Below are 576,716 nucleotides of genomic sequence, written 5' to 3' on the forward strand. Positions count from 1 at the left end.
TCACTGTTGGAGACACACTTTAGTGGTCAGTAGAGGAACTGCAGCTCCATGCATCAATCGCAGAGGTTGAATATCCAATATAAACCAGTAACGTATTTGTTGTTTGAAGCGACACCTTCACAACCAACATATACCGTAAAACACTGTAGACACTGTCTCGGCCTCAGCCTCTTTTAGACACAAAGGTTGTGGTGAAAACAACAAAGGTTTTATTTCACACTCTCTTCCATAGCACAGGTGAGATTTCCCATATGTCTTCATTTGGTGGCCAACTCCACAGAACGGCAACAGAAGTGAATGAGAGTGGAGCTGATGGATGGCGCCCTGGGTCACGCACGACTTAGCATCTCGTTAGCCTCCCCCCCGCTACTGGAGCCGGTGGAGCAGCGGCAGGATTCACAGACACAAAAAGGTAAATGAGCTGTCTGTTTGTGTTAAGGTCACAGCTTCCTCTTTGGAGGTGACTGGTCTCTGCATCTTCAGGAGCAACACGTGATTGACTTTCATACCAGCTGTTCACTTCATACCATGTCTGTCGAGCCTGATCTCCACTCACATGTTTAAGTCCTAGTGGGTCAATAATCGTATTTATTTGAACCCTTTTTGTTTTATTAACCTAAATCGAAGCATATCAAAGTAACGAGAAAAAAAAGTGACAAATAAAGGTTTTGAAAGTAAAGTTTTGCCCATCCTCGGTTTTAGCAGAGGATAGGGTTGAGCTCAAATGAAGTCATGAATAAAACCTTGGGGTTGCTGAGATATGAACAGATATATTTATATTTTCATCCAGACTCCACAATTAACACAAGGAAATGAAGTTTAAATGGAAAGAATGAAATTTAAAGAAGTGATTAATTAAAAATGGGGTAATAAATGAACCTTTTGACATTTTGTAGACTGTTCCATATTTCCATTCACATACGCACAGTTTATTTATTATACACCTGCCCCGGGGCTGCACAACAAACTAACACCGCTGCTGTGTGTAGTAAACAGATCACGCTCACTGGTTCACTAAGGCCTGAATCCATGTGTTAATGTGTTTTAATTATATGTGGCTGTAACACTCATCTCCATGCCACAACAGGGAAGTAAAGAAACATGGTCCAGCTCATTTAGGCTGATGGGAGAGTTCACAGCTCAAACAGTATGCACCAGAGTTAAGAATAAAAACATCCTATTTATAAGTAAATGATCCAGATCTCATCCAAAACTTAACAGATTCCTCCTCATACCACAGCCCATCCCTCTATGAAGTTCTGTGAAATTTGGCTCCACACTTCCTGCGTAATATGGCTGTAAACAAACCAACAAAGTAAAACCTCTAGGAACACTTCATAATAACTATATATTATATAAGCATTAGTTAAGCATCATTAAACCCTAAATTACTTATATATAAGTAGTTCTTCCTACATTTACACAAATAAGTATGTGATTTAAAAACACAGGGTAACACTTTATAATGAGTACACACTATAAAGCATTAGTTAAGCATGAATAAATATTGAATTCATAATTTATAACACATGAATACTCATTAGTATGTAGTTAGTAAACATAGTTATAAATGTTTTACTCATCATTGGTAAGCACAGTAATTATGGATTAGTAAACACTGAATTCATCATTTATAAAGCATGTTTCTGACGTAAATACTCATTAGTATGTGGTTTACAATCACAGTTGTAAATGTTTTACTCTTCATTAATAAGCTCATCTAAATGATGGATCCAGCATTCCCAAGCGCTCTTACACGTCCAGTATGAATGTTTAGTGAGTGTTAGTAAATGTTTTATAAAAACTCACAAATTTCATTTTCAAGAACTTAGAGTTAAACATTTAAAACTGTGTCTTTAAATTGTGGAGTAATTATTATCAATGTGGGAAAAAAAACATGATGATGACTTAAGTATGATATGTTAAACTAATACCTAATAGTGTGTATTGTTTGTACTGTAAGTATTACTGAACTTCCTTAGACGTACCAGAATAATGGAAAAGATTTCCACAAGCACAGAAAAATAACACTGTAAGACATTTAAATATCCCTATATATCGAACATAATGTTGACACTTATATTATTATCACATGTATATAATGATTGTGTGGATATATGAAGATAAATGTCAAAACATATGAAATCCCCATCGTTTTTCTTATTAAACAAGAACATTCAACTTTGAGAGATATATTTGTCTTTATTATTCTGTTTTCTAATAGGATTCATTTATCATTTTACATAATGTGCCTCAGATACACATATATTTCATATGGAAATACAATATGTTTGTGTTAAGAGGTCATGTTTTTCTGCTTGTTTTGCTAGTGACCAGCCACAGCTTGGCTCTGTGCTTTTCCAAAAAGACCTTTATTATAAAACACGTCTCAAAATCTTTTGACAGACGTCACACTCAGGAACTTCCCTCAGAGCCCAGAAAAGCTTCATTTTCCTGTGGTGTGGTTTATAAAAGCAGCTCAGACACGTTCACGTCCAAACGTCCCCGACCAGGAGTTAATGTCTGAGTGACTGGGAGTGGACTCAGAGCTGCAGCAGCACTTAGAGCCTGTCACAGACAGAAAGCTCTGACTGGGCTGTCAGTCCTGCAGAGGCTGGATGAATGTAGGTGGGTGGGGAGGTGTGTGTGTGTGTGTGTGTGTGTGTGTGTGTGTGTGTGTGTGTGTGTGTGTGTGAGTGTGTGTGTGTGTGTGTGTGTGTGTGTGTGTGTGTGTGTGTGTGTGTGTGTGTGTGTGTGTGTGTGTGGAGAGGGGTGGGGGGGATTGGCCATAGAAATCAGCCAAATCTGATTTTCTGACCCACTGTGTAAATGCAGCACATGGAGATGGATGAGAGCTGCGGTGCACGGTGAATAACCTCGTTACAAGTTCTCCAGGAGAAATTACAATAATAACCCTGTTAGAGTGGAAAATATATATTATGCCGCTGCCCTGAACCCTTCCCTCCCTCCAGCCCTCCCCCTCTCTCCCCGTTCTCCCCCCAGATAATGACGTGTCAGTGAGAGCAAATGAAATGGGCCCAATTTTCAAACTCATTACAAAACTCAGTTCAGAAATAAAGAGGAAGCAAAGAGAGGATGAAGAGCACAAGACAAACGACACTCACTGACATTGGCCCTATGTGTGTGTGTGTTTGTGTATCTGTGTGGGCTGTGTGTGTGCACTTTGCTTGTGCCTTCAGGTGTGTGTACACAGAGGCTTTGTGTGCTTTTCCCCTCCCTCCCTCCTTCCTGTGTGTGTGTGTGTTGATGCATGCCTCCCTCAGACTTGTGTGTGTGTGTGTTATGTATGCTTTGAGCGTACCTTCCTGTTTTTGATGTGTGTGTGTGTGCATCACGTCGGGCCAAAGCCGAGTTGACAGACAGCTTCCCTCGGAGGGGCCCCTTAGTGTTTCTGATTGATCGTCATAATGCCGAGGTACAGGCCCTGTCCTTGGTGCCTATGCTAATCGCAGCCTCATGAATATTTATGAGCTCCTTGGGAATCAACCAGCTAAATAAAGGATGAGGCTGTTGGCTTGGAGCTGCGTTCATCACCAACTCTGATTGATTAGAAAGAGAAAAAAAACATCAGCCTGTAAAGACCTGTGTGTGTGTGTGTGTGTGTGTGTGTGTGTGTGTGTGTTTAGCTCCTGGATCATAACAGGAGTAAACAAAAGGTGGAGGAGCTCAGACTGAGCTCTGGTTAGAAAGAACAGAGTTGGGTCTGTTATTCTGTGTTAACTTGTTAACTATGGAGTTTACTCATCTTTTTCTCATTGGTTAGTATCTTACATCTGCCTTCGTCTCATTTGCCCTCAGTGAAGTTAAGAGATGAATGTAAAGAGGCGTCGTCATATAAGAATTGAGTTTACAGGTCATTCCTCAGATACAATTTGTGAGGCAACTGCTGAGTCAGGTAACTAGGCAAATGTTTGGGGCCCCCAAGGGAAACAGACCCCCTCAGGTTTTTGTAATAAGTATAAACCCCCTTAACCTCCTGAGACCCTGCGTCCTCATACGAGGACATTACATTTTTGCCTCTTAGCACCATGATACTCCATTTTTAAAAACTTTGACCTATTAGCCACATTTAGGGACACTGCCTGCACCAACTTGTGGTGATATCACAAATTTCACCAATTTCTTTGGGGGGGAAAAATGGCGGGAATTTCAGCCGGAGCCTTCTATGGCAGTTCCCGGAAGATAAAAGACCAATATAAGAATTAAATCCAAATTTTGTGAATGAAACCAGTGTATTTATGTACAACAATGTCTCTGTCTTCATATGGCATTAAAATTTGACACATTTTAGTAATAGTAGCAGACTAGGACATCAATAAATGTCACGTCCTCGTTTGAGGACGTTGGGACTATGTTATGTTATTAAAGTAACATGTTGTTGTCTTTTTTTTGTGATATCACCACAAGATGGTGCAGGCAGTGTCCCTAAATGTGGCTAATAAGTCACTAGGTAAGATAAGTTTTTAAAAATGAGAGTATCATGGTGCAAAGAGGCAAAAAATAATGTCTTCGTATGAGGACGCAGGGTCTCAGGAGGATTCACATTTCTTAAAAACTACTTGTTATTACTTGACCGTTCCACTTCAGACTGATAGTACTTGACCTCAGGATGACACTCAGAAAAAATCAGGCCAATCTGATGTGGCATTTTAGAATAAAACCCCTTTGAACTTCCATATGTCACTGTATTCTATATACAGTAGGAGTCATTGTTTTTCGACCCGATGTCCTCGTATGAGGACACTGATTTTCGAGAGAACTACTTATTGTAGAAAGCTGAAATTTTGAATTTACACAAATTGGGCCCTTCTGGTCCCAAACAGCAAATACAGTTTTTTTATGTTGAGATAGTCCCAGTGTCCTCATATGAGGACATCATTTTTTGCAAAAACTACTTCCTGTACAAAGACAAACTTTAGGTACTGTACTTATTAGGTCCTACTTATCCCAGATAGCAAGGAGAAATAAAAAATGCACACCAGAACAAAGCTCGGGTCTCAGGAGGTTAAACCGTCCATACAATTTATACACGGTCCCCAAAGATCCGATACACCTGCCCTGTGTACAGTATGTGGGAGTTCTGCATAGATAGATTATCTGGTCTGATCCTCAGGTCAGAGACTTTACATTGTATCATGTAATTATAGACAGTGTCTTTTTTCAGCAATGTTTGCAGGACATTGTCTATAGGCATCCATCATATCCCATCCATCCCATCAATAACTCAGAGGCTCCAGAGACAGAGACAAGGTCACATTCAACATTTTGGTCCCTTTTATTTCATGTTAACCACATTTCAAACAACTAAACAACCAATGGTAAAATGGCATCACCAGATCTAAACAACACTTTTCTAGACAAATGATCATCAGAATAATTATACAAAAAGAAATGTACAAATTCAGGACAAAAAAAATCAACAAAACAAACAAAAACAACAAAAGAAAAACTCTGTAAAGAAAAGAAAGTAAATAATACAGATGAATGGCCATGAACCAATTTCAACACAATAAAGCCTCAGTAGAAATAAAAAGGATAAACACTTCAGGCATTCACATCGTCTTCAATACAACACTGTCTCCATAGGTCCATTAACAAGCCGGACTGGACTCCAGCGAAAGAAAAGTAAAGCGCAGACTGAACAAGATTGCACTGAACAACATTTTTCCACAAGTTTGCTGCTTCTGACTGTGAGCGCTGAAAACTGCGAGCGAACCCCCGTCATCCTAAAACATCATCTCAAAACACTCAGAGCTGCTGCTGCAACCTGATGACGGATGCACACAATATTACACAATGTTTTTTCTTTTAGTTACCGATGTATGAAAGTGTCATGAGTGATTTTCCTACAACAGGTCGGTAGAGTTTGGACATGAAACCCCTTTGTCACCTCAGGATGAAACACCATCAGAGAGGAAACAAACTGTAACAGAGGGTTCGTTTGGTTCAGTTTTCCTCTCGTTTCAAAAATGAGATGAACAGAGTGAGGGGAGATAACGTGGTGGGAGTCAATCTCCTATGATTCTCATTATCTCCTGGTCTCCAGCACGTGACCTTTGAGCCACGGTGGCATCTGAACTGTCAGATGTGTTGACCCAGGCTCGTACTCGGGGTCATTTACCATCTGAAATCATTTCCTGTTAAGATGGCAGTGCACTGTGGGGTGGGGAACAAACTTTGAGGCTTTGCAGAGGAAAAGTAAACGTGACCTGTCTCTTTGTCTCTGTGATTTCCACTAATGATGGATGGCAGGCTGTGGAAACTGTCTAATCCCCCCTGCAATGTCTTCTCTCACATTTATCCAGAGTGTCACAGGAAACACAAACAGGACGCCTGTGGAGGTGAAGCAACCTCAGAGTTTATCCTGAAGTTCGTGTCTATTTCTAATTTAAAACTAAACTAATCTCTGGGTTTTTAATATATGAATGATTTTAGACTGAGGTTCCCAAGCTGCGGCCCGGGGGCCACTGCTGGGCAGGACGGGACAACTTTTGACTAAAACCAGGGCATCATCCTTGTCATAATTGTGGACAAATTATGTTTGTTACAGTACTTGTTTGTTATCTCAGTTTGATTGTTTAGTAAAATATTACATAAATTGTTTTTAACTACAGAATTAAAGCAACGAGAGGAATCAAAGAGACAGAGAGTTTTTGGCTCTGAGCCACCATTGGTTCAGAGATTTTCTAGTGGCCTTGAGTTGTAAAAGGTTAAAACCAATGGTTTAAGAAATCACTGCACAGATGTTATGCCCTCCCCCCCTCATAATAATACTGCTCAACTGAGCTGATAACACTGCAGCTGCCTCAAGTGAGTGATGAAAAAAAAAAACAGTTCAAAATAGTTTAAATACATACATTTTCAGAGCCAGTAAACCCAAGGCAGGTAAACAGACCAGCTGACAGAGACGCCGGCTGCTGAATGGCTGGGTGGTGGTGGTGGGGGGAGTGGGGTGTTGAGGATAGTAGTAGGGGCAGGTGAGATTTCAGTTGATAATTTATCTTAGTTTCAGCCTTTTCAAGATAAAGCTACTTTTCAAAACCACATTAACTAACTGGACATTTTGTTTTTCATCTGTAAAAATGTCACAAATGTTTTGATCCAAACTCGCTCTGAATGTGGGGTCAGATAAATGTGCAAGATGCAAAAATATATAGATATATATTATATTTTGACAGTGTGGATAAATGAACAGTTACATAAGATCCTGGACCTTCATCACCGAGATGCTGAAAATGACTCTGACTCAGTTTTGTCTGGTGACGTGATTGTTTGTGAAATGAAGCTGTCTGTAACGTGTCTGCTGTGTGATGTTTGTCTGTTTGTTTGTTTGACTGTGGTTGTCTTTTCTTATTTACAGTACGGGTGGATGCACACTGTAAGGTTTGGAACAGGAACAGATCAATTTCTATAAAGCCATCAGAAAAAAAGAAACATTTTACACCTCCAAAGAAAAAACAACAAACACCTGGAACCAGCTGCTCAAAACACCTCACCTCGGTTTTTACTCCCTGTAAGTATTAGCCTACTCTTTCTCCTTGACCTTGGCTAAAGTTTTTGCACAGAATCTCTAAAACTCCTCCCTTAGTTAAGGCGTTTCCATGGAGACCAATTTGCTGCCATTTTAGCTCTTGTGATACAGGTGATCAACCAGAGTGCATCTAGCTTAGCTGCAACAGTTACTGGACTAAGTCTTAAGCAAGCCTGTGAAACAATGAATTCTCGGTAGTGGACCTTTATTTTCAAAATAAAACGTGGCCGACTGACAAGCCACATTTCAGTCCAGTTACAGGACGTTAAGAAGTTGGAAATCAGCCTCTCTTTTCTTCATAACAACCTCAGCAAACCACTGATGAGCGTCCATGTGTTGCTGTTTGTTGTTGGGAGCTATACTGGTCAGCACAGGTGTCACTAATTGTTACCGTGGTAACAGTGGTCTTGGATCTGAGGTAATCTAGGGGCGGAGGAGGTAGGCCTATCTAATGTTTTAAAATGAGACAGTTTGAATGACATCAGAATGGACCAACACTACAGACCAGACTGAGAGACCAGGACCAGATGTTGAGCAGATGTTTAAACTCAGTGAGCGGCCTGGCACCAAACTGATCTGTAGACATGAAACAACTTGACTGCACCTGACCAGAGTAGATCCTAGTGGTAGGCTTATAAGCCAAAAAGGTATTCAGCTCCAGACTCAAAGTGACATTTTCAAATTCATCATTATTAACTTGTGTTTTTTGGACTTTAAAGATGTTTTCTCCTTCTTATAGTCACTGAGGTGATGTGGACAAACAAGACTAAGATAAGGCGAAGTGGAGATATTAAGGAAACCTTAAAGGAGAAACCAGGTGTTGTTTGCAGCTGTAAAAAGAAACCTCAATTACAGCTGATGTGTGAAACTGGCTCCAGGTCTTAAAGATAAAGAGTGAATTCTTGAGTTCTGATATTTTAATGAAGCTGCTGCTGCTTTAACAGTGACAGAAAACTTTGTGTTGTTGCAAATGACTTCTCCTTGATACAGTTACATCTGATCTGTGAGGAAAATTTCAGAAACACAAACAAGTCTCGGTGTGTTGGTTTTTTTGCTTTGATTCAGAAACTGAACTCAGACAGTTTTCATAAATTTCTCTAAACTCTTGCAGTGTGCGTCCAGCCTTCAGAGGGAGACAACATTCAGGCGTAGAATATATCTAAAAAGGAAATACTGTACAATAGTCACATCACAGCCCAGGAGAGAGAGAGAGAGAGAGAGAGAGAGAGAGAAAAGGAAAAAGTGGCGCTTTTTTTTTTTAAACATTTGACTTTGTTTTTTCAACATATCATTTTTCCTTTTTCCTTTGTACAAGCATGTAAAGTCCCAATATGACACACACACACACACACACACACACTTAAATCACCAGTGTGTGTGTGTTTAGTCGCTTTTTTTTCATCTTCTGTACAGGTTTGTGTGTTGGTGTCATCACAGGCACACGTATAGATACACACACATACACACACTCAATATGCAAGCATGCTCGCTTTTGTTCACACACACACACACACACGCACACACACACACACACTCTCTCTCTCACACACACACACAGGCACACATGTTCACTGCTTGGTTTTTCGGGATCAGCAAAAAGCAGTTTTACTCTTTGCATGAGTCCCAGTGTTGAGAATGCCAGGCAGCGTTGACAGCAAATCAGAAAAGAGAATTTCAGCTCAGAGCCAATCAGAAGGAGCTGAGCGCCTCCAGAGCCACTTCATAGCAGAACTTGTACTGTTCCTGTGGAGGGTCAAACAGAAATAACAGAAAGCAAAGATCAGTTGAGCTGAGTCTATCTCATTTGTTTACCATTAAAAAGTAAGTCGAGTGAGGGTGTAGACTCTCTGACTGACAGCTGGGGGAGCGTAGAGTTGACACAAACCAGCAGGAACCAAAGTCTCAGCTAAGATGTAGGGGGCGGAGTCAAATATTGCCATGGTCCCACAAAAACGAAATAACGAATCAACTTCACAAGCTAAACTCATCAAATGAACCAGAGTGAATAAAACTTCAGGTGTCAACATGTTTGTTGGTCGAGGATGTGGTCATGCTACGGATCAGCTGTGTGAAGATACTGAACATTTTAAAAGGCCTCACACAGGGTCAAGCTCATCTGGGCTGGGATGGGAAGAATAAACTGAGTGTCTGTTGAGGAGGGAGATGAGGAAGGTGCTGAAGCAGCTGCTGCCTCAGTGTTTCACTCTGCGTGTGAATACGACTATATGCCAAGGAGAGAAGAGCGTCATCCCAGAGGATGGGTGACCATGACACCTGTGTCTGTCTGTGTGTGTGTGTGTAAGCAGCTAAACTTTACCTCAGCATAGTGACCCTTTCATAAAAAAAGCATTTATGAGGGTTCTAACCCTGAAATTGTACCGGTTTATTATTTTGTGTTGTCTGCCGCTTGAGCTCAAATTCCTGTGAGCTGGAATGAGCCAGAAAGATGAAACTTGGCCCAATGATTAGAAATGATGTACATCAACTTTTATTAAAATATGAGCCCAGTCGGCCAGATGGTGGCGCTGTAAATAAGGTTTGAAAACGTTTTTTTGAGAAGGCCACGCCCCTCACACCGTAAGTCTGACTGACTTGAAATTTGACTTGAAGTCCAGCTCAATGTGCTCTACAAAAAAGCCAAACAGACCATTAAAGTCCTGACCAGATTTTTTTATGCTAATTTGCATAATGTGAAAAACAGCAAAATGAATAGAACTTTTGAAAGATTGACTCTATCAATACCAACTTCGGTATACAGCCTGAAAATACAACACTCTGATTATAAATGAGCCAGATCGGTCAAAAAACATGGCCGCCATAGACCAAAATATCTTTGCAATGCACGGAGCTTAGAAATGATTGGCCATAACTCCTACACTATTTGCCCTACAGTATCATCACAAAACTTGGTGGGTAGATTCACAACAGGCGTAGGAATTTGCCTACCAAAGCATTTAGAGCTCAACCTATAGGGGGCACTATAAATGCCACAAATCTGTATCTCAACGACCGTTGGATGAAATTTCGCCAATTTTGGTATGCATGCTCCAGGGGCGAGTATGAACTAATATCTTGAGTGCCATGCTGATAGGTGAAAGTGGGTGTGGCCTGTTCATCATTAACCGCCAATTTTTTGCGTATTATTGGTACGTACTTGGTACGTCGACTATAAATGATGTCCACTGCTACTGCTTGGGGCAAAAAAGGTTAGGACCCGTGTATTGCCGCTTGTGGCTACATTTAGAATTTATATTTGTATTTCTCCGGGGTTACAAAATAAAACCTGTGGCCTTACATCTGCCTTGGTCCTCTGACTGTGTCTGGCCCATATCTAAGCAGATTACAGCTGTTTTTGTCTGGATTTTTGTGTGTCTTCGACTTGGTTCAGATGTGGAAGAAGCATCTGATATTCCTGCTGCATAAGAACTGAACTCTGGAGCTAGGCATGTTTAAAACACACATGTGACCTAAGTCCGGAACGTGTTATCCTTGCAACTGGTGCTGCTGTTTGATCTGTTTTCTCTCTGTCTATAAAATCTCAGCATCAATGAAAATGAAAATCCGGGGAAAACAGCTGCAAACTGTGTCAGCACTATCTCCTTAAAACAATGTGTGAGTGTGTGTGTCCTCACCATAGTCTCCACCATATTAGTCTTGTTGTTTCTCAGAGTTTTGACGGTGTGGAAAACATCCACAATGTTCTGCTGCTGGATCATCTCGTTGATACTGCAGATGGCACAGAACGTCCCTGAACGCCCCCCGCCGGTACTGAGGAGGAGGAGGAGGAGGAGGATGATGATGAAGAGCAGGAGGAGGTGGAAGAGGGAGGACAGAGGATATTCATCATTAAACTTCATCATCATCATCATATCCTCGTCATCCTGACAGCTGAGGTATGTGAGCTATAATCATCAATCTGATCAGACAACGAGCAGAAGAGTCAAAGACAGAAAAAGATTTTCAAATGTGTTTATCCCCTCAGTCCTCTGTGTCGATGGACAAACCCTGAACTCACAATTTTAATTACACTGAAAATGGGACAAGGTTTGAGAAGCTGTTTGTTTATTTGTTGGGAGTGAGGATGTGGGAGGGTTTTAATCAGTTTTAAACACCAGGTTTACGGTAAAAAAAGGTTTTCTGTTACAGTTGTATCCATATGATTTAACACATTAAAGTCTTTGGTATCTGTGACACTTTACTGTAGGAGGCAAATCAAGAGGAGAAGGGGGAGGAGCCAGTCACCTGATGAGACTATGAAAAGCTCTAAAAGCTATCCAGGTTTCTGACTTAAAGTGTTTAATGTCTGAAAATGAAAGAATTTCAACAATAAAAAAGCAACAAAAGTGGCAGCACAAAGAAACCCGTCACTACATGCAGTTTAAGTGTCAGAGTTCCACTAATGGATTAAACATGTTTGAATGTTACATTTTCTTTTTGACTTCCTGTAATGGACAGTGGTGCAGCCATGCAAACATATCGGTGCGTTCACTGCCCATGTGCTCCAATCAGCAGTCAGCGCTTCATCGGGCCAGAGTCAAACAACCCACCATGAAAACAGCTCCAGACTCTTCCGTCTCACCTGGTTCCAGCTGAATGGCTTCAGTATTCAGGCTGAATAAAACATTCAAGAGCTGAGAGGTGGAGCAACAGCAGCCACAGACCTGCTCTGTTTCAGCTACATCTCTATCAGCTCTAATCTCTCTTCAGAAACCTTCTCATTTAACATTAAAGAAAGAATAAGAAATATTTCTGATTCACAAAATGGTGAACATGGAGACAGCTCATCATTTACATTCTTTGGATGTAAGTACGTATCTATACGTATGTAGACCTCAGGTCTCACTATACCAGGTCTGATAATCATGTTTAAAATTCAGATATTCCTTCTGCCCCTCTCCTCTGATGTTAGTTTAATTTTTTTTACATAAATTTTTTGTTGCTTGCTTCAGTTTAAAAAGATATATGTTTCTTTTAGAGAGAAGGAGAAAAGGTGTTTGCGCTCTTGCTCACTGTCCAAAAAATCCTCTTTTCAGGTGCGTAGGCCAACAAACATTAGAGAGCAACAGGAGGAAAAGGCTCGCACACTGATCAAAAATGGCAATGTCCACCAGAGATTGACGGATGCAACAAAGATTTAATGGTCCATCAAACAACAAAAAAGTGCAACCATGGTGATAAAATAAAATAAAGAAACACAAATAAGTAATCTTCAGTCTGTCAAGACAGACTGAAGATGGCTGTGTAGGCCGAAACGTTTTTGTCTTACTTATTTTTGTTTCTTTATTTTATTTTATCACCATGGTTGCACTTTTTTGTTGTTTGATGGACCATTAAATCTTTGTTGCATCCGTCAATCTCTGGTGGACATTGCCATTTTTGATCAGTGTGCGAGCCTTTTCCTCCTGTTACTTTAGAGAGAGAAAATGTGTTTTCACTCCACCGCTGTGAGACATGACTCAAGGCTAAAACACATTAATGTTATGAGCGACCGTCTGAGAGAATAAAATCAAGACAGGTCAAGACTCAAGTGGAAGCTCGTCTCAAGGCGGCCGAAAGAGTTCCACAGTTTGTTTACGAATGTGTGAGAGACGTTTGGCAGCTGATTAATGTCTGAGAGTCTGAGAGAAACAACCGCAAGCAAACCACTTGCAGATGATCTTTGCTCCGTGAACCAGCTTGAAATGTGGAAATGTGGATCTCAACATTAGTGGCTGTGATTTAGACCAGAGAGCTGAAGCTTCTCCGTCAATAGGACTAGGAATCTAAATATGAATTTATACAAAGCAGAAATATTACATGATACTGTACAACACATGGGGTTAACGGCTACTGTACACTCAGGGTAGGCATTAATAAGCTTTGCTTCTGCCTTCGCCCTTTCGCCCATATTGATCATGAAATTCTGACTTGCTTGTGTATGTTTATGTTTTGTCAAATGGACGAATAAATCAATCAATCAAGGTCTGGGATTAAAGAGTGAACTGCAGCCCTGGAAATAAGTTTCAAAAACACACATTCACCGACCCAAACTAACTGGGCTTACACTTTAAAGTTCACTGGGGAAAGAAAGTGGAGACAATGTTCTTCAGTGTTGGAGGGAAACAGCTGAAATTCACTCCCATTGTGACCTTCAGGTAAGTGGTACAGTAAATTTGACTTATTTGCAACCTACCCGTTATTATGGTTTTCATAATAATGGATAGAAATCTACAAACTCTATTTTTTTCAAACTTTTAACTGTGAGACCATGTCTGTGAGATTGCAACCAAGCAACTAATTGCTTTTTTTTAACAAAAAAAAAAAAAAAAATCAGTCATCTGTGGAATGGACAATCTTGATGTGACAATCAAACTGTCATTTGTCCCTCCCTCCCTTGTGTGTACCACTCTTCGTTTACTAATTGCACGCGTGCTTCAGTCTTCGACAAGTTACGACACGGAAAAGACAACGCCAGTAATCCAATATACCACACTGTAGTCTGGTAGCAATGTAGCTCTAAGCTGAATGCTGGCTGGTTTATTATGATGTCAGGTGTTTTCTTTCATGTGAATGAGCCATGAGAAAAAGCTGGTGGTAAGTTAGTGATGCTGCGCAGTGAAGCCACACTACATGCAACGATATCGCTGAATGCCGCATTACTCATTACATTGGGCCGCACCGTGAAGGTGATACCATCGCTGCACTAAGCATGCTGGGATACCTGACGGCACAACCCAATGTAATCCCAATATGAGCGACATGGCTTTCTGCGATATTGGCACGCATAGTGGGGCTTCACTGTGCAGCATCACGTTCCTTTGCTCTAGAGGCGTGGCTTCGGAGAGAAGTCTGAGGAAAGGGGCTTGGACTTTTGAATTGTGTATTTTCAAAATCTGGCCTACTAGAACCGTTTTTCCAGGATCTTCGACCCTACCTTTAACAGCTCCAGGGAAATTCAGAATCACTCTTGTTTCTCTTCTGTTGTGTTTGTTGGGAAACAGATTCTCTTTCATCTTTGTGTCACAGCAACTCCGGAGGAGAACGGGGCTTTAGACCAAAATCATCTGAATGTATGAACTTCTGTGCACTAAAGTTTCAGAGACAATTTGGAACCACATCACTCCAGGCACACTGCTGCATGCAGGGAATCAGTTCGATACATCTAAAATCTAAAATTCATATTCATGTACAGTAGGTTTAAATAAATAAATATTTATAATACATTTTTAACCCCCCCCATGCGATTTTCTGAACATGAGACACGTGTTCAGCATAAGAGTAAAGAGCAGAAAATCCTCCGTCTCACCAGCTGCTGATTGAACGATCATGTTTCTCCTCATCTCCGGTATTACCTCGTCTGTGAAATCAATATCTGGGGCTGATTAGTCAGCGCTGCAGAGAAATCTCACACCCCCCGTCACTCAGAGTTACTGGGGTAGAACACGACAGCCGGGGCAGCTGGTGATTACTAAACTACAATAATCTGCTGCAAATGGTTTTTTCTACAGAAGCCCTGAAGTCTGTTCTAAAAATTTTTTTTATCTTTCTTCATCTGTGAAAACAACCAGTGATGTGGAGGTGGAAAATGATCCCAATTTATTGTACCATTTAAAAAATGACCCCATTTTATTTTTTTTACTTGTCTCTCTGGGATGGTTCTCTCAGATAAATGTTTTAACTACAACTGATGCTACTACTAATAATAATGATTATGTTAATGATGATTTATTTTCATCTCTGAAAACAACCCCAACAGGCAAGTGGAAAATTTTCATAATTTTTTTTCATTATTTTAGTAGTATTTTTGTAGTTTATGGCTCCAACTGTTACTAAGTAGCAGCAGTTTAACTATTGACTCTGTGTGTGAGGGTCAATCATTACGTTTAAGTTTCAACCTGAAGCAATGAGAGCGTTTCAGAGCTCAGTGACAGACTGTTCTGACCTCCCAGCTAAAAATCTAACTTTTTTAATATTTATGGAGTAGATTCAGTAGTACTGAAATATTGATCGATGTACAGCCTATGATCTATAAACATCGCTGAGGATAAATATAGAAATAATTTATAATTAATTGGTTGCAGATGTTTTGGTATTCTCTCTTTCTTCCACTGGGACAGAAAACACTGAAAAGCAAACAAAACTCCAACAGCAGCTCGAGCAGGCGAATCAATGCCAATTCTGATTGGGCCAATGGGCTGTGACAGTGAAAGCTGATTGGATGAGCACCAGCGAATGTTTGAGAGTGTTTGTGTGCATTGTTGCTGTTTGTGAATGTCCCTCTAATCTTTTGTGTATAGATTTTACAGCCTGTGTTTCCCTTCATCATGATCAGTCCCATTTGTTCTGCTCAGACAGGACGTGTGTTTGTGTACACACCCACAGGCTAAATGTGTGTGTGTGTGTGTGTGTGTGTGTGTGTGTGTGTGTGGATTCAGCCTTATTTGTGGTGGTTTAAAGGCTCTTTGGTAAAAAGAAGTAACAAACACTGTAATAACTCAATAACAATCAGACTTGGCTGTTTGTCTCTGGGCAAAGAGTGATGTCTCAACAGAACACACCTATACATCATCTCAGAGGTGTGTGTGCGTGTGTTTGGCTCTCTGAGTGTGTGTTCACTTAGACAGTGTACTGTATACTTTCTCATTGTTAAGTGTATCTCCACATCTTTGTGTCTCCTTCTCCCTGTCATACACACACACACATACACACATGTACATGTGCACCTGCATGCTAAGGGCACATTTGTCTTTCTATGATTTTGTCTTGATTTATTGCCGTGGTGACATCATTTGTTCCGACCTCCTTTCTCTTGCTTCTTACTATTTCATCATATGTTTGTGTGTGTGTGTGTGTTGAACTCACAGGCAGTGCACCACAGTCCTCCCATCTCCACCGTCATACTGCTCCTGCCACTTGGCCAGCCTCCGGACCAACTGGAGGATGGAGCGCTTGGAGAGAGGCGTGTCCCTGTAGGCCGGCCAGCCAATGAACTGGAAGTGCTGCACCAGGCGGTAGCCGTCCTGTGGCTGAGGAGACAGGTGAGGGGACACAGGTGTGAGCTGGGGAATGTAACATTTAAAACATAATTCAGGTTGTTTGTTGTGTGCAGACAATGGAAGATCTATCAGTTGTCTCAGTGGTTACTGCTGTAACAGTCACGGTTTGATGAAATGGATTTAGGAGAAGATGGTTGGAAGAGTTGGGTTGAAATAAGTCCATCCTCAAAATTAGATGATCTTTGTTGTTATGGTAACAACATTAACAGCTGGTTTTACAGTGGGTGTATTGCAAAGTCTTGTATGTGAGTGTTTTATTCTGAAAGGCTCTTCCTGATGCTCCAGACATGGTTATTGACCTTTGATCTGACGCCTCCGGCCCAAACATCACTGAACCAAACTGAGATTGAAAAGTATGTTTTGACCAAGTTGATACAGGAAGTGAAGGCACCATGATCACCTGATCTGACATGGGCGTTCACGTGGCGGTGGCGGTCTCCTCGGGTGCCGACAGCCTCTTTGAGGCGTAAATCACTCCTCGTGGTGTCAGCGCGTCTTTGTGCCATGATTAGTTCTTGTTTCTGAACAAAACGCCTTTTCAAAGTAAATCGGATTGGACTCGACAAAGACGACATCTTCTAATGTTTAATTCAATTTCATGGCAGACAAAATGTTTCCAGCTGTCTGGCCCGGGGCGCTTGGCATCCGCCACCTAAAATACCACAACCCGCCGTCACTGTCAGACTGATTTACTGCCTGTTTGCCAGACACGCATATGCACATTGACATTTACACACACATCCAAACAGAAAGCGGCGTCTGTTTTTCATTCCCCTTCAAATCCTTCTCTCCCTCTTTCTCTTGCCACTTTACCTGTTTCTCCTTCTCCTTTAATCTGCTTCCCATCCACTTTACCCATCAGCCTTTGCAATCAGCTCCTCTTTCAAACCCTTTCTTCTTAGCCCCTTTCCCCCCGCTTCATCCCATTTCTCTCTCCACTTTCCCTTCTCCTCAAACCGTTTCTCTTGCCTCACTTTTCGCTATCGCCGTCTTAGTTTGATGGCTCAGTGGTTGGTGGTACAGACTCAGCTTGGTCGGAGTTGCTCTCAGTGTGAGATGTGCTGTTGTGGTGATGATATGAGCCATTTCACGCTACACTGGTGATGTGTTCAAGGGAGAGAGAGAGAGAGAGAGAGAGAGGAGTGGAATATATAGAGAGCGTAGAGGTAGTGGGGAGTTCACTGAGCGCTATAGGAGCAGGCAGACAATAGAGCGCTACTAGAATCGTAGTGTCATGGATGGGTGATGAAATGAGATGAGAGGGGAGTAACAAGAGGAGGCAAGAAGGGAGAAAAGAGAGAGGAGGCGAGGAGAGATGAGAGGAAGGGTGAGGTAGTGAAGGGAGGAGAGAGAACAGATGAAGATAAGAGGAGAATAATCTTCATATTGTTCTGTTGTTATTGCAGCATCTCGAACACACACCCATGTTCTCTATGGAGAGGTGACTCTGCTAGCCTGATGCTGGCAGTCTGCTTCAGTGCAGACCTCACAGCTGCTCTGACCTCACGTAAAAATCTCTTTATATCACATTCCTCCGCTCATCCTTCCAAAATCTATTCTGTCTCCTAAAGAAGAAATGTTCTGTTTTCTTCATCCGAAGATTCAAACATCTTGTACCTTATGAACTGCCAGGTCTCTTCATGTACATGCCTGTTTGTGTGTGAAAAGATCCTACACATGGATGTGATGGAGTTTCAGGTCACTTAGACACTTCATGAATATCATGAAGACCTCATAATTTTACTGTTAAGTTTCTGTTAAAAAAAAGACTGCTTGTCAGACGTATATGTCTATGGTCAGAAACCCCGACCCAAGATGGCGGCCGTGTTGACGTGCCTGACAAGCCCGAATGCAGCATCTACGTGTATATATCTATGATAGTATCCAGCAGGAGCCATCTTTATCCTCCATAGCCATAGCAATCAAAGACTCATAGATAAGGATGCAGGGAAAAGCAGAACTAAAAGTGAACGAATCCAGCTCCAGTACAGGTGAGAACTGTGGACCAGCCTTATGAAAGAGAAACGGAGGATGTGACATCACTGCTGACATCATGCTGCTCATAGTTTCATGGCTTCTCTTCAGCTCGCTGGACTGAAACTGAGCAATCATACTGTACAGATTTCTGAATGTGTTTGGAAAAACATTGTGTATAGGTCCATAAAAAGTGGTTTTCACAAGACTTTACAGGCCTACACAGATACAGTACATCAGCCCTGGTCAAGCAGGAACTCTCTGCAGACCAGGATTTAACATCCAGCTTAAGGGGCCAAACTCAGCAAATTAAGGTTAGCCTAACCCTAACCTCTCATGGGTGAACTACAAACTCCTCCAGTTGATCAATAAGCCAAAGTGCAGTCAAGGTGAAATCGTTTAGTGACTGAATCGCATCACTGAAGACAGTTTGACAGAGTAAGGAAGAAGAGAAGATGGAATAATATGAACAGGGGAAACTGAGACATTAGGACACAGAGAAAATGAGGACACTGAGGCCAGACTCTCCCAGAATTAAGTCCTGCAGCACTATATTAATGGATTTAGAGATGTTCTTACACACTGAGAGGTTAGGTTAGAGAGAGATGACATTGGTGATTATGTTCCCAAACCTCTGAGCTGTGGTGTACATAACCTTAAGGTTATCAGCATAATATACAACATCCTTATACTGTTTTAATAAACAGGGCTGTGAACTGTCTCCACTGCAGTGGAAATCTATATTCCTGCAGAACATCTCATCTTTAAACATTCAACTCAGGAAACAAGGAGTGGGGGCTTCACCCTAGCCATGTTGCAGATCCTGAAGATCCGGTTGATGATGTCTTCATCGATGTCAGCTGATATGAACTCCACTTGAATAGGGCCGTAGCAGCACGAGCTCTTCTCCGGCCAGTACTGCATACACAACTGCAGAGGACAGAGACGATGGAGTGATGAATGAACAGAGAGTAAAGCCATTCTGTCTGTCCGTGTGGGAGCCTGTGTGTTTGTTCCTACCTGCGCTGCATCCATCTCATTCAGCATTACGATGGAGGAGCAGTTGTAGTCGAACACCAGTCTCCAGAAGTCGCCCATGGTGTTTGGCAAAGGATGCTGGGTAACAATGAAGGCCGCTGGCTGTTTGTGGCTCTGGAGCGTTGAGACCAGAAATGAATAACAACAGGAAGCACATGTTTACTAACTCCACACACACACTCACATTAATGCACACACACGCACATACACACTCACATTCACATTCACACTCACACACACACACACACACACACACACACACACACACACACACACACACACACACACACACACACACACTTATTTACAAACTTACATCCATTAATGCAGCGTTGATGTAATTGGAGCTCTCTCCGTCCACTGATATGAGAAAGGGCAGGCAGCGGTCAGCTGACAGGACGTCCATGCTGCGGTTCTTGTCGTGGTTCCTGGGTAACAAACCCACGCTGCAGTCCTCTGGACGGACTCTAGGGGTCACTATATTCAGGGTCTGACAGACACAAAACTTGGTCAGTCACTTTAAGGTCTTTAGTTCAGGGAACATGTAGGATTCATTTCCGTTTTTGTCTCTGTTAATGTGTGTGTATTTGTGTGCCCACCTGAAACTCATCTTTGATCTGGCTGGAGTTGGTCTGTGGGTCCAGTCTACTGATGTTGTAGTAAATGGCTCTGAACTCACACACTGGTATGGCTGTGTTCCCGCATAGACACGCCTCCAAGATGGCGTCATGAACAAACACGTACTGCTCCTGCAACGTGAGCACAAACACACAATCACGCTGTGGGAAGCAGAACAGAAAAAAACCTCTGGCTCAGGTGTCGTGATGAACCAGCCTCCGGTCCTGGACCTGACTGAGCAGCACATCAGCCTGCAGCTGGAAGGGTCTGTCACGACTGAGCCATGAAACTTACTCCAGTGTTTCTATAAACATGAAGTTTATTTTCAGCTGAGATGTCTAGGAAGGCCAATTTTCATGAAGGCTTCACACATGTATCAGGTTTTATATTTTGCTCCTATTACACATTTTGGACAGAGATGCTGCTGTGAGTAGCAGCTCAGTGAGGTAGTGGCTGTTGTCAGTTGCTTCCAATCAGAAGTGCTGACCAGCTATCGTGGGCGTGGTCGGATGTCACAGCCGAGAACTTGCTGCACTTCCGTCCTGTTCAAGTCTCTGCTGGCCCTATACGTTTCCACTGTGGTCAAGCTCTGACTTTGCACAAGGCTTCATTGGCATCAGCATTTTCAGAAGCATGAGAAACAATGAGGAGGGGAGTTGGGGGGATGGGGTGTGTGTGTGTGTGGGGGGGTTGCAGTGTTGCCTTGCAGTGTTTCTGTGCTCTGGATCAACTGCGCTCTTTGTGCTCCAACCGCTGAGCCAACATGAGCTGCAGCCGCTGCCACCACCGTGCATGTTAATGCTGCAGCTCCCTCTGTGCCACAGTCGCTCCAGATTTATCTACCATCTTCTCCCATCACCTTTTATTTCTCCACCTCCTCCGGTTTCTTCCTCTTCATCTCACTCTCCTGTTTACTGCTGTCTTCGGCTTTTTCAATTTGCTTTTCACTCTCTCTCTCTCTGTCTATGTCTCTCTGTCTCTGGTGAATGTTAATTGTTGCCCTTGGAGCGGAAAGGAGAGTTTTAAAAGCATTGCTGAAATGACCTCTCCTGACCATTACCTAATCACATGCAAAAACACATGTATGCACACAGAAAGAGATGAGTACTCATTCATACTCTTTACACACACACACACACACACACACACACACACACACACACACACACACACACACACACACACACACACACACACACACACACACTTTCCCCTGTGCCTTTTAAAAGATTAATTGCTTTGTGTTGCGCAGAGCAGGATTATAATAGCGTCAAGCAGCTTCAACACTGACACAAATTGCTCCCACACATATTCAAAAGGAAGGGCAGGATGTATTTAGCTTGGTTTCAAGAGGTATAAAACACACACACACACACACACATACACACACACACACACACACACACACACACACACACACATACAAAACCCAGCTTTCATATCACGGCTGTCATGTGAAAACACTCAAAGTGCTGCCCGGGGTAACTTTCCTGAGCCTCGCACTTCTGAAAAAACCCATTCACAAGTCAATTCCCGGCTCTGGGCTCGAGCTGTCAGTCTGAAAATGAGGCTGTTTTTCTTTATTCCTACTAAAGTTGACTTTTTTTTTTCTTTTTTGGAAATGCGACGTTTTTCATCAGTGGCACAAATGAAATGCAGAGGCGGGGATGGATTAGGTTGGCTTAAGGTAGCTTAGAGGAGAAATGAATACTTCTGTTCCAAAATGAAACACCCAACATTTGAAGACACTGAGAAAAAGGGAAGTGATTGATCGAGCAAAATGAGAACAAATTGTGACACCTTTTAAAGGAGAGGAAGGAAGTGGATTCCTTGGGTGAAGAAAAGACACGACTTTCTAGGAGACAGATCATCTACTCCTCAGAGATGTTGCGCGGTAAACCTCAAATCATTGACTGTGTGACTCTGATGAAGCCACATCACAGCAGTTATAATAGTATTATGAGTATATTAAGGACTTCCACCTGCACAATAGGTCAACTTTGGACTGCACAAAGACCAGTTATCCTGTGATATGTTAAAGAGTTCGCTAATATACGTTATATTTAACTCTGACCCTAATGAATTATTATTTCTGTTGATGAAACCGAGACTCTATTAGTGGTGCTGAAGTTTCAGATCACTACAAACTTCAGAGATGTGTTGTAGCAGCGTTCAGAGCCACCTCGGTTTCCTTAGGATGTGAAGTAGCGGCCATTATTGTAAATTGTTGCTTAGTGAGCTTTGATTTCCATCACAAGGCAACACGTTGGATGTACAGTATACGGGCATGTTAGCGTTACTTAGACTCTCTAAAAACTCAGTTGTACAGTACAGTAGCACAGTCAGCAATGCAGCCAATAGTTATTATTTATTAGCTCGCTCAGTCAGGGGGGGTCGCTCTGTGTTCTGCTATAAGACCTTGCAAATGAATGAAACCATTTTGACCCTGAGTTAAGTAATGTGTGTGTGTGTGTGTCTAAGTCACAATACGTTACAAACACACAAAGAATACTAAATCTGTGTGTGTATGATTTCATTTCTGTGCATATTGTGTATGTGTGTGTGTGTGTGTGTGCACTGAGGTCATCTATTATTCAGGGAACATTTAATATTCATAGACTGATTGGGGTGGATGATCTAAGAGAGAGAAGCACTGAGACGCTGTTTCTCTGTCTACGCTCACAAACGCAGACACACAAAGTACAGACAGACACAGACAGCAGGCTTTAAGCTAATGAGGCTAATTGAACATATTTCCTACATGAAACTGGCCTTTGGCGTAGGACGTCTGTGTGGAGTGCGTTTATGAGTGTGAGCATCTGAATCTGATTCCAGTTTCCATGCACTACTGCAATTTTAAAAATGTGTGGACATGTTTTTGTCCTTCTTGCACAAGAATATTTGTCTAGTAAAATAGTCTCTGTGTGTGTCTACATCTGGGGCCTCATTTATCAAAGAGGGTGTAAAAGTCCTCTTAAATTTTCAGTACGACGGAAAGGCAAAATGTGCGTACGACCAAAAAATATACACTCTTTTCAGATCTATCAAACTCCGCGTACACACGGCTGCACGGTATTTCCCTTGATAAATCACACCGGACCTGAGAAAAGCGTGGATGAGAACACGCCTCATACCCAGCCCCCTAAATGGCCCCACACAACCATATATGGTCAATGCAAATCAGTTACGTGCATATTAAGTAGCCATGTGCACTCTGGAAACGTGTGGAATGACGTCAGTGGAAGACGGTGAAGACAACAGACGGACGGAGAGCGGAGAAAGAAGCGGAATTTCTCTGAAAGCGAGATACACGGTAACACGGCAATATCAGTCAGAAACATCATCTTGCATTGAAAGGCTACAATACAAACAAAAAACTCCCAAATCTAAATGAAACAGAACAGAAAGAAGAAGAATCACATTCATTCTGCCCCTTATTTTAGATTATGTCATAATAATTTAAAGCAGGGTTTCCACTGCCAGTTAGTACTTTGCACCCCTTTCCACTAACCCCCAACTGCCGTTCACTGCACGACTTTGATTTTCATTTGTGCATAGCTATAAAAAAACAAACAAACAAACATTGAAGTCCACCAGTCTGTGACTTTTCCTAAAATGATGTTGGGCAGCACCAATTTTTGTTAAATAGGCTACAATAAATATTATTCACACAAAAAATATCGATCATGTTTTCTCATTTGCTTTGATTTGCGCTGACATTATTGGGCTTGCTGCTTGCTTGTGTGTGTCCACAGTCTGGTAACACACGCACGTCGCAGAAATTATTTTCCAGACTGGACAGACTGGTTGTGGAAGAGGTGTAGCCTACATGCAAGGGAAAAATATCAATATGATATCAAAAGAAAACGAAATTCGTTTTATAAAGCCAGTATTTAGGAGCAAACTAGTGTAAATGCACAGGGGAAAAATCTGAGTCGCTGTGCTTTTCATGTAAAGTGCCGACGTCAACAGTGTGCGGTGGTGGTGGTGGTGGGGGTGCTGGGGGGGGGGGGGGGGGGGGGGGGGGGGTCATCATCACCACCACTTGCTACTTCAAACAGTGTCCGTGCTCCTCGCACACTGCAGTTCTCTGACTCTGCAGCGGCGTCGCCAATTCCTCCTGTTCTTCAAAAAGCGTGTAAATGCCGGTACGCCATGGTCAGACTGGTCGTAAATTTCGGCACTTTCTCCCGACAGGTTTTGGTTTGATAGATCCCAAATTAGGCGGAGAAAAGTGCGTACGCACAAAACGGGGGAAAGAGCGTGTAAAAAAACGTGTATCCACAATGATAAATGAGGCCCCTGGACTGTTTGGTGGCCCTGAGAGCTCAAAGCAGTGTGGCTTGAAAAAACACAAAAAACTTCAGAAACCATACAACATAGATGTTGCAATTCGTTTCGGTGGTTGTTTTGTATCTCTGGTTGTGTTGTCTCTGTGATTTTGTTGTGTACCTTGCTGTGTAGCACTGCTGTGGTTTGAATCCTCACCTCTGTCTGCACCATGTTGACTCGTTGTGACCTCAGCTCACGGATGCAGTTGAAGATGTCCACCACGCCTTCGTTCTCCGCCATGTCCAACATGATGTCCACCGCGATGAAACATCCCGTCCTCCCTGCACCAGCGCTGCAGACAGACACACACACACACACACACACATACACACACATATAGGTCTCTGCTTATTTGTAATATAATCATCATCTATAACTTTTTGCAACAGATGATTGTGATTTACAATTTACAACTGACATTTTAACAAGGTCTGCCTTAAAACACACAAACACACACACACAGACTTTAATGCGACATGTCAGACATTACGGTGACACATCCTGAACAGTAATGCCGACAGGGAAGAGACTGATAGAGGGGCAGAAGAGCAGATGGATGGAATGAGCATGGTAGAAAAGGAGGAGGTGAAAGAGAGAGACTGAGAGTGAGAGAGAGACAGAGAGAGAGGGGGAAGCATTTAGTGATTTGGAGTCATAGAAGTGGTTGTCACAAGGGAGAAATCAAGGGAGGAGAGGAGCCACGGATGGAGAGATGGAGGAGGATGAGGTATGGAGGGCTGGCAAGAGGGGGAGGTGAGAGACCTATCTTTCACTTTGCATCCCCCTGACAGCTCCCATAGACAGAGAGAGAGAGACAGAGAGAGAGAAGAGGAAGGAAAGATAGAAAGGAGAAAGAGAGAGAAAAGGAGGGAGCGCCTCTGCAGATTACCTGTCAACCCCTGTGATTAATGTTGAGACCAGAATACTGCTGGGCCTCTGTGTGTACGCATGTGTGTGTGCGTGCATGCATGTATGTATGTGTATGTGTGTGTGTGTGTGTGTGTGTGTGTGTGTGTGTGTGTGTGTGTGTGTGTGTGTGTGTGCCTCATGACACAGGCCGATAGCGTCAGAGTGCCCCCGGATATTGGAAGTGACGGCCATAACTTCCTGCCTGTCTGTCCACATGCTCTTACTACGGCTGTCTGTTGACGTGACTGCTCATCGTGATGCGCTGTCCACGCTCTCTCTCTCTCTCTCTTTCTTTATGTAGACATGTCTTTTCTTCAACTACCTCCCAGTAATACAGTTACTGTTTGTTCTTCATCTAATCATGAATTGTTCAGTCTTTATATATTAATTTTGATTTCTGGATATTTGCCTCACATTAATCAGCAATCTCCTAAACAAAGTTGATGTCAACTTGAGAACATGTTATAGGAAATCAAAGTTGTGCAAAAACTGCCACTGGTTTAATATCAACACGGCAGCAAGATTTTCCAATCATACCCCTCCCAGGTTATTGTCAGACACTACGATGATCAGAGCCCCCCTAAATGCCTCACATATAAGCTATTGGAATAAGCTACATGCAGCCCACATCAGCAGGCATCCCACCTATGGGATGGGGAGCAGCAGAAGTGACCATGTAGTGGTTTTATGGGTGTTTAATTGGGTTTATAGTTGTCATTGAGGGCTCATTCAGGGGGGCCAGTAACCCCTGAGAGACTCTGCACATACAAATCTTTGAAAATGTTACATGAGTCACCTTGGAAGCTGCTCACTATCAGTTTTTGTTGTTTGTTGCTGTTTAAAGCCTCAGCCTGGGACAGTGCTAAAAAATCTTGGTGCATTCATGTGCTCGGGACATTCTGAAAACTGCCCTCCTGTATCTTTACACACCCTCATTAAACTCTGATCAGGTTCAGTAGCAATGTTATAGCAAAATTAAACATATTTTCAGAGGATTTTTCAAACAAGAGTCACAATAAACAGTTAGCGACTTGGCAGAAAAAACAAAAACATCACTGCTTCTTTCAACACACTGATGCTTCAAATTAGTATCAAACACAAGTCGTAATGTTCTTTGAGTCAATTTTACAATGTGTGATTAATCTGCACCTGGGGGTGAATGTGTGAGAAGCTTTTTTACCTCTGCCATTTAATTCTGTCTGTGGCCCGTTCCCAGCTACTTGTTGTGTTAAAGTGGAAAACATTAATTTTAAAAGCTGCTGCTCAGTGTAAGGAGTCTGCTCCAAACCTTTTCCTATTGTTGGTCACTCAGAGTGTCAACCTTTTAAAGCTGCTGATGTTCAGGCCCCGGAGTTGAACTGTTAACGTCCCATAAAGAACAGAACATGGAGGTTAAATATACTGTACTGTCGCTGTGGGGATCTTAAAACTGTCACTTTTTTTTCTTCCTCCCTCCGTCTCTGGTAGATGACAGTGTGATGGGATAGAAGTGGGGTGGGAGTTGAATTTCTTCTTCCTTTTTTTTTTTTTTCCCAGTTCTGCTTTATAAAGGTTAACACCATCGATCTAATTCATGGACGGGTGATTAGTGAGAGTGAGATCATATTGGTACTGACAACATGAGCTGTTATCTTATTGGGGGAGGAAGAGGGGGAGAGGAGGAAGAAATAGAGGACAGGAGGAGGAGAGGCTGACAGAGGGACAAAGATGGAGATCTTCAGGCTGTTACGAGGTTAAATGTTTCAAGTGATGGTGGCTCAGTTTGATTCCTGACGCAAAGACATGTGTTTGTCTGCTTCCTGTACTCTGTACAGATACTACACACATATGATAACACACATAACAATAAAAACAGACTCTGTTTACATAACACGCATCAGTGATTTCATTGTTCCTGTTGCATTGGCTGTGAAAGAAACACAGCAGCTACTCGTGTCTTTTAATAACTTCTGTTTCTTTTATTTTACAGTATCAGTGAAGGACAGATTGTGATGGTGGGTGGTCACAGTGCAACACAAGGAATCTATTTAAAACTCAGTAATGAGCTTTGAAGACATCAGTAAAATATGAAACATAAAGTGTACGTGGCTCACACAAAAAATAAAAAGAACTCGGCTTATTTTTATTCCCTGTAAGAACCAGAGAGTCTGTGTTTGTCCTTGTCTGGTCTGTGCAGCCGCTGACCACCAGCATCAGGGAATTAAGTTCATCTCCGGCAAGACCTTCACAAATGTGTGTGTGTGTGTGTGTCTGTCTGTGTGTGTATACCTGCAGTGTGCCACAATGGGCCCAGCGTCTGGCGGGTTGAGGAACTTGACCTGTCGTATGAAGCCCAGCAGTCCGGTGGCATAGCAGGGGACGCCGTGGTCAGGCCAGCTGGTGAAGTGGAACTGACGGAGCTCACGGATCTCGTGGTGACCCTTCTAAAAACACACGCAAACACATACACACACACAGAGCAGAGAACATAGAGGATTTACAACCGTGGATATCCAGGAAAAGCCGTGGCCATTTTATCTCCTGATGATGACAAATGTGAGGATCTCAAAAGAATCTTATTGTTGGCCTTTTGGGAAAAAGAGACTGACAAGAAGACACATCACGGTTCAGCAGCTAATTTACAGCGGGGGCTGCAGGAATCTGTTGGGGGCAGGCCGCCTCTTTGGCTACGGATGGAAAATGAATCGATCTCATGGATGTCAAGACGCCACTTTGTGCCACTTCTGGGAATGAGAGACGGGAAGACTCATCGTGGCTCATTTGCCTAATTTACAGGGGAGCTTTGAGGAAACTGATGGCCATTTTGGCTCCAGTGAAAAGATTAATTGATTTCACAAATCTCATGATGGCCCTTCTGGGAGAGACTTACAGGAGGAAATGCCATGGTTCAGTTCAGATGGATAATTTACAAGGAGATTTTCAACATCTCACAGTCACTTGGCTCCTCGCTGAGTGAATGAAAATATCAGAAAAGTATCAGGAGGCATCAGAATAGTGAACAATATAAAATAAAAGATGCTTTTATTAAACATACAAAGTTTCTTTTTCTACGATGCAGCAGAGGAGGCTGTCAGCTGGAAAGACGGATTCTTAAGGACTCAGATAAAAAAAATAAATGGGTCTCTGCACCACTCGCTGTGGCTGCTCTTGGAAACAGATACAGCGAGAGACAGTTTGGTCCATAACAATAGAGATTATGGGGAAATGAAATGGCAGTAGGAATCCACTGTGATAGCATCTTGACATTTTAATGATGTACTTTCTGGAAGCACAAAGGGCTGGTAAATACTTCAGCGTCTAACAATGGGGATATTAGGAAGCTGCAGACGACATCCTGATGCTTAACAGATAGAAGTTAAGTCTCACATCACGCTGCCTCTTCCAGACACACACATACACACTCACACACAGTGATATCTGAACCACGGAGCTGAGCCACAGTCCAGGCTGGAAATTATAAGTTTCAAAGTATAATTATAAGAATATTTGGTTGAATCTTGTATGAGCTGGGCAGAAAGTGATTTTCTCATTCCCACAGTATGAAATTATACATTATGAAAAAAGTGACTCTATTCATGATGGTATTATACCTAACATTAACCAACACTATCCAGATTTTTCTTTTCCTCTTATTTCTTTTAAAATCATCACTTCTTTATGCAGGAATGGAACAGGAAATGGGGATGAGACAAAGAGGGCACAAGAATGTGGCCGTAAAATGAAGACTGGGGGTGTCGTTTTATTTTGTAGCATTGGTTGGTAAGATAAAGTAAAGTCAATTTACAAATACTGACATGACAAATACTGTAAAGAGAATCCTGAAATACAAACTCTCAGATGAAACATACGCAGGCAGAAGCAGCTTATTATAAAAACAAAATTCCATCAAAACAGCCCAGAATAGTCACTGTGACTAGAAAATAAAGAGTATCAGTAACACAGTAACCCTAACCCTGACCTTTCCTTCAGTGCTCATTCTATACAAAGTCATACAAATAAAATACAACACAATATAAAAATGCAGCTCACCTCAACTTCAATTTAACACTGACCTGCTAGAACCAGGGGAAAAGGAAGTCCTGCATCTACCTGGTCTTATTTAAATCTATAACAGCACTTGGAATAAACAATGTCCTGTAAATATTTTCATTTGCCTTCGGTAGCTGCCACCATCTCCTTGAGGGGAAAAGTTTGAGTCTCTGAGCAGTGGGTGGGAGAGGTCATTAATAATTCTGTCAGCTGAGACCATCATTCATCTCACAAAGCTTCTCCAGTGGTTTTCCAACATGATCCCTTCAAATAATCAACATAACAACATAAACATTGCGTTACTGGACTTGGATTTGTTGGTTTTGTAACAGCTGGATGTGTCAAAACGTCTTTGCTGCTCAGAGGCCAAAACAACCTGTTAGTGCAGGTTTGAAAATGTTGGTGTTTTGACTCAAGCAGCTGCAGCTCCACGTCAACTCAGTGTGTTCAGACCTGCCAGCAGCAGCTGTAAGAGTGTGTATGAATGAACTCACAGCACATCAGCTGCCTTAAAAGCTGACTGATGCTGCCTTTAGTTCCTGCTCTAGTCACATCTCCTCTTGTAGAAACGTCCAGGTTTTCTGACAGCCCCTAAATGCAGCATGAGATATGTATGTTTCCTGCTGTTACGTTTTTCTCCACAACACCACAGGCTGCTGCGTTAATAATTCAAACAATAGATTCCATTACATGGCTCCAAACTAAATGGAGCTTAAATAGACCGAGTCGCGTCCTGCTCGGTTCAGTTTACTCTCTAAGAATAGAGCTTGAGGAGCTATTGTGCTCTGCCACCGACAAGGTCACACAGTCAAGAAATGGAGACTGTGAGTGAGAAGGGGCAGAGGTCATGGATGAAAGAGAGGGCGGGACAGAGGACAAGTGTGGTCTGAGGGTAGGATGTAGAGACAGATGTGACAAAAATAAATAAAACAGAGAAAAAGGAAGATAGAGGAGAGGAGACAAACAGAGAAACACAAAGAGAGATGAGGAACAGAGGCAGAAGAGAGAAATAAAACCCAGAAAAACAATGCGGTGATTTGATAACTCGACTTCCCATTGATTTGCTCTCTTGTGATGTTGAAATTACTTCTCGAAATCAATAGACAGCAGTGCAACACAGCCTGGCCTTGCATCCACGACTGCTGGGTTAAAAAAACAACAAAAAAACACAGCACCAACAACATTAAGGTGCACGACATCTTGAGAGTCAGTGATGAGGATGTGGGGACACTTTAAAGCCTCCTCACCGTGGACAAAGAGAAAGATCTCTGCTGCAGTCCTTACATTTATACGTCTGAGGTGTGACGGTTAATAAATCTCATTGTTCTGCAGCAAACAGTGAAGAATAATATTTAAATACCATTATCTATCTCAGACGTACAGGCCTTGTATGTACGTCTCTGAGGTTTGATTTCATGTGAGCATCCGAGTTGGATGCTCACACTGTTGGCGCCCTGTGTTTAGTTTGTGTCTCTATTCTCTCAGGTCTCGGGAAGGAGTTGTAATGAATGAATGAGTGAAGGCCTCTTAGTCTTCCTCACGGTCACTGTTAAAATGCTTCTCTTTCAGGTGGAAGCTGAGGCTGCGTAGTTGTGGCAAAACTGAACAAACCACTGTGTGTTTCCACGCCCTCGAGCTGTCCTCTCAAATAGGACAAACAGAAAAGACATAAAAGATAAGGAAAAGATAGGAGATCATGTGATATCACAGTACTATATGACCTTTGTTGTCACTGTTACAATAATAAACAGGGAGAGTGTGCCAGTGGTGAAAAAAAGTGTTTGGTTGAGGTAAGAAGAAGCACCTCCCTGAGGTCAGATTGCTGTCGTCATGGTTACAGCACTAAACAAGCCAGAGAGAGACCAGCTTTTCCTGCCCTTAGGGTGGTGCCGCAAGGTGAGGATGAACATGGACTTACTTTCTCTACATCACAGACTTCCTCCTTCTCACTTACTCTCATGACTATGATGGTTAATGCTCGTACATGGAAGAGACATAACCCGGGTTCCAACGAGCTGCAGTTGACCTGTTGGCCCGTTATGTTTGATTGATTAGTGTAATAAAAGAAAAACCAACACAGTGTTTATGGCCTTTACCTGTAAATACTCCATGAATGTGTTGTCCTTTAACTTTTAACATCAATCTCCAGCTCTGTTTTTCCTCAGGTACACGCCCACATTCTGCTCATTTCCTCCACTCAGCTGTCTGTGTGTCCATCACCTGTGCAGCCATTCTTCACATCAGTCATTAAGCTTATAGATTGTCGGGAGAGAATCAGCTTCAAATCACCGCCTGAGCTCTGACTGAAGCTTTTTCATCTGAACTGCTCCTTCACTTCAAGGAATTGTGGGTAATAATACAGATATTATCCCCATGAGGCCACAGGGGCAGGTCGACCCACGGTTAAATGATGACGGGGGGGGTCTCCTGTTCTCAATCACACTCTCATCTAACAAAAGTCAGAGGGGGAAGGGTTGTTTGTGTGTGTGTGTGTGTGTGTGTGTGTGTGTGTGTGTGTGTGTGTGTGTGTGTGTGTGTGTGTGTGTGTGTGTGTGTGTGTGTGTGTGTGTGTGTGTGTGAGATGGGTTTATGAGGCCCTGCTCTCACTTTTACACACAGTAACCAGCCTGTTCAGCTCCTCTCTACTGGCTCTATCCTGTCTGTCTCGCACTTCATCATTATCTGTGGTGCTCACTTAATTTTTTATGCCAGTTTTTATGAGTTTAATGACCGCATGATATTGAATCTTGCAAGAGTGATGCGCTTACACACACACACACACACACACACACACACACACACACACACACACACACACACACACACTGTCAACTTTAGCAGAGACAAACTAAACTTGCACATCTCACCCTCAACTATTTCACTGATGCTGACACTGTCCCCTCTGTGATCTCTCTCTCTCTCTCTCTCTCTCCCTCTCTCGCACACACACGCACACACGCACACACACACACACACACACTGGCACCCTGTCTTCCTCAGAGCTCAGTTAATCTCCAGGGATTTGCCATTAATAAACCTTTTCATTAAGATTCTGTTCTCATTATTCACTGCAATTAAAGCTACTTAACTGTGGAGTAGAACCTGTACACCCCCCGACAGCCCCAGCCCCCCCCCCCCCCCCCCCCCCCCCCCCAACAACCCCAGTCCCCCCCCTCTCCTGCTTCCTCACACACGTACAGTCACACATAACCTACTGTAGTTCAAATATGGTGCATTTTGAATTAGCCTGTGTGTGTGTGTGTGTGTGTGTGTATGTGCATGTATATGCAAACTGCAAAATGACAGGCATTACAAAAATCTGCTTTCCTTTGAATTTCAGAGCGTTCATACATACACACACACACACACACACAGAGGTGGTATGGATTAATGGTTTGCTAAACGAGCTGACAGCGAGCACTTGAAGACTCGTCTTCATAAGCTGCTTTCACGCGAGTGAAGACGAAAGGGAAAAAAATGGATATAAGAAAAAACTAGAGGCAGACGGAGATGTGGAAAGAGCAAGAACTAGAATCAATCTGGGGTCGGTGTCGCTCTGTTTCGCTGTTTTACTGTAATTTTAATTTCAACTATCTGGAGAGTGAAGTGCTCATTTCACAGTGTTTCCCCTTCATTGCGCACTTCTCATGACGTAACAAAGGTGATATCTAACGTTGGACATTTAAAAAGGGATTGTGAGATGATGGCGCTCTGATTGGCACATTACATGTTACAACCAAAACATTCCCATTATTAATGAAGAGATGTAGTCCAACAATTTTAAACTAGCGACTATTTTATATTTCGGCTGTTAAAATAGTAAAAGTGACGTGTTTTTTATGCCACATGTTTGGATCATTAAGACAAAACAGACAAATGGATGGATGATAAGAAATGTGCATTGAAGTTGTCTACATGATTTTAATAATTAATAACAATAATAATAATAATACATTTTATTTGGAGGCACCTTTCAAGTCACCCAAGGTCACCTTACAAAAATTAGTAACCATTGATCTATTGGTGGTTCTGTTCTTTCATCAGTGACCAAATCTATGCAGCCAATCCTCAACTACAGTAAAGCACAGGATTTGGAAGATGTAATTACTGTGTAAGCTGCTCTGTCAACATTGGTTTTTCACAAGTGAGACCAGATGAGGCTAATGAAAGAGACGAGGCTGCGACGTGACGAAAAACAGTAGAAAACAGGAGAGAAACTGTGACAAAACAGTTAGGACAAGCAAGATCTCTCTCTGGCATGGCGAAGAGGCTTTCTGCATCTCAACCGTGATGGCCATGTTTCATCTGTGCTGTCTTTTCTGCTGTCCCTACAAATCTCTTCCTCCTGACTACAAGGGCCCCAGTTACACATTCAAGACACCTCATAAACAGCAAAAAAACTAACAAAAATAACAGTGCTCGTCCAATCGCTCGCAGCAAATCCCCAATCACAGACATCAGCTCAAGTCGTAATCCAGGTTCTGGGCTAGTGAGGAGTAATGAGCAGCGCGAAGACGAAACAGGGTTCGAACGCTACACCAGTAAAATATATATACAGTACCAATACTACAGTGATGTGATATATGTCATACAATCTACAGTAAACTGGGCTCATGGGTTGGACACACATGTACTGTAGTAGTGAGCAAAGGAAAATACAGAGGATGTTCATGATGTAATAAAAACATAGGGACACACATCAAACTCAGTGTCTCTGTTTGCTGTTACCTTCTGTACGGTGAAGGTCCGTATGACGTACTCCGCCAGTGGTTCGGTTTCTATCAGCGTCACCTTGATGTCTCCGTACACCTCTGTCTCATCGGGCCAGTAACGCACACACTTCACCTGGAGAAAAGGGACAGGTGACACTCAGAGCTGCACCACCATCATCATCATCATCATCATCATCATCATCATCATCATCATCATCATCATCATCATCATCATCATCATCATCATCATCATCATCATCATCATCATCATCATCATCATCATCATCATCATCATCATCATCACTATAATGGATCATCCTGCCTTATGAACAGCTGCTTGCAGAGACTAATTATTTGATGCTTGAAGGATATTGATGTAAAAGTAGCAGGGACACTGCAGGGTAAATTACACACTCTCAGAAAAGATAAACTCTGACTACAACCACTCAGATTTTAATATCACAAGTGACAAGACTGATGAAATACAAACATGTGCTTTTTCATGATGTTTCTTTTGGTCTATGTTCTATGTAAGTGTATCCCATGCAGTCTGTGAAGAACTGAATTATATAAATAAAAGTTGACTGATTGATCCCTAGAACAAATTACATCAGTTCCTGCCATTTGTTCAAACAACTATAACAAGTCGTGTTCAGTAATTTTAAGCAACAGGGTTTCTTAAATGTACTGTGATTAAAAACCAGAGGTTCTATAATGGGGATAAGAGAAACATGATTTGTGCATTGGTTACTCAGGTAACCAGGTCTCCATTCAGCCTTTTTAAAAATAGGTCTACTTAATGACCCGCTGCAGGTCCCGCTGGTTCACAGTCGCTGCAGCGGATGTAAACGGCCTCTGTGAACAGTTCTCAGTTGACATGTGTAACGTCTCGTCTTTCTTGACTTAAATAAAAGGCAAAAGTTTCTCAATATAACGTTAACTTTTGAAATTTTAATATAATTGTTTATTATTTTCAGTAATGGACACAGTCTTTACAGTTGCTACCAATCAAACATTCTTGGCAAGGCCATTATTGATTGATTTGTTTGATTCTGACTTCAGTGTATTTGTGGTTAAGGTTACGGGAGACCTTAAACGCCTGAATTTTGTTATCACACACCTCTACAGGTGCTGGACCTCTTCAAACGCACACACACTCTGTAATCCCTCAGATGATTAACTTACCCTGCCCACCTCCACCAGGTTGGTAACCATGACGATAGAGGCTGAATTTTCCTGCCAGACCATCCTCCAGAAATCCCTGACCGTCTCCTGCATGGGACCTGATGCACGCACAGAAATTAGAGATATGAACTTACCAACACACGTGCACACACTCCAACTTCACCTTAAAATGCTTCAGTGCCCACAGCAAACACACACACACACACACACACACACACACACACACACACACACACACACACACACACACACACACACACACACACACACACACACACACACACATAAAACATACACACCTGGACACATGTGCACTCACACAGACGTGCGCTCACACACTATCAATCCCAGATAGTGGTTCGGGGGTTTGAGGTAATGGGGTCTTAAATTTGTCAGGGGGATTTTATACGGCGGTTTAGATTTAGGAGGTTGTGGTAATAGCCTTCCAGCCCGAAAGGACGACATTTACCAGGTGGCTGCTAGACACACACACACACACACACACACACACACACACACACACACACACACACACACACACACACACACACACACACACACACACACACACACACACACACACACACACACACGTATCACAAGTACAGTCACACACACTCATCATGTCAGTTTAATTACCTTGTGTGGCGATGTAATGTCTGGGTCTGTGGTACCCCTGTGAGATGGAGAGAAAAAAAAAGAAGCATAAAAAACCTCGTACCTGAGTCACCTCCATCTTTCCCCTCATTCTCTCTATTTTTAGTTTCTGTCTTTCTTTCACATCCTCCTCTTTTTTTCCTGAGTTGTTTCTGTGTTTTGTGTCTTTTTCTAAATCTGTTGCTCACAGTCTCTCCTCTTCCTTTCCTTTCTCGTACCTCTTTTCATCTTCCATCATTTCTCCTCCTCTTTCTCCTGCAGAAGTGATTCCTTACTTTTTCTCCTTATTTGTAGTTCCCTCATTTCTTTCCCCCTTCAATCATTTTCCTGCCTCACTGCATCTGTCAGTTTCTCTTTCTTCAATTTTAACTTTCTTTCCACTCTTTCATTTGGCCCCAACCACCCCACTCCTCCCAGATGGTAGCTCAAGGTCATTTTCCAAATAAACATCAAAATAAATAACACTGACAATTTTAATTTTTCCTCCATGAAAAGTGACCACTCTCCAACCAATCATTATTCCCCATTCACCTCAACACCCCCACCCCCATCCCCTCACCCTAACCCGCCCATATGAGACAGATAACCTTGCTGAGATGAGAGTATTTATCACTATCCTACTGTCATTAAGAGCATGCTGCACGCATGGCGTTCTCTCTGCTGAGGAGGCCGGCGGTTGTTTGATTGCAAATAAGCAATTTATACTAAATTCATTAAAAATCATGTCATATCAATGAGATTAAAGTGTCACTTGAAGGATGGGTTGGTGTGGGTGGGATGGGGGGGTCTTGGGGGGGGGGTGACATTGCCGAGACAAATCATCTGTTGATATGATCAATGTGTGTGTTTAAATGGTTATCAGTAGTTACACTTAAACTCAGGTGTCTTTAACACATCAGTGGTCATCTCCTGGTAGATCGTTAAGACTTTCTCAGTAGATCTGAAGAATAACTAGTCCAGACCCAGGGACATACCGGAGGTACAGTATCTGCGGTCTTTTTGCCACTTGACTGTGTGTTACCCGCTGTGAAAGAACGCACTGTAAAAAGGGGCGGGCTTTATTTCTATCATTGGAATCACAGTTCCACCTTCACCACAATGTGGGTTGCAATGGCAGAGTGGCGCTGCTCCATGTTTTTACAGGCAGACGGAGGAGCAACAACAGAGAAATAAATCAATACTCTTCAAGTCAGTATAAACAAAAACAACCTGACAGTTTTTACCAATCATAATGGAGGAGGCCCCAGGAAACGTACTTCTGTAACTGCTCTCAGTGTTTTGTTGTTGTTTGTAGCATTACAGTTGTGCTTTCCAAATATGCTGAAAAGTGGTGAATGTGTTCACAAGCTGAAACTTAATATAATTCACTAACTGCAAATGTGAAGTTTCTTTCAGTCTAATATGAACAAACTAGTTCCTCATAAAAATGCAAATTTAGCCACATGCCTTTATTTTCTGTTGGAATTAAATTCAATATAAAGTTATAAGTGAAATGTGATATTCTTCAAACAAGAAGCTGTAGTTTTTAGATTATAGTTACAGTGCATTCTTGGTGTGTGTGTGCGTGAGTAGACTCACATCGATGTAGTTGGCATTGATGTAGTCAGAGTGGGGGTCTCCATCCAACAGCTGCAGGCGGACTCTGGTGTGGTCGTCTGTGGGGTCAGATAGCACAAAAATACAACAGGCCTAAAGTTACATTTACCCACAGATCGGAGCATCTAACTGAGTGGGGCTGGGACTTGATACCGACACCATCCACGCCACAAACATCATGGCACCTGGCTGGTTGTTGAAACACCTCTTGTCTCCAAGCAACTAGCAGGCATCAACGTCAGAGCAATGTGACGTCAGGAAAACGTAGAATTCTACCAACATTAAACACGGGTCCACTACCAGGAGAGGCCAACTAGGCAAACGCTGAAAGCCGCCAGAGGACAAAGGGTGTCCCCCATGGTCCCTATATTGGCACATTTTACAATGACAACACAGTCTATAAAAACACAATTCAGCCAATAGCCTATACATGAGGCGTTTAGGTGACATCTGTGAGTTGAAGCATTTACTAATAACCTCAGTGGGTAAAAACAACAACACAACGAACAAAATATCAGCTGTCATAAATCTTTTACATCAAACTGATATTGGAATAAAATGCTGTTCTAATTAACCAAGTAAGTTTAGTTGAATAAACTTTACCACTGCAGCTTTCACAAACAGACACCAAAACAACCTCTGTCTGACGCGTGGTTTCATCTGGTCTGGTTTCATTCAGCCACATCATTTTGATTTTATTAACTTTTTTTTAACTTCAGTTCACTTGGTTCTCTGTCGCTGCTTCACTCAGATAATCTGAACACATATGATAAGGCATAAAAACCCAACAGCCTTAACACTTTGTGCAGGGCCCCTCAATGCAAAGTTAGAGCAAGGACTCTGTGGATAAATTAGGATTATGGGACAAACACTGCTCCAACTGCTTCTATCAGCAGATACAGTACAAGTTTATTTATTGCCAAATAATTCAATGACCTCTAATCCTGAGAAAGTGAGATCAGCAACGGAAACTCTTTGATTAACGTCTCTGTTTTCATTCCGTTTTGTCTTACTGCTGATTAGTTGGCTGCCAGGACGAGCTTCTGTAGAAACATAGCTCTGTGTTCCACTAAAAGCCTTGGAGCTTTGCAACCTTGAAACCTTGGAACCGACTGGCAAATCTGAGGAATCACAACAACGTCAACACGGTTCAAAACTACAAACTAATGAGTTCACTGTCGGAAAGGGAAATTAAGATTTTAACGCAGTCACATCACTAAACCCTGGGGGTTTAAAAGTCATTTATTCTTTATTTTTTATCTAAGAGCGGTCCTTATGGGTTTCTTATGGTCCCTCTGCAACTAACCCATCGCAACCTGCACTGTGTTAAAACTAAATGTGTAGAGAAAAACAGAGAAACGAAAGAAAGTAGTGTTGTAAAATCAATCAAATCGTATTTTAAGGTCTCAGAGGCATTTTCAATTTCATTTTAGCTGAATTAATCATCTATAGTGTGTTAAAGTAACAATCATCCACCTACTTAATACACATACAGTTTTATTCTACTGCTTTATTATCAAGGATGGTAAAGTGGTTCAGGGATGTCATACAAACCTCTTTATTATTGTTACTGTCAGCCTCATCTGCAACACATGGTTTGTCTTTGATAGTTGTTATCAATATGAAGACTACTACTCTTAATCTAATGTTCTGTCATAATATAATTGTGCATAATGAAGAGAAGAACATAGTGACCTCATCTATAAATTCTCCTGTACCTGTTTTGTAAACAACCAGGGTACGCCTGCACATTTAGTGAATCTCTGCACAACACATGGCTCTGTACATGACCAAGACTTTAATTTGGCTTTTCTTCTGCCCCATTTGAGGGAGTGGGGTGGGGGATGCTGATTATAGGTGATGGTGGGCAGCAATTTTGTTTAGTTTTAACACGCAGGTAATTGCAGAAGAGGCAGGCGTGATTCAGTCTGATTATCTCCATCTTCCTTCCTCGCTCTCTGTCTTTTTCCTTCTTATGTTGATTTGATTCAGTTCAACCCCATTAGTCTTTAGGACATATGACCACATTATGATGATACTTCTGCTAATGATCATAATGTCCCTGTAATTTCTCTGTTTCTTTAGTTCCAATTTTCGGGAACAGAAATGGAGGGAAAATGAGGTGGTTTTGAGAGCAGATGAAGGTGAAGGGGAGATGATGTGAAGAAAACAGAAAGAGCAGAGAGGGAGGAGGTAAAAAAAAAAGAGATGGAGATGGAGGGATATGGGTTGGGAGAAGAAAAAAGATTGATTCCCCTCGGTGCTAATATGATTTCAGTGACTGATGTAGAAAAAAACACCTTAAAGCTCTGTTTGCTACAGGGTAGGCTTCTGAACCGCATTAGGAAAAGAGAGATCAGCATTTTTTACCAAACACTTTTTTTTCTTTTTCTTTTTTACATTTGAAGAACTTCACCCCCCGATCTTCACTCGTTTGTATTTCAAAAGCAAACATGGCCCTGAGAAGGTGTTTACATGCAGCTGCAGAGGAGCAAGGAAGACAGCTGCACAGCTTCATACAGCACAGACAATGCTACTGTAAAGGGCAGATTTCTCTGTTTCTGCCTCGAGAGCAGAGCTACTGCATGCAGGATGACTCATTCCTCCAGTTGTAATCCATTCGCTCTGTGTTTATAGTGGGGGCATGGGAACAATCAGTTTGTCAAGTAGGCATGAACATATTTCTCTTTTGTTTTTGGTGAAAATCTTAGAATAGAAGTGTGAACGTTTTCTATTCATGGAAGGAACACAGTGATCATCCTAGTTGCGTAAAAATAATCACAAGCAGCTGAAAATTACAGAGAAGCTTAACTTTGAACTCAACACAACCTTAAAGAGCTGGTAATGACCACAGGTGCAGTTGGAAAAAGATAAAGTAGACCTAGTATTAAGATGACTACTTTAAGATGATTACTGTAAAGCAAATGATTGTATTTCTGAGATCAAAATTGTAGTTTCTTGTTCAACTGAACCTTGAGAAATGTTCAAAAGCTCCAACACAGGCAGGGAAGTGGACCTTGTGTCTTTGGAGGTAGATTGAAATAAGGTGAACATCACCAACAAAGCTGTTGGGTGAAAACTGCTGGGGTTCAAATAAAATTGCGAATTACTACCTCAAATGTCACTGTCTCCTATTTTAAATTGATTTGGGATTCCATTTGCAGACCATGTTTGCAAGCTCTGACATTAGGACTTTACCATCAAGTGACTGTAGATTGTGGTAACATGGGAATACTGACTCCTGGCATGATTTTACTGTGTCGCTCTGCATCTGGAAGCCAGGGGAGTCCAGCAGAGAAAGATCAGCCTGTTGTTATTTTCACCATTTATCTTGTCTAAAGAGGCCTGTGATGAAGTGCCTGATGCCAACCTTGTGGTTTCATCTCCCGACACTGGCTTGTGGCTCTTCCTTTCCAGTCTCAAAATCATGACTGAAACTAATTGGTGACTGGTGTTGCTTGGCCAAATCACACCAGGAGTTTCCTTTCTCCATTTCTCAGTTAGCAGCCTCACAAAAACTCTGTCTGTTAAGTTGGTTAATACTTCTCCCAATGCTGCACTAACATTCACAAGGTAGCAGTCACACCCAGCAGACACACACAAGCCTGAACACTGGGCCTCAACCTGAGCAGTTTATCTAAGAAGAAAGTCAGTGCTGTCTTTGGGCATCATTGAAGACTACACAGAAAGAAGTCAAATTCTATCACTGCAGAGACGATTCCAGTGACCAAACACCACCAATTTGTTCAATCACTTGGAACAAAATCACTGAGACACTCTGAAGAGTGCAGGGCTCAAAAGAACAGAGAGAGATGGACAGACCCTACGAAAGCTCGAAGTTTAACTTTCATTATGACTGACAGTGTCCAGGAGGCATCGCTCCAACAGGAAAGGTCTCAGGGATGAAGAGGTAATAACTCAGACCCAGACAGGACCAGTTCCAGATAGTGATGTGGTGTTAGTGAGGTGAGACATATACTGTATAACAGTTTGTGGGTAAGACAAGAGTCTATGTCTGATATATGCTCTCTCTCTTGGATGGGGCATCTGGAGGAATTGGTTCTGATTCACCTGCTGACATTGTGCAGCTCATTCATCATTTTCTCCTTGGTTCTTTCAATACATAATTCTCGCCGAGGCTTCAGAAATTCATCAGCACTTTCACCATGACCACAATCACTTAATATCACATCCAACCAATTGAAAAACATAATAGATGTGCCCCAATTCAGGGTCCAAAACCTTTGGAGGCAGCATGAAGACTGATTGTGTAACAGCAATGCGACAAGGTTTTCCCTCTTCCCCAGAGTGACAAAGGGTCCAACAGGTTGATTCTTCATTGCTTAGGCAAGCCCAAGTTGCATGCACTAGTAATTAAGGTACATTTATTTGTACAGCAGATGATCACGTAGTTTGTTCAATGTGCTTATCAGAGACGCATATAAATACATGTAAAAGAAAACTGTATAAAAATATAATCAAAACAAAGATTGTATTAAAACGGCAGTGAGGATGTCACTGTTAAATGTCAGTGAGTCACTGAGTTTCAGTTCAGCTGCTATAACAGTAAAAACTTTCAGAATCGTCTTTGGGAAATGTCATCTTGGTTGCTGTGGGGACAGGTGGAGAATGGACTATTGCATTTCACTTGAGCTATGAAGCTCCCATCAACCTCACCACAGCAGTCTGACTCTACAACGGTGGATCTCACAGGGCCACAGCCTCACTTCCTGCTGCACCACATGAACACATTGTCCTCCAGTGGACCCAGTTCCTCTTGATGAACATCTGTGCAGAATCTACTCTAGGCTCTCGCTCTGGAGCTGCTGGCTGATTATCATTTCTGAGATCACCTTGAGGAGAATTATTTGTACGACTTCTATTAGAGTAATTTTCCAGTTCTGGCTGAGCGGCAACAATGATGGCAGCATGACTCCACTCTGCCGGAACAAGATACTGTCATCAGCTATCAGCTCAATAACACACTCTCTCTCTCACACACACACACACACACACACTCTCTCTCTCACACACACACACACACACACCCTGCATGTAAAAACAAACACAACAGGGGGTTGTCTGCCAGCCTTCTGCTCTTTCCCTCCCTGTCTCTTTTTTTCTTCCATCTTCTACCACATCTTCCTTCTCTCTCTTTCTCTTTATCATTTGTTTCGGTAACGCTTTATATTAAGGTCCTTGTAATAAGCATTAGTTAATAGGTAATAAGGCTCTTATAAGTGATTACAAGATGCTTATTAACATTATTATGCATTTATAAGACTATATATGTATTAATAGACTCATTATAATATAGTTAATAGCAGACTATAATTGATTTATAATAACTTATAATAAACTTAGTTAACTGTTTGTTGATGCTTATGAACATTAATAAGATCCTTATGAGTATCTTATAATTGTTCATAATAACATTACAAACACATATATTGACTCAACTAGCCCAATTATTATGTCTTTGTTATGCCTTTATTAATCCTAAGGTATGTGTAATAAGCGTTAGTTAATAGGTAATAAGGTTCTTATAAGTGCTTACAAGTATTAATAGTCTCATTATAATATAGTTAATAGCAGACTATAAGAGATTTATAATAACTTATAAGAAACTTGTGAACTGTTTGTTGATGCTTAAGAACATTAATAAAATCTTCATGAGTATCTTATAATTGTTCATAATAACATTACAAACACATTGAGTGTAGCCCAACCATGATGTCTTTGTCATGCCTTTATTAATCTTTTTTGTTTGATTTATTAACATTCATATATACTTTATTGCTCATCTATTATAAATTAACTATGCACTTGTTAACAGTTAACTATGCTTTTTGCAGGTACTGGATCTAAAGCGAGAACAATGTCTTATTAAGGCTGATAAATATTTTTGTTGTGCATTATTATGCCCTTATTATCAGTTAACTATGCACTTGTTAACAGTTAACTATGCTTTTTGCAGGTACTGGATCTAAAGCGAGAACAATGTCTTATTAAGGCTGATAAATATTTTTGTTGTGCATTATTATGCCCTTATTATCAGTTAACTATGCACTTGTTAACAGTTAACTATGCTTTTTGCAGGTACTGGATCTAAAGCGAGAACAATGCCTTATTAAGTCTAATAAATCTTTTGTAATGCATTCATTAATGGTTAACAATGATTTTCACAACTTCCACATCTGTAATGAACAATACATGTGGTCAAGGTTGATGAAATGTAAAGAAAAGATTGCATAGTAATACAAATGTTTCAACAGTGAAGCCCAACATTGTTTTATTCATTGCTGTCAAGTAAAGAGACATTTTACTGAAAATGTATAAAAATCTAAATCACCTAAAACAGGTAGAAAGCACCTTTAAAACATTTAGGCATATTATACAAATAATTTAACTCAAAAAAGTGCAATTTTGCAAAGTGCAACATGATTTTTATACTTAAAATGTATAAAAATAACCTAAAACAGGTCTTTGAAAAAAAAGTACACTTTTATTTTTTTTAATTTTTAATTCCAGCCGCAGCTGCTCTTTTGCACTCTTGTTTGCATCAAAAGCAATTCCCTCTTCCTCTTCTTCTTGCCATCATCTGAGGTTGAGGAGCTTGAGGAGTCTGAGGAGGGGTCGGTAGAGAATGAGGAGAGAGGAAATTTACATCTGAGTTTTCATAATGACATTTTTTTTAATGTAAAAACATAAAAAATAAAAGTCTCGATATATCCTGCAATAACACTTTACAGTTGAATTTTCAAGCATTTTAAATAGAGTCTTAATGTAGCACATTTCATTAAACTCAAACTCAAACTCAAATGACTGTGCTGAATGTACACAGCAGTAAGTAGGCTATCATGTACAGAAAAGTGTCAAGATCAGACGGTGCACAACGAAAGAGAGACGTTATATATTTCGACAATATACACTGTATGTATATAAGCCTAGCTGGAGACAAAATAAACTACATTTTAATATAAAAACTTTCTCACTGATACACAGAGGAGCGCTTCCGTAGGGCAGCAACAGTCATGAGGCGGCTAGGTCTACCCTAGCTTCGGCTAACGTTAGCTATGCATGTTTGAGTTTGTACTAACTAGTTAGCAGCAGTTAAACTTACCAGAAGAGTCATCCTCCGTCTCACGACGCTTCCTCTTGTCAGCTGCTTCTTTTCGAGGCCCAGAATGGGTTTGAATTCTACTCGGGGGCAATAATGTTGGGCAACTACTTCCATTTTACACATGGGCATGTGTTAAGCTATCAGCTGCTAGCTTAAACCGGAACTTCCGGTTTTGCTGTTTGCCTTCAAAATAAAAGCGAAAGGGTAAAATGTTTCAAGTGAGAAGAAACTCTACAAGTCTGCTCTTCTCCTCCGACGCACCTTTCTGAAAACCAAAATCAAATGCATAATAAAAGATTTATCAGCCTTAATAAGACATTGTTCTCGCTTTAGATCCAGTACCTGCAAAAAGCACAGTTTACTGTAAACAAGTAAACTTATAATAGATGAGCAATAAAGTATAATGTTAATAAATCAAACAAAAAAAAGATTAATAAAGGCATGACAAAGACATCATGGTTGGGTTAGATTGATACTCATGAAGATTTTATTAATGTTCTTAAGCATCAACAGTTAACAAGTTTCTTATAAGTTATTATAAATCTCTTATAGTCTGCTATTAACTATATTATAATGAGACTCTTAATACTTGTTAGCACTTATAAGAGCCTTATTACCTATTAACTAACGCTTATTACACAGACCTTAAGATTAATAAAGACATAATGATTGGGCTAGTTGAGTCAATATATGTGTTTGTAATGTTATTATGAACAATTATAAGATACTCATAAGGATTTTATTAATGTTCATAAGCATCAACAAACAGTTAACTAAGTTTATTATAAGTTATTATAAATCTCTTATAGTCTGCTATTAACTATATTATAATGAGTCTATTAATACATATATAGTCTTATAAATGCATAATAATGTTAATAAGCATCTTGTAATCACTTATAAGGGCCTTATTACCTATTAACTAATGCTTATTACAAGGACCTTAATATAAAGCGTTACCTTTGTTTCTTTAACTAATTCTGTCTATTAGTCATTTTCTTTCCTTTACTTCCCCTTCCTCTTTTTCCTTTCTCTTCCTCCTCTCCCTCATTCTCTACGTAGCTCCCTCTCTCTCTCTCTCTCTCTCTCTAGCCCCATACCGTCTTGCTCCTTCAGACAGCAGTAAGTATGCAGGGCTGGTGTCAGAGGCTGTTATGATACTAAAGCCACTGAGCCAGTGAGGCTGGAGGGAGGGAGGGGTCCCTTTCCACTTCTCTCTGCCCAGGGAGGGGTGTTTCTAATTGGGCTGAGATGGCAGGAAGTACTGGGCTGCACACACTGCAGATCTGGACACAGGCCACAGATTTTAAGAGGCTGACAGTGTGTGTGTGTGTGTGTGTGTGTGTGTGTGACAAAGATACCTGAAATCTTCTTTTAATTAGTCTAATGTACTGTATGTGTACATAGGTGTGTGAACAAAGACCTATGGAGGAGCTCAGATCTAATATCATGAAAGCTCTAAACTCTATAGATCTGTAGTTTCCAGGTCCAGGTTCAGATCGATATCCTTGAATCATGTATCTGCTCAGCTCCATCTCCACAGTCTACATCTAGATGTTGACATAGAAATAGAGCAGGCGTGTGCTCTCAGGCTCCTGTTGGCGTCGGCAGTGCTGGAGCAACAACAAAGTCATCAAAAGCTGTGGTGTCCAAGGGCGAAGGGCCACAAACCCATTACTCATTAATGAGCTCCACTCCTATGCTCAGTCTTCCTCTCCCCATAACCTTGCATCTCCACCCCCCTCCTCTACCTTCTCTTCTACACTCTGCTTTTAGTCTGCTGGTTCCATTTCCTCTCTCTGTGACTCATCTCTTTTTTTTTCTATCGTCCTCTCCTCTTGTCATTACCCCGGCAGACATTGTAAAAAACTTTTGTTTGGCGGAACTTGTTAACTTGAGGGGTCCAGAAAAGGCCAAACAAAATAGACTTCTGTGTTTTTTATCTCGGAGAGATTTGCAGGAGGTGGGGGGAGGGCGAGGATGGAGGGAGGGGGGACTGAATGCAGCAGAAAGCTGTAATTTGGAGACATCAGATCAGATTGTGTTGAAAGCCTCCACACAGCCGCTGTACACAAACACAATGAGCAAGAGCCAGCAGAGCCTAATGACTGCTGTTGTAGCACAACACAAACAGGAGCAGCTGGTTTTTCACATCACACATCACCCAAAAAAAAAAAAAAAATAGGACCCACATGATAAACTGCAAATACCTCAATTGGAGAAGGAGATAATCTATGGAGTCATTATCTCCTAGTTTGGTGAATATCTTACATTTTACTGCTTCATACGTTCAGTGTCTACCCAAGACTGTTCTCACGCCACGAGGCAAAAAGAAATTCAAAATGTACTTAGATTATATAACACCCACACCACTGAAAACAGGACTAATGAAATTCTCCTACGGCCCAACTCGGATCAGGTTTGGAAATTCAAATGATCTATGACCTTTTCTGAACTGAATGTATTAGAGCCTGGCAAGGTTTCCTTCTTCTCATACAAATCCCTGCCCCAGCTTCCTTAACTTTACTTTTATTCCTCTTTAATAATCCTGGGAAACTTATTCTCACTCCTAGATGAGGACTTTTTTGAGCCTGGCTTCTTTTAAAGCCGAAATCAAAATATGTAAATTTAAATATTTTTACCACTGTTTAGTTTTGTTATTCATTTGTGAATGCATTATAATTTGATACTAATCCTCCATAACGAATAAATGTTATTATGAATCAGGTTTAGGTTCTATATTAATATTGTGAAAGTATCAAGCACAAAATCAATGTGCACAATGCACATCGACTGTATTCAGAAACTGAACCTATCCAGCTGTCAGGACTTCTGTGACTTTATGATGTCACAAAAAAGCAGTCACAAAACCAGACCCACTTGACCAGCAACCAAACACCAGCAGAATTTGATTTCTTTGGGTGTTTTACCGGAAATCTTCTCTATTTTCCCTTGATCACTAGTTAGCCAATAAGGGAGGCTCAGAGCCTCCTGTCCTCTGATTGGCCGACACTGACCTGTTGTTACTATAGAGCTCCAGAGAGAAGCCTGAGGGAGGAGATGTAAAACCAGACTGAGATGGTTTTTATATCTTTTCATGGATCACTTCAGAGGAAATATGGAGCTTCAACAACTTTTCCTGGTGGGTTGGAACTTGAAGTGACACCAATGGCTCTGGCTTTTGTTTTCATGAGCACTGGTGCGCAGTAATTGCAGGGTCATTAATATTAAAGAAAAAACCATATCAACTTCCTGCAGATATATTACAGCCACTTGAGTTATGAGGCAGTTAAACCCTTTGTTTTCTGCCTTTTATACTCCATTATTTTTCTGGCTGACTGAAAAGCCAGAGAAAAGCAGGAGAGTGAAACAGCTGCTGCTACAGAGAGTAAATGTAATGCTTCAATATGCCTATTAGGTTTTATTTTACAGTGGCGGGGGGTTAGACAACAACAGCTCTGATGCAGAACAGATGCATGATGGAAAATATCTGCTACTAAATATTGTCTCATACTCTCTTCTTAAATGACCCCTCCCCATGTTAATTTTCTTCTATTACCCTGTTTACACCTGGCATTAGCATTTTCAGTGCTTGGATTGCAATCGAAAAGTGCTTGACCACATTAAAGTACAGGTATAAACGCACCCAAAACACATTAAGGACGGATTGTGATCCAATCGGCCAAACCACCCCTGAAGGTGGTCAAAGAGGCATTGCGACTACATGAACACAAGTGTAAACGGTAATGCATCCTGTATCCGCATACATGTGCATAATGTGGACATTGGAGACACATATTAATGCCAGGTGTAAATGCTATCTGATCATATTGTATCCAGATACAATCTGAATACGAGGCGCATGTTAATTCCAGGTGTAAACGGGTGTGATGTGATGATGGTTCTGATGGACGTTAAAGGACCTTGAGCACAGTGCAGCACTAAAGTTTTAGAGCAGGTGCCAGTGAGATACTAGAAGGTTTTTGTGTTTTTTGATTCGGACTGTATGAAAGGAAAGAAAATCATATTGTGACATGGGCAGATATTGGGATTTCAGTTTCAATGGTCAATTATGCTTCATTTTCACTTAACAATATAAAATAGATGATGTGATGTTGGCGCTCTTTGTTCAATCTCCAATGTCCCTTTATGTCTTGGGAATATGATTTGTCGAAGGTATCTCTCTAGCAGCACAACACCTACTGTATGGTGATGACAATGCACAACAACGTAGTGACACATTTTACCTCTATCAAAAATAAATGAATTAAAACATAAAAGTTGCAGCTCACCTAATTTGAATAATGCACTTGGTCACTTTTGATTACGTAGCAATTAATTGTGCAATCCTATTTTAAATCTTTTTAAGCGAGTGAGAAACATATGGAGCAAAGGTTTAAATAAACCAGCCATCCAGAAGCTCACTAAGACGAGAGACTCGTCAGTTGCGCAGCTGACAGACGCCATAACTCATTAAACGTCTGCGTTAAACAGATGGAGCTGGTATTTTAACAAAGAAGAAGAAACGCTCACAGGAGCAAGTTGAAACTGCTGAACAAGATGTTTTACTCTTCTCTCCACTCACTCCTTCCCTCTCATCTACCCTCTCCTCCTCCTCCTCCTGCTCTCCTCGCCTCCTCTTTCAGTAGCCACTAAGCAGGGATTGTGTCTGTCACAGATATACTTAATCAGTTAACTCCCTGTGGAGCTCAACTCACTCACCACATAGACTGCACTGTCAGGCCGGCTCAAGGCATTAGGGAATTTAATAGCATGTGTGATTGAGTGTAAGTGTGTGTGTATGTGTGTGTGTGTGTGTGAGACAGCCTGAGTAGCGTGTAAGTGTGTTAAAGTGTGTCTTTCAACACTTCCCTGTGTACTCGTATGTTTTGGATCATCTTCAGTGTGTGTGCGTGAAACTTTGAAAGTATTCCAGTCGTGTTTCAGTGTTCAAGTGATGTGTGTGTTCCAGTGTCAGCAGCTACTGTATGTGTGTGTGTGTGTGTGTGTGTGTGTGTGAGTGTGTGCGTACTGGAGGTATTATAGTGTGTAATAGCTTATTAAGACCAGAGCTCCCTGCAGCTGGTGTGTCAAATAACTCTGAATGTTGTCGACTTACACAGTTGAACACACACAAGCACACACCTCAAGATGATGCTTCCAGCTGTTTGAAGGCTGTCAGGAGCAAAGTGTGTGTTTGTGTGTGTGAGGAGATCACCTGCAGAGAGCACAACCAGCTCTCCAAATTAGTGATAAATGTAATGGCTTTTACATACTGCATGTCAAGCAGCATTATGTTAATGCAGTGATACTGATGCAAACAAAAATTAATATCTGCCTAAATATTTCCCTTCTGTTTTAATATAAATAGGTAAACAATGACTGCCTGTAAACATGGCAACAATATGAAAAAGTTTTAATTCCCCTATTGAGATGACAGTCTGAAAGGCGTCTGTCTGCACACCTGCTCCACAGTATCTGCTGTGTGGAGCAGAGACTGCTGGTTTGTGGCAAGTATAAATTCATCCATCTGTCAGTCAAAGAGGACCCACTTCAGTCCTGCCTACCTTTTGTATGTAAAGAGGTGACTTCTTTAGTAATAGCCGTCATAAAGGACAAGATTAGCTGTAGAGACCAAAACAGTTTTTGTACCAGGTGTTGGACATTTTAACAATGGAGTCTATGGGAACCCTCTCACTGTTGGAGAAACACTCTAGTGGTGATTAGAGGAACTGCAACGTTGACTTCCTTTGTTCCTCCCTTCCTTCCTTAGGATGAAAGGAACAAAGGAGTGGAGAAGAAAACAACCATGAGGATGTTTTTTTTCTTTTTTTCTCATAAATCCAGTTACAGCTGAAATCTCAACTGAGAGCAAGTACTATCAAACATGACACATGTGGAGAATCCTGATGTGCCTTTAGCGACTGCTGCTAGTTGAGTCAGTTTCATTGTTCACTGTCTCTGAGGATGTCTGTAGCTTGGCGGCTTGTAGCCACATCCTTCTCATGCAGCATGCAGCACGTCCTCTGCTGGTCTGACAGGAGGCCAGACCCATCAAAGTGAATTAATGAGCAGCTAACTGCTCTGCTCTTTACCCACCATGTCTGCTACTTTTATAATTACATAGTACACTCACTGATATGACTTGTCCTGAAGATAGGTAGAAAAGCTTCAGACTCTGCATATTTACCCACATCAAGTTCTCTATCTGTGGCTGGGAAATATTACCTGTTTGCCCTTCTTACAGCAAATCACGATCTTTCCTGTTTAGGGTCTTTTTAGTGGCTGATATCTGATTGTCAGAGGAACGTCTCTCTTCTAGTCTCATGTCTGAGGTTTTAGCCTGCAGCAGGACATTCAAGAGCTACACTGTGGCTTGTGCTATGACAGCAGACACCGACTCATTAGCTTTATGAGAAGTGATTTCACTGAGCCGAGCTCAGCCAAACTGCAGCCTGATGATCCAAGTCACTGTTTGTTTGGTTTATTTTGTTTTGAGATTCCAACACATCACTTTAACTGAGTGTGAACTCATAAACATGTTTTTGCTCAGAACAAAGAGTTAAAAGGGAAATCAGATGCTACACTTTGTTAAAGCCCCTACAAAGAACTCGATGTGTTGATTTTGGTGACCCCTGTGTCATCTCATGGCCGCCCGCTACAGAGTGTGAGCCCCGATCGGCAGAACAGAGGGGGCATCTTGGTCTGTGGCGCACCAGGACCGTTGAGGGCAGTGAGACCGAGCTGCCTCGGCTGTGTCCGGTGTGGAGGAGCTTGCCACTTTGTGGCTTGCAGCTGTGGCACGACAGGTAGTCTGCAGGAGTCTCCTGCTGCAAGAAGTTGCGCACCGTCTGTGTAGTAACAGTGACTTGTACATTTTCAGTGAAAAAACAAACAAAGAAAAATAAAGATTTGTCCCGACTTTGCCCCTGGGGTTATTAATTATCATCCTAAATACATATTTATAAGTGTCCAGGAGGATGGGACGGTCTGGAGCCCTGCTGCGCGTGCCATCTCTGGTCTGAGTGCCCTAAATTGTTTTGTCCGTGGACCAACGCCTCCCATTTTACTATTTAGAAATAGCTTATCTTCACACCAATGGCCTCATTTGCTGTTGTAGGTCACACAGATACATCAGCAGAAACGAGAGACTTTTGCATATCCAGTTAAAAGTTCCTTGTAGGGGGCTTTAACATCCAGATGATATGTGGTTTGTGAAATATTCATCGACACCACAAACCTATGGAACCAATCCTGTCAACTGGTGAGGACAGAGGGCAGGGCTAAATACACCTGAAACCTCTTCCGAAGAGAAAGTTAGCATGAGCATAACCAATGTGGCAATTGGTTAAAACAACTATCTGAGTTTTCAAAATGAGGTACATCAGAGTTTTCACATATCTCCACTGTGGGGGTGGGAAAACTAGACACTGGGTGTAAAGTGGTGCTCTAATGTAGTAGTGTTGAAGTAACAGATATTGGCCACTGCAGCTACGAGCTAACAAACAACTCCTTATCTGAGTCTGGGTCTGACTGAGCCTCAAACATGTGGCTGAGTCTCTCTGATGTTTCCTCCATTTACCATCTACGTATATGCTCTTTGCTCTATCACCTGGAGAACCTGGAGCCAGCATGAGGTGGGCGGGGCTCAAGGCTTGATCCAGGTTTCTCAATCAGGAAGTCAGAGGTGATGAACTTCAGACTCCGTTAACTCAACGTTGAGTCACAGCAGAAGAGTTGTCCAGTGTGAACTTGTTGGGGAACTTCACAGTCCTTCCTCTGATAAATGTTTGGTAGCAGTTCATCTCATTAATTCTGATTCGTTCATCAACAATCAATTATCACACACTGTCAATGATCACAGTTTGTCATTACCAGCCATCAACGAATACCCGACTGTCAACCCCCTGAAGTTTTATAAAGATGAAATATAATCACTCTCAGTCCCCCGCCTTCTAATTAAAATGCAATCCTCGTTAGAGAATGATACTTTCTCTTCTTTGGGGAGATAAACCGGAAAATCTTCATCAAAAAATTTGCGTGTGTTGTTATTATTGTGTCATTGTTGCCCACCCTCATCCCCACTCCCACTCCCACCCCGCACACCCCCCAGTGGCTTCTGAAGAGGAGCAATGATTAACAGCAATCACCATCAACAATATCAATAATACCTCGGCTGGTGTTAAAAATCAGTCTCATTATCTCCATTATCTGCGTGCTTACCTCCCACCGGGAGCTGCAACAGCAACCATTTCATCATCTTACGATGGTGGTGGTAGTGGTGGTGGTGGAGGAGCTAGCAAAGCTAATCAGTCTTTCCTGGAGAGTCCTTTTCTTCTTGTTTGTCTCTTCATGTTTTGTTTTTTCGTGCCTGTCACTCACAGCGGTCGACACAACAGAGGGGAAACATGGAAACATGGACGGCTGCACAGTCGTGGAAATATAGCGTTAATTACAACAGCTCCTTGATGGTATGTGGACATCTGATCTAAGGCTGCTTTTCGTGGTTTGCATTCAGGTTGAAGCTACACTTTCCTTTTCATCGTGACAACTGACAGAAACGCACACTTTTCCACACATGGTCTTAACTGTATTGCGTTTAATGGCTTCACAACACTGCACTCTTAATTATTCATCACAAAGCTTCTGTGGAGCCTGACGACCCCAAAGAGCCTGCTCTGTATTAAATTGGTTAAGTTCTCCTTTAAGCTGCTCAGATCTCTTTCTCACAGTAGTGTAGCATCAATGTCAGGGTGTAATGGTTTTGTAAAATATTTAGAGATACAGATTTTGAAATTGATAGAGGAGAAAAGAGAAAAACAGAATTTTCAAAAAAAAACAAAACAGAAATTCTTCTTACTACAGATCTGCAGCTGGAGTAATGTCGCAGCAGTTCTGCACTGCTACAATCAATCAGCCACAAACTAGACCGCTGTGATCTACAAACCTGAGTATAGAGTAGAGAGTGTGTGAGAGTGTAGTGTGTGTGTGTGTAGTGTGTGTGTGTGTGTACAGACTGCAGGTACAGGACTTTCGGTAACGCTTCCTTTTACAGTACGGTAATTACCAGGCAATTACCAGGTAATAAGATGTATTTACTAGGTAATAACCAGGTAATTAAATGCAATTACATTGTAATTACCAAGTACTTACTAGGTAATTACAAGGTAATTACCCAGTATTTACAGATATTTTTCCTGACTACTACCAGGCATTTACCCAATAATTTCCTGGTAGATACGCAGTAATTGTATATTGTAGATTTTAAACCCGGTAGTTAAAAAATATTTACCTGATATTTATCTGGTAAATACCAACAAGTTACCTGGTATTTACCCAATAATTACCAGGTAGATATCCTGCAATTGCATATTGTAGACTATAAACCCACTGAATGTGTCTATATGTGACTTTGTTAGGGTGATAATAACTTAGATATTTACCTGGTAATTACCAGGTATTTACCCCAAATCATCACATGTTTACCTGGTAACTACCACTTATTTACGTGGTAGTTACCTGATATTTACCTGGTAAATATCAACTAGTTACCTAGTATTTACTAGAAATATACGGAAAACTACCAGGTATTTATCCAGGAATTATAGATTATGTATTACCAGTCAACCTGTGTGGTGACAGTGAGGGTATAACTTGCAACTATTTACCAAGTAATTACTTTCTAATTACCCAGTAGTTACAATTTACATTATCAGGTAAAACCTTGTGAATTACCCTGTAAGGAAGGTGGAACTGTACTGTAAAAGGAAGCGTGGTTTGTTTCAATGATATTACCATGTACTTTCCTGGTAACTGTAGATTATAATCATCTGCCCCCCATCAGGCTGTGTAGTTTTGAACATGGTACCTGGTAAAAACTCCCATATCTACCTGATAATTAACAGGTAAATATCAGAGTTTTACAGAGTCGTTACCATGTAAGAAAAGTGTAATTGTACTGTAAAAGGAAGCGTGGTTTGTTTCAATGATATTACCATGTACTTTCCTGGTAACTGTAGATTATAATCCTGTGTAATTTTGAACATGGTACCTGGTAAAAACTCCCATATCTACCTGATAATTAACAGGTAAATATCAGAGTTTTACAGAGTAGTTACCATGTAAGAAAGGTGGAACTGTACTGTAAAAGGAAGCGTGGTTTGTTTCAATGATATTACCATGTACTTTCCTGGTAACTGTAGATTATAATCCTGTGTAGTTTTGAACATGGTACCTGGCAAAAACTCCCATATCTCCCTGATAATTATCAGATAAATATCAGGGTGATATCGGAGTTTTACAGAGTAGTTACCATGTAAGAAAGGTGGAACTGTACTGTAAAAGGAAGAGTGGTTTGTTTCAATGATATTACCATGTACTTTCCTGGTAACTGTAGATTATAATCCTGTGGAGTTTTGAACATGGTACCTGGCAAAAACTCCCATATCTCCCTGATAATTATCAGGTAAATATCAGGGTGATATCAGAGTTTTACAGAGTAGTTACCATGTAAGAAAGGTGGAACTGTACTGTAAAAGGAAGCGTGGTTTGTTTCAATGATATTACCATGTACTTTCCTTTACATAAAGATACAATGCATTTTGTTACACTCTGTGACAAATACGCAAAAACATGTGAACTGTCAAAGAGACTAACTTTAATCCTCTTAATCTGCAAAACAGTGAACTTGAAGAGAGTAACTTCAATACTCTTAAAGGTATACGCAAACATTTTTTTGTGTGTGTCTTGTCTCACTCCCGAGTCCATGACAGGCAGATAGACACCATCCTTTCAACTGTGCGTGCAGTAACAAGGGAGATACGGGCAGAGCTGGCGCACCGCTAATTAGCTTAGCTCAAACGCTGGAAGTATATAGGTAGTGATAGCCTGCCTCCACCTAAAGTCATCAGAGAAACTCTTCAGCAACTCTAAACGGAAACCGGCGGGCCGATCTTCGTCTCAGAGCTGACAAAACTTAACAAGACGAGATCGGTCAAAACGGAGGGTTGAAGCAGAGATGGTTATTTTGGTTCAAGCGAGCTACATCGAGGGTAGGTTAGCTTCCTATTTCAAAACAAAAGCACAAATTATATCGTCATGGTTTTCTGTATGTAAAGAGCAACCGGTGTTTGGTTGGTCACACCGCAGCTTGAGTAGCGCCGAATTTGTCCTAACAAAATTGTAAACCACAGCTGGTATTTTGACAAATTAACGACACACTGCTGATCTAAACGTCTACTTTCTCACCTAAAAATGTTTGAAATGTCGATAAAGTGATATATTTACAGAGTTTAGAGCTAAAATGAAATCAGCTTCTGACTGCTGATGTCGGCTCAGGTAGGAGGCAGGCTAACACTACCCATACACTTACAGCGTTTAAGCAAAGCTAATTACGGACGATAGGGGCTCTGCCTTGTTACTGCACGCAAAGTCAAAAGGATGGTGTCTATCTGCTGGTCATGGACTCGGGAGTGAGGCAAGACACGGAAAAAAAATGCTGGCCTATCCCTTTAAGTGCTAAACATACAATAACTTGCATATTAAAAAAGAAAATGAAAAGAAAAACACAAAGTGCAGAGCTTTTTGCCTCCTTCACATGTCCAGTCTACACATTTTGGCAAATTACATCCGTAAAAACTATAACCTATCCACACCCCACCCCACCCAACAGAGATGGGTGCTCCAAGGCTATCCCAGTGATGCTTCTCCCTAGCATGAGGACATACAGGTTTTCTGTGCTACTGCTTGTGGTCGCCAGGTACTGCACCATGTTTGTTCCAGGCTGAAGAATAAAGAAAAAGAAAAAACAAGATTCAAAAATTAGTTTGTACAACAGGTTAGGTTCATCTCTACAGGTAATGCTGTACCAGACACTGTATCTGGAGTCTTAGCCCATAGCACATTTCTTTAGGCACATGTAACAGCCATCTCAGGTAGATATAAAATCTGTACACTGGGTACAGTAGCCCATACTGTATGTGCACAGCCAACAAACTATGCATCTCTGCATTTAACCCTTCAAATACCCATCCTGTTGATGCCCATGTGGTAGAAACAAATCATGAACTATATTTTTACAATAATGTTTTCGAAAATATCTATTTATTCCATTAATTTTTAATCAGGGCCCTATATGAATTCTGGGATGAGGGATTCCTTGATTTTTAGCCAGAAGTCGAAATCAAATAGCTATGCATTTTAGACAGGGCAACACACAAACATATACTCACCATGCCTTGAGTGTCCATGAGAGGAGGCCACAATGTCATTTGCCAGCACTTCTCACCAGTTATACTGGGTTCTGTAGTGGGCAGAGAAAAGAAAGACCACAATAATCTCAAAAAAGCAAACCCAAATACTCCAACCTAGCACCAACAAGCACTGCTAGCAAAACGTCTCTGCTGCTAGTCACTATGGTGACGTCCGTTACGCACCCCCCCCCCCCCCCCTCCACTAACGACAAAGCAAAACAGTTCGAGCGCACATACACACACACGGCTAACAGAAAACTACACTCACCCTACACTCATAGACTTTGATAGACAGCTATGTGCAGCAGAAGCAGAGTAGGAGGGCTACTAGCACCACCAGATGTCCTGGATGTTAGCCAGTGCTGGTAGCAAGTCTCTTCCTCTTAGCAGCAGCAGCATCGCAAAGGAAAGGTGAGCTAGCTCGATGCTAACTTCGACTAGCGCTAGCAGTTAGCATCCGCTGCTAACACCCACTTCCCAACTCACCACAACGGTCCTCCTGTCAATTAAAACACAAGACTGGAGGCTAGGCTACCGTCATTTCCTTTCCTTCACGGCCCTGACAATTGATGCTGCTGCTGCTGTGCTGGAAACTATCTTATCAGGTGAAAGTAACTAGCTAGCTAGCAAGTTAGCAAGCAAGCAACACGAGGAAACAATGCCTGGCTGCAGAGTGAGGTGAAGTTTTTAAAGTAACACTAATTGGCTACCACATTAAACTACCAAGTCTGTAGGCTAATAATTATAAGTTTACTTACCAAACACTGTTTTCTGAAGCTGGAGGTCGTCCAAATCTCAGCCCAATCTGTTGGGTCGAAATATTTAACCCAACCTTGGAGTTTTTACCAGGTACCATGTTCAAAACACCCTGATGGGTGGTAGAGGATTATAATCTACAGTTACCAGGAAAGTACATGGTAATATCATTGAAACAAACCACGCTTCCTTTTACAGTACAGTTCCACCTTTCTTACATGGTAACTACTCTGTAAAACTCCGATATCACCCTGATATTTACCTGATAATTATCAGGGAGATATGGGAGTTTTTGCCAGGTACCATGTTCAAAACTACACAGGATTATAATCTACAGTTACCAGGAAAGTACATGGTAATATCATTGAAACAAACCACGCTTCCTTTTACAGTACAGTTCCACCTTTCTTACATGGTAACTACTCTGTAAAACTCTGATATTTACCTGTTAATTATCAGGTAGATATGGGAGTTTTTACCAGGTACCATGTTCAAAATTACACAGGATTATAATCTACAGTTACCAGGAAAGTACATGGTAATATCATTGAAACAAACCACGCTTCCTTTTACAGTACAATTACACTTTTCTTACATGGTAACGACTCTGTAAAACTCTGATATTTACCTGTTAATTATCAGGTAGATATGGGAGTTTTTACCAGGTACCATGTTCAAAACTACACAGCCTGATGGGGGGCAGATGATTATAATCTACAGTTACCAGGAAAGTACATGGTAATATCATTGAAACAAACCACGCTTCCTTTTACAGTACAGTTCCACCTTCCTTACAGGGTAATTCACAAGGTTTTACCTGATAATGTAAATTGTAACTACTGGGTAATTAGAAAGTAATTACTTGGTAAATAGTTGCAAGTTATACCCTCACTGTCACCACACAGGTTGACTGGTAATACATAATCTATAATTCCTGGATAAATACCTGGTAGTTTTCCGTATATTTCTAGTAAATACTAGGTAACTAGTTGATATTTACCAGGTAAATATCAGGTAACTACCACGTAAATAAGTGGTAGTTACCAGGTAAACATGTGATGATTTGGGGTAAATACCTGGTAATTACCAGGTAAATATCTAAGTTATTATCACCCTAACAAAGTCACATATAGACACATTCAGTGGGTTTATAGTCTACAATATGCAATTGCAGGATATCTACCTGGTAATTATTGGGTAAATACCAGGTAACTTGTTGGTATTTACCAGATAAATATCAGGTAAATATTTTTTAACTACCGGGTTTAAAATCTACAATATACAATTACTGCGTATCTACCAGGAAATTATTGGGTAAATGCCTGGTAGTAGTCAGGAAAAATATCTGTAAATACTGGGTAATTACCTTGTAATTACCTAGTAAGTACTTGGTAATTACAATGTAATTGCATTTAATTACCTGGTTATTACCTAGTAAATACATCTTATTACCTGGTAATTGCCTGGTAATTACCGTACTGTAAAAGGAAGCGTTACCGGACTTTCTTATCCACTGAATTTCTGTGTGCCTCCATGTGTGTACAGAGTGTGTGCTTATTTGTATAACACCCTGTGTTAGAGGGAGAGTGTGTGAGTGTGTGTGCGACAGCTTGGGGATGCTAATATTTGTTGTGGTTCTTTGGTCAACACTTCAGAGGAGTTGTTGGCGTTCTGACTTCAGAGCAGCTCGGCAGACGTGTTGAGAATCAGTGCCAGAGAGGATAAGAGAGGGGGAGGGAGGGGGAGATGCACCATGTACAGCTGCATATGAAGCTAACAACACACACATACACACACACACACACAATCACATGTACACAAAATCACACAAACACACCCGGCTGTGCTTGTTTTCAAGACCTTTCTTGCTTTGTTTGTTTCACACACAAACACAGACACACTCACAGAAACAAGATGCCCTCAGCCTCTCTCTCACACACACACAACGCAACACAACCATACACACACCCAACTATACACATAACCTCAACTGTAATGAGAGGCAACACAGTGCAGGAGGGGATAGTGATTATGCCAGTGATGCTTGGAGGTGTAACACTGGATGAAATGTTTGTGTGTGTGTGTGTGATAGAAGCAGTAGTAGTAGTAGTAGTAACAGTGCCTGACAGAGACTGACAGCCTGTGTAATGACTCTCATTCACCTGTACACTGGTATGCATTAGTGAATAGAGCGAGAGCTTTGGGCTGAATATGTGAACGAGAGAGAGAGGAAAAGATTTGTGATGGAAGAGGGAGGCAGACAAGAAGAACAAGAGGTACAGTAGTGAGAGGAGATCAAGGGAGTGAGGAGAAAAGATAAGAAGAGGAGAGGAAGAGAGGGGTGGGACAGATAGGGACAAGAAATAAAAAAAGGAGGAGGAGGGGGGTTACAAGAGAGAAAAAAAAAGAAATATAGAGAGGATAAGAGTTTATTGTTGACACTACAGTATGTGAGGTTAGCATGCCAGATGTTAGCAGTTGGTGTGCTACTGTATTTAATGCACATACTGTACATCTCCTATTAAAATGGCCAAATTTATTCTGATTGCGAATTTGTCCAGATTTCTAATAGGACTCATGAATAATTCATTACACATATGTTTCAGTTAATACCTGAAAATATTGTATATAATTCAGGTAAATATACATATTACATATGCATACAAGACTTTGGGACTGTTGAATCCCAATCAGAGCTGATCACCAGACTTGATTGTGAATGAAGTGATACAGCTGTGGGAGAAAAGCCAGAATGTCTCTCACACCATTTTAACTTTTATCTCTCCACCTCTATATTTGCATTCACTTCAGCCAGTGAACATACTGAGGGGATACTGAAGGAAAAAGAAGAAGCCAATGTTAATTAACAAATACATGGTGTTTCTGAATGTTGTTAAAGATACACCATTATATTATTATACCCTGCACAGCGGCATGGAAAATTAAGCAAGTACTGACTTCATCTGAATCATAATGAAAGGTCAAGTGTTGGTATCAGGATTGAGCTGTAGTGGGTAGCAGCCACTAGGGAGTGGGAGCTGCAGCTTCAGCAAGTTCATCGACTCAATCATCAAGACTCACACACGCACATGACACAGCATCGAAACAAGAGGTTTGTGAATGTTTACACCATGACAGATGAACAGAGACAGACGGGTTGTGTCGGAGCGAACATGAAGACTGAGAGAAGGCATGGATACACATACAAACAAATACATTTACACAATACTCATTTAAACACACCACCTCTTTCTACCCTGAATGACACATGGACCTCGACGCAAACAGTATAAATACATCTCTCTTTCTCTCTCTCTCTCTCACACACACACACACACACACACACACACACACACACACACACACACACACACACACACACACACACACACACACACACACACACACACACACACACACACACACACACACACACACACACACCCTCTTTGCACATATGTAAATTTTTGCCAATAAATCTGTTTATTATGAAGGCACACTTCTGCTGAATTATAAATGACCATATGGAAAGGTTGTTGTATGAACCAAGAGAGAGAGAGAGAGAAGGAGAGGGCTGTGAGAGAGAAGAAAAAAATGAAAGAAGGGGAAGAAGTGAAGAGGAGGTGAAGGAGGAGAGGGGTAGGAGAAAATAGTAGCAGACAGATGCCAGTAATGAGGAAACACTACTGTGCTTTGCCTCAACCCATAAACTGTCAGAGGTAATCAGACAGGATGAATGGATAGAGAGGAGAGGAGAGGAAGAAAGAGAAGGTGAGAAAAAGCCACAGGAGGAGAGTGAGAGGGAGAAGCATGGGAGTAAAAAGGGATTTAAAGTGAAGGTGAAAATATCAGGGAAAGGAGAGAAGAGAGAGGAAAAGAGGCACTGAGCAAGAGAAAGAGTAGAAGGGTGAGGAGAGGGTGATGAGTGAGGAAGACGGGAAAGGGGAAGAAGTGAAAATAATAAGAAAAAACAGAAATGAAAGAAACAAGATAAGAAGGAGAGAATAAAGTTGGGAGTGGGAGTTGGGAGGAGAAGAGGAGACAGGAGGTTGGTAGATTAACATTTATTCAGTGAGCTGAAGAGATTTCAAACATGGCATCAACCGTTTGTGTTTGGCAGATGTCCGCAGGAAAAGAGTGTTAACACTTCAACTCGAATCAGCCCTCTCCAAACTGAGTCAGAGAGAGGTGGGGAGGGGGAGAGAGAGAGAAAGGGAGAGAGAGGTGGTGAAAACTATGTGTCAGTGTGTGTGAGGAAGTGAGAAAGAGAACGAAAACAGGAGTGTGATGGAGAAACAGCAGAAAGTCAAATGTCCTCACAAGGCTAGAGAGATTATCACAGCTGTCTCTGAGGGGATTTTTCAGGTCTGGAAGTCGGGTGTCGATTTAAGCCACAAATTTAGCTCCTCTGGTTGGGATCTTCTGAGGCTTCTGCTGGGGTTAGAGGTTCGCCCCTGAGTAGGCGACTGGATCAGATGTTAACCAGTCAACACAGAGATCGCTGAACCTCCTCTTCAGTCAGGAACACACCAGCTGAGTGTGTTCATGCTAACAGGTTAGAGCAAACTCGGTGGCTAGAGTGCATTGGCGTGGCAGCCGATGTGTCTGATCCGCACACAACTGTATGTGGGGATATTTTCAATATCGATATATTTCTGATTAAGAATATCATCAAAATATATCTGTCTCCACCTACCACTGCTATAAATAATAATAAAATATATATTTTAGGGCTGCCAAAGCTAACACGATCACATTAACATAAATTCCTTTTGACACCACTATGTAAGGCCTGATTAACACATGATCCATTACGTTGACCTCTGGCCCGACCCATCTTTTAAATCAGTCACTGGAGATGAATCAGCTGCAGTCTCAGTCTACACTGTCTCTGCTTACACTTAACACCTGGGCTTCTTCTTCTTTTTTTATGCCAAATGCAGTAAGGCCTTTAAGGGTCTCTGGGCAAAATTTTTCATAGATTTTGGTTCACGTGTAATAAAGTTACATTTGCATTAAGGAGCTATATATCCATTGTTAAGCACACAAATATAAATAGGTTTGAACAAATAAAAAATGAGCAATTTATTTGTGACTAATCACGATTAAATATTTCAATGAACTGACAGCCCTATAATATTAATGTTTCATGTTTGACATATTCAAGTAACCTGCAAACTAGTAGAAAGACTGCAATTACTTCTTCCTCTTGTAGCTTCCAAACTGTTGCTGCTCAGAATACAGTACCTACATCAGACATCTCTTCACTCACGTCGCTCAGTCAGTACGAGGCAGCTGAGGAACGTCAACACTTCAGAATTATTGTTTCATAAAGTGAAAGTTTCACACTATCATTGATAACAAGGCTGTGACGGTGAAGCACAGTCCCACATTTAGAACTGTGCAACGTGTGCAGGGAGAATGAGTTCGCTCCGAGCTCTCGGGCTCCAAAGCAGAAACTAAATCCCTCAACTAAAAAGGCGAATTGAAGTTCAACCTGACTGAGAAGAAAGAGACGGACTGACCTATAACCTCCACTCAGAGCTCCAGCTGCAGCCGCCAGGTCTGCCTGTCTCACCATATTTCCTTGTTCTAATAAAGACAGCACACAAAGTCATTTCCCCGGGGCCCTTTTAAACATTTTCTCAAGAAAATGAGCCTTTGTACAATCACAGTGAGCAAGATGGACAGTTTCCATTACCAGGCCGTTGTAATTAAAGGATTTGTACTAATAGCAAATTTATCATAATTCCTGCTGGCTATCACGTTCCTGTCAGGCTGTTTCATTTCACCACAGTGTTTCATTTTAAACCCTTCAGGTTAGCGCACTGTTTCTGACTTGACATCTAAACCTGTGTAATGAGAAGCGGGCTCATGCACAGATCCGTGCATGCAAATACACATACTCACTCATTAAGGAATGAATGGAGACCCACAAGCACAGCCTTCTGAAGAGTATCAGTCATGTATGTGCATGGGAGTAAATGTCCCCACACACACACACACACACACACACACACACACACACACTCCTGATGTAACCCAAGTCTTCATATCCACTGTTTTAATAGTCCTTTGTCTCATGGTTTATCTAAGTGACCTATGCATACAGTACATACCACTGCTGTCCCACTTGGAATAAGTAAAGTGATTGATAAATGTGAACATCAGATTAGGTTCTGGCGGTGAATAATACTGTGATACATGATAAAGACCTTGAAATACATGACTGCAATTTAACCATTTGGTGCATAAAGTCACATCCTCACTGGTTTCTGTTGGGAACAATTTCATATTTTGCAAAAATTGAGAATACTCAAAGTGCATGAACACGAATCAAGATGAATCACCAAACCCAGTGCTGTGTCTTCTCTGAACCAGTTCTACACTTTTCTGTGGTTTTGCTCCCACCTTACCTGCCTGACTCAACTCTGACCACAGCCTAAAACTAAGTTTAAACCCTCTAAAAACTTGTCAGGTTGAGTGATTGGCTTCGGTGTTTTGGACCCCAAAATAGTAAAATCTCACATACCTAAACCATTAAATAAATCTTCAACCAAACTGCTCCTCCTGCTCTGTTCTAACAGAGGCCGGAGGTTTATTTGTACAAGCTTACAAGCACACAGAATCAGACGGGCATCATTAGTGCTCACAAAATCACAGCAAACACTTGTTGTAATACACAGCATCATATTCTGCATTTTAATGCCTACTCCAATGGCCAAACACACACACACACTCATGCTACATACAGCATGTATCTCTCCCTGCACTCCACGGTCTATTTTTGCTTCATTTTGACAAAAGTCTTTATGAATAAAATAAAGGCTGTCGGCTTTGATCATCAGAATCCCTCTGCAAACTTCATGTGTTTTTGTTTTTTGTTGTTTTTTCCATGGTTGTTTCCTGCATCAGACAAGCACCAAGTGTAGAAAATAAGCTAGAATGAGCTCTGGTTATTGCATTCTCATAAAAGATGGATCTATTTCGTATCAAACGCACTGTTTGGCTTTGATCTAATTGGTCTCGCTGTCGGAGATGGTGAGTCAGATGTTATAACCCTGACTGATGCACTGACTGACACCGAGCTCTGCTGACATCTGGCTCTCAGCAGGTGGTCACACCCTGAGCTGGAGGGAGTCTGTGACTCGATGAAGGACGCTTTAGCAGGACAGATGGTGTCACACACAGAGGTTTGGACCTGTGTCCTATAGCTGAAGAAGGTCTCAGGATACCTGGTTTTCGAAACATGTTGTGTGTTTTAGTTATTTATTTTTTCAGTTTTATTGTATCTTCTTAACAGTCATTCACTGAATGTCTACAATGAAAGAGAGATTTCTCTTGCAATGATCTGATACTAGTCTCTAGGCCTGACTTTAACTTATTCCAACATCACAGAAATAATTCTGATATCCTGATTGAAGATATTATTTCAACCAGGATGAAATGAAAAACCAGACAAGACAGATACCAGTGTTTGGTGACCTGTCTTATTCTTTTTCTCTAGCTGTTGCCTGAGTGATTCATGATTCATTGATTTCCATAGATGTAGATGTCCGTAGTGTGATTAAAGAGCAGGTCTAGGCTCTGTATTAATGGTTTCAAAGTATCAACCTGTATTCCCAGACTGAGCCTTACAACAAGCTATCAGGACTTCTGTGACTCTGTGATGTCACAGCAAAGCAGTCCCGCCCACCATTCAGCACCTGCAGCATTTGGTTTCTCTGAGTGTTTAACCTGAAATCTGCTACATTTGCGAAATTACACACTTAAGATAAAATACAGGAGGAAAGGAGAATATGGAGATTTAAGCCACCAGATGGTCGACCAGTGAAAATGAGCCATGAAAAATTAAACAAATCAAACTGATCCAAGCTTCAGTTGGGACGGAGAAAAGTTTCTGTATCAAATCAAATATCCAATTAAAGAAAACATGAAGCTCATAGCAAGTTAATCAATGTGAACCGCATGAAACCAGATCAACAAGAACCACATGAAATAACTAAATATCAACCAGACCAAACTAGACCAAACAAACCAAACTGGACCAGGCCACACCACAGTGACCACACATCCAGCACCAGTGCGGCCAGAGCAGCTCTACTATATCTATGTCATTGCAGTACTCACAAGCGATGATGTTGCCATAGCGATTCTTGTTGCGATTCTCATCCTTCTTGGCCGTTTCCCAGGGCGCCGTCTGTCCCTCTGCCAGGGCCTGAACAAGCACATGTACAAAGACACACACACACAAAAATAGTTTCACACTGTCATATTGAGGTATGAACACACAAGAATATGCATGCACATATGGCTTGATGCCCAGAGCTTGTACAGGGACACATGGGCCGGGCAGAAGTTGAAACGGTTCATGAATATTAATGAGAAGCCAATAGTTTAAAACAGACTGAACCTTTTGAGCACTTGAGGGCATTAAGACTGAAACATAAGGGGGATGAGTCTCTTTAGAAGATGCCTACAGACAGGTCACTTAATTCAATTTAAAACAATACTGAGATACAAAAGATGAAGGTCGAGCTTTGTCTAAGATAAACTGATGATGATGATACACATAAAATAAAATCTCCTGTAAATACCTGTGTGGGGTTGGTGTGTGTTATCCTCAAGCTCTGATCCTCTACCAGAAGCCCGGAGGTTTAAGATGTGTCACATCCCACCCTTATCTAATGGAGACCTTGGTTTTTTTCCCCATATTTTAAAAAATGGCTGTCTGAGGCTCATCTCTATTACGTAACAAAATGTTTGAAATCCTCAGCTGGTCTTCATTACATCCTCCCAAAACAGCAGTGCAGACATCAACCTTCCCTCACCTCGACCCCTCCGTACAATATCCATTCACCCATTCATAACAATTACATTCAGCCCACTAAAATGTTTAAATGGCACATTGTTGTGATGTTGTCCTTGCTAGTGAATACTTTGTGAAACGGCCTGATGACATCAGACTGGACCAGCACCACGGACCAGTCTAGAAGATCTCTGTCAAACTGGACCCTGGATTCTGAGCCACTCTCTCAGTCTGGGGGCTTCAATGTCTGATGTTCCTGTTAATGCTGGACCAGTATGGACTTTCCACATCTGTTACAGATATTATTTCAGGCTCTGGGACTTCCCACTCAATAGTATAGCACTATATAGCCTACTGTATAAATACTGCACATGACACTTCTATATTCTATGGCATAATTCTTTTATCATCAGTGTTCTGGTTTTAATTTTGTCTCCCTCCACAATGTGGCGCGTTGCTTAACTTGGGATTTCTAGATGGACGAATCCCAGATAGCATGTGAATACAACACAGTAGTTGTTGCTGCTTTCAATGGCAGAGTTTTCCAGATCTGTCCATCCCAATCAGGTCAGTACTTTGGCCAGGTAACCATGCACCAGCTCGCAGCCAAACCTGCTACCACTTTACTAAGCAACGGGCTGAGGGTGAAAACAAACAAACCTCCTTCCAACTTTATTGGCAGAGGAAATGCATTAGGGTTCCTATCCTGAATTTTAAAAAAAAAAGCGAGCAGCACTGAGGAGCGACTTGGACAATAGATGGAACAAAATAAATTCCTGGATGAGTGAAATGAAAAAGTGCAGGTAAACAGTGCCGGAGCAGAGAAGAAACAAAAAGTTTGGGTTCATTGTTCTGTTGCTTTAGTTTTCAGACAGAAAATTCTGTCGCTGCTTTTGTTGGAGGAGAGAAGACAGATTGTCCCGACTCCCTGCTGTGATGCTGGCCCGTGTGACAAGCCTTACAAACATAGCAAGGACAAAATGTGTGTGTCTGTGTGTGTGTGTTTGTGTACTCTTTGTGCAATAAGACACATTCACACAAATTTGCCCATACTTACTGTTTTCTATAAATTAGTATGAGCATGTTTGAGGATGTTTAATTTTGCATGTATTTAAAATGTGGATGATCCAAATGTGTAGAATGTGTATATGCAAATATTTGTGTGTTTGTGTGTGTTTGTGTCAAAGATCATTCTCAAGCTTGAGCTAAGAAACCAAACCCCAACTCTCAGAGGCCACCATATGGACACTGAACCATTTTAGAACAACAATTATAACACACAGGAGGAATTGACTGACACAAATGCACAAACACGCATGCACGCACAAAGTCATTCTCCGTACAGGGACATGTGAACAGACCTTTGTGGGTCCATTAAGGGCTTAAGATGACCAGACAACAGCTTTCACTTTCAGACATTGATATGACCTACATACGCACAATACACATACTAACACACACACACACACACACACACACACGCAGACCCATATGCCACTTTAAAAGAATCCATTTTCTGCTTGACTGAACGATATGTTCTGGTGCCTGTTTCTCTGTCACAGTATATTTGTACAGTATTGTGTGTGTGTGTGTGTGTGTGTGTGTGTGTGTGTGAGAGAGAGAGAGAGAGAGAGAGAGAGAGAGAGAGACATGATGAGATTCCGGAATTCTGTGAGTAAGAGGAAAAAGATATGAGCTCCTGAAATTTTTCACTTTTTATCGCGTTTTCACTTTGAAATATCTGATCTACAAAGCAAATTTACAAACATAAAGTGGTTGGAAGGCACACTCAACCACTTGAAGAAGAAAACCAGACTTTTCTACGATTTTTACATAGTTTTTTTTCTACCAAAAGAAGTTGCTACCTGGCTAGCTGGAGGAAAAGAACTCTGTTGCTGTGCATCTGACAGTTGGCTAGCAACAACAACAACAAAGGTCTGAAGAAAATCTACAGCGAGGAAAACCTCAAAAGAAAGAAGATTTTCCTATCACAACTGGACTGGCAACGTTTTGAGAACATCACCAGGACCAGGTCTAGGAAATAAGGTATCTCTGTCAAGATAACTGCTGAGAAAACAGTGAACCAACTGTCAGTTGAAACCCTCCATGATAATGGAACACTGTGAAGAAACAGCTGAGGAACAGCAACTGATGAACTTATCTACAGACACATCTACTGTAGCAACACAGAGACAACCGGGACAGATCACTGGCGGTGAAATACAATACCCCGCAAAAGTCACTACAGCACAGCAGAAGAAAGACTTCAAAATGAATATGCTACGTGCCAATCCAGAAACACTGGTAGCAGACTTCAGCAAGAAGAACAACCACAAGGTAAAATGCAACCTATTGTTCTTCACTCACCATCCTGAAAATTGGCACACAGCAATATGTGAGCAGTTTACTCACATTAAGAAGAATGGGATAAGTAAAGGCAGACAGATTACTGCCTACGAAGATGCAGACCGCTCAAGTCCCATCTTAACTGTGAACATATACCACAATGGAACAGTTATGATCCAGGGATCTGAGAACAGTTTAGACAACTTTGAGAACAGCTTCCCAACACTGAAAACTGTGGCAACATCAAAAATCTCTCCCCCTCCTCCACAAGAGCTTCAGACCAGGTCGCCCATCTTCAGCAGACATCCACCTACACCATACTCTGAATCACCCAAACTCTCCAGCAATCTCAGAGTCCTGAAGGAAGGTATCTCAATACTTGAGAGAGAGTTCATAGAATTCAGAGAGAAGACACTGAGCGATCTTCAGAGGTCTGATGACAGCCATTTAGGAGTTAAGGAGATGTACTCCACAGTTCAACAACAGAGACACCAGATAGATGAACTCCAGCAAGCTGTTCGAGAACTGGAAGAAGACAACCGTTCACTGAGAGAAACACTCAAAAGAGTGATAGAGGAGCTAGCATCGACCCACCACTCCAGTGCAACACGGTTGGATCAGGAGATCCAGCAGCCCCTGCAACAGGAGACCCGGCAGCCCCTGGATCAGGAGATCCAGCAGCCCCTGGATCAGGAGATCCAGCAGCCCCTGCAACAGGAGACCCGGCAGCCCCTGGATCAGGAGATCCAGCAGCCCCTGCAACAGGAGACCCGGCAGCCCCTGGATCAGGAGATCCAGCAGCCCCTGCAACAGGAGACCCGGCAGCCCCTGGATCAGGAGATCCAGCAGCCCCTGGATCAGGAGACCCGGCAGCCCCTGGATCAGGAGATCCAGCAGCCCCTACACCAGGAGACTGGGTCTGCCACCCAGACATCTTCAGCCTCTAGCCCCCAAATGCCCCCTCCCCTCTTCCCTCTGGGCACCACAGACCAGGGGTCCCAGAGAAGGAGACCAGAACCTGCTTCACAAAACCACACAGAAATAATATTTCTGTGTGATTCCAATGGAAAGTACATCAATATGAAACGTCTCTTCCCAGGCAGAAGATCCAAGATGATTTGGAGTCCCACCACCTCAGAGGCTATAAAGAAGCTGGCTACTACAGACCTCCAGGGTGTGAAACACATTCTGATTCACACTGGGACTAATGACCTCACACACAAAAAGGACATAAGTCACTCACTGCAACAGGTGGCAGAGAAAGCAACCTCAGCAGCCCCCACAGCCAGGATAACCATATCCACCCTGTTACCCAGAAGAGATGTCCCTCAGCATGAGATCAACAAAATTAATGCTGAAATATCCAAAGCCTGCATGGTAATACCAAATGTTCATATGGCACATCATGCAGAGATCCTCCACCAGCACCTGTATGATAGCCTGCATCTAAACCAGAGCGGCGTGCGGCTGTTCATCAAAGACATTAAGGACACAGCTCTCAACCGCACCAGATCAACATCTCACATCACCAACAAGAGCACACCCAACCACCAGAACCTCCACAGAAGGTCCCAGCACACTAGAGACACCACCAACAATGGCCAGAGCTCTTCACGGAGATTCAGACCTGCCTCAACCCCACCTCTTCAGAAACCCAGCACCACCCCGCCACTGTACACCTCAGCCCCACCTGTTCAGGACCACCATCCCACAGTACCACACTACTTCCCCCCTCTACCCCCACCTCTTCATGGACCCAGCGCCACCCCACTGCTGTACACCTCAACCCCACCAGCTCAAGACCACCACCCAACTGCACCACACTACTTCCCCCCTCTACCCCCACCTCTTCATGGACCCAGCACCGCCCCACTGCTATACACCTCAGCCCCACCCCCTCAAGACCACCACCCAACTGCACCACACTACCCCAGTTGGCAGCAGCAGCAGCAGCGGCGGCAGCAGCAGCAGCAGCAGTGGAAGCAGCAGCCAGCCCAGACTCAGATCCAGCCTCCAGCTCAGAGAGACAGTTACGATGCTGCAGCCGCCAGACTCAACACCTCACCCACTGAACTGAGTCTAAAACAGATAAGAGACATTGCAGCACTACTCTATACTAAATTACTGAGCTAATAGAATATACAACACTGAATAATTCATAATCACTTAACATTTAACATATTTAATTTTTTATTTAATTTTATTTTTTATTAATTTTATTTTATTTTATTTTATTTTTTTTTTTTTTTTTTTTTTTTTTTTTTTTATCACATTACATTTGTTTTTGCTTGTAGATCGGATATTTTTTCAAGTGGTACACGATTCTGTTAAGATAAAGAAAATAGCATCTTTTTCAATAAGTAGCTGGAACATTCAGGGCATATGCTCTTCAGTTTTTGGTTTGAAATCAACAAACCCTGACTTTCTGAAAAATATTAGAAATGTAGATTTAATGATACTGAATGAAACTTGGAATCAAAACCAAAATCAATCTAACTGTCCAAACGATTATATAGAACTTATTATACCCTCTGTAAAACACAAACATATTAAGAATGGTAGAGATTCAGGTGGTTTACTCATATGGTACAAAGGGGAATATAAAGATTACATCTCACCAGTTAAAAAAGGTACAAATCACATTTGGATCAAAATTCACTCAAATATTCTAGAAAACAACAGAGATGTCTATCTATGCGCAATATATATCCCACCCTCAAACTCCCCCTATTATGCAGAGGAGGTTTTTGAGGAACTCCAGAAGGAAATTTCTTTCTACCAAAGTTTAGGATCAATCTTAATATGTGGTGATCTTAATGCCAGAACTGGTAGAGAGCCAGACTTCATTAACTACGAAGGAAACAAACATATTTTCAAATACCCCCCTTTGTACCAGACCTGCATAAATACACAAAGACAAAGCTATGATAACACGGTTAACAAAACTGGCAAACAGGTACTACAAGTGTGTAAAGGTTTGGGTCTGTACATTGTTAATGGCAGAATCAGAGGAGACTCTCTGGGCAGACTCACACAATGCTCTGTGTTAGGTAGCAGTGTGGTAGATTATGCCATTACTGACATTGAACCACAATATATAAATGCATTCACTGTATCACCACTACAGCCCTTTTCGGACCATAGCCAGATAACCTTATTTCTGAAAAAGTCATTGTCAACCACCGTAAATCCAAATCCTGAGCCAAGGCTGTTTCCTTTACCAAGGAGATACAAGTGGACAGAAGAGAGCACTGCTGCCTATACCGCTGCGCTAGACTCTGCTCAAATTCAGAACATGCTGGATACTTTTCTCAACACCCAGTATCAGCCTGAAAGAGAAAACATAAATCTGGCCACACATCACTTAAACACAATATTTATTCATTTGGCAAAAGAATCTAAATTAAAAATCTCACAAACTAAAAAATCCAGCATGAAACAAAAAGAGCGTTGGTTTGATAAAGAATGTGCTCTATCCAGACAAAACCTGAGGAAACTGTCAAACAGAAAACACAGGAACCCAAATGACCTACCAGGACGACTTGAATATGTTCAAGCCCTGAAAGAATACAAAAAACTCCTTAGTGTGAAAAAAATGCATTATATGGAGGGAGAACTCAACAAAATTGAAAAAGCCATAAATGACAACACCTTTTGGAAAATATGGAAAAACATCAACAGAAACCCACGTACAGAGACCAACCCAATTCAAAATGGCAAAATCTGGAAAGATTACTTTGATGACCTCTATAGAAATCCAGAGTGTCACGGTCTGAATCATAACCAAATTTTAACAGTAGACAAACTGAAAGAACTAGAAAGGACAGTGAAGGACAACCAATGTGCCCTTGACTACCCCATCACCATTAAAGAAATACAGCACAAAATCAAAACCCTTAAAAGTGGAAAAGCTTGCGGTATAGACAGCATTAACTCAGAGATGCTGAAACACAGTAACTTAGAACTCCAACTTGCCATGCAAAAACACTTCAACCTGGTGTTGGCCACTGGATATTACCCCAGTGTTTGGAATAAAGGTCTCATTTCTCCTATATTTAAAAATGGAGACAGGTATAACCCCAACAACTACAGAGGCATCTGTGTTAACAGCAACCTGAGTAAACTCTTCTGTAGCATCCTTAACTCTAGATTAATCACTTATCTTACTGAACATAATATTCTGTCTAAAAGCCAGATTGGCTTTTTACCCAAACACCAAACATCTGACCACATATACACTCTTCATACACTCATCCAACACCATGTTCACAGAAAACACAAAGGAAAGATATTTGCATGCTTTGTAGATCTAAAAAAGGCTTTTGACTCAATTTGGCACAACGGGTTATTTTTACAACTTCTCCAATATGGAATTGGGGGTAAAATATATGATCTAATCAAATCCAAATATTCTGACAACCAGTGCTGTGTTAAAATTGGAAACAACAGAACAGAGTTCTTCAAACAAGGAAAAGGAGTGCATCAGGGATGCAACCTGTCTCCTACTCTGTTCAATATTTATATCAATAAATTGGCCACTCTTCTTGAACAGTCCCCAAGCCCAGGATTAGATCTACAAGGCAAAGAAATCAAATTCCTCATGTATGCAGATGACCTGGTTCTACTATCCCCAACAGAACATGGTCTACAGCAGAACCTCTCTCTGCTGGAGACGTTCTGTCAAAACTGGGCTGTAGATATCAACCTTGACAAAACCAAAGTCATGGTATTCCAAAAAAAGGCCAGGCTGCAGGAATCCAAACATGTTTTCAGGGTAAAAGGGACCACACTTCAGCATACAATGGAATATAATTATCTCGGCATCATTATCAATGCATCCGGTAGCTTTAACAAAGCAATAAATTCCCTCACAGATAAGGCACGCAGAGCCTACTATAGCATCAAAAGCTCACTATACAAATTCAATCCTCCAATTACAATTTGGCTAAAATTATTTAACAGTATAATAAAACCCATACTTATGTATGGAAGTGAAGTGTGGGGCCCTCTAATGACACAGAGGCACACCTCGTGGGACACAACACCCACAGAGAAATTTAATCTTCAGTTCTGCAAAGAAATCCTCAAGGTCCATAGAAACTGTCCAAATCATGCATGTAGAGCAGAGCTGGGACACTTCCCTCTCTCTCTACACATGATTAAAAGGTCAATTAAGTTTCAGGTGCACTTAGCACAAGCTGATCCTGACTCCTATAACCACAGAGCCTTTCTCTGTAACAGCCTCTGCCCAGAGACAGACCCCCTGAGTAACACCAGAGAAACCTACCACCTCAAAATCGAAGACCTCCAAAATCTCTCCAAAACTCACCTAATATCAATCGACAAAGAGAACAAAATAAATTATATTAACAATTGGAAAAATGAAATTAAAACCATCAACAAATTGGAATGTTATCGCTCACTGGATAGAGAATACTCTCCAGCACAATATCTAATAAGCGTACAAAATCCCAAACAAAAACACACATTGGCAATGTACAGGCTCTCTGACCATCAACTAGAGGTGGAAAAAGGTCGGCATAAGAAAGAGTGGAAGCCCAGAGAACTAAGAACATGTAAACACTGTTCTTCAGGAGAAACAGAAACTGAGGCCCATTTTCTCCTCTCCTGCCCTCTGTACCAAAGTGAGAGAGAGGTGTTCATACAAAAGATAACTGCAGCAGATCCATCATACCAAGGGAAAACAGGTGACGATCTGTTAAAAGTATTTCTGGGAGAAGATCCACAATTTGCTAAATTAGCTGCACAATATGTAACATTCTGCCACGATACTAGAAAAGTACACGAATGCTGATCAGAACCACTATTGATGTCATTTAATATTGTTGTTGCTTTTTATTATCATTTGTTACTATCAGAACCATTATTGATGTCACTTAATATTGTTATCATTTTTTTTAAATTATTTTTTATTATCATTTGTTACTCTCATCACTTAAGAACAATATGTGTATGTTTTATATAGTATATAACAACTTGCAACAGTCTAATGATGCCCAATCTTACCACACATATTTATTTTTTGTTTCATGTGATGTAGACTATGTATAAGAGAGAGAGAGAACTTGATCAGCACACACATGCATGCTCTCACACACGCATAGGGTAAATCATTTTATGTATATTTTTTATTTATTTGTATATTGTTGTATATATTCATGAGTTGTACTGTGTCATTGATTACTAATGCTTTGGCAACATAGTTCTTTTAACTGTCATGCCAATAAAGCGAATTTGAATTTGAATTGAATTGAATTGAATTGAGAGAGAGAGAGAGAGAGAGAGAGAGAGAGAGAGAGAGAGAGAGAGAGAGAGAGAGAGAGAGAGAGAGAGAGCGAGCGTGTGTGCATGATAGTATGTAAAAATGGTTTTTCGAATACACCAAGTAGGAGGCTTCTGTAGAAGGTCTGTACATGTGTAATTGTGTGTGTGTGTGTGTGTTTGTGCATGTGTGTGTGTGTGTGTGTATATTTGCATAAATTGTGGGTGGCTGCCCTTTTTCAACCTGAAAAAACAGTCTTAATCAGACTCCTCTTCCAACATTTTGGACACACACACACACAGCGGCCTCTGAGGTACCACTAAGTGGGTAGTTCAGTTTCCTGTAATAATGTTTGAAATTAATAAAATGATTCCATTTTAAAAACTCAACCTGAATCATGTCAGTTGGGTTAAAATCGGGAGCCATGTTGTTTCCATGTTTCTTTTTTTATTTAATTATGAACTCAACAGATGGAGTAACTACAAAAAAACTTCAATATCTGTTGGATGTCGCTTTCCTTTCAGTTAAACGCATAACTGGAAGGTGAAGAAATCAAACGGCTTTAATATACATAGATAACTGGCAAAAAGATTTTCTGGAACTTGTTTCTATGGAAAAAGCAGCCTCTGTTCTGTAAGATCTGGGCAGTGACCACACAGATCCTCTGAGAAAATCATGTCTCTCCTGAAAGAGAATCAAACAGATGAGGATACACCTTGACATAACATTGACAATGATGAGCCATTATGTCCATTATGTTTATTTAGTTTTATTTATTTATTTATTTTATTTATGTGGTACCCATGATATGCCTCCCTCTCTATGCTCTGGTGGTGGGAGAGAACGGGATAAAATGTCCTCAAATGTGAAAATGTTGTATATCTCTCATTGTGAGCAGATAGCCTCAATCTATGCTTCTCAGCACTGTCTGTGTGGTGCCTGGTCCTGGTGGGTTAGGGTCTGGCCCCAGTCCTGCCCGTCTCGGAATTGGACCACTCCCTCTGTGTTGTGTATGTCTGTGTGTATGTGTAGTGTGTTCATGGAACTTCTATTCATGTGTTGTACTTTTTGTTGTTGTTGTCTCTGTTGTACTGTATCTGAGAAGAAAAGAAAATCTATATATTTAAAGGTACAGTATGTAAGAAATCTAAAACAACTGGCCGTAAAATCCTCTTAATATGTCACAGAGACTCAGGAATAATGTTCATATAACATGTTGAACTCACCAACAACAATAGTACAGCCAGAGTATTTGCATTCAAAATCTTTTTTTGCAGACTGCAAATCATGTTTATGTTTTGAATTTACGTGTTTACATGTTGCGCCACCTAGCCCTCTCTCCCAGTCACGGCGGCGTCAGTGGCGTTTCAGCCTCAGTCTGCTTCCACTGAGCTGCCGCTACGGCTGGGAGGAAAAACGAGATCGCTGTGTTTTGAATTTGACTGCAGTAACCGTTTTTGGCCACATTCTTACATATGGCACCTTTAACTCAACAACCATTTAAACTAAATAAATCTTTTATCATTCCTAAACCTGCTACTGTCCACATCTGCTTGAAAAATACATTTGCACAAAATACACAAAAATGGCCCAATTATTAAGTTGTTTCAGTCTCCATCTACTCCATTATCCTCCACAGCTGCATCAAATGACAAATCATTAGCGTTGAGTTTCCTGTGTGTGCTGGCCACTGTTACATTATAGAAGCTTGGCAGAGACTTCAAACGATGTAGAATGTCCCTTTAAATGTGAAAGGTGTGATCCCGGTGGGGAGCGACATGTTGACAGTGCGGCTGCTGTCGGTGTTAGTGGGGTTAATGGGCTTCAACACTGGAGGTCACATTGCACACAGAGATGGGAACAAGAAGATGCCATATGGGCTGAGGTGCACACACACACACACACACACACACACACACACACACACACACACACACACACACACACATGGATGCATCCAAAACACCCCAACTGTACGGACACTTAACCACAGAAGCCTTTTACTGTACACTCACCTGACAAGACCTGACAAAAACATAAGCTTCCACTTAAACAAGTACACAGAAACACTTTTAATAGACCGAGTGTGTGCGTATATGCGTGTGTTTATGTGTGCCTTTGCTCTTGTTTCGAGAGTGTGTGGTTTTTGTTTTTTGTTTTTCAACCACTGTCAATTGAATGTTTCTACATTTGCTGCTGGTGACAGGTGGAAACCACAAGCACCACTAATAATGCTCTTCTCTCTCTCTCTCTCTCTCTCTCTCTCTCTCTCTCTCTCTCTCTCTCTCTCTGTCTCTCTCTCTCACACACACACACACACACACTGAAGAATAAATCACATTTGCTCTCCCCTAAAACGTATCAGTGGATATAAACCAAAATGACAGAAAGCAAATGAAAATATAACGTACGGCATCACAGAGGGACAATTTTCAACACGCATGCAGAGCCGATAATAGAAAATATTCATTCTTATGAGAGGAGACAGAGAGGAAAAGACTTGGGCTCATGTCTCCTGAATGAAAGAACGAGAGAGAGGGATGAGGATTTCGAAGGAAAATGAGGGGATAGAAGAACGATTATAAAAATGTCTGCATGTGATAAACTGTGCTCTAAACAAACAGTCACCTCGGGCATAGGGAGAGGGAGAAGCTTAAAGAGGGAGAGAGATGGGATGGGTGGAACAAAACAGGAAAAGATAATAGAAAGAGGTGGAGAGAGAAAGAATGAAGCACAATGCAGACAAACTAAGGGAATAAAGGAAAGAGAAGCGATTAAAACCAAGCAGAGGGAGAGAGCGAATGATAGTCGGGGGAAATTGTGAGCGAAAGAAAAGAAAGGGGGAGAAAACAGATAAAACTAAGAAAAGTATAAGACTGGGGATTATATTAGTGAAGAAACAAGTAAACAAACAAAGCAAGAGGCAGAAAGTTTGTTTCACAGCTGGCCTGTTTGTTTCTCTGATCACCAATATTGATGGTGAAGGTTAATAATTGATAAGCATTGGAATTCGTAAAAGAACCAAATCCAATCCCAACAATCTAGTATGTAATGTATAAACACGTTTTCAGTCTTAACATTTCATCATGCAAATGACTGATTTCAGCTGCCGTATCCCATCTGTTTTCATGTCTGCCCTGTTTACTCTAATGACGTTTTTAGTTCGATTGAACTGCACTGCTTTTGATTTTTTCATTTATACATTTTTGTAGCACACCTGCTACATTCTCTTCAGGGTCATGGCTGCAGCTGAAGCACATCCCATCTTGCAAGGATACAGCTTGGACATGGACCAGCCTTGCTTGGGGCTTTGCTGCACACATATTTTTTATGATAATAGAAAACCCTTCTCCCTCTGACTCACTGCTTCACCAGCAGTTACATTTCTACATTCTGGGGTCACAGGGAGATCTTTATTACACCTATTATTTGGGTGCTGTAGCTGCAGACCTTTGGCCTTCTTGCTAATAGCTGCTTGTAATGTTGTCTATTTAAAGATTGATGTCTATTTTACTGTTGTTCTCATTATCTGCCTGTTTGTGTGTGTGTGCGTGCGCGCGCATGCGTGTGTATGTAGTCACCTCATATTCCTCCTTGAATCCATAGCCCTGTCCACATTTCATCTGGGTGATGTGTTGGAGGAGGTCGGCAACTCGAATGGCCGGCTGGAACTGGCCTGCCTGGAACTGACCTGCAAGTGCAGAAGCAAGAGAGAGGAAGAGATGAATATGTAAACAGGACGGTTTGATAAAGTGCGTGGGCAAAAGAGTGGGTGGATTGGATGGATCTTGAAAATCATTATACCAAATTGCAGTTCTAATCAGTATTCATGTTGCGAGTTCCCTGTTAAGCTAAATAACCAACTTATGTCCAATCAATACAGCAGCTAGCCAAAGTACCACAGTAAATCCTTTCTTCTAAACTAATGAAGTGTCGAGCAAACTCAGTGTCAACACGTTTAATGGCAACTTCAATCTCTCTGCTTTAGTCGAAGTAAACTGGCTACAGTTTAAGTAGTTTTAAGGTAGCTGTTACTAACTGACTGATAAGATTGATAATTACCTGACCAACTGAATGACTAAATAATTAACTGACTACCAAACTAACTAATAACTAGGTGAAAAAACTCGCTAAATCAGGTACAGTATCACCAAGTCGTGGACCCAAACGCTGTGATGGTTCGGCTGGTTTATCTCTGATAAATTTACGAGAATACCATGGGAAAATGTACTCAACTAATTGTTGATTTTATTTAATGGATATAGAGGCAGGTTGCAAGTTACAATTTGGACTTTCTGAGGTTCGGATTAATGGCAAACCTACTGGCTAACCTTTTAACTGATGGCTGACTAATTATTAATCAACTAGCCAGCTAAATAAAAAAAACTAACTGAATTTCATCAGCCAAATATTCAAATAACTAACTAAATGACTGGATTACTGACACATGGAGCAAATACTCGGAACTACTTCCGCTTTTGAAGTCACTCTGCCGAGCAGCCGTGTGGGGAATGTAGTTTTGGCTTTGCATTTGCCTCGAAAACAACTCTGTCTTGTAATGTTACATTATTATTTCAGAGCATGGTGAATGTGCAGGTCACAACTTGTCCAAAGAGCATTTTGGAGTTGTTGGATTGAGTATTAGATGAGTTTGATGAGGGAAAAGCGAAAGTACCGTGCGCCGTGCAGAGCTCGGGTCTCTGCCCCGCTGATCTAAAAACAGCTAACCCTAATCCAAAATGTTGAACTATCCCTTTAAATAGCTGACTACGCGACTGAAACAGTACTGAATACTGTATTGAAAAACTTCCTGGAAACAAATAAAGTCATTGAAAAAACTCATCTGAGGGTCTGAATGACTAGCAATAGCTTACTTACAATCTGATGTTGCTGATGTACTGTAAGTAAATACCACATTAGCTAAATGATGGACAAACTGCTGGTTAACTATTTTACTATACAAAAAACAAACAAGCTGACGAAAGCTTAATTTGTTAGCTGGCTAACTAGCAACACAACAAACTGGCTATGTGACTAATATCTACCTTACTAACTGGCTGACTGTCTGACTACAAAACCAAAAGCCAATGAAATTTCAGATTGTGGACCAACTAAGTGACTGTGTAAATTTAACTACTAGGTGGCCGACTACCTAAGTTGTGATCACGTACCGCTTTGGTAGGAGAGCTCCACAGACTCACAGCCTCCATAGGGAAAACTCTGCAGGGTCAGAGAGGGCTGGGCGAGCGAGGGCTGACTACTGTCTGTTAATTGAGAGAGAGAGACAAAGAAAGGGAGTGAGGAACGTGTTACCATGACAACACACACGCACGCACACACACACACACTGCTGATACACTCGTCAAGATTGACCACCGATGACAAGTGATGAGTCAAATGAGTCACTTAGCACCCTGAGCCCTGATTGGTGGGCATGACGGGAAACTTAATTGGAAAATCTCTCCCCCAATTAAGGAGTGGACAGATTGATTGGATTGAGTGTATGGGCTTAATTAGTGAGGACAGATGGAGGGTTCAGGGGACGGAGGGAGCTGTGGAGGAATGTCACATGTCAGGAGCTGCGGCAGATAATCAAAACGTTCATGAGGCTTTTTAAAAGTTTTGAGTCACTGTGGAAGAAGTTGGTTTGAAAAGAGGGAGAGAAGAAGAAGAGGGCAGAGTGTCAGAGGAGGAAGAGTAATAAATTAGCTTATAATAGTTGGACAAAGACTATTTTAGTTATGTATTGCCCAACCAGTCATGAAATCTGAAATAGCTCATATTTAATTTCCTCATTGTGGTTTTAACAAATAAATAAAATGTGATTTTAGTATGGCATCTGGTAACCAGCCAGGCCCGTAGACTCAATGAAGTGTGAGTGTGTGTGTGAAGGAAAAGGGAGCTTGTAATATAAAACTGCACAAGTCTATGTTTTCTTAATGGAGCTATTTGCATGTTAATGACGACTGTGGATTCATTAGTGGCCTAAAGTGGCTTCTCCATAAGCCAATCAAACACCGGCTTCCCTAAACGAATGAAGAATGAGCCGGCCACATGGGTCACTGGAGCTCCTACATGTGTGTGTGTGTGTGCATGCGTATGTGTGCGTGTGTGTTTGAAAGTATGTTTTGTGAGAGTGCGTGAGCTCTGCAGAATGAGGAACAAAAAGTACAATAGCTTGGAATGAGTGATTCAAAACAGCTGAGAGGTTTGGAAGTGATGCAAGAGACAAAGACAGAATGAGGAGGTGAGAGTGAGGAGAGCAGCGGATGAACGGAAGGAGGAGTAAAAAAGAAGGAAAATGGGGGGATAACAGCAACAGTAAAGGAAATTGCAGAAGAGGGGAGAAAAGAAAAGAGCAGGGAAGAGAGACAAACAGCTGAGGAGAAGATGGGACAGTGCAGGGACATGGGAGACGGATGAGGGGGGGAGAAAGGTGAAGAAGAGACAGGTGTAGACAGCTGAAGAGTGAAGGAGAGCTTGGGAGAGGTCAGGACAAACACACAGTGTCTGTCCACTGAGACAGAACTGGGCTGTCCTCCCGTCTCCCTCCAGGGGAGCTCGGCACAGAGTTTCCTCCAGCGCTTCATCATATCACATAAATCTGTATTAACTCCTGTCGTCCTCCTCCCTGTGTCCTCCTTTAAACTGTTCGTCTCCTTCCACTAATCTGCTCCGTCAAATACGTTTTAGAGGACGCGTAATCGAGTCTGACACACAGCAGCATAAGGGGAAGACCAGGTGGACGTTTGGATGTGTAAAGTTCAGTACAGAGATGCTTCAGAGTGACCCTCCTGTCATGTTCAGGTTCTTCCTTTTTAGTTCAGTTTGTGCTGCCTCGGTAGTTGGGGCTGAGGAGGGATGTGGGTGGGGTCTCATCCCCGAGGGCTCAAAACACTGCAGCTTAAAGAAAACACATGCAACGACACAAACACGCTACAAATTCAGAAAACAACTCCATCATACTCACTCACCCATCACACAATTACACACACACAAGCTACTCTGGCGCTGGGACGTGTGTGTGTGTGCTTGCTTATCCTACTACAGTATGTGGAGTTTTGTGTATATGTGGGCCTCTCTCTCTCTCACTCTCTCTCTGTGAGCGAGTGTGTGTGTGTGTGTGTGTGTGTGTGTGTGTGTGTGTGTGTGTGTGTGTGTGTGTGTGTGTGTGTGTGTGTGTGTGTGTGTGTGTGTGTGTGTGTGTGTGTGTGTGTGTCTTAAACTCACCAAGGTCAAATATGCATTAAGCCAGGCATGAAATGGAGTCGTAGCAGCAGCTCCACAACACTGACTATGATGAAGACATCTCAATGCTAATGGGGAGATTTATTGACCCCCACAGTCACAGTGTGTGTGTGTTTGACATCGGCATACGGAGAGTGCTGAGTGTGTGTGGCTACACTGGGTTTGACAGTGTTAGAGAGTCATTGATTGAGAGAGAGACAAGTGTGTTGAGAGTTTTATGCATCTGTGTGTGCTTGTATGTGTGTGTGTGTGCAAGAGTGAAGGCCATTTGCGCTGCTGTCACTGAGTGTGTCAGTTAATGCAGTCCTTCATGCTTGGCAGTGTGCTGGCTATATAAAGTTCCCTCCTCCTCCTCCCACCCTGTGACTTTATTAAGACTGTGGCTGTGGATGACTTGGACGTATCACAACAGTGTCGCTGTGTTAACTCATAACTCCACCTACACAACCAGTGCACACATTTCTCCACCTGCACATCTACAGCTTTCTATCCTTCACAGTTTCACATAAATCCTTCACACAACTTTCCATATGCGAAATTAATATACAGTATGCACCTGTATTTAATTTGCATGCATGAAATATATGACACCTAAAAGTACATACATTAAAATTAATTAGAAATTGGAGCATTAATATCTAGTCCCTACAAATATGTATGTTTATGTATACACTGTGATAATAGCATATGGTGACATATGGCAACATCGCTCTTGATAGAGGCAATACAGTATGTCCTATATTGTGAATGCTTCTTTCTTTGTCTGAGATGTACTGTAATGTTTCTATAATATTAATGGACACCTGCCAGCCAGTTAGTAGTCAGTGTGTCCTGTAGCTGTGGCGACATCCCCAACACCCCAACTGGCAATTACAGATAAATCAAATCACTCTGAAGAAATTACTTCATTACAGGAGCGACTGGATAGCGTCTGTGTTTTGTCTTGTTCATTACAGACCACAGCGGCCCACACACACACACATGCATATACAACTGGTCTTGAATAGTTAAACAGTAATTGGAATTAAATTAAATTAATAGATGTACGTATTAACATCATGATTCCACTTCCCTTATAAAAGGATTTATGATTTATAATTAGGTTATTATGATCTTATAAACCACAAATAAACATTTACAAACACAGCCTCAAAGGCTTACTATTTGACAAGGTCACGTTAATGTTTACCATCAATTAATCACACAAATATTAGTTACTGCCATTTATGACTAGTAAAAGGAACAAATTGACTCGATTTTGCGAAAACGTGAGTCTGCATCAGTGTATGAAACTATGTTATAGCTTGTTTACAGTTGTGCATTATTTACAAAGTTAATTAATAACCTAATCATAATGAGGGCAATCTGACTGGTAGAAGTGGTGACAGCATATTTAGTTTTTCCAATCATCATACATTTTGTAATAAATATTGTATTATATGGTACATTACATATCATATTAATAGTGCAAATATTAAAAAAGAGCTACCACATACCTGTCACCTCTCCTGACTATTACTACCTAAACTGGGCTTCATCTCCTTTTCCTCTCTCCTGCTCTCTCTCTTGCTCTCTCTCGCTCTCTCTCTCTCCGAGAAGCACAAGGTGAAGTTCAACTCTGTTTCAGCATCGCTGAGCCAGGGCCGAGGACCAGGCGCCAAGGGCTGAGGGCCGAGGGCCATTGTGTGAATTCTCCTTGGAACATGGATGAAAAATCTGCTCTGATATTTGAAACACATTACAGCCTGTGGTGGAACCGTGGGCTGCCATAGCATAAAAGATGGGAAATAAAAGTGCAGCTGAGCCGCTGTCCAGAGGTCGAGGAGAGGAGGAGGAAGAGGAAGAAGGGAAATGAAGTTCAAGTAGCCTGGGAATCAGACAACAAAAAACTGCAGGCTGCAGGTGGGAGCAGGTGGAGGAAGAGGACTCTACTGGTGACATGGGAGGCTTCCTCATTCTTTAACTGAATTTGTGCTTTGCTTATAACCCCAAGTATCCCCCAATTGGGGGACTGTACAGAACAACCACAGAGCCACTACTGCACTAATTATGAAAGAATATAGTCCTATTTTACATCAAATCAAATCATTTTACATTTAAATCAAACGTCATGAAGCACCTCTGTGTGGACCCAGTCGCCACATTTCTGGCTCGTATACGACTGTACATTATGCAAAACACATCAGCTTCCGCTCATATGAAAGAGCCGGCTACAAAGACTGGAACGATAGCGGCTACACAGAAGCACGGCAGAGAGAGAAGCCAAAAACGAGCCAAGTCGAGCAAACACAGACACTGCTTGGTGGTTGTAAATTTCCTCTTACCTGCCGTGAAAAGTTTGTCTTATGGGTAAATCCACAATATTTCCAGTTTGACCTTTGACTGGTGTTACATCTAAATCGGTCCGACGGCTACTGATGGGCTTTAGGACCCGGGGGGAACCTTTACGAGCGCTCTCTCTCTCACAAATTGAATCGTAGGCAACTGGACTTGTATTTGTCCAGGAAGACGTTTCGCCTCTTATCCAAGGGGCTTCATTAGTTCGTACGCATCGGTCTCACTAGTCCGCAGTGGTCTGACCAAGACAGTGGAGTAAGGTATTTAAAACATTGGAAGATCTAACTTCCATCTGTGACAGAGCACAGTGGATATGGAGCTGATCAGCTGTGTGTGAATTTTATAGCGGCAAAAAAAAAGAAAACCATCAGCGTGTATTCTGTCAACAATTCCACAATGCAGTGTCATAATATTTACATCATTCCTTTTGCATGGACCCATTGAGCTACACTTTCATCTACAGCGTGTTAACATCAGTGAGGCTGCAGTGCAGCAGAGACCTCGGTGATTAAAGAATCACTGTACTGTAACGTTTTGTCACAGTATCAAAACAGACATTGGTTTGAATGAAAATATTTTGTATTATTTTAATCCCTCGTGTGTATGTTAATTATCTTCATGCATCAGGCTGTCTAGTTGCCCAGACTGAGCAGCTGGAGGCCAATCCCCCATCCAACCAGGATACAAGGCTAATCCTTCCTTTCTTAGCAGAGAGAAATATCAGTCTGTAAGTCTCTGTTCACCAGTCACTTCTCTCTCTGGTCCTAACTTTGCCAGATAAGACTCTTTCTTTGTTAAATAAGAAACTCTGCTGTGGAGCAGATTTGTGCGACTGTTGTGCAGCTGCTCGCTGACTTCAGTGAGCAACTCATGCACAAACACCCACCCACACACACACACACTCACATATCTCTGTTCTACCAGGGTTGTGCCAGGAACTTTTTTCAAAGAAAGTGGCTTATTATACATGCGTACACAAAGGCACACACATACACTTGTAGTCATTACACATACATGACAACAGCCACACACACACACACACACACACACACACACACACACACACACACACACACACACACACACACACACACACACACACACACACACACACACAAGAGCCAGGCTGTGTGAGTCAGTGATTTCTCTCCTCTTGTCAGGAGCATGCGAGGTGAAATGAGGTAAGCCGCTGGGATACTGTCTAGACCAGTTGATCTCTGTGACATACAGTCCAGATATATATTCTGCTGCTGCTCTGTTGTTTCCTCCATTTATCGCTTCTTCTCCTTCTCTCTCTCTCTCTCTCTCTCTCCGTTGCTACCTCTCCTCTGTCTCTGTGTCTTTGTTTAGTCTTTCAGTCGATCTGTCCTTCAGTTTTCAAATCGTGCTAAAACTGAATTTGCAAACAAATTGAGAACACTGCAAAGTAATTAAATACATGATGTTTATCTTAGGAGCCAACTGAAGAACTCTCATTCGCTCTCACTCTCTCCCTCTGTTTGGTTAGCAAAGTCGTTGTTTTCTGCCTTGTTCTGCCCTCGTCTTCTTCTCTCACTTTAAGATTCACTCTCTCTTCATCCATTATAATACACATTAATACATATTCCTTTTGACATACAAATGTTTCCTACATTTCTTCCCCCATCCACACGACCCCTTCACTGACCTTTGTCTTTAGTGTAATGAACAGACTGCAGAGACACAATCTACTCCCTGTTTACAGACTCGCACATCAGTGCAGGTGGTGGTCATGTGTTTTTGAGTGTGTTAATCTGGTCAGAGGTGTTTTTAGTTTGAAAACCTTGTGTTAATATGAAAATTTAGTCGTAGGATGAATATATATTCCCCAAAGTTTTCTTCACATAAATAACAAAAGTGAAGGCCATTGAGGGAGAACTGTCGCAAAGTGATAATTAAACAATTCAGTGTGAGTACAATAATGAAAAATATTTTAAACATGGGATAAAAGAGACAAAGTGAGTGAAGATTATGTAAATCTTTCAAAGTCAATATCCTAAATATTATTACAGTATCTTTTAGTATGCTTCTATAATAGATGGAAGGATGACACTTTATGAAAACTTCTGTGAACACACGCGTCTCATACTGTCAAATATATCTGTAGTTTTCTTGTGCACTGTGCAAACGTGATGAGAACCAAGCCTATTTTCTAGGCCTTTCCTCGAAAATTGCATATCCATAAAAAAAAAGAGTATATCTCTGCAACCACAAGGTCTATTTTAATACTTTTGGTGTCATAGTAAAGGAAAAAAATGTAGAAATTGCTGAGATGTGTACATTTCAGTATATATATCTATGAGCTTTGATTTGTTTTGATTCTTTCTATCTCATTTTTTTTATGTTGCTCAGGTTCCCATAGGTTTATATCTGGCTGTTGTTTGGGTTCTTCTGCCATTGCTTTGGTTGTTTTTACTTTTATGTCAAAGCATTTTGTAAATTGTTGTCTTAAAATGTGTAAAACATTTTTTTGTACGATATTAACATACTATAACACATTAATGTAGAGAGATATCTGCACAAAGAGATAGGCAACCACAGAAAGCCACAGCGGAGACAGACGGCCACAGACTGACAGACTGAGGACAGAGCTGCCAGAGGAAATGACTAAGAGGCCACTAGACGTGAATATAAGCTGTGTAAGCAGTGAGTCAAGAAGTGGCTGGAAAAGTGCACAGAGGCTCAATCTTCCCTGAGCACATAAAGGTTAAAAATGACTATCTCCCAGCTCTGCTCTCACCTTCAATTACCCAGCACTGCCACATTATGGCCAAACAAAATGGCTACCATTAGCCATAATCACCTTACATGCAGCCTAATGCTATGCTGAACTGGACTGGGGAAAATAATTGCCTTTCAGTAATAACTGCGGTTCAGTAATGCTATGAAAAAACTACTTCCAGGACGAGCAGGGCTGCAGATGGAAATTACAAGTTCTCTGCCTTTGGACGCTCCAACACTTCCACTGTGCACAGGCACGTTCGATCTTTCAAGTGCAGTGCATCTTCAAAATATCCACCCAAAGGCACATTGAAAAGAAATGACATATCTGAAGTTCCCGGCAGGAAGTGGAGCTTTTACTCGACTAGAATATGCAGCTCAGCCTCTGTGTCCACCCTTTAACAACCCAGAGGAGTTTCTGAGAGACAACCTGATTTAAATGAGCACAAAAATCCTGTATCTGATGGTGTCTTGTGTTTTCTCTGAATCTTCACATACAGCACAGGAATGTTTATCTTCACACAACTTTGCAAAACTGGATTGCATTATGTCAGCTTTTGCAGTTCATAAGATGTGAAGGGAATTCTAGTATATTCTTCTATTCAAGTTCTTCTCTTTCTTCTGTGTCTTATTTTAGGGTTTGATATCTCTAGGATGTAAATCAACAGATCCAATTTGATCCAGTAAAAAAAGACCAGATTTCAGGTTAAAAAAAATCAAATACCGAATGCGTCGGGATGATGGGTCCAGGTGAGCAGGGCTTGGTGACCGCTTTGTTGTGACATCACAAAGTCACAGAGTCCTGACGGTTTTAAGGCTCAGTTTCTGAGTACAGACTGAGTGCATTTCTCTGTGGACTGAGATTATATTATATTTTTTTACAATTTATTATTATCAATAGAACCTAAACCTATTTAAGTGTCAGTTCTTACAGTACTTTCTGTCCTCTGCTCTTTCCATCCACCCATGAATGACTAAAGGTGGAGGCCTCACAGATGCTGCTGTGTGTGAGCAGGCTTCATTAAGGCTGCCATTAATGCTCCTATTATTCCCTGGGTGAGAATATTTTATTGATGTCGCAGCCAAATGATCAAAATGCCTGTAGGCTATGGACGAAGCGTGACTGAGGGAACAAACCTCACACTGTTTCCTAATTGTTTTAGTGTGGTTAAGCTCTAAAGTCAAACAAATGAATGAATAATCCCTCTCTACTTTCTCTTTGCACGTCACATTCACAACATCGTACACAGCAGTAAATTACAAAAAAAAAAAAAAAAAAAAAAAAACGTTTGTCACCTGCAAAAGCAATGTTTCTTTTCTTTTGATGCCCTTGAAGCAGCAAACAGACGTGGGCAAAGTTGTGATCTTGATCTTGAGCGTCTCGGTCACTGAAATGCCTTTGCATCACGGGTCTGCGTGTGTGTCAGTGGACTTGTGAAACAGCATGTAGCTAATTAACCACAAAAAACCCTCTGATCCGCGGTGAAACATGACTTCTGTGGAGGCTGTCCTTGGCGCCCAGGCACAAACGGAAGCTGACGCTCGCTGCAGCAAAACCTTTTAACGTACATCAGCATCGGAAATTGATTTTTACAGATGGAAATGTGTTTTCACAGGCGCCCTGCCGTCAACGTTGCTTCTTCCTGATCCAGAGGATTTACTTCATGTCAGTGTTAACACTGTGCACGGTGTATGTCTATACCGATGTGTGTGTTTGTACTGTACCTCTGCACATATTTGTAATTTTCTGATGATCTATTTATGCGTATACTGTACAGTATATGTGTATATTGTGTGAATGTGCTCTGTGTGCTTATATATGCAAGATTTTGTGAGAGAGTCCATACAGCATGTCGTGTGTGTGTGTGGGTTGGGGTAGAGGGCTGGGGGGGATGGGGGCAGAGATTTCTGTTGGGCCTGCCAGCTGTATAGCTTTCAGCATAGCTCAGGTGTTTTCTTGGCTATGGTAATTGAACACACATACACACACACACACACACGCCCCTAAACCCTCTCTGCATTGCATACTAGATTTACCCAAGCTCCTTCTCCCTGTCTTTGATCCCTCAATCTGTACGTCTCTTTCTCTGTTGCTCTAATAGCTTTCTCTCTCTCTCTCTCTCTCTCTCTCTCTCTCTCTCTCTCTCTCTCTCTCTCTCTCTCTCTCTCTCTCTCTCTCTCTCTGTCTGTCTTCTCCTTCTTCTTGTCAGAGGCTTGGATGGTTTTGGGACATGTCTAAATATTGGACTTTTAAGAATGAAACATTCTCTCTATTAAATGATCAGCGTAGATGATATGAACAAGCTGATGGTCACAATGTTAAGTCAAGAATTAAAGTGAGGATGTGTCTCTGCCTTCGAAGGTCTGCATCAGTTTCCAAGCCTGTGGGACTCACTGCCTTTTGTTTTCCTGTCTTGAGGCTGTTTTTGTTTATTCTTCTAAAATTTCATGAAGTAAATCAACTGTCTCTATTTAATTAGCCCGCTTGCAGCAGTGTTGTGCTGATAGACTGAAAACAATTTGAAGCATTTTAATCAATGAAATGTGCTCAAGAAAATTAATGAACCTTAGCGGCCAGAACACAGCACTCAGACACTCTCAGCCCTGTCGTCCTTGTGTCATTTTAGAGCCTTTTCGGGATCAAAAGGTTATTGTCCAAACTTGAAGGAATTATTTCACTGTCTGAAAATTGAAAGGCAAATACAATACCATTTTAACCTTCTACTTTTTTCTCTTTCACATCGTTCTTCTTTTCAACCCTCTCTCTTCCGTGATTCTGTACACTCCTATTCTGCTCCTTGGCTTTTGTCGCTAGGAGCACTTTGTTACGACTGTTACCAAACCACCATCTCCTCTTAAACCTAGCAAAGTTGATACTTTTATTATTGCAACTATGGCAAGTTAGGTATAGGTACACCTCTCGGCACAGTCCATACAGTAAGTTTATTGTTGTAACCGTGACAACCAAGGCTAGGTACATCTGCCAGGAGGGGCGCAACTTCAGGAGACACTGATATGGGTAAACTCAGAGGACTAGACCAAACATCATGTTTTTATTCAGATGAACAAATACATGATGATGATGATGATGATGGTTCTGAAAGAGGGGGGCTGAGAGAGGGAGTTAATGTTCTGCTCTTACAGCTGAATGGACGAGTGAGAGGTCAGAGGGAAGGAGAGATAATTGAATCATTTTAATCAGAGAAAAAGAAACGATGGACGTTAAGAGCTGAAGAGAAAAGAGGGAGGATGGTGGAGAAAATCAATCCAATCAGGTGTGGCAGACGAACGAAGCAGAACGAAAGGGGGGAGATCTGTTGTGTCGACAGAAGAGTGAGTGAAAAGATGAAAGCAAAATGTTTATTTCTTGTTTGTGTGAATTTAATGTCGTCACTTTAGTTCCAGTGCTTTTCTCCAGTGTTTGTGCTGCAGTTTAGTTTACGTCTTTGCTCTGAGAACAGATGGCTGCACAAAGCGCTGATGTCACTCTGTAAAGATGAACGACAGAAAAACTGTGCCACCACACAAATCGCTCAGGCGACTGTTTGCATTCTGCTTCACCGTGGCCTGATGTACACCAATGAGTGGCTCAAAGGGATAGAGAGAGAGAGAGAGAGAGAGAGAACGGATTCAATAAACGAGTTTAAATCTTTGAGACACTGGTGGTGAGATGTGATGTGTTTGTTTTCTCTCCTTCACTTTTGATGAAGCAAAGAAGGATGAGCAAGAGAAGAACGTCGGGAGAAGGAGGAGAGGACAGTATGGAACTGAGAGAAGAAACCAGGTGGAAACCAACTAAGTGTTGTTTAATCGCTGATTTATGGAACAATGAAAGTGGGAAAGGAAGAGTAAAATGAAAAGGGAATAAATGAAGAAAGAAAGGAGTGGAGGAAAAAGGATAGGAAGAGGAGGGAGGATGTGATGATGGGGTACAGTCGAGAGAAATGAGAGATGAGAGGATGGGTGGAGGAGGTGGTAGGAAGTATTATCACACAAAACAGAGACACTGGCAGAGAAATGTCATATCTTATACCTGTGTGTGTATGTGTGTGTGTTCATGCTACAGCTTTTCCTACACACACACACACACACACACACACACACACACACACACACACACACACACACACACACACACACACACACACACACACACACACACACACACACACACACACACACACACACACACACACACACACACACACACACACACACACACACACGTCACACTTTGGCACAGACCAGAGCCAAACTTCTTGGCTGATCAATCTGGCCAACAGACGGGAGGGAGAGGTGAGGAGGGAGGAGGACGGAGAGGAGGAGGGTGAGAGAGAAAGACAGAAAGAGGGAGGTAGAAAATGGTTTTGACATTTCATTCTGTCCATTTATGTGTGTGTGTTAGTGTGCATTTGCACATGAAGTTGCCTGTCTTGGTGTGTGTGTGTAACTTCATCTTGCTGCTCACATTTGTTCTTGCTCATGCTCTCTTGCACAGACAGACAGACTCACAGACAAACACAAAGCTAAAAAGTCATTCACCACAGTGCTAAAAAACTGAGATAAATAAACAAACAAACAAACACACAAAGAATCTGTCAGGAATTTAGAAGAACATAGTTTTACTCACCTATAGAAGTCGTGGCTGGAACTGGTTCTTTGGACACTGCACACACACACAAACACACACAGAGTGAAAACGCAAACCAGTAACTTTGCATCTGTACATATTGGGTCATTGGCCTACATTTACATTTGTCCACTAAGAAAACTAACTGACATTTGGTCTCATATCAGTGTCTCTGTTTCATAAGCTGCATTTAGGAGAAATTAGTTTAAAACGACTTGAAAAATACAAAACAGCTCCTCCGTTTAGCACATCGTCACTTCAAATACAGCTGCAGAAAGCTCATCTCCACAGAGCCTAAAGCATCTGCAAGGAATACGTTGTGTGTGTGTGTGCGTATACCTGAGTAGTAGGAATTCAGCAGGGATTTGCTCTGCAGTGTCTTGCTTCCCTGCACAGTAAAGGAGCAGGTGGAGGGGGAGGCTGAGGGGGGAGAAGTCAGGAAGAGAGCGAGGAGACGAGGAGAAAGAGGAGGAGGAGGAGGAGGAGGAGAGGAAGTGGAGGTTTGACGAGGGAGGAGGATGGTGGAAAGAAAGTGTGGGACAGGATGGGGGGAGGTGAACAGAGAGAGGAGAGGAGGGGGGAGAAAAGATGGTGGGTCAGTGACCTCATCTAAAAACAACAACAATCAATCATCACAGGACACAATTAACAATGAAAACAGAGTGAGATCAATGCTTCACATTCAGCTGAACGAGAACAATCCGATAACACTAATGGCTCCGTCCAAGCTGCACATAGTTTTGACTCCGCCTCAGTGAGGCCGCAATAAAATGTGACACACGCTCATCGCTGGTCACTGACCACGACTGGGTGACAGCGGTGACAACGTGATATGAACCAATGGAGGGTAACGGAACAGCCACAGTTACAGAGAGGAAACCGTTAGACTGAGACAGAATAAAACATGTGTGTTAATCGTGCATCACAAAAACAAGAGTGTTAAAAGGAATTTGCATTAACTTGTAATTATCTCGTTAACTTTGACAGCTCTAATTTGTGTTCAATGTCAAAAAGTCATCACAGTTCACAACATACTCCATGTTTTTGTTTTGTTTTCTGAGCTTCAACTTTCCTGCTGCGCCCAAACGCCTCGCAGTGGTTCATCAGATTCAAGATGACCACTGTGGCGATAAGGTAAAAAAGAAAGAAAAAAAAGCTCACGCACATTCAAAATTGCAGTAGATGCTGAGTCCGAGGAAGTTAAACAAGGCAAAAAAGAGAACTCGCAAAACACTGTGGGGATAAGGTCAACAGAACGATAAATCTGTTCCGCTCTGAAGAATGCAAGCAGAAACATCCCTGAACTCACCATCAGGACCTGCTTCCTGAAACAGTGAGTGACAAGCTACAATTGCTATGGCTATGGAAATGGAAATGTATACACTTACACACGCATCTACACAAAGATAAAAGGGAGATTGCTGCGAGACTGACTGTGACATATTATTTGCTGGTTAAGCCTGTTCAATAATCCACAGCAGATACAACACCGCTGCGGCTGTGTGTGTGTGTACATGCAAAAGTTGTGTGTGTGTGTGTGTGTGTCAGAGCTGGTGGTCATTAGTGGAAATTCTCCTGTTAAAGGGATCCTCTTCCTCCCTTCATACTCACTGAGCAGATGACATGATATGCCTCCTCTCTCCTGCCCTTTCCGTTCTCTCCCTCTGTCCCCCCGCCCTCCCCCCACTCCCACGCCCCTCCTCCCCCCCTCTCTCCTTGCCTCATCAACTCAGCTCAACTCTCCTCCCATTTTTCTTACAGCACTTTTACTTCATTTTCCCTCTTCCACTGTGTTTCTACTATTTCATGTTTACCTCATGATTTGGTGACCAGATGACACAAAGGGACAAAGAACCAGTAGCTTGATGGGAAGTGGTCCGAGATTAATCCTAGCGAGACGAAAATGTATTTATCACTTTCTGCCAAATTAAGTTTCAAATGTAACATTTAAAGGCTGATTCAGGCATGTTATTTTGTCCCATTTTGTAATTCCCTGATGTGACAATGTGTCTTCTCTCCTCTAATTCCTATTCAGATTCTGTTTGCTCCACTGTTTTCAGGAACAATAGCCCAACTTCACTACAGCAGATAATTTCATTTCTATCTTCACCTCAGTCTTCTGTCCTCTCTCCTCCTCCTCCTCCTAGTCTCATCTCATAATACCCCCAAACACAACAATGTTTCCCCTTCCTCTGTGATAAAATCCCTCTCGTCTCATGCGCACCGGCGTTGTATGCTAATGCGTCGCAAAAGGAAGCTCAACTTTAATACAGTGAGGAGTGAAGCTGCATACGGAAAGAAATGTGCTTTGACAGCAATGTCCTGTGAAGACAGCTGGTGACTGGGTGAGAATGCAATAACACAAAAAGGTTATTTGCCCTGCGAGGGGGCCGTCCGCACAAATATTGTGTCCCCCACCTTGTGTCAGCGTTTTTCTCCCTGTCTCATTACGACTGAGCCCGGATCAGTGTGAGTATATACTGTAGGGGCGAGTGTGTGTGCGCTTATGTTTTTTTCCTTTTTCAAATGTTAATGCAATAAGACACCAACTGTGAGAGAGGAGACATAGACACACATGCAAACTATGAGTACTGTAGATGTTGTAATTTACAGCTTTCCCCTAAATGCGTCCCATGCAGACTTTCACCAGGAAAATCCTGTTTTCTGTTTATTTGTCCTTTCCTGGAAAGGACAAATAAACTTAATCGTAGACTACAATTTACAAATGTCCCCAAAATGCCCCGTATTCAATTCAATTTATTTGAGGTGGGACAGTGCATGTTCATGAACGAAACATAAAATCGTAAACTAGCCGGATTGTAGCCACAGGCTAATTTCCATCCGTTGTCCCATACATAGATGTTCCCTAGTACAAATACAGTAACAATAAATAAAAAGAAAAGCGTGTTATAAAATAGCAGCATTCAGTTTACAGTACAGTAGAATAATAATAATACAGATTCAGTACTGTAGTACGAAAGTAGTACAAAAGTGCAACCGTGTCAGGGATAAAGTGCTTACAATCATCAAAGTGCTTAGAAAGTCCTGGCAGTAATATCTAGTAAAAGCTGTGTTACAATGATAGGCCTAAGGATATAGATTGATCACTTGCACTGCTATGAATAACTAAAAGGTATATAATAATATAAGTAATAATATATATGCAGACTAAATAGATCCCACAATTGACAAATGCCCCCTAAATGCCTCACATGTAGACAAAGAATATACTCCAATGTACAAGTTTACCCTAAATGACTCATATGCATACATTTTTACAAATGATCACAAACACATCTCGTGGAGGTAATGGGACACCAGTGTCAGAGGCCCCGGTTAAAGATAGAGGAGGAGATCTTTTTCTGGAGCATTTTCTACTATTGCTTGAAAACCTCTTCACAACCAGATTGCAACCAATTAATCAATTGCATTTTTTTAACCTGCACATTCAACACGCTATGAGATAATAACGGAACGTTATGAGACAGAGTTGTTTCCGAGCACAATTCATGCAAAACCGCTGATGCGCGTTCCCGTCGTGTTAACAACCCTTCCTTAAATCTGTATCAAGCGATGAAAGGATCAGACTCCCGATGTTTGTACGGCTTGCAGCCAGGGACACAGCAGATAGGGTTTGTTTACCCACCCCGAGTGATGACATTAGGAAAGATGGCAACGCTGTGAATATGGTCAATGGGCTGCCGGTGGGCCACCTGCCACCGGGCGTAACAAGTTTTCTGGGGAAACCCTGGTATCTGTAGTTTTTGGAGGTTTAAAGGTGTTTAAAACGTGTCAATGTGAGCAGCCATCAGGGGCCGCTCTTCTTCTAGGCGGCCCAAACATTTGCCTGGTTTATCTCTCCGATGATGTTCTTCTGCCCTACAAAAGAACATTAGTTCCTCTGGATCACTTGGCATATAGAGGGTTTTCTTTTTATATCTTTCCAAAGCTGACTAGAAAATAATCCCCAACTCTATGTCCAGGAACGAAATCTGTATATTTGGCCCCGGGCAAAGTCTTGTTAATTTTGCCTGGAATTAAAGTAAAAACTGTGCCCAGTGGACAGTGACCTCATCCAATCAACCCCAGAAAAAAGACTCTTTATTCACAAACTGAGCCAAAATGTAATTAGAGACTGCTCAGTGTTCCAAACAGTGACGAGTTTATCTAATGTCCAAGGTCAAGACGGGAGCTCATTTCCTATATGTTGCAAATTCTCCAATAAAAATGGTCTGGTCTATTTGAAAGCAAAGAAAATGTCAACGTTTTAAATATCACAGCTTTAGCCTGATAAAAGTGCTCAGTGCCTAAGTGTATCCGATGCAGAAACATTATTGTGCGTCAGCAATGCAGCGTGGACAGTTAGGGGAAAAGTGCAGGCAATTACGGCCGGCATTAGCCTGCTACTTAGTCCCCTCTCCGGCACCCCTGGCTTCCAACGGCCAAGCACTCCCAAAAGGCCAGGCTGACATTTTCAAGAGAAAAATGCCCTTCTGAGAGGCCCTGTCTAATTACCCTAGACACACATAGACACACACAAAATCTCACAAAGAGATGTGTTCGCCCGTGTGGCCATGCACACGCACGGCAGGGCGACCGTGGTAAGATTGAAGACGCACACAGATGCATTTGTGCAAAAACAGAGCGAATGTGCGGCTCCACAGAGCAGAGAGAGCAAAAAATGATTAGGACAGCATGAAGTAAGATGGAGGCCGGTGAAGCAGCACGACACACTGCTGATAGAGGAGAAAGAGGAACATTTGGAGAGTTTCATTATAAAATGAAATGTCCACTATTTGTATAAATTAATCTGACAAAATGATGAATGGCTCGGAGACGGAGGAGATGCAGATTCTCCAGCACAGAGAAAGTTTACTGTGGGAAACATTTGCTGCATGTTCTTCACTCAGACGTTAGATTGGGACCGTAAATCTCTCCCAGCAGAGCTCATAGAGACGCCGCCGGCTGCAGGCGGTAGATTTAGGAGGCGCATTGATGCTCAGAACGACGGCTGGGAATTGGACTTACTGAATCCGTTGAGGTCCTGGTTGGAGGTGGAGAAGGGGTCGTCTTTGTGCAGGGTGCTGACTTTAGTGGTGCTCTTATCAGCTGTGGTGACCGGACCCATCTCCCTCTGCTGAGTGGAGCTGCTCGCCGTCTCCTTCTGCTTCTTCGCCAACTTCCTGTAGAGGCAATGACACATACACACAGACATACACAGATATAGAGGCACTCTCATGGATGTGTGAATACACATTCAAATCACAAAACACAAACAAACAGCACAGGGATAGAAACTGCCTCATTTAAAACATGCAGACACTCAAACACATGAGGGTGAAAACTGTTTTATGCATTGGAAAATCCAAATGTTTATCATTTCTAATTGTTTGTTTCGTTTTATTTCGTATTATTTTCCACCTCAGAGATGTATCCCTCTACCTAACAACTGGTTAATCAGCTCCTAAAACCACACAGGTATCTCCCTCCTATAGTTGTATAACCTCAGTAAAATCTGCCTCAGCCCAGACAGAGTAGTTTCACATGAGCACACGATGACTCTCTTGTCTCTGTAACTGACTGTGATTGTTTGTTTGATGAGCTCAGGGTTCAGAATGTTTCTCCAGAGCAATTAAAGCAAAGTCAGGACAGATGACGTGAAGCAGGAGGGAGAGGTCGACGTCCAGCTCGTTACTTTACGGGAGTTGTAGCTGTAGAGGGGCGAATGCTGATGAGAAGTCCCCCGAGTGTTGTTGTGGCCCTGTGATTTGTTTCCTTCCATTTACTCCTCACATGTCACTACGTCCCATCTGCTGGCCATTCTGCAACGAGGCCATTCTGAGTTTTACCTTCAGTTTCAGGTCCACTGAGACACCAGATGGCAGAAATGACAGGAAGTCATTACGACCTGACACACCGTGCTGGACGACTCGCCAAAGCGCGCAGAAGAAGAAGCAGCAGCAGATTTTTTACTTTCTCATCTCTAGAAGCAGAAACTGTTCTCTGAACCCGAGCACACTGGAAGTGATAATTAGCTGGGATTGTTCCACTGTGAGTACGACTCAAGTCTGATGATATAGTGCAATTGAAATGACCTCCATGTCCTGTTCTGCAACTTCATAGCAAAGAGAAAGACAAGAGTCTGGTTCCAAAATTCTGACACAGCTACAGAACCTGTAGTGGCACTTTTTATCAACTACACACTTGAGCGTTGAATCATCATTAAATACTTATTTATTATTTATAACTCTTCCTAGATTCAAACCAATACATGATCTGTACACACAGTTCAAATGTTTAACTCTGGATTCGTAAATTCATCTATAAAGTGTTTAATGATTATATTTTCATACTTAAGTAATGATGGCTTCAGCATTTATAAATTAACCATCCTGTGAATTACAAACCAGTCATTTAGGAGATGTCAGTGGCTCATGAGATCATTTATCATTTAATGCCAGCAAATGATTACCAAAGTATTTAGAATGTATGCTGTGGTGATTTAAACATGTGCTAGTGGCTGGTGAGTGAGTTAACAGATGCTAATACTGCATTTCATGATTCATTCAGGAAGATATGACTTAGTTAAACACTTCATAAAACATAAACACTTACAATGCAAGGCATTTTTGTGTTACTTCACACAAGTTAGACAATTGTTTAGCACATCAATTTTGACCATAAAATGAAATTCTCAGAAATTTAAGTCTGGATTTTATATATTATTTTAATTTTTCACATGTGGCCCTGATCCTCCCTGAACTACTATGTTGCTCCTCACCATCAATGAACATTTAGTTAATTTTAAAGTTAGTCTGTACTTAAACTTTCTTCTCCTCCCAGAGACTCAGATTTCTCACGTTGCATCAGAACGAGCTGTCAGTGTTTTTATAAACTAAAAACTGATCCAATCCATAATATGAGAATCAGTAACAGGTCAATTTTACAGCAGATTTATCTCCTTCTGAGTCATAGAGAAATAAATAAATACACCTCACACGTCCTCCAGGATCCACCTTCAATTTAAAGTATCAAACTTCGAGTCACGATTAGCTCATAGTGGGCTGTGTCTGTGTGTGTGTGTGGACAGCTCTGTGAGCCAACACTTGATCTCTTTCGAGGCTGTTGAAGAACTGCGTGTGCTGGACGTTCAGTGTTTTGGCCAGTGTGTGTGTGTATGTGTGTGTGTGTGCGAACACGTGGCTTTTGTATCTGGCTGCTTGGCGCACACTGGCCAGTGAGTGGGAGCGTTTCTCGATAACCTATCACGATGATTCTGCCTCGTGCGCCTGTTCACATGTGTCTCTCTCTGTAGGGCTGCTCCATCCTGTGCCACTCACTCCAAACAGAAATGAGCAGAAACACATGACTTCTACTTTTACTGAGCATCATGCACATCGCCACCACAGTGAGTAATCAATTTCATGAAGCACTGAGAGGTCGAGTAAATGCAACGCGGCGTCTCTAACAGAAAGAATGGAAAAGAAAACAAACTTAGGTGAAGACTAAGCCCTCACCTGTACTTTAACTTTCAGTTCAATCGGCAAAGAAAACTCCTGATTATGAGTGTTTTGTCTGTTTTCTGAGATACTGAGCAGATCAGGATCAAATTGACACTTATTTGATAGCAAACTTAAGTGGGTGGGAGGTCAGCTCTGACAACCTTTAATGACCTTTCATGCATCTGTGTAGTAACAAGTCCTGCAGGCTGTGGATTTTGCAAAAAGTAATACATCAAAAAACAAGAACAACGCATATTGTGTTTTATTTTGAAAGGGGGCGGACGTGTATTACGTTCACGCGATTTAGCAATGGCTCCGTCAAATATAGAAATGCTATGTATTGATAGCGCTGCAGTGTGGAGGAGAACCACTGCCGGGACGCTGCTGAGACGTGCCATAGTGCGCCCGGTGGAAATGCTCTCATTGATTAGAGTGGCAGTGATCAGCTGCGGTGACCACGGCACAGCCATTTGGCGGCGCTGACGGATCCGGTGGAGATTAAAAATTAGATAAACGCAATTAAAAAACATAACGCGCTAAACATGACTGTAATTAATTAATCGCAATTAATGCGATAATTTGACACCCTTAATTGTATTGTGTGTGTGGCTGGCACATTCACATCAACTATTTGTTTTCTCTAATGTCAAACCTGGTTTGTAAAAAGATTTGTCAAACCAGGTTCTTTACAATACACGTGGTTTTTAAACTCGTTCTCTGAACCACTGCATAAGGATACAGCAGGGAGACGGCCCGTGGCTAGCTGGTTAGCATGCTAACTTCTATAAAGGAATTGACTGCTTGTTTCCACATCTGGAGACAGATGTTGGTGAGTAGATGAATGAAGTAAACAGCTGTTAATACTGATATTAGCTATAGCTGTAGCAGAACTTACAGGTAGCTCCTTTAATACAAACAGGAAGTCGATCTGCTCTGTTTGAAATCACCAAACACCTAAAAACATAACAGTAATTTACACAGTCATAATAAATATGCGTAAATACACAATGACTGTGAGACAGGATGAGTCAGAACGACGACCTCCTGCATCAAACTGAATGCAGCTTCTTTGTTTTTGCTTCACTGCATAAAGAGGGGAATGACTTCCACTGACACTGGAGTCAGCCGATCGATAGCAACAGGATTCCAGTGCTGGATGCTGATTCCTGCAGTCGTGCACATGTGCATGTGTTAGTGCGCTGTGTGTCTCTGTGTGTACATGTCTCCACTGGCTTGTGCAAAACTGGTAATATTATGCGCGTGTGTGAGTGAGAAGGATATGCAGAGATGTGAAATTAAAGCAGCATCATTGTGTGTGTGTGGGATCTGATGATGAGCTGTGCGCCCTTGAGTACTTAACAAATTCAGCCAAGAGACAGAAGAGCGATTATAAAGGCAGAGACAGAGCAGAGGGTGAGAGAGAGAATGAGAGGAAGAAGGAAAACAAATGAAATAGTTGAAGAATAAACTGGGAAAAAGCAGCTGGGGAGAGAAAGATGAAGATTAGAAAGAGAGAGAGAGAAGTGTGAGAAGCAGGGAAGGCCAAGCAAAGTTTCTCCCATAATCATTTTCTTCCATCAACCCCGGACTCGACCTTCCTCCACTTGACGCCAATTTACAGCAACGCAGCCATAAACCTCCGCTGTGATTGGAGCGGAGAGCAAGCAAGCGGCCTTTTCCCAGTGACAGGAAGTGGGCAGGAGACGAAGAGGAGGAAGAGAAGCGAGAGGAGGGAGAGGAGGAGGATAGCAAAGAAAAGAAGGCCAAATGTGCGTGGACCAAGGTGCAAGGTGAAGAAGTGAAAGCACCGCACAAACTCCTCGTCCTCCTCCCTCCTTCTTTACACCTCAACCCCGCACACATTCATTTTGTAATGGACTCGTTTAAATGACAAATTCCTTGCATATTGTAAGTGGCAATGAGTGCGACATAATCCTTCTTTAATGAATGTCACGGTGGCAGTTCATTAAGCGGCGAGGTTACCCTGCCGGGGGCCGACTGCGGCGGGAATCATAGACTACTTTGTGCCCTCGGCGACGTTAATTGCAGGACGTCTGATGTGTCGATAATGAGCGATGCGTGGATGGATATATTGTTTAGTGTGTGTGTGTGTGTGTGTGTGTGTGCGTGTGAAAGAGCTGAGTGCTTCCCTTGATGAGTCTGAGAGGAGGCGTTATTACTGAGACACACAAGATGAGGAAGAGATAAAGGGAGGGGAGCAGCTGTACTTCTGCTGAACTCTGGAGCAGAAAAAGTTTTTTTTACGTAAATGTTGCTCATTTGATGCATTAAATGTCAATATGACATGAGAGCTTCACTTCCCAAACACTGCCTTTGTGCCATCAGGTCACTGTTTGTTGATTAGCCTTTTGAAGAGTTTCAGTTATTCAGGCACGTGGGGCGATTGGCACCTGCTCTGACTGGGCCTGACATGTTTTGTTGCTTCCAGTTCAGCCTCTCCGAAATACCATTGTGATGGAATTATCTGAGTATTTTAGTTTGATTTGCAAAAGTTTATCCATCAGCTGACTTCAAGGAAATGCCGTTCCTGCAGGTTCTGTTGTGCTAATTGCAGCAGATGTTGGCCCACATATAAATAAGAAATCTAAACAATTAATCTTTATAGGACATGAGTGACTGATACAGAGCGATGTGTTTACTAAGTGGAGGTAATGATTTTGATAGCTCTGTCCACTAGTATGACTGAGGTTTGGAATATCTGATGCACATTTTTGGCTCTGAATGCATCAGTGTCAATCAGTGCGACAATCAATGTCACATTTTTAAATTACTTTTCGCAGTGAATGCATTGTTATGGCTCTTGCTTCACATTTGCTGTTATCAGGAGATTCTGGGAAGCTGAACAACGAAACTCATCAAAGAATCTTCCTCATTGTTACCTAGTCCTGGCAGACACTTTATTTTCAAATCTCTCATTAACACCTCACATTCAGAATACTGGTCGGTGCTACAAGTTACAGGTGTTTTTAACACCTTGCATACAGGTTTCTGCAACTTCCTGACGTTGAAGTTGGGCCAGGCTCAACTTCAGTGCAACACCTCATACCGGTCGTGCTAATGGAAGAGAATACAATTTACAAATGTTCTCTAAACACCTCGCATACAGCCCATTGGTGGGTGCAACAAGTTAAAGATGTCTCCTCAATGCCTCAAATGCAGATTATGAGAATATGCTACAATTCACAAACATCATCCAAATGCCTCATATGCAGACTGAATATATGCCACAAGTTCTAGATGTAATACAGAAGACTGTCAGTTGATTTCACAATTTAGAGATGTTTGTTTTAGACTGTGAGTAGACCAGCTCACATTGTCAGAGGAAGTTTAAGGGCGTCTACAGCTGTCATGGTAAAATGTGCCAACAAAAGCGGCCACAAGGAGCAATTTTTCACTTTGGGGTCCCAAACATTTGCCAGCTCTGCCTACTGTGCCTCATTGAACCAGGAGGAGGTTCCAGTTTTTTGTCTGTTTATCTAATGTGGTAATAACTTAAACACACAGATGAATCTGTGACAGTGGACTGAGCTCAGACGTGTCCAGCATCACTTATTGAGCTGCTCTTATCCAGATACAGGTGTAAACAGCCACAATTATCAGGTCTCTACCTTTGACAGAGGCAACAAGCTGCCACTATTGTTCTTTTCCTAGAAAGTGATGCATGCTGGGAATTGCAATTATTTTAGCAAAAGCCTGGCAAGTCACCGGGGCCAACCTCAAGGCGTCAAATCTAACACAGGGAACGACATTTGTTTGGCGGTCTCAGACGGTCACTAGGCAACCAGACAGCTCCAATGTCCCGGAGCCGCCCGGCAGTCAGTCACTCCAGCGTGACAGAGTCAGCTCTGGAGGAGGCCGCAGGCAAAGCCCAAACAAACTTTCATCTGCGTATCACAGGATTTCGAGGCAGAGCTGGCGAGGGAGCGAGAGATGGAGGGATAGAGAGAGGTGAAGAGAGAGAGAGAAAAATCCCTCTCTCATCTCAACTCTCTCAACAGTAAACATCCTTGGGCTATAGCTGTGTTCGTGTGTGTGTGTAGCTGCTGACTGCTTTCTGAGTGAGGAACCAGAGGCTGAACGATGCTGCACTGTTGCTGCTGATGTTCTCGGTCGTTTCTCTTTAAATCTGATCTTCACATAAATCAACAAATCAATACTAATATGTTTAAATATTGTCAAAGAAACCTAATATCTTTTTGTCTCCATTTGTCTCCAGACCATCAAATGTGAACCACCCTCTGCTGCATGATCTAAGAACCACCTACTGCTAAATTCTAATATAATAATAATTATTATTATATTAATTACTACTAGCTTAATCAGAAACTTACATCAGTAGGAGGGATCTTTAATAATATTGTTTCTGTTGCTGCTATCACCATTGATAACATTATTATTATTGCATGGTGGTAATTTCCTCTTCTCCCTCTTTGTCTCTCTTTCTTCCAATCCAACCAGTCTAGGCTCTTTATGAAGAACAATATGTGAGTGTGTGAACCACACAGGCTCTCAGCGGCAAGTCACAGGTTGGACTCCTGGACGGCTGGACCATTTCACCTGTCTTATAAAGACCGTAAGGATGATGGTGCATGTGAGTTTGGGTCTGTCCTGTTGTTGATTTCTCAGTGTCACGGAGCCTGGTTGTTTATTGGTTTAAAACATCTGTAGCAGATGTTGGTAACTGACAACACACTGTGGAAACAGCTGCGTCAGTCATTCGAAAACGTTTCTAACAAATCAAACAGAAAACTGCAGCAGCCATCTTTTTAATTGTGTCCGTTTTCCTCAGTGTAAAGAAGTAATTTCTGGTGCGGTCAAACAGCCTCAGGGTAGTGTGTGTGTGTGTGTATCTGTGTGTGTGAGCAGAGCTGGTTTACAAAGGTGTGTGATGACTGTTATGCTCAGTTTGGACTCTGCTGCAGATTTGGGGTGAAATTTCCAGATGCTTTGAAGACAGCTGGATTTTCAGAGATTCTCTGCAGGTGAGCTGAGAGAAACATGTCGCTGTGTACCAGGGAGTGTGTGTTGTTGTGTGTTGCAGCGAATGAACACGCAGCTATAACAGCTCCTCATTAGAAGTACCAGCAGGAAGTGGCTGTTTGGTGCAGAAGATAAAGGTGGATTACACTAACCTGTCTGGGTTGGGACACTCAGAGAGACGCAACATGCAAATGATGCAAATGAAGTGAAAGCTGCTGTATGCTGCAGTGGGATCAAAACCCCCTGTGAGGGTGCAGTCGCCCACTTCACTCTGTAGATTGTTTTGCGACAGGGTCACAGCTAAATCCAGTTTACAACCTGCACAGGAAGCTGAGGAAACCTTGTTTTTCTGAACCTGCTGCGGCATCACCCCATGGGAAGATGTGTGTGCTTCATCACTAACACTACACAACACGTGATATGAGCACGAGGGCAATCGCCTCAGAGCTTCCACAGGAACACATATTAATACACATTATGTGATCACCTACTCTCACTATCTGAAAACCAAAACATTCCTTTCATAACCAGTTTTAGAGGAGCACCAGGGATGGTGGGACATTTTTAGCATTTCTGTTTGAATCTTTAAAATCAGTGAGTTCAACATTTGACACAATGCCTGATATTAAATGGAGCCAAGTCACAAATCCCCCAAGACTCTTGATGTAGCCATGAAGAACAGCTAAAATAGCATAAAAATGTTTCCCACAGAGTTAAACTACCACTACCCACCCTAGGCTTTGACAAGAAAGTCAGGAAGTCCAAAAACTGCTGAAAAGCCTGTGACAAGCTACAAGCTACAACACGTAGAAGTTGTACAGAGCTGTGAAGTTGTCCATGTTTTCACTGCTTCACGTGCTAAGAATTAACCACTAGCTAACCTGTTTGTTGATTGTTTGTTTGTGACCCAACAAATCGGCCAGAAAAAGGTCCAATACCAACAAACTGAAAATCACTACACAGGTGACCCACACACCTTTATAATGCAGTCTTAACACCTGTGTGGCTGCTGAGACAAACAGGTAACATGTACTGTAGACTGACACCAGGACGTCTTCAGAATTATTGTTAGATTCATATTTGAACACTGTAGATAGATGTTCTGGGATGCAAGAAGACAAGACATTGAAATAAATAAATAAAAAAAACTTAAGAAAAAAAAACAAAGAAAGAAAGAGAAGGAATTAGCAGGAGGAGTCACTGCTGATGTGAAATCTCTACTTACAGGTAATAAGAGTAGGAATAAGCATGTCTTCTGAAGCATGGTGAGGTGAGGCCGATGATGACAACAGAGCAAAACCCAGAAGAAGGACAAACACATTGGATTAGTTCATCACTGGAATGAAAGATTATTTTTCTGACTCGATGAATATTTAACCTGATCATTATTATTATAATCTTACAGTCTATTAGTCCCTGAATGTGTCCTCATATAAAAACTGTCTCTCTGGTTTTGTCTCCTGAAGCTCAGCTTCTTTCTGTTTCTTTGTCTGTTTGTCCACATTAACAATATTAATATTAATATATATATATATATATATATATATATATATATATATATATATATATATATATATATATATATATATATATATATATATATATATATATATATATATATATATAAATCTAATCTTAAATTTACAAGAGCAGGTCCTGCTGTAAGGTCTTAGGAGCATCCCGGGATCCAGGGGCAATACTTTGCTGTAACTATACTGTGAAGTGGTCAGTAGTCAATCAAGTAAATTAGAGGTAATAATGAGCTACATGGTGTGTGAAATCATCATCTCACTCACCCACAAAATTACACTTTTCTTTTTTTCAGGAGAGAACGATTCGCTCATTAACTTTTGAGAGATGAAAACATAGATTCATCCATCATTCACTCGTCGGCCCATGTTAACACTCCATCATACTCCTTGGAGTACGTATATCAATAATAATAATACTAATAATAATATGAAAGTATGATCACCTGACTTATCCAAAATATGAGAACAGAATCACATTTAAAAAAAATGAAGATACAGCATCATCTGTAACTGTAAATATAAAGCATATTTAATTCATTCACTAAGCAATTTTATTTGTAGTGGCTGTTTCTTCTATTATATTACACATTAAATTTAAATTGCATTTAAATTTCGTGTATACCTTGGTATGAATGACAATAAAGGAATTCAATTCAATTCAATTCAATTCATTATTATCATACATCCTACATTTATGTGAGATTCACTTATGTTTCAAGAGCTAAACCTTTTTTTTCAATATGGAAATATTTAATTTCAACTATGCTTACGTGTTAGCACGGAGCAGCAGTGCCACAGACAAATGTCTTTGTTGTCACCAACCTCCCTTAACTTCTTATTTGTATTAATTCAATCTGCAGGTTATTACAACTATACATGATGCTCAGTCTTGGAGAAAAAAAATAAAAAATAAAATAAAGGTACACATCTGATGCCTCCATCACCACCAGGCTGGTGAACAGACGAATGGGATGAAGAAAATGACAGAAGATGAAAGTTGGTGAAGTAACACAATGGAAGCGGAGGAGGAGTTTTCATGAAGAGTGTGTTATAGGTTTAAGGGCTCACAGACAACAAATGCAGCACAATGTTATTATTATTAGTAGTAGTAGTATAATATGCAGTAAATATTAGTGTGACCTAAATTGTAGCTGTGGACTTTACCTCTGCCACTGACATCTCATGGTATGTGTGTGTGTGTGTGTGTGTGTGTGTGTGTGTGTGTGTGTGTGTGTGTGTGTGTGTGTGTGTGTGTGTGTGTGTGTGTGTGTGTGTGTGTGTGTGTGTGTGTGTGTGTGTGTGTGTGTGTGTGTGTGTGTGTGTGTGTGTGTGTGTGTGTGTGTGTGTATGTGTATATGTGTGGTGTGTATGTTTGTGATATCTCTGTAATGGTTTGTTGGCATCTTTTCCACTTGGCCTGTTTCCTTCATCTGGTGAGAGGCCAGAGATTGGGATCTCATAATGTGTAAGGACTCACACTCTCTCTGTCTCTCAGTCTCTCTTTCTCTCTCATACACACACACACACTCTCATACTGCACTGGGCAGCAATGTGTCAATGAAAGGAGAAAGTCAAGCAGGACTGCAAAGGATCAATATTTCAGTTCCCCTGAGCAAGACCTCACACAGAGAACTACTGCAGACTGCATCTATCTATCTATCTATCTATCTATCTATCTATCTATCTATCTATCTATCTATCTATCTATCTATCTATCTATCTATCTATCTATCTATCTATCTATCTATCTATAGGAATGAAACAGAGGGCTGACACAAGCGTATTCCACTGCCTTTATACACAGCTACCTCTACACACACACACACACACACAGTCGTACCCATAACCCTCTTTAAGGGCTGTGCTGACATTGTCCTTATGATATTAATAAAGTGCACAGCGCTGAGAGCTTGGCTGTAAAAGCCACAGCTGTTAAAACTGCTCATAAATATTAATACAGCGTAGAAAAAAAACATACCAGTGTGTGCGTGTGTGTGAGAGAGAAGGTGTGTGAGAGAAGTGGTGATGTATTTGTGACTGCATAAGAGATAATGACAATAACATGTTTGTTTTTATGTGTTTCATTAATGTGCGTGTGTGCCCGTCCTTGATCCTGCAGCCCCTCCCCTCTCACTTATGTGTCTCTAACTGATTAGGAGGACGAATACAAATGACTTTGGCTCAAAAGGCAAGAAACTTTTCAGCAGGAAATCATCCTGTAAAGAACAACACAGGAGGAGGAAGCAACTGATGTGAAACATGTTCACTAAAGATAATCATGTCAGTTGATGTGATGACCACTGTGGAGGTCAAAGTTCAACTGTAGCCTGAAGAAAGTAGAGTTACTTATGAGGTATATTTTTTTGTGTGATATTCAATTCAATTCAGTTCAATTCAATTCAATTCAATTCAATTCAGTTCACTTCAATTCTCCATTCAGTCTGCCACAATATAAAAATATATAATTTTATTACTGTAATGTCATACCGTGTATTTTCTGTTTAGGTGTTTTTAATGATAGATAAACTTTATATTAGTGCTTACTGTATGTTTAAGGTGTCTTTTTTTACGGTCATATGTTTATGATGCATGCTGGTGTGGGGACTAGTGGGAAACCTCTGGTTCGACAGTCCACTCCCTCCTTCAGTCCAAACACACACACATGTTTAGTTTAATGGTTGGTGACTCTAAACTGCCTGTAACCGTGAACGTCAGTGGACAAGGTTGTTTGTGTCTATACGATAGTGACCTATCCAGGGTGAAACACCACCCCCTACCCATAATCAGTTAGGATGATTGTTGTATTTTATGTTGTAGTGAAGCTACAAATGTAAGAGCTTCAAGTTGCCATAGTGAAAGAGGTTCAAATCAACTACATGTATGAACTCATGTGGATTCTACTTTAATCACACACAAACACACACGCACACACGCTTACATTTGTATGACGGCTGAAGCTTGTTTTTTGTATGACTGGTTTCTGCTAAACACACGTGGCTGTATAGTTTATCATGAGTTTATATGAAGACTATCAGCAGGATCTACACATGCACACACACACACACACACACACACACACACACACACACACACACACACACACACACACACACACACACACACACACACACACATGCATATATATATATATATCAATGATGATATGATATAAATGATATAATTTATCATACGTGTTATGAAAGAATACTTTCCCCAGAGGCTGAAGTTGGATGAAACATATCTCACCTATTGCACACACAGATACACTGCAGAGCACATTATGTGTGTGTGTTTGTAGGCCTATGATTTGTCACCTACACAATGACAAACACCTGCAGGCTGCTGCGCACACAGTAACATGAACATGTGCAAAAGGCACTTTACTGACACATGTTAAACAAGCTGTGTTGCATTTAACAGACCTGATGGGTGGAGCAGAGTGCATGCAAATGCGTATGCTAACACTGGGGGATTGGCAGTGAGGTTAGTTTATAAATAAAGGGTTAAATTTGAGGAGGGAAAAACCCCTCAGAGTGACAGGTTTTCATGTCCAATTATAATCCAGCTAATTAGCAGCTCGTTACCAGATGGATGTCAACAGGCAAGTTATGAATATGGACACACACACACACACACACACACACACACACATACACACACTGTAACACACAGCTACGAACACTGACAAACAATTAATCAGGGATCTATAAAAAGCAAGTGAATAATTTATCTATCGGTTTGGAAGGTGAGACTATTGCTTTACTTAATTTGGTTTGATAGCTTGATCTGCTACTTGTACATAATAAACTACATCAGACTTTAACAATAATTGTCTCATATGTGAAGGGATAAAATGAGTGTGTACGGTGGCCCTGAGAGCTCAAACAGTAAACAGACTGTAAACAAAAGCCAGATCCAATTTCTTGTATCTATTCTGCACCGTCTCTATCAGAAGCCGAGCCCTGGCTTCGTTTACAAGCAGCCTAGTGGTCCAGTGGCTCAAGCTGCTTGTTGTTGCCATGTACAATATTGTGGAGTCACACACACACAGATCCTTAGCAATTAAATGGGGTAAAAATGTTATCACGAGCAACAGGAATAAAAAGCAAACAGTAAAATAAGACACAGCTTGTAAATAACAAAACTGCTCTCTAATGGGATTCTTGTCCAATGTGCTGATTTCTATGTGTGATCATACAGAGTCTGAATGTGTAAATCCGTGTGTCTGAGTTTGTGTAATGGTTGGGCTTCACCCATTATAACGGCGCTGTGAGTGGACACATCAAGCATTTATCTCAGTGAGCTGCAGAATCCATTATTCAACCATGTGTCACATCTGCAGAATAGGGGTCAAGTCCGGCTCTGTGTGTGTGTGTGTGTGTGTGTGTGTGTGTGTGTGTGTGTGTGTGTGTGTGTGTGTGTGTGTGTGTGTGTGTGTGTGTGTGTGTGTGTGTGTGTGTGTGTGTGTGTTCGTGTGTGTGCGTGTGTGTGTGCTAACGCTGCCAAATCAACTGTGAATAAGTACAAGTTTAGCATCTGTCAGCATGGAAGCACTCAGCTCTCCCTAATGTGTGTGTATGTGTCTCTGTATAGTGTACACCACGGTTTGGAGACAGAAAATCCCAGTCCACACACACACACACACACACACACACACACACACACACACACACACACACACACACACACACACACACACACACACACACACACACACACACACACACACACTGAGACCACTTGGCCTTGTAAGAGCTGGCCATTTGCAGTGGATTCAGCCTGAGTCCATTCCCTGGGCTGACATCAGTTACTAATCACCTCAATTCTCTTGTCATAGACCGAGCCCCCGCGGGTGCAGTGTACTGTCTGGAAAGAGGATGTGTCCTTTTGCTGTCTCGGTGCAGAGGCTCATCATTTATTTGGTGACTTTTTAGTCTGCGTGGGGTGGACAGGGGGCGAACCCTTTGGGTCGAGGCTGTTCCCGCAACTTCCTGATGAATCAACTGTCACCGAGGCTGCGTTCACAGGCTCCTCTCTCCTCGAGGACAAACTGTGTGCAATCTCCCTCCTACCGAGCTATAGGTCGGGGCAACACCGCCCAGTTCACGACACTGGAATTGAAATCCGCCATCTCTCCTTCCTCTTGTGAGGCTGCAGCACCATCACACTACAACACAAAATGCTTTATTAAATGCTGCAAGATTTCCAAGCTCCATTTGGCTTCCACAGAAATCAGCGTTCAGGTGCAGAGGTGCGTGTAGCTTTAAATGAAGAACGGGGTGTTATTAGAGAAACACGACACCCAGGCGACAGCTACCATGACGGGCAGAGAGTGGATTGTCTTCGAGCCCAGAACAGTGTGGGTGGAGATATTTGTGAAGCTTCACATTTCATTCAGCGAGACACAGCCACATATCTCGCTCTTAATCACCCACCTCGCTTTTTATTTGCTGAAGCCAAGTAATTTCTAACCTACAAAGTTGCACTAATTATTTAACCTTTCACTCTGATATTGGAGGCGGCGCTGGCTCGGCTCTCGCTTCTGAAAAGTTCCTGCATGATTGGTTCGCTCTAGGTGAGGTGTAATCAATTGTGGCGAACCTGCTCCCATTTTAGAAACCAGCAGAATCCTCTTAACTCCTCGTCTCTGCGTCTCCTAACAGGAGCTCTCCTGCAGGTGTGGACGTTGGTTTGCAGAGAGAATAATTAACCCACAATGCATCAACAGTGATGAGACGGACGAGCCAAACATCTCTCACCACAATGAGCTGATGAGGTGAAAATAATGGCTTCCTGTTTTTAAACGTGCACTCTTTTACATGACAGTGAAGAATAACCACTAAGCACAGATGACGTGCAGGGATGACGGGAATGCACCGATGGCGTGAAATAAATGATCAAATATGCCAGGGGGGAGTTTCAACAAATGCATCTGATATCACTTTCACCTTAGTGTGATGGTTCAGGCTGTTAGATGTGGGGCTGTAAGAGCTACTGATCTAGAGTCAGTGTTTATAGGAGCAGCAGGAGCATCACTAGAGGAGCTGAGTGATGAGCTGCTGTGGGCAGGGCCATTAGAGGAAAAGCACATTTTAGCCACACATCCAACAACTGAAGAGTGCACTTTATTTTGTCCTTTGTTTGGCTGTCAAACAGTTCTTACTTAATTCCAAAGTAAAGAACAGTTTGTTTATTCTAATAAATTTTGCACTTCAGTTGTGGACATTTATTTGTGTGGCTAATACATGTGTTGTTGTTGTTGTTGTTTTTTGCTGGCTCCGCCCACAGCAGACCATCACTCAGCTCCTACTAGTGCTCCTGCTGCTCCTCCAAACTGAATCTACTGCAGGTTACACAGTGTCTCACCCAACCCCATGTCAAACAACCTGAGCTGTCACTTGAACTGATCATGACCTCAAACAGCACATTTTAAAATGATGGCATGAATATTTTCACAGTTTCTGCGCTTATTTCATAATACTTAATTATAAGTCAGAGGAAAACAAATCTGCTGTGATGAGGCAGACACAGGGACAATAAATAAAGCCTGCAGTTGTGGCCTGAACTGAATTTGCAATGGAACAAAAAAATAAATAAAAAATACATTCTGACAGAAAATGACAGAGATCTGTGAAGAGAAGCTTAAACTGCATATTGGTGGTTACTCAGCGCTGAAACAGCCGGGGGAGAAAATTACATGTGTGCCACAGAGATTAAAATAATAGGTCTTTCATGTTTCACACTCTTGAAGGGAAAAAGGATGTGCAGCTCCCAAAATATGTGGTGGCCCTTTTCAACAGTTTAGAGATTTGTAAACTCTGCAATTACCATTTGGACGTGAAGGCCACCAGCAGTTATTACTGCTTAAAGGGAAGACAGGGTGTTTTTTTTTATTATTATTCCAAAACTGAGGTGTTTGAACTTTTCACACTATCAACAAATTATGAAATGAATGACTCCATTTTTTAAAATGTATATTGAATTGTTTTAAGCTAATTAATCTGGTGTCATTGTTTCTCTGGGAACGCCACATCCTTTTTTCCCCGCTGTGGCTCTGAGGTCATCAGATGCATTTAGAAGGCGTGATGAGAGTCACAGTGAGGAACGGAGTTGGATGCGTTGATGTCTAGAAGTAAACATACAATACCCCACGCTCAGAGTTCTCCATGTGTGAATCTCTCTATCGGAGCAAGGGCAAGGCAGGTACAGGACGGGACAGGAGGGGGTGGAGCCAAAGACAGGAAACAGGAAGATAGAGAGAGACATAAAAGGGAGTGAGACTCCAGTCAGAGAGAAGTTGAGAAACATCTGTTTTTCTGTTGACACTGAGAAACGGAGGGAAAGGCAGGTCTGATTCCTCCTGTGGACACGGGAACATGGCTACAGCTGATTCACCTGAGCTCCTGCTGCTAAAACATGATGAGCCTGATGTCTGTGCTTCAGTCTCATGGCTGTGTGATGCTGACGATGACATGAGCTATGAACTGTATCTATGTCTGGAGAGCAGTGAATGTGAATGAGCTGCGTGGAGCCTAAAGAAGCGGGGGCCACAGCTACGGTGGCCCTGATGGCTCAAAATGAAGAAAACCCAAAAGTGCTACAAAAAAAGACACAATAAAGTGATGGACCTGACTAGGCTGCTTTTGTTCAACACTTCTTGACTTTGGAATTTCTGAAGACAGTACTTATTAGCGGTAAACAAACAAACAAAAAATTACATGATTAATGTATAGCTACTTGCTAACATGTAATGTTTCCTGAGCATTAGTCTTTAGCCATTTTCATCAGTTTATGGGTACCCGCAAACACATCTAATGTGTTGTGAGTTTATGCAGCATGTGTTACCAAATAGAGGAAGTTGTTTTCTGAATCTATAGCATGTTTGTGTCTTTCCAAATGTTTTCTTAAGATGCAGTGGGTTGACCCTCCAGGGCCACCGTACAGACAGGGGGAAAAGATGACTTTTCTCATGCCCCATGAATTGTGGCAGCCTGTGCTGAATCTGCTGCAGATCTTCAGCTGCTAAGCAACATTACTGAGATACACAGATTTATCAAGGTGATGAGTTTCAAAGACGGCTATTTAGACTTAATAAAGAAAGGAAGATAAACAGAGAGACAACATTATGTGAAGCCCCTTGAATTAAAATTTGTATTTGTTAGTGAAATCAATCCAATTAAACTTTTTCTGTTTCAACTGTTAAACAAAACAATTTTTCATTTTTCTCTCAGAACAAAGGGAATAAAGTTTTTATTCATCCATTCATTGTTTTAGAGAAGATTTAAGTGACAGGATGTCTTTAAGAAAAAAAAAAGAAAATCTGATAAAATCAGTGATGTTGTAGCTCATGTTGTGACTGTTGTGGAGATGTCAGGAGAATGGTGACTGAGGATGAAAACAATGGAGGTAGAATCTGGCAGCGAAGAGTGAGAAGTTGAGTGAGTGTGAACACTCAAACTGTGAAAAATATCTACTTTCAGCTACATAATGTTAATGCACCTACTGAAAGCTCTGTTTACAGCTGAATTATACAAATATTTCAATATTCAGCTGATTTGTTTAAGCTTTATTTTGAGCACAATTATGTCTTAGACTCGTTTTATTGTGTCATCAGAGGTGATGATTTCCTCTCATCTGCCTGTGTTGTTATTTTCTCTGTGCTGAAAAATCATCTTCATAATTAGAGACTGAACCTAGTTTAACATGTGCTCCATGTTGCACTACGTTATTTTCTTAATGGTTCAAAGTGTTGATCATGTTGCTTCTCATTGATCTGAACCCATGTCTTTAACACACTAGTTATTGGTGACACTTATAGCAACTACACCCTAAAGGTATAGGCTAGTGTGTAACTTGTTTGGCTTTTTATTAGCAAAAATCAAATATTGTTTTCATAAATACGTATTTTACCAAAGTCTAATCACAATCACATACAAATGAAAGCTTTCTCGTAGAGTGAGTTGTTTACAAAATAGGCTACATAGGTGGCGGTGCACCCAACTGAAGCTGCATGTTGCATCGCCATCTTTTTAGCCGAAAGGGGTAGGCTACTCGCTGATACCGATGCTGGCATTTTCTGAGTCATTTCCGATACTGGTTTCAGAATCGGAACAACTGTACAATGGGTTGAAACACTCCTAACCTCCAACTGATAACCTACCTAATATGGTTTACATCTTCACTTCATTGCTTGATGATCCTGAACTACTCCCAGTCGTGGAAGACCCTATTTCTGCAGAAGTTTTAAGTTTTTTAGAAGTTATAAACATTAAAATCTTATTCTGTCTTATCTTCATGTGGTTTATTTCATTTTAAATTAAGTTGTTGACTTCCTGACTGCAGTTTACTGAGGCAGAGCTATCATGTCAAAAAAGATTAAAACATATGGAGAGTTTCAGTGTGGACTGACTGACCTTACTCACGACCTTTTAAACACATGCTGGGTGAATTGAATTAATAATTCAGATATTTCTGCTCAAATGCACCTGGAGCGGAGCTGCTAATGTGGATGGACAGTTTCCAGAGCGGCAGAATAATACTGCCGCAGGTGATGTCTGTGTTCTTTTGTTAATTTGCTTGTTTGCTACCTGTTTTAGTTTGTTTGTTATTTCAGCTGTTGAAATGCCACGAGTCTCCTCTTAGAGGCCGACCTGGACGTAAAAGCTTCTGCCAAATCAAAAATCAGAAAATATGGCTGCAGGCTCTGAATTTTAAACAGGAGAACTTTAAATAACATAATTTTCCCATCAATTTGTAGATTCATAGATGTCAGCTTCTCTCTGTTGCTCAGTCACACAAAAAATAAATAAATAAGCCAGTGTTTCAGCAGCTTCAGAAACATTAAGTATTCATCCATTCTCCTCTCAAGCTTTTTATGAAAAATGTATCTCTGGGCGCTGCATGTTTGAGCCCTCGGGGGCCACCTGGCTGTTAAAACACCAAACCCCCATTAAGACTTCAGTCATGTCCAGGGTTGTTGAATTTTACATCGCATTATCATCATCGACATCCCGTGGAAAAGTAAAAAGTCCATTTGGAACATGTGTAACGGTGCTGCCCTGAAAGATTAATTGGACAGTTTTGTGCATGTTCGCTTCACTTCCCGACAAAAGTTTTGTCCTGGAATAATTTATGGGCCCTGAAAGGCATGTAAAACACTTTGGATTGAAAAAAACACACAACACGTTTTTTTTCTTCCACTCGGACGGACGGATACATTGTGTGGAATAAAATATAGATGAACCTGTAAACAGAGGATGTGATAAAACCTCCTAGTTTCCAGATCTATTGGTCTGCCCCGCAGTTATCAATTCTTCTTCTTTCATCTTTCCTCAACATATTAGTATTTAATCTCTCCTTCATCTGAAAGTCTCCTTTCATTCTCTTCTTCTCTTGTTTTTTTCTCTCTGCAAACATATTTTATTTTCCTCTTTTCCTCCTTGTTCTTTTGCAGAGATCATCTCCATATCTGCTGCTCTTCTCATCCTCTCTGCTCTACTTTCACATGTGCTCCATCACTCCCCCGTTTGACCTGTGCCGGATCTTTAGCCCTCGCTGGCCCGCTTGGGTCAGCTTGGATTCATGAGAGTGTCTGAGCAGCATCTCAACTGCTTTCTCCTTTTTCTTCTTCCTCTCAGGCTGCACTGTCACTCTCTTCTTGTGCTGCTGTTTGCCCTCTAATTGGTCTTTTTATGTATATTATGCCCAGTTAGCCTGGTTAGCATCTGATTAGCATATTCATTTGACCCACAGGTTAACCAGTGCTGCCTTGTTTTCTTTTTTTTTCTACACCTCATACATTTTCTTCCTTTCTGCCCTGTTTTAGTTTTCCCACCCTTCTTGCTCCGTCCTTTATCCCCTACCTGCCCCCTCCCCTCAGGTCCCTAACTACACCTCCATGTTACATCTGGCAGGCTCTGATGGACTTTTATCCCGGTGTCTGGAAAACTCCCTGTTAGTGTGTGCTAACCTCTGATTAGAATTTACAGCTGACCCTGTGGCCCTTCTTCTTCTTAAGCCTCCTGTGCTCCACTGAAATGGATCTAATGCTGCATTCAAGCGTGAGAAACAAAAGAGATCACATTACCCCAGTTTAAGCATCCGTCCATTGGCTAATTTTTGTATTGATTTTAAAATTGTATCATTCACTTTCTAACCCTGAAAAACATCAGGTTGGCCACCATCTTAGATGAGCAGGCAGTTGTATTCTACTCCCTGAGCATGTTTACTTACTAAAAGCTTTTGGGCGTTGCTGTTTTTGTTTTGTTTTTTATCTTTATTTGAAGCACTTATCCTTGTTAAGAACAGTGCTATATAAATAAAGATTAGTATTATTATTATTTGGACCAGCAGTGAGACCCCTATGCGCAGCTGCATCAGCTGGTCCCTCTTCACTGTAAAGCTGTGCGTGAAGGTTTTATGTTTCTTGTGTTGTGTATGAGGCATCTTTACATACAGCAGTGCTGCTGAACTGAGTGTCTTTGGTGTCACAGGAAAATACACATTGTAGGATTCACAGCTTTCCACAGTTTGAGCTGCCTGGATATAGCTATACGTTTAGCCTTGACTGTGTACAAGGTCCCTTCTCTATAACATGTTGACATGGATTTGCTGTAGGAGCTGTTTCATACCACAGTCTACACTACACTGCGATTGGAGCTAACTGGATAACAACAGTGTTTTTAAGCTTGTAGAAAGAAATAAATCTCAGAGAAGGGGGATGGGGAAGCATGTGGAGAGTGAAGTCTGTTGTGTGCTTCAACTCCTATACCTAGTGACATTTTTAAAGAGAGGAGAAGCACTGAAAACAAAAGTTGGGCAGTATCTTAAAGTTAACGAGCCAGTGTTAGATATTCAGCTTTAAGATATTCAGCTTTGTACAAGCATCTACATTCTCCATTTTACATATTAAGTATATATGTATTTTAACATAAAATATTTGATAGATGCTCAGTCTTGACCCGATCCAGCTGAGCACTGTTTATAAGCTACAAGCAAGTTATCAAGCATGGGCAATCTCACTAATAGGAGCACACACACACACACACACACACAGTCATCACATGCAGTTACAGAGCACACACACACAGGCGCAGCAGAGAGAGTGAGCTGCTAGCTGCCATGCTAACTACTGAAGCTGATCCGTCATGTCTCATCGTCAGATTGTGTTGGTGAACGGGTTGGACACAGGTCAGTCCCTGTGTGTGTATTTAGATATTTCAGGGCCTCTGTCCTATAGACAATAACAAGCAGCAAAAGTCAGCATCATTTCATCTGCAGGGGAATAAACCGGCAGCAATATTTGTGTATTTCTTTTGAGAACAACCCAGAGGTTTTGAGTTTGCACTATTTTTTATTCTTATGTTTGCTTCTAAAGAATAAGAAGAAACAGCTCTCAGGATTTCAAGCCTTGGGCAATCAGACCAAGTAATCCTTACGCCTTCCATTTCACCTCCCTGTGGCCCCAGACATAGTTTAACACTGTAGATCTGCTTCAATTACCAACTTCAGGTAAGTGTCACAGTGGGACTGTTGGAGAACATTTGCTCACAATTTACTATTTGCCATTTTTCCGTCAGTTACATTGTCAGCAGACTGAGCTGAAGCAACTTGAGCGACCGCATTCATACTGTTGGAAGTTTTGTGTGTGAATTGAGAAACTGACAATAACAAAATCATAACAATGAATATATCAGCAAAAAATGTGTATAAGCAATGATGTGAGTGGAGTGGAGAGGGATGGATGATAGATGGATGATGGATGGAGCAATACAGAGAATTAGAGGAAGTCAGAAAGAGGCAGGTGATGGTGGTAGGCCAGTGTGTATGTTGATTAAGACACAGGAAGTTGTGTACACCTGCTAACTAATATCAAAACAAAAAAATACAATGGAGAACTGAGGTTTGGAAGTGTCTAAACTCTGGGCACCTCTATCGTTATATTATTTATTTTGCCTTTAAGGGTTAGAGAGGATTAAGTACATCAACAGATTCAATACATAATTCTGACCTCATACAGTATGTTGCCTTAAGAAACAAATTAAAGTTTGTGGCCTTCGTAATCACATCCGTCAGAGTGTGGACTGCAAAGTTTGATAAGGTCTAATCTCTAAAAAAAAACTGTTTGTTGTCTGACTGAAACTAAATGAAAAACTATTTAAATTCTGTTTCTGCTTAAACCTGTTTTACTGATCTCTTCTTAACCTCAAGACATTTACTCACATTTACCCACCCTGTCCATAATGGAAACCTGAGCCTCTAACTTTCCATTCAAACAGTCTACAATCAACTATGAGGACACTTTAAATTAACATGACATCTATCTATCAATCAGTCTTTCAGTCTATTCACACATATTTTAATTATGCTAAATGTATTATTTTGTTAATTAACATTTAACGGTTACAAAATGGCACAATTGTTGTTTAAAAGAGTTTCTGGTAGCCTCTGTCACATCCCAGTTTTGCTGTTGAAGCAGCCATCTTTAGTTTTCTTTAATTATGATCACGACCATCTGCAAACTGTAAAATCTACATAAAGTCTATAGGTACATATTTATATTTCACCTCCATACAGTATAAATGTAGATGTCCATGAGCAGTGGAATTATAAAGCAGCTCTTGGGTCTGTGTAAATACTGTGAATGTATCAAAGGCTCAGTCCACAGAGAAATGCACACAGCCTGTATTCAGAGACTGAGCCTTAAAACCAGCCATAATGACTTTGTGCAACTTTGTGATGTCATAACAAAGCAGTCACTAAAACCCTGCCTACCTGGACCCATCCACCTGTTGTTAATTAATGCAATTTTGGTCCATAAAAACCCAAATATATCGGAGCTTGAGGTGCGACTGAGAGTGGTGACGTCTTTGTTATGACATCACAAACTTCCTTCACAAAAGTCCTGATGGTTTGTACACATACTTATAAAAAATTTGGGAAATTTGTTTTGATTTCCTGTTTAGTGCCAAGAATGTAACTGCAAAATGTCTGACAGAGGCTACCAACTGTCTTGTCTGTGTGTTTAGCGAATTGCAGTGAAAATGCACAAACAGAAAATAAAAGAGGGACGTGTTAATGATTTCTAGTTATTAAAATGCTATATGTAGCACCTTTAAGCTGCTGCTCTGCTCGGACGTTCAGGTTCGTCTCTTACCTGCGCTTAAAGGTGAGGACAACGCCGAGGAGGATGATGATGAACATGAGGATTCCTGCGATCACTCCAGCCATTTTCACCGTGCTGTCCACCTGTTTCTCCGGTTCCATGGCATCTGAGTCCTGAGTGGACGCACCTATACACACACAGACACACACAGACACACACACACACAGGTATGCACATAGTCACATTGGTAGGCAACTGCATACAAATAGTGACAGACACACATACAATCACATAAAAAAAATGAGCACAAGAGTGCATGCACACAAAAAATGACAATGCATACACACAAAGGAAATGTTTATCCTTGGTAGCCATACTCGGAAACACACACTCTCTTTCATGCACTCACAAATCATAGGTCATATTTGTCACAAACAAAAACACACTGAACACACTTGATCCCAAGGTGAAGATATTCTCAACACTTCATCCATATGCAAACATAAACATAAACATAAACAACATGCAGTAATGCGGTGCAGAGGGGGATGAAAACATGTAGATAATGAAGATATTAAGAATTTAATCTTTTTGAAAATTTGAATTTTACTGTGAATCTTTCATTGTGGTTAAACTTTGGATGAGTTCACATGCTTGAACACCACAGAAAATCCTGTTACTATCAGCATTTTTAAATAACATAAATGTATTCACAGACAAGGACAAATAATACACAACTATAAAAGTCACACACACACACACACATAGAAAACGGCGCCCATGCAGAAACCAAGTCCCTCTTTTTACATGGGGATTAAATGAGCTGCCAAGCAAATAATCACCCGACAAAGGTGGTTGGAAACACAAGTTGGGGAAGGTGAGCACAAGGTTGGTGTGTGGTGCGGCTCGTACATGATGTAGATACATATTTATGTAGGTACGAGCACAGCTATCAGTGTGTGGCGTGATGTAGAGGTCAGGAGGTGACTGTCAATACACTGAATGAAAGAAGCTGCAGTGAATGAGGAGAACGAAAGTTCCCCTCATCGCGTGTGTGTGTGTGTGTGTGTGTGGGGGGGGGGTGTTGTACTTCCTGGTTGCTGCTTAGACTTCCTCACTGATGACACATACACTTTATTGTTCTACATTCCCGCTAGGTTAATTCATGTTATTTGTCATTTATCCTTTGAGCAACTTTTTTTTGTTTTGTTTTGTGATTGAGTATCTCAACTGTGATAATTACAGTATACCACAGAAACACATTATTTAAAAAAGAAAAAAAAAAGGTTTAGTGTTTAATGCACGGACAGAGAGACATTTTAATTCAACGTCAAACTGAAACCTCAAAACATTGTTTCTGCAGTTTTGTGCAGCCCCTTTTGATTGATGAAGTGTAAACATTGTATGAGGTATAATGCTGTATGTTATTGCAGGTTATCTATTAACATCCTGATGCGATGAGATGTTCACACATAATATGATTTGTCGTTTTTAATACGTGTGACTGATGTGATTTGTTGAAATTCACGTCAGGAAGGTGAAATACTTATTCTGAAATTTACTTTGTTTTGTTGATGTTTTGGTTATGAAAGTGCTCAGGTCAGACATCAACCTGCACAAAATTGAACTGAACTGAACTGAACTGAAATCGTATTTTGCTGAGTGACTTTTGAATTTTTCAGCCATATACATTTTCCAAAGGAAAAGCCAAACATTTACAATACAATTAAAAGGTCTCTATCTACTCCAGAGGCTGAGAAACGTGAAAACCAGGTGATTTCTACCTGTAGCTGCCACAGCGAGATTGGAATTATTATTCCAAGTGTTACACTTCAATAAAAAAAGCAATTACCTAGAATGAGCTGTGTACCTGAACTATACACCAAAGACTCACAGAAAAAAAATACATCTAACCTGCCAGTCAATATAAGGCGACATACTGTGTTTGACACAAACTATTAGTTAAGTGTTCCTTCAGTCCATGTTCCTCTTTGAGCTCACATAGAGACACTGCTCGATTTGACAGAAGAGAGAAGACGACAAACTCATCTGTTAAAGTAAATCTGATGAATCTGTTGGAGGACAACTGTGAAGTGATGTGACCCAGAGGTCAACAGAGAAAGAAGAGCTGCTGAGGTCAAAGCCAGGCTGAGAAAAAACTAAATGAATAAATACAGGAAAACAGAGAGGAGAGGGAAGAAGAGAGGTGTGGGGAATATAAAGAGAGACAAGAGGGATGGGGAAAATAGAAGTAGAAGAAAAAAAAGACAACCTTCTCTCCTACACATGAATGCACCTGTGCAGATGAGCACCAAGCTGTTTCTTGTTATAACCTTGATAGACAAAGACGGCCGATTAATGGAGTGATACTGCTGTGTGGGAGTTCAGTTTAATCCCCTGTCTCACTCAACCCCCCCTCCTCCCCCTTCCTCTCTCCCCCCTCTCCCTCCTCTGCAATAACAACACAAGGTTGGTAGTGGAATCCACTGAGCTAAAGGCTTAAGCAACTAACCTTGGCACGCTCTGCAATAGCTGCGACAGCGCTCAGCGGCTGCAGCGCAGAGAGGTTCCTGTAAAAACGCAAAAAAAATTAAAAAAAAAATAAAAAATTAAACATGAAAGCCACCAGCGGGCTATGAGCGCGTCACCTTGCGAAAGAATAAGAATTAAGAAAACACATCTGTCATTTCCGTCCCACGCATTAATGCAGGAGGGAAAGTGCAGCCTTCTCTCCTGCATCTCTTCAATAGAAATGAGAAATCAAACAGACATTTTAATGGCGTGGTTCTGTATTAAGTGCTGTACTTTTTGAAAGTGCAAAAAAAAGGAAAACAAGATACTGAATGGATACCGAATGTTTTGTCTCCTTTAGAGAAGAAAAACTCAACTGTTCAAGCTACAGAATCCTCTAAAAGCTTCAACAAGATGAAGGGCAGACTTTACATTATCCTGCATGTCCATCAAACTGTAAATAGAGGTAAGAATAAATCAGCCTGTACAAGGTACTGTAAAGCAGAAGTAAGCGGAATGTTTGTGTTAATATAAGTCTTAAATAGTTATATCTTCCGACGGCAATCACTTATATAGAGTGTTTGGTCTGAAACACGAGTCTGTCAGTCACTCTGCTCTGCTGTAAGCCGAGGAGAAAACTTTCCTTGTATCCTACAACCTTTATCCAATGAGGAGAGAGAGCGGCATAAAGGGGCGGTCCTCTCTGTGTGTGCAGCCAAGGGATGCGCGTGAATGTGGTGACGTAGGGACGAGGGCGGGGACTGCTAACTCCATCGGCTGACAGGAAGTTAGCTAAAACGACCGGATCGCTTACTTCTGCTTTAACAGAGTTACTGACCACTTTATCAGGCACACAATGCTAGTACCAAGTTTAACCCCCTTCTACCTTCAGAACTGCCTTAAATCTTCTGGCAAAAGACAGAGTAAGGTGTTTGTATGAGACGACCACCAAAATGTAGCCAGTGGTGATGGACTCTGGGGGCCTCTTGCAAAGACACCAATTAAAGCCAATCAACTTCCTAACCCCCACCATGCAAACTACTGGCAGACATTATAAGCTGCAATTAACAGATGTCCCCTGAATGCTTGATGTAAGGCTATTGGTGGACATTACAACATTACATACAATTTAAAGATGTCCCCAAAACAGCCCACATGAAGGCTACTGGCAGACACAACAATTTACTGATGTCCTCTAAATGCCTCACATGTAGATTTGTAAACACCACACTTTATCTTAAAATGATAGTTCAACATTTTGGCAAATTCACCAATTGCCATAATCCTTATAGTCTTAGGCGTAGGTTCGTTACCTTTAATTTTTAGATCAGGGGTGTAAGGGGTGTGGTCATTGCATAATGTGCCAGCATTAGGGGTCAGAGAATAAATCATATGTGGCTCCAGGTAAATCGTCAGTGCAGGAATCTGATCCATATTATTTCAACACACAACTTAACAGATGTGCTGATTTTTTTCTGGTCACTGACAACCTGGCTTTCAGATTTAGACAATCAGACATGATGCATGTGTGAGTGTGCAGCCTGCTGTTTTAATTCCCATTAAGAAGCCAGGTCGGGTGCTGCCGCTGCGTGAGCGCCCGAGGCCTGTAATCAGCAGAGGTGCACAGGAGTGTGGACTCAGCTCTGCGTCCGTCTGGCTCCTTCACTTACGCAAGGGCCTGGAGCGCTCAAGCGGGAGACAGGTTCACACATTTCCCTGTAGTCTGTGACCTGGTAATCACCCCACAGGTGTATTAAACCACCATTCCCCCCCTGAGCGATCTGCAATATGTATCACCTGACACATTACAGCGCGACCCCGTTCGTTCACACCTCAGCGGCGCACGTGCTGATTGGGTTCAACAGTTCATGATGTAACAGTGGAGGACCCCACCTGGCAACAGGTTCAGCTCCATTTAACACTGTGATTGGACGGTTTGGGAGTCACTCAGCCAATCAGCTCAAGTCAGACAGCACTCTGACCGGGTAAGCGGGGGGGGGGCATGTGGGGAGGGTCTAATGTGACCATGTCCATTACAAAAGGGTGAAAAGATGAGACGAAGCAAGTCACAGCAAAATAGGATTGATTGACGCTTGGTGCAAACACAATATGGAGGACACTGCGGCCATGTGTTCCTGAAAACAGGTGGCGTCTGAGCATTTTACAATTTATGGATCCATCTTCCTGTCCCGCCACCAGGTCTGGCAGGTGGTGTGCATATTATTTTGTTGGCACGCGTCAGGTTCACTAAACAATACGTTTGTCCAGATGACACTGAAGTATCGTGTTGTAACATCTCCCTCTGGCCCCAGGACTTGACTCAGGTTCAGTGTCAAATATTTAAAATCAAAACCTATAAACCTGAAAAAATGGTGTAATGAATCAAGTAATTTAGTAATCAGTGTTGCCTTTGAATTGCCCTTATGTACTGTATGGCATGTGATATATAAGCTATGATTCCTTGAAAACAGCTTGACCTCTAGTTTTTCATGCTATTGTTCTGTTTCCAGGTCATTACAAATGTTTCTATTAATTTTAAAACAATATAAATCTGTTTTTTTAAATCATGGTAACAGTTCTTTGGTCACCTGCCATTGACACCACATCATCAATGATCCCACTCAATGTAGTGGCATCACCAAACTCAGTGTTTTGCTGTTTTTGTTTGATTGAGGGACCTCTAGAGGCAGAAGTTACAGACTATAGCTTTAACTTAAATGTTAAATTAAATGCCACACACCCGTTACTGTGGCTTTTAAATTCGTTATACACCACATGATGTAAAAACATGTTAATGACTCTTGCTTAATTAGTTTGAATTCATTTTACTTCTCTACTAAATATGCAGCGAAGAGCAGATAGGGCTTGCTTGTGTTGGCAGCTGACAGTAGCTGTTAGCCACGCTGCTGTGAGACGTTGTTAAGACTCTGAACATCAAACTGTTTGGACTTGATCACAGAGACGTGTGCAGCTGGAGCCATTTTCCATTTCTCCACTGATCAAAAAAGTCTCCAAAATTAGCTGAGATCATTATTCTTTATATCCATCACCAGGCAAAAACATCTCCACTGACACTTGGCTTTGAAAGTGCTATAATGGGCAATGTTGCCACGAGCAACAAACATGTGGCGAGAGAAAATGAAGACGAGGGAGTATATTTTTAAAAGTTAATTAAAACACAAGTGTTAAACATTTACAAGCAGAGTGAAGGGTGGATCTGCTTTGATGAGGTGAACTGGAACCTGCCTGATCCAACATATTTACTCATCTTCTGAACGCAGCTAAGCTCCTCTAAACGTGGGGTGTGGAGCAGGAAGGAGGAGGAGGAAGAGGAGAAGGAGGAGGAGGGTCTTTAAATTCCTCACTCGACCTGTAAAATCCTCTCAGGGGAGAGACATGAAATATCGATCTGAGAAGTATAACTGCTGCGACGGCTGCTGCAGACGCCAGAATTCACAACCACTTGGCCTTCGCAGTGATGGGCCGTCCTACCAGGGGAATACTGTACGGACAACAACACAGTTACTGGGGGCTGCAGGGAATACACACACACACACACACTTAGAGAGACTCTCTCCTACAGTAAATATGGAGCGAAGCGAAGCTGCAGTGAGTACACAGGTTTTCAGATGCTAGCTTAGCATTTCCATTTAAGTGGGTATGCTGCGGGCTTCATTCCTGAGGTGCAGCAGGGGAGAGATGAACTGAGTGTGAACCCTTGATGTCTTTATTCAGGTATGTCTTTTCAGTTCAACACCACAGAAGTACCTCGATGTACTCTTCAAATTATTTTCCCTTTTCAGCATTAAAATGGGAAGAATCTGGTTTCTGCTTTTATTTTATTATCGTGTACAATGTTCTCTTTAAAGGTAGAAAAAGGACGTGTAGCATATGGAGCTTTTCATATTATATTTTAATCTTCGATCAAAATGTTTGACATTATGAATTTTATAATATATTTAGCATGTTTATGAAAAGAGCAAAATAACAATGACATGAATGTAAGGATCACAGAATAAAGAGGACAAGAGCAATTCATTGTACTCAGTAAGTGAAAAGCTTTGGAAAGGTTTTTGTTTAACAATAAAGGTTAAATTGAGCCTCTTCTGACCGAAGGTTTTACATTGCATATTATTTCATAAAAGATAGAATATATACCTGAGGAGACAGCACACACAGACACACACACATGGCACAACAACACTTACGACCCTAACACCCCCTTCCGTAACAATAACAATAATACATGGACCAGTCTCATCATTGAGACAAAAAGCAAAAGTCAAATTTTATTTTAACATGTTGCAACCACCTGTGATCTGCTTTGTTATCAACTCCAGTGTTGGCTCTAACATCTTAATTCTTCCATGAAAATAAATATTGTGAATGACCTGTTTCAAGTGATCATCATGAACATAATGAATATAATGTGGGTCTTTCACAGACGGCATTAGCTCAATAGACATATGGATGATTTAGTGCAGTGAGGTATGGGCCACACCCTCCTGGTGGGCCGTGAAGGTATGACAGGTAGGCCACAAGAGGTAATAAAGTTTTAGGTATGTCAGTGTTCATTAATGAGTTCAGATTACTCACAAATATGCACACTCACATATGTATATAAAAAAAGGCATTTTTCATGTTGGCATGGAATAGGATTTTCTAAATTGTGTGCTTCATTAATGAGGATCACGCACAATTAACTATATGTAATAAATAAAGTGGAGAAAAAATTATCTTCACATATTAGCGTGGAGCGGGACTCGATCCCGCTTCAGCAAAAGCAGTTACACCTCCAATCACCTGTCTACCTCTGTGAGCCACTCAAGCTCACAGGTAACTGCGGTTCCCCTGCATATTTGTCAGTTACGTCACTACAGGTAACGTTTTGACTCGAGCTGACCTGCAACAACTGGTTACCATCGGTTTGCCTTTGAAATACACGGACAATACATATGCCTCGGTGTTTATTGTTCTTTTTCCTCCAGTCTATGAACATATTCAGCGCTACACTACACTCTGCACAACACTACACACCACAACAAAGCCTGTCGTGTTGAGAAAGTGATGAACTAACTCGGAAATACTGTCAAAATACGCTAAACAATATGTAAACAAAAGCGAAACACTTGAGCCACTGCATGTGTACATGGTTGAAAAGTACGACTTGCATTTAATCACATTACTGTATTGTGAATGTGTTGTGTACTTACATTTCTTTACACATCTCTACAGATCTTATAAAACGCAAAACGTATTTATTGGCGTGCATTAAAAGAAATGTTCACTTCAAGTCGCCGTGGTTCGAGGAAGAGATGAAGTTAACCTGTTTCTGCCTTGTGGGTATGATGCGTTCAAGGGAACAGGGCAGCGTCGGACTTGAGTCGATTGTTTGAAATTTATTTATAGAATGGTCTGATGCTTTAGATTTCGTGTGTCGACATATTTTATCATTGCCCTTTGTATGGGTATACATTTTAATTAAAACTAGTTTGACATTCACAGAAAAAACTGACAAACTAAACAGTTTTGGGTCCATGGCGATCTAAATGGCAAGAAAATGATCAATCTCTATTTGAACATTAGTCCAGAATGCTTTTCTGTCATAGATATGTCAGTTTTTTCTACACTTTTATTCATATAACGCAGTAACGTAACTGATTACTTTTAATTGATGGTAACGTTGTAACTTAATTAACTACTTTCAAAAGTAACTATACCCAACACTGCTTGCGAAAGAACGAGTTGAACTGATTTTTTGGGGGGGCCGTGTTGTTCTTGAGTTTGGGAATGGTTGATTTAGTGCCGACTGAGTGACAGTGAACTGCAGAGAGTTGTGAATGCGCTTGGCTGCGTCGAGTCTTGATGCAGAATAGAAGCAGGATGAACGTATTAACAGAGACTTCCTCTGTGTTTGCTGTTATGACTCTGACAACAGCGGGCTGCTGATGATATTGATCGCATTCCAATGGCATTAATCCCCACGAGTTTGGTGTGTTCCTGAACGCACATCGTTCGGGTATTTGTGTGTGTTTGTGTGTGTGCGGGTGCTCATTGTTGGTGTAATATCCTTTTCATTTATACATTTCTCTCTGCACTTTTTTTCTTCTTCTTCTTTTTATTTCTTCTGCTTGGAGAGCATGATAAAATTATCAGGGAGGAATTATGGGTAAAACCAGAGATATTAAAAACATAATCTCATCCAAATGGAGAGAAGATTGATTCTCCCAGCTACCAACGCACTGCAGCAGCCCTGAACGGCATATTAAACGCTACTGCGCTGTGTGTGTGTGTGTGTGTGTGTGTGTGTAGCCTACATGTCACAGGAACACACTGTGTAAGCGTGGCTGCTGCTTGTGTGTGTTTGTTTCTGCACAAATAAAAAAAACTTTTGTCCTTTATTCTGATTTTTGGTTTGTTTTGCATGTATGTGTTTGTGTGTGTGCATGTGACTGCTGACTGCTGATAAATTAATAAAGTGTAGCTAATAAAGCATACAATATATGCTGTGTGTGTATTTGTGTAGTGTATGTGCATATCTTTGATTTACGTTTGTGTCCTACAGGTTATGTAAGTGTGTGCGTGCTGGTGAGTGCGTTCCTGCCTGTGTGTCTCAGATCTGGGCTGATGTGAAGCTTTAGCTTTTAGCTATTGTTTGTCAGCAGCTGTGGGGAGCTTCCTCTGTGGATTAGTGTTAGCATGGCTGAGTGTGTTTAACAGGATTACTAATCTGAGCTATGCTGCCACAGCGTTCATGTGTCAGTGTGCGTGTGTGCACACATTTTCTTAAATGTGCCTTTGACTGTGTTTCTGTGTGTGTGCATTAGCATGTGTGCTGTATGTAACAATGCACCTGTGTGAGTGCGTGTGTGTGTTAAACTGGGTGGCTTTGTACATGTGTTTCTGTTGAACTTTGTGAATGTGTGTGTGCTTGAATGCATGTGTGTGTGTATCAGTGCGTGTGTGTGAATGTGTGTGTGGTCACATGATGATGGATTAATGTATCTTCAGTCCCCATAACTTCGTAAACAATAAAGGACAATGCTAATAGTTGGCTCTCAATCCTCCTCACACACACACACACACACACACACACACACACACACACACACACACACACACACACACACACACACACACACACACACACACACACACACACACACACACATAGATTCCATTAATGCTGACATTAATTTTAAGGTCATCAGGACACGGTTTACTGAGCACTTCAGAGCTTTTAAGAACTAAAACGATTTAAATGCTCCATCATCTGGTCTCTGTGGAGCTTTTTGGAGTGGGGGGGTGGAGGGAGAGGGGAGGGGGGTGTTAACTGTGAACACTGAAAAGAGCAAAATGTTTTGTGTGTGTGTGTGTGTGCTCATAAAAGACAATGTGCATCATCCTCTGGACTAAACTGATGACTTTTCCTTTCTGTCAAACCTTTATCAGTTAATTTGATGTTAATGAAACTGTATCAGTATTTGTTATTATTCCTAAATTGTTTGTTACTATAGAGTGTTGGGTTGCTATTATTCTTGGTGTTATTAGCTGTATTTTCCTGAAAATAAAATATAGCCCCTAATAAACTGATTACTGTAGTAATTGCCTGTTCACTCCCAGCTAAGCATCTTGGCTCTCTCCCTTTCTTTCTCCCTCTCTCTCTTTTACTCACTTTTTTATTCTTTCTTTTTCATCTAAATTTGTTTTAAATTGAACGATTATTATCCCTGTGTTGTTGTTTTTTTGTTTATTGTAGTGTTTATGTGCTTTTACAATTGTACAGCACTTTGGTCGACTGAGGTTGTTTTAAATGTGCTCTATAAATAAATTGTGACTTGACTTGACTTGACACAGAGACATACTGTATGTCACGTTCAACAAGAACTTCTTTTCCCTCTTGGAGAAGATTTCTGATCGAGAAACACCGCTAAAGGCCAATGTGAATCACAAGTTAGGAGGCAGCTGTTGCAGGTTGAAAGATGTGAGAGCGAGAAGCGGTTGGAGGGAGAGGGGGGTGGTGGCGGTTGTGGTGGGGTATAGTCGGCCTTGAGATCGTCAGAAAACGACCAAAAAGGCAACAAATCACAGGAGTCGTTCCAAGTGATTTGCAATAGAGCAGCAGGAAAAATGAAGCTCCCATCAGCAGAGTAGATTTACACTAGAAACTAAATCAACACATCACATTAAATACGGTAAATATTCTCTATTTATTCTCTGTTATTCTCTATTCATGAGCCTTTGCCTCTGCAGGACATAATAACTGATGTAAAAGTGTCAGACTCCACAGCTGCTCTGCGCTTTATGAGTGGAGCATTTTGTGCCAAGGTCACGTCAGTAACAACTCAAGTTTCATTAGTTTGCTTTTCTAAGTTGAGAGCAAAGTGTCTTGGGGGCTGAGGGTGGGGGGCTGTTTTCTGAGAGTCAGCGCAGTGCCAGTTACACAGATATCAACTGTTTGGTAATTGCAAGTATTTTTCTCTGCAGGTTGGCAAAAAAGGAAAAAAAGAAAATGTTATTCAACTTTAATTTAAAGCGAAGTCTTCATTTTTATTGTTGAAGTTAATTGCTGTCGTTTTGGCACAACGTGAAACAGTGGAGTCCAATAAATCTACTTAACACAGCAATCATAGAAAATGATTTAGTTATTTGGTTGAAATGAAACAGATCATTAAAAGTGATTTCATATTTTTTTCCGTAAGAAACTTCAGCCAATTAGTTCTCGAGTTCAAGCAAACGATGTTCATGTTTTGTGAGGTCACACTGACCTTGACCTTTGACCACTAAATTCTACTCTCTTTATTCTTTAGTTAATGGGAGCGTTTGTGGCAGATTTGCTACAAGTGCTGCTGATGTCATGTCACAGAAGATCGCAAAATGAATCCAGGCCAGTTCTGGCCCAGTTCAATGGCCCAAATCTACAGAAGATACAGAATATTTATCAGATGGTTCCTCCAAATCTGAACACACAAACAAAAAATCCTCTCTCTGTCAGAGATTCAGCCAGAATCTGCCCGGATATCAGCCAGACTTAGGCCGAAGACCCAGGGATACACTGGCCACAACCTAGTTTTATGCAGTGACATTGTTTGTGCATAATTTGAAGAAATTTCACACTGCGGTCCTGAGACATTGCTTTCACAAAAAATGAGATGGGCGGAGGGACAACTGATCTGCAGACATAGTGCTTCTGAAACATTTTCTGATGAAATAACAAGATTAGAGCTCATTTATCCGTTGCCAACCGCATCATAACGAACAGATCTGATCTTAATCCTGATCAAAGTTTATCAGGTTCAAACGAAGGTCACAGAGATGAGCCAAGAATTCGTCACTGAGCTGCTTCTGGTAAAGTCTGTCTGTCCATCTATCTATCTATCTATCTATCTATCTATCTATCTATCTATCTATCTATCTATCTATCTATCTATCTATCTATCTATCTATCTATCTATCTATCTATCTATCTATCTATCTATCTATCTATCTATCTATCTATCTATCTATCTATCTATCTATCTATCTATCTATCTATCTATCTATCTATCTATCTATCTATCTATCTATCTATCTATCTATCTATCTATCTATCTATCTGCAGATGACTACAACTTGCCAGAAGGTCTGTCTGACAGAGAGCGAGGCAGCTCCACCTGTCTGCTTACACAATGCTGCAGGAGGAAAAACACCTGAAACCTCCTTCAGCCTCTAAATCTGCATCTGCATCTTTTCTTACTTTTCTGTCAGTTTTCCTGTCATTTTCTGCATCTTGTCGTTTTTGATCCTCATGGGTTCTATTTCCTTTTCCTCTCTGGGATCTGCTCTCTTTCCACTCTCGCAGTGTTCCCCCCCGTCAGCTGCCGATGCAGTGGAACCTGGCATGCTCCCTGTGCAGCCTCCACAGCACCTCATCCGCTGCTGACTGTTACTGAGCCTTTAAAATGCCACATCATCTGTAGACGTTCACCTACAAACATCCCTGAGTTATTTTTTTTCAGTCTGACTCAATCTGATGGAAATTCACAGAGCAAAGTGACTCACTAAGCAGCAAGCGGGCAGCGTGATGGGAAAGAGGAGGGATATGTTCTAAAGAACAGTGTGTGTGTGTTTGTGTGTGTGAGAGAGGGAGGGAAGCAGTGCAGGTTCAGTGATGTTGATAACTCGGATATGATCCCTTCAGCGCGTCACGCACCCTCACATCAAACATGCACAGATAGCAAACCACATGTTGCATCAGTATTGCACTTACACAACTGATTATAATCGACCTCTGGACTAATGGTAATGGGAATTGAACCTGACACATGCCAGCAGTGTAGGGATGACAGGGGGTAAAGGGGTGGGAGGGTTGCAGACAGCACAGGGGCAGAAGTCCCACTTATCAGTGCAGTAAAAACAGGCATCACTTTTAAGATCAATCGGGATTAATAGAAAGGTTACCGACGGAGACGATGAGGCTGTGTTCAAACACCTGAGTCACTGTGGTGTGGGTGATGCAACTCACATCTTTCAGAATAAGAGTGCAGCAAAGTCATTTTCAGTCACTGGGATCGATACTTTGCTCTCAGCCGGGTCGCAAAATTATGACAGCCATCTCCCATGAGTAAGATTTTATTGTTGCCATGGCAACACAGACAAACCCTAGATCAAGTGAGCGGCCGAGGCTGTGTCCACACTGCTACATTCTCGTTTTATAACAATAGGTGGGTTTACATGGACAGTTTTAAACAGTTTAAAATAGGTTTGGTTTAAATCAATCTGTTTGAAGATTTCACCTTGAGTGTATACATGGGTTACAAAGTAAACTAGTTGAGTGTTTACATGCACCGACGAAACAAATGTTTCGAACGTGTGCACAGCCGTGAGTGATTGCGTTACTATGGTTACAACAATATTAATTACAGAAGTGCTTCAGCTGTGCCAAAAACAAGACAAAAACATGGAAATACTACATTTGTTGAGCTTGTCTTTGCTGTTATAATATTTTCTCTTTATTGAACAGCAGCGTGACATATGTCTACTTTTAGAATCCAGCAGCAGGAGAAGAACCTTTTGGAGTCAGGAGTGCGTTTGTGATTTGTTGCTGGGGTAATATTTTGATCTTTTAGTATGTCGAGTAGTAAATAGGTTTCTCTGGGGCGGTGGATTTCTTGCTCGACATTTTCGCTTGAGTGACAGCCAGGCACGACTCGTGCGTGCTCAAGTGTGCATGCGTGCATTAGTACGTCAAGTCCTGAGCATGTGGAAAATGAACGCAGCCAGAAATCAGCCCGTTTCAAGGTATACATGACAGACAGAATGTTTTAGAAAAGGTTTAAACTACCCCCTTCAAACCGAATGAAACGGTTTCAGGTGTTTACATGAAGTATTTTCCATCTGTTTGGTCTCCCAAACCTATTTGAAACAGTTTAAAACTGTTCATGTAAACCCACCCACTGATTTCTAACAATGAAGAGTTACCTTGGGAGGAGTTTCAAAAATAAAACAAAACCCAGTGTTTTCAAAATAATAACAGCCGTATATTAAAAAATAAATAAATAAATAAAAATCTGAACTTAAAGTATCTACTGTAGAACCAGATCTAGTTACACTTTATAGCCAAAACCTGGATGACTGAAGATCTCCACACAACTACATTTTGTGGAAGTCACATGGACACAGAGTGATTATTTCAAACTGATCAAATCTCAGATCAAATTGTTGGTATAGCTATAGCATATTAATTTGCTTGTATTGCTTAACAGCTCAAGTGTCCTCATCTGTGGAGGACTGCAGTGGGAGCGAGGGACGAGGTGGGACTTCTGCCACCTGGCTGCTGCTGCACAGAGGGAGTGTGATGTAACACCAGGCCTGTGTTCAATTCACTTCCAAATCAATCTCTTTTTACATAAAAAGTGGACGGCTTATAAATCTGAGATATTCACCACATTGAAGTCAATGTCGTTGTGCAGTTATCCTTTATATTTGCAAACTGCATTATAAAACTGTTGAATTCTAGTTTGTGTGAGTCAAACCAGCCACTTTATGACTTTGCTCTTCAAAGCGACTGAGCTGAAAGAGAGTCGATCTCAGCCCGGTAACAGTGTCAGAGTGGAGTCATTAACACTGTGTTCAGTCCTCTGGGGTTAGAAAACACAAAGTGGGTTAACAACAAGTGGGTTCAGCTGCTGCAGCAGCGCTGGATGAGCCATAAAGTGCAGGATGAGGATGCTCAAGTTGCACAGAGAGGACGAGGACGAAGAGAAGCAGCACAGTGTCGACGCTGCTCAGACTTTACACAACTGAATGTATCACGCACTGAATCGTGCATGTGATGAGCATGCATATATTAAGTACATGTCTGATCTATCGTTTAACGCTCCACTGATCATAGGGAAAAGGTTTTTTATTTTTATTTATATTTAGAATCTATTAAATCTAATCAGTAAAGTATTAATTTCCAAAGAAGTAAGTGTTAAAAAAATAAAGGGTGAATTGTTCAGCCCTGCAATGAAATGCTGGTTTAATGCGCCCAGAGGTTTCCTGCTTTCATCTGCATTGAGAAAATCAACTCAGCTTCATATGAATCATCCATATTTATTTAATTTAGGATTTCACCAGTGTCCGCAGCTGTGCATGATATGCATAATTCTTTGTGCCGGGCCTGGAAACCTCAATTTCCCTCAGGACAATGAGTGTTATTGTATTCATGTGAAGTCGTCTCACACTCCTGACAAAGGGCCTGTGACAGCAGTTTACGATTAAGCCTGGCGCCGACTGATTCCTTGTTATATCCCCCATTGTTCATGTCAACATTTTGATTGTTGTGTGGCTGAATGACATTCATATTGTGCTGTCGCATTGCTGCGTCGCCAAATAAAATCCTAAAGAGATTAGCACAGGAGTGATTTGGACAAAGTTCAGTAAACATTGTTCTGCTTGTGTGTTTTTATTGCCAGTAAACGATGAGTGGGTTTTAAATGATGTACTGACAAAATTCTGTAGTAAATGAACAACTGGATTTTAGCAAGAGAGCATCAGAGCATTTTTTCTTCCAGGTTCTAGTGACTCATGTTTTAAAGGTTTGGTTAAGTGGCTTTGTTTAAAATCTGTGAGTCAACACTCTTGATGCGTTCAGGATCTGATGGGTCACGACAAACATTTAGAGATGGAGACAGGGTGGGACAACTACTTACTACTACTACTGGGAAACAATGAGGTACAGCAGGGATTTTAGGTGGCTTCAGTGATCAGTGGAGGACTGATAGATCGATTTATCACTTTTGAAATCAATCCATCACATAAACAACACTCTGAATATGTACAAAGAGGTAATGTAAGTGTTTCAGAGGTTTGTGGTCTGTGTGCTGTATAAAACTGATGTACAGAGGATATAATCAGCTTGAAACAGCGGCTGCACCTAACCTCTGCTAAGCTACTGTAGGGCCAAAAGGTAAAACAAACAAATCTGGCCCATACCCGGGCCACATGATTGTTGTCTTGTAAGCCAGTGAACACCTGGATTTATGTCCACATCTGGACAAAGTCTGGCTTCACAGACAAATAAGTCCATCTGAGTCAATACCAGAGGGTATAACATCCACAATCGTCCCAGAAGGAGAAGTATATGGACCAGACTCAGACCAATGATGTGATGGGCTGGATTTTAGCCACATTTGGCTCCATCAGTATCAGAACAACGTTTCTACCACCAATGTCTCAACCCTCAGTGTAACCTGATAAGGGGAAGTGCAATTGGGCTTCAAACAAATTTCTACAAGGTTGGAAAATTCAATTTCAAGCTGTGATGTATTATGAAGGACATAATAGATTTGATAATGACCTTTAAGCACCAAAGAGTATACTGTAAAGGTATATGCTAATATTAAATCTCCATAGAGTATACGGGATGGGTGTCCATAAGCAGGTCAAGGTTTTGTATTAATACTGTGAAAGTAAAGCCTCAGTCCATGGACAAATACACAGCCTGTATTCAGAAGCTGAGCCTTAAATCCTGCCGTTAGGTATTCTGTGACTTAGTGATGTCACAACAGAGCAGTCAATGCCCTCAGATAACTTGAGCAGTTAAGTTACTGCTAAGACCTTACATTGGCTCCCAGTCAGCTACAGAATAGATTTTAAAGTTCTGCTCCTGGTTTACAAATCACTGAATGGTTTAGGTCCAGAATACATGAATGACATGTTAGTAGAGTATAAACCCAGTAGAGCTCTGAGATCTACTGACTCAGGTCAGATAGTGGAGCTCAGAGTTCAGACCAGACATGGTGAAGCAGCATTTAGCTGTTATGCTGCTCACAAATGGAACAAACTACCAGCAGAACTGAGATCAGCCCCAACTGTAAGCACTTTTAAATCCAGGTTAAAAACATTTCTCTTTTCACATGCTTATAGCTGAGAACTTTAAACTTATCTATTTTTTTTTCTTTTTTTTTTCTTTTTACTTTTATTTGCTCTTGCTTTTAACTCTGTTTTTAGTGTTTTGTTTGTTTTTATTCTGTCTTATGCTTCTTTTTTTAATGTTTTGTCTTTATGTAAAGCACATTGAGTTGCCTTGGTATGAAATGCGCTATATAAATAAAGATGCCTTGCCTTGCCTTGCCTTACTTGAGGTTCAGAGAGAAGCTGTGAGAGGAGATATAAAACTACACTGATGTTGACTGATGGTTTTTGTATCTCCTCATGGATCAACACTTCAGATAAAACACAGATGTTTAAACTCAGAGCTTTGGTGGATATAACAATTTGTGTTCTGGAAACACAGCTTTTATAAATGTGTGTTACATCAGTGATGAGAACCTGAGGTCTACAACTATTGGCGTAGTTAGAGCTGATCAGTCATGGTGCGGGGAGTTGGGTGTGGGTGGGTGTTTACAGCTCATGTGCTATAACTTAAGTTTTAGGACCAAGAAATAACACAAGTTTGGTTAATGTCTCTTGTCCTTTTCTTCCTTCAGATGTAAAAATGACAAAGTATAATGTTAAAGTTTATTGTCTTGGGCTTTTGTGTGTGTGTGTGTGTGTGTGTGTGTGGGGTGGTGGGGGTGCATGCAAGAGTCAGGAGGTTCAAACACAGCCAGCCACACTCAAAGCAGCGCAGACATGCAACAAATGCAGTAAGATGGCAAAGACAAAAACAACAAAAAACCCAAATAGTAAAAGTCAAAAAGCAAAGAGGAGGAGGAAGAGGAAGAGAAGGGGAGGAGGGGGGGGAGCAGGGGCAGGGCAACCAAAATGAAAAAGGGTTGGTGTTGTGTTCATGGATTTACTGTGATGAGAAAAAGGAATATTCTGCCTATAAAGCAATAATCACCTTCGCTTGGGATGACTAGAATGTACGGCGTTGTTATTTGTCCCCTACCTATTACCACTAATGCCAAGGGCCGCACGTCCCCGCCGGAAAGCATGAGAAAGAGAGGGAAGAGAGAAAAAACAAACAACAACAAAAAAAAGGAAAAGGAAAGAAGAGAAAAGTCTAAGAAAAAAAGACGTTTTCTTTATCCATTTCATCAAAGCTCAGAGCTCCCTGGCTCTCAACACACAATCTGTCTCAGGAGAGAAACAGCAGTGGTGAGAGTGAGAGAGAGAGATAGAGAGAGAGAGAGAGAGAGAGAGAGAGAGTACATTGAGATCATAGGACAACTACTGTAGCACTTCAGTGTGATGTGTGGGGGGGCCTGGTCGCCATCGACAGAAAGGTCTAACGTTTGGTTGTGCTGCAGGTGGAGAGGGAGTGAGATGTGGTGCTGTGGGGGAAGGGGGAGTTAACGTATGAGTCAGTGGATCTGTCAGTCTGACTGGACGGGTTCATAGAAATAAAGGGGGAGGAGGGTGGAAGAGAAAAGAACTGAAGTTATGGTTGAAAGTAAAAAGAAAGTAACTTTGTGGCTGAGAGAGAGAGAGAGAGAGAGAGAGAGAGAGAGAGAGAGAGAGAGAGAGAGAGAGAGAGAGAGAGAGAGAGAGAGAGAGAGAGAGAGAGAGAGAGAGAGAGAGAGAACAGGTAATACATCAACATCAGGCTGTTTCCAGGGGTCTGATTCGCTCTGACTGTGGGAAGACTCATGGTGACAGGTCAGAGGTCGTCTTATCTAAACTTTCTAAAATCTATGTTTCTCAGAGGCAAAATGTGGACATATGATTTTAATACAAAGAACCAGGTTTTCAGAGATGACATAAGTATTTAAAATTGACAGTTTGCACTTTCATTTTTTCACTTTGCTGCTGCAACTCTGCACATGTCCCCACTGTGAGACAAAGAGGATCAAGGCAGGGAAAAAAAACAAAGGCTACCTTACTTCTGTCTACAAGAGACTAGACTTCTAAGACTGAAGTTTGACACACTCATGTCTAAAGACACTGTGTCGCCACTCTCTGCGAATAATAGATTTTGAGAACGAAGCTTGGCTGTGGGAGCTAACTAAGGGAGCCTTTTTTGCTCATACTTGTACAGTAGCATACACCAGGCAGTTGGTGCGGACCGAAATGTGGCCACATTCATATAACAAACACCAGAGTTTGACTGAAGCTGCACCGAGACAACCCCATCAGGACGGTCTCGATTGCGACTGTTGTGTTCACAGTGACCCAAACGCATCACACTAGGCCCAAAGTGTAACTGGGTTGACCTAAACACTGCCTGTGTGAAAGCACTCTTACTCTCACACTATATTTTTAAAGAATGATGATCCTAGATTCCTTCCAGATTTAATCCCATTATTCTCCTGTTTGATGGACATTTACAGAAAAAGGTTCAGTATTGTTATTATTATAATGATTATAAAGTCAGTAACTCAACATTATAGTTGTTATGATATGCTACTAGAGATTAGAATGTTGCATTGTTTGCAGTTTAGTTTTGGTAAATGTGTATAGTTCCAGATTTACCTGTCACTTTCATTTGATAATAATCACTTAAGAACCACTTAGTTAAATGTATTGTCTTAACATTAATTTGAAAAATAAGAATATAAAAGTATTATTGTGTAGTTAATTTAAATCCCATTCTTCCTTTATGGTCTTAGAAGCAGACCATAACACTATGATTTCCTGGTCTATTTTGAAATGATTTTCCTTGCCCCCTGGAGTCACCTCCATGCTCATTATCACCTCACTTTGCTGAGGTTTTGATGTCACAGTCTACATGAGCCAAAACATTTCTAAAAAAAAGGCAAATATTAAATTAGATATACATCTGTTTTTACCGAATTATCTTTTTACCTGAACATCAAGTGAAAAGAACGACTGAGTGACGACGTCTCTGATGATTAGCTGACACCGTTAAGGTCCAGGTGATACATTTAATTGTGTGTTGTGTCCAGAGCCAATCAGTTGTCAATCACCATCAGCTGATCAAAACCTTGGTTCTTTGTTTTTATTGTTTAACAGCCTCATTACATTTGTTGTCTCTGATAAATTCTTGTACAACAAAATCACAACTTTTTGCCTGTAGTTTTCTTTATTTTCTACATTGAATAAAAGCCGCAGCAGCTGAGTTCACTGAGCAGAACTCAATGAACCTGATGAGTGGCGTTTATCACTGACATCAGCTGCTACAGCCAGAGAATAGCAGGTATTGTAACAGAATTAGTCATCAGTGTTTGTTAAATTAGCCATCTGCACTGCCTCACAACAACTGCCCACATATCAGAAACTTACAAAGAGAAATAAATCTCCAGTTTGTTTTGGGAACATTGAGGAGGGGAAGTTAGCATTTAGCAATATAAGAGACAGCCACAAAGTTAAAAACATGTCTTTTACCTGAGCGTGCACACACACACACACACACACTTTCTCACAAACACACACACGTGCATGCACAGACAAAAAGGCAGCGTCCACACAGCGTAGACCTCCACCCACAGCACGTCCCACTCAAACCAAACACAACGTGGAAATGGACGAAGCCGAGAAGAAGAAAATGGTATAAAAGAGGAAACTGTGCACAGATGAACGATAAATGCTCGATGCAGAAGAGAGACAAAGGACAGAGAAAAGGAGGTGTGGAAAATCAAATCAATGTTTGATGCGGATGGAAAAAAATAAAATAGGAAAAAAGAAGAGGTAAAGAAAATCAATAGCAAAGCTGAAAAGCCTTCGACAGCATATTGCCTGGCACACAAATGGGTGTGTTTGCCAGAGATGAGCAGCAGATAAAGATGGGAGACATGGGGAAAGCAAAACAGAACAGGATGGAAATGGTTCTGCGGGGGAGAGTTGGAGGTGGTGGTGGTGGTGGTGGGGTGGGGGCAGCGCTTCAGCCTCTGTCCATGAGGTTTAATGAATGCGGTCAATCAGTATGTAATGGCCCTGATGTTCCACTTTACACCGATGAGCAACATGGATGCAGCATGAGATGGAAAAAAAGAGCGAGGGATAGAGAGGAGAGAGATAGTGAGGCAGAAAATGGCAGTAAAAGGGAAAATTGGGATATGGAGGAGGAGGGGAGGAAGAGATGGAGGAGATGAGGAGGAGGCTGTGCAGCCAGATCATGCAGGATCACATGGAGAGGATGTCGGGTGGCTGGGGCTAAAGGCTGAGGCTTCGTCTCTCTGCTACAGTGTGCGTGTGTGCATGTGTGTGTGTGTGTTCATCTGATCTCCCGCTATAACACTGTCCTGGGTGGTGGAGGAGGAGGTCATGTTATCACACTGTCTTTAAAATGAGCCTCAGTGAGAAGTTCTAGGACACAGAGAAGCTGTGATGTCAGTGGACGGCTGCTCGTACCTTTGTTCGCCAGGCGGACGCAGTTGATCTTTGTTTCCTGTGGAGAGACAACAGAGACACAGACGCTTCAGTCAACAGGTGGTAGACGACAATACGGCTCCAACAGCAATAATCAATCAATTGTTTTTTATCAATTGTTTGTTTGTTTTTTTCAAAATAACTATAAGAAGCCTTTTGTGTTTTGAGAGCACTTCACTGCTCCCCACACAACAAAACATTCCACCTTAAAAGTGTCTGACAGCTGCCAGTTGCACAGTTGCTAAAATAGTAAATTGGTTAAAAAAATGTATTTTTTTCTCTTAGGATAAGAGGATTCATCATCAGTGTGTTATAAATATAGTTACTGTGCCTATATCTTTTACATGTTCCCTTAATGTGGAGGTTGTTTTTAACTTCTTGAACTGAGCCTCTTGTTTTTCTTAAATGTCGGTAACAGGTATCGTTCACTAACTGAACAGTTTTTTTTTTAAATGAGTAAATCCAGACTCTCAGCAGGAATCACAGCAGTGGTGAGAGAAAGAGAGAACACACCAAGGAGACATTAGTCTCTAAAGATGATCAATGAGATCATGAGACCGTGTTATTAGCTCCTGATTTTCACTACACTGAGCGGCTCTCATGTATGAACACATTATTAATATGAGGATCAATAAGCTGCTGATTAAAAACAGCAGCCATCAGTGTCCCCCCCCCCCCACACACACACACAAACGCAAACATGTATATATTGTAACTGCATGGATTTAGGACCTTCAGTAACATACTGTAAGTCCGAGCCAAACCTTGACCTAACCTTAAACCGAAAGACATGGATGAAACTTCTTCAATGTGGATCATCAATCAGACCAGAGCAGCTGAATGTCTCATGGGTTTATCAGTTCCTGTTTCTGTAGTTCACATCTCTGTCTCTCGTGCTCCTCCTCTTCCTCCACCTCCACATGTTCTGTCACCTCCTGCTTTCCTTCATCCCCTTCAGCCCTTTTCATTCCACCACCTGTTCTCTCCATGATGTGCTGTCACCGGTGAGCGTACGTGTCTAACCGCTTGTCATAAACAGAAATTGCCCTCTTACGCACATCGGCCCATTTGTCTTCATCAGAGACGACGGCAACGGTGGCCACTACAACGGTGGTCGCTACAGACCCAACACCTGTCACTTCAGAATCAGTCCTAAATCACTCCTGAAGGAGCAACAGATTGATTCATACTCATATTCCACTGACTGTGGCCTCTTCAGGTCAGGACACAGTGTGCACTCTTTGATAACTACAGTAGGACCAGGAAACAAACAAATAACATTGCATTTGTTTGTTGCCTTCAGATTCATTTTATCTTTCCGTTCACCGCAAGGCACTGCTCAGAACTTTTTACGACTCTGTGGTAGTTTCCGCTTTACTTTATGCAGTGGTCTGCTGGAGCTCTGGAAGTTCAGAGAGGGACAGAACGAGACTAAACAAGTTGGTTAGACGGGACGCCCGGCTCGGTCCTGGACTGCTCTCTGGACTCCAATGAAGAGGTGGGTAAGAGGAGGATGTTGACCAAGCTGACATCAATCATGGACAACCCCTCTCACCCCCTGCATGAAACTGTTGAAGACGTATGCAGCTCCTTCAGCAACAGACTGCTGCACCCACGCTGCAGGAGGGAACGCTATCTTGCAGCTGCCATAGGACTGTACAACACCAGTCTGACCCAGTAATAACCTGCACTCTGGACTCTATTTATTTTTGACACTATTGCAATACTGATCTGACAACGTTTGCACAAGCCACTTTCTCCATTACACTCCATTACCGCACCAAGTTGTATTTATAAAGTTTTCTTTTCTGCATAATGTATTATTGTGTATTTTTAAATTGCTCATTCATACAAGCCAAACAACATGTATACATTGTTTATATTGAAATAATATTTTTATCCAATAACAGTACATATCTTTGTTTTTTACATATTTTGTACATAGTAAATTCTTTACATTTTTATTCCTTACTTCTTTATGCATCCTGTACTCTTTGCAACTGTTAGAAGCTAACTTCCCACATGTGGAATCAATAGTCTCTATACTTACTGTTGGTTTAAAAAATGAAAAGGTAAACCGCTGAGTGTTAAGTAGAAAATCAAGTTAAAACACAGGTGACTGCAAATGGAAAGAAAACATAAGTACAGAACACTGTGTTTTCCCGACATTCAGTTTCTGCTGCTCGATTTGTTAATCTACGTCGTTGATCAGTGTTGGTTCATTTGGTCAATACAGAAATAATTATCTTGAGTCTTCTCAGTTTGCAGGTAAACAACATCACAGTGTCCTCACAAACAGCAGCGTTCTCACAACTGTAAAGATCATCAGACACAGCTGTGTCAGGACCTGCATCCCTCAGAGCACCTGGTCTGTGGGGGCGTGGCCTGTTGCAGCCGTCGTACATCACGAAGGTTGAACAGAGATGAAACGGTCTGGTCTACGGAGGATTTACACTCCGTGTCACCAGATGTTCCCTCACAACCTCCTACACCCACATCAAATGTTTCATTAGTTTCTGTCTGGAAAATGCCGTCGTGAAATAACGATAAAACTGACAAGTTGTGTCATGGCAACGCGTCTAACTGCAGTTAGGATGAGAGGGAGAAAAATCTAAATATCTGTGAGAATGACTATTACTCTGTGTGTGTGTGTGTGTGTGTGTGTGTGTGTGTGTGTGTGTGTGTGTGTGTGTGTGTGTGTGTGTGTGTGTGTGTGTGTGTGTGTGTGTGTGTGTGTGTGTGTGTGTGTGTGTGTGTGTGTGTGTGTGTGTGTGTGTGTGTGTGTGTTATGAAGTCAAAGGGAAGATGGATGCTGCTGGATGATGGATGACCAGAGCCTCTCAGCTGGATCTCTCCACAAGACTTAACACACCTGCTTCCACTGCATCTCTGTCTGACGTCCATCTGTCCGTCTAACACGATGTCAATGTCTCTCATTGGTCGAGGTGCATGAGTGCATCGTGTGATTGGAGGCACTTCCAGACAGTTAGTTTAGGAGCTGAGCTGATGTGGTGAACACTGAGATCAGAGAAGGCCTCAGCAGTGACGTGAGTATGCTCCAGACAAGTCACTGAGGGAATGAGCTCAGTCCCCCCTGAGTGTCAGTGACGGGTGTTTTGTATATAAACTGGCCCGATGGAGGCTGTTTACCGTCCATTCAGAGGCGCCGCTGGTTCTGGATTCACGGCAGGAGCGAACGGCGAAGCTGCCTCGACGCCTCGGCTCATGCTAATGGGCCCAAGCCTCAGGAGGTTGCAGGAAGCAGAGTTAATAAATGTGAGGCCAATTTATTGCCCGGCCTCCATCCAGAGAGGAGGGAGCTGTTTACGGCCGAGACACTGGAGAGACAGTGTGTTTTAACTTTGTCAGGCCTGAGAAGAATACTAAGTGTCTGTGAGGGCTGCAGCTGCTTGTGTGGGTGAGCTCTCTCTCTCTCTCTCTCTCGCTCTGTCGCTCTCTCTTCCCTCTGGTTGGTTAGGTCTACGCTTTGATTGACAGGCAGGATTTCCAACCATGTGTGTATTCTGTCTTTTTGGCTGAGGTAACCCAGACAGGGTAACCCACTTTTTGTCCACACCAGCAGTTTGTTTCTGTTCTCTGTCGGAGACTTTTTTTATTGTATCTACTGACTGAGGTCCTGCTGTCCTGTCAGGAGAACATCCTGGGCTTTCTCGTAATATCAAGGTGAAGGCGCACATGGACCTTTTATTAAAAACAGAGTCATAGCTTCCTCTTTCTATAGCTGATGCATTTTACACAGGTATTATATTATATTACATGCCGAGTCATGAACACAAAGATGTCACTGAGTCCTGCCCTTAACTCACAACATGAATGAGCGGACGACGTCCATTACAGAAGAAGAGGACTGTTTTTAAATGCAGACTTATGTGAGGTTTATGGAAATTAAAATGTTGAGAAAAATACACTTACAGTGCATTCATCTCCACTTCAACTTTATTTGTAAGTTGTAACTTTATCACTCACTCACTCACATAAATGTTTGTGCACAAATTCTTTCACACACCTGCCCACGAAAACAAGACACACACACACACACACACACACACACACACACACACACACACACACACACACACACACACACACACACACACACACACACACACACACACACACACACACAATAAAAGTGTGTTTGAGGATCAGGAGTGCATCTTGATTTACATCAACTGTCAGCTGCTAAAATCTTTGTGTCTCTCCAACCTGCTGAAGCTGCAGGCTGATGTTTGGTGTGTGTGCATGTGTCGTATGCGTGTGTGACGTTTAGGTTTTAAGGTAGAAATCGGTTTTAGTTTAGGCTCACAACAATAGAGAGACCTTTGTGTGTGCGTGTGTGTGTGTGTGTGTGTGTGTGTGTGTGTGTGTGTGTGTGTGTGTGTGTGTGTGTGTGTGTGTGTGTGTGTGTGTGTGTGTGTGTGTGTGTGTGTGTAACACTGACTGTCAGAGTTCCTTGCCTGACCCCTGAGGCTTTTTACTTGTCAAAAAATGTGTCTGGCAGCATCTCTCACACAGTGGGGGGTGGGTGGAGGTGTGTGTGTACGAGGGGTTACAGGGGCATGTTTCTCCATCTGTGTCGCTGCTTCCTTTTGTTTTTGCCATTTCTCGCCCCATTTCTCCCTCTCCCCGTCTTTCTCCTTCAACAACTCCACCTCTCCTCTCTACACACTCTCCTCCTCACTTCCTTGCTGCACCTTCATCTCTGTCCTCATCTTCCTTGTCTCTCCGCCCATGGGTTTTCTCCCAAGAAATTTCACATCCCGTATTTTTGAGATTTCACTGATGGTCTTATATACGTCAACTCAGAACTCAACACACAAAAATGCTGCACGTCTTCATCAGTTTGACAAAATTTGAAGATGGACTATGACCCATGACCAGATCGTCCCATTTTGACGGCTCCTTCTAGTGCAACACTTTTCCTGGACCTTTCTATACTCATCATTCATCTGACTCTTCAGTCCATCACATGATGCTGCAGCACGCAGGACCTGATGGAGGTATATGGCCAAAATATGAAACTCCAACCTCATTATTTGAGGAGTGAGGTGGTCGGTGTTCCTGCTCGTCTCAAACCTTCATGTTCAGTTGTTTGTCTTTGATGAAACAGAAAACTGTTGCCTCCCTGAGGCACTGTGAGCTGCAGCCTTCATATTTCCTTTGGACTCAGGGCTCTTCCTAAATAACCTATTTAGTCTCTGAGTCGGAGATTGAGGGACTCGATGTAATAGAAGCTCATCAAAAATCTCCCTCGTCTCCTCACCCACTGCTGTTCTTCCGATCTCTTTCTGTCTCTCTCTCCCTTTCCAGTCTCCATCTCTGCCTCCAGTGTTATATCTTCTTTCTTTAATGTCTCCTTTACTCCTTTTAGACTTTCAATCCCCCTCCCTCCAAGTCCCTGATCACTATTGCACTTACTTCTCTTACTTATAGCCGCAGGCACTGTATTCTTGTCTGTGTGTGTTTAGCTTTAATGTGGGTGGTGTGTGCGCATGTGTGTGTGAGAGTGTGTGTGACATCACATCACATCGAGGGAGACATACAGATCGCCTTTGGTGAGCAGCGTTGATGTGAAGAGGGTCGATTAATTGGCACAGTGATGGGGGAGGAGTGGGAGGGGCATCAAACTGATTTCACCTGGGGGGTGGCGGGATAGATAGATAGATAGACAGATAGATAGATAGATAGACAGATAGATAGATAGATAGATAGATAGATAGATAGATAGATAGATAGATAGATAGATAGATAGATAGATAGATAGATAGATAGATAGATAGATAGATAGATAGATAGATAGATAGATAGATGAAATAAAGCAGGTGGGAATTAAAAAATGACATGAGGAGTGGAAGAAAAATGAAAAAAATAAAGAATGATGGAATACAAAGAATGGTGATAAAGAAATGAGGTGTGGAATGAACGTGACAGAAAAAAGACAAAAGGAAGAAGCACGGGATACCTGAATGAACAGGAGTGGAGAGAGAAAAGAGAGATAGAGGAAATGGAGTGGAGGGAAAGAGGAATGACAGAGAGATAGAGGGAGAAGAGGTGACAAAAAGAAAGATGTTGCAGCAACAGCAGTGAGTGGCAGAGAGATGGAGAGAGGAAGAGGTGGAGAGTGGGCGGATTGAGAGAACAATTTCTTCTAAATGTTCTCAGGAGAGAAAGAGAAATGAAGTGACAGAAAATGAAAGAGAAAGGAGGGAGGAGAGACGGAGTGTCTCTGTGATGGACATGTGGAGGAGGAGGATCTGAGAAACTGACTGATGCACAGGATCAAACCAAATGTCCTCCAGCATGGAGATGAGCAGCTATACCCTCCAAAATAAAACACACACGACAACAACATCATCATCATCATCATCATCATCATCATCTCCTCACAGAATGAGCGATAGCAGAAAAATTAAACTCACTGATGAGGAACACACTGCAACAACCAATTAGCATAGACTGTCCCATTGATCCTCAGGGGAAAGTTAGATTTAAGGCTTTATATACAGTCTTTGGTTTAAGGGTGGTTATTTTTTTAATTGCAACTAACACGTGTTCTGTGAGACTGACCTTTGACCTGGTCCAATGATTAAGTTGCAGTCATGAGCTAATCCATCTCTGGACACTAGGAGAGTGTCAACACACAAACACCACACACATGTACTTAATCTATGTGTGTGTAGTTGCACAGCTAAAAACTGCACTTGTTCAGGATCATAGAAAGATGTTCACCTGAGACATGACAGCTTTTGTCTTTTTTGAGATGTAACACATCTATGTTTTCCTGTCCTCTTGTCCATCTCATGGACACTTTTCTGGACACAATCTTAACAGTTTATATTCTCCTCATTCTTAAAAGTGTTCTTTCTTTCTCCCTTTCTGCAGGTAAGAGTGTTTGAAAGTTCTTCACAGAAACTGTCGACCGAAAAGGACAAGTCGAGTGAGAAAAGCAGGCGACACCCGAGGCAACTCCAGTCCACGGATCCACTTCTGTGTAAAACTTGCGACGGCACAGTGGCTGTGACTTTAAGCTCACATGTATTTATTCTTTATCATCACTGTGGCAGAATGAAAACACATCAGACACCAGGGCAATTCTCCAATGTCTCACAGAAGGACATAAAAGCAGCCAACCGTCAAGTTCGTCATGAATAAATATATTTCAGAACCTGAGCAGAAAAAAAAACATTCATAAGCTGAAATTCAATGGTTTCATGAGCATGTTTGTGCCCGACTTCCTTATCAAATCATCTGGGCTACAGTGCCACACTGGTCCCTAACCCCCCCCCCCCAAGAATGCACACACACACAGAGTTCCAATCCCTGACCCAGACAAACCACACACTGATTGGATTGACTTGGATCCAATCAAATAAGGAATTCTGATGTGACCGGATTTAAGGTCTACAGATACACAAAACACACACACTCACACACACTTGTTCAATCAACCCTGGTCCGCTCCACACTCACACTGACTCACAAACAGTCCACACACACTCTCTCTCTCTCTCTTTGTGCTTAGTGCATTGTGGGAAATCTGCTTTCTGGAGGAGGATATTACATCACGGCGTCAGCCAGCTCACCCGGCCTCCTTCGCCAAACTGAGTTACCGTGGTTACAGCAGTGGAAAATTAAAACAACCCTCGCAGGAATTCGGAGTATTACGGAAAATTTAAAAATCCGAGCTGAAGTTGTGACTGAGTTGTGAGATGGAGGGGGTGGGGGTGGGGAAGTTGTCGTGTTTACAGACGGTATAATTGGTAGAGAAGAAGAGGAGAATGCAAACACACAGATGAATTCTGGGAGGGCAGACTCTCTCGGTCTTGGATCAAATTGTTCATGTGTGTGTCTCTTGCTCATGTACTGTAGCTGTGTCCCAATTCAGGGGCTGCAGCCTTCGGAGGACCCAGCCTACGCGGTCTCCGGAGGCAACGGCTTCGGAGACTCCTCCGACGGCCGCATCAACCGTCGGTAAATGAGACGGTCTAGCCTTCGGAGCATTTCCTGATCCGAACGTAAACAACAGCCTAACGTAAACAACAGCCGAACGTTAAACATTTAAAAGTGCTCCTTTTTTGAGTAGGGTGAAGCTGCAGTACCGGAGTAACCGTAGCTCTAGGACCGACCGCAGGTCTAGGACCGCAGCTCTAGGACCCGTTCGATTTACGTCACTGCGCTTCCTACCATGTGGAGACTGCCGTTACCTGCTGATAATTCGTAATCTCGTCTGAAGTTACTGCCGTCAGATTTATCGACTACAAATCACCTCAAACGTGCTCCTAACTACTTTCTGGACATTGGATTCTCTCTATTCTACACTCTACTGGTCTTTTTACTAAAATTAAAGCTCGGCCGGCCTGCGCATGCGCAGACCAGTATTGTCACAAATCTGGTAGCGTTGCAAATCGGGTAGTGACAGTGCATCCTCCGAATGCAGGGGAAAGGAGGACGCATTTGTAGGCTGCATTTGGAGGAGCCTTCGAATTTGGACGAATTGGGACAGCCTTCGCATGTCACTGACCCCTGCTATGATGTCACTAATGGAGGCGTGGCCAGTGCTTTCTCATTCAACACAACTGTTAATAAAGCTGTGAAAACACATCTGGAGCAGCGTTCACGCCATTTGGGGCCTGTGAGCTAAACTGGTCCCCCAGGAGAAAAATGTGACCCATCAGAGAATCTATATAATGTTCTTTTAGTCTCTCTCTCTCTCTATAAAGTCAAAGACTGAAGATCACTCAAAAACAGATGAATCATGGCAGCAACAGTTTCCCACAGTCACTTCCTCTAAGCTACAAAATAACAAAATAAAAGCATGTGAACAACATGCTGGCCGAGTGGCATGATCTACATATTTGCTCTTTCCCTTATTTTTCACATATAACCGGTCTCACAGCAGCAACATAGAAAATAACTGTTACTGCCATAGTGACAAACACAAACAGCAACAAGCACGTGTCTTCACAGCAGCTCAGTGACAGCTGTTGTTGTGAGCTTTTACTCTGAAGGGTTATGACAGGAAGTTTCTGTTGCCTGTTTGACCGACCTCTGGAACAGTGTATGCATGATAAAAGAACTAATATCATCTCAGTAAATGCAGTCACACAATATGTGACTGTGGCCAAAGATTGACTGATGACAGTAACACACTTGACCTCCATAATCAACATTAGTGTGACTGTTGAATCTTTCTAATGAATCTCAAGATGCATGTTTTCCATCATGAGAAATGAAGTGGTTTTGTGTGACAGTTTTCACACTGAGCAGCTACAGGACATGTGTGGGACTCACCCCGTTGGCTCTGCTCATGGCCTGGTAGTAGATGCTGTAGCTCTTGGCTGGAGACAGAGGAGGGTTCCAGAAACCGCCATAGCTCTTGTTGTCTCCGACGGTGAACGGCTGCACGACCGTGAGGCTGGACGGAGGCAAGTCTGCGGCGATGTAGTAGGATGAGTCCAAAATGGAGGCGTTGCGGAAGCTGACGGGAGCAGAGAAACACTCAGGGGCCTCGGAGGCGGCACGGCGGGTCTTGGATTTGCGCTCCTCTTTCACCACGAGCTGGTAGGAGCTGCAGGTAGAAATAAAGTTATTCAAACACAATTTAAATATAGAGAGAGTTTGCTTCAGCTAAAACATTGACATTTGCTTGATCTGACTGAATTATAGTCACTGCGTGTGAGAGAGCCACAAAGTGTATGTGTTTAATCCACTTTGGCTGCAAGTGTGTGAAAAGACGACACTGAGGTCTGTGAAGATTCCTCAGGAAAGTGTTGACCATCCTCCTGGAAGCAGAGTCATGCAGAGTCATCTGTTCCAGGGTCAGTTCTTATTTCCAAATGGAGGCAAATCTAGTACTTTCTCACACAGGAGCTGAGTCAGCAGCTGCATCTCGACTAAAACTAAGAAATATGTGTGTGTGTGTGTGTGTGTGTGTGTGTGTGTGTGTGTGTGTGTGTGTGTGTGTGTGTGTGTGTGTGTGTGTGTGTGTGTGTGTGTGTGTGTGTGTGCGTGCGTGCGTGCGTGTGCCTTATCTGCACATAGTCAAGCAGGTGATCATGTGCCTGTACAGTATGTGATCTAGCAGGTGTGCTTGCGTGTGTGTGTTTTCTAACAGGTGTGTAGAGATGTATTTATATACTTAAAAGGTCTGTCTTTGTGTGTGTATGTGTGTGTGTGTGTGTGTGTGTGTGTGTGTGTGTGTGTGTGTGTGTGTGTGTGTGTGTGTGTGTCTGTGTATTTCATTCTGCTCTGAGAGGCTTCATGAATGGCTGAGGGCTCCTTTAGCGGTCAGGACAAACGCAGCGGCCCTCCGCAATTACCTCCGTCCTCCACGCCAAGAACTCACTTCACAATTATACGCAATTAGGGAAATGTATGTTTCTGTGAAGGGCTGCGGCCAATTATCCCCAGCTCCCGTTTGGCAGCTTTCATAAAAGATAATTGCTGATGACCAAAGATGAGTCTCTCTCTCTCTCTCTCTCTCTCTCTCTCTCTCTCTCTCTCTCTCTGGTTTCTGCCTTTCTGGTGAAATATCCATTTCAAACTAATGACTTTATGAGGCTGCACCAGGCATGAAGTAGGGGCCTCATACAAGGAGCAAATGGGGAATTGTGTGTGTCCATGTTCAGGTGCTTGTGTGTGTGTGTGTGTGTGTTTTAGTGTGTGTCCTTGTCAGTGATGAAACGTGTTGGAAACTGAGAACAATTCCTGAGATCAGGACATTTATAGAAAGTGAGGTCATTTGAAGCCAGCCAGGACAGTTTACAGGAAGTGACATCATCTTGTGAAGCGAGGAACCTTTTGAAAAAAAAGAAACTTTTTGCCATTTCTCACATCTTCAGGGTGGTTAATAGTTCTCAGCAAGTGATCCCAAATCCACGTCTGCCAGTTAAACAGGAGCAGAAACGGCCAGTCAGGTAGTCGTCGGGTTTAAAAATGGATTAACTGATTAATGATGAATGAATGGGTATTGGTGTGGCAGGATTGAGGTTTTGTATAATGTTTGTTTATTTTTTATAATGTTAAATGTCCACTTCTTTTGTGGAAGTTTGGCAGTGTGTGTGTGTTTGTGTTGTGATTGTGTGTGTAGCTACATGTACACATACGTATACTGTGAGAAAATGCAGGTGTGTCGATATCAACACTTCAGATATACAGCTGACTTACATTCATGTAAAAGCAAAGCATCTGCAAACACAGGCTTGTGTGTGTGCGTGTGTGTGTGGTTGTCTCCGCCACAGCAGCTGCTCCTCTTAGCAGAGCCATTTCGGTAAACACTCCTCATCTAAGCCCCTGAACTTGAAATGCCTCTGATCTCCTCAGACTAAATAAAACACACGCACACTCACACACAATCACACACATTAACCGACAGATGACTCTTCCCGCTTAACCACAAACATCTGCTAGCACCTAAAACGATGTAATACTCACACAAAACAGCCATAATATGCGTGCTATGTTACGCAGCTAATCTCAATCTGATAAACACATCAGTGATGTTGGTGGCTGGAGCGCAGGTGATGAATGGAAAAATATGATATGGGAATGTTCAGAAATGAACAAAAACTACGGTCCGAGGCTCACATTTCCCACAGTCCAGACGTGTGTGATATTTATTCTCCACTCGCCCCTGTGGAAACTGTATTTCCCTGAGGGCAACATAGAATAATGTTCTGCCCTGCACCAATTAAATGGATGAGATCACATGTTCAAAGTGAACTTTTAATTTTTAAAAAATGTGCTGGCTGAGAAAATGAGAAGAGGATAAAGTGACAAATTAGCTGTGCATCCATTTTAAAACCAAACCTTGTTGGAAGAGAAACTCGTCGTTTTTCTGCTCTTTGTTCTCTGTTATTACTGAATGTGCAGAGATAAACATGTTAAACCTGCGAAATGATTGGCTGATAATCAATACTGAGTGATCTGAATATTTTCAGATTTGATTTAATATTAACAATGACATTCATAATAATACCAAAGGTTATTTTTGTGGCACCATTCATACCTGAAACGAAGCTTCAAAACTTCACACGAAAATACATAAATGACCATGATAACTTGTTCGGTAAAGCGCCAGCAGTGCGAGCAGTGTAGCTTTATGTCGAAGGGATAGGATCTTAAAACAAGCTCTAGATGTATAAGGATGTAAAACTGGACTTCAGTCCAAACTTCAGTTGTTTGAGGTGAAAAATTATGTTTTCATCACCGTATGACCACAAACTCAGATCTGGATTTAAAACCAGACCACGGCCATCTGACCTCAGATTTAATCCAGAGATTTGATTTCTCCAGGAGGATTTCAGTTTGCAGTTAATAGATTACTCTTCTCTTACAGTAATCTATATTATTCACACTTAATCTATTTACTTACAAATATGTAAGTATGTGGGAAAGTAAAAACTGTCTGTAACTATTTCATTTTGCTTGTTTCTGCATTAGATGAAATGTTTTTTTAATCCCTCTGTCAGGAAGTTACTAGACAGTGATCAGCATAAATCCAACATCTCTACTTGAAGTCCACATCACACTGAGACTAAAAAGCGACAGAATTTCCTTTGGATTTGAGACAGGAGAGAGAGTGAGGATGAAGGGAGAGGAACAACAGGACAGGAAGTAGGAAGGCGGTTACCTGATCGGTGCTCCACGGGACTTAGCGGGCTTCAGCAGGACAGTGATGGTGGTCTCGGTCTCGTTCAGTGGAGCCTCGGACTCGTATTCTGGCATCATGGGGGCTGATGGGAAGAAAACTGACATTTGAAACCAGGAAAGCCTTTACTGACAGGAAGTCACATGATCACCTCAACACACGTGATTGTGTTTTCTGCAGCTGTTGGCCACTGAACACACGTTAGCCTCAGTGCTTCCAAAAATCCTAATTGTGCATCACAAAAAACAACTTCATCAACCCAACAAGATCTTTATAAAAGAGTGTCTACCTGAACCCAGGGACACAAAAACAAACACAAAAATCCATACACTTACATACACATATACACGCACTGACAAAAATAAACAATGAAATATGCCTTATTATAGAAGAATTATTACATAATAACTACAGGGGCTCAGCAGCAGAGAGACTTTAGGTCCTTCCTAGAAAGGTTTCTAAGCAGCTAAATGTTATTTTCTCAAGGTCAAAATGATAAGATGAGAGTTTTCCAAAATATAAGCATGTATTTCTTGTAATTTTTAATCCTCTACATTTAACAAGATGAATAAACCAAAACAAGGATTTAATTCATATTTCTGTTTTAATACCTGATGAAATGGATGGACTGAATTTTAGAAACTTTTTAACAGATCACATCACGAAAGAGAAGCAGCAACATTTCCTCCTCCGTCTCACACCTGTGATGGTTTAATGAATTATCTTTGGAAATATTATGCGTCTCTATAAGCATGAGGTTGAATTTATGAATACACTTTAAATGAGCTTTCTCTATTTAATCACTGGAAAATGGATGTTCAGATAAAACCAAGTTATTAATTTCACGTCTGTCGTATTTGATGAGCAGCATCAACCCCCCTCCCCCCCTCTGCCCACCGCTCCCTATCTGTCTGCATCGTTTAATCAAATCTTGCTGTCCTCTGCTTCCTGGATGAGATAATGAAGATTGGTGATGGCGTGACATTTGGGTGGGAGACGTCTCTGTTGAAGTGTTGGTGTTTTATGTTCTCCTCTCAGCAACATGTTGTTAAGATGTGAAAGGAGGATGGAGGAAAGGTCACGCTAACATCACTGGAGGTGTTTTCACAGACAGGACGATGCTGCTGATGTGTTACTGAAGGTTTGATTAAGCACTGTTAGCGTGTTGGACGATGGGCATAGCAAGAGAGTCAAAGCTGTTCATATTTGGGTGTTTGGAACTCAGGTAAAATAGCACGCTGAAGGAAGCTCCATGCCCACCCAGGTGCTGCGATTTACCAATGTCCCTTGAATGCCTCACCTGCAGGCAATTTGGGGCGGTAGCAGTGACTGTGTTGTGTCTTTATGGAAGATTTATGGTGGTTTAAAGTTGTCACTGCAAAATCAAAAACAGGAGGGGCTGTCAGGGATCACAGCATCTCATCTGACCAGGTTAGCCTCGCCTGATGAAAACAGGCTCCCTCAGGCGGGTGAACTTTGACACGTGTAGTATCCTCATCCAAAACACACTGAGGTCCAATTAAAAGGATTAAAGTGATCATACTGTATGTTTCCCACCCTGAGCTGATTGCAGCAGCAGCAGCAGCTGAAGAAGAAGAAGACATCAACTGTCCAAGTATTAAAGCAGAAGTGAGTGGTCCGGTCGTTTTCGCTAATGCTGCGTTCCAGGCAGGCTTTTGAAATCGTAAATTACAGCTTCAAGTCACAACTTACGACTTTGTAGCGTTCCAGGCAACCCACTCGTGTTTTTCCGACCAGTTTTACCGGTGAAAGTCACTATAACGGCCACTCGTAACTTCCGACCGGTGAACTCGTACCAGATCGAACTGGTACCACTTCACGGTCGGAAAAATACGAGTTTCCTTGAACGCACCATAACAGTCCTCGTCGCTACGTCACCACATTCACGGCGTTCCTTGGCTGCACACACAGCCCTGCATGCCGTTCTCTCTCCTCATTGGATAAAAACTGTAGGATACGATAAATGTTTTCTCTTCGGCTCAGAGCAGAGCAGAGGGACTGAGAGACCCGTGTTTCAGTCCAAACACTCTATGTAAGTGATTGCTGTCGGAATATATAACTATTTAAGACTTATATTAACACAAATATATCACTCACTTCTGCTTTAAGTAATGTGATTTATTAGGTGTAGACTTAAAGAAGATTGTGGGAAACATACAGTAAGATCACTTTAATCCTTTTAATTGGACCTCAGTGTGTTTTGGATGATGATACTCATAATGATATTTTTTTTTACTTCAAGTTAGCAAATTAATAAAAAAAAAAAAAAAATCAGGTTGTACCTTTTTTATTTTTATTTTATTTTTTCCAATGTATGCCTTGTTAATTAAACTGACAGGCTTTGGAATGGAAATATATTTATGTGCCATATTGCTACAGTATAAATAGACATACATTAACATTAATGTATGGGCTTATCATACATTTAAATACATGGAATTATTACAATTTCTAATTTCTTTTGTTTACATTTTAACATTTACATAATATTTGTCCTAGTATTTAAATGAACATATTGGTGCAACATAAAAAAAATTGAAGACTGTGGAAAAGTTATTTTTACAGAATTCAAAAGGTGAAACTTTAATATTATTTTCTCGATTCACCACACAGTGAAATATTTCAAATGTTTTCGTTTTAATTGGATTTATTATGTCAAAAAAAAAAAAAATCCAGTATCTTAAAGGGGCCATATTATGCTCATTTCTGCTTCTTGACATGGTACCTTGATGTCTAAAAGTAATGTTAGTAACGTGCTTTGGTCAGAAAAACCAAAAGATTGAGCACAGCTGAGTTCTCTACACACCAGTTTCACAGCCCTGCTCTAAACGGTCGGTTTAGAATCTTCGCTCTGGTAGCTGAGGTAACCATGGGAGCGAGGGCTTGAATAGAGGGTATGCGTTTACGTCACATTGCCCTCGGCAGCTCCGGTGAATTTACTTTCCGTCATTGAGAACAGGTTCTTGAATTTAACTCGGTCAAAGTGAGACGTATCCTCAAGATTTTTAGCAGCTCTGTTAAGTCATGCATGCTTTACATGCTGGCAAAGCTAGACATGTCAGACTTGTATGGGCTCCGAGAAAATCGCTTCGTTACTACGTCGTTTTTAAACTTTGGCGGCTCTGCCACTCGTCTTTTTGTTCCACAGCGACTTCCGAGTACCGTGACGTCATGTGCATACCCTCTATATTCACATCACCCGGCTTGTGCCGGGTGAAATTAAAACGGCTTGTTAAGAGACACATTTTCTGACTATGGTAGTTTACAAAATATTGACGTAGTTGTCAAAACTTACGTTTAAGGGGTGAGGAGGAACTCCGGATACGCAAATACACATACTAAAACAATGAAAAAGTGAGTTTTGCATAATATGTCCCCTTTAAAATATTCCAATATTCTCTAAAATGAAAAAGAAAACAATATGTACAATGTAGAAAAAATCAAGTCCTGCAAAGTGTGTTTATTTATGCACTCAGGTTTCAGCTCCTTCAAAGAAAATTACTGCATCAAGGTTTGAACCTCAAATATACGAATGTTTCACTTTTTGAAGTAAACTATGAGTGTATTTTAGATGCACCTATAAGTGTATGAAGCTCAGTATACAGTATATTATTACTTTTGAGTTTGGGTCAATGTTTTGATTTCTTTTTGCATCGATACACAGATGTGTGGTAAAACTCTCACACAGTGAAGGGAGCAGTTTAAGGTCAGAGAGCAGACGAGTGTTGCTGTGAAGGTGCAGTCTGTCACTTCTACAGAGAGGCCGACCTCAGCGACGTATGCTTAGCCTCACACATCACACACTCCGCTCCTGAAGCAGCTGCCGAAGAATATTCATGCTGAATAAACAGTTCTACAACAACAGCACACGCAGCTGCAATTCTACTATTCATCCCACTCACAATTAATGACACAGCGAGCAACCATCTGTGCATTTATTCTGCAAAAATGTTTGCAACATAATCAGACGTTAATCAATAGAGGTTGTAGTTTTCCCTTTAAACAGCTGCTGCAGCGACTAGGTCTGAAGTGGACAGTTGGACAGAGTCTCAGACAAACTGATAAATTCGCTCACAGCTAAAGGTCAGGAAACAGAAACAACAACATCCTGACAAAGAGAAAAGCAATCAAACGTGGAGGGGATTAGGTAAAAAAAAAAAGTGTTTCTGAGGTCACCATGTCCTTCACTTTTGACCTTTAAGCCCCAAAATCTAATTAAGTCATTTTTGAGTCCAGGTGAATGTTTGTGTCAAATGTGAACATTTTTTGTTAAAGTGTCACTGAGACGTCAACCTGAAAACAACATGGTCGCTGAGGGATTAAAAAAAAAAAAAAAAAACAGAGGAAGGGAGGAAGAGATTGAGATTTTGAAAGAGAAGACGGAGAGAGAGTGAGGGAAAGCCAAAGATAGAGAGAGATAAAGGGCAGTAGGAGACATACAAAGAGAGACAAAAACAACAGTTTTATTTTGTATCTGTCATTTAACTAACAAAGACGAAGCTGTCACCAAACAGCAGCAGCAGAGAGAATAGAAGAAGTCCTCTTGTTGCAGAATAAAGGGAAACATTAACGTTTGAGGCCATGTCACACTTTGTGCTTTTCTGCTTTTTCTTTTTTTAAAAGAGACTGTTCTATTTTTTGAGCCTCTGACATTTTGAGCAGATGAAGGCTGGTGACATAAACTGAGAAAAGGACAGAGAGATATGAAAACGGTCACATAAAGACACACAAAGACTGAGACACACAAACACAGGAATGACGAGCCACACCAGGGGGGTCTTCCATCAAGCTCGCTTAGCTCAATGTCTGGCTTAAATGGCCTAAAATGAGTCTCGCTTATTTTAGTGAGAGTTCGGTTCCATCAATGTGGCTAAGATAACCATGGAAACATGGTTCTGGCTAAGCCTGATACTTCGAGCTAAGCTCCGACTTTCCGGTCCATCAACCTGAGCCTCAACTCCGTTCCATCAAAGTGGTTAATTTTGATGGAAAACCCCCTGGTCTCACTGTGACAACACGACAAACCTCAAAAAAATGTCACAGAAATTAAAACATGTCAATAAATATATATACAGGATCATTTTAAATTGTTTGTACCTGCTATTTTAGTGGTGATACGGGTGGTGACGGGGGGGCCGAAGCCCTTGTTGGTGGAGGCTTTGAGGGTGAAGAAGTAGGTGGTGCCTGGGTAAAGACCCACAAACACATGGTGAGTCTCATTCCTCAGCTTGAAGACCCGTCCCCTCTGGGTGGTCAGGTCAGCGGTGGGGTCCAGTGAGCTCAGCGCCTTGTAGGTGATCTGGAGTCAGGTAGGAAACAGTTTTAACCCTCAATGTATTTTAGTTTGTCTGACAATGTGAACATGAGTCAGCATCACAATGACAAGCAGGAGGCAGGGCAGCTAACGCTGATATAAGCTGCAATGAGCTGTTTTTGGGTTTTGTTGCTATCAACATTTAAAGGTGTACAGAAATGGCCGTTTGTCCTGTTTGTCGCGCCGAGTTGTCACGAGCTGCAACACAAGTTTACCCGAGTGAGGAAAACGAATTTGATTGGTCGTTATCGAGCGGGGGGATATTCAAAGTTTGGGGCGAGCCCGAGCTCCGTGTGTGTGCGTGTCTCAGACGTTTGAATGACGGATGACGGATCCAATATCAGTGGCTAATTAATCGTGTACAGGCTGACGTATAATCCGTGCGCCTGCGTTATCCAATGCGGAAAAAAAAATACACACTTTCATCCCGGATTTACTCAAAAATAGAATTTTGCACAAAGTTTGGCCTACAACGTCTGAAAGATGAGTTATCACATTAATTTTATGACCCAAAGTGGGCTCAAATTCAATTTTCTTTTCTGTACACCTTTAATTGTCATAGTGATTATGATAAGAGGAACGGTAAAAGTGTGGTGCGTGTTAAGCGCAACAATCCAGTGCCCTTGTGACTCCAGCTGTTTGTGATGTAACCATGACAGCAACACTCATCTAATGTCGATACATACAGATACGTTATGATACAGTATTTCATGCAAAATACCAGCTTTTACAAATCTTAACATCACAGTTTTTATAATAACCATGACAACCAAGGTTTGGCACGCTGCTGTCAATACAGACAGATGTTGTCTGGTGAAGTTTGATGCTGAACTTGCATTGCTGCTTCCTGACAGGTGAGTAAACAACTGTTAATGCTAATGCTAGACTGCTATAAATATAAAAATATATCATATAAAAGAGTACAGAAAAACCAGGTCTCTTTCTATCTCCCACCCTCTCTATTTCTCACACTCGACCACGCACACATTCACACGTCAACGCTGCAGCCTGCAGGCCCAGTCGAAGTGAGGCGTCCAGCTGGCTGGGGCTTTCACATCTGAGTGTTAATGGAGCTACGAGGTCCGCCCAGCATCCATGGATGTAAAGAGCTGAGAATCTGCGCACACACACACACACACACACCACTCCCGGCTACACATGATCCACAAACATCCCTTTGCATCACTGTCATCAGTTTGTGTGTTTCTCTCTTTTCTTCATTCTTTTGCCGTCCTTATGTTTCTGAGAGTTCCTACATCACTGCTTCACTTTAGTCGGCCTATTGTTACAACTCTATTTTCCATTCAGTCTTATTTAACAGTCTGCACTGACAGCAGCACTGTCTAACAGTGAGGCATTCAAAGACTTCCTTTGGTTGACAGAATCTGTTTAACTTTCGGTGATAAATACCCACACTCAGGAAAACACAAGAGTCTGGATTTTAAACAGCCGTTGACTGCAGTGACTGCTTCTAGTATCTGTGTGCTTGTGTGTGTGTGTACCTGGACTTGCTGTAGCTTACCTGTTGTTCTGCACTTAATGTTTCTCCCTCTTACCAAACCTCAACCTGAATTATTTTTGTCCAGTATCTATACTTTGATTCAGTTTTATTTTTTGGAAACTGTATTCCTCTACACTGAAAGACAAACACTGTCCTTTTGACTTCTCTACCTTTCTATTACGGATTCTTACTTTGAATCTTTAAGTCTTTCAGGTTTAGAAACATTTTGTCACAGCTGTGATGTGCATTGTGTTTTTGCATCCACGGCAGGTTCTTCAGTCAGTCATTTTGAGAGTCAAGCCTTTATGTCAACACTTTGTTGTTTTGCTCCACATTTACAGAACCAGTTAAGTTTTCATTTTTCAGTATTTTTAAAATCAAGTTTGCAATATTTGACTGAAAAACTGTTACAGAAACAACCACTATCATAGTCTCCTCTTCACTGCCTCTACACTTATATCATCCCCATGTTATGTCACTAACTTTGCATTGTTCTTCGCATTTTGTCTGTTTGTCCTCTCTCTTCTCTCATTCCGCGGGTTGTGAGTTGTATCTGAGCAGAAGATCTGAACTATGACTCTGAGGTGGTGGAGCTGTGAACTTCTTTACCTCTGATTGTTGTTCATTCTTTACATTTCACCCCTGTTTGGTGTATTTATGATCTCTCTGAAGATAATCAGCTGGTCTGAGCAGGATGGGCAGCAGCCTGAGTCCAGCTTCTCTCCTCGGATCATTAGTGTGTGTGGTTACAGTAATAGCTGCCTGCAATGCTGCTCTCTCTGGGGAGTTTCCTGGTTGGCAGTGAAGTAAACAATGCTGCCCTCAAACACTGTTTAGTCAAGAAATCAAACTCATGAGCAGGTCTGTGTGTGTGTGCGTGTGCGTGTGTGTGTGTGTGTGTGTGTGTGTGTGTGTGTGTGTGTGTGTGTGTGTGTGTGTGTGTGTGTGTGTGTGTGTGTGTGTGTGTGTGTGTGTGTGTGTGTGTGTGTGCGTGCGCGTTGGTGGAGGGTTTTCTGCATACTTTCACTTTCATTCTTGTCTGTCTTTGTTTATTTTCCCTGGTTCTCACCTTGTCTCCACACTTTATATCTGTGTGTTTGTGTATCTTATGAGGCTGAGATACACTCAGAGGCCCCGACACACACAGACACACTCACAGAGCTCAAATGTGTTTTTGGGGTTGAATTGCTGTTAATGTGTTTTTTCGTTTTTGTTTTTTCCCCACCAGTCAATACTCTTTTGTACTGACTGTCATTCACAATAACAGCTGTCCTCCAGTGCTCTGCTGTGTGAGTGTGTGTGTGTGTGTGTGCGTGTGTGCGTGCGTGTGTGTGTGTGTGTGTGTGTGTGCGTGTGTGCGTGCGTGTGCGTGCGTGTGTGTGCGTGTGTGTGTGTGTCTGTGGAAATTTGCCAGTGGCAACATAACGACAGACATTGACAGTTCTTTTAACAGAGAAGCTTTTGAAGTGGCTCCGGCTGGTTTAGTGTCCGCGGGTCAATGTGCTCAGTTTGTTCCCGTCCACAGTTCACATCAGACCCACGGCACAGACACTGGTGCTGCTCCCTCCCTCCGACTCTAACATTGATCTGTGTGACACTTAACAGACAATTTAATAACAGGCGCTCGATTTGCTGGAAGTGCTGAACTGGGTGGGGTGGGGGGATGGGGGGGTAAACTTGTTTGGTAGACCTTGAGTGAAACTAAAACATGAACCAGCGACAGTGAAAACCTCACAGCTGAGTTTGTCAGACAAGAACAAAAACAAAGAGCTAAAATATGAATGAATAGGCCTACATGGTCATTCGTTCTGATCCTCTGATATAACCCATCGCAGCCTCTCCTAAAACAGGTGTTTCAGACCTCTGTTGTCATGGAAAATGACTTGGTTGGATTTATGAAAAGATTTATAATGTTACTTTCATAACCACTATGGCCTGATGTCACCAAGCAACAAAAACTCACTATGGGTCAAGAAAAACCTACGGCAATGACTTGTTTGACTATAGACCCCTTCGCGGCCTACATCACTGTGACGTCACAACGTCCGCTGGAGGCAAAACAACCGACACAGCATCTGTTTAGACAGGCGTCTACTGTGTACGGGGCAGATGGAAAATATCCAAGTTCTCAACGGGCTGGACCGAACAGCACGACCGGACGTACCGGGCTCAGGTTGAAAACATTTAATAGCTGTGGTCGCGGCGGACCACGGGCTCCTTTTTTCTTCTTTATTTTTTTTTTGCTGCGGTCTGGTCTAGAGTTACTGCTCCTGACGTGAGTCCGGGGCCGCATCGGGTCAGGCTTCAACACCTGCGGATCTGACCTGTAACAGGACTGAAGCAGCTTAGAAACTGCTCAAACAGGCGATCGTGGGCTTTCAGAGGTTTGGTACATTTACAAGAACTAGCAGAAAATAGAAATAGACCTGTCCGGCGTCTGTTTGACACTCAGCTTTTAATTGAGAATTTATGGTAGCCTACATATGACGGTCTGGAATCAACTTTTTAAAATAGTGAGCCAGTCCACAAAGACACTCACGTTAAAATGTCCAACTTTACAGCAGAATACATGTTTACAGCCTGAATGTTAGGATACAACCTTACATTTTATTAGGTATGGAGAACTGAGGGCTCTTTGACTGACAGGTGGGTGAGTGTATGCTCTATAGCCATAAAGCAACATGTAATGAAACCTCAGCTCCATACAGGCTTCTGCGTCTGGTTGTAATTAGCATTAGATGATATTAGTTTATATGTGACAGGGACACTTTTGTCTGAGCACAGTGAATCACACGTTGGAATTGTCACTGATTTAGATTAGGAAGGTTTAGGAACACATGGTTCTCGAAGGGTAAACCCCCCCCCCCCCCACACACACACACACACACACACACACATATACACACACCACTCCTCAGTCTGGCGGAACTTGGGACAAAACCTTCAGCAAATAGGAAAGCAGCAGCCTAAACTGCAGCAGAGAGACCCAGAGAGTGACCCCGCCCTCGGCGAGCAGCTGACGTCTCCTCGGCCTCAGAGTCGGGCCGTCTGAATAAAACATGTTAAATCAATAGCTATTTATACGAACTGGGACTGAGGGGCTGGAACAATAAAACATCATCTCTTTCATCTGCGCTGCAGTTTTGGTCGACATATCGACGGCTGTTATTTTATAAGTCATGAATGGCTCTCGTTTTTATGGGCTTTACTCTCTCTCTCTCTTTCTCTCCCTCTGCCTTTGCTCTTGTCTTATCCACCAACTCTCCCTCTCTCTCTGCTGAGTGGGACTCTCTCTCTCTCCTTTATCACCTTCCATTGTGCTCAGTATTTTCTTCTCTCTCTCTCTCTCTCTCTCTCTCTCTCTCTCTCTCTCTCTCTCTCTCTCTCTCTCTCTCTCTCTCTCTCTCTCTCTCTCTCTCTCTCTCTCTCTCATCTAGTTCCTAAGTTTCCCTCCCTCTTTTTCTCTCTCTCCACGCTTGATCTACTCGCCCATTCCCTCGCTCAGTCTTTCAAAAGGAGGATTTTGGGTCATAAACCTCAGGCATACTCTCTCTCTTTCCTACCTCCTCTACCTCCACCTCCCCCTCTCCTCCTTCTCCTCTCTCCCCCTATAGTTGATGTACTTGGAATCGGTAGAGCCATAAAGCTCAGGTTGTTTTATTGGCCAATGAAAAGGCAGGCGCACAGCACGGCAGTGCATCTTGGGTAATAGAGTGTGGGTCTGTGGGGGATAACCCACAGGAGGGAAGATATGGGGGATTGAAAGTGATTGAATTAGCGAGTAGGACAGAGCAAGTGAGCAAGGTAAAAGGAGGGCAGAGAGAGAGGATGATAGATGTTCTCTCTGTCAAAGTTTATAAGTTTTAACTTTATCAAAGCTCCTTAATCTATAACAAACACAAGTGACTGTGTTTATTGTTGTTGTTATTGTCTCATGTAGCTACTGATAAATTTCCCTTTGCTCTTTTCCAGGAGGTGAGTTACTCTGGTTCTTGATGTAACAGGTACAAAGACTTGTTAGACATTCGGCCTCATCTGGGAGGACATTTCTAAAATTCTGTGACTGACCATCCATCCGTTGTCGACACTGCTGCTTTTCTGTGTACTGTAGGGTGGTGGTGGTGGAGCCAATCCCAGCCGATATAGGGCGAGGACGGGGTACACCTGGACATCCACTAGTTTATGACAGGGCCAATATATAGAGACAAACACACTCACAATCCCAGCTAGGGACATTTTAGAGCTGCCTCAACCTACAGTATAATGTGCACAACAACATACAAACTCATGGATCAAAGACAGAACCTTCTTGCTGTGAGGCAGTGTTAACCACTGTACCACTGTGCAACTCACGGACTCACCAAATGAATCTAAAAAAAAAACACCCCAAAAAACTGTTCAATTAACCCTTTTCATAATTGTATGTGATTAAGGAGGAAACGGGGCTACATGTGAATTACAGTGTAGACAGAGATAAAGCATTAGGTGAAGGAAAACAGTATTTTCCAGTGTGCTCCCTACCTCTCTCTTTCTTTCGCTCTCTCGAGACAAGATGAGACAAAAATCATGTGACTGGTTCATCACCTCCTAAGGCTAAACATCAGTGGATAATCATTAATAAATATTAGTAATGCTAAAGCCATTATCAAAGCAGGACAAAGTAATGACTGCAGCAGCCGCCACAGCAGCATCACACACAGATGAGCTGAGGTGACGTCATATCAACACTGGTTGACTTGACGTCCCTCAGGTCGCCAGGAAACATCCAGCTGCTCCTGATGGTCAGTTCACCACCCGCACTGATACATAGTCAGTATGAAACACTGATCAATATGTCTCTCATAGTTGTGTTGTATCACTATGTGATACTATGTTATGAGTCTTTGGTTAAAATCCACTTCACTAACTTCTAACTGCCTCATTTGACAATTTGCTTGATCAACATGTTGATGGTTTATTGCTGCTGTGTGTGTCAGTGTGGAACCAGCTCTGTGTCTGTGTGTGTTGTTGTTGCTCGGTTCTGTGTACTGACTCAGAGTGTGTTGTTGTCGTTGCTGGATCAGTGTCCCAACATTTTTTCTGCCTCCAGTTGTTTTGTTGCTGACTCTCTTTGTTGTTGTCGCTGAATGTCTCGATGTGTTGTTGGTTGTGGAAACATCTGGCCTCAGGTCTGCAGCTGGAGATCAGCCAGCTGGCTAACACAGACACGTTTACAGTGACGTTGATTAATCTGCACTGTCCCCGAGTAATACATCAGATCAAATTAAACTAATGGTTATTAGTTAATATAAAGATGCTTTACTGTTGAGTTGGAGCCATTAATAACTTAGTTACTGCATCGGTATGAAAAATCTCTGTTTCTTTTTCTTCAGCTTGATGTTTAAATCTGAAAAGTTTTGCATCCGGAACATCTGGACCGAAATACATCGTGCAACTACTTTAATTATTAAATACTGTACAAGCACCTTCATCACAACATTTACTCTGTGTTTCTAATCTCCCTGTCAACTCCGACACTTCATAACAATAAAAAAGTAAAAACACCTGTGCAGGAGTGTGTGTGTGTGTGTGTGTGTGTGTGTGTGTGTGTGTGTGTGTGTGTGTGTGTGTGTGTGTGTGTGTGTGTGTGTGTGTGTGTGTGTGTGTGTGTGTGTGTGTGTGTGTGTGTGTGTGTGTGTGTGTGTGGTTTGTGTGCAAATGGTGAATGGCCTGTATTTCTATGGAAGGATTATCTAGTTTTAACAGTCAATCAAAGCGCTTTACACCACAACTCACAATCACCCATCACTCCGATTAGTGAACAACCTGCTGCACCTGCTGGGCCACTTTTCAGTCATGACTATATGTGTGTGTGTGTATGTGTGTTTGTCCATGCAGGAGATTGATGCTGGTTCATATCAGAAGCCGTAACTTAAACCCAGCAGCCCTCTTCATCAAACACACCACGGCTCCAGTGTGTGTGTGTGTCTGCATCATTCCTGAGCTCCAGCCAAGTTTTATGGAAATAAACAGTGTTTACGAGGCGGCGGCGTCGTGGGACTGCTACTGCTGTAGAAATGCTATTTCAATTCAGTTTTGTCATTTTCCATTTTTTATTTTGGGAGCTGTTTGTTTTATTAGAGAATATGCACTGGCCTCATCGCTCTCTATCTCAGCGCTGCAGTTCTCTGTCATGTTGAATTAAGTGGGAACTGTTAGGTGTTTGTTCTCTTTTATTTCCCAACATTCACTTCAACCAAGTTTCAAATTGTTTACCACCTCACGACTTCTTTTTTAGCGGTTAGATTCTCTCATGTGGAGCAGATTACAGCCATGTAAAGGAATGAAGCAACTCCGAGTGTCGTCAGTAACTGTGTGGCTTAAGGTTATTGGTTTCCTGGTTTCCTCCTCTACAGTATATTACTATGTATTTATACAGACCAATACTCCATGTGTGTATGTTGTGTATGCAATGGAAATGACATATACTAGTTAAATAAGCAAGTTTTGCTATAATGGAATCTCAAAATTAATAAATGCACATAGTGGGGTTCACAAATGTATTTTGCGATTTATATGTTAATGACTTATATTATGACAATATTTGCTGTCCTATATAAATCTAAAAATGATTAAATATTATATATTAATAAGGTCTGCAAATGTGTTTCCAATGCGCACACACACACACACACACACACACACACACACACACACACACACACACACACACGCACGAACACACACACACACACACACACACACTTATAGTTTTAAGCATGCATATAATGGATCAAAATATGGAAATCCACAAATAAATTTATCAGAAAGTATTCACAATTTTCATTAGTGATTTCTATATACAAAATGTTGAATCTACATTGCTTCCCTGACATCTTCTTCTGTGACATTTACAGCAACAGATTCAGGTCTTCAGTCTTGCACAGACAAAAAAACAGAACATGTGTTTCAGACTGGAGCAGGTCCGGTCGTCCTGTCATGGGAAGGTCAACCTCTGGCTCCTCCACATGTTGTCTGTTTGGGCAGCAATTGTGCGAAACACCACCACCTCTCTCTCTCTCTCTCTATCAAACTTTTTCGACATATCCTGTCCTGCACATTAGAAACTTTAAACCACCTCTACAGTAATGCCTAAAATGCTAGATAGAGTAAATCAGTTTCCTGACACCTTCCGTCCCGCCCCTTAACTCTCTCTCTCCGAACTGTGTCAAGGCCTAAAATACACAACACATAATCCCTCCTATCTCTCTGCACCCTGACACCTGCAGCCCTGCAGCCCTGGCTTCTGCCTCGGAGCTTCCCACAGAGAATAACAGCAAAACTTCTCTCTCTCTCTCTCTCTCTCTCTCTCTCTCTCTCTCTCTCTCTCTCTCTCTCTCTCTCTCTCTCTCTCTCTCCTTCTTTCTCTCCGTCTGCAGCCCGGAAACAGCGCACCTATTGTCTCAGGTCTCGACAACACTGTTTTTAGAAGTCTCCATGTGGGACGGACTGTTCTCCTCAGCTCCTCGGCTTTAAAATGTCAACACATTCTGGGTCACTACTATACAAGAGCAAACACACACACACACACACACACACACACACACACACACACACACACACACACACACACACACACACACACACAAAGACGAGACAATCCCAATATGCATGCACATGTGACACATATGAGTGAATGTTATATATGCATAAAAACACCAATGTGAATGCAAATCTTTGGTTTTCCTCGTCCTGTTTTCCCATTGTTCCTGACCAGATAAGCTAACTGGAGAAAAATACACAAACAGACAATAATCCCATAATATCTGCTCCACCACTATTGTCACCAACTCTCCATAAGCAAACACAAGTGAGCGGGAGGACAAAGCTCGAAGGCGCCTAAATTTATCCTGATAAAGAATATCCTGGCTGTTCTCACTGAGATAAACATACACAAGAGAGAGGGAGGGGGAAAAAGATAGAAATATTCAACTTTCACAAACAGCCGAGTTGTTCATCTCAAATTCTGAGACCTCAGTTGCTTAATCAGCTGCTCAATCAACAGTGGAGCGGTGGCGGGAGGAGCGGTGAGGTATGAGAATAAAAAAATTGAACAAATGACAGGAAACAACGGAAGAGGAAAATCACTTGTTCCCTGTCATTTGTCTGCTACGGTAGCTCACTGTGGCCAAAAGTTCCCATCAAAATCTCTACAACCACCAAACCACAGAAAAAGGCGTCACAGAGTAGAACCTGATTCACCCCGGAGGAGGTGATCAGAGATGGAGGGAAACATCAGCCGGCGGTGACAGGTTGACGGGGAACGGCCTGAATGTGACAGCCACGCTGCAACTTCCTGCCAGCCAAGTTAAAACCGAGCGACAGGAAGTGCGCTCTCCCTGCGGATGTCAATGTAGGCCATGCGCACGCCGCTGCTCCACATCAGCAGTCGCCCACTGACGAACTGCTCGCCACAGACCCACATGACTCACACAAGATGTCAGACGTGTAATTGTGGTTTTGTGATTTCTCCTCAAGTCAGCAACAGACAGACAGTTCTGTTTCACTGAGTCTCTTTTTTGTTACTTCAGATGTCAATTATTCATTTTTTTCACTAATTTATTCATATGTTGTGTATAAAAATTAAAAACAGCAAAACACCTGATGGAAGACAGTGACAACATACTGCAAATAGGATGCAAAAATAAAAACAAAAAAATTAAAAGATTGATATTATTTGATCTGAGATCCTTTCACATATGGAAAGTCAAAAGTGTGCACCTTCTAAATGCACTGATGAAGTCATATTAAACACAGTAAACATTTTGAAATTAAATGAATCATTATCTAATAAAAAAAATGAATTTAACCATTAATTGAAAACATTCATGCCTCTGAACAAAATATGCTTCAAAGTGACAGTGCTTGATAGAAATGTAGTGGAGACAATATTTGTCTTTCAGTTTAGAGCAGTAAAATTGACAGAGCTCTGGTCATTACAGAGTAATAAGTCATATGAAAAGAAATAAATGTGCTTCAAATTCAGAAAACAACTTCATTAATTTCATCAACACATGTGCTACTAAAATTTGGAAACACCCTGGAAACACAATGGATATGTATCCATGGGTATAAAAAGTGATAGATAGACTAAGCGAAGAGCACATTTGCAATGATATCTGAATCATGTGATAGTGACATTAAAATAAACCAAACAATCTCACCTTTATGTGCATGGGGCGTTCATTGCATTGCAAATGTGAAACTCTGTGTAAGTGTTATCTTAGCATTCCCCAGCCAAGTCTGTCACTTTTTTGTGTCTGGGACTGTTGTGTTGTGAGTTTTTGCAGCAATTTGTTATAAAAAAAAATATATATTATTGAAGTTGTTTTTTTGTATTTGAAGCATGATTGTGGATGTGGTTTCTTACACCGTGTCCTAACTGAATGCTGACACTGAGATCTCAGAGCCACCGTACACAATTTCCCAAAAAATGTAGCTGAAGTTAAAAAACAAATACTGTACAAATATATTTTTAGTAGAGTACATGAGTGAATGTAATTAGTTACTGTCCCACAGTCAGTTACGGTGAAAGACTGAGGTCCAGTTCCAAAGGGACGCTGATTGTTGTGTTTAGAAATCACAGCTTGGATGAAGTTCTGAGGAAAAAACAAACAAGAAACAAACAAAGCAGCGTCTGACACGCACACTGCTCTGCTCCCACCTGGCTGGGGTCATAATTGCTATGAGCTCGGTGCCACTGAACATTTAAAGAGGCTGTTTTCATCACTTGGCGTCGTGTTGTTAGCTCATATCCTGTAGCAGCTCTGCTCTGACACAATGATAAAATCAATACCAGCTCAACAGCCTCTTGTATTTGTATTTATTTATTTATTTTGTTAAAATTGTTTGTGATCAAACACTTGAGACTAAATACATTTGCTTTGCTGTTTCGGTCGGTTGCTTAAATATCAGACTGTTGGTGCAGCGTTAAAAGACCCAGCTGATTACAGAGGAACAGCCAGGTAAATCAGCTCCAGTACAAACTGCCTCTGTCTGCTATTGTGTTGCTGCACACACATGCGCACGCACGCACGCACGCACGCATGCACGCACGCACGCACGCACGCACGCACGCACACACACACACACACACACACAGGTGTAATGATAGCAGGCCGTTCCCCTGCAGACCACAGCGGCAGGGTGACAGAGTAAATGGGGTCGGCAGCTCAATGACCTGAGAGCTCCACTAAATATAGAGCATTATCGACAGAAATGAAAAACAATACTGAGGAAGAGAGGAAAGAGGGGGTCGAAGATGAAGGGAAGACAAACATTATGGATGAGGCTGCTCAGTGTCAGTGACTGTTTCTGTCTGTGTGCTTTATTCTCAAACACAAACTTTTTTTAAAAATGATATCACACTCGGTTTCTTCCTTTCTTTCTTTTAGATCTTGTAGAAACAGGGGAATGCAAGGCGGTGTCTGTGAACAAGTGTGTGTGCGTGTGTATGCATGTGTGTGCGTGTGTGTACGTGCACTGTATGTGCTCCTCTCTTTTCATCTGTTGAAACAATACAGTAGTAAACACAGACATTACTGCAGGGCAGAGCTCTGCAGAGATCTTCTCTTGCTGATCTTAATCAGCAGTCTGGGTGTGTGTGTGTGTGTGTGTGTGTGTGTGTGTGTGTGTGTGTGTGTGTGTGTGTGTGTGTGTGTGTGTGTGTGTGTGTGCAGTTAAGCTCTGAATCCAGCATTAGGAGCCAACTAAGGTCAAATCGACAAACAAGCTCCTCGTCAGTAAAAGTTTTTGAGTAAAGCAGTGTAGTGGCCACATGTTAACAAGAGAGTTCAGTGATCCTTCAACACTGAGGCCATGTTCACTCATACACTTTATTTTTGAGACACAGACCCCTAAAAACACTTTTGGTTTTATCTTTGAACATTTGTGATTGAGTTTTATTATGGAAAATCATGGGTTTCTTTTTATTATAAAAACTCTGGGATTGTAGGATAATATTATAATATATGCTCACAGGCAGGTTAAACTCTTCTCTCACTGTCCAACTTCCTGTGAATTCATTTGTTGGAAAAAATAAAGTTGAACATCCATGGAGCGAATGCTGAGTCTGTTTTTAGAAATGGCCGACTTCCTGTTGGGCTCACAGCGAGCTGAGCCGCTGCTGTCGCTCAGTGAACGACGTCGAGAATCGATGGCAGGTTGCGCTCGGAGGGTGGCCACTGCTCTTCTAATGAGAATCAATCATCCCAGTGTTGAGGAAGCCGGGGGTTCGGTAGGAGAGCGAACAAGTATACGTCTGCTTCTTCCTACAGAAATCAACTGAGCGGCATAAAGGCCGCCGTGGCCGCCGCCATCGATTCCTGTGATTGATTACAGGGTTGGACTGAGGAGGGAGGAATTGAACAGTAAAGTTATTCAGACCAGAATAACTAGCAGCAGCCTATAGCTCGCTGAGCCGGATTAAATAGCTCACAGCTCTGTCAGCAAAACTTCCTCATATGTGTGTACAGATATATAGTTTTATATATTTACATCTTTTTTTTTTGTTTCATTGTGTTTTCCAGTGTTTTAGCAGCTGGAAAGTCGGAGTGCCTTTAAACACACCAGACAAAGTTGTTTTCCAACAAATAACTCACTCAACCTATGTTATAGTTTTTAACATCCAAACTGCATATGGTTGAACATTATTCCAGCCAACCTCTGTGACCACAGTCAACACACAGTCGCCTTCTCATATGAGGGTAAAGGCAACATGTCATGTGGCACGCTGCTGCTTCTCCTTATTTTAGATTTTTATTAATGGTACTTATTGAGTTTGTTTTCAGTAATTGGCCCCTAGTCATGTTTTTATTTGTCTCTGTTCTCTGAAGATTTATATTCATCAGATAATAAGCTCTGAGATATTTGCATATATACAGTACATAACCAGGTCACCTCTGAGTTGTTGAGAAACCTCTACACCTTTGAAAAGTGTTTGAATAAAGTTTATTGTTATTTCTTATATTTGTAGGTTAACCTGCTTTAATGTAGAGGAGCCTTTTGGCCTCTACAGGACGACTCTCTCAGCTCCAGTCTCTTATATTAAATCAATTCACTATTTTGCTTGCTTTTGTTTAAGAAATGAATGAAAAGCGACGGTCTAACCCTTTAATCGATGTTCACAGCAGAGTCTGTGGAGCTCAAAGTGGGGGGTGACGGTGGGGGTTTGGGGGTTAACAGAGACAACCCACAATGCCACTGTGGTTTGATGAGGCAATCAAAGAAGGGATTGGCAGGGTCATGGTCTGGATCTGTGTGTGTGTGTGTGTGTGTGTGTGTGTGTGTGTGTGAGTGTGTGGGTGTGTGGGTGTGTGTGTGTGTGTGTGTGTGTGTGTGTGTGTGTGTGTGTGTGTGTGTGTGTGTGTGTGTGTGTGTGTGTGTGTGTGTGTGTGTGTGTGTGTGTGTGTGTGTGTGTGTGTGTTCTATTTCTCTCAGTTCAGTAACCTATATATGCTGAGGGTCACAGGATGGGGGGTCATGGGGTCTTATATAGGAGATGATTAAAACCAATTAGAGTGGAAACCTTCCGTTATACAGGTGGAGCAGCTTCTCTCCCTGCTCTGTCAACACTTGAAAATGACTTAAGGCCACTTCTCGTAAATAAATAAGAGGAAATTATTCCTATTATAGGAAATTGTTTGATTTTACAAATTAAAATCCTTAAACTGGAGAAACGTTCTTCAGCAAATACATTATACGTAGCCTATTCCTCATCTTAAACCACCCTCTGCACAAATCTACCAGTTTTAACCCCAATTTGGTGTATTCCAGTTAAGTGGCCACTAACCGCTGCTGACCGAGCCAGAGCCAATTAAACTGCAGCAAGACGCTCAAACTGGATCAGAGTCAAAATCCTGCATCGCTTTTAGTCTGATCTTATCTGAGAAGGAGAAAGAAATAAGCACAATGTCCAGCTGCCCCTGAACTCACCACTCACATCTATTAACTTGGATCAACACTTAACAAAATAAAACCTTTCCTCACACCCGGAGTAAAGTGAAGGGCTCATTTAGCAGTGACTGGAGACTTCCATCTGGATGGCAGCTGAGGGCGACAAACTGATCCGATCACACATCTGTTGAAGGCCAATTTAAGAAGCTTGTGTTAAAACTTTGCATTAAATTGGTCTAATCTACTTGAAGAGTGAGTGCAGCCAAACTCCTTACACTTCTTTCCTTCATTAAATTTTGAATTTTCGAGAACATTTCAGGATTATTTGCATTTGACAGAAACTAAAAGACACACTATTGCCTACCCCTTGTTTATTCACCTGTAAACTGTGATAGTTAATGATTTTGTGATGTGAAGTTTGACAAGCAACAAATAAAATATAATATTATCAATTTGACAAATTTTAAACCTGGATTTGTTTTGTTTATGTTGAGTTGGCTCTTTATTTTGCAATTAACATTCCTGTTATCAAATCTTTTATATCAGAAATATAGTTTTCTTTATTTTCTTTTAGTGGGCCTGCCACTAAAGATTCACACAACTTACATGGTTTCAGTGCCGTAAACTGGCTACATTTTGTCTCAAAAATGAGGAATGTTTTAATGTAAATGAAGGGAAAGGTGTAGTAAAAGGAAGGAAAAATGGGTGATATTTTTTACTTAATGTTTTATGATAGTCAAAGAGATCAGGTCAAGACAAACTAATTCAATTTTCAGATGTGAAAAAAACCTAAACTGACTTTTGTTATTTCTTGTACCAAACGAACCTGTTTCCTTCACACCTGGAGAAGGTGATTTATGATTTATGGTGACATTCTTATTTTTCCTTTATCAAAAACAGCTGCAGCTCCTGTGATCTGAATATTGTACATGGCCGTATCCTGATAATATTTCTATGAATTGTTCATCCCCTATGGGCAGCAGTTATGAAACTGCAGCAGTGAGACAACTCTGAACTCTGAGACAACAGAACAACCTTCACTCCTCTTCCTCACCAGTACAAAGAGAGAGAGAGAGAGAGAGACAGTTTTGTTCCTCAAATCATTGCTTACATCTCCCTCCGTCCTTAAACATCCTCCTCCCGCCATTACACTTTCCCTCGACATCATTTATCCTTTCTCAGATGAATAAAGGACAAGAGGGAGTGTGAGGCGACTGTGAGGGAGGGGGGTGGGGGGCTGTCGGTCCCTTTAGATCTCACCCAGATGTTTCCCTTTAATCCCGTAATTAGCTGCAATTACAGTAATAGATACGAGAGATGAAGTGATCATATTTGCACACTGAATTAATTTGTGTAATCGAATGCCGTTGCCCCCCCGCAACAAGTCTCCAACTGTGTTTTATCTCCCCGCACAGTTCTTCTTCGTTCCTCTCTCTTTCCTTATCTCTCCTCACAATTCTCCACAGCCCCCTCCCGTTCTCCCTTTCGCTCCCTCTCCCCCTCTCATTGTCCAAGGTTCATCTGGTTCCTATCCTGAAAAGCGAGGGACACAGGGAGGGGAGGGGGAAAAAAGGAGAAAAAAAAGAAAACACAAGAGACAACAGAGCAGGATGGGACACGACAGGAGCCCTTTAGATGTTGCAGATGATGCCTTTAATCCTGTCAATAGCTGCAATTATAGTAATTATCTCTAATAGCAGCGCATTGTGCTCAGGCTCTGATATGTTTAACAGATGATGCCGAGTCGTGCCGCCTCCACCGGGCAGCGAGGGCAGAGAGCTTAGATTCATATTAATGAAACCCACACACACACACACACACAAATAAAATACAGCGAAACTGATGACGGTCCCATGAGGTTCATAGACTGCCGAGTGTTTTTTAAGCTGCGGGTCGAGGTCTAATGGAGGTCTCAGAGATGGTACTGAGTGGTCTTTGTACTGTGCGGAGAGGAGGAGAGAGACTGGAGATTGATGTTAGGAGGTAGAAAGGGCTCCAAAGAAAATAGAGGCAATTATATGGGAAGAAGATGCTGCCAAAATAAGATGTGCTTGTGTTACGAGATGTGCAAGGTTGTGTGAGATGAGTCGAAAACAGCAGATAAAGCTCAACACACACCTACAGCTGTGAGTCAAGCCCCAAAACCGCTGTTTTAAAGTTATAAAACACATCTGCAGCAAGTATTTGGGGCTAATAATAAACTGTAAAAAATAGCAAAAGGCTTCTCATATTTGAACCTGTTTTACTTCATCTTATATAAATGTTGCATTCATGTTAAATCATCATGACCAGGTGTAGAGGCGCTTATATCCCATTGTGCTTCTCTGATATGCAGACACAGAACGATGTTACAGCCTTCAAATGGAGAGGTTGAAAATCCATAACGTTATTCATCAGTTAAACAATCCAAAACATGTTCTAATTCCAATTTCTCAAAGGTTAGATTTAGCAGCTTTTCTCAGTCGTATGTGCTTTTAATTGAAATGTCTAGGTGCTGAACAACCACCAGAAACATTTTATGGACATTGGCTTGGATGTAATTTGATATTTTTTAAATACTAATTTTTTAAAAATCCACTAACCAACAATCAAAAGTATGATTAACTATAGTCCAAGTACATCTCATTTCATAGTTTAGCAGTTCCTCTTTTCATCAGAGTCATTAAAACTGCATGAGATACAAGTGTGAACTTTGGCTTTTACTAGAGCTCCATACAATATACAGTAAAGATAGATGTCCATGTGCAGTGTAATTATAAAGCAGGTCTAGGTTCTATATTAATACTGTGAAAGTATCAAAGCCTAAGTCCAAAGAAAAAAATGCTCTTAATGCACAGAGCCTGTATTCAGGAACTGAGCCTTCAAGCCAGCTGTCAGGACTTCTGTTTATAAATATTATTATATAAAGCAGTCACCACCCACCTTGACCCACCATCCAACTCTTGCAGGATTGAGAGTGTTGCACTGGAACCTGCTCTATTTCTATTGGATCATTCATAAACCGTCCGGCAATCAGAAGAGATGCTCAGAGCCTCCTCTCTTCTGATTGGCTGACACTGACATGTTGTTATACAGTAGCGCTCCAGAGAGAAGCTGAGAGAGGAGATGTAAAACTACACTGAGATGATCAACACTTCAGATAAAACACAGGAGAAGAAGAGACACACTTATACACAAACACACACTTCCATCACACAGTCCCATTCATACATTCACAAAGTGAAGAACTCACTGACGACTTCACTAACTCTTCACACTCGCACTCAACAACTTACTCAGGAACACACACACACACACACACACACACACACACACACACACACACACACACACACACACACACACACACACACACACACACACACTAGCCCTGACAGGCCTTGGTGTGAGGTATCTCCTTGATGCAGTGATATACGAGTCAGACAGGAGACAGAGAACAGGTCAATAATTCATTAGATAGAGGCTCAACTCAACTTCAACCCAAATAAACCGTCTATAACCACACACACACAAACACACACACACATCCGCACACACAAACCTCAGTGTGTATCTCACTAACTTCCAAACATTGTCTCAAGCGGTGTCAGGGGAGCAGTCTCCTCCCTCCGTGAGAATTTACAGTCATATCTGCTCATTTCCTGCTCATTTCTTATTTCATATCTTCCTGTCTGTTCTTGGATACAGCAAAGATTTGACAACAACACAACCTGTCAGTGAAGCTTTGTTAAACATGATGAACACTGATGTTCCTCTACCTGAGCTCCTGCCTCTGAACTACGGTTGAACTGATACAGTTGACTCGCCAGTTGTCTTTCTTTAAAGGTGCTATGTACACTTTTGCTATCGCTACATACTGTACTGTAGCTAATGTTTGCATTGACAGCTGGTTACTATGTGGTTTGGTCACTGTTGTTACTAGTGAGGTTAGCTTTTCTTCTGAGAAATACTGCTCTTGACAGATCAGGGGAGACTGGATGCCACTATAATAACAGGGAGCTAGCCAGGGTTAGCTGATTGGCATGCTAACTTCCAGAGACATCTCCACCTCAGAGATGACTCTGTGTACCATGTGGCTAATTTGAGTTAATTTATGAATTCATTTTTTGAACTACAATAATCGTATAAGGCTCCTTTAAATTTCTGTATTTTGTTGCTCCGTAACTGGGATCAGTTGAACCATAACAAGATATACCACCTGACCTTTTTTCATGGCAATGCAAAAAAAATTGTGATTCATGCCATGAAATTCACATTCCTGGCCAAAAGAATGTGGGAGTCCTCGTCTGGAGCTCAGTGCCATTGAGGAGAACCTCAGTGTTTTCTCAGACCTGTTTAACATTACAATACTAGGAGATGGTTTGTGGAGTCATTTCACCTTCCTGCACAGAGACTCTGTCATCAACCTGATCCTGCACCTCTGGAGTGAACTGAAACCAGACTGAGGGCCAAATGAATACAGAGTGTGAGGTAACCACGCCCCCCTTCATTTGAATATAATATTTGGAAATAAAAGTTTCCAGAAATGAATAAAAATGAAGAAAGTCTATGCATTCATTGATTGACTCACTTATATATTTATCTGTTTATCAGTTTAATCATTTATTTGATCATTTTTTATCATATCTGCATTTGTTTGTTTATATCATTCATCTAACTAATACAGACTAAAATGGCATCTCTTCCCTCCGACTATTATTTTCATTTCTCCATGTCTCTTTTCTTCTCTGATTATCTGCGTCACATCTAGTTTTAAAATTGCATTTGAGTCAAAAGAGTTGGAGAGATAGTGAGAAGTTGGTGTATCTGCTGCAGTTGTAATAAAGTGTAAAATTTAAAAAAAATCCTGCTGATTGGTCAGTGGAGGTTAAGTGTGGAATCTGAGCTGAGCATTAAACCTGGGATCAAACCTGAGGTTTTCAGCTTCACTCTGTAGCACAATGATTTCAACCTAAAACCTTATATCTGAGTTTTCCTGAATGCAGTAAACACTGATGTGCAACTTGCAGATTGTGGATTTAAACCTGTAACCTGAATCAGATGTGGGCGAGGTTTGAGTGAGAAGCCTCTGACTGACCTCGTACAGCGTGATGACCCCGTTGGTCTCGTTGGGAGCTTTCCACTGCATGTAGATCTTCTCCTCATACGGCGTGTTCTGCAGAGACTCCATCGGCACCGCGCCCGGCACTGCAGAGACAGAGGACATCACAGGGCGTCAGAACTCAGATTCATTGACTTCAATGAACGCCTCACACAACAAACACATTTTATCTAATTATGTGATTCAACTGAAGCAAAACTTTCAAATGTCTGGAACGGACTCACAAACATTGAGTTACACTAAATCTAATCCTGTATGTTTGTCCTTGTGATGAATCTGCTGCTGCATCAGAAACATTTCACCCCAAGAGACGTTTTTGGTGATTAAATACGACAAGATATTCACTTACATCCTTTACAGTATATTGCTTATTATGTCTGGATTTTCATTTGTTGTATAAACTGTATATTACGTTTTGCTGACGAGAGCTGAACTCAGCTTCTTTGTATCGACACAAACTGTTGAGCTTTTATGAGACGAGACAGAGAAGCTGCTGAGGGATGGTTTTAATGTGATGCTATGATGATTATGAGTAGGGCTGGGTATCACTAGGTACCCCACGATACGATACTATCACGATATTTTACCCACGATAACGATAATATCACGGTACAGCGATTCTGCGATTATCGATATATTGCAAGAAATTTCATCCACGATACATCACGATATCTGTGTCACTTAAAATCCGAGTTGTATGTACATCAGACGATAGTGATAATTCATGGGACAAACTGAGTCAAAACAATGTAATTCAAATTATCCATGCCATTTTATACAAGTGCAAGTTACAACAACATATTTCAATTGGATTTAGGTCTGAAACATGATTTATTAATTGAAAAAAAAATTGAAAAAAAATTTTTTTATTGAATTTTTTTTTTTTTTTTTTGGAAAAAAAAAATCGATATTTAAATATTGAATATCGATATCGTATCGCGGGATAAAGTATCGCGATATATTGCCATATCGATATTTTGGCCCACCCCTAATTATGAGCTGGTTTCGGTGAAGCCGCTGCCGTCGTCGTCTCCGCTTGTTCAATTACAGGAAAACGTTGTAGAATATTAGTTTCTGCTGAACGTAATCTCTAGTGTGAGAAAAGTGTATCAGGAGCCTCTGCTGGCGTCATAATCATCTTTCTAATGCTTCACCACATGTCAGGGTAAGTTTACCCAGCAGCCTCCACTCTCAGGTATCGGCGCTCTAATGTGGTGAAATTAAAACTAGAATCATCTGTAGCCCAAATAGGAGACAGGCTGCGATGGTTTCATGTGGAGACGAGTCTGCTGCAGCACTGTGGACGGCGAATAATGGAACAACTGCTGAGACAGAACTGGAGCCGCCGCCGCAATCCTCCGACTCTCAGCCGGGAGCCGCCGTTCCAATCAGACTCAACCTCAAAGCTGAAGTATATTAGTTCAAAGTCAAACACTGAGTCAGTGTCAGCAGCTGGCTGGCACTGAGGGTGCTTGTGTCGTTGCCTCTTTAACATGATATCAAACAGTGATCCTGGGAGAAAATTGTGAACTTTAGGTTTTAAAATGATTCTGTTCAAAATGTCATCAGCAGGACTGCAGCACTTCTTTTCACTCATCTGTCAAAAATATATAAAACTTTCTAATCAAAGTTATAATAACAGATCTGGATTCATCCACATCTGGGAATGATGTCATCTCAGCTCAACACACATCCGACTCATTATAGTAAAATCTACCTAGTAACAAGAAAGTGTGTACTTCAGTCAGGTTAGGTGTGGATGTACTCGCGTGTGTGTATGTCGGCGAACAAATGGAGAAGTGTCAGACATGTCGTCAGGGAGTAAAACTGTCAAACACACATACACACCTACTGTAGCACTTGACTCAACGCAAACTACTACACAGACACACACGCACAGAGACAGACACAACCACACACTGAGGGGTGTGAAATGTTATAAATGTTGAGAAGGAGACAGACAGAGCCACGAGGGATGAGTGACTGCAATGTGTAAAGTGTGTGTGTGTGTGCGTGCGTGTATCTGCTGCCTCTCCTCACTTTTTACTTTTTGTTCCTCGCTGTAAAGCTGCAGGAATATTTCCTGCTGTGACCTCTGACCTTTAATCTGCTGTTGTTGTTCTGCTGCTGCTCTGGTGGATTAGACTACAGTAAATGTAAAAAAGGAACGAGTCTGGCGCCGACAGGAAGCTGGAATGACTCCTGTGTTGCAGGTGGGAAACGTTCCTAAACACTGCACTGTGTTCACAGAAACAAGCGATCCGCAGCCTTTCCTCTTACATTTATGTGTGTGTGTGTTTGTCTTCAAAGTATTCCTGCTGCTTTTTCAAGCGATCAAACTGTGGGCTTTACTTAAGGTGTCATCCTGGGCTGAACGTTGCTGTACCACACTTATCACCACACACTTACAGTCTTAAATTAATATAAAAGAACATAATAAAAAAACACAACAAAACAATATCATCGAAATCAGTTAAATCAAAGGTTGTAAGTTGGACAAAATTTTGTCAAAAAAACTTAATCAACATGAATAATAATTTCTTTACATAATAACAACTACTTCTTTCATAATTAAAAAAAAATAAAAGCTGTATAAATATATCTTTTTATATCTATGTCCCTAACCCCATCTCTATATTGATCTGTGGGCTTTTCGTCCTCTTCTCTCTCTGCAGACCAAAGAAGGGCAAAGGTGAGGTCTCGAGTTAAGGGTAAAACATGAAACAGTTCTGACAAATATGTCATAATTATTCACGTGTTCTGCACTTTTATTGCCCCAAAAATTCCCATTACAATAATGCAGAGAACATTTGTGTGACACCCTGCACGTGTTCCTGCAGCATATTCGCCTGACAGCTTTGTGTGACTGAGCTTCATTGGCTTTGACGTCTCCTCGTCTACAGGTGGCGCTGAAGTGCCATCAGGGCAATTTATAAATGACGGCTAATTGAGTCGTTTGTGTTTTTGTACAGATCAGGCGTGTGCATGTGTGTGTTTGTGTGTGTGGGGTGGAGATCAAAATTGTTAATATGTCTCTATGTGAAATAACTGAATCAGCAGCTGCTGCCCTGTTGGTTGGCTGGTTTTCATACTAATAATTAAATTCACATAACAATGAAAACACTGTGAGTTAGACAAAACATCATAACTAAACAACCGGTGAAAGCTCACCTGCCTGCCATGATGTGTTTTTGTCATGTTTACACAAAAACTTGACACCATAGAATACTTGTCTGATGAAAAAGTCACAGGTTAATGAACTTGGTTCCTCACGTGAACTGCTTTGAGTCAGACACACACACACAGTCACACACACTCGCGGACTGTCAGATAAGTCTGACAGTAGAATATTATGATTAGTAATTCCAAGGTGTTGATTAAGGCTCGGCCTGTGGAGCGGATCAAATTACCCTAACAAAGAAACGCAATTAGATGCTGCCATTTTTATTCAACACCGTATCACTCACTTTTGTGAGTCTGTGTGTGTGTTTCTAATCTTTTTTGATGCACAGTGTCTACCTAGATGTCTGGGTGGCACCTTTGTGTGTATGTGTGTGTCTGTGTGCATCACAGCGTGTACCCTGACAATGGCATGCTGCTTTCCAGTGTGTCTGCACATCATGACGTACACTGCGTATCTGTAGCTGTGTGTGTGTGTGTGTGTGTGTGTGTGTGTGTGTGTGTGTGTGTGTGTGTGTGTGTGTGTGTGTGTGTGTGCGTGCGTGTGTGCGTGTGTGTGTGCACCATGGGGGCTGAGAAAGAAGAAAACAGGCTTCATTGAAACGATAACAGCAGCTGTAACACATTAATCATAACTTGATTAACTTCCACCGTGCTGCACAATGAATGGGCTCCTTTATTAAGCCAGCCCTCTCTCTCCCTCTGTCTCTCTCTCTCTCTCTCTCTCCTTTGCTTCTCTCCCTCTGTCTCTCTCCCTCACTCTTTTTTCCATTCCTGTTTTTCAATTATTTAGCCCTAGCCCCTCCCCCCTCAGTTGAATCCAGATCTGTTTCCTGTCTGGCTCGTCTAGCTCCTTCCTCTATCGACTGTCGTCCATGTTCCCATTATCAAAACCGAAAGACTTGTTGTTGCTCGTTTCTATGGTTTCTATGGACTTTCATTCTTTGCTCAGAGCATCAAACCCTTGTAGTTGCTACAAATAGATAGATAGATAGATAGATAGATAGATAGATAGATAGATAGATAGATAGATAGATAGATAGATAGATAGATAGATAGATAGATAGATAGATAGATAGATAGATAGATAGATAGATAGATAGATAGATAGATAGAGAATACTTTATTCATCCCTAGCAGGGAAATTCAAGTGTTGTATAAAACGATTGCAGCAGGAACAAATGATCTCTTAAATCTTTCAGTTCTGCAGGTTAGGGAGATGAGCCTTTTACTGCGGCTGCTCCTCTGACCTGAGAGGGTTTTGTGTAGAGGGTGTTGGGGGTCACCCAGGATGGTCTTCAACTTACACCCCATCCTCCATTTAACCGTAGCCATCTACCAGCTCCGCTCCCTCCCCCATCACTGAGCTACATTTTTTGATGAGCCTGTCTAGTCTGTTCCTGTCCCTGACCTTGATGTTGTTACCCCAGCAGACAATAGCAAAGAATGTAACACTTGCAATGACAGACTGATAAAACATACGCAGCATTACATTACAGACATCAAAAGACCTGAGTCTTCTTAAAAAGAAGAGCCTGCTTTGTGTCTTTTTGTACACATCATTTGTGTGTACGGACCAGTCCAGCCTGTCATCAAGGTGTACTCCAAGCTACTTGTATGACTGAACCCTCTCAATGTCCACCCCATCCACAGTCATAGGCCGTAAGGATCTTTTGGACCTGCCAAAGTCAATAATCATTTCTTTGGTCTTTGATGTATTAAGCAACAAGTTGTTCTTGTTGCACCAGTCTGTGAACGCCCCCACCAGGTCCCTGTATTCATCTTCCTGTCCCTTCTTCACACATGCCACTATGGCTGTGTCGTCAGAGTACTTCTGAACATGGCAAGATTCAGATGTAGATGTGAAATCTGCAGTGAAAAGTGTGAAGAGGTAAGGTGAGAGCACAGTACCTTGTGGTACTCCTACACTGCTCACCACTGTGTCTGACATGCAATTCCCCAGCCTCACATACTGTGGCCGCTCTGTAAGATAGTTATAGACCCACAAGATGATGGTTGGATCTACACCCATCTTCTCCAGCTTTCCTCTCAGAATACTACTGTAGGTTGAATTGTGTCAAAGGCACTGGAAAAGTCTAGAAACAGCAGTCTCACATATCACCCAGGTTCATCCAGGTAAGAGTAAATCCGATGCAACATGTAGATGATTGCATCGTCCACCACAATGTTCTCCCGGTATGCAAACTGCAAGGGGTCCACAGAATGCTGTACTTGAGGTCGAAGGTGGCGAAGTATAGCAATGGTTGTGAGTGATGTTCAGGGATTATTCTCAGGACATATAATGAATCTTAGTGGCAGTTCAACAGAATAAAAGTCTGCGATTAAGATTGAAATCATCATGTAAGAAAATTAGCATCAACATAAAAATGCAGTGAATTTCAATACATCATTACAAATCCCTCAATTTCACTATTCACCAACCAGAGCAATTGGTAATTTACTCACATTAACATTTCATGCCCTTTGTCCACATGTTATTGAAACCAAATGAAGATTTTAGTTGTTGATGTATTGATCTAAAGTTTTCAAAGAAACAAGCTGAGGGCATGCTGAACAAGCTGAGAGACGTCATGTTGCTAAAAAGCATCAGTGAATATTTTATTGTTAATGTGAAACTGTTTCATTAGTGTCTTTCAATGTTTTATTGGATTTATTGAATTTAATCCTGTGGTCTGTTTGTTGTGGAGAGCTCTGTGGATCATTCAGCTGCTGAACCAGGAGAAGCTGAAGACAGCAACTCCCATGATCCTGTGCATTTCATAGCATCACTATACTACACCAACACAGTGTTGGGTTGTTATTTTGATTAGGATGTCAGGGGGGAGGAGTTCAACCTGAGGTCTGTAACATACTGGAGCTTCGATGAATAAGAAAACAATAAAATATCTGATTTAGTGTCCACATGTGGAGATTGAGGAGGTCGTACAGGTCGTAATCCTGCTGCTTGTTACAGATTCATCTCAAACCCATGTTGACGTGCAGCAGCAGAAGCAGTGATGATGGCGATGCTGCTGCTGGATTAAGATTAAATTACACATTGTGATATGAGGATTACAGGACAGATGTATATTAGTTTTCGTGATCTGAGAAGACTGTATGTTGCTTATTGTTTTTAAAGGAATGCAGGATTAGATATAGAGGGTGTTACATGGTAGAGAAACTTGGTTTTTAACATGTTAAAAATCCCTCTTTGAACACTCAGACATCAGACGGTCTCAGTCGGTGTAGCCATAAACAACAGGTGATGACAAACAAAGCACAGCTGCAAGTGCAAGTCAAATGTGACAATCTTTGAAATATTTAGATGAAAATCTTATTTTTTGAAGATTTGGTTTAAAGAAGCATAAAAAAACACAAAGCAGCAGCAACAAAGGCTGAGTTAGTGATGACCGCTTGAATCTTTCTGTTCCTTCACATGAAAGTTTGCTCAGTGGTTTGTGGGCGGAGCTTCCTCTGATCCTTCCCTCACCAAATAAACGGTTAAAATGATTAATGGCCCCGTAAACAACTGCACTCCTGCAACTAGCTGCACTTTGATGAATTTTCCTTTTAGAGAAGTGACAGCTGTTGAGAAACAGATAATAAAAGCCGATGTCTCTGATTGTTGTTTTTCTTTTTCGTTATCTGAGAAAAGGCCCCACGCTCTGAAGATAAAAGGATTATTAAATCTCAATGACTGTGATTGTCCTCGCAGAGAGGGGAGGTTTTCTCCCTCTGATAGAAAACGTTGGCTGTTTAGAGGAATATAAACATGTCACAAATACAGAGGTTTAAGATCTGCCTTTTAATATTTAATATCAACTGTTTGACTTTGAGAAACTCTTAACCACTGATAGGATATCCAGATCAAAACAACATGAATTAAGCCATTATCAGCAGCTGTGGAAATAACAACCTATCGTTTGATGTTATTAGAGCTGGTTTAAAAAAAACACTTTAAAACAACTTTTTCTTTACCGCAAGAAAAACAGATTCTGAACACTGCAGAGAAACTCAACACACATTAATGCAGATGCAACACAACTGACTGATCACACAATGCAGCATTATCTGTGTAACTGGAGGGGTAAAAGGGGCTATGTTGTATACTGTTTACACATATACACAGTGTGCGATGTGTGTTTGTGTCGTTTTGTGCGTCTTCATGTCTGTTTTCCTGCAGCCGTCCATCCGTTCATAATGGCACAAGACAATTTGGAGCGACAAACAAACAAACATCCATGCAAACACACATATGCACGCACACACAGACCTGCCTAGGAGACAAATGTCATGTCCACTTATTGTACACACCAGCCTATTAACCTAACCACGACACACCTATTTGTCAGGTAGCTGTCAGGTCGGCTCAGCAGCGGCAGCAGCTTCAGGCCTTTATTTATCAGACGTGAGCAGAGGAGGTCGTGGAGGCGTCGCAGCAGCTCAGCTCCCTCACTCTGTTCATCTCCTCCTCTACCAGTCACATCAACAACTATTTGAAAACAGCAAATTAATTTCCTGCCTCGCATCTGATCCATCTATCAACAAACAATAAGCAGAGAGCAGAGAGTTTAAAGGTCCTGAGGGGTGTACTACGAATTGAGTTTAGTGTGTTATGGAGCTATGTTGAGTCTGAAGCCAGGATTTCCTGTATCACAAAGGTGGCTCTCTTTTAACCCGGCTAGATCACCATGGTAACTTATGCTTAGCTCATAACCAGGTCCCGACCAGGTTATGTAGTTTCATCCTAAAATCGGCTATAAAAGCGCCACTGTTTCACAATTTAACTTATTTCGATTTGGCGTCATCTTTACTTTGAAAGTCCAGTGGAGCTGGATTAGATTCAAGCATTTTGTGCGGAGGGAGAGGGTTTGGAGATCACGCTGATCCGCTTACTTTCTCTCTGAGCGTCTCCGCCTACAGATGTTCATCTGAGGGAATTATTATTTTTATTATCAAAACATACATTATCATGTTACCTTCAGAAATCTGAAAGTATGAGAGCAGATTGCAAGTGTATCCAGATGTGTCCAGGTGGTAACTGGTCTTCCAGTGTATGAACATCTGCCACCAGGTATGTGTAATGTGTTAGTTACTGTAGATGTTTCCACTGGTGTATCTCCAGCTGTGTCATCTTTCCTTTTTTGTTTTGAATGATTACTAAACAATACAGGTCTTGTACGTTTGAGAAACAGTAAATAGTTGTCAACACTGCCCCTGAGATGTCATTTGTTGTTTAAGGGCGGTGCATTCATGTTTTGAGAAACTGCCTGAAAGCCTGGGGCCCTCAGCTGTTGCCTGTTCAGAGGCTGCAGCCACAAGGAGCTTTAATGTCCTTTAAGATAAAACTTTAATCAATTTTTTTTAACACTCTGACATTTGAACTTCTTAAACACTCTGGGAGGAAATTAGCATTGTGGCGGCACTGCAGCAGCAGAACGAAAGCAAATCAGTTTGTGGAGTAAACATGAGAAATCTTAAACTTTTTACTAACCAAGATGGAAGTATAATTTCCTGAAATGACGACTGTGTTATATCAGCAGCGTTGGATGTTTCATAGTGAGACAACAGGGTTCGAGACTGAGCGTGACTGGGCAGGCTGTGAACGTGTGTGTGTGTGCGGGCGTTAATAGTCGGTAGGTAAAACAATTAAAAAGGACACAATTAGAACCAGAGAAGAATATGATTCTGTTATTGCTGCAATAAACTAAGAAAAATGAGTTGGTGCATGTGTGTGTGTGTGTGTGTGTGTGTGTGAGAGGGAGAGAGATGCAATTTAATATGTTAATTGCAAATTCCCCATTTTGCCCATTAACAGTGGATAAAATTTATTTCTATTTCATCAGCTACATTAAATAGTAAAAGGAAAAATCATATATATGTATATGTGTGTGTGTATGTGTGTAGCTGCTTCATTTGCAGGAGCCCCAGCTCCATAAAACCATTACCGTACAAACAGCAATTAGCCTCCATGTGAACAATTGCTGTTCTGTTCCCTAATTACTGAATTACAACCAGGAGATTAACGATGGTTAAATAAAAAACAATTAAGAACAAAACAATTACGTTTTAGTTTTTTTTTTGCTTCCCCCTCCCCCCCTCCAAAAGCCATCTCTGCTCCCCAGTTGTTTTTAAAGGGTTCAGACAACTTGACATCTGTGTGTGTGGGGTAAAGGTAGAATTTCAGGCAGAGATGTGATGTTCCCCAGAAGCTAAATTCAGAGGATATTAGTTATGAGATCAGGAGAAGAGTAGCGAGCCCTGAGGAGGGCGGGAAAGAGATGAGAGATTCTGGATCATTAGAAGGTTGTTTTTTTTTCTTATCCCGCTTATCAGGCGTCTCCTCTAATGGATTCAAGCGATTGCATTTTATGGCAGGCGTGTTGTTGAAATGTGAAGCAGCAGTGAATTATTAGTAGTAGCGGCTGGGGCAAACACTCTGTTCTGAATTAGTAGAACATGGAGCCTCTGGAAAGGAAACAGGGAGCTTAAAATGTTGTTTTGAAATCGTGTGAGCTGCCTGGGAGCATTCGAGTCTGAGGAGGACGTCGGTATGAGCCACAGCTCGTACTGCTCATGGCAGAATAACAGGACATTTCTGTTGATTAGAGCAATTTTGGATCAAACCAGTGTGATTATAGATGTGGTGCGTCTCCGAAGGCTTCCCTCTCTCATCCACAGCTTCAGCTGCTTCCTGTGGCTCAGTCAAGCTCAATTTCAACAAACACCACAGGGTAGAAAAATATCTAAACTCTGTGACCACTGGCGAATTTGCAAGAAATAACAGAGAACAGCTCTTAAAGCTGCATAGATATTTATATTCAATCTCAATGCAGTAAAAAAGGTAGATATGTATGTGTAGTGTGATTATAAAACGGGTCTGCGTTCTACAGTATATTAATACTGTGATACTGTAATGCACGCCTGATCCTGAAATCCAGCTGTCAGGACTTCTGTGACTTTGTGATGTCACAGCAAAGCTGTCAACAAGGCTCACCCACCCACCCACACCCACCATCCAACACTTGGATTTTGTTTCACTGAGGGTTTTACCTTAAATCTGCTACATTTTTTTGGATCCTTCACCAGTATCAGCAAATCAGAAGAGAGGCTACACCCATAGATGTTGCCTAGTAACAGAACCTAACATACTGTAGGTCATAGTAACCCGCTGCACATGTACTCATTTTTGATTGATGGTCTCGAGGTTTAGGGATCTTAACACCATTCCTCTAACACAGGGTAACTCAGGTTATAAGAAATAACCACCTGTTGTTTGTTAAAAACTTAAGTAACCAGTTTTCCCATAATATAAAACCTACATGCTAACAACTGCAAACAGGCCTAAACAGCTGAACCCATTTGAATGTCCATTGCTCAACACCCACTGCTCTGCTGTCCCAGAACCTGTCAATCATAGTGTGTGGGCTGGACACTGACGTCCTTATCATGTGCTCTCTGATGGAGGCGTCTGGGTTTATTCTGACCAACCTGCTGCTGCTGTTTTCAGATAAGAGTCATTTTCTGTGAGCCGGAGGGTTTATATTCTCCCTGGAGGCGTTCGCCGGACTTTGAGCTTCAGGTTGGACCAGTGTTGTGTCACGTCTTAACTCACCATCCTCCTCTGTCTGCTTGACGATCTCCTCGCTCTCCTTGCTGCCCTCAGGGTTGGCGAGCACCAGCCTCAATCTGACGGTGACGAAGGGCCTGAGCCCCCTCAGAGTGTAGTGAGACGATGTCTGGATCAACTCCTCCGCCACAAACTCCTGCTGGTTGAAAATGTACTGGTACTGCACCTGGAGGATGAGAGGGGGGTGTTAATTGAGTGCCTCTAAGATCTGTTACATCATTAGATTAGTGAGAGTAGATCTCTAACAATGATCACCTGCTGATCATTTAAATATGAAACTTATGAAGTACTTTGTGATCTACTGAAATTTGGGTCAGGAAGCCCTAATGCATCATAATGCATCATTGGTTTTAAGGTGGTTTTAGTTTTTTAAAAGTTGCATCTTGGACAGTCGGGCAGATCACGAAGCAATACAATGACTCAGAAGTTTCAGACACTGACTCAACCTGCTAAGATGCTAACAGCTAGTTAGCTAAAACCATTATCTATCTATCAGGCTGTAAGGCAGAGAACAAATGTGTTTATCCAGTTACCAAAGGCAAAGATAATGATTAATACACTAATACAAGCTTTAGGTTTAAGCACCCCTAAGATTTTTTGTTGTTGGTTTGTTTGTTTCATGTTAATATTTGATTCAGAAGCTGAAAAGTAAAAAGTCGTATTGGTGAGAAAACCTTCAGGTATTTGGAGGCCATTTTCAAACAGAGCTGAACTAAAGTCTGGAAGAGTTAAAATAGATGATAATACATGATACCTTAGAAAGCTTTGATAGTGCTGAGAAGAAAATTTCAGTGAACGTGTCATAATAATGAACTTGGCCTTCTACATGAAATGAGGTGCAGTTGTTGCAGCTGCCTCATGATGCAGGAGAATCATAACATGTGCAGCCGAGCGTACCGTCAGGTTGTAGCTGTGGCAGCGCGTCACCGCATAACCAAACGTCTCCCACTGTATGGTCAGCTGCCGAGCTCTGACGTCCACCACGTTCACGTTCTGGGGGCCGTGGACGGGATCTGAAGGAGGGACAGAGACAGAGACAGAGACAGAGACAGAGACAGGAGTCAGATCTTCAGCTCAGATACATAAGAAGCTGCTGACAGAGGAAAAGACACAACATAGGCTTTAACCTACAGGATCACATTTCCCAACTGCCACAGACATTTCCTCAGAGTTTACGCTTGATCACCATTGTGACAGTTTCTGCTGCAACTCAAGTTTACCACCAAACCTTTTATATTGTTCAAAGGAGTTACACAAGTCAAGGATTCATCATCATCTTTCATAAAAAGTGCCATGTGACAACAGAAGCTGCCTGACATTCACCAAACAACCTGTGATTGAAAGTGATATTAAAATTAAATTATATGTTCAGTCAGTCGTGGTCGGTTCATCTCACTTCCAGCTACAGGAGCAGAGTTTTCTGTAATTGTGCTTACAGTATTTATTCACTGACGGTAATTCAGTTCAGGACAGGACCATATGCGAGGCTGTGACTCTGACAGGACATGAAGGCTGTGAACCGGTTCAGAGGCTCCGACCTGCGATGTATTAGTAACAGGACGCTCGTTGTGTCTGACCACTGGGCCACGCTGTGTCACAACAGAGGAGGCACGATTCACAAGCCAGAGATCAGCACAGACGTATTGATCTGCAGACAGTTGGACTGGTTATTACTGCCTGTCCCATATGTCACACACACAAACACGCACACACACACACACAAACACGCACACACACACGCACACACACACACACACACACACACACACACACACACACACACACACACACACACACACACACACACACACACACACACACACACACACACACACACACACACACACACACACACACACAGGGCCATATGCTGGCTTCTCAGGTTTGCTCACTAACAGCCTGCTCAGACTGAACTCTCTGTTGCTGCCCAATTAGATTCAATCGGCTGAACAGGTCAGTGTGTGTGTGTGTGTGTGTGTGTGTGTGTGTGTGTGTGTGTGTGTGTGTGTGTGTGTGTGTGTGTGTGTGTGTGTGTGTGTGTGTGTGTGTGTGTGTGTGTGTGTGTGTTATGTCAGTGAAGTTTCATCTAATGAATTTGAGGAGGGATCTTTTCTATTGTATTCTCTTCTTTTTAATCCTGTAGAAGTGAGTGAAGTTTCAGGATTTAACCCTACAAGTTATCATTTAAATTTAACAGCATCAATAATAATGAATGAATAAATAAATAAATAATCACCTATTCTCCAGGCTGAGTTTTCTTTCATGAACATAAAAAACATTTTACTTCAGAGTAATTTGAAATTCTATTACTGTCTAATTTCAGACTCTGTCCGTCTGAATGGTTTGCATCATTTTTTATTTCGTTTTTATTCTGTCACAATGCAGCAAAATCAATTCAATTCAGTTAAAAATGTATGTTCATTCCTCTGGGACGACGGGTCATTATGGGTTATTATAAACGGCTGTTTGAGTTTGGAAGAGCCAAACAAAGTGACGCCTCCAATAGTAATTAACCAGGCTTAGATTTAACCCTTCATTTAACCCCCGACAACTGAATGAGGACATTTAAGTGCATTATGGGATTGTTGAAACAAGCTACTTACAGTTAACGTAAAATCAGACTAATGAGGTAAGATTAGACAACGGCAGCATGGATAAGCCATCAGAGATAGCAGACCTGTGTGTGTGTGTGTGTTTATGTGAGCAGCCCCTCTCCCCACCCCGGTGCTTCATGGCTTCAAGAGTCTGAATTTCTTCTTAAAAGGCTGAACCCTATTAAGTAATCTGCTGTTCCTGGGATTGCCGATTTTATGGCAGAATCCCGACAGATGGACAGAATGTCGACAGACAGTCTCTGTGATGCAGCTGTTAATATGATCAATGTGTTTCTGATTGTCTGCTATGTGCAGAAGACACTGATGGACGAGTTGTCTGATGCCAGATTTATGTTCAATATTGATAAGAAGTGAGTGGCGAGGTCATGCAGGGTGAGCTTCTGTGGAGCCCTTTCCATTATCTGATGATGAAAACAGCAGAAGCCTCGATTGCAGAGACCACGCTTCTGATTTCAGGGTGAAAAGATCAAATGTAATTAATAGCTACTGGACAATAATGATGTGTTTGAGTTAAACAAGCTGGACAAAGCTACAGGATGAAATCTATCCTGGGTGCAACTTGTCTCCAACCCATCGTGGAATGGCTTCAGCGCAGATATGTGAGTTACTAACTGGACTCAAACTCCTAAATCAATCATGAAAACGCAGCAGCTTCCTGATTAGGCGTTCAAACGTTTAAGAGTGAGATCCTATTTTCAGTGAGAACAAATGTGAACGAACCTGTAATTATGCATACTTAAACAGATCAAGTGATGTACCTGTAATGAACACGCACGCCGAGATTCCTCAATTAGAGAGACATAATCACTCATCACTAAGTCGAGCAGAGAGAATTAAATCACCAGTTTTCCCCAAGAAAAGCAATAAATCAAAGCTGCTTGAGTTTCTGCAAATACTTAAACCATGTTAGTGAAATCACATTTAGGCTACACTCTGAGGTCTGGAGAGAGGAACAGGCCAAAAACAACAGCAACCAAAACAACCCCCCCCACCCCACCCCACAACCCCTCCTCCTCGCCAGCCATCGCCCACTTAATCCCATTGTCTATGAGTCGGGGATGACGGCGGCTAATCTTTCAGATAATCTGACTGCAGATCAGTCGGAGCCCCTCTAAACAGATTGTTAATTTCTGTTTGGGAAAACACAGGTAGCAGGGGATGGCGGGGGGGGGGGGGGGGCAAAATCAACGAAATGAAAAAGAACGAGAGGCAGAGCTTCGTAGCAGCAAAATGACGTTATACGTTGAATAAGTCATCGGTCCTGCTGTTCAGTCGGAGCGCAAATTTAGTTTGGAGATCATCTGACTCTCAGCTTCTATACAAACACATTCCCAACTGTAGATGGAGAAACAGACAAAAAATAAATAACAGAAAAAAACAGCTGGAGTTGAATTGAGTAGGATAGAGAGAGTGTATAAGTGAGAGAGAGAAGGAGGGGAGGTTATTTGAATTATAACTTTGTTTACATCGTTAAGTCAATGATGCCGTCTCCCAAGCCGCCCTCGGTCATGACAAATACCAGATTTGCCACATCATCCATCTGATTTATCCTCTCTTCCTCTCACCCCTCTGCTATTTCCCTCCATCAGCATCCCTCCATCTATTTCCCATCTCTCCGCTGCATCAGAGCTGCTCTGCCAAACCCACGTCCACACATCACAGACCGTTCAGAATGAGAGGGTAAGATTGTTGGTTGATGTATGGATGAATGGAAAGAAAAGAGAGTCTGGTCTGTGTGTGTGTGTGTGTGTGTGTCTCTGTGTGTGTGTGTGCAGAAGGAGCCATTGTACCTCCAGGGGGGGCAGTGGCACCATCATTAATCAGGATGGGTCGGGGGTCGATGTGTGTACCATCCCACACTGTGAGAGGTCACTGTGCTGGTGTACGACATGACAAGGCCCAACACTGAGGCCCACTGCAGCCAGACGCCCCCCCCCCCCCACCCCCCCGCCCTAAGGTGGAGCAGGGGACACAGTTGGTCCTTGGTCTCAATCAAAAGAACGACAGAGCCGAGTGGCTTAAGTCACAACAACAACGTCACCAACCACAACCAGCACTTCACCACCTGCTGGTCCAGACTGTTGCTCTGCTGCAATGAAGGGTCAACAAGGTAGCTATTGACAACAACAATACAACCCACACTGCAGTGTGCTGGACCTTGGTTGTCATGGTGACAAAATGGCATCACCTTCCATATCGCATTCACTGGCAGCCCCTACATGAGCAACTCGTATGAGATATGGACTCTGGAGATGGGTGGTTTTAGTCACGTATGGCTACAAAATTTCCAATCTGGCTGTTTGAATTTTGCATCTAATGTTTGCACCACAGATGTGAAGCCATCTCTCTCTGTCACTGTTTCCTGAGCACCTCATGTATGGCGCGAACTCCCTGGTGAGATCTTTCTGTGGTTTTGGGACGTGCTCCAGTGGTGCAACATTGTGCTGGTTTTGGCTCAGGTGCAGTACCTTTATTAACCTATAGCTATACTGAAGTAGCTACTTTTGGCACAACATCACCAAATGTTACTGGAAAGTTGTGCCTTTTACAGTACCACACACCTTACATTAAGGCAGCAGAGTGTATAACTTTTACTTTTTGATATGCTACAAAATCTAGCAACTGTTCAGACTCCATCTGAAGCCATATTATTTACAAAGAGTCTCTTAGGTCTATCTATAAAGGCCCTACCTAACTAACCCCATTACATCAGTGATGACTATGCCTGCAATGAATCTTGTGTTTCATATGAACCTGTGTTGAATTTTGTGTAAACAGAAATGGGACGAATCAGGTAGAAACTGGCTCAGTGTGAATGAGCCGTGGACATATGTGAGTTCAGTGGATAAATTACTCCAGCGTCAGGACACTGACTGAAGAGCGGGAGATGGAGCATTATTCAGCTGAGAGCTAACACCCATGGCTAAAAGTATAATAACCAAATCCAGGTCTTTTAGCACTGGGATCCACTTTTCATTCCACTTTTCTACGACTTCAGGCCGAACTGTCTGCTATTACCTCCAGTACGTTGGCTAACGAGCATCTGTGCCGATACGATGTTGTGACTCCCTCCTGATTTGACCCAAGGAAGAGATAAAGTTGTTTTGCCTGCCTTTGAAAGTACTTAAGGGTCTATTGGATGTTTTGGCAGGTAGATATCTAGTTCAGGCGAGAGCCTAGTGAGGCATTGTGTTTTGGGATGCCTTCCTGAATCTGATGAATGAGCAGCAGAAATGGAGCCATTAATCCAGAGACTTTAGGGAGCCGTTCCAGGGAGGAGAGGGAGGGGAGGAAAAGGAGGAGTGGAAATCAATCTTGTTGCCTCCCTACGCTCCCCATCCTCTTTTATGTTGCTCTCCTGCTCCTTTTGTTTTTGTCTAATCCTTCCTCATCTTTTCATTTTTTTTATCTTGTTTTCCTTTGCTGCCATTAATACCTCTTTTCATAATGTCTTCTCTTCTCTCTGTCGGTCTGTTTTATCTCATCTCTCATCAGCTCACATTTATCCCTCCTTTGCCCTTTTCCCATCTGCCTCTTCTGCTCATTTTCCACCTCAGTCATTCACTTATCTCGTTTTTTCCCTCCTATTTCTCCACTTTTAAATTCTAAATTCCCATTTTTTCATCTTAAACTGAAGCTGCTCTACGGCATTAGAACCCACTGCCTGTCAAACAAATTAGAAAAACCCCTCTGGTAAAACTTGATGCCATGTTGAAACTTTATTGACAATCTCAGACTAGCTGGGGGTTTTCTTGTCTAGACGACTGATCAAAATGTCGTGACGATGATTAAAAAAACCTCTCTGTGTTGTTGTGGAGGAAAAAGCTGATTTTATTTCCCTCTGAGACACTGGTTTGCAATCTGAGCTCTCATTTGTTGAGCCATTTAATCACGATTCCCCGAATGAGCCCTCGTTTATGTTACAGCCCAGCTCGTTTGGGGCAGAGGGAAGCTGTGTAAGACTAGGTGCATTTGGTAAAATAAAGTTCTTCATTTGCAGGCAGCTTCAGTAATTGACACAAACAAACAGCTAGGAGGGAAAACAGCAAGAGAGCCGAAGCGCAAATCAAAGAAATAAATAAACCACAAGGGAACTCGTAGAGTTAGAGCTGAATGGAAACAATAATGGCTGAGCTGAGAATCCCTATGCAATCAGTGTAGTACATTGTATATTTATTTTGTACAACTCCAAAGCTAAAGAGTGTAGCAAGAAGGAATGATGGTGGAAGGTGTGGAAGAAAAAAAAGAAACTAAGGTTTCTGGCTAAAGTGGTGCAACAGTTGTAGTAGACACAAAAACTTTACTGGAGCGAGTGTTTCAGCTTGTGGCCCTCAACCTTGGGACGACCTTTTGGGCTGCAGCAAAGGGAATATATACTGTAGCACTCATTGATGCTTTCAGAGATTATGGCCTCATATTTTTCGAGAGATGAGCATGTTAGAAAGCAACATGGTGGTGCAGTGGTTAGAGCTGGCGCCTCACAGCAAGATGGTTCTCCTTGACATCTTCTCCCTGTGCCTGTGCGGTTTCTCTCCACATTCTCCAGCTTCCTCCCACCGTCCAAACACATACTATGGTTGATTGGTGACTCTAAATTACTTGCAGGTGTGAATATGAGTGTGTGAATTTGTATGTTTCTATGTTGGCGCTATGATAGAGTGGTGACCTGTCCAGTTGTACCTTGCCCTCACCTTACAGTATGTCAGCTGGGATTGTCCTCAGCCCCACAGATGAGTGGGATAGACTATGAATGGATGGAGAGACTGGACAAATCAGGAGTTGTTGTACAGTGTGATACTGCACAGAAAATTTTGCTGCATGGTCTCCAATCCAAATATTCTTTTAGTGTGTTGTTGTTGTTGTTAAACAGCAGCTGCTATGGTGTGATGTGTTTCCCTCTTCCTACTGTAATACGACAGTCACACAGGAGCGCTGGGGAGATCGAACCAGGAGAAGCACGTCGATGTGTCCTTGGTTCATCACATGTTGCTTTTTCATCAATTTAAAGTCCACAGAAGAATTTGCTCCACATCCGACAGGTGATTTTCTACAGCTGAATGAGGGACGTCCAAGGCTTTTGTGCTCTGATGCTCCGACCGCTCTCCACCACCAGTGTCAACTAGAAGCAGACGTTCTTTAAGACACACTCATCATCGGCCTTGCCCTCGCGACCCCGCACTTTATGCCTGATTCTGTTCTGATTGTGTTGACAGAATAGAAGCATGTGTCTTTGTCTCTGTGGCCTCTGATACCTGAGGTGCTCTCTACCTGTCTCCAGCTTCCTGTGATTTCACCCGTTTCTGTTTCCACAATGAACAAATAGGCAACAAAATAAGAGTAAAGGAAGAGAGAGAGGCACTGGGACCGTGTGTGTATGTGTGTCTGTGTATGTGAGTATGTGGGGGGAATTACATACTTCTAAAGATACACTGGCCAAAGGCTAGAAATACAATTAATACTAGAGATCCTGACAGCTCCCACAGCTACAACACACACATACACGCACGCACAAACACACACACACACACATCCCTGAGGCTCATATATCTTCAGAATTAGCTGTGTGGCCGTTGATATGTTGCAGAGGTTGCACTTTTAATCTGCATCCTCACACCAAGAAATAACAGTCTAACCTCTATCTCTCTCTACACACACACACACACACACACGCAAACAAGCAAGATCAGATGAAAACCCTCACAGGGTCTCTTGCCCTCTAGTGTGTTTGTGAAACAGGCAGAGTGTGTGTTAGTGATACGACCGTAGCTAGCACGTAGAAACACACACACACACTCTCTGTCTTCACTTAAAGACATTGTCAGATTCACCTCATTAATAACAATAAAAGTGAAGTGTGTGATATTTTGCCAGTGAAGCAGCTCAACAGCCTCATCATCAAATCATCAGCCTCTTAATCATGACAGCTTTAAGAATGTCATTAATTTGCCTCATTGCCTCATACACGCACACACACATGTACAGAGAGAGGACAACTTTTCAGATTGGACAAGCACGCTTGCTTCAGTCTGCACATGTACAGTGACACACAGCAAAAGAAACATGTAAAAACATACAAAGAAACAAAGACACACACACACACACACACACACACACACACAAAAGCAGCTGCAGACAGGGCGACACCCTGGAGCTTCGTGACTTGGATAGATTGGATTAAATCGACTAGTAGCAGATGCCTTTTAGTGGATTTTAATTACGTCTCCCTGCATGAAGGCAGCGACTGAGAGTTAAACCATAACTCATGTTGTCTGAGCGACTTCCTTTAAACTCTGGAGCTACGCTTATAAAACCCTCCACTAGCTCTCTGAGGTAACCTGTGACCTTTAAGACACAGAAAAAAACAACTTCATCCAGGCTTTCAGTTTCACCGCTCTATTCAGAGTTTCTTTGTGCTGTGGATTCACAAACATCACCTTTTAATTATATTTGTTAAAGATCACTGAGACATATTTTACTTTGGGTTTTCTTTGGCCCTTATTTTAGGTGTGCAGGTTGACAGAGACTGAGCTGCTGCATGCAATCATGCAGTCCCGAACATATTCATTCGTATTCCAAGAAAAAAACAGAGATGGACCTATACTGACTAACCCTAACCCCGAATCTTCTTTGCTGTGAAGGGTTAGCGTTAACTGGCAACAAATGGAAGCTAAATATCAGTTTGGCAGCATTTACATTTGAAATACACACTTTCCTCACATCTCCACTATAAAACATGATATCACATCTTTAGCAGTTGTGCAGCGTGTTCCCCAGTCAGCGCTACAACATTTCGGCAGGACAGACGGACACAGACTGAGTGTGCGTTCTGAGTGTGTGTGTGTGTGTTTGTGTGTGTGCAGCGAGTCGAGGAATGCTCAGAGCCAGAAGACGCACTAATGTAATTCGAAATGGAACAGAAAAGAAATCTATTTTAAATCCCAATTTATTAATACCACATCTGCCCACAGGCAGGGAGGGGGACAATTGAGTTGGAAAAATGTGGAGAGCTATGGGGGGCGTACTCTAGAGAGGGAGGAGGGTCTCATTTATGGGAGCGAGAGATGGAGATAGAGCCAAAAAAAGACAGAGATAGAAGAAAGGGAAACAAAGGAGGAAAGAAAAAGGAGATACAAAAGAACAAATACACGAGAGAGATGTACAAAACAAGAGGATAAAAGAAAGAAAAGGGGAGGAAAAGACAGGCAGAGCGCGACAGAGAAGAAGAGACAGAAACAGAGAGCCGGAGGGGACGAGGGGAAGATTTAAAGCAGCGATATAATGAACCAATTGATGGCGAGGCCTGGGGTTAAGCACCTGAAGCCAGCCAGTAATTGGCTGAGAATGGCAGAGAGACAGACAGAGAGATACAGGCTGCGACCTGGAGGGAGGAAGGGGAGCGACGGAGGCGGGGAGAAGGAGGGAGGTCCCGAACATATTCATCATCCTGAACATATTCATCTTCAGATAAAAAATGTCATTGTTGGCTGGGAAGTGGTGGAAGGAGGGAAACGCTGGAGGAGCCGCGATAAAAGCTGGAACACGGCTCCTCGTTACAATAATGTCACTCAGCCAATTATATCCCAACAGTCAGATTAAATTATGAAAGAAAAATGTCTTTTACTTCAAAAGCCATTTGATTTTCATCATGCTGTGTGATGATACCTCCACTGGGTCTGTGTTAGGAATTATCTTTGACGATGGAGATCTATCTTTTTTTCTTCTTCTTTTTTTTAAAACCCTCTCCCTTGATCACTAAAGCTGGATCGCTCACAGCGGTTTTCAGAGCTTTGAACCAAAATAAAAATCATATTCATAAACTCCTGTGTTTTTTCTTTTTTTTTTCTTTTTTCAGAGACCAAAATTATTGATGAATCCCCTGTTGATCTTGTGTTCCAGGTTTAACATTCACTTTATTGCCACAATATCATCTTCTTATCCCAGGTCATGTTGCCATGGCAGCAGACCAATCAAAGTCTTTCAAACATCACTCTCTTCAGAAAAGTTCTCCATCTCCTCTTGGTTGATTTTCAGTCCAGTTAGCGTTGTTTCTTGTGACTCTCGCTGTGTTCAGCCATAATATGCTGCTATAGGGCAATTCCATCTTCCTTTGTGATTATAAGTGTTGAATGCTGTTATTTGTGGTTTCAGGTTTCTACAAGTGCTGTTGCCAGAGAGCCACGGGAGCGGCTGCATCACTCTGACCGCTGGTTACCAATAAATGGCACCTACAAATGAGTTTGTTTGTGAGCAAAACGCCAGTGTGGCAATAAAAGAAGACATTGAAAGTCACTGGATTGCTGTTTTTGGATCCTGACTCATTCACAGACCAGATGAGATGTGATCTCTCTAGTGTATTCTTGGCCTCCTCCCAGCTGGAAGACTCTGGAGGTCCTACAACAGGAGGTGGTTCCTCCAGATGTCAGAGCTCCTATCCCTGTCTCTACGGCTGAGTCAAGACACCCCACAGAAGAAACTCATCATCCATAATCTCATTCTTTTGGTCACAACCTGGAACACATGACTACAGGTGAAGGTTGCCTTTTCCTTAACGGACCTATTATGGTATGTCTTGCATGAAACATTATAAAGTTGCTGCTATTGTTTCAGTAGCTGCTCTTCTTTTTGTATCTTCCTCCTGGTTCAGTTAGTGGCCATGTTTGAGAGCTGCTGACGCCTCCCGGTCAGTCATTCTCGTTAGCTGTTGAGGGTATTTCAGTAAGAGGCCGCTGATCTGGAATCATAAATCTCTCTGTGAATAAGTCCCAGAGATCCTTTAACTCCTTCACTTGAGGCAGTAGGTCACCCAGAGGGAGCAGTCCACCACTTTCCAGCTGAGATTTTTAATAGTGAACTGTATCTAATGAAGAGCTTAAAGGCCAAGAAGCATATAATCACCAAGAGGCATTTACCAAGAGGAGGCAATTAGCAGCCCTGATGAGGGGAGTCTCTGTGTGCTCTGTTTCAGATCGCCACCTATTCTGACTTGGATGTTTGGGACCAGAGTGGATCAGGGGAGAGGTAGGGGGACCATCCGTTTGAGACCCCTCTTTACTTCAAACAGACAGATGGTGTTTTCATTGGGTTATAGTTTCATTAGAATCAGTAAAGGGAAGAATTTGAATTGGTTCTGTAAGTCTCATATTTTCCTGTTATTTCAACAAAGACCGTGAAAAATTATGAGTGAACTGTGGCACGAGTGTCAAATATAAGAAACATAAATGTAAATAAAAAAATATTTTTTGCATATAAACATTTCTGACTTGTTTTTCATTGCTGTACAGTTTTAACTCATTGGTTTCTTGCCATTATTCAACAGTGCTGTCCAGTGCAGTGGTTTGTCTGTGACTCTGCATTGTTAGTATTCAGCGCTACACATCAGGAGAGTCAACATTTTTATGTCTTGAAGCAGGAATTCACTGATTCTCTAATATCAACAACACAGACGTCTTTGATAAAATTCCCTCCTGCTTTAATTGCAATCACCACTAACGGCTGATGTGATCATATTTTCCCTCTGAAGTTCAGACTTGACATGTTGCTTGACAACACTGCAGAACCTGTGTGAACAGTTTGGCTGGAGTGGAGTGTGCATGAGGCCACGCTGCTTTTAATGACTTATTTATTCGGTCTCTTGTTTGCATGTCTGCAGATCGAAGAGACAAGAGGAGAGGACGTCTTTGGCTTTGTGCTGAGACGCCTCTTTCCAAATGTCACCACATCGAGTGAGTGTCGTATAATATACCTACTGTGTCTCTGTCTGTGTGTGGACAAATACACACCTGTGTGTGTAAGTGTGTGTTGCTGGGTCTTAAACCAAGACACCACATGACCATTAGAGTCTTTGTGCAGTTACGCCTGCGTGTTTGTTTCTGTGTGTGTGACACTGATTTCTGGCCTAATGGGGGAGTATTGACGGGCTTCCCATGATACAGCTTCCCTCAGCTGGAGGCACAGACAGCAGAGTGTGCTTTATTGAATCCTGCTTCTTCTCAAGAAAAACAAGAGGCAGGAAGGAAGGAAGAAAGAAAGAAAGAAAGAAAGAAAGAAAGAAAGAAAGAAAGAAAGAAAGAAAGAAAGAAAGAAAGAAAGAAAGAAAGACCTGGCTAGGATTCTTTTGTTCAATGCCTCTTGACTTTAGAAGTTGTGGTTTTGAAGATAAGATGAATTTGTTTGGTTTATTATCAAATTAATGTCACATGATTTAGATATTATTACTAATATACTAATATATGTACTTATAGGTTAGAAATAGTTTTGAGGCCAGGTCTGTCACTTTCTGGTGTCCGCAGAAAGACTTCTGTTGTTTTTTTAAAGTGCATGTGTTGTCAAATTGATGAAGTTGTTGGCTTTACAGGTGTTTTCTTTAGCTGCAGCGAGTTGTGCTCTCAGGGCCACCGTAGTTCTATTTGTCATGTTTAAAGATAAATGAAACGCATCATAATGTAACCAACATCTGTGCTGTGTGTAACTGTGATTCCAGCACTTCCAGAAGGCGTCAGACCAACTGATGCCAAGTCATGGGAGGTGATAGAATGATTAAGGAGACGATGGGATGAAGGTGAACACAGTGGAAATGAAGAGGGAAAGGGGGATACAATAGAGACACTGACAGAAGGAAGTTTACTGAAATAAAATTCCCAAATGAAAACTCCCCACATGTTCATCATAACCTTGTTGAAGGTCCTGCAGTCAGATCTCCATCTGACGGACCAGAGGCACTTTGAAGCCTCACAACACATGCAAATCCCGACCTCCACTATCACTGCTGATGAATGAATATGGCCTGTTTGTATTGTTGAAACGCCTTCATGCGCTTCCGCACAGCTCTCATCAGCCGGGCTTTCATCCACAACGAGATGTGGGGGCTTGGGTTCGTTTATCAGCCACTGATCTCAAATCAGAGGGGAAAAAACCTAAACTCAGTTGGCAGATTTAAAAAAAAGAAGAGGAAAAAAAGCACTTCTCTCAGCGAGTTCAGAGGAATAAAGAAACACAGAGCAAACAGTGACAATGTCCATCTCTCACTTTATCTGTGTCTTTCCCACTATGTACAGTAATGCATCACCTCCTTGGTACTATTTGACATTTTCTCCTCCTTTTTCTCTCCATTCCCCCACTCCAATTGTCTTTGTTTTTCTTTCTCTAATGATTTTTTTATTTTTCCCCCACTTTCTCCCTAATTTACATGCTCCTCATCTACCACGAGCACTCCCCCTCCTCCTACCTCCCCTACAGCTCTCATCAGTTTAGTGGGAAACTGGGCAAAGACTAGAGGAGGTCACTAGAGTCTGCTGGCTACTCTTAATGAGCTCAACACACACACACACGCCGCGCGCACACACAATCTGTCTTTTATTGCCTCTTGTTATCTGCTCTGGTGAATGAATCCCATTCACTTCAGCTTTATTGGTAAGATAGAGCGTGTAATGTGTGTGTGTGTCCACCTACATACTCACAGTAATTAGTGTGACAGACAGATGCAGTCGAGTGTGGAGCACTCTTCTAATGTCAGCCAGATTACCTGAGTAGGGTGTGTGTGTGTGTGGCAACAAACAAACCGCTGTTGCATTGATCACCTGCACGTGTGTGTGTGTGTGTGTGTGTGTGTGTGTGTGTGTGTGTGTGTGTGCACGTGCCTCCATGAACAGACTGATTCTGAACTCCTTTCTTCTCTTATCTTCTCATCATATTTTATTCTTTCTCAGTCTTTTTGTTGCTAATTTCAATTTCAATTTTAGATTTGAAACATTTGATTTATGAAAAGAGTTGTGACAGTTGTCACTGTTGTTGTGACACTGTTCTTTGACATATAGCAATTTAATTATACATTGATTAATGTTGCAAAAATCTTATCGCTGACTGAGTGCATTAATGTGCTGCCAGAGCTGCCGTTGAGGATTAACCGTGAGGTCGTCCATCAAGTCTCAGGCTGATGGCTGAAGGCTCTGGATGAAGAAGAGACCAGTCAGGTTCCTTCACAACACACTCAGAGAACTTGATCCCCAAACCACAGAGTTGGAAACATTGTGAATATAAGAAAATGCAGTGAAGAGACTTTTATTCTGAAGGAGCTCAGGTCTTTTCTTTTCTCTCTCACAGTTACATTCATCCCAATTGTCCTTTCTCTCTCTCACTTGCTCTCTCCCTCTGATTCAACTCTCTCTCTCTCTCACACACACACACACACACACCCACACACACAGGTTATCACAGACAAATGGTATTCATGCTCAGTGTGTGTGAGGAGAGAGACGATGGGCTGAGGGATAGGGCAACCACACACACACAGAGTCACAAGAGCCCAGTAAATCGACGGTAATCAACACATGCACACACACACAACAACAAACACTCCCAGATGAAGACACCGTGGCTGTTATTGCTGCGCCTTCTGATGAGATGAGGAAGTTGAGAAAGCAATCAGCCTTCTGCCTCTGAATCAATCTCTCTTACACACACACACACGCAGCAAAATCACACACAAATATTCAGCCCATCACTGCCTCAGTGTGGAGTTGGTTTGTGTGTGTGTGTTTGTGTCTTTCTCTGCTGAAAACTGCCATGCAGTAATGACTGCTCTCACTGGGGATCAGACAGCGTGGATTCCTGCCTTCCACCTCCACCTCAGTGTGTGTGTGTGTTGACAAACCCCCCTGTGTGCACATTTATTAGCCCAGAGATTGAAGCAGTGGGCGTTCGAGTGGGGAGAGGGAGAGTAAGCAGCCGAATCATTTCTCTCTATTATTTTGACATGTTTCTTACAGTTTATTGTAATTTACTGCAAAACACTTCTGCGATGGTGTTAATTTGTTGGACAGACGCACAAATAAATCACACTAGGACAAAAGTTAGACAGAGGCGGAGGGGTGAAAAGGGTTGTTAGGCTGAAGATGTATAAACTTAAGGAGTAGTTCACTCTCAGGATGTAGGTTTGGATATGGACAGCAGGGACGTTCAAGTCTTCCCATTGAGATGCAAACAAGTAGAGAAACTGTATTGTTACAGATGACTTCCTGTTCTTCCTCTAATTTCCTGTCGCCCTTGCCAATGGGTTTTGTGTTATGTCTCCAAGATAGAGTCATCAGGGGCTTCTTCGCCTCCACAGTGTAGCAGGTGGTGAACTATCCAACAGTTCAGTGTCAGATCATTGACGTTGATGTATCACTGGATCAGCTGCATGTTACTGGTGGAGCTGGTTTTACATGTGAAATCACTGGAGGGAACTGTAGCATACTTTCAAAGGTCCCAGGTAGGTCCCAGGAAACAAGGAGAAAACACTCAAATAAAGACACCTCAATTTAGGTCTAGGTCTTTTTCTCTAGGTAGATCTTGACTTTGCAGGCTGAGGTCACAGATATTTGGCTTAATAAAAGAATGGTGATCACTCTAATTATCCCCAGTAGCTCATTATAAACTTGACTCTGGACTACGAGGAAACATCTATGGCTGGAGCTCTATGAGCTGCCTCCTCACTGCCTCTGAAATATACAAGTTGATGAGAAGATGAAATTAAAAGTGTTGTTTTTTATTCCTTTCACAAGTCACTTGATTTATTTCAATCTTTCAAATCAATGTCATTTCTTTCACATAACAGTGAATCTTATAACCAGACTCTACAGAAACCGCTGGGTGTATATTTATAAATATATATAACACTTGAATAATGAAGCTGGTATATGACTTTATCTAAGTTGTTGTTTACTCCCAGACTGGTCTCTGCGTTATTGCTGCGGCTTATTGCAGCATCTCCAGCTGTGAGGAGTCTGCTCTCTGTTTCTCCATCTTTCTGTTTCTTTCTTTTCAGCTCCACACGCCAACCCCACCTGCCCCCTACTGGATCTCCCCCTGCGTGACCCCGGCCACAGTGAGAGCACAGATATGATGGAGGTTCAAAGATAGCTGTCTGCATCATGTAGAGCGTCCGCTGTGTGGGAACCAGAAATTAAAGCAGCTTGAAATTTCCAATAATACTTTAACCCTTCAGCCAAAGCTGATAGAGCTGGGATTTCTTTCTTTCTTTCTTGGCTTTTTTTCATTACAGCAGAGGCCTGAGGGAGAGGTTATAATGGGAGATGAAAGAGAGAAAGAGACTTATACCTATGAGCTGTCCACTGATACTGTCAAAAGACTGTTTGCCCTCTCTCTGAAGAGAAGAGAAAAAATGAAATCCTGAAAATGTCTACGTGCAACTTATCTATAGATCTACACGTTGATATCCACCTTTATAGTGTACGGAGCTTTAATATAAACAGATTAGGGAGACACAATTGTTTTGCTTAAATATTAAAAATCCATCTGTGACTGCAACAGATCTGGTGGTCCGACTGGACAGAGTGGTTCGGGTAGTTTGCGGTACTTTCCTAAAATGACGGCTGGAAGCAGGAAGTGAAGACCGTAGATATGAGTGGTGAAAGCCGAGGTGTGTTTGTGCATGAAATACGGCACGAAGGCCACATCTATAAACAGCGTGATTTAATGCCCAACAGCCGGATCTCTGTCAGATGATTCCTGATCAGCGGCTCTGATGCATCTCGTCCCTTTCCTGCATCCATCAAGTCCTGTCTCGGAGCAGAGGGGGTGGGCGCCATGCATCACGCCAGGTGAGAGGGTGTGTGTGTGCACATCTGTGAGGCCTGAGTGTGTGTGAGTCTTTTCAGATGGCTCTCAATTGCTGCCACACACACACTTTTTATAGCTTGATCAAATTTTAATTGACAAACTAATGATACACAAAGTGTGGATTGTTTTTTTTTCTTCTCACTCAGCAACAACTAACAAACCAGGTGACCCCTCTCCTCCTCCGCTCACACCTCTCCCTCTTCTCTCCATCACACCCCTCTTTTCATTACTCTCACCCACACTTCATCTTGCAGAGTTTTCTTTTTATCAATTTCCCAGTCTTTTTTTTTCTATTTCTTCTTCTTTTCTTCCCTCTTTCTCTCTCTCTTTCTGTCAACACACAACCTCCTCATATTTCTCTTCCTACTTGCCGACTCCATCAAGTAGACCCTCATTAAGCACCAATCAACAAGACGGCAAACTCACAATCACCAAGGCAACGCATTACCACCTTGACCTGCCGCCGTGAAGACGAAGCGATCAAGCCTCTGCGATTCTCATTATTGTTAGCATCATTGTTTGATTGTGATTTTGTGTGTGTAAGTGCATGTTGCTGAGCCTCTCCAACAGTTATTTGTGGCACAACGAGAGCTATGTGCCGATGTCAAGATGGCTGCAATCAGCCGCCGGTTGAGAAAAGGTCATGACTGAGGAGCAGGAGTGGGCTTGGAGCCATATGAGTGGCCGTTACCTTAAAATACTGCAGCATTTTTTCCTCATTAGTTCTCTTGTTGTTGTTGTTGATGACAAAGAAAAGATGAAAGATAATTAAGTCATTTTTACTTTAAATGAACTCATCAGTTTATATGGCTGCTGTTTGTAATCTTATCACATCGGGAAGTTATAGAGAAATTAAAAACTCTCATTTTAATCTTCTCTAAAGATGTTTGTCAGATCCTGGTATATCATCTAATTAACCATCAGTCAACTGAGACCATTATCTTCCAGGCTTACAGATATGACACACTCTGCTTTAGGTCACTTCCTCCTTTTGTGCTTTGACTTGAAAATAGCAGCGTGTGACAGAGTGAGTGACAGTAAGAGCTCGTCAGATCAGACGCTTCGTTGAACGTGATTAAACTTGACACTGACGTGGTTGGCGATTCAGAGATAACCGTCACTATCACAATGGGTCACCTACATATATAATGTTGGTCCTGTTCTGTTTTTACCAAGACGTCCACCCAACCAAGTGAATCTTCTCTGTCATACGACTGTAAAAATCTTGTTGTTTAATTCCATCTCTCACTCTTTGAGTAAATTGTGTGTGATGGGAAGTTAAAGCTCAGGATTTATGACCTGAGTGCTCAAACTGTTCATGTCCAAATGGCCCGTCGGCCATTGTGGACTATCCTCGATGTTGACAACTGTCAATAAAGAAAGCTCCGAGTCAGGTTTGTTTAGCAACAACGGAATCGGCTGAAATTAAATAATAAATTAGGCTATGGTTAAATTGAAGAACACTCCTTGTTGTTGATTGGCTGCAATAGTGTCTGAGCCAATTGAATTTATTCCCCTCTCACAACATCTAGGGATTTTTAACGTTCTATTGTATTTTATTTCATTGTGACTGCTGTGAGTTATACTGTGTGTCTGCACATCCTGTACTGTGTAAAATAGGAAGAGGTGAGTGACAGAATAAGAACAGATGCACGCACGCACACACACACACACACACACAGCTTTACTTCCTCACCCTGCTCGGCCCCCTGTGAGGACATAAAAGCTCCCTGCAGTCCACCATGACTGATCAGAGATGTTGTAACGTGTCAAAGATTGCCCATACTGGCCTTTGATCACACGGCGACTCCTCTCCTTTGTCAGAAGATCTTTAATATCTTCTTGGAGGTGACCCTCTCCCCCATCACACCATCTCTGCACCCGCAGCATCAAATCAGATTGTTTCTGTCACTTTCAATTCGCTCAGACTGATGGACAGGCCCAGAGCCCAGGAGACACCAGAGGGAAATTTCAAAGGTTACAGACCTCTGAACCACCCAGGTGTTAGTGTGCACCTGAGTAAGACATTGTCAGTCCAAGCTTCATCAGGACAGGTTGAAGAACAATAAATAAATATATTTATACAAGCTCCTCATTAAGCCAAAGATCTGGATCAAAATGACAAGATTCATTCTCAATAGCTACCTCAGAGCTAACAGGTTGCAGCAGCTACTGTTTTGTTTTTTACTTGATGGAGTCGGCAAGAAGGAGAGAACATTTAAGGGGAAAATCCTCTTGTTCAAGTGGTTAGCAAGATGATTCTGGGTTTGATCCTCTGGTCTTTCTGGGTGGCATTTGCATGTATGGATTTCCCTGCCGCACTAACTACAACCAAGTGATCATAGACACATTGCTTTTGGGACTTTATATTGTTACAACAAAGCAGTCACCAAGTCCCACCCTCTCTGTTTTATCTGAAATGTGCTACATTTTTATTGGAACACACAGAAAACAGTCAGTTAATCAGAACAACAACAACCTCAAAAATAAGAGCCTCCTCTCTTCTGATTGGCTGACACTGACCTGTTACTAGAGTTTCAAGGAGAAGCCTAAGGGGGGAGATGTAAAACTACACTGAGATATTTTTTATATCTTTTCATGGATCAACAATTCAGATAAAACACAAGCAAAGAGCAAAACATGGTTTAACATTTCCACTCTCCTCGAATAAAAGGTCAAACATTACAGGATCTATAAAGTTTACCACCGTCAACAGATCTGAACGCCTGAAATGTCCAAACAAACACAGAGATGTTTGAGGGAAACGAGGGGAGTTGAAATGACTTTCCTGCTCATTTTTCGAACATTTGGACTTGAAACCTTCAGTTTATGTCATGATTACTTACACAGATTCAAAGCATTACGTTTTTGCATATCTTCAAAAATAAAACTCCAAATCACAAATTAGTTACTGGGATTAACAAACACCTACATTAAAAAAAAGACTTCCTGAATTCTTCTCTTCCTTATCGTTAAATCTTTTCCATCCTTCCTTTTTCTCCCATTATACCATCCACTCCTCATCCACCTTCTCTATCTATAAACACCTGTTTTGCCCCTCTCCTCTTCCACCCATCCATCCACTGCCCTCGACGCCAACCTCATCCTCCTCTCTGTTCTCTGACCTCACTCCCTTCCTCTCTCCTTCCCTGCCTCCCTCATTCTCTCCTGCTGTGCTTAGGTATAAAGAAACAAGCTTGTTGCCCTGGAAACAATGCAAATCGGCCCCAACAGGCCAATTACAAAAGAGCACCAATTACAGCTGGACCTGTTCCGTTTAATGGGCTTCATCCTGTCCACACACACACGCAGGGCACCTACTTGGCCGTCCCTCTTGACCAACTACAGTGGTTATTAACTTGGTAAAAGGGAGTCCTGCTGTGTGTGTGTGTGTGTGCGTGTGTGTCTCTGTGTGTGTGTGTGTGTGTGTGTGTGTGTGTGTGTGTGTGTGTGTGTGTGTGTGTGTGTGTGTGTGTGTGTGTGTGTGTGTGTGTGTGTGTGTGTGTGTGTGTGTGTGTGCGCGCGCGTGCGTAGGCGGATTTGTTTAACTGTATTTGTGGAGTCCTAACACAGCATGACGTGGGGTCCAGCAGAACTGAAACAATGGGGACATACAACTTTAAATGCTTGAGTTTTAAGACTTTAGTCTCAGAGTCTGGGATGTGCAAATGTGTGATATCTCTATATTGAATTTCCATACATGAAACATACAGTATGCAGTATGCACATACAAAATTCATTTCTGAACAATTAGACAGTTATATATTAAATCTATGCGAAAAGAAAACCATTTTATATATCTCCACGTATGTGTATGTATTTATGTTTACTGCCGCCTAGTTGTAAACCTTTATTACATGAATATATTTGTATCCCACGGATTGTCAGTATGTGTTGATATTAGTCCAAAAGTCTGTGACTACTGTCCACATACAGTAAGGAAATGTACATAGGAAAATAGAAATACATAGAACTTTAGATGTTTCTTGTTTTACAGTAATAAACTAAAGGAAATAAAGGAATATAGTAAGACAAGAGTCTGAGAGAGAGTGTGTGTGTGTTCACCAGAAACTCACAGCTGCTGCTGACTGCTAAGAGGCAGATTGATGCCAAAGTGATTGGCTGTGTTTACTGCAGCCAACAACTACAACTACAACCTCACCCTGCAGAGAGGTGAGAGAGGGGGCGAGAGGGCCCGGCCAACAACGAGAGAGAGAGAGAGACATTTACGTGCTGCTCTATTCATCCATCACATGTAGATTGATAAAGATACAGACTATGATCCTCGTCTGTGAGACCTTGCTATGTCTCCTCAGAGGGAACCAGGAACATCATTAATGAACTGTGTCTGTGTGTGTGTGTGTGTGTGTGTGTGTGTGTGTGTGTGTGTGTGTGTGTGTGTGTGTGTGTGTTATGTTTGTTGTGTCCTTCGCTCATTTTGCTTTTTACAATTATCGCAGTGTGAGATTCTGTTTGTGTGTGTGTCAGCTTTGCTGTTACAAGGCTCTTATTGATGTTTCTGGTTTGGAGGAAGATAAGGGGCATTTAGACACTACTTCTGTGTGTGTGTGTGTGTGTGTGTGTGTGTGGTGACAGGGACAAGGCTAGCTACCTAGTGGCTGTATACTGCCTCCTACCCAGACTTAATGAAGGAGAAATTGGATCCTGATGGCTTCGCAACAAAGGATAGCCCTGCAGCATAGTGTGTGTGTGTGTGTGTGTGTGTGTGTGTGTGTGTGTGTGTGTGTGTGTGTGTGTGTGTGTGTGTGTGTGTGTGTGTGTGTGACAGAGAGAGAGAGAGAGAGAGAGAGAGAGAGAGAGAGAGAGAGAGAGAGAGAGAGAGAGAGAGAGAGAGAGAGAGACTTATTTGTGGGCAAAATGGGCAACATTTTCTTCTAATAAAGAGCCTCTATTTCTTTTGTGCTCGCCTGGCTTCCTACTCAAACTCTGCTGCTTCATTGGCCTTGTGCTTATTCGTATGAGTGTGTGAGTGTGTATCATGAGCCCATGTGTGTTACAGTAGATTATTACCCAGAATTCATTCCGTTTTGTTATATGATTGAAAAAAAATAAGAAGCAGGAAAGAGCAGACGTGGAAAGTGAGAAATGCACGCACCATCTGACAGTAGGACCCCAGAGGATGATGGGTAATCACACCAACCTGCAGGCGTGTGGCTATATCATGAGTCCTGAGTGTGTTGTTGTGTATTTTGTTGTTCATTTTTATTCTAGAAAATAGTGACGGTGTGGTGGCAGTTTTTATGTCTGATGACATCAAACATCTGTTTAACACACATATTACAGTATCTCTTTCTCTCTACACATGCATGCACGCACACACGCACGCACCCACATGAACACACACACTCTCTCACCCCTGGTGTTACTCATCCTGCCTGCTCACAGCTCGCTCTCAAGTGTTGATTACAACCGCTACACTGCTGCGAGCGTTAAAAGTGTGTGTGCATGTTGATGTGTACTGTATGTGTGTGTGTGTGTGTGAGCAAAGGGCCCTCTAGTTTGGTTTGTAAACAAAGTTTGTGTGTGTGTTTTTGTGAGTTTTTGTGCTGAACAACGTGATGACTCCTCCTGCGCCGCGTTCTCACGTCTGTCACTGGTTTTTAAACAGTTCTCACTTCGTCTCTCAGACAGACAAACTTCACACCCTCTTCCTCTTGCTCCACAACGACTCGCACATTCACACTGCCTCAGAATAGAGGCCTGTTACTAGGAAGATCTGAAGTGTTGTTGCTGTATCTGGGAAGATTTAATTGCGCTGGTATTGTTATTGTGACTGGAGCAGGGAGGACTAGGCCTTGTGAGATTAATGAAACTTTGACTGTTCATCTAAACAACATGCGAATAAGACCAACGTTCATGTGATGTTTTCATCATGAGTGAAATAACCGTCAGCTAATGTTTCCACTTTAATGAAATTCAGATTCACAAAGCCAGAGTTGCATACGTCACAAGACCTGAAGAGCCAATCCTGTCTACCTGTGGGGATTGGGGACAAGGGTAAATACACTGAAGACCTGGTCAGTGCAGAGAGCCATAGGAACAAGACTATTCACACTGTGTCAGCACCTGGCAGTTATGAGCTGGTAGACATTAGACAATATACAAACAAAAGCTTCTAACTATGCAAACCAATCAGAAAGTATTACTGACTACAATTAAAAAATATTAAAAGATGTGCTAACTGTGGTTGTGCTAACTGCTCTGATACATCATTTATGGCGCATTTCCACTAGCACGGTTCGGCTCGGTACGGCACGGCTCGGCGCGCTATTGCGTGTTTCCACTAGCACGCAGTACCTGCAACCGGGTACATTTTTGGTATCACCTCAGCCCTGGTTCCAAGCGAGCCGAAGCGTTACTAAAACGTGACGTCAGCCGACTGCCTTCCACTGATTGGCCGATGAGTGTCGTCACTGGAAGCGACGACCGACAACAGAAATGTTCCTGCTGAAGCCTGTTATTACCAGAGAATTTCTAATATTGAGACTGGCTCTGTTATTACGTGACTTTATTAAGTTTTAATATTTTTTCATGCGAGGAAGTAACTGTTTAGATCCCCATGTGCGGTTAGTTTATCCAAACGACGGCTGTTTAGAAGTTTGCCCCGATGTTTTTCGAGTGTGAAGCTCCAGGTCCGAGCAGCGACCGCGACATCACAGAGGCAGCAGCCCGGCTCCTGACGTGCTCCGCCGGCCAGCCTACCACCGTCACCCCGAGGAGAACAGACCGCTAATTAACTTCCCCGATGGCTTTTAGAGGTTTACCACCGGCTGGTTAAACTCTTAAATGTTGGTCTCATTGATGAAATCTAACAATTGTGGCTGTAGCAGAAGTTTGTTTGTGGTTAGACAGAAGAGCAGCACTGCCTTGGGGTCTGTACGCACAGAAAACACCACATTTACATCAATAAATAAATGTTTTACAATGAACCAGGCCGATCTCAGAGCTGGCAAGACTCTCCGGTAAGGCATATTGAATGGTTAAATGCCGTTAACGGGACGAGAGCAGTCAAAACGGCGGTTTAAAGCTAGCTACAGCGAGGGTAGGTTCACTTCCTGTTTTCAAAGTAAAAGCACCAATTCTATCGTAATGGCTTTCCTTATGATAAAAGGCAACGGGTATTTTATTTTGTGAAAATAACCGGAAGTGCGTTGCTCACTACGGCTGAGAAGCCCCTGGCCGCCGCCCGCGGATCGGGGCGTGCCTCAACGTTGACCCACGCCCACATTGAGCCACGCCCACTTGCCCCCACATTGGACCGCCGAAGAAGAATGTGTGCAGAGCGAAGAAGTAACGTTAAATCAGAGTTTGCAAAATGGAGGTAAGCTAAGGTTTCTTTTTTGTTTTGACGTGCTATTTTGCAATGTTTGTAATATTTGTGACAGACAAGGAAGGAAGTAACATTATTTTATTTTTGAAATAGGTTATGCTCTGTATTTGCGTTCTACCAGAGACGTTCTAATATTGAGAAGGGCTTTGGTTCTAACTGTTACACCTTGATGATCCACCGTGTTCTTAGTTCTTCTTACCAGTCCGTAATCTGGTGTAGGCTACCGAGCATTTTACCGGTTGGCTGACGTACTTTTGGGGCGATATGAGACTGTAGTCAGGCCAGCCGCTCCAGCATTGCAAATGTAGACAGATTACAGACTGCAGAGACGACTGAGAAAGTCAGCGCTAACCTACTACAGCATGTGGAAACTTCCGGTTTTCAAAATAAACGAGGACTGCCAAAATTTAATTAAAAAGCTGTGTCTCATAAAACAAGCGTTGTACTATGCTCTGACACTAATTTTTAAATACATATGGGTATTTTAGCTCAATAGCTTCCAGGTCCTGTGTTTTAATCACGATTTGACAGTCCTCGTTTATTTTGAAAACCGGAAGTTTCCACATGCTGTAGTAGGTTAGCGTTGACTTTCTCAGTCGTCTCTTACATTTAGTACTCATTATTTAGCTACTTTTATTTATTTGTCAGTGTTATTTTGTTGTGATAGGCTAATTATTACATGGTAAGTAGCAAGCCTATTAACAAAGAAACACAAGTTTAACAAATCAGTTAATTCTGTGATAAGCAGGCTAGATTTAAAACGATGCCATTCATATAAGCATTAGATCTAATATCAAAATATGTATAATCAAATCAATCAATATCATGAAAATATTTAGTAAGTATTTAGTAGTCTACAGGAAAGAGTAAGTGCTTGTGTTTATTGAATAAAACAAAAAATCAGGATCTGGAAGAACAATCATATCACGATAGTGGTATATGAAAAAAAAAAAAAGTGGTATCTGATCAGTTGTATGGGCTTTTTGCACAGCTCCACTACTTCCTGAACTTAATACTGCTCCTTTATTTCCTCAGGAAGTAGTGGAACTGTGCAAAAAGCCAATGGGCTCTGTGCACAGCTGCACTACTTCCTGAACTGAAGGCTGCTCTTTTATTTCCTGTCTTACATTATTGGACAAACTGATTAGACACACCTGGATTCATCAGTTTGTATAAACATTTGTTGTTGAAAAAATCTTTAAGATTATTGGTCTTGTGGAGTTCTAATTATTACTTTTGTGTCTATTCTTTTCCTCTCTGATATGTAGAGACACATCAGTATTCTGCTGGAAGGTGATACACCAAGCGTGTATCAATGCACCAGCAGTGGACTATTCAACTGCCCTTTCTGTAACCATGTGGCCACCTTGATTGTTTCCACCTGTTCCCCACCTCCTTAAATGTGTATACTTCGTCTGCATTTCCCTTTGTTTTGTGCCAGTCACCTTGTCCAGAGATCCAGTGTCTCCAGGCATCTCCAAACTATTCCACAAAGGGCCGGTGTGGCTGGGCGCATGACGTCTGTCCAACTACCCATTTCTTCGACCATACATTTCTTTATTTTTGCGTCCATTAGTCCGACCTCCCATTTCTCCGACTTAAGTAGCCCTAAACCTAAACCTTACCCTAAACCTAACATTAACACTGTAGAATGGGTAGTCGGAGAAATAAGCCGTCAGACTTTTGGGCAGTCGGACTGATGCATGCTCCCCGGTGTGGCTGCAGGTTTTCGTTCCAACAAATAGCAGCACGCCAGACTTGACTCAGTTAACCCTCTGGGCTCTAACCTGGCCATTTGTGGCCACCCTGTTTTCTTTTTGTTGATCATTTCCATCTGTGTTAAAGCAAATGGAACGAAACACCCCAAGGGTCTGGACATTTGTCTGAATTTAAATTTTCCATCATCAGAACTTCAAATATATCAATAATATTCTGTTAAGATACAATCCTCCCATTTGACTCTATCGTGGCCATTTGTGGCCAATTGAAACCCATTAAAACCACATGTTTTCATCCCTTGTTATTTCCAGTATAGAATTATCCAAATTAGGTAAAATGGGTATTGTTCCAAACTAGAGACTTGAAATTTATGGTTTTTAATGTTTTTTGTCAGATTTTTCCAGTAACCCTTTTTTGGCCAGGGGAACAAATTAATGTAATATTTTTATTTCACCACTAGGGGTCGCTAGTGACATATGTCCTACAAAGGAGCAAATGAATGACACAAATTTGACATGTATGTGATCCTGAGGATGTCTAATGATGATATTTGTTGTTGCCTAAAAAAAAAAATGTGTGTGTGTGTTTGTATGTGTGTGTGTTTTTTTAGATATCAAATCACACATAAGAATTGTTGCAGTTCAGTTGCAGTGAATTCCGTCTCCCAGTAATTCCTTATTATTTCCAGTATAGAATCATGCAAACTAGGTAAAATGGGTGTCATTCTAAACTAGAGACTTGAAATTTATGGGTTTTAATGTTTTTTGTCAGATTTTGCCTATGGCCCATTTTTGGGAACGCTTACAATTTCATGTAATATTCTAGTTTGCCACTAGGGGTCAAAAAATGCATATGTGCTACAAAAGAGCCAATAAATTACACAATTGTGACAAATGAGTGATTTTGAAGATGTCTGATGATGATAGTCATTGCAACCTTTAAAAAAAAATGTGTGTACGTGCATGTGTTTTTGTGTGTGTGTGTATGCGTGTGTGTTTTTTGAGCACAAATTAGTGGTGTTGCAGTGAATTGAGTCTCCCCAATAATCCCTTGTTATTCCCAGTATAAAATTATACAAAGTAGGCAAAATGGGTTTCATTCTAAACTAGAGACTTGAAATTTATGGTTTTTAATGTTTTTTGTCAGATTATGCCAGTGGCCAATTTCCGGCCATGGGAGCAATTTCATGTAATATTCTAGTCTCCCCATAGGGATCATAGGTGGCATACACACTACAAAGGAGCAAATGAATGACACAATTTTGACATATGAGTGATCTTGAGGATGCCTGAGGATGATATGGGATATTGTATTTAAAAAAAAATGTGTGCGTGTGTGCGTGTGTTTCTGTAGAGCATTTTTTCAATGTAATTTATAGGGGCTAAGTGTGATTTTTGATGTAATTTGCTTACCTACAAAAAACTAAAAATACAGAATAATAAATGTTACTGTGATTCTGATATATATCCAAGACTCTACTACCACAAATACAAGAAAGCCCATTGGCATTTAGAATACAGACTACAGTGTGTTATTTGTATACCAGAAAATGCATTGTGTGAGCAAATTGGCATTTGAAGGGTTAAAAAATTAAAAAATTAATGGTAATTTAATATGTATGGCAAGAACAGATATTAATTAAAAACCTTATGCAGTTAAAGTCGAAAAAAATTAAAATTATAAAAAATTACAGCCTTTTCCGTAGGTGGCCATTTTTGGCCACGAACAGGCTAAACGGGAGTTTTTATGTAATTTGCTTACTGACAAAAAACTAAAAATGCAGAATTTTCACTGTTATTGTGATTCTGTTATATATCCAAGACTCTACTACCACAAATACAAGAAAGCCCATTGGCACTAAGAATACAGACTACAGTGTGTTAATTTGTTTTACCAAAAGTGCATCATGTAAGCAAACTGGCAATTAAGGGGTTAAAACATTAAAATGTAATGATTATTTTATATGAATGGCAAGAACGGAAGTTAATTAAAACCATTATGCAGTGAAAGTTTGAAAAAAAATTAAAATTCCCAAAAATTACAGCCTTTTCCGTAGGTGGCCATTTTTGGCCACGAACAGGCTAAACGGGAGTTTTTATATAATTTGCCTCCCTGCCCAAAAATAAAATTGTGTCATCAACAATGTTGTGGTGAATCATTTACATACCCCAGACTGTACGACTCCAAATATAAGAAAACCCAGTGGCACTGAGAATATATATAGTTTTCATTTTCTGTTTGTTTACAAACAAGGGCATCGTGCAAACAAACTGGCAAATGAGGGGTTAAAAAAATAAAAAGTAATGATTATTTTATATGAATGGCAAGAACGGAAGTTAATTAAAAACATTATGCAGTGAAAGTTTGAAAAAAAATTAAAATTCCCAAAAATTACAGCCTTTTCCGTAGGTGGCCATTTTTGGCCACGAACAGTCTTAACGGGAGTAAAAACGAACAAGACCAGAGGAGTCATGTTTTTTTACGTAGTCAGTCCCCCTTAAATTGCTTTGAATCAATTTTTTAAACGTATTGGAAACATAGAGCTTGTTCTGACACTTTTTCATACGGCAACTTTCTCTCGTGAGAGTAAGCGCAAGGTTTTGACTGGTCTGGATGTTCATTGTATTAATATGTAATGAGGGGCGCATTGATTGGACACAGGAAGGACAGAGCTGGAATGGTGGGTTACATGCAGGCATTGCTGTATTGGAAACCGCATACAATGCTGCTCTCTGTTGTGTACCGTAACCATGTTATAGGCTATAACTTAATAAAATAAAACAAAATGTAATCAGTTCATTGTAAAACATGTATTTATTGATGCAAATGTGGTGATTTCTGTACATAGGCTACAGAGCCCGGGGCAGAGCTGCTGCTGCTCTGTGAAGCTTCACTTTTCATTCAAACAAACTAATACGACTGCCACAATGTTAGATTTCATCAATGAGACCAACATTTATGTCCTAAAAAAAAATGTAACCAGTCGGCGGTAAACCTCTACAAACCTGCGGGTAAGTTAATTAACGATTGTTTCCTCCCCGGGCATGACAACGTAGTTTGGCCGGTTAACGAGCTCTGCAGGCGGGTTGCTGAGGAGTCACTTGTGCTCGCTGCAGCTCACTGGAGCTTCACTTCACACAACGTCGGAGCAAACTTCTAAACAGCCGTCATTTGTATAAACTAACCGCATATTCAGGATTTAAACCCTTACTTTCTCGCATGAAAAATTATTAAAACTTAATAAAGTGACGAAATAACAGTACTATAGTGGGAAATAACAATAAGTAATGTCGGGGTGGTGGAAGAGAGGTGTGTTTATGAAAGCAGGCTCCACGGTGACGTCACCATAGGAGCAGAGTCAACATCTCGTAATTATGCTGTGTGCTGCGTCATGAGCTACTCTGGCTTAAACAAAGAGCCCAAACGAAAAAACTCTTTGGTTTGACACTTTCAAACCCCAGGTTTTCAGGCAAGTTTCCACTGAGGTCCAACACCAGTTTTAACAAGGAAAAATGCGATTTTCGGGTGTTGACTCCTTTAATCAACTAATCTCAGTCTTCAGACAGTCTGACTGTGTGCTTTTGATTGGTTGGAACAAAAACCTGCAGCCACACAGTCCTTTGGGGAGTAGGAGTTTGGACATGCCTTGTCTACTCTATGCCATGGTCAGGTTTTGTTCTTTTGTTGCTTGTTTTGTCCTTTAATGTAACTGTTGTTTGTGGCCTCAAAATTTTTTGTTTGTATCTTGTCCAATAAAAGACTGCTTACTTTGAAACTAAATTTTAGAGTTGTGCATTTGTGTTCTGAGATTGGTCTTGTCACATGTCTTTCTTTCAGAATTCACAATGATCAAGTGTGGCTTACCTTGTAGGACATCGACACATTTTCATTGCTGCTATTGTGCAGCAACAATCATAAATAGAGCAAAATTTTTAAGACATTTAGAAACACACAAGGAGGAGAAGCATGCTGCAGCCCATAAAAAAACAAAGGCCCACACTCAGCATCCAGAGGCCCCTTCACAGCCCCCTGTTGCTGATTTGCTAACATGTAGGATGGTTCATGAGTTGTACAGACTATCCCTGGTATAATCATATACAGTAGATTTCTATACAGAGGTGTATATTTGTGTTTCTGTTATGTATAATGAAGCTGAGGCTAGCGCTCCTCTTTGTTTTGAGGAAAGATATGACATGTTCAAGTGTTAATAGCTCAGACATCAGTCATTAGCCTACACAGGTTTGAGTTGCATACTTCCTGTATATATAGGCCCTATGTGTAAATTGAGGGTTCATTGTGGTGTATGGGTCTTGATGCTCAGAAACAGTCAAACAAGAACGGAAAAAACGGATAGGATACAGTCTATGGTTTACTCTCGTCTTTACTTGCCGGCCTCATCACCATGACAACCACAAACAATCACAACTACCACAACACTCATGACGCTGATAATTATGACACATACGAATACAGGCTACCAAATAAGAAACTATATAATTCACTAAATGTAACACCCGAACATATCCCAGCTTTACATATACACACACACAATTGTTTCATTATAAATAGGTCACCCTGTCCACGAGTGCTGCATTGCCGTTCATAGTATCCGCCACCAGATGGCGCCCGAAAAGGAGTCAAGAGCGGAGCGCGGGGGGCGTGGCTCAATGTGAGCGCGGGGGGCGTGGCTCAACATTGAGGCACGCCCCGTTCCGCGGGCGGCGGCCAGGGGTACTTGCTACGGCTAGCTTTAGTAACGCCGACTTCGTTGAAACAAAATTGTAAACAGCTGGTATTTTGTCAGATTTTCAACACGTTGGGGATCTAAACGACTACTTTCTCGCCTGAAAATGTTTCAAATGTTGCTAAAGTTATATATTTACAGAGTTTAGAGCGTTGCTCGGCGCCGTGTAAATGACGTCACGGCGGCACTAGTGATACTCAGTTGTAATGGAAACACAACCAAACCGAGCCGAGCCGTGCCGTGCCGTGCCGTACCGAGCCGAACCGTGCTAGTGGAAATGCGCCATTAGTCTCCGGGTTTGGTCTCAACATTATCCTCATCTGAGTCTGGGTCTGACTAAGGCTCACACATACTGTAGGCTGAGTCTCTCTGATGTTTCCTCCTCCAACCATATTGATGCTCTTTACCTGGAGCAGGTGGTGGCTGATGCTCAAGGCCTGGTCCAGGGTTACCAACCATGAAGTCAGAGGAGAGATCTTCAGACCAGTTTTATAAGTAAAAAAACATTTTAAACTTAATAGCAGAGGATATTATAGCAGATAAAGTTTGAGGGAGTTTTAAATCGAGTAAGTTAAAATAATGTGCATAATAAATTATGGTTTGTGGTTCATCCCATGTTGTTCTTTCATTGATTTAAGAAGCTAAATCTTGGCTCTCTTTAAGATCGTCCCTATCATCACATGTTTCTTTTCTTGGTTTAAAACTTAGTAGAACTTTACATGCAGATTTTTCCTCTTTTTGTCAGATAAATGATGGTGAACTGAACATCATCTGAGCTGTGTGTGAAACCCTGACCGTTTTAAATAAATCACGTCTTGTATCTTTGTTGAATCAATAACGAGCTCACTGCCTGTTTGCCTGTTTGAACCTTCCACTGTGCTGATATTTTTTAATCCAGGTTGTTCTTCCTATCAGCACAATAAATCAAACTCAGCTGCAAGTTGTGAATATAGCAAATTGTCTGCAGGTTGGATGCCGGATAATAAAAAGCCTCCAGGGGACATGCACACACAAAAGAGGGAGGCCAGTGTCTGGAGGCTGTGTGCCGTGCTCAAGGGCATCTGAGCACGAGTTATTGAGGACAGGACGGAACGCGTGTGTCGTCACGCTGCTGCTCTGATCCCTCATATTTTCAGCGAGACTCAGAGGTGATCCTGTATTCAGAGCCCGAGTCCCGAGTCCCATTGCTCTGATTGATCTGATGATGAAAAGATCCTTCAATCCAGAGGCACACAAATACATATTCAATGCCTGACAAAGCACACGCACACAAACACACACACGCACACACACACACAGAAGCGCAGAGCGAGGAACAAACACACCTACACACTCAGATATCCTCAGAAGGTTTTGAGTATAAAAGGCCGGCAGACTCTTCAGAGAAGCACACCACCAGTCTGAGTCATAATGTTTGATTTAAAAGAGATTCTTATGCCTCCTAAAATGTTGTTTTCCTTTAATTTAAAAGGACATGAGATCAGGTCAGATACACACAGTTCAGTCAGACTGATGTCAGACAGCTGCTCTCAAACAAAGAAGGTCTGCTCATTACTGAGGATGAATTTATAGCAATAGTAATGTGTGTAATCAAGCAGTGGTGATGCACTAAGCTTTGAAATTTCTGTCCTATACCAGAGATGATAGGCCTGACAGCTCTGTGTTCACTACTGCTGCTCAAGTGTTTCACAGAGCAGGTGGAGCAGTGGGGTCAGGGAATCGAACCCAATGACACAAGTCTTCAAACAGAAGTTTTGAACAAGATGCAGCTGTCCAGATCCACTGCACACACACACACACACACACACACACACACACACACACACACACACACAGACACACACACATGCACGCACACTACCAGTATGTAGCATACAGGCTCCCAGATTCTAAGAGCGCCACTGTGCATTCTCTCATCTTGGATTCAACATGAGAACAGTGGATTTTAAAAGTTGGTTTTAGGGCTGAATGCAGCAAAGCAACCACGCCAAGAGTGGAACACGTCCTTCAAACCAACATGATGAGTAAGTGAAGAGGTGGTGGTGGGGGGGGGGGGGGGGGGGGGGGTGCAGGATTTGAACAGTGCAACAAAGGCGCAACAGCAGTCACAATGAGGCTGTGTTGAAAGAGTGACAAGACATCAGAGCAAATTCAAAAGATGAATTCACAAGTAAGTGTGTGCCGCTCTGTAGGTGGTCGTTGCTCTCAGTGTGTGAATGAGAGAACGTCAGATTGCAAAGAAACCACAAAATAAAACACGCAGAATGACCTTAAACAAAGAGGAAGGAGAAACTAACGGGGACAGGAGAGACATCCAGACACTGAGCGATGAAAAATTCTGCTGACATGGAAACTCAAACGAAGGAGAGGAAATCACAGCAGGACCGTGGGTTTTACATTGAGTAGCATGATGAGAACAGTGGAAGAAAAAGGACAAAAGAATGTTCTGAGAAAAAGGGAGAGAACAGAAACCAGAAGAGACTCTGAGACTCTCCTCTAAAGAAATGTGAGAACAAGAGGAGGCAGTTTTATCTTATCTGGGTTTTTATCCTCCATTCAAGCCCTCTCTTCTCTAAAGTGTGATTACACGAGGGTTGACTCATGTTCCCCCCTGGAAAGATGGATTTTAGTTCTGCTGCTTTGACGCTACCAGAGACAGAAATCGTCTGCGAGAGGGGAAATATGTTGTTTTTAGAGAAACGCTGGACACAGAGACGGCTGGAGAGATTAGAGTTTCTCTTCATGATCTGTGATTGCTACACACAGCTGCAATAACTTTAAATAAATGTGTTTGTGAAAAACAGGAGGCAAACCGTTTTTGCCAGAACGAGCTTCCTTGTTTATGCAGCACTGCAGTAAACTCTATGATAACCAGTGGTTAATCTCTGAGCTGAGAGTTAACAAGGGAAACTTGGAGCTTTTTAACAGCATGACCGACCACTTTGCACCAATGTGTGATTACTAAGTCAATGGCTCTTAGCGTTGTGGAAACAAGCTTGCTTAGCTGTGAAAGCTTCCTTTAGCCCGCACAACTCTGAGATGAAAAAAGACGGTGTTCTGGTCAGAGAGCAGGAGAAGGGCTAATCAGGTCTAAGATGAAAAGGGCAGGGGGCAGAGCCATTGGGGACAGAGCGCAACTTCCTGAGTCAAACTCTCACACAAAGTTCATATAAGATGAAATAGTAATGTTGAGGCTGACGATGGGAAAGTGTTTCAGAAGATAAATAATATGTGCAACACATGGACAGTCTGTTCCCATGGTTGCCAGGCTGACTTTTTATAGAATGTATTAGTTTATATTCTATTAAGGACTAAGATTACAGTATAGAGAACTGAAGGTGTGGCCTCTTTGATTGACAGGTGAGTTATCTTATGTTTGCCACTGAACTCACCTGTTTACATTTTATTAACCACTAAAAGGGTGTGGCCTCCTGACAGCTGACGTTTCAGTTCCATACAGGCGGGGTCAGGCACTTCCAAGACGGTAACAGTAGAGCGGCTCACTGCAGTGTTCCACGGGTAGGCTTGTCCTGAGGCTGTAGACTCAAATGTTTCTAACTAAAGACCTGAGAACACAAGATGAACCAAGACTGAAGTTTCCTTTAACACCAGGTCAATGATATGTTTAAACAAAAACTTCCTTAAGAGGAAAATCACTCAGAGTAGGAAGGTGAAAGTGCTGCTTCCTCTGCCTGATGGCGTCTGCAGACACATTAGTGAGGGAGAGGTGGATAAAGTGGTCGATGAACTGGATCTAATTAGAGCAGTCACCTTTGTCCAGAAGGGAAATGAAGCAGGAACGTCCCGGAGGCCTTGAATCCACTCGGCCGAAACAGGTGAGTTCAGCGCAGATATGGGTTGATAAAGGAGGAAAAGCTGCTCTTTTCAGATGTGCTGCATGTCTCTGTGCATGTGCCAACGTCTCGCTGTGGCGTGCAGAAGATAAGGACATAGTGTAACTCTGGTGGAGTTCAGAGAAGGTTGGCCGAGAGACACATGAGAGGAAAAAGCTCAAACATCATCCTGTAGCGACTAGATGGAAGTGACTGCGTTCGGGGATGACAGGAGGCTCTGGGCAGCAGAGGAAGAAGAGATGCAGCTTGGCGACTGGATGTGGAGCAGATGATGGGAGAGCTGCAGTGATAGACACAGATCTGGCACCGACTCTGAACCAACTGATGATATCTCCTTCTAGCAGTTACCTCATTAATGAAAAGCTGGGAAGAGCATCACAGACTTCAGCAGCACCGTCTCCTGAAAATGATGGTTCTATACAACTGCACCGAAACAGCAAAGACGTTTTGTTGGCAGCAGTGTTGCTGTTGGATGAGGCTCAGAGGAGACGCGTTTCTCTGGGTTGAGCTGCGGTGGACGACAGTTGAACAAACCGGGTTCAAATCCACAGTTTGTGTGTTGTGACAGAAGCAACTTCAGACGTGAAACCTGTAGCTGCAGTTCCTCTAATGATCACTAGAGTGTGTCTCCAACAGTGAGTCAGTCCGCATAAACTATGTTAAATGTCCAATTTTACAGCAGAAATAAAATGTTTACAGCCTGGTACAAAACAGTTTGGGCCTCTACAGCTAATTTCCTCCTTCATCATGACTGGTTACAGGTGGAGTAGGCTAAGACACTGCCAAGATGGCCACAGCGGAGCAGCTAACTGTTGGCCTCAAACACATGGACGTCGCATCTTTACCACAGGTACCACAGGTGGTACTCATTTTCACATCAATGACCCTTAGATTAATGTAAATTAGAGCACAAACCCCCATTTAATGAGATTTCTGCTTGTAGGTGTTTTGTTCCATAAGGTGTTTGAAACCTGCCAACTTTCTGTCATGTAGTGATCACATAATTCAACGCATAATCAGCCAGTGTGTGTGTGTACACATAAGACAGCCCAATAGGAATAGGAATAGGAATACGAAAGAGAGAACAGGGTTTTTCTTTTTCATCAAATTCCATGTTTTGCCAGCCCACAGGAGGACCCACAAGACCCACAGTTTTTGCAGATTACCTACATTTTAACAAATTCACGCAATTTCACTGCATAAAATTGCAAATACTGTGCATATTCCATCACATTGGACTCAGTAAAATTAGTTTTCTTTTGGAGGGACTGACTTACTTGTCCATCTAGTTTTATATGTTTTTTTTCCTAATGTTTATGTCAACGGTTTCAGAGGCACTTTGTTATATTTATTGCGTTAAAGGTGCCAAACAAATGAAGGTACGTGTGAAATTAAGACTTCAAGGACGCCTGGGGTCCCCAGACCACTGTCAGTTACGTTTCCAACAATGTGAATTAACAGTTGCAGTTCAGTTGTATAGAAATGTCTCTCAGACACAGTGTTGATGTCCACCATGTTCACTGGACTGATGGGTTGTTTCATTGTTCCTGCAAAGGCTGATCAGTTAACTCTGCCAGTGTTTCATGCAGTGAGGATGCACTCTCATAACTGCATCTAAACTGCATCTAAACTGCTTGGCTTGGCAGAACGGTGGAGCAGCGGCGTCAGCCAAATCAGAAGAATATACCCAGCAGGTGAATTAAAAATCCATCTTTATGGAGCAACACATTAGCCAACACTCACATTACCATCCTTCACATAAAGATCTACTTTATAAGAAATGGGTGAGATGGGGAGAGGGAAAGAAGGAGCTGGGTTGTAGTATATAACTCTCAGGTGAATTAAGTCTTTATAGAGAGCTGAATATTGGCCAACATTCACATTAGCATCTGCCTCCTATAAAGAAGTGGGGGGGGGGCAGAAGGAGGAAGAGGAGCAGCAAAAGATACTAAGGGAAGATTTATGTGCAGCAGGTGAATTAAAAGTCCATCTTTATAGGGTAACATATTAGCCAACACTTACTTTATCATCCCTCACATAAAAATATGAATCTGTAAGGAAGTGGGAGGAAGAGATGAGGTGGGGAGATAAGCCGAGGGTGAAGTTGCACTTTGGAGAAGCGACGATCAAGTTAAAAGCTGATATTTATAGAGACAAGGACCACAGCCTGTATTCAGGTTTTATGTTCGGTGAATATTGAGTTTAAGACGATATTTTCAAGAGAGACTGGGGGACGAAGCCAAGAGGATGAGGGGGAGCGCAAGGTGAGGAGAAGGAGCGGAAAGACGAAGAGAGGACAGAGACGAGGGAAAACAGAGGGGGAGGTGGCAAAATGTCAAGGGAGGGTGTTGACAGGCTCTCTGCAGCGATGCAGCATCGCCAGCTAAAGAGAGAAGGAGGCTGGACAGAGGACAGTAACTGAATTTTGTCAAATTCCAGACAGACTGTCGATCTCTACTGTTTTCATATCCTGTTCTACCGTCTTTTGTTTCAGGGTCATTACATTCTGTAAATATGAAAATAAACAACAACTTGAGAAAAATCTACTTTTGATACTTCAGTATTAGTAAAATCCAGTTCTTTAAAACTTTAAGTCCAGTAAAAATCTGACTGAACTGTCAATTGTGCACAACAATATTGATGTGGGAGTGAAGGAGGAGCAGGAGGTTGGGTGAAGAGACAAATAATTGTCCAAATTAAAACGGTGAAAACAGCCTTGAAGAAAAACGATGGAGGGATGTGTATATGTGTGTGTGTGTGTGTGTGTGGGGGGGGGGGGGATCAATCGTTATCAAGGCTGCGTCCTCGCCTGTACCTTCAAATCTCCAGAAGTTTCAGAGTTCATTTCAGCCGCTCGTCACATCGCTCTCACTGACGCTCATCGAATTCCTCCGTGCCACCAAACAGCTTCTGGGTGAAATGGCCTGAATCTTATTCTGTGCACCGGCAGCCCGGAGGCCCGGCAGCTTGGCTACAGCCTCCACCACAACAAACGAGTGTGCAGCAGCAATGGAGCCAAAACTTCTGCCTGTTTTACATTAGGTCTTCGGTCACTCAGTGATTTTACTAAAACTTTACTTAATTTCATATGTCTCTTTATTTATCTGGGGTCATTTCAGGTGGAGCAGCACAAACTTCCAGTTCTCTTATTTCTGCTCTAATTCCCTTGTCTAACTGTTACAGTACAAGCAGCACAGTCAATTACTGTCATGGTTTTTAGTAATTTTGTCCATCTGGGCCACTATAGCTGCTGGCAGGTCGGACCATCTGCACAGACCAATCACAGCAACAGAAATAACCTAAGTGAGGCTTTGACTGACACCTGTTTGAAAACTGAATGATGGTGTTACCTTGTGTTTAAAGACTCCTGACAGAGACTGATGCTAATGCTTCAAAGATGGCGTTGGGAATATGGGTAAATTAGCTGCAGAGATGAAATCTGACCAGCCAGAGGACATCTCAGTGATCAGTGGTCTGGACATGAGGGGTCAGTGAATGTTTAGATATCAAGTAGAAAGAATCTGAGCTGAGTACTTCACTATTTCCAAAATTGAGTCATTTAATATCAACTGAAATAAACCTGACAAAAATATAATTGTGGATTAAGTGTTTTTTCTTCCTACTGATTCATCACATATTCATCACTGAATTTAAATTTCTCTACCACCAGAAAGTGAAACAACTGTGCACAGATACTTTTAGCTATAAGACAACATGAAACCAACACATTCATCCACTGAGTAAAGCTATAGAGGCGAGCAGGAAGAGAGAGGTGACCACAGGAGGTGTGGAGAGTAACACACACACACACACACACACACACACACACACACACACACACACACACACACACACACCCGTGGCCAGCAGGCTTTTGAACATCTGTCATACCTGCCTGCTCCAATCCCATCACACGCACACACACACACAGCACCCTGTGAATAGTTGTGACAGCTCAACACAGCAGCAGTAGCCCAGAAACACATGTTATGTATATGCGTTAAACACACATACACACACTCTCTGTCTGTCTGAGTTATGTCTTTGTGTACTGTGAGGACACACACACAAACAAAATGTTCGGTGATTGTCTCTTTTCTCTTCAATCTGAAGTTTTGGCTGAGAAAATTTGAAGTTTGAGGTGTGTTTGTGTGTGTATGTGTGTGTGTGTGTTGTCAGCCAGAAAAGTGTTTGTGAAAGCAAAGCGGGAGGGCTTCAGGTGGACACGGCAGGGAGCCTGACACAGTGTGTGTGAGAGTGTGTATGAGAGTGTGCGCCCGTGTGTGTGGTTCAGGTTCATAGATCTTGTGTCTTGCTGCTGCTGGAGCATCAGTTCTATCAGAGGTGGGGAGGTGGAGTCTCTGCTCATTGAAATAAGATGGCATGGATGGCCTCCCCTGATTGGCTGAAGCTCACCATGATGCACAGTGACGTGCACAGATGGTTCATCCAATCAACTGCCAACGAAGTAAACAACTCAGAGATGCTTTCATGTAACAAACCATCTGGTGTGTCAGGCTAAAACTATTATTCACAAGTTCCAACATATCTGGATTTCTCCCCTGCTAAAAATAGTCCCAACAACACTGAACAAGGACCCCTCCCTTATATTAAATGTGACATTTAACATTATTGACAACATCACTGTTGTCAATAACAAGTTAACAAGCTAAGCAGCTCACCATGACCTTGACATCTGATCTTTAGCCAATGAAATCTAATTAGTTTATCTGTCACTTTATAGTGAATGTTGGGCCAAATTTGAAGAAGTTGATTCATGGTGTCACTGGGACGTCCAGTTCACAAAAACAAGACTGACAACATGAAGACATAATGGCCACTCTGATTCAGACTGTGGCTCATGCAGACAAATAAAACACTGAATAATACATTGTTTCTTGAAAGAGATCAGGACAGAGAAGGAAAAACAGAGTGAGGGAGAGAAAGAGGTTTAGAGGAATGTGATAAGGGATAAAAAGTGAGTCTGCTATTAACACATCATTTCCACCTGCTACCTCAGACTAAAACACTCAGGGGCGGACAGAAGATGCATTGAATAAACAGAGAGAGAGAGAGAGAGAGAGAGCGAGAGAGGGCATCACATAATTCCCAGTCCAATTAAATTAAAGCACCTGCCAACTTAATCCTCCAAAGTTTTGATATAATTTACTTGTTACAATAACAACCACAGCCCCATGACACACGCGCACGCACAAACACACACACAGTATCACCTTCACTCTTTCATCCACTTTCTCTCTTACTTTTTCTACTCCTTCTCTGTTTTTCTTACACCCTCCATCTCATCTCCTCTCAGGAAAACAAAACCACTGACAAAGGCCTTTGTCTCTTTTCTCTGCATCACAGAAAACTCTGGAGAGAAGCGGCTGAGTGAGAACGACAGACAGAGAGGGGGAGTGTAAAAAAAATGAAGGCAGGGAGAGGGGAGAGATGGAGAGGGTGAGGAGGGAATGAGAAGTGAAGGGAAATGTGGTCATGGCAGCACAAAGAAAAAAAGGGAGTGAGAGGTTGAAAAGGGGATGGAGTGAAAGAAGAAGGGAGGACACCCAGAAGAAAAGAAAAGAAAAAAGGGAGGACGGAGAGGGGAAACGGGAGAAAAACTGAAACAACCAGAAACATTGTTTATTCTATCCCCCGATACGACCTGGTACAAGACTTTATCGTCATGGCAGCAATAATAAAAGGGGTTAAGTTTAGGGGTTAGGGCGTCTGGTTTTTGGTGGTTTTGGTTCTAACTAGAGATAAAAATCCAATCCATCACATTACAACAAAATAAACACAATATGACATTCGGTGCAGCTCCAAATAAGATACATCCTTAAGTTTAGGCTGTTGTCTTGGTAACAATGACACCTGACACAATGATGGATAAAGGAAACAAAGCTAGCCGTGCTCTCATCGTTAATACTGCAGCCACCAGAGGGCGCCTACGGATAAAAGCATCAGTCTTATGTCTTTTTACAGGGGGGATGGAGAAGTGAGGAAGAGGAAGAGAGATTAAGAGATGGTTTGTAGACAACTACAGAGAGTGTATGGAAGAAGTAAAGCATCAACAGAGAGAAGCAGCGCTGAGGCCTGGGCTCCTACTGCGTTAGCTAATCCCCACACACAGCATTCACTGTGTGTGCAAATAACATGGAGGACAACACAGTCAGCTCCAGAAGCACCGTCCTTTATCATCCTACGCCCAGACGACCACAAAGACCTGAACAACAAGACAGAGAATCAAACGCAATCACCTGCACATTTAGTCCTGGTGACCAGCGGCGGTCCTGGCGGCCCCGTCCCTCCCTCCCCAGGTCTGGACAGTAGGACCTTGATTTCGTACTCCACGTCCGGGTCCAGGTGCCACAGCTTATAGGTGGGGGCATCAACCACGTGAGTCTCCGCCCAGTTCCCAGAGGTGGTGCGGTACTCCACCTCCTTCAGGATGATCGGCCCGTCGCCGATAATGCTGTTGGCGTTGGGCTTGATCCAAAGGTAGGTGGCGCCCACGGCAAGAAGCTCGGGCGGAGCGATGGGGGTTGGTGGAGCTGTGGAACAAGAAGCAGTGCGGTTAGTTAGTTAAAAGGAGATTCTGATCTTTCTTATAATCATGCAGTATGTGGTTCATAACAAAGTTGATGAAACAAACATCATTTTGTTTTGCCACCACCTGGGCTCATCACTGAGTCTCAAACATTACTGAACCCATCTTCTCTGAAATCAATTTTAAAGTCCAATCAGTGCTACACAGACACACACAACACTATTGCGTGATTTCATAACGTGTCGTTTTATTTGTCACCTGCCAGCTCAGATGTGCTCCATACCACTTGCGTGGTCGTGAGAAATAAATAAAGTAAAGTAAAGTAAAGATATTCTCACACCTCAGTTCATTTCCCTGACAAAAATATCCATCAATGCCATAAGAGAAACTCATGATTGTGTTACAGGCGTATCAATATCCACTCCCACTATCATCTTCCGCTGTGCTCTGATACCAGTGAACCCTTAAAGGCTTCAGGCAACTGTGTCTGTTGAAGGAACGTGTGATGGAGACGTGAAGTTGAGGCATTTTGACTCTGTAGCCACTGGAGGCTAGAAAAAGGAGACGACTCAGAGAGTGAATTCTCCACCTGTAGCTCTAATCCATCACACCGCTGACATGCTGCTGACAGCTACTTTGGTATTATATATATATATATATATATATATATATATATATATATATATATATATATATATATATATATATACATACATATATTTATAAAATGGTCTCTGTCAAGCCTAAAAGCATAGGATGTTTTATTACTTTGAGACAGCGGCTTCTTGTTGGAGTGAGATTTTTAAGCTCCATATATGAGCAGAGAGAAATGCACAGAGGTAAGTACACATCTGTGTTTCTTACTGCATTAAAGGTCCTGTATAACATCATTGCGTGTGTTGCTGTGGGCAGAGGGTTGGGATTGTCACCTTATGTTTACAAGACAAGATATTACAACGCATAATGTGTGCGGCTACGTCTTGTGAATAAAAAGTCATTGTATATCATTGTGTCACAACTAAGAAGATATACTGCAGTGATGAAATCAAAACGTGTAGGACAAAAAGCTAATTTACATAACTATTTATTTAAAACTAATTCTGAACAGATATGGGATGGAAATGTGACTTATTTAAATGTTTGGCCTGCAACCAGTTTAACAGCTTTTTCTTCTTTTGTCTGAATGAATTATCTCTCTTTGATTTGATAGAGACTGACACAGTTTGTAGAAGGTTAGATTTCTATTTACATAACACAGATTACTTCTGTAATAAAAAAAATACAGAAATTGAGTCAGACTAGAAAAGCTTATTTGTTTTTTGTTTCGTTTTTTTAATTTAAAGTTTTTTTTTGTAATTTCCGCCTACTCTTTTTTGAACTGCAGTAATTTTGAAACAAATGCATGTTGACTTGATTTTGTTTATTTTCTTGAAGATCTCATAACATGTTACTGAATGTCTTAGACCTTTAGGACACACTGGACACAGTGACTCGGTATCACAAAGGAATGACGAGCTGGGGCTAGCTGGTTAAAAGGCTAACTTCAATATAAGAAAAGAGTTAGTTTTGTTTCCACCTCTGTAAACAGCTGTTGGCAAGAGGATAAATAAAGTTTGATGCTGGAATCACAAAGTTTTGTTGAGACTTGTGAATAAAGGGGACTGAAAGAGAAAGAAAAGACTGCTCCTGAATCTTGCTCAACAGCGTCAACATCCTACAACTGTGCTGGTTCCAGGTTCAGCACCATGGACAGCGGTGAGACATAACACATGATGATGCTGCTGCAGATTCAGAGATTGGACTCACTTATAAAATCATTTTTACTTACTCTGAACATCATGCATCACTATACATCGACTATTTCCATTCCTCCCCATGGGTAAATTCAGAATTTAAGATACTAGGTGTTTCAAATTACAAAAAAAAGCAAGTCAGGTATTTTATCAAAAATAGGAATTTTTCTTGTCATAAAAACTATAGGTTGAAAGATAAACCACAAACACCACCCAGTGTCTGGAAACAATAGAGACAAGTTCAGTTGAACCATTTGTGATAGAATAAATATGAAACAACTGAAATGTGAGATTGAGCTAAATGAACATATGAAGCCTTTTTGAAACCTGTCACTTTTCCTTTACGTCTGATGGAGAGGATATCTTATTTTACACACTGACATTTGCAGCTTTCCTTAAATTAAATTCACTTCTGTGCACAGTCTCGTCTGTTTTCAATCATCCAGACGCTACAGCATCCTTCATTAATCGCTGATACGCAGCGAGAGAGTAATTATGATCACAGGCTCCATAAACTGATTATAATGCTGAAAAACAAAATGCCTCTGTGATTGAGGAGCGGCCATGTGCACGTTAGCTCCTCACTCCAGACTCCGAGCAACTGAAAGAGTCATTTTAAGACTCAGGTCTATTAGTATTCATCCATTTTTTTCCCTCTGTGGCAGGTGCTTTGTCGGTTGACAGCAATGTTATGCTGGCTAAGAATAATGGCCGCCCTCTTCCCACTGTCTAAAAGCAAAAGTCCTGATTTCACTTTGCAAGTTTTTTTTTTTTTTACTCTCCTGGAGAAGCCATTAGAATATGTATGGTGGCTACGAGACCGATGCATCAACTGTCAGTCAGCACACACCCTTCCATCTCAGCGAGTGTGTGTGTTTGTAAGAGAGAGAGAAAGAGAGAGAGAGAGAGAGAGAGAGAGAGAGAGAGAGCATGAGTGCAGGAGTGTCTGAAAAACAATAAGCATCTGTGTGTGTAAGTGAGAGAAGCTGCATCTGAATGTTTATGTGTTCCAGTCGAAAATAAATATCTTAATATTAATGAAAGCTTTTGCTCTTGTGAGGAAAATTAATAGAAATATGGAAGAAACACACAATCACATACGCACACAGAACATTTCTGCCAACAACTGCTTCAGTTCAATTTTCTCTCTAAATGGTTTCATCTTCTGCTTTAATGAAAGAGCACTTCAGTGGAAGCAAAAGCTGCAGTTTTATTCACTTGTTTTGAGGCAGGATGAATTTAATACACACAGACAAGGAAAAAAAAAACACTCAAACATCCAAAACACACTATTTACAGAACAATCAGCTGAGATGTAAAGTAAACATACAGCAGGAAGTTGAATCAACCTCCCTAACGACGTGAGAGTGTTGATGTTTTTAGAGGCACTGCTGTGTTTTAATTGAATATATTTATTTATTTTTCTGTTTCTTTACAGACTTTATTTCATGGGCTTGTCCATTTATTCTGTGATTATTTTTCTTCTCTTCTGTTTTAGTATTTTACCATTTCACCTCCTTTATATTTTTACACTTGATCTTTAATATCTAGCTTTTATTGCTGAGTTTACTCACTGTAAACATTCATTGTTTTTGTGTTTTAGTATTTTATCCTTGTCATTCTGTTGTTTCCTTAACTTTATTAGATTCATAACTGTGTTTACTCATTTCCTGCTGTTGTTCCTTTTTTTACTTGGTCACTTAGTTATTTATCGTTTAGTGTGTTAATGTATGTGGGTGTTTTGTTTATTCCTCCATGCAGCAACGGTTCAAGCTGTCATCGTGTTTTATGATTTACCGTCTCATCCTGATGGACACGACTGAACCTCTTCAAATTTGGTGTTCTGAGTGTGTGTGGAGTAAGTGATGAACTGATTAAACTTTAGTGGTTAGAGCACAAAGGTCAAACTTCACAGAACCTTCACAAGGAATTATTTGTATTTTCTCTGAAGTGACTGAAACTCTTCTGAGTGGAGAAGGAAATGGTCAAAAGGAAGAGACTCTAGTTCATTAGTTCTTTTATTCTATGTTGGGTTGTTTGTGCAGATATAGTTTCACAAATAAAGTCTGGTTGATTTAGACTAAACTCTGCACTTTAACTGGGGGCCTGTTAACTGTGTTGTACAGCTGCTTTGATGGCGACAACTCTTCATCACATCATTTATATTCAACAACTTCTCCTCATGCTGCTCCGCAGGAGCTGAGAGAAACATCGTTCAATTACTCCCTCCGTCTGTTTCCTCCCATCGATGCTGCTCGTTTACAGGGGAGAGTTACAGAGACCGCCCAGTGACACACAACCTGGCGTCCAGGATGACATGGGGGGTTGAAGGAGGAGGCGCACGCAGATACACAGATGCACAGATTCCAGGATACAAAAAAGCAACAACACACATTAGTCCTTTTTGTTCATGTGTGTACACGCACGCATGCCAACATGGACACATTAATCTACTACAGTTGGACTTCATACAGTGATGTTAATGACATGTGAGGGAGAAGATTAACGAGGGAGAGAAGAAGAAAGAGAGATGTCTGTGGGGAGGAGTGTGTGTGGGTTACAGGAATGAGAAGATGGAGAAAAGATTTGGTTAAAGGATGTAACAGAGGAAAAGGAAAAGAGGGAGGAGGATGGATGAAAAGAATAATCTAATAATATAATATAAAAAGAGTATGAAAACAGGAACAGATGAGCAAAGGCTGCTGGGAAAAATGAGGACGTGAAGTTTTAAGCATGGTAATAGAAGGTGTGTGTGTGTGTGTGTGTGTGTGTGTGTGTGTGTGTGTGTGTGTGTGTGTGTGTGTGTGTGTGTGTGTGTGTGTGTGTGTGTGTGTGTGTGTGTGTGTGTGTGTGTGTGGCTGATGGACATCTGTTGGATCTGTGCATCATGAACTCAGACACGGTGCAGTCACCTGGGTTACTACTATCTGCCTTGTTAACCATGTGGGCTAAGGCTCTCTGTAGGTTCATAAACCACAGACTATACATAAATATGCACAAAGAGAAGAGCACTCATCCACCTGTCAGTCAAATAGGCTGAAGCCCTCCATAGAGTGATAAAAACAGTATTTTTGTACCAGGCTGTAAACATGTTTTTTTTTTTTTTGTTTGTTTTCTTTTTCCTTTGTTTTCAAATTAATTCATTCTAACCACTTATCCTGCACTAGGGTCATGGGTAAGATGGAGCCTATCTCAGCTAACATCGGGCGAGAGGCGGGGTACACCCTGGACAGGTCGCCAGCCTATCGCAGGGCTAACATATATATAGACAGAGAACCATTCACACTCTCATTCACACCTATGGGCAATTTAGAGTCACCAATTGACCTAACCTGCATGTCTTTGGTCTGTGGGAGGAAGTCGGAGTACCGGAAAGAACTGGGGGGCCCCAGCCGGCCCTTCTGGGTTTGAACCCAGAACCCTCTTGCTGTGAGGCTACAGTGCTAACCACTGTACCACCGTGTCGCCCAAATGCAATTTCAAATGCAAATTGGAAAAAAGCCAGATAATCAACTATGTGAATATGATGTATAAATACTTCTTGTTTAAGCCCAGGCAATTTTGAATGAGCTTGGCACCACAAACTTACATCAACACAGATTTTCTTTCCCCCTCTGAAAAATAGTCATGGTGAAAATGTAATAATAAACTCCTGATGTGGAACAGTACTGTGAATGTTTAAATGCATCTGCACAAACTTAGTGACAGATAGGAGGCAGAGCTGAGGAAGAGTCCGCAGGAGGATGTTCACTCCGCAGCAGCATTCCTCACACTGTCGTAAACACAGGCAGCGGCCATGATGTTTACTATGGGATGAAGCAGGAGCAGAGCAAAGAGCAGTGGGCCAATAAAGACAGTGTGTGGTGTATACAGTATATGTGTGTGTGAGTGTGTGCGTGTGCAAATGTGGCGCAGTCTCAGCCATGTAAAGGTTTTATTTTGTGCATCATGGGGCCTTGTTGTCAGAAGACGCATCGCACACTCAGAAGTGGCCCGTGCTACTACACCCTGAGGGCCAGAGGATACGGATCAGCCTTTTACCGCACTGTGTTACAGTCCCAGTTTGACCATAGTGTGTGTGTGTGTGTGTGTGTGTGTGTGTGTGTGTGTGTGTGTGTGTGTGTGTGTGTGTGTGTTTTAGTTTCATGATGTGTCCGTTTTTTTATCTCTGCATTATTGTTAACATTTGTGTTTCACATTGTTTCACTTTATGTGGAAATGTTACAAAACTTCAAAAGAAGAGAGGTACAAATGCAAGATAGAGAGAGAGAGAGAGAGAGAGAGCGAGAGAGAGAGAGGTGGTTGCAGTGTTTTTTCCAGTCTAAATGTTCCTAACTTAATTTCACTGTCTACTTCTTCAGAGCCACACACACAGAGGTTAAAATGTGGCAAAAAAAGAGGGATAAGGGAAGAAGGTGAGGAGTCAGTCAGTTGTGATGTTGGTTATATTAGTTTTTTATCAGCTCTTCTCCCTGATCACTTTCTGATCTAATTGTGTGTGTGGGTTACAGACACAGAGATGTAAAATATGGAAAAATGAGGATCACTGCCAAAAATCTGCTTTAATCCAGTGTCAACAGTTGAGGGGGTAGAGATAGTGAAACAGAAAGAGAGAGAGAGAAGGGGGGAGGGGATATATCTATATAATATGTTTCCATAACATAATTACATACTGTACATTAACATAGAGATTTGCACTGGCCAGGCAGACGCTCTCTCTCTCTGTCAATGAGTCTTTGTGATGTTATTTCCAAACCATAGATATACTGACTAGATGCTGCGTTGCCAGGCAGATCTATTGAGTGGAATACGTCAACGAGGCCGCCATCTTGGTACGGTGCTTATACGATTCTCAACAAGTACATCTGAATGTCTTTTAACATTTCAAGACAAGTTTAATTCATGTAAGGGACTCCCTTGGGACTCGGCCAAAACAGATCTCTGCCGCCCTGCTATGCTGCCTGACAGCCTGTTGTCCTGGTCAGCCGTGACTGGACCACCGTGATCCACTGGTCTCTGCTCTGCTCCTGCAGTATCTACATGTACATGTACATACAGTCACATTCTTTACGTTGTGTGTTTTAATCAATCCTTAATTACACACTGTTAAGGTACTGAACAGTGTTTAAGGTTTGGCCAAAAGAGTGTTTGATTCAAAAAGTGAGTTTAGGCCACTGATAGTTCGGTTCAGATCATGGGTTTTAGTGTTTTAGCAACTGAGAAAATCTGCAGAATCTGCTGCACTGAAGGAGAATCGTCCCGCGTCACAGAGTCACAGTCACACAATGTGTCTGTTATTATTTTAATTTCCTGATGGTTTAATTTCTTTCTGTTCATCAGAAACAATTTATTCCACTTTTACTCCAACTGGACTGAGTCTAATTAATTATCATTACTTATTAAAGATGGAATCAGTCTGTGTGCTTTTCTCTCTTCTCTTTCTACTTATAATTTTTTATTTCTAATCTCCTTCGTGTCCTTATCTCTCTCTCTCTGTTGCTGTCTTATCAGAAACAGTCCAGGTCTATTTCGCAGCTCTTTGAACAGCAGTTCGTCCCAGCAGATAAGGGTGCGTGCGTGCACACACACACACACACACACACACACACACACACACACACACACACACACACACACACACACACACACACACACACACACACACAGGTCAGTATCTGATAGCATCAGTGCAGCTCATCAAGTGGAGTGTTAATGATAACCACATCCTGTGAGTCTGAGTGGAACTAATTCATATTGGATATGTTTTATTTCCAACTGCTGTTGGCAGAAATAATTAGAAAAGGAGAAAAATCACTTACTGAAGTTTATCGTTTTAAATTTACAGAATAACAAAGCAGCCACTGATGAAGTGTTGTCATTTTTCATTGCATAAATATGTAAATTATAGATGTGTTTATGAGAGCTGGTGTCACTTCAAACTGCTGCAAAGAAACTAATTTTTTTTTTTCTATTTTTAAAATTCTATTTTTATTTTAACTTACACTGTGAAGCTGAAACATGAAAACATCTGGCCATGTTCCCTTTAATCTGCTTAAACAGGAAGTGTTTCAAGGGGAAACTGAGAGGTGTCCATTGTTTAATGTGTTAAGTTGTGTCGTAATCTCTCCCTGGTTTAATCAGATTTTACTAAAACTAAGCGTGCTTTCAGTATGTGAAGTTCGTGTGTGTCTGTGTCTGTGTGTGTGCATACAGTACACCTGTGGGTAACACACTCCATACTCCCTCAGCTGTATTACTTGGTGTAATGAATTCAGCAAACTGAGACACACACACTAACACAAACACAGAACTTTCTTATTTTCTACACTTCCTGGTCAAAAAGAATGTTTTAATCAAAAGACTCACGACACAGCGAAAGAAAGAAAGAATATTGTGTATTTTACACTCAAGGGAAAGCTAAGAATCATGGGAAATAAGATCTGATTCCCCACACTCTTTAGAGCAAACTCACTGTGGCAGACACCTGCCTCCTCTCCACACATACACAAGAGATGCAGACACAAAGCTGCATGAAACAACATGTAAGTTTACACAGAGATGGATACAAACTTTGCTGTCTTAGTGTGTTTATTCGCCATCTTTGTTGGTGACATCTAGAGTCTAGAACTGGACCTATTTCTATTACAACTGACTATTTCATATTAGCTCCTACACTTGGGCGAGGTCGTCATTCCACGGCTGTCGCAGTACACCATATTGGCATATCCAATCTATTTATGTTTGATGATGCTGTTGTGTTATTGTTTTTTCTTTTTTTACATTTTACATTTTTTCTCAATTCTCAAGGAGAAGAAAACAAAGGCACCTGATCTGAACTCCAGATCAAATAAAGACAGAAAGTTTAAGTTAGACAAATTCAAACTAATGAGTTCAACTCTGTGGTGAACTTTTTTCTTCTTTGTTATCAAGTTTCTAATCTATAAATAAGAAAAGAATAAAAGTCTGTTTTTTGCTTAGTTGTTATTCTGTTTAAGTCTGAATTGAAAGACATATATCAGTAGCTGAATCTGTGCAGCACTTTAGAAAACGCAGACACACGTATGAAAAAGCGAGTCTTATGAATTTAGTCACTGGAAGAGAAATATCTGTACTTATCAACCCTGCCACTGTAAAAAGACAGTTACTGAGCAACAGTCACTCTGTCGTTCATCGTAAGCTCATTTCGCAAAATGTGTGCATCCGTCACATCTTTGCGCCGTCAACATGTCTGTGGATGAAAGAGTAAACCTCCACCTGCTCGCTCGCTGTCAGCAGCTGAGGACGAACGACGCCTGAACTGAGGGATTTAAACGCTGAAGGTGGAGGAAGCAAAGGAAACGCTGATCTTCTTAACGTCACCAAAATGTTCCGTATGTGTCCCATGAAAGTTTTTAATGAGATGAGAATTAGTCATAGATCTGTGGACCCCCCCCCCCCCCCCCCCCCCCCCTTTTTGTCCTTTCTGTATGTGTGCGCGTGCAGCAGACTTTGACTCCATCTCTCCATCCCCCCCCCCAGGCATGTGAGGAGCGTGTGACGCTGTACGCTGCCACATATACGTACACCAAAAACAGAAGAAGATGGAAAGCTTGCCCACTGTATTCAAACTCCAAACATTATTAGTCGACTAAATGTTGACAGCGAGTTAACATTTAGTTAGTGCAAATATGATGATTGATGATTATTTAATGGGCGTGTTTCAGGCAGTGTCCGGGGAGCCTGACAGTGGTTGGCTGCCATTGTTGTTGTTGTTATGTTACGTCTAGCGGTGTGGCTCAGGTTACAGGTTAGGGAAGTGGGGGGGTATGACATCATCGTTTAAGAAAAGATTTGTTTGCTATAGCTACACAAAAATGCTGGGGCAGCGTTTTGAGACAATCACACCAAAGACCGGGATTTGTCCACATCTGTGGTTCGCGTTTTTGTCATGTGTCGTTGTTTTCAAACCAAACCACAACTTTCCGGAACCTGGACGAGGAGCTGTGGTAGCCTCAACAGAAGTAGATACCAGAATAATGCTTGACTGATGCGTTCGGTGTCGATGTGTTCACAGTTTGCCAGATCTGTCAATGAAACTACATGTTCTCATTATGTTTATGGGAGACAATCTGAATCAGTACTATAGAGATGTTATACGTTGGTGCAGATACATGTATACCACATTCTTATCTTTATTCCCCAATTTTTCTTCTCGTCTACCTCCTTCACTCCTGTTGTATACTTTCACTTCACCTTTCCCCTCCAGCTCACCTGCCTTCAGTTCTCCTCCCTGACTCTGCTCCTACTTCCTCCCTGCCTTGTTCTTTCTCACCTCAGCACCCCGCCACCACCACACCTGCTCATGCATTTCTTATATATCTGATATATCTGCCTCAGATATTCTGTATGAAGTGTCCACTCTCTCTCTGACACGCACACACACACACACACACACACACACACACACACACACACACACACACACACACACACACACTGGCCGATGCACCTGAGAGAGCACTGGACATGGAATAACAATAACATGAAAAACCTCCCAGCAACACAACACACACGCAGATATCCCTTTAGGGGAAGCCCTAAGGAGCTGGTTAAAGCGGCAGGTGGAGTGTGCACTCTCTGGCTGTGTGCGTCCAATCCCCTCACACACACACACAAACACACACAGATTGAGGCTGATAAGCAAACTTGGACTTCTCACATGAACTGCTGGTTGTTTCTTTCAAGTTTCCCTTCTCCTCTGGGAGAAAATTATCCCTTCAACAAAACTTATATAAGAGTATCAGGAAGAGATACACATTTGTTTTATTGATGCATGTGTGTATTTTTGTCCATTGTGTGTATATCGCCTTTTTCCATCTTTACAGTATTTCAATCCATACTGAGAGCTCAGTGCACTGCTACTTCACATGAAAATATCCAGTAAAACAGTGTAAATACAGAAACATGTCTTCATAATACTTCACTGGTGAAACTTGAGCTACAAATATTCAACACAACAAGTGTTTCAAGGGGACACTGAGAGGTGTCCATTGTTTAATGTGTTAAGTTGTGTCGTGAGGATCTTTCTAAGCCACTGAAATTAAAAAAATCTCTCCCTGAAATTACTCTTTCTCACTATCCACCTCGAAAGGCTCCACTATCATTTGAATGTCATTATTTAATGGATACATCAGTGCCCTTTAAGAGGAAAAAAGGTCTCGTCAGTGGTTTAAATAAATGCTGTAACATAAGAAAATAAAAACACTCTTCTGTTTGACCTCTTGTTTTGGAATGAAACTCATCCCTGGGAAGTTAAACACTCTAGCGTTTTCTTTTTTTATGGTTTTTAAGTGCAAGTTGTGTTGCGTTCACACCCATTGGGAGTTCAGAGTGTTGGTGGGCTTCAACAGCTCTGACACATACAAGGGGACTCAACTGTCCACTTTCCTATTGATTTTCCTTATCTGGGAACAGACACATACAAGACGCAGAGAAGAGCTGTGAAGAACTTAAGGCAGGGGTACTCAAATACATTTGTCGAAGGGCCAGAATTTTTCTTAACAGACACTTTGGGGGCCGCACAGATTTAAATTAAGATTTAAATTAAATTCACCTTTTTCGTCTAATTTAAATAGCCTATTTTTATTTTACTTGTAAGCACATCATTTTTATTTATACACTTCATGGTGTTTTGTATGATATAAAATGAAAAATCTTGACATTGTCATATCATCATTTACATATCATGCTGGAGCTTTACACTGCTGACTTGTATCCTCAGACATGCCCTGTGATTTTCAGCTTAAATATGACCTGACCATCACAGGACATGTCTGACTCTGTTCTGAGGATACAAGTCATTGGTCCTGAAATGTGTGTTTCTCTTCTATAATACACATTCTACATCTCGGAGGCGACGTCTTTCCACACACGGGCTTCCTTCACCTTTCAAACAAGGCAGAGCTCAGTGGGAAACAGTAGGAGACACAGGCCGAAGGCACCGGGACACAACACCGGGGGAGAAGCAGGTCGTGCAGCTGTGCGCCGCAGACGTGCACGAAAAAACAATTGCGTCTCATCAAATGCGCGCGTGCATGACGCGCGGCTAGTTTGAATGGGTTTGAGCGCGCGCGAAAGACGCTTCATCTGAACGGCCCCCCATGCATGATGCACACACAGTTGAACCAAGACGGCGGTCAAAATCACCCATGGTCTCTGCAGACAGGCAGAGAACCCTGCAGTCCAGCCCGCTCCCCAAATTTTCACGCATGGTGATTTGGGTTCGTCAGCGTTTCTGTATCCCAGTGCAGCGCCTCACAGGCACACACAAACGCTCCGAACGTGTTTCCATGTCCCAGCGCTTTGACTTACAGGCGCACGGAGCCCGAGAAATAAAGTATACAGTAATATGTAAACTAGTAGAACTCAGTCGCGGGTCTGATTGGAAGGTTCGGCGGGCCGGAAGCGGCCCGCGGGCCGCCTATTGAGTACCGCTGACTTAAGGGTTTGTGCACCCACATACATAGACATTCACACAGTCACTTACACACTGTGGTAACACTGCTGGGTCTTATTCTTAGACTACAATCAGCTTTATGACTACCCAGGGAGACTTGAAAAGATGTAGCAGTATTCCTAGGAAACTCTCTCTCACACACACACACACACACACACACACACACACACACACACACACACACACACACACACACACACACACACACACACACACACACACACACACACTGCATGGTGTCCACAGGCCACTGGCTGACAGTAGCTCTCCTGGATCTCTGCTACGCCCCACTGAGTCTTATCTCTGACAGACAGAACACACACACACATGCACACGCATGCACAAATGCCCAGATGCCCGTACAGAACCCACACATGAATGCAGATATATCACCCAAATGCAGCCTATTCATACTCCCCGAGACACAGACATGTCAGCATGGAGGCTTGCTCTGGCTCTCTCTCTCTCTCTCTTGCACACACACACATAAGCACAGCCAGGGGTATGGTTGAGACCTTGTTGCCCTGGGGCTTTGACTGCATCTGTTCGACAAGAGTCATACAAATGAGAAACGCACAGGAGCAGAGAAAAACATCTGTGTGTGTGCCTGTGTGTGTATGTGTGTAGGTGTGTGTGTGTGTGCGTGCGTGTATTTGTTCGTGTGTGTGTGTGCGTGCGTCCGTGTGTGTGTATGTAAATATTTCTGAGTGAATGTGTAAGCGTTCAGCAGGCTGCCATTTTCACTGACGCATTCTCAAGGACATCTTTTATTATCCCATCAAAGTGGACACTGTGTGTTTGTGTGTTTGTGTGTGGGTGTGTGTCTACATGACAGTGTGTTTGTAGGATCTTATTACAAATGGCAGTTGATCATTATCGGACTTTGTCAAACTAAAAGCTCCTTTTGTAGACTCACTTCAAGAGCAGTTCTTACTTTCTTCTTTTTTGACTCTCTCTCTCTCTCCCTCTCTCTCTCTGTGTATGTGTAATGTTCCTGTTGAAACAGGGAGAGGGGGTTGTTGTTGACAACCCTAGAAATCCAGCTTCGGTAGCCTACAGATAAACAGCAAATTGTCCCATATTATCAGAGAAGAGAGCAGGCTCTGGAGTTTAAATATAAACATTTACCTTCAAACTATTAATTCTACATGTTTATAGGAAGACTAATCTGGCCTCCGTTCCTGTTTCCTGCTGTTGCAGCTGTATGGGGTGGTAGTCTATGGGAGACGTGGAGGTGTGAGGTGTGACAGCGGTGGGAGTGTGAGGAGTGTTGTGTTTTTAAATGCCTCTCCTGCCTGTCAGAGTTTCTGCTGAGACCTCTGACCTCTCTCACATGACAATGTCTTAGAAAGAAAGCATTCACAACTGATATGAATTAACAAAAAAAAAATAGCATGTTGTTACTCTTTCAGCTTTATGAAAAAGAATAAAGCAAGACTGTGCTTTCCTCTAATTTCTGACTTGTGCAATCATACTTGAACTTGTTATAATTTATCAACCTGTCAATGTTGTTTTGCTCCTGAATTCTTTCAAACTCTAGACTTCATTTAAAACGGCTTCATTTAGAATATGAATATTTTAACAAAAAGGTCAGTGGCACAGAGAATTAAAGGTTTCACCAAGATGAGAAAAGAGTTGTTTCACTTAAATATTCACTGTCACTATCAGTGTATTATTCCACAGACTGTAAATAAAGATGGACAATATGAAAACTGGTTTTGTACCAGGCTGTATACATGTTTATTTCTGCTCTGTGGACTGACTCACTGTTGGAGACACATTCTAGTGGTCAGATGACAAACTGCAGCTTTGGCCCCTGAGTCAGCGGATTTTAGTAATTTGTGCGACCCTGCATTAGAATAAAACGACACCTGAAGGTCACAGGTTCCATCGTGAATGTGTAATTTATTTTTTTCTTAGTTGATCAACAAGGACGACATCAGCTGTTTCAATGCTCGGCAGTGTCGGGTCACAAGATTACCACGCATGCATGAGCATGAGCATGCATGGGACACACACAAAAACACACGCCGCACACAGACATGGCACACACACTCTCTCTCCAGATTCCCCCGGCCACACCTGACTGAACAACAACAACTAATTAACTCCGATTTCACTTAGCAGCCCGGGAGGACGCACAGAAACACACACAAATTAATTTGGACACAGAATAACCGTGACACCTCACACATGAAAACACAATACACACACCCAGAGACAAATTAAGCTGCACACAGATGATCCCACCACACCTGGGTGGGTCGAATGAATAAACCTCACAGACGCACAAGGCAAGGACAATAACATGTGCACACAAATTTAGCAACACGGTCAAAGGACTGCAGGGAGGTTCTGCTCATAGATGTGCATGTGTGTCATTCTGTTGCAGCTCTCTCCTGTTCACTGTGTTGCATCTGCTGCTCCCCTGGCACAATGCATGGCTGACAGCACCTGAGCCACACACACACTAATTCATTCACTCACACACACACACACACACACACACACACACACACACACACACACACACACACACACACACACACACACACAGCGGACAGACAGCGGACAGACAGCGGACAGACAGCGGACAGACTCAGCAGCACATACATGCCAAAAGACACATTCAGCAGACTAAGTCACACACAAACATGCACACATGCACGCACACACATACACACAGACACTCTCAGGAGTGCAGTCTGTGGATTCTGCTAACAGATGGTAATGACAGTTTCAGTCCCTGGACTATCAACTAATCAAAACACTCACACATGCATGCAAACACACACACACACACATCCTTCACACCAAATAAGGTTAACAGCATAATTCATCCCAAATATGCATTGAAAACATAATTCAGGCCAGTGGGTCTCTGCATTTAAATATATTTTCAGTGATGCAATTTAAATCCCATTAAAAAACAAACACAGTTCAATCCCCTCATGCACCACATGAAGATGTTTTCATGTTTACTAGAAATAAAATAAAAAAGAATACTCATAATTCACACTGAACATCTTCAGAGAGAGGGAGAGATGTGTTGGTGCTCACTGGAAGCATCTTATTATCAACAACAACAACAAACAACAACTCAAATCCTGAGCAAATAAAAATAAATGTTCACAACAAAGTGATGAACCTAAACTCCACAAAACCCAGTGTTTCCACCACTGTGCCCAGAGTTATGAATTTTGGTCGAGGTGCAACACGAATGTTGTCAGAATACGGCCCTGGAGAATGTCATGCAACCAAGCATGAACCAAGCTTTACAGTGACTGAGCACAAGGGGCCTCGGTGTCTCGGTGAAGGGCATTAAAGAGAAAAACGGCGAGATTGTGAAAGGTGTTCTTCCTGCTGGTTGTCTCCTGTATTAGAGAGGCCGCTCTGCTCTAGGCAGATGTACAGGTGGTACATGTTGTCTATTATGCAGTGATACAGTGGAGGGTCCAGCGCCAACTCTTTAGCATATAGGCTTTATGCTAAGAGAACATGTTGAGTCAGAGACAGAAGGGAGAAGAGACAGCTCCGTCTCAATCATTCCCTCTATCTGTCTGTCTGTGGGATGAATAAAGAATTATCTTAGATTATACAGCTTGTTTAGTTGAGTGACAGCAGGTCGGCAGTCATACATTACTGTAACGCTCACTGTTATAAGTGCATGCAGGCTAAGTGCTAACACTGTGACAATGTTTGAACAATAAACTGTTCTGACCCAGCATGTCCCTGGATTGTTCACTCAGGTCTGGCCCACATACATCCACATCTGGCCAGATTCAGGCTTTTATCCTCTTGTCCAGATGTAGGAATGGCATCTGACAAGTCCTGAATTTAGGTCTGATTTGAGCCCTGGAGCCTGGCATAAACTTGGCCATAATAATAATGATATAATATCAAAAGTAAAGTAAAATGTTAATTAAATTGAATTAAGTTATTATTTATACTAGATAGATAGCTAGATAGCTAGCTAGATAGATAGATAGCTAGCTAGATAGATAGATAGATAGATAGATAGATAGATAGATAGATAGATAGATAGATAGATAGATAGATAGATAGATAGATAGATAGATAGATAGATAGATAGATAGATAGATAGATAGATAGATAGATAGATAGATAGATAGATAGATAGATAGAGATATAGGTATAGATTAAGATAGAGATAGAGATAGAGAGATATAGATATAGATATAGATATTTGTGTGTCTATGTGTGTGTGTGTCTGTATCAATAACCAGAAAACAAACACATCAGACAGACAGACAGCACAGGTCAGTGTTTAGCAATCGCAGGATTGGTGGCAGATCAGCTGTTGACTGACAGACTGACAGACAGTGTCCTTGCACTTCTAAAAGATTATTATGATTTTGTGTGGAATCAGTTGATGCTAAGACAGGGAAAAAAAAACATTTATCATCATAACGAGAAAAAAAAACCAAGTTGAAGACAAATGGCTACAGAAACACAGAGTGTAAGAGGAGGAGCGTGCTGGTGGAGGTGAAGCAATGTAATTAAGTCTGACAACAACAGATCGCTCTGATGCTTTAATTCCATCAAAGACCCTACACAACATTATCCACCCTCCTCAGTGCATCAACATCCTCCTCAAGACTGAGCAGAGCTGCCTTTCCTGCTGTTCCCATCAATCACAGGGTGAAGATCACACATTCATTCATATTTATTTATTTTTCTGTCCTGTTCTTAAAGCTGAGTTCATCACATTAGAGGATTTGAACATCCTCACTGACAGGATTGAGGAGCAGCTCAGAGAACAGGCGGGAGAGAAAAGACAAGAAAAGAAGGGTGGGAATACATCCTCTGATTAATGTTTTTATGTTTTTAGTTAATATGCTGTAAAGTCCCCGTTTAAGCCAAGAGGGTTCCCTTCTGTGTGTGTACAAAGACGAAGATACACTAGATGTGACCAGGGTGAAAATGTTTTTAAAAATATGGCCTGGAGCTGAGTATTTCGTTACAGTAGATAGCCTAAAACAGAATTACCTCTGTGTTTTCTTCTCTCTTTTTTGCGACTTTTGGGCTTTAGTAATCAAACTGTTTGGCTTGCCACATGAGCTGTGTCAGTGAAACGGCACTATAACTTCAAATATATTCAGAGTTTGCAGTTTTAGAAGCTACATCTGTGAGAGAAAAAAAATCTGCATCTTTGTTAAAACTTGGGCGATAAAAGTAAGCATTTTTTCGTTTATTTGTGCAGTATTGATTTATTTCTGGAAAGTATGAGACCGCGATAAAACATTAATGTCAGCTCAGAGTTCACTCATCTGGGACTAGAAAATACTTTCTGTTGCTAGGTCACTACTAAGGGTCTGATTATTTGCTGTAGTGGTAAACTAGGTACCATTACATATGAGTCTACTGACGTGACTGATTGCTTTCCGTTATTACTCAGACCCCATGTATTTCCATGGAAACGGGAAGCACACCTTTGAAATTTGAGAGCAAATTGTCCATCAACATGAATACTTTTTGATTATACATTTTATTTTATTGGTAATAGTTGTATAATTCCAATATTACCCTCAAGGGTGTGCTTTTACATCATTTGAGCGCAACAGTGATCCAAAATAGTTTGAACACACACGACAAAATCAACACTTTAATACGAGATGACAATGACAAATTGGAACCCCTGAAAATATTCAGTAGTTTTCTAAATTAAAAAGCACAACTGAGCGATTTGTTGGACCAGTTTCAGAGGTGGAGAGGAAGAGACAGAAACACAGGAGGAAGACGAAGTGAAAGACGGAGACAGAGACGGAGTCAAAGAGGCTCATTGTGAGTTCAAGCCACTGCTCTGAGATCTGTTCAGTATTCATCCTCAGCATCCTGACAGCGGTAATGAGCAACAGCCAAACACACACACACTCACAGTCTCTTCATTAAAGAAGTTGTCCTACTTTATGATCAGATTTGTCAAGTGCTGCTCCTCTTCAAACTCAACACTGTGACTGCTCATTGTTTGTGTCAAACACTAGAAAACGTCATCTCGTACCTTTGACGATGAGGTCGGCATAGTTGGACACCCCAGAGCCGCCGTCCGACCGGATGACGCAGCGGTAGCGGCTGGTGCTGCGCTGCGAAGTGTCGCCCACGCTGACGGTGGCGGAGAAGCGTCGGTGGTTCACGACCCGGGTCACCATCAGAGCCGTGTCCTTCCCGTTCCACTGCTGTAGGACGAGCAGGAAGATGAGCACTTGTTTACTGACAAAAGCAATTCTGCCTGTTCTCACTGCTCCCGAACACAACATCCAATGACGACAGGTAGTATTAGACGTCCACAAGACACATAGAGAGACTGCAACAAGACAATTAATGTTTGGTCCAAGATAAGGCTGCAGCACATACAAGAACAGGTGTATAGTGATTATTTAGTCAGATACTGTGATTCTAACTTCAGTGGGAGTGGTTGTCTTTTCTTTGTCACTGACAAAAGACATAAAGATGAGGTGGCACATTTTAAGTTCATCAGAAAAAAAACAACTTTGCAGCTCTTGCCATCTGTTTACAGCACACTGCCATATTGTGATTTCTTGAACTTGTAAAACACCGGATTGTACAGTTCATAAGATAAATAACTTATATAAGCCAATCTCCAAATTAACAGCTCCGGGGCGTGATTTAGCTCAGTTGATCAGGCGCCCCATGTGCAGAGACTTGGGCGGCCCTTTGCTGCATGTCATTCCTCCTCTCTCTGTCTCCCCATTTCCTGTCCCTCTCTAATACTACACTATTGATTAAAACGGTAAATGGTCTGTATTTATATAGCGCTTTACTATACCTGCAACGATACCCAAAGCGTTTTTACATCATACATCGCATTCACCCATTCACACACTGATGGCGGAAGCTGCAATGCAAGGTGCTAACCACGACCCATCAGGAGCAAGGTGGGTAAGGTGTCTTGCCCAAGGACACTACGGCAGCAACCGGGACAGAGTGGGATTCGAACCGCCCTCTGATCATTGAACTACCCACTCTACCACCTGAGCCACAGCCGTCCTTAAAGGCAAAAAGCCCCAAAAATATACTTATAAAATAAAAATATCAACACCATTTGTGGCATTGGTTTCTGTTTGAAATTTGTTGGCAGAGAAATTAATTATAGCCACTTTAAAAAAAACAGAAACAGATGAAAGTTTGCTCTCTATTCACCACTTTCTCTGGAAACAGCTCTTTCCTTTGGAACTACATTTCGTCAACCGTTGAACCACCGCATTCTTACGCACAAGCGCATCTACACACCTCCACTGTTGATTTGAAACTATGTTTCCAAAGAAAGGTCAGTTTCTGACAGAAGTTTAAATGGTGAAAATTTCAAAATAAAGAACAATCTTGATATTTTCTTTTTTTCTGTGGGTGTGTTTGTCTCCAGGCTCCAGCCACAGCAGCTCATCACTCACTCTACTGCTGCTCCTGCTGCTCCTCTGAACTGTATCTACCACAGGTGAAGCATTGACTGTCAGCACCTCACACAGTCTAACAACCTGAACTATCACTTTAGGATTCAGGCATCACATTGTGTCTGATCTGCTGCATCTGATCATTAGACAGAAACCACAGAGAAACGATCAAACTCAGACGACTGCTGCTCTCTGCGTTTTTCTGAAATGCCTGTAGTTGTTCAGACGAATCACCAATTTTGAAAAGACACAGTAACAAGTCTATGTTGACGTCAGAGGAAACAGAGTCCGACATGGATCGACAGTAAAGTCTTTGTCGCTGCTTCAAGATCCTTACATCCACATCCAATCTCATCTTACATCTGTGGCTGTGGTATTATCTGCTAATATGGAGGAACATGGCCCCCCAGTGGACCCCCTGACAGAGGGCTATGTGTGTGTGTGTGTGCTCTTCATTGCTGTACACAACAGCGTTCACAGTGGTAAACACCCATGTGCAGTGAAAACATTCAAGCTTCACAGTGCACATGAATGTAAACTAAAATGAGTATATACTGTATATAAGCACACACACACACACACACACACACGCACAGATGGAGTCATTGGTGCGTAGCAGAACAAGGACTTTAATCAGCACTGAAATGGAGCTTGGACAGACTGAGGTGTTCGCTGCTGTGTTTTTATTTGCCAATATTTACTTCATACTGTATAACAAAAATGATAATAAAATAGCATAAATTTTAACTAACTGGCCTTTTATATAGTCTATACTCTGTATCATAAAATGATCCAAAAGAACATAAATTTCTTCATCTATTAATCCTATACAAATGTTTATCCTGTGAATATGCAGTATTGTTAATAATACTGATGATTACGGTAGAAAACCTCACAGCTCTTACTGCTCTGAATTTTCGCCTTGGGGATATTAAAGTGCAGAAAAGCATAAGAGCAGCACTTCTGCTGCACTAGTGAACAGTCGGTGTGAAGCTGACGGCTCGTTCACACACACAGTCAAAGAGCTGAGGCAGCGACGGCTCAGCCGGCTCTCATTGTGAATGAGGACCCCACCCCCACTCAGCCCCCCTACCACCTCCGCTGAGCTCAACAGACTCCAAAAAGCATCAGCTTCACTATGAAAGGGAGTCATGATCCTCCGCTCAGCAGAGACGCAGGTTTTCACCCGTCTGCTCCACTGTGGGAAGAATATTAAACAAAACGGAGAAGACAGCAATGGTCTCCAGCTTCATGGTCCTCTGTTACAGCTCTTTAAAGAGTCATTGTAGCATGACAAAGACACATGGTGTCTGTCAATAATAATACTTTATCAACACAACAATCACATGAGAGTTAACACACTGAAACACTATTACTTCAGCCCAGATTCAGACCTTTGACCCACAGATTACTGACAGTTCTTGCAGCGTTTCCAGCCTTTACACTTCATGATGTGATATGATGCTGCTCAGCCAATCAGTGCAACTCAACTCAGTGAGTGAGATACACACAGGATCAACTGGAGACAGGGGAATAAGTTAAGATGTGATGTTGGCTAAGAGGTTAAAATATGAAATGAAGCAGAAGTCATTCATAATTAATTTATCTTTCCACAGACTCCTTTCCCTGAATAATTGTGTGTAAATATATATTTTGCCTGTATTTTCTACATGGTCATAGATAACCCAGTGAGATATACTGTACGTATGTGCTACAGCAAAATTATATTCTACATATTATTTCACAAATGTCAAAAATCTGCCTCTGAAACAGAGTTATATTTCCCATTATCACAGTCTCTGACCTTCCTCCTTTATTCATTCTGTGTTTGTGCAGCTTCCTGCTGATACTATTCATGCTTGTATTTACTGATATGAAGGCACCAACCTGCAGCCAGAGTTTATCGTGCTGGGACCATTTCCCTCCGGCGGTACACTGAAACGTGGCGTTCTGCCCCACGTTCACCTCCACGTTCTGCAGACGCAGGAAGTGAGGCGCTTTACCTGCAACACAATACATACACCATGTGAAAAAAGGTGTTGAGGATGTAGAGATGGTGTTTTCTTTTCCATTCCATATAGTATATATATATTTTTTTTTCTTCTGGATTTTCCTCTTTGGTTTGTCATCATTTATATTTTGTTGTTATTTTCCTACTTGTATATATTTAACAAGCCTTCTTTTATGCGTCTTTGCACTATACACTATGTTAAATTTCATGTATTGGCTATTTCGATTCTGATTCTGATTCAGAGGTAAACAGCAATTACTGTAAAAACCCAGCTTTATTAGAATGTGTCTGTACTGCTGGAAAAAAAAACAAGAGCAAAAAAAAAAAAAACTTCTGCACAAAGACTACCGCCGCGTCGTCTCTCTCTCTTTTTTCGATCCTCTCGTCAGCTCCAAACACACTTGCCTACACCTCAATTACGGACCACAGCCTGGTTTTCCACACAGCAGAAAGAACAACACCAGTCCCAGCACAGATCAGTGGGCGCTCTTGTCGGTGTGTTTTTAAAATTAGCGGTTGGAACGCAGTCGGCTGACATCACATTTTAGTATCTCTTCGGCTAGCTTGGAACCCGAGGCGTTACCAAAAAAGTACCAGGTACCAGGTACAAGGGGTTAGTGGAAAAGCAAAAAAAAGCAAGTAGAGCCGTGTCGTGCCGTGCTAGTAGAAAAGGGCCAATAATGAGACATGTTTTAATAACGCAATGTAAATGGCGTGGAGAAGTGGAACAGAACTGAACTCGTCCAGGAGTTTGACCCACTAACAACAGATTCATATTATCTGAAAAGAGAGAGAGAGACAGACATCTGGACAGACAGCAGGGCATTGTGTGTGACTTTGTCCCGGCCTTGGAGCCTGTGACTGGTTAATTTCTCGGGGACAGTCTGCAGACAGAGATAAGCCTAACCGACGCTGCATCGATCATTTAGCAACGATGATTCGTGCTGACGTGAACGGTCACGTCTGCGCAAGTGACGAGAATCCAGAAATGAAGGTTGTGTTTTTGAAATCTCCCCTCTCCCCTTTTCAATTCTTTTGTTTTCTGTATTATTTTGCTTCCTCTCACCGGCAGATTAGATCAGATCAAGCTGCTCTATGTCTGAGCCAAAACAAAGAGACAGGAATGAAGAAAGAGGCAGAGAGAGGACGTTGAAAAAAGTGTGTTTACATTCCTCCACATTAAAATAAGAGGAGCTTAGAGCGCAGGGAGAGAGGGAGTCAGCCACGACGCTGCAGTCAGCATGTCAAATTTCTGTCAGATTTGAATGATAAAGAGTCTGAGTCTGGACCTTCATCCTCTGCTGTCTGTCCTTTACACTATAGTCACACACACACTTACGGCAGGGGTGAGCCAGAACACGGATGTCGTCAATGGCGATGAAACCTGGATGGCCCTGGACTGAAACTGCTTCAAAAATAACCTGAGGAAGGAAGGATGAAAGAAGAATGGAAGAGAGAAACAAAGAAAGAAAGACAAAAATAGAGAAAGAGACATTGAGCCAGAGTTTTCAGTAAAAATCCTTTTCTTCCACAAACTGAACCATCTTGACGCCTCTGCAAAGCTCATACGGAAACCCCAGGGGAATTTTCCACTGAAAGTCAGCAACTATCTCTCTCTTCAACTTCATCCCTCCATACTTCTGTCTCCATCCTTATGCCAACCACATATGCTGCTCCTCTCCCCACTTGCCCCATCCTCCCTTTCTTTTTCAATCACACCCCATCCCCGACCGTTCCCTGATCTCCCCCTCCGTCTCCTCTCTTTTCTTTCTCTCCTTGTGTCTGTTCTGCTTCTTCTTGTAATTGCTCTTTTATTTCTTCCTCCATCACGTCACTCATCACTTCATTTTTTACGTTTTCTGTACACTCACTCTCAGGGGTGACAGGCAGTCAGCAGAGCTGTCAGGGGGCCGTGCACTCCTGACCCACACATATATACCCACACACGCACACAGACACACAGACACACACACACACACACACACACACCTCTGTGCTGTACTTGTCAGGATCCTCAGCAGTATAAGCCAGGACTCCATCTGAATACTAAAGACTTCTGGGAAGACTCCTCTCTCCTCCTCTCCTACCAAAATAAATCCGCCTCTCTGACACGCATGTCAAGTTTCCTGAAGTCAAAGACACTGGTGGCTTTTTTCCTTGCAGCAGCATTTTCACAATTAATGTTTGAAACTCAAAGTATTTCACATAATTTTTTGATGCCGACTTGACCTAGAAGTGTCTGAATTCCCTTTTTCTTTTTTTTTTCTTTTTTACAGTAGATCCTTTTGAAATGTTTAAAACGCTTCCCTTAAAACCTCCTTTACTTTTCTATTTATATTTATTTAATGCAGCTGATGAGCATGGAAACATAGGGGTCTCCCCAATCATGTCAGCAAGCATGGTGGCACAGTGCTCCAGGACCGTATCTGCTTAAATGCAGCGGTGTTTCTAGTATCTGGGAGCCGCTAGCTAAGAGCCTATCAGAGAACCCTCATAACATTCAGACTAGACTAGGGGCAGACACTACAGTTTGGTGGCCCCTTAAATGCCCTCATATGCAGAGAATTGGTAGATGGCACAGCTCATAGATGTTTCCTGAACCCCTCACCTGCAGACTATTACATGTCTCCTAAATGCCTCACATTCAGGTATTGGGAAATGACTCATGGTCTCGGGGGGAAAGTGAACACCATTGACTGTAGTGTCTTTATGGGAGTTTAAGTAGGTTATTAGTTGTTATTACAACATGTTGGGGCCCAGGGCATCAACCTGGTTTACCTCTACTGATGATGGGGGTCTCTGCCAGGCTGGACCCCCTGTCATAAGTCATATACATTGAAAATGTTCTTTATTTGTGTTCACCTACAGTGATATAAAACCTCACTGAACGTCAGATATGCAGACTATTTAACCTGTTCAAAGACTTGTTTGTTGTTGCCTTCACAGTGGTCTGTACTTTACAATGACAATGTTTTTCGTCCTTTTCAGAAAAATAAAGTGTCATCTCTCTGTGGGAGGTGACTCCTCATTAAGGAGAGAAGCACACACACACACATACACAGGTTGAAGTCACTTTGGTTACTGTTGTGTCTCAGATCTGTGTGTGTGGCTTCCTTCATTTACTGAACACAGTTCTGTCATTAGGTAAAACACAGTCGCCTTTGTGCTGCAGCAATAAAACAGCACAGCGGGGTACATCTCTCAAACACACACAGACACAGACATTGAGTCATTAAATAGCAACAGTTTTGTGTTTCAATATTAAAGGAACTGTTGGGTCGTTTTAACACTTATTCGCAGGCAACATCCGCCTCAGTTAACGAACTGCAGTTTATTTGCGTTTTTTTAAAGACACTGCACACAACCTGTACTGAAACAAGAACAAGTTTTATCATGTAAAATTATAGTCTACAGGTGTAAAGACAGATTAACTGTTGTTCTCATTATTAAAGTCTAAGTTCCTCAGACTTGGTCAACATTCATGGTATTGCATTAATCAGTAGCTAGGATTATACTATTAGGAGAATGTTGATTCTTAATAACATGTTGCTAATTGTGTAGCTAACAGTGCAGATAACTGAGCATCTAACTTTGACACTGAGCAGCAAACTGCATAACTGTACTGCAGATATATACGGTACTGCAGATAAGTGTGCAGCTAATTGTGTAGTTAACTGTCCTACTAATTGTGCAGCCAGCTACTCGTGTGCAGCTAATTGTACGGCTATAAAAATATCTGAAAGATATCATTTCTATTTTATCTTCCACGCATCAACTGTCAAAACAAACACAGCACCTTGTTCGCTTGACTGATCTGAAGCCCAGTGTTCATGTCCATGAGTTAAACATTTCAGTTTGGGAGGAAAACAATTAAAAAGTCAAACAGCCGCAGGTAGAGCAGCAGAAACATCAAATATTGACCTGATGTGGCGTCAAGAAAAATAATTATAGATCAGAATCACATGAAACGGGAGTTTAATCTTCAGTTTGTTCTCTGCAGGATGATTGACGGAAAATTGTCTGATCAATGTCTCGCTGTCATTTTAATGATTTAATATTATTTTCAGTTTGTATCATGTGTATTTTGCATGTCGCGCTGTCAGGCTTTGTAATACTGTTACTAATGGATTTCATGCAAGTGTTTGTATGTGTTACCTGATAGGAGTTGGGCCAGAATGTAGAGATGGCGAGTTCAGCCTTCACCCAGCCTTCAGTGACAGTATCAGAGGCGTTCCACACCGGGTTCCCCTGAGCGCCACCGTTCACCTGCAGCCAGACGATGAGAATCACGTCAGAATTATTTTTGTCTCATTCTATCTGTCTCTTTATTTCATTTTTATTATTACTTATATTCTATTGTTTTATCATTATTCCATCAAATTTTACCTCAACATTTTTGTCAAGGTCTCAGCTCTTGTTGTACAACAAGGACTACTTTGTGCTACATTCATTGTATGAAAGGTGCTTTACAAGATTTATTACTATGACTATTATTAATTATTCTTACAAACAAGTTAATCAAAGCAATTAATAGCTGGGATCATTGTTCATTTTGAGTACATTCCCTATTAACCTTGTTGCTCCCCTACAACAAAAGCCCTTTTTTTCAGCATCTTTTAATTGTCACCATCACTGACTTTATCACCAGTGAAATGGAATGGATGAAGACTGTTTGCCCACACACACACACACACACACACACACACACACACACACACACACACACACACACACACACACACACACACACACACACACACACACACACACACACACACACACACACACACACACCTACAGTGCATAAAGACTCAAAGCCCCAGGGCTAATTTCATTCCTGCTTGACAGAGAACAGAGGCCTGTTTGTTTGTTTACCTGCTCCAGTCTGCTCAGTCTATCAGCCCGTTCAATCTGCCAATCCATCTCTGCCTGTCAGTCACACACACACACACACACGCACACACCTTGATGTAGACATTAAGAGTGCCAGGGCTGGCTCCATCGCGGCTCGACAGAGAGTAGAGGAAGTCGATGCAGTGGGTGTCGTTCTCCTTCAGGGTGGGCATGTACAGGTGGGCCTTCTGTCCCGAGGCTCGGCCCGAGGCATTCACCACCATGAATGAGCCTGGAGACACACACACACAGAGGGAGGAGGAGGGACAGAGACGTTAGAGTATGATCATTAGTTTCCACGAGCAGCCGAGCTGTCAGAGTGTATTAATGTACAGTATCACAGTAGTAACTGGTGCAGGAAGAATGTCTTCCCGAGGTTTGACCCTCGGGTTTGTTCGGCCGGCGCTCGATGCAGCAAAACACAGGTGACCATCTTTGATTAGCTGGAGTTGTTCATCAGCGTCTTAATGTGTCCACGCCCTGAGGGTCTGAACCAGGACGTAAAACACATTTTGCCTGTCGGCCGGCGGTTTGAGTGTGTTTTAGTCTCTGCTTTATGGCTCAGGATGGAGCTTTAATGGGTCGGCCGGCTCCATTTGGCCGACTGCCATCAGCCGGACTTAGAGTTACAAGTGACTGGGAGACGAGAGAGGAGAGACACTGAATCAAGCAGGTGTGACTGTGCACCTCTAACACTGTCTGACTCTGTGTGTCTGTGTGTCTGTGTGTGTGTCTCATTCCTCTATAGTTGGATTCATGTGGAATAGGAGGGAGGTGGCGAGCTGAAGCCTATGAAATATATTAAAGGATTCTGTAACTTCACTGAACAAGATTTTTGTCTTCACTCTGTTTTGATTGTATTGAGAGTGTGTGTAAATCAGCTGCTGTTAATGACCCAGAGGCAACATCAAACCCTGTGCACTCAGTGAAAGAAACCATTCTGTGTCTTTCATGTCCTGTGACGCGATAATACAAATCTAGATTATTACATTCATTTATTGCAGACGGAAGATGTTATATTACGATGGAGTTGAATAGGAAGTCAACTATACACTAAATCTAATCTCCTTGGAGGTTGCACAAACACAAGTCTCCTCCTTAATGACGACTGTATATAGAACTCATCTGTTTACACTTGATTAAACACTAAAGGTATGGAGGACTGAGTGCGGGCCTGTGTGAGTGAATGTAAGACGGCCCCACCTTTGACCGTGTTTGGATTATCTGGGAGTTATGGGGTGGGTCCAAGGGGGCAGTTGTCGGTCTGAGAAGTGAAGCTCACTTCCGCGTTCAAAAAACTGCAATCCCATCGGCTTCCTCTGGGGGCTGGTGTCAGAAAGCAGCATTCTCCATAGACCCCCATGTTAAAATCTCCGACTTTACATCCTCAATAAACATGTTAAAAGCCTGGTGTCAGAACGTTTTTTTGTCTCAATCGATAGTTTCTACCCCCGCACACACTCTGAGGGGGGTGAATTTCTTTTTAACTCTACCGTTTTACTATTATTAGGTTAAAACTCTGGCCAATTAGGGCGCGGAAACGTTGAGTGACAGGTCCGAGCAGCTCCTTGGACAGCTGCTTCGAGGCCAGTGGGCGGGTTCTCGGCCGGCCAATCCCACATGGCGCTGTTCAGGCCGCCATATTTGAGTCACAAAAACGAAACCAATGGGTGACGTCACGGACGCTACGTCCATTCTTTTTACAGTCTATGGGTGGGTCAGATACTGAAAAGATAATGACGGTGGAGTCTGAGCTTGAGAAACCTGTGGGTGGAGTCACAGACTGTGGCCTGAACCCTTTAGTGAATAAGTGTTTTACATAAACTGATCAGGTCCAAAGTTGTGTTTGGTTTGCATTCTTTGGGAGCCAATTAGAAATTGGTTGGTGGATTATGAGGGATGTCAAAGGCAACATTTACACTAGGCCTGCAAAATATCAGCAAAATGTCCGATGTGCGATGACACTGTTCAATCTTGCGATGACAATATCACTTCTTTAAATTCATACAGTTCCTCTGTCTTTCTGAAAATGACTCAATACACTGTACAACGCGTTTCAGGCACAGTATTGGAGGGACCCAACAGAGATCTGCCGCTGCTGTTCCTACGTTACGTATAGCGTAGTGTACTGTAGCTCATGCTAGTGTGTGAAGTGAATGTGAAGGCATGGCGTCTGTGAAGAGATTTTTTTTTTCAAATCTCAGAAAACACTTTTAGCCAGAACTCAAGACTTTACACATAAATCAAACAATATCAATATTTTCTCTGACTGTGGATAAACTGAAATTAGTCTAAGTGGAAGAGGCAACAAACACGAGAAGGACAATGAAATATCACTAACACACAGACAAATGTGTTTTTATTCAGTCACACATTATAACAAACACAGGCACACACCAACATACAAAAAGAGACAAACACACGACACTCATTTCACACATTGTTTCCCAGCTGTGAGGTCAGAGTGGAGCAATCTGTTAACATGAGGAAAACTGATGAATCTGTCTACCATGTCAACACACACATGTACTCTCTCTCTCTCTCTCTCTCTCTCTCTCTCACACACACACAGACGCACATCAAAATAAGTGGGTCAACTCAGTGCAACAAACGTTCCAGCGCACACTGCCGCACGAGACCAGCTGCTTTCACGAATCCTGCAGAGAATACGAGGTTCATCTTTTCCTGAATCAAAACGGAGCCGAAGCTTCAACAGCCTCGGTGTCTTTTAGCTGCTGAAGTACCTCTGAGCAGAGCGTTTAACCCCCAGGCTGCTGCTGCACTGTGTGGATCTGTGTGGAACAGTGTTAAATGAATAAAGGCTGGAGAGGCCGTTTATTACGCTGACGTTGGTGAGACTTCGTCTGCAGGTGGAAGAAGCTTCACACCCACAGAACTGACACCCGCACAGTGAGGCATTCAAATACTGTTTCTATAAACAGCAGCACACCTGTTTATCTGTGATTAAACCTGATAGTTGTATTGGCTAAGTTCACACACACACACACACACACACACACACACACACACACACACACACACACACACACACACACACACACACACACACAAAGGTGGAAAATGTCACAATTCTACAAGCTGATTTTCGTAACAGATAAATTAGTGATTCTCAATGAATCAGTTGGTCTTTGCACCCAATCCTGTTTCCTACAGACGATGTTGATTTATTACTCATTTGTTTTCTCATTTACATTTTAGTGACAAACAGAATGACAGACTGGATGATGATGATCAGCCACTGTAGCTTTTTAATTCTCCACGTCGACAACTGTCAGAGCTGCCGTCTTGTTTTCAGGTCTTCACATCTCTGTGACACCTCGTCTCTGAACTCCTTTACATTTGACACTAATATGACATCTGGACTCAAGGATGAACTGATTAGATTTTGGAAATAAAACAGGTTTTAGTCATGTCTTTAGTATGATGCTGGATAAACAGACAACCACTAGGCCATAATCCTGGTTTCTGTTGTGTTTATTTTGTTTTATTTTAAAATGCTAAAATTGGATGTAAAAACACAAAATATGTTGATACTTTGTTGATCAGCATCAAACAAAAATGACAGCAAGTCTGAAGTTGAAGTGTGAAGTTTAAATCAAATCACCATTGTTTTCTATAATTATAACAAAATGTTGCAAGTGGATCAACAAAACTAATAAAAATGTTAATAGAAACTATGCTGACAGACCAGGAAACTTCTGATCCAACATCTTCCTTGACCCTTGGCCCAAATCTGGCTGATTTACCTTCACATCCGGGCAGAATCCAGCCGTTATTCTCTTGTTTTGTCTGAGAGCTGCAATATTTTCATATTAGAGGGAGTGCCTGGCAATCCTGCTGTTTACAGGTCTGACTCTGTCAAGAAGAGGACCCTGGTCTGCGCTGTGCTTTGTTTTGCCAGCTGTATGTTGTCGTTGAACATTTTACTAATACTGATCACAGTTTCTACAAGGCAATGGTGTTGTGTGCAGCTACTGTAACATCACACAGTTTTTTCACTGCCATCATTAGATGATATAACCCTGTGAATCATGTCTGACTTTGAGTGTGTGTGTGATCATTTGGAGTTTAGACTCACTTGTTTTTCTTTTTTAAGACCTTTTATGTTGAAGTGTTTGAAAATACACAAAGAGGCTCAGAGTATCAGAGTCACTCTGCAGATGAAAAGCTTCTACTCACAGCTCCAGATTCGCTCTGGAACAAAGGGCAGATTATTAAGAGCTGAAAAATAAAGGTGCTTTAAGAGTGTGATACTGTAGAAATGCTACAGCTACGGTGCATGTGTGTGTGTGTAATGAGAAAACCTGGTTAACTTGCAGCTTTTGTCAATTCAATACAAGTGACGGGTCAAACAGATCAATAGGGCAGTTAGCACACACCAAACTCATACACAGACTTAGACTTACAGTACAACCGTCCATGACTGACTGATAGAGTTACAGCATTGGTCGGCAGAATCCCATGTGATTGAGTTGGTGTTACTTGATTGGCCAAAATTAATTGGTGCAACAAATCTCAGACTCACAAAGCCATGAGCACCAGGGATGTTTTAAGTTGTAGTAGTGTTACCAAGGTGGCTGGAGTTTGTCGCTTTTACTGAAAATCATTTTAAGAGCATTTTCAGAGCTTAAAAGGAAAAAATGCTTTGGTCAAAGTTTTACTCATTGATCTAAATGGATGGGATAAATATTGAACAATGGAAGCCATTACCCATTGGTCTTTGACTTTCTGAAAGCTTCATGTGCCGACATTGTCCTTCTGGTTTATGTCATAAAGAGAATCTAGCAGATTTATAATGAAATTAGGAATCATCTCATTTATGGTCCAATTTCATGGAGTGATTACAACTAATACTTTTATTAAGAATTAATTTTAATATCTTAAAAAAGGTAAAGCTAAAATTAAAAAAAGTGAATCTGCAGGTTTTTTTTTTAGCAAACTTACATTCACCTGACGAGAAGTTGAATTCACTGTGTTCACGGGAAACTAAAAATTTACTCTGCATCAACCTGCTCCTAACATGTGACAGTATGTGTCACTGTCTGTGTTTCTATTTTGTGCTGGTGTGTGTGTGTGTGTGTGTGTGTGTGTGTGTGTGTGTGTGTGTGTGTGTCTGTGTGTCTGTGTGTCTGTGTGTCTGTGTGTGTGTGTGTGGGGGAGGACAGGGGAGTTACTGAGTCCCTTTACAGGAGCAGAAAACTGATTGTCAAGAGCGTGGGATGCTGGTTAAAATTGAGAGGGTATCACACACGCACACACACATAGGGACCATCTTTGGGGCTCTAAAGGAGATCTACACTCAGCCCACCTTTCTACTTGAGATCGTGTGAGGACGTGATATTTGTCATTTCTTCTCCAGTAGTAACATCTGGTTTTTCAGATTTCTCTATAACTGACAATAACAAAGTCTCTCTCTCTCTCTCTTTCCCCCACAGTTTTCCAAATGAATGATAAGAAGAATGAGCGAGGGAAAGAGAGAGAAATAAAAAGCAGCGAGAAAAGGATGAAAAATTTGAATATATATATAAAAAAAACATTATACATGTTGTGTTAAATTATTGTACTTCAGGCAAGTTAATCACTTTAAATTGAAAAGGGAATGACTGAGAGGGAACAGGAGGAGGTAAGAGAGGGAGGGAGGAGATAACAACAGGAGCATTAGCTGCAGCCAGGAGTCGAGCTGGATGACAAAATACACTAAACTGTTTCATCATCATCATCTTCATCATCATAGTCATCATGGCAAAAAGGATCACTCGAGTCAGACACACATACATCACATTGGTCCATTTCACACATTTAGTGCATCCACTTCTCCCCGAGGACACACACGCACATACAGAGACAGACACACACACACAGTGCTGGAACCCATATGGTGAGTGTCCTGAATGGGTAATGGTCCTGCATCTTCAGCATCACCACATCGCACACACACACTCGTCCTCCTCATGCCCCGATTGCTCCAACGCTCATTCATTCACATTCTTTTCATCTCTATTTGTCTCACCCACACCTCCCTACACCAAAAAAAAAAGTTCAACTGAAAAATACTTCCAATAAAACACAGGAGAAGAGGAAAACATGGATCTTAAAATATTTTTTCATCCGTCTCCTACATCTGTATTCATCTGTCAATGTGACTGTTTATCTCATCTCACTGCACCGTCCCCCTGTCCTCTCTTTCTCACTCTCTCTCTCACTCCTATCCCCTCTCTCTCTCTCTCTCTGTCTGTCTCTTCGCTTTGCTGTAATCTGATAAGTGACAAATCAATAATTGAAGTGCCATTATCGGGGCAATGGGCCAAACCATAAATGCAAACAACTCATCCATCCATCTGAACGTGAGCACCCCGCCCCCTCTCTCTCTCCCTCCTCTCCCTCCCTATTCCCTCCCTCCATTTAAAAAAAATCAATTCATGATCCATCTTTCTTTCTCTCCCTGCTGCATACCTTCTTGTCCCTCTCTCCCTCCCCTCCCCGCCTCCCTCCCTCCCTCTCTCTCCCAGTCTCTCTCCATCATCAGTGGCTTGTAAACACAGACACTTCACCATTAAAGTGAAATTTACTTCCAATATGCGCCGAAAGAAAAAAGCTTTTAAAGCATCAAAATCTAATTCATTTACCCCTATTACAGCAAATGGAGCAGGTGGTGTGTGTGTGTGTGTGTGTGCGTGTGTGTGTGTACACCCGATGTGTGCATGTGTGTGTAGAACTTTAGAACTTTGTCATTTCTTTCCAAACTGTGGTAAACGGCCTTTATAATGCATTTACATTAGTTTACATTGCGCTCGGCCACTTTGCTTTATTTGTACAAAATGCCAAAGCTGAATGTTTCAGCACCTGGTGGTGGGAGGGGCTTCAGAGGCGAATGTTACAAAGTGTTAGAAAGAGAGACAAAGAGAGAGAGGCGAAGGGAGAGGAGTTGTTTTAAGGTGACAACACAGGAGGTGAAAGGTCAACGTTCACCTGAGAAATATGTAGTACGATGTTTTTCCTTTAAGTGTTTGCATTAAGCATCGGGGTCCACAGGTTAGATTATGTCCTGAGTTGTATTGTCTGGTATTGGACAATTCTTCCAATTTGGATCAAGTTAGGAATCAGCTGATCTGCCCTGCAGCTGCTCACTTCAGTCCTTATCTCACCTGAGTGAGGGTTTGCTCCACACAGGAGCTTGAAAACAGAAAGTATGTAATTATTCACTGTAGGCTTTTGTCCTTTTCTCATTATTTGTATCTATTTTATCTTCATTTTCCAAAGGTTTACTGCAGTGCTGCACTGAGAGTGAAGTTATTCAATGTTGAGCTCCAACACATATTTGACACAATAATATTTGAATCATTACAAAAAATGCATTGTGTGTTATGTTTGTCTTGTGTGTGTGTTGTGACCGTGTGTTTCATCTCAGATCTCAACTCATCTCCACATCTTTATCATAGTGTGACTGACCCTGTGTGTGTCCGTTGTGTGTATTATATGCGTGTTGTGACGTTACATTTAATTTCACATCATGTCTGAGGCCGAATCTGTGTGTGTTTGAGATAACAGCTGATGTCTGTTTGTGTAATCTCCTATCAGGACAATTCTCAGCAGCCTGAAAAAAAAAACTTTATCTACAGAAGCTCCGTGACAAACTTTTTTACAAACAATGACGTTTTGAGGTTCAGACATGAAAAAGAGTTTGTGCAACAAAGCATGACGGAGCCCAGACTAAATCGCTCTTTAATAGATCAATTACATTCCCAGATTTTCTGTTGAAACACAACATTGATGCAAGATGTTCACACAGTACCATGGGCTCAGATGGCTCCCTGGGGTCTTTGCTCAAGACGGCTGTCTTTTTTTCTTTTCTTTTTTTTTGCCGTGTAGCTCTTAAATCTCTTTCATTCTCCTTATCGGGTGTTTTGTGTCTGTCGTCTTTTGGATTAAGATGTCCTCTGAGCTCTGAGCAGGAGCTCTCGCAGCTCTTCCACCATCTGAGGGTTCGGTTTACATTTGTAATTTTGACGTCAGGTTTTTCAAACGCAGCGATAGAGATGTGATTTGTTGTCATGCTGAGACAATGTGTGTCCACATGTGGCCTGAAAATGTCCATCATGACGCTCCTGTGTGTGTGTTTGTCTGTTTCATATCGTATCTCATCTCTGTCAAATTTTCTCTCCACGTCTTTAAAGACTCGTTTCAGTGTGACTGAGCGGTGACCAGGACTTTTCACAGGCAGAGTAATGTGAGTTTCTATTAAGCAAAGAATTGCAGATGTAGCTCTCTGCAGGTGAGTCTGCTGCAGGCTTCAAATACAGGTGTGCAGCTGGGAGAGATCGAGGATCCATTTATTTTCCACAGCTGTTGATTTTTCCACAAAAAAACTAACAAAAAAGCTCAGTGGTCTCTTAAAGCAGGTTATCAGCACATGCAACACTGCAGTATCTAACACTGTAAATAGCTGATGTTTCACCATCTTCTATGAAGTCAACTCCATTTGTACAATTAAATCAAATACACTGTAGAAGTCTAGTGCTGAGTACAAGTGTAGTATATGATCAGATCTATCTATCTATCTATCTATCTATCTATCTATCTATCTATCTATCTATCTATCTATCTATCTATCTATCTATCTATCTATCTATCGTATTAACTTTGCCTAACTTCTGACTGGATGTTTCCACAATGGCTTCACCTGTGTTCACCTACTCGGTTCTTGATTCTATGCTAACTACAACCTGCTACATCAATGGACTTTAGTCATTGAGGAGCCTCAGACTGAACAGCCAACACATTGTTACCGTATCAGAGCCAGAATCAGACTGTTTATCCACATGGCCCTGTCACTTAACAGACTGACTGGTCAACAATCAGCAAAATTTTACTTCTATAGGCAAAATGCAGAGAGACACAACTGTAAAGGTTAAAATGTATCTTGACAGAGCTGATCTTGAACCTTTACAACATTTTTACAAAGACAAAAAATACAAATAATCAATAAACGTATTTTATCCTTTAGTTTAGAAGAAGAAAAAATGTCCGTGCACACACAACTACTGTAGATCCCTGCCCTCTACAAGAAGTAGAGACATGTTCCCCACTCACTGATCTGTATTCACAGCGTGGAGGCTGCTCTGCTGTTAAATAAGGAAGGGATGGATGAAGTGTCTCCGACACACACGTGTGCCCGCGGGCCGTAGTGGAGCTGCTATAATCCTTCCCTAATAAGGTGGTAAAGACAGGGAGATTGGCGTTATTGATCAGGCCTTTGGGGGGAACCTTTCTGTTTCTCCCATAGAGAGCTAATCAATAGGCAGCCTATAAGTCACACACACACAGTGGCAGAGAGTAAATCCCTGTGTTAGATTTGACCCGTGGGAACTCTAAATCCCAAAAGCCCTTGCTGTGTGGGTCACAGGTTGGGTTGACCTATAGGAGATCGAAGACTGAGCATGTGACCGCTGACACCAGAGACAATGGATGGGAGGTTGTCTTCTGTTTTACCCCAAGGTGTCTCATCCATCAGTGTGTGTGTGTGTGTGTGTGTGTGTGTGTGTGTGTGTGTGTGTGTGTGTGTGTGTGTGTGTGTGTGTGTGTGTGTGTGTGTGTGTGTGTGTGTGTGTGTGTGTGTCGGAGGAAACAACACATTGTAAGAGGAGTATGTGCAGGCCTGAGGTGTCACAGTTTATCAAGACAGACGAGGTTGAAGGAGTGAGAGAGGAGAGAGACAGACTGGAGAGAAAGCAAGTTAGGACGGAGGGATGGAAATGAAAGGGATCAGAAAAGTGAAGAAGAAAGTGAACAGTAACAGAGGTGAAGGAGGGAATCTCTTCCTCTGAGCTACTGAAGTTTGTTCTTCATGGGTTTATGTAGAGCTATAGTCAGCACCTCTACACACACACACACACACTGATGCAGATGTCCCCTGAGCACCTCACATGCAAACATGTTTGACACTACAATTTACACATGTCCTAAAAGGCCTCACATGTCACCAGTGCCACAGAACGTTTGGCAGACATTACAATTTACAGATGCCTCCTGAACACATCCCATACAGACTATTAGAAGACACTACGATTTACAGACATATTGTGACAGATGTCCCCAGATTTCTGAATGCCCGACATGCTGGAAGACACCACAGCCTGCAGACTATGTACCCCTAAACGTCTCACATTCAGACTATGAGCAGACACTTTTGGGATCTCATCAATCAAAGCTAAAACTACACCAAAAAAAAACAGACAGAATCCTGCGAGGTGGAGGGGCGGAGCCTCGGCCCCGACTGGATCACGTTACATCCTGAATCCGCAGCAGACTCAAATCCACCGCAGCTGTTCTCATTCCTCTCACGCTCAAAACTCAATCTGGCCTTTTCATAAAACTTTCATAGGGGAGCTGAAGTTCAGTGGTATTTCCCTCTAATGAAGACGACCCCATGGTGCCGCAGCGCCACTCAGGGCTGAAGTGAAGTGTGTGAGTGAGTGTGTGTGTGACCAGTGTAATTATGTGAACTTTCCCCACATCTCTGGAGCCAAGAGATAATTACCAGTGTGTGTGAAATGATAAATCTTAGTGTGTGTGTAGGTATGTGTGTAGCTAGTAGGTTGGTTTGACCTCACACACACACTTGCACTGGCTTGTATTGCATACGTGTGTGTGTGTGTGTGTGTGTGTGTGTGTGTGTGTGTGTGTGTGTGTGTGTGTGTGTGTGTGTGTGTGTGTGTGTGTGTGTGTGTGTGTGTGTGTGTGTGTGTGTGTGTGTGTGTGTGTGTGTGTGTGTGTGTGTGAGAGAGTTTGTTTATTTGGTCGTAAAGTGAATGTGAAAAATGGTAATAAAGTTTAATATTGTTTCAAGCAACACAGATTTATGACAGTGAATTAAACACCCATTCTTCATTTGGACAAGCACACACACATGCACACACACTCTTACACACAAACACACACACACACACACACTGATCCATACAACATCAAATCTGCTCACACAGTGACGTGTTGCATACACACTGATAAACTGATACACAGAAAATACAAAGGGGCAAATATAACACATTCTCACACAACACAAACACACACACACACTTGGTTTCCATATATCAGTGGGTTTACGATTGCTCTCCTCTCTATTCCCTGATCTTCCCCCTGTAGCACTGAACCTGTGGGTAATTGGCTTTTTAATGACTTCTGCATTTCCACACGTTCCCCATCGTGGTTATTTGCCTTCTCAAGCCTCATTTGAGAAGTCATGCTGACAGTGTGTGTGCGTATGTGTGCGTGTGTGTGCGTGTGTGTGTGTGTGTGTGTGTGTGTGTGTGTGTGTGTGTGATGATGAGTTGACAGGTAACAAAACAAGAGACGGGAGGAGACAAACAGAGCACTCACAAGCTGACGGCTTCCTTCCTACATTTTCATGCAAATGAAACGGATCGAATTACAAAGACAAACGGGAAAAACGCAAATTCACTCTGAGCAGAAAATGGTTTGAAATGACACAATAAACAATAAAAAACAGAGTGAACACACATCCAGAGTAAACAACAGCGGCAGCTCAGGATGAGCGGCTCTGATGGGCGGCTCACAGATGCTACGTCTGGACGACGTCTGTCCCTGTGACCTTCAGAAATGTCACAGCTGCCTCTCCTTCCTCATGAACATCGAAAAATATGAGCAGACTTTATCTGAACTTAATCATCTGAAAACCTTTCAGATTTATTTTGCTTATAGTTTTGCCCCCCTCATCTATGTGACTTTTTCACATTGAAAAAGACTTTGGTTGAAACGTCTGTGCTTGCCTGTCCTGTAATAAAAATTTGTCAAAGGGATCGTGAGTGTGCTGGCTTTCCTCCCCTTTTCTGATATAGTTTATTATCAATTAACAAGATACAAAATCCTAATCTAAATCTAAATCAGCTGGTAGGTCTTTCCAAACAACTAATAACCATAGATATTCTGCGGAAGTAGGCCTCCTCAAATCCTTCTGTCACTTCATGTAATCCCAGACAGAGGGCTCTGTGGGGGCCATACCATTACCTCAAGGACTTCTTGTTCTTCTTTACATTGAAATGATCTTCTGTATCTCTCTGTCCTGCATTGAAGAGAGAGGAGCCATCCACCACTGCCGTTTTTTGGGTCCATCAAGGTGTGGATGGAAGTGGATGATCTGAGCTGTTTACAATGGCCCCTAACATCTTCAGTGTGCATCTCTCCATTGCATCCGTCCATTGTGGCTCCAATCATACGGCCAGCTTTCTAAACTAATCTGTCCAGTCGCCTTGCATCCTTGTGTCTGATACTGCCTCCCCAGTAGACTGCAGTATACACACACATATACACACTTGCCACCACAGACTGATAAAACATCTGCAGCATCTTACTGCAGATGTCAAGAGATCTGAGCCTCCTTAATATAAATTTGGCACATAACAGTACTTCAGTAAACACACAATGAAAATTCTTATATATCTGATTCAATACATGACTGTTTCATTTTCCAACAGGTTCTATACATTATTTTATATATAAATATATTTGTACTTGTTCATTCTGTACATTTATATATGGAAATTAAGTATACCTTTTTGTATGGGACACACTCTCTGACTTTCCAAGTAAAAGCCCAGTTGACGAAACGTAAACACTCACATATTAAACGCATCACTGTCGACTGATGACAACAGTTCAAGGCTGCAGCTCGTGAAGTTCAGACGAGTCGGAGAGAGGAGGCCTCTGGGTAATATGGATCGTTCTGCCTCACAGCTCCACAGGCTAATACCCCGCTAGTATGCCAGCAGGCACATGAAATATTGATGAAGAATAGTTTATTGCCATTATTAGTTTATAATACTTCCAGGAGGCAGAAGCTCAGCGCGGATTTGTCATGGTTTTAACTTTCACAACTGGTTTCATTCATCAAGAGCAACACTTTGTGCATGTACACATCCTTATTCATTTATTCCCTATCACAGAGAAATATGTTATGTATCTGTCTGTCTATCATGATGTTGTCATATTTGTTACTTGTATTATTATTATCATCATCATCATCATTATTATTATATTACATTCATGGGATAGAGAATTCTGTATCTACAGATACAATTTGTCAATTAGATTAACTCTTAAATGGTATAAAGTTATATAAATCCTATTCTGCATATAGAGTATATGCACTCTGTATTTGTTTTTTTTAATTTTTTTTTTCTGTTAAATATTTTCACTTGACCAGTGAGTGATTTGTTAGGTGGTAACGGAGACGAGAGAGACAATCATATCTGTTGATAAAAAAGACCAAGCAGTCTAATGTATCAGTGTCAGTCACATCACAGGAATAATTCACCAGATATTATTACTGGTAGATTACTGATTTGATCATTTCCACACAGGAAGCAGGATGGAGCAGCAGGGCCGTGGTGAGGAGAACAAGACATCTGAAATTACAAAGCACCAGGTGAGCTGCTGTTTATCTTACAACAGAAAAGACTCAGCTTCTTCACAATCTTTTCAATGACCTGGTTATGATGATGATGATGATGATGTTGATGATGATGATGATGATGATGGTGATGATGCTAATCAGGCTGATGATCATGATGATGATGAGCCTGAATTCTCTACTTAGTATAAACCCTGTGCTACAGAACAACCTCATTTAAATCTTCTGATATTTCTCCTTTGAAACAACACGTAACCAAAAATTATCATTTGATTCTCTTCATGTTTTTTTTCCCCTCGTCACGTCACAACCTTATTTTTTCGAATGTTTTGATTTTATTCTCAGAATGACACAATTTGGTTTTCAATGTCTTTGTCACCGTGCAGTGTTATTACGTTTTTTATTACAGCTGTTTGTGGCGGCCTGCAGGTGGATGTGAAGCCGCAGCTCGGTGACTTGTACATAAACTTATTATCTGCGTGTTTAAAAGCTGCTGTGAAAATTTCATGTTCCTCATCGCAGTCACAGCCGAGGTCACGACAGACTTAGTGCTCACGGCTTCAGGTTTACTGCCTTCATTCTCAAAACACGTCAGTGAACACTAACAGAATTACACTATATAATGCAACAGTCCAGGCCTGTGTGAGACTTTATGATCGTAATTTCACGTGCATAAATGTCACTTTCACGCCTTCTAACATTAATACATATATATATATATATATATATATATATATATATATATATATATATATATATATATATATATATATACAGTACACACACATATATGATGGTGCTTGTATGTGTGCAGCCTTCACTGAGCTTCTGTTGGTCTCTATATCCATCTCTAAATAAGACATGCTGCTGTGTGTGTGTGTGTGCGGTTGATGCAATTTTCTTTAATGTATTCATGTATTACCCTGTGCCATGCATCATCACATGTGTACAATCACTTCTGATGCCTTTTAGTATGGCGTTGATAAAGAGCTGCATTTCACACAGTTGAGTCATCTCAAAGCGCCGGCTCGTGGACTAGAAGCTCGTTATTGACAGAACAATCTGTGGTTTTGAAATATTGACAGCGATTTCATGAAGCAAATGTTTTCTCATAAGAGTGAGTGAAGCTGCTCTTCCTGTAACTACTCTCTGCACCGTGACTCTCTGACAGAGGCAGCTCTTAATGTTCATTTAAAATACTCAAGTGGGAAACAATAAAAACACAGTTTGAAAAGCAAAAAAGTAAAGTGTGGCCTGGCCCTCCGTACCTCAGATGGTGAATTGAGTTCCAAGTATTCTGGATCTTGCAGCCACTGAGCTTAACAATGAAACACAAACCGTTTTCTGCCTCTGTTCAAGCGCTTTTCCTTCATTTACGTCAAGCAGAAAATTGCTCAGCCTATTAATGGCTATTTTTATAACCCAACATCACTGGCGCACACACACACACACACACACACACACACACTGGAGACAAGTAAGTAACTTCAGTACATTTCTCAAGTGCTGCACAATTCACTACAAAAGTTATATTAGTTCTGACCAAGTGATTGAGATGATAGTGTGTTTTGTCAGTGCGGGGCGCTATGCTGGACGCAGAAAGTTGCTGTATAATGCATAACTGGAGGAGGGTGGGTGAGTTGTTTTCGTTTCTTTTCAATAGAAACCAGGCTAAGCTAACAGATGTTTGATGCCTTGTATTATGTGCTGGGACCCTGTTTGTACTGTTGATGACGTTTGGTGTTGTTCTGAGCATTATTTGTGGCTATGAGTGGCTTTTTGATTGCGGTTTGCGTGTGGAGAAAATAGACTTGCTAAAGTTGCTACAACTAGAAAAGCTAGCGGTAATCAGACGTCATCTCGCGAGGGGGGGTCTAACTCGGTGTTACGGTGCATTGGACCATAGGTTTAACTTACGCCGGAATATCCCTTTAAGGGAAGTTCCCTCGACAACATCCCTCCATTGGGAACAAACATCCGGCATATCATCAACACAGACATAACGTAAACGCAATGTATCCCTGCTACTGTGGACATTTTATACGACCAAAATTAAATATTGAATATTGAAAATATTGTATATTTAAACAAAAAACAGTGATAACACTCACAAAACGTGTTATGTTGAAATGGATTTAACTTGTGAATAACAACTTCAGGAGAAGAAAAGACAAAGAGTCAATGCTTCCCACATCTGAGACTGGTGTTAGTGACTAAAAGAATAAAGGTTGATGTTGAATAATACTACTACTACTACTACTACTACTACTACTACTACTAATACTAATAATAATAATAATAATAATAATAATAATAATAATAATAATAGTACACTACTTCAACTACCAGTCATCAGAATCAGTCATCTGCTCTTTATGCTCTCTCTCCTCTCAAACCCAACCACTGGAGCAAAGAATGAACTGAACAGCTATACTTGTGCTAACGTTCGCTGTTAATTTACCACCTCCATTAATACCTGCAGGACTTTATCTTGTTAGGTGGTATTTTGACATTGCTGTGTGTGTACTTTTACTCATCTTCAACGGCAGGCAGACACACACACACACACACACACACACACTATCAGTGGGTTCTAGGGCACATTCGGCTCATAATACACAGCAATAGCAGCTGGGTGTGGAGCAGATCATCTAACCACTAACTGCAAATGAAGAAAGAAACACATCAGGGGCTCAGATCAGATGGAGCTGCAGAGATGGAAAATGAAACAGAGGCCAATGATGGCGTCTCTTTCTCTCTCACTCTGTGTTTATCAGCCCCTTTTCTTCCAGGCTGTCTGTCATTTTCAAACATTATTGCCTCTCGCTCAGTGTTTGTCCCATTCATTTTGCTCTCTCTCTCTTTACACACACACAAACACACACGTGAACACAGAGTTATCACTGGCCCACAGGGACCCATTACTTCTGTGATCTGAGGCTTTTATACGGTGGCTTGGTCTTAAAAATGGGCATTTACTGCTCGCCCTGATAAATTGTGTGCGAGTGTTACGTCTCTCTGTTTTCTTTCAATCAGCTGTTTGCCTGATTTTCCTCTGCAGAGAAGTTAGACGTAGATAAAAGACTCTGCATGCACTTGTATACTTTCTGTGTATTCGTGTATGTGTCTGTGTAGTTTAAAGAGTCTGAAATTAGAAAAATGTGAAATTGACACGGGCATAAAGACTTGGGATCTGATGTAATTTTTAACTAATCTTATAAACACAAACTGCTGTGGAGCGATAAAGGCTCAGAAGAAGTGTGTGGTCCAATTATTCAAACACAACTCCGCAGCAGATCAATTGATATTAATATTATTTTAATGATTTGTTTGTTATTTGTTTGTTTTATTTTTGCCTCAAGAGAACTACACTCAGCCACACAGAAACACTGAAAGCACCATGATGCTGTGACCTCCTGCTGGGTGTGTGTGTGTTTTTTCCCCTCATCTGTTGTTCTGTTTGTTGTCTTGCAGGTATCTTGCTGCTAGGCGGAGTCTGTTAACTGGGAGCACCTGGCTAGTCTCCCAGGGGTATTGAACAGCTGGATGTCAGTCCCCACTCCCTCTTACTCCCTCCTGATGGCACCATGTTTTTGTTTCGGTCTGGTTTCTAGTTTGGTTTATCCCATCCAACACTTTCCACATACTGCATCACTTCCACATCCAGCCTGCATTCAGAAACTGAGTCTTAAAACCAGTTGTTATCATTTCTGGGACTTTGTGATGTCACAACAAGTATCAATCAAATCAGACAATGAAGAAGAGTGTTTGGTCTGAAACACGGGTCTGTCAGTCTGTCCTTGTATCCTACAACCTTTATCCAATGAGGAGAGAGAACAGCATAAAGAGGCGGTCCTCTATGTGTGTGCAGCCAAGGGATGCGCGTGCATGTGGTGACGTAGGGACGAGGGCGGGGACTGCTAACTCCATCGGCTGACAGAAGTTAGCCAAAACGACCAGATCACTTACTTCTGCTTTAAGTTCATTATCAAAAGTTTAATTGCATTTAATCGCAATTAATATCAGAAAATTTGTTTTTCAGTACAGTAAATATCATATACTTAGGACTTTTAGTTAAATTTGACTTTAACTTCTACTAGTCCTCTATACAAGACTGGCTGCATCTGACTGACAGGGCACAGAAACCATGTATTCATGTTTATTCTGTCTGAAACAAGAGTTTGATGTTTTTCTTCTGCAGTGAGTCTGGGCCGCTGTTTACCTGCCCTCCACTGCTGTGAGTGCCACCTCAGGTGTACGGACACTGCATGGTAAAGGGTTCAGTCTGAGGGAGGGTCAAAGAGAGAAGCAAAACATAGAAATGATCCAAGAAAAACAAGGGGAAAAAACGTCCTGTTTGATCAACAAAAGACATCTACTCATCAGTAGTTTGTTCTTCACAAGTTATTTATCTCTTCCTGTCACTCTGTTCTTTCTTCTTCTTCTCCTCCTCCTCTGAGATTCCATCGTTGGCTTTAACCCAAACTAAACTTTCAGCTCGTTTTCACCACTGTTCGGATTTTCTTCTCCAAGTGATGTGTTTTTCTAAGTCGTGTGAAATGATCCCATTTCCCCCGTCACTCGTGTTTCACTCACATAGCTGCTCTTCCTATATATAGCAACGATCTATTCAGCCCAGTATTCATTCACCCCCGCCCGTTGCCACCACCACCATCACAATCATCTTTCCCCTCTCTCCGTCACTCACTCATCTTCCCTTCATCCCGTTTCTCTTATCTCCTGCTGCCATTTTTGCGTCTGTCGCTGACAGCTCTATCTGCTGCAGTCGGAGTTACAAAGGGATTTTAGCAGTCAGGTAATCCATCTATCTTCGTCTCATACTCTCTCTGTGGATGTAGAGCTGCAGTAATGGCTTCACTGTGAAGGAGACTGACAGCTCCTCACAGCCCTCAGAGCAACGATTCACCAAGAGCCTTGATTCTAAATCACCCTTGCTTATCCTAAAAGGAAAGTGCTGTTTAAAATTTAACAGGACTTTTTACTTGTCGCTATTTCGGAAAAGTTTCCTGTAGAATCGACTTTTAAAAGGTTTTTTTTTCTTTCTTCCCTATATCACATTTTATTCACCAGTTACTTTGCTGAGAGTTCAAACTTTGTCAGTGACAGGAAGTCTGAGGTCTGTCTGACGCTAACGTGGACAAATGTCGTTCCCAGTGACCAGTAAATAAATGCTGCTGTAAAACAACGCAATCATCTGCACCTGCCGTCATTTTCAAGGGGCAAAAGTGTGACACACACTTATTAATAACCAATGACTGAATATTAAAATAATAACATTTAGTGGATAGGAAAATCATACAAACATACATTGTTGGTGGACGGATCTGTCAACTTAAGGGTTAAAGGCTGCATTTGAAGGACGGCACTGATAGCATTACTGTGATGCATTTAGTCCTGAGTGCCTGTTAGATTAATCGGTTTTTAATCGTAATCGGATTGTTTACTTAGGACAATGTTAAAAACATGTAAATTGTAAAAACGATTTTTCACTTTAACTATGTACAGTACAGCCCCCGTTCATGTATCTGGGCTGCCATGGGTTACCGAAATGACTTCTGCCGCCTTCCTCACATCACGCTCTCCCCTCACACCTCAAACTACAAGCATGTCGGCATTTCATTTAACTCAGGTGAAAGAATAACAACAGTTCCAGTACAGATCAGTGGGCGCTGTTGTCGGTGTGTTTTTAAAATGAGCGGGTTTAATTATTGTGTTGGACGTCACACTCACAACTCTTCCAGTGACAACGCTCTGGCCAATCTGTGGAAGGCAGTCGTTTGACATCACATTTTAGTATAGTTTGTAATTTCACAAATAAATCGTAATCGTAGTCGAAAATCTGGATTTTATTCTTGGGCAAAACAGCCCTAGTCCTGAGACACAGCTACAGTTGAGTTGACTGTCCTGCCGTTTCCATAGAGATTGGAAAAACATCAAGACACCAACATAGCCACAGCTGAGAAGTCAAATAAGGAATCTTAACATTCATCTTTATTCATTCTTCAGTTTGATTAAACTTAACTCATCAGCAATTCTGCTGCTAAAATAATGACGTCACCTCCACATCCAAACCCAGAGTGAAACTTTGTCCATTAACACGGGGAGAACAGGTGGGTGGGGGGGATTTACACCACGGCTGTCCGTCACCCTGTCAATGTGTTATTATTGCTTTGCAGCATTTGTCATTTGAGCAGCTCTACCTCACTGCCACAGCCACCCACAAATCACAAATGCAATCAAGTCCGCCCCCGACAAGGGCCCTCGAATCACCACCACAGACCAAAAAAGCAGACGGGGTATTTAACCTCTGTACCCATCAGCAGCCACTTCACACACACACACACACACACACACACACTATCATGCCTTGTTTAAACTGCCATCAGTAATAGACTTCTGAATTATAGTGTGTCACAGCCATATTGCAACAATCGTGTGTGTGTGTGTGTGTGTGTGTGTGTGTGTGTGTGTGTGTGTGTGTGTGTGTGTGTGTGTGTGTGTGTGTGTGTGCGTGCATGCGTGCGTGCATGTCTAAGTATGTGTCAAAACCGACTGGTGAGGTACTCGCTGATTAGTACTGATTTGTTTTCAGCTTCTCAAAGTGAAACTAGGGAACACTGACAAGCAGACACACACACACACGCACACGACAAAAACACACAGATACAAGAAGAAACGTCAAAATACAACTCAAGACATTTGCTGTAGTTCAAACATACTTTTCTGTCAACCTGTCAAACCCCCCCCCCCCAAAAAAAAAACATTGATGGAAAGTGAGAGGCAAATTTAGGACAAAGACGCCTCAGGAGGAAAGAAAGAAGGTGCAGATAGAGAGAGAGAGAGGGAGAGAGCGGGAGGGGGGAAGAAAAACTGAAGGAATGAAAGTGAAAACAGAGAATGGAGGCAGAGCTGTGAGCTTTCTGCAACACAGTTTGGGTCCTGAATTGTCAGTCAGCGCAAACAACAGGGTACACACACACACACACAAATACCAAACCTCTTGTGTTAGCTAGGTTTTGTATTGTCATTTTCTGCAAAATACATGTAACCTGCAAACTAAAGAAGAAGAAATAAAAAAAAAACGTTTTGTTGTCAAACCTGTCAAACAACAAATTGAACAAGGGAAATGTAATCATCCAAAGAGGCTGTTGTTAACGATAGGTGAAGCAGACCAATCACAGCCCTTGTGGTCTGCATCGCCTTGGCGCGTAGTTACAATTTTTTGGAGGTCCACACAGTCTACAGCGTAGGGGTTCGCAGCGCCGCTCTGCGGAGGTACGCCATTAATCCAGTTGCCCTGACCTGTAGTTAAAGCAGAAGTAAGTGGTCCGGTCGTTTTGGCTAATGCTGCGTTCCAGGCAGGCTTTTGAAATCGTAAATTACAGCTTCAAGTCACAACTTACGACTTTGTAGCGTTCCAGGCAACCCACTCGTGTTTTTCCGACCTGTTTTACCGGTGAAAGTCACTATAACGGCCACTCGTAACTTCCGACCCGTGAACTCGTACCAGATCGATCTGGTACGACTTCACGGTCGGAAAAATACGAGTTTCCTTGAACGCACCATAACAGTCCTCGTCCCTACGTCGCCACATTCACGGCGTCCCTTGGCTGCACACACAGCCCTGCATGCCGTTCTCTCTCCTCATTGGATAAAAACTGTAGGATACGATAAATGTTTTCTCCTCGACTCAGAGCAGAGCAGAGGGACTGACAGACCCGTGTTTCAGACCAAACACTCTATGTAAGTGATTGCTGTCGGAAGATATAACTATTTAAGACTTATATTAACACAAATATATCACTTACTTCTGCTTTAAGTTCTGCTGCTAGATGACATATAGCCTAGTGGTCTAGAGATTTTGATGACGTTGTATAAAGAGACAGGACCACATCGGGTCACTCAATCCTCTCACAACAGGGTGGACTGGTACAAATTCTTCATCCAGTGTAATTCACAGAAGGGCTCGACAGAGACTTATCAACACGTCCATGTCGCTATTTCTTCTTAAATGTATTTTAATACCATTTTGTAAAGATATAGAGGGAGGGAGGAGAGAGCCGCAAAGAACACACATATGTACAATAGCCTGATAGATATACACACTCTGTGTCTGAGATGACAGCAGCTTTTGCAGGAGACAGCTAGAGCCTGAGGGGAGAAAAAAAGTCAAGGACATCTATTCTTTTTTGATTACTCCTCCTGTGGGAGAGAATGAAGTCCCTGTCCACCTCCACCTGAGCCCCTCGACTCTACCTCTTTGTTTTCCTGTGACAGTCGAAACGTTTCAGTCAGCTCACTGGAGCAGGGACACGAGAAATTAAATAAAACACTATACTTTTTTTTTTTTTTAATCTGAGCCTAATTCCTGTACTATGTACTCAAAAGTGACTGGTTCTGTTATGCCGCCAGAGGCTAACAGTGGCTATTAACATTAATATAAGCTCTCTTGCCTACATGACTGACCAAAGAGGTCAGAGCCTGCACAGCAGAACAGTATTAGCTCAATCAATAAAAGACATTAAAGGGGAACAATGCAAGTGGTCACTTTTTCGCTGTTTTGGTCGTTCTCTACAGAGCTCCCCCTACAGTTTCACAGTGCATATTTTCCCTGTCATAAAAACTCACCGCAGTGTTGCGGTTTTATCAACAGATTTACAGTAGTAGGCTAATCCATAACACTACTGATGCTGTGATTATATAAACTTAATGACAAAGTCAATGCAACAACCAAAACGTTTCTGGGGACACAAAAAAGTGGCGGATCTGACTTAGCTGTTAAGATAGCTACCACTTACTGGTTTTAAAATCAGGCGGGTTTGTTTATTATGACATCAATATTACATAGCTTAGCATTAGTCATTAGCTGCGTCACTTTTCCCTTCTGTTGTGTTTTCAAGTTGATGTTGTTTTATGAATTTGTAGTATGTTTGTGTCTTTGCATGTGTTTTCTTCTGTCTTCTATCACGTCCCTTATTTCCATCACAACTGAGGTTAAGTGTTGTTATCATGAAGTTTCTCCTTTTCTGAGCTGTTGGATCTTCAGGCTCTTGAAACCATCAGCTGGTGATGTGATTCGTCAATAATAAATCAAAGTCGTGTTCCTGTGCTGTCGTTCTACACTGTTCTCCCCTCTAGTGGTCACTAATTATATAACACAGTAGTAAAATAAAAATGGACTTTGCCTACACTGATATAAACCTTTAAAGACAAACTAAGACATTGTGTTTCACTCTTCAGATGAACTTGTGACCAACAACCCATCAAAGGAAACTGTGTGTGTGTCTGTGTGCGTGGGCTCGTTTTCGTCCTTGTCCCCTGTTTGGTTCCTTTCACAGTGTTACTGATCTTTCTGGAAGCTTATCCTTCTGCCTTTGTCGCTCTCTTTTGTGCTGTTTTTCATTTGGCCCTGTGAAGTCGGTCTTTGTGCTCTGCTGTGAGGACAGAGCCACTTACTTCTCCTCTACATCCATTTTGTCTTCATCTTCATTTTTTATTTGTCTTTTGTTGACAATTATTGTTCTTCATTATTGATTTATTTTTCACATGTAATTTCTCACCATTCTGTATTTATGAATGAGATGTTCTTTTTCTTTGTCTCAGTCCCATAGTTTGGATTTTTCTCTCTTTCTTACGTGAGACATGAAGTCTCCTATTTGACAATATGCCTACGCAGACACACAAATGTATATATCGTGAATACAAACAAACACTCACGCAGCCTTTCATATGCTGATGATGGTTAAACACACAGGTGACGACTTCTCTCCACGTGTTGGTGTATAATACCTTTCTCTCCATCATCCTCTAAACTCTCTCTTTCTATCTTCACTCTCTCCCTCCTTCACTTCACTCCCTTCTCCCCCCTCGCCCCCCTCCTCCTCTCTGATCATTTCTCCCACCTCAGATTGTGGCCGTGTTGACGGCTGCTGAAAACATCGACTGCCTTTGATGTTTGTTGTTTGCTGCTCGCGTGAGTTTGTCTCGCTCAGCCTGAGGTTTGAAGGTAATAAAAGGTATGAGATATGAGAGAGAGAGAGAGAGAGAGACACAGAGAGAGAGAGTGTGTGTGCAAGGCCAGGCAGTGAGTATGGAGAAAAAAACAAACCCAAAAGCCTCTTTTCTTTTGGTGATTTGCAGGTTTGTGAAAGTTTGACGGTGAAATAAATTCACTGCGGTGGCTTTTTTCCTTCTTCTTTCTTGTTATTGTGAAAATGCTGCTCGGAGCTGAGCTCAGAAAACCAGAGGTGTGCGAGTCAGTCAGACTCAGCAGCTGAATATAACCTCATGAAATAAACAGAAAAATACAGTCAGCTACAGTAAACGCTGCTGTCACAGCTTCTCCCGCACCTTTCACCAACTTCCTCACACATTCTAGCACACAGGTACGTGACCTTTGACCTGCGCTGTCAGGAAACATCACGTCCTTGTCACAATATACAAAACATTCTATATAAAACAGCCACGCTGGGAGACATCTTGTTCCATCTACATCTACACTTAGACTAGGGCTGGGCGATATGGACCAAAAGTCATATCCCGATATATTTTGTCTGAATATCGATATACGATATATATCCCGATATTTTTCCGCAAAGTGAGAGCAAATGTTCAGTCAAAGTTAAAGCCAAATATGACAAGTCACAGGTAGTTTTATTGAAACCGGCTATTTCACTGAACAGTTGCAAAATCAAATGAATAAATAATAAACAGGTTTCTTCATCTGGTTCATGAATAAATGTTCAGTTGCTCAAATAACAAAATATAAACATAAATACTGCCTGACAAGAGTACCTTTTTGAAATCAAAGTAATGGAGTAATGGATTTTAGAAGGCGTGATTCCATAAGGCCTCTTCTAAGATCAATGTTAAAAGTTGGCTGGAAATTTGAAAATATTGTCATTATCATGTATAATTTATTATAAGACATTTCTGTAACATAAACACCAGCTATAGCAGAGTCTTATAGAAAGGCACTCTTGAAATAAAAAAAAACTATCAATTGTCTGCACTAAAAACTAAAAAACAACAACTGCCTTGTGTCTCTGTTATTTCTCAGAGATTTTTTTTTTTTTAACCTGGAGTCACGTGACGTGCTCCACGTCTTTTCCGGTCAGTCGTCATGGAAACGTCACGTGACACTCACGGACCCACGGTTTGGACCAGAGTGAAAACAAACGTGTGTAAACCATGGATGTATTATATTATCATAGATCCATGGGGTAAACGCGAACCTTACGAGCTGAACCTGGTGAAAGCACCGCGGCTCACAGAGGTCTGGAGCTCTGACGCTGCTGCAGGGGACGACGTGCTAATGGCTAACGGCTAATAACAGCTAACGGCTAACAGCTAACAGCTGTGCTACAGCAGCTGGCTGAGCCTCTAGAGCCGCGGCTCGGCTCGTTAACGGCAACGAGGTCGACGTGGACTCGGTGCGTTCCTCTCAGTCAGCTGGTGAAGCAGCGGTCTGATAAGCATGAATAAAATAGTTAGAGGAGGGGCGTAGCGGAGCGCGGCGAGCAGTGCAGGGAGCTCCAGATCAGCAGCCTGAATGGAGCAAGGATCACAGCGCAAATTTGAACTATATCGATATATGCGATATGGTCAAATTCCATATCCCATTAAAAAATATATCGATATATTTTTTATATCGATATATCGCCCAGCCCTAACTTAGACTGTCACAACCGTGTGAACTGTTGGACGGCAACTCATCAATGCAAAATCTAAAATACTGTTCAACCCAGAACGTCCTCAGTACTTTGAGGCCAGATCACCCAGCCTGATGTTCATCTTCTCAGCTGGACAACTGTAACTCCTCCTCTCTGCCATCAACCTAAAGTCTCTCGCCCTGCTCTACTTGCTTCCTGTTTGTTTTAGAATTGAATGTAAGAGTGCTGTCAGTTTGATTATTTAGTCCGCTCCAGGCAGTAAAATTGTTACATTGTAGCATACAGACTGCAGTGTGGTCCGCGTTCACACATGCAAATGAACCAAAATTGGGCTGAATGACGTTTCGTCATCTTCCGGTATAAGCGCCAATTTGGACTTTTACAATGGAGACAACACTGTAGAACACTGTACAATTAGCGCGATATAGGCTATACATAGATACATAAATTTACCGTTTATTAGAGGCCAAGCTCGACCTATGCGCCCCTGTCTCTGTGTATGTGTGTGTGTGTGTGTGTGTGTGTGTGTGTGTGTGTGTGTGTGTGTGTACGCAGTGCAACCGCACGCAAGAGAGACGGCAGGTGGAGGGGCAGACTGGCAGAGATGATAGATGGCGAAACGCGGTTTCTTTTTTTTCCGTGAGAGACTATGGCGGGCCCAAACACACCCCACTTTTCAATGAAAATACACCGGTAGACCTGAGTTGGTCCAGGTTCACGTTCACACCAGAGGGACCGCACCAGAGGTTGGCATTTGGTGCGGAATCAAGCGGACCGAGACCACCCCTTTTTGGAGTTCTCGGTCCGCTTGATTTAGTGGGCACCCGAGTGCGATTGATGCTTTCACACCGACGAAAACAAACCGAACTAAGAGCTTTTGGTTCGAATGGACTGTTTAGTGCGCACCAACTGTTGTTGGTGTGAAAGCGCCCTAAGATTTTACTGATCACCTTTAATGAGGAACTAAGCAAACTTGACTTGTTACAGGGAGAGTGGAAGTTCTCCGCCTTCCACCTTGCAAGATCAGCACCGACCCGCTGTCCTAGATCTCGTCTTGAGAGAAACATGGACTGCTTTATGGCACTACGACACAAACACGCCCGGTAATCCGTCATCTCTTGTTAACGATATCCACCTCGTTAGACATCGCTCCCTGGATTGCCGTCACGCCAGCTTTGTTGAAAACAAATACACAGGGCCAGGGGGGAGGGAGTAGAGTTAGCTATGTTGTTTATAACAATGAAAGTATGCACCCCAAAACTGTAGGGGGAGCTCTGCAGAGAAGGAAAGCGACCAAAGCAGCGAAAAAGCGACCGACTTCATTATTCCCCTTTAAAGCAGCTGTGGCTCAAATTACATCACTCATCATTTTCTGACCTAAAGGTGAGAAAACTTTCACCATCAGGACTCTGGACTGTGAAATGGATGGGTCACTTCTTAAAAGTAATTTTTATGGACTTGATTTCACATGATGTTGTCTTTTTATCTGCTAGCTAACCGTCTACATTTGTCCTTGTTTCTACTGAATTATATTGTTTGTCCTTCCTTTGTAACTTCGCCTCATTTCTGTCACTGATATTGATTCATACTTTGTAAACAACACGGTTCTTAAAAGTGCTTTTTAAATAAAGTTTTTATTGTAACATTTAGCCATACAATTGATGAATGCCCAAAGATAAAGATTGTAAGATTATTATTTCTAAATGGGAAAAATACTCACGCTCATCAAGGCGCATCTATGAGACAGGAGGGGAGGAGGGGGTTTGTCATTCATTGCCGATACAGTCAATACTGAGATGATGAGGAGAACTTAACAAACCGTCCACTCCAATCCCATCATGCCTAAAGCCTGAGATCTATGAGCTGCCAGGACTATGGACTATATGACAACCATGTCTAAGTGGAGGTGGAGAGAGAGTGAGAGAGCAGGAGAGAGAGAGAGAGATGGTGCCAATCCTATCTTGTCAGATCTACACACTGTGGAGAGTGTGGGTTACGCTCCGTGACAACTGTATCAGCCACATCAATATTACGGAGGTGAGGCGGGGAAGAGGATTATGTGATGACTGTGTCGATAATGGAAGCGTGGAGACAAAAGCAGCAGGATCGGTTTCACTGCATACGTGAGCGTGCTGGACTCAAACCTGTGGCGCTGACACCACAAGGGAACCTCACTGATCTGAATATTGAGCCCTAGAGCTTGTTGTCCACTGATCACATCTGGTCAAATTTGAGACTTTTTTTTATATCAGTTTCAGTGAGACTGTTGGATGTTGCTAACTGTTTGTATCAATACACATCCAAATGTTTCTTAGTCAATACTAACATTTTGTATTTCTGCTAATGTTTTACTTTTAGTTCTTTAGTTTATTTTTCCCAGGTTTCACTCGTATTGAGATATTGACCCTGATGTTTAAAAGAAACTCCAACATTATTTGAAAACAGGTGATCTACTAAGAGTAACCCGCTAAATGAAAACACGTGCAAACCACAATATGTAAATGAGGGTTTTGCGCGTGGTAATCGTTTCCGCCATGGAGAGAGTGGACAGAGAGCTGGACGGACGAAGGGACAGAATGACATTTGATCCGATGCATACAATGACAGCATGTGTGTTCATCTCTCTCGCGCTCTGTTTAGATAAATAAACACAAATCGCTACAGGGCCCAACTCGTCATATAGTGACGAACAGGCAGCAGCTGCAGCGACAATCACACACCTATAATATGTGTGTGTGTGTGTGTGCCGCCCATGATCCAGTGGATTAATAGAGAGCTCAGGTGGGACACACGGATCTAAACGCTCTGACCACTGACCAGAGGGATCAAAGACGGGTGAAGGCAGCGGTGACGTCTCTCAATCCGGGACCAGGACTGAGAGACGGAGCTGAGCAGCCAGGTGAGAGGAGAGGAGAGGAGAGGAGAGGAGCCAATGGAGCGCACTGCAGGACAGACGTGCCCCGTGCGTAACGGCGCAAAAAAGACTTTTAACACGGCTGAAAAACTGTTACAGAGTTACCCAGACGTGAGGAAATGCAGAGGTGTAAGATCACGGGGCTCTGACAGGTATCAAACCAATAAACGCATACGTTTTGGCAAAGTTGTATCAGTTAGTACATGGTTTTCAGAAGTGGTAAATAAAGACGCAAAAACAGCCACCGCAATCTCTTCCTGGTTTGGTAAATCACATTGCGTGCGCTAAATAAATCGATTTGCATCTACTCCTCCCAAACATGCTAAATGGATTGCACGTGCTATTTTGCCCATTTGAGAGACGCAATCCTTGGTGCGTCCGGTTAGTAGATCAGGTTCCACGTGTGTTTGCACACGTTTTAATACACGCAAACCTTTAGTAAATCCGGCCCATAGCCCTTTGTTTCGGACCAAACACTATGTAAGTGATTGCCGTCGGAAGATATAACTATTTAAGACTCATATTAACACAAATATTCCGCTTACTTCTGCTTTAATTATAACTTGTTTTTGTTTTGTCTGTTTGCTTTTGTTATGGCTGTTAGATTTGATATCTCTACTTGAATGGTAATATGTATGTGTGATTTTTTATAATACTGTATCTGTGTGTACTGTGGACCCAAGAAGACTAGCTGATTGCTACGGCTTCAGCTAATGGGGATCCTTAATAAAATAGGAAAATAACTTTCTTGATGAAAGTGTACAGTGTTTGCTCTCCATACCTTCATGATATCAACACCTGAAAACACCTTTGCTAAACCAGTTTTAAATATGCTGCCAGTCATGTGAGACCTGTTCAAAGCCTGTAGGACAAAAAGTTACTTATTGTACAAGCTCCAATTTTTATATTAAAGATACGGTATAAAGGTACATGTTTGTATCAAAGCTCCATAAAGCTAGACTTCTGCAACTTTATGATGTCACAGAAAAGCAGGCACCAGGTCCCATTCCCACCCACCTGGACCCACAATGCAACACTTCCAAGAACTCTAATTACGTGTGGGTTGTTCAGATTTTGTAGTGTCATTATTTTTCAAGGGACGATCATTTACTTTTATGTCTGTTCCCTAATTCTCTCTCCCCCGTTTCCTGTTATATCTCCTCTGTACTATCTAACAAAGACTAAAATGCTCTTAAAAACAACTAAAATAAAAGGTTTCATCAGTGGAGCCACAAAATCCTCATTCAGGCTTTCAAACTGTAAATTGGCATAAATCAGATGAAACATCTTACACATGAATTCATGAGTATAGCCCTCTCTCTCCCTCTCTCTGCTTTAGGAGGAAAGGTTAAGTTGTTAAACTTCTCTGTCTCTGTCTTTACATCTCCATCTCTGCCTCCGTTGGCAGACTGATATAACTCTGTAGACAGATCCTGACATGAACCCAGCTGGGTCTCTCTCTCTCTCTCTCTCTCTCTCTCTCTCTGACAAACGCCAAATGGCAATCAGATGGCCCGTCTATCCGTCTCATTCTCTCACACATTTGTGCCCTTTCTGGCTCTCTATCTCTCCCACTCACAGCACACACACGTCTCCTATTTCACACCTCCAGCCTCGTCTCTCTCTTTTTCTTTACGTCCGTTTTGATTCACCTTTTCGATCCTCCTCTTTGACTGACAGGACGTGTTTATCAGCGAAGCAGTATTAAAATTTAAATCTATGCTAATGTGTAAAAAGCCGGCGAGGTCGTTGGCTCCTGTTCCGTCTCCGTGGAACTGGAGGGTTGGAAACATTGTTGATATCTAACGCAGCCTGGTGATTGGTCTATACAATGGTGTCACGGTGATAATGTGTCAATAAACTCAATAGGTCTGTGATGTCATCTGATATATGTATTATTAAAACAACCTGCTGTGATCTTTATTCCTCAGTTTATGCATGAATCCTTCCCTTGTCCAGGCCGTGAGGTCACCATCGAGGAAGTTACTTAACACACTCGCCATCCCCTCATTCTCATATTACACCCAACAATCCTCCCTCTCTCCCTCCCTCCCTCTCTCTCTCTCATATTAACTCTCAGTCGTGTCCATTATCGCCCTCATGCATCATCATCATCTCCCCCTGTCTCATCTCGTCCCATCATTGTCTCTGACACGTCAGCGGTGGTGGAGAGAGAGATCTGTCAGATCAGAGCTGAGGATCTGATACGAATGAACGGACACGAGCAATGTGCCAGTCTCCCTCTCTCTTTCTCTCCCTCTCTCTGTTTATATGTCTCATGTCAGTCATCCGTCTCATCTATCGTTGCGGGCGGTGGTTGTCAGGGGCGATAGCCATCACAGCCTATAAGTCCTTCTCATCATAGGTGACTTATCGAGCGCTTGCTGCCCTGACAGCCTCAGATCTGATCAGGCAGGACAAGAACAAATTGTCTGTCAGTCTCTTTGTCTTCGTCCTTTTATTTCATGATGTTACATCTGCAGCTGTGTATGGACGAGGTATAGGCACCATATTCTATCAATAGACCTGTAAACGGCATAAGGCTTTAACACTGACCAGCAGTTGGCTCAGTAGACATCCAAGATATACTATATTGTGATATAATGGCGCACAAATAACATAAAATTGAATACTATCATTCATTCTTCCACTGGCACTGGATGCAAAATGACTAGATTAGGAAAGACCTCATATTTTAAAATCTGTTGTCTTGTAACCTGTTCTCACAACCTGTTACATGACAATGCTGGTTCCTGCCCAGCTACACTACTGTGTGTTCTTGTATGTTTCAATTTTCACAAGGTGGAAAATACAGCTAATTAGGGATGCACGATAACTTTTTTTTAAAACCGATACCAATAACTTTCTGCTTCCAAAGGCCGATACCGATAACCGATAACATACCTGGAGATAAGATGACCTAACATATAAATATGAGATCAATACTAAACAAAACCAAAAACAGTTTTGACTAAGTAAAGATATTCTGTAAGCAACATTTGCTAAAAGACATCAAACAAAACTTTTCCGACATGAGGGAGTATTCTGATGAATTTTTTCAGCCAGAAATTGTTTTTCCGATTGTAATGACACTTGAACGCAGCATTCACTGCATGCCATTCAGGTCTCATGTAGGAGTGAGAGCGCTTGATTAAAATAACGACCCACACTGCAGTGCTGACAAAAAATATATACTATACCTTATCGGGGCTATTTGTTATGATATCAGACTTATCGGAATAACATCATAATCTCGGTTCAATAATTATCGGCCAGATATCAGGAAATTAAGACCCCTACAGTCAATTAATCCATCAATCATGTGGCAGTTTCTACAGCAGTGTACAGTAAGACATATAAAACCTGACCTGCTTTGTAACCAAACAACACACGGGCATCTATCTATATACTGTATGGAGCTCTAATATAAACATATCTTCAACTATATCCACCAACAGACTCTGATGTTTGTTTCTCCGCAGTTTGACAGTGTGTGATCTGACCACCGTCCTCTGTGTCCCTGCCTTACCCATGCGGACAATATACGCTACGTAAAGGAAAACTAAGAGTCCTACCTGAGGGCAGGGCAGGATCCATGGTTGTCTTTTCCCAGGAGTTAACCTGTTCCCAGGTAAATCCATTGGTTCCCAGGGAAACGCTGTATCCACAGCTGCTGTATGATTCTTCAAATGTACAACCACCTAAACAGAGAAGAAAAGAGACGCAGAAATTACAACATGAGACACCTACAGTGTACACTCAGACGAGATTCTGATAGTTAGAAGGTCTGGGTCATGTGATGTAAGAAAATCTGTTTGTTTTTTTTTGTCCAGAGAGTAAAAGAAAACATAAAATATAGAAAATAAAAATTAGAGGAGAAAAAGAAAGACAACATCTCCCACATTCTCCTGTGTGTGATCACAAACTGTTATCACCAGGCACATAAAACAACATGCAGCTGTTCAGGTTATGATCCATTATCAACTCTCATATGTTGCAGTTTTAACAAGGTCAGTCTTCTTTAATGTGTGTAATGACACTTCCTGCTTAATAACAGTTTAACAAATAACTTGTTTACAGTGCAGCCAAACAAACAGAGAGGATTATTTGTGTCTCAGATATTAAACAGACAGTTGAATGGATAACAAGGATTAAAACTGGATTTAATTAATAATAATGAGTGAAAATCTTTAAAAGCTCTGTTCCTCATCATATGCGATTAGACTTTCAATCTTAAAGGCTTTAATCACTTCAATAACTTTCTTTTATTGTGAAAACAGAGCTTTCAGAAGCTGCTGTGGTGTCGTTAACGATATTATACTAATTAAGTTATCAGTGTGAATTGAAAGAGCCAGTGCAAGACAGACACTGTCACAGTCTATCAGAGGAGGGTGCACGAGTAGGGAGGGGAGAGAGAGAGCGAGCGTGCGTGCCTTTACATCAGAGAGCGAAGGAGTGCGAGCTCGACATGTCAACATGATTAAGTCACAGTCTCATCGTTATTTCATGGCCCAGCTAAGGCGCATTTTCCACTGCATTAGCCTTCTCTGCTAGCCTCAAGCACTACACTCTTTTACGTGCACACACACACACACACACACACACACACACACACACACACACACACACACACACACACACACACACACTCTCCTAATTAGACATATGCTTTGACACACAACCATTTTAATTTGTTTTGAAGCATTTGAAAAAAAGGGGGAGCGTCACTACTTTATTCATGAAATCACTTAAAACCTACTTTCTTTTGTTTTACATCTTTGTGTGCGTGTGTGTGTGTCTGCATAAACGTGTTTATAATGAAACTGAAGCTGAAGCAACTCAATGATGCTCAGATTTTCAGTGTGAACTCTTTACTTCAGGTTAACTGTGCTGTAGATGTAAATAAAGGAGAGTGGTATCTCATGGACCAAAAATTTTCAAGATAAAGCAATGCCTGAAGATAGTGGAGAAAACGCAAGTAAAATTTGTTCAGAATTTACTTTTTGCCAATATACAGTACAGGCCAAAAGTTTGGACACACCTTCTCATTCAATGTGTTTCCTTTATTCTCACTGAAGGCACCAAAACTATGAATGAACACATGTGGAATTAACAAAAAAAGTGTGAAATAACTAAAAACATGTCTTGTCTTCTTTGTCTTATCTTTCTTCTTTTCTTCTTCCTCTCCTTCTTCCTCCCCCTCCTCTATCTCTGACCCCACCAATTCTAGTTTCTTCAAAGTAGCCACCCTTTGCTCTGATTACTGCTTTTTGCTCTTGGCATTCTCTTGATGAGCTTCAAGAGGTGAACCTGACCTGAACATGGTTTTCACTTCACACCAGTGTGCCTTGTCAGGGTTCATTAGTGGAATTTCAGTGAGAATCTACAATGTAAATAGTGATGAAAATAAAGGAAATGCATTGAGTGTGTCCAAACTTTTGGTCTGTACTGTATATTAATTGTATCTAAATATTGAAGTGTATATATGATACTATATTATAACCTTCAAGTATTTGACATTTTCATTTTCACCACTATAGGATTATTACAGAAAAACAGATCTTTTAAAAATAAAAATTGACATAAAATATGTGACTCCGCCCACAGGTTTCAGAAGCTCAGAGTGAGCTGCCCACCGTGGTGCATGTGAAGCCAAGGCTTGAGTTTATATCACTACAACAATCCACCAGCTAGTGAAAGAGGCCCTGCTCTCAGTCCATCACACCTTTAATAGCTGTGTGAAAAGAGGTGAGTTCAATAAACGTTCATCATGAAGGAGGAAATTAGCTGCGGAGACAAAAGGTGCTTTTGTACCAGGCGGTAAACATGTTAATTTCTGCTGTAATGTTGGACATTTTAACATGGGAGTCTATGGGGACTGACTTACTGCTGGAGACACACTCTAGTGGCCAGCAGAGGAACTGCAGCTTCAGATTTCAGCCTCAGAAGTTGATTTTCAGTCCCATCACAAAACACAGCCTGGTGGAGCCGGGACTCAAACCAGCACCCTTTGTGATGTCACTCTACATGTATGTTAAACTACGTTGTTAAATATTTAAATGAAATGACTCTCTCGTTTCTCTTGTTTGTGTGATGTGATGTTGCTCAGTGAATAAATCAGTATTTAGGACTAGACTGTGACCATGGTCGAGTCGACCATGTTCAAACACATTACACAGAGGAATTATATGGTGCGGTTGAGATTACATGTCTCCAAGAAAGCCTTACATCAAATGGGAAATGAAAGTGAAAACAGAAAAATCCTCCTTCAGCGTCGATCTGTTCTGTTTGAAAAACAACCTCCAGCTGTGGGTGGAAACCAGGAAAAACACAATTTTTCTTACAGATATGAAAATAGCTTTTATAAATTAATCACTACAGAGATAATTAGCCTTTATCGCCCCCTCGTTGTTCAGTGATCTCGTTAGAAATGAAAAGAAATCAAACTGATCTCATTAGAACAGAGTAATAAACAGGAGAGGGAGGGGGTGGGGGTATAGCATCAATATTCAATATCAGATCTGCAATTTTAAGACCACTACCAGAGGGGATGTGGGGGAGAAGAGGCTCACAGCGGTAGTCAAGAGAGTGTGTGTTTGAGTGTGAGAGAGCAAGTGTGTGTGTGTTTCAATGCCTCTAATCTAGTTTTGAAAATGAGTACAACACCTCCCCTTGCTGCATCTCATTGACACAAACACACAAACATAATTACACACATGTTCTGTGTCAGAAAGTTTCTGTAATGAAAACATAACACTGCTGTGTGTGTGTGTGTGTGTGTGTGTGTGTGTGTGTGTGTGTGTGTGTGCGTGTGTGTGTGTGTGTGTGTAAGAGAGAGAGAGACAGAGACAGAGACAGGAAAATGTATGTGGCCAAATGTGTGTGTGTGTGTGTGTGTGTGTGTGTGTGTGTGTGTGTGTGTGTGTGTGTGTGTGTGTGTGTGTGTGTGTGTGTGTGTGTGTGTGTGTGTGTGTGTGTGTGTGCATGAAAAGCTGTAGGGGTTGTGTGTATATGTTAATGTCTGCGTGTGTTAATGTGACACCAAAACAAGTAGAAGCCCTTCATCTCTGCTAATTAACCTTCCTGTAACCAATATGATAAAATATTGATATGATGACTAGAACATGCCTAGACACACACACACCGCATTTGATCTTTATTTAACTGACGTCATCAAACTTAATCAATATTCATTTAAAATTTGGACGTAACTTTGTTGTTTACTGTGAGTAGCACACAACAGAAGTGTTTCCGTGGACACAAAGAAGTGACGGACACGGCTGGAACGGTTTCAGTGCAACGCTTCCTAACCTTAGAAGTTGTGAGGACGGATACTTGTTTGTGGTGTTTGAAGATAAAGTGAGTTTATTTATTAGTTTATTACAGTGTCGTTATCACTTGAGCTTACAGTAGCCTATAGTGGAACATTCTGGACCTAATTCTCGTCCTCCTCCTCCTTTCACTATGAGAATGATCCTCCTCTGCATGTTTGTTCACAATAAACTGTCAGACCTGAGCAGAGCTCTGTCATCACTGGTCTCCAACCACGAAGCAAACCACCACGTTTAAACGCATTTTTGTCATTTATTAATTAAAACAGCAGCAGCAGTTACTGGGGGTAAATTAAAATCACTGGGATGACTGATTGTTGATGTCGTCAAGGTTGAGTCTGTTTGCTGTCAAAATATAAAAAAAACATTTCAGCCCAGCTTAATAAGCAGAATGGTCATTACTGTTCACAGGATGGACTAGTAATGGGATGTGCATGTGTGTGTGTGTGTGTGTGTGTGTGTGTGTGTGTGTGTGTGTGTGTGTGTGTGTGTGTGTGTGTGTGTGTGTGTGTGTGTGTGTGTGTGTGTGTGTGTGTGTGTGTGTGTGTGTGTGTGTATCCAGGTGGGAACGTCAGACATTTCAAAAGCAAAAAGCTCTGTGGTGAATCAGAAAATTTAATTAATAAGCTATGGGGGTTTTAGATTCACTCTGACTGATGGATTTCAGTTCATATTTGTTTTTCATATTCAACGGCGTGTACACACCTCTGCTATTCATGTGTGTGTGAGCAAGCTTTTTTCTTGATGCTGGGACTAATACATATTGCTATATATGTTTTATATATTTAATGCTTCCCTCATGTCAGTGTCACACATTGAACGACCACTCTGTGTGGTCATGTCTGGTACACATACATTTATCTTGCCAGATGTAAGTGACATACTATGTCACGTATTACATTGTGAGGAGTCACATTTCTAAATGTCATGTCATCATCTCCTCTAAACCAGGGGTACTCAAATACATTTGTCGAAGGGCCAGAATTTTTCTTAACAGACACTTTGGGGGCCGCACAGATTTAAATTAAGATTTAAATTAAATTCACCTTTTTCGTCTAATTTAAATAGCCTATTTTTATTTTACTTGTAAGCACATCATTTTTATTTATACACTTCATGGTGTTTTGTATGATATAAAATGAAAAATCTTGACATTGTCATATCATCATTTACATATCATGCTGGAGCTTTACACTGCTGACTTGTATCCTCAGACATGCCCTGTGATTTTCAGCTTAAATATGACCTGACCATCACAGGACATGTCTGACTCTGTTCTGAGGATACAAGTCATTGGTCCTGAAATGTGTGTTTCTCTTCTATAATACACATTCTACATCTCGGAGGCGACGTCTTTCCACACACGGGCTTCCTTCACCTTTCAAACAAGGCAGAGCTCAGTGGGAAACAGTAGGAGACACAGGCCGAAGGCACCGGGACACAACACCGGGGGAGAAGCAGGTCGTGCAGCTGTGCGCCGCAGACGTGCACGAAAAAACAATTGCGTCTCATCAAATGCGCGCGTGCATGACGCGCGGCTAGTTTGAATGGGTTTGAGCGCGCGCGAAAGACGCTTCATCTGAACGGCCCCCCATGCATGATGCACACACAGTTGAACCAAGACGGCGGTCAAAATCACCCATGGTCTCTGCAGACAGGCAGAGAACCCTGCAGTCCAGCCCGCTCCCCAAATTTTCACGCATGGTGATTTGGGTTCGTCAGCGTTTCTGTATCCCAGTGCAGCGCCTCACAGGCACACACAAACGCTCCGAACGTGTTTCCATGTCCCAGCGCTTTGACTTACAGGCGCACGGAGCCCGAGAAATAAAGTATACAGTAATATGTAAACTAGTAGAACTCAGTCGCGGGTCTGATTGGAAGGTTCGGCGGGCCGGAAGCGGCCCGCGGGCCGCCTATTGAGTACCGCTGCTCTAAACCCTTTGTACCAGAGCAGCTGCAGATCAGCCACCACCTTCATGTCTCTGGGTGTCAGGGTCACTGTGGTGGTGCTGACCAGGTCCACGTGACACCTGCAGGGTCTTATCTGATTCAGACTCGAGCGCTTTTTTGTTTTGCTTTCTCTGGAAAAGTTTGGGTAATTATATGCATTATATTTGTTGTTTTGTTTTGTTTTCTGAGATTTTAGGGTTTTCTTGAAGTTTGTTTTCTTGCAGTTGATCTTTGAGCCAGGTCAGACACTGTCACTCCTCACTTTTTTTGTGTTAATAGCAAATGTTTGGAGGATGACCACTGCTCCTCCTGGCTGCTCCACCTCAGACTGATGCTCCTGTAGTGACTCCATCCTCATCGGGTCTCACATACTGACCTCTGACTTGTGACCATGTTGCATCAGACAAAACTGCAGAGGCTGTGTTGTATGCCTGCTTTTTATAACCATTATCACACACCTTAACTACGCCTTATGTGCTGCAGTCATTTTTTTTGCACAGAGTTCTTTACAATATAACCTAATTTATCTATTTTCAATTATACCTAACATTGAACACTACACTTCCACAGCTGCATTGTAGTGAACTCTGTTATGTTGTTTACTACATAAACACATCACAAACTTATGTACACGGTCGTTACATCATGATACAATATCGCTTCAACAACTTTATGAATATTCAGTTTTAATAAGTTAATTGGTTATTGTGCATTCGTCCATTCAGAAGAGATTTTTCTGCTTGAGTTCATATCTGGTGCATTTGGACATGAAGTCAGACGACATGGGTCACACTAACTCAGTATCACTGCAACACACACACACACACACATTATGCAAGCAACCTGGTTTTCACCCAAAAACACTCACAGCTGGCAACACACACATATACACAGAAGAGAGAGAGAGAGTCTATGCCCTGAACGCAGCCACTTACACACAGATAAACATGTCGTGTGATGATAAAGCTTATTTAAGCAGAGCCCCACCCCCCACCCCTGTCTTTCTCATGTTAAGATTTCCAGCCCCTCCAGGCACCAATAGCAGCCATTAGAGCCTTTCATCTCAGCCACAGCTAACACAGTGCGACAGAACCCACGGAGTCACAATCCAGGGAGGGTGCACCCCGAGGCGACCGGCTCTAAAGAGTCTGTTTACTGCTCACTTAGATAACATCTACTGATCCCAAGTGTGACTGTGTGTGTTCAAGTGTGTGTGTGTTCAAGTGTGTGTGGGAGCAAACCCAGGACATGTTGTTGTGTGTTCATGCTTGAATGTGAGCACAGAGCAGAACAGTTTTGGATGTCAGAGGTGGGAAGCAGCCGAGGACGTTCACCTAAGTGAGAGTCAGGACGGTTGCTCATACTGTAGCAACCAGAGATTTATAGAATTAAAGTTGTATAAGTCTGTTAATTATCCACAGCATGTTAAAGATGATCACATAATGTCAGATCGTATCCATTTGAATTCAACTTGCTTTGCAACCTGGAGATGGTTGCGCAGATTAAGTGACGATTGCAACATAGTTAAAGATGCATTAAACTTCACTGATCAACGTTTGCTTCTTGTCTCAATTAACAAAAATAATGGTATTATTTAACAGATGAACAGATATGATATCAGTACACAATGAAGCTGTATATGTTGGACTTTAATTCTGTTATTTCTTTATACACTTTATGTACTGTTACTTGTTATTTATGGTTCAGATTATTGTATTTGAAGCATAAGTCAATATGTATAGTGTGCAAAAATCAGAGTGTATCAAGACTGCGAAACTCTGGAAACACAGGTGTGACTTTGTGTGTGTAGGTGGAATGACTCAACTGCTGTGCGTGTGTGCCTGCGTGCACATGCGTCAGTGTGAGTGTGCCCGTGCGTGCATGCATGTGTCTATGTCTTCCTACATTGTCTTGTAGTTAACTCAAATTAAATCCACTGTCAGCGAACATGGCAAGATCCTTAAACATTCCCATTAAGTCATTTAAAACCATATGTCAACATATGCCATCTGCCATGTAGCGCTCTCTCTCTCTCTCACACACACACACACACACACACACACACACACACACACACACACACACACACACACACCCTGAGGCAAACAAACACACTGGCTAAACACTAAATGCAATTACTGCCACCCCAATAAGCCTGGATAATAAGAGAAAGCAGATGGAGATTGTTACAGATACATATATATGCACATCATCGAAAGTAGCGGGGACCACGGGCCATTTGGCCACCAAGAATGTCCCCAAAAATTATGATCCAGTGGCCAAAATTGCCCCCAAGTTTTCAAAACAAATTTATATCTGTCCATTATTATGACATGACATTAAACTTTAATTTTATTTTCATTAATTTACCGTCATGTCTCATTATTTTCCTGATTCAGCAGGCTTAATGTAATGTAAATCAACGAGACTGGGGCCGAACCCCTCACACACAAGCTTTGTCCACACTACCAGAAGCAAACAATGCTACCACTGTCGTCCTGCGATGGGCCGCTATTCGATGAGACCAGCGGTGACCCACAGTGAGTCAGTCCCAGGTGATCCCCCGAAAGTTTAAAAAGGTAAAGTGACACGTTTTTCTCTTTTTTTTTTCAATGGCCCCCAAACATTTTGAAAATGAAAAACCAACCGCTGTGTGCATGTGTGTGTTTGACGGAGACTGTGCTAAGGTGTCAGGTGAAGTCATTTCTCTTCCCTAATTTGAAAAGAGGCAAAATTGTTCGAGGTACAGCGTTACAGAGACAGTCAGAGACAAGGAGGGCCTTGCGCGACAATAGAGCGAAAGAAGCTAAATGAAATGATTATAAAGAAAGATCTTGTGAATCTGCCTGAGGCATTTGTGCTCTGAAGCTTCTTCATGTTGTGTGTGAGCACGACAAGACGTGACGTTATGTCTAAAATGGAGCCATTGCCGAATGCATATCCTGGCTTCAACAGTACAAACTTTGCACTATGAGGGCAAAAAAATCATTAATTGTAATTACGGAAAAATTAATTGTGATATTGATTTCAGGTCATATTCTCAGCCTCAATACAAAGCGATATTGATCAACTATGAGTTGAGAGTTTTACAACAATATAACAGCAGCTACTCAGCATTTATTTTGCACATCAAAATAACAAAAAAAAGACATAACTGGTTAATAAAATATCCATATGAAAACCTTTACAGACGTGGAGCTTAGACGATGTGGATATCGAAACAGTGACCAGTGGTTCACACTGGTGTCTTTACTCCACCTATTAACATGTTTGAAGAGTGGCATCGTTGTTGTCCACCTGTGAGCAGAGGAAGGACGGGACAGGACGTGAACGCTGCCGTGTCATGTGTTTGAATGAAACATTTATTGAGTGTGATTGTTTCCCTAAATCTCCTTCCCGCTCCAGTGTGTGTGTACGTGTGCGTGCGTGTGTTTTCCTGAAGGGTCTATTGTGACTTTAATTATCTGCTACATAAATCAATAGGGGAGCTGCCTCGTAACCTTTAGTTCTACATGAAAGAACAGGGAACAACGTCGCCACCAATCGCTTTCAATGGTTGTCACACTCACACACACACACTTCCTGACCACAAACCCAACATAAACAAAAATGCACAGACACATTAACACCTGCACGTCTGTCTCCACTTGACTGATCCAATTGGATTGGACGGAAAGGTAACTACAAAGAGGAAGCAAGAGATTGGAATGAATAGGAAATTCATGCATGCACACACGCACACACGCACACAGAAAGCTGATTCGATTGCTCCCTCAAGCTGCTCTAATTGTATTCCACTTTCCAAAACACACTTTAAGGCCAAAGTCCTAGTAGTGCATCTGGTCAGCTGGCCCTGGACCTGGAGTCACTGTTTGAAACTGGCCTGGACGAGCTCTGTTCAATGTGTCAGAAAAACCTGGTTCAGCCCAGTTTGGCCTGGAATGAAGAGCAGGTTTAATTTTAGTCCAGGTCTATTTCAGGTCCCTAATGAACCAGGAGCAGCTCCGATGTCCCACATGTCTCAGACTGAAAGTGGATACAGCTCCGCCCACAGACCTGTCATCTGTAGTTTCAATGTCTCTAATGTGGCCAAACACAATCAATGAACCCTGTTCAGCTGGACAGTGAAGGCAACACTGTGGTTCACTGCTGCTGCATTCAGTGTCAAATCTCATCACACACATGAAAGTAGTGACACAGACTGTCAGAAACTTTTTCTAAAAGTGTTAAGAGATTCACAACATGACTTATCTCACACACTCACACACACACACACACTCACACACACACACACACACACACACACACACACACACACACACACAAGAAGACAGCAACAGTCACACATGCCCTTTGTTGCAAACCCTCTGAAAACTCAAACGTACTTCTATCTTTCTTTCTTCTCTTTCTTTCTCTCTCACACACACAGCAGTTGGTTTTTGCGACGTCCCTGATGAGGTCCTGTCACTATTAGCATGCTAATCCTGCTCAGGATTACGCTGCTGTCTGAGCACAGAGCTCTGTATTAATAAGCGGTGCCACCTCCGTCTTGGCTCTCTATAACACTTAAACACACACTCTCTCTCTGTCTTTCTCTCTCTCTCTCACACACACACACACACACTCCTCAATGCCTGTAAATTTCTCAGATCTAGTTTTTGTCTAGTCTCTGTTGTTCAGGCAAATTTAAATCAAAAGAGGCAAAACTGTCAAAACAAAGCCAAATTGAACACACACACACTCATACACAAAAAAACTCAGTGTACATTTTCTCTATTTTGTTCCTTTTGTTTTGCCGCCAGTTCCTCATGTCGACTGACTGTTACCACTAACACAATATCTCTCACACAATGGGGAGGAGGTTTAATTTCAATACTCTCATTAACACCTTGAAAAGTGTTAGAGCAGATCCCACACACATACACACTGTGAATCATCACAGCACTCTAACAGACTCTACTACCACTGTTTATGAATCGCCATTGTTGTTATAATTATCATCTCCATCTTCATAATTTTACGTAACAGGTTGTATTCACAAAAGACAGTTGTGTTTGTGTGTGTGTAGTGGACTGTCAGCAGGCGCTGGGTGTGACGGACGATTCTGGTTCAGGTTAGTGATAAATGATGCTTTTGGTTACACTGACCTCCACTAACTACTCACGGCCAACTGAACCCCATTCATTGATGCTGTCTTCAGGGAACTGGCTGTGCTCCAGCTCTTACTACCAGCTTCTTGACCTGATCTCCTTCGCTTACTGAACAGATGTTAGACTCCACCCTCTCACCGAGGTCTCTGCTGCTCTGAGACTTCGGTCTCTCAGAGGTGAGTCGCTCTGATAAATGAGCCGATAGAAATGCTAATGCTACCAACACAACTGTGGACGAAAGTGGTGGTGTTTTGCCGGGATGAGGACTGCATTTCCCACTGTCATGAAGACGTTTGTCTGGCCACCGCGTGTAAATTTGTTTTGGAAACGTCGGAAAGAAGACGGGACTTGCTTTGAAAACTTTTTTTTTTTTTTTTGCAGCTATCTGCAGCGTGCATATGGATGAGGTAATGTATCTATTCGTATCGTTTCGTCAGTGGTCCGACCCCACCATGCCTTCCAGAGGTATAGAATTAGACTACTTAGAAATAGCGTATCTTCACACTGATGGGCTCATTTGCTGTTGTAGGTAACAGAGACACATCAGCAGAAACCAGAGACTTTTGCGTATCCAGTTAAAAGCTCCGTACCGGGGCTTTAAAGAGCAGCAAAATAACCAAGGCAGGGGAGGGGCTGGACTAATTATCGTAATCTGCGTAGATGGTTATATTAAGGGTAACCATGTGTAGTGTGATTATAAAGCAGGTCTAGGTGCCATATTAATACTGTGAAAGTATCAAAGCCTCGGTCCACAGAGAAATGTACACAGCCTGTTTTCAGAAACTGAGCCTTGAAACCAGCTGTCAGGACTCATGTGACTTTGTGATGTAACAACAAAACAGTCACCAAGGCCCGCCCACCTGGACCCACATCTGTATTTTCTCACATCTGGTTTATATTTCATCCAACCATCCAACACTTTCAGGATTTGGGTTCTCCGAGTGTTTTACCTGAAATCTGCTCTATTTTTATTGGACCGCTCAGAACAGTGAGAGGCTCAAACAGCTCTTTGAATGTGTGAGGGTGGACATCTCAAACTGATCCTCACAAGGACAGATGTACACGTACACACACACAGCCCTGGGGATAAACCTCGACACACACTCATCTGTCACACACACAAAGACAGACAGATAAAACAGGGCATCTACACACACACACACACACACACACACACACACAGTGTCTCTCTCTCTGTGGTGCTCATTAGCAGAGGTAGCAGGTCCAGACCTCCTCCTAGCAGAACTACAGGGGTGACCGGCCTCCCCTCAGTCCTCCTGTCAGCTTCACTCCTTCCTTCACCTCCGTCACCCTCCTTCCCTCATTCCTCTCTTCTTCTCTTTTTAACCTTTTGTCCCTCTCTCTTTCTTTTCTCATTTGATTTGTGTTGCTTTTTACCTCTCTTTCACTCTGTTCCTCTGCTTTTTCTTGTCCTTCTCACCCTGTCTCCTTTTTCTATGCCTCTGACCTCATCCCTCTATTCTCTCTCTTCACCTCTTATTCTTGCTCTTCATCTTCTCTCTTTAATATGTTTTCCTCAGTCTCAGCTCCTCATCACTGAACTGAAAAGAAACATAAACTCAACCTTCCCTTTCTTCTCTCCGTCTTTTCCATCAGCACCTTCTCATTTTGTTCTCTGGTCCAAGGACACAACATGTGGATTGTAGCAGCCAGGGATCGAACAGCCGACCCTCTGATGAGGGGATGACCCACTGAGCCACAGACTTTCTTTTGTATGGTGAGACCTGCCCTGCAGTTTAATGATAATGATAAATAAAAGTATTCTCTCCTCCTCCTCTACTTCTCACCTCTCTGTCTCCTGCCTACTATTTCCATAAACTCCTTTCTTCCCTCTCTATTTTAGACCTATCTCTCTCTTTTCTCTGACAGTGGAAAAGAAGCTCACTTGACCTTGAAATGCAGCTGAATATCATTGACCTCTGGTGGCGTCTCTCTGTTCAGTCAGAAAACAACTTCTGAGTCGTTTCTTCTCATTGACCAGCAAGTGTACTGTACTGTACACTCTCTCTCTCTCACACTGTTTTTCATCTGGGTTAATTATTGCAACGATCAATGTCCATTTATAATTCATTCAGTGGTTTTATATTTCACACTGAAAGATGGAGGGAGAGCGAGAGAGGAGAAGCTGTGCCGAGATCCTCCGTACTGTACTCTGACATGAAGACCAGCACACACACACGCACACACAAGATGCTGACCCCTGATGTGTTGGCTGCTGAACGACAGAACAAACTTATCTCTGACCCCTGTTTCTACCTGGACGTCAGAAGAATCAGACACTGATGTGTGTTGCTGTTCGGGCTACTCAGGCAGAGGAGGAGCACTTCCATTACACCAAGTGTTGTCTCCGTTACAGGAAATGATGTGCCTTCATTCCATGGCAGTGTTGGGAACCTACCACCATACGGCTGACTACAAACTCAGGAGTAGGCCTACATACTGCATACTGATACTAGATTAATAAATGCCATCACAGGCTGATGTTCACACTAAAGTATACAGCCAGTAGACCAGAAAGCAGGAACCAGTAGTGACAACTGACCTAAAGCTGTTACAGTTTTCACATATTTCACTTATTTAAGTTTTGTGAATCAGCTGAAATTGCAGCTTCACGTGTCTGATGATGTCATACGGTAGTTCAAAAATGAGGATCTGACCACAAGTCCAGGTTTTAAACCCACACAGACATATGTATGTGGACAGAAATTGTAAAATGTCTTGGCACTAACTACTGTACACCACTGAGGAAGAGAAAGAGAAAGAGCAAGATGAAGAAACACAATGATGACAGAAAAACAAAGAGACAAAAACAGACCCAGTCTTGTTTCAGTTTAAATTTTTTTGTGGATGGAAAATGTTTGCATGTAAACAGGACTTAAAAAACAGACGCAACTTCTGCCCCGAGACGTGCTTGTATGTGTGGGTGAGTAAGTGTGTCTCTGTGTGCGTAGTGTTCTGAAGCATATGTGTGCACAGACACACATGGGAATAAGTGCAAGTAGTGCTTATTTATCACCCACTGAATTCCCAGAGCTGAGGAAGTGTGTTTACTGCCAAAAGCTGCTCTCTCTCTCTCACACACACACAAAACAAGCATATGAAAGACATGCACACAGAAACACAAAGTGTGTAAACCAGGGGGCCAGAGCTCGCACTTGCCTATGCGTGCGTGTTTGTGTGTGTGTAAACTCTTTACAGCCCTGAGGAGCGAGCAGCAGTAGGATGCAGGATGTGCTCTCTGCATCATCTTGTTCTGACAAATTTTACGAGTTTTATGTTTTTATGAGGAAACGTTCGTCACTTCACAGCAGCTCAGGGTGAAAAAAAAAGATGTTTTATTTCATGTTAAGTATTCACTGATGATGTTAAGGGAGAGAAACACAGAAGAAACATAGGTGGAGGGAGAGAGAGCGTTAATCAACTTAAATGGTCATATTTTTAAATTAGACCTGATGTTTTAACACCAGTGAGTTATTGACGCATTTATATATTTACATGGTTGTTGTCAAGGAGACGCACGCTCTGCACTTCTGATTATTTATTCATTCAGTCACAGCTATAATGTCGTCATCACCAAGATGGTGGCATCTGATCATAAATTAAAGAATGAGCTTACATTAGAATAAATTCAGATGAATATATTTTTATTCTGAATCACAGATACGTGTTGATTTTTATTTCTTTTCCCTTTTTTTTTTTTTTTTTTTTTTTTACAGCAGGACGACTGTTGATTATTTTTTACTTCTAAAATGAATGAGCCTAAATTGTCAAAACCAGCCACAAACTGAAATACGTTTACACACTGAACTTCTATATATGAATTAGATATTCACAATTTCACATAAAAACATATATGTAAAATTGGATGAAACGTATCACAAATTAAAATAATCTTTTTTTTTATACAATGTCATATATTGATATTCATGTTGAGCTCATATAAATGTGTAGGTTTATAATGCTGATATTGCAGCCATGTTGAAATGTTACATAAAAAATATAAATATTTCCATCCTCAAGAGTGTTAATATGTCAATTATAATCAGTTATATGACTATTAATAAGACGAACATGTGGTATATAATTATTTATATACTTATATGTTTACAAATTATATACTGTTGACATGTATGGTAACAACATGTTGTTCCTTTAATCTTTGAACACATTTTACTGGGTGTTTCATATTATAAACTCATATTTTCATTCATGTAAGTATGTGATGTGAGATTACTTAAGGCAGCATCAGAGGATTCATCACGTCACTACTGTTTCAGTGTTGATTCTGCTACTTATCCTTCAGAGGAGAAACTTAACCTAAACTACTGTTAAAACTACAAACTGAACACACACACAAAAACACACACAGGATGAAAATGTAAAGTTTTCACAACAGCTCCCCCACGTACACATACACCCACACTCTCTTGTGGCCTGCTAACACACTGCACAGATGCTCTACATAATTTCCCTTGGAGCTAAAGCCGGTTTAATCCTGTTAATATTCATAACAGGGACGTGTAAATTGAAGTGGCCCTTCACTCTGCACCTTAATGCTTTATTTAAATTAGGTTCAGCGGTAAAACCTCCTCTTAGCGGCGCTTCAGGTCTCAGACACGACTAAACATTTGGCCTGGACTTCAGACTGGAAAGTCACTCAGGTCCTCATTAGCTCGTGCGCCATTTCCTCCTGCAGCTCTGATCTGACGTGCAGCGACTGATGCTGAGTTGCGGCCGGTTCTGAGCGACGCCGCAACGCTCGCCGGCCTCTCCTCGTTTGCATAAAGAAGAGGTCAAAGCTACTTTATGTAAATGAAGGGGGAACCCTACGAGCACCCGCCTGGAGACGCTGTGTGTGATGATTCAACATATGCTCCTTTTTATGCTTTGAGTATTTTCTTAAGAGAAGTTGGTGGTGTTTTCAGCCCGAAGCAGCGAGATCAGAGTTCCTCTACAGGACAGTAACAACTGGAACTATGCCGCGCTGCTGAATCACTGTTAAAGTAGGTGGACTTGACCTGCTGACACACTCGTTAACACACCACCACTCTCTATCAGCTCCACTAGTTTTACTCGTCATAACCTGATAGTTTTAACACTGTGATCCTGACCCACACTCATCAAACACACATCACATGCACATTGATATGCAAGACAGGTCGCTCTGATCCATTGACTGCACCACACGCACATATTGATTACCTATCCTGCTCTCTGTCTCTCCTCAGAGTCGACTGAAATAGTTATAGACAAAATTTATGCTTTCTCTCCCATGATGAAGATGGATCACCGGCAGGGACGAGCCAAGCTTCCTCTGTGTGTTTCTGTGTGTGTGTGGGTGTTTGTTATATAAAATGACAAGACCTAAGCAGACGACGTACAGTACATGTGTGTTTCACATGTGGCCCTGATCCTCTTCAATGCAGCACAAGCTGTAAATGCAGTTACCTGTGCAGTCGTGTGTGTGTGTGTGTGTGTGTGTGTGTGTGTGTGTGTGTGTGTGTGTGTGTGTGTGTGTGTGTGTGTGTGTGTGTGTGTGTGTGTGTGTGTGTGTGTGTGTGTGTGTGTGTGTGTGTGTGTGTGTGTGTGTGTGTGTGTGTGTATTTGGACCACCTGAGGTTATAGTGTTGAAATCAGGTCAACCTATTGTCCTGACCGGAGAGCAAGGACAGCCATACCCAGGGGCTTCTCTGTTTGTGTTTGTGTGTGTCATTGTGTGTATGTGAAAGTGCGTATTTATAGCTTTGGACAGGTGCATAAACCTCCGACGCACATCTACCCCTCTGTCTTACATATTGTCCTGATTTTATATGTGTGTTTGTGTGTTCCCCACAGAGACTGCCTTTGGCCCATTTTAGACTGAAATGTTAAACCCCCCCTGATCCAGCTGACCTATCAGTGACCTTGGTCCAAACAAAACCCCCTCCACCTGAAGGCTCATCCGCTTGGCATCGAACCTCAGAGCAGAGACGTGCGCACCGAGCATGACGTACGTGGAGTGTGTATGTTTTCAACATATAAACAGAGATGTGAGATGATATTATTTTCCTCACTCAGACAACGTTTGGTTCGTTCCAAAGATCTAAAGTTAGCTCAGAGAAATACGAGACAAGATGGGGCCCTGGTATTGACAAGCCTAACTGTGTGTGTGTGTATTCATCTATAATGCAGGCCAGTCGCCAGGATGAAGACTGTGATTAATGAGTCGCTCGGGCAAAGATGCTAATCTCTCACAGCCACACACTCCTAACAAGACCCCTGTGTGTATTTGTGTGTGTGTGTGAGTGTGTGTCCTTATTTGTTAGTTAAAGTGTTTAAACATCACTTCCTCTTTGTGGACGTGAGACAAATTAAGTAAATTACAGGTAAAAATCCAATAAAAATGTGTGTGGGTCGTTCTGGGATACAAGTAACGTTTGTGTGTGTGTGTGTGTGTGTGTGTGTGTGTGTGTGTGTGTGTGTGTGTGTGTGTGTGTGTGTGTGTGTGTGTGTGTGTGTGTGTGTGTGTGTGTGTGTGGTGGTTGTGGACCAACATGACTGACAGCTGGTCTGGGCCGGGGTAGTCGGGTGAAACGAAGCTTCACACAGCCCAGTAGACACCGCCTCACACACATTCACAATGGGCCCTAACACAGCATCACTGTCTCTCTCTCTCTCACACACACGCACGCGCACAGATACAGACACACACACACACCGCAGGGACCTCGCCTCACCTCAACTTGTCTCCCTCTGACAGCTTTCAACAGTGGTCAACACACTCACACACAAACCATGGCCGAGCGCACCAACGCACCACACTGAACTCCTGACAGATACATCCTCCCTCTCTCCTCCCTGTCACAGCGCTGGCTGCCTCGCTACCTATGCATGGACACACACACACACTGAAGAACAGGCGCTGGTCAGGTCAGTGGTTTGTGCTACAGGAACACCTTCACTTGTAAAATCCAGGGGACACTTCACTCTGTCCTCCTTGTCTTTAAATCACCCGCCCCGTCTCTGCACAGAAGCTGAATTCAACCTCTGATATTCAAGAATTTTACCAGCTCCTTTAGTTACACACAACAGAGGTTATTCCCACAGAGCATTTAAATGAATTTGAATCCAATCAATAAACATCATCAATGATTATTTTTGAATTCATTCACCTGCGCTGCCTCCGCCCCCTGACCACCGTTCCCCATGGACGCAGTTATAAACCTCTCAGATATCAACGCACGCACACACAAACACTCATTATAGTCCAGCGAACACAGGCAAAGTGTGAGGGAATAAAGTTTTGTGCCTTGGGACAATTAGGTGGCCATGTTGGAATTTCATAGACATATCAAACAACACTTTCCAGGTTTCCACACAGTTCCTCTTCTCATCTGAAGCAGCACAGGACAAAGTTCACAGTCACAAAAACTACAACTCCAGCTATCTCCTCCAGTTTTTCTCATCTTCTCCTCATGTTTTTTGTCCTTCCATCCTACAACAATCATTTGTTTCCCAGAGACAGCATTAACGTTTTACCCAATAGAGTCTTGCTGACCTTTGACCCTGCAGGAGCTCACACTGCTATTTAAATTGTTGATTGTTTACTGTTTGTTGCTTTCTTTTCATCCACAACATAGCAATATGAAACTTCACCTAAAGGGGATGTTCAAGTTCCCCATTACCTCACATGAGGTAAAGCAACATATTGACCTTGCAGCCAGGTTACCACCAACAAAACTTAAATCATCATCGTCCAAACTATCAGCTCCCCCGACCTTCTTCCCCGGTTCCTTGAAATATCTGACTCACAGGGGTGAATTGGATGAGATTCTTCTCTTTTTGGAACGAGATAAAGAAAAAGACACGTTTCAATTGGTTGGAAGCACATTAAATAGAAAAATAAAACACGGACGATGGACCTTTCAGATTAAAATTGTGAAAACAAAATGACCTTGTTTCAGTGTGTGATTTTAAAGATCCAATTTCTGTGTCTCTAAAAATTGGGCTTCTCTCTAAAGAGACATGTTTGATCTGCTCACAACAAGGAAGAGGGATAAAGGATTTAAAAGAGGGGATAAGTAGACAGCTGTGATTTGATTGGGAAGCTAATCAAAGACAGCGTCCTCCTCTACCGCTGAGCAGCAACATAGAAAAGGCACCGAAGCCTTGAAAAACTTCTGAACAGTGGCCTCTCGTCTAAGTCTGAAAGGAGGGCAGGAGGACGACTAAGCTTTCAACCCATTCACTCCATCACCCCCACATGGAAACACACACACACACACAACTATTCAAAGGGCTGAGTGGAAGTGTGAAAGAACCTGAGGTGCAATTAAGCTTCGTAAATTAAATCATGTTTACCAATTAACTAATTGAGACGACTTTATAGTTGAACGAGGAAAATGAGGCTTCAAAGTCTGTGAAAAGACATTTTGTATTTGAGTGATGTTGATAAAAGCCCCCACACAATACACACACAAACACACACATTTCCAATTTTAGAGCCTTAAGGTCACTGACTTGGAATAAGGATGGGGTCCTGTGTGTGTGTGTGTGTGTGTGTGTGTGTGTGCGTGTGTGTGTGTGTGTGTGTGTGTGTGTGTGTGTGTGTGTGTGTGTGTGTGTGTGTGTGTGTGTGTGTGTGTGTGTGTGTGTGTGTGTGTGCGTGTGTGTGTGTGTGCGTGTGTGTGTGTTTGCGTGAGAGAGATTTTTAGCCTCATTAAATAATCACCTCCTAGGGCTATGGAGGAGCGTGGCGGCCTCTCTGGCAGCTGTTTTCACAGTCATTAGCCACTCGGCATTGGACCATGCTAAAATGCTAACAACGTGGTGTTGATAGCCTTTCTGTTGCTAAGCTCCTGTTTTTCTCTTCTCAGTCAGTTCCTCTACACAGAGACACATCTGTTTTATGTGAAACTGTCATACTAAGCTGCATTGCTCATTTTCTGCATCCCTATATTGTATTAACATGTGCATTGAATTTAGGAGTATTTCCTTCTGGCTTGTATTTGGTTTGTTTTCACAGCATCATGCTAAAAAGCTAGCTAAACTATTTATTTTAAGCACTCACTACAACAACATTAACTTAAAAAAATATATAAATAAAGAATGCAAATTAAAAAAGATTTCAGTCTCAGGTTACTTCCTGTTTACCAGCATGAGTTAAATTCTCATGATTCTTTTCTGACCAGAGGAAGTTGTGAACAGATTTTATGCCGAGTCGAGGGGACAGTAACATACACTTGTGAATCCTTTGTTAAAGACTGAGACTCTTCGGTCAAACCTTCATGGCTCTGTTAACAGCTGTGAGTCCAGATTTGGTGATAATTAAAGGTTCCTGCAAATAAAAGTCTGAAAATGTTTGATACGTTCCCAAAATGGGAAGAAGAAAAAACAGAAGCTGTGCGCAAACCAGGGAGATAATTAGACTCAAATCTCAAACCCAGAATCCTGAACAAAGACAACAGCAGAACAAGCAGGAGGATGTGTGACGATTAACACGCTCCATAGATACTGTAACACACAGTTTGATCACAGAGTCGGACGATGTGGCCCGATGTGGGGTCGACGTCACCATGACGACCTCCAGCCTCCCTCATCCTGTCTGATCACAGTTTGACTCTTTACTTCCTTGTTTCTCCTTGTGTCTTTGTCCCCGAACACAAACACTACACAACAATAACAACAAAGCAGATTAAAGATGTTTGTTCTTCACACTTCTCTTCTCACCCTGAACTCAGGGGACAATTACCATGACCAGCGCTCGGCAGCAGCATCACCACCTGGTGGTTTCCTGTCCATGGAGCTGACGTCTGTTCTGCCCCTTGATTTGTTTTTGCCACAGAGATAATTAAGGTCTTTTTTTTCTCCATCCTCCCTACCTTCTCCTCCTTTGTAGTTGTTGTTGTTATTTACTGACAACTCTTTGTTTCTTTCAGTAGCAAAAAAGAATCAAACTTTAGGCTTTTTCCCTTGTCCTTTATTTTCATATGTGCTTTCTTTTTAGTTGTGGTTGTCTTTCTTCTTGTCTTTTTGTTCCTCTTCCTTCTTTCCAGCACATCCTGAATCCAACTATTTCCTCTCTGCTCATGTTGTTCTTCTTTCCTTTCAACCATTTTTCCTCCAATCTCAGTTTCTTTGTGCACCTTCCTCTTTATTCTTATTATTTCTTTTCTCTTTTTGCTCCCGATACAAAAATAAAAATAAAATCTAAACCGAGTGAAACTCCTCAGAGCTGTGGAACTGACAAGAAGCCTGCTCATGCAGAACAGCGCAACGCTTTTCCATATATTGTACTTTTAGGTATTAAGAAAGAAAAGACGAATGAAAACTTTACTCTGCCCTTCAAGGGAGGAAATAATCTATTTGAGTGAGAATGAATAGTCTGCTCATGATTGCACAGGGACTGATTGAAAACACTCACCACATTCTCTCTGGCATACCAAACACTCTCAGCATTTACATTAACTCCAGGCGGCGGCTTCCATAGTGGATGTAGTGGAGGGAACAGTGGAGCTCAGAAGCAGATACAGAGGCCACACTGTGGCGGTGACATTAACGTGTAATGTGAGGGGAGTGATGGAGGCCGAGCTGCACAATAAATCACAGTCAGGCTGTAAATGAAACATTTTCCCTCCCAGTGATTGGCCCTCATTAAAAAACAAAGACTGAAGAGGAAACATAAGACCTCTCCACGATTTAGGATGCGTAACTAACACTAACCAGGTCATGTGACCTAAACTTCAACATAGAGGATGGAGGAATCTGCAATAGCATCACACAGTTATTGGAAGTCATGGTCAGGCTGATGTTCAATAACACTAGTGGGAAACACTGTCATATTCAATATTGTCATATATGTTTGGAATGATGTCAGTTTCAATGTATTATTTCTTTTAATTAATAACATTATTAAATATTTATGTTTGCTTTACAATTTGGAACACCTTGGTGTGTGACAAATAATTAAGGAAATGGTAATCAAAATGATTTGTTTGAGCGATGTCACAGAAATGAGTCTGTCTCTTGCAACAGATGAAGAGAAAAGTCGCAAGTCCCAAATCACTGAGAAAAACTGAACAAAATGTCAACAGTTATTTCTAGCTCTATTTTATCATAATTTAGTTAGTGACTTGAGTCAGTTACTCATGGACATGTGACCAGTCTTTAAGATTCAAACACCTGAGAGTCCTCTCTACCACAACACACACACACACACACCTGGCCCACAGTAGTCATCCATCAGCTGCCAGGTGCAAACACACAGCAGAGCACTGACTCACACCCACAGACATACACACATGAAAGTAGCTCGATAATAACAGCTGAAGAAAGAACCACCTGCACACTGAATATAAAGAATCCTTTTCTGGCTGTTTAGCACTTGTGAATGTGCACACACACACTCACATTATGCAATGCAATCAGCAGGATCTCTTTTTTTTTTACCACCTATAATCATGTCCAAGCACAGATGGGTGTTATCAAATTACACAGCATGGTAACTCTGTGCATTTGTGTGTGTTCAAGTGTGTGTGTGTACACTTGGAAAGGAGAGAAGGGGTGAACGAGTCAAGATTTCATTTTATATACGAACACAATGGTTGTTTCACAAGCTACAACCTTCAGTGTTAGAGATTTAATGTTGTCTTAATTTAACTAATTTAACAGATAAATGTCATATTGGTTCAGTCTAATAAAAAGAGTTTAAAGTGATACTACGTTGCAAGTTTTCGTTGGCGAGTGGCCCTTGGCTGTGTGGTGAAGTAGATGTTTCACAATTAAAAAATGACATTGTCCAAACTGGAAGAAACTTCTTTATATTTGGGTTGCAGCCTAAAAACATCAATATGTTGTTATTTGTTCTTTTATCCGTCTTTTTTAAATTATCTATTCATTCCCCATTGCTTTATTTCCCTGTCGACTTTCCCCGCTCAAATTCTCTTTTCCAACTGGAGCTGATGATAAAATAAAGAGAGGGAGGGAATAATCCTGTGGGAGACGGAGAGAGAGTGGAGGGGGAGGACGGAGGGAGTATCAGGAGGTTGCAGACGGGGAGAGAAAGAATAAAAGGACAAATAGGAGAGAAACAGGAATGGAATGGGGGGGGGGGGGGGGGGGGGGGTCAGAGAGGGAGCGATCAATAAGTCAGGTCTGGTTTATCAGTCACTATTAATGGGAATTAACCTTTAACCCCAGCCTCGCAATAACACGCTCACGAACACAAAGACCTCTGATTACAAATGTCATGTAACTGCAAGGTGCCATCGATACCAGAACATTACTAACCGTGTGTGTGTGTGTCCGTGTTTTGCTATCATTCTGAGGACCAGGGGGGTGCGCCATCAAAGTCACTAAGAACATCCAGACTATGGTGTAATCTTGAAGCTTGAATTAAGGCTCCAAACTCCAAACCAAACCAAGACCCGTTCCATGAAACGCGATCAGCTGGCTCCACCTGACGCTAATTCAAGCCTCACCTGGTCCAAGCCCACACCAGTCGAGCGCCGAAAGCAAAGGAAACGCACACACTGAAGCTTCTCCACAGCAGAGTAAAGGCTCCTTGTGGAGCCTTCTGATGAATATAGCCAGAAGCATGGTTACCAAGGTGGAGCTTATTTTAGCCACGTTGATGGAACCGGACTCTCACTAAAATAAGCGAGCCAGGTTATGAGCTAAGCCTAAATTACCATGGTGATCTAGTTGGGAGCCTGGCTTTAGACTCAACATACCTCGCTAACCCACTAAACAAGCTTCACAGTACACCCTTCGTCTCCTTCTCTCTCTCTTCATGCTCTGCGCCGGTGGGGTGCGTTCACAATCAGCACAACGTCTGAACGGAGCGGAGCCAGCGAGACGCCATTTAAGCCAGACTTTGAGCTAAGCGAGCTTGATGGAAGACCCCCCAGATTGAGTGTGTAGATATAGTAGGTCTAATTATCCTATCTACTTACATCTATGTGTTGGTGGGACTTAGAGCCTGCTTTCTTGTGACATCACAAAGTCACAGAAGCCCTGACAACTAGTTTTCAGGCTCAGTTTCTGAATAGTCTGTGTGCATTCTTCTGTGGACTAAATAAGGCTTTGATGCTTTCACAGTATTAATATACAGTATAACCTAGACCTGCTTTAAAATCACACTACATGTGTATTTGTCATGACATTCTCATTAGCTATGGTTTTAGGAGCAACTGATAATTTTCTCTTTTTTGCTGTTTAAATATATTTGGGTTGTGTACGTGTGCAAAAACGAAACAAACTTTTGTTTACAGCAGATATTGAAGCTCTTACCACAACCTGACAAATGGATGGGCACACACACACAAAGTTCCACAGCAGGTAAACAACTTGCAGGCAGCTATGTGTGAAAATTCATTATCACATGTCCAGACACACACATCACACACACGCGCAACCAATCACTAATGTGAACCACAGAGTGAAGTATAATTAGTCTTTCTACCCTACCTGTCTCTCTCCCCCTCTCTTCCTCTGGGTCTCTCACTCATCTAAATGCTAATGCCATGCTAACCTTTCCGTGGCACAGCTAAGCTAACAATTGGTTGTGACTGCTGGATGCTCTTTAGCAATTAACTATATGGCAATTAACGAAGAGAGGGGTAGAAAGAGGGGGGCATGACCTCTGATTGTCAGGCTGACAACAACGTCTTTGGAAAATACCAACTCTAACAAGAGATGTGTGTCTATGTGTGTGTGTTCATCTATTATAATTTATTATTATAGTACTGTACATGTGTAGCTGAAGATCATCAGCAAACATGAAAACTAAATGCAAATCTTTATCTCTGCACCGTCACACTCTCAGATCAGTCCATGGTCTCTGGTCTGCAGCCTCGTCTTTATCCTGAGAAGCTTCGTTAGGACAATGACAGGTTCACACATGCAGCCAGAGGAGGAGAGGATTGGTTGTTGTTTTTCTCTCCTGCCATCAACATAGTGCATTGGATTTTCAAAGTATAAAATAATTTATTTACTGACTCAAAGTCTGGCTTCAAAGTAAGAGTCCTTCAAAGAGTTGTAGTAGAGTCAAAGGCCAACATTTGTCTTGAAATGTGGAGAAGTAAAAGTTAGATGTTTACAAAGAGAATAAAACTCAGGTTAAGTATAGAGAATGGGAAAAAAAAAACATCCAGTGCCTTTCTGGAGTACTACAGTACAACAGTACTACACAGGTTTGTGGGTTGTTTAACATGTCAGTGCTGCTGTGAGATCACTAACACTCCTGTGAGTTGGAGAACATCTCTGTAACCACAGTGTGTTACCACTGCGGTGCTGCAATGACATATTGAAAGCCTGACATATCTAACCACCAGGCATCCACATACGTTCGGCACTTCGGCACTGAAAGCCCTGAACAGTCGCACAATAATTAGGATGACAACTCCTGTGAAGTGGAGCTTCAGTGTAGGTCAACAACATCCAGTTTGATGAGTCGTTAACGCGGCCTAAGACGACATTTCGGTTCTTCCATCAGCTGTTTGTGAAGCAGCAGAGGAAGAGGAAGAGAAAGAGGATGAGGGGGGGGGGGGGAGATGAAATTTAAAAAGCCGGAGGTGAGCATCCCTGATAGTACTCCTCCATTTGTGTGTGTGTGTGTTTTGGTATTCAAGGTCTGAACAGCCGCCATCAGTATTCCATGACTGTATTCATTCACTGTTTCCTCTGCCAACCAGACTCCAATTACTGCTGCCAATCTCACACACACACACACACACACACACACACACACACAAGAACATACAGTACTAAAAAAAAGAACTCAATGGGACACACACACACCAGGACAGCCCCAGTGTGTGAACGTGTGAACAAGTCATCCATCACTCTCTCTCTCTCCTTTAGTCCGAGATCATTAAAGGCATTTAATTAATTTATATACTAATTATAAAAGTGAACCACTGTCAGCACAACCTCAGCATGAGTGTGTGTTTATGTGTATGTGTCTAGACAAATCAAGATCAAGGATATTTCTTCAGGTCCTATAATGAAAACCACTGGGTTTTCAATGCAAATTGCTTAAAACCACCAGGAGCGCACACACACACACGCATGCACGCACACGCACACACACACACACACACACACACACAGTCCATCAAAACATGCTCAGACTCAGGTAGAAGATCACACCTGAGGGAAGACAGTTCGTGACCTTGCAAGCCTACACACTGCCTGGAGGTCGTGAAACAAGCGTGCGCATGCATGCACATTGCACACACACCCACTTCCCCTAGGAGATGTCAGCTTTATTCATCACCACAGAAAGTGATCTATTTTCTATTTTTGCCACAAGGCAAAACATACACACAAACACACAGACACACACAGACAAACATCTCAAACAAAAAAAAAATCTCAAACACATACACAGTGTAGGCTTGGGACCAAAAAAGCTGCTTCATCTTGCCAAGTTGGCGAACCACCATTGCCATGGTAACAATGCCTAAATGGAGTGATGTCCCCAACATCAACTATGTTGCTCAAACTATTACGTCACTTGATTTTCATAACAAAAGTAATTCTGGATGATGGTGATAATGTCTGTACTAGGGTTCTACCAACAAGTGAATTCTCATAAGCAAATGTAATGAGTCATTGTTGGTTGGTAGCTCCGCTCACCTGTTGTTGCTGGTTCATAAAATGTGCAGGCATTGGCACAATTAAGAAAAATTCCCCCACTTCCTTTATACATACATTTTGATTTCAATCTTGACCAAAATAATTTTGATTGTCAAGCAGCCCTATTTCTAACGAGTCCCAGCCAGAGGATGGAGCCGGCAAGGAAATAATTATTTATCGGACTTTACTGACATCAGGTCACTGATTTCCTTTTACTTATAATAACTTCAACAGTTATAGCTGTATGTAAAAAAGGTAGTTGAAATCAAGTTTTTTTTTCTTCTCATATTCATTAGAAGTAGGCCATTAGGCAAAAGAAATGTCCTACAAATATATACTCAGCCCTAGTCTGTGCTGATCTACTGCCCAACCAAGTCATCCCAACCTCGGTTAACCAGATAGAGAGAGAGAAACAAAGGGATTGAGAGAGAGAAAGAAGAAAGAAAAAACTCAGATGAGAAGTCAAACAGATAAAAGAGTTTTCACAAACTTTCAAAATTTGTATTTGACATCGATGCCACTTCCCTCTCTCTCTTTCTGTCTCTGTCTCTCTCTCTGTATCTACCTGATAACAGCAACAATCCAATCTTCAGAAAGTGAATTAACTCCCGCCACTTCTTCACCTCGTCTGCCGGCGTGTCTCATTAGTAGGAACAATAGTTGAAGGCGAACGTTTGCACCGGTCTCTTAGTAAATGGTCAGGCTTATTTGCATATCATTAGCATGCGTACCTGTCCTGCTTTCTGATTGTATTACAGCTTCACAGCGATTGAGTGATGATGTGTTTGTGGTTTGTGAATCTCTGACTGCCAAAAGGTAAACTTTTAAACTTTTCAATTCATTGCACTTGATAAACACCACCTTCATTCACTCTAGGTCTGGAGGGTTACTCAGTTTCCCTAATCTGGACTCTCTCTGGACTCATAGAGAGAAGAGGGGATGGGCTTCAGAGAGAGGGGGAGGAGGTCTGACATCTGGTGGGAGCTCGGAGCAGAGTCTCTCCTCCGTCAAGTCCAAATGAGCTAGGTGGTTTGGGGGGAAAGTCTTCACCACTTTCACTTGCACCTGGTAAGACGGTAGGGATCTTGCTGTCTCAACACGCAATGAATGGCAAGCAGTTGTGTTGTGTTGTGCTCAAGGACTTTGAGTAAAAACAAAAACACACTTCAGAACAGAGACATAGACAAAGAGTCGATGTTGCATATTTCACTGAAAGACTCAGATGTAATTAAAGTTCCAAACGTTGTAAAGAACTGAACATTTGACATTTCAGTTATTTTAAAAGCCTTCTGATGTCAATAAACTAACATAAAGAAGAATATACAAAGCAACCAAAAAGCATTCCTCTTCAATGTTTGCTTCAAGGACATAGAGTCATCATTTTCTAATGTTCTCAGTAAAACTACACAAAGACAGAAGCCGTCTGGAACTGGAGGTCTGACTGTTTGTCAGTCCGTCTGAACCATCTTATATATATATAATATATATAAGATCATAATATCATATATATTACAGGTCCTCAAGTGTATCCTTTCACCAAAAGACCTCAGTTATATCACTGTTGTTGTCTCAGATATCTACATAAAATAGTCCAGAGAGAGTGAGGTTCAACCCTAGGAACTAAAGTCAAGAGCCACGCAAGATTATTTAAGTCTGAGAGAAAAGTGCTTCAGAAAGTTGGGATTCCTGAAGAACAAGACTGAAACATTAAGGGAAAGTTTCACGAGTCATCTCAAAGCTCCACCCCCACAACGGAACACACACTTTTCTAAAGATAGTCACTGAGAATGAGGCCATAAAGCACTTTCATCTGTGTGTGTGTAACCTAAATCTGTGGCTCTATACACACAGCCCTGAACACCACTGATTGATCATCCAGTTGTTCCACCAGAGTAAAAACTCAAGTTTCAGACGGTGCCAGTTCTGTTATTAAATTTTCTCTCTGACACTTTTTTTTTCTTTTTAATCTTGTTAAAAACAAGAATATATATTTAAAAGGAAAAAGCTTTTAAAGTGTGCACTTGATATGATCTGATAGGAAGGAAGGATGTTCAGGCTGCTCAGTCCTTAGGACACGGATATACATCTACATAATGCAAGCACACAGACACACACACACAGCCAGCCTATGACTCTGACCCTCTCCATGGGGACCCAAGCATGACGGTGGCATTAACTTTCAACAGAAAATTAGCCTCTGCAAACCAATTAACCAGCTCTTAAATCCCATAAGTGAGGACAGTGTGTTTGTGTATGTGTGTGTGTGTGTGTGAAACACAAGAGAACATGAGAGTGTGTGTCAGTGGGACAGCCCAAAAGAGAGAGGGCGTGTGTGTGTGTGTGTGTGTGTGTGTGTGTGTGTGTGTGTGTGTGTGTGTGTGTGTGTGTGTGTGTGTGTGTGTGTGTGTGTGTGTGTGTGTGTGTGTGTGTGTGTGTGTGTGTGTGTGTGTGTGTGTGTGTGTGTGTGTGTGAATGTTGAGCAAAGGTTAATAGGACCTCAAGAGGGATAAGACAAGGGCCTTGTTACCTTCCCAGAGCTGTCTCCTCCTCTTGCCACACACACACACACACAGGGACTTGGTGGTCTATTGAGCGTCGGGGTAGTTCATTACCGTCCATGGCTTACACTCTCACTAATACTCTTTAATACCCAACACTCTCCTCTTATCACACCCACCCTCTCTTTCTCTTTTCTTTTAGTTTCTTTCATCTTCTCTGCCCATTCACCCACCACACACACACACACTCACACGCAGACATACAGTTGCCTCTCAACAGCTTGCGAACATGAATGGTAGACTGTATGTGTGAACTAGTTGAATGAGATTAGGCTAACTTTAGCTGACCAGGCTGATTTTAGATGAGCAGGTTAACAATAAGAGACTAGGGAAACAGTATCTTGTAAATCTTAACGTTAGATAATCATGCAGGCTACTGTCAGTTGACTAGACTAATGTTAAGAGTACCAGGCTACCGTTAGATGACCGGGATAATGTTAGCTGACAAGGCTAATGTTCGTTGATTTGGCTTGATGCGGTATCAAAATTAGTTTTCAAATATTGAGGAGCACAGACAGATAAAAAAAACGTTATCTTTTTCCAGAGGTTTTTCTTCCTTCCTCGTTGTTTCTTGTTGACATCTCTCTCTCTTTGTTGATCCTTCTCCACCTCTGTTTACCTGAGAACATCTGTCTTTATCTCTTGCTCCGGTTATACCTTCTCATACTCTCTGACACTGTGCCATTGTCCTCCTCCCTCACCCTGTCACTTTCCCTCCATCTCTCCGTTGATCTCTCTCACTTTACATCTCGGCCTGTCACTCCCTCTCTCACTGCCCACCCCACCCTCCACCTCCTATCTCAATCCATCCACAAAGCTGCCTCTTCCTAATCGACCTCTGTTCTTATCTCCCTCCTCTCTGGTCTGTGGTAAAGCAGAGGGCTGTTCTCAAGGCACTTTTAATATCTGAAAAACACAACGTGCTGGTTGCTACTGCTGTTGGTGTTGGATTTTCATGTGTGGGGGGGGATTGTTGCTCCTTTGTTAGTCATGCTATTCTGGGCTGCAGACTGACAGCATGATAGAATAAGACTCTAGCACTCAGACAGATGCAGCATCAGTGAAACAAAACTTATGGAAGCCACTAGTGACTCTCAAAAACGGACAGGTTTTATATAATTTGCAACTAAAATATTGAAAGTAATAAAGACTGATGAAAAGTAGTGGACATAATGGAAGAGCAGATACACAAATCAAAGACAATAAAGTGGAAGAAATGCAGGGAAGCTTCCATACTTGCAATTTATGTGCGTTTTGGATTTGCATAAAAATCTATAAACCCAAGGAAGCTGAAATATTATGAGCAAGCAGGAAAAGATACAACAAAGGCTGATGGGAGAATATTTTTCATAGGAAAAAAACAGCTGTAGTTTTAATTTAATATTTAAAGTTTAGAGATGTTCGCAGAGAGATGAGCCACGTACATTTAACAACAGAAAATAAGAGAGTGACAGATACAACTAATCACGTCATAATATGATTCAGATCGTACATCACGTTTCTACTATAAGATGGTGACTACGATCTACTTGACTGACCACCCACCCCTCCTTCTCAACTGCTGTCACTTCCTGTTAAAAGGTGTCCATGCTATTAGACAGGCCCAAGACTGACGATTACACATAAGCCTGTGGTCATCCTCTGTTCCAGTCCTGCCACTGACCGCCTGCCGATCACAACAAGACCATAGGGCACATACGAACCAGAGAAGACGGTACTCTCATTAACATAACATCATCTTGGCCATGAAGAAACAGTACCACCTCAGGGTATCAATGTAATTTAATTAAATATGAGATTATTTTTGCATCATTCTCTTGAGCGTAGCGTACAGTACACCATACTAAATGGTCACACTGGGTATTGTCTCCTAAAAATCTTTGGTTTGATGCTAAACTGAACAGGATGACATTTTGTCCATGACCTCCAATGGACACATATGAAGGTTTCATCATCTCTAGTCAGATGACAGAGACTAATGTGTTTTGTCGACTTTTTCAAATTAATTTATTTCTGTTGCTGTTTAATGGGCTGGGACTGATGTGTACAGTAAGTGGAGCCTTTAACTCTGGGAATGATCAGTTTTATAATTAGGAGCATCAGTGTGTTGATGGGTGTTGCTGGCTTCAATTGGGACTCAAGCCTGGGCTCTAAAATGATGAGACTATTTCAGAATACACTTATGAAGCCAAAATGGGTCGTGCACCTGTTTCACGTGGGTCCATGCATGTTAAGAGTGTTTTTAATGGACCATTATCTCACTGCACACAACGGTGGAGGACTTTAAGTATATTCATAATTAGTCATGATTCATAACTCAGCGGTAGCCATCAACAAAGTCTCATCCAGCATCTGCTCTGCAATTATCCTCGACTAGTAGTAACAGCAGCGGCAGCCGATTCTCTCAAAGGTTGTCGAGAGGTTGGAAAAAGCATTTTGTAATAAAACCTCTTTTCTACTACGTGACACATTATTACTTACACATTCTTACAGCTAAAACTGGTAGAAAATATTGTGGTTTTGACAAATGTTTCATTTGTGTTTTCTGACTTGCTTCAAGGAGATTCTCTTCTATCCAGAAGCCTCTTCTATCACATCTAATTCAGTTCAGAGAACAATGGCACACAGTTTGCAGAAACACCCATTGTAAAGTTAACTTAACCCCTCTGTCCTTCGGCATAACCTTTTTATTATTTCCTCAAAAACTGATTACATTATGATGAACTGAAAAGAAGATATTTCGTTTGTATAATGATGAGCTGCAGCAAAGATCACAGACTGATCACTGTTGGTGTCCTCTTACATCTAATTCATGAGAGACAGTTGTTAACATTATAAGAGAGAAAGAGATACATAGACATGCACTACATAGCTAAAATTAGCATTTGCATTAATATTGCAAATATGTTTATTTCTTCCGCTACTGGTTATATGAATTATATGGGTATTATATTATTTCTATTTATTGTATTTTTCTATTTTATTTCATGTGTTTTAGAACATTTTATCCACCTTTATCGGTCTTCTTATATTTCAACTCTTATGTATATTACTTTTTTCTTTTTTGCATTGGGTGCTTGTTTGTATCAAAGGTATTTGCCTGCAGGGATCAATAAAGATATTCTGACTCCAATCTGGAAGAAATGTTGCAAGTTCAGCATTAAACATCATTCCTTTACTCATCATCAGCTGTATCCAGAGGTGGAAAGCTCTTCTTGCTTTGCTTCTTCTTCTATCCCTTATTCTCTTTTACCAAAGTAGCATGCTTATCAGTTTTCTCTGGTCACTTTCCGATACCGAGTCACTGTAGCGTCCAGTCTAACTTGAGAAAACACTTGCTCAGGGGATGTATAATAAATTCTGGTCTTGTGAAAAAAAACTTTGATTGAAGCTCTTGGCAAGACAGGTGGGCAAATTAAACAGCTGCAAACAAATAGCAGTATACTAAATTGCTCGCGCATCTTTTTTTTTGCCTTAATTTGGAGTTTGCAATAATAACAACAACATGAACAATTTTCAGAGACACTTCATGACAGACTGCAGACAAAACAATCCATGAAGCTGTGATTTGCACTTGAAACGGCTGCAACATTGTGAATGTATAGGGTGTCTGTCTGCATTTCTGTCTCTTTTCTCAGTCTGCTCTGCTCCAGCATCCAGGTGGAGAGACTTCACTGGAGCGTATAGCTTTCATCTAAAAATATGCACGACCGACTCAGTGTTATTTACAGTCGAAGTGCCTTTTGCTCTTTGGCTTTCCATTAAGTCAAAGTTGATGTGGATTTATTTATAGCGTGTTTAGTAACAAACAGTCGCTTCGCAGAGAACAAAAGGACAGAGACACAGTTTAAATGCAGATCATCGCTCTGTCTGCATCTATTGTGTCTCCCTGTTTGTCTCACTGTCTCCCTCTGTGCTGCTCTAGCTGTTTTTTTTTTTGTTTTCCAGCCATGGAATCTGTAGCATTGCGGGGTTCATTTATCTGCATAAAGTGACGTCTCTGTTATGTTAATGTTCCATAATGGCTCTGTTCAAAAATGGCAGGACCACCGTGGAGCACTGCTGTAATATCTCTTTCAGCTCTCGTTCAAAATGCATAAATTATGGATTACAGAACTTGTTTTGCCATTGATGCCTAAATTAATGACCACTCTAAGTGTGAGGGCTCTTTAAATTGGCTCATTCTAGGAATTTTATTTTATTTCATTGTTTATTTAACAGTTCTTGTCTTACCCGTGTGCAGGGCTTAAATTCTGGGGGGTATTGGAAGGGTATGCCTTCCTAATTGGACCCCAAATTTAAACAGAAAAGATCGGAGTGTCCAAACATTTATACATACTTGACTTATTTATTTATAACTTGTGATTGTAATTAAGATCGATTTCCCATATTTATACCGGGAAGAATCTTGTGCAACATCCGTACTTACTTGAGTATTCTCCTTTTGATGCTGCTTTATAAATGTCCAGTGTTGCCCATCAACCTCTATTGTTCTGTACTACATGTCTGAGACAGACCGGAGCGACGCTGACATGTTACAGTGTCTGCACCTGTGACGGTAACGGTCAATGTGGCACTTCTTCACACATGAGGATCACATGTAAAATCACCATCACATTCACACAACACAGCGAAGGGCACATGGTAAAGAGGCCTTTATCTCCTCACCTCTCTCCCTCTCGCCCTCCCTCTTTACTCCCATTCTGTACCTCCTCCTCAACAATCAACAATCTTTATTCCTCCTCCTCTCCCACTCATCCTCCCACCATTTGTCATTTCTGCCCTTTATCCTCCACGGACAATCGCTCTCATCATTCTCCTCTCCTTCACATCTTCCTCCCTCCTTTTTTTCCTCACAATCTCCCACGCTTATTTATCCCTCTCCATCACTCCTCCTTTTCGCCCCCCACCCTGTGAGTGACAGGTGAAGCAGCCACAGCCACTGCCTCTCGGCAGGTTTTTCTGTCTTTCCATCCGTACACCTGACTCTCTGTCTTTCTGTATCATTTAACCGGACAGGGTTTCCTGTCACCGCCAATGACAGAGGCAATTATCATTTAATCAGCATTCAATCCCAGCACACACACACACAGACACACACACACACACTCTTGGACACATATGCACACACACAAATCGCACATGAGCACATACACAAGAGGCATTTTCCCGCTCATTTCACATGCACTTTGTAACTGATGGATGGTTGATGGATTGACATGCAGATGGATGAGTGAACAGGTGGAGGCGATGGTGAATGAGTGGATGAACAACAACATTAAAAGAATCACACACGCATAAAGAAGGGAGGTGCACAGATGCTGGATCACAGTTATGTACACTTGGCTGTATTGTATTGTACTGTGTTTTTGTGTGTCTGTGTGTTTGTGTGTGTTTACAGATGAAAGTGTGTAAACAACTAGAAGATGGTTGGCACCTTCACACTGCTCCATCACGGGAGGACATGTGTGCATCTGCTAGTGTGTGTGTGTGTGTGTGTTTCTCTGTCTGTGCATGTGTGTTTTGTGTGTGTCTGTTTGTGTCTGTAAATAACGAGGCAAAATCCAACTGTCAGGCAAATATTATGATGTTTGCTCTTGTCTGTTGCACTCGCTCCATCTCTCTCTCTCTCTCACTCTCTTCAGACCTTTTCCTTAGCTCACTTCTTCTTTCACAGCTTCTGTTTCAGCTTATCTTCTCTACTGATCAGTTTTTGTCTTTAAATGTTTTTGTTTTTTTTAAAAAGCATCTTACAGTATCTGATTCCTAAGGTTTAATAATCTTACTCTCATTTCTTTCTTTCCTTTGGGTTTGGTTAAACTTGGTCACTTATGTTTCTCATACTGTTAAAGGGTTAGGGTCTTTCTTTAGTCATTCAGGGAGCTGACTGAACAATGGAACAAACCAGAAATATCTGACTTGATAAGAATCACTTAATTAATCACAATGGGCTCAGAAACCAGTTTCTGTAGAGGTGGATTTGGACGTTTTTCTACAGAACGTGTTTTCATGCAGAGTTTGGGAGTGGCTCAGTCTACAGCTGTGCATCCATCCTCTGGGTCAGACCTCCCACACAGTCTGACATAAATTACATTTAGTCACTGTGAGAATAAAGTGAAAGCTGTGATCTAATATCTTCTTTTCCCGTTCTCCCTCTCCCTCTCTCTCTCTCCTGCAGCTAAGCTCCATCACCCTGTTTATTACCTTCCTCCATCTACCCGCACTTATTTGTCTCATTTCCTCTTTTATTTCCTTTCTGCCATTCATCCATACCCCCCCTCCCCACACCCCAGCCACGTTGATTCAGTCGACTAGGCAGCCCTCTCACATTCTCTTGCCTCACATCTACTATTAAATATGGATTAATTACTCTGAAACCTTGTTAAGCTTCGTTAAGACCTCCTGCATTAATCAGCAGTTATTTTAATTAGCGCAAAGGAAGATTTTCATGTACCGCACCATGTATGATTCACATCTCCGGCATCCTAATCAGCTCAATCACCACTTGATTTGTCTCTGTGTTTGTGTGGCAGTTTGAGGCTTTGACAGAGAAAGATCCTCTCTCCCCTTAAACAGGGGCAGGAGACACATGGAAGTGGTGAAGGAAGTTATTATCAATGAATTTATCACTAACCTAACCTTCAACATTTCTAGTCTCAAGTTTATTTTGTTATTTCAGTGAAAAGGGTCCCACCTTTACATTTACTGTGTATAGCAGAACAATACAGCAGAGGATTGTATCAAAAATTTGACAGTTTCTTTACACTCGTGAAATTTGATTCATTTCACATTTAATTGTTCTACTCATATTATACGTTTTGTTAACAGGCTTTGTGCCTTGTTTTCTTATCTGGAAACAGAATCAACAACAAGAAACGTTTTCAGAAGCTACCCCCTAGTAGTGGGAACTCACTAACTAGAGGTTATGAGCCATATTTTTAAGGGTGCTGCCAAATCAAAAGTCAAATTTTGACATGTGGTGGAGAAGGGACTGCAATCTCTGTTCAGGGGGCACTAACTGCTATCTGCTGTGTAGTTCTGTGTTCTGTTCCCTTCTCTATAGAGAATAAACTTGGGTGCATGCTACCTCTCCAGTCTTGTTCTTTGACTCTCCACCGGCAGAACCAAAACTTCTGCGACAGACATACTGTATCAAACCACTCATGCTTGAACCTCCTTTCATTTTCCTGTGATTCAAATTCCATCATCATGGAGAAGCAGAGAAACCAGCTCTGCTCACACATCTCTCCTCAAATCATTTATTTGTGACTTCTGAGAGCTTGAGAGTGACATGAACTCTTATTTATTGAAGCAACTGTCTGAGAGTCAAAGGGCGTTGAAACACATGAGATGAACATCTGCACCGTCCTGCCCTGCGGCTACAGTTCGCCACAGGATAAAAACAAAAATATTTTCCACCTCATTTACACCTGCTGCATTCTGAATCCTGCCATCAGGCCCTCCAAGGCTGAGGGTTTCTGGATGCACCGTTGCATCATTTAAGGCTGCTGTATTATTTATGGGCTGCTGTATAATTTACATAGTAAAGGAATTAGCTGTAATTAATGATTTTTAACCTGTTATAATAAAAGTGTTGGTGTCCACCAGGCATATATTTTATTTAGAATGCTATTGCAAGACACAGACCTGGGCCAAGAGCAGCTGATGTTTCTGCTGCAATGATGAAACTACTCTGATATCAATGCATTTCACCTCAAAGTTGAAATATGGGGATGTCGGTTTGTTTCTAATGAATTAAAGAAGCTGAAGATGTCGTTTTGATTCACACTGCAAAACGAAGAATGTTTCAGGACATATGTTTTCTCCCATTTCTATAGCAACAAGCTCTTAACCCTGATGCCTTCAAACAGACAGACAGACAAACAGGAAGAAAACCTACTCTAGTCTTCTACTGCTAAAATTTCAATTCATGGTTTCAATTTACATAATACAATATTATATCACAATATTCACCACCACCCTCCTCTCACCGCAGCCCAACCCCTGCAGGTGACAGACCCACAGCACGGCTACTATAGTTTCTTGTCACCCTGCTGGGAGCAGGACGTCTGGATTGCTTTGCTTCACCTGCTGCCACTGAGCCCCCCCACCCCCAGAGGAAGGATGGAATGACTTTACAGGATTATACTCCTCATCGTTTGTTTGAAGTCCATCCCTCCAATCATTCTTCCCCACCTCTCTCTTCCCGGATCCTCTGCAGGTGGAGAAAACGATTTCTCACTTCAGTCCAAGTGCATTTTAAAACTCAATGCACTCACTTCATCAAATATCCTGAGGCCATTTAAGGAAGTTATCTCTCATACTTAATACACCTCTTTAATGGCTACAGACGTACATTCGTTTCCATTGAGCTCTGTGAGCTCTACTGGCTCTGTTGGTGCAGGGGGGAAAACTCTCCCTCAGGGCAACTAAATAACCATTTTTCTTGTCTTTCCACGAGATGTGCTTTTCCGAGCCATGTTATCATTCACTACTCACAGGATCTCATTCAGTTTTCAACTGTCAAATTTCCCCATGGCAGACACAACTGTCAGTCTGACACCATATTCCATCACTGGAGAACTCAGGGAAATAACTTTCTTGTTGTTGTTTTGTTTTTTTTTGCTGCTCAGAAACTTTGATAACCGGCCATGAGCTGGCAGACAAATAGCATTTCAATCAAGACACGCAGAGAGGAGGAAAATAGATGGTGCTGGTTGCGATACCACCACAGTTTTTCGAAGCAAACACGTCCCTTCGCGTACATCACATCTATTTTAATTACATTGATTCTCTCCTCAGTTATAATCAACAGATGGACAAGGAAGTTGCTTCACTGCTCCAGAACCCAGTAATCAATCTACAATGGTTCACTGGTACAGTGGGCGCCAACACTTGCATTCACCCCACAACCTTAAAGACTAAGGCTACGTTTACACGGAAACGATCTGAACAGAAAACACAAAAGTGGCGTTGCGTTCTCACTTTTTATTTCGCGTTTTTACCACTGATGGGATTCGACCACAGGAGGACACACAGAGTGCTGTGAGCTGCTGCTAGCATGTAGCTAATCTAGTATTTCTGTAATTTGCATCATAACAACAACTCGTCAACTGACAGAACAAATGGTCACTCGGCTTCATTTCCTTCTACCTCTCTCTCTCTCTCTCTCTCTCTCTCTCTCTCTCTGAGTGCACATCACTGATGGCAGAGTGGTCTGTCTGACTCAGTCAGACACACACACACACACACACACACACACACACACACACGACACCCCTGCAATCAACATGCTCTGCTATTAGGCCGTCAGTTAGTCAGGCCAATAGAATAAGTGCTGTGGATTAGGCAGAGGCACACACACACAGTGAGGGAGGATGGACAGCATACTAAACAGAGCGGGGCCTGAGGTGACAGACATCCTGTCATGAAGCTCTCTCTGTCTCACTTTTACACACACATACACGTGCACGCACACACACACAGGAAACAATTACAGCCACTCAGACAGTCGATAACACTGGGACATAATCAACTTAGTGTCATTTTTTCTCTTCTTGACCTCCTGTCATCCTCTGTCTTTGTCATTTCCTCCGATCACTTCACTTCCACTTCCTTATCCCATTCCTCCCTCCTCTTTGTCCTCAAGGTTATTTATCGTTAACGAAAATAAACAAAATTACGAAAACTTGAATTGAAAAAACATTTTCGTTAACTGAAATAAATAAAAACTATAATTAAAAATGAAAAGCGATAAATAATTGAAACTGTGTAAAATTATGGATAAAATTCCCTTTGTTTTCGTCTTTGTCAATTTCGGATTGATCGATTTATTTTGCTCGCGCAATTACGTGAGCTGGCGGCACCACACGGCACCTCACGGTCCGTCACTTCTCATTTAGAGTCGGCTTCTCGTCACCACTCTATCTGGAAAAATGGCGACAAGTTGGGAGAAAGCGGCAGAGTCCTACTGTATAATTGATTTCTTTCAATGCGACGGCGAGAAAGATAAAAGCAAGTGCCTTGTGGTGGAAACAGGTGATAAAATATGTGGAATACTCCCCAAGCACACACACGAACGAGCTGCTGAAATATTTAAACATGGTTGTCATGATGCCAGCATGAAGGTAACATTTACCATATATACTGTATGTCATCCAGTTTTTTCTTCACTGTGATTGGTCAGCTAATAAAAAGCCATTGACAGAGTGGATCCCATAAGGTTATATGTAAAAAATGCTGACAGTTGTGGAAAAATGTTAACAAGTTGTCAACTGAACATGTGAAATAAGGGTTTCTTTGTTTCTACTCTATCAGTGCCTCATACTGAACCAGTTCTTTTGCCACCAAAGAACCAATGTTGGATATGAGGCATTGTAAGGTTAATTTAGAAAAGCTATAAGCACATCAGCATCAAGCTGAGGTGGAGAAGTATCAGTCTGGCTCTGTGCGCTGCCAGATAAATCTGTTTCACAACTCCTGTGTTCACTTTATGATGTTAAATACAATACAACATGCAAGGTTTTCTACTGCACTGATATGCCAAAAAACAATATTTATTACACAATAGCCTACTTACTCTAATCTTTTAGAATCCTGCACCTGACAAATAACCCAAAGTATGAAAAAACTGAAACTAATAAAAACAAACCTGTAACTAAGCATTTAGAAAAAATGAAAACTAGCAAACCCGCTCTAAAAACTAATTAAAACTAACTGAATTAGAGAAAAAAAGTCAAAACAAAATAAAACTAAACTATAATGAAAAATCCCAAACGATTATAATAACCTTGCTCCTCCTCTTCCTCTTCATCTTGTCTTTACAGGAGTGATGAACGACAGAAGTCTCTCTCCCCACGGTCTCATCCTTTCACTGCCTCTTTGCCTTCAATCTCCTCTCTTTCTCCTCAAGGTCCTTCTCTCTTTCTTTGTTCTCTTCTTTCTCCTCACTCCCCCACTCCTCCCCACCCTTTTCCCCAGTCTCATCCTTACATCCTTACTCTCTTCTTCTCTTCTTCACCGATTACTCCCCTGACATCTCTTGTTTGGCTTTCACCTCTTTCCTCATCATCACTTCTTTTCCTCATCTTTACCTTCCCGCTCTGCTATTTTTCCGTTTGTATGATACGGTCACACATTCATATGGAGAATGGCACACACACTAATCACATCAGGTCTCTGTAATTGGGGGAATCGTTGGCTGTTGATTTGATCAAAGCCAAATTCTTCCACACGTCTCTCTAACATGTCAACACACCGGGCAAAAGAGTCAAGGAGAGAGAGAATGATTCATGGTCACTCTTTCTCTTTCTCCTTTCGTCTCCTCTCTTTCAATCGTTCTCCCCCTTTTGTCCTTACTGCCAAAGAAATCTAATTAAGCTGAATATAAATTGTAAATTGGTTTCCCCTGTAAACACACACACACACACACCTCAACGCCCTAGTCGTCACCTCCAGATTCGACCGGGCATTTAGCAGTTAGTGGTCACACACACACACACACACACACACACACACACACACACACACACACACACACACACACAGGCACACACACACAGGCACATGTTTCTCCTCTGTTGGACGTAACAAAGCTTTTTAAAGGTTAATTCACCCAAAACAAAGTGGATCAATGGCTCAACAGCTGCTGCTGCTGCGGGCTTCATGTTTACTGCACAGATGTTAGCGTTGATCTGTGAGTGAGCGTTTTCACACCAGGTTAAGTTTTGGCAACTTAACTCGACTGCCATCAGAATCCACCCCGGGTACAGGAGCACCCGTGGATTCTGACTTCAGCAGCTTTGTACTGTTCAAATTTAATTATTTAATGTCCTATATCAGTGCCATCAAAGTTATGTTACTTGTGTAATGTATTTTAATTATACTGACACAGTTCACTAGTTTATTTATCAAATGGTGTTCTTTAATCATGTTTCAGATGCTTGTTATTTCGCTCTACTGCACAGTTAGAATGACAGTAAACAAATCCTGAATGTGGAATGTGAAACAGTAAATGGACTGCAACTCCAAAGAGCTTCTCCTGTCTTATCGACCACTCAGAGCTTCACAATGGAGCCACATTCACATGGAGCTCAACATCTGTATGTCATACACACCCACACACTGAAGTTCAAAATAAAGACACTTCCACACATGGACTAAAGGAGCCAGGGATCGAACCACCGACCCTCTGAATAGTGGCCTACACACTGAGCCACACACTAAAAGAGAATAGCTTTAAGCCAAAAGATGACAAACCCAGTGTTTCCAGTGCTCAAGTCCAACGCTGTAACTATATTAGATAGATAGATAGATAGATAGATAGATAGATAGATAGATAGATAGATAGATAGATAGATAGATAGATAGATAGATAGATAGATAGATAGAATTTCTTGGCTTTTTTCTAAAAGTAAAAACTGTTGGACAGATGAAATATAATATAATGTAAATAGAAATAAGATGACACATTATCGTGTGTGCGTGTGTGTGTTGCAGCGGGGTTAGATGATGTGATGGGTCGATATCGCCCCCTGATGGCACAGAAGCAAACAGCAGCCAGCGAAATGTCTCAGCTGTTTCTCCCGGCTTGACTACGCTCAAACACACAAAAACACAGATAACCCACATCAAGTTATGACAGAGTGCAGTAGTGACTGGGGACATTGCACAAGGACTTCACGCGCATTTCCGCACAACTCGTGCACGAGTCTGTTTGGTTGGCGAATCAGTAAAAACGAGGAAGATGAAGAGGATGAAGAGAGAGGGTCGTGATCCTCAGGAGCAGACCTGCCTCATGTCTTCACTCTGAGCTGCAGCTGGCTCAGTTTTCGCTCCTAACCCCTGCTCTGAAACTTTTCCTCCACAGACCCGTCTCTCTCACGGACTCGATTCCACATATTTGACACGTTATTTCACCCGAACGCGCAGACTGGATCTTCCTCCTGCACCATTACGCACGGAAGGAGAGATACAGAGAGAGGGAGGAGAGACGCGGCTGCTCCGCTGCAGCGTCCAGTCGGAGCCGGAGCCAGAGGAGAGACGGAGGGAGGGCGGACTCAGTGTTTGGAGCCAGTCTTCCCTTCAAAGTTCCTCTTTCTGCTGCCTTACAGGTCATGAATACCAAGCAGAAGGTGCCGAGAGAGAGAGAGAGAGAGAGAGAGAGAGAGAGAGAGAGAGAGAGAGAGAGAGAGAGAGAGAGAGACTGCTGCAGTCACTGAAAACATAAAACATCTCTGTCTCTGATTCTTGCTGCTCCGTGGAGCCTGGAGAGTGAGACTGAGCTGCCAGAGCCTGGTGCACCTCTGCTGGATCAACTCTCACATTTGTCCCGGTTTTAATGTAACTGACTGGCAGATTAAAACTCATATGAAGCAAAAGAACAAAACCCTACTATTAAAGCCTATACGTGTGAGAGTCATTAAATGTTTAAACTTAGATTCCCGTCTCCATTTTTTTTTTTTTTTACCCTGAATTTAATTAACGTTCAGAGTGGATTAAGCAGGTGCCGAGAAAAGTTCGGTTTGTAATCAGTCTGCAAAGCCTGTTTTTCTAATCATTGATAATCAGGGGGAAAAACCGTGAGCGGTTTATGCGGGAGAGAAACGCTGTGCTGCGGTCCCACCGAGCCTCCAACCCCGTCCCCGGCGCGTAACAAGTGCCGGAGCAGCGGCGGCTGCAGACTGCGCTGCAGAGACCAAACTGATATGCCGCCTGTGCACTGTATCAAGTGAAGCTGGTGGTGACGGAGCGTGCAATCAGCAACGGATAAAAGTTGAAGAAGAAGTTGTTTTAAAGAGTGAAATCAAGCCTAAGCCGGACGGTTTTTTTTATTGCATTTTATTCGTTTGCGCTGGGACAGAGCCGCTGCGCGCGACGCTCCGCCTGCATCAAGACATCAAGCGGCTTCACAGCGGGATATAACTTGTATATATATTTAAAGAAAAACACACACACACACACACACAATATAACCTACAAAACAACATCCAGGTCACATATTTCACCCCAGCAGCTCACATTCTGTGCGCAAATGAAGCTTCGGAGCGACGTGGCCGGAACTTCACATCTACCTCAGGAGCGCAGAGCAGCAGGTAGAAGCCCAGGCCGGCGGACAACACCAGTCACAGTCTGATGCCACTGTGACCAGGTCCTACACAGACAAGTGATTCTTGGCATTTCTGCTCATAAATATAGACTATACATTTATGCTCTAAATAAAAAAGATGGCACAGAGGCCACTGAAACTGACTTTAACGACCGTTTCACTGAAACATCATCCAGCATGATAACAAGTGCAGCTGCTGACGAAGTGCAGCTCCACTTCACAGCTACTCCCACACCACAGCGCGGCTCCGAGACATTTCCAGTGACAAACTCAGAAGAAACACACAGAAAATATTAAAGTGAAGTTTTTAGAAAAGAAAGAAAGAAAGAAACACCACGTGAAGTAAAGAGATGACGTTACCTGGAAAGAACTGTCCATCAGTAAATCCCAAAAGTACAAAGTGGAGGAAAACTGCGGCCAAAGCGAGGGAATAACTCCGTTTATCCATTTCTGTTCGTGTGGGTTCTTCTCGTGCTGCTGCTCAATTGCTCTCGGATTATTTTACATGCTCCCGTCTTGTCCGTAAACTGGTTCTCCTGAGTTCGGGACGGCGGCGACAGAAACAGAGACAACAGGAGTAAAATCCTCGCATTGGTGGAGAAGAGACAGAAAGACACAAGTAGAAGCGAAGAGACAAGTTAGAGGCAAATAACCAGGAGCTCTGTCCCCTCTCCTGTCCTCTCCGACAGAGCGAGCCTGTGTGTGTGTGTAAGTGAGTGTGTGAGTGTGTGTCGGTGCGCGCGTCTGTGCCAAGGACTGTGTGAGAGGGGCGCAGTGTGTGTGTGTGCGCACTGAGACGGTCTCCGACACACTGACGTTGAGTTGGAGTGGAATGGAGAGCAGTGCGCACCGCGCGGGATGCCAGACACCGCGTAAAGGAGGGCGGATTAGCGCGTGTGGGAGTTCCGGCCGTGACTTTCAAAATAAAACAGAGCGGCGTCCTCACTCGGAACCCCTTAATGAGGCCTCCCGGCTATTACAGCAGCAAAAGCGACAACTGGGCACGTTCAGGGTAATGAATGAACACGGCGGTGGTGTCACTGGACTCAAATCATGTCAGGTCCGTTTTTAATTTCCATTCAACAAGTATAAATTGTGTCATGAAGGCTGATTATTCCGGGTTAAGGGCGTTAACAAAACAAGTATGAAAAACTAAATATGCTATAGGATTTGTCACAGAACTGTAAATACACTGTAGGCCATGTGTTTCAACGAATTACACAAATTAAATAACAAAGTAGAAAATTGTATTTTAAAGAATCTGCAACTCTCCTCACTCACAGTGTCACCTCCACATTCACACCTGGCTGTTCTCCAAACCGACTCGTGGGATCTTTTATTTGTAGACCCGGATGTCAGTTTCCCGTGATGCCTTCATTGTCTTTCGCCACCTTGACTGAGCTAAGGGCTTTTTCAGTTCTGTGGTTTCCCCCGGGTCCTAACGCCTGCTTCCTCCGCAAGGATACGGTTCATCCCGTCCTCTCCCCTCTCCCGTATCTCTTTCTCTTTCTCTCTCAATCCCTCACACACACACACACACACACACACACACACACACACACACACACACACACACACACACACACACACACACACACACACACACACACACACACACACACACACACACACACACACACACACACACACAGAGAGATGTGTGTGTACTGCACCTTTTCCGGACAGCAGAATAAAGTATCTAAGTTTGCAGGTGTGAGCTACAGTCGAGACCGTCACAAACGCGTCCTCTGCACTGAGCAGGGTTGGGAACTGAAAGTCGGTTCCAAGTAGACATAAGAAAATGCCGGTTCTAGGTTTATACTTGTTGTCTGGGCGAAATCATAACCTGAACCGATAAAGTGAGGTGTGTGATGCTGGGGGAGACGTGGGGGGGTGACAGCCTCTGTGACACCTTTATGTGAAAATCGAGCGATATGAGCTCAAGTCATCATTTTTACCATCACAAGTTGCCTAATTGAGCATTTTACTTCAAGTACGGAAACTGAACAACTTGGGGGACTTGTAAAGTTCTGTGACAACCACAACTGTCACACTGACAACATGTACAATAGGTCTACTGTATGTTTTTTCAGGGTAGAGTGTGTGAATGCACACGATTAACCCAGTGACATCACATCTGTCTGTTCTCCAGGCTCTGACCATTGTCTGTATAAATCACAGCAGAGACGCAGCTTCGTCCTCCACATTGTCTCTCTCTGTACTTTGACATTGTGTCACAACTGTTCAGACTCTCCTTGGTTTTATTTGGCAGCTCTTTCTTCTTCTTTGTTTTATGAACACATGGTTATTCTGCTGACCTGATCAGAGAACAGGTGTGTGACAGGAAGAAGACTTTCTCTTTCAACACATGAATCTGACTCGGTCTCCTTAGGTCAAACCTGACACTCATCATTCTGCACAGTGAAGCTCAAACGTCCAGGTGAGGAAACTTCAAGTACGGTAAAACACATTTCTGAGTGGAGGGGTTTTGTAGCTGTGGGCCATTTACTGACATACCTCCAAAATTTCAGACAAGTACAGTTTTTGGCTGAGATAGCATAGGCTACAGAATAAAAATTTGCATCTCAAAGTTTCTAACTAAGACAAATGTATAAATAGTCGTGGGACAGATGGCAGTCCACTGAGGTACAGTGATGTGTGTGTGTGAGGATGGGAAATGTTCAGGAAGTGAAGGTTACTAAAGCTGTCCGTGGCAAAATATCACAGACTCATATTTGAAGACTCCAGCACATCACTTTGTCTTTATTTAGTTTTTGAGTTGGGCTCTGACAGTTTCTATATATAAATGTAATATAAATATAAATACATAAACACTCCAGAGAGAAGATGGGCAGATATATTTGGGTATAATCCTGAGGACTGTGCCATCTGCAGCACGTACATATTTTCTATCCCTAGCTGGAAAAACCTGTTCTGGGAGCAGCCACCATTCACATCCCTACAAGCACACACACACACATGCAGTGGCACTGTCCTCATTTCTTACATCTGCACCAAGCCTGGTCGTTCTCTAAGTCCGTGTTTGCAGAGAGTGTCCGCTCAGTGATGCTGCCAACACCTGGGAAGGTGTTGGGGGAGTTTGAAGTAGGAGAAACACAGAGGTAAACTATTATGAATCATGGTCAGCTGGTGTTTTAGGGGTAATTTCACTACCTAACCTGACAAAATGATCTGCCGCTTAGTTGAGACCGCGGTGGCTCCCCTCCTCTCAGCCCACTGCCCTTCAGATGTCCCTGCTGACCGGCTGGTATTTGCCCCCCTCCCCTTCCAGGTGAGCGTGACAGGATAAGTTAAATTTAGTAAATTCCACACAGCCACTTGGGAGGAGGGTCGTGACATTTTTTTGTTCTCAGTGTTAAATGCAGCTCAGTTTGGCTCGGCTGCAGCAACCAAACTGTTGCTTCAGTACTGGTGGTCTGTACCCACTACGTTTCAGAACGGAAGCAGGATTAGCAGCACAGCTCTGCATCTGACAGAGCTATGATGAAAATGGTCCAAACTTGGACTGGAACATGAACCACTGAGTCGAGGATAAGGCCTTCATGGTGCCTCCCCAGCCCAAACCCTCAGGGACAGATATGACTCAGATTTGTTTATTAATGGAAGGTGGTGGAGCACAGGTCCAGATCCTCCTGCCTACTTTAACCACTGACTGTAGTCAGTCAATAGTATCAAACTGAGTCAAAATCCGTGAAACAGTGAAATCACAGTGGCTCTTTTCGGTCACATTCTGAAAACATCTTATTAGTCACAGAAACACTGAATGATGGATGGAGTCTGTCTCTGAGGTCTATGTCTTAACACCTGAGAGTGAAGATGAAGCTGAGTGAACCTGATTCTTTGTTCTTACTTAATACAACCTCTCTGAATATTGCATTGCACCATTTTAGCTCCTATTTCTGATTCATAGTTTTTTGTTGTCTGTTCAACTCTTCTTTGACCCGTGCTGAAACCTCAAGAGGACTCTCAGCAACAATCCCCCCCCGAATCTACCGTTATGTATTTTCATGCTGACAGCTAATGAATATTTCCATTATTTAGTGATGTAAAAATCAATGTCTCATTAACATGAGGGTGCGTTTGTCAGAGCCAAGATCAGGACACAGGCGCCGTATCCTCCTCACCTCTACATCATCACTTATTTATTACTAATCAATTATGCAGAGTTGCAGCGTTCTCCCCTCTCGTCTCTTCTCCTCTCTCTCTCTCAGTCAGTCTGAAGGTGTTTACTGTTACTCCTCCCCACATCGCCCTGAGTTTACATCTGAATAAGAAGCAGGTATAGCTGTCAACCTGAGGGTGTGGACGCCCCCCAGAGGTCACATGAGTGTGATTTGATTTATTGTGCATATGGACGCATATCATCTTGTCTCTAAATGTCTGTGATAAATATTTTCTTTTAGTGAAGTAACACACTATTTACACCTCGGCTCCCACTTCTGGGTAATCAAATTAATTATAGCGCATGGTGGGTATGTGCTAACACGCCAGGAAGTATACAGGCAGCGCAGGATTGTTTTAGAGTTACAACGAGTGTCATAAACGCCAGTGAGGAACAGCACTCTGCACACATACACACACACAAATATATAGGGAGAGCAGCAATGCAAATGCAGCAGCTCACACAGCCACATGCACCATATATCAGAGGCACATCGGGGGTCGCAACCAATCATGACTAACATCAACTTCAGCAGCCAGGGCCACCTGAGGTGCACATTTCTGTGTGTGTGTGTGTTTGGGTACATCTCTCGCTCTCTCCACGCCTGGCTTTGTGTGTGTGTACAAATATAAATGTATATTAATGTATATGAAGTCCCATGATACTGAGGTGCATTTGAATTTAGTTGGATGGAAATCAGAGGAGGCCGGAGTATATACGTCAGCCTGCAGCACAGCTCACATAATGATGTTATTAGGTATGGATAGAGAGTGGAAGCACACTGTGAGGACACAGTGACTGTGTGTGTGTGTGAGTGTGTGGGAAGGTCAGGTCCTGACCAGTTATTGAACCTGGATATTAAGTGATTCTTCTTTCTTGATTTTGTTTTGTGTTTCTGTATTCACAGTCACGCCTCAGACCCCTCTCCTCCTCCCAACCAGGGCCCAGTCCAATACTTCTGCTCAGCACAAAACATCCATCAATCAATTTATCATTTTATAAAACAATAGATGTTTCCCAAATGCACAACATGAACTACTGTGTTCAATATAGTACAACCACCTCATCCCATCCTACAGAAATGATACTGATGTTTACATCACGTGTACAATGAGACACCAAATGCATTTTGTAGGAATCGTAATGTTTCAATTGTCACACCAAACACCTCCTCCTCACACATTGGCCGCGTTTCCCAGATTCGATCTTTCTTAAGGACTTAAGAAGGCTCTTAAGAAGGGTTCGGCTAAGAAGGAGCGCTAAGATACGGGTGTTTCCCAGATGCGTTCTTAACTGCCTTCTTAAGATCACGCCAAAGAAGCTTCTTAAGAAGCTCTTAACGGGAGCTGTCCACCACCACGGTACTGAAACTGAATCAATCGATGCCAGGCAAATCGATTATTATATCACACGCCACCTATTACGCGCATAAATCACACACAGTGACAAGCGCAGCTGCACCGACGGGCGATGAATAAACCGAAAACGGGATTTCCACTTGTCAAACATGGGGTTAACACAGGTGTCGGCGGGCCTGATTAGAAACTTCTCCGCTGTTGTTGCCGCGTTGGTCACGGGCAGTGACGGACTGGCCGTAGGTGACACGGCACAGCCGCGTAAAGATGCGGCCAGACGGCTGCGTGACCATGTGATTGATGTGTGTGAAAATAAAAATAAAAATGTGCGCAGGGGCTGGCTGGTTTACAGCCAGACAACTCTGGAAAGGATGAAAACACAAGGTAGCAAATAGCTCACTTCATAGAGTATCCCCACTGTAAGTTGAAGCATTGCTGTGGTCTGGGTTCAAATCCACCCAATAGAAAATTATTTTGGTGGTCAACACGTTTTTCTTTTCTCATCATCACTGAATGATCAATGCTATACATATGTATATAGGCTACATATATATAGGCTATTTAGGCCTTGGAGTGTCAATGCGTGACAGTCTTTTTGGTGCCAGTATAACATGGCACGGGAGGATCGGTGTCACGGCTGCCACACTCGGTGACACTGACCCTTGCTTGCGATGCCCCCACCACACCAAGAAGTTGCCCACTGCATAAAAACACGATGCAACAGCGACACTAGGGGTTGATTTAAGAACGGCTGTGTTTTTGATGTTCATGCAGATATGGGACGTGGATGTGTGCGTAAAAATTATGATAATCATGATGATTAATTTTATTTGTGTGCCTGATGTGCAGAGCACACGTTATTCCTCATATTTAGGTTATTTATTGTTCTTATTTTATTTTTTATCTCTATTTTTTATTTCGGCACATAATTTAATGTTTTAAACATACGATGTGCACTGTTTAAATCTTGCTTAGTGTGATATTGATTTGCCTTGAAAAAGTGCTAAAAAGTCGCTAAGAAGACTCGAAAGAGTGGGTCAGCTCGATCTTACATTTCCTTCTTAGTGAAAGATCTTCTTAAGCTAAGAGCGACTCTGGGAAACACGTTCTTCTTTCACAGCGTTCTTAAGAGCGCTCCAAAGAAGATCTTAGCGCTAAGAGCTTCTTAACAAATCTGGGAAACGCGGCCATTGTTGGTTCCAACCCTCTGATACAGACAACAGCGACACCTCAAACAGCGCCCCCTTCGGCCACTGCACTAATAAACACCGCAAGAGGTATACAGTAATAACAAGGAACAATAATGAATAATAGAAACAATATGGGAAATAATTTAACATCTTCAGTATTAAACCGGACCTGAACCTGGAGCAGTGAGAGCCTGAATCGCGTGTCATCGCGCCATTTACATTGATTTTCAATGTAGAGTTGCCGCTCCATTCGCGTCTATCGCGTCCGGTGTGAACGCCCCTTAAGTTTTATGTTTTTTTGCTCATTAAAATTAGTTTTTATTGTTTGCAGTGTTATTTTACTGTTCTGTTTTAATGCTAGTGTGAAACACTGTGAATTGCCTTGTGTCTGGATGCTGCAGCCGGAACAAACCTGCCTTGATGTGGGCACAGTGGCCTGGCAAGGACACTCAGCCTGAAGGCAGAACTCTGGGTTTACCAGAGACGCTGCTCTGGAACGAGCCGCTTCACGTTGGCTGGAGTCTCTCTGGATACTTGAGGTTTTAATCCGTCCTTACTCGTGCTGGAAAACACAAATACGTAAAAATTAAATCACCATATTGTGTCTGAGGCGATTCCTAATAGTCGTATTAAAAAAAGACAATGTTGCCTCCCAGAGGCCGTTTGGCTCGTCTGGTTCGAACCGGGACGAGATCCAGAGGCCGACCCAGAACACGCTGCAAGTTATTATGCCCAGTCTGGTTTCGCTGCCAGATTTGCATTCACTTGTTTCTTCATTGTGGATAATTAATTTTATTTTTCCTCACAAGTAGCAGCTTCATGGACTTGTCCACACACTGAGCCTATCAACATTACATTTCTTTCTTTTCTTGAACTTACCATCAGAGCACAAAAATGATCGTCCTTCATTAATTACTGATCAGTTCTGTCTAAGGACATTGTGTGATGATGGATGGTGTTTGGCACTCGGGTCGGAAACAAAACACACTGCCAGGTTTAACATGCTTTGCAGTGATTGATGAATTACTTCTCCTCCTGCAGTATATTTCAGGAAACTGGAGCGCCTGAGCTCAGCCCAGTCATCAGCAGGTGTGGAAGTTGTAAATAACAGGGAATTGAATCAGTTTTAATTTTCTGTATTATTGCCTGGTGCTGCGATCTAAAATCTCTAGCCAACAAAGACAAAAGTTGGGAGCCTGGTTAAAGTGGTCAGTGAGATTTCTCGACCTCTCCTCTGAAATGCCCAGATTACCATTTTATACAGGGTTTGACCTTTGACCCTCAGGCTGACGGTATACAGAGCTTGCAGTGAGGACAGAAGATGTCTCCTTCATGCCTGCTGCTATTTGTGTGTTATGAGGAGCAACGCACACCGTAATTGTAGTAGAGGTGCTGGCGATTGATAAAGTTGAGAAAAGAAGAACACCGCACACTCAGCTCCAGTTGCAAGAGATTTATTGACAACGTTTCGGCCAGACAAGGCCTTTGTCAAGTCTGTTTGTGTGTTTAACAGCAGATTTTAATTTATTTTGCTGTTCATTTCAGACAAAGACTTTCACATTTTACTCTTGCACGCTTGTTTGTAATAATATGTGCTGCAAAACAATTTCCAACTTTACAGATGAGAACAAATGAGGAATCTGAAAAAAGTTTAATGTCCAAAACACCCAGAGAAACAGGAAAAAAATTTGGATTTGCTTTAATGGACCCAGCACCAGGTACTGGCAGGTACTGATTTAGATCCTCTCATTAGATGCATCATTATTTTATATTACTGGTTGAAATAGATCTGTAAAATCTGTCGCCAGTTATTCCAGCTCAGAGAGTCAAGCTGTGATCCGCCTCGTCGAGCTTTCTGGACATTCCTGAAATTACACTGGAAATAATATCACCATTATCCTCAGAGGCCTCTTCTGTCTGACATGTCAGGTATTTCTATGTAAGTTCATACATGTTGTGGTGACATATACAGTACGTACGTATCAGATGTTGATGGATCTACTATATCTCTGTGGTTCTGCATTGTTTCTAAAGAGTTCTGATGTAAACATCAGATGTGAAAACCTCAACTGCTGCTGTTAAAGCTACTGAAGATCTAAATAAAACAAACAATCATAACTTGTCTGTGAAGTGTTCTCGGCGTTTAGGGGGCATCTTCTCCACACTGGCTGTCATCAGTGTGAGAGACAACTTCTACATTAACACTCAGTCCCACTGTCAATGTGAAACATGAATCAGTGCAGGTTTAAGAACAATATTGATGAGAACATACCTAAAGAGTTTAGGGAAGAAGTAGAATTAAAAGAAAGTTTAAACTAAACGGTGCCAAAACATCTCTGAAACACTTTTCTTCTCTGTCAAGTCCAAAGACGCAACAACACCGGCCTGAACCACACAGAGCAGAAGCAGCAGCAGGAGGCAGCAGCAATACTGAGGAGATTAAATTATTAATAGAGGTTTTTATTGAGCACCTATAACCTCTCAGTAAGGATGGCATAAATCAAACTGTCCAAAACATAAATTACATTTTCACAGAGAGATGGAAGAATGGTGGAGCTGGATTTATGCAACAAAAGCAGCAGCAGCAGCAGCAGCAGCAGGAGGAAGAGGAGGAGAGTCAGAGCAAAGCGTGGTTCAAATCAGAAAATAAAATCTGACAAACAAGAGGTATGATGTAAAGAATACACGCCTCGCTTCAATGAGGATCTGATCTGCTTGGTTTTAATCTGAGGATCCTGAAAATGTGTCCATGCTAGTTTTCTACCACTGACAGTTTGATTTTAATTTAAGATACATTGGGGCGGTGTTTAGCTCAGTTGGTAGAGCATCCTCCCCATGTGTTGAGGATAATAGTCCTCACTGCAGGCAACCCCAGTTCGAATCCTGCATCTAGCGGCCCTATCCTGCATGTCACCCCCCCCCCCCCTGCTTTAACTTAACTGAGTATGAGTGGAGCTGGCCCAGAGTCACTGCATCAAACAATGTGAACGTGCTTCAGGTTTTATTTAACACAAATGTGTCAGAGGTGCTCACAGCCTGCAGCTGTTTGACTGGAGCACCTAAACACGTGTAATTATAGCTCTGCTAATTTAAAATTTGCAGGTTCAAGCTACTAAATTAATCTTTTTGGTGCACTGACTGGAAACGGCACCGTGATGACAAATTATGTTTTAACCTCTGCTTTTTTAAACCGTCTCCAACCCTGAGACCAGGACCACACATGGACTGGATTTAGAGACTGAGCCTGAAAACCAGCCTTTAGGACTTCTGTGACTTTGTGATGTCACAACAAATCAGTCATCAGGATTTGGTTTCTGCACTGTTAAGGGATCACTCAAAGAGCAGTAAGCCAATCAGAGGACAGCCTCAGAGCTTCCTCTCTTAGATATCTGCTTAGTTCAAGAGTTCCCAAACCATAATTTCAAAGTAAAAGCCATAAAAAGCAAAATAATAATAATAATAATAATTTAAATAAAGCAAGCACTGTTAGTCTCCATTACATTTTTTTTATCTCAATTTACTGAATACAGAAAAATCACACAACCCACAACATTTTAAGAATATCTCTACATCATCGATCAACACTGCACATGAAACACATAAGTGTAAAATTAACCTGGACCTGTTTTGGCTGACCTCGTCCAACCAGTGGACGCCACTCGTGAGTTTTCTTGTGTTTGGTTATTCACCTGTAGAGATGCTGATTTATCCTGCTCAGTGAACAATTCACACATTCCCCAGTTTCTGGACAAGTGTCTAAATAATGGACTGCATCCAAAATCAAAGTATTCTTCTTTGCTTTGTTTTCCCATGGACACAGTTTCTTTACTGACTGTGTGAGTGGCAGGAGGGCTGCTTCATTTTGTTAGAATTTTGTATTATCATCTCTTCTCTCTTTTTTTTTCAAAGTAGTGAGAACAACTTTTTTCTAAGCAGCCGGGTTAAGGCAATCCTGTTTCTCCTGGGGGCTGCTCTGCTCCTCCTCAGCTTCCTCCAGCTCTGTGTCACTGGCTGCTTGAAAAACTTTACTCACAAAGCAGCTTCTCTGACACTCGCAGTTCTGCAGGGAGAAACTGCTCCAAGATTGACACTGAGTGCCGGCCATTATTGACGAGATGGGAAAACACAGGGTGCATTAATTATTTTGTAGCCGACCCTACTACAGAATAAGTTTAAGATCCTGTTTGAGCAGCAAAGAGCAGTGTGTTAGGCTCTCAGCATTGTTATATACTGTACAGTATATCATTATGTGATTATGTAAATAAATGAGTGGTATTTGGCAAAGTAAAAAGACCAGAGAAATATTTACATGATTACACTCATCTATCAATGACAGATGGATTGATGCTTCCATCGATCCATTGTCTTCTGCCTATCTGGGGTCAGGCTAAGTAAAGTAATGTTTTCCTGCACCTCCTGAGATCCTGAGGTGTTCCCAGGCCAGATGTAATATGTAAGTCCTGGATTTACCCTCCCATAGTAGGAGTACCCAACCTCCAATAGGAGACCCCCAGGAGGCGTCTGGATCAGAATCCAGAACCACCTCCACTTGCTCTAGTTGTGCAGTAGATTCCTTTTAGAGGCAACAAATAAACAGCCAGCACCTGGAAACATAACAATGTTGAAGTGGGGTTTGCAGCTTCAGAAATAAACTTTTACAAACAAAAACGTTATAGAAGTATTGATGTCTCTAACTAAACATCAGCTCAAGGTTGTTGTTTTTTTTTTCACAGAATTACGAGGCGGACAAATTCTAGTACTTGTTTTTTCGCGGAAAACATCACTGACCTCGAGCTGACGTAGCCTAATTGTTTGAAATATCAAACAAAGAGAACTATGGACTGTGGAAGTTTGAATAGTCAAAATGCAGAAGTTATCATGACGTGAACCTTATGACGCTGTAAAAAAAAAAAAAGACAGTTGATTCAGTGGAAACTCGGCTTTAGGGGCGGGGGCCCCCACGGTATGCGGGGGCTGCGGGGAGAATACTTTACAGCCCAGGTTATTACAGCAATGCAGTGGTGCTGTAGGAATCATGCAAGGCCATCCCACATTGGCAAAGAAGAGGACAATGACTGTGCTGGATCCAGAATCAACCCGTCCGTACACAGCATACAATAAATACAATAAGACAAAGACAGACATAACAGGATGACGGGGGGTAAAAGGGGGGAGGAAAAGGGGAGAAACAAGAGGAGAGGGGAGGAGAAAAAAGGCAGCTCCTCCCAGACTATGCTCCTGTGGGGGGGGGTTACAGTGTGGGACTGGGAAAAAAAACCTCAGCAACATAAGCACATAGAGCACACTTTACAATATAAGAACTCGAAACAACTTGCACTGGGGGAGGGGGGAAAGGGGGGTGGAGGTGTTCCAGCGCAGACAGGCAGCCAGCCGCGGCTGTAGCCATCTTCGGCGCAGCCTGCGGACGCCGCTTGTCGCACTGGGGGTAGGGGGGGGTGTTGCATATGTGCATATGTGTAAGTGTCATGGATTGCGTGTGTGGAGAGTCGCTTCATCTAGCCTCACAATCAGTGCCTCAGTTCACAGGATGTCATCGCGATAACGCAGCAGGTTGCCATGGAGACGTCCTTGATCGGGTCCCAAACAATCAACAGGTGTCCCCCCACCTGAGTTTCACCCAGGAAAAACCCTGAAGATGACAAAATAATGTCACCTCACCAGTAAGTGTCCTTTTGAGTGTGGACACTTCAGCCAAAGTCATGACTACTGGTCGCCGCTTTTATAACAACAGTAATTTTGTGTCCACTTTGTATTGTGGGATTGGTCACTGCTTTTTTCTTTTGTTACACCTCTGACTGCTCATACACACTCAGACATCCAAGACATTGTTGTTATTTTCAAAATCTGCTGCCACACAATGAATAGTTGAACAGTATTTCACCTTTTATCCAAACGTCACTGCTCAGAAAAAAAATGATTGGAGAGAAAGATTACTTTTCTCCCCTTGGGTTTCTCAAACCCTCAGTCAATTTGTGTCCACACTCTTTTCCTCATCAAACATCCAGCATAGGTGTCGAGGAGCTACACTGCACATAGTAATGCAAAAAAGAAAAAAATACATAATCATGGAAAAAAGATTAATAGCAGAAATAGCTCTAATTGAAGGAGTCTAACATCCAATTCTCTGTGTGCCAGTCGGAGCCGGAGGAGCTGCTGGGTAATTCATAATCACAGCCAGTACTTCACCTGCACTTGAAGACTGACGCTCTCCCTGGAGACATATGTGGCATTCTAGTGTAATACTCCACAAATTGGTAGAAAAATCTAATTCTCCACGCCTCCTTCCTCAGGTAAGACAGCGACAAGTGACAGCCAAGCTCTTTCTTTCTAACAAAGTCATGTTCAAACAATGCTCAGTGTGCACAAATGGCATGTTTGTATGGCTTTAGATCTGCCACATTCATTTACACACAACCTCCATGATACGGTAGATGTCTTATAAGGCTCCTTAACCACGGTTGCATTTAGAGTTTGTTGTTCTCTCACTGTTCAGATTATTAAACTCTTCGTACAAAACAACACTTCTCTGACTTCAAGTTCATTCTTATTTGAGTTTAATAAACTTAAGTAATGACCCATTACACCCATGGGTGTTTTTTAGAAATATATTTTAAGTTGTTCATCCCATATTCACAATACTCTGCTGACCTCATAAGTTTAACTTGCTTGTAGCAGCAACTTTAAAGGAGAATTCCAGTCATTTTTGACCCCTAAATCATTGTCCGGATGGTCACCCAGTGTTGGGGGGAGCAAAAAACACGACCAAAAAAAACTGATGCAGGCAAACCAGAGTTACACCATGGCTAGACGGCGCTAGGTATAGTGACAGCGCTAACCCATGGGGGCAATTCTTTCAACCACAACAAACACTCAAAAAACAATCAAATATCTATGACTCGAATCCTTATGAGACACCACTGAACTCATAGTGTATAGGGCTGTAGCCGATATCCGAGTACTCGAGTACTCGCTCGGCTTGGGCAGCATCCGAGTACCATTTCACCTACTCGGATACAACCCCCCCCCCCCCCCCCCCCCCCCCGGCTGACGCAGCCGCTCACAGCTCAGGCGCTGGAGCGCACTGTCGTCGCTCGGCGGCATCAGAGCGCCTTGTCACTGCACAGATACTCGGACACCCCTCCACCCCCCACACACACACTGCTCCGACCCCGCTCGCACCTCGGGTTGACTGCAGCGCACTGGTTGGCCGTGTCTTCAGACGGAGCGATGGCGTCGCGCACTGCTTTTGGGCTATAATTGCACTGCTGCTGTGACAACCACCTCGTTCTGTGTTAAAAAATGTATCCGCCAATGTTTTATTTTTTTGCCTATTTAGGCTGAAATGTTAATGGTTCCTTTATTGAAGTGTGCGCTGCCGTTATAAGACATGTTATGTTTATGTTTAGCCTATTAACTCCCCGCCCCCTCCACTCACTCGGACAAACGGTCAACATTCGGTGACAGTTGCTATGGCAGCTGTCACAGTAGAGACATTTCACAGGAGGCAATTGATGATTTTTGGAGACAGAAAGATTAAATATCATCTCGAAGTCACCAAAACTTCACTTAGCTTTACTGCTATGGCTGCCGGTTGCCGCGAAACGCCGATAGCGACGGGCTAATTTCTGTTAGCCTGTCTATGGAGTTTTACATTATACGTTAGCATTAAGCTAGCGGACTTTATGCCTAGTTGTGATACTGGCTAACATCTAAACATCTCTGACAATATATTGCCTCAAATACGTTGTTGACTTAACTTAGAACAGATGTAGACATCCTTGTTCATTTTATCCACGTTTAGTTGGTGTTGTGGTCTACTGCATAACTTTATCCAGAGCAGACACTCTCGGGATACCTAGTGTCAGAGTTGCATGTACCCCATGCACACCGTTTGACCATTTTAAACTTAAAATGTCAAGAAAAAACTAATAAAAACGGATGAAAACTGACTAACTGCAATGCATTTCAATGGACGTGGAAGCAGAGAATGTCCGAGTGTATGGGCTAGCTATGCGCACTGTGATTGGCTCATCACGTTTGGGGGCGTGGCTTAGCCATAGGTCAATTCCGTGGCATTCCTTCTTTTCTTTTTTTTGCTCTTTTAATTGCGAGTGATTTGAGGACGGATCTATGAGGAAAAATATCGCACATGGACAACGGTTTCAGCTGTTTTATTTTTTTAAAAAAAGTGTGTTATGAAAAAAGTGTGTTATTTTACTGTCTGATTAACGTGGCTCTCTTCGGCTGCTCCACTCTCCTCCCACATGATCCGTGCTCCGCTCTCCCTCCGCTACAATCCCCCCCCCCCCGTCGGTAAATGAATACTCGAGTACTACTCGAATAGTGACCCCGAACATTCGGATAGTAAAATATGCTACTCGTTGCAGCCCTAGTGTACAGTATAAACAGTATAAACTTTGTGTTTTTGCATGTAATCACTCACCTCAGATAAGCTAACTCTGAAACGTCCTAGAATACTTTGAGATACTGTACAATCATCGTTTAGGCCCCTAAAACCTGATGGGCATCTCTGCCTGAGGCCTGAGGTCATTAAACATTTCTCAAACATCCTCCCGTCTAATTACAATCACCATTGTCAGGGGCTGATTTTTTACTGCACTTCGTTTTTGTTCATTTTACACATGACTGTCTTCATGTTTGTTCTGGGGAGCTCCTTGTTTGAATTTCTCAGACTCTCAAAAGTCAGGCTCAAACATGCATTTCGTTAGCCTAATAGCATAATTGCCTAAGTCATATTTGAACATTTTCAGAAAAAAAGAAAAAACACAATTTCTAGCAAGCAAAGTCAAAAAGATGACTTAGGCAGATAGTGATTTTGGACTCTAAAAAGTGTTCTGATTGGTTGAGGACATAGCCAATAAGGCAAGGTGATGCAGCAGTGGTAGGAGAGGAAAGTTAGGCAGATATCTCAATTTGGCCAAAAAATGACTTAGGCAATTATGCTATGAGGCTAACGATTTTGAAAATACATGTTAGTACATGTCACAATTCAACTCCTTACAGAGTTAATTACACTGTGAACTATTTTAGCTCATTAATACACATTTTCTGACACTCACAGTAAATAAAGTGCCTTTAAATTAAACCAAAGTGACAAAGAAACACGTAACAATTGTGCATGTACTGTATAATTCCTCCAGACCAAAAGAAGCAAGAGGAACAAAGAGAGAGACACAATGATGGAAAGAAAATATAGTGACGTTGACTGGTGTGAAGTCGTTACAGCAGGGAGTCCTGCTTTCAGCCGCCGAAACTCACAATCTCCATTTACCAGTCAGATATTACTTCCAAAGAAGATTGTGTTAAATTCCTGCGCAGGTGGTCTGTGTGTGTGTGTGTGTGTGTGTGTGTGTGTGTGTGTGTGTGTGTGTGTGTGTGTGTGTGTGTGTGTGTGTGTGTGTGTGTGTGTGTGTGTGTGTGTGTGCATAGGCATTAGCATGTGAGAACATGTGGACTTGCAAATGCATCCTTGTGTGTTTCACAGAAATTGGAGAAGGGATTTTTTTATGTGATTGACAGTGATTTGCAGCTGTGCTCACTACAGGAGAGACGACATCCATCTACATACATACACACTCACGCAAGCACACGCACACACTGCAGGAGTGATAGATGGTTATGCTTCTCCATTTGGGAAATCAGAAGAATGGAAGTCACTCGCTGCCTCGCACTCACTCAGTCTTTAGATCTCTCTCTTTCCATCTCTCTCTCTGCACGGAGGAACCTGATCCATTTGTGTTTCGCTCACTATTTGCATTGAAATCACATCACGGCGACACGCAGAGTAATGAACTAGCACTGCCTGAGAGGGAGGCGGGGAGAGAGAGGCAAACGGAGAGGAAGACAGAGAGGTAGCTGCATGGGCAGGGCAGGCGACAGGAAGGAGGGAAGGTGGGGAGAGGTGTACAGGAAAGTAGAAAGAAGAGAGAAAGAAAGATAAAGGAACAGAGAGAAACTAAGAAATGAGGGAGGACAGAAAACAATAGATGGAAAGACAGAAAGTACAGACAAAATTGTGATAAGCTGGAATGGTAAAGGAGGAGAAAAAAGGAAGATATATTAGTGGTGAATTTGAGGTAGTGAAGAGGAGAAATGAAAGAAGGAAGGGATAGAAGGCAAAAAAAACCAAGAGTAGAGATGGAGGGGAAAAAGAGGAGATGCAGAGGTTGTAATAAAGACAAAGAAAAAATGAAAACGAAGGTAGAAAATGAAGAAAAGAGGAAGAGAGATTTTATTATATAGAGAGAGAGAGAGAAGAAAAAAGTATGAACACAAGTAAGGAGAGAGAGTGGAGAGAAAAATGGAGAAAAGAAATAAGAGTAGAAAATGAAAACAAAGAAAGTGACAGACAGTAGAACAGCTGAACAGTGTGATGGAGAGAGAATTAGATTTTACAAGCGAAAGCTCGACACACAGAATCAGATTTGTTGAAGGAGGGAGACGAGAAACCACCTGTGTGGTATTAAATGGATGCAGTAGCGAAACACATAATGCAGGAGTAGGATGTGGAGAGGTCATTATCACAGCACCAGCAGGATATTATCAGTGACGCAGTGGTAAATCAGAAGGTGGGGAGACTGTGTGACCTCCAGGTGGCTCCCATTCAAACACAAAGCACCATCAATTCATATGAAATTCATTTAATTTCAGGACAAATCGGTTTTACTTCTGAAAACAACTATCAGCTCATACCAGCAGCTCTGAGCTCTGCACTGAGACTACCAGCAGATAGTAGAGGGGTGGGGCCACAGGTTACTTACACCTGCAGCACTGACAGTTTTGCAAGCTGCCAAACAACATTTGAAAATATGATTGGCTGAATGAGAGAGACCAGGGGCCCAAAAGACAAATGAGTCGGCACAACTGTTTCTGTGGTGGGGAAGTATGCAAGTCTGCTCGCTTTTCCGCTGTTTTGGTTACGCTCATCTCGTCCATGTGCATTTGTTTTCAATGAAGCTGGCGAAAAATCAAAAAATTGAGCGGTGGATAACGTTAGATAACATGACATAACACTGATGACAGTTCCTGATGACAGTTCCTGACTACAACAACCTGTTAACTCTAAAGAGCTTTTTGCAACTAGGTCAGATCGAGGTCAGACCTCAAACGAACCATACCAGTCGTTTGGAACCGCACTGAGACCACCTCTTCAGCTGAGTCTTGGATCCTCACCTGAGTTTGATTGCTATTCACACACAAAAGGTCCACACCAAGAAGGAAAATGAATTTGAGTTTGCTTCAAGCTAACTACACATGGTAGGTGTTCTGTTTGTCAATTAACCAACTAGTCATTTATTCAGTGTGATATTTGTATTAAAGATCCTCTGCAAGGCTCCAACACCATACAAGCAGCTACTAGTTTGACACAGAGCAGGTAGCCAAGTAAGATGACACCTACATGTCAGTCAGGGAGGCCACACCCTCAGTCCTCCATACCTTTAGTGGTTCATAAAGTGTAAACAGGTGAGCTCTTTTTCTTCTGTAAAGTTATGGAGTCTATAGACCCATTTACTGTTTGTAAACAATGACTGTGATTGCGAGCTGCACGTGGCATTTTGGCAACAGAAGTATGAGAACAAGAGCTTGTCAAGCTATGCTAAGGCTTTATCCGTCAAAGATCGAGAATGACCAGCTTGACATTGACCGCACTTAAAATGTAAAAATAGTTTTTAAAAAGATGAAGCACCTATTGATGGAATTCACTAAGTCCTCAATTTGAACCAGTCGTTTCTAAAATGTTGAACATTGTCAGTATGGATCAAGGTTCTGAGGTTTTTTCCTTCGACTGACATCTTCACTTCTAAGACCTTCAACTGACAAACTGTTGAGCCTTGTAAAGAAATTACGAAATAGAGTTCAAAGGATGAAAAGCTGAGCATTGAAAGGTTTCATGTTCAGCTGCAGGACATCAGATTTAGAGAGACCTTGATGGACAATCTGTCAGTCACACACACGCACAAAAGCACACTGATGTTACATGATGAGGACTCTCATCTCTAAACTGACATGTGTCTACCTTTTAAGATCAAAAGTGTATTCTATGATATTCAAGACTTGAATAAGCAACAGTTAAAAGTGAGAGTGTCTCCAGATGGGAGGTGAGTTTGAGGTTTCTTTGTCCAACAGAGTGATTACATAAAACACACCCAAACACCCAGACGCCCATTCAGTATGCTGTAAAGCATGAAGGTCTGCATCAGTACTCTGTCTGCAGCTGACTTTGTTATGTCCTGTGTGTGTGTGTGTGTGTGTGTGTGTGTGTGTGTGTGTGTGTGTGTGTGTGTGTGTGTGTGTGTGTGTGTGTGTGTGTGTGTGTGTGTGTGTGTGTGTGTGTGTGTGTGTGAGAGAGAGCGAGAGGAGAGTATTCTGCTCACACAGTAACATTGTAGGGACTCACCTCCTGTCTTGAGACACAAATCTGGTCTCTACAAGTTTAACCATTTATCTCAGAGTGAGTGTCTGTGTCTGTGGCACTTGGAGTGCACGACATCAGCAGAATGTCTGATGTCCGATGAACTGTGTATACGATAACTTGTGATAAATAAGCAAATATTCAGGTGTGCATATTTACAATTCTTTGTCTTTCTGAAAATTACTCAAAACAATGTAAAAAACAGAGAAGAAGAGCGGAAAGCTTACGTGCTGTAAACAAACTCCAAACATTATATGTCGACTAAACATGACAAATACACTGATCGATGCCGCGTGGACACGTTTCAGCCGCGGTATCCGGCGGACCTGAAGAAAGACGGCATTGTTGTTCTTACGTTATGTCTAGCGGTGTGGCTCAGATTACAGGTATGAGGTGTGTAGTGTTGTCACGATACCAACATTTTGGTACCGGTATCGGTACCAACATGTTTTTCGATACTTTTCGATACTTTTCGGTACTTTTCCACATAAAAAGAGAACACAAAAAATGTCATTATTGGCTTTATTTTAATAGAAAAATTTTGGACCATAAAACAGGAAATCAGTAAACAGTTACTGCTGCTGCAGGATTAACATTCCATCTATATTAATCTGAACTCTTCCTAAATTAAAAAATGTCTGTTTAAAAATGAACATCAACTTGTTTTCTTTGCATTATTTGAGGTCTGAAAACACTGCATCTTTTTTTGTTATTTTGACCAGTTGTAATTTTTGGGAGAAATTGTTATCAGTAGTTTATAGAATGAAACACAAATGTTCATGTTACTCAAACATACACCTATTGTTTCCCATATGTAGACCAAATTGATTCTGTTCCCCCCACCCCCATCAACGCAATATCGTTCCGTTAATTCATCTCTGCGTAGCGCTGCTTCGCCGTGCTCACTCACTCACAGAGAGAGAGAGAGAGAGAGACAGAGAGAGAGAGAGAGAGACAGAGAGAGCATGCAGCCAGTGGTGATCCGCGGTAAAAACAAAACTTATTAACGAGGCTGTGGCGGCCGTCTCTCTCGCGCGCGCGGCGCAAACACAAACACATGCACATGGACAGGTGGCGCTGTAACGGTAATGATAAAAAGCACCTTGCTTCGTTTGTGACTCGCTCTGTCGCTCCTCGCGGCTCAAATTACAATGCCGCGACTTCACGCGGCGACGTCACCGCTGCTGGCGGCACAGAATGAAAGTACCGGTCCCATCTAAGTGCAGTATGGTACCGTTTTAAATGCGTTAGTACCCCGGTACCAATCTAGTACCGGTATACCGTGCAACCCTAGAGGTGTGAGTGTGAAGTGAGCGCGAATGCATGGCACCATTGATAAAACTTACTCATCACATTTTAGGCGTTGTGTTTATCGTGCATGAAAATGCGTGAAAATAAGATTAATCGGTCACACAACATAATTTAATAGGTGTGTATATTTTTATTCATATAGTGATGTGTGTCAATACAAAGTGTGCATTTGCAGTGTTTCCCACAGGTTTGCAAGGAGAATGTGGCGGGAGGTCGGATCGGAAGAGTGCATGTCGCCTTTCCGGTCTACCTAAAGTGAAGATCCAGTTGCCTGACAACAGCTCCATCACTCCTTATATTCTCCATACTGCACCATCACACTTTTATAAACTAATTAAAACACAATAAAAATCACACGTTCAGTCGTCAAACGCATCGTGAATAAGAGACACAGCAAGGCAGATGCTGACTTCAGCACCATGGACAGCGCCAAGGACAGTGACCTCAGCAGATCATTGATTGTGTGATTGTGGTGGCTGTTCATTCTGTGTAGTAGACTTGTAGTCAAGACTGCCTGAACCGAGACCAAGACACTACCAAGACCAGAGAGTATCAAGACCAAGACCAAGACAGACCAGGTCAAGACTAAGAACAGTTGAGCTGAGACCGAGAACAAGGCCAAAAAAAAACAACTAGTTACACCATATTTTGCTATTCCGCATGAGTTGTAGAACGCGAGAGGACGAGTGCCAACGCGTCTGTGTCACAAAATGCATGTGATTGGTACCACTTGAAGGGGGCACATAAATAATGATATCCAAAAATAAAGCACGCCTGTCTGGATATTGTAGGCTACAAATCCCTTCGAGACCGTTCTGCCAGTCCGAGACATTGCGAGACCGATAGACCCGAGACCGAGACAAGACCGAGATCAAACACTGTCGAGACCGAGACAAGACCAAGACCACAGACCAAGACCACAAAAGCTACTGTGTAGCTGTGGTGTTGTGGTCTAACTGGACTGTCTCTGTTTACAGTGTGCATTTACATAAGTGCTGACTGGATCTGGATGGATATCAGTCATATGACCGCTGATCAAACGGCAAATGTAGCCTACAGCAGTACCTTAAGTCCCGCGAGTTAGCGGGCCGGTACCGGAGGGGCCAGATGACGTGAGCCAGAATACGAGTGCTGCATCACCGGCAGCGGCACCAACCGCTCCCGCTGCAAAGAAAGCATGCCGACAGATGATTAATGCTGGTGTGTCGGGCTGCATCGGGTCCGGGCTTAAAAACCCGCAGGTCGGGTAGGTTTGGGTTGTAATTTTCAGGCCCGTTGAGAACTCTAGTCAAAATCCCTCTACCAATACAGGGCCAGGTGTACTGTTGACCAATCACATCACCCCTGCCTCTCTGCGGGCACATTTGCTTTACTTCTTAGGGTGTCAGGTTCAACAGGTATGTCTGAGTACAAGCACACAGTCTGAGCAGGAAAAGAGCAAATCTAAGAACGAGCAGAGAGGCTACTTGAGGCCAGGGTCTTGAGCAATGATTGGAAAAATCCTTCATAATTGTTCCTTTTTAACTGCTGACAAACAACTAGTGGTAGAGGGTCTAAGAGTCAGTTTTCTGACCGGTGGAAAAAGGGCTTCAGTGAAAATTTTTGTCCCTCAAATACATGAAATAAATACTCCTACTGCATCACTCCTGAGTAGGGCTGTCCCAAACGATTATTTTTCTCACAATTAATCTATCGACTATTTTTGCGATTAATCGATTAGTCCAACAATTCATTTTTTGACTAATGATTATTTTTTGGTTGACGATTAGTCATTTACATTTCTGTTTTTCTGCTGCACGTGTTCACAACTTGACGGTGTGTTGTACGCACGTGTCGACGTATTTACGGCATCGACATAATCGAAAATAACTTGACGGTATGTTACATGTGTCGACGTATTTACGTCATCGATGTAATCGATTAGGTCGAAAATCGGGACAGCCCTACTCCTGAGCTTGTGATGTGCAAACATTTGTGTTTTTCTTGACATCCGTTTTGCCTGGAGAGTGTATCATGTAAAAAGATGCGTTGTTACCTGTGAGGTTTTCTGTATGTGTGTTCCTGTGTGTTTCTTTGTGTCTGTCTACCTCCTCCAAGGGCGTTGGTAGGTTGCACTGCAGACAGAGATATGTAGGTGGAGGTGAGAACAGCGACGTTACAGCGGGAACAAGCCATGTTCCCAGAGCACGGATCCAGTGTTTGTCGCTGTGATTTATTGTGAGTCAGTTGTAACTGCACAGCCAACATCACTCATGTGGCCCACAGCCATGGACACACATGCATGCATGCATGCACGCACACACATACACACACACTGAGCCCCAAACAAATAGGCAGGCAGACACCATGTTTAGACCGTTCTGTACAAACAGAAACATACACAAGGGAAAGTTACCTGGTGACATTCGGGTAAGTGGACACACACACACTGATATCTTTGAACAATTGCTGAGAGTATCAAACACACTATCAGACTCAACCCTGTTTCTCCATCTAGGTTTGTGTTTGTGCATGTGCGTTGTTTCAAAAGATACTTATCTCTAGAAAGTTGTCTGTTCCATCTGATGTTTTGTCAGATACATAGACATTCATGTGAGACATGAACCTGTGTGTGTGTGATTGTGTATGTGTGCCTGTGGTCCTCAAGGACACATCTCGCTCAGTCCCTCTTTGATTTAGATCTGAAACACTCCCATGCTGAATTTATTCTAATTCCCCGTGGTGACAGAAACACTTACATCGTTACTTAACTACATCCATGGGGACCATCATTCATTGACATTACGCTTTCCCTACATCTTTAACCTGAAACCAAAGCTTCGTCCTCAAACAGCCATTTAAACTTGTAGAGTTCCTATAAGGAAATTAAATGTATAATTCTTTGGCTATAGTAAAACAGGGACAAAGACACACTCTACAAATTCACCATTTCAACCTTTCACCAACACAATTATTCAGTTATGTTAGTCCATTGCTTTACTTAAATACATGATAATTGCATTTGTGGGAGAGCAAATAAATCATTTACTGATGTTTTTTTTTTTTTTTATCCATTATTGGATATGTTAAAACTAAATCAGGTTTGTCTACCTATATTCATCTGGCTCCAATATGTGAGGCTAAAACCCAAAGCTGCAGCTCCAGTGTGTCAGTCCACTTCAATGTTAAAATATCCAACTTTACAACAGAAATATACATGCTTACAGCCTGGTACAAAAACAGTTTTGGTCTCTACAGCCTTCATGACAACTGTGTACACAGCTCATCTACAGTATTTTCACTGTTAACCACTACTGGTATGGAGGACTGAGTGAGGGGCCTGACAGCTAAGTGAGTGTACACTTACCTAAAACTGGCTCAAACGTAGGTATATCAAATGTTTAGATTAGCTGGGAGGCAGAGTCAGACACTGCCAAGCCAGAGACAGTGGAACAGCTCACTGTGACCTTCAGAAACCTGGGTGGCCTCTGACTGGGTGGAGTCAGAGGCAACATCCATCTCCATTTAAAGTCTTCTTTCAGTCTGTATTCATGTCTTCGTCTTGAAATCCTCACAAAATCATGTGGCTGTGACACTATAAATTACATTTAGCTCATTTCTAACATTTTTCATTGAGCTTTTACTCATTCAAAGCAGAAAAACAGTCATGGCACAAGCGAGGGGCCAGTGAAACAACAGTCTATTCTCCTCCTCTCCACATGTGGTTGGACACATTAGACGGGATCCAGCAGACTGTACAGTTACTGTACAGTGGCAGCCGTGAGAGAAAGTCCCCCTTTGTGCACTGATGGTGCATAACAATAAATCAACAGCACATTAATGCAGAGACATTAGTTTGATCGTCATAAATAAAAGAGCATACAGCTGAGAGAACCATCAGCCTCGACAGTGACTCTTACACCATGTGAGTGAATGTCTCCACAGCACAAAGTGAAGCAGCTTTAACGCAGTGAACTCACTTCAGTAGGCAAACCCATCCAGCTACAGTAAAACAACACTGTTGCATCCAAAGCTGCGACCAAGTCACAAATATGTTGCTCTGAGGGTTTTTAGCATTCAATCAGGATCAAACCAAACCACTGTCAAATGTAAAGACTATGGTGACTAAAACAGCCCAACTAAATTATAGAAAGTACCTCTCCAATAAAGTCACCAGTCATGACTTTATTCCGTGACGGTTCACGTTGAAAGCTGCAGGTGGAGTTCAGAAGGAGTTCAAAATAAGTAGAGGAGCTTTTATTCTGGCAGTATCTGTCAGCCGCACAAACAAGACGCCTATTCCACTCCCTAATTTTAGATACTTAAGCGCATGTTCGCCCTCAGTGTCTTGATGCCATAGATGATGTTTAGCTATTTCAAGCGCGAAGCCTACAGCTCCACAAACATGTGGAAAAGCTGTTTTCATGGTGATGGCTAAGAAGCACCCACTCCTCTCCATCACCCCCTCACTACCTCTGGCTTTTTATCCTTTCACTGGTTTGAATGTTCAACATACAAAACAACAAACAGCATGTGACTCATTCAAATTTTACCTATTCATTGTTTGCGAATTGCAAAGGAAGAGAGGTTCAAGAGCACAGATCACGGAGCTGGCCTCTCTCTCTCTCTCTCTCTCTCTCTCTCTCTCTATATATATATATATATATATATATATATATTAGTGTTGTCACGATACCAACATTTTGGTACCGGTATCGGTACCAACATGTTTTTCGATACTTTTCGGTACTTTTCCAAATAAAAAGAGAACACAAAAAATGTCACTATTGGCTTTATTTTAATAGAAAATCTTAGAACTATAACATATGCATCAGTAAATAATCAGTAAATCAGTAAACAGTTACTGCTGCTGCAGGATTAAATGTCCATCTATATTAATCTGAACTCTTCCTAAATTAAAACATTAGTGGTCTGTTTAAAAATGAATATCAACTTGTTTCATCTCCGCGTAGCGCTGCTTCGCTGTGTTCACTCACACACACACAGAGAGAGAGAGAGCATGCCAGTGGTGATCCGCGGTAAACACTAAACGTATTAACCAGCAGTGTTTGCATTAATTAACAAGTCTGTGGCGGCCGTCTCTCTCGCGCGCAGCGCGCACACACACAGACACACACACAAACACAGGCACATGGACAGGTGGCGCTGTAACGATAATTTAAAAAAGCACCTTGCTTCGTTTGTGGCTCGCTCACTCGCTCGCCGCGGCTCTATATATATATATATATATATATATATATATATATATAGGACTGTGCTGCAACAGCAATTCAAAGTAGACATTCACCTGTTCACATATTGCTTTGAAATCAAATATGCACACAGCACAGTGATGCTACAGTTACATTTTCATGTTCAGTATCTCTTTTATTCAGAATCTCACTTTATAATTCAGTACCTGACCTGTTCTGAGCCACAGCCACATGTTTAGATTATATTTGTTTATCTTTGCCTCTGAAATAATCCAGACAACTAAATAAAGTCTTTGAAATTGAAATTGAAACAAGGTCAAAACAAGTTGCCTGTAGGGGTGAGTGATATGGGCAAAAAAAAATCTTGACAATTCTTTTCAATTTTCCGATAACAATAATCAGACGATATCCTTCAACATGCTGTAAAACTCTACTTGCCTACAAGGACATCTACTGTATAGATGAACATAGCGTTTCGGTGAAACAGCTCTTGTTTATTTTCTATAAACTTCAGTATTCAAGAGATTAAACTCCAGTGTGGAGACGTTAAATGAGTACATTCAGGTTCTCTGCTCTGAGCCAGAGATGATGTTGTGTTATGGTTGCCGCTGAGACTGCTTGTGGAAGATCATCTTATCACCACATGACTGAATTCTGCCTGCTGATTGGCTTCTGAGGCATGAATGAGGACTTTCATGCACCTCTCCTTCACCGTGCGCCTTCCATTTGTTTCCTTTTCAAGATAGTAAAAATACTTAATGATGTAAAATTGCACATCATCAAAACATACGATTACCTGTCTTCTTAGTTCAGTTACTGTTTTCATCAACTTATTTTTAATGTTGCAACAGTTTTGAAGTCTCTGTCTCTCTGTGCATTTTTGTTTCCCCTGCTAACCTCAGGGTGCTCTGCTTTCTACCATAAAAATTATTCATATCACCACACGTCCACCAATAATTAACACACAGAGCCACACACACACACACACACAGAAATCACATTGGTAGGCAATACAGACATCCACACAGGCAGATGAGGTGAGTGAGGGGACAGACTCATTCAAGCATGTAACCACGAGACCAGCAGGAGAGCACATACACGTACACACACAAAAACAGTAACATTATTAAGATGAAGGAAACTAGAAGACACACACACACTGAGCTATCCCATGTCCTAGCAGTAAGATTTAATTAAAAGGTGTCAAGTTTAATGAGGCTGAAGTCACCCCTATCGGTCAAGATAACAAACACACACACACACACACACACGAACACACACGTAAGCAGACAAAGCAAATACTTTCAGATAAATATAACATTCACCACCAACATCAACACAGACAAAAATAAACAGCCTACACACACAAACACACACTTTATGATGTCCCGACACACACACACACACATTATCCTGACCCAATGCATTGGACTCACAAATACACACTCATCCACACACACAGTTTAAAGTCTGCTCCTTTATTGAGGACATAATGACACAAACGTCCTGTCCAGACACTGGCATCTCTCTCTCTCACGCGCACGCACACACAGGGCCCTGACAAACACACACACACACACAAGTACATGCACACTTCTCGCATTATCCTCTAACTGCAAGTGGACACACTTACACACACACTTACTTCCCGGCAATGAGTCATGCAGGTTAGTACGACAGTGACGTCACATGTCCTCAAAACACACGCACACACACACACACACACACAAACACACACACACACACACAGTAGTAAACACCAGAATTTCGAAGTAGTTGCTTGAGTTTATTCTTCTTTATTTTCAGTCTATCATGTTTGTGTTGAGGCTTTTTTTTTTTTTTTTTTTTTAGAAATGTTCCTTCTACTCAAAACATGTAATATAGGCTATTTGTTTATTTATTTTATAATGATGTGTGTTACTTACAGTTGGGTTCAAAAGTCTGAGACCACCTCCCCACTGAGCACATGCACACTGTGATTTCACATAAACTGCATCTGTCTTCATCCAGCACTGAGAGCAGGAGTGGTACAGTCTCCTGCTGTTCAGAGAGGAATTCAGCCTCTAATTTGACCAGTTAAAGTTTCAGGAAACTGGTGGGGAAATAACATCATTTGCTCTCATTTATTTGATAAAGTTGGGTAAACGCTTTGCCACCCAACTCACAACAAAGAGCGCAGATGGACGCACGGGTGAAAAGCAGCATAATGAATAAGCGATTACTGAGGACTGGAACCATTTTGATTGAAAAGCCCATTAACAAGTGTGAGCCGCGGGGAAATTTGTCTCCGCAGCTACAGGTGTCCAATAATGTTTAAGCAGCCTGTGGCTCCTGGGTGTTTCACTGAGCACAGTTTGTACTTAATGTGTGTAATTATATACTATATTTATATAATGTCTGACGCACCTGATAGACTTTGAACATGCACAAATCCTGTTCAGGTAGCAAACAAAAACAGTCTTCCTTCCTACACACAAGTAAGATAATACACACCACACACACACAGTCTAGTAACTCTAATAACCCTTTCTTTTCTTTTTTTGTGGTCAGATCTCAACAGGAGCTGATTTAGACTCTTTCAATTAAAGCTGAATCTTAATAAGACGCCTAACTCCCCTTTCACACTGGACACCATTAGACGACTAATTCCACTAACAGGAGCACTCGCAGTGTGGCTGATACACCGTCTGTGTGTGGGGGTGGCAGATACGACTACAGTCTTATTTTTATCTTTTGAGCGTTTTAAGGCAGCTTTATTCACACACAGTTTCCTTTATCTCCATTTCCACAGGTGTGAAATACACTCTTCTGTTGTTGTGGAGGAACAGTATGGAGGTTATTTTCTATCATAAATCAAGAGCATATTATGTTGATTTGAGAGCATTACTTTTTGATTTGACGTTCAGAAAACTCTGCTCTCATATTCAAATTTACTCTGCTCGCGCTCAAACTATGTGCTCGATGTTTAAACCTGTGCTCTCGGATTCAAAGTTGCCCTGCTCGTGCTCAAACTTTGCTTTCGCATTCAAGTTTGCCCTGCTCGTGCTCAAACTGTGTGCTCGCACTTGGTCACAGCTGCCTGCGCAGAGTGTTTCCTCTTGCGCGGAGGAAAGTCCTGCTCTCGGATCTCTGCTCTGCTCACGGAGTTTCTGTCAACTGTCAACCAATAGAAGACCGGCTACTGTTGACCAATCAGATCATCCCTACTTCTATGCTTCTTTGTGGGTGCGTTCACTGTAATTCAAGGAGCGTCACATACGGGCGGGCACTCTTTCTACCGGGTTTATCTATTTCCGCCCCACAGGCTGTTAAATGTGGCGGCTCCCTTTATGTTTTGACAACTTTTGGAATAAAATATCAGTTAGGCTAATTAATACACGAGGGCCCGTGCTTTTCATTACAATAGGTAGCTATATAAACATAAACTAGCAGTAGTAGCGGATGGGTGCCTTATGTATGTTTTTTTTTTTTATCCACGTTCATCGGTATATATGTTTTATACTCTAAATGCCAAGAGTCACTTGTAAGTGCTGTGATGGTACAGTGGTTAAGGCAGATGACAGTAGCTCTTTTTGTTGATCATGGGACCGCTGGTTCGAATCCCGGCCCTGCCGGCACCCTCATGTTATGCTATTTGATTTTTATGATTTTTTTTTTTCATTGAAACGCTTAACAAGAGATGGTGGGTTACCATGCGTGATTAAAAACATGATGAAATGAAAATTAAAAAAATATGCCATGATGATAATAATTTTGGTGCGTGACACCCGGGGGTCACGCACCAAAATTATTATCATCCCATGATCAACAAAAAGAGCTACTGTCATCTGCCTTAACCACTGTACCATCACAGCACTTACAAGTGACTCTTGGCATTTAGACTATAAAACATATATACCGATGAACGTGGATAAAAAAAAAAAAACATACATAAGGCACCCATCCGCTACTACTGCTAGTTTATGTTTATATAGCTACCTATTGTAATGAAAAGCACGGGCGCTCGTGTATTAATTAACTGATATTTTATTCCAAAAGTTGTCAAAACATAAAGGGAGCCGCCACATTTAACAGCCTGTGGGGCGGAAATAGATAAACCCGGTAGAAAGAGTGCCCGCCCGTATGTGACGCTCCTTGAATTACAGTGAACGCACCCACAAAGAAGCATAGAAGTAGGGATGATCTGATTGGTCAACAGTAGCCGGTCTTCTATTGGTTGACAGTTGACAGAAAATCCGTGAGCAGAGCAGAGATCCGAGAGCAGGACTTTCCTCCGCGCAAGAGGAAACACTCTGCGCAGGCAGCTGTGACCAAGTGCGAGCACACAGTTTGAGCACGAGCAGGGCAAACTTGAATGCGAAAGCAAAGTTTGAGCACGAGCAGGGCAACTTTGAATCCGAGAGCACAGGTTTAAACATCGAGCACATAGTTTGAGCGCGAGCAGAGTAAATTTGAATATGAGAGCAGAGTTTTCTGAACGTCAAATCAAAAAGTAATGCTCTCAAATCAACATAATATGCTCTTGATTTATGATAGAAAATAACCTCCATAGAACAGGAGACACAAAGGTCTCAATGACATGGGAACAGTTACCAAACTCAAACCCTCCACCTCAAACAACAGCACCACTGCTGTCAACTTGTTTATGGCCTGTTGTACAGCAGTAGTAGGAACGGTAGCTAAAGTGCCTGTCTATGTAAAGCACAACATGAAGTAGACACTGTGAACAAGTGTGAAGGCAAACCACACTGAGAGATGTGCATCTGACTTTATTCAGGTCTGAAATCAGGCACCAGGAAGGATACTTCCCCGAACTATGAATTGTTACATAAACACACATATAGTAATTCCCAACAGACCTTTCTCCTGCTCAGCTATCACAAGACTAGGGAGGCAACGGTACTCGGCAAAAAAAACCTGAACCGCTTGGTCCCCCCTACACAGAACAATACGCGTTTTTCGGTTTTACAATTCATTTTGCATCAGAACTTACAGTACTGCTTTTCAGGCTACTGCGTGTTTGTGTGTGCCTGCCTAGGCAAGCGAAAGCCCTCCCCCACGAGTTAATGTCCAATCACTGTTGTGCCTCCACCCACTCACGGTGACTAAACTCCTATATCAGAGCACAGAAGCGGGGAAAAAAAGAAAATAAACATGTGGCAGCGCTAGCGGTCGCTGAATGTGATCTTCGGGTGATTTGAAAACTGCACAATTAGCGATTTAGCACATTTGGTTTATTGCGTGCGTGTGAGTGTGGCTGTCCACGAAAGAGAGACTGACTCCTGCAGGAGGAGGAGCTGACTGACAGATAGACGTGAAATGCTTTTTAAAAAAAACACAATATTTTTTTCTTTCTACGAGAGTCTCCCGTCGGCATAGTGAGGGTTCTTCCTTGATGACATTATAGCGCAATCTCTGTTTGAAAAGGGCTCCAGAATATGAACGAGAGGAGCGGCTGTTCACACAAAGGTCCGTTGTCTATGTGTTTGTGTGTGTGTGAGAGAGGGAGAGCTCTACAAGGAAATAAGATTTTAAACAGGGAGAGAAAAAAAAAAGTCTCCTTATGCACAAAATACGTACCGAAACTGTACCTAAAACCGTGACCCAAAAACTGAGGTACGGACCGTACCATGGGCTATACCGTTGCACCCCTACACAAGACGCATCTGATGCTCTTCATAGAACCACCATTTCAGACCAGTTCAACAGATGTAAGTTCAGTCAACATAAACACACCAGCACATTGACATCCTGTCTTTAAACACTAGGTTGGTTGGAACAGTTTTCACCTTCACACTAGATCAGCTGCAGGAATATCCGGGGGACAGGAGCGCCGCGGTAACCGTAGTAACTCACACACACCCAGACACACACCTGTCTGTGTGTGGTCACGTCTGGAGAGAAGCAGCTTCTCTGTTTTCCCAAACTACCGAGTGACAGCGTTAATCGCGCATAAAAAAAATTGTGCCGTTCACTGAGAGCTATGATGATCCTCTGCACTTCATCGCGACTGTAGCCTAGCCTACTTGATCCGCGTTATAAGGATCATTACTTGGATGTGGGAAGAAAACATGCTGGCTCTTATCCCGTTTTGCTGTTTGCTCGCGTCATCACAAAACGTTTGACATGAATTGATAAAGGCCGAGTAAAACGCGGTCTTTTTCACGTATTAATATGCATATAATGTCGTTGCTGATTTGCATTGTGTAGCCGTTTGTTTTGTGTAATGTAAGCTGTTCAAAACGTGTTTGACATGCGCTGATAATAAATACAGGCTACCGCTATAAAAGTCCATCTCTTTGTATTGATTTTTGGAGAAAATATGAAAAAATAGAAATTCGAATTTTATTCGAATATCTGTTTTTTTTAAGAGGCAATATTCGAACCTCATTTCTGCCATTCGTTGACAGCCCTACTCTGCTCTGCTCTGAGTCGAGGAGAAAACATTTATCGTATCCTACAGTTTTTATCCAATGAGGAGAGAGAACGGCATGCAGGGCTGTATGTGCAGCCAAGGAACGCCGTGAATGTGGCGACGTAGGGACGAGGACTGTTATGGTGCGTTCAAGGAAACTCGTTTTTTTCCGACCTGTGACGTCGTACCAGTTCGATCTGGTACATAGACTGTACAAAAAGACGTACTGGTACGATTTCACGGGTCGGAAGTTACGAGTGGCCGTTATAGTGACTTTCACCGGTAAAACAGGGCGGAAAAACACGAGTGGGTTGCCTGGAACGCTACAAAGTCTTAAGTTGTGAGTTGAAGCTGTAATTTATGATTTCAAAAGCCTACCTGGAACGCAGCATTAGTGAAAACGACCGGATCACTCACTTCTGCTTTAATTGACACAACTTTAACGTTGCATTCCCAATGATTGGATGCTGTTTTTACAGGACTGTCCGTCCCACAGGTGACTGACTTTTTCATTTTTGTGAAAAAGCATTTAATTAATTGGTTGCAAACGGACTGTGAAGAGGACTTCAAACAATTTTGTAAAAAAAAAAAATAAAAAAAATGCTCCAGAACAGGATCTCCAACCCTACCTTTAAATGGTTGATAACCTCCATCAGCACAGTGGCCAGGTAATTATAACCCACCTTTAGAGAATAATCAATCCACTCCAATCTAATAACACAGGTTAAAAAAAATTCACATGGCTTCCTTTTTTTAGTTTCAGTCTTTTTCCTACATTATTACTGAGCAGAAAATATATATTTCATGTAGCATCCTCATACAAGCTTCCTGAGCAATAAACACACAGAAACTGAATAACAGTTGAGGAGCGGAAAATGATTACTCAGTTCTGGGTTTTTTTCTTGTCCGCTCTTCATCTGGTTTCCTTTTTTATTTTTTTTTCCCAGAGAAACGACCGTCGCAGCGATATTGCTCCTCTTTGCTTAAACGGATATTGGGGAGGAATCAGATAAAAATGCTATTTATTTCTCATCTCCGTGGCTTTGGTATTGGTTTCCACAAATATACACACACACAAGCAAACACACAAACACAGATAAACACATAGAACAGCAGAAAAAAAACAACAACAAACATGCTGTACGCAAATACATAAGCACTGGACATAAACACAAATGTGTACACACATACAGCAGAGAGCAAATGTACAAAGCAAGACTGCCTTCTGTGGCTCATATCAGTCAAGAAACCTTATGAAAATCCTTTAGTAAAAAGTGCAAACATTAGAGAGTTTCAAGTCTCCAGAAGGTATAGATCTCTGCATGACAGCAGCTGTTCATACAGCCTCACTCCTTCAAAATAAAAGCCCCAAAACAGAACATTATAGGGAAACAGGTGAAAATAGAAATACGCAAACAGATGGGCCACAGTTGAGAGTGTTTTGTTTAGGTTAAGAATAAGTGAAATCAATGTCACTGTATCATAATGTAAGCTGAAACGCAAAGCATCGCTGTTTCCTGTCTTGCCTCACGAAAGGAAAGGAGAAATTCTGTCCCATAATTCCTGCAAGCTACATTTAAAGCAGTGCACCAATGTAATTTGACCTCGGCAGAACCACTCAAATGAAAACAACAACAGAGAAGCTGTTTGATGTTTGTAACTCAATCAGAACTGATCGCTCCAATGAAATACAAATGTTTTCACTTTAAAGCTCCAGTTGGTAAGCTGATGAAAGTGAAAGTAAACTCTGCGACTTGGTCGGAAATTTCAAGACAATAGGCTACTCCGTCAGGTCCCTTTATGAACCTCTGCCAAGCGCCCAACACACACATACAGACACACACACGTGCAGGCGCACACAAAGTAAACGCACCCACAAAACCGCACGTATACGTATGTACCGATCCATAGCAACCGGAGACTCCAAAACGATCTCATGTCTCTCTTACCATGCAACACACTCTTCTTGTGTGTGTCTGCATGAGTGGAGGGAGGGAGGTTGACAGAGGTGAAAAGAGGGACCTGAAGGTGTATCATCTTGAAATGTCCGACCAAGTCGAGGACTTTACTTTCACTTTCGTCGGCTTACTACGACGTGTAGGAGCGGTGAAAATAATACGATTACAGGCTGTAGGTGGAGCCAGAGGAGTTGGATTTTGTCCTAAATTACCCATTTAATGTCTGACTATCAGAATACAGTGACAGATCCAGCAAATGACTGAATAGGCTAATTGTTACCAACTGAAGCTTTAAACCCAGTCAGGAGTTAATGTAAAGAACAAGCCTTAAATTTATAGAACAAGAGTCATAATCATAACAAAACACTGTAGTCGATGCATAAATGTTGTTTCACTGAAATCATATTCTTTCGTACTTATCAGTTAGGCTATATCAGAAAACTGTAACCTGATAAATATAATTTATTTTGACCTCTTGTTAACCTTTTTATTTCCACGAATGTATCATTTCACTGGCTCAACTTTCTCTTTCGTCATGTTTTCCTATTTCACTATTTCAGCCATGTTTGTGTTTGTACTCAGTCACAGAGGATTTGAAATACTGGAAACAAAGCTAAGCCAGCAATGCATTCACACTGAGCTTCTGTTTCAACCTTGTCCTGATGAATTCTCCTTCACTTGTTTGATGTCATAATGAAAACTAATGTAGTTTGCTTTGCTACATGCTTAATTAATATTTGAGTGTTGAATCTTGAATTTCAGATTCCTTCTCTGTCTCTGTCTGTCTCTCTCTCTCTCCAAGTAACAACATGATTCAGATAACAAGTGTTTGGTCACTAAAACTCTGCTCTTTGGTCAAGCTCTGCAGCACCTGTGCTGACCAGTCTGACATGGCTAGAGAGGTCAATCCATTTAAGTAGCCATCGACTTAGTCTCACACACACAGACACACACACACACACACACACACACACACACACACACACACACACACACACACACACACACTTGTGTGACATCTGTCAACATGCAAAATATGTTAAATCAAACTATGGGTCCTGCTGAGGGTTGAATATGAAAATAAAAACAATTTGTCAGAACATTCACAAGGAGAAACAAAGCATCAACACTGTGCAGACTGTGATTTTAGGGAGCACAGTCGACCCCGCTGACTCGGCTGGAGGCGTCAATCCTTTTAGCAGCCAGTGGCTTTGTGTCAGAGAACCGACACCCATGGCCCACTGACATCCAAGTGACAAACAACGAGACATTTAGACTTGATGTCTAAATAAGAGACGTCCAGTAGGATGCAGGTTCTGTTTTCTGACTGAACACTGCATTATATTGGTTTTTATGCTTCTTCATTTGAAAGTAGGCTACAGTATGCTAATCGCCAGCTGACGCCGCCGATTAGAAGGAAAACCTGACCTTGACCCCCGGTGATGGAGCTGATACGGTTTCATGGTCTAAAGTATTTTTGGCTTTGGCGTCAGTATTGTCAGGTTAGGTCAGCAGCTCAGTCAAACTCACTTTGGTCCACCCAAAAACTCTAAGTGACACCAAGCACAGACACAGCTGACGTCCACCAATACCCTGACACCACTTTCATCAGCAAGTTAAAGTTTTCACTAGGTGTCTAAGGGGGTCCTCTTGTCTGCAGGCCCCCTCTATAACTGGGGGCCAGTTATCTGGCTCATGGCTACAAACTTGCAACACTTCAAGAAAACAGAGAAATGCTTAGTGGGCTGCAAGACAATGAAATGCACCAAAAAAAGTAATAAAAACAAAACTGACTTCACAAATACCTACACTATAGTCAATTCAGAGTTCTGATAGCCTACTTCATAACAACAGCAGCAAACGAAGCAACAGCAGCAGTAATAAAAGCCAGTTTCATGTCAGTTCACACACCATAGACTGTAAAAAGAATGGACGTAGCATCCGTGACGTCACCCATTGGTTTTGGGGAGTCGTTTTTGTGACTCACTCAAATATGGCGGCCTGAACAGGGCCATGTTGGATTGGCCGGCCGAGAACCCGCCCACTGGCCTCGAAGCAGCTGTCCACGGTAGTCTGGGGCCGTTAACCATAGATATAGAAACATAGATGCCGCGTTCCATACTGCCGAACAGCGCCACCATGCGTCTGCTGGCCGCCATGTTGTGCAGGGCATAAGTTCTAAAGGACTGCCGTTCTAAACGCTGTAACCATGGTTGTAACCCCAGATTTTGATTAAATCTATTCACAGGCGTCATTTACGCTGGGGACGTTAACTACATTATCCTAGAAGCAGCTGAAACAGTGTGCACGGCGCAGAGCTTCCTGTACGCCGCAGCCAACTCGCAACAATGTAGCTTCAATTAAGTAGTTCTCTGACTCTTTCTGTCATCTCCCGCTTTGGACAAAGAGGGATTTCAAGACGCACCCATAGACTGTATAAAAAAGACGCACCACGGTGATATGGGTGCAACAAAGTCCCTGTTAACAAAATCAACATCTAATCTGTCCCTTCAAATTAAAGTTAGTGACTGTTTGGAGCAGCAGCTGACAGTGACAGTTTTCTCATCACTAAACCTGAGCCACCATCAGATCCACTCACGTCGTGACGACGGGACAAAGTCTCTTATTGTAGCTATATTCTGTGTTTTTCCTCTCTTTAACCGTCTCGTTTCAGTTTTTGCCCGGTCAACCTGCATCTGGTGCGCATCTGCTGTTTCTCTCGCGCTCACTCGCTCACTCTTGATCCGCATATGAATATTATATAAAAAATAAAAAGGAAAACACACAGACGCGCAAATTGAAATGACCTAGGCTACTGTAGTGTAGTCTAACAATTCAGTGACCTAGAGCTGTAGATCTGTAGATATCCCCAAAGAAATTTAAATCAAACGCAACTGGACTCAGTTATTTTGTCTAGGAAGACGTTTCACCTCTCATCTAAGAGGCTTCATCAGTTCATGTACGCAACTGATGAAGCCTCTTGGACCTGGACAAATGAGAATATTCACAGGCTTAGACGTTCTGTGTCCTGCACAATATGGCGGCCCCGCTGACGTATCGCCAGATATAGAACGCGGCATCTACGTTTATATATCTATGCCTTTTTTTTTACAGTCTATGATCTATGCCGTTAACTCGCTGTTTTGGTAGGAAACAGATCCAGGGCGAGAGAGACAGGCCTTTCCGTCAAAATAAAAGCACAGAGCTAATAAAATGCGGTAAAACTCTTTAATTTAAGGAATATAATTTACAAGAAAGTCCCCGAGCCATTAAGTTAACATTTTGCTTTTATTGTATTACAAGTTAATGTTTATTTTATAAGTTTTATGTTGGTGAACACTTTTATTTTGGTGAATTTGGTGATTTCGGTTTCCGCTACAGACAGGAAGGTGAATGCAGACGAAATTCGAGGTAACGGACACCAGGCTCTTCGCTTGTCTGAAGAGCCTGGTGATGCGAGGCTAGTCCACGGAGCTGCTCGGACCTGTCACTCAACGTTTCCGCGCCCTAATTGGCCAGAGTTTTAACCTAATAACAGTAAAACGGTAGAGTTAAAAAAAAAAAAAAAAAAAAAATTCACCCCCCTCAGAGTGTGTGCGGGGGTAGAAACTATCGATTGAGACCAAAAAAAGTGTAGTTACATGGTAAACTGTGTAGATACCTCAGGCACAATTTAGCTACATACAAACATCTTTTCTCCAGTCTGTGTTTCCACTTGTTTGTTCATTAAACTGCGTCAAACAGGCAAACAAACTGACTTAAGCAGAAGTAGCTAAATGTGTCTTTACATCCATGGTCTTTACAGTCTGCACCTCAGCAGTGTAGCCTAGCTAGCTACTAATGATGCTAGCCATGCATGTCCATAGAGACATCTGGTGGCCTGCCATAAAACTTGCAATGTTTACATTCATAATTTGTAAACTTGTTAGTTAAGTTTGACAGTTGCAAATGTGTAATTATTAGCTACTGAACGACAAAACACACACTGACAACAGCACAAACAACAACTGTCTGTCTGACTCTGTCCAACCTCAGTCTGAACGGGTTCTAACTAACTGGATAAAGTTTAACCCGGTCATTTCAGACAAGCTGCGCCTCCCCAGGCTGGTTGCAATCGCTACAGTTCAACTATGAGCTTTTATTTTATGCTAACGATAAACACCTGCATCACCAATCAGCAGAAGCAGTGCAGCTGTTTGTCCTACCTGCTCAGAGCAGAAGACTTTTTGGTTGTATCCCGGTTAGAAGTTCGATTCCCGGTCCATTCCCACGTTGTTTCTACATCTTCAGTCAGTAAAGCTCAACAATTCATGGAAACCCAAAGAGTTTTTTCTCAAAATTATTCTCAGTCATGAATATCCGTAAATGTCCGTGAGGTCCAACATTTTCCCTCCAAGTTGCAAGATGGAGTCTTGCGTCAGGTGCGGCGTGTGGGCGGAGCCAGCGAGCGTAAACAGGCAACCATACACTGTAAAAAGAGGCAAATTCTTTCGTATGGACAACGACGGTTTATAGACGATATATTGAATATCTTTGGTATAGATAAGCCAAGTTACCCCGTCTGAGTTACCCAGTCTGATCACTCAATTGCCTTGAGGCCAATCTAAGTCGATTCTGATTGGCTGTGAAAGGCTGCAGGTAGAGGTCGGTGGAATTTTTTTATTTTATTTTATATTTTTAATTCTTTTTAATGAAAAAATACAGAAAACATAGAAAACATTATGATAAATAATTATTCAGTCTAATTTTTAAAGCAAAGCAGGGAGGGGCTACAACTCAACAATTAGCCTAATTAAACCTAGGCTACATTTGAAAAACATCAAAGCAAGGAGAAAGATGACAGAATCAGTTCTGCGATTAATCATTTTAAATTTTGGTTGTTTCTTATCAAAGAGTTAAAGCACATGTGAAATATGGATGTGTTAAATGAGAACGGCAATTAGCCTACTGTAGCTTTTCTTTTCAGCTAACCTTCCTCCTGGCAGTGTGCATTAGTTTTCAACAAAGTCAGCGAGACAGCAATCCATGGAGCAGGTAGGCCTATGATATAACAAAGTGTATACTATTTGTGTAGGCCTTATCCGTCATAAACAGGAGAATACGGGATACGGGTTGGTTTTCGGCCAAGAGACGGTACGTCGAAGGCAGAGAGCCTCAACTCTCCCCAGAACAAGTTACAAGTTATTTATTTAACAATCACAATTACTCCAAAGCTGTTTAATTAGTTAATTAATTCATTGTTCACTCTCTGCATATTTCATTGTTGATTTCTTATTTGTTTTCTGCTTTAATGCTGCCTAAGTTCTGCCATAGACAGGCGCTTCTAAATCAAATGTATTATTATCATTATCATTATTATTAATTAAAGTAGCAAGGTCAAAATCCTGCATAGTTCCTCTATAAAACTGTAACCGTGGTGTTTCCACTTATTTTTACATTCACAATTTTAGATTTCATATTAAGCAGTTGGGAATGTAACAACTTTGGACTAACAAGAAGATTTTACTTTTGAAAGGGGCTCCTCCCTACTCCTGTCATCATTTCCTCTTCTTATTACCAAAAGGGAAGTGGTGCTCTGAAGGACACAGTGACCAGGATTAAGTTAATTTAATGATGGCACAAACAAAAGATACAGTGAGTGGCATCAGATGTGTTTCAATGGCGTGTTTGTGAAGACCTGCCATCAGGCTGACATCCAGTCTCCGATCGGAGCCAGTTGAATTGAATCGTCACCTTGGTCTTTCAGTTTGTTTTCCTATTTTCCTGTAGGCGTTAGAGAACCTTGAAAACATCTCTGTAGTGATATGAAGGTCGAGACCAAACAACCACACGTCTTATTTTCGTATTTTCCTCTTTGGCCTCACAACATCATCTCACCTTCTTTCATCAGATCACATAGCCTATATTGCAGGTCTCCCAAAGTTTTTTATACCAATTTTTGAAAAGAGAAGAAACTCAGAGAAAACTAACATCTCTGCCCTGTGGTTGTTTTCTCCACCAAACCAGACAAGTAACAAGAAACATGGTCACAGTTTCTCCCTCCTGAGTTACAGCAGTAAATATGGACCAGAGGTGATTTTTTTTCACATTTTTGAGTCTATGTTGTCGAGGACATATTTGTGGCAGCAGTAGTAGTAGCTTTAAACAACAATACAGTGGGGTCTTGACATCACTGAGGAATAAAACATTGATGAAAATTAAAAACATTTTTTTAAGACATAAGAAAACAAAAACAGCAATAAAATGCAATAAGCAATATAAAAAAAATGTAAGCACAGCAGACAGCCCTAACACCTATTGTAGCAGGTGGCCATATGTAAACAATTAAAACAATCAATAATGGAGTATCTGACACACAAACATGAAATCATGATCACATTGCAGCAAACACATGGTGTAGTGGAAAATCTGTGAATATTCCCCGAGCTCACGTTCCTGAGAACTTCATTTTCTCTGAGAAGGCTTTAGACGATTTCATGGACACTCTACATTGTCTGTGATGGTCGTGTCAGAGGTCAGCAACACAGCCACAGCCACACAGAAGCAATAAGAGAATGTTTTTCTTTTCTTTTCAGCAGCAGCCACCATTTCATAAAGAATAAGAGAAAGTTCATCCCTGATACATACCCCCCCCCCCCCACACACACACACACACACACACTGAGGGTGATGCATGACACTCAGGGTTAATGGGGTTCAGGTGCTACTTGTTGTCTCATGGAGCCATTCCTCTCCTCAATAGGCTCTTTGACCGGTGTTCTGCCCTGTTTTCAGTGACCACATTCACAGTCAACATACTGGATAATACACTCAGCTCTGAGAAATGTTTTTTAATAATGTTTCTTCCTCCACCAACACTGAAAAGGAAATGGAAAGTTTCCCTCTAAAGGGAGATGCCTATCATGACAGACATAACAAGTGGTTTGTGGATAGAAAGTTACGAGGCACTGGAACGTTCCTGCTCACAATAACTTTCAAAACACACGATGCACTTTTATTCCCACATCATTCAGCTGTGAGGCTGAAGTAAAATTAGAGTCACTAATGTTTACTGCCATAGTTTGTTGTGATGAAGCACAAACAATTGGGGAGGAGGACAAAATGAAAAGAGGAAAAAACACAGAAAGAAAATATGCAGAGCTGATCTTCATCACTGTGTTTTGTATGGTGGCCCAGAAAGCTCAACTCACTGCCACTTCAGAAAACACACGCAAAGTCACGTATGCAACAAATTTCAGAAAACAGCTTCATCAGTTTAACAATGTGTCCATTAAAAGCTCACAACACAACAGAAGTATTTGGACACATACGTATGTGATGGACCTCACTCTAACATATTAGCAATATGTTGACGTTATTGTAATCCAAATAAATTCACCTTGTCTTCAAGCTCTGGTAACCATCTTCAGAACCTCTTGAGTCAAGAAGCATTGAACAAAAGGACCCCAGCCAGGTCCATCACTTTTTTTGTATACCTGAAAAAACTTCTGTTGTGTTGCGAGTCTCTGCAGCTCATGTGCTGTGAAATTCATGAAGTTGTTTTCTGAATTTGTAGCATGTTTGTGTCTTCTCAGTCCTATACTGCTACCAAGTGAAGTCTATCTGTATCTGTATGTATTTATCTATCTGAGATACTACCACTTATATTCATCTCATTCTAATGAGGAATTAATTTTTTGTTTTCGATAAAACGGCAAAAAAAAGAAAAGAAGTAGATTTTAAACTGCATGGGAGACCTGGGTACTGTGGTGGCTCACCCAGTAATCTTCCCCTCACTTTCCCCCCAACTTTCCTGTCACTCTCTGACTGTGACTATCAAATTAAAGCTAAGAACCCCCCACCCTACCCAAAATGAATTAAAAAATAAATAGATAAAACGAATTGCATGAGATGGATTATCTTGGTCTCTCTGAGCTGAACTGATCAATTAAACATAGCTGGTGTCACACCTGCACCTTCGGGTGCAGTCACACTGGTCATGAGGGTGTTGTACACTCAGAGGTCAAAGATTTCTTTAAATTCAGCCTTCTTTATCTGCAGGTTTTACAGGATCATGACGAAGCAGAAATCTTCAGTCAAAGTACAAACAGACATAAAGTATGAAGACCAGGCTTTCATTTTTCACTTGATGTGTGAGCTAATGGGGGAAATCTCTGCTTGTTTGATGTGATGCCCAGGACACTAATCATTTGAATGATGCCAAACACAGGAAATAAAGAGAAAGAAAAACAAATGTGTTGTGTGATTTAATCATTTTCCTCATTGATCATCTGTTAATGAATTTAGCAGATGCGTACTGCAGCTCTCTGCACCGAGGCTCTGCCCACTTAGATCTCTGAACGCCCTGTTGTCATTGGAGGCTAATCCCATTAGCAAGCAGAGAAATTAAGTCTTTCACAGATCGAGAAACTATTTATTCACCACACACACAAACACTTAAATATTTAAGTCAGCTGTAACACTTTAATCATCTGATTATGAGTGCACTACAGATATCAGTTCTCCTTATTGTTTCCTTTCATCATCTACTGTCCTACAGCAGGTGAGAGAAAGTTAGAGACTTTATTTGCGAGTTAGAGTCAGGTGACACACAGGTGAACTCTGCTATTTGGTCGGCGAGGTCATGAGAACTCTAAGGTTGTGTTTTATTGTGAAAACATCTTCAGACATCTTTAGACATGTTGGTTTGTTGTTGATGAGTCACTAGTGGATGAAGCTCCGCCCTCTCTGGCCCTGTCACAGCAGGTCAATCTCATTAACTTAGTGACACAGTGTGATCAACAGGTCAGTCTAAACTCACCACTCGGGAGACATGGAGAAGATGGGAAAGTCTGACATCAATGTATATGTACTCTTTCAACTGCATTTTATGTTATTATCACTAATATCTCTATCTTATTTTGTCTTTACTTTAATTTCTTGTATGTGCTGTTCATGTCCCAGTGAAATCCTCTTTGTTTCGGTAAAGAAGCTCAGCCACTTTATTTGTGCCCGATGAGGTCTGGGCAGCAGCAGCCAGTCCATTAAGCCTGTCCTGTGTAGACAACAGTGTGGCCGGGCGTGGCATGTCAGTCCTTCAGACTAGAGATTTAGGCCCCATCCACACGAAAACGCGGCTTCACTGAATCCGATCTTTTTCTTAATCGTTTTGAAAAAAATCTCCGTAAACACGGCATCGTTTTCAAAAATATCTGCGTCCACACTGATCCAGTGAAAACGACCCAAAACGCTGTAGTACCTACATACTGCAGGCGTGTGTGTGTCGCTGCAGCGCTGCCTGCCACACATAAACACTTAAGACAGCTGAAGAAGACGGGGTCCCCGCTGTAATTCAATAGAAGAAGAAGTTCCCCGCTGTATTCAAACTCAAACATGGGATTAAATGTTGACAGGGAGTCGTGTTAGAGTAAATATTACGATCAGTGATGATTAAACAGGAGCGATTCAGCCGCAGCGTCTGAGCGACGCGACGTTAGTCGGCCGCTGTTGTTGTTACGTGCATAGACTGTCAGTGAGCAGCTGCTGCAGCGGTGTGTGTGTCTGTGTGTGTGTGTGTCTCAGGTTACAGGTAGAGCACAGAGCGGCGGGGGGTATGACATCATCGTTTCAAAAGTCCGTATTGGCCGTCCAGATGGAAACGCTGGGGCGGCGTTTTCAAATTTTCCCACTCTGGGACCCGTTTTCAAAAAATACCGTTTTCACCCCCTGAAAACGCCGGATCCGTGTGGACGCGAGGCCAATCCGATAAAGTATTTATAAGGCCCCGTCCAGACGAACCCGTTTTTTTCGAATCCGGATAAATACTTTATCGGATCGGCCTCGCGTCCACACGGATCCGGCGTTTTCAGGGGGTGAAAACGGTATTTTTTGAAAACGGGTCCCAGAGTGGGAAAATTTGAAAACGCCGCCCCAGCGTTTCCGTCTGGACGGCCAATACGGATTTTTTCAGAAACGATGATGTCATGCCCCCCGCCGCTCTACCTGTAACCCGAGACACACACACACACACACACACACACACACACACCGCTGCAGCAGCAGCTGCACAGTCTATGCACGTAACAACAACAACGGCCGACTAACGTCGCGTCGCTCAGACGCTGCGGCTGAATCACGGCTGTTTAATAATCACTGATCGTAATATTTACTCTGACACGACTCCCTGTCAACACTTAATCCATGTTTGAGTTTGAATACAGCGGGGAACTTCTTCTTCTATTGAATTACAGCGGGGACTTCCCGTCTTCTTCTCTGTTTATGTGTGGCAAGCAGCGCTGCAGCGACACACACACTCCACACACACGCCTGCAGTATGTAGGTACTACAGCGTTTTGGGTCGTTTTCACTGGATCAGTGTGGACGCAGATATTTCTGAAAACGATGCCGTGTTTACGGAGATTTTTTTCAAAACGATTAAGAAAAAGATCGGATTCAGTGAAGCCGCGTTTTCGTGTGGATGGGGCCTTAGTGTCAGTGAAAAGTTCTTAGACAGGAGGATAATTAACACTGAGACTGGGACAAGCTGTAAAAGTAATGTGATGATTGTGAGAGTTCCTTGTTGTATGGTTTTGAGATGTAGAGTGATTTTAATGAAAAGAAAGTGAGCTATGTGGTCATTATTTGTTTACGTCCTCAGGATTTTAGGATTTTAAGCATTAATCAATAAATTATTCTCCAGGGGAGGAGAGGAGTTGATTTGCTTGATTCGTTTGTTTGTTTTCTTATTGTTTCTGAGTTGATTATTTTGCATTGATCTTGGTCCAGGGTTGATTTGTGGTCCACAATGGAACTCACATTTTTGTGCTGATCTGGATCCATAATTGGTTACTCTGGTAAATGACATGATGATGTATGTCACTACTGTCGGCTGAGGTCGTTGCTTTGAGTCTAGTTTATTATTCTGGCTCTATTACGCCACTGCATGTGTATTTACTATTTATAGCTGATCATGTATAAGCTTTGTCGTGCTGTCACTGTAAATTTGTATCTTTACGCTTTATGTATTTGGATTAAACTCATATCTAGAGCTGGTCACAGTGAGGGGGCAGGGGGAGCCAGACTGGGAGAGGTGGGAGGTGGGGAAAATCCGCTCTTACCCCCTGGAGGAGTAGCAGGTAACACTGTGTCTGACCCTGTGTCTGTGGAGCATCATTTGACTGCAGCGACACCGGGTGTCAGCAAGAGGACACTGTTTGTTTGTTTGTTTATTTAAAGGACAACTTACAGTAAATAACTTGTGGAGCTGTTGAGGTTATAAAACAACTTCAGGTCAAGAAAGGTGTCTGGGTGGTCTGGACCAGGCATCTACAGATAACCTGTTGTCTGCAGGACATTATCATTACCATTATTAAAACAGAATATCAGAGTGTCGTGTGGCTCTGCAGTTAGAAACTAAAATTTAGACTCACTTAAATCTTGTTAATAAGTCATTGACCAGGAACCAGTCAAACAGCAGTGATGCAACTACTGACTGTTTGAGTTATAACAATAAAAAGCTACAATAAATAAATAGAGCTACAAGTGCCATGCAAGAGCTGTAATTATGTCAGTTGATTACAGGTACAGATTACCCAGCCGCCCCACACAGACTGTCACATTGTAGGTTAATCCCTTTAATGGCTCTGGCTCTAAAGAGCAGTATCACACCCCCACCCAATCCCCATTCAGGGGCCATCCCCACCCCCACGACACCCATCCACCGCCCGATGTTCAGCTGGTATTACTGTAATATCAGCCACTTGTTATAGAGTTCAGCTCAGACACAGATTCACTTTAAGGGTTTTATTTTGTGTTCATCTGCAGGAAATATCAATATTATCTCTTAACTTTGGTTTTCCTCTCATGTGTTCACTAACAGACTGAGACCACAGTAAGTTTACAGTGACGTCACAGTGAGCAGTGCTGTGCATGAAGGAACAGACAGTTTATGGATGGTACAGACTCATCTATTAATGCTGAAGAGTTTGTTTGAGCATTTGAAGTTGTTTTATGATCAAACAAGTGAAAACTCAGATGGAAAAGCATGTTTTATTACACTGTGCCATTGGATATTTCTGTATTATAGCTTCATTTTTGTTTATGTGGTAAATTATATTCTCAGTCTAAATAAGGCTTTGGTATTAAATGTAACTCATGTAAAAAAAAAAAGAAAGAAAAAAAGTGGGAACAAATGAATGTGAACCAGTTCCTTTTCATTTGTATGAACATTGAACCCATTCTTTTTTAAGTGTTAACTGCCACAATACTGGCTTTGAGTTGACAGTGAGGTCATGGCAAAGTTTCCTATATTTAAATGAGGGATTGACAACTGGACGCTCGTGTTCTGCTGCCAGATCAGGGATTTGTTGGCACAGAAAAAAAAACATGTCTAATTCAAGTCCTGCTAACTTTAGAGAGCTTAATGAACCTCTCAGCACTGTTGGACAGAATGAATGACAGACTTGCTCTTGGAGCACAAAAGGGAACCAGTGACATCATCACCCTTGTGAAACGCCCACACAAGAGGTTAAATAGTGAGTCTCCACACCAGATAGTTGGACCAGTCCCAGCCTGGTCAGCTGCGTACATGAACTGATGAAGCCTCTTGGATGAGAGGTGAAACGTCTTCCTAGACAAATAACTAAGTCCAGTTGCTTTCGATTTAACCTCCTTTGAAATACTATGACCTGGACAAATGAGAATATGCACCGGCTCAATGAATGACAGACAGATTCTCATGTGTAACAAACTGCATGAGGTTCGCTTACGTAAAGGAGATAAGCTATGGTGTTTACAGGTGTCAAAGGCGACCTCTGCTTTGTCCTTGTGCCTCCAGGGGTCAGACTGCTGACCTCTTCACCAACATGTGGATTGGGACTCCAGTGTGGTTTTACAGGAAGCTCCATTCGACACGTCCTGTGTATGTGTGTGTCATGGGAAGTGAATCCTCTTTTCCGTGTCACATAGAAGAGGAGGCGACATGTCGTTGTCAGGAGTTAAGCCAGTGGAGGATGTGAAGGTGTCTAAACCCGTTAACCACAGAGGGACGCGTGCCAGCGATTTACATAAGCCATTATGACAGGGAGATGTGGAGACACTAATGGGACAAGGAGTCGCTACTCTGGTCATTAAACACTAATTAGCAAAAGTGTCAAGGGCTGCAGGTTTAACAATGTAAACACTATTACAGTAATACTACCTATAGATGTCTTCAAATGTCAGATAGAGATTAATGTTGAGGATAATGAAGAGAATAAATAAAGAATATACAAGAGAAAAAAGAAGAGAAATCGCATCTGAAAAAAGTGTTAAAAAGGAAAAAAGAAGGTCAAAGATAAAAGGTTAGTTCAGGTAAAATTGGAAGAAACTGTTGAGAGCAGAAAGGGTGAAAGAGGAGTGAGGACAACAAGATGCTGTGGTGAATGAGGAGAAGCTTTTGACATGAGGAGAGGAAGAGCAGCAAGAAGAGGGGGAGGTGAGAGGATAAAGATGGTTGAGGAAAAGAGACAAAAAGAGAGGAGAGAAGCTGAAGTATTCTGTGAATAATGGAGAAAAGTGCAGATGGTTAGGGGGGAAGGAGAGGAGCTGTGGAGATGGAAGGAGAGGAAAAAGGGAGGAAAAGAGGAGGAAGGCTGCAGAGCATGGAGGTGCAGGAGAAGAGGAGTGGAGTGTGGAGGTGGCACAGATTGGAGGAGGAGGATGTTCAAAGAGTGTGTCTAAGTGAGCTCCCCATGGTTGGTTTTCCTCTTTATCGCCCGGCACTCCAAGACCTCTTCAGAGAGAGAGAGAGAGAGAGAGAGAGAGAGAGAGAGAGGCACTTATAGAGGCAGGCAGTCCTTCGTCTGGATAATCCTCTCCACCAATACTAATCCCTGCTCTCTCACTCACACACACACTTCACAGTTTTCCCATCAGTGTGTGTGTGTGTGTGTGTGTGTCTGGTTTGACACATATTATATGACCAAAAGTATGTGGACACCCAGACATCACAGTTGTGTGTGATTATTCATCATCACAAACATTAACACACTAATTCGAGCTGTGGTTAATATTTCTGATATTATCAGTTTTATATTATTCAACAATAAACCTGCATGTCAGTTTGTTATATAAAAATCTATAAATAATAATAATAACAATAATAAAAAATGACATTTTCAGATTTTTAACACAAAAAATAAATACATTTAGAAACATTCCATATTTTATGTTTATATTAAAGGTCCATACAGTCTAAAAGTAAATGTCCATGTGTGCGATTATAAAGCAGGTGATGCCTTGCTTAATGGAACCTGGCAGGGGTGCGTGTGTGCGTGTGTGTGTGTGTGTTTCTGTTTTAGAAGGTCAGTAGAGCATTTCTCTGTCTATCTCTCTGCCTCCCCTCTCTTTCTCTCTCTCTCAGCCCCCTGCAGACATTAATTATTACACACACCCACACACATGCACGCACATAATCACACACACACATTTGATGCTACAAACAAGGTAGATGTTGATGCAAACACACGCACACACGCACACACGCACACACACACACACACACGCTGCCACCTCCATGGCTAAGCAGATAAAGGATTAGTGGTTGATCCTGTTTGAGCCAGGCTGTTTGGCTGAGCTGACTTTCACACTACCAACACACACATACACACGCACACACAACCCCAGGGCACTTGCAGACAATGTCTTAGCTCTGACATATTTATGGAAACACACAAACTCGCATGGTCACACACACATTTAGCCCTGTGACACACACAGAGTATGTGCACACAGAGAGAGTTATAAATGGACAAACCAAGACACACACATGCACCTGTTCAAAAGGTGTTAACACACAGCATGATAATCTGTGTCCTCAGGTCACAGCAGGTTATCGGTGGGAGTTACAAACATATGAATGACTAAAACTGACCACGGAGTGACATCACATGACCTGACACACATCACAATTTTGGTGAATTGAGTTCTACGTAACTAACGATCACCTGATGACGCTAGTCCAGCAAAACTCACTCATCATATTCCAACACCTTCAATTTTAATCTGTGAAGCTGCTGGGAAACTGTCATTTCTAGGCTGATGTCCATAAACCTGCTCAGACACAGTACAGTAGTACAGGCCACACACGGCAGATATCTCTGGGATGGGTTTAGTCAAAAAAATACTAAGCAAATACGAAGCTTTGGAGGTTATAGGAGGACAGAGAACAGAGCTCAGTGCAGGTTTCTCAGAGAGATATAAACCAAAACAAAACTTATTACAAACCTCCACCAAGTTGAAACAATATTTTCCATTACAGAAGGTGATAAAAAATTATTTCTATCACAGGTTGAACATATGAGCCACATTTAGACCATAAAGTACTTTTCTTCAGGAACTAGAACGTTACTGTTGCCCATTGTCATCTGCGTTTCATGCAATTGGGCAAGATTATGTGGAACAGCAATGGTGGTAAATGCACTACTGTATATTGACGGTCAACCATCCACTGCTCTGAGCAGTTTAGAGTATCCAGGTCCTCAGCTGTGGGAGGAGGCAGCAGCACCTGGAGGAAACCTGCAAGGCACGAATGACTGCATCTGAAGAGACCCTGCCCTCCTGCATGGAGGCTACAACTGCTCTGCTATCAGTCAGATATGTCAAAACACATTACAAAACTGCATTTTTCATGAAAACAACTTTGATTTAAATGTAGCAACTCAACACAAGAACACGTGAGACCTACTGGACTCAGGACTGAGATGAGACAGATAATATAGAAAGTTGACAGAAACACTCCTCCCCACCTCCCCCTCTTCCTCCACTTTTCTCCCCCCTTTCCTCATTGACTGAGCCGCCTGCCAATAAGCATGAGAGGTAATTTACTCCATTGGAAAAGAATCAGGGGGGGGCAGCACATATCAAATTGCTTGTTCAGCTTAAAACCTTCTTAAACTTTTTAATTTAATCATGCTTTTCCTCCCCCGGCATCAGTGGCAGAGGGAGGGGGTGTGTGAACTCTCCCACCTTACCATTATGCTACAGATTTTTATTAAGAAAGGAGGACAGGGACTACCAGTGTCTGATTCCCTCATTTAGATTTTACTTCTAAAATGCCAACTTTCTTTTTTAGTTTTCAATTATTTTTTCCCATGAAATTACAAAGATTGAGTTAAAAGGGGTTCTTAATAAAAAGGCTGGATTTTTCTTTCTTTGTTATTCTCTTGGTTTCTAGAGACGTGAGGCGAGTTTCATGGCAACACAAAGGAGTTCATGCAGAAAAGAGAAGAAGAAGAGGGAGGGAGGAATGGCAGAGGCTCCAGTTACATTTTAACAGACAAACAAATGGAAGCTGGAAATGTTGTAACCTAATCACAATTATACAGGGGGGAGCCACATGGGGCTGAATGATAATTAGCGGAGTGTGTCGGCTTTAAAAACCACTCTGACAGCCACTGTGTTTCTGAGGAAACCAACGCTGGGATCATCTCAATCGACCACATGAGCCACAGGGAAACATTAGACAGAGCAGGTCAAGACTCAGGTTAATGCAGCTTCACATCCAGAAACTGAGAGCATTCTGCTCTGTGACCATCATGAGCACGATTAACACAGAAACACTGATGGGAGCAGCAGTACTTTGTTGCTGTTGTGGCCACCCCTCCTCCCCCAATCACTGATGACACAACAGGTGATTTCCCTCGGTTTTTGCAGGTGAACTCACACAATTGGAGTGAAGCCCAGACAGCGGGGGATTTTAAAACGCTGACTGATTATAAATCTGGTCTCATCACACAGAGAGAAATTAAACTGATTATCTTCTCTCTGATCTGAGACATGCTCACACCACAGGGTTTGAAGATAATGGATGTATGGATTAAGATGATCTTGCCTGAGAGATCAGTGTAACATGTCACACCTTGTCAGCTTGTCTCACCGGAAAGTGGAGGTAAATAAACGTCTGTGATGTTTGGTCTTCAGAGGAAAGTGGAGATGAGATTTAAACAGTTAATTTTAAAATCTGTGAACCTCAGAGATGGTTGAACTTGTGTCTCCATGGTGACATACATTCTGTCGAAAGATGAGTTAGGAGGTTATTAGATGCTGTATGTCATTCCCCCTCTCTGCCTCCCTATTTCCTGTCTCTTTCTCCACTGTACTATCAATTAAAGGCAATAAAAAGTCCATACATATATATAGATGTCATGTGTGTCTTTTAGTTCATATTGAATAATAGCATCAGGGCCGTTGCTATGAATTCTGGGTCCCCTGAAAGAATACTAAACTGGGCCCCTGACTTTTCCACTTTTTTTTTTCTTAGACTACGTATGTATTATAATTTTTAATTTAGCCTACTTTGTTTTGATGCTAATGCAGCATTACCATGAGTATTAGTCAGGGTCTTATGCAGAATAAATCAGTCATACAAAGATTAGACTACTGGGGTTTTTTGTGGGCCCTACTGAGCGCTGGGCCCCTAGAATTATCATCACCTTTCTCCCTTATACAACGGCCCTGAATAGCATCAGTATCATCATTTGTCCAAAGACCCAGGATTCAACCTCAGCCCCAGCTCAGCACACACCACTGCCTGTTCACAAACTGTACAAAAAAACCCTTGTTACACTGAGAGTGTGTGCCTGCTGTACTGATCCCCTCTGCTGTCATTCATCATAACACACTCGACCTAAAAATAAATCCTCATTTTGTGTGTGATGATATTGGTGAAGTTACTACTCAGCTGGTTCAAGATCTGGAGACTGTGAACATCTGTGGTTGTTGGCCACATTGTCCTGCTTTGATTTTCAGTTTGCACAGAAAACATCTGCTTGGGGCGATGAGAAGATGTTCTTCAAATTAATACCTGACACAACCATTAACACATCACATGGTTGCCCATCCTCCTCCAACTGTGACTTTTACGTCTACAGAAGTTCAGTGGCATCCACATTGAGAATCAGTGCCAGCAGCTGGTGTGTGCACAGTGGTGGACAGATCGTTGTCTGACTTCTGAATCATCCGCTGTTTGTTGTCATCGCACTACTACTACAGAACAGAGAATGTGGAGCAATGGTGTGTGATGTGATGAAGCGTCTGTCACTGTTTTTATTAGATGACTGATCTATTTTTATCAAAACAGAAGCTTTTAATTTCATGCCCATACTAAAGCAGAGGTGTCGTCAGTGCAGCTGTAATGTGATTTTCATCGAGCATAACTCCCTTTGTCCTTAAGTCCCTTTTAGTAATTTCATGGCCCCTTAGGAACTCACTTGAAAAGTCATATGTGGTGTTGCAAAGCCACTTAAGCTCTCTCACTGAGGAAATAAATAAAAGAGGTTGATGTGGTTGGCTGAGGTGAAAAGGTTGACTTGATAAAATAAAGGAGGACTGAGGGAAACTGATGGAAGTCAATGTTTTGAACAGAACTTGATGTCTTGGCACTGGCTCATTCTGCTGTACAAAACATTAATTTCATGCTGCCACTCACTGTTACAGCTTCACTAATGCTCCACCAAGAGCCTGAGAAGCAGGAAAAAAACATGAGCCACCTTAATTGGAAAACTTCCTGGAGATAAATCTGACTGGTGATTTATTTATATTTTCTTGTCATGTTTGCCTGTGTGGAAACTTACACAGATTTAATGTTTCATATAACATCATAAACCACAGAGAGAATAAAGATGGACCACCCGCAGGTTTCCTGAAGCTCAGACTGAGCTGCGCACTGTCACCATCTTGGCAGTATCTGACTCTAAACCGCAGCGTTTGACTCCAAACCTTTTAAACTAAACCAAAACAAACCTGGTTAATAAAATGTAAACAGCTGAGTTCTATACACTATAGTCACCATGGAGGAAAATAGCTGGCTAGCAGGTTTCAGCTGCTTTTTCATTCATATCACATCACTTTTCATTCACGAGTTGTATTTTTCTTGTGAAATGAGGCTGGGGAGACCGAACGGTTGGGGGGGCAGCTGGAGAGCATGACTAATAATGAAATGTTTTTTTCCTCTTTTTTTTTAATCTCGGTTCCAGCGACAATGGAACTCGTCTATGACCTCCATTTTACTGTAATGTAGATAATTGTCATTTTTGAAATGCACATAAGTTCCAAATTAATGAGTGTGACAAGACTCCACCAAGGAGTATGAATTGAACACACACACACACACACACACACACACACACACACACACACACACACACACACACACACACACACACACACACACACACACACACACACTCCCTGTGTGTTTATGCCCTGATGTGCCCTGTTATAGGTTGTCAGTGTGTGACTGGAGCCGCCTGCTCAGTAGATTAACACTAACTCGATTAGCTCACATCTGATCTGGCGCTTAAAACTAGATCACACCTGCAGGCTCGCTGTGTGTGAATGAGAGAGAGAGAGAGAGAGAGAGAGAGAGAGAGAGAGAGAGAGAGAGAGAGAGAATCATATAGTATACAGGTTTGGAAGAAATGTTGTTTTTTTCAACATTGTGAAACAAGATGAAGTAGTAACACTCTGTCTGTGTCTGCGACGTTTCCTGACCACAGGTTTATTAGTTTGTAGTTTTATTTCAGTCTTTGGTGGTCATGTTCAATTCTGAACTCTGATTCACTGTGCTGCACCAGGTGTTTTCTTCAGTGTTCATTTAGTGACATCAAATCTGTGTGTTGTGAACAGTAGATTTAGAGGAGGAGCTACCACAGAAGGCACACACTGTCAGGTTATAAGACTTTAGTCATCAGTCTATCTGTCCACTGGCAGCAGAACCCTGGGCCTGACCTGACCACAGGCTGTGTTGTGGGCATGGCTACCTGTGCTGGCTCCTGACGTGTCTATACCTGATGGCAGTTAAAGGTCCAGTGTGTAAAATGGGGGGAGAACGTACTGTTACATCCAGCATTCAGATTCTAGATTGCAGCACTCACTCGCTTGCTCGCACTCACCCCTCCTGTCAGCAAAGTGACGGCGGCCTCCGAGAACAAAATAAATTGAACATAGGGTCAGTATCTACTGACGTTGTTTCTAACTGTTTGATGCCCCAAACCCCTAACCACCATTTTCACTATTACGGTAACACCCCTTCTGCAATTTCCTTTATAACTCAGTGTCCAAATCTGTCTGATGTCTGGGTCCAAAACTTACACATGGTCGTAGTTTTTCTCATTGTGTTCTGACCTTAATCATTACAATTCTAAGTTAACTATATTGGCATATAGATCAAACAACAGAGCTGCACATTAAAGTGATGTTGTGTGTCCTGCAGCTGTCAAATAAAAAATATTTAAATATAAATATAAATGCACAACATAAACAGACATAATAGATGAGTAAGACATAAGAGCCCTGATCGGCAGTGATGCTCCTCTGTCCAGTTCACACCTGAAGCTTCACTGTTCACATGACCGCTTCATAACGGGGAGGCCGTGGTCAGCCTGCATCGTCATCCCGGGGGAGAAAGCCAGCTGATTAACTTATCTGCAGGTTTTTAAAGATTTACCGCTATAGTTGGTTTAATTATTTTTAGGGGATAAATGTTGGTCTCGTTGATGAACTCTAACAACTGGCATCCACATTAGTTTGTTTGAATGAACAGTGACACTTCAGGTGTGAACTGGACTTCTCCGAAAACGTCGGAGCAAACTTCCAAACAGGGGTCGTTTGGATAAACTGACCACTGACTGGGGATCTAAATTGTTACTTTCTCGCAACATAAAGTGACACATAAACAGCGCTACAATAGCTTTGCTGTCGGCCACTGACGTCACTCTCCTGCGCCACTTGAATTCATTTTGAATTATGGAACACTTTTTGCGGGGCGAGCATGAAAACGAAAAAGCAATTCTCTGTTTTGTTTTCTTTTTAATTATGTCATAAAATGTGCAACCTAAAGAAAATGAAAATGTAGTTTGAATGATTTCTTAAGAGTTATATTTATGAGTCAAATAATGCAGCTATGACCTTGAAATGAAAAAGCCTTTCTGCTGATGCATTTTAATTTTCAAATTTGACATTTCAAATTGAATTTCGGTACCTTTTTGGATATCTTCTTGAATGTTTTGAAAATTAAATCTTAAATGTTCTTTTCTTTATTATTTTAATTAAAGCAGAAGTAAGCGATCCGGTCGTTTTGGCTAATGCTGCGTTCCAGGCAGGCTTTTGAAACCGTAAATTACAGCTTCAAGTCACAACTTACGATTTTGTAGCGTTCCAGGCAACCCACTCGTGTTTTTCCGACCTGTTTTACCTGTGAAAGTCACTATAACTGCCACTCGTAACTTCCGACCCGTGAACTCGTACCAGATCGAACTGGTACAACTTCACAGGTCGGAAAAACACGAGTTACGAGTTTCCTTGAACGCACCATAACAGTCCTCGTCCCTACGTCACCACATTCACGGTGTCCCTTGGCTGCACACACAGCCCTGCATGCCGTTCTCTCTCCTCATTGGATAAAAACTGTAGGATACGATAAATGTTTTCTCCTCGGCTCAGAGCAGAGTCTATTTAAGACTTATATTAACACAAATATATCACTTACTTCTGCTTTAAGTCACATAATGAGCAGTCTCGAAGAAGAAAATGAAATGCAGTTTGGAATATTGATTAGCCTATTCATTTATGAGTCAAAAAATGTAGCTATATAATGAAAATGAAAAAGCATTTCTGTTACAGTAATCCATTTTAATTTGAATTATGAGACACATTTGCTTCGATAGGATGATGCTTCTGAGGAACACGAGTCACAGTCGAAACTGTCAAGCAGGTAACACTCTCTACTCTTTTCTGAGCACAAGAAAAAAATAACCTATAGTAAACATATTTGTTTCTGCTGAGAAACTGAAGCTTTTAGAGGTTAATGGTTTGTAATCAGTGAGTGTTTCGCTGCTCTTCCTTTTGTGTTTCTTCAGTTTTCCATACTTCCTGTTGACGTAAAGAGAAGGATGATATTCAAATTTTAGGGTGAGCTGTTTTTTCTCTGCACCTGTCACCAAATATTCATTTATACACGTAGTGTGTGTGTGTGTGTGTGCGTGCGTAACTCCACCTGTTTTTGAGACAATCAGTGAAGTGTGAAATAAAAATTGTCCTGTTAATTAAGATCACACCTCCCTCCAGTTTTCTTAGTCTGTAGTTTACTGTGTGTGTGTGTGTGTGTGTGTGTGTGTGTGTGTGTGTGTGTGTGTGTGTGTGTGTGTGTGTGTGTGTGTGTGTGTGTGTGTGTGTGTGTGTGTGTGTGTGTGTGTGTGTGTGTGTGTGTGTGTGTGTGTGTTTGTGTGTGTGTGTGTGTGTGTGTGTGTGAATGAGTATGTGTTCTGCTGTCCAATCTGAAAGAACTTTCCCTGGAGCTCAGACAAACCGGACGTGATCAGCTGTGATGTGTCACAGGCGAGTTTTACTATTCTGGTTCCTGCAGGTTTGTTTTCTTTTGGGGGTGGGGGCTTCTCGCACTTCGAGCAGGAATCTTTTTGCTGTGTGTGTGTGAGAGAGAGAACACATTTTGTATTTATCCATGTGTTATGTGGATCCATGCGTGTACTCTCTGTTTTTGTGAAGGGTGTGTAGTCATTCAGTGTGGATTTAACGTGTGTGTGTGTGTGTGTTTTGGCTCAGGCTGGTGGAGGCCCCTCTCTAGCCCCCCACCCATCCCACCCCCAGCTCCGTCTCTCTTGCCAATAGCTAATTGATTTGGCTCCATCCTGCCTGCTCTACTTACTCAAGTAGTTAATTAACTTAACTTTTAATTCGTTTGCACACAGTGCCGGGGTGAAACATAAAGCTGACACCGACCACTTGCCCTGTCTTTGTTTAACTGGGCACACAAAGCTTAGAGTCCCACAGCTCCAAAACTGGCCTTGAGGGGGGAGGAGAGGGTGAGGGTGAGTCTGCACACGCCACAGACTGGCCGAAAACTCAGCCTCCATGGCGTCGTCCTCATGCTCATTTTTCTCTTTTCTCAGTGGTGTTTGGTGACTCCGTCCTCCTTCCTTGCTCGCAGATCCTTGTCCCCTCCTCAGCCCTCCACTTCCTCTGTTAAATATACATTAATGATGATTTTAATTGGTACAAAACACCAAATTACCATACCACATCTGCATGGGGTTGATGAGGTTCTTGATTAATCGCGATTGCTTGACAATTACTCCACCAGGTGCCCAGATTTCTGGCTTTCAAAAGTCACTTTCCAGGACAACAGCTTCTCTCAACACCTACTCACACTTTCTTCCAGCAGCTCAACAAAGAGCCATGGTGCCAAAAACAAGCAGGCAGCAATACAAGCCGTCAGGAATGAAGGCTAAAAAGCCCAATTTTCAAGCCACATAACAAAGCAATGTGATTTCTCCATTTATAACACTGATGTATTACCTGTTCACTTTTCTTCTGAAATGACAACTGTGACCATTGTTCTTCTTTCTCCCTCACATGCCACAGGCAGTGGGGGCAGAGACTGTAATTCACATCTACTGCTGTCAACAAGTCACATCTAAAGATGATGAGTCACAAGTCTCACAGTTTATAGGGATAGTAGCATTTTTTTTAAAAGTGGGGTTGTATGATCTACAAATAGCCCCTAAGTACTTTAATTGCAGTAGAAGACTCTCTGCACTCCTCCCGTTCGCAACGCCAGCCCATAGCCCTGCCCAGAGATTTACAATATACAGTGTTGTGAACAGACCCAAAGAAACGGCCTATTTTCGTGGCCTAAAAGAGGTTTTACCTGAAAAAAAATACACAGTTCCATTGTTTGCTATAATATAATTTTTTCCAGCCCTTCAAAGTGCAGGAAAAACGCAGTTTTTATTTGGAGCTAACCAACTCGCGTATCCCTCCGCCCAGGGTTAGCGCCCGCCGATCAGCAGTTGGGTCTGATACAGTGTTTGGGTCTGTTCACAACACTGTATGTTGTAAATCTCCGGGCAGGCCTATGGGCTGGCGTTGCTAACGGGAGGAGTGCAGAGAGTCTTCTACTGCAATTAAAGTACTTAGGGGCTATTTGTAGATCATACAACCCCACTTTAAAAAAATGCTACTATCCCTTTAAGTGTATTTCTAAAAATTATATAGGTGTTCGTAAGTGGTTGGGGCTTGTTGACTGCTTTATTGTGACATCACAAAGTCACAGAAATCATGATGCCTGGTAGTAATAATAATAATAATAATAATATGAATGAATGAATAATGAATTATTATTATTAATCAATTCATATAGCCTAGCGCATTTCAAGAAACCTAACAGCTTGGACGCACTAGACGCGGAACCGAAGCGCAGCACCCTGGAGCGGAGGGAGTTTCAGTTCGGCGCACATGTTAACAGGTCTGCCTGGCCGCACATCTCGCGGCGTGGAGCGCAGTGCGCGCGCCTGGAGCGCTTCAGTTCGGTTCATTTCTATTTTTCACGCGACCGCGCGCGCCGAGAGCGCCGTCTGTCAAGCTGGACAGACGTGGTCGTACCAGACAGGAAGTCGGGCACAGAAAAGGCGAGAGAATCCGGTCAATTTTCAAAATAAAATAATTAAATGATGATTAATTAAATTGTTGCTTGTCCATCTATACATATTTGACCGTTGCGTCTGCACATGAGACACACAGACATGTTTAAAATGACGTGTGTGTGGAAAACCGAGTGAATACGAGTATGAACGACTGCAGTCGATGTCTGACCGGCGCGGAGAGAGGAGGAGAAGTATGCTCCCAGTGCGACCACCCAAGCGCCCGAGAAGCCGCGCGCAGTGCGCGCGCCCAGCTTCCGCGTGCAGTGCGTCCAAGGGGTGAGGTAATAGCCTACTGTATGGAGCTTTAATACAGTAGCCTAAGCATCATCCTTTATCCTTTATGGAGCTTCAAGAATCTCAGACGATCACCTGAATGTGGGACTATTTTAGAGTGCAGGTATGACCAGGTTTATATTCCACAACAATGTAGCCTACCCTTTGTTTAATAATAATATTATTATAGATCCATGGTCCCTCTGCGTAAAGCTGCCCTGACCTGCGCAGGGCTATATCTCTCCAGCTGATTGGTTGATTCGAGTGATTGACACGTTGATTGACAGTACTGGCAGCCAATCAGAATCAGCCAAATCCTGAAATGTGTGACGTGCAGGCTGTTGTGGGCGCCGCTCGTAAAGGTTCCGCAGCTCCCGTCCGGACCGATTTAGATGTAACACCGGTCAAAGTTCAAACTGGAAATATTGTGGATTTACCAAAGGGGATTTACCCATAAAATAAACTTTTCACGGCAAAACAGCAAAGGTAAGAGGAAATGTACAACCATGTTTTGGTCAAGCAGTGTCTGTGTTAGCTCAACTTTGCTGGTTTTTGGCTTCTCTCTCTGCCGTGCTTCTGTGTAGCTTCTGTGTAGCCGCAGCTGTTAACGTGTATCGTTCCAGTCTTTGTAGCCAGCTCTTTCATGCTGTAGCTGATGTGTTTTGCATAATGTACAGTAGTATACGAGTCAGAAATGTGGCGACTGGGTCCACACAGAGGTGCTTCATGAAGTTTGATGTTTAGTTGTTTATTTGAGTAGTGTTTGGGCTGTGTTTGGGTCATATAGCCTACCACTGATTCTTGAGAGTCGGGACAAAACACGTTCTGAAAAACTTTTTTTGAACGTTTACACTATATTGACTAGAGTTATATATTCAAGTAGATAAAGATCTGTTCTATTTAACCATGTAAAGGTGCAGGCTGGAGATTAGAAAACATTTTTAACAAATTCACATGTTTACCTTAAGGACTTGATTTGTGTCAACTCCGTCAGACACACTAAAGGTATATAATCATATAAATATAATAGCCTAACAAGAATCTTACGTTCTGATGTATGTTTTAGTAGTGTTTAGTTACTCTGATATGCAATAAAAAGTAAGATATAAACTTAAGGTTTAATTTCACACTGTTATGAATACACAGATTTCTAAAAATTAGCATTTTCAAACTTTGTCTTTTATTTTGCCACTATAGAAAAAAAATCCTAAAGTGAATAAAACACAAGAGGATGTAGATCTGATGATCCTTTATTACTTAAACAACAAAAACTGAAGAAAGAATTATTTGTTTCCCCAAAAAATTACAAAAACATAGACTGTGCTGATGAAGATCTGACGGAGCTGACGGAGTTGACAAAATTTTATTTGCATTTCTGATCAATGAGCAAAAGCTTTTTTAAACAGATGGAAGTGACACTAAATTAAGAAATAGCAATCCCTTGTTTTACTGAACATAGTTTTAATTCAACTATAATAAACAAAACTATAAATAGCCTACACCATTTCAAACTATAACAAATTGCACTTCTTCATTCTGTACTCCGAAGCCCTTCTATAATGTGACATTATCTAGCTTTTGATTGGAAAATGTGTCTGTTTTGGACAAATCTGCCACAGATGACACTGTACTGCATATATTACACTAATGAGGGTTGAAAAGGCAGGGTTTTGCACACTGTCCGAGTCAAAGAGACTGGATGCTGTGGCATTCTGGACACAGATTCTATGGATCATGTCTTAAAATATATCAAGACAAAATTACCACAAGTGCACTTTTGGTCTGATGGTCCAAGTAAACTTGTTTGAAAAAGCAACATTGAACTTCTTCCCTGCTCTAGCCTATAAGAAGTGTGTATATTTTCAATAGTGAAAACTACACACTGCACCTTTAAAATTTTACATCAATCAATAAATCAAACATGTAGACAAGTGCTATATATAACAGATGTGCTGGAAAGTCATTCAATAATAAGCAGATAGAAAAGAGAAGAAAATTATTCAATAAGCAGACCACAGTCTGGCCGTGCTCTACAAATCAGTATAGGCTATTGTAATATATTTTGCATTCTATATAACTACATTAATGTGCAGATAAAACCCTAAAATAACATTCTGTTCCTTTACTATGTTTGAAAATAGTATAATATTAGCACATTTAAGTAGTGATTGGTGGATTTGTCAACTCCGTCAGCTTACATGTCAACTCCGTCAGACATAAAACCTGATGGAGTTGACTCTGACGGAGTTGACGAAATGGCATGTTTTTTCCTTCTGCAGAAAAAAGCCCTGCAGCTAGCTAGCTAGTTTTTTGGCTATTGCTAGCTGTCTCCATAATCTCAATAAAATACTTTCATTGAGTCCACTATGGTTTAAAAAAAGTATCATAAGGGAGAGATGGTGTTGACATGCTCCGGCTGTGACCATAGGAAAATTGACATTGTTCATCTAAAATATAAAAAAATGTCAACTTGACCAGACCATGTGTGGTATTGATGCATTCACCACAGCCAGGAGAATGAAAAGGGATCCTCAGGGGATAGCTGGCCATGCTATTGCCTGATTTAATGAGGTTTATGGAAAAATCTGACGGAGTTGACGGAAACTTTGATGGGCAGATTTCTGCTGAAAATATTTATAGATGTTCATGGCATGCATTGTTTTATACATTTATAACCCTTATATTTGATTTGATATAAATGTTTTCACAATTGTAGAGGTTTTTAAAGTTTTTTGGGGCTGGTGAATATTGTGACCTATTGCTGAAGACAAGAGAAATAACATGGGCCGTCTGACCACTGGTCATATAATTAAACAAATATCCCCTAAAAAAGGAATTATCTATGCTAAAACATAACATCAGTATTCCCAATTTATTTAGATCTAACTTTGTGAGTATGTCAATCATTATTAATTTCTTTATTTTTTATATAAATAAGACTTTTCTATGTGGGACATGTTTTGTCCCGACTCTCAAGAATCAGTGATACACGTTGTGGGCCAGCTTCTGCTGTTTAATTTGACATACTATGACTAGGCCTATATTCTTTCATAATTAGTGCAGTGGTGGCTCTGTGATTGTTCTGCATCTGCTTCTTCAAGTCTCCCAAATGGGGGACTTTGGGGTACAGTAAAGTATTTTTCTCTTGAGTGTTTAATGACTTGTATGTATGTAACTCTGTTTTATTTCATGTTGTTGTACACTACCTGCTGTCTGCTCTAATTTGCTCTTTTTTGTCCTTTATACACCAAGGAGGGGAAATGAAACAGGTTTACCGTCTCTGGTGTTCACTGTGACTTAGCTCAGGTGGAGGTGATATTGTAAATGATGGGCTGTGGTCCAGTCACATCTCCCAGCACTGAGATACTGGAGCCTCCTCAAGAAGATGCAGCTGTTGTTGAATGTTTGAGTTGCACCTGTTGTTTTCATGTCTAGAGAGAAATTTGGACCATTGAAGACTGAAAACTGAACATCAGGACCCAACTCTCTCAGGGACATCAGCGTCAGCCTCATCATCTTTGGCCCCTTTGCTCCAACTGTGGCCGACAAGCTTGGCTTAGTCCAGACAACCTGAGGAAACCTGTTGCACACACGCAGTGACACAGCTACAGTCTCTTTTTTATTGTCTTGTCCATTTCCCAGTTTTCATCACACCTACTTTTCAACTTTAAAATCCAGTCTTCTGCTACTTTATCAGAGCACAAACACATCAAACCATTAGAGTCATTTCATGGCACCTGGATCGCCTTGTCTCGCCGTGGCTCCCTCCCTCCCCTCTCAGCCTCTCTTTCTTCTTGTCCTGGTGTCTGCCTCTGTCTCCCTCTTTCCCTCTGGGTCTGTCTTGTTCATTTGTCTCTCTGGGCTACAAAACAGCTCGGTAACCCTTTTCGGCATGGTTGTTTATCAGTCATGAAAACATTCTCAGAAACAGTTTTTTTCATTCTTTCTGTTGGTTTGAAGATAGAGAAGTCCATTCTACTGCCGCACTGGGGGGCAGAAGGGGAAGGGAGGGTCAGAGACTTTCTTTAAATACTGTCAGATTTTCTGTTTTAGCTCAATGAAAAGCACCGTGTTTTGTGGTGCATGTCTTTGTGTGTTTATGTTCAACAGTTTACGATTTTTTCTGTGGCTCTGATTAAAGGGGACTACTTTCCTCCTAATTAGCTTGTTGGTAATTGTGTCTGTGTCTGTGTTGTCTTGTGCAGGATGTGAAAGGAAAGCACTGAGCTAAAGATGCTGAAAAGCTCCGGGGCTGAAACCTGAAGCTGCAGTTCCTCTACTGACCACTAGAGTGTGTCTACAACAGTGAGTCAGTCCACATAGACTCCCATTTTTTACAGCAGAAATAAACATGTTTAATAAACATGTTGGCATGACCATAACTTGTGATTTCTGGTTGAACTCCTGACTGAATATCTCTACTGCATGTCGATCCCCAACTCTTTCTCCCTGCTTATCTATCTTCATTGTCCTACTAAACAAATGCCCCAAATGCCCAAAAAAAGAAAGAAAAAAATTCCTGATGTAACAGTTTAAAGAGCGGTGGATCTGTTCTCCTCCTGAATATGGTCATTTAGTTCTCAAAGCATCATTGTAAATCTCAATCCAGATGTGTTTTGACCCTGCTGTGGACATTTCTTCCTGGAACTGAGCGCAGCGGTCGTGACCAACAGGTGAATAAGCTGCTTAGAGGAGAAGGCGACTACAGTAATGCTCTCACCTCCGCTGGAGTTTACAGACTGACAGTGAAAAAGCCATGAGTGAACGACTGCAGCTCAGTATCCATTAGCTTCTGTCCAAACATTTACACACAGCTAGATCAGACTGCGACACACGACAACAGACACAGACAAACATCAGAGAGGAGGAAGGTCATCACATGTCCCGCCCATGTTTTCAAAATGCAGCTGCACAAGATTTTCTTCCTGTGAAGACTCGCAGCCTTCACTTTGCCCCCGGCCCCCCACCATTTTGTTTTGTTTGTTTGTTTGTTTTTCGTACTCCCTCGGCCCAGGGTCCACAGAGGCCCATTGCTGTGACAAGGATTTTTTAAATGTATATTTTATATATATGATATCAAGGAGAACCATTGATCGTTAGTGCTTTGAATTGTATTTTAAAAAATGTAGTAGCCTAAAGCTTGTAAGAGTTCTCAACGAGCCTAAAAATTTAAACCCGACTCACTACCATATCTTGGCTGGAACCCGACCGAAACACGTCACAGTCTGAGTCATTTTTATATTTGGGCCCGAATATTTTGCCCAGCTTTGATTTGTTGCGCTGGTGGACAGAGGTTTTCACTGTTTGTCCTCTTGAAGGTGTTGGAAGTGTTTATGTGTGAATCTACAATGATTCAGCTGAGCTCAGAGTCATTAGAGTTAACAGAGTAAATATAGAAACAGTCAAGTCAGTGCAGCAGGTTCACATCAGTTTATAAACATGTTTCTGTAGTTCTTCTTCCAACAAACGTGAAATGTCAGTTTTCATGTCAGTCTCATGTGAGGTTTTCTCTGTGTAAAATAATCAGTAGAATCAGAGTCAGCTAGTAGCAGCAATGATGGGTACTGCAAAGGATAGAGGCTTGGCTCAGATACATGTAAATAGTATGATAATAAAGCTTAAAAAAAATAGAATAGATAAAAAACCTTTTATGTCATTTGAACATTTATGTTACAACAAAATTCTATAGTGCAATCCCTCAGTTGTGTGACATAAAAAAAACACCAAACATGTAAACAAGAGAATTTACAGAACATATAACATCACGAAAGGACAGGAAAGGGCTTTTTCAAAACAATATTGCAAATATATTTACTTATTACAATCTATTGCACAGTCCTATAGTATTCCACGGGTCTCACATATTGCAGAGTCTATTCAGTCATTTGACATATTGTTCAGCTCCTTGATGGCACAAGGGTAGAAGCTGTTAAGAAACCTGGGAGTGTTGTAAATGATGTTAAAACCTTCCTGTCTGTATGGGTTTAAAAAGATAGTGACGATTATCTCAAATCACTGATGAAACAAGATGGATATTTTTAGGTTCAGGAAAACATTGTGTTTGTCAGAAGTTTTAAGAGGCCAGTGAGCTGGGCATGTACAATTGAACAAACTTCCCCTTGCTCTTTCTTTCTTTTTGTTCCTTTTTATTTGAAGAGGGAAACACAACCACATTCTTCAGCTGGACGAGCCTCATACAACTGCAGACCGCTGAGCAGCTCAGGGTCGTGTGACCACCTGCTGAGATTGGTCTCAGACATCTGAGCTTCCAATTCATCCTGTACTGAGAAAAGAATCAAAGACAAACAAGCTCTGAAGTATTTTCAGCAGCTTTATTTTCTTTCTCCATTCAATAGGTTTGCAGGATGATGATGAGGATTATGATGACGATGCACTCTCTAATATGAAGGACACTGCATACAGCAGGGCAAATACACCTAATGGTTTGATTAAAAAGGAAATTATTTTATTCTTTCAATATATATTATATACAATATGCAGAAGTTATGCATATATCTTATATCTTATAGTATAATGTTGGTGATGGATTATGTAGCCTATCCTGTTTAGCAACATGCAGACAACGTCGCCATCTGCTGGACACTTTTATCTTTTTTTCCCCTCCTAAAGTATCTATATTAAAGTTTGTTTATTGAGTTTTTTAACAGGAAAACTAACAATAATAAGGAGCTCAGAACAAAAGTGCTTGACACAGTCAGCATGAATAATATAATAACAATGATTTTGTTTTTTTGTATAGAACTTTTTATAAATGCAGCTCAAAGCACTTCACAGTTGGAGCAATTATACCAGAGCAAACAAAAAATAGTAGGGAAATAGATTTAAAATATATTTAATAACACAGAAAAAACCCATAGAAAACAGGATGCATTATATTTGATCTGAGAATTAAAAGAGACAACAGTAAAAAGATAAAGTTAGATTAAAAAAAAAGGATGAATCAGAAGAAAAAATCCCTCTGTTCAACTCTTTCTACACTAAATATTGAGTCTTGCAAACGTTTTAAAACTTCAACATCCCTAACTTCCTGCTGAGCTCCTGAACAAATGGCTGATCGTCAGGTTTTCTTTTAGAATTACTTGTTTTTAACCAGTCTCAGCAGTTCAGCCTCAGTAACATATAAACAAATCAAATGCAGCAACCAACTTTTCCTCGTCAGACTGAAGAAATTCTTGTTTACATCGACCTATTTATCAGAAGGTTAGTAAAAAACGCCACTGAAGCTCCGGAGCATCAGAGACATTGGTGTACAAACTGAGTCAACAGTTGTGAGAGAGATGTTGTTCTACAGTACAGGGGCTGCATGAGAGAAGTGAAGTGAAGATGCACCTCTTGTTGTTGAGCAGCAGGGGGCAGCATCGCTCACTGTTCACCTGTCGCAGTCAGCTGGAGTTACTGCACCTGCTTTAGAGGATGGTACACGGCGTGTGTGTGTGTGTGTGTGTGTGTGTGTGTGTGTGTGTGTGTGTGTGTGTGTGTGTGTGTGTGTGTGTGTGTGTGTGTGTCGAGTGTGTCTTGTTATGACTCGGTCCTAATTCCTCTCGTGTGTTGTTACAGAACTAATGAAAATATTTGTGGGATGAGCAAAAACATCAGTGACATTTTACCCTCGTGACTAATGACAGACAAACAGAGGACGAGTGTGTGTCATGTTGTCGTGATGAGAAACACACGGAGGAGACAGTCACAGGAAACTCCTTCCTGTTCTGAAAATGTTGGTTTCATGCTGAGCAGTTCCATCTGTCTCCTCCTGTGTTTCTCACACGAAGTGATAAAAAGAAACATCAAAACTCTCAGTCTTTGATGATTTATGTTTGCTCATGTTTGAGCTGGAGCCAGCTTTACAAATAACGGCTAAAGATTTCCCCTTAAATCTGACACTTCAGGGTTCATTTCTCCTTAGATGAGGGAGCTGTACAGAATCTCTTTAAAACGCTCTCTTTAAGGCATTTGCAGCAGTGAACAGGGTTTTACAGCATTACTATTTCCATGGGAAGTATTTTCATTGGCACTGGTAAGAGTAAAGAAGCTGCTGTCCCATTGTCCTTAAAAAGGCTACATTTTCGGAAAATCTTGAGCAACTGTTTTTTATTCAACAGAAACTTTAGACTCAGACTTCAAGAAAAATCTTAACTAACTCAACAGATGAGCCTGAGGTAACACCTGTGTGGGAATCAGCAGCTGAATGTGTCACACCTGTCACAGGCGCTGACACAGATATATTTTCTGTGGTTTGAGCAAGTTTTAAGTTAATTACGACTCGTGAATTTCATTTATACTTTAAATCAGTGTTTTTAAATGAAAACATGAATTAATTTACATTAGTTTCATGATGTAGATTCGCCGTGTGGTCGATCATCTCCTTTCACTGCTGCTCCTCCACACACACATACACACAGGTCTCCACGAGGCCTCTCTGACCCGCACTGACATCTGGATTCTCTTTATAAACACACACACACACACACAGCCACTGAGTGTGTGTTGGTTTGAATGCATGCCTGTGTACTCATGGATATGATGTAAACGTGTGTGTGTGTGTCTGTGTGTGTTACCACCAAGTGCTGCCCAGTAGTTAACTCTCCAGCTGTCTCTCCTCATCTCTCTCCTGATTCTGGTTTTAATCTCCTGCTTTTATGGAGCCCTTTTAACCTGCGCCATTGTCTGTGTGTGTGTGTGTGTGTGTGTGTGTGTGTGTGTGTGTGTGTGTGTGTGTGTGTGTGTGGTGCTATTGTTAAACCTGAATAAGGTTTTTATATCAAAGTCGAATTTAAGCCATTTTCATGTTTCTCCCTTTTAAAGTTAAAGTTGACATGTGGCAGCACCATTAGGCCGTTAAGGTTATTAAGGTCGTTAGAGTCAGACAGAGGCCATAAACACTCCCTCATTAATCTGAACTACTTGTGCAGTAAGTACCCAAACTTGTTTATTGTGAAGATTATTTCTTGCAGAGCGACTTTAAAAACTTAATCTCCAGTTTTAACTACAAAATAATTTGCTCAATTAATCATGTGACCATTAAATTAGACTATTTAAACAAACCATTTTTTATGAGCAGAAAGCTAATAGGAATAATGTTAATTATCAAGTCTACTGACATGACGTCTGAATGACAAACAACTGCACCTCTAGCAGTCTGTCAAGCTCCACCTACACTGGACTCACCTGTAGGGGGAGGAGTCTGCCTCCAGGTGAGAGGTTCAGGGACAGGGTTCACAAAGACTGAGTGACCAAGAGACAGTAGAGTTGGATGAACTGGTTGAACAAGAATGAGAGGTTGGATGTGGTTCTTCAGGTGACCAAGTCTGACCCTGAGGAGTTTGCTTTTGGTTAAAAAAAAAAAAAGAGTCTCATATTAAAGGGATAGTTCAACATTTTGGCGAATTGGCTCATTGCCATAATCGCTATGTCATAGCAGTAGGTTCGTTACCTTCATTTGTCGGTGTAAGCTATTTTTAGAACGGCGGCGCGCAGCCGCGAGCTGCTCAGGGCTTCACTATGGAGGCTAGTGGGATTTCTTTTTCAACAGACATGTCATCAAACTCATCAAATACACAATCCAAAAACTCCAAAACGCTCTCGTGGACAAGTTGTGATCTGCACATTGACCACGCTATGAGATAATAACGGAACATTATGAGACAGAGTGGTTTTTGAGGTAAATACAGAGTCAGCTTGCTGAAAAACTGTCCCTGAAGGCAACGCGGATCAGCGGTTTTGCATGAATTTACCTCTAAAACGACTCTGTCTCGTAAGGTCCCGTTATTATCTCTTAGCGTGGTGAATGTGCAGGTCACAACTTGTCCACAAGAGCGTTTTGGAGTTGTTGGATTGTGTATTTGATGAGTTTGATGAGGGAAACCAAGAAATCCCACTTAGCCTCCGTAGCGTAGCTCTGAGCAGCTTGCGGCAGTGCGTCGCCATTCTAAAAATAGCTTACACCGACAAATAAAGGTAACAAACCTACTGCTATGACTATAGCGATTATGGCAATGGGTCAATTACTTGAACTATCCCTTTAATGTGGATGAATCTATATTACCCACACTTGTTAACGGGTCCATTTTCGATAAATATATCGTTTTGTCTTTATAGTTATTTTGATATTATAATTTAGTGGTCGACTCACCCAGTGTTTCTTTTGGTTTCCCGGACGCTGACCGGTGGGTGATTGGAATAACGCCGCCGGATCGCTAGTTGGCATCATTTATGGTTGGAACTACGACGGTATCTAATCGTCTTCGAACCGCAACTTTCGTTCTTGATTAATGAAAACTGTTCACCTGTCACAGTCATCAGCTGGAGTTACTGCACCTGCTTTAGAGGATGGTACATGGTGTGTGTGTGTCTTGTTATGACTCAGTCCTAATTCCTCTTGTGTGCTGTTACAGAACTAATGAAAATATTTGTGGGATGAGCAAAAACATCAGTGACATTTTACCCTCATGACTAATGACAGACAAACAGAGGACGAGTGTGTGTCATGTTGTCGTGATGATGTCGCTGACCGGTGGGTGATTGGAATAACTCCGCCGGATCGCTAGTTGGCATCATTTATGGTTGGAAGTACACCGGTATCTGATCGTCTTCGAACCTCCAACTTTCGTTCTTGATTAATGAAAACATTACTGGCAAATGTTTTCGTTTTTGTCCATCTTCCGTCGGTCCAAGAATCACAGTGCGCACGGAGACCCATGGGAAATGTAGCGTGAAAACACTTTTCTTTCCGAAACTCCTCATAGTCCCTTTAATGTACCAGAATTCATTACACCACAGTTGGTCAAGAATGAAACTGCTTTGGGTAACAATTTAGACTCGGGGCAGAGCAGCCAGAGCTCCTCTCATACGTTGGGGTCTGGCCTTTGATACTCTTAAGTTTTTGTTTCAAAGAAAAGGTCTCTCCCCTGCTTTCATGGAATCTGAATCCATCTTCTTTAAATATTCTTTCAATGTCTTCATGTTTTCTCTTGAGTTGTGTAAGTGGTGCTACATAAATAGAGTGGCTTTACTCTCATAATAAACCATGTCACCACTTTGTCAAAAACAGAGTAATGTAACCGCCTGGTTGATTTCTGCATCAGAAACAAGACTGAAAAAAATGGCAGTGACGAATTTAAAGAGAAAATGAAAATAATAAACAACAGGAGAGGCAAGAAAAACATGTCAGAGAAAAGTAGAGATGACTTAAACCTTAGACTGACGAAAACAAAGGGACTTTATTGTTTGGAAAACAGCTTTAAAGGAATTAAAGTGAGACAGAGAGAGAGAAACAGGAAATACAAGACAGGTGGGAAGAAATGGAGATGGAGAAAGAGAAGTAACACACTATTTAAAAAATAAATGTTTGATACAAAAGCCCACAGACATGAAATTGATGGATGACATATCAGCATATGCTTTGGCTGATACCAACCAACAATGTGACGACTTTATTAGTGCCTTCAGACTTTGCTTGCAAACTGCAAACTGCCTGAGTTTAATTTAGAAACGATGTTCTTGCATCGGTTGATCCACTAGAGAAAAACAATGTTAGTGTTGTGTTCATTCTGTTTGTGGTTACTTATTTTGCTCCACACAAATCCGATGGGGACATGTGAAAAGAAATTGTGTGATTATTCATTAGGGGTTTTTCATTCTTAAACAGTAAAATGTTCAGCCTCCAATATGCCATTAAGTGTCTGAACCATATTTGAGGGGTCTTTGCAAAAAAATAAAATAAAGTAAATTTAAGGAATATTGGCTGATCTGATTGGCTGAGATGTTGCCAGGTGACATCTAGTGGTAATATGGATTATGACAGAAGCAAATTGGTGTCATATAAAGAGACAAAGTCAATAAAGGAAGAGGTTGAGGTGGACCAGTGTGATCCAGGAGAGCGGTGTTTGATTCCCATGTGAAACCAGCTGTTCCTGTGGTTTGCTCTCTCTCTCAGACATCTTAATCTGAGATTGTGATGCTCTTCAAATCTCAGACAATTCATGTGAATTGGTACAGGCAATACTGGTTGTTGTTGTTTGATCAATATCCCACAGAACATCTGTTATTGATATTATTATACACTCAGTTAGAGAGAAATGATCTAAAATCAGAGTCTGACAGATGCTCTGGAGCTTCGGGGTGGTGTCACTGCTGGAGTCTCAGAAATCACCTTCATGCTTTTAATATCAGATTATTTGCTACGATGCAAAACTAATCAGCCTAATCATTTCTGTTTAAGATTACTCATGAAGCTCATGCTGCTGTATTAATCCATCATGGCTGCCTGGCAGCTGAGCGCCGTGTCTCTGCTCCTTCAGCAGAGGGTAATGGGGACTCCCTGCCACTGCGACCATTACACCGAGCTTGTTTATTTCATCCAACCTCAGAACAACATGCAGCCTTTTCCGCTCGTCTTGTGCTCTCATCATGAGATGTGCGTGGAGGACATTGCGTGATGCCCCTTTACAGTATTTCCCACTGAGATGATTGAGTCAAGCTTGAGAGGAATCAGGGGCCAGGAGACTTCACGGGAGCTTTGCCTCCCATTGTTGACTGAGTCACCACATCGATGACCTGATTCCTTCCAAACATCTCCAACCAGTAAACAGCCAATTTTATTGGTCCACTGGGATAATGAGAGGATGGCTGGTGCATTGTGGGTTGTAGTTTGGTGGTGCAGGTTGTAAACATGGCATTTGTTGGATGCTGTTACAGAAAGCAACAGGATGGAAAATTCCATCTATTAGAACAGTTTGTCCAGCTTTGGTTATTCTTCTAATCGTCATTAGAATATTATTATAATTAGGGTTTGCTTTCACTTCTACCGCTGTAGCCGAGTCATGATGATGTGGCAGGTAAGTTACGACACAGACTCCACATGAGGTCATGTGGTCACACAATCATACAGGTTGTAAACGAAATGCCACTCCAACCATATTAGACAAACAACTTATTCAGAGGTGAAACATGCTGAGTAAACATTGGTTAAAATTAAGAACCCTTATGACTCATGGGAAAACGTGTGCGTGGTGTATAGACATGTTAATCTGAGTTTAACCAAGGGTTTATAGAAGATTTAAGATCTGTTTCTTGTTGGTTCAATGCATTGGTGCCAAGAGGAAACCAGATAAACAGTAAACAGATGGAAGTGAATCAGGTACATCTCGTCTGTATCTGAACTCCATGAAACTTTTGCGACCTGGATTCAACGCAGAGCTGGAGATGCTCCTCAGGGATGTTGATTGATGCCGACTTGACAGCATGAGTCACTTCCTGCAGAGCGCTTGGCAGCAGCTTCACTGTGTGAATGCAACACCAAAGGCGATATTAAATTCATATTTCAGCCAACTTTGTCCAGTCAAACTGCAAAGGTTGCCTGTGAGTCCAAGAAGTTTCATGTCTCAGTAAATGTGAATGAACGGAGGACCGTCAGTGATCCAGGGACGTGACTGAAAACTAAAAAAATAAAAGTCCTGTATTACTGTAATTCATTCAGATGTCAACATCTAACTTCCTCTTAAGTATCTGTGAGACTATCATGTGACAAACGAGTCCAAAGGTCGTCAGTGCAGCAGGCCCGTATTCAAGTTCCTTTGCTAGGCGACATCTAGTGGTCGTGGTGATTATGACAGGAGCAAAAGGGAAAGAAAAGTGTAGTAGTGTAAGAGGTACATTTCACATCCAGAGGAGTTTTAGATAAATGGATGTGACACAGGAGACCAGTGTTTAATATGAACGTAGGAATGCCCCTGTTAGTACAATCAAGGTTTTTATAATTGTAACCATCATGACAACAAGGGCTAACATCAAAGGCCTGTTCCAGGAGACACTGTTTTTGGTATTATGTTGGTTTTTCAGATTGCGGCATTTAGAGCAAATTAAATCTAAGATTGAAAAAAAAAAGTTTATTTAGTTATTTCTTTCATTTATTTGATTTTGATTGTTTTTCTCCTTTTCGTTGTCAGTATAAATCTGAGCAGTTTTGTTGCAAAACAAAAGTTCTCCCCTGAGATCTAGATGAGTTATAAAGTTCATGTTTCTACAAGCACTGGTTCAAAACCTTAATTCATATTTTCAATTGAAGATTAATTCAACAATCAGATAATCCATGAAGGAGCCTGAGAGTGGACATAGCTCCTTCCATGTACAGACTTTCCCTGGACTGACCTGTTGTTTTGATACATGTGATCTGCCCTCTGGCTTGAACGTATCAAACTTTTCCTTCAATATTAGAGTTTAACGAGTTGTTCTCAGCACCAAGGTGTTTTCTAATTATCGCACCATTCTCAGTAAAGTGGAGCCAAAACCCCTGTAGGTTAGCTTTTTCCGAGATGTTGAAACCAATGCATCTGGCCTCAATGATTGAGCCACGTTTTCTATTAAATTAAACATTTTGTTCATTCTTAATTAGTTTGGGTGTGAGATAAATTTCTCCGCATGTCTATGCAAATATCACATGCACTTTAGTCAGGCACGGTATTTTCCTAAAACGTGTGGTTTTTTTGCATTTATGAGGGTGTGTTTGTCTTTAACTCTTTCGCGACCATTGATGAGTAAACTCATCACAGCGCGTCGAACGTTCACGACCATCGACAAGTTAACTCGTCAAAACCGTTTTTTTTACAGATTATGATAATAAACACTCTCAGGTACCCTGTGTGTGAATATGGTAGTCCTCTGATATGTAAAAACTGTTTTAAACTACAATCAAAACATAATGTTTTTTATAAACTGTGTGATCTTGGTTTTGTCTGAGTAATCGGTCTCCTTGAATGCTGCTCTGGGGACAGCGTGCAGCGTGCTGTGCGGCTGTCAGCTACACAGTGTTGCCAACTTAGCGACTTTCTCGCTAAACCTGGTGACTTTCCAAACCCTCTTGGTGACTTTTTTTGTCAAAAGCGACTAGTGACAAATCTAGCGACTTTTTCCGGTGCTGTTACAAATGTTTCTGGTTTGGAGATTCTGACCTGAAAGCCCGTTATCTCTGCTGTTTTCACCGTGCAGCGGGTGCTGTGCAGCGGGCGCTGTAAGCCGCCGCCCCGTCCCAAAGCACTCATCGCCGGCCAGTCACACAGGAGTGTCACGGAGCTGCTCTGCTGTGGCCAGAGACCCGCACCGCTGCACTCCACACCACCACACCCCCCAGATTTGCCTACAAAAATACTTATTTAGCCGTAGAAATGATTTGGGAGACATGCCGCACTGCAGAGTACCGGTAAAATGAGCAGATTGCCACTTGACACAAAAGTGCATTTTTCTCTGAAACTAGAGCGGGAGCTCCGTTTTTGGAGAAACCGAGCTCTCTTCTTCTCCCACGAACGAAATGGCGGAAAAACTCGCCGTTTTTTGGAGGAGCACGTTGGAAAGTCACTCTTCAACCACGTCAAAACCGTTTGTTTCTAGGTGATGTACAGAGTTCGGTTCGACGTGAGAAAAAAGGTAAACAAATAGCCAAAAACATGCGGTCCGGAGAAGATGTGATGAGCAATTAGTGTGGTCGCGAAAGAGTTAAGGGGTCCCCAACCCTTTTATTTCATGCCATTAGTCTTCAGAGCCCATAAGGGAGACCTGAGCACCTGTCAGTTTCCGATCCTCTACATTTGTCTTTTATCTGTGGACATGAAGGAAACAAACACAGCTGACTGCTCTCCTGGGTGGATCTGTTTCAAAGGTTCTGGCGACAGATGAGTTTTTGTGAGATGAGCTGTCTTTTCCACTGCGAGCATGCATGGTCACCTGTGTTTATATTTAGACCTTTATATATATTTTTTATTTTATTTATTAATTTAACGTGTTTCTTTATGTTTCCTTGTTGTGTTGATGCTATATCATGTCTCATGCTGTCTCATGCTGCAGCAGAGAATGTCAGTGGTGCTGATTGAATTTGTAAAAAGGTTCAACTTAAAGTTTAAACAACAGCTGAGCTACAAAGGCAAGACGGCACGTCCTTGTCTGTTTTAAATATTCAAAAACCTTTTTATCATTGTATAGTTTCACCAAGACTGTCCATCAGAGGGCCCCACAGTTTGGGATAAATAAATGAATATTTATTTGGGAACAAAAACCAAAACAATACTCTTCTTGACACTTTACTTTTGATTATATAAACATGTCTTTTGGCTGCTTGATGCACCAGTTTTGAATGAAATGTACAGTATTGCCACTACTGAGCTTCTAGGCTTTATTTCTAATGTACATATTTATATTGTCCACAGTTACAAACTGTTTGGGTTTTTTAGTTATTATAGATGTTTGACTTGTCATACAGCAAGTTGGGAAAATTATATTCAACTACAAAAGTCTGCAGCAGCAGTAGCTCCGCCCCCTGAACATCTGACCTGAGTTTACCTCTGCAGCTCTCAGGTAGGAGATACAGCAGAGCAGCGGCCGTCCATGTGGAGGCTTTTATCGCTGCTGCGTTCCTCTCATATCTCCACAGAGAATGATCTCAGTCTTCAAACGTTCACTGAAGCTTCTGATAGGAGGAAGAGGGAGGCGGGGAGGACCCAGGACTGGGACCAGGACCATGACTAGGCCCAGATAACATACTGTATGGATCCAGATGCAGCTAATTTCAATCACAATGTCACACATGATCCAGTCATTACCCACGCATAAAACACTCATCATGTCTAATTGTGTGTGTGTGTGTGTGTGTGTGTGTGTGTGTGTGTGTGTGTGTGTGTGTGTGTGTGTGTGTGTGTGTGTGTGTGTGTGTGTGTGTGTGTGTGTGTGTGTGTGTGTGTGTGTGTGTGTGTGTGTGTGTGTGTGTGTATGCTTGCACACTTAATGAGACAAGTTGGTCTGCAGGGGAAACTGTCAGAAGTCGGGGTGTCAAAGATACGATGTGCACAATGCCATTGCGTGCCACTAGAAAACACACTCAGACACAGAGCATCTGTTGCACATTTACCCTGTGGTCATGGCCTCCTGGAGCCCCCTTGTTTCTCCTGTCTCTCTTTCACAGGACGTCTTTTCTGATCACTCTCTTCCCTCCCTCCCTCCCTCTCTCTCTTCTTCTCTTCACTTGGTCTCATCAGCTGTCGTGTGTTTCCTCCCTCTATTCTTCCCTCTGTTTCCTCTCATTCACGCCTCAGATCAACAGATCTCTTTCTGAAATCGCAGCAAGAGCCAGTTGGATTTTCTGCTGGTGTCACCACAGACGCCATTTAGTGGAGATGAAAACTGTTTTTGACCTAAACTTATTTGGACCAATTCATCTGCAGGATGTCATACTTAAATATTACCTCGTGCTCTCACAGCTACATCAGTGCTGACCATAGTTTTAGCCTTTTGTTTCCATTTAAGGGAACATTTGTTGCCACAGGAAACAATCAGGTTAGACAATAGATTGATTCTGGTCGATGCTGTGGAGGGCCTATATCTCTATATTGTAGGTCTTGGTGTAAACTCAGTGTTTGAAACAACACAACACAAAAACACAACAGTTTACCCAGCCATTAAACTGAATCAGCAGCTCTGTAAACCAGTTTTGAACATTGTAACCATCATGAGTTTATGTAATTTATACATTTACGTAAAATAGTGAATTAGTTAACATTGCTCTAACATGAAGACCAGGGAACACACTGTATCATGTGGAGACTTAGAAACTTTGTAGTGACATTTTCTGTTAAAAATGAATCAGAAATTAATCGATAATGGAAAGAAGTCCAACATCTAGACGTAACTTGCAAACTCTGTATTAAGAGTGAGGTAACGAACCTGCATTTTTTGTGTGAGGTTCTTGTCTGTAATCGGCCTATAGCATTCCCTGATCAGCTGTTTGCGTTGGTGAAGTGTAGTTACACTTGTGCATAGTTATACAGTTGTGAAACGGTTCACAAAACCCAGTTCCAATGTAAACTACAGTAGCCCTGAGGGCTCAACACAAAAAGAAGAGAAAACTTGTGCAATGGCAGGAATGTGCTATAAATTCAGAAAACAACATCATCAATCTGACAACACAATGCACTGCAAATACTAGAGATATTTTAACATTTTGGCAAAATACGCCTTTTGCCACAATCCCTATTGTTTTAGGAGTACTGTAGGTTCATTATGCTTTAATTGTCGGTGCAATTTGTTTTTGTGGGTAGTATTTACCCACAGCAGCTCATCAGCTCTTGCACTGATGCTCCTGCTGCTCCTCTGAACTGGAGCTGATCTGAATCTACTGCAAGTGAAACACTGACTCTACTCCCAACTCCCCAACCTGACCCTGATCTACTTTCCCGGCTTGCAGTACAAGAACTTGGCATATTTGACAGAACAAATTATTTACTAAGATACGGTATTGTGATTGATCACATAATATGCAGCTAAAAGCCAGTGCTCAGGCTTCACTCAGCAGCCACAGAGGTCAACTCCTGCTGAAACAGTGTGAAAGTGAAGGAAGAACTTTGCCTCCCGGAGAGCAAATCAGCCACCGACTTCGTGAATTTGCAAAATTAAGTGTGTGCTAACAACGTGTTTAGTGGTGGTCTGTCAGCAGCTGGTTACTCAGTGTCTGCAGGAGGCTGAGGGTCTGTCTGTCTGCCGGTGCAAGAAACAGCAGCCTGGCTTTTAAATACCCTGCATCGGTTCCTGTGACATAGTCCGTGCATCCAGTGTGTGTGTGACACATCTGCAGCATCCGGTCAGGAGAATGCATTTTTGTCTGAGTTGAGTGCTATGGAGTTGTTAACATGGAGATTAGAAAAACATTGAGTTAGACATGCTGCAGTGCAAATGAACCATGGACTAATTAGTGTTTTAGTGGCTGCTGTTGATAAACAGTTTGTTCTGTGATGGTTCCAGGTCCAGACTTCACCTGGAGGAACAACAAAGCTCCCACTCTGTTATTTCTTTTTCTGGACTCACTGTCGAAACGTTCCTGAGCTTTGAGACTTTAAGGAAATGCGTGCAATGAAGCATTTCTCAAACTCGGATCAAAATACTACTTTTCTCCTCGCCAAGCGTGCAGACCCTTTTATGGTTGTTCACCTAATTGTTTTTTGGACTCTAATCCCCTGAACCCTGCATACTTCACTGAGTTGTTTATATGGTTTTGAGCTCACTCCTCTATAAAGCATATTTTTTCCATTATCGAATGACATTCCTGATTTTTAAAATGATGGGGAGATGCTCTGCAGTGCCTACCACGACCAGGCATGTATCAGCCATGTGAAACGAAACCATACATTATGTATAAATAATCTTAATGATGGGATAATATGCAGTGAAAGATATTGTTCTAATATAGATGTAACTAGCAGTGGTGGTGATGGCGCTGCCAGGGATTTTGTCCCCCAACCACAGGACATGCCAACCATGACAACATAACACTGCAGACATGCATGCAACAATCTGCTTACACAGGAATTCACTCAATGCAAGACCGAAACTCTCCGTAAGAGAGTTAAGTATGGGAAACCATATTTCAGTCTGCATCAGAGCTGTTTAGATAAACCCACCACAAGCCTAAACCCAACACTGACTCTAACACAGACAGGACAGACTACAGACCTTTTGTGGATGAAAAGGCTTTAATCATCTTTCACATAGTAGCCTAAAAGAAAACCTCTAAAGATGTTTCATCTTCCCTTACCTCACCTCACCATCACCTGCTCACCACCCACTCCATGCATTTTTATTTGATTTGATTTTTATTCTGTGGGTAATGGGGGCGGGACTAGATAAGCTTTTGCTTCTCCCGCTTTCCCTTTCGGCCTGTGTATTGTATTATTTGAACTAAGATAAAGTGTGATGATGATGATTTAAATTGACATGCCCGAAATAAACAAATTGATTGATTGATTGATTGATTGATTGATTGATTGATTGATTGATTGATTGATTGATTGATTGATTGATTGATTGATTGATTGATGCAGGGATCATGTTACAGAGATTGTCATTGGTCAGGTGTCTTAAAGGGACAGTATGGGACTTTATTGGCTTTTTATTGACAAAAATCAAATATCGCTTTCATAAATACGTATTTCACTGAAGTGGAATCGCGCCCGCATACAAACGAGCGCTTTCTCGTACCTTAGAATGAGATGTTACAAGTCGTTACAAACATACAGGGGGGGGTTCACCGAACCTTCTCTGCCATGTTGAATCGCCATGTTTTACGTTCAGTGTCACCGTGGCTGTAAGTAACCTCAAACTCGGGCCGCCGGAGCTTCTCGGCTCGGGGAGAAAGTTTTCCAGACAGCGCCTGTTAAAACTGTCACCACCGTGTAGCTAGTGTGAGGAAGGACGGAGGCACTGGTGTTGCCTTCAGGTGCAGTCAGACAACTGAATGACGCCGTGAGTGACGCCGTCGGCAAACCAACTGGATGTTATTTTACTCGACGAGAGAAAGCCGGTAAAACGTGGGTCAGGTAAACAATACGACATCACCATGACAACATATTGTCACGCCTGTATTGTTTTGCCTCGTGCTGGCGGACCGTTTGTTTACATAGAGGCTTGTTTATCCTGATACATGCAGTGTGTGTTGTTTTTCTGACTTCTGCCCGAGTTTACGTAAACGCAACAGCAAGAATACGTGCCGACATGCAACCGCACCGCTAGATGGGGGTAAATCTCACATACTGTCCCTTTAAAGACATGTCTGTGACATGCTTTGGTCAAAATACCCCACGGATCAAACATCACAGCTCTTTTCATACTCTCAAAACAGCCCTGTTCAGAACAGCTGGTTTCAGAGCCAGTCCCTTTAAATGCAGATGAACCACTGCTTGGACCGCCCCACCCCTTCCACCGGTCCCAGGTAGGGGTGGTGGTATTGTGCAAATTTGAATCCTAGTTACATCACTGGAAGACAACTGAGGGAACAGCTCATATAATAAAGCCATGTGGATTTCAACCTAGGGAGCCTGCACATTACAGATTTTTTTTTGTCAATTCTCACATTTTGGGGGCGGAAGGCAAGACAAACAACCAAATATATGTTAAAGAGCCTTAAAAAGTGATATTTCCATAATATTGAACCCTTTAAAGGAATCATGTTGGTTTAAATCAGATGTATTTTATCCCAAGTTGTTAAATGATTCTTTTGTGAGCACAAACATTGGTCATGGAGTCCCACAGGGTTCTGTACTTGGACCCATACTGTTCACCTACAGATGCTTCCTTTTGGCAACATTATCAGGAATAACCAGATAAATCCCCATTTTTACGCAGAGGAGACCAAACTCATCAACCCTCAGTCGTTCCCTATGTCGTGCCTTAAGATAATGAATGTTATAGCTTGATGGTCTGTAAAATAAAATATGTTTTCACAATTTCCTGAACTCCCAAGTGCATAAAAAAGACTGGTCATAAAGAAAAACAACAACCAAAAAAAGAATTGTACGTGTGTGTACTTTCACTGGGTCTGCTTCAAAGGTTCCTCAAAGCCGTTTTCCTTCTGAGAGTGTAGCGAAACAGAAAAGCTTTTCTCTGGTACATAAAACTACATCTTTGATCTGGTAATGAGTGGTGAGGGCACAGTGAGTCAGTCAGTAAATCAGCTTTAGTTTAGAGGAAAATTAGTCTGAATAGAAACTTGACAGCTGACATTAAAGTCACTCTAAATAAATAGGACAGAGACACAGACAAACAACAAGGTTGTGAGTCAAAGTCGAAGCCACAACACTGGGACCACATGCTCTGCACTCTCAGCTCGTGGAGCTAATACAATCCAATATACATAATACATATATATTTATATTGATGGACATTTTTTATTTTTTATTACATCATAATTGATGTAAGCTGTCCACAACAGAGGGAAAAACATTTGGTCAGTGTTATTGTTGTTTGTGATGTTGATGATCTAAATGTCATTCTCACTGTTGTGTATGCTTTAACCTCGTTATGTGGTATATTTACAGTTTTTCTCAGTTGCTTTGGTGTATTTTTCAGATCAGAATCAAAATTCTCATAATTGAACCTCCACAACATTTAGTCATTTGTGCACATCATCATAGCAATTTCTCCTTCCTTTGAACAAATTGAAAAAGCTTTTGGACAATGTATCAATTGCTCTCATCCAGTTCCCTGCTGTTTTAGCATTTGCTTATGTCATGTCAATCAAAATGAAATGCTGAATAGTTGTTCCCTATATAACTAATAGTCCTCATTTCATTGCTTGAGTCATTACATACAAAATTGTTGAACTTTGTCAAAATCTGTCAAACTAATTTTAAATGTTGGGAGAACCACGGTGAATTCAATTATTCAAATATTTCAAGGAGAACGGGTAGGCCTATTGGACAGTAATTCAGCACTAAACAATCTGCACTGCACTACTGTCATTGTGTCAGGCATTAAACTGACTAAAGCCGTTTTCCCACTAAAATTAGCGGGTCGACGCAGGTTTTTTAAACGCGGGTCGACCCGCTAACAATCGACATTTGGCCCCTTTCCCATTGACCAAAATGAGCCGAGTCTGACCCCCCGCTGGAGGATCAGACAGAGCATAAACCAGTCGCCCCGCTCTCATCTGCGGTGCCAGAAACACACACAGTGTCATACCACAGCCGCCCACCGCGGAGTGTGTGTCCGCCGAGGCAGACTCTCTGGCTGGCTGACCTGAGCACAGCGAGTCTGCCGCGGCCATATGACGGACGTCCGCGGCATAACACGTCAGTTAAACAGACAGTCGCTTCTTTTTTTTTCTATCGTTTTTGGTCAGTGTCTTTTGATCCCAGTCTCGAATGAGAGCAGAGTTTTGTTTTGGTACGTGATATGAGACGCGACCGGCACGATGACGTGGCGGCATGTAACGTTCAGCGTCATCACGTAAATTAGCGCGTTGACCCGGGTCTGGCGTTCCTACTGCAAGCTGATCGGAGCTGAACCGATTAAAGGCGATTTTAACCCGCGTCGCTTGCAGAGTCGTTTGACCGCGTCAATGTGGCTCGGTGCGCCTTTCCCTCTGCCACCAAAAGCCGATTGTTAGCGGGTTTAAACAGGTTTTTTGACCAGTGGGAAAGGGGTATTAGAGTGGGACAAGAACTTCTTACATTTTACATTTAAACTAACAGCTTTACAGTACAGATGTACTGTATTGTAGTGTATTACAGCATCCTACTTACAGTAAAGATTTGCCATATTTACAGTATTGTAGGCTACTGTACTACACCATTTTACAAGTGGGAAGCACTTTTGCAGTATTTTATAAAATGGAAAGGTGAAATCCAGCGATCTGATTGGTTGTTAACCGTGATATAATGAGTAGGCTATATACCACAGCTTCTATTCTAAAGTCTTATCACGGCATCGGCTATCACTCCGCATCAGGCACGTATACACCGAGTCAGCAACCAAGGAAACGTCACTTCCGGTCAGAGCCGTGGGGGAAAACAAACCGATTCCCCCATAGTAGACATACGTGTGAAAACGCGGCATTTTAAACCTTTGTCTAACGCTTGTCCGCTGTCATGTCTTAGTTTTAATCACTTGTATATGCTGACAAAGAGCTAGCCTATATATTAAAAAACTCATCATGATCCGGGTTGATTGTTGTCCGTACATTTTAAAATATTGGGTCTTTCACAGTCAGTCACATACGTATGTCTATGGAGGAACTGGGGAGCGTGCCTATGTTCCCACAGCCCTATGTTCCCTCAGCCCTATGTTCCCTCTGGACTCTCTCTACCTATCTGGACTCTACCTATCTGGCCTGTCTAGCCTCTACCTGGTCTTTTTACTAAACTTAACCAACTCCTTTCTTCATTGCCTAAACCCAACCAATGGTGGGACCAAAGGGCTGAGGGAACATAGGGCTGTGGGAACATAGGAATGACCCCCAGGAAAACTGTGTCTTCCCCCACGACATTTAGGTGGGCGTTCCCTTGGTTGCCGCCGGCCGGCTCTAGACACTCGGAGACGATGCCTAAGAGTTGTTGTGTACCATTTTGCACCGCAAATGCATTGAAAAACCACAACCTGAACTTTTATATCTTACCCTCGGTGTATGACCATGGATATATTAACAGACCATGGATATAACAGATCCATGCGTATGACTGGTATGAATGGAAGTTTGTTGTCATGTATCCATGACAACGTACTCTTGCAGTCGGTAGCAAAAGACAATTAACAAACAGAAAAGCTTTTCTCTGGTACATAAAACTACGTTGATCTGGTAATGACTGGTGAGGGCACAGTGAGCCAGTCAGTAAATCAGCTTTAGTTTAGAGGAAAATTAGTCTGAATAGAAACTTGACAGCTGACATTAAAGTCACTCTAAATAAATAGGACAGAGACACAGACAAACAACAGGTTGTGAGTCAAAGTCGAAGCCACAACACTGGTAGGCTACCACATGCTCTGCACTCTCAGCCTGTGGAGCTAATACAATCAAATATACATAATAAATATATATTCAGGGCTCTCAAATTTTGAACTTAGCTTGGAGTGAGATTTCTTTCGTCCTGCCGTATGGGGCGGGGATGGGGGGTCCGGCAGGGGAAGTGATATTCCGGCTTCTGGTTAGAGTCCTACACTAACACTCCCCCTTCCTATGGTGCATCTCAATGAATTTGAATATCATTGAAAAGTCAAAAAGCCCCAACCAGGTGGACATATTTTTCACAAGGCCAGCATTTCCATATTAAAAATGCTTGTTTAAATTAGTCTTTTGTAATAAAAAAAATTGTTGAAATATGAATGTTAGCCAGGTCTTCATCAAATGTAAGCTATAATCATTACAAATTAAATAAATACAGTCATACAGAAATAGCCTACTAAGTAGAGACTTTATTTTGTTTTTTACTACAACTGTTAAAGTAGACCTTAAATATGATGAACTTTTGGTAGCCTACAGACAGTCACAGTTTGAGGAGCAGTGAACTACATGTGATTAAACATCTTGCAGCAGGCCTTCCACTTCCCCATGAGCTGTCCTGACAGCTTTGCTGTGGTTCATCTTATCCAGCTATGCTTTCAGATTACCTTCTTCTCTGTCACTGCTAGCCTATCTATCAACCAGATTTGAGTCAAATTACAGTAAATAAATTTATTACACGGCCCTATTGAATGCTGCTCTCTGATTGGACCAACGCTGCGTTCTGCAGTCCGTTATTTCTGAATAATGTCGTCAAGTATAACAGACCGTTGCTAGGGATGCCGTTCTGATCAGCGCAGCACAGAAAAGAGCAACTATGCAGGATTGTGTTTAATTTTTACCGTCATTATACAGCTTCGGACTAATAGTGATGTTAGATAAATGATTTGTAACTTGTTACAAGGAGAGTGGAGGCTCCTTCCACATCGTGGCTGGAAACCAAACCTGCATCAGAGCCCCTGACCTGCGGTGTCACAGCTCTCCTCTCGTCTTGGCGACTCCGCGACACAAACGCACCCCGTAAACAGTAATTCATCTCTTGTTTATGACAGATACAACTACACACTATACACACATCTTAACACGTGTATGGTAATCCATCGATCCACTGATTGATTATCAAAGGCTTCAAATGCACGAACGGGAGGAGGCTCAGCAAAACAGCGGCCGTGACCGGACATGCAGAAATGATGCAATTAAAAATCGATGAATGTCGTATTTTGATCAACATGCTTTATTTATTTACTCGTAAATCGTGTAATAAGCGGGATAATGTATAGTTGGTCGGTTGTTATGGAGAAATAAACATACTTATTTTATTTCTCCATAACAACCTCCGAACTATAGACCCTTTCAGAGAGTATAAACAAAGACAGGTGTTACCAAGGATACTAATTAAGGCTCCATTCCATTTAGTGTAGCAGAGCGTTTTCTAATGAGCCACACCTGTCTTTGTTTATACTCTCTGAAAGGGTCTATACATTAGGCTACCCCTTACAAAATTATTAATACATGCAGTGACGGCTGATATCAATGGGCTAGCAGGGCTATTGAGAGTGAGGAGTCACGTGCTGATTTGGTCTGATCTGGGCGTTTGAGCCGGTCAGCCATGATGGAAGGAGACGCTATCGGTTGCCAGGGGCAACGTCCTCAGAACATCACAGAGACGCGACTAAATTCTAGCTCTTTTTTTGCGCCTTCATTATTTCGGCGGAATAGTGACAGATCAACAAATTACAAGAAAGAATAAGGAGAAAGTAAAGCACTGGAGCAGTTTTTAACACAGCAGTGATTTCCAGGCATTGTAAAACAGTAAATTACGGAGTAGACAATTTTGTTTTGCCCATAGACTAGTAAGGCTTTTGCCGCCGGAATCCTTCCATCATGGCGGAGAAGGGGAAGATCTTGCGATAACGAGGGGGAGAGGGGGTGGGGCTCTGAGCCGTGACGACAACTCCTCACTCTCAATAGGCCCTCCTTGCATTACACAACAAAAGATGAGGAAAAAATATTCTCTAAATAACATACAAACGATTCTTATAAGTCTTAGTGAAATCGGAAGTGGCAACAACATTAGATAGTTTCAAGAAAAACACAGAATATCTCTAAATGGGCTCATTTTAATCAGCCCAAGCTCACCGAGTCTGCTCTCATTCATTTTCCGACTGTGGATGATTGACAGGTGCCATGTCCCGCCCTCGCCATTTACCGACTGTTTGGGCTAACTTCATTCAGCCCACAGGCCGATCGGTTCTGACCAATCAGCAGCGGGCTGACGCAGGGTCAATGATTGACAGGCGTCATGACACGCCCCCTTGATTTACTTGTCATTTGGGCTGATTTCATTTAGCCCAACACCGCTGTTTTCAGACCAATGACAGGAACTGGAGGAAAAGTTGTGCTGTTGTGGGAGGGAGAAGACAGAAAACAGCGGCGCTAGGCGCTAGCATCACAGGTAGCATACTTTACTGCTCTAAACTGTCTTTGCTAACATGAATGAAGTGGAGAATCTAGTTTCTAAACTCACCGGGAGCACCAGACTTAAATGACATGACGATAAACATCAGACCAGAAAGGCTGTCGATATGAGCTACGTATATATGTACTCTCGTACTCGTCTTTTTTTTTTTTTAATTGAGCAATATCGTTGTGTGTGCATATGCGTGCGTGTGTGAGTGTGTGAGAGATAACCAGGTGAAGTTTTTTTTTTTTTGGACTAGACCCTTTTGCTTAATACAGTGTGTAGGCCTAGTTAGTTGCTATACTTTTGTGCTAGTCAGATGGGATGTAACTTTTAGCTACTGCTGTGTTAACCAAATGGGTATAATTTATTTATTAGCCCAACCAACTAATTTCACCACCAGCCGCCACTGAATATCAGCATCCTGACCTTAGGGTCTAAGGACAGAGGATGTTGTTACGATGCCATGTAAAGCCCTTTGAGACAAACTGTTTGTAAAAACGGGCTATACAAATAAAATTGCTTTGCCTTGCCTGAAATTCCCGATGAAGAACAAACTGAAAGAGCTCCCTGACCCCTCTGAAGCCTCTCCTTCCTCTGTGGTTGTCTGAGTCCTGACCCAGACCTCAGTGATTCCTCTGTGACTAATGCAGACATTTCATTGGGAGATTGCCATTTGTGTTTCTTTTCCTGTTCTTTTATGTACTTCTGCAATCTTTTTTTTTTTTTTTTGCCACCGCACTTGTCTGGGGTAGCATAGTGCGTCAGCCACATCTCTGATAGCGGCTTCGCAGGCGTATCCTAGCAACACTTCAGCGAGCCAGCAACATGCCGGTGTCGCCAGACATGGATTTTCAAAAATACGGGATAAAGTGCGTCCATAGCGATAGCGGCACACCAGAGAATTTTTTTTTTGTTTGTTTAATTCAGCGTGAGAAATACAATGTGTGGCGTGTGAACGGGTGGGAATGCGTGTGTCACATGCCAAATGCATGAGACTTGAGAGCCCTGTTATATTTATATTGATGGACATTTTTTATTTTTTATTACATCATAATTGATGTAAGCTGTCCACAACAGAGGGAAAAACATTTGGTCAGTGTTATTGTTGTTTGTGATGTTGATGATCGAAATGTCATTCTCACTGTTGTGTATGTTTTACCCTCGTTATGTGGTATATTTACAGTTTTTCTCAGTTGGTTTGGTGTATTTCTCAGATCAGAATCAAAATTCTCATAATTGAACCTTCACAACATTTAGTCATTTGTGCACATCATCATAGCAATTTCTCCTTCCTTTGAACAAATTGAAAAAGCTTTTGCATCCTACTTACAGTAAAGATTTGCCATATTTACAGTATGGTAGGCTACTGTAGCCTACTATATACTGTAACGGAAAGGTGAAATCCAGCGATCTGATTGGTTGTTAACCGTGATATAATGAGTATATACCACACCTTCCAAAGCGTCAAAATGCAGGAAGTCAATTCATTTTCAATGAGAGCCCGGCGACACTGAGCGACCAAAGTGTCAACCTGCCGTCACCGCTCTTCCAAAGCGTCCGAAGCGTCACCAGACGAGAAGTTGAGCCTTGGTTAACTTTAGGGTAATTAGCTATGACGCGGTTCGGCGGCAACCTGTCAGAATAGAGTTGTCCTCCGGTTCCCTTTTTTTTCTTTTTTTTATCCTTCGGCTCCCCAATGACCAGCGCGATCAACTTTGAAACCATGACGAGCGACCAAAGCAGCTAAAAATATTTGCCATTTTGGAAGCTGTCTTGTCTGAAGCCCACACTCGAGCATTTTTGACGCTTTGGAAGCTTTTGGTGTGAACGCACAGTTAGGGCGCACTCACACTAGGCAATCATAACGTGCCCAAGCATGTTTGCCCCCTAAAGTCCGGATTCTATTGCTAGTGTGAGTGCAAGTGTACCGTGCTTGAGTACGATACACTTCCCTGGCCCGGTACGGTTGGAAGAGGTGTATTTGAGGACAGTAGTACACTTGCTCGTGAATGAACACAAGCCAGTAACGTGCTTCAGGTTCTTTTACTTTTCCAGGAATGGAAATCCAGGAAATGAGCCGTGAGTCACCATGAGTTTTTCAAATTGCAGTAATCAATCACGGTTTTAACGACAATTAAAGGTGTTAGCTACAAGTTTAATTCCTCCCGGCCAGTAAGTGTCGCACCCACACTCGTGGCGTGCACAGGGGGGGGGGCAGGGGGGGCGGTCGCCCCCCCTCGTGGCCCAATTGTTGAAAAACGCGTGCTAAAGTGCCCCCTGGGAGCCAAAACGCGCGTTAAAGTGCCCTCTTGGAAGCCAAAACACGTGCTAAAGTGTCCTCATGGGGGGCAAAACGTGTGTTAAAGTGCCCTCTAGGAGCTAAAACGTGTGCTCAAGTGCCCTCATGGGGGCCAAAACGTGTGCTAAAGTGCCCTCTACGAGCCAAAACGTGTGCTAAAGTGCCCTCTAGGAGCCAAAACGTGTGCTAAAGAGCCCTCTAGGAGCCACAATGCGTGCTAAAGTGCCCTCTAGGAGCTGAAACGCGTGCTTAAGTGCCCTCTTGGGAGCCAAAACACGTGCTTAAGTGCCCTCTAGGAGCCAAAACGTGTGCTAAAGTGCCCTCATGGTAGCCAAAACGTGTGCTAAAGTGCCCTCTAGGAGCCAAAACACATGTTAAAGTGCCCTCTTGGAAGCCAAAACACATGTTAAAGTGCCCTTGGAAGCCAAAACGTGTGCTAAAGTGCCCTCTTGGGAGCCAAAATGCGTGCTAAAGTGCCCTCTTGGGGGCCAAAACATGTGTTAAAACAGGCCAAATCGACGTTTTTTTAGTCTTAAGGTATCGATATTAAAACAGGCCAAATCGATGTTAAAAAAGGCCAAAAAATTTTCGCCGCCGACCTGTGGTCGCCGGCCAAACGCACCATGTCACTACAGTCTCACTCTTGTCATTTTCTGAAACTTGGCAGCCCTGAAAGTGCCCTCTAGGAGCCACATCTAGGAGCCAAAACATGTGCTAAAGTGCCCTCTTGGGAGCTAAAACACGTGTTAAAGTGCCTTCAGGGAAGCCAAAACGCATGCTAAAGTGCCCTCTTCAGTGGCGAGGATGCGCTATTAGGTGCCCTTATTTTTCCTTTTCGCCCCTGCCCTTCAAAAAGTCTGTGCACGCCACTGCTCGCCCGCTCTCGCTCCAACCTTCAATTGTACTGGTTGCCAGCTAAAGCTAAGATAACGCTTACCATATGAAACTAATATTTAATTAAATTTGATCTCACTGCAGCCTTTGATACGGTTGACCACCACATTCTCCTTCATCGCTTACACTCCACCATCAGACTCTTAACTGATTCACCTCCTACCTCACTAACAGAACTGAATACGTCTCCCTGGGAGAAGCCAAGTCTGACACACTCCCCGTCTCCTGTGGTGTCCCCCAAGGGTCAGTCCTCGAACCCAACCTTTTCACTGTGTACATGCTTCCCCTTGGCCGTGTCATCAGCTGGCATGGAATATCTTTCCATTGCTATGCTGATGACACCCAACTCTACTTCAAAATTAACCCAGCATCCTCTGAAACCCTGCCATCTTCCACACTCACCTCCAACACCTGCCTGGGGGAGATAAAGGCATGGATGAAGGAAAATTTTCTGCAGCTTAAAGCAAAAGTAAGCGATCCGGTCGTTTTGGCTAACTTCTTGTCAGTCGTCATGGATCTATTGGTCCTCGTCCCTACGTCACCACATTCACGCGCATCCCTTGGCTGCACACACAGCCCTTCATGCCGTTCTCTCTCCTCATTGGATAAAGGTCGTAGGATACAAGGAAGGTTTTCTCCTCGGCTTACAGCAGAGCAGAGTGACTGACAGACCCGTGTTTCGGACCAAACACTCTATGTAAGTGATTGCTGTCGGAAGATATAACTATTTAAGACTTATATTAACACAAATATTCCGCTTCTGCTTTAACAGTTCAAAAACAGAAACTATTCTTGTTGGCACCCCACATCAGGCCCTGTCATCCACCATTACCAGTATCACCTTTGCCGGCCATGACATCCACCTTTCTTCATCAGTCACCAACCTTGGTGTAATAATGGACCCTCACCTGATATGACCTTTGAACTTCATATCAAACAGCTTTACAAACACTCTTTTTACCAGCTAAAAAACATTGCAAAACTCTGCCCCTCACTCTCTCTCCCAGATGCAGAAAAACTTGTCCATGCCTTTGTCTCCACCAGGCTGGACTACTGTAATGCTCTTCTTGTCGGGATCTCCAACAAAAACATCCAGAAGCTCCTATACATTCAAAACTGTGCTGCCCGGATCCTCACAAAGGTGCAAAAAATTTGACCACATCACACCAGTTCTCAAATCCCTCCATTGGCTCCCCGTCTCACTCTGGATTGAATACAAGGTCTCCCTACTGACCCATCAGTGCCTCTATGGTAATGCTCCAATTTACCTGCTAATCACCCCTCAACTCTCTCTTCACGACACCTCTGCTCCGGTCAGGCAAACCTCCTGCAGATCCCAAGGACCAAGCTCCGAACCATGGGAGACAGAGCCTTTTGCCACGCCGCTCCCTGTCTTTGGAAAGCTCTCCCTGACCACATGAGAGCACCACTGACCCTGGGCACTTTTAAAAAAGGCATACAAACCTACCTTTTTAAAAAAGCCTTTTTATTAGTCTAGTTTTTTTTTTTTTTGGAGACGTTCTCTCTCCAATTCTTATTTTTATTAATGTAGCACTTTGAGATTGTTTGCTCAATATAAAGTGCATTGCATTTAAAATTCATTATTATTATTATTATATTTAACGAGCAGTAGCTCCGGTGTTGCCCGGCAACAGAACCTGATTACAGATCATAGTAATCTGCTGCACAGACAACCAGTGGATCTGTTAATTACAAGACGACAGACTTGTTTACATAGTGAATTATTTAAATATTATATTTACACAATTATTAGTTTGAATCCATATATCCATCCTGTCCTCTCATTTACTTCTGCCTGACTCTTCCTCACATCTGATTGGTTAGTTTAACTTGACAGGAAGTGTATATGTTGTTTGAAGTGGACAAAATGTGGAGATAAATGCTGCTTGAGCACTAGTTCACTGACAGGCTTGGCGTGTTCATTCCAATTTTAGGAAATCTCTGAGTGCCAGTCCAAAAAATAGTTGTGTAGTAGAAAACTGACAGCACTCTCAAATAAGTTAAATACTTTATTTTTTTAATGCAAAAGGCACAGCAGCCGTCCTCAGCGTTAGTGGGTGTGTCTTTCCCTTAATAGAAGCCAGCTGGTCCAGATGAGTCCATTACTAGAATAAAAAATAAAAAATATTGTACAGATAATTCAAAAATACCATCCTCAATAATACATCATCAGAAATATCCAAAATTGTCCAACAACAAGAACACAATAAATATATTGTCTGTGAATAACGAAGGGTTTCCACATGTATCTGTGCTGAGCCCACATGGAACCCCCCAGACCATAATATCAGACCACATACATAATCAGAAATATCCAAAATTGTCCAACAACAAGAACAACACAATAAATTCACTGCCTGTTCAAAAAAAAAAGTCACACTCTGATATTTCGTTGGACTGCCTTTAGGTTTGTTGATGGCACACATGTGGCATCGTTTCAATAAGCTTCTGCAATGTCACAACATTTATTTCCATCCAGAGTTGCATTAATTTTTCAATGATTCTCAATGAGGTTAAGGTCTGGACTCTGTGGTCACATTAGACCACATTTCTTCCTTGAAAATGATGGTTGCAGTTTTTGATAATGCATTGGACAGTTCTTGAGCCAATTTTACTAGTCTCAGTTATCTCCTTTGATGTTTTATTTGCTTGATGCATGCCAATAATTTGACCCTTCTGAAACAGATTAACATCTTTTCCACGACCACAGGATGTGTCTTCTGACATGGTTGTTTAAGAAATGAGACTGCATCAGTTGGGTTATATAAGTTGTTGCCAGCTGAAATGAATCATCCATGCAGTATCCAATAGGAGGCTCTTACCCATTACCTTAGTTAAATCCAAGTGGTGACTTTTTTTTGGGACGGGCAGTGTATATTGTCTGTGAATGACGAAGGGTCTCCACATGTGGCTGTGTTAAGAGCCAATATGGAACCCCCAGACAATAATATCAGACCACATACATGTCACCATCATTGGTTACAGGAAATATGATAAAACTAACTCCTCATTTGAGAACTCCCCAGGCAATAATAATAGATCACATACATATCAACATAATTACAGGAACATGATAAAACTAACTCCCCATTTAAGCCCCTCGGATATCCCGTCTGTAAGAAATGAGCACTAGTTAATCCAGCCCTGTGGTCTTTACATATATACGTAGCAGTAGCAGGGACATTTTGAAAGATGTCACTGAGTATGTTAAACATAAACAGAAAATGTTCCTGCTAGGGCAAGGAGAGCACAAGTAAACAGTTATTTCTTTGTTTGTTATTATAATTTTATCCCCTCACAGCTCCTGTTTCAGATCCGGGGGACGGAGGGGTCGTAAAACTGAAAAGTGAAACAACGCGTTTACTTTACGACTACTTAACCACATTTACCCAAACCCAAGATCTGACCTTAAACAAAGCTCCTCTATATCTGTAGAAGTCCGCAGGCTGGATCGGGACACAAACACAAACAAATTTGGCTTATAAATGTGACTCAGATCTGCTACATAAGAAAGAAAAATCCAATCCAGTTATTATATTTTTATATTATACTTATGAAATGTAATTGAGAAAACAAATTAATTTGATGTAAACTTTCTTCCTTTTTTTCTTTTTCTTTTCTTCTTTTTTTAAACCAAATTTACCACTGGAACTTATATAACTAAACTACATTTAATGTGCACATGGGCGTTTTTGTTGTTGTTTTTTCCTACTTCTACTATATGGTATTTTTTCATCTTTGTAACACATTTTCAGTTACTGTAGGTTCATAAATAAGTTACAGATAACCTAACTAGATGGGGATTTATGTTTTTCACTAATGTATTGATGTAAAGACACATCAAGGCCCTGATGCAACAACCCTATGTTCAATAGATCTTTATAAAATCCTACTCATTGTTCTTCTCATGGGATACTGTATATACTCACATCACCCAATGGCCACCACATGTTACACACTACAGATGCAACACAAACACATAAATTCATTTATTCAGTAATTACTGTAATTTTATTAACAATGCTGTGTTTTATCTTTCGCATCAACAGGTGTGGCATTAAAGTCTGACAGGTGGTTACTGAACAAAGCTGCACTGCCTATTGATATATTAGCATTGATTATTAAAGCTGCAATTTTGGAGGATGTCAATGATCCACAAGAGACCAGGACCTGCTTCATACCTGTGTATTCGAAACAGCTTCTTCTCCTCAGACTTATTAATCGCAGCCATCTCACGTACCTGACTCGTTACCCAAACAGCCAAAACTAATCAATTGCAAAAACATGGTTGGCTGTAATCAGATTTGAAGCTCGGAGCTTTGCTGCTCTCCAGCTGTTTCTCCCCCTTTCAGGGTGGTCAAATTAACTTTACTGAGTTCCCACATTTAATAGGACTGCCACAGCAAACAAAGCTGCCTTGCTCAGGAAAAAAAGTAAACAGGAATCTTAAAAGAAGAGACAGAACAACATGAGATAGAGCCAGGAGGAGGGGGCTAAAGATCAATCTGGAAATGTGGAACCACTTAGGCCCAGTGCGCACACCCTATAAAGGGTTAAAGATGGCTATGGGATAAGTGGAGCTCGTTTATCGCAAATTTGACAGTGGTAGTTAAATGGTGAGTTTTCCCTGGGAGCTGCCAGTCTGAGGAAGCAGATGAGACGGTGCTGTGCTCACCTCTGCTGCTTCTCACTCTCTGAGCTCGTCTCTGCTGGTTTACGGCTGAACGTCTCCTCATCTGAGCCCTAAATCTTCAACCGTGAACCAGGACTGAAGCAGAGGAGGGTTGTCTCATCTCCCCTCTTTCTGCTTACACCTTCACGTTCATCGGCTTCATCGCTGCTTTGGGCCTGTGAGATTTTCTTCTCCACTTAACCTCCATCCATCCCTTCAGCTTTTATACCCCAACCACCAGCAGCAGCAGCAGCAGCACCACCACCACCACCACCTCCCCTGTCTTTACCCTTTCCCTTCTTGCCTCTGTCCCCTCGCTGTGGATCTAAGTCTTGGTCCTGACACCCCCGGAGTCCCTGCTGATGTCCACAGCCTGGCGCTGAAGTGGGCGCTGGCCAAGCAGCCCAGATGCATTTGCGACTTTTTGCCATTGTGATATCCTTGTTGTGTGAGGTGATCAGGATGGGATCTGGTGTCATGCAAAAGCAAAGTGGTGAGTACAAAGCACGCAAAGTTTTTTTTTCTGTGTGTGTGTGTGTGTAACACGATCACTTCTGCTTTCTCTACATTTAAAATTATCTGTAGTTTCTCAGTGATACCTGGGACCTGAGATTTTCAACTTGGAACTGACAGTGTACATGAAACAGAATGAAAACATGCAAAAACTGTGTTAATGAATTAAATGGACACACTGGACTCATTTAACATTGTGTTTTATAATTACCACAATATTCAAGCAGAAAAATTCTTCAAATGACAAACAACTTTAACTCTGAGGACACAGTGTAACATTTATAAAAAGATTTTTTGTCAAACAGCTGCAACATTTATTACAAATGTGTCCCGCACCACATGGTTCAGCCTTCCACTGCCCATGTGCTGCTGTTGCATTTAATATTTGATAATACAAGGGAATGACAGGATATCTCTTCACTTTATGTCTTATTATGAGATGATTTAAAAATGAAAACATCAGAGATGAAGAAGATGAGGTCCAGAGCTTTGCTGAAGTGAGTGATGTTGTATTTCTCCTGACAGATTTTCCTCCTCTGCTCCAAATCCACAAATCTAATACGCTCACATCTTGCTGTAAAACATTGTTCACTTTGGATCATCATCGGATCCTAATCGCATTTTACATTTGTATGTTTTCATGTTTTATGAGCAGTTTGGCTGATATGCCTTGTCATGTTAAGGAGAGAAACTCCTCGCAGATTTGTGGATAATGTTCTTTTTTTTTTTTTAATCTTTTTTTTAATATATAAAAACCTTTCTGAAACCCTGGAGTCCAGGTGACCCTCACACTCACCGCCGCCTGGCATTTCCTCAGGAACCTGTGACTAATAGAGGGAGATCCGGTCTCAATTACACTGTCATTCTGACTTCCGACATTTCCCCCTCTCTCCCTCCCAGAGGTGACGTGTTTGGATAATGAGGAGAGGCTGCATGAAGCCATCAGGTGTCACTGACTCTCATTGGGGCTAATCACCTGTGACAGCTATTTCAAGCTTGTTTACCAAAGCCAGACTGACAAATACCTACGTAGAAGAAAACTAATGATATGTTTGTGAAAAGTGAGAAGAGCCAGGGAAATAAACATGTGCAGGTGTTGCACGAGAACACAAACTGGGATGTTGAATTGTTATCAACATTCTAATATTAATCATCCATCAGACTAAGAATCAGGACTTTGAAACTAGTTCTTATTTTGTACTTATTCAAAGTAAGAGTTTATAACTTTTTTTATGGCATGCTGCACTAAAACAACTATAAAAAGAAAAATGAAAAGCATGAAATAAAGATATAAAACACACAAATCCGAAAAATCCAAACTTTTAACATTAATTTTGTTTAAAGTTGTAGAAAGCATCTTGTTGACATTTGGATTGAGACGTCTGATGCTGATGGCCGAGAGCAGCTGGAGGTCAGATCCTGGTTTTTGATTTGAAGGGTCAGATTCTGGTTGTGGTCTCGGCAGCTTGACCCGCTGTCAGAATTCATCACTTCACACCAAACTGATTTATGTTGTTTTATTACCCCCCCCCCCCCCCCCCCCCCCTTTTTTTTTTCTTCCCTCTCCTTCATTTACCCTTTCTTTCTGCCTCACCCCCCACACACCCTCCCACTTCCACTTCCCTACCTCTCCCACCCTTTCACCCTCTGTCACATCTGGACTTGGTTCATTTAGCTGTTAAAACGCACGCGTGCGCGCACACGCACACACACCAACACACACGTGAGAAGGGTTTCAGAGCGGGAAAGTTGGAGTCGGGAGGTCGAGGCCATTATCGCGTCCATTAGTGTCGATCTGTGTTTCTGTGAGGTCTCTGTAGGTCAGGTTCAGCTCCACCGTCACGTCCTCTCTGTGTTATGGATTTAACCATTTTCTCTGCAGTCACATTGCGCCAATTAATAATCAATAATCACTGGTTATTATTGGTATTTGTGTTACAACATCCTGCATCTGTACTGCCTTTGCGTTTCATGTTTTTTCTTCCTATTCCTTTAGTGAGTCTGGAGATGTTTAGCTGCAGAGTTTAAGGAATCTATGCATGTCAGAATTACATTATGAATAATAATACACTATAATTATAGATTATATGTTAATATGGACAGGAATTGTTCTGATGGTAACATAAATTGCTCAGATTTTGCCTGAAACACTAAATCAGGTGAGGTCTCAGAGTGAGTCTAATCCACATTTCACACTCAGATAAATCAGCAGATTTCCTGGACAACAATTCTTCCTCTCTGCTCTAAAAAAAAGCGGCTGTTCATTCTCTCTTCTTGTGAAAGTGCTTATGTTATTGTTCAAGGACTTTTTTCACCTTTATTTGACAGGGAAAGTGGAGATAGACAGGAAGTTGAGGGGGCGAGAGGGGGAATGGTGCTGGTGGTGGAGATGTGCAGGGACGGGAGGAGTCAAACTGAGGACCTGCTGCTCAGGGCTCATTACACACATGGTACCCCCCTCCCCTCTCCCCCTCCCTCCTCCCCATCATCATCAGGGCACCATGCAGGCTACTGTTTTAGAGCAGCAAAGAAGAACTGATTCACGGTAAAATGGTGAACAAATTAGATTAATTATGTTCATTTTGTCTTCTCAAATATATTAGTTATATTTTTCTTGTGTTCAGACAATGAAATCAAGAGTGATGTTACCTCCAGTCGAAACTGTCAAGCAGGTAACATCACTCTTGATTTCATTGTCTGAACACAAGAAAAATATAACTAAAATGGTGAACAAGTTCAGAATCTGTAAATTAAATCACAGTGTTGTAACATCTCTGAATAGACACTGTGTCCTAATTCAGGGGCTGTGTCCGTCCGTCCACAGAGTCCAAACCAAAGTGAGATGGTCTGACATGGAGGTTTTTGCTTTGCGTCACCAGCTGTTCCCTACGCTCCTTTCCTGTTGCATTGCAAAGCAGTGACTTTGTTGCCTGGCAACTCTGACAGCACAAAACTTTTTTTTTCCACACAAACTTCAGGTTTTAAGGATTTGTCCCGATATTTTTGAACTAAGTTGAAACACAACACTGACATTTAAGTGTGATTCTCAGACTCTCTGTCACCGCTGTTTGATGACTCATGATATGTTGCACCACAAAGGAAACCACCTGTTGGAGGCTTTGTTGCCCTGGGAAAGAAGGACGCAGTAACAAACCTTTGAAATGCTTTAGTCCAGTCGTGTTGCTGTGACAGTCAGTCTTTCACAGCTGCAGCATCTGTGTTTTCCTGATGAAATCATCTCATTCTGATCTACTGGGTGAATTTAATTTGGCCTCCATCAGACGTGTCAATGAAATGACTGCTCCTGGAGAGAAAAGTGTCATATAGAGATCTGTTGACCGACGGAGAGTGAATGTGTGTTGACAGGACATATGGGGAGAGAGAAGGGGACTTGAACCAGGGACATTGAGGTCATTTATGAACCTTCACCATGTGGCCTCCAGATCTGGATTGAGAAAGTGTTTATTGATCCGACCCATTTGTTTGGATCATCACCTGCAGAGTGAACTTGAAGTTGTGACTCTATCTTTTAGAAACCACGTGGTGAAAAATGTCCACATGTTGGGCCGTTGGACCGCACAGCATATGTTGTTTTAACACGTCACCCCCACCTGGCACGTTTTTCTTGTTTATGCACACATTATGGAGCATCTTAGGTTTTTTTTGGCTCCATCTACTGAAGTGGCGGCTGATGTGTGTTACTGGAAAACTGTACATCCTAACACAGAAATCTGTTTCCACAGCTTAACCTTTCTTCACCTTCATCTCTAAACTGAAGATACTGAAATGAGATGTAAAGATGTGATTTTCATCACTGTTGCATCACATTTCAATGTTGTATCTTTCTTCAGTTGTTTTGCTCCCACACCAGTTCACTGAAAACACCCTATCACACGACTTTTGTTTCTTTATACTTTCCTCACTATTCTCTTTCCTCACTATGTCTTTTGAATCCAGTTTTAGGGTGGAAGTCCTTTTTCCTATCCAACATATTTCCCCGAAACCCCAACAGAGCCTGTCACACCTGGTGCTGGTTAAAAACCCAGTTCAATTCCATGCGAGGTCAGAGGTCAGTGTTTTACGCTACCTAAACCTGCCGCTCCTCTAAAAGTCCCCTAAGCCTGCAGATCGATAGCACATGTGCAGAGAACTGTTTTTCAGACAATGGGTCGAGAGCTCAGAGTGAAGTCCCACAGCTCGGTGCTCTGCTCCTCCTCCTCACTCAGCCTTTGTCTCCCCTCTTCTATTGTCCTGCTTATTAGGAACTCGGCTCATCTCTAAACACGTTGAAAAACATCCTGACTACTCTGTTAAAGTGATCTTTGTGGTTACCTGAAGTCATCTGGCAGTGTGTTACCTGCAGTAGACTCGGTTTAAAGGAGCAGACTGATGAGTGTCTGTAGGCCAGAACAAAAGAGTGAAAAAAACATCTGTTTAAATGTTTGCTTCATGTAAAATATTTTCATGTTTTCTATCTTCCTGTCAAAAGCTCTTATCTTTGGTTCAACATTTTTCTCTACTGCCGATCGTCCGTATTCCTACCCACAAGAGCAGTAGGCTATTTAGCTGCTGCTGCAGGTCAGCAGAGCGAATCAAAAGGAGCTGCACTTTTCTATGTTGTGACGGGATAAAATAGCTGCACAGAGTAGAGACATGTCCTGCATTTCATCTATGTCACAGCCAAGTTTCAGTTTCAAGTTGGTAAATTCTGGGGAAAAAATCCTTTAGTTAGCTGCTGTTGTGTTAACATTGTTAGCTATTACCAGCTGATAACAACACACCATGTGAAAGTTTGCGTGTAAAAACATGTCTACAGGTAGAAGCTACATAATACTGTCATCTACAAAAACACGACCAAGTGGCCGATAAACAATGTAATTGAAAGCAGCCCCAGCTGGGTCCATCACTTTTTTTGTGTCCCTTGGAAACATTTCTGTTGTGTTGTGAATTTTTGCAGCACATGTGTTGTCACAGTTATAAGTAAGTAAGTAAGTAAGTTGTTGTCTGAATTTGTTTGTATGTGTTGTTTTTTTTTACAGTAAGTTGCAGTGTGTTGAGCTCTCAGGTTCACCATAGCTTTCCCTCCCCTTAAAAGATAATAACAATATTGACTTATTTAAAGTTTTAATTTATTGTCTCACATAGGCTACAGTATCTGTCCCTCGGAGAGAAGAGAAGAGATCTGTGTTTTGCGATCTGGTGAAACAGAGCTATAATTAGGCCTACGTGAATCTTTTCTTGAGCTGCAAATGACATTTTAATTTGTTTTACTGACTATGTAGCTAAAGAATCTAAATCGGTTTTTAAAACTGTAGAGAGCAGAGTCAGATTGGGAGGACGGGAAGAAACCCACATGACACAGATAGAGGAAGTGACCAGACAGTCCTTTGTGGCTGTCAGTTTCCCATAATCCTCTGCACACTGATCAGTGTTGGGTTTGTATAGGGCAGGCTATTTGATTCATCTACTGTATAAGCTCTTAGTGCTGACATGTGGCTGCTGTTGTGTTGCCAGTTTTCACAGAGTTACAGAGGTTTAGAATCAGCTTCTCTGCATCTCAGTTCTGACTTTTCTGTTCATGAAGCTCATTACAATTATCAGCTTCATCTTCCGGCGCCTCCCACAGACTGTGTGGCGTTAATGCACTTTGTTGGTAAGCAGCACTTTTCATCTCACAACAGTGTGTGCGAACTCTGCTGATGACCTGGTTTTATGCAATGCATATTTCAAGTTTAAACCTATGCATATTTCAACTTATGTCTGCGCACACATGCACACAGACAACGGGGGCGCCGGCAGTCAGCCACAGGTTCTTTGTGAGGATCAGACCCTGCTATTGTTCAGACTCACGCACACTCACTCACTGCCCGTCCTTCACCTCCTCACTGCAGATTCAAGCCGTCTTTCCATCCTCTTTTACTTCACTTTATCTGTCTTTCCATCCCACCTCACCCGTCTTTCCGTATCCCTCTTTATCCCATTGGATTTTAAGCATTCCTGCTCTGTCTGTCCAGGCCTGTGTGTGTATCTGGGAGCAGACATCTCCACTGGCTGTTATAATATAATAAGGCTTACCCCAGCTTAGATGTCAGCCCATCCTGCTCCACACACACACACACACGAGAGTTGTTGTCAGGTCCATGCACTGGACTGAAGAGGGGAGTAGTTTTAATTTTCCTCACTGTGTTTAATCAGATAATAAATCATGCAATATATTAGTGAAGATCAGTGGAACAACTGCTCCCACACTGTGGGCACAATTTCTCTTTGTTTTGGCTCAGTCACAGTCAAATGTGACATGATGCTGAATAGAAACAGCAGCTCTATAAACCAAAATATTATTTCGGCATTTAGGGCAGACAACAGATGCAAGAAGTATGCTCACATGATACATGGGTTGTGAATGTCTGATTCTGAATGTCAATAAAAAATGAATTACAAAAAAAAAGAAAAGAAAAAGGAACACTAGCTCTGACAACAAGATGCATCCATTTGTTTCACCGTGAGAGAGGAAGAGATTTACCTCACAGCCTTCCTCTTGGAGAAAGAGAAGAAAGAGCTGAACTCCAAAAAGTTCAAATGTTTATAACCAATATTAATCAAATAAATTCTGGTCTTTTATAAAATCAGAGGTCCAGGTTGTGCTGTGATTCTCTAACAAGGCAGAGGCCACACAGGCTGTTTCCAGCCAGCATGCTGCCAGCAGATTTTAAGTGCTCTAATAACACATCAGTTTGAGGGCGCGCACCCTACAATCCCCTCCAACACAACAAAATCCAGTAAAATGTTACACACAAAGTAGAGACGAGGCAAAAATAAAATAATTACATCCCATATAATATAATTACACCTCAACTTTTTGCCTCTCTGCAGGTGGGTGAAAGCTCCATGAAGTTTTTCAAGCTGTGCCCAACCGGGTCTCATGGGCCAAGCCCTTGACACCCTGCTGTGGAGGAAACTTCACAGCAGGGTGTCCAGGGCTCAGACTGAGTGATGGAGGTAAAGAGCTCTAACCCCCGGGAGGAGGCCTAAGTGGAGCCGCTGCTCATCATGTTGAAACCAGTGAGTGGAGGTTCTGATTAGGATGCCCCCCTGTGGAGGTCTTTCTGAGCACATCCACCCAAGGGGAGACCCCGGGGGTAGCACAGAGCAAATATCATCTGGCCTGTAAACGCCAGGGGTCAGGCTACTTGGACTGACCTGCCACCACCACGACCCATCACTGGGTGGGCAGTTAAAAATGGGGGATGGATGGATGGATGGATGGATGGATGCACATGATTTCAGCAGCACTAATGAATTCCTGTCGTAGGAAGTTAAACTCAGTGGGTTTGATCTTTCCACCCTTTGGCTCCGTGTCCTCCTCCCTATAGCATCTTCAGCTCTGGATCAGTCGGGAGCTCAGAGCTGGATTTCTCATGGAGTCCAGAAATTCTCTGGTACCATGAGGATTTGTGATGTCTCCTCTCCCCCACCCTCCCCTCCGCCCTCTGCTCTCCGCCCATCCTAATCCACAGCCTATGTTTTCTTCTGCAGCAAACAAAGAGACATCAGAGGACTGTCGGAGTTGTCTGGAGTGTTCCCGTGACAACGGCTGCGTACGTTGCCCTGAGCGACTCTTCTTGTTCCTGCAGAGGGAGGGGATGTCCCACCATGGGACCTGTCTCCACGCATGTCCTGCCGGACACTATGGACAGAGAGGGAAGGACATCAACCGTTGTATGAGTATGTCAAAGACCAACTAAGTCTCACATTAACACAACACATTTGACTTGAGGCATAAACCTACGGTGGCCATGAGGGCTTTGTAGCATGTTTGTGTTCTTGTGATTTTTTTTAAGTTGCAGTGCATTGTGCTCTCATGGCCACCATACTGTAAATGACAGAGCAGGATGAGTAGAACATTTTTCACACTGCCCATATACACAGAGTTTACAGATTTATTAAGATGCACCTTGTTCTATTCATCCTAGACACACAATGTCCCAATAACAGATGAGAGACAGAAGAGAAACCACGTCACCTCAGAAACATCTCACCCAAAACTTTCTCTTTCCCAACTTCAGCTCTTGTCACTGTCTACCTGACAGAAAGCAGTGCCTGAACCACGTCCTGATCCGACCTCAGAAAAACACAGAGCAAAGATAAGAACCAGCCCGATTGGCTGAAGCCCCCTGAAAAAAAAGGCTCAACTCATATAATCATATAAAATGCCTCTGAGATGACACAAAGGAGGGATTTAAACTTCCTGGAATACAGTCGGTGCAGCTCAAAACGCAATCAGCTCAGTGTGGGTTTGTGCCAGATTGGCATACGTAGTTTACACTCTTTATATTACAGTAAGACACACAAAACAATAAGCTGAGATGAACTGGGTGGAGAAATGTAGGCTCAATAAACAAAGGAACATGAGAAATGTCAAGTTAACTCAAAGACAAAACACTGCAGGTCAGAGGAGGAGTGGAAAAAAATATTAATGTGTTCAACGAACAATTTCATGTACAACAATGATAAGACAGACAGACTCACCTGCAGGGCACTCAGACAGGTGTGTGATCAGCCAGAAGAGTGTGTTGTGTGTTGTGAGCTGACGGGGTGTGTGCTGTCTCTCCCTCCCTCAGAGTGCCGCTCTCTGGACTGTGAACAATGTTTCAGCCGTGACTTCTGCACCAAGTGTAAACAAGGACTCCACCTGTACAAAGGCAGGTGTATGAGCAGCTGCCCAGAGGGAACCATGGCCCATCAAACAGACTGTCTCGGTGAGTGGCACACACGGACACACACACATGACAAAGTAATAAATCAATAATCATTATTACCGCATCATATCTTCAGGTTTTCAGGTTCATCCAGGTTTTTCATACAGAAAGAAAAGCTGTGTCATTGGTAAATGCTTCCACAAACTTAAAAGTTGTATAATATGATGCTCTTTGTAGAATATATTTACAGATATTTGTCATGTTTTACGTCACAGTGTGTGACAGACAGGACAGTGAAGCCAGTGTTGAGAGATTTGATCCATATGGAACAAACCAGTCCAGTCCAAACCAGTCCTCCCAGACACCTGTTCTCTGTACAGCAGTTTGTAATTTTGGTTGGCTTTACTTATTTACCACTCAATCTTCTTCAGACTCTGTCCAGGGCTCTAACGGGGATTTCTGACAAAGTACGACAGCGGGGCTCAGTGTTTCCAGCAGCCTGTGCTGCGTCACAATGACAAACACCTGCACAGCCAGTAGAAACCAGTCACCTATAGGTACAGAAAGTAAACCTGGAATGGTGGAAACAGCTGCATCAGAAGCCGGTGCTGCTCTTTGTACTTGAACTCAACAGCCTCAGGCTAGTGCTAATATGTTTTAGCATTGGAAAGATGCACCTTCTTCGCTGACATTGATATAATGTAAACACAGCTTCCTGTTTTGCAGACGTCCTGCCAGAAGTTTGGAGAACTAAAAGGTTGCTCTGAACGGTGATGAGCTAGTGTCCTAGTTCTGACTGGGTTTTGAGGTGTTCACCATAAACACAATATCCTGCTTTCAGAAACATTTACAGGCCTCGATCTCCTTGAAGCTTTGCAGCACATGCAGCAGAAGCATACTCAGGTTTCAGCCATGTGTCCAGATGCTTCCTGCAGTAGTTAGTGAAACAAAAAACTGTTGTAATGTTGGGCCTGATACTGCACGGCAGAAACTAGCGGATTCGTCCTCACATTGGACACCTGGAAACTGAAACCTCACATTCCACAAGACGCCACACATTTAACACCTGTGTGACCGTCTGTGTCTGTCACCTGGTTCCTGTTCTCATAGCCGGGGGGTGGGGGCGTAAAAACACTCTGACCACAGTCGCCTATAAAAACATCCAGTGGGTGCATCAGTTAATCTGAGAGGTTTAATAAACAACAGACATGTTTTCTCCTTCTATCTGGCTCTCTGAGTGTTTCATCGGCTGCTTTTTCCCCCCATTATTTTTATTTTTTCATATCTTACATTGAGATGATTTCAGTGAAATAATGTGACTATTAATAGAAGTCATCTGTTTGGAGGAAACTAGACTTTAAATCATGGGAGACTGTGAAACAAGAGAAGAAATGTTGGAGTCTGTGAGTAAAACCTTCACATGGACCTGATCACTGTGATGTCTCTAAACGTTAAATACGCTTTAATGACGCCCCCATTAATCGTGACCTTCTCCCCTGATGCTCCTCAGCTCGTCTTCATCTGGTTCTGTGAACTTTTCTTTCTCTTCATTCATTTTTCAGGTGAATCTTTTTTTTTCCCATCGGGGATCCAAGCTTTCATTTCAACACCTGATTCACATTTAAAGTATTTTTTCAAAGATTTACAATTTATCTCCACGTTGCGCTGTGTATCATCCCTCCCTTCTGAGTAAGTGAGATATATTGGTAAGCCTACTAATCATTCAGACCCTCCACCTTCCACCCTCCACCCCCTCACTTCTGCTGTCCACCTGCACCATCTGCAGCTACTGTTGTATCCTGGCGTCGACTACCACATCTGGTTCTCATGGCGATGTTCAGGTTTCACGTTGGCACACACCTCAAGCCACTGGAGGAAAAGAGTCGCCGGAAATCTGCTCCATGACCATAATGAAGATGATTACCAACAAATATTTTTCTAATCTTGGATGAGGCTGCAGGGTTTTTTTCCTCCGTCAACTGTGTTGGAAAAAGAAAAAAAAGAAGAAAACGAAAAAAAAAAAAAAACATGCAGCGACTTGATTTTCTGGTGACATCACTCAGCAGCGACTAGCCAGCGTGAGTGTAACGACATGTGTGTTACAGTTTCAGATGGATATCATCTCAGATCCTGGTGATTAGGCTGAGGAAGACATTACTCTTGACACTGGTTATGACTGTAATATATTGTTTATCTGTTGTTTCACAATTTAACCAATAGCTTTAACCTATATGATTTTATTTTCTTGATGGTTTTCATTCATATGTATATTTTATGTTTGTTTTATTTGTTTTTAACATAATATCTTCACGCCATCCACACAGTTTTCTCACATTTTGCTTCCACCTGGAGCAAAATGTGTCATGTCATAAAGTTTGGTTTTTTTTGCATCATTATCGCATTTTTTTCCCCATGCAAAAGTATTTATTCATTCAAGTAAGCCATATTAATAGGCAAACATTTCATCTGAGCACTTTCTACCTCTCTGGGTCATGACCTGAGCATGCCAGAGGAGCTTTCCCTCTCTGTGATCATCTTCAGGAACACCTCACTGGTTCTTGATCCACCACATCTGAACCTGATCAGGCTCTTGGCTTCTGCAGGGCCAGATTCCTCCAGTATTGTCTTCTCATGCAGGATCTGCTTTTGTAAAAATCAAATGAGAAAAGTCTGAGTTTTTGTTTGCGTCTGATGTTGAGATATCTTTAATCAGCTGGTATCTCCTCTCTGATCCTTTCCTCTCTCAGACGACTGTCTCCTGGCTCCACCGGTCGAGTGGAGTGAGTGGAGTGTCTGTCTGCGCGACGGCGTCACCTGCGGCTTCAGGTGGGGCAAACGGACCAGGACCCGCGGGGGGAGCAGGACATCCGAGGAGAAGGCAGCGTTGCTTTGCCCGTCCCACAGTGAGACGGAGAGGTGCAGGATGAGGAAGAAGTGTTCCACAGGTGAGGAGGGGGAGGGAGGAGGGTAGAGGGAGGTAAGAGGAGTAGAGGGTGAGAGGACTGAACTATTTACCTACTATTTAAAATCAACCATAAACAACATGGCTGCCTCTAATAAGTTCAGTCTGACTCAGCTGTGGATTCTAAGCCTGATTTGGTCTCTTGTTATTCTCTGTTGACACACTGGTGCAGTTTATAATGTCAAGTCAACAATGGCCCCATAAACCAACATGTGCTACAACTACAGCAATTAGTGAGCCTCACTCCCACCCGTCATCTCTGGATTTCTCCCTCCGTGTTCATGGTGAACGACGTCCATATCTGACCAAACATGAGCAAACAGCATGCTGTGGTAACGCTCCGACACGCTGGGTGTAATGGACCTTGGTTGTCATGATTGCAATAATACAAACACACAGCGTTCCAACTGTGGTGCAACCATTAGCTACCATCACCAGCACCGTGGCGCTAATAAAGCTGTCTTGACTTAGTCAGGTTTAGGAAAAGGTCACGGTTTGTGTTAAACTAAGTACTTCCTTACAGACGGTCTCCGTTGTCATGGTAATCACAACCTGGTTACATTTGTAAACATAAACAGTTTGTTTCCATTTGGGAATCGAACGCCATGCCCTTCTGTGTCGTCTTCATTCACCTCAACCTCAGTCCGCCTGTCGTATAGCCTAATGGTCATGGTATAATCAATGGGTCATAGTAACTGAGGACTCGTTAGTTACCTTACAATGAGACAGACAACCAGACAATAAGGCCTGACAGAAGGTAATTTCCAATATTAACCTGGTCATGATCAAGTTTGTTGTTTTTTTAGTAAAACTTGTCCTAAATAATCAGTCCACAAGTTACAGTTTTCACTTGTTTTTAGTTTCTGTAAAAAAAAAAAACATCCAACAAATTTCCACAATAAACAAAAAAATCCTGTGAAGTTTCTGATGAGCAAGTCGACATCAGGAAAATAAATCAGTTACAGTTCAGGATTGTTAAGGTAACGGGACCTTTGTTGTCATGGTTACAGTAATAAAAGCCACTTTGTGAAGCTAAGGGGATGATTATTGGTTAAAACAGACCATTGATGAATCTTGGCAGGAAATGAAACACAATGTCTCTGCTAAGAGTTGCAATGTTACAAAAATGGCCATTGTCTCCACTTGGCTTTTATTTTAAAATATTAACTGCTATTTCCGTTCTACGGGACTGACTTTGTTCATTCTTCAAGTCAACAAGGAGAAATATGACCTATTTTCAAAAGGAATTTTTAAACAACAGAATTGAACTATTTACTCTAATTTAATGTTCTTGCTTTTCTTCTCTTTTTTTCATTTTTGGTATAAAATGGAAAAAAGAACAAACTGCCTTGAAGCAGATAAGTGGTTGTCGACAGGCACTTTGGATCTCTCACCTGTTTGTGTTTGACATGGTAGCCTACAAACCAGAAGTTGTGGGTGGAGCCACCTCCAAAATGTTCACCTGCTCAGAAAAAATGAAGAGAGGAAATGTGGACGACAGTTTTTGAAATGCATCAATGAGAAAAGTAATGAAAGGATGATCACACCACTTCCTCTTTGTAAAGTCAAACATCAAGTAGCCTATACTAATAATCCTGTTCATCTGATATCTCACTGAGTTTGAGCCTTGAAGAGCAATCTTCACACTCTTATTGAAGGGTTCCATCCTGATCACTGAAAAGTTAAACGATGGGAACTGACAGGAAGGTGCAGGGAGTGAATGTGTCAGCGAAGAGACTGATGACTTTGGTTTGTTTTACTTGGTGAGATAGTTTTACTTGGCTTCATCAGAGCGTTTACATCCAACCATGATCTGCCCACTCCTCAGTGTATCTCGCAGAGACCGGAGTCATACTGTAGCATGGAAACGCTCATCATGTTTGTTTGAGAGGAATCTGAAAATAAAAACTCCAACTGCAAATTTAAAAAACTCTTTATAAAGCTTTGTGTTGTGGAGCTGCTGTCAGTTCTGGTTAAAATTGTATTGAGGAAAACAAAAACACTGATTATTTAGTCCCTGGTTCTTCGGCCTCATCAGTAGCGCAGTCTTTCTACTCGAGACAGTGTCTGGCTCTTGTTTTTAACTCTGCATTAAATTAATGATGAACTTCATACGAATATTCCAGAGCATTATAAAAACCAAAGCTGGCAGCGTGTTTCTGCTTTGCCTCTAAAACCAAGTTGTTGTTGTGACCTTTTTTATGGTTCCATATTTTCTTCCTCTTTACACAAATAGCAGAAGAAGAAGCTGTGAAATGTCTTAATGGAGTGGAGGAATGTACAGAGCTGGGGTGTTTTTAACTTTTTCCAAATTGGTGAGAAAACCAGAAGCAATGTTTCTTTAAAGTTCTGCAAATATTGTCTTTCAGTGTGTGTGTGTGTGTGTGTGTGTGTGTGTGTGTGTGTGTGTGTGTGTGTGTGTGTGTGTGTGTGTGTGTGTGTGTGTGTGTGTGTGCATGCCTGTGTGTTTTCCTCCACTTCTTCCACAATGGAAGGCATGTCATTTGCAGTAATTATCATTATCATTGTCAGATCGAATGTCCGGTGGCATTAGTGGAGGAAGAAATCCGATCCAGCAGAGTCTGGCTCAGGGATCAGGCCCGTGGACCTAATAGCACACATCTGGGATAAAAGACTGCTGTGGCATCTCCCTGACATTCCTCTGTTGTTCCAGATTAGACGGCTCTAGTCTTTTAATTCCCACTCTCTTGTTGTCTTATTGTTTTCAGATGATGAGGAAGGACGTGGGTCTCATCTCCCGTCCTCTGCCTCTCCCTCTTCTCTGCTTCGCTGACGGTCTGCTGCTTGTTTTCCTGGCAATTTAGCAACATCTGACAATTCTGATGTCACATGCCCCCCTCCCCAAGATACAGATACATTTTCCATTGCTTCTGTGTTATCTTATCGGCAACTCCTCATTAGAGCTGCTTCAGAGTCATGGGTTCAAGCGCCGGTTCGAGTCCCAGTTCAAAGGTGGATGTGTAGCACTTACAGGTGGTTCTGTGGTTTTGGTTCAGGAGATCATGCTGAGCCACATGCTAGCTCATGTTTGTTTGGAGTGTTAGCATGCCAACATGTGTTGTGTGCCGCTGAAGGGGGATGGGGGTTGGTTTTTTATGTATCTGCCCGTGAACTTTAGCGTTGGAGGAGTTATGATGATTAAAGGTCATCCAGAGAGAAGTCAGAGACCAAAACAGTTTGACATTAGCAAAGAAAAATGAATGTATTTGTATAGTTCATTATCACATGCTGAGGTCATAAATAAAAGAAGCTAATGAAAATAAAAGAACAACAAGAAAATAGTTTAAACAAATTATTTAGATCATAAAATAGATTATAAATCTTCAAAGTACGGAATTAAGAAAAAAGCCAAGAGCTGTGGAGGGCAAAGCAGTTTTTAGCATTAAAAGGTGGCAGAGCTAATATTGGGTCCAAAAAATTCAGCCCAGACCCAACCAATCCATTCATGGGCCTGAGCCCAAATTAATCCTGGCATTTTTTGCTATAAATTGTCTGTTATTATGAACGTTTTGAACTACAATTCCAAGTTGTCAGATATCTGTTCAGATTAGATCCTAATGATCGAAACAAGAAAGCATGTATTATGTAAAAAAAAAAAAAAAAAAAGAAGAAGAAGAAGAAAAAAAGTGGGTTTATTAGTCACCATGCTAAATTTAATTTAATTTACTGTGTTCAAAAAATACTTTAAAAGGCCATTTATGATCCACCAAATTACTGTGTTGAGACACACAAGTCATTTATTTGGCCATATTTTGGCAAAGTGAGGGAGAGACGAGACTCAATTGTTTCCTGGCTGCAGATTAGCTTGGATAACAGGACTTGGGCTAAGCCAGTGGTTCCCGACCTTTTTTGGCTCGTGACCCCATTTTGACATCACAAATTTCTGGCAACCCCGTCAATCAAGATGCTCCATCTCCATCTTAATCATAACTTTAAAAAGAATAATAATTAGTTTAAAAAATATATTTTTATCAGTAATTTCTTTTATCAATTACTAGACATTTCAGGCGACCCCAAATGGGGTCCCGACCCCAAGGTTGAAAAACACTGGGCTAAGCTTAAGTGGTGTGCTATGCGACGTACCACCAGGGGGTTTTGTATTATGGTAGGTAGAGGGCTGCACAGGCCTGGAAATTAAGTCTGTGCTAGACATGAGTCAGAGACTTTCAAACCCGACCCGAACCGAGCCCAACCCGCGGGCTCGGGTCGGGTAGCTATGCTCTAATGGTAGTTCAGCCAAAAATGGGGGGGGGGGGAGTTCTGCCCACAGCAGCTCATCACTCTGCTCGTGTACCGGCGGTGCTCCTGTTCCTTTGAACATTAGCTGATCTGAATTTAACGACTGTAGATCAGCTCTTTACACTCACTTTAACGTCCACATAGACATGTAGAGACACAATCCTGCTTTACTGCTCTAGAATTATTTCTCTGAGAAAACTTGTACTTGTGATGTGCAGCATCTTTTTATTTAACCTTTATTTAACCAGGCAAAAATCATTAAGAACAAATTCTTATTTGCAATGATGGCCTGACAAAAAGTGCAAGTTTCTTGAAGGGAGGGGGAGAGAGGGCTGTGGAAAAAAAGTATTGATTAAAAACAGTGGCACAAAGCACAATACAGACATGTAGCAGGACAACAACAAAGACAATTCACAAGCATGGCTATGCAGACAAACAGCAAGAGAGTGACAACTAATTAGTTTCAAATGGTTAACCATAATGTCACTGTGGGAAATAGAGTGTGTAGCCACAGATGGTTCAGTGCTCAGATCTTCTGAGGACAGAGTTCACCCATCAGTTTCACAGCCTCATTTTGAGTGTCATGATGTGACACTCTTTAACTCAGTGAACCAGAGAATTAAAGGCAAGAGTGATGAGTGAAAACTGGGACTTATATTTACAAACAGTGTCACTCATAATTAATTGCAAACTCTCTTGGATTCCTTCTGACTCTAACCCTACCTCAGTGTTTAATGCATAGGAACAGGGAGTGTGTTATAAATGTAACCTCCCCAACACAGAAGGAACTCAATTTCCTTGATACGTGACATGATGAGACGTGACCACTTGTCATTTGACCAAAACACGAGACAAAGACTGTAAGAAGCAGCTGAAAAGTTCTGAACCAGAAAGCTTAGTTATCACCAAATATCAAGAAACGGCTCCAGGATCCAAATGTTTGGCTCAATCAGCATGTGAGTTATTAATAATGATTAATTCTGACAGCAAACCCAGAGGAAGCATTGGAAACATGTCAGTGACTGTGAGGGGTTATTAGATAGTCATGTAAAACACTCAGACAAATAAATCTTAGTCTCTGATGTGTCATGTCCTGTCAGAGACACTTTCTTTTATTTGTTTCAGTTCTGCTGTTTCAACAAATGAACTGCACAACTAGGGATTTTACAGTGTTTCAGCTGAGGACATTGACCTGGACGACAATGATCAGGAGGCTGCAGACGAGGCCGTGAGCTCATGAAGGTGGTTGATCGTGTTGTGTTAATCCTTTGGCTGCTGGGTAACGAGGTGTTGACTGTGGCTGTTTGACTTCAGTCAACCACAGCTCATCAGACCTCATGAATAAAAGTAGTGAAGTTATTTCTGTGCCTCGGTGTCTGTAGTTTTGTATCCAGCTTGTAAACAAAGCAATCGAGAGAGACGATAAGAGCCCAGAATCTTTTTATCCATCTGGGATCAGTGCTCCTCAAATCACTGGGCTGTGTCAATATAACTGGAAAAAAATAACAAGCTGTGTAATTATATGTATATTCCGTCCATGTGTTGATAACTTGAATAGTCCCCGTGTACGCTTGGTCTGCATATACATTTGTAAAATACTTCTGTGGTTGTGGACACATGTTTGGTGTTAGTGTGAAAGCTTATTAAGTTGTATTTATGGTGGTGATAATCTCCCATAGTCGAGCTGATTTACTTGACTGACTTTTGAAGACAGGGAACGGCAGCGGTGGAGTTCTTGTTTAGGACATAATGCATTTCCCTGGCTGTAAAATGGAGAGGGGCTGCATAGCTGGCATTTAATGATGCAGCCCAACACAAATCTGAACTGGGGGGAAGCGGCATCTATGGTCCAAATGTGGCGGGCTGCATTAGTGTGATCAGAGGCCAAAACCAGTGTGGACGAATTCGGCTGTCAGACGTCCATCCTTCGTTAGAGCCGTAGCTCTGTGTTGTTTTTTAAATTCTGTAAAAGCAGAAATGAGTGAGGAGAAGTCATAATATAAAAAGTGAAGTCTCCTGTGGCTGCAAAAGAAAGCAAAGCTTAGTTCATACAAGTGACTCCTCCACCACCGCAGCTGTACTTCACTGCTCTAATGTATTAAATCATAGAAATCAGGCCCAGGCCCCGTACAGTCCCACAGCACACTCAGGCTTCTGCACGCTACAGTGAGCGAGTCACAAACAAGTTCATAACACAATATAAGGCTGGAAATAACACACAGAACAGCAACTGGGATCAATAAGTCTGAGTGTGTGTGTTGTCCATAATAACTAATATCCTATAATTCCAACAGGAAATGGCCCAAGATGTGCACTGAAAAAAAAAACACATGTCTATATTTATAAAATTTAAAGGATGTGAGTGAAACAGGAGATTTTGGAGGATTTCCAAACTGTTGATCAGCTTCATCATAGCCATGCAGTGTGGCACAAAGTCAACACAAAAATTAATATCAAGATTCAAAATGTCTCTGTTGGACTCTGCTGAGTCGAGGATGTGATGGCTCAGAGCGGTGGTGATAAGACGTCTCACACAAACACAGAAGCCTCAGTCCCTCAGGTCTTTTGATACATTCTCTGATGCTGCAGATGTCCTGACAGCTTCCATCACAGCTGATATCCAACAACAGGGCGTTGGGCTGCAGCTTCTGGAGATAATTTCCCTTCTTTACCGTGCTCCCTGTCTTTATGCTGTATAGATAAAGTGTACAATTATACAAATATCAATTTTTCTCTTATAAAGAAGCATTTTCTGGAGCTAATTCATTCTCTCATTCTGGGAAAGATGTACTGGTGTGGGTGGAGTTGTGTTTTTTAGTTTTGCCATGTGCAGCGTGTGGTGTGAACACAAAAGCAACGGGAAAACTTGTTGCAATCTGGAGTCTAGAAATCATGGTGGTGTCTGATCAGTGAGAGAGTCACATCTTACAAAACCATGATCTAAGTCTTGGAGGTGCAGCACTATGTAAATCATGAGTCAGATTTATTTCTTTTTTTTTATATATAAATTTAGTTTAATGTCAGAAATTTGCATGAAAAATAATGAAAATGACTCACGATATGTATTGTCTCCAGTGTCATCTTTTGTGTTGTCTGCAGTGTCATCTGCTCTGGCATCTCCATCATCGTCCTCCATGCGTCATCATCACCATGCGTGCATTAGCTCATTTACAGTTGTGTCTCCCGCAGCCTGAAACACGAGTGAACCATTTTCCCAGTGATGTTAACAATTGACATGTTCTGGAGCAGCTCCATTAGATAGAATAGAGACCACGTGTGACTTTATCAGAAGTATTTCTATGTGTAGGGGGGTGAGCTGGTGGTGTCGGTAGTTGGGGCTCGGTGAGATTATCCAGATCAGTTTCTATGGGGACATGAGCTCATTTTCTGGCCAAGCAGTGTTGGCCAAACAGCAGAGCTCAGCTAATTTCTGTGTGAAGACATAAACAAAGCTTTGCCAGCGGCGTCCTAGTGGCTCTCACGGTGTGTGTCTGAATCTGCTGTGACTAGGATGTTGGGTTCAAGACTGACTGGGGATCCACATCATCCACACCTCTCCCCTACCCCACATTTCCCATCAGCCTCTGCTGCTCAAGACCAAATGTGATATAACTCTCCTCTCCTGGACTGTGCCGTCAGCCAGAGAATTAATGGGGATTGGTGACTTTTGTTGCTATACTTGATGAGTCCGGAAACGTGTGTGGGTCAGATTTAAGATGGTGCATCTATCATGTCTTTCACTGAGTGAGTGATAATCTTGCTAGATGATCTGAGAGATGTAGATCTGTGAGATTGCATTAATGATAAGAGACATTTGTCTTCAACTCTTTCTCAAAAGCTTTGAATGGAAACACTGAGACCTCCGCCTGCCCTGTCCTTTCCTTTGTTGCATGGCTCCATGACTTTTTATTTGATTGATTCGATCCATTGATGTAGGGCTCCCTGAAGTTTTGTTTATGTCCATAGTGACACACAGGACTTTGATCAGTCGTTTATGGCTTCAATTAGTTGCCCGTTGAATTACTTCAGTCCTGATACATTAAATGTACTGAATTACAACATGTTGCATCATATAGAGATTCATTATATAGCTTTAATCATATATGGATGATGTTTGTATGTGATATATATATGTGTGTATATAGGCCCTATATATATTTATTTTATACTCTATGTACACATATTAATACAGAAATTCAGTTCATGTACATGGATTTATTTTTCCTTTATTTTAAGAGTTTTTCCTAAAGTTCTTTTTGAAGATGATTATTGGTTATTATCAGAACCGATTGATTCATGCTGAACTCATTTCCCATGACTTTATCATTGACTGGTCTCATTTTGGTATTAGTGTGTGGTTAAAAACAAATGTTTTGTACATTAGAAACAGAAATGTTTGTAAAACCCACTTCACGTGAACATTTTAGTGGAATTCATGCTCTTATCCTGGTTATCCAAATACACTTGTAAATTCAGTTTGTGGACTTTGGGAGCTATTATTCAATTTTATAAATCAATATTTCTGTCATTCATCGAGAGCGGAGGAAAAAACTCACAGTTTTAATATGTGGGTGTGGATCACAGTGCAGAGAACAATCTGATATTCACCCAGCAGTCAGACAAATCCTGCCTGACAGAGAGGGAGTTATTTCAGATTACCCCGCTTCAGACGCTGCTACTTTAATATGGCGTCTGTGCTGCTGCCGAACTCAGTGGCCTTCTCATCCAGCAACACATGGATCTGGGTAGATCCAACAGTGTAACACAACACAGACAGACAGCTAAAGTACATTTTCCCAAGTATTATATGCATTAAGTTATCGCATAGCAATGCCGGAGCAGACGTAGCCTCGGGGGGAAATAAACCCTGGACAACAGGTACTCATTAGAGAACAAGGAGCTCTCTGCAGCCCCCTTTTCTTCTCACTTCTCACTCGTTGAATGTCCGTAATGTGTTTTAGAGTCAGGCCAAAGTGAAAGCTGGTAATGAGTTTTTTTTTCTTCTTCCCCTTTGTGGGCCGAGATGAGAAAAGTATGTTTCTAGGTGGATTCCAGGCATTTTCATGAGTTTCTGTGTTAGTGTGACTGATTCAATTTGGCTCCGTCCAGTCTATTTCAATGTACTTTTATAAAGCTTTTTATCAGACCATCAAGAAGCGTCCGTTTCAGACCCAGTCCTATACTAAATAATAATAAATATTGAAATATTTTTTATTCATTTATTTTTGACAAATCACACAGTAGTGTCATCATGAGTCATAACTGTGTAAACAAAACTTTTCAAAGTTGTTGACATTTTTATTTGCTGCATGCAGCATGTAGCATCTAGCATCTTAATCTTCCCTGTCATGAACGTGGCATTCTACACTTATTTCACAGATACAACCCAAAACCCACTTCTGAAGAGTTTCCGGACTTTTTCCTGTTTTTCTTTTTTCTCTCCTAGTACCACAAAGGGAAAATATGTGTCAATGTTCTCACTTCATTGTTTATTTGCCTTATTAGGGTCCGGGCAGCTCAGCTGCCAGGACACTATTGTATTCCTAGGAATTCTTCTTCTTCTTCTTCTTCTTCTTCTTCTTCTTCTTCTTCTTCTTCTTCTTCTTCTTCTTCTTCTTCTTCTTCTTCTTCTTCTTCTTCTTCTTCTTTCTTCCAAGGAAGTCATACTTCCCATGGGCGAAAACTCACCAAACTTCACAGAAACATCCGACCCCATGCCAGATTCACTCAACTCCAAGGACATGTGCCCCCCCCCCTCCTAGGGGGGGCACAATAAGCGTTTAAATTTAAACGCTTTAAAAATTCCTACCAAACCAACGGTAGATGCTACAGTTTTGAACCTTCACCACAATGTCGCCTCAATACTGCTGAAACTTTTGTCCACTTAAACTTATTACAAATTATGAAGTCCATCACTCTGTTTTTTTCCAATAACTGTAAAACTTTTAAAATGTATCTCTCCCCACAATTTTTGCTCAATTGTCATCAAACTTGCTACAGAGCATCTCCAGACTGTCCTCCACAAAACTTGTTTCTCTGATTTTTTATTAAGCAAAAATTGAGCCTACAGTGCATGAAAACGTTTGACTGTAAACAGTACTGTAAACATATACCATTCAATTCTTGATAAATACATTTTCAATCTTCCTGAAAAAAACTGAGAATATTCTGGACTCATGGTTGATGAAGTTTGGCAAATATCAGAATTTTATCTCAAAAACTGGATTTTCTAGAACATTTTGAATTCTGCTCTCATGGGAACAACTGCAGTCAATGTAAGAGTGGAATTTTTAAACATCAGATTTTCTCTTATGAAGCAAAACACTTATTATTAAAAACAAATCAACATTTCCATGCTGTCTAGATGCAATTTATGTATTATCAGATTTTTGTTTAGATAACAGAATTTCTGACATTTTGACCATTTTTGAAATCTACAACAGCTGCCCGGACACTGACTCCCTGAGTCTATTTGAGAAGACACACACCACGTCTCTCTTCCAGATAATTAGCTCACTGAGTTAAGCGCTGGTTTGTAGTGCCAGATCCCATGTATTATCCGATTTTTGTTTAGATAACAGAATTTCTGACTTCTGATTTCTGATTTTCGAAATCTGCCTTGACAACAGCTGCCCGGGCATTGACTCCCTGAGTCGATAAATTAAGCTACACAGCAGGTCTCACTACCAGCCAATTAGCTCAGCGAGTTAAGAGCTGGTTCTTGGTGTCAGAGATTGTGAGTTCGAGACCCAGCAAGGGTGATGATGATGATGACAGATCAAAATGTCAGATGTCCTCAACACGAAACACAAGACAATTGTCCTAATAGTGGCATCACAGCAAGCCTCCAAATTTAAAAATTGAAATAGCTTGGACTGGTCCATGTGCGAAGGCTCCTAACATCTTAGACTCATAGTAGATGTTTAACAAATACATGTCATTATTTTACCTCAAAAACTGATCTTTCTTTTTACTGTGGTTTCAAATCTGCCTGCACAACAGTGAATGGCTTACTCAATTTGTGAAGCCACTGTTGATCTGCCACTTGTCAATTAGCTCAGTGCGATAGACAATGGTCTTTGGTTCCCGAGGTTGTGGGTTCAATCCTCAACTGATGCAAATTGAACATTATAAGGTCAACTGTCCTGTCTTCCTATTCTCCTGTTTGTTGTTCAGAATTGCCTAAATTTGCCCAAAAGTAGCCCGGACCCGACCCATCGCTGCGCAGCAGCTATAATGTTTGTTTTGTTTTTTTACTTTGTGTGAACTCCCATATTGTATTGAATTGTGACACATATGTACAGTATAGTATTTTTTTTATAGTGGACAGTAGTGAAATAGGATATTTAGGATATTACCTAAGCCTACACATTCGTGTGCTAGGAATGGAGGTAGAGCAGGTAGTCCAATAACCAATGGGTCGGTGGTTTGATCACCAGCTCCTCCAGTCCACACAAGTGTGGGTCAGCTTGACGCAGAATGTGTGTGTGCCGTAGGTACAGTAAATACTGAATATGATGAGTAGTGTAAAACATTTTAAATCGAAAGACTAGAAAACCACTATATTTACAGTTTGCTATTAAACTACAGGACTGCTTATACCTATTTGGTATATGTGGGTATTTTTCAGTGAGCTAGAAAAGAGTAAATTCCTGAGTAAATTTCTATCTAATCCTCAGTGGAAGAAGTTTCTATATGGAAACCTTTTCAGAAATGGCTAAAAACAAAACATGTGTTCAGAGGCTTGAGTCTGTGGTGAGGTTGGTTCTGGTCTCTGGTCTCAGGAGAGACTTCTGTGATAATTCAATAATATTTATTGACATCTGACTGTATCAAATCTGTGGTTTATTAACTTTCTGCTCTGGTTTTTTGTGAACTGTTTGTGTTTATGCTCCATGAATTCCACTGATCTGAGATGGATAAATCTGGACAGTCACCACTTTGGTTTCCATGACATTTCGTATGAACTTCCATGATTCCCAGATGAGGAATTCTGATGACTGTGGCGTTCCTCTGACTGTTCCCTCTATACAATGCCACTGGCAGGTCAGTGTGTTCACTCACATCGAGAAATATATGTGCTGGCACAACATCTTGTCCAGACACTAATGGTTCCCACAAGTAGAACAATGGCCCTGCAGATCCTCTGCTTTTCCTCTAGCACCACCATGAGGTTCACATTTGTGGCTTTCAGTTAAATGCCTCAACAACTTGGAGAGATTGCCATGAAATGTGGTGCAGCCATTTTCCCCACCCGCCACCTCCAACCCCCCTCAGGATAGACTGTAAAAAACCTCCTCGATCCACAGACTTTTCCTGTTGCACCAAATAGTGTACATGTACCAAAGTGACACTCCTCACACTCCCTTTAGTACCACTTTAAGATTAAGATGAGTCTTTATTGTCTATTGTCTATTGTATTGCCTTGGGAGAAATTGTTTGCGTCTGCTAAGCACTTAACATTGTCACTGTTAGTACGCGCAACGTGCAGACTGACTGTTGCCCTTTAATTTCAGAGAAAGTGAAAATTGAACTGAAGTTCTCACCCTGGTCTGGAGAAATGTTACCCTATGTGCCTTCATTTTGAAGTGGTCGGTTTAATGCAGATGCTCCTGCTTCATATGTACAGACCCACACAGTGAAACCAGTCTGCTACTGTTTGCTGCTGGTGGCTCCCCAGTATAACCACCGCTGCTGGATACCGTGCTGTGTGTTCGCTGGTGTTCGTGTCGTGTCCACTGTCTCGGTCGTGTGTGTTTTTTAGTCTTCGTGGCTCCACGTGACCAACTTAATGCTGATTTATCATCTGTTATGCCGATATACAGTGCTGCCTTTCTTTTTTTCCACCACAACATGTGTTTCTGAGGGAATCTGTGTTGTGTAAGGAGTCGGCGTCGACTCAAGATCATAATACCATAACTTTATTTTCTTTTTGAAAAAGCTTTGTCAGTTTTAGCTCAGAAACAAGAAATATTATCTTGGTTTAAAGGCTCAGTTTACATGTATTGCAAAAAACAAACAAAAAACAAAAAAAAATCATTTTCTCGCTTCTCTAAGACAGACATAGGGTAATGGAAGTAAGAGGAATTATGTCTGTGATTTTCAAAACACTGAAAACTATGGTGGCCCTGAGGGCATTTAAAAGATTCCCTTTTGTGTCTGGTCAACAGAAATTATCACTGAGAAAATCCTGATTGTGTTGTGTCACCACACAGAGCTGATGTTTTTCAGCAGATTCAAACAAGCTAGGGTACTAGTACCAAATATGTGCAATTAATTATACAACACATATGTATATGAATATAGTATCTGTATGTACCACATCTAAACAAAGTAATTAGTTTAGCAAATTTAGTAGTGTGTTGTTTGTGCCAGATTTACTCAACTCCAAGGACATCTCAATATTCCTCCTGGGGGGGTCACAATAAGTGTTTAGTAAATCGAAAAACTTCAGAAAAAATCTTCAGACTGTCCTACACAAACGATCCACACAGATTTTTGATTTATAATAAACTGAGCCTACAGTGCATACATTTGACTGTAAACATATACCATGATCCAATTCTTGCTAAATACATTTTCAATCTTCCTGAAAAACATTGACAATATTTTGGAGTCGTGGTTGATGAAGTTTGGCAAATATCATAATTTAATCTCAAAAAATGATTTTTTGAAAACATTTTGCAGTCAATAGAGTGGCATCATATTTTCTCTTATGAAGCAAAACACTTATCGTTAAAAACAAATCTTTCTGACATTTTGACAATTTTTTAAATCTGCCTTGACACCGCTGCAACACTTAACAACATTTGAAGCCAATTAGCTCAATGAGTTAGGAGCTGGTTCTTGGTATTAGAGGCTCAAGCCCCAGCAAGGGTGATGATGATGACACAATAAAATGCCAGATGTCCTCTATTGGAAACACAAGACAATAGGTGGTGTCACTGCAAGCCTCTAAATTTCAAAACTTTGAAAATTCAAAACAAATCAACCATATGTGCTACGGCTTTGCAACTTTCACTTTGAAATTGCCTAATTTTGCCTAAAATTGCCCAGCCCTGACCACTGCTGCACAGCAGCTATAATTTTGTTTGTTTTTGTTGTTTGTTTGTTTTGTTTTTTTTGGAGCGGATATGTTAGGTCACTACTCAGATCTCAGACCTGTTTCGGTGATGCTGCAGCACATGTGGGAGTTGAGGGTCTGTTTCCAATGTCGAACAGAGACGTTTGACCATCGCGACACAAACTCTCAGAAACTGAGTGAATCCATTAAGAGTGTGTGATGTGGTTGTAGGTTTAGTGTTGTGGCCTCAGAACATGAATGGAATTCAATAGAATAACCACAACGACAATATTTGTACTTTGTGTGTGTGTGTGTGTGTGTGTGTGTGTGTGTGTGTGTGTGTGTGTGTGTGTGTGTGTGTGTGTGTGTGTGTGTGTGTGTGTGTGTGTGTGTGTGTGTTGTCTTCTTGTGGTTAGGTCGTTATGTGATGAGCAGGGCAGTTTTCCAGCACAGTGCTTGATTCAGTTAAGATGGCTCAAGCATGGTTCGCTCTCATGACATCCCAGCGCGCACGTGTGTGTGTGTGTGTGTGTGTGTGTGTGTGTGTGTGTGTGTGTGTGTGTGTGTGTGTGTGTGTGTGTGTGTGTGTGTGTGTGTGTGTGTGTGTGTGTGTGTGTGTGTGTGTGTGTGTGTGTGTGTGTGTGTTTGTGTGTGTGTTTCAGGAGTTGTGATCATTGCTTCATGCCAATCTCTTGTTTCTGTGAGCATACCTGTGGCCAGCAGCAGACTGGCTTAAACTTGTGTTGTTAGTGTCATCCATGATGAACACTAGGAGTGGGTTAAACAGGAGGGTCTAAGATCTGGTGCCACAGTACAGGGGAGTTAATCAGTGACTCAAGGGTGTATTTGGAAAAAATATATAAAAACCTGAAATTATCTGGAGCAGGGGGTCGTCTGGTCAATAAGTTTGTCAGCGAGGGCAGCACAACCACACAGTGTGAACCCTGAATGGCAGACACACAGAGACGGAGACGGGGCTGTATACACACCACAGTCACCCGATCAGATTATTCTGTATGAAACTGAATCAGACAAATTACTGAACTCACTCATTGATCATTTCAACTCTATTGCTGTTGTGTCTTTACCAATTCAAGCTACATGTAAATATTTTTATGAAACACCACTTTACTAAAATAGTTTTCACAATTGTAACATGTTATAAAGATCATTTTTAATATTCCTTTTAATTCAAGAGCAATTTTGCCAGTTTTAATAGTTAAAATCTTTAAACAAGTTTAAACAGTTTTAAACACTGGATTTCAGTTACAGAGAAATGCAGAAACTGAGCCTTAAAACCAGCTAGCAGGACTTCTGATGTCACAATAAAGTAGCTGCAACATTTACACAATTTGTTTTTGTTTTACCTGAAATCTGCTCTATTTTTATGCAGATCAGCCTGAAGAGAGGCTCAGAGCCTCCTCTGTTCTGATTGGCTGTCAGTTAAAAATAAGGAGGTGTCACAGTTAGAAAGTTATCCACCTCTCTCTGTGGTTGTTAGTGTTTGTACATTTAGCATGCAGCTTCCTCATTAGCATGCAGTTTCGCCACAGCATTAGTGTAAGTATGACCGTGCATACATTGTGGTCCAGCTGGACTGCCTCAGTGCCATATCTCTGGAGGAACATACGCACAGCATATGCTCATGATAACGTGTTTGTTAACCCCTACATGTTAATGCAACTACCGGTGTACACAAACAGAGGATGTGCAGAGGCATTTCAGGACAGCCTGTCTTAATCCCCAATCATCAGCAGTGCAGCATCCAGAATGAAAGTCATAGTGACAGCATTACTAATGAAGGACAGATTACAGTGATGAAGAGATGGCAGGGGAGAGGAGAAGAGACAGAGGAGGAGGAGGAGGAGAGGAAGAACAGATTGATTTAAGAAAGAGGATGAGAGGAGACAAGAGGGGATTTAAATACCCAATTTCTGAACACAGACTCTTATTACTAATGAAGGGCAGATGACAGAGGGGGCATTATGGGGTGGTACTGAGGGGAAGAGTGGGTCTGATGTAAACACAGAGCTGAGCCTCCTCCTCATCACTGTGGACCCTGACACAACAGATAAACAACATAATATCAATCAAAGCAACGTGTGACCGCCCTCAGAGACATCAGGCAGGCAGCCTCATCTACAGACAGAGAGTAGGAACGCCAGTGCTGCCCTTGAGCAGGGCACCACCACTACCACCAACCAAGACCACCATTTCGCAGAGCTGCAGGTTCTACCAGTAGTTGATGGATAATGGATAATGGCTAATGTGCATGACATAATAAATGCACCATCTGTATTTTCTGTATGTGCGTAATAATGTGCGCACGGCTTCTGTCCACGTGTTTCGAATGGAGCGAAATGTACTGAAAGCCAAAGAGGGAAAGAAACCATAATTCTTTCAAAATCATTTGTGTTTTTTTTACTTTGGAGTTTCTTTTTTTCAGCCTAGCGGGGAATTTCTCATGATGGAGTAAGTGTAGGAAAATGGAGAGAGTGAAGTCACAAGAAGAGAAGTTGTCGAATAAAAAAACAGAAAAACCAAAAGGCCACGTTGGCAGTTACTTCAGATTCCTGATCTTTTGCCACATTCAAACTTTAATCATTTCGCCCAGGACACTGTGCTCTACATGCTGAGACCAGGAGACGGACATAATGTCTCTTAGCGGAAACAGAACTACATTTCGGAAAGTATCGGGTTGATGGTTGAGTATTTGTTTCTTATTATCAGTTCTCTGTCTTCTCTAGCAGTCAACGACTTTTATCCATGATAGCCATCTTACACTGAGCCCTGATCCAGTAGAGGAAACCAAGGACAGTTGCAACAGAGAAACTGAACTTCTACACATTCAACTCAAATCTGTCTGCTAATCACCCATCTCAGATTAATGATGATCTTATATGACATATAAGATTTTTCTCAATATTCATTTGAATTGAATAATTTCACAAATAAACTTATTATTTTTCTAATTCTTTATGAGAATATGATTTATTGTTATTGTTGAGGAGACTGGAGATGGTTTCAATCTATTATTTATCCTTTCGCTCATCCACTTTTTGTTCCACTAAGTCTTTTTTGGTCCATTATAACATTATTCAATGAGAGAACAAATTGTTGTGTAGTCTGATTTAATTTGGCTTCTTGGGAAGTTGCAAAAACATGTAAAATCAATGAAACAATGAGTTCTGATAAATTGATTGGGACAGATTGGGGGTTATGGAGGGGTGGGTAGCCAATTTAATGTGCATTAGGGTTATAATTCTGATTGCAGGTGTATGACTTTGCTACAGTGTAGGACCATTGTCCTATTTGGATGGAAAAAAAGAGATTCATTTTCATGTTAAAAGTAACACATTTTTGAGAAAGAACTAGCAATCTGGTGATCAAGTGGTTTTGGGACAAAATAACAAGAATTTCCTTATTGCTAAACCCAACTGAAAAGTTTCATAAGATCTTCCACTGAAGGCAGAATGACAAGGCGTGTTTGTCCATTCCTTGCAACATTTATAGATGTTTTGTTCTCGTTAATCTATTATGATGTGAATTCAATTAATTTGTGACTTGTAAAACTTGAAAATTTAAGTTTACCCCCTCTCACCCCCAGCTTTTTCTTCTTTTTCATTCTCTGTTGTATGTTGCAACAGAAGTCAGAGAGTCAGAGAAATGATCTTCACACTGAGCAAACAGCTGAATCATTTTAACAAAACATCCTTTCTCCAGATTAACCTGAACTGGAATCTTTTACCTAGTTTAGGTCTTTTTCAGTGTGGACCTTTAATAACTTTGTCCTCTGTAGTGGCAGATCAGAGATCAGTGATGAACTGTGATGAACTGTATTGTTCTGCCTGCACCAAGATGACAAAACATCTGGAAGGAAGTTCTGGCATATTTTGTTGTTTACTCTGCAGGACTGTGTATCAGGAAGCTGAGCTGATGCCTGTGAGCTCTGTGCTGTTTGATGGAAATCGATAATGAAGAAATCAGAAAGTGAAAACGCTCCCTCATGGTTCAACTCTTCTTCTTTGGATTTAGCTAAGAAACAAATGAGATAGTATTGAAGGGACAGTATGTGTAATCACTCCCCCTCTCTGTGACACTGCTATAGGTCGGTGTTGCTGTTGCTGCTGCTGCTGTTGTTGTTGTTTTTGTGCCCTGTCTGTATCTGTGGTTGTCGTTGGCAGGTGAAGCAACTAGATCAGTCCTGGATTGTAATTAGAAGTTAATTCGTTTGCTTCTTTTCTTCTTTCTTTCTGCTTGCATTTGCTTTTTGGATTCTCTGATGTCCAACCAACCTTTAAATCAGCCTCAGTGCTGCTTTTACACAAAACGATTCCACTTTTCCAACTTGGAGCCAAAAACACTGAAGCCTTCTTCTCCATCGACGAACATCAAAACCACATTTTCCACCGAGGCTGAAACCTATTTTAATAGCAAGAGACAGTTATACGAGATATATGGATAAGTTCTAACTTGATATGTCACGACGTATTGTGAAATATCAAAACATTTGTTCAGCCAGTTGAGACCCAGTAAAGTTTGGATCTGACGTCCTCAGTCTTTTAAATGGACATAAACTCAGATGTATCTGTGTGTCAGATCCATCCCATCACATCGGATCGGTGAAGCTTTTCATGTCTCTGGATGTTTGTGGCCAAAATTCCCTCGTCTCAAAGCAACAATACATCAGTGAGAATATTTCACTGACACTTGTGAGATCTGGACTCTGTGCAGGCCATAAAGCAGCAGAATCTCACATAATGCTTCACAGTAATTATCCAAGGTCAAAACCTGAGGCTCTCAAACACCTGAGCGACATTTAAAGAGCGTGGAAAAGAGCTCAGCCACCGTTAACTTCTCTCTAGTGTTGCACATTTTTCACAATCTTTTGATCAAATGTGAACTCGCTTTGCCAGTTTTCTCTTTTTTTTCTCTAAATGTGCAGTGTAGTTGAACAGGTTAATGTTGTGGTCTGAGCAGGAAGGTGCAGACCAGCTGTGTGAATGTTACTCCAACCTGCCGTTGCACAGTGGAAGTCTGTAAAGCTGCGTCCATGAAGCACGAACGTTCGTGTGTTTTCAACCAGCTTGAGACAGTTTTATGAGATTTTACGGCGCAAGGTTGACCTGTGTTCTGATAGAGCTCAGTGTGAGATACACACTGAATGGAGGCCTCGTCATTCTTCTTTTAAGGATTATTACAACAGAAACGCTTCTTCTGCCTCCAAAATGGAAAAAGATCCAGATTAACCCTCTAATCTCAAAGGATAGTAAGACCTTTTTCTATCTTCGAAACAGGCAAACTCACAGACATTCAATTCTGCTTCCAAAATTGTAATTACCTTAAAAAGTAATGTTTATTTTTACCAACATTAAGATGCTAGTTACTGTAGCTTGGCTTGCCAGCATTAGTGGCAACTCATGTTGTCGTTGGAAACGTCCACTCAGACTTAATGTAGTATGTAAAGTTTCCAACTCGGACATGAAACTCACATTTGTTCAACTTTGACACAAGTATCTGAAAAATAAACAAACATGGCTGTTTGTTCAGGGTGCGATTTGCCGGGGGTGGTGGTGGTGATTTACCCCCCCCCCCCCCCCCCCCCACTGGTCATTCATTATTATCCCCAGGGGGGATACATGTTGTCCCCCCCTCTGGTCAGACAGAGTAGGCTAATAGCCTACTTTAGATCAAGTCTACATCATTTGAACCACGAGCCTTCTCATCCCCTCTACAGCGTCTCCCAGACCGTCATATGTAGCCTACTAAATTCTAAAAAAAAAAAGGCAGGTCTCAAATAGACGCCGGTTGCACTGGATCAGGTCTGTCTCCAGATTTGAGCAAATAAAAGCCGGTCTCAATTAGGAGCCGGGCCTGTTTCTATTTTCTACAAGTTCTTGTGAATAAACAAAACCTCTCAAAGTGCTTAATTCCTGCTACAGTTCTCAAAGACCCGACCCGGTCCGATCCACCAGACTCACGTGCATTAATCAGGGCCGTTGTATAGGGGAGAAAGGTGATAGGGGCCCAGCGCCCAATAGGGCCCACAAAAAACCCCAGTAGTCTAATCTTTGTATGACTGAATTATTCTATAATTCTATAATAATACATATAGTAATGCTGCATTAGCATCAAAACAAAGTAGGGTAAATTAAAAAATGATATTACATACGTAGAAGCATTAATTCTCATCCACACCATGGCAAAAAAAAAAAAAAGAGAAAGAAAAGACCCAACCCGAGTTATTAAATGTTTTCTGGACCCGGTGCGTCCGGTTGAGTTGTTCGGCCCGTTGAGAATTATATTTATGATTATATTATTTCCCATCTTTGCTGAGCTGACTTGTTCGAAATTAGATAAAAGCCTGACCCATATCACGCCTGTCTATTAACATATCGTGAGGTGATGTCGATGTGACTGTATTGGCTATTATAAACTATATATATGTTTGTCATTTTTATGATTTTTTTTTCCAACAGTTTTTCAATAACATTAATTAATCATAGAAATGTAGAAACAATAATGTAATGAGACATGTTAAAGATTTGACTTTGGTATTGGTACTGATCTGCAGATGAACTGTTCACTGCTACTGAGTTTCTGCAGTTTTTTTACTGTAGTGACACAGGCGACAAGGCAATCTACTGATGTGCTGAGGTTGTTTTTACACCATAAAGTAAAGTTTGAAGTCATTTAACCCAGGCATTAAAACAATATTTACCATATTCATGTTTGGTATCTTTTTTTTCCCAGCACAACTTCACCTACTGTATATGATCTGACAGTTATTTTTCTTATTTCTGTTTTGTAAAATGACAACAGATTACGAATATATATATATATAATATATGTATCCCATCCCACTTTTACAGGGATAAATATAATTTTGGATAAATATTTTTGTACTATCAAATTAAAACTATCATATCTCCAGTTTTACATGATCTATTAACATCAAACAAAAACTGGGAGAGAGGTTCAAACCTGAATTTTATAGTGAGGTTGACAACAATGCTCCAGGTGACCTCTTTTTCAGGCGCTTTAAAATGTCACGTGATCTGATCATGCCAGCGTGATCATAGACCCTGGAGGGTTAACTGTAACGAGACACAGAAAATAACAGAATCAGAGAATAACCTGCAGAGAGCTACCCAAATATTAGTTGTGTTTAATGTTTTCTTCTCTCCTTCTCATCTTGTAATTTGTCAGAAAGAAAACAGAGTAGAAAAGGAGGCATTGGGAGGAAAAGAGAAAGAGAACGTCTACGGCTGCTCATCAGCGGCCATGTTGGCAACTCGACGAATGGCACAGCCGACAGCAGCATGGAGCTGGGAGAGGCCTGAGAACGAGACAGATGAGAGCTGACCAGGACACCTGAGAAGTGTGGAAGGATCAGTCAGCTGATCTGACACCAGACCAGCGTTTGTTAATGTTTCCAATCAGCACAGACTGAGTTACGCAACCAGATCCATGTTTACTGGAAACTCACCATCAACAAATGAAAAGTCCATATTATGACTAAGAAATTCTGACATTGTAACGACTGTGACCTAATGCCTTTCCACTGATCTGACATATCGCGGTGGGAGCACATAAACAGCATCAAGCTTTTGTCCACAATCCAACAATCTTGACTCGACAGGGACGAGACGTTGCAAATTTATATTTATATATCAGGGTAGTTTTACACCCCTCTCTCAGCTTCTCTCTGGAGCTCTAGCAGCAACAGATCAATGTGAGCCAATCAGAAGAGAGGAGGCTCTAAGCCTCTCTTTGGATTGACTAACTGTTTTCTGAGTGATCCAATAGAAATGTCAAAGACTTAAGTTAAAACACAAAGAGAAACCAAATCCTCCAAGTGTTGAATGGTGGGACCAGGTGGGCAGGCTTGATGACTGTTTTGTTGAAATCACAAAATTATATAAATCCTGACAGCTGGTTTTAAAGAAGTTCCAATTATGTCTGAAACTTGAAGCTTCAATGGCTGCAGTTCCTTTACCGACCACTAGAGTGTGTCTCCAACAGTGAGTCAGTCCCAAAGACTTCCATGTTAAAATGTTCAAATTTACAGCAGAAATTAACATGTTTACAGCCTGTTAACAGAAAAGGTTTTGGTCACAACAGTTAATTTCTTCCTTCAGGACGATAATGTTTTTAGAACTCACCTGTTTAAACTTTATTAACCACTAAATCTATGGCGGACTGAGGGCGTGACCTCTGTGACTGACAGGCACCAATTCCACACAGGCTCCACCTCTTTGTCCATTTTTGGATTAGCTGGAAGAAGGTCACAGAGGCAATGTCCATGGTTTTTTACAGTCTATACCCTGCAGCTGCTTTATAAAACAGATAAAAAACTGGACCTATAATGTGCATATGTCAGAAAAGATAAAAGTAGAATTACTGCATTCACAAATAATTGGCTACAACTGTTTTTTGTTTTGTTTTGTTTTTTTGTTCTCCGAAGTTACTTGATCTGATTCTCTAAAATCTAGAGATGATGCTCAGTGAAGTTGTCTTTATGACTGATTTCGCCCCATGTTAAGTTGGTTTGTTTGCTTTTTCAATGACAGCGTCTGAATCATCTCATTAAAGAAGGTGCCACTTGTTCAAGATAGATGTTTATACAGATGTTGTATATATGTTTCCTATTATATTGTATTTGTTAGAAAAAAAAAGAGTTTAAATTCACACTTTGCCCTTAGATAATACTGTAAGAGCTTTTCAGAATAAAGGCTCTGTGTGTATTAACTGGAGGCTGAGGCAAATGAACGTGTGACTGGAATATTTGCATATTTGTTACTCCAGCTTTGTTACTCGTTACTTTGTTACTGCATCTGCTCAGAGCTCCGGTGCAGTGTGTGACTGATGATGAGGAGAATCTACTTCTGTCAAACATATATGGTAAAATATTTAACTCTAATTCTATGACGAAATGGGATTTTATTCCACAGCATGAATGTAAGTTTTGGTAAATGTATATATTGATGCAGAATAACTTTGCATATATTGTATGTGACGTCCTGACAGCACAATAGTAAAATGTTTCCTCTGTGTCCGTCTTTGCTGGATTTTTACTCTTGTCATCACATCGTCTGTTCAGTCAGTTCAGATTTCTGACCATTTCACATCAGTAACTGTAGTTGTTAGATCATTTAGATGGCTGTAATTCAACAATAAGCTCGTGAATTACTGTAAAAAACTCTTTGGAAAACAGTAAGAAGCGCTTCCTGCTCTAAATGTTCTTTTCTTCTTTCAAATATAATGATACCAAGGTCTAAGCAGGGTGTTTTATGTTGAGCTGAATAACCTTATTTCAGTGTAAGCCAGACCAAGTAAATTAAAGAAACAGTGTCAGACACATTTGCATTTGCATGTGACACCTGATTCACCCTGTATTTCAATGAATGAACAGATTCAGTCAAGTTTGTTTTCACTTTTCAGAAAGTAGAAAATAAAGGTTTAGGCTTCACTGACTGTTTTATAAGATAATAACTAAACACCTGAAACCTGAAAAATAATGTACTCAGTACTTCATGTACAGTGAGTACAATGTTGAGGTAGGCTATCTGTGTTTTATTTTTCAGAGAGAAATATTAACAATTGTTTTAACTCATTGAAAAGTTTTTCTCTCACAATCCAAAGTAAATATAATAAACAAATGTTTAACTCTAAACGCTATACGCTAAGGTTGATGAAAATCACCAACCTGGTCGATCTGATGTAAAGGCAGCTCTTCCTGTCTGTCCCTATCAAATCAAAGCACAACATCTTTATCAATCCATTTATATATACGTATTATCCTGAAATTATTTATTGTGCAAAATCACCATTACTACTTCAACTTTTATGTGACAAACTCCCACTGAAGTAAACATTTTATATCCAACATTTAGCACCACACTGTGGTGTTGATGCTTCAGCGTTAGTTAAAAAAAAAAAAAGAGACCTCCTTCCACCACAGCTACAAACTATCATCATGAAGTCATGAAGCTGCTTTAAACTGTGTTTTCTCCTTTTCAGTGAAGCTGATTTTCCCAGCATGCACTGTAGAGAAATTTGTCTCAATACGTTGACATTTGATTAATATTCAGTGACAAGTCTCTGAAGTTGATGAATAGTCAGCAGGGACAAGGGAAAGTTGAAAGTCATCTTTTATTGCACAATAAAAGATCACACATACCATGTTTTGACTCATGAGATTGGTCCACATGGGAACACAGAGCTATAGTTACAAATCGGAAAACAGAAAGAAAGAAAGACAGCAAGAAAGAAAGGAGGAGGATAAAAACCCCACCATATGACTCACTCAGAAATGACCAGGTTTCTGACCTCAGATCAGTCCTCTGACTGTCTCGTCTTCACTGATGTAGATGATAAATGTCTTCGTGAATCACGTTACACTGAACAGTCACGTGTTACTCGGCTCTGCCCCGTTGCAGTTTATTAGATTAAAGGATGGTTTCACAGACATGGACTGATTTTATTTATTTATCCTCAGTGATCAGTTGTTCAAACCTGCTCTTGCCCAAACCAGCTCGTCTTCATTGTCTCTGATTCTTATATACATTTATTTCTAATTCAGTGTAATTAGTTTTGATTGAAGTCACTGCTCTGCTGATTTTTCTCAAGTCTGGAGTTTGATTTAAATGTTAGTTCGTCTTCAGTCTCTTAGACAAATAAAAGTAAACTCCAAAAGAAAAGTGTGATTAGTTGATTTAATACTGAAGAGTTAAGTTTGAACTTTTTCTCTTTTTGCAGAAATGTTTTCTGAGCTGTCAATGGGAATAAAAATAACACGTCAGTGTTGAACCTCATATCAGATTATTAACACTTATTATGCCAAGACAATATTTCAGTGTCTGTGAAACCAGCCTGCATTTTTATATGATTTTCTATTCTGCAGATATTTTTGTTAAAATAAAATCTGATTTTAAAGATGCATCGCTCAGTCTGCTCTGTGCACGTGAGGAGGCGTCCAAGACCTGGCCACATAAACCTGGACTGGCCTCCTTCTACCGGGAGGTCAAAGGTGAAGGGATCCTTCGAATTCAACCTAAAACTTGTGAGCCCTCTTGTCGCTGTGTTGAGAGAACTATGTTTGTGATGTTGAGGTCAGAGACAAGACTTTTTAGTTCATGAAAACAGAACAGGCCACAATATCCAGACTCTGTCTGATTTATGAGTCGATTGGCTTCTCTGGATTTAGTAAATATTTCAACCCCGATTAAAAAAACAACAACAATAAAAGCACAAAACAAGGAAACTAAAGGAGGAAAGTGAGGCAGAAATATAAACTGTTGCTGTGAGTGTGTAACTCTCTGCTGCTTGTTCTCTTTGCTCCAGACTCTGATACTGTTCAGTCATTTTCTCCTAAGATCCGATAAAAAGCAAAATACATGAACATATTATTTGTCTTATCTGGGGCACCTGTCTGCTGCAGCCTGAGTCATGAGAAAGGAAACTGCAAATAGCTCCAGCACAATAATCCCACAGAGTGCCCTCAGATGAGATTATTATTGTATGGCACATGTTGAAGAAATACAGACGAGGTGTTCAGGGACACTTTACTGTGTTATTATGTGTAAAAAAACAAAAACGAAAAAAATAAAAAATAAAAATAGAGAAGCAGATGAGCAGGTGACACGGTCTGCAGGGAAAAAGCCAACAGTCAAACTTCCATGTGAACCAAAACACTTTAGTCTTTCAGGAGACGTTCAAGAGCAACAAAACCAGCCATTAATCAGTCATGAGACATCGATGCAGAGACAAGAGCTGCACAATAAATACATTATTTATGAAGAGATAAACGTTTACAACATGTTGAGGTGACCCTTCTGAGGAACAGCTATGTCGACCAAACAAAAAAAACAAAAAAAAAGACTTCAATAAAAAGAGAGAACACTGTTTAAAGAAGGCATGGTGGGACATGAACAGACCGACCTCCAGCTGCTGTCACATGCTGCACCTCCGGGGGTTTGTTTCAAGTTTCTACACAACAACACACCAGTAACAGGAAGTGATGTGCGTACATGGGCTGGAGCGTTGAATGTTTTTTGTTTGTTTGTTTGTTTATTTTTCCATTAATTTAACTGACTTTTCTTCAGGAACCTCATCAAACACACAAGAACAATCAAATACTTGAGCTGGACACATGTTGTGCGTGCGTTACCATCCCGCTGTAGACGCGCTCAATACCAAACACGATGGTACAGGATTAAATAGCCGTCGTTAAAGGGAAATTCTGCTGTTTCTCAATGTGCACCCCATAATGTTTGACTCACCATATCTACTGCTGAGACTTGAGAAAGCAAACACTGGTGAGAGAACGTCACTGATGAAGGCAAAGATCATTACTAGTCTTGCAGACATTATTTTCTCATTAGCGAAAAAAAATTGTTACAGCGCAGTTCAAAAATGGTGAACAAGATTATTGTATTTAATGTGTCAGATAAATGCAATGCTGTAACAGGTGTTTTTCTTGTCAAACGTCAAGATAAATTAACAAAGCAAAGCAGTGAAATAAGGGTCTGACTAAACAAAAAGAAACACACAAAAAAAACCATTAAAAATATCACAAAATTCAATATTATTAAATTTCTGTGGTTTTTGTATCAGGTACACGTGATGATGCCGCTGGCGCTGACATTATTGTTTTTTGACATCATCAAAAACCTACTTATCAGGCCTGAACCTGAGACCCACTGAAACTACTGACACCCATCACACCCAAGTGCCAGTAATTAAAACTGTATCACTACCTGTTACGACTGCACTGTCTCTTTCTACATAAAAACTGTAATTTACATAATTTACAGGAGGTGACCTTGTGTGTTTACATCTATTTGACCATGTTTGAGGTTCTCACCCTTCAATCTGATTGTTATCTTACTGTGGAGCTGGTGAGCCAATACAATTTCCCTTTAACAAACAGCACGGCATCATCTGCGAATGGCGACATCCAACAAAGACACTACATTTTCAAAAAAGCTTATCACTTTGCTGTAATGACTACAGAAAAATGCAATGTTAACGTAGTGTAGCCTGACAAAAAGAGAATGTGTTTAAAGTAATTTTTGAGGCACTGGTAAGAAAACAGTCACTTTGTGTGAACTCTGTTTGTGCTTTGAGGGGCGACTGATTGACTTTGGGAATTAACGCAGTGATTATTTGTGGACATGTGGTACCTTTGCCTTACTGTTGGCTGTCTGACGATAATACACATCACCAAGGCCGTGTACGCATACAAGAGAAGGACAAACTGAACACAAACACCATAACATGTCCCTATATGGAGATGCAACAGAACATCTATACAAAAAATACTTGCTAAATAAGGCATTTTACTTTGAATAATACATAATGAAACTAAAGAGAGAGAGAGAAAGAGAATGTCATATTTGGTGAAAGTTTGGCAAAGCAAAAGAAACGTATAATAAATTATATGTAGCCACAAACTTGTGACAAGGCAACAACTATGTTTTTTTTTCCCAACAAGAAAATGTGACCTGTAAGAACGAGACCGAAACAGAAACACAGCTCCAGCACAAAAAAACGAGTGTGCGCATGCATGCACACAGACACACACACACTCTCTCCCATTATCACACACACACATTCACCCTCTCACTCACCCACACCTACATAAAAGAAAGCAAAGACAGGTTAACATTCACAAAAAGACATTGTGCAAAAATAATGTTTTCATGTCTGAAAACAAAAAGAAGTGAAGACCAACATCATGAACAGAAACATTTGACATATTCCCCCAAAAATACAGAACCCTGTTGTGAAAAGACTGAATAAAACCAGCGACTTGCATCCATTTAATGTACAGTACAGTCTGTTTGATACAGAAAACACTGGGACTAACCTCAATGCAAAATCCCCATCGCATATGTCAAGTATTTTTTTTTTCCCATTGGAGAAACAAACAAAAGGCGAAAAAGAAATAAACGGTGCACTTAAAAAAACCCAGCAATATACAGCGATAGATTTACATATTTAGAAACTCTTAGTATGAACTGCTATTAAACTAATCTGAGGAAAAAGAAACAAGACTAAAGAGCAACAACGAGGCACTCAGCCCGAGTGATTCACACCACCTTGTATCCCTCCTCTTCCTGTGTCATCTGTTCTTCATTCCTCATACAAAAAAAAAACAACAGACTTTTTTTTCCCTTTCGCTGGACAGATGGTCGACAACGTGCAGGTAATATTTCTCCGGACACACAATCCCGCACTGAGCAGAGTGAGTGAGGAGATGGTGTAGCTGCGATGCTACAGTACAGGTCATGATTGCAGGATCTTATTGAGCCACTGTTAAAATGATTCGAGTTAATGTCGTTTAGGAGCCTGATGAAAAGAAAAACAACCTCAGGGCATGATTCAAAAGAAAAAAAAACATCTCCCCTCCTCTTCTCTGGCACCGTCCTTCTACCCCCATGTTCACAGGACAGGGTACAATCAGTTTTGCCTCCTACTGCCCCCTGGTGGCTCCACTACTCTCTCTCTCTCTCTCTCTCTCTCTTCTTCTGTTTCGAGGGACTTTTCTCTCAAAGTGACTTTGTGTTTGATTTTAAAATCTCAACATGATCTAAACAGTAAGAAAAGAAATTAATCTCTTGAAGTAAATCAACAAAACGTTGGAGTTCTTCTTCCACTGAATCTCTTTGACTCAATATTTCCGTTTTTTGGAATCTGGATTCTTCTAGTCTGTAGATGAAACAACTTTTTTTTAATCTCCGAATTTCTTCTTTAAAAGACGTTATAGCAGCAATGGCATAGCATTGATAACAGATAAATAAATATGACTGACAGTATCTAAAACGTGGGGCACTGGCAGACGATGAAGTTGCATCTTCAAATTAAGATGCAACATCCGTCGCCAGCGATTTTTATTGTGACCTTCTGGTCGATAAATCAGCCGCAATCCTCTTAATTTTATCAGGTAAAAAAAATCTATCGAAACAAATTTGTTTTTTTTGTGATCAGCAGCTTCTCTAACTCGCATCAAGAAAATTTGGAGATTTTTAAAAGGGCAACACATGTGGGCAGCTTCGTGCACTAGTGGAGTAGCTTGTGTTTAACTTCCCTCAGTATCAACTGGGAAAGGTGTTTTAGTGTCTTGTGTGTGGGAGGCGCTTCACTCTCCCAGCTTCTTTTGAAATTGCACAAAAATAATCCCAAAAAGTTATCATTCAACAGTCCAAATAACAAGACAGCGCTTGTTTTTTTGACCTTTGACATACAATATGCAAGTGGAGCTTTTCTACACTCCCCCCCCAAAAAAACAAAAACTAAGAAAAAAAAACACATGGTGAGAAATTCAGACTGATGTTAACACATCAAATCAAAGCTACACGGATCAATATTATCGCCAAAGCCACGTCTTGGTTAGCACATCTCATCTTAAGTGTGTGTGTGTGTGTGTGTGCTGAGAAGTGTCCCTCCCGACTCAGTCTCGATGCAGGATGAAGGGGAAGAATACACAGAAGATCATCTCTTACACTAGTTTGTTTGTATACAAGGAGGGAGTGGAGAGGGTGGGTGGGGGCGGGGGGCTTTGGGGGCGGGGTCTTGGTATATAAACATGACCAAGTTGAATATAATCATCATTGTTATTATAAGTTCATCATCATAATAAAAGTCTTTACATGGACATGGACTGACAGACACGGCACAAACTTTACACTGTTGCTCAGCGGAGAAAACGAGCAACAGAGGAGACGGAGGAGAGAGAGAGAGGGAGGTGGTCTGTCTCTCCGTCCTCGGCTGTCTGTTTCCTCCTCTACGCTGTCTCCTCCTCCTCTCCCTCCACCTGTCTCTGCTCCTCAGCGTCCTGCTTCTCGTCGTCGTCCTCCTCCTCCATCCCCGTCGCCGCCACATCTTCTCCTGTCTCCTCCAGTCTCTCCTCGCTCTCCTCCTCCGCCGCTCCCTCAGGCTGGTTATGGGAGTCCGGTTCCTGGGGCTCCGAGGGCCCGTCCTCTCCGTCTCCCTGCCCGGGCTGGGGCTCTTCGGCGGGAGGGGGGCCCGGGTCTGGGGCCGAGGTAGAGGGGGCGGAGGGAGACGGGGAGGAGGCCGGGTGGAAGGAGACACACGCCATAACTGTACTTTCTCTCCCCTCCGTCTCCCCCGACGCCATCTTCTCCCTCTCCTCCTCTCTCTCCCCCTCTTCCCGTCCTCTCTTCCTCCTCCTCTTTGGGCTTCCTGGGGAACCGTCTACGGCCCCGGGGGGCATGGCGGGCAGCGCCATGATCCCCCCGTGGGGCAAGAACATGTGCGGGTACAGCAGGCCGTGGGACATGCCCGGGATCAGGAAGGGGTTGAAGGTGAGATGGCTGCCGGCGCTGGCTCCCAGATGTGCGGCGCCCAGATGTGCCCGGCTGGAGGAGGTGATGATGGCCGCTGCCTCCATCCCCCCGGGCCTCTTGTTGGACTCCCCCACCCCTTGGTCCTCCCGGCTCCGCTCCTTCTCGCCACCGGCAGCAGAAGCGCCGTCTTTGTCAGCGGGTGTTGTTGACGACGGGCTGACAGCCTCCGACATGGAGGGGGCGGTCGTCGTGGTGACCTTTGGAGCGGACAGTGAAGACGAAGAGGAGGTCGATGAAGAGGAGCTGGGATGAGGAGGGGGCGGCGGTGGCGTGTGCGCCATCATAGCACCGACGCTGAACAAGGCGTGCTGCGGGATCCCGGCCCCGTGCGGGTGCGGGATGCCGTGCAGCATCATGGGTAACATACTCAACCCGTTCTTGGCGTCTTCCGCCGACGCCCCGGCTCCTCCCGCCTGCACCGCCGCAGAGAAACCGTGTGGGAATCCGGCCGCCATGATCCCGGAGATGGGAATTCCGGGAATGCCGCCGCGGAGGTTCTGCATGGCCACCATGGAGTCCATGCTGCCGATCAAACCGCCGTTCATGAAGAGGGGGGGGCCGAGGCCGGACGAGGAGGAGTCAGAGACGGACAGGAGGGGCTTCGGCATCTCGCTGCGAGGCCGACGTCCACGGCGCCGGGAGCCCGGGTCTCTGTTGACGGGTTCCGTCAGGATCCGAGAGAACTTCCCCTCAGGGAGGAAACCCTGCAGGTCACATGACACGTTAGATTCACAACGTTCTGTACACATGAATAATGACGATACTGATGAGGAAGGATAAAAAGGAAACAATCTACTCTCCTGCAACAGGAGGTCACATGACTCTGACGGATGTTGGTGTGTGTGTGTGTGTGTGTGTGTGTGTGTGTGTGTGTGTGTGTTGTACTCACAGAGTGTTTGACCACATCAGCCCAGTCCGGAGCAACGTAGTACTCTGAGTTGGCGTCCAGCCACCGGGACAGCTCCTTTATGGCCGGAGCCATGGCGCCACCAAGCTGCAGGGAAGGAGAACAGCACAAACTCTCACTGACAAAAGTGTCGACCAGTGTTCAGAAGTTTTTCCTCTTTCTTCCTCAGCTTCATGACACAGCAACACACTGGAGGCTAAAATGTATAAAACAAAGATAAAGTGATGATGTGTGTGTGTGTGTGTTCCTACTCTGCGCCCGGTGCCTCGGTGTACGACAGGAACCCTCTCCTCCCCCGTCAAAGAGTTAATGTCCAGTTTAGTCGGGTCTTTGCAGCGATGCCTCCTCTGCTTGGGTCGCTCCACGAAGCTGTGCAACAGGCCAGCTCCAGACTGCGACATAAAAAGAAATTGTGAATGTAAACTCAGAAGCAGAAAAGTCCAGAGAACCTGCAAAACATGTCGGTGGTGAAAAAACCCACGTGAGCGAAGGCGGGCAGGTCCATGCTGTAGCCCGGGTTCTGTCTCAGCCACTCGATCAGGCCTTTGCTCGCCGCCTCCCTGTCGATGGCCACGATCTCGGGCTGAGGAGGCGTCTGGGTGGGGGTGGGCGTGGAAGAGGAGGATGGCGTGGGAGGACCGGCTGGCCGCTCTGACGGAGAGGGGGATGGCGAGGAGGTGGAGGAGGAGACGGAGGAGTGGCTGATCACCTCCACCCGACCCTGCAGGCGGAAACACACAAGAGAGACACACACACACGTACACAAGACACAGGTGCAGGTGTTTTAAAGCTGTAGAGATCAGAGCAGAGGGAACGACTCTCCTCTACAACCCAAAACTGGGTTTAATGAACTTTTTTCTTTCCTACATGAAGTTTCTCTCTTTACACACTGAAGCACACACAACATTTATAACTGGCCTTCCACCGAAAAGGCACGCCTCCCTCTACCCACCTGTGTCTCAGGCAGGTGCAGTCCTCGGCTCTTGGTGAACTCAGAGTACAGAGCTTCCACGTTTCTCCTCCTCCCTCTCCTCCTCCTCAGTGAGTCATCTCCCCTCAGGCTCCCATTTACTATTTGCCCTGTTACAGGATGGATGAGTCCGGCCTGCAGTATCCCGGCCATATCGATGCCCACAGAGCCTGGTAACGGCGCCGTGATCGGGGGCGGCGGCGGCAGCTTGTGACCGCTGCCGGAGCTGGTGTGGCTAACTCCCGGCGCTTCGCCTGCGCCGATGCCGCTAGTGGTGCTTATTTCTGCAGACGACTTGGTTAGATCGATGGCTGTGTCTTGCCAGCCGTTGATCAACATGGAGCTCGTGCGGTGAGAGGGCGGGGCTACCACCGGCCCCTTCTCAGCACTAGAGCTTGTGGTGGTGGCAGTGTGGCAAGACGAGGCCGATTTCCCAGCTAAAGCTTTGGCAGCGGCCGCAGCGGCTGCGGCGGCTTCGTAGTCGAATGACCTCCGACCTCCTGTGCGTTTGAGCTCGGGGAGGAAGGGAGGAGCCACGAGCCTCTCCTGTAAGAGAGGCAAGGAGGTGAGGCGCCAAGCTCCGCGCCCACATGCACCGCCCCGCGGCATGTACTGTCAGGGTGGACAGGGTGGGTGAGGGGTGAGACAAGAATGGGAGAGAGATGATGACTTTGTTAAACATACATATGGACTGAGACACAACACAGTGGCAGCTGTCGAACCAGACCAAACCAGACCAGACCAGACCAGACCCGGGTAAAACCACGACCCCAACACACGTCTAACAAACTTCAACTAATGAGATTTCCTGTTTGTTTAGCTACACACTGAGATATGGAGTTAAATAATATCTGTTCTCTGGTTTATGATTTTGGAAGTAATTACTTTTTTTTGTGGGTTTCTAAATTTCTCTCCTGATATTTAAATATTTCTTTATACAAGCTGCTTAACGAGATCTATTTGCCCAAGTCTGGTACCAACATGTAGAATAACAATATACATTACAGAGACAGGGACCTGTACAAAGAAAGCAACAAAGCAATGATGTGAAGTAGAGGTGCCCAGAGACATCCCCCCCCATGTCTGAACAGAACAAACCCCTTCACTAAACGTGATCTGATCAGCAATTAGTAAAGAAGTCACCAGAACCAAAACTTTAATAGCAAGTCTATGTTCTGAAAATGTGACAGTTCTTGTTTTTCTTAGTTGTTAGTTGTAGTTATTGGAGAAGTGACTGACCTAAGTGTAATACACCAAGGCTGAAGTCAGACTTTATGTTAAACGCTGATCATCAGGAAAAAAAAAGACAGAGTTCAGACTGAGTGAGTTTCAGTCGTTCTCGTTATATTACTGTAACATGTTGTCAACATGTTCCTATTGTTTTTGAGTTGCAATAACTAGCATCTGTAGCTACATTAGCTAGTTTAGACTAGCTTATTTGTTTCCTTGCTTCACATTATTAGTATACCGAATATCAGCTTGTTTGAGTTACCATTAGCTTGTTTAGGCTATGTTAGATTGTTTGTTAGAGCTAATTTTGGTTTGTTAAGGCTAACACTGGCTAATGTTAACATCAGCTTCTTCTGTTAGGGTCAATGTTAGTTTGTTGAGGCTTACACAGTACCAGCTGTGTGGTGGGTGCTCTCAACACTGGCACGCTACAGGTATCACTGCTGCGTGTAATAAAATGACTGACTTTTTAAATGAATATTATAAACAAGTACTTGTTTAAACTACTGATGTACACTAACACATGTAGGTGTTATGTATGTGCACATTAGCCTCTGTGTTGTTTGTTTCACTGTGGTATTGAATTTGGTATAAACAATTATCGTATTTGTATTGACTATTAAAACTCAACTAAATTGCTTCTGATATTTGTAGATCACACAACACCACATTAATTGGTTTGTATAGCTGATAAGAAAGCTGTAAAATATAATTCAGCTGATTTACTTGTCCCAACGTACAACAGAGTATTAGCGCCACATTGAGAAAAAAAAATCTGACTTTGAGAATGAAGTAATAATTTTACAAGAATAAAGTCGTACATTTACAAGAATAAAGTCATAAATTTACAAGAATAAAGTCGTACATTTACAAGAATAAAGTCATAAATTTAAGAGAATAAAGTCATAAATTTACGAGAATAAAGTAACAATATTCCGAGAATGAAGTCATGATTTTACGAGAATTAAGGGGCAATTTTATGAGAAAAGAGCAGCGACTTCCTCCAAGTCCTCCTGGTTCTTTCTGCAGAATAGATGCATTTTCTTGCATATTCTTTTCAAAGTCCTGATACTGATGACAATGTGGTGTACTGTAGGATCCATGGTACTGGTAGTACTATGGTTGAGAAGAGCAACTGTCTGCTATCTCGTTCCCAGAGAAGCACAGTAGCCTACGTGAAATTGTTGCCGTTGCCAGTACCATGCCGATAACGGTACTGGCGGTATCGGCCCGCTCCAGAGCTCGAGCTCTGTAATGGTTCTGGTCGGCCGTGTGGCCCAACACAGGGTGCAGGGAGACTGGGCTTGAGCTCAGGCTCTGGAGCTTAATGGAGCTGTGACGTACCACATAGTGGGGCTCTCTTGTTTGTGAAACCTATCCTGAAGTACAACTTCATGAAATGCTCCACGTAAGGCACTTAACATTCAACTTCACATTTAACAACTTTCCTCCTCTAAAACAACAGGTTAAAATATTATGACTTCATCGTCGTAAATTTACGACTTTATTTTCGTAAAATGATGACCTTATTCTCGAAGGCTGTGATTTTTTTTTTTCACAATGTGGCCCTAATACTCCGTTGTACCAAAGAGTACAGGTAATTCTAAAGTAAGTTTAAAGTGAAGATACAGTGCAGACTCCTCATCAGTCTATTTGCCATCATGCTTAGCAGTTTAAACTGGACACCACTTGTATGAACCATGGCATGAGACAGTGGAGATACATGGAGACAGATGACAGATACATTGATATGCACCACAAACGGAATTCATTTGATTTGTTTCCTCGTGTTCAGCAGGTAAGTTCTCACCTTAGGTAGTCTTGTAAGAGGGGGAGGGATGGAGAACCCAAGCCCCGAGTTTGCCTGCTGAACTCTGGCCTGGCTCGTGATGGAGCTGGAGGCTGTGGTGGGGAGGAAACCTGCCCGGTGGTGGTGCTGGGCTAAGCTGTTCGCCAGGCAGGAGTTGGTAACGATGGCGCCCGGTGAGTCGTGCTGCTCGCTAGGCCAAGGCCACTTCCCCTTAAGAATGGCGTGACAGATGCTGTCCAGGCGGTTAATGATCACCCGGTCCTACAGAGGGAGTCCATAAGCAGAGATTTCAACTTGTGAGTCATGATAAAATAACATGTGCACAAAATCTGAGTCTATCCAATGAGGAGAATGCACAGAAACATGTTTGAGAGCTTACTAAGTCCTGTTTATGTTATTTAGGCATGAAACTAAACTTATAGAGGAACTATGCATGTTGTGCACTGCTCTATTGATTGCTGTCCCGCCGGCTTTGTTGTAAACAAATGCACATGCAGAAGGAGGGTTAGCAAAACAGCGGAAAAACGACCAGACTTGAGTAGTTCCCCTTTTAAATACAAACATTTGCACTTTTGCAATACACACGTCATGCAAAGGAAATCCATGAAAGACTTTAATCAACAACACTTTACCTTTGGCCATTCAGAAAAGGAGTAAAGTGCTTTTTCCTGCAGCAGCTGAGCGATAGTCGGCTCCCTGCTGTCATGAAGGCTGTCGGCAATCTCACACACAGAAACAGGAGCCGCAAACCTGGGGCTGCCGGCGTAACCTTCAATCACAGGTACTGAGGAGGAAGGAGAGGAGGAGGACGAAAGGGTTGAGAAATGCACTGAATATAAAATCCTGCTCTTAGTTGCCATCATTTAAAAAAATAGGGTTAATGGTAAAACTTTGAGTCTTCTTACCTGGTGTACTTGGCCTCTCTTCCTTCACCTGGCCCTTCACCACCAGACCCTCTGACGTGTCTACCAGCCCGTCCACCTGCTCCAGCTTCGGGGTCAGGACCGTGCTGTCGGCCTCCAGCAGCTCCTGCTTCGTCTCGGCTTTGATTTCGGGGAGCGCCGGGAACTCCAGGTCCTCCGGCTTGGTCTCTGGTTTGATCTCGGAGCTGTCTGGGTAGGCTGCGAACTCCACGCCCTCTGGCTTCATTTCAGGCTTGACGGCAGACGTGTCGGGAAAGGCTGCTAACCTGAAACCCTCTGGCTTAGTCTCGCTCTTCAGTTTGGTTCCGTCTGGATAAGCAGCAAACCCGAGCGATACCGGTTTGGCCTCGGGTTTGATTTCGGTACCATCTGAGAAGGCTGCGAAATGGAGGGCCTCGGGTTTATGGTCTAAGCTCTCGTGCTTCATGGGTAGACTTAGATCTTCAGGTTTGGCGTCCAGAGCTTCCTCTTTCACAGGATAGTCTAGCTGCTCAGCTTTGGTCACCAGGTCTTCTGACTTTATGGAGTAGGCAAGAAATCTAGCATGTTTGACTTCAGAGCTGTCTGGGTAGATATGAAACACATCCTCTACGATCTCAGTCTTCGTCTCCTCAACTTTGATCGGCAGCTGCAGTTGGGTCGGTTTCTTTTCACCACCACTGTCTGGTAGAGGAGAAAATTTCAGACCAGGTGGCTTCATGTCAGACAGAGCAGGTGCGATTTTGATTTCGTTTTGTTCAAGCAGATTGTCTTTGTTGTCCTGATCAAGAGAGTCTTCAGCCGTGCCTTCATAGTGTTCCTGATCCATGGAGACTTCAGTTTTGACTGCAGCCTTCCTGCTGGTGGTCTCGTCACACTTTGATTCTATCGTAACGGATGAAAGGGAACCGGAGGAGTGTTTCGTGCACTCAGAGTAAATGCTGTCCAGTTCCATCTCGCTGGCTTTGGCATTGGACCGTTTCGCTGCCTTCCCTGCCGTTTGATCACAGGGTGGAACGACTGGGATGTCCATCAGAGACACATGATCAACCTGACCCTCGGAGATCTCATCCACTTGATCTGAAAGATCTGCACGCTCCACCAAACCGTCCACTCTGGACGCGCTCCTCATCAAGGCTCCAGATTCAATAGAATCTTCCATCGTCTCTTCGTCAACCGTCTGATACAAAATCAACCCGTCCACCTCCTCTCCATGTTCCTCTATAGACTCCGGACACTGCTCTAGCTTCCCAAGGTAGGGATGCACATCTTGGGGTAAGTCTGTTTTATCTTCTGCATGATCGAAGCTCTCCTGAAGGTCTTGAGATAGCTGGTTTGAGACGTCCATTCTCTCGTCCTGCTCCGGCTCTAGACCGTCGATCTGGTTCAGGTCTCCCAAACTTTGATCTGCACCTGTAAGTGTAAAGCATCAAGGTGTAGAGGTGTAGAGCCTGGCACTATATCAAGAGTCAATTTAATCAAAGATAAAGTTAAAAAAGTGTTGCCTGTGGTTCTCACTAAGTCAGGATCAACATACCTCGGTCTGCATCGCACTGATCTCCTCCTCGTGTTCCAACCCTCTGCTCCATGGTCGCCCTTGACAAGTCCTCCGCCTCTTCATCCTCCTTGTCGTCAAACTCGAACCCTGCGCCTCCTTCCCGATCCTCTCTCTCGTCCACAGGATTGGCCAGGCTGCCAGTGACATCAGGGTGGTCCAGCCTATCCTGCGGCTCGTGGGCAGTGATGTCAGACAGAGAGAGGGGAGGAGGGGGGACGTAGGGTGGAGGGGGGCTCGCTGACAGGTCCGTTTGATCTGCACTGGGTTCCTCGCTCACACCGATGTCCTGGAAAGATCAAACCAAAGTGTTGGAATCAGATTTACAAGTGAAAGTTATTATAATTCAATATGATGCAAGAGGTTTTCAGTGCATCACTTTATGGAGATATAATGATGTTTTGATAATGACTCTCAATACACTTAACTTTCCTTTTTCTTTTAATTCAAAACTGAATAAATTAATTTAATTTCAGTAATTTCAGCCTTTTTGTTTGTTGTCTGCTGCACAGAAAACATTACTATACTTTCAGATTATTGTTGCCTCAGGGCTTGTGATTACACAGAGGCAATCTTTCTTTATGCTTTTAAATTCCCTATCATTTACTGCTAATGTCCCCCCCGATGGCACAGGAGGATGAAGGCTGACCTTAAAGAGCATGTAGCTTGAGGACAACGGCTCCACCGAGTCTCCCGCCGAGGGGTGGGATGGAGAGGACGGGGGTGGGAGGCCCAGACACTCCTCCAGAGTTCCACCTTCCTCCCCTCCTCTGTCTCCTCCCTGGGCCTCCTCATCCTCCTCCTCCAGGAAGCCAGTTTCCAGAGCAGAGGGACCCAGGATCGGGTCGGATTCATTGAACATGTGGTGAGCAGGACTGGAGTGGTCCGTACCGTCCCAGGGAGCCTGTGGGGAAAGATGTGGGTGATGGGGATGAGGATGAGAAAAGAACCCTCGATACTTTTTGAATGGCTTGAAACAAGGAAAAACGTCTCTAACTCATTAGAAGACTGTCAGGAAAATAAATTAATCTGTTTATTGAAAAGAAAGCTTTTCTTTAAGTTCATGGATTTGGTCTCGTGTTTCTTACCTGTAACTGGTCCAGCTCCACTGACGGCGCCATCAGCCCAGTCTCCTCTGACGAACCCTGCTCACCAACAAGCACATCACTCCTCAGCTTTGAATCCAGGTCGGTTCCTACGACGCCGTATGAGTTGAGCATGCTTTGACCTCCTGCGGCCGAGTTGAAGGGAAAACCATTGAGGGCATCTTTGGACGCCTTCCCCCCGTGAAGCGCCTCTGCAGACATGGCGTCGTGCTGCAGGGAGCTGAGCTCCAGGGTTTCATCCAGAGGAGGACAGTCAAGGAAATCTCCCCGTGACCCGGCCACTATTCCCAGGCTCTGTGAGGCCGAATCGTGGGCGTCCAGGGGCGGAGGATGGAGGTGAGGGTGAGAGGAGGAGGAAGAGGAGGAAGAAGGAGAGGGAGCCGATGGAGGCACAGTGTGATGCTGGTGGTGGTGGTGCTGGTGGTGGTGAGAGGACTGGTGGGGATATTCAGGGGGCTGGGGGGAGTGGTGGCCGAGCCCCGAGTCGTACAGGCAGCAGTGAGGGTGAGGCAGCTGCGGGTGGGACGAAGAAGAGGATGAGGACGAGATACCGTGATGAGTCGCCAAGCCCGGATGGTGAGGGTGGTGATGACTTGGGTGGATGTGGGAGGGCTGTCCCCTGACGTAGTTCCTGTGAGCCTCCAGGAAGGTCAGCTGGGGGTCATTGAGGATGTAGAAGTCTGTGCGACTCAAGCCATGGCGCGCCGCCCCGATGAGGAGGTCACGGTCATGTTTGCCGGTCTCCCACCAGACCGGGAGGTAGAGGGAGGGGCGGCAGAGCTGGAGGCGAGCCGAGAGCAACGGGTGACGGAGAACCTGAGGGAAGGATTCAGAGAGCATGAGGGTGGAGACAGAAAAAAAGAAGAGTAGTATTAGTTCAATTCAAGACACTTCATACCTGTTTCACCATCATACCAACAGTAGAGAATTAAATCACACTCATCTCAATACTTCCCAATACGTAACTTAATTTCTAATGATATAATCAATAGAAATCATTGATTTCTAAGAGCTGCAGATCAGAATGAAACTGTGTCTGTGGTTGAGGAGATGGTTCAGAGATGCAGCAGTTTTGGGAACTTTACCTCTGGGATTTTGTGGTTTTTTTTCAATTGTCACAGACAGAGACACTGATATACACCCATCAGGCATAACATTATAACCACCTGCCTAATATTCCCACGTTTGCTGCCAAATATGCAAGAAAAACAGTGATGCACTGTGTATTCTGACAGCTTTCTATCAGAACCAGCATGAACTTCTTCAGCAATTTGAGCAACAGATGAATGCAGAATGGGAACACCCCACAAGAACTGCAGTTTTTGAGATGCTCTGACCCAGTCATCTAGCCATCACAGTCTGGCCCTTGTCAAACTTGCTTAAATCCTTACAGTTTTTCCCCCTTTTTCCTGCTTTTAACACATCAACATTGAGGAAAAAATGTTCACTTGCTTCCTAATATATCCCACCCACTAACAGGTGCCATGATTAGGTGCTCCCTTCACCTGTTTATGATCATAATGTTATGCCTGATCTGTGTATTGTCTCAGGAAATCAGGAAAACACATGCTGCCTGTGCTGCACGAGTCAGGCATTTATGATTTATTATATTTCTACAGTGGAGATGCCACTACGCCTTTGATTCTCAGTTTTGATTCTTTTTTCATTATTTCTTCTTACAGGCTTGTGTCATTTCTCATCACGTCTGAGACAGCGATGTCACAGATGACTATGTGCAAGATCATTTGTTATGAGTGTCATGAGCATTTAGAAAAAAAGAGTCGATGATATAATGATGGGACATTTCACTCTCTTGTTCTGGTGATAGCGTTAACACAAAAGCGGTTGATTTTCATGGATTTTGTATACAGTTCCCATCATGCTTTGGGTTACGCAGACAATTAGTCGGTGAGTCAGTTTTTAAATGACTGCTCATCTTTTTTTTCTGACACATCAATCAAATGCTACAGAGAAAAAGTCAAGACAGATGGATAATGTTCATCTGAGCCTCCATTGCTGCAACAAAACAAACCCACATCCTCCTCCTCCTCCTCCACACAAACAGCTGAGATAAACTTTGAAGTCAGTTTTCAGATTTTTGAGCTGCACCAGTGATGGCAGCATTAATGACGAAGCTTTGTTCCCTCAAAGAGCCCACCTGCTCTCTGATCTTGCGGAGCAGCTCGATGCGGTACAGAGTCCGGGCTGCTCGCTCCTCCGTCAGAGGCTCCACCACAATGCTGGGATCCACTAGACCTGCAGGGGAGGAGGCAGGAGGGGGGAGGAGAGAGGAGGAGTCAATGAAGGGAGGGAGGAGGGAGACAACAATATTAGCACAGAGCCGGTGAGAAACAGGAAGATAAATAATAAAATAAGATGAAGAGATGAAGCCAGAGAGCGGATAAATGGGTCCAGTGTCTTTGTGTGATGATCATCATCCCACACATGTTCACCAGTTTGGGTGTGTTGTATATTGTTCTGTAATCAAAAAATGTTGTACTGATGTAGGTTTTAACACTGAAGTGAACCAACGTACAGTATGTGGGCGGTTTGTATTTACATGCACAGGCAAGCTGACGTTGTTGTAAGTTACATTTTAACTGAAATATGTTCATGAGTTTGGATCTTTCTTAAAGACCCACTGATGTAAAGATCCACATGAAGTTTGTATATAACACAAGTGATGACACCTGATCCTCCTCCAACCCAAGAGGTTTTTCAAATTAAACACAATCCTGGTGTTTTCAAAATAAAAGGAGTACTTGTCTTGTAATCTAGACACCAGGAATAAAAATAGCAAAAGTGATGCTCTTTAAATCTTAAACGTAGTAGTGTGTGGACATACAGTACTGTAGTCACCTACTGCAAGCTACAAGCTAACAAAAAACCTAACGTGCTGCTCTGGGTTACATTTAAACCACCTCATCAAGGTAAATTCAATCAGACACAGTTGGGTGATCAATTGAGCTGGGTTCAGAGCCAACTGTCATGTTTAGACAACCGGTGTTATGTCCACAATACGACAGATACCTTCTTCTTTTCTGGGCGGCAGCTTGCAGGCCGTCCTGCACATGTTGACAAAGGAGTTGAAGTATCTCTCCAGACTTTCGTCTGTCTTCCTCTCCAGTCGGGCCAGTGCTCTAAACTGGGACCAGTCAAAGGTTTTCCTCTCGGGGTCGTACACCACCCCAAACGACGACACAGTGCGGTAGAAGTCCGCCTGCTCCCGACGAGTCCACCTGAGCCAAGACACAGGAGACAAGACCGAAAGGAAGGAAGTTGGAGGATCATTCACGTCGGCTACGTCAGAGGCTTAATTAGAGGAATCTCCTCTAAATAAAATAACAAAGGTTTGTTCAAAATGTTTGTAGGTTTGTCACATAAGGATCATAAAAGTTAGGAAAATAACCTGCAGTACTGTGTGTTCCATACAATGTTTATATTAAAGCTCCATACAGTATAAGTAATAAGATGTCACTCAGTCAGCCAATCAGAAGAGAGGCTAAGAGACTCCTCTCTTCTGATTGGCTAACACTAACCTGTTGCTACTAGAGAGAAGCTAAGAGAGAAGATGTAAAATCATATAATATACATTCTTTCAACAGCTTCTATAAAACAGTAGAAGAGGACACACATGGAGCTTTAAACATAGAAAAGCTCAGGACTGATTGGTGAAATTTAACATATATCATCTAATTTTGAAGAAATTGAAACTTGAGGATGCTCCAGTGACACACTTTTGAACTTAGGTGAAACCCTGTGCAACTTACTGTTTTGATTATTTTAGCTCAGCAGCCAGTTGGAAAAGTAAAAATACTCAATCACATGTCAGACCATAAAAAAATAAAAAATAAAAGACACAGATGAAGTGTTCACTCATCAGTGTCTCTGCGGCCTTGTTACCTTCTCTGCCACTCCAGGAACAGCGGGTCAGGTTCCGTGGCGACCACAGAGCACCTCCTCATCTCATCACCAAGCTGCCAGGCCATCGGCCCACCGGCGTGATGAGCGTGAGAGGAGCTGGTTCCTCCCATTCCTCCCATGCCGACAAGGCCCTCGTGAAGCAGGAAGTCGTGCCTGAGCAGCGGCTCACGGCGCAGCGTGAACCGCTGGTAGGCGGTGATGAGACGCCGCAAACGCGCCGTCAAGGCGGGGCCGGTGGGCCAGAGGGGCCGGGCCTGGATGACATGCAGAGCCGCCACGCCCGTTCCCGTTCCCGTTCCCGTGGTGGTGGTGACCAACGTCCCGTCCTGGCCACACAGGTCGCTTGACATCTGGGAGTCTGTGTGAGGAGAGAGACGACACCGATCTGTGTGAAAAGTCATCATCGCTGAAGCTGGGATTCATCTGAGAGTCTCATCAAATCCTAATCACTGAGGTGATGGGTCAAATTCCCACAGTGGATGAGCTGGAAATCACCAAAACCAGATTAATCACAGCAACTCCACCACCTGTGATCCTGAGCTTTTTTCAACCCGCCACTGAAAATGCTAACTCATCCTGCAGCTCCCTACAAAGTAAACATTGATTTTTACGATGAAGTTCAGCTTAATTGTGGGTAATACACCCCCCCCCCCCCCCCGCCTCCTCCAGGTGGAAGGTCAACAAGCAGACTGAGGAGCACAACTCATGTCCAGTACATGTCCAGTCACCACTGTTGGAACATCATTATGTTGGGATCGTTACAGAAACATCATAATAACTACAGTAGCTGTACTAATGAGTTTAATGTTCCTATAAAACCTCAGAGCAGAAGCAGCAAATCAAATGTTGGCATGATTTGTGTGTGTGTGTGTGTGTGTGTGTCTCACCTGCACCTGTACTGTCAGGTTTGTCTGAGGTGTCGGTGCTGGAGCAGGTTTCTTCTCCCTGTCAGCGAACGCCACACAAATGTCAAGAATGAAAATGACCACAGCAAGAAACAGCAGCACAGACACACAGGACTAGAACTTCTCATTATAAAATGACCTCCTGTACACACACCTCTAAACACGGTGTCTTCACTTTCAGTTGCCAGTGTAGAAACTGATCCTGAGTCAGTTCCACAGGTTTTCTCTTGAAATTTCTCAATAACATCATTTAACTTTATCTGCAGTGGTATTAAATGTTGTTATCGACTAAAATGCATCATTAACTCCACAGAATTATTTTTACAGCGTCGAGAGGCCACACACGCACTGATGGAAACATCCAAAACTCATCTTTTTTTTCTTTTTACCAGAAGCTATTTGAACCATCACCACTCAAAATGAGCGTTTTCACCTCTAGAGAGTAAAGTGAAGTAAATGAATGTGATGAGTAAGTGTGTAAGAGAGAGAGAGAGGGAGGTCCCTTTAAATACTAATGTAACGTCTCTGGAGACGTCTTCCTCACCTTGCTGTTCTCATCTCTATCCTCCCCGGCATCAGGCTTACTCTCCGTGTCCTCCTTCACCTCCTCAGTTTTACAAACACTGAGGAAAGAAATGACACAGATGAGACAACAAGATGAGAAAAGTGAACAACAGAGATGTGATGAGTCCTGAACTGAGCTGCTGCTGGACGACTGAAGGACACACAAACTGTCCCACACAAACCAGAATAAGGACGTGTGTCTTAGAAAAACAAAGTGAAACAAAACCCAGAGTGTTACTCCTGAACAGATCAGAAGCAAAGAGAGGAAAAAGGAGACAAGTGTGTGGAGATGAAATGTCCTGAGGCTTCGTCAAACATGTAAAGGAAACAGCTCCAGGCTGTGAATGAAAGGAGGAAGAAAACACACAAAATGTATCTAATGATGAATTATAATGAAACCAGGGCAGAAAAACGAAATGCAAACTGCGAAAATATTAAAAAGTTTTAAACACGGCAACATGAATGTGCACAGACCTGGTTCTTTCTATCTGTTTAAACTGTGCAGAGAAGCTGACAAAGAGAAATCCGCTTCTCTTCTCTCTGCTGGTTACAGATGTTACATCACTTGAAAAAAAACTTCACTACAGTTCAAAGTGTGAATTTTCACATTTCACAAAGCTAAGAAAAGAAAGAAACATCAGAGCTGTGTTTAAAGAGTCTTTTGTTGGGAGGTCAGAGAGGGAAATCACATACAACTGGGAATGGGAATTCAACTGGATGCTTCTGGGTTCGGCTTCTGTTGAGATATCAACTTGTCTGTTTGATTTGCAGATAAACAATAAATATCTCTGAAGGTCAGTTTACATCCACCTCTATGAAGACACAAGTCCTTTCCAAAACCTCTAAGCTCCATACATTTCCCATCTCCTGATGCTGTGAAGTCAAACTGTTCAGCGTCTCGTCCTTTGTGCACAAATTTAGCTTGTCTATTCCTGCTGTTTATTTACCCCCACCCCCTCCCACCCTAAGTGACGCCTGCAGAGTGAACTCCTGCTGCTCAGCTGGAAACAGCTTGAGGTTGAACAGGTAACAAAGCGAGTGACAACTTCAATCACCCTGGGGAAGAGGATCAAAAGCGTCCTGTTCCAACGAGAGAGAGCGTTTGTCACTGAAACCAGAAAACACATGATTTCCCATACTGCATTCACACAACTCCTCCTCCTTTTTTTTCCTTCTCCGCTTCTGTCATTTCCTCTCATTTCCCGCTTTTTAAAGTGTTGGCACCTGCCGCAAACCCCACTACAGACGGAGAGAGGAGGTGGCTGACTGATGACTGACAGAGCTGGACAGTTTCCATCTAGGGCAAAAGAATCTACCCCCCCCCCCCCCCAGGCCTGAGAGCTCCAGGTTTACCCAGTCAGCTGCTCCAGTTTTTGCTCCATTTTTCTGGACAAACTACATCAACAGACTCAGACGTTTCACATTTTCATCATGTTTGCGACGCTGTGTACAGACATGATGCTGTTCTGCTCTCAGGTTCAGCACTGATGACACCCTGCTGCTCCTCCCTCTCCCTCTCTCTCTCTCTGAGAGCTGAGCTTTACACACAGTATTTGCTTATTTCCACAGCTCTGATTTCAAACTGCTGTCATGTCATGTCCCTGTCAGCCTGTCAGTCCACTGGACCACAGGACACCAGGACTAATGCCTGGCTTCGTGTCTCTGGAGCTCATACTGACCTTTGGTTTCTCTACTCTGTCTCCTGCACTCGCAACAAACAAAAATGTATTTGTTGGCTCCTCTTGATCTTATTGTTACACTCTTATGCAGTTCAATTTAAATAAATAACTGGGCTGCACTTATATGGACTTTCTTTGCATTTTGCACATTCATGTCATTTGGGGTCAGTATATTGCTCTGGGACACTACGAAACTTTGACTTTGATATCTGAGCCACAAAATGTTTCTATGTTCTTGTTTGCTTTTATTCCATATTTGGCCATCATGTAGCATCCAACCTTTATTTTACTGTTTTAAAATGCATCACATGTGTTAATGGTTTAGTTTTAGTTTGAAATATCATGTATACTCATCTTTGTTACTATTTTCCAGAAGCATCTACAACACACGTGATATTCCAGCATGCTATTGTCTGACCTCAGTTTTCTAATCTGTTTACATGTGTATGAATGTGTGTGTGTACATGAGCACGTGTTCTACCTGTCAGCCAGGTCGGGGGCGACCTCTCCTCCCCCCTGCTCAGCGGTCAGTGCCGTGACATCTGGCATCCCCACCCTCTCCAGGAAACACAGCTCTGGATCGGCTCGCATGGCGTTGTAACGTTCGTATCCTGTCCAAAGAGCATCAGTGACGGAGAAACAGAGTCAGACAGACACACACACGCTCGGTTGGTCACCCTCCTGTGAACACGCTGGCAATAATCAGTGTCCTGTGATGGTCTGATGCTGTTTCTGTTCCAGGGGCTTCAGCACAATGACAACACACGAATCTAATCACATACACACACACATACACAGATTGTTCACAGCTGCTTAAATATTGTGTCACTGCACCTAACCCTTCCTGACATAATTTCAAATAAAAGCACTGAAGTTGATTTTAAACAAAATAAGAGTTCCAAGTCACATCTTGTTTATCCCGTCACATTAGTATAATTGCTGCATGTTGCTGTGTGGAGGCTTGAGTGATTTTGAGGCCAAAACCATATTTTGTCAGGTTACTGTGACCTTTGACCTTCGTCCTTGATTTCAAGTGAATATTTCCACCAAATCTGCACAAGTTCCCTCAAAGCATTATAGAGAGTTTAGTAAAGTCACTCTAATCCTGAGCTTTGACCTTTGAGCTCCAAAATCTGACCAGCTCATCGACTGGTGTTGAGGTGTCACTGCGACATTGTGTCCACAAGAATAAAAACAGACGTAGTAGAGACATATAAACATAAGACTGACAGGTGACAGCGTCCTCACCGTGTTTATGGACTCCTATGAGCAGAGACTTGTCAGCATCAGCGTCCCACCACGTGGCCGGGATCTCAATGTAGTCGATGTCAGGTAGGGCAAACTCCAGTTTACTGTCCCAACACACACACACACGCTGCTCTGTCAGAGCTCTGTCTACACCACTACATCACATCACATTATTAAACAGCAGTGAGGTTAAAAGTTAAAAACCAGTTGGGCAACAAATATCAAGTTAAATCTACTTCAGTGCACATTCCCCTGATGGGTGGTCCCAAATATGCTATGCCATGTTTGTTGGGTATGTAATGCTATGCAGTGTTGCATTGCGTTATGTCATCACCCATCTCGTCTTTGCCCTGCCTCAAAAAACTAAAAGAGAAAGAACAGAAGACGATCCTCACCTGGCGGGTATCCCCTCCAGAGTCTGATTGGCTGCCTCACCCAGCACCTGATTGGCTGCCTCACCCAGCACCTGATTGGCTGCCTCACCCAGCACCTCCACCTTCAGGTAGTAGAGCATCCTGACCCTCAGCAGCACCCTGAGGAGACACAGACCAGGCTCAGCACCTCCACTATAAACACAGGCGCCCTGTCAACAGGCTCCGAGCCACAGTAATTAATTAAAGCCTCCGCCCTGACACCACCCCCTCACACTGATACACAGGAGTAAACACTTCACACTGGAAATGGAACAGCTCAGAGCTTCGGGGTGAAATTAAAAAAGCCCTTCAGTCACAATAGTTTAACGGCTACACAGGCCTGTTGTTCTAGTAGCAGTTCCTCAGCTGCACAGAAGCTCCACATCAGACAAAGTTACTTCATGTAATTCACAAAAAATCCTCAAACTAGCTCTACAACTACAGTTTGGTGGAGGTCAAAGGTGACGGAGCAGCAGGCGTCTGTTTGCTGCAGCTGTGGCTGCAGGTGAACTGACTTGTTGCAGTGCTGTTTCAGGTGCTTCTTGTAACTCTCGTCCTGCAGAACCACCTCTGGGTTACAGTGGACCAGCCAGTCTGCGTTCTTCATTTCACCAGGAACATTCAGCTGGGGCTTCAGCTTCTTCCCCTTCCGACCCCGCGGAACTGGAGCCGACAAACCTGGAACACAGAGAGAAGAAACAAGTCTATAAAGAACGTTTTACTCAAGTTATCCTCCAACCATGGGTTTTGTGCTGCACGCACACTTTGCTACAAGTCGGTGAAATCTCACAAAGCAATGTCATAAAACACCAACACCCTCCGCTTCCAAAATTGAATACGCCTATCCAGTCCAGCACAGATATTGTTTGTTGTGACCTATATATTTGTAATTGAATTTGATTGTTTGCTTGTAGTTGAATAACTCATAGTAAAATCAATGTATTTAATATTTTCTGCATTTTTATATGACAAAAATGGGGCTGAATCAACCTGAGCCGGAAAAATTACAGAACCATCATTTTATATGTACTTTTCCAGTAAAAATGCAAAGCTCATATCAAAACATCAGTCAAATAATAACAATATCATCAGCTGTTAAAGCCAGAGTTGAAAAAAAGAAAAGAAAAACTATTAGTGGGAAAAAAAGAAAATACAGCAATATTTAATAGAATAATATTAAATTCTGCTTGGTGGTCAAGTTGCATTCTGGGTGAAGTGCTCTATTTTGCTGCATCAGTCTGATCTCTTAACCGCTGTGCGCTATAGCTAACGCTAAATCTGTGGCGTGGCCCCTAACACTAACGCAGCAGCGGTGAGATTCTGACCCGAGTGGTTGAGCAGCGCCTGGTCCTGGCCTTCTTTAGTCGGTGTGATCAGGTCCCAGATGAAGCTCTTGATCTTGTCGTCACCTTTGTAGTGTCTGAGGCAGTAAACCAGCAGCGCCCTGCATAAATACAAACAACAACATAAACAAACAGCAACAATAACGACTGCTTTGTTCTCTGTTTCTTCCACAGCAGCTCCGACCTTCCTTACTGTCACTGACTTTATTCTTTTCACTGTAAATCGTTTCTGCATTTTTATGGAGTAGAAACAAAGATCTGCTTCCTCACCTACATATCACCTCCATATCTCTCTCTGCCAGGTGCCACTTAAACCGACCGTGGTTCAGGATGTCCTTCCACCGACCCCAGCTGGGAGGAGGAAATAAAACAGGTCACAGAGAAGAGGTTAAACTGATAACTATTAATCTATTTTTTTAGCATCTGAAATAAATCACAAGTTGACTTCATTTGTTTCACTTCAAACCACAGTGGAAATTTACATCTGTGTTTTTATATTTAATATCCGATTCATATTCACATTTAGAAGAGAATATAAAAAATATTTTAAATGTTAAGATCATCATACAGGGTTTGAGGTATGAGGTGTGTATATGTGTGTGTGCATATGTGTGTATGTGTGTGTGTTTTAGGGATGGGACGATACACCTAAACTCACGAAACGATGCACTTCGATATGCCAGGGTCACGACTCACGATACGATATGCCACGATACGATATCAAAAAAAAGGATGAAAAATAAATTATATAATAAATTATAACTTGTTTATTTTGCTCCAGTTGCACACAAACAGGGAAACTGCTTTCTTTTTCTATTTCAGACCTTTTCTCTGTGTTTAGTCTCTAGGTTGTTAATTTCTCTAAAATAATCAATAATTATTTTACACACACACTGCTTTCCTATTTCTATATCAGCCTCCCTCTCTAGGTTAGCCTGGCCTAGGAGTTTTTCTTAAAAATAAAAAATAGCAGTGCAGGTGCTAGTTTGAAATGTTCTTGTCATTGAGGGTCCTACTACAATAAAGCAATGTGACATATACAAACAACATCTAGGATTTTAATCCATCTATCCATATAGCCACATCCAGTTTTGAAGATATTTCCCCATTTTTCACAACAGGGACCTGGATCCTATCAGAAACTTAGCCTACATGTAAAACATATTACACTGGGAGGAAAATGCCAAAACAGACTGCAGCATCCAGAAAAAAAATCATATCAGAATGTAACAGTCACAACATCTCAAAGACCCGAAAGACAAACAGCCAATCATTTAACAGCTGTGTAGGTGGGTTACAACATCATCGCCAGGTTAATTCATAATAACAGAAGCTGCTGTGAGGACGTGAGAACGTGAGGCTGAAGGAGTGGAGAGTGAAAAAGGACACGTTATCTCGACGTTGTCGACGCCGGGCAGAGGACGGAGCTAAACCGCAGCACAGCCGACGGACCCGCGGAGATCCCAGGTGACCGTGCGTCTGCCCTGACTCTGAGGCCACGGCGGTAATAATGAAGCAGCGTCAGGCCGCTCACCGTCACTTGATCTCAGAATTAAATACGCTGAGCCGCGAGCGTCGGGGTGTGCAGCGACCCTGGGTTCCACCTTTGCTGCGTGTCAAATCAAATCACATCTCTCTCTCTCTCCCTCCTCCTTCTCTCCAGCTGTCCTTTCAAAATAAGAGCGCAGAAAGTCCGGAAAACAAAACAGTGACCCATGAGCTGGTGGCCGTGAGAAATTTAGCGGTGGAGGTGCCAGCGTGCCAATTATTATGCCGCGGCGTGCCTGTGTTTATTTCGCGATACGTTTTTTTGCAGCATGGTGCATTTCGTCACATTTTGTATCGCGAAATTTCGCCAAACAATATTTCGTCCCATCCCTAGTGTGTTTACAGAGGTCAGAGACAAATGGATACAGGTGTGTTCTGTCCCGGGCTCAGCTCACTGTGATGGAGATACTATAAGATACTCTGTAGGTGTAGTGAGGTGTGATGGCTCCTCGTACCCAAAGATGAGCAGGTTCTTTTCGACCCTGAAGCACTCGGCGCGGAGGTACCGCCGGGCGCGTTCGCCCAGGCGACGGGTGCGACACGGCCGCTCCTCCGAGTCGCTGTCCAGCTCCGAGAACTCCATCAGCTCATCGTCCTCGAAGGAGTTGTAGTGACGCGTCTGCTTCCTCACCCGGGGGGTGTCGATCACCAGAGACTCCTGTGTCAGGGAGAACAGGTGAGAGACTAAGTGGGCGGAGTTTTTATCTCCATAGGAACGAAAACACACACTATGAAGACAGTTGTAGTGAACAATCTGCTTCATTCAATAATGGAGCCCATCTGTTTGGGGTGAGGAGAGGAGAGGAGAGGAGAGGAGAGGAGAGGAGAGGAGAGGAGAGGAGAGGAGAGGAGAGGAGAGGAGAGGAGAGGAGAGGAGAGGAGGATTCCTTTATTCTTCCTTCTCTCATTTTCATTCTTCCCACATTCTCTCATTTCTCATTTTGGGAGTTTGGCTACACTCCTCCCCATCTCTTCTCTTCCTCCACCTTTGTTTCACCAACTTGGATGATGTCCATTTTTCCTCCCAGCCTCATGTTGCCTCATCTCCTTTTCTCTGCCCACTCCAACATTGCTCTCTCTCTGCTCCTCCCTTTTTCCTCTTTCCTGTTTATAACTCACTTCTGCGTCTCTGTTCACTTTCCTCATCACCTCTCCCTGTTTCTCACTTTCTTTCTTCTTTCTTCTCCTTGTCTCTGTCCCTGTTCTTTCATTTTCTCTCCTCCCGTCCTTTCTTTCTTTAACTCTGCTCCCTTCCTCCGTCTCTGCGTTACCTTCTCAGATTTGGAGTCAATCTCCACCTCAGCGATTTTGGCCCATTTCTGCCAGAAGTTGGGGTCGTCCAGGGATATGTCGGTCCTGTTACCAGACGAGATGAAACTGGCCTGAGGAGAAAAGCACAGACATAAAGTCAGACTACGATGCGGATGTTGACAGATGTTTAGACTGCAGCTTCTGTTCGTCTGATCTCAACACCAAGAGTTCAGTGTTTCCTCCTTTAGACTCATCTCTGCAGTTCAGATGTTTCCTATGTGTCACTGTTTCTACCTTAGCGAACGTGGAGCCTTTTCCCTCCGTCTGGATGGTGATGGTCTGAGTTCGTCTCTGAAGGATCTGATCGATGTCCTCCTCACAGAACTTGGAGCCCTCGTCCTCCTCGTCCATCAGAGCTCCGTACGCTCCTTTCTTCAACAGATCCTCCACCTCCAGCTTCGACAGCTGCTGTACCTACACACACGCACACACACACACAAAGGTCAGATTTCACGCCACCTCAGCAGGAGAAGACGTCTCGTGTCTTCAGCCTCTCACCCCGTTCAGGCTTCCTTTGCGGTTGATGTCCTGCAGGACGGCTTTGTCCAGGCCGAGCTTCAGACTGGCCTTGTCAAACATCTCCCTCTCGTACGAGTTCCTGGTGATCAGCCTGTAGACCTTCACCGCTTTGCTCTGACCAATCCGGTGGCAGCGTGCCTGAGCCTGGGACAGAGAGTGGACAGGGCAAAGACATGTGGAATAACTTCAGTATGAAGCTTCATGAAGTCAGAGCAACTGTGCACAGCTGCTTGTTACAGAAGACTGAACATCAGAGTAAGTACTCATATCAGTGCTTGTGATAAAAGATAATTTACTTTGATTTACACAGACAGGCCGACAGCAAATATTTTGACATATGATATTTTTTACTAGGTGTAATATTTATAATAACAATATTATTATGTTCTTGTATTTTATGTTTTATGCCACCAAGGTGACACAGTTTCGTCTTATGAAAATGATTGCTCATGGTGGAAAATATGGTTATATTTTCATATCACAATATCTCATTTCGAGTCTGAAGCTGAAATAGAAAGAATTCATGAGTTGACGTGCCGGGTTCTGAACCCGAGTAACTGAGAGATGGTGAGAAGTTCTTCAGTGTCATGAAACAAGTATGTGTCTGCCCACGTAAATCAAAATCACTCCAGGTCCAAATTAAATATTAAATCCAAATCACCTTAAAGGGATAGTTCAACATTTTGGCAAATTGGCCCATTGCCATAATTGCTATAGTCATAGCAGTAGGTTCGTTACCTTTAATTGTAGGTGTAAGCTATTTTTAGTACAGCGGAGCGCAGCAGCTGGCTGCTCAGAGCTACGCTATGGAGGCTAAGGGAATTTCTTGGTTTCCCTCATTAAACTCATCAAATACAAAATCCCAAAACTCCACAGCGCTTTTGTAGACAAGTTGTGACCTGCACAACCACCACGCTATGAGATAATGACGGAACGATACGAAACGGAGCCGTTTTCGAGGTAAATTCATACAAAACCGCTGATGCGCGTTGCGTTCAGGGACAGTTTTTCAGCAAGCAGTCTCCGTATTTACCCTGTATTTACCTCGAAAACGGCTCCGTTTCGTATCGTTCCGTCATTATCTCATAGCGTGGTGGTTGTGCAGGTCACAACTTGTCTACAAAAGCGCTGTGGAGTTTTGGGATGTTGAATTTGATGAGTTTAATGAGGGAAACCAAGAAATTCCCTTAGCCTCCATAGCGTAGCTCTGAGCAGCCAGCTGCTGCGCTCCGCCGTACTGAAAATAGCTTACACCTACAATTAAAGGTAATGAACCTACTGCTATGACTATAGCGATTATGGCAATGGGCCAATTTGCCAAAATGTTGAACTATCCCTTTAACAATGTGTCACGTGACCTACAGATCATATTCTCCACATGTAGATGTAAAAGAGGGTCAAGGTTGTTTTTTCTCACTGAAAATGAAAAGTCAGTCGTTCACACAGATATCACAGTGTCTGCCCAAATTATCACAATATGACGGTGACGGTGTGACGCTATTTGCATATGGTCTGCAGCCAACGATAACACTGTTCTCATGTTTATTCCTGTAAAGAACGAACGTGCTAATGTAAACAAATAAACAAAAACATCAAGAATCGGCTGTGAGTCACTGATGACACAAACACTAAACCAAACCTGTGATGTGAAGTAGGTTTAGTGCTTGTTGTGTATCTCTGCACCAGAGGAAACTCCACATGCACATGCACACACACACACGCACACACAGGCACTGCAGCTTATTGACTCCCTGACCTCGATACAACCTTCAGATTGAGGCTTGTTCACTCCGTCCTTTCTTACACTCAGTTGTTTGAGCATGTGAAGGAAATATTGAGATGTTCAATATTCTCAAAAAAATATCAAGCTCAAACCTGTTTACTCTCACTGTTTTGTTCATATAACTTAACTGCTGTGTGTTTTAAGCACAAATCAACAAGAAATAATATTAAACAAATGAATCAAAATCTAAATTGATGAGGTTTTTTGATGAATAATGAGCTGTAACGGTAAACATCTCTGTACAAATTTGTCCATCTGGATAATTATCTAAATGTTAAATGGATTCTTAAATATCTAAACAGCTGATGATGAACTTCTGCAGGTCGATCACAGCGATGGACCAGATTCATTGTGACTGACTGATTATTTGTGTTGACCCGACAGGACCAGTGAACCTGCGCTGTATCAGACTCACACTCTGCGCTCACTTCATTATTTGAGGGAGAGTCGCACATTTTGTCATCTGCTTAAGTCAATGATCTCCAGTCATCTCTCACTCTGCACCCACCTGCAGGTCGTTCTGTGGGTTCCAGTCCGAGTCGAAGATGATGCAGGTGTCAGCCGCCGTCAGGTTGATGCCCAGTCCTCCGGCTCTGGTGCAGAGTAGGAAAACAAAGCGGTCCGAGTCCGGCTTACAGAACCTGTCGATGGCGGCCTGCCGCAGGTTTCCTCGCACGCGGCCGTCGATGCGTTCGTACGTGTAGCTGGAGAAAACACGGACAGATGTATGTATGTCAGGGACAACGCTGCATCTCCTCCTCCTGTCTGAGGAAATCACACTCTCCACTTCCCTGTTTCTCTCTCAGCACTTTCTTTCATTTTCATCCACTCATTCAGTTTCTCCTCCCTCTCTTCTCACCGTCTCTGGATGAGGTAGTCCTCTAGGATGTCCAGACAGCGGACCATCTGGGAGAAGACCAGCACTTTGTGTCCCCCGGCCAGCAGTTTGGGCAGCAACTTGTCAATCAGCACCAGTTTACCTGCTGCCTGGATCATGGCCTGCAGCTGGAAATCCAGAGCATCTGGACTGTGGTACTTCCTGAAGCTTTCTAATATCTTCTCTTCAGCTCCTGAAAGAGACAAAAGCACGGAGGTGAGGGGTGGAGTTAGGAGATGAGTAGATGGTCTGAAGTCGCTTAGGAGGGTTTGAATGTAGTCTCTTTATAAGTCAGGGGATTGTTTGTAATGTAATAAACTAATCAGAATGACTCCTCCTCTTCCTTTAACAGCCAGGTGAGGCTGTGCTGTAGTGGACAGAAGCTTCTCAGCAGAGGAAACAGCAGCTGGATCCTCAGGTACAAAACAGTGAAGTGAGGATGCAGTAAATGATTTTATAGATTTTCTTAAGTGAATAATAAATAATAACAGCACAGTGTGTAAGTTCACAGACGGCGTGAAAGTCTCCATGTTTTAGGAAGTGATAACCAGTGTATGTGTTTAATGTGCAGCCTGGTTTGATTCTCAGGTGATTAAATGAACGTCAACAAACGGCCAGGTGTAACAGCTCCACAGTGACCACACTGATGAAAGTGACACCATCATGTCAGAATATGTGAAATACTGAAAGTCTTCTTCATCCACTGATCATAGGTGTGTCTGTGGGATGTGGGAGCTGAGCCAGAAAACGTCACCACTGTGCATTGTGCAGTTCTGAAAAGGATCTGGATTTTTAGTTCCTCAGTAAAAGAAAATATTTCAGACATTTCTTTCTCTATTTACAGAACTGAGGGTGCAGTTAAAATGCCTCTTTTATATCAGGACACATCAGGGTCAAATAGAAAACAAACAAACAAAAAACCCTGAAAGAATAAGAAACTGAAATGAAGACAGAGTGAATTAATGTGTTGACCTCACATTGTTTTTCCTATTTTCATTCTGTTTTCCCAGTTCTAACCTCCACCTGACCTGACTTGCTGTATTTATCTTATCTTATTCTAGTTCTGCATTTTGATGAAAAAGAAAAAAATAATTAACATGTAAAAAGAACATAATAGAAAAGAATATATTCTACTTTTTTAGCAGTGTTGTTCACAATTCAACTTCTAATTAACTGCAAATCACTGCCTTGTTGTTTGATAACAATGTCATAGTGATGTGTTGTGAAAATTTAACAATTAATTTGAACAAATAATTTCTTATTATAGTTGATGTGTCAGTATAAAGAGGTGCAGTAACCGCTGATTGTGTGTGTGTGTGTTCACCTGTGATCAGATAGGGATGGTTGCAGCACTTGCGGAGCTCCATCATGGTGTTGATGAGATTGGGCATGTTGTGCTGGTTGGCTCCTTTGGACAGGAAGGAGAAGTTCTTCTCTAAGATGGCTCGGTAGTATTTCTTCTGGATGTTGGTCAGCTCCACCTACAACACACACACGCACGCACACATATACATACACACATAAACACACACTATAGATCATTCTGCTCTTATACTGAAACTTTTAATGCACTTGACTTTAATTTCATTCTGAACTTAGCTGTGATTAAAGAAACTAATAAAGACTTAAGACTAATAATTCTGATAAAAACACGAGTCTCATTAGTGCCTCATTACGCCGCCACTCTGGTGAATTTATGCTCGGTGCTGTTTGTCTCCTCTACCTCGATGATGGTCTCCTCTTTAGGCGCCAGGTTCTTCTCCACATCGTCCTTCAGCCTCCGCAGCATCATGGGCTTCAAGATAGCCTGAAGCTTCTTTACCTGGTTGATAGGAGGAGGAGGAGGAGGAGGAGGAGGAGGAGGAGGAGGAGGAAGAGGAGTCAGTGTCATATGCCTGAAAATACCACACACCAACAGTTTTTCAAAATAAAACATATTTTTGTTTTAAGAGAAAGAAGAGAGATGTAAAAGTCATAGCTGAGCCCAAGAGAACAAATCACAGAGCCACAGAGCTGCTGAAGGACACCGCCAACTCCCTGTTTCTGCTTTTAGTTAGTAGTTAAAAACCTTTCTACACGATGTGAAAATCTGTCATCCCACCTACATTACCCACAATGCAACTCTGCCACAGAGTTCAACCAAAGCCTGCAGCAAAGATGTAGAGCGAGGCGAGCCCCAGACTCAGGTGACATCAGTGTATCTGTTTCCTGGTATCACCTGAACGTACCTGTTCGTCTGTTTTGAGGTCTCCGAACTCTTCCAGGAAGCTGCTTTCGGAGGGAAACTGCAGCGGCTCCAGGAAATTCAACAGACTGAACAGCTCCTCCACAGAGTTCTGCAGGGGGGTTCCTGTCAACAGAACCTTGTGTTCCTGTAGGAAACATAAGACACATTTAGGGAAAAAAAACACTTGAATGAAAATGAATTCTGTCGTACAGGGCGAATATTAAAAGGTTGGTTCAACAGCTGCTGGAGTTAATGTCATTTAACTGCTGCAGGAGAAGAAACTAGGGACAGGAAAGGGAACAGGAAAAACTCTGTAGGTTCACATTAACGCTGTGAGTGTATCAAAAGGCTTTGGCCAAAGACAAGTGCACACAGCCTGTATTCAGAAACCAGCCATCAGAACTTTTCTGAGATTGTGACGTTACAACAAAGCAGTCACCAAGCCCCACCCACCTGGACCCACCAACCAACACTTGCAGGATTTGGTTTCTCTGAGTGTTTTACCTGAAATCTGCAACATTTTTTATTGGATCACTCAGAAAACAGTCAGCCAATCAGAAGGCGCCGACCTTTGAAATCAGGTTGGTAAAAACATATCTGAAGCAGCTGTTTGCAAGTTTGCAGCTTCAAACACACACACACACACACACACACACACACACACACACACACACACACACACACACACACACACACACACACACACACACACACACACACACACACACACACACACACACACACACACACACACACTGACCAGGTTCATGAGCTTCAGCCCCTCCAGCAGTTTACAGTTCCTGTTCTTGAGTCGATGAGCCTCATCGATCACCACGCAACGCCAGTGCAGCTTCCTCAGCTCTGGACAGTCGGCCATGATCATCTCGAAGGTGGTGATGAGCCCGTGAAACTTCAGCACGCCGGGGAGGGTGTTACCCTGATGACAGAAGAGAGGGGGGAAGGAGGAGATTGTTTAGATGGGGGGGGGGGGGGGGCGCATTTTCAAGACAGTGATAATTTCCGCTCTACCTGTGGATCTCTGTAATACATCTCGTACTGCAGGATCATCTGCCGGCTGATCTGCGAGCCGTGGTACACGATGACGTTCATGTTCGTCCATGTGCGAAACTCCCTCTCCCAGTTGGTGATGGTGGACAGGGGAGCGATGATGAGGAAGGGGCCGCGGATCCCCATGTTGAAGATCTCGTACAGGAAGGTGATGGACTGGATGGTCTTTCCCAAACCCATTTCATCTGCCAAGATGCAGTTTTTCCTGCGCAGAAGAGTGTGAGAGGAGTCAGTTTACGGAACAGTCTGAACAAGGAAACCAAAGAAGCAAGATCAAACAGTATATTTAAAAAAACTGTGAAAAATAATATGATTCAGAAATATGACCTGGTGTAAATGTAATAAAACCACACGTAAAGGTGTACACACATACATGTGCATAAGTGTCTGCGCGTGTAAGTGTGAAAATGTATGTTTGTATGGTTTTATATACAGATATTGGTGTTTATGTATTTATGTGCATATGTGCGCATGTGATGGTAAATTCATATGTGTGTTTATACTGCATGTAGCATGTCAACACTTCATACCTAGCTTTTAGAACCTGACGAAGGTCTCAGGACCGAAACGTTGCTCAATAAAACCTCTGCAAGTGATGACAGTGTGCGGGAGCTTTTTCTCACGTTACTCGACCACCAGGTCTTCTCCTACGCACCTGTCCGTCTGTGCCGGTGTGCACAAGTTTCAGCCTGCTTTTGAACACTTCATACCTAGAAATTTACTAAGATGATGAGCAGCTAGCTGGGCTGCAGCCATTTTTGTTGTAGACGTTGTTTGTTGATGTTTTTCTTCTTCTACTTCCATTTCTTCTTTGCTTGGATGTATATTATCTGATTTGTGAATTAATTCTTTGTAACAAGGGGTAGACAATATAAGTTTGCTTCTTTCTGCCCCCTTTCATTCAAGAGTTACAGTATTGTCATTCTTTTTATGAGTTTTATTTTGTTTTTGTTTTTATGCTTGATAAATGAATGAAATAAATAAATAAACTAAACTAAAAAAACTAAAAGAAGAACAAAGATGTGAGAGAGATGTCGCTGCCATGACCGACACAGTAAGTTGTGTGCGTGTTTGTGTCTATTTACCTGTTGTACCAGTTAAACAGTAACCAGTTCATTCCCTCTAACTGGTATTCTCTGAGCTGGTTTCCGTTGCGGTAATCTCTGGAGTTCACCAGCTTCTGCCATTTGTCTGGAAGAGGACGTTCCTGTCATAAAAACACACACACACACACACAATGTAACTCACTTCATCTTCACTGAATCACTCACTACGCAGATTTTATCCGCTGAAAGCAGCGGGAGGATCAGATCACATATTACAACAGCTCCTCAGTCGATCAGACGAACTGCTCCAGCTTTTAGAGGTGGGAGAGAAAGTGAAGGTTGAATAGACAACTAATAAAATAAGCAGCGTGACAGACTGATGCTGCCAGTACGTAATAAGTGATGATACTAATTGAAATGAATAAAGGCAAAAGAGCAGGAACAATTTTCTCGGGTCTCACTTTGCTTCTCTGACGAGGTGAAAGAGACTCAAGGAAAATTGCTGCTATTTAAGCTGCAATTTTCTGTTCAGTATCCGGTGAAGCTGAAACGTTAGCGTGCTCAAACAACTGACGGCTTCAAACATGACTGTCGCAAAACTGACATCAGACATCAAATGATCTCTGGGCTTCATGGAGACGCCCGCACTCTGAAAAAGTAAAGCCAGTATGTGGAGAGGACAGATGTTTCACATGGGTTTGTTGTGGCCAACGAGGTGAAACACTCTGCAGAAGAGCATCACCATGGTGTAAGACCACAAACACTGTAGCTACACTGCTCGGGTATGAAAGAGTGAACTACAGCCTTGAAATTTCTAGAAAGTTTTAAAACACACCATCAGCAATGCTACTATACATGAGTTTTACCAGACGGCTCAGCAGACAGTGTGTCTGTCTTGTGGGCTTTTGCAGACTATTGTGAGACATAATAAAATGTTACTCCACTTATTCTTTGATCTCCATGACAAACACCAGGCTAACAACTCTTAACAAAAACACAAAAACAGGGAATAAAGGCACAACACTGCAAACTGATCGACTATCTTGTCGTATGTGTTGTTATTACTTCATCATCCTGTATTTTTTTTGTCCTTTCTGGGTTTTTATTTCAGAGGATTTTGACTGAAACACCAGAACGCCAAGCAGGAGGGAGCCCTGCTATGTCACTTTATAGATTTTCTTCTCACACAATAAACATGTTGTTGTTGTTGCCAAGATCTGAAAATTGCTGCTTCCTTCTTGGGCCTGGACCTGTGTTGTCTTCTCTCTCTCATTAGTGTTGAACTACAGTTTCTCCTGCATGGTGTTTCTTTGTGTCTCATTGTGTCTCTACTCACCATGTGTCTCAGGTCGGCCGGCAGCTTCTGGATCCCCTCAAACTCTTTGATCTTCTCTGGGTCCAGGTCCTCCTGCAGCTCCCACGTCGCCTCCTCGTACGAGAGACTGCACCACTTAACGAGGTAATGGGTCACCTCCTGCAGCAGCACACACACACAAACACACAGCGTGAGTGTGTAAGTGTGAGTGCGTGTGTGTGTGTGTGTGTGTGTGTGTGTGTGTGTGTGTGTGTGTGTGTGTGTGTGTGTGTGAATGAATGAATGAATGAATTTATATTTATTTAAGTGTCATGCACCAATAAAAGTGCCCAGCCTATAATAAGGGCTTACAAGACACATCATCTGTTGATGTGTGTGTGTGTGTGTGTGTGTGTGTGTGTGTGTGTGTGTGTGTGTGTGTGTGTGTGTGTGTGTGTGTGTGTGTGTGTGTGTGTGTGTGTGTGTGTGTGTGTGTGTGTGTGTGTGTGTGTGTGTGTGTTACGCACCTCTCCGGTCTCAGTATCCGTAGTGACAGCCACCTCCAGCACTCTGTCCACCTCAACGTAGTCCGGGTTAAATAAGTCCTCATCGGGCTGAGAAGAGACAAACAGTGGAAGAGCAACAGCAGCTGATTATTGATTATTCATTGGTAATCAGGACTGAGATCAGAGAACGGATTGAGAAACAAGCTGAGGAAATTTACAGGTACAGTGAGTAACTTCTGCTGCCAAGCGACTCGGTTCCATTGAGTGAGATTATCCTGGTAACGGTAACATGTTGTTCAGGACGCGTGCTCCTCCTTGTCTACATAGCAAACACACCAGGTGATAATAACTGTTAAACACTGAATAAACCTGCAATCAATAGAAAGAAAACCACAAAATGTGGCAACATAGCGCACACTTAGACTGTATGGAGGATCGAAGAAGCCTGATTCGAAACACATTGCTTAGTAAATCATAGATCCTCCATACAGCCTAAGTGTGCGGTATGTTGCCAAATTTTGTGGTTTTCTTTCTATTGATTGTACTTTTACGCCACACTACCAGCACCTCGACTGTTCGCTGTGCACGGGCATTTTTCTAATTTTTAATTACTGAATAAACCTGTTACGTATTTTAAGTCATTGTTTGACAGATGACAGAGGTGAAACCGCTGCTAACGTTTGTTCTGATCGTTTCTCTCATAACTTCTGAATCAGACGTTCAGCAGGTCTTTTATCTGCAGTTGAATCATCCACAGAGGAGTCCTCTTCTCCATAACAAACAAACCAGGGGGTTACAAAGGTTAGGGTTAGGGTTTGTAAGGCTCAAGTTGTTTCCAGACATTTAATGTGGAGAAGTTGTAGATCGGAGTTTGTTGTAAGAACAAATTGAAAACTTGGTGGTGAGACGTCACTGGTTATTACACTATTTATTCTAACATATTTAGGCAGACAGGCTGCCTCTGTTGTGCAGTAAAATGGACTTGTCCACATCCTTCCTAAACCCTGCTGCCTATATAGAGACCACTGCACTGCTAATTTTCAACCCCCGTTTACCTTCGACATTCGTTCTGAGCAGCTTTAATTAAGGTCAACAATGAGGTGTGACAAGGTCTGCAACCATGAAGTTTGAGTTATTCAGCAAAGGCTAAATTATGCCTTTATGTCAGAGAGTTGCCAGGTTACAGCATGTTGGAGTTAACCTGTCGACCTTTACAGCACTTTCAACATTTGATGAATGTGCTGTGAATTATTAGCCATTGTGACCCGATCATTACACACCTGAAGTAATCAGTGCTGCATGTTCGTGATGAAGTAGATGGTGTCGGTAATGGCTCAGAGAGATAATAAAGTATGAACTCAGAGAGAGAAGATGAGCCCTGAGTCCAGTCTTGAAGATGCAGATGAGGACTGAAGGTGAAGCGTTACCTCGGTGAACAGATGTTTCATCTGGGCCTGTTTGGTCCTGAAGCGTTTTATCTTCTGGTGGATTCTAGGATCCTTCTCCAGCTCCTCCAGAGTCGCCCATTTACAGTGAAGGTAGGAACTAAAACAACAAAAAGACAAACATGGCTTTTAGCTATTAGCTTAATCTTTTGTTATATAAAGGTTTAAACTCAAGGCCCGTAAAGAGTTAAAACCAAGGGGGCAGTTGTCGGTCTGAGAAGTGAAGCTCACTTCCGCGTTCAAAAAACTGCAATCCCCCCGGCTTCCTCTGGGGGCTGGTGTCAGAAGAGAGCATTCCCCATAGACCCCCATGTTAAAATCGCCGATTTTACATCCTCAATAAACATGTTAAAAGCCTGGTGTCAGAACGTTTTTTCGTCTCAATCGATAGTTTCTACCCCCGCACACACTCTGAGCGGGGTGAATTTTTTTTAAACTCTACCGTTTTACTGTTATTAGGTTAAAACTCTGGCCAATTAGGGCGCGGAAACGTTGAGTGACAGGTCCGAGCAGCTCCGTGGACAGGCTGCTTCGAGGCGAGTGGGCGGGTTCTCGGCCGGCCAATCCAACATGGCGCTGTTCAGGCCGCCATATTTGAGTCACAAAAACGACTCCCCAAAACCAATGGGTGACGTCACGGACGCTACGTCCATTCTTTTTACAGTCTATGGTTAAAACACAGAAACTGCTCCTTAAAACCAGCTGTCAGAACTTCTATGACTTTGTGATGTCACAGCAAAGCAGTTACCAAGCTAAACCCACCAGGACCCACTCATTAACAGTCAGCCAATCAGGAGAGAGACTCAGAGCCTCCTCTTCTGATTGGCTGACACCGACCTGTTGTTACTAGAGAACCAAAGAGAAGCTGAGAGAAGAGATGTAAATCCACGTACATTTTAAATTTTTTATCTTCTCATGGATCAACACTTCAGATAAAACACAGAAGAAGAGCAAAATATGGAACCTTAAACCTTCTTCGTGCATGTTTCGAGACAATCTAATAATACGTGTATGATACATTTACTCAGACGGTTTTATCAAGAGAGATGTGGGACATTAGCAAAGCTTCAGAGCAGTAAGAGACCTTGGTGTAAGCAATCATTAAATGACCTGATCATTTCATTCCCAGCTCATGGAAATTAATTGAAACATAATGAAATGGTGTTTAGAGAAGCTGTTCAAGCATCAAAAATAAAATCATGAATAAATAAAAGCACAGAGGATCGATGAGGCAGGAGCAAAACACATGAATGTGATCCATCCATCAGCACTTACAGTAGCAAGAGGTTTAAAGAAGTAGCAGCCATGAAGAACTGTTTCACAACACACACACACACACACACACACACACACACACACACACACACACACACACACACACAGCTGACTCTAACAGAATGACATGTATGATTTAATCTATAAACCACGATCTATAAATGGACAAACATAAATGTCAGAGCTGTGCTCAGTGTACAGTGCTGTACCATGCAGTTACTAAACTGCCTGTGCAGTTTGATAATGCATTATGTATAATAATGATTTTTTTTTTTTACAGTACAAATATTATACTTTTCTGTACCTAATAATTTGTGAATCCATTATTCTAAATGGAGCCACAGAAAAGTAAAGTATTCACATCCATTCGTTTTGAATTAACGCAGGCAAATCTGCGATGTTTTATTCATCACCCTGGAGAATAAATTACGATCATAATAACGGCTGTATATCTGTGTAGGACTTTTCTTAAAGATACAAAGTGCAGGAACAAACAGGAGGGTCTCTGGAGAAGAGCTGAGCCTCAGTGAGATGATGAAAAACTCTCCAGCTGAGAAGCACTTCGCGACTGCACTGCTGAGAAACAGTCTGTGTGTGCAAAGTCTACGTCCCTGGAGACCTTAGAGCCATAAAAACTATTAACTAACAGCTCCGACAAAGTCAAGTCCCCCCCCACCCACCCCGATACGGTTTCATCAGTCATGAGGGTGACTTTTAATCCACCCAGGACTTGTTGTAGATTAACCAGGGACCATTTCTTTGACGATGTGAGTATCTGGAATCAGGTGGCTCGGTCTACAACCGCAGTTCCTCTCATCTCAGTCCATGTGAGTCTTCATTCTACTGACAAAGCGTGAGCTCCAAATGTTAGTCTGAGCCAGGGTAAGGTATAGTGTCCTCTCCTTTTGTTCATGGCAGGAGAAAAGCTCAGACATTGCTAATGTCAACTTAAAACAACAGCTGCATCTGGCAAGTGCATAAAATACCACTTCTGTAAATCTCTGACTGCCTTGGAATGTGCAGTAATTGTAGATACATTAGTTAGCTTGTTTAATACACTTTTACATGTTCACTTACTGAATTTGACCGTGTGAAGTATCTTTGGATGGACACTAACTTTGATCATGAAGCAGGTTTTTCTGAGTGTCATGTTCTCCATCTATTGATCGCCAGAGGTGGCAAGTAACGAAGTACAAATACTTCGTTACTGTACTTAAGTAGATTTTTCAGGTATCTGTACTTTACTTGAGTATTTATTTTTCTGACGACTTTTTACTTTTACTCCCTACATTTATACGCAAAAATATGTACTTTCTACTTCTTACATTGTAAAAACAGGCTCGTTACTTTTTTTTTTTTTGACACGACGTAAAAGCACCGGTAAAAGATGTGACGAACTAGAGAGGGAAAGAGGGAGAAGAAGAGGGAGGGAGGAGGGAGAGAGAGAACCGAGTTACCAACTTGTACTGTAGCAGCGACATGGAGGCAGCAGCATGGAGGAAGGAAGCGATGGTCTACTATCCGACGGGGGGGGGGGTTTGAACACCATACAATCAGCGCAATATAGCGCATTTACCGCTTACGAGCGGCAAAGCGCAACCTGTCCATGTGCCTGTGTGTGTACGTGCGCGCGCACGCGAGAGAGACGGCAGGTGGACTGACTGGCAGAGATGAGAGGTGATGAAACAGCTGTTTAAAAAATATTATTATTATTATTTTGTGAGAGTCTGTGGCGGCTCAAACGTTGGGAAACACTGTCTCTGATCAGTTCAATCTTGATTATTCTGTCTGAACTTTTTTTGTTTAACAAAATTATCAAATGATGTAGGTTTCATTAACGGCAAAAATTCATTTTTACTTTTACTTTTACTTTGAAAGTACATTTCAGAGCCTGTACTTTCTTACTTTTACTTAAGTAAAGGAGTTGAATCAGTACTTCTACTTTTACCAGAGTAATTTTTTACACATGTATCTGTACTTCTACTTAAGTACAGAATATGAGTACTTTTGCCACCTCTGTTGATCGCACAGCACCTGTACATACATGTACATACACCCAAACCCACTGCACACAAAAAACAGCTCTGTCCATGGTGCTGTGACACTTGACCCCTAAACCGCCTGTATAAGCACTGATGTACATATCATGCCCACACAACGAAGGGACTTTTCATTAGCCATATACACTCATTTACTCACAGCACCAACTCATATACTCATTGCTACACCGTCCCCAAGACACAGTGATGCATGTCGCGCACACAAGCCTAATGAGTGAGATAAGGAAAAAGATGGATGGAGAATGTCCTGTTATTGTTATCTAATGCCAACTGAAGAATTCAATTTGTTTATTCGGGTGTTTTAACTCTTTTGTCTGGATCAGAAAAAGATGCAAATGAGAACTTGAATCAATGAGGGAAAAAACAACATGATTAGAAGATTAGTTGACTAAAGGAAAAATCTGAAGAATCAGATTGGACAATGGAAATTCTTTGTCTGGGACACCCTGAGAAATTAATAGAGTTCATTACATTGTATTAATGGTTTAGTCCATCTAAACACCATCATTGTTTTCACTCATAAACTCTATTACCTGTTGGGTCATTGAACACCATGTTTGTCTATTAGCAGTTTTGGAAATTACTTAAACACATTTTACTCCTGATCCTTTTGAGGTCTTTATACTCAACTATTAATCTATAATGGAGTATTTCCCTTTTATTTCTATTACTGTATATACTTCCACTCCAACACTTTACTTTATCCTTCATTACCTTTGATAGTTTTAGTTACACAAAGGTACTGTAAGGACTGGAGCAGCTCAGTTCACTGAAGCCTGCCCTGCACTGTCGGTGCATAATTCAGACTCTGGGTGCCCTGGTCTAAGCAGGTGGGCAGTGGATGTAAAAAGAAACACATTGATAACAGACAAAGTGGCACCGGAGCTGCGGTGTGCCACTGGTCTGACTCTGACAAGTCTCCATACTAACAAACAAGAAAGGCAGGAAAATTCAACTCTGTGACCCCTGAATGCAACGCAAAAACAAGAACACTCCAGGATATTCAACTGTGTGACTAAGCAATGATGAGGAGACTCACAAATTCCTGTACTTGACGTAAAACTCCTCCGTCTCCTCCGCTTGGTCCTCTGACGATGAAGTCTGGGGGGGGGGGGGGGGCAGACAGATTAAGAAACGCAGAGAGAGATAAATATATAAAGAGGAGCCGGGCTGTGGACTTAGGAATGAGGCAGAAATAAAACCGCCATCATATATTTCTGATCTATAAAAAAAATTTCATTCATGAAAGTGCATCGGTGAGATCTGCCTGTGTGTGTGTGTGTGTGTGTGTGTGTGTGTGTGTGTGTGTGTGTGTGTGTCTGCGTGTGTGTCGTCTTTCTTCTTCACCTCTTTCTTCACCGGTCTGACAGACAGAATTTTCTCAATGATGTTGGCTTCGTCCTCAGGTGGTTCCTGAGGGAGACAATGAGAGAGAGAAGATGAGCATCCCACTCAGATGAAGGTCAGTTCAGCGCTCAGCGACAGAGACTTCACAGGAAACGACTCACGATTCAAAGCCTCATCAGCAGTTATCAGACAACACATAAAGCTGAGAGCTGCTGGTAACAATCTGTCCACGCCGGCTGCATCAACAAGTGTTGAGTGCATCATTTTGTGTATTGTGGTTTTGATGTTACCTCAGCCTGCCATGCCAGAGCAGTGGCGTTCAGCGCTGAGATACGACCAGCTCCAAGAACAGCGATGGTCTCTCCATCATCATCAACAACCTTAAAGTCCAAATCCTCATTGTACTTCCTCCTCTTGACCTGTCGTCCCGAACGCCGCTTCTGCAAACCAGGAGTGAAGATACATTTAGGGAGAGGAGTTGGAGAGTAAGATAGGAGAAAGAGAAAGTGAGGAGTTGAGAGAGATGGCGACCGCATCAAAGGGAGATGAGAGGAAATCCAGATGTGGAATATATCACAGTAAGAAATGAAGGTGCACTGAAAGAGGGATGTAAAGAGAAAAGGAAAAACATAATAAGGTGATAGAGGAGGAAGTGTAACAAGAGAGAGAAGATGAGGGTGGGAGAGAGGGAAAGAGGGCAGAATAAAGGAAATTAGAGGATGTGAAATGTGAAATGAGACAAAGACGAACAGGAAGGAAATTGAAGTAGATGCTGCTCATTAGCGATTTTATGCCTGTGATGACTTACAGGACTTTGAATGCAACATATAACATCTTGAACAACACATCTGAAGCTTAATGTGAAATTACACTTTCTAATTCATCCACTGTGTCTCTCACCGCATTATCCAGGGGGTCCTGGCTGTCCTCTCCACCCATGTTGAGGGCTGACATTGAGGTAGTGTCGTCACTCTCTGCCCCCTCCTGGACAGCCACTTCCTGGTTTCTCCTCTTCCCCTTCTTCTTCTTCTCTACTGGCGCCGCACCAGGATCTCTGCGAGTGATGGAGACAGAAATGAAGACGGAGAAAGAGACACAGCAGGAATTCTGATGAGTAATTATCAGCTTCAGTCTCATGCAGCAGTGTTTTCTCACCGAGTCTGAAGTTTGACTGATCCCAGAGGATATGAGGAAAACTGGTTACTGTAGTTTTATCTGGCATCCAAAATCTGTTATTATCTGCTATCTATGTTATTTAATATTATTGTGATATATATATTGCTTAACAGTTTTAGAGTAGCACTGGAGCAAATCCCACCTGACACAAGGTGTACCCACAAACATACTGTAAACCTTACTCATGCAGCACCATTCAAAAGACAGTTAAAAAGTGCTTTATAATTTAAATATTAAATTATTAATAATAATACTTTTAATATTAATAAAATTTAGAAAAAACAACAGACACAAATGATACAATAGATAGATTTAGAAAGTTTAACAGTTTTGCAACATGGTGATTGGGTGGGTGAGGGTAGAAGGGACAAATCTGTGAATTTCAGGCTAATAAATAAATGCCAAAAATCACATATGGCAGGAAATATTATGAGATTTGATGTAATCAATTCAATCGACAGTCAGCTCAAGTCTAATCCTCACTTTCTACCAATTTCTCGTGGTATCATTATTTCCTGATAACCATGACAACGGACAACCACTGCTGAGACAAACCAGCTGGACATATGCAGGTTCGAGACTAAGGCTACCAGACGGCATATCCAGACTACAGTTCATTCAGGGGGGGAGATCACATGACTAATTTTCATATTTGCGGCATAATAATTTCCTTATATGAAAATATATAATAGATGGAATTGGAAATTAATGCATGTTTAGCTTCTATAATGTGTCAGGAGAGATTTAATCTGATAAGGGGTTTCATTTGAGTGCTTGGAGGGAGAGAGGTGTAACAGTGAACACGTAGCCTCCAGGAAAAGGATGGAAAAAGGAGCAGGATACTGAATGGGGGGAGGAAGAAGAGGAGAGGGAAGAGGAAGAAGAGGAGGAGGAGGAGGAGGAGGAAGAAGAAATAAAAAAATTCCAGCCGCTTCAACTTGAACTTAGAATAAAAACAAGGCACTCCCAGCTGATCCAAACACCCCCCTCCCTCCAGTCTAGGATAACATCCACTAACGGCTCCGACTGTGAGCTAATTAAGTCAAATGCAGCTTCACATGATGGGGTGGGGGGTGGGGGGTGGGTTCGTGTACACGCAGCCTGAGGGCAAGATTAGTCTGAAGTATTTTAACATTTTACAGAAAGCGGAGGGAGGGGGACTTTATATATATTTATATCCTGTTAACAAATACACTTTTAATTATGCATGCGCAGAACGACGGCCGACTAATTGGAACATGAAAAGAGAAGAATTTATTTTACACTACACTCTGTGAGAAAGCTTGTGCATGCTTTTCTGTGTCTGTGTGAACCATCTGATCCAAACAGGAAGTAGATACCCAACCATCAACAACCTTCTGAGTGTGTTTTTATACATGAGATTCACACATGAGTCACCCGACTGAACATGGCACATGTTTGAGCCCCTTCACCAGACTGAACGTCACACAGACACTGTGACTCATTCACATCACTCAGTTTGTCGTGTGCTCTCACCCTCTGAGCGTACACAGTCTTAATGAATGAGCTAAAGGTGCAAACCTAATTTTATATACACATGCCTATAATATTAATTATTAATGTTCTAACATTAAAGGGACAACGAGGAGTTTGTATTTGGTTATAAAAAAGTCTCACCTTAATGTGGATGAATCTACGTTACCCACACTTGTTAATGGGTCCATTTTCGATAAATATATTGTTTTGTCTCTATCATTATTTTGTTATTATTATTAGTGGTGGAAACACTGGGCGAGCCGACCAGCATTTCCTTACTTTCTGTTTCGTGGACGCTGCCCGGCGGGTCATGGGAATAACGGCGCCGAATCGCCGTTTATGGTCGGAACTACGACGATATCTGATCGTCTTTGAACCTCCGACTTGGGTTAGGGGAAATGAAAACATTCTTGGCAAGACGTCCGTCTTGCGCCGGTCCAAGAATTTCACAGTGCGCGCAGAGGCTCATGGTAAATGTAGTGTGAAAACACTTTGCTTTCCAAAACTCCTCATTGTCCCTTTAATCCTAATAATTTCTCCAAACTTTTGACTCAGTAAAGTCCCCAACCAAAACATGCAGTTGTAAAGTATGCTGCACTCAGGTGCTGCACTCAGGCCCCTCCTCTTAGACCATATTTGGTCACAGACTAGTCACAGAGACGACATCCATCTTTAATTTCAGTCTGTGGGCAAATGTCAACACATCAGACTGTAAACACCTCCTAATAAAATCTGTTTGCTGCAATTTATATTGAGAGATCAATGACCAATCCAACTCAGTCATGTGACATTGAGCCGACCAGCGGTGGAACTACAATCACTCAGTCAGAGAGTTTTTCTACCTGGAAAATGAGACACGTTAAGAAGAGTTAAAAAGAGTCATTTGGCCATGACTCGTTCTTCCCACCACCACTGACAATGAGAACATAAATTCTTCAACAGTCATGTTCTTGTAGATGCCAAAATGCACAGAGCTGGAGGGGGGGCGGAGTCAGGATGAGCAAAACAAGATTAATCTGCAGTCCTAGCTAATGCCCTCTCTCTCTCTCTCTCTGAGAAAAGACAAAGCAGCAGATTCAGATGGAATTAAAACTGCACCACAGGAGGATTTTCTAATCTTCTTCTGAACAAATCACAACCTGATACCAGGGCGCGACCTGGAAACGACCCAGAGTCAGTCCAGTCCACCAAACTCCTCCCTCTTCCCCCTTTCAGTGCATCTCTTTCCCCAGTCTTATCAGCTCTTTTCTCTCTCATATCATTACTTTTTCCTCCCTCCTTGCATCTCGTTCATAGCGATCGTCATCTATTCTCTCAATTAACTGTATCCCTGTTCATTCCCACCAGACATCTTTCCACTCGTTTCCACTCATCTGTAACTTCTCTCCCTCAGTCCCTCGTCACTCTGCTTCACGTCAGTGACTCATCTCCTCTCTCTTCCGCCATTTATTCACACTTTCTTTTGAACATTTTTCCCTTTTCTCATCTTCCCACTCATTAAACTCCACTGATGTCTCCGTCTGTCTTCCACATCACACCATCAGAGCCCTGACTTGTGTTACCTCTTGACAGAGTAACCCAGGAACACATCTGAGAGGTGAACTTGTCTCTTTGTGTATTCAGACCCTCACATGATGCTCTGGTCTCCTGTCGTGACCCTGCTCTACAGAGTCTGAGCTCTGAGCTCAGGTGAAACTCAGCAGATCAGGAAGTCGTTTTGTACCAGAGACACCTGGTAATAATAAACGCTTGGTGATTTATCTCTGCTTTCAGAGGGAGGCTTCACACTGTTTCAGACATTTTAGTTCACTGTAAAGTAGGTGTAATTTACATTGACACTTTTACTATCAGCTGATCAATAATCTCTCTGCTTGCTAAGATCTGGTGTTCGACCATTAATGGTTGAAACTGGATGGTTTTGTGAAGAAGAAGAAGAAGAAGAAGAAGAAGAAGAAGAAGAAGAAGAAGAAGAAGAAGAAGAAGAAGAAGAAGAAGAAGAAGAAGAAGAAGAAGAAGAAGAAGAAGAAAGAATAAAGAATAAAAGCAGATGTTAATCTATTAGGATGATGCACAAGGATGAAGGCTATTTATATATGAAACAGACAAACTCATTACCAGTGAAAGACAGGAGATGAGAAAACAAGTTCTTTACTAAGATAACCTATAGACTGTACAATTCATTTGACAAAAGTTTTATTTTATTTTCTTCTTGTAAGATTATGGGTGAGACACTAATTTGTAGCTTAATTTGTTGGTCACATCAGTTTTTGTTGTTATTTGTAAAGCTGGAGGATGGCACATGTACCCATACTGTGTACTTTCATGTAGGAGGAGCCTGATCAAAAAATAAAAAAATAAAAATTCAACGTCCACAAATGTTTGCTTTTGGAAACAAGATTTTGGCAAAAACAAAAACTATTATTTACAATAAAAGCTAAAATTCAAAGATAGATTTCATTCCATGTTTCTATCTGATTCAGAGGTAAGTTTGGTTTAGTTTAGTTTAGTTTAGTTTAGTTTAGTGAACATAACTATAAAATGCTCTGCTAAGTGTTTGTGTTTGTCTCAGATTGGACTGGTCTCATCTCTTTAAAACAGAACTTCCAACTTCGGTTTTTCATTTTAAAGACAATTAAAAATTATAAAACTAATTTCAACTTTGTTATTATATGGATTATTGATTGTTAACTGAAGGGCAAAATTGGAGACAGCAACAACCCAGAGATTCCAGCCTGTACTGTATATAACCAGGTTAAATCAAGTGTGACGTGCCTGTGGAGCCTGTTACAGTCTGTTTTATAGTTAATAAATCATTTACAACATCTCCACATTGCGCTCTGTGTGGTCACATAGTGGGAATTCCTGCACTGTTCAAACATAAACACACACACACACACACACACATATACACACACACCCGTCTTATCTCCATGGCAACGTTGTCATAGTGAAGTTGACAACCACTAAACATTCCATGTTTTGGTTCGAAGGATCAAACCTGACACAGGGGGACACGACCGGATCAGGACTACTACGAGGTAAAACACTTTATCTAACTATTTAGTGCTTTTAAATGTGTGTTTTGTAGATGATCTGTGGTTTAGTGGCCAGCTGCTCTGAGTGTGTGGCACACACGCTGTTAGTACAGTCTGTACGAACAGACAGCAGCTTCTTTATAATGTTACTGGTTCATTTGCACCATTTCAAATTAAAGTTTAGCCTATTTATTGAAACTGAATTTTAACAATTGATTAAATAGAGTTTGAGTGAACCAGAAGATGATAATCTGGTTTAAAAGTTAAAGTTTTGGTGCAAAATAACCTGTTTTCAAACTGATAATGTTACCAACAAACTGTCCAGTGGCATTAAACTTGACCTGCTTTGCACAGGTTTTGAAAAAATTCAAAAATTAACATCCAGTTTAGATATTTTTATTACTGTCACTTATTACACTCATTTGGGACACCTGTTTGCATTGGCACCTGTTTATATCTGATCTTAGGCTGCTCCAATAGAGGGTTTTATACAGCATAATAATATTATGTCCTGTGTTCAACGTGTCCTCTGTGGGCTTTAAATATGACCTGCAGCCTGATCTGTGGAGTCAACTGTGAAAGTGTAAAATAAAGTGAGGAGGAGGTCATGGTGCAGAATGTTTAAATGATTTGTTTTGGTCTTTCTCTTCCTCTCCAGGTGATGGCTGAACCCTGGGTTGGGAGCTGGAGGCCCCACAAGCCAAGAGGCCCCCCAGCTGCTCTGTATGGCAGCCCAGGCCCTAAGTACGCTCTGCCTGGACTCACAGGTGATGACAGAATCACCGCTCAGCCTTTATATTCCACCACAAACACAATTATTAACAACTGATCAATAACTGACCTTGTCTGTCTTCGTTTCCCTGTGATAAAGGTCTCACTAAGCATGACATGACCAAGGACAAAGCTCCGGCATTCAGCTTAGGGACTCTTCACGCCCAGAACCGTCCTGCTTTCTCGCCTGGACCAAAGTACCTCATTCCCTCCAACATCACCAGAAGGGGCCTAGACGGCACTCCTGCATTTTCCCTACACAGCCGCCCAAAGGAGCAAGGTCGGCTCCAGGTCCCAGGACCAGGTCAGTGAATTCCTCGTACTGGTTTTGTTCTCATTAAACAGTGAATTAATCCGAGTGAAAGCAACGTCTTCACGTCTCTTTGTCTCAGGTCAGTACACCCCAGAGCGTTCGACAAAGTCCATCTTCCGCTCGGCTCCTGCTTTCTCTCTGTCGTGGAGGAGCAAAGATGCGAGCTTGGACCACACACCAGGTAACACGCTCTACGTTCTATCGACTTCAATTCATCCCACGCTTCACGGCACAAACTAAATAAACTTCCCCTCTGGCTCTTTCCGCAGGTCCGGCGTCGTACAACCTGCCCCCCATGCTGGGGCCCAAGACTGTGGTGACGGCTGCGGCTCCCTCCTGCTCCCTGTACGGACGCATCAACAGAGGAAGCTTCCACGAGGATCTGAAGAAGGTACGTACTAGTCATCGGCCGTGCTGTCAGCCAGACAATGAATTGGGCCGCCAATGCCATGCTATGCTTTTATAATAAGTATTGGCCTATTTTACAAAAACGGTCTGAAGACACCAGAGTCAGTGATTGACGGGCATCATTGTTAGTGAAGTTTTAGAACAATGCTGGAGCAAAACAGTCAGACTTAAGGCTTCTCCTCGAGTTTTGTTTGGGCATCGTATTCAGTGAGAGAAGAAACAGAAACTTGCTGATGTGTTAACTATGCCAGCATGACAATGCTAAATGCAATCTATCAGAGAGAAACAAGCTTCAACATGTTGGCTGTACGGAGATGCTTTGAAGTATCAGACAACTATTTTAAACTATTTGCAGTGCATGTAAAGAACCAGTGATGTGATGTCTGTCTCTATCTCAATTAGAGAAATCCGCAGGATCATTCTAAAGCAGGAGACACTTGTTTTTTGGGGGGTTTTCTTGTTTCTTTCTTGTTTTTTTGCAGCAAATAAACTGGTACTGTAACTTAAAACAAAGATGCTGCTGCTCTGCACAATACTCATGCTGTTGTTGTTGTTGTTTTTTTCAATCAATGCAAGTTTACAACTTTTTGTTCTCTCACTAAAACCTTTTTTTAATAGATAGGCTATATAAGTTTTATTTAGAACTTTACCTGTAGACATTTAACATGTTTTCATTTAAAGTACACGGACTACAGACTATGTACAGATCTATTTAAAAGTGCTCAATACATAAATAAATAAATCATTAAGTGAATAAACTTAAATTCTATAATTTTATCAGTAAAAAAAATAACATTTGTATATGTTGGACAATGAAAAACCAGGGTTCACTAGGGTCACATCAGGGTTTACTAAAAACAACAAATCTGACTGTCTCCTTCTGTGTCTCCTCCAGACTCCGGGCCCGGCTGCCTACAGTGTGGTCGACCCAAGTGCCTACAGGCAGAAACCTCCGCGGTTCAGTATGGCAGGTCGTAACTTTACACCTGACGCATACACGAAGACACCGGGACCTGGAGCTCACTACTCTGAGAACGTAAGAAACCTCATTGAGCTTCAGTCGACCTCAGATATTGAGCAGTGTGTGTTGGTGTACTGAGACTTTTCTCCTCCCAGGTGACGACCACTCGAGCCAAAGCTCCGAGCTTCTCCTTCGGGCTGCGACACTCGCAGTACATTTGTCCTCTCATCGTGAATGTGGTGGAGTAATGTCACTCAGCAGCATTAAATAAAACAGACGGCCATCAGCTCAGAGCTCCTGAGATCTAATTCTTTCTGCCTCAGTTACAGAGCCTGGTTTGTACTTTATGACCAACAGCAGTATTTACACTGAATTAAAAAAACATTTGTATTTTAAAAAGTATTTTCAAACAAATTTCATCTCTCGGGTCATAACTATTTAGATCAGTTAATTCACATATTAATCAGGTGAGTGTGATCTGTCTGGTACAGTAGATCCAGGTTACATAAGATTACAAAGACTGTGATTGACGCACAACACAAATGTGTGGTCCATGAACACGCCTACACATGAATCGTGAGCAGAGGAGGGGGTTTAACTGTGGAAGATGTGTTTTCGCAACTGAACTAGATTCAGAAAAAGAACTCCTGTCAGTTTCTTTCACTCAGTTTTCAGCCTTCAGAAAAGCTCTCATGTCTTTTTTTCCTCCTCTGTCACATGCAGATTCATTGATTCAGTTGTTTCCAGTGCATTTTCACAATCGCACCATCACAGCAGCAGCTCCCACACTGTTTTATTGTGTTGTCCTGGATTTAAATAAAACTCCTCCCCATCTATTCTGATTCCTCAGTAAAACAGTAAAAAAAAAAAAATAAAAAAAAAATTCACCTCCAGGTGAGATATTTGTTACCAAGCCGACGACAGCCGCCTCTCTGGCTCAGCTCCATCAGTGCAAACCTCTACTTCTTCAGCTCAGACTCCTTCACCTCCCGTCCACTAAATCCTGTCTCTCTCTGTTCGCGGATTCATTTCTTCCTGCGGGTCTTACCTGGGTTTGCGGCCCCTCTGTTTTGGCGCTGAGGGGGCTGGAGTCTTGCTGTTGGACTGGCCGTGGTTCTTGGTCTGGACCTGCCCCTGGACCTTGTGGTGTCCTGGTGCAGGAGGAGGTGCTGCAGAAGGACAGGGAGACGACAGAGGTGACACACTGAACAGAACTTCTCCACATTAATCTGGACTGACAGAAACCACAGACCACCTTTCTGATGGTCCTAAATGTTGAAAGTAGAAGAAGAAGAGTTATTTATATTTGTCCTATAAAAGGACAGTTATGTCATATTGTTGCTGCTGCAGAGAACTGGGCTAAACTGCAAAAAACAACATGCATTATCATATTAGACAAATTAATTCCCATTTGGGGATTTAAGTAATTTGCATCGTAAAATGTGTAGTATTTGTTATATATTCCAGCCATATCAATATTTTTAATGATTATATGCAATCATACCACTGTATCTCAAACAAGGTGGTATCAAAAACCCAAAACCGCAGTGTGTTGGAAACAACGACTTTGTTGGATTTGTGAGATGTCTATTGGCTGACTGGACTTTGTCTCTGCTGTGGTAATAAACCTATGAGGTGTCAGTCAGTCTTCAAACCTCATCTGTTTCCTTTTTGTATTGATGGAAACATCCTCAGACCTTTTCACATTTGTCACCACTTAATTCTAATTTATACATGAATGCACATTATTCATGTATTTTACAAATATATTCTACTGTACATGATTTTTAAGACATTTGGCAGCTTCAGACTTTCATTGATGCAATTTCTGATTCTCGCAAGAAATCTGTTTTCCAGCTCCCAATGAATGCTAATGCACCCACCCACATACACATACACACACACAGCCTTAATTAAAACCAACAATCACATCATAATAAGATTCATTTAGTGACATGTCTGATCATGATTTAAGAATAAAACAGCCATCTTCCAATTAAAAAACACAGAGATGTTCCAGCTGCAGCTTTTGTTGTGAGAACCGTTTGACTCTTCTTCACACAAATGCACAACACACACACACACACACACACACACACACACACACACACACACACACACACACACACACACACACACACACACACACACACACACACACACACACACACACACACACACACACACACACACACACACACACACACACACACACACCTGTTCAACATGGGAACAGATAAAAATAAACACAGCAGGAATTCACAACTTGTGGACATTCAAATAGCACATATTTAATTTAGTATATATAATTAGTTAGTATATAAAAGTAAATATAGTATATATATAAAAGTGTTGTCACCTGATAAAATAAAAGAAACAGTAGGGTAGAAAAAAAAAGTTATAGAAAAATATTTTATTTCACATGGCAGGACACATTGTGATATTTGATATTATTAAATATCAGCTCAAACATAATCTGACTCTATTTTTAGTATAATCTAGTTCCATGTTCATTCCATATATACATAACAAATCAATAACTTCAACAAAGCCTTACTCAATGGAGAAAAGAGAATATCTGTTGGATTGCCTTTGATAGATGGCATAAAGAATAAATCCATTCTGACCATTGTTTGGCAACAAATCAATTGATTGATCTAGGTGGTATTTCAACACAATGTAGAATGGAAGAAGGTTTTATCATGACGTCGTCCCACACAACCACGGTGCACTTTCCACTCAACACACAAACTCTCACATCCACACCAGACCCCCCCCCCACACCCCTCCCCACCCTGCTTACCTTGATTGGTGGGAACAGGAGGTAGGACTTTGATCTTCGGTTTCCTTCCCCTTTTTCCAGGCACCTTGACGGGCACCTGAGCTGGTCCGGGGGCGGCGCCTTTCGTCCTCACCCCTCCCACATTCTTCAGGTCGGCCCCGCCGTCTTTCCTGCTCTCCTTCCCCTTGGTCCTGCGCTCCTTCCGCTCCTTGCCCTCCCGGGGCTCCTTGCCCTCCCGGGGCTCCTTGCTCTTCCTCAGCGTGACTGTCGCCGTCGCCTCCTTCTCATCCTTTCGTTTCTTTGGTTTGCTGCTCTCCCTCTCCTCCCTCTCCTCCCCTCCTCCTTTCTCCCTCTCTCTCTTGTCCTTTTTCTTTCGTTTCTTCTTCACCCGCCCTCCTCCTCCTCCTCCTCCTCCTCCTCCTCCATCGTCCTCCTCGCTCAGGGAGGAGGGGGGTCGCGTGGCTCCTTCGGAGTGCTTGGCGGAGCGGGCCCCGGCGACCGCGCAGTGATTGGACGTCGCCGTGCTGCCCACGGGGGTGAGGAGGCGGAGCTGGTCCTTGGGGCCCACGACCAGGTGACCCCGTGGGATTGTGGGAACTGTGGTTTGTGCGTTGCTGTTTTGGTCCGAGGCGGAGGAGGAGGCTGCTGCAGCGGAGGCCGAAGGAGGCGTGTGCTTCAGGAGGCCAGTGAACATCTGGAAGAGACAAACGACCTTCATCACTCTGATTCATGTCATTGTCTCCACTTCACCTGTTTGACATCTACGGATGAGCAGAGGTGTTTCACTTTTATTGTGAAAGAGAAGAGTGAACAGCATTAATCAACAGATGAAAACAGCTTCTCTGCTAATGAGTGAAATGAGTCGATCACCTGACTGTCAGCATCCTACTGTAACTGGATTAATATTAGACTGTCATTTACTGTGAGTTATTATTGCAGCCGCTCCACCTCCACCCAGCTTCTGTTTTCACATATTGTTTTGTTTATTCAATATCTGCATTTATTCTATTTTATTCATAATTATCAAAAAATAATTATTAAAAAAAAATCCTATTAAAAATAAAACAAAAACCTAACAAAAAACCCTGACAGCTTTCAGCTCGTCCTCTTGTCCCACAGTTTAATTTTCCATCCCATTGTTAAACTTTTTTCGCATTTACACGTCACTCCAGGTCTGGTCATTTTTTCTGTTTCCCTTCGCTCTCCTTGTTTTGAGTCCTCCCGTCCACCATCTTTCACCCAACCGGGTTATTTTAATAAAACTTTGTCGTGTGAGGTAATCATTAAACTCAGTCTGATAACTCAGGCAGTGTGTCACAAAATAAAATGTCAGTGTGAGTAACCAAACAATAGTTCCTTCTGTTACAGTTGTGAGACTAGACTTTACAAGAATTACAGCTCATTTACAAAACGCCTTTCAATGGAAACACCTGCAAATAGGAATAGTACAACATTTTAGAAATACCGCTTTTATTTTGCGAAACCCTGCAATGGAAATGCAGCTACAGTATTGATAGGCTTTGTACACAGGTAACCAATCACACAACTAGTCATGTGATAGGTTCAACTAAACCTATATGAATAGAAAAGATGGTGTTGATGCACCAGAAGGTACAAAAGCCTGTTTGATACAGCAGCACCAGAACCAGTGTCAACACTGTTAATTCATCTGCTGAGCTTCACCTGAGGAAACACAGAGTGAAAGTAAAGGTTGGATAAATGAACGTCGTGCAACATCTGTGAGTCCAGTGAAGAAGACAACTCACCTCCCCTGTGCAGAGTCAATAAAAAAATAATATTATAAAAGTGTAAAAATTGGAAGAAAAAAAACGCAGAACTGAACATGGTGGAGGAGGCAAGTTCAGTCTGAGGCCAGTTCTCAGCAGAATCAATCACAGCACAGTCACGTCGTCTCAAACGACAGCAGAGCATCACTCACTGATTATTAAGTTACAGTGTGTGTGTCATGGTGTGTTCATACTCACACTGGGCAGTTCACACACAATCAAAAAAAACAAAAAGAAAGACAATCACATGAAGGCATCACCAGCCCTGAAGATGTTTATGTTTATATATTTGAGATAACTGATAAATCTACTTTGGATTATCCAGAAATGATAGATGATCAAACTCAGACAATCCAAGCTAACACTGGACATGAGGCAAGACACAGCCTCAACCATACAGTCCAACAGAAGAAAACGCCCCAAAACATAAAAATAATAAAATAGGTTGTACCAATGTGGTACACAAGTTTAATTAATTCAATAATCTATAAAAAAGGATAAATACATAAAAATATGTAAGAGAATGAATTAATAAACCAATGAATCGATAGAAATTTGGGTCATCTTGCCAAAACAGTGGTAAAAGTTCAACTGTTTCAATATGAAGAAATAGGTTGGGATTAGAATCAACAGATCTTTTATCATATGACCCTTCAGAATAAAATGATCATGAAGAAAAAATAAAAACACAAGACTCAAATCACAAGAGGAAACATGTCGCCGTGGTAATTTGACCTCACTGTCTCCTCCTCCACATCCATCTCTGCCTACTGAACCACAGGGTCTGATCTCCACCTCAGAGCTCCAACAGCTTGGCCTGGTGGAGGAGAATATAGACTGCTGCTGCTTCTTTGTTAGATCATCAACGTGAGGAAAGTCCTGCAGCAGCAGCAGCAGCAGCAGTGTGTGATGTTGTGTGAGATGGTGATCTCCACCACAGCAGCAGCACGCCTGAATTCTTATTGTTTCAAAGTTTTAAGACTGTTGCGGTAATGAGAATTTTAAGGACTCATTTCATAAAATATGTTCAAAGAGGTGTTAAATTGTAAATAAATATTTTCAAATTATTACTCCCACATACACCAGACCTGGCTTATTGTGCCTGAAAAGGAAATGTGTTAATGCAAGTGTTTAACTGTTTAAAAAAGTATTGTCTGAAACTCTGAAAATCAAGATTTCATGAGAATCACCGTAGGAGGAAATCTAAGTCTAAAGAAGCTTGCAGCAGGTCGTCAGCTCAGTGACTCCAGGTAGGAAGCAAAGTACAGTGATAATACATCCCTGGTGTCTGTATAAAAACCTGCAAACATAAATATTCATGACTGGTAGGTGGACCTCAAGGTCAGAGATGCATGTGGGCAAAAAGCACTGACCACTGGAATCACAAATAAAGAGATGCTTCAGTCTCACATCAGCTGCGGGTTAAATGCAGCCTGGACCTGAAGCCGGAGGTTCTACATCTCCACGTCCACACAGGAGGATGACAGACATTCAACATGAAGCTGATTCTCATCATCATCACTTCTTCTTCCGTGTTATTTTTCACACAGTCACGAATTCTACAGATCAGACTGAGACCAGACTCACCTCACATCAGTATAAACAAAAGATATAATGGATGCAATTACCGATCACAGGCTCTCACTTGGTTGATAGACAAAATAAAGAGGAACTATGTATTGCCCAAGCCAAACCACCTTCATTATTCATTCATAATTCTTCATTAAAAAATGCCTCGGTTTCCCAGAATGCACCAGGATGATGGACAGTGCTGCTACTGCTGCATAACCACTGTCTAATCATAAACACCCTGAGGCTGCGAGACAAACCTCCTGTGGAGCCTGTGGAGGCCTTCACCTCCACACCTCCAACAGAAAACACCACTTGCATTCAGAGCAGCAGGATGACGTGTAGTCACCATCACACTGGTTCAATGGTTTTCTCTCATTGTGTTTTGGATGATCAGAGAAAATAAACAACAGTTTCTGTCCCTGACAAGTTCAATAGCATCACCTTCATCAATGAACCGGTTTGTGAGGTTTGAAGCCTCAACACAATCAGCAGGGGTAATGTTACACTAAACCAATCACACCACAGTCACATAACTTCAATGCTAACTTCAGCTTGTAGTCTGATTCAGCTACGAGCTGCTCCTCTGATGCAGTTTGTATAAACACAATGAGGCTCTAAGTGGTGAGTAGATTGGATTTTGTGATTTAATGATGAACATGATGTCGTTGTTAGTAACTGAAACTAGACAGAGGTTTTCAATGTGGAATAAAATATGAAAACATCTTGAGCTTGTCAAAGACAATCTTTATACCATCTACACCAAAAACACCGTCAACACACCAGAGACTCAGGATTCTAATGCAATTTGAAGTGAAAAAATAAACCTAAAGATTAGAAACCAAAGCTGCACTAAAAGAAACACAGGAGTGATGATTGATTAACTGTCAGATAATCAGCCAATCTATCAATGTTTTCAACCGATCAACAGTGACTGACAGCTGAGTGTCAGGATGGGCTGAGGGAATGAGCCTTTATCCCCATCTGAAGGTTGTATTGAGGGCAGGGAGTCGATAAGCTGCAGCAGAGAGTGTGTGTGTGTGTGTGTGTGTGTGTGTGTGTGTGTGTGTGTGTGTGTGTGTGTGTGTGTGTGTGTGTGTGTGTGTGTGTGTGTGTGTGTGTGTGTGTGTGAGATATGCATTGACTGAAGCTGTTGATGGACACTGGAGAGGTTCCTCTGGTGCAACACAAAGACCGAGTCCACTTCACACTAATGTTGTGTTACTGTTTGTGTCACTCTTGTTTACTCCAAGTTGTTGGGTAAATGTCCATTCTTTGCAGGAACAAACACAGTATGACAGTTGGCTGCAGACACACAGTTATGCTTTTGCACATGTTGGATACAGAGAGCTTCACACAGGTTTGAATCCCAGCATGTTCAGGATGAAACTCTACGCATGTAAGCATCAGGTTTGTGACAGTAATCAACAACATATGACATATATTACAGTTATTCAACACGTTTCATGATATTTTCACCCTCATTTTATTGCTCATTGTCTCTCATCATGTGGTGAACAAAACTTTGAACTGCTGTTCAGTGAAATATAAACAACATAAACACTTAAAATGTGTTTATCACCCAAGCCAATTCAGCATTTTACTCCACAGTTGTTACCTTTCATTTCCTTGCTGTTTTTACAGGTACGTCATTGCATTATTAGATTTACTAGAGCCGGGTTCCCAATATTTACTAAATTGGGAGCTTTGGTTTAAAGGATTAGAGGATTCGATGTGAAAAGGACTTTCACATCAGTTGTAGTGATGATTTCCATGCAGCTGAATATCATATAAGGTAAACAGGAATAAGACAATACGATCCAGTTTGTCCTGTAAACAAAGGAGCTGCATGATGTTTGTTCAGCTCAAGTTTCTCCTCCAGAAAGAGAATAAGTGTAGTGAAGAGACAGTGTGCTATCTATCTTATCATATGTGGACTGTTAAAGGCTTGTATATTTTTTGTAAGGAATGTTGTGATAGAGACTTGATTCATTATGTTTGTGGAAATTGCGCTTGTTTACAGCAGACGCTAACTCATTTCTTTTTTTTTGATTGATGGGTGGATGGATAATTGAAATATGCTTACAATGCATTTTGCTTGTATTGTTTATCCAATACTGAGCTGTGAGTCTGTCTGTAATAATATTCAGTTTTACGAAAAAGATAAAACAAAACAAATACTTCATTAAAGGACAAGAAAAGACAAGCCTTGTGGTTTATTGGAGGACTTCTAATCGTTAGCTGACTGTCTAGTATACGCACTGCGAGAGCAGCAGCGTACAGATTAACTGTAACTCTGTATGCAAACAGACAACTAATGTAAATGTCATTCAGCATCCTCGGCAACACACACTTTCTCATAAGATACCCTAATTATGATGAATGTTACTCCAGCATACAGTATAATCATTTCTATTGATCTTCTGCAGCAATGCAAAATCTATCCAAAAATATGTTAATGATATAGCTGTGTTATATTCTTCCACAAAACAGGCTGAACATTAATAACCGGAAATGAAACCAGCACCAGAGTGAAGAGGAGAAACCCTGAGATGTTGATGTCCTTCATTTGATACAATTAAATCAAATGTATAGAGGGTAAAAAGTCCATGTGTAATGTGATTCTAGTCTCTATAAAATAAAACTATGAAATATCAAAGTTTCAATCCATGGAAAATTGCATATGGTCTGTATTCAGAAACCAAACCTTAGAACCAGCTGGACTTTTGTGACTTTGTGATGTCACAACAAAGCAGTCACCAAACCCCACCCACCATTTTACCTGAAATCTGCTCCGTTTTTATTGTCTCTCTCAGAAAACAGTCGGTCATTTAGCATGGATGCTAGAGAAGCATCAATTAAATTTTAACCTTTTTACAGAACAATCATGATCCATGGTCTGAATCCTTAAACATCCATATATCCTGAGTTTAGTTGTACTCATGAGCACATTACAAGGCGACCACATGCTGACCTGCTAATTGACAGTTGTTGCCATGAGGCTATACTGAGAAGGTTTAAATTTAAACATGGATTAAATATGACGATTTAAAGACTACCTGAACTGCTGCTGTTTCAATATAAACTTCAAACAGAAAAAAATCTACAGTATATTGCTCCACAATGAGCAGTTTGGCTTCAGAAGCACAAACAGGTAGCGACCAGCAGCTGTCGTACTGTTTTATATACATACAGCTCTGTAACGGGCGGCGTGCCGTCTGCTGCATGCCTCGCTCTGTGAGCTCCGTCCATCTGTACGTAATGTGAGAGACTGTACGTCCGTATGTTTCCGTAGCAATGTCACCGCCACAAACTGTAGCACATTCCCGCTCTTGGCAGAGAAAGTGATTGTGTTCATGAAGAGGAGCCAGCGCCGGCTCATCGCTGTGATTCTGTGGACTTCACAGTCAGAAGGTGGAACTCTGATAGAAACACAGCTTCACACTCATCTGAGGCCTCTACACACGCACACATACACACACACACACACACACACACACTAAAGGGACGTTCACACCAAACGCGATAGACGCAAATTGAGCAGCAACTCTACATTGAAAATCAATGTAAATGGCGCGATCAGGCGGTGGCGGCACGAATGAAGCGTCTGAAGCGACGCGAATAAAGTTGAAAATATCAAACATTTCAGGCGGCATCGCACCACAACATCCAATCAGCGACGAGTTCAAGCTGACGACGTCACTTCCCTCACGCATGGTTGTTTACACTCAGACCAACATGGAGGAGAAGCTAATTGTAGGTGTGTGTGTGTGGGCACCCACGCTCTACAACACCGCTGTCGTCTTCTACAGAGAAAGAACCCAGACACGACGGCGGGTGGTATCCGGCGTTTCTGAGACTTGTACAGCGAGTACAGTGCAGCAACGGTGGTGATATCAGCCGTGATCGATGATTGCATTCGCGTCTGTCGTGTTTGGTGTGAACGCCCCATAAGGGGGAAGGTTTGCATATGGGCAGTGGACATATGTCTCCACCAAAATTTGAGTGAACTCTTCTAAAAATCATTGGATAACTACCCTGAGCCCTCCCGAAGGCAACCAACATACAGTAGACATATTAGCATTTGACTGGCTAAAAATTGCGGAGACTATTGGAAAGCTCATGTTATGTGTAAATATCATACTTCCTGTGTAAGAAATAAATGCTTGTGTAAGTGGACATACGGTCAACCTGTGAGGCTTAAACCTGTTTTTTGAAGTCTTTTGTCCCCTCTGCTATTCGCCTCTTTTCCTCTCATCTTAAATTCTTTGTAATGATTTTATCCTTCTTGCCATGCACATTTTTATTGGTCAAACATGTGCAACTTATGTACTTATTCACTCATTCAACGGATCTTTGACTACACTGTACCCTTGGCATCCTATTCTATCTTTTACCTTATCTGTTATATGTATTTATTGTGTGTACTCGTACTGTGTTTTTTTATGGACTGTGCAAGCTGCTGAAATCAATTGCCCCTGGTGGGATTAATAAAGTTGTTTGAAGTTGAAGTTGAAGTTGAAACTGCAGTTCCTCCACCGACCACTAGAGCGTGTCCCAACAGTGAGTCAGTCCTCAAAGACTCTTATGTTAACACGTCCAACTTTACAGCAGAAACAAACATGTTAACAGCCTGGTGCAGAAACAGTTTTGGTCTCTAGAACTTAGTTCCTCCTTCATGACGACTGTTTATAAAACTCACCTGTTTACTTTATTAACCACTGATGTGGAGGACGGAGGGCGTGGCCTCTTTGAGTGACAGGTAAGTGAGTGTACGTCTGCCACAAAAACATCACCAGTCTTTCATTATTAGACTATTAAAAATACTTTAAAACTGAGAGAAGAGGACACACACATGCACCGAGGAGGATTTCACACACCGCAGGCCAACACGGGCTGGCATGTTTGTGTCTACATGCAAATCCTCATGTGGCAGGTGTATTTTTGTCTGCTGAAAGTGTGTGTGCCTGTGAGTGTGTCAGGGTTGATGTATGGCCAGTGTGTGTGAGATGTGTATTTATGTTGTTTTTATGCAGTAAGAACGAGCTCAACTGTGTCGTGAGGCCAATGCAGAACAGACTCTCACACAGGTATGAGGAATCATCTCAATGAATCACGCACGCACGCACACACACACACATACACACACACACACAGAGCGAGCTCAACGGCAACGGCCTGTTAGTTTGGGAATGGGGGGTTGGGAGGGGGGGGGTGGTATCGGGGCCGTTGCCATGGAAACTGGCTCTCTGTGCCAAAGCTGCGGGGAGCAGGGAGGCGGACGTAAACACATGGTCACCATGGTAACCCTTTCGTTGCCAGTGGCTCCTGATTGTCTGTCTGATGGATGGACTGATTCCAGGTTTGTGTCTGATGTTAACATCTGAAGATTCACCTGCGTCTGTGCGGGCGGCAGTCCACCTGTCTCTCTGTCCACCCGTTTGTCCATCTGTCCATGTCTCACTTGTATGTGTCACAACATTAGTGACGATGATGACGGGATTGTGTTTCGTCCTATAATTGGGTCTGACTGAACAAGTGCTTTTTTTCTGTGCTTTTTGACCAAAACAGTGAGTGAGAGGGAATTTACAATGATCTATATAGTGATGATCTGACCTCAATATAAATATTTATTCATCATTGCTGTGAAGCTCTGGCCTGCAGATCATCATCTGCCTTTTTTCTTTTCTTTTTTTGCATATCGTTCAGCTCAAATAACATCCTTATTTAATGACCTCGGTTCAGAGGTGATCAGGACCGAAAAAACACTTCAAGTTCACACTAAATCAAACTGTTGCAGCTATGATGTCGGATCTCTCAGGTGTCTCAGAAAGAGAGAAATCCAGCATCAACTACTGTAGATTAGCTTTAATCTCAGTGACTCAGTGAGGACACAAAGACATAACACAAATATCTACTACGTCCTCAAATGAGCAAATATTAAAATACAGAGGAGTTCCCTTCTCTACTCTGTAGGTGTGAGAATGGTTCTAAACAAACGGTCAAGAACCAGAGGAACGGGGCGGCGCGTGGCGTAGTGGTTAAAGTGGCCGCCCCATGTACTGTAGAGGCTACAGTCCTCACCGCAGGCGGCCCCGGTTCGAATCCCGCGTCGGGCAGACCTTTCCTGCATGTCATCCCCCCTCTCTCTGCCTCCCCCTTTCCTGTCTATCTCTACTGTGGACTATCGAATAAAGGCAAAAAGCCAAAAAAAAAAAAATGAACCAGAGGAACCAGACCAGAGCTCTGAACAGTGAAGTGTTGAAGGAGGAGATGTGGCATTTTATTTCACCTGCTCTCTACAAATATACTGTAAATCTACACACGTGAAATGACCTGAACGCACCAGGCATTCATATATATCCTGATCCTGAAACTTTTTTGCACAGAGCAGCTTCCATCCATCCATCCTCCTCCGCTTCATCCGGATCCTCACTTAATAAATTGAGGAATAAAAAATAATTTGAAAATTACTGTGACATGATGTTTAACCTGATTTTGGCAAGATGTCAGGTTCCTCTTCCTGTCGTTTCTCCTGCATCTTCTATTTTTATGATAAATATGCCTTAAGAAAGATAGGTGATTTATTGGCGTGAAAACACCATTAACTCTTGCTGCTTCTGCTCCTCCCACATTTACTCTGGTCAAAGTGAGTCAAGGTCAGGGCAGAGACAGAGACAGAGGGCGGCAGGGACTCAGAGTCTTTCTTTAAAAAGTAGTGACTTCCTGTCACAGTCAGTTATTTGGTGAATCACACAATTTACTATTGAACTCATTTAAAAACAGCGGAGAGAAAAACATGTGAAAGTGTTTAACAAACGCAGATAAGCTTTTTGAACAAATTCACAAAGATCCATTTTCATCTGAGGCGTCTTGAAGATTTTGCTGTGAAGAGAACAGATTAAAAAAAAAAAAAAAAAAAAAATCAAATCTCCAACAGAGGATCAGATTAACATCTGAACACTCCTCCTCCCTCATCTGCCTCTGAGAACTCACTTCAAACTGACTTTAATCTGACAGATGGCAGCAAACCGGACTGCTAGACGACCCAACCGCTGCACTGAGCAGTGGACCTACACTTTGTCCACACCTGGTCTCACCTGGTATTAATCTGTGGTCGATCACAATACTGTTTCTGTTCGACCTGATTGAAACAGTGCCTCCAGATCTCACTTCCTGCGTAAATAGAAATAAACAGGTGTGTTTTGGAACCAGGGACCATTCAGTTTAGTTTCAACCAGGCCCAGCTGGGCTTCTTCTTCTGACCTGCTTTCTTTAAAGGTTTCCTCAGGACTAACCAGGAGTTATTGATTATTCATAGCAACATAACTTCATGGAGATGATATTTTTTTTACCATCAGTTGTTTTTCAATCGAAACACAGAAGAAAAAAGGAAGTGAATCCTCCACAGCAGGAGTGATGAAGGACACGGAGTAAACTAGGCCACAGGAACAACACAATCACCGCTCGCCAACTAGGCCACATTAGCATGATCGCAAAAAACTTCACCTGACACAGAAAGGACAAGCAACGTTCTTCAACCTCCGTTAACATCCTATAAACTATTCTAACAGACGAAGCGAGTGAACACCTCGACCTCATTCTCATCAGTGATTCTAACATAATGCCCATGACACAAAGAGAAGGAGTCCATTCATTCAAATATTTAAACATTAAATATGATTCTGTATCCTCATTCTTGCAGATGCAATGACACAAACTCCAACGACAGATTGTTGACATTGATCTTACTATCACAATGTCTCACCCATCCACCCCCATCACCCCCGACCGACTATTCTGTCAAACACATTCATTTTGCTCTGAGAGTGAACACACTATTATGGCGTCTTCATCACATCCGACATCGTTGTGTCTGAATTTGTATTTTCACATTCTGTGTTGTGATGTGTCAGCCTCTGTGATCACTATGATTCACTGAGGTTCACTGCAGGTTCTCACTGTGCTCTTATTGTGGAGGAAAATGATTCTTACCATCATGCGTGCTCTCATGTGACCTCTGTTTCCTTTGTAGGAGAATTTCTTTATCTGCTTATCAGAGTTAGAGCGACCTGACAGTGAAACGTCTGTTTGCTCTAGTAGAGGATGGTGATTTCTACTCATTTCTAACAGATCTCTTAGTGCTGAGCCCATTTTAAATGCTGTATATGAATAAATCCCACAGAGAACAACATACAGAGAAGCAGCAGCAGCAGCAGATGAACTGATTAGATCCTGTCTGTCTGATCAAGCTCTACATCAAAAGAACCACAGAGGTGTCATTGATGAACAGTAGGAACAGGTGTGTGGTCCTGTTACTGTGCAAGGTTCATTCCCGTGCAGTAATAAAAACACTCAATTTAAACATCTGCAATATTTCTCTATAACACTGTGACCATTTTTAAATGTATATTTCACTTATTTGTAGCTTTCTACTGTATAGATGCTGTGATGTAACTTAGCTTTCTGATGCTGTCATTTAGGACAACCTGGAACATGGACTAAAAGAAGGTTTTGTATTACAGTATTTAAACTAAAAGGGACTACAAGGAGTTTTGGAAAGTGAAGTGTTTTCACACTACATTTCCCATGAGCCTCCCCACGCACGGAAAATTCTTGGACCGGCGCAAGACGGTTGAAAGCGAAAACATTTGCCAAGAATGTTTTCATTAATCAAGAATGAAAGTTGGAGGTTCGACGACGATCAGATACCGTCGTAGTTCCGACCATAAACGGCGATTCGGCGGCGTTATTCCCATGACCATGGCAGTAGGAAATGCTGGGCGAGCCGACCACTATAATAATAACAAAATAACTATAAAGACAAAACGATATACGTATTTATCGAAAATGGACCCATTAATAAGTGTGGGTAGATTCATCCACATTAATATGAGACTCTTTTATAACCAAAAGCAAACTCCTGGAGGTCTCTTAAAGAAATCTGTAAAAACGTCTCGCCAAGGAGGGGTGGGAGAGTTATTTTGGTAGGCCACGAAAAAAGTCAACACCAACACTGCATCCTGATCATCTCTGGAACATGGCAGAGAAACATCTGCAGGAACTGATCTGAGGTCACACATCTTGGCTCCACATGTCAAAGACAGACAATGCAGACACAGTGGTGATACGAGATGAGGATAGAACATATCGAACATATATGCAGAACTAAATCAAATCAAACAACTTCTTCTAAAATGAGATGAAAGCATCATGTTCACTTCCCGTCTCCCCCTGGACAGAACACGACTCAGGTAGTAACCTACCAGCTAAAATTAGCCGCTAAGCTAACGCAGGCTCAGTAGCTAATGACCCGAGCTGCTGCTGCCATCCATCTCCACAACAACCCAGCAACTGCAGCCTAACACGCACACATGCACACACAGAGTTTCTCCTTCACTCCCACACTGACACGTCACGGCTCAATGTGCTTACATGTCTGACTACATACACATACATGATTTAAACACACACAAGGACACACACACGTTTCCAAGATTCACGGCTCAATGTGCTTACATGGATGACTACGTGCATGAAAAAAAACACACACACACACACGCACACACACACACACTGAGCCTCCAGTGACGTGCTGCAGTGTAGCAGTCTCTGCCAGCCCAGTAAAGCCGAGTGAGCACAGCTGAGGGAGGCTGCCTGCAATCACACTGCCTATGAATCAATAATACTGCCTCACAAACAAGCAGTGCGCACACACACACACACACACACACACACACACACACACAGTATCTGTGTCTCTGTCACGAATATAGACCACGAGCTCTGCAGTCTCATCAATGCTGCCGTTGCCTCTCACAGATACAACGCCTATAGCAGCCTTACAGAAATGTGGCTAACGCTCATGCTAGGCTAACAGCACCTGTACAACACTGGTACCTGACAAACACACAAACACACTGTGACTCTCTCTCGCTCTTTCTCTGTCTCTGCTCGGCTAGTTGGAAATAGGTTAAATGCATTTACGTTATACAACAACAACAACAGTCCGGTGTGATGTCATCAAACAGCGACACTGAACTACAAATAAACAACATCTTTATCCCTGCTCAGGTTCAGATACATAAACACCATCACGACTCCAGTGCAGCACCCACACACACGAGCACTGTCTAAGACTCACAGGAACATTTTCAATTAAGTTTATTTTTGAAAACATTAACATTTTAACTTCAATCAGCTCTCTGCTACTGATGTGACTCAGTGCTTCACACCAGGGGCATCAGTAATTGTGAGAGTCTGTTTAGCAGAGACATGAACTGAATCCAGATGGAGACACAACAACAACTGTGTGAACACGTCAGACGGACATGGACACACCTTCAGTTATTTAAAGTAACAGTAATCTAAATATCAATCAATTAAACTGACTGGTTGACGTTGTTTCTTTGCCCAAAAACATCCAAAATTCCCGCTCCTGAATCTGTGCAGATGTTTCCAGTTCAAAACTATTCCTGAACCTTTGTTGTTTTTTCTCTTGTTTTTCTCATTTTTCAGCCAGAACAATAACAAAGGACAGTGTTGGATGATGTCATGAAGCAGCATTGCATCATGGGGGTTGGTGTCATTTAGTCAGTATTAGTGTTAAAGGAGGTTTTTACTGGCAGAGACGAGGTGTTGTCCTCTCCATAACCCACAGCCATACACCCTTCATCTGGTTCAAATAGCCTACATTATCTATATGAAAACCAGAAGGTGTACAAAAGTATATCATAAATCATAAAGTGAAGTCTATCAACAACACATGTAACACAAGTTGTTTTCAGACATTTTAAGGTGGAAAAGTTACATATTATGCCTTATATTTCGACACCAATCTGAGGACCAACGTTTAGGCTACATCTCAGTTCTACATAAATTAACCTTTTATTTCTCATCTATATGTGTTTTTTATGTTTCTCTTCTGCTGCTTGAATTTCTAGAAATCTTCTCTGTGGTCTGTTTGTAACATGGCAACTCCTCTGACTCACCTGTGACCTTTTACTGCTCCTTTATTATCTCATAAAGTAAAACGCAGCCCTGTTTGTCAAAGTTACTGGACAGAGGCTCCTGTTCCCTTAGTCTCCATCACACCGATGAATCATGACAGGGACTGTCTCAGGGAGGTGACAGTGGAGCCGAAGAGCTGTTAATATCAAATCTACCTATTTTTTATTGCATCACTTTGTTTTGTTTTTTTAAACAAGCCAAGTCTGATGAAGGCTGAGGGCAATTAAAATGATTAAAATGAGCTAGATGCTTATTTGCTTAAAAAAAAGTCTCGTTTGACATGCACTTATTTCTCAGAAACCAGAAAGTGTGGGCAGGCCTACATGAGTCTGGAAAAGGAAGCATCCTTCAAAAACCTGAGAGAGGGAACTCCTGCTGAGAGGAGAAATACCTTCGTGTTTTTCCTTGTAAAAGAGAGGGGGGGAAAAGATGGAAGCTGCAGTTGGGCGTCTCAGCTGTTTGGTGCGTATGCAGCAATGATCAAAGGGACTGAATCTAAGCCTCAGACGGAAAAGAATTCAGGTTTTTCTCTGCTTCACCTTGAAGTGCAACCCCAGTTTCACTTGGCAGCTGCTGATTCATGGGAGACAAACACCGCTCTGCTCCTCACGTGGTTTCTCAGTGTGTGGATCATTTTGCCTTTATATGCTCCATCACACCTAAAGCTGGAAACGCACAGCATTGACATTAATTGCAACAATGTTGTAGAGGAGATGACATCTGCTCTCATTAAGGACCTGACGTTACCTGTTTGACATCATCTAGTTACTGTGACTGCCCCCTGTGGTGACAGCAGAGTACTGTCCCTGGAAGCTATAGCTTGTAGGTACAATTTCTTGTCCCATGTCAAGCAGCGAGGGTGGACTCCACTCAGCTTCTACTGCTCTGAGATCAGATCTTTCTGCAGTATTGAATGCACATGCAGACGTGCATAGAAACTGAACTTCCAGTCTTTTCCTCCTGAGCGTTCAGAGGCAGCAGCTAAACGAGCTAATTACTCAGATTAATCATCTCAGTGTGAGACCTGCTGTAAGTCTGAACCTTGTTGAGCATTGTTACAGCTGCTCTCAGTTCAGTATGAAGGGTGTGTGTGTGTGTGTGTGTGTGTGTGTGTGTGTGTGTGTGTGTGTGTGTGTGTGTGTGTGTGTGTGTGTGTGTGTGTGTGTGTGTGTGTGTGTGTGTGTGTGTGTGTGTGTGTGTGTGTGTGTGTGTTTGTATGTGTGTGTGGTGACTGCAGCAGAGTTAGCAGTTAGCAGTTCAAAGTGTAGCTGGTAACGTGGCCTAGACATGAGGCAGTAAATGAACGGTAACTCATCATAGTTCCCACATCCCATGGTAAATATATTGTATATTTACGCATTTTGTAACTATTGACAGACATATTTATATTTTGCATATGCTTGGTTTTATTTGTATCTTTCTTTTTATCATATTAGAATATTTTTTATGTGGAGCAATGCCACAAAACAAGTAGGCTATGACCCTGAGATCACTAGAGGAGCGTCAGTTCAGAAGAAAAATCCTAAACCTCCAAAAACTGGGAGGCAGGGAGTTGGAGGTGGAGGTTAGTTGGTGATATGGTTTTGCTGGGATCTGGAAATGTATAGCCTATTTATTATTATTATTACTATTCATTGATATAAATAAGCTACAAAATGTGAGTACATGGTGTCACTTTAGTTTGTTTTATATCATTAAAGCAGAAGTAAGCGGAATGTTTGTGTTAATATAAGTCTTAAATAGTTATATCTTCCGACAGCAATCACTTATATAGAGTGTTTGGTCTGAAACACGGGTCCGTCAGTCACTCTGCTCTGCTGTAAGCCGAGGAGAAAACTTTCCTTGTAGCCTACAACCTTTATCCAATGAGGAGAGAGAATGGCATAAAGGGGCGGTCCTCTCTGTGTGTGCAGCCAAGGGATGTGCGTGAATGTCAGGGTTTCCCGCAGCGCTTTCCTGTTAAGGCGGCCGCCTTAACAACAAAGAGCTGCCGCCTAAACTAACGTCTTAAAAAAATAAAAATGTAGCGATTTTGTTGACTTAAATATTAATAACAGAGAAAATACACAGATGAATCAGTGATAAAAGTAAAAATTAAAAACATATGAACAAAACAGAGGTAATTACAGGCCCCTGAATGAGTCAGACATCAACAACAGTTCACAGAGACTCTTTCCCAAACAAACAGCTCTTCTCCACTATTTTATTTTTGTCCCTGAACAGCCACACGTCTCTGTCCACAAGATCAATCAAAGCCCAAAATATTTCACAAAAAGAAAAAGTAAAACAGACTCATCAAGGGGCCACGGCACGGAGAATGTGTTGTATGTGAGGAAAGCAGTTTCCAGCAGTAACAGTAGCAGGATCTGTCTCCACAGATCACCAGCGCCACATCACCTCACCATCACTGAGACACGTCCCTGCTTTCCCTCCAACCTGACATAGCAGAAGTGCTGTGTTCATGCCAGGGGAGTGTGTTAACAACATCAGTCCTGTTGTTGTTCCTCCAACACTGAGACACAGCACAGTTTTCTCTAAATTATTCCAGACCAGCATCAGCTCCATCGCAACCATCACTGTGACGACGTTATCGCTCTCCTGTTTCACGATGTGGCAAGTTGATAAGCAGAGATAAGAGGCACGCCTCCATGCTTCATCTCATCACCTCTGTAAACCAGCTGACGCAAACTGCCGACCCACACACACACACACACAGTTGCTCCTTTTCTGTTCCTGCTTCATCTCAAACTTTCTCCTCCTGGAATAATAAAACTTGTGTGACAGAGGAAATGATCAATATAACCAGAGAACAAGCCCCTGCAAAATCACTTCACTCAATATGTTATTGATTAAGCTCTTCACCCTTTTCAAGTTTCGAAAATGATTATGCACAACTTAAATAAAACACTCTAATTAAAATGTAGTCGCTAATAACATCACAATGTGACAAAGAGACTGTAGCTCCGCTAACATGCTATGCTAGCAACCAACAAGGTCATACACCAAGACTAGACACTCGCCACCAACTGGACAGGGGTGTTGATCGCAATCTGTCAAAGTGACCAATGGCCTTTTAGATTTTTCTGTTCCCAGTTTAAAAAACCTGTCAATGACGGAGAATATTCAGTGTCACAAAGTGTTAGTATTCTCTGCCCAAATTATTGCGTTGTTTTTTTTTTTAAAGTGTTTCCAGTCAAATAGGCGGTGCAAAGCCAATGGGCTCTTTGCACAGCTCCACTACTTCCAGAACTTAGTGCTGCTCCTTTATTTCCTGTCTTACATAATTGGACAACCTGATTAATCCAGGTGTGTCTGACCATTGTGACTACTCAGACACACCTGGATTAATCAGGTTGCCCAATAATGTAAGACAGGAAATAAAGGAGCAGCATTAAGTTCAGGAAGTAGTGGAGCTGTGCAAAGAGCCCATTGACCCTTTGCGTAAGCCCCGCCCCCTTGGTTACTGTTGCTACGCCGGGCAAGCTTTCACTCCCAGCCATGCTCCTGGCAGTATTTGGTATCGATTTCAAAGGAAATATCAGAACATTTCTGGATAAACTGTTCTGAGATAATAGAGAGAAGAAGTCACAAAGATCATTCATAGTTTTCAGTGATGTGACTCGTGCAGGAGGATAAAACATCTGTTCAACGACACGACTGGACAATGTACAGAGCAGCAGTAAGGGCTGGTCATTTTACCGTCTATCAACCCACGAAGACTTAGGTCATCTCACTGGTCATGAAACGTTGTCAAACTGCAAGTTTTTGGGCGATTGTGAACCACATACAGTTTTCGCTGATGTTTTTTTTCTCCCACCGCTGTATCAGTCAGTGAAAGCAGTCCCTGCCTGGAGGATCCCTCGCCTAAAAGCCCAGGTAAAAGCCGTAAAAGTACAGCTGTCATTTCGGAGGTGAACATATGGTTATCCCCATATTTACACTTGCTCAAGTCGAAAAAAAAGTCAGCTCATATCTGAACATCTCTATATTGCTGCTGCCGCCGCCGTAATAGCAGCGGCAGCAGTAGTAGCAGCAGCAGCAGCAACAACAACATCCTTCTCTACAAACAAATGTTTTTCGTCCTAGTCTCAAAATGCGTCCACAAAAGCAAACGTAATGACTCAACTGCCGAAAGCTTGCCAGGCCTATAGTTATGGTTGCTAACGTAGGATTGGACAATAGCCGTTTGTGGGAGGAGTTGGCGAAGGGTCAATTGTGACTGGAACGCCCACTAATGTGACTGTTTGACTCAACAGGAGAAGAGACTAGACAGGGCCTGAAGGAGGGGCCTGCACACTGATTAGAATATTGGGAGCAGCTGGGGTGGTTGGTTGATTGAGCCTCTGCAGCTGGTCTGGGGCCGTTAACTCGCTGTTTTGGTAGGAAACAGATCCAGGGCGAGAGAGACAGGCCTTTCCGTCAAAATAAAAGCACCGAGCTAATAAAATGCGGTAAAACTCTTTAATTTAAGGAATATAATTTACAAGAAAGTCCCGAGCCATTAAGTTAACATTTTGCTTTTATTGTATTACAAGTTAATGTTTATTTTATAAGTTTTATGTTGGTGAACACTTTTATTTTGGTGAATTTGGTGATTTCGGTTTCCGCTACAGACAGGAACCAGAATGCAGACGAAATTCGAGGTAACGGACACCAGGCTCTTCGCTTGTCTGAAGAGCCTGGTGACGCGAGGCTACTCTGCAGCTAAGGCATCGGTAGAGAAAAGCCCTCTTGGCCGTGTGGGGAGGAAGACAGCCAGTTCTTCCCCTTTAAGTTGTTTTGTGTTATTATTTCAGGTATTTTTCCTCAGTTTGTAGTTTTGCTTTTGACCAGGCCTGGTGACAACTAAAAATCACTTTGTTTGGCACGCCTGCCTCCTGCCTGTTCCTGACATCTTATAGAGATTTTCCTGAATTTCACCTGAGCTACACTCCCACCTGGTAACATTCAGTTAACGCGACCCCTGGGCTGGTAGAAAGTGAGTCCATCAATCCATGTATGTAAATAATATAGTATTTTAGTCTGGACACACAACCACGGCAGTAGCAGTTCACCAACAGAACCAGATCTAGTGTTTGCTGCATGTAGACTTAAAGCCGAGGAGCAGTGAGGATAAACTCTGTTTACAGTAACCGTGGAAAGAGCAAACTAGTTTCTACTCGTTTCAGGATAAAGACACTGCAAACAGCTCTGAGCTGACACAGGCACAGAGCACATTCAATGCAAACACAATCAAGGCAACACACAGCACTAACACACGCAATGATTGGTCTGTTAACATGTTAACTGCAAACAGAATTAATGCTCAACATGCTTAATGCTAAAACACTCACTGGTGAAAGCATGCTTCGAATAACACACTCAAATGGCAACATGCTTAATGCAAACTCACCCAGTGGTAGCACACTAAATGCAAACAGGCTCAATGCAGACACATTCGGTGCTAACACACTCAAGGCTAACACATTCAATGATTGCACACTCAATGCTGACATGATGAGTGCTAAGATGTGAACTCAGTGCTAACAGTGTATTTGCTGCACCTACAGTTTAGGCAGGATGAACTCTTGTTTACGCTGCCCTCGGTGGAAAGAGGTGACATGTTTCTACTTGTTTCATGTTTATCTTCATGTTTCTGTCAGAAAGATCCTGAGGAAATAATAAAAAATACAAATGTGGTTTTCTTGTGAAGCCGGGACAGCTGTCACTGCTGGAGCACATGGACGTTTGGTTTCCTCACACTGTCACTGTGCAGACAAGTGTGGCTGCATTAAATCCTGTTGAAATCTCACTTAAACTGTCTCAAGGGCAAGGTTTATTAAGTCATGCACCAGAACAGTAAATAAATAAAAAATCATGTGCTCCATTTATACACATTTGTCGTTTGTTAGGAGAAGAAGTGCATTAGAAAGATATTTCCTGCGGCTGAGGAGAAAAACCCACAGAGACATGAGAGGAAGGATTGTAAACACACACACACACACACACATACACACACACACACACAGCCCCTTGTTGAAAAAATATGATTTATATTTTGACCTGTGTTTGTTTGTTTGTTTGTTTCACTGATCATTTGTCGACATCATGACACAGAGAGTAAAATACTAGCCTACATTATGAAAACATATTTTAAGTGTCTATCACAACAACGGCATGAAAGGGTTTTTCCGGAATCGATCAAATCCGTTAGATTTTTTTTTTTTTGAGGGTGCGTGTGTGGGGGGGAACTGACCCGTCTTATCAGAGACAGTAGCCGCCTACTTTTTTTTTCTTCTGGAGAAATAAGGTGTTCGCTCACCTCGCTTCTCTGACGCGTCGGTGTGCCATTTCGAAAAGTTGGTTAAAGTACTGTCGTAAATCATGAGAATTAGTACAATGGGTAAAGCAGTTGCCTCCCTCACAGGTGACCGGGGATTGAATCCTGGAAGGGGTGCACATTGGTATCTTGTATATTAGCCTACTGTACATTATTAGCCGGCTGGGGACACACCGGCCCATGTTAACCGATTGTGTCGTCCTGCAGCGATCATTTCATCTGGTCTATTTTCCGCGGGCGATCACGGAATGGGGGTCGCCCATCCAGATTGCCACTGTTGTGGATAGGTTCAGCTGGATAGGCTGTAACCCCGGGTAGGCTGAGCTCGCTTCCTGGTGCTGATAAGGAACCGTTGGTGTCTGTGTTTATTTACAGATGATACACAACAATAGGTTCTAGGATTTTTCCATCCCTCTTACATGATCTAATGAAGGCTTGTGATAATGAAGCTTTAGATGATAACAAGTGAATGGTCGTGCGTCACTGCAGCTACAAGGCCTCGTGCTCAGCTGAGTCTTTGCTGCGTCACCTCACACTCAAAGTTTCTGACTCACCACTCTGCTCAGCTTTACTCATCAATACTGTTGCCCAAACAGCAAGGAAGCAAGGAAGGAAGGAAAGAAGGAAGGAAGGCGTCCAAGGTCCAACATTATAACTCTACAGCACCAGGAGCATTGAGGTGTCTGCTCTGAGACGGTGGGGAGGGAACAACGTCCTGGAGCAGCACAGATGGAGACGATGGCGTCCAGGACTGTGTGTCCTTCTTTAACAATGAATAGAGTTGCCTTTGTATCATCACAGGCAGGTGCACTGCCAGGTTTAACAGAAGCAGTGCATCAACTGTGCGTTCACAAGACCGAAAACAATATGCCAAAGCCAAAATGAAAATCTAGATATCCTGCAGTTTGAAAGAGCTATTTGTACAATTTGTTATAATGACATGGTTAACGTTATAATGCATGATGTCCACTCTCAGACTCTACTCTTAAGTCCTTAACTGAGCCTCTGCGGAATGAAAAAAAATCTCTTGTTTTGCTTCTTGTTGCACCACATTTTTTCCCTAGAGGTTAGCATGCTATTACGCTAGCTCTGCTTGAGTTACTGCCATCACTGCAGCTTCCTGAAGACCAGCTGCTCATAGGACACGTTATCAACTCTTGTCTTTGCTGAAGCTTTTCTCAAGACTGGCAAATAAACAACTGCTAATGCTAAGGTTACTATGCAGCATTGTCATAAGTTAAAAACAGCTCATTCATAAACTTAAGTTCAACTACAGTAAACCTGCCTTGTTTTTGTGTCTAGTTTGTTAACTGACACTTATATGTCATATATATATATATATATATATATATATATATATATATATATATATATATATATATATATATATATATATATTATGATATGAGGCCGCTCTCCATGGTCGATGGTGCCGGGGTTTCAACAGATGATAAACCAGTTCAACCCAGACTACATACTGCCATCCAGAACCCATTTCGCCCACTTGATGGAGCAGAAATACAGTGAATGAACCGGCCTATCAGCAGCAAAGTTTAATAAAAGATGCATTTTTCATTGACGTACCCATCTTTCTTGTGTTTATTATCATTTGACACATAATTAAAGCAACCTCATGCTAAGTTTAAGAAAAATTTTATAATTATCTGATTAGTCGACTAATCGTTTCAATAGTCGGTGACTAGTCAACTATTAAAATAGTCATTGCAGCCTTACTATGTAGCGATAGCGTAACGTCCAACGTAACAGGATCTGCATCCACATCACTCTTTTCTCAGAAACTGCTCCAAACAGGAAACTAAGACGAGAATATTTTATAATGCAGATGTTGATTCAAACACATCTCACACAACAAACACAGCCTGTGTGAGGTTTATCACCTACTGAACAGCAGGACAGACTCCTGCTCAGCAGCTCAGCTGGATCCTTCACCTGCATGTAAATAATCACAATGTTCATTTTCTTTCCTGCGTCTTTGTCCTCTGATATTTCCCTTCATGTTAGAGACATTGTCACAGTCTCAGCAGGACAGGACAAGTGTATTACAGAACTTCACTAAGTCAGAGATGTACATTATCTACTCATCCTCTCCTCCTCTGTAGCCTACAACCAGCACACCTCCACCCTCCCCATCCTCCAGCTGTTCTGCACTGGATATAAAGCCTCGGGTTTAATTTGGGTTTTGGTTGTGAGGTGAGACTCTGTCAGGGTTCAGCCCTCAGCGTCCTATATAACAGGAGGCTGCGTTCAGGAACGTGGGACACACTGACCTCAGGATGAGAGCTTCAGAAAAGTCCAGAAAAATAAAAACACAATCATGTCTATTTAGAATCGAAGCTGCTTCTTGTGTCAAGGATTTTATAAATGACCTATTTTTTTCCGTGTGTGTGTGTGTGTGTGTGTGTGTGTGTGTGTGTGTGTGTATGTCTGAGAGAGAGAGAGAAATACAAACCTGCTGCTTGTCCTTTTTGTGTATTTTCATTTTCTATCCCTTCACTGCATCTGTGAACAGAAGAGACATCACTCACATTACGTCAAGGAAATAAAGTGAAGCTTTATTACTGAACCGCTTAGAGACACAGGACTGAATGAGACAAAGGAGGACTAAGGTAAAGGCAGCATCAATACAGTGGACCTACTTCATACTATAGTGAGGACAAATACACACAAGAGCAGAATAAAACCTGACTTGGCTTCACCGTGATGGCAGGAATCTGACTTTAAATGACCTTTGACCTCTGAGTGGCTCTGTTTGATAGATGTGACTTGTTTCACTAAAGAAAAGAAAAAGTGACGGCATCTTTACAGGAGGAAATCTGATCAGTACAGCAACAAATTCATGAATAGTGGTAAAATGACAAATACCACATTGTCAACACAAGTAATTTCTACAGCAACAACTAGAAGATTCATTGATTAGTTGGGGATTTCTTTTCTTTTTCTTTTTTTTAGATGGTACGCTAATTTTTTGTCACTTTTACAGACTCTGACGAAGGTCGAGACTTGCACTTTTCCATTAGTGATCATCAGAGGAGGCTGGTCCATTGAGGCAGAGGAGGTTGGTCCTCCTCTATTTTTGAGAGGCAAAAGGAAAATTTATTTTTTATTTAAGAAAGAGTAACTGGTTGAAATAAATCATTACCAAATCTCAGTATAATTTATAAAATATTATATATGTATTTTATCATAAAAAAAGTTTGTTTTTTGGAAGAAAATCCACTTAAAACGGCTCAACTGCGCCGCCAGCAGGCTCAGGAGACAGAGCAGGCTGTGTGAGGAGCAGGGAGCAGGAAGGTGGGGGCTCTACGGAGGTGGCAAGATTTTTACCTCCCTAACTGGCCTCGGGGCGGGATCTTCTTCCATTGACTCAATGCATTTAGGATGTCTTCATCCTGACCTGTGATTGGCTAAGACACGTAAAATGACGTCATGACGGAGGAGGCTCTTCTGTACCAATCAGCAATCAGAACACAAGATTGACAGCAGGTTGGTCCAATGACTGCGTTTACATGCACTTCAGTACCCCGATTTCAATCGGGTTTTTTAAGTACCCCGAATTTGTGTTTGCGCATGTAAACACCATTTCCCGATTCCAGAAATCGGGATAAGCTCATATCCCGATTTTGAGAAACCCGATTTTGCTGCCCGGAGAACTCCGAAAGAAATCAGGATACTGGAGCATGTAAACACAGTACCCCGATATCTGAAAGCTGCTCAGCCAGCTGACGTAACCGTTACCATAGATACGTTACGTAACAAAATGGCGGCGACAACAAGAGCGCATTCTGGAGCGACGAGGAGACTATTACGTTTGTTTTGTTTGTTTTTTTCATGCGAGAAAGTAACTGTTTAGTCCCCCAATGTGCGGTCGGTTTATCCAAATGACGGCTGTTTACAAGTTTGCTACGACGTTTTCCGGAGCAGTGAAGCTCCCTGTGTGTGAGCTGTGACCGGGACATCACAGAGGCAGCAGCCCCGTCTCCTGACGTGCTCGCCGGCCAGACTACTCCGTCACCTCGGGAGGGAAGACGGTCGTTAATTAACTTACCCGTAGGTTTTTATATGTTTACTGCCGGCTGGTTATAGTCTTTTTAGGAGATAAATGCTGGTTTCATTGATGAAATCTAATAATTGTGGCAGTCGCATTAGTTTGTTTGAATGAAAAGTGAAGCTTCATGTATTGGAGGAGCAGCGCTGCCTGGAGGCTCTGTAGCCTAACGTGTGTACAGAAATCACCACTTTTACATCAATAAAAGCATGTTTTACAATGAACCGATCAGTCTGCATTGAATTTACCTTTCTTTTATTAAGTTATATAACTTGGCAGCATTTTTAATTTGTAAATTTTCGGACATATTTCCTAGTAGTTGCGCTTCCTGTATAATAAACATGAATGAAACACACATACGCACGTAAGACGCAGTGATCAGAAACCGGGATACTGTATTTATCATGTATACAGGAATACTGAATAACCGGTGTTTTCTAACTTCATGTAAACACCATACCCCGAATTTGATCAATAATCGGGGTACTTAAAAAACCCGATTGAAATCGGGGTACTGAAGTGCATGTAAACGCAGTCAAAGACAGTTCTCCAACCCCCCTTGGTTACTGTTGCTATGTGCGCCAAACTTTCACTCCCAGCCGTGCTGCTTATGCTGCTCCTAGCACAAGAAATACGGAGTTTTCAGGGATATTGGCATCGATTTGAAAGGAAATATCAGCAGATTTCTGGATAAACTGTTAGGAGATATCAGAGAGAAGCAGTCAGAGAGATTGTTAATAGTTTTCAGTTACGTGACCTGGGCAGCTGGAGGGTAAACAAAGACACGACCGGACTTTTTTTTTTTTTCTCCGCCATCAGCTCAGGTAAAAGCATAGCTATATCTAAGAGGTAAAAGCCAAATATGTATGTAATTTGAGTGGAACACTTTGTTTTGTTATTAATAATTACAGATTTTCATGGTTTTTGTTTTTCCTTTTTAAATCAGAGGGTGTAAATCCCCACTGTGGCATTTACAGGTGTTGAACACTGGCCTGCTTTTTTTTTTTTTTACATCCCACATCCAAGATCATGGCTCTGTCTTTTTCATTAGGCCTGTGTTAATCTGAAAACAGTAAGATTTAATAAAATTATGTTGTTTTTAAGAAATCTTGTAAGACATTGTTTTACTGTTTAATTTTCATTGAATATAATAAAGTAGGGAGAAGTAGTGCTATAAAATAAAATGAGGCCGTGGACTGGTGTTCCTCCTGTCCTCCCTAATTTTTTCAGTCACCAGCCGCCACTGGTGATCATGTTTTGTTTTTCTATATCTGAAATAAGAGTGTTTCCACTTTGAACTGCAGTCATTCACAGTTTCAAGGTATCAAACGTCACTAAGCCAAGGAACCAATCCTGGCAATGAAGGCAGGGCTAAATACACCTGAAAACTGATCACTACAGAGACGGTGTTAGCATTAGCACATCCACAGTGGCTATGTCCAGACCCAATCAAGAGTTTTCAAAATAAAACATAACCTCAGATTTTCACAATGTTTTACAATGTCTCCATTCACAGTAAAGGACTTTTAGTTTGTAACACATCATTTCTTTGATCTTTGAATTATCCCTTTAATATCTTTAAGTTTAAAAATGCTTAAAAAACAAAAATCATTTGGTTGTGTTTTGCTGCTATAAAGTTCAAACGATTAAATGAGAAAATAATTGGCAGATGAAGTAATTATATAAAATAATCAGTCATTTGCTCATTGAAAATCTAAAGCACAGCTCTCTCTGTGCGTGTGTGTCTAAACTACATAACTCCTTGGTGATCACATGACGGCATTTTCCCCCAGGAAAGATCAAGAGTGAACTGCTACCAACACAAACATAGAACAGGAAGTGATAAGAGCCAGAAATGTGTGAAAGAAAAGAGACATTCTGCAAACGCCACAAACCCCACCACCACCACCACCACGCCCCCACCCCAGAGCTGCTGCCGCTCGGCTTAACATAGATGACGAGACAGAATCATCTCAGAATCAGCTGAACAGAAAGTTTTCACACAGCTCCACACTCACAGCCACAAACTCAGAAGCAGCAGCAGCTTGGCCACTGGAGGCTGCTTCACACAGGGAGGAGGTGGAGGTGGAGGTGGAGGAGACTGAGGCTACACAAGATCCTCAGACTGTTCATTTTCTGCACTTTGTCAACATAATAATGTCTATCATTCATATTTTTTATAATCAAATCAACATTATATGAACATAAAACTCTCAGGTTGAGTTAAACAACCGTATTTTAACAACAATGAATCCCTCAGTCACAAGGAGCAGGCTGTGTGTTGCCAGGTTGTGCCAACAGCCAGGTTGAAACTATACTTTTTGTACGTACTTGTACTTTTCATACAATCTGGTGACTTTGAGATACAGACAAATGCACAAATGATGATTTTGATAAATTTTGATGATTGAGCATGGAGGGAGGGTGATAACCTGAGAGACAGGTGTGAACTCATGATGATAAGGTCAAATCATGATTCCAGATTTTGATTTATTTATGCAAATTAATCAAAAGTAAAAACTGAAACTGAAATCGGTCAATTAAAGCTTTCAGACTCGCATCTTTGTGAAGTCACAGTGTCTGTGCCAGGCTGAGTGAGTGAGACAGCGAGAGAGAGAGACCTTCACCTGGTTTATTTAATAGTCAATATCGTATCATGAACTACTTGAATTGTCCATTAAAGAAAAACTGCTGGTTGTAGATATTAGAGAGAAAAATCTGAGTTGATGTGAAAACTGACATCGCTGCAACTGTCAAAAACTACAAACATTATAAAAACTATTTTTCAGGGTGGAGCCCACACTGTAGTGGTCGTGGGTTCACGTTTGACCAACCATTTGCTCCATGTCACTAACCAAATAAATGTAAAAGCCCACAAAATATCTTCAAAATGTTCAACTATACAAATAAAAAGATTGATTTTCTCTTTATTAGTTGATTTATTCATCAGTTGCTCAAGGTTATTATGGATAAACGTGTAGCTAAGTTTTACATTTAAAAGGAAGCTGCACACAGGAAGCTGCTGTGATTCTTCATCTTCCCTGAAGCTCTGAGACACTCGTGGTCACCCACACCGAGCTGCACTGCAGGACCTCAAGGTTTCCCTTGAGCACAATGCTAATTCAATATTTCCAGCACGATGTCAGTGTTAGCATCTTTACTCAACACCTGTCTGTCTGAACCTTCATCCCTGTAGCGTCCATCGCCTTCCGTGTGCAACACTCGCATCACCGGAGAAGATCTTCAGTGACTCACTGGGTTTGATCTGAGAAGTTTAAAGACATTTTTATCCTCTGTGAAACATGAAACCAACGAACGGCTGAAGGTTTCTGCACCGAGTCTGTTCCTGTTCACTGCTGCTGCAGAGAAGCAGTCGTCAATCTGAGCCTCTCCTCCCATTGGCTGACTGTTTTCTGAGAGAGCCAATCACAACAAAGAGGATATTTCAGGTACAAGAGTATGACAGTTTTTTAGACCACTAATTTAGATCTAACACACACATCTGTCTCCACTGGTTTGCAGCACTTGTACATCTTTGAGCTGGTTAGGCAGGACACACACCCACATGCTTTAAAAATGACAACAGTAAATGACCTGATGTGCAGCTGAGCTTTGTTCAGGTGAACTCTGAGTTTACACCTGGAATTGACACAGCGCCTGGAGTCTATGAACAGAAACCAACCAGACTTAATCACTCAAGTGCAAATGAAGGAGAGTAAATGTTCTCCTGGCTCCTCCCTCAGGGCTTTGAGGAGTCAGCTCCCAACCTCTGCTGGGTTTATTTACCTGTACCATTCACACTCCACACTGATGTTTCAGCTGCGTGATTTCACTGTCAGCTGTGAGTCAAAGCCACTCGATTAATAAACTTTTCATGTGGAACGAAACTACAAAGAGTCTCAGAGTTTGACACTGTCAAGTCAAACAGCTGAACAGACGATAGGAGCCTATGAAACAGGTCGGACGGTGGGATAGTAACTGGCTCCTCACAACTCACACCTCCACCTTGGAGGCAAATACCACAGATTTCACACTTTAGTCAAAACACGATGAAGCTCTCAGTGAAAACCTCAGTTCAAACTGATGGACATCCATCCAATGGCTATACAGCTAGGGCTGCATATTGTCAGTGTTGTGGCGCTACAGAGACGCCCTGGAAAATAAATCATATTTTCAAAACACAGAGGGACTTGTTTGTTAGGTACAAGACCCCACAAACATCTAGTGAAACTGAAGCAAAAATTACAATTCACACTAAAATCACAATATCTGCCCATACGGTATGATGTTTTCTGCATATCGTGCAGCCGCGCAGGGTTGCGAGGGAGCTGGGTGAGCGTGGGGTTCACCTGGACAGGTCGCCAATCTATAACAGACAAATACACTCACATTCACACCTACAGGCAATTTAGAAACACCATTGATTTGTGTGTTCATTGATCAACAAGCTTTTCAATAAAATGGGTTATCACAGTATTTTAAAATCCATTTTTGCAGCTTTCTGCCTTTAAAACACATCAATAAATGTATGTTGTTTTCAAGATGATTTGAAATCAGGGTCTTTTGTTGACTACCATTAAAGCCCCTTTCGGCACAGCAGCACAGGTTTGATTCCAGCCTAATCCAAAATTAAAACCCCCTCCCCCCTCCAGTCTCTCTCATACCGTCACCATCATAAAGGTAAAAAGCTGAAAAATAACATTTAATAAATTATAATAATAACAAATTATAATGAATAGAGCCAGTCAGTGACAATACTGTATGTCACAATACTTGAAAATTGATCAGCGACTAATAGGCTACTACTATTTTCTAAAATAATTATTTTGATGAAGGAGAGGGATTGTACTGTGTAACACATTTTCAATGCCATAGTTAGGGCTGCTCTTATCTTGTCAAATTCATATTTTCTAGATATAAATTGTCATGTGCACAAATTTTGGTTCAAGGCGAATAAACCCATAGTCCCATCTGAAATAATCCCGATTCTGTTTTTCACTGCCGTGTGCAAAGATCTGATGTTTTCACCAGTGAGTCACACGTTCCTCTCAGTTTGTATCTGGACCACCAGGATGAGGGGCATGAGTCCGACTCCCATGACACGTCGTGACCTACATGCAACTTACATCTGGACACTGGACAAAGAGACATGATAGAGGTTTGATCAGCATCATCATAACTACACAATGGTTTTGGGGGGACAGATGTATTTTTACATCTTCTGGACATTTGAAGCCTGGTTTCAGAGTCTGTGTGTTGTCATAGACTCTTGTCTTTGTGGCTGCTGCCTCAGCTTCTCTTGCAGTTACAGCATAAGCTTCACTTTGTAGCATCAGCTCAGACAGATGTTCAGTTTCCAGCTGTTTTAACCAGCTCTGCAGCCCAAACCCGGCGCTGACGAAACAACACAGCCGCCACAAAGCGCTGCTGAGGCAGGAGACGGCCGTTATCAGGCAGCAGATGGGTGCGTGGTTTTATAGGCTAATAATGCAAACTCAACATTTCATTTACTACAGAGGAAGAAGTGGGGAGGAGGGGGTGTTTGCTTAGGTTAACAAATTCAATTTTAATCCAACGGATTAGAGGATGTGTTTGCTGCTTGTCTGGCAGCAGATCAGTTTTAGACAGGTTAACTAATCAAGATGATAAATTAATGGGAAAACCAACTAAAAGTGCCTCAGTAAGGTGAGTACTACAAAGGTATAAGTTTACGTTAAAGCTCCATATGGTATAAAGGTCTCTTGTCATTTTGTATTTGAATTTTACTATTTGTATTTTTAATTGTTTTATTGTGACCTTGAGAGTCTTAAAAGGTACCTATAAATAAAATGCATTATTATCATTTCCAGATGAGGTGATCTCCATGACTGAGCTGAGAAATGTTTCAATTCTAGAGACAACATGAAGTAACATGATTTTTTTATTATTATTATTATATTACTTTCATTATATTTTTATCTATCTATCTATCTATCTATCTATCTATCTATCTATCTATCTATCTATCTATCTATCTATCTATCTATCTATCTATCTATCTATCTATCTGTCTGTCTGTCTGTCTGTCTGTCTGTCTGTCTGTCTGTCTACCTGTACAGCATCTATTGCACGTCTGCCCGTCCTGAGTGAGGGATCCCTCCTCTGTTGCTCCCCCTGAGGTTTCTCCTATTTTTTTCCTTGTTTAGGGTTTTCTTGGGAGTTTTTCCTCCGTCCATGTGAGGGTCTAAGGGAGGAGGATGTTGTTATGATGCAATGTAAAGCCCTTTGAGACAAACTGTAAAAAATGGGCTATAACTTGCCTTGCTTGCCTCTCAGCTCTTCGGTGCACCTGCCCTGTTAAGCTACAGCAGGTTTATTAACAGGTGACATCCGCACAAAGAGCAGGTGCTCTTCCTGCTTTGTACACTCTGTACAACACATTCAGCAGTGTCTCTTGCCTCACTGCTTAACACCTGGGTGATAAAACGGCATCTGTGGTACAGTGCTGTGCAGCAGCAGCAGTGGACACAGTCAGCCTCCAACCACATTCATTCAGGAAAACTGCAGCATCTGGACACGAGTTGGTCCAGACTACTGACAACCATCTTTAAAAGTGTGACACATAATCCTGACACCAAACACTATATTCTGTCAATAAAGTGATTTAATTACTAGTGAAGACGACAGACTGTCTGTGATTAATGTGCTAATTCATTCTCTCCTGCGCACCTGTCGCGAGGACCAAAGCTGTGGTAACTCACACACAGACACACGTGCGCGCACGCTGCAAGCACACACACACACACACAGGGCATCAAGAGGTTTCCCTTTTTTTTTAATCCTGAACATCTTCAGATAACTTTTTCTTCAATCTTCAATCTAAAATTCAACTTTACTATTAAAAAAAAAATCCTTGGAAATACAACTAGTCTCCAGCTCACGGTCATTTCCTCCTCTACTCAGACTAGTTTTGGTTCCATCCGTTTTCTGAAGTCACCATGGCTTTGACCTTTGAACTTTGACCTTAAACTTTCAAATTCAAAACAGACTGTCCTTCAGCCCAAGTGAGCGTTCTGACCAAATCTAGAGAAAGTCCCTCATAAAGCGTTAAAGCGTCCTTCGAACCACCAAATTCATTCAAAAGCATTTTGTCCTTGAGTCCAGTTGAATGTTATCACCAAATGTAAAGACATTTTCGCAGGGCGTTACGGAGATAAGGAGTTCACAGGGCCAAAACTGTGTTGTGCGAGGTCACTAGGCCCGTAACCTTTGATCTCCAATATCAAATCAGTTCACCTATTGGATATAGTGAATGTTTGTGCCAAATACAAAGACGTTCAAGGCGTTACCTAGATGAGACAGACCTAAGATCCACAAACAAAATGTGTCTGGCACCAATAAAGAGGCAGCTCCACAATCTTTTACCTCCTGGCAGGAGTTCAGCTCGTGAAAGCTTGCACATCTGCAGCTGAAAGCATCTGGCGGTCGGCAGGTTCTCCAACAACCAGGAAGTGAGTTGACACAAAATCAACCCTCATCGAACCGTCCAATCAGCCCCCCACACTCTTACGCTGACAACTGAACTCCAACAAACCAGGAAGTCTCATCAGTTTAGTGATTCACCTCACATGTTAAGACCCAAACACTGCCCCCCCCCCCTTCCCCCCAGCACAGACACAGGGGGTGTCAAGCTCTGCCCTGGGGGGCGGAGCCTGTGTGAGGTAACGTAGGAGGACAGTGAACACCGTCAGAGAGCGAAGCAGTGACAACAGGACAATAGAGCATCACTACCTCCTCACTTCATCTCTTGTTGCCATAGAGACACTAAATGACTTTGTGCAATTTGTCAATCAGGCAATCTGTGTGTGTGCGTGCATGCGTGTGTGTGTTTGTGAGAGAGAGGGAGAGAGAGAGAGTCTGAATTTCATTTTCCTAAAATGAAGTGATACTCATCCACAAATCTGTTCTGTATTATCCACGGACTTGAAAAGAAGCTGTCACAACAAATATTTCTCTAAATTATTTTTTTCTCTTCGGCTCCGGCTCCAGTAAAACAAGTGTGTCAACGTCTGTCAACATCTGTCCCCTCCTCTGCTCGTCCTGACAAACTGTGGCCGAGCCCTTACTGCTGCTGCTGCTCAGTGAACTTCACCTTCTCATATCAAGCGTTTTATTTTACAGAAGCCAATAAAGCTAAATCTTCCACTATGACATCATCAATAAACTGCGTGAGTTGTAGTTTATTGGGAGACTGAGGCCGTCGCTGCTCCGCGTGTGGCCACTTCAGGTGTGAAAGGCTCTGGTCGTTTCTGTGAATGGAGCCTGAAGCATCTGGTTTACACAGAATAATCTGATACAATAACAGTGTCTGATCCAGGACCGTCTGTAGGGGTCACACAATAAACTGTAAACTCATTAAATTGACATCAGATTTGGTGTTAGACAGTTTATTATAAAACATTTTTACTTTGTACTTTTCAATTGAATTTGAAAGATTACAAGTGAAAATCATAAAATCGTGTCAGGACCAGGATGATGAAGGGTGAAGTAACACCGGTGTGTTTTACCTGCCACAAGACTTATTATATTGTATCTAAACAGGATTTAGTTTGTCTCTATGAAAACAAACCACGCATACAGAGGTTTTATCATTTTGTCAAAAACAGATACTCACAAAAAAAAATCGGTAACACTTTACTTGAAGGTATCGTCATAAGAGTGACATGACACTGTCATAAGACTGACATGACACAGTCATGAACGTGTCATAAACATTATGTCAATGTCATAACGTTGTCATTAAGTGTCATTCGGTTAACCCTAACCCTAAACCTAACCCTACAAAAACCAAATGACACTTAATGACAACGTTATGACATTGACATAATGTTTATGACACGTTCAGGACTGTGTCATGTCACTCTTATGACGATACCTTCAAGTAAAGTGTAACCAAAAAATCTAGAACAAAGGATTTGTCTCAAAAATTCAATGTCTCTAATAAAGCCCAGACCAAATATCATAATATATAATACTGTCATATGTCAGTATATATATATATATATATATATATATATATATATATATATATATATATATATATATATATATATATATATATATATATATATATATATATATATATATATATATATATATACATTACATAGTAATGATAAGAAATGTAGGAGGTGATTATGAGCAAAATGAATGTCAAAACAAGTAGAGAAAAGTGTGGGTGTAATCTCACATGTAACAACTTTTAGACAGATTAGATCAGATTAGATTAACTCAGAGGGAAATGGGATAAATGTTTCAGGGGAAAAGATCTTAATTGTTTTACTAATGAACTAGTATAAACATTATTTGTGTTAATCTGTGGTGGTGGATAAACCTAGAGACTGGGTTACTACTCAGCTCACTACGTTCAGTTTGGATCCTTTTTCACAGCAGAAAATAAAACCCTGATGTAACAGCGCAGTGACACTGAGCTGCCAGTCAGCACCTGTTAACTTCACCTGTACGGTCACTCCATGTTAAAGGCCAACGATCTCATATAGTTTAAATGCCATAAAAACTGACCTTTTAAAATGACAAAGCGATGTTGTCATGGTCGTTTCCACGCCAACCCCCGTCCCCTCCCCCTCCTCTAACCTAACCCCAACAGACACACCTGACCTGTGCACACCTGACGACCTCACCTCTCACATCTCACACCTGCACTTTATCTCCTCAGAGCTAAAAGTCTCTTCTAATCCAGTCACTCAGGTTGCCGAACACCTGGCACAGCAGGACGGACCTCCTGTCTCACACCACAGGTGACCAACAGCGAGCGCTTCGCCTGCGATGACGACAGATTCACTACAATGCTCCTTAAAGGCCTTAAAGTGAATGTGCACAGCAGAGACGTGTTAGAGCGAGGTAAAGGAGGCGTGGACTTCCTGTCCTCCGTGAAACTCTGTCTGAAAACCATGAGGAGTGAAATCAGACTGAGAGAAGCAGCGTGAGGCCTGAGGAGCTTCCTGAGAGTCAGAGCCAAGTCGCTACATTTCTACACCTGTCAGCCATGAATATTGATGCAAGAGCACGCTGTTTTCCAGAAATGAAGCAGCCCTCTGCTGCGCACACACACAAATACACACACACACACACACACACACACAAACACACACACACACACACACAATGGAGTACACGTGTCCGTCCAGATCTTTTTTCTTTTTTATATATATTTCTTTTTGCCTTTAATGACAGGACGAGGATGAGTTGGTGACTGTCTACTTGTTCTGTTATTGGTCAGTGTAGCTTAAACATTAACTTTATATTTTCAATATTTAAACTGTTTCACAATAAAATGTGAATTTAAAACATAATAGTTTTTGCATTTATCTAAGTATTTATCAGTAGTACAGTGAAAATTAGAGGAAATGTGAAAATTTACTTTTCAAGTCGATTTCAGTGTGTGCCCCTAAATTTTCTGCTTGCGCTCCTAAAATTTTAAGTTAGGGGCCACTGTGCTCCTAGTCAAAAAAGTTAGTCTGGAGTAGGGCTGCCACGATTAGTCAACTAGTCACGAGTACGTCAACTATTAAAATCGTCGACAACTAATGTAATAGTCGATGCGTGTTTTTTTTTTTTTTTTTACTTTGTTTTTCTCTCAAAACTGCTGCAGCACCTTCCACACACGCACCCGCCGTGAGTTAGTACAGGTGTTCTCTCTTTCTCTACCTCTCGTCCGTCATCAAGCGGCACCGGTGTAGACCCCCCCCCCCCCCCCCCCCCCTCCCTGCCACCGCCGCCCATCTCTCTCTCTCTCTCTCTCTCTCTCTCTCTCTCACTCTCTCTCTCGTCTGTCATTTTAAATGAGAAGCGATACTAGCAGTGGTACCGTCGCTACATCGTTTTAAATCACGGACTGAAAAACAGCCGTTCGTCATTTAAAAATAAAATCGCGGACTTTGGGACTCGGTGTTGGAGAATATTGAAACGTTACAGCTCCTGGTCACAGCGTCCTGGTCACGTAATGAGCGCTCATCTTAACGAGGAAGTCTTCTCTCCCGGCGTAAAACTACGTCAATAGCTTCCCATCACAGTCCGCACCTTGAAGAGTTTGAGCTGCACCTCAGTTTCACTTGTTTTCATTTGACAGAGTTTCACACAGAACTTTCTGTTGAGTCTTTCCATGTTTCTCCTTCTGTGACAGTAAAAAGGGAACATTTAGACAGACGATTGTCTTATAAACTATTCGATTTTTTTTTTTAACAGAACGACTATTATTTACACTGAGCACAAGTTATATTTGAATGATAGGCCTACCAAAACTTTATTATTGTGAATAATTCCTTAGTTTCAGGTGTCTACCTCATTTTATTTAAAGCAGAAGTAAGCAATATTTTTGTGTTACTATAAGTCTTAAATAGTTATATCTTCCGACGGGAATCACTTACATGGAGTGTTTGGACCGAAACACGGGTCTCTCAGTCCCTCTGCTCTGCTCTGAGCCGAGGAGAAAACTTTTCTTGTATCCTACAAGTTTTATCCAATGAGGAGAGAGAACGGCATGAAGGGCTGTGTGTGCAGCCAAGGGATGCGCCTGAATGTGGTGACGTAGGGACGAGGACCAGTAGATCCATGACGAGGGCGGGGGCTGCTAACTCCGTCGGCTGACAAGAAGTTATGGTGCGTTCAGGGCAGCCCGTAACTCGTGTTTTTCCGACCTGTGAAGTCGTACCAGCTCGATCTGGTACGAGTTCACGGGTCGGAAGTTACGAGTGGCCGTTATAGTGACTTTCACAGGCAACAGGACGGAGAAACATGAGTTGCGGGTTGCCTGGAACGCTACAAAGTCGTAAGTCGTGACTTGAAGCTGTACCTTACGGTTTCAAAAGCCTGCCTGGAACGCAGCATTAGCCAAAACGACCGGATCGCTTACTTCTGCTTTAAATGTAACTATGTTTAATGCCAGAGACAAATGAAGGAAAGAAAAACCTAAAAAACCTTAAGTATTTATTTTGGTGTTGTTTAGGCCAGTGCCTTTTCCTTATTTTACTCAGCTGTTTGCACTTTATGCTACAGCTAAAGAACTGTTTGTTGCTACAAGCTGCATATTTCATTAAAAGTTTAATGAACTATTATCTTAATTGTCTTTATTTTTAGTTACCATATTCCTTAAACAGTTCAAGCTGAAAGCTAATGATGGTATATAAGAGCAGCTGCATGTTGGTGCGATAAGCTGTATGTTTTACATTCAATTTACGTATGATCCGATTAGTTGACTAATCGAAAAAAAAATCGGTGACTAGTCGACTATCAAAATAATCGTTTGTGGCAGCCCTAGTCTGGAGCCCTGAACTCGCCCCGTGTCCGTCCAGATCTGAGGTGGTAACTCATTTCTACCCGTCACAAACACACAGGAAAAAAAATCACATGATGATCTGATCCTATTTTACTGTTTTGGACGTCTCTGTTATTCTTTTGTTAGCGATGGAGGATTTTGGAACACAACAGTAAAACTGTTTAGTTATAATCACTTTAACGCAGCAAGTTTCCTGATTTTTCCGTACATTTAACATATGAAGACATGAATGATGTCCTGAAACCTGCACTGAATTTTTTTTTAAGCGTCATACATTTTAAAAGATAGATGTTTATATCAAAGCTCAGTAGAGTTTTGCTGTCCCCTATTCACAGTATTTTCTGCAACAACACTGTTCATATTCCTGCACACACATGCCCAGAAGACATCAACAGTGTGATGGGTGTTTTCAGGTGTGAGATTATTTCTGATCCAGAGCTAAATCACTTATTTTTCTTTTTCTTTTCTTTTTTTTATGAAAGCACATAGTTTCTCAGTTTCATTTACTTTAGAAAGAAAATCAGCATTCCTTATTATGTCTACTCCTTTTAACAGTCACAACATTTACAGTTATTTTCTCTTGTGGGAATAAATAAGATGCAGGATTTATTTGGTGACCTGAGAGAGTGGGTGCTTCAGCAGACAGAAATCCTCCCCAGTCATCTCAGGAGAGCCGGAGAGAGAGAGCTGTTCTCTTTTCAATGACCTTATTCCCTTCACTCAGACACTTGCCCTTGCACAAAAGAGCAGAAGAGCCAAACTGTTGCTGCTGCGCCCGACAATCACCGGGGGACGGCTCACTACAGGGACCAGGAGGAGGAGCCGGCTGCGCTAAATCAAACCATATTCAACCCTGTCCTCACAAACCTGAGTGTGTGCATGTGTGTGTGTGTGTTTGTGCCCGTTAGCATGCACAAAGAGGGGAGTGCGTATTTAAAATGGGACACAGCTCCTCCTCGCTCCGTCCCTGCCTCAGCGCTGCAATGCTCCCACGAGGGGAACAAACAAAGGAGCTGTGGATGGAGCCGTCAGAGGCGCCAGGCCGAGGTGACCACACTCAGCTTTCTCCCGTTAATCAGATAAATTCACTAATCTCCTCCAAATCTCGAGCCTCTGCAGCTTCTCCTCATGACACAGTTTTCACCTTCTCCTCGTGCCAGGCGTCCAAATGACCCAGTCTGCGGCTGCAGCACTGTGACTTTGACATATTTTCACAATTGTGCTACATTTAAGGTCACAAATAGATCCTGGAGCGCCCCCCACTCATTGAGGCTCGGCGTCAGAATGAAACCTTAGTGAGACACTACATATTAGGAAAAAGACATGTTGCCCCACAGAAAACACATCTGGACTGTCAGCTCATCTACTTGTATATCTAACCTGCCTCCCACGCGATGTTGCCATAAAAAGGTCAAACGTTAAAGGTAGGGTTGGAGGTCCTATTCTGGAGCATTGTTTACAAAATTGTTTGAAATCCTCCGATTAATTTAGAGAAGTAAGTCACCTGTGGGACGGACAATAAAAACGAGTTACAACCGTGGAAAAGACAACAACAGTGATACAATGTACCACACTGAATTCTGGCAGGTGGTAATTGTAATTACGACAGTAATGTACCTCTAAGCTGGATGCTGGATTTTTTTTTTCTTTCATGTGAATGAGCCACGAGAAAAAGCTGGTGGAAAGTTAGCAATGCTGCGCACTGACACACAACAGTATGCACTCTGGAGGTGTGGCTTTAGAGAGAAGTCTGTGGCCTGCTTTAACCATGTTTCCAGGATCTCCAACCCTACCTTTAAAAATTATTATTCATTATTAGTTTGGTTTTGAAAAATTGTAATAAAAAGAAAAAAAGGTCAGTTTTCTCAGTTCAGGGTGGCATCTCTACATAGCATTATACTCATACTGTTAAAGTATCACTGCCTCAGTCCACAGAGAAATGTACACTGTCTGTATTCAGAAACTGAGCTTTAAAAACAGCTGTCAGGACTACTGTAACTTTATGATGTCACAGCGAAGCGGTCACCAAGCTCCGCCCACCTTGCCCCACCAGGCAACACTTGGAGGAATTGATTTCTCTGAGTTAGGCCTGGGACGATAATCAATAAATCAATTAATCGCACGATAAATGAAAATGAATTCGATAGTTTTTCCGGCCTCGATAAATCGCCATGTACATGCGCACATTTGTTTTCCTCCAACCAGGCTGGATGACAAGAGGCTTCACTCTGTGCATCGGTCTCAGCACCTGGGCCGTTTGTTTTGCAGAATGAAAGGAGTGAACCCTCTTCTCAGTCATCCAGGATCTTTGTTTCCCAGAATGCATTTGGCAGCAACCGGCAGCGCTAGATGTAAAGCTAAGCAGCTAAAAGCTAAGCAGCTAAAAGCTATTGTACCGTAATTCTTGCTGCAGCGCTGTTAACACGTCACTTTTTAAAGTTTTAATATTTTTTCATGCCAGAAAGTCACAGTTTAGATCCCCAGTCTGTGGTCAGTTTATCCACATCGCCTGTTAGGAGATTTCCTCCCACGTTTTTGGAGCTAATGTGGTAGCAGCCAGCAGGAGGAGCGGGGCTTCCCACAGTCAGCAGCCGTCTGCAGCAGCTCACGGGCCGGTCGACCTCCGTCATTGGGGGAGAAAACGACTAAGAAAACTTATCAGCAGGTTTTTAGAGGTTTACCGCCGGCTGGTTTAATACTTTATAGGAGATAAATGCTAGTCTCATTGATGAAATCTTACATCTGTGGAAGTCATATTAGTTTATTTGAATGAAAAGTGGAGCTTCAGGTGTGTAACGTTATTGAACGGAAGAGCTGCACTGCACTGTTTATTTATTTTATTTATTTAGGATAGTAGCTATATGTTCTTGTCATTCCAATTACAATGGTTAAAAAAAAAAATACTAATGAGAAATAAAAGTTTATCGCATTTAAAAGGGTCTACTTGCATTATTATGAAATATTATTATTATATTAGTGGTTAATTTGTTCTAAAAAAATGTGTCAATAATATCGTTTATCGTCAATAATTTGTGGGACAATATATCGTCCAGCAAAATTTATTATCGTCCCAGGCCTACTCTGAGTCTTTTAACTGAAATCTGCTCTATTCACTCAACGGCTCAGAAGAAAGGTTCAGAGTCTCCTCTGATTGGCTGACGCTGACATGTTGGTCACAGAGCTCCAGAGAGAAGCTGAGAGAAGAGATGTAAAACTACACTGAGATGTAATTAAAACATAGAAGAAGCAAGAGCAAAGTATGGACCTTTGTACAAATACCGATCAATGATTAATAAACAAATTATTTTATTTCTGCAACTCTCCCAGATTTTTTGGGTTAACTGTAAAAACTGTAAAAAGCCACAGCTAATGGTCTGTCCATGTATTCCATTAGCTGCGTTTACCATCTGTACTCTCATTAATAAAGCTTATTTAAGTCCATAAAAACAGACTCCTCTGAGAAGACACAACTACCAGGACGATTCAGCTTGGCCTCACAACAGCTTCACTCTGTCTGCTCATCTTCAGGCTCAGAGGAAGACAACACTTCACTTCCAGCTAATTGAGACCAAATCTAACACTAAACTGAGATTCACTTAGTCTGTTCAAAACCAATTTCTTCTGTCTGCAGCGACGCTGACAATAACTACATATATTAACACAACACCCATCTTCATTACAGCAGTGACACAACAAAGGTTTCTCCTGTTGTTTTTCTTTAATGGTAGAAAACACAACAGAACGTCAGTGGAACACCGTGTGAACTTTTATACCAATAAATACAGTAAAATAACACAGTTGCCAACACCTGCATGTCCACACTGGACCTGTGACCAAAACGATTGTGCTGCATGTGGGGATAGGTACCTTTCACATTTAAACTGATACGGTACCGTTACCCAGTTCCTGAGAACCGGTACCAGTATGTCACGGTACCTGTTTTCGGTACTCGTGTGTATGTGTGGTAATTTAAGTTATTTTGTTTATTAAAAAAATAGTCAAAACTTCTGAATTTTGAATATTTATTGTTATGGTTCAGTGTAAACAAGCAAAGTCGGCATAATGAGGGGTCTTCCTTGACGGCAAAAGCAGGATTTCCGTCTAAAACTCTCTGTTTAAAAACTTTAAAAACGTGCAGGGAAAGGGGGGGATGTTCACAGACAGTTCTCAGCGGGCCTGAAAATTAAAACCCAACCCGTGGGTGTTGAAGCCCGGGCCCGACGCAGTCCAACTCACTAGCATTAATTCTCAACCCCAACCTGGCCAAAAAAAGAGGAAACCCGAGGCCCGACTGGACCTAAGTCATATTTCCGGCCAAAACCAGCATGTTCGGTCGGCTTGGCCGGGCCGGGCCGGGCCGGCCTGTTGAGAACAGCTCCATTGTCAATATGTTTGTGAGAGACAAAGAGCGGGACAAGCAGGGGCAATGGGCTGTGCGCAGCTCTACAAGGAAATAAAAAGTTTACACATTTTGTGTTGCCGTCAGCCATACACTCCTCCATTATCTCACAGATACGAGGGTGCGTTCAGGTACCAAAATGTGGTAAAGCTTGATTTTATGTGAATCAATACCCGGGATTACTGTAGGAATTCGGTTGGTGCCAATAAAAGTACCAAATTCAGTACTCTCACTCCTAGCTGCACTATCTCTCATTAGTGATTTCTATAATGTGACATGCTTGGACTGTTTTTCTGTAATTCTACCACATCCATATGCCTACCTTTTTTTAATTAGTTCATAACAGTTATAAACTATATATTTAAATAGTTATTAACTATTTAAATTTTAAATAGTTATAAACTACAACTCAAGTCACCATAGCCTAAATAAATATGAAAAGATACGACCACACTACTACTAACATAATCAACTTATGCACTGCAAAAACTCAACACAACAGAAGTGTTTCCAAGGACACAAAAAAAGTGGCAGAGTACTGTGGGGCGTGCTTTGGTTCAATGCTTTTTGACTGTAGAAGTTATGAATGGGGCTATCTGTTAGTAGTATAAGGTGAGTTTGTTTGGTTTATTATAAAGTCAATATCATATGACTCACATCACATATTTTGATGATTTTGAAAATGGCCTTTGATTGTGTTAACAAAACCCACAAAAGGAAATGAAAAAGATGAGCTGTAACACTGCGACCTCTTTGGAAACTTTGACTGGCAGTGACTTTCTGAAGACGGAGATTTGACTGACATTAGTTTGTATGTTTGTATCTGGGTCACAGTTAACAGTCTCTTCTTTCCATTTATACATCAAAAACAACTAAGTCTGCCATCGCTGTGTAGACGCAGCATTAATAGTTGAATTAAATCAGACAGGCAGAAAAAGACCGGTCAAAAGATGCAAATATTTTCTGCAAAGCAGTGCGTATTGCTCACACATTGTGCAGCCTTATAGCATCCCATAATTTCTGTCACCACAGAACTGCAATATGATCTGCCTTAAAATTACACCTTACTACTACTACTTATTACACCAAAAAGTTATCAGTGGTGTAACAACATGAGACCTGCTCCTTTAATGATAACAAAGGGGTTTTATAAAGAAAAAATGTTAATTGCACTTCATTGTATTAATTAACAGATACAAACAAAACTGATCAGGTATTGCTCCTAAAACACATTTATTATTAGCGAATGAGGCATAAACAGAGTAAAGCTGTTCTGCAAATGAAAGGTCACATGGTCTGTGCCAGCTCTGTGATCTGAATGTTTTCTCTACAAACAGCAGCTGGAGACATCTGTCATTGTGTGTGTGTCTCTCTCATGTCAGTGTGAGCACAGGAAAGCACGACTCCTTTAAATTAATGTAATAAAGTAGATTTAACTTAGGTGAACAATGACTTACAGGAAAATTCAGCCCTGTGTCTTAAACTTGGCATTCACTGACTCGCTCAACTTACAGCATCTTAAGCACCACACTTTTAGCAGAAAAGGCACTTTCTAGTTCAGTCCTCCACATTTTTTCATTGTTGTTTAAATATTGGTTTCCGTCACGCCTGTCCTAAACCAAGGACTAGTAGAGTTGTACAGTATTGTATTAGTGCGCTGTAGTGTGCACACATGTCTAAATTCCTGCTTCAGCACTCAGAAGTTGCTCTTTCCCCCCTCGCCCAGGCAACTTTTTTGATGATGAAGTCAAAGTGCAGCAGCGGTTCTGCATACAGGCGGTAAACAGTGTCACACAATGGGCGAAGAAGTAGCACACATTCACACACACATATTCAGATCGGAGTCTTCAAATAGCCTCAGCTGCATATCTTTATTGTCTGTAGGTGCAAAGACACCAACACAAGGTGACACATGGAAACACAACAAGACCACCAAGACCTCCATCCTGTGATGTGTTAAGCCACAAAGGTGTCAAACTCAAAACTACGCAGGCAGAGTCCAGAATTGAACCAGCGGCTACTCATGACAAACCAGGTGAGACAGGTGAGAGGGAACAAAAGACACCATTGTTCCCAACTGCTGAGTTTATGCTAAATACAGGGGACTGAATGAATCTGGGTTGTTTGAATATGTAAGTCTTGATAAGTGATTGCACACATGCTCAAGTGTATGACTTAGGCTAAATGTTGATATAACACATTTATTAACACTTTCCAGTGGTCTCTACCAACAAATCCTTAAAATGTAATTAAATAGGAAGCAGAACTTGGACCTGATGATACTGAAGGACATAACTGGATGGATGGATGGATGGATGGATGGATGGATGGATGGATGGATGGATGAACAAAGAAATATGAATTTGGGATTAGGTGAGATATCTGGATTTAAGAGCCCAAGGAGAGTTTTGCTATAATCAAATACAGGTATATGTATTTCCAGTGATTTAATAGGTATAATCAATATTAAAAAGCCAATTCATGACCTGCAGTCTCCCAGAGTGGAGGACAATCTCCAGCCCCCACACCATCCTTACAGCAGAGTCTGGGTGCTTCAGTCTGAATATAATAGAAAAGCCCTATTTAACCTTAAATGTCTTTTGCATAATTCACATTGAATGCAAATATCATCATCAGGTGAGAGACCACTGGGGTGTGTGTTATTAGCCTCTGGCACCCTTTGTCTGTAGCCCAGGGGCTGATGATGCACCTGGTGGTCAGGTGAAAGTCTGCGGATGGACGGACACCACTCTCCCCTCCACGGCTCACCTTGCCCCAACACACACACACACAGACACACACACCTGGCCGCCGCCGACGTTACTACTCCTGCTGTGTGGTGGGGGGCTAGCGGGCTAACAGGCTAGCAGACGCAGGGGCTAGCTGAGCTCTCTGCTAGCTGCTGCTCCGTTGTCAGCCATTGGGGTTGGCACAAGTTGGGAGAGCTAGCTAGCAGCGAGGAGGGGTGGGGGGGGGGGAGAAAAGAAGTTCCCAGCGAGCTAAAGCGACTCGGGATGAAAAACACCGGACACACACACGGCCGAGAAACGGAGACACTGTGTCCTATTTCACGTTAGCGCCGAGGCTACACAGCTAGCCCTCTGCGCTAGCTCTGTAATGTCACTGCATCGCTGTTGTAAATACATTATAACAGCCCCGCTCCTCTTACACGTGTGGACAGCCGCTAAAAACTCCTTCTCGGGCACATCTCCCCACCGAAAAACCCTCCCCGGCGGACCGCTCACCTGCTCCGGACACCGGACACACGCTCTCACCGGCGAGACATCCCCCTCGGTTAGCCCGAAAAACACTGGCGCTTTTTATTTCCAAGGACACAAAATCGCCATGACAGTTTAGAAAAATGCATAAAAAATTAGCAGGCAGGGGAGGGAGGGAGGGGAGAGAGAGTGAGTGAGAGAGAGAGAGAGATGGGGAGGTGAGGGGAAGGAGGGGTGAGAGAGGAGGAGGAGGAGGGAGGAAAAGAGGAGGAGGAGGAGTGGAACTCAGTGCAATATCTATTTAATCCACATAAAGCTGGCAGCTCCGCGGAGTTCATTCAGTCTGGATGCCGGAGTCCTGCACTGTTTTGTCACCACAGTCCAGTCTAGACACCACACACACACACATCACATAACACACACTCACACATACACACTCACAAACACTCCTATCCAACACACATCCACAAAGACGCCGCGTCCTGAAGTTAAAGGCTCTTCTTACCTAAAATGGCCACTGCAGCAGCCAAAACACTCGCTGCTTTTTTTATTTGGTGGAAGTTTCGCAGCAGCGGCAAAGGCAGCGGCAGCGGTAGCGGCAGAGGAGCGGCAGGAGCGGCAGCGGCGGTGTGGCTGCTGCAGCCAGCCTAACCTTACCCCCGCGGATCCAGTGGCAAGCTCAGCCTGTCACATTTTTCCATTGGCTGCAGCCGAGCGCAGCTGGCTCCGTGCACGTTTCCATTGGCCCTGCAGCTGTCAAGCAAGCGCGGCGAGCGAGTCGCCTCTCTCCCGGGTTAGTCTGAGAGCTATCGCGGCAGCCCCGGGCAACACCATTGTGTATTGTGTGCATGTTTTCTCTGCCTTCCTGCCGATTTCGCATTGACGCCAGCCTTGCGCGCACCACCCCTTCTGTTTATTGTAGATGGAGGTGTTGTTGTGTTGTTGTCCTTACCGCAGACTCGCCGGGAAATCCTTCTCGTAGCGGGGGCAGCTTCCCTCCGCACCGCCCGGCTGGCTCCTGCTGCTGTCATTGAAGGAAGGGGAAAAAAACAAGAGAGGGGGAGCGTTCAGCTTTCAACCCCCCCGATGCAACACAACGAACGGGTTTACATTTCTCCTCCGCTGGCTGCTTCCACCAATCATGTCGCTTTTTACTCCTCCATCATTACCGGGTTTGAAGGGCGGAAGAAAAGGAAGAAGACATTCCACGGCTTTTGCAGATCGGGTCACGTTTCCCGGATGTTCCGTTTTGTTTAGCTGGACTCAAGAAAATGTGTTTGTTACCTGCGGTGTTTGTGTGAGGGGGGAAAGTTTCCTCCTGTTCCAGCTTCACCTGGAGTAGATCTGGTTTTACTGTCTTTGTGTCCAGAGCTAAAACTGTTAGACTCAAGACCCAGAATATACAGCTCTGTGTAGTGGCCGGTAATAAACACATCTATAAGCTACCTATAGCAGAGTATAGGGCTTCTATAGGCTAGCTTATGAGTCATAAACCTAAATTTGGACCTTAGTGTGACAAAACGAAACTCCAGTGGTTGATGTGGTGAGAAGTGCCTGGGGTCATAGGCTACACAGACAGGACAGACACACATCTGACCTGTGGCTATGTCATAAAACATATTAATACACTTCTATAGCCTAATATAGGCTAAATCAAGTTTCATTTTATAAATGTTTTTGTTTTTTACATAGTTGGGTTTCATCAAAGCAGGCATAAACTCATTAAAAACACGATGATACAACAAATAATCCTAACATTTTCTTAACAAGGTTACAGAGAGCTTCAGGATAAGATAAGAGCAAACAGCTACAGAAGAATAGGAGAGCAGGCAGAAGACGACTGACTGCTGATTTGACATGGCTCTGTTGGGATGTTCATAAAAACCCTACAAATTATATTTAATTACTACTATAATGTTTCTAGTGTGCTTTTACACACAAAGAATTAGTGGAACATTTAATTAAAACTTACTTTAGTGACAAAATTAACAATCTGAAAAATTCCTTTGTCGCTGAACAGTCTGCAGGCTTCAGGAAATTTTCATATCACACTTAAATTGCATATTGATTCATTACTGGCCCCCAAATGAGTTGTGATGTCACAAAATCCTGCTCATGCATCTAATGGTTAAACTGAGATAAGGTGAGTGCAAAGAAGCTATAGGAGAGAGTGTGTAGCCAAGCCGTGACAACATCATCATTACTCACATGCACAGTGTGAAAATAATCAACAGACTGTAGTTCATTTCACATGGTCTGTAGTCAGAGAAACTGAAGCTCCGACCTGAGTCTCTGAATGAGTGATGAGTTTGTTTTCACGCATGTTGAAACTCATCATCAACACGACCTCACTGGTGCATTTGCTTCCCTCAGATTTTGAGCGCTGAGGTCTGAGCTATGCAGCCAACATGTCTGGCTATAGTTTGAACTCTGCTGAGATACAGACTTGTTGTATTTGCAGAAACTCACGAGACCTGATTCAAGTCTGTGATAACTAGTTTGTAGATGTGACCTAACTGCTACAGAGAGCACTGTTAACCCCCCACGACCTCTAAGTGTTGCAGCGAGGTTGGCACTGTTGCAGGTCGCTCGCTCCTTGTATGGAAGAAAAACCTCCCAGTGCTGAAGTCGCTCCACATCAGAGAAACTGAATCTTTTCTGCATCATCGGCACCCGTCACTGAATTAGACAAAGTCTTTGTCCATCAGGCTGCGCTCAGCTAAATAAACCTGGTTTACACCCACAAACTCTGTGTTATGTTGCAGCGGAGCAGCAGGACTGGAGGTTGAATTGCTGTTGAAATTCACCCCCCAAGGCGATTTCAACACCAGAACATGGCTCAGCCAATTGCAAACTTTCTTTGGCTTCTCTACACATTTTAACTTCTGTTTATACGTATTTATTTTTATTCCCCATGTGCTGCATCTGTTTTTCTTCAGTCCAAGTAAAGAGGCAGCCAGAAAAAAGTATAAACCCCCCTCACTTCACACCTTTTCCCAGCAGCCCCAGGGTCAACAACAACACAAAAGGAGGGGGTGCCTCCATTATTTATACCAGCGCACTACACATACAGTAAACTGTGTTTGAGATAAAGAAACAAGAGTGGAAGAACTACTCAGATCATTTACCTGTGTAAAAGTGGCCCATGAATACAGCAATGTAAAATAACTGTAATAAAAATACAAATTCTAAAGGCAGATGATAACATCAAAGCTCCATAGCCTACAGAGTAAAAGTATGTTCATATTAAAGCTCCATACAGAGTAAAGATAAAGGTTGATGATATCAAAGTCCAACCCTGTGTATTGAGAAATTGAGCCTTAAATGCAGCCTTTAGGACTTTGTGACGCCACAACAAAGCAGTCAACAAGCCCCACCCACCTGGACCCACCATCCAAAACTTGCAGGATTCGATATCTCCGAGTGTTTTACCTGAAATCTGTTCCATTTTATATTGGATCACTCGGAAAATAGAAGAGAGGCTCAGAGCCTCCTCTCTTCTGAGTGGCTGACACCTACTGTGCAGATTGTCACTGGAGCTCCAGAGAGAAGCTGAGAGAGGAGATGTAAAACTACAGGGTTAATCTTTTTAAGTTTTTTTTTTTTTTTTTAGTTTTTTTTTTTTACTTAATCTTACTATAAAATCTTATGTAGCCTAAATGAAAATTCAAAATAAACACACTTAAAGCAGAAGTAAGCGATCCGGTCGTTTTGGCTAACTTCTTGTCAGCCGATGGAGTTGGCAGTCCCCGCCCTCGTCATGGATCTATTGGTCCTCGTCCCTATGTCACCACATTCACGAGCATCCCTTGGCTGCACACACAGAGAGGACCGCCCCTTTATGCCTTTCTCTCTCCTCATTGGATAAAGGTTGTAGGATACAAGGAAAGTTTTCTCCTTGGCTTACAGCAGAGCAGAGTGACTGACAGACCCGTGTTTCAGACCAAACACTCAATGTAAGTGATTGCTGTCGGAAGATATAACTATTTAAGACTTATACACAAATATTTCACTTACTTCTGCTTTAAGTGTAAATGTGTATAATGTGAGACTTTTAATCCTTAAAAGTAAAGTTGTAGAATGACCAGGATATTAATAGATGGTCTTTTAAATATTTACCATGTTTTATTATCTCTTAAAAAAAAAAAAAAAAAGAATCTGAAACCTCGTTATTAATTCTTTCTTTCTTATCATTATTTTTGCAGGACAAGTTACAGAAGATTTTATTAGCCACATAATTCACAACACCTGTACGTTTGTGGACCTTTAATAATATGTTCAGTGTAATCATGTGTTATTTTTTTATTTTAAATCAGTACAGTGTTTTAGAAGGTGTTAATCCTGTATTTAAAGTGTAGGCTTTTAAGAAATCAAGACACATGGGGTTGAATGACCTGGTGTAAAAAAATAAGCTATAAAGCTTGTTCTTTCTTAGAAACTGCATAGACAGTAACCAGTGTCACAGCACCCTGAAGAGCACAGACTAGAGTAAAGATGGACAGATGGACCTTTTTTTCTTTCTTTTTTTTTTAGTATAGATGTAGATGTGTTGTTTAGCTGGCAGATTAGTGCAAGATTAATGAGCAGGGTCTCCTGTGGCTGAAATGTGATGGTTAACAACTTAAAGGGAGTAATGCTTTAGTAGGTATGAGGCAATAATTCACAGTTAAGTATGATGAGACCTGAGTGAGAACAGCATGTGTGAGAAGATAAACAGTAAACTGGAGATTACTGAGAGCATTTTATTAATCCCACATCTGAAGTAAAGACAGACAGAGAGGAAACAAACTACAGGAGGGAGAAGAAGAGACAAAGCTAATGGCATGCAGCAGGAAGATAGAAGTGCAGTGGGGGAGAGAGGCGAGAGAAGCGCATCATGGGAGTTCCCCCCAGCAGCCGAGGCTCAGCTTTATCAAAGAGAAAAGTTTTATGTCTACTCTTAAATGTCAGGGGGAGTTTGCCTCATGGACTAATCAGACTGGGATCTGGTTCCACAGGAGAGGAGCTCAGGGCTCTGCCTCATGTTCTGCCCTCAGAACCTGGAGGAAACTCAGTGAGTCCGTGTTTTGAGACCAGTGCTCTGCTGGGAGGATGGGGTGGGCTCCATGGAGATACAGAGGAGAGTCGTTTATATATAAGGAGAAGGATTTTGAATTTCCCTCTGGATCTCACCGGCAGCCAGTGAAGCAAACAGAGGATCTCTCTGATTTTGACAATATTGTGCAGGAGGAAGAAAGAGCATCCAAGGGACTTGTTACATGTGTGAGGTAAAGGTCATGATCCCAAGGTTTCCGATGGTAGAATGTGAGCCAATAACCATCCACTGGCTACATCTGTGTAGGGTTGTGGAGGGACTGAAGCCAATCCAAGACTGGTGGGGTAGCTACAGGTCATCAGTCCATCCCAGGACTTGTGAGAACCTTTTTGCTGGGAGGGCACAGCGCTAACCTCTGCGACACTGTGCCAAGTGCCAACCAGAGTAACCATATTATCAGATGATGTTTCTGAGGTTTCAAAAGGTGAATTAAAATTTAAAAAGAAATTACAGGTGATTGAGACACACTTTAAGTCTGATAAGTACAGCAGGGTGTTGACGGCATAACAACTGACGTTTATGTGGTGCATCCTAATGGAAACATACATGGGAGAAACAGTTTGGGCCCGAGTACTGAACCCTGGTGAACTCCATGACCAACAAACAAACACGCTGGAATCTGTCTGATAAATACAACTGTCAATGATGCAGCAGTTATGAGCTCAGAGTGCAGTCAAGCACGGCGACATGTTTCCAGAACATGTAACCTTTCAAACCACACGCCTGCATTCAGCAGACCATGTTTAACAGAGCATGTTCCACTGTACATGTATTTGCTTGTCTGTGCTGCATCCACATCTCTGCAGGAGAGACCGTGTTTACCAGCAAATATAAAAGACAAAAGGTCATGGTGCTGAATGTTTCCTCAGGCAGGTATAAAAACTGAATGTGAAACGAGATCACAACACACTGAATTTATTCATTAATTATTTTCCATCATTATCCATCAGCCTCTTATATCCCACATCTCCACTGGCTGTGGAATGAACATACTTATGTTTCTATCGCCTGATTTAAAAAAAAAATCCCCCTTTTTCAGTATGTTGCTGTGATGTTTAAATGCACTTTAATCAAAACTCTATTTTCTTTAAGCAGTGCTGCATAAACACTGTTACCGTGATTGTTATTATAGTGATGATAAAGTAAAGCAGAGATTTTCAAAGAGTGAATCCCACTCACTGCTCACACTCAGATCTGTGTTTATAAGCTTCTGGAGATCTGAGAGGCCTCGTTAGAGCTCATTATACAGTCATTTAAGAGAATAATATAATCAGACCATGTGAGTCTGGGCCATGATAGAAAAATTAGTTTAACTTTTAAAATAAATCAAAAATGCACTGATTCCAACACAAGGATCATTTTCTTCCTGATCTGCAGCTTTGCCTCACGTTGCATCATCAGCCTAATTTTTATGTGTGTGAATTTTATGTGCGTAAATGACTCAGATATGAAATGATCAGGTTTTGCTCACAGCTCTGAACCAGACATGAAAGATGAGAAGCTGATAACAAATTGAAAATTATCTACAGATGGAAAAAAAATGGACCATTAAAAAGCAGAAGTGTGTTATATGAGACTCTCGGTCTGGTCCAGAGCCACTGTGTTCGCAGTTCCTGCAAATGCAGCTTAGGTTTGCTTGCGATGAATGACAGATAGAAGAAGGTTTGTCGTGCAGGAACTCAAACAAAATTAATAATATAAAAACTGTGAATGGATATAGATATTAGATTTTCCCATAATATCCATTTGGAAAATCTGTGTCCTCATAAAACAAAAACATCGCAACAGCTTTTACAAATGTTTTTTACTTCTAGAGTTTTAAAAACCTTTATGTTGATGACTTAAAGATTGATTATCCGCGCAGAGCAAAATGTCACTTTCGACGACTACAGGCTGGACATTTCTATTTGATCATGAACTCCAAATTTCACTCTAAAAAATACTGTCCAACAGCAAACATTCAGCCAATAAGAAGAGAGGGCCAGGGCCTTCTTTTCTCTGATTGGCTGACACTGACCTGTTGTTACTGGAACCCCAGAGAGAAGCTGCCAGATCTATTCTACACTGATAGCTTTTATATCTTCTCATGAAAAAACACAGGAGGAGAGTATGGAGCTTTAATTTCTGTATATTTGTAGCAAAAAAGCTAAATGCTTACCGTACGTGATGAGCTAATAAGCATGAGCACTACTATTACTTACTTACTGTCTTTGTTATGTGTGTATTATCAGTGCAGCTCAGCATCCTTTGTTCAATATCTTGAAAGAATCAGTATAAACAAACTTCTCTTTTCTTACTGCTGCAGTTCATTTTGGTGAATTTGTTTCCAGTCTAACATTGTAGATTTTAACAAGTATGTAGTTACAAACTAATAATGTGATGACTTGATTAATCTTCTTTTCTTTTAGTTATTGTAAAAATTTAAAATCGATTCTTATTCATGAACATCCTCAAAAAGTGGAGACTGAAGCTGAAGTCACTGCGGTGCAATAAGCCGTTTCTGCTGCTGTACAGTATTAACACAGATGAGGCTGCACCTTTGGCACTGATGTTACACACCACACCATGAGTTGATGGGCAGTGACAGTCTATAACTTCTTCTCACGCACAAGTCAACACAGAACATAAACAAAGAGCATGACTGAAGTCAAACCCACATATAGAGAGTAGGCCTATCTGATGAGTTCCATTTGCGTCAATGACAGTTGGAAAAATAGATTCGGAAGGAGTGAGTCACAATCTCTCGTGGGCCTTGCAGAAAGATGGATGGTCACGGTGTGGATCATAGGAAACTGCTTTGATGAAAGTGTAGCAGCGTCTGACCACGGCTGATTAAATGCACATTAACTCAAATGTCAAACTAAACACCGCACTAAAAACAGACTTTTTAAAAAGCAGAAATGTGAATTAGTTAAAAATGAAAGAGGAGGTTTTGCTGTGCATGGCAAGTTCACTTTAAATCACAGCACTAAACGCTGCAAGGTGCAGTCACAGTGCAGCAAATGTTTCAGGCAGACGAGCATCCATGCATACATAATTAGTGCTCCAGCCATTGTAGATGTTTACCTGACTCTGTCTATCCTGCATTTTCTAAATGATGTGTCTTCTGGGGAATGCAGGGATGAGAGCAGCGCTGCGTCACGCATGTAAAAACTCAGATTTCTGCCACAGCTGAATGTGGATGTGAATATCAACCACTGTGATGCTGCCTTTACTCCTCTGCTGCTGAACGTGATAATAGCAAAAGAAGAAGGCACACCCTCCAACTATCCTCGGCTCGCACCGACAGAACCACTGCAGCCCATCATTTATTAACAGTTTCAGTCAGAGCTGAACATGCAGATTGTCATTTAAAGCCCTTATCTGTTACAACACGACCTGTTTGCAACATCTACTCAGTGAAGACAAAACCAGAATTATACAAATGTAGTTTAGAGTTGAACATCATTGACACTAAACTGAACTAAATACTACAGCAGAGAAAACATGAAAGTTGTATACTGATATTTGTATAGATCCTTAGCTGCCAATCTACACCAAAATACAAATATAAGTGATTATCATCAGAGCCTGTACGGTCATTGGCTTCAGAGTTGTGTTAGAGAGTTGTGACACTTAACGTGAATCTGAAGGAAACATGATGAATTTGTACAGACTCATCAGCACTAAATTATTTGGGAAGTTGATCTTCTCAGAGACGATCAGGGCTCAGATCAGGCTGATTAGTGTGCAGCAGGCAGACAGCAAAGAACTACAACTATCGTCAAAGCAAAAACCATGTTAATACAGATTCATCTGTTAACATGTTGTATCGTTCACTTAAAAAACATCCTGTGGAAACTCTTCATGTAAACCCAGTTTATTTTAGGATTAACAGTTATAAACAGGTTATAACATAATTATAAACACCACAGACTCACTGGCTCATTCTATATCGACACGACTGCATTATAGTTTTGTTAAATGTCATCTCTTCTGCTAAATTCTGGCCTCCTGTGTTGTGTCAATGCTGCCGATCCTGTATTTGTTTGAAAACTCCGGGGCTGTGTTGTTTGGAGGGCAATAAGGGAGACATTTGGAAACAATGTCGTAAACTCCCACAGTGGCCCCTGATTGGCTCTGATCAGCCTCAACTACCAGTGGAGAAAACAACATGATAATGAATAAAACTGTCCCTGACCTTGTTGTCTTTGCAGCATTCTGTATTTTAACTCTGCAGCTCGTTTCATCTGAAGGATTTATAACTGCAGGGACACAATCTACTTCCTGTCTACTTCAGCTCACCATACTCAGAGTAGGCCTACATAATTGGTTAGTCTTAGCCTGTATGTGTAAATGAAAACATAGTCATGAGGATGCAGCATCAAAGCCCCAGAAGGAATAAAACAGTTCTGTTGTTTCCAAGGTCATGTTTGTGAGTTTTGTGTATTGAATCATTAAATGTTAGAGCTACTTTCAAATCGTTACATATATGCACACTGTTGCCAATAAAGTTGGAATACATTTTTTTTTTTTTTACCTCTTCTCATTAAAAGGTTTTGACAATGTGATTTATTCTTGATTGATAAAGTGTATATCTTCTCAAAACTTGATGATCCATTGATGATTGATCAATTGATTGACTTACTCATAGTGATATCACTGTGAGTAAGGGGACGTTTTTGTTGGTTTACTTTTTTAGGCCATGATGTTGTGTTTACCCTTGTTCAACATTGTGACACACATGACATAAAAACATGCACTGAAGTGGGTGTTTAGTAACATCACAGAGATGATTAAAAAACACATGATTAAGCAGAGTCTCCACATCTGTATCTGTACTAATCATTATGAAGTTAAAAAAACAAGAAATGCTGTCATTACTATTTCTTTCTTTTTCTAATCCTGGACATACATTCATTCTTCACGTATTCTAAAATTAATTTGAAAAATAAATCCCTGAAAGTTCTTCAGTCAGAATCAAAATGTTAGTTTCAGTCACTTTGTGAATCAAATATCAAAACTATTAACGATAATTCAACATTTCAACAGGAAAAAACATATTAACAAGAACATAGCAGCTCTGTGTGTGTGTGTGTGTGTGTGTGTGTGTGTGTGTGTGTGTGCGTGCGTGCGTGCGTGCGTGCGTGTGTCTGTGTTTCTGTATCTCTGAACACAAAGCCGTCAGTTTGGCCGAGGAAGAGTTAAATTATTCTGCATCTGTTCCATGCACCCCTGCAATCCCCACAGATCCTGCCTCCTCCCCCCTCCCTCTCCTCCCCCTCTTCGCCCTCCTTCCTTCCTCCCCTCATTTGGCCCCAAGCCCGGAGAGAGAGAGGGGGAGGAGAAAGAGAGAGAGCTGCGAGGAGGAACGCTTTTTTTTTGTCTCCCGCTCCACAAAAAAAAGGACCTCAGATGTTGTGTTTCCCGGTTTTTGTTGCCCAGATGTGAAACACTGATTTTTCTTCTTACGTTTCCTCCATCACAAACTACAACATGAGCTCATCCTGCATCTTTCAGTGTGTGTGGTGAACTCATTGGCCTCCCGTCCCACATGGCTGCAGAGAATCACATGCAAGCACAAACCACACATGCACGCACTCACAAACACACACACACGCATCATCTGCTCCATCCACCTCCACCGTCGTGTCTCCTCACCAGAGTCTCTGTCTCTGCTGCAGCCTCAGTATTTTCTTCAAGGTCTGATGACGAACTGGACACTTTGAATCAATTAACTGGGTCAAATAAAACAACCCAATCAAGATGTGATGGATAAATATAAAGGATAAACATGCATTTTAGAACCAAATATGGCTGCGTGATATGCAGAAAACACCCTATGAGTAGATATTGTAATTTCAGTGTGATTGGCAAATTTTACCTCATTTTCACTGAAAAAAATATAAAACTGATGATGTGATGTTTGTTGTGTCTTGTACCAAATAAACATGTCTCTATAGCAACACAACAGTTACCGTGCTGACAATGTGCAACAATGTTGTAACACATTTTACCTTTATCAGAAAAAAGAAAGAAAAAAGAAACTGCAGCTCCTCTGATCAGCAGCAAGGCAGGGTTTCTCTTTGTCTGTGATTTTCTCGTTGAGTAGACTTCAACATGTTGTCAAGGAAGAGCAGCATGGACTATGAAGTTTTTTGGATGACGCTGCAGATGAACACAGATGAAACAGAAGCTCTAAATTTACTGAATATACACAGCTGGCGATACAGACAGTACATCAGTCTCACAGCTGTGACGGACGAGGCTCTGAACAGAGACAACCAGCACCGTAAGAAGGTCATCGACAAGCGACACAGAAAATCTGAACGTTCTAGAGACAAAAGGTTGTTCAGATCGAGGACGGCATCCGTCCTCATAGATGCTGACGTCCAGTCATAGTGAGCTCCTGTGAAACTGAGGACATTGAGGAGTTGACCATCGAGACGACTTTGAGCCAAAAAGTAGAAGAACTGAAACACGGGTTCAAGGCTGTGTTGTTTAACAGAGAAGAAACAATGTGACAGAAGAAGACGCTTCTTAGGGACAAGGTCAAGTGTTGAGAAATATTTAGCAACTGAACTTAGGAGCTGTGGTTCATGAGGATCTGGGTAAAATGAAACACAAAAAATCTTCTATAAGACACTGCCACAGGATCTTTGAGCAACCGGACTAACAGAAAAGAACCCATCAGACAACAGAAGGAGGTTCCTCAAGAACGAACATGGGAAGAACTGTAGGAAATATATAAATATAGAGCAATGAGCCAAGAAAATGCATCTGTGAGACAACAACACAAGACCCTGCAACAGGAAGTCCCCAAGCTCAACAGAAAGCCACCTGATGGACAAAAGGAAATGAGGTTTTTCAGTCAGAGGCAGGTAAAGCAAGAAAACAAGGCCATGAAAAAACAACACAAGGTCCTGGAGAGGGAATAATCTCCACAAGCTCAAAGACCCAAAGAAAAGAACAGGAGAACGAGACGGTGAATTAATCCTCTGATAAAGGAAACAACAACCCAAGTAAAATCCAGGCCTCTGAGGACAGTTTTTCAACTCTTTGAGGCCATGGCCGCTTGAGGACAGACTTCCACCACCATCTCTATGGCTAGTGTGCACCGATCCTCTCTCTGCACCTAAGATCTGAGTTTCTGCATATGCAAGGATCTAATCTTCTTCTGATCTTCCATCCTGCAGGTCTCAGTCTCAATGAATCCATCAAACCAGTCCATACTGTGAACAAAATGGAAACCACTGCATCTCTAATCTTCTTTAACTGTTTCTGTTCTATATTCACACTCAGGTACTCAGGTATATCCCTCCTTTGACTGTCAGTGCCTCATTCCAGATGTTTGGGATCTGGATCTTCATCCTGAAGAAGATCTGTCCTCCTCTCTTGTCTCTTTGTATGGTCTGTCCTCTTTCCAGGTCTCCAGGTGGAGAGCAGGATGCGTGGCTCAAGTCCTGGAGGCTCCTCTGCTTCCTCATGTCTGTCTGCCATGAAGAAGGGATCCCTCTAATGTTGCTCTCAATTGAGTCTCTTTATGTTTTTTCTTTTACATTAAAGGTCTCAGCTTGACGATCCTTCTGACAGATTTGTGACTGCTGATTTTACAGAAAAAAATGCCCATAAGTTTCAAATCTGATGCAGTTACAGACTAACGCAGGCAGTCTGATTTCAGATTCATGGACACTGTTGATTAAGCTGTGTTTTGACTTCATGTGTCACAGCAGATTTTATTCCCAGAGAGAGAGAGGAGAGGGAATTAGCATATCAGCAGGCTGCTGTGTCCATTAACATGACTAATTAGAAAGAATCTGCACTTCTCAAGGCATGAGAGATGTTCGGTTTACAGTTTGTGGCACTTTTTCTTTCTTAGAGAGGATGCTGCAGATCATCACTGAAAAGATGACGATTTGTCTCAACTATAGAATAAAGCACAAACACTATCAGAGTCAGATCTTCCCTGGAGTTGGCCTGTACACAGAGCACTGTGCTAACATGCAAACACTAACAACCTGCTCTGGCATTCACATGCTAAAAATGTATACACCCATGCTACACTGCAAGTATTTATAGTGAGCTCCTTGAGCTACAAGCAACCCTCATATGTCCTATGTTATTTTCTGCCTCAGCCAACTCAGACTTGAACTATATTTAGAGATACACTGGAGATGCAGTTATCTCACAGCGAAACTACAATTGCAGGGTTTCCCCATTTTCGTATCTGAAGAATCTTGTGTTACAAGACATGCACCATTAACATCTGGTCTACCTGCGTTACTCCATCAGCTCTCAAGTCTCTGTTTGTGTGCGTCACTCAGACACTAGGTAAATGTAAATAGAGCTTTAGAGTTTAGCCTACAGATGAATACTAATCTTGTTTCTAATTTAGCAAAAAAGTTACAGTATAGTTAACTAATTTTGGCTTTAAGTTATTGCTAATCAATGTTAACTAGTTTATATGTACAGCAATAAAGGGGTAGATAATTAAACTTAATTAAACTTTGCCCTTAAAATTTCAGACAGTGCAAGTAAATTTTTCATCTACTTGCACATTTGCAACCAAGTTTTTTCAGACGCTCGTGAAACATGGAAGGTGCGACTCAAAGACTCTGGAGTCTGTCATTACCGGTTGCAGGCCAATGTATGTGAGGATCATGAATGAAAGGAACTGTGTGTATTTGCTTTGCAAGTTTATGGTATTAAATGGTATATTTTCTGCTTGTGCGCCTAAAATTTTAAGTTACAGGCCACTGTGCTCCTAGTAAATGAATGACCTAATGTGAGCAAACTACTGGTTAGTCATGAGCAATGTCAATGGAGGATTAGTTTTAGAGATTTGTGTCAGAATCAAGTGTGACAGTAGTTTTAAGTAGATTTAATTGAACACCTGCTCACTGTTGAGCTTATTCATTCTAATCTTAGATTATTATTATTATTATTATAATTATTTATTTATTTATTTATTTTACAATTTTACAATTTACAAGTCAGAGAAATCATATTTAGTATGTATGTAAAAACACTCATTGTCAACGCAGGGCATGCACTTCAGTGTTAAGTTAAATATTCTGAGCAGCACAGATCTGCTTTCACCCTGAGGTTTCTGGATGTGTCACTGATTGATGTTGTGAGTGCCAGGTAGTAAAACATTGTAGAGTTTACGTGAGTATTTTTCATAAGCAAGTGAACAGAGGGTTCCCCCAAAGACATGCAGGTCACAAATGACTGCACTGAGATGCTGTGTCGGCTGCTTGTGTGAAGCCACACACAGACAGGCACAGTTTGGCTGCTGCTGTTCCCCACTGGCAGCCATGTTGGCTCCACAGTCTGGTCCGTGGTTGTTGCCACGGTAACCGATGCTGATCTGCTGAGCGTGGGGCATCTGATCCTGGCACCGCCATGGCAGGACGCTGTGACATATTTGCAAACGAAGCAGCAAAATGAGATGAAAGGAGCAGCTGCTTTCTCTGTGAAATCTGTGAACCGATGTCACCTCTCAAAACATGGACAAGGAGGATTAATGAAACATGTTTTACTCTGAACCGGGGTGTGATGAAGATGAGAAAAGTTTCATTGTCGAGTTTTGGCTGCAGCTCAATTGACTTTGTGTGTGTTTGCTGAGCTTCTCAAAGCCTCAAAAATCCAATTTCCTCTTTCTGTTGCACTGCACATGAAATTTCTGTCAGTCTGCAGTAGTAGTCCTTTAAGCCAAGTCAGGTTTACTGTAGCAGAATGAGAAATCACAGTAATGACAGTGTAGAAGTGTAGAGGGTCGTTGTGTTGTGCACCAGACGGTATGTTAAAAAGAAGTTTGATTCTTTTGTATGTGTATCCTGACTTTGTGTAGAAAAAGGTCTTAGTAGCATGATGGTAACAGCAGAGGGCATCGTGCTGCAGCAGTAGAGGAGCGCTCTCTTGGCTCAGTTCATCTCAGTTCAGTTTAGCAGCTAAAGAGTCTGAGGACACAGGAAACAAGGACAGAGATGAAAACACAGCACAAAGCATTAAAATTTCATTTCTGCTTTGTCTTTGAGA

At 42.1% G+C, this 576,716-nt stretch overlaps 4 protein-coding genes across 4 annotated transcripts; 2 read left to right on the forward strand and 2 right to left on the reverse strand.

Moving 5' to 3' along the window:
* Positions 1-9,241: 9,241 nt before the first annotated feature.
* ptprt (protein tyrosine phosphatase receptor type T) lies at positions 9,242-289,721 on the reverse strand (the record flags this gene model as incomplete). The annotated part of the gene is made up of 36 exons (XM_083971093.1): positions 289,601-289,721; positions 258,043-258,203; positions 257,234-257,344; positions 254,418-254,499; positions 252,955-253,070; positions 249,660-249,834; positions 231,060-231,353; positions 190,795-190,910; positions 189,883-190,063; positions 179,064-179,173; positions 159,336-159,537; positions 154,200-154,302; positions 150,860-151,136; positions 141,530-141,566; positions 138,120-138,176; positions 120,350-120,485; positions 113,342-113,374; positions 97,188-97,342; positions 92,499-92,579; positions 92,160-92,195; positions 80,377-80,469; positions 78,787-78,881; positions 65,898-65,985; positions 37,620-37,696; positions 36,024-36,060; positions 35,385-35,482; positions 34,216-34,332; positions 27,727-27,881; positions 24,706-24,841; positions 20,199-20,348; positions 19,916-20,089; positions 19,582-19,713; positions 19,366-19,491; positions 16,394-16,557; positions 11,185-11,320; positions 9,242-9,295 (listed from the first exon to the last, which is right to left on the reverse strand). Exons 1-36 carry the CDS (start codon positions 289,620-289,622, stop codon positions 9,242-9,244), a joined length of 4,317 nt encoding a protein of 1,438 aa, XP_083827219.1. The 5' UTR covers positions 289,623-289,721.
* Positions 289,722-426,632: 136,911 nt separating this feature from the next.
* On the forward strand, positions 426,633-460,064 carry rspo4 (R-spondin 4; the record flags this gene model as incomplete). Its single annotated transcript, XM_083971294.1, has 5 exons — positions 426,633-426,717; positions 434,274-434,462; positions 435,359-435,496; positions 438,184-438,381; positions 459,931-460,064. The coding sequence occupies 5 exons, from the start codon at positions 426,633-426,635 to the stop codon at positions 460,062-460,064; spliced, it is 744 nt and encodes a 247-aa protein (XP_083827420.1).
* A 2,857-nt stretch (positions 460,065-462,921) lies between these two features.
* Positions 462,922-561,755, reverse strand: chd6 (chromodomain helicase DNA binding protein 6). Its single transcript, XM_083971564.1, has 45 exons — positions 561,629-561,755; positions 540,055-540,104; positions 516,921-517,593; positions 515,166-515,286; positions 506,857-507,010; positions 506,247-506,396; positions 505,957-506,022; positions 505,649-505,710; positions 501,257-501,374; positions 499,851-499,937; positions 499,366-499,503; positions 498,069-498,190; positions 496,945-497,188; positions 496,676-496,852; positions 495,917-496,060; positions 495,412-495,510; positions 495,013-495,169; positions 493,671-493,881; positions 493,320-493,515; positions 491,008-491,172; positions 490,744-490,923; positions 490,470-490,580; positions 489,654-489,856; positions 487,921-488,001; positions 487,633-487,751; positions 486,823-486,985; positions 486,290-486,427; positions 485,895-485,998; positions 485,128-485,257; positions 482,948-483,026; positions 482,386-482,443; positions 481,478-481,856; positions 480,605-480,813; positions 479,733-479,830; positions 477,557-478,390; positions 477,118-477,372; positions 476,451-476,757; positions 474,917-476,326; positions 474,644-474,795; positions 474,012-474,272; positions 470,954-471,583; positions 470,483-470,722; positions 470,253-470,393; positions 469,984-470,088; positions 462,922-469,798 (listed from the first exon to the last, which is right to left on the reverse strand). The coding sequence occupies exons 2-45, from the start codon at positions 540,082-540,084 to the stop codon at positions 468,512-468,514; spliced, it is 10,788 nt and encodes a 3,595-aa protein (XP_083827690.1). The 5' UTR covers positions 540,085-540,104; positions 561,629-561,755; the 3' UTR covers positions 462,922-468,511.
* On the forward strand, positions 511,567-514,399 carry cimap1b (ciliary microtubule associated protein 1B). Its single transcript, XM_083971170.1, has 7 exons — positions 511,567-511,667; positions 512,323-512,431; positions 512,536-512,739; positions 512,828-512,929; positions 513,018-513,139; positions 514,052-514,192; positions 514,273-514,399. The coding sequence occupies exons 2-7, from the start codon at positions 512,326-512,328 to the stop codon at positions 514,363-514,365; spliced, it is 768 nt and encodes a 255-aa protein (XP_083827296.1). The 5' UTR covers positions 511,567-511,667; positions 512,323-512,325; the 3' UTR covers positions 514,366-514,399.
* Positions 561,756-576,716: the final 14,961 nt, after the last annotated feature.

This window comes from Trachurus trachurus, assembly GCF_905171665.1.
Source record: "Trachurus trachurus genome assembly, chromosome: 5".
NCBI lineage: Eukaryota > Metazoa > Chordata > Actinopteri > Carangiformes > Carangidae > Trachurus > Trachurus trachurus.

Coding starts and splice junctions, on each gene's coding strand:
- cimap1b (XM_083971170.1), top strand. CDS start 512,326: ATGGCTGAACCCTGGGTTGGGAGCTGGAGGCCCCACAAGCCAAGAGGC. Junction 512,740..512,827: donor GCTCCAGGTCCCAGGACCAG/GTCAGTGAATTC, acceptor TCTTTGTCTCAG/GTCAGTACACCCCAGAGCGT. Junction 514,193..514,272: donor GAGCTCACTACTCTGAGAAC/GTAAGAAACCTC, acceptor TTCTCCTCCCAG/GTGACGACCACTCGAGCCAA.
- chd6 (XM_083971564.1), bottom strand. CDS start 540,084: ATGAAAATACACAAAAAGGACAAGCAGCAG. Junction 495,170..495,411: donor AAGAGGAGACCATCATCGAG/GTAGAGGAGACA, acceptor TGTGTGTTGTAG/GTGGAGCTGACCAACATCCA. Junction 470,394..470,482: donor ACCTGCCCGCCTTCGCTCAC/GTGGGTTTTTTC, acceptor TTTATGTCGCAG/TCTGGAGCTGGCCTGTTGCA.